A 552,604-nucleotide genomic window follows, 5' to 3' on the forward strand; every position below is an offset into this window, starting at 1 on the left:
CCAAGAGACTGTTTGATTACTTTGGGATTGAAGGAAGAAAGAGACAAAATTTTAAACCTGCACTATCAAAACACACTGCAAATTGAGGATTCTTTCGTGGAGATTTTTAAAGATATTCCTAAACTCATTCTAGATGCAAGAGAGGACTACAAAGATCTGGTTGTACTACTGAAAAAAAGCAGAATCTTCTTTAGGTGGGAATTCCCCCAAGGCCTATCTTTCAAATACAGAGGAAAGAAAGTCAGAATAAAGACACCGAGTGATAAAGACAAATTTCTGAGAGATCATGAAGAAGATTTAGTAAAGGAAGCAGAACTTGGAGAAGAGCCAACAATATCAGGAAAAGGAATACTGGATTTGGCAAATCTATCGTTCAGATTACAGCCACCAACTGATGAAGAGCAACAATTGGGAGCTGTAGGAGGAGTAAGTAAATAATCCCATCATGGCCCTGCGACTATTGAGTTGGAACTGTAACGGTCTGAACATTCCTCGGAAGAGGAAGAACGTATTTCATATTTTACAGAAAGAACAATTAGACTTGATTTGCCTGCAAGAGACACATGTGACAAGAGCACATAGAAAACTACTTATTAACAAAAAATTAGGACATGAATTTATCTCATCGGACAGAGTCAAAAAAAGAGGAGTGGTTATATATGTAAAGGATAGATTGATGCCGAAACAAATATTTAAAGATGAACAAGGAAGATATCTGGCAATTGAAATTCAAGTACAAGGCCAGAAATTCTTGATTTTAGGAATCTATGCACCAAATGAAGGCAAATCTGAATTCTTTAAAAAGCTACATGAGATCCTGCTGGACTACATGGACTTAAATATAATCTTGATGGGAGATATGAATGGAGTTGTTTCTACAAATATGGATAAAGCACAAAGACAAGTAATTTCTAAAGATGGAAGATTACCAAAAACATTTTTTGAAATGGACTTAGTTGACAATATGGACTTAGTTGACATTTGGAGATTAAAAAATCCTCTTGAAAGGGAAGGAACCTTTTTTTCTGAAGCCAAAATGACCTGGACTAGAATTGACCAAATATGGGTCACTAGAGGACTGGCATCGAAGATAAAAAAAGTGGAAATCTGCCCAAAAACTTGCTCCGACCATAATGCCGTGAAGATGGAGATGAATCAAACAACAGCTGGCACATTCAGATGGAGGATGAATGACTCATTATTTAGAGATAAAGAATTTTGTAAAAAGGCCCAAAAAACACTAAGAGACTATTTTGAAATTAACATGAGGACAAATGTGGATAAAAGAGTAATCTGGGATGCAAGCAAAGCGGTCATGAGAGGTTTCTTGATACAACAAAACGCAATAAAGAAGAAAAGCCAAAATGAGAAAAAAGATAAGATTTTAGAAAAAAATTAAAGAAGGAGAAAAGAAATTGAGATCCAAACCAAAGTCTCAAGAGATTCTGAGAGAAATTAAATTATATCAAATTCAATACATGGAACTGATGAACCAAGAAATAGAATGGAAAATTAAACAAATGAGACAGAAAACGTTTGAATCTGCTGATAAATGTGGGAAATTCTTGGCTTGGCAATTGAAGAAGAGACAAAAATTAAATACAGTGACGAATTTAGAAGAACATTAACAACCCAACTGAAATCAGAAGCTGCTTCCAGAGATACTTTAAACAATTATATGCACAAGGGCCGGAAAAAGAGATTGACATTGAACAATTTTTGAAGAAAAATGGGATGAAGGAAATTTCATGTCAAGATAAAGTGATTCTGAATCAGAAAATAACTGAACAAGAAATAGAAGAGGCCATTCAAAACACGAAACTTGGCAAATCTCTGGGACCTGATGGATTGACGTCTAAATACTACAAGGCCTTAAAAGAATGGCTAATACAACCACTGAAGGAAGTATGTAATGAAATTCTTGAGGGGAAAAAAGCACCCGATACGTGGAAAGAGACTTATATCACGCTTATACCGAAGACAGAGACTGAAAAGACTCAACTGAAGAACTACCACCCAATATCTTTATTAAATGTGGATTACAAAATTTTTGCTGACATTTTAGCTAAGAGACTGAAAAAAGTTCTGATGGGGGAGATTCATGGGGATCAAGCGGGCTTTCTCCCGAGAAGACATTTATCAGATAATGTAAGGAATATAATAGACATTTTGGAAATGCTAGAAGTTAATATAAATACAAAAGCTGTCTTGATATTTGTGGACGCGGAGAAAGCCTTTGACAATATTTCTTGGACCTTTATGAAGAAGAATCTCCATGGGATGGGGGTAGGCCAAGGTTTTGAAAACGGTATAGGCGCAATTTATTCTGAACAAAAAGCAAAGCTAATTGTAAATAATGTTATTACAGAAGAACTTAGGATAGAAAAAGGGACACGTCAGGGGTGCCCAATTTCCCCATTACTGTTTATTTCGGTCTTGGAGGTGTTGCTGAATATGATAAGAAAAGACGAGCTGGTTAAAGGGGTTCAGGTCGGAGCGAGACATTATAAATTGAGAGCATTTGCAGATGATTTGGTACATTGCAAGAGCCGGAATCCAGTACGAAAAGGGTTTTGGAATTAATCCAAGAGTTTGGTCAAGTGGCAGGATTTAAATTAAATAAATTAAAGACTAAGGTATTAGAGAAAAATCTAACAGTAAGAGAGAAGGAGAGGTTTCAGGATGAAACAGGTTTAACTGTGGTTAAGAGTGTAAAATATTTGGGGATTAATATGACAGCTAAAAATCTGAACTTATTTAAAGACAATTATGAGAAATGTTGGAACCAAGTGAAAAAAGATTTAGAAATTTGGTCAAACTTGAAGCTTTCTTTGTCTGGTCGAATAGCAGCTATTAAGATGAATGTACTGCCCAGAATGTTATTTTTATTTCAAACATTACAAATTGTTGACAAGATGGAGTGTTTTAAGGGATGGCAGCGAGATATTTCTAAATTTATCTGGCAGGGCAAAAAACCCAGAATAAAATATAAGATTTTAACTGATGCAAAGGAAAGGGGGGGATTTGCCCTGCCAGACTTGAAACTTTATTATGAATCAGCAGCTTTTTGCTGGTTGAAGGATTGGCTGCTCCTTAAGAACACAGACATTCTAGATTTAGAAGGCTTTAACAACTTTTTTGGGTGGCATGCATATCTGTGGTATGACAAAGTCAAGGTTCACAAAGGCTTTAAAAATCATATTGTCAGGAAAGCATTGTACAACGTTTGGATTAGATATAAGGACCTACTGGAGAATAAAACTCCAAGGTGGCTTTCACCAATGGAGGCAAAAGCTGTGAAAAAACTTAATATGGAACGTATATGGCCGAAATATTGGGAACTTTTAGAACAGGAGGGTAGTAATTTTAAATTGCAGAGCTTTGAGAAATTAAAGGATAAAGTGAGAGATTGGCTTCACTATTATCAAATAATGGAGGTCTATAAGATGGATAAGAAAATTGGCTTCCAGGTGGAGAAATCTAAATTGGAAACAGAATTGTTAGAACCCAATACTAAGAATCTATCAAAAATGTACAACTTGCTGCTGAAATGGAATACGCAGGATGAAACAGTTAAATCAGCTATGATCAAGTGGGCGCAAGATATTGGTCACAACATTTTGTTTGCTGACTGGGAAAGGTTGTGGACCACCGGAATGAAATTTACGGCGTGTAATGCCTTGAGAGAAAATATTATGAAAATGATCTATAGGTGGTACATGACCCCAGTCAAGCTTGCAAAAATTTACCACTTGTCAGATAACAAATGTTGGAAGTGTAAGGAAAATGAAGGTTCATTCTTTCACCTCTGGTGGACGTGCCCAAGGATAAAGGCTTTCTGGGAAATGATATATAATGAAATGAAAAAGATGTTTAAATACACTTTCCTGAAGAAACCAGAGGCCTTTCTCCTGGGTATGGTCAGCCATGTGGTGCTAAAGAAGGATAGAACTTTGTTTTTGTATGCAACAACAGCAGCAAGGATCCTTATTGCAAAGTATTGGAAGACATCAGATCTACCCACGCTGGAAGAATGGCAGATGAAGATGACAGACTACATGGGACTTGCAGAGATGACGGGCAGAATCCGAGACCAGGAGAAAGAGACAGTGGAAGAAGATTGGAAGAAATTCAAGGATTATCTTAACAAATATTATAAGATTAAAGAATGTTAGATTGACATGGATTTAAAAATATTGTGGTTTTCAGAGATATTAGAGTAAGAAAAGGAATGGAATTTATAAATTTTTTTTGGGGAAATAAGGGAATGGAGTTGCTGATGGGATAATGAAATTAGAATACAAGACGGGGAGGTATGAGGAAGTCGGGGAAATTAGGTTGTGAAAATAAGTTTTAAAAATTATACTTGTTGTTTTTTTTGTTTGTGTTTGTTTTTTATTGTAATTGTTTTGTATTTTTATGTTTTTATTGGAAAGTTTAATAAATATCATTAAAAAAAAGAAAAGAAACTATCTCATAAGGAGACAGTCCCTCTGTCCTCTCCTGGCTGGAAGAGAGCATCTTTGGCTAAGCAGATGTTGCTTCTTCGATGGATGTAGTCAAAAAGAGAAAGATGGCTGCCCTGCCCTGTGCTTTTGTCGTTACCTGCACAGGTGAGGCCACGCCCACCTCTAGTCCCATGCAGAGGAAGTCTGTCCCAGCCCAGAAGGAAACAGGAAGTTGACCTGCTGGCTGGACAAACATTCCTCCCCATGTGTGAACATGTTCACTCTAGGAAGGTTGTACTTGACTGCTCCTGTGTTTCACATCCCACAATCTTGTCCTTGTTGGTTTCTGCTCTCTTCACTGTGCAGCGAAAGGCTTGTCACAAGACAATGTTTACATTCCACAGAGTTACTGCTGGAGTTTTCCCACGGGAAAGGGAAACTGGATGTGACGTACACTGGTTTCCTGTTTTTTTCACTGTTCTCACACAGTGTGATTCTCTCTGTGCTTCAGAGGAGAGAGGATGCATTTTTCTGCTTCGGCAGAGACAAGATGGTTTTCTGTAATCTACCAGCTATGAAATGTAAATAAAGCAATACAGAGCATGTTGGCACGTATTCCTCATCATTCCGCTGTGCACTTGGATGCTACAAATCAACATGATGGTTATGGGCCCAGAAGACGCAGTCATTGGAATTCCGGAAAAAGGATCGGAATGCAGAGGGACGGATCGGACGGTATCTGCGCGTCAAGATGATTGATGAGGTATGTGCTACTGCTCCGGGCAGCCTGCCAGCTTCTATTTAATGGCTTTATGGCTGGACTTTGAACTTTTATGTCCGTTTGCCGGCTACAGGCAGCGGCTATGCCTATGCTGGGGAAATCGAAAGTAACTTTTGGGCTGAAGCAGCTGCTGATAACAGTGACGCAGCATGATTTAGGGCAGAGAGAAAGCTGTTTTGAACTTGCCTTTGGAATGAGGCTTGAAGCAGCAGAGATGCAGCTTGTATAAAGCAGCTTGTTTAAAGCAGCAGAGATGATGCAGAAGGCTAATGCCAGAGTCATGATGGCCCTTCAGGATGCTTGTGGGATTCCCAAGCTCAATAAGAAAAATTATACGGACTGGGTTATCTATGCAGAGGCTATTCTGCGGAAAGAGGGTCTGTTTGAAGTTATTACAGACACCCCCCCAGCTCCAGTTACAGATGCATGGAAAGCTAAGGATTCCAAAGCAAGGGGAACTCTTACATTGATAGTATCCCCAGAAGAGCTCTGTCTATTGCGTGATAAGACCTCAGCCAGAGAAATTTGGGACGCTTTGAGGGAGGCTCACTTGATGACAGAAGCTGGATCTACTATGTTTTATTTTAACAAGCTGCATAATATGATGGCTAGCTGCAGAAGGCTGGCTGATGCAAGTGGGGAATCTGATGCCGATCAGCCACATGCTCAGCTCAGAGTAGCTTGTGATACTGCCATGATTCAGAATGAAGCAGATTGCCAGGGTGATAGCTGCATGGGAAAGGGGGAGACTTCACAGTCGTCATCCCATAGTGCAGTGGAACCACCAGATGGCGCTAAAGCTTTGAAGGCAGTGAAATGCTACTCGTGTGGACGTCTAGGCCATATGAAGAGGGAATGCAAATATCCCAGGGCCAAGACAGAGCAGCGCAGCGAAAGCTCATCGCGTGGAAAAGGCCAGAGCAAAGGCAAAGGTCCGGTGTCCAGGACAACGCAGCACAAGGCAATGGTCTCACGCTTCACTCCAAAAGTTGCAGAGGTCCAGAAGACGTCTAGATCTTTCTTCGTTGTTGATTCAGCTGCAACCCACCACATGTGCAACGATAGGCGACTGTTCGTGTCTTTTACACCGCAGGAAGGTGCGATTCACCAGGCGGATGACCACACAATTCCCAGTAAAGGCTACGGAACTGTTGTTCTTCACAGTTTGGACTTATCGATACAGAATGTACTTTATGTGCCAGATGCCAAACATAATTTGCTCAGCGTTGGACAGCTGAATGAGCGGAACATTGACGTTTCCTTTAAGAACAAAAGGTGCATCATCACAAAGAAAAATGATTATGTATTGTATGCTGAATATGTTGATCGTTTATATGTTTTGTATTATGATGATGTTGTGCAGGATGACACTTGTTGCATTGCAGGTTCTAACAAATGTTTGCATGCAGAATGTATTCATGATTTTCATCGAAAATTTGGACATTTGGGTTTTGAGGCAGTATCTAAAATGCCTGCCTTGGTTGAAGGTATGACTATTAAACCCTGCAGGTACCACATGAAGTGCAAGGCATGCGCAGCAAACAAGGTGAAAATGGCTGCGAAAGGTAAGGTGTCTAGTAGGCAAGCTACAGAACCATACCAAATTGTTCATGCTGATTTGGTTGGACCACTAGCGCCCTCTTTGGGTGGAAATAGGTACTTCATGGTTCTCATTGATGCATTTTCCAGGTATATTTATGTGTACAATCTCAAGCAGAAATCAGAGGCTTTTCCTAGGTTCAAGGAATTCTGTGCTTGGTTGGAAAATGTGCATGGTAAGAAGGTAAAGACTCTTTTCAGTGATCGCGGGGGAGAATTCACTTCTCAGCAGTTTGAAGCTTTTCTGACTGAGAAAGGAATTCAACACGATTTGTCTAGTCCTCGCTCGCCATGGCAGAATGGACTTGCAGAACGGGCAAATCAAACGTTGCTTCAAGGGTTAAAAACCTTGCTACATGATGCAAATCTTCCAGAGAGTTATTGGGCCGAAGCTCTCTCATGTTTCACTTACAGTTATAATCGCAGGTTATCTTCAGCGATTGGTTGTACCCCCTATGAGAAGATGTTTGGCAAGAAGCCATACATCAAACACATGAAAATTTTTGGTTCTGACATGTGGGTTCACTCACCACAAAACTCCAAGTTAGACAAGCGTGGTTTGCATGGTATCTTTCTAGGTTATGAGAAAGGTTCTTACAGAATAAGGATGACTGACTCTAAGACTATTAAGCTCACAAGAAGTGTTGAGTACAATGCCAAGTGGGGGGAGAATGTGGGAATTTTCCAATGTTATCCTGATGACAGTGATGAGACTGAGGATAGTCAAAAGCAGCCACAGCAACCCACACCCACTGATGAAAGTTCTGATTCTGAGTCTGAAACTGAATCAGGTGATTCAGAGGATTTCAAGAGTGCGAAAGCCTCTATGCGACCCTCTGAAAGTTCTGATCAAGAATTGGAAGAACCATTGTTCACAATAGGTCGCTTTTCTCCTAAGAAGGAAGAGGAGAGTGTTGAAGACCTAAGGCTAATTCGCAGGTCACAAAGAGCCACAAAAGGCAGACCTCCAAAGAGATTTGCTGATGAGTTTGCCAAGATAGCAGTAACAGCTGTTAAAAGCTCCAAGAAGGTATTTGAACCTTCAAGTTTCCAAGAAATCCAGGATTTGGATTCAAAGGAAGCTGAACCATGGTTAAATGCCATGAAGGCTGAGCTTGATTCCTTGGAAAGGAACAAAACATGGGAACTTGTTCCAATAGTTCCAGGAATGAAACTGCTTGGAAGCAAATGGGTCTTCAAAGCGAAGACTGATCAAAATGGCAAGATAGTCAGACACAAAGCCAGATTGGTAGCCAGAGGTTTTGCACAGGTACCAGGTGAAGACTATCACGAGACCTACTCACCCACAGTGAGGTATGAGAGCATTAGGCTTATGCTCAAGCTAGCTGCAGAGGAGAATCTACACATTAGTCACCACGATGTGAATACAGCTTTTCTGTACGGATCTCTAGATGAATCACTTTATATGCTTCCACCTGATGGCGTACAGGTAAAACAGGGATATGTTTGTGCTCTGAAAAAATCCCTTTATGGTCTCAAACAAAGTGCAGGGTGTTGGCACACAAAACTCACTGAAGTATTGTTTTCTCTAGGTTTTAAGCAAGGGAAAGCTGATCCATGTGTATTTGTCAAAGAGGAGGGGCAAAAGAAACTGTATTGTTTGTTTTATGTTGATGATTTATTATTCTTTTGGAAAGATGTCACAATGTACAATAACGCCCTAGCTCAACTGAAGGAACACTTTGACATGAAAGATCTTGGTGAGGTAAACAACTACCTATCTCTGGAAATAGAGAGAGATCAAGATGGTAACATTCTAGTACACCAGTCACAGAAAATTGCTGATGTGTTAGGCAAACTAAACCTGATGGATGCTAACCCTGTAGACACACCGATGACAACAGGTTATCAGGTAGATGACACTGAAGAAGCATTTTCTGACACTACACTGTACAGAAGTGTGCTAGGCAAGCTAAACTTCATTGCCAGATGTTCAAGACCAGACATTGCTGTTAGCTGTAATTTGCTAAGCAGACAAGTCAACAATCCTACTGTTAAGGATTGGAAAGCTCTGAAACGCATAGCGCGGTATTTGAAAGGCACTATGCATTACAGACTGAGGTTTAACAATCAGAAGTCTGGTGGTCTTGAGATATTTGCAGATGCAAGTTTTGGAAGTGACACCACAGACAGGAAAAGTACGTCTGGAGTTTGCTACATGTACAATCAGGGTCTATTTGATTGGTCATGCAAGAAGCAAACAACAGTTAGCTTAAGTACTTGTGAAGCTGAACTGAATGCACTGTCTTATTCACTCAAAGATTGTGAATGGTTGTTACAATTGTGCAAAGACATGAAAATTCCTGTCAAATGTCCAATCCAGGTTTACCAGGACAACAAAGCATGTTTGGCTTTGCTGAATTCTGAAGGTTGTAAGCAAAGCACGAAGCACTTGCAATTGAAGGTGCAACATGCTAGGGAACGTATTCAGAAGGGACTCGTAACGGTGTCCTATATGCCAGGTAATGAAATTCCTGCTGATGTATTGTCCAAGATTGTATCAAGGGATCAACACTGTACCTATGTACAGAAGTTGGGTTTGTACTGATATTGTACGAACACGCTGCCCAGTGGTGTTCACAGAAAGGGGGAGGATGTTGGTTTCTGCTCTCTTCACTGTGCAGCGAAAGGCTTGTCACAAGACAATGTTTACATTCCACAGAGTTACTGCTGGAGTTTTCCCACGGGAAAGGGAAACTGGATGTGACGTACACTGGTTTCCTGTTTTTTTCACTGTTCTCACACAGTGTGATTCTCTCTGTGCTTCAGAGGAGAGAGGATGCATTTTTCTGCTTCGGCAGAGACAAGATGGTTTTCTGTAATCTACCAGCTATGAAATGTAAATAAAGCAATACAGAGCATGTTGGCACGTATTCCTCATCATTCCGCTGTGCACTTGGATGCTACAAATCAACAGTCCTGACTTTGGCCAAATGCACACAGGAACCCTGGAATGTGGATAGACTGCCTCTGGACCTGGAGGTTCCATAAGGACAGAAGAAGAGTCAGCTTCTTCTATGGCCCAACTAGTCATAGAAGCATAGAATGGCTGAGTTGAAAGGGACCCCCAAGGGCCATCCAGTTCAACCCCCCGCAATGCAGGAATCACAACTGAAGCGTTCCTGGCGGGTGGCCATCCAGCATCTGCTTCATAACCTCCACGGAAGGAGAGGCCAGCATCCTGTTCCCACAGTAGCTCAACTGCTGCCTGTGGGGATCCTTCAAGCAGGATTTGAACACAAGACCAGCTCCCCACAGCAACGGGTATTCAGAAGCATCGCTGTCTTTGACTGCAGAGCCAGAGTATAGCCATCGAGGCTGGTAGCCATCAATAGTCTCATTTTCCTCTACAAATGCGTCTCATTCTCTTTTAAAGCCATCTAGGTTGGTGCCCAGGGACGCGGGTAGCGCTGTGGGTTAAACCACTGAGCCTAGGGCTTGCTGATCAGAAGGTTGGCGGTTCAAAGCCTCATGATGGGGTGAGCTCCCGTTGCTCAGTCCCTGCTCCTGCCAACCTAGCAGTTCGAAAGCACGTCCAAGTGCAAGTAGATCAATAGGTACCACTCTGGTGGGAAGGTAAACGGCATTTCCGTGCGCTGCTCTGGTTCGCCAGAAGCGGCTTAGTCCTGCTGGCCACATGACCCGGAAGCTGTACGCCGGCTCCCTCGGCCAGTAAAGCGAGATGAGCGCCGCAACCCCAGAGTCAGCCACAACTGGACCTCATGGTCAGGGGTCCCTTTACCTTTGGGTTGGTGGTCTTTGCTGCCTGCTGTGGTGGGGAGTTCCACCGTTTAACTCTGCTGGATGAAGATGCAGTGGCGAAGGAACCCTCTCTGGCACCCGGGGCAGGACGCTGAGGGGCGGGGCAAGCCGCCTGGTGGCACATGAGCAACATGCGTATGGACTGCGCATGCGCAGCATCTCGTGCGGCATCCCCTACAGACGCCCATATGGGAGGCGTCACGCGAGAGCTGCAGCCTGTATGGTGGTCCAGGAGTCTTTCTGGGTGATCTTAGACTTAGATCTCAGCCTCACCTACTTGGTCCCTGCCTGCCTCCGAGGGGAGAGGGGGCAAGAGATTATGAGTGTTCCCGTTGCCCCACCCAGCATTGGAAATGACCTGATCAGGGGTGGGGTGGGGGGGTCAGAGGGGGCTTCAGTCCAAGCGGCTAAGCAAACCAAGTGGCCCCTGGGCGGAAGGGCTTCTTTGGCTCCCCTTTTAGGGAGGGTGGGGGCCCTCCCCCTGCGCAAGCCACAGCTGGTGGCCAGGTCTCCTCTCCTCTGCCTTGATCATCTGGAGAAAGTGAGGGCTGGGGGAGGGACCTCCTCTGACCTCCAGATTGTAAATGTCAGGGGCGTTTTATGCTGGAGATAAAGAGCCCTCTTTGCGAAATTGTAACAAGATTATGCCCCATAAAAGCCGTGAGTGATATTGACAGCGTTATTGCAGGAAGAAGGTTGAGGGAGTCCGAGGCACAGAGGGAGCAGAGGAACGGAAGAGCAAAAGGAGAGACCGGCTGCGGGATCAGGCCCAACGGGGCCCCGCCTGGTCCAGCACCCGGTTCTCACGCTGGCCAAATACCCAATAAATCCTTGTTGTTGTTGTTTAGTCGTGTCCGCCTCTTCGTGACCCCCTGGACCAGAGCACGCCAGGCCCTCCTGTCTTCCACTGCCTCCCGCAGTTTGGTCAAACTCATGCTGGTAGCTTCGAGAACACTGTCCAACCATCTCGTCCTCTGTCGTCCCCTTCTCCTTGCGCCCTCCATCTTTCCCAACATCTGGGTCTTCTCCAGGGAGTCTTCTCTTCTCATGAGGTGGCCAAAGTCTTGGAGCCTCAGCTTCAGGATCTGTCCTTCCAGTGAGCACTCAGGGCTGATTTCCTTCAGAATGGAGAGGTTGGATCTTCTTGCAGTCCATGGGACTCTCAAGAGTCTCCTCCAGCACCAGAATTCAAAAGCATCCATTCTTCGGCGATCAGCCTTCTTTATGGTCCAGCTCTCACTTCCATACATCACTACTGGGAAAACCAGGAATCCAGATAGACTGCCACTGGACCTGGAGGTTCCATAGGAAGATCGGAAGAGCCTGGCTGCTGGGTCAGGCCAAAGGGAGCCCGTCTTGTCCAGGGTCCTGTTCTTACAGTGTCCAGCCAGTTGCTCCCCCAGGAACCCACAAGCAGGCCCTGGGTGCAAGTATAGTCTCCAGTTGTAGTTCTCCATTATCTTGTATTCAGAGGTAGACTGTTCCTGGGCATGGAGGTTCTGCTGTCACAATCGGCCTCCATAAGAAGAGCCCGGCTGCTGAATCAAGACCTCTCCCTCCCTCTTCCTGCTGGGTGGGAAGGTGGTGAGGAGAAGGAGGCCCCATTCAGGGCTCCTGAGTCCCACCTTACTGTCCTGAGAATCAAAGAATGACAGAGCTGGAAGGGACCCAGAGGGTCATCTAGTCCAACCCCTGCAATGCAGGAATCTCAGCTAGATCATCCATGACTGATGGCCGCTCTGCTGAAAAGCCTCGAAGGAAGGAGAGTCCACAATCTCCCTGGGGAGACCTTTCCGCTGTGGAACAGCCCTTCCCCTTCAAATGTTCTTCCTGATGTTTAGCTGGAATCTCCTTTCTTGTAAGTTAAACAATAATAACTTTTTAATGTAAGTTCTGTGGCTCTTCCCTGCTCAGTTCAGTCCCTTTACATGGTTTTTTAATGCATTATGGGAGATAAGCTGTTTATTTTAAAGACATACCTTTTCATTGGGACTTTTCTGCACTGTTGCAGTGCTTATTGGCTGCATATATCTCCTCAGCTTGCAAACCAGCTGGCCTGCAGCAATATGGAAAGGCGACATGCAAATTAAGAGGGAAAGAGGGGAAAATGGAAAAATGGAAAGTACAGCCCAAGGGTTACTAGGCAGAAATGGGTGTGTGTGTGCGTGTGCATTGCTGCCACTTTTCGCCTGCGCAGCCAGTGATGAGGAGAGCAAGCTCACCTTGTCACCATGGCAACTGCATCCCAGGTCGCCCAAGTGCCATGGATGACTCTGCACCTCCAGATTTCAAAGAGTGGGTGGGGGGGGGAGAGGGGGAGAGAGAATCTCAAGCCCTTGCTGAGATCCAGCAGGATTCCCACTGGGCTGATGATCCCTGGCTTGGGCTAAACGATTTTGCAAGGCCTTTATGGGCGGAGAGGCGAACCCACAGCCAGGAGACGAGCAGTTTGCAAAGGCTGGGGGGAACAGGAGGGGGCCAAGAAGGAGGGATTCGCCAGGAATGCAGGGAGATTCCCCCGCAAAAAGCCCCCCCACAACATGGAGGGGAGGGGTCACGACTCCCTAGCCCCCCAACATGACCTGCAGCTGTTTGGGCCCCCCCTTGGTCTTAGAAGAAAAGAGCTATGCGGGTAGGGAGGCTGTGGCATTTTTAGCCTGGCTATCAGAAGCTGCAATGGCCGTGCTGTGATTCCGCAGTGCAAAGCAGCAAAGGCGGAATAATAATAATTTTATCATTTGTACCCTACTCATTTGACTGGGTTGCCCCAGCCGCTCTGAGCGGGTCCCGACAGATATAAAAACATAATAAAATGCCAAATATTAAATAATAATAATAATTATGGTTCTGAATGACAGTTCCTGGCAAGCCCCCTTTGGCCGGACCCAGCAGGCTTTGCTTGAGTTCTTCCATTCTTATGCCTGTCGGCCAGGGAAAGTGGCGGCTGTGAGGGACAGAGAGAAAGAACGGCCTTAGGCAGAGGCCCACCACTTGCCCATCTAGGTCAGGAGACCGGGCATGGGTCCCCCCTGGTTTCAGACCGGAAAGGGTCAGAAGGATGGAGAAAAGAAAGTTCTTCTTCATAGCTCATGCAGTTAAACTGTGGAACTCCCTGCCACAGGCTTTAGTTGAGTGGCTTTAGAAGAGGATGAGACAAATTCATGGAGAGCAACTAGCCAGGATGGCTTTGCTCTGACTCCACATCTGGAGGTGGCAAGTCCAGCTGTTGAGAGTCGCTCTTGTGCCCAAATCCTGCTTGTGGGTTTCCCACAATGGGCACCTGGTTGGCCACTGTGAGAAGAGGGCGCTAGATCAGAGGGAGCCATTGGCCTGATCCAGCAGGCTCCTCTGATGGAGCCTCCAGGTCCAGAGGCAGTCTACCTCAACCCCCGGCTTCTCAGGGGCATTTGGCCCCTGTCAGGACAGGAGGCTGGGCTGTCCCCGCAGGCGCTCCTCCTCTTCCCAGCTCCTGTCGTCATAATGGAGACAAACGAGGACATCCTTTGCCATGCTCCGGGCGTAAAGCTGCGCATGACGGCACCCGAATCTGCTGAAGCGGCTTCTCTGCGGCGCCTGAAGCAAAAGGCGCCTCTAAATGTTGCGCTAATTTCCCATGCAGGCAGAGACCTAATTTACATTTTTATCAGGCTTTCAAATTACTGCTGTCTGCGCCTGAAACTCTTTCCGCTGCTGCTACTGCTGCTGCCACCACAGCTGTGAGGGGCTCTGGGAATTACGAAGGAGCGGCTGGATCCAGAGGCCAGCCTCAGAGGTGCATATCTGGGGGGGAGTCAAGAAGCCTCCTGGATGCCCACAGAACCACAGAGTTGCAGAACTGGAAGGGACCCTGAGCGCCAATCCGCTGCAATGCAAACAGCTTGCTGGGGAAAGGCTGGGTTGGAGAGCCTGTCTCTCTGCCTGCCCCCCCCCCACCTGGACTCCTGGACCCTGGGGGGCAGCCTGGCTTGGGCTAAGTCTGTGCTCACCCAGAAACCCCCTCTGACATCACTTCCTGCTCAGGGCAGCGGGAGGCACTCACCTCGGGGTTACCTGTCCAGGTGGATGCTGACAGGTGCTGCAACCTTCAGAAGGCCAAGCTCATCATGCCAGATCGCAGGATTGGGCTACGGCTACTCTGTGGTGTGGCGCTGTGGGTTAAACCACAGAGCCTCTTGGGCTTGCCGATCAGAAGGTCAGTGGTTTGAATCCCCGCGACGGGGGGAGCTCCCATTGCTCGGTCCCAGCTCCTGCCCACCTAGCAGTCCGAAAGCACGTCCAAGTGCAAGTAGATCAATAGGTAGCGCTCCGGCGGGAAGGTAAACACGCGTTTCCGTGCGCTGCTCTGGTTCGCCAGAAGCAGCTTAGTCCTGCTGGCCACGTGACCCGGAAGCTGTACGCCGGCTCCCTTGGCCAATAAAGCGAGATGAGCGCCGCAACCCCAGAGTCGTCCGCGACTGGACCTAATGGTCAGGGGTCCCTTTACCTTTACCTTACTCTGTGGTGAGAGGGAGGCACTCGGAACGGGCTTAGGGAAAGTCTCCTCTTCCTTGCTGCCATCTCCACGCGAAAGCCGGATCCTGACTCTGGACAAAAATTATCATGAGCCAGAAGGTCAATTTTCACAAACAAGCCCTCAGATTTCTCCGTTAACAAACCAAAACTGTTCTTAAACCAAGGTGGACTTTCCCTATGAGGCCTCCTGCCTTCAGTGCCCTTCCAGTGTTCAGATTCCGTTCTTAGACTGAGGTAAAGTTCTCAGACCGAGACACTATTTCCGGTTTTCGGAGTTTGTAAACCAAATCATTCTTAAACTGGCCTGTTCTTTAACCAAGGCACCACTTTATTTCCCTCTTAAAATAAGAACAACACAACACTGTCTTTTTGAAAATAAGAACAAAGTTTTACTCACATTCAGTTCACGGTGGTAATCTGAAGGCGGGCTTCATCTTGTGGTTACAGTTTGATTGGTAGAGAAAAGGAAGTCTGAGCTAAATCTCAGACTGGCTTTTTGTGGGCTCCAAAGGATGAGCCATGCGCTGGCTGAGCGCCAGGAGCAGCAGAGATCCAGAAGAGAAACGGCGAAAGAGAGAGGGGAAGATGGCAGCAAGCCCAGCCCGTTTCCTTGGCCAGCCAGGGTCACTCCCATCTGCCTGGTCACACTCAGAGGTGTGGGAATGTTCTGGGGTGCAGGAGAGGATATATTGACTAATTATATCCTTATCCAACTTGTGCTAACAAGTTCCCAAAATATCAGCAGAGTTTATAGACATTCCCTTTTAAGTTCGCAACGGTAACGTGTGCACAGGTTCGCTAGACCCTCTATAATAATTACTCTGGTAATTTCCCCTTTTGTTCCCTCTTAAAATACAAGACACGACACAGTCTTTATAAAAGTATAAAAGAGTTTACTCACGTTCTGTTCACAATATGATCCCAGAAGGCAGACAGCTTTAAAAAAGGTAAAATACATTCAGAATCTATCTTATAGGAAGATAGTACTGTCCTCTCTTGGCTGAGAGCCAAGAGGGCATGTTGCTCCTTCAGAAGATGAAGATGAGAGAGAGATATGGCTGCCTGCCCTGTGCTTTTATCATTTACCTGCACAGGTGAGGCCACACCCACCTCTGGTCACATGCGGAGGAAGTCCGTCCCCAGGAAGTTTACCTGCTTGCCTCCCCATGTTCTAACATGGGGAGACATCCCTCCCCATGTTCTAACATGTACACTCTAGGAATGTTGTCACTGACTGCTCCTGAGTTTACATCCCACAAGAGGAAGGTGGCTCCCAACAGGTAGGGCAGGAAGTCCTCCCTGTCTGGAGCCACATCCCCCTTCGTGTCCATTCTAGGAAAACCGGGAATGTGGTACTTGACTGCTCTAGCAACACATTCCATAGGATCAGATTCCAGCTAAACATCAGGAAGAATTTTCTGGTGGGAGAGTTGTGGGACAGTGGGACAGGCTCCCTCAGAAGGTGGTCGATGTTTCTTCCTTGGGAGAGGTCGGGTGGCATCTGCCGGGTGGGATCCTGCAGCTGGAATTCCTGCTTTGCGGGGGTTGGACTAGATGACCGCTGAGGTCCCTTCCAAGGCTACAGTTCTGTGATTCTATGTTTCTAGCCCTTTCTGGCAAGCTGGGTTCACACGAGGCCTCCCGGCTCCCCCACTTTGCTTTCCCAGCTGGATATTCCGCTACTCGAAAGAAGTGGGAGAAAAAACAAAGAGGTGGGCAGATGCCAAGAAAAATCCGCTGCTTCGTTCCAGTCTTCTGGCCTCCCACTTGGCAGCCTTGGCACCCTCTGCATTTTCATTCCTTTGTTGGTTCTGAATTAATGCCATCATTTACGCTGAAGGAGGCTCTCGGCAGGATCAGGCCAGCCATTGCCCTCTTCAGCTGAATCCCCCCCCCCCCCGAAAACAACAAAAGTGGGACCCTGCCGGGAATGATTGGGGGGGGGCACAGTTGGCAAGGGGCAAACAGGAAGGAGCTCTCAGACTGAGCCCCATTCCCTCAAGGGGCATCACCTTGGTCTGGTTGCTGGCATGCCAGGTGTGTTTGCTGGGGGGGGCAATGCAGGCTCATCGTCCCCCCCCCCCCGGTCCTCACGGGACTGGCCACCCTCTGGCTGGGAGACGCTGCCCACTTGGGCTTGCCCCACAGAATGGTGCCGTGCCAGCCAGACCCCGCCAACAAGGGAGGGGAGGGCGCCTGTTCCCGCACACTTGGCATTCCAGGTACACTCGCTGTGTTTGGCATAAACACTAATTATTTCGTTTGCTTAAGAATGATTGCATAATTACAGAGCAGGAGGTTGGGGGGAGGGAAAAGGAGCAAAGATGGTGGGAGCCAGGAGGGAGCCTCTGAGATGGAGCCTCTGAGATGGAGCCTCTTCTCCTCCTGCTGCCTCTGGAGCCCCTCGCAGGTGGGAAGGGGAGAAGGAGGAGGGGGCTTCTCTGGGGCCCATTAGCTCAAAGGGAGCCGGTGGTCCTGAACCCCACGGGTGTGCTCGGATTCAGGCTGCTCGTCCTCGTGAGACGCCTCACCCATCACAGCACTGCAGATTTCACCATTGATTAAATGGTTTGTGCCCTTTGCACAAGCCAGTGTGCTTAATAATAATAATAATAATAATAATAATAATAATAATAATTTAGTATTTGTACCCCGCCCATCTGGCTGGGTTTCCCCAGCCACTCTGGGCGGCTTCCAAAAAAGATTTAAAATACATTAAAATGAAACACATTAAAAACTTCCCTGAACAGGGCTGCCTTCAGATGTCTTCAGGTAGTTGTTTATCTCCTTGACATCTGGTGGGAGGGTGTTCCACAGGGCGGGCGCCACCACCGAGAAGGCCCTCTGCCTGGTGCTCTGTAGCTTTGCTTCTCGCAGTGAGGGAACTGCCAGAAGGCCCTTGGAGCTGGACCTCAGTGTCCGGGCAGAACGATGGGGGTAGAGACGCTCCTTCAGGTCTACTGGGCCTTTGAGGCCGTTTAGGGCTTTAAAGGTCAACACCAGCACTTTGAATTGTGCTCGGAAACGTACTGGGAGCCAATGTACGTCTTTCAAGACCGGTGTTATGTGGTCTCGGCGGCTGCTCCCAATCACCAGTCTAGCTGCCGCATTCTGGATTAGTTGTAGTTTCCGAGTCACCTTCAAAGGTAGCCCCACGTAGAGCGCATTGCAGTAGTCCAAGCGGGAGATAACTAGAGCATGCACCACTGGTGAGATAGTCTGTGGGCAGGGAGGGTCTCATCCTGCATACCAGGTGGAGCTGGTAGACAGCTGCCCTGGATACTACAAAGCAAATAGATGAAATCTCACCAAAAATGGCACCATCCTTTAAAAACCAACTCTACAATCCTATAATTCTAGGAAAGGCAGACTCTCAATGTGCAGGGGACTTCCTGGCCTATTGCTAAGCACACCTGCCGGCCACAGGTGCATTGCCTCACCTGGCAGGGCAGCTCTTGCCCTGTGCTGTTTCCTGCTCCTCCTCTTCTCCCCTCCAGCCCTTCTCGGAACAAGGAGGCAGATTTCCCAGCTCCCTCCTGCCAGGAAGCTGAGCCAGCAGAGTCCCCAAGCGCCGGCAGCCAAGCGCTGGTCAGGCCAGCCGGGCAATGGCACCTCCCGGGAGCTGCTGAGGTGATGATGAGGGTGATGATGATGGCGGAGAGCTGGAGGAAAGTGGCAGGTGTCACCTGGAGGAGTGTCTGCAACAGCCTCTTTCTGCCAGCTGCCTTGCCAGGCCCCAGGCGGCTGGCTCTGGGAACGAGTCCGCCGGTTGCCCTTCCAAGTGATGGAAAGACAGTTCTGGGCTGCCAAACTGCAAACAGAGGGAACTGAAAATGGCACGTCCAGAAATTCAACTGGCAGGGGTGGCCGCCAACCTAGATGACTTTGAAAGAGGCCAATAGAAATTCATCATCTTGTCCAAGCCTCTTTCAAAGTCATCTAGGTTGGTGGCCAACCTTGCCAGTTGAATACCAGGATGAAGGTCTTCCAGGCTTGCGTGTTGAAGACGCTGCTTTATGGAAGCGAGTCATGGGGAACTTGTACCTGCCAGGAGCGAGGCCTCAAGGCCTTCCACATCCACTGCATCACGAAGGTGTTGGGCATCACGTGGCAGGACAGCGTCTCAAACAAAGATGTGCTCTCCCAAGGTCACATTCCCAGGGCCAGGCGGCAGAGGAACCAACGGATGAGATAAGGAAAAGTCTTTACCATCTGCTTTTATTCAATATTCACAGAGAGGTTTGGAATATGGCCTCTTGGAATAATGGTGTTGTCCCAAGTGAATCTCCACCCGGCTCCCTCTCTCCCTTCATGCCTCATCACTAGGGGTGCTGAGATGTGTCCTCTGCCTCTGAGCTCTCTGCTCTCCTACTTTCAAGGCCCGCCAGGTTCTGGGAGATGGAGGGCCTGGAATGCTTCCTAGAGACACTGTGTCCATCAGCTGTCTCCCTCCGGTGCTGCTTCTTCCTCCCCTCCCATAATTGCCTGACTTTCCCTCTCATCTGCCTCTGAGCTGTGACCTCCCTCAAACCCCAGTAGTAATTCGGAACTGTGAAAAGGATCTAGGAGTCTTGGTTGACCACAAACTTGACATGAGCCAACAGTGTGACGCGGCAGCTAAAAAAGCCAATGCAATTCTGGGCTGCATCAATAGGAGTATAGCATCTAGATCAAGGGAAGTAATAGTGCCACTGTATTCTGCTCTGGTCAGACCTCACCTGGAGTACTGTGTCCAGTTCTGGGCACCACAGTTCAAGAAGGACACTGACAAACTGGAACGTGTCCAGAGGAGGGCAACCAAAATGGTCAAAGGCCTGGAAACGATGCCTTATGAAGAACGGCTAAGGGAGCTGGGCATGTTTAGCCTGGAGAAGAGGAGGTTAAGGGGTGATATGATAGCCATGTTCAAATATATAAAAGGATGTCACATAGAGGAGGGAGAAAGGTTGTTTTCTGCTGCTCCAGAGAAGCGGACACGGAGCAATGGTTCCAAACTACAAGAAAGAAGATTCCACCTAAACATGAGGAAGAACTTCCTGACAGTAAGAGCTGTTTGACAGTGGAATTTGCTGCCAAGGAGTGTGGTGGAGTCTCCTTCTTTGGAGGTCTTTAAGCAGAGGCTTGACAACCATATGTCAGGAGTGCTCTGATGGTGTTTCCTGCTTGGCAGGGGGTTGGACTCGATGGCCCTTGTGGTCTCTGCCAACTCTATGATTCTATGATTCTATGATTCTATGACCACTGAGAGGAGCACAAAGAGAAGAAACGCCCTGGCGCGTCTGTAGCAACACAACTGGATTCCTTCATCTGCCCTGGCTGTAGCAAAACATGTCTCTCCCATATCGTTCTCTGCAGCCACAGCAGGTGCTGTAACTCTCCAGATGTTTGGCTTCACCCCCCAAGGCCCACCCCTCCATCGTCTCTTGAGATAGACAGATGCCAACCAACCAAGACCTACATCGGCTCCCAGGACATTTCTGAGCAGTGTTGGTGCTGACCTTGAAAGCCCTAAATGGCCTCGGTCCAGTCTACCGGAAGGAGCATCTCCACTCCCATCGTCCAACCCGGACACTGAGATCCAACTCCAAGGGCCTTCTGGCGGTTCCCTCACTGCGAGAAGCCAAGCTACAGGGAACCAGGCAGAGGGCCTTCTCGGTGGTGGCACCCGCCCTGTGGAACGCCCTCCCGTCAGATGTCAAGGAGATAAACAACTACCTGACATTTAGAAGACATCTGAAGGCAGCCCTGTTTAGGGAAGCTTTTAATGTTTGATGTATTTATCATGTTTTTAATATTCTGTTGGGAGCCGCCCAGAGGATCAGGCGATCAATGGCTCCTCGCCGGGATGCCTCTGCTCTCTCTCCCCCATCAGAGGGAGGAATGGTGCAGGATCCCAGTTGCTGGAGACCCCAGGTGGGGAGGGGGGCCCTACACTTGTATCCTGCTTGTAGGGTTCTCCTAATGGGCCTCTGGCTGGCCACTGGGAGAAGAGGCATTGGCCGGATCCAGCAGAGATCTTCTTCTGTTCAGCACCACCATCGTGTGTCAAGCCCTTTGTGAGGTGGTGGAGCTGGAGAAACCGGCGGTGGACTTTCTTCATCTTCTTTGTAAAAAAGAAAAGCCAAAATTTTATGTTACTTCTTTTTAAAATATGATTTAGAAGATGAGGTGAATTTTGGATGTAATGGAGAGGTAAAAGATCTGGATTATTATAAAAGATGCAGGAGGAAATGATTAACAATAGGGGAGGAGGGAAGTCTAGGAGATTCTGTGGAATCTTGTCTTTATGTTGCATGTTGGATATGTGATTGTAAAACTGTAATTTGAAAAAACAAATAAAAAAATTTAAAAAGGAAGAAGATGAAAAAAAGCTGTACCAGTTAATAAATCCACAGAGAATTAGGATTACACCCAAACAGTTTCACAATATTACATTAATCAGGAGTGCTTTGGAGTGAGGGGGGCTCACACAGTCCCCCCCCCCGGCAAGTTATTGTGTCTTCCCCCCACTCTCTCCATGCGCACAAATCAATAGCCGCATATTGATCCATATTGGAGGAGTATATCCATCTCCTGTCCCCTGGCTCTGCAGGGAAAGCTCATCAATGGCATCCAAGTGAAAAGGGAGAAAGAGAGACTTGGGCAGTTTGTGAGCTCCTGCGCTGCAGAGGAAGGGGGCTGGCAGGGAGGGGGGCTGGACCTGTCAACATCCAGGACCACCTTGCCAAGGTGACGTTGCCACAGCCCCCTAACTGTGGCCAGGATTGCCCAAGAGCAGCTCCAGGGATGCAACTCAAAGGGCCTCCAGGCCACCTCTGGGCAGGATGGGCCAAGAGGACCCCCTGGACACACACTTCTCATTGGCTGCTCTGTTGCTAGGCTGCGGAAGTCCTCCTCCATCCTCCTTGAGAGAGGAGGCAACTGCTGCTGGCCAGGAGCTGCATCTGGCAGTGCCTGAAGAGGCTTCCCTCCTGAACGAAGGATCTGAAGGCTGGTTTGGTTTGTTACGGAAAAATTCTGGATGCAGATTTACTCTGCCGCCCAGCTCATCAGGGTCCCTCCTGGGCAGCCAAGTTAAAGAAGCAAAACAGCGGTCAGTAGGCCTGATCTTTATTTGCTGCAACAAGGTTCAAACAAACAAAGAGTAGGAACCCCGAGCGTGGGGTTGCGTGAACTTTTAAGGCCTCCCCCCCCCCCTTCTCATAATACATTTCCAGATACGTCATCGATTTCTGAAGATGGGCTTTGTGAACACCTGGCTTTGGCAAGCTCCATCAAGGGATACCTGTCTGGTCCATTGTTACCTTTTCCCCACTCCCTGGGCAGGGGCGAGGTGCCCCCTATGCCTTGGGGATTGCAGAGTCAGTGGGAGCCCTGGATTCTCCTCTTCCAGAGGAGTCATTAGCTGTTGGAACCAAGGAAAGTTTGGGCATTATTTGGAGTTCCTACAGTTTTCTATACAGTGGTACCTCAGGTTAAGAACTTAATTCATTCTGGAGGTCCGTTCTTAACCTGAAACTGTTCTTAACCTGAAGCACCACTTTAGCTAATGGGGCCTCCTGCTGTCACTGCGCCACTGCCACACGATTTCTGTTCTCATCCTGAAGCAAAGTTCTTAACCCAAGGTACTATTCCTGGGTTAGCGGAGTCTGTAACCTGAAGCGTCTGTAACCCGAGGTACCACTGTATTGGATAGTCAGAGGAAACAGTACGATTCATGGTATCTGCTTATTGATACAATTTTAGGGACTGCTTTTCTGAGCCTCTTTGCTGTTGTGCATGTGGTGCATGTGTCAACGGTCATTGTCCTGCCCTTAGTTCAAGGCTGTGGTGGGGACTTGGGGTTTTTTGGGGGGGCGGTCGTTTAGCCAGTGTGGTGTAGTGGTTAGAGCGGTGGACTCGTAATCTGGGGAACCGGGTTCGTGTCTCCACTCCTCCACATGCAGCTGCTGGGTGACCTTGGGCCACTCACACTTCTCTGAAGTCTCTCAGCCCCACTCACCTCACAGAGTGTTTGTTGTGGGGGAGGAAGGGAAAGGAGAATGGTAGCCACTTTGAGACTCTTTCGGGTAGTGATAAAGTGGGATATCAAATCCAAAACTCTTCTTCTCTTAACTGCCCTCCCCATTCCTGGTTTTAACAGGTTGCTGCCACCTGATGCAAACCCCTTGGAAGTGGTGATGGTGGGGAGGGTAAGTAGAGCCTGCTGGATCTGGCCCGTATTCTCACTGAGCAGATGCCCAGAAGGGAAGCCCAGAAGGAGGACCAAAGAGCCACAACTATTGGCCACTGTGAAAAAAGGATGGGTCTTCTTTGCACTGATCCAGGATCCAGACCCTTCTTCTGTCCCGATGGAACCTCCAGGCTAAGAGGCAGTTTATCTCAACCCCCAGGTTCCTTGGGGTTTCTGGCCTCTTGGCTAGGTGAGCCATTGGCTGGATCCAGCAGGCTCTGCTTCTTCTGTCCTCCTGGCATGATGCTCCAGTTGTGACAGAGGTGCCAGGGAAGACCCTGAGATGCTGCGGAAGAAGCAATTAGCAGCTGTGAGGTTTTTTCCCGCCCTGACTGCATGTTTTGTCCCTGGCAGCTCTTTCCTAACAAATCGCCGTGAAGGTTTTGCAACGAGGCTGCTGAGTAAATCAATGCTACGTAAGAGCAATTTCTCTTCCTCTCCCCCCCCCCCCAATCTCTCAACCAAATCAGGTTACAATGACGGCAGGTTGCCGGAAAACTGAAATTTCCAAAATAGACTCCCACATAAATCTTGTTCAGGCAGCATGTGATGAAAACAAAAATCAAACTTCAGGCTCCAGTCGATAAACTTGGTTCCTGGCCAGATGAGGGAGGATTTTACAAAGTGACAGAGAACGAAATCAGTGGCTCTGCTCTGCTTCTAAAGACCAGCTGCTGGGGGGTCCCAAGGGGGGGGGGAGTGTGCTCAGGTCCCAGGGGCACCTGGCTGGCTCCTCTGATAAGAGGGTGCTGAACAAGGTGGGTCCCCGTTGGCCTCATCCAGCAGCCAGGCTCTTCTTATGGAGGCCCATTGTGAGAGTGGAACCTCCAGGCCCAGGGACAGTCAACCTCTGAATACCAGATAACGAGTCACTACAATGGGAAAATACACTTGCACCCGGGGTCTGCTTGTGGGCCACTGGGAGAACTGGACACTGGAACAGGTGGGCCATTGGCCTGATTCAGCCGCCAGGCTTTTCTTATGTCCTTACGGAGCCTCCAGGTCCAGAGGCAGTCTATCTGGATTCCTGGGTTCTTTGGGGCATTTGGCCACTGGGAGGGCAGGAGGCTGGACAAGAGCGCCCCCCCCCCCGGGCAGCTGACCCAGAAGATGCTCGCTTGATGTTACATCATGTTACTTCTGAGGAAGGGGCCACGGTGGTGTTTGCTGGGATGCCCCCCTTGTCTTCTGTCTGCTTGGAATCCTCCTTGGCAAGGCAGGCCATCTCGGGTGGTTTGAAATGGGACCCACCTGACAATTTAATTAATCCTTTAGGACCGGCTCCTGAAAATAACTTTGCCCTGATTTCCCCTTCTACAAAGGGAAAGGGAAGACGCGGAACAAGCCTAGGTGTCATCTTTCATTTCGAATTCAGCACAGGTGCCTTGGATGTGGAGGCAGCAGGCACCTGCATCTGAATGGAGCTGATCTCTTAATTTGGGCCTGTCTCTGGAAGAGGCTCCCTGACGAGAATGCCAAGCTCTCGGCCCAGCGAAAGACGCGGAGCAGGCAGACCCTGGAAAGAGGCTGTGTGGTTGGAAAAGGCTGCTGGATCCGGCCAGAGGGGACCCACCTAGTCCAGTATCCTGGACTCACAGTGGCTCATTAGATGCCCAGATGGGAAACCAGCAAACAGGAGTCAAGAACGGGAGAAACTCCCCCCCCCCCGGTAGTTTTCAGCAGTTGGGATTGAGAAGCACTGCTGTTTCAAATTGAAGAGGCAGAGCACAGCTATTCTGGCTAGCAGCCATCCATAGCCCTCTCCGCCTCCTCTGCCTCCTCCATGAATTTGTCTAATCCTCTTTTGAAGCCGTCCAGGCTAGCAGCCATCCCTGCCTCATGTGACAATGAGTTCCACACCTTGACTCTGCCCTGACCCTTCCAACATTCAGCTTCATCGGAGGTCCCCACTGAGCTCCAGGTTATGAGAGAGGGAGGAAATATTTTCTCTGTCCCCTTTCTCCAGGTCGGGTATAAATTTATAAACCCCCGCCGTGCTGCCTCTCACTCGCCTTTTGCTCCAGACTGAAAACACTGCAGCCGTTCTTCCTGTGGTCCTCTCTCTGCCCCCTTGGATCATGGGGGTGGGGTCCTTTTCTGAACCCTTTCCAACTCTACATTATCCTTTTTGAGGGGAGGCAGCCAGAACTGGACACAGTTATTCCAAATGTGGTTGTGTGGGATGTGAAACACAAGAGCAGTCAAGTACAACATTCCTAGAGTGAACATGTTTAGACATGGGGAGGGATGTTTGTCCAGCCAGCAGGTCAACTTCCTGTTTCCCTCTGGGCTGGGACAGACTTCCTCTGCATGGGACTAGAGGCGGGCGTGGCCTCACCTGTGCAGGTAAGGACAAAAGCACAGGGCAGGGCAGCCATCCCTCTTCCATCTCTCTTTCACCACATGCATCGAAGAAGCAACATCTACTGAGCGAAAGATGCCCCCTTGGCTCCCAGCCAAGAGAGGACAAAGGGACTCTCTTCTTAAGAGAGAGATTCCAAGTGTATGTAACTTCATTAAGCTTAAGTCTGCCTTCTGGGATCTGATTGTGAACAGAATGTGAGTAAACTCTTTTTATACTTTTATAGAAGACTGTGTCATCTCCTCTATTTTATGAGGGAATAAAGGGGAAATTACCAGAATAGTTATTATAGAGGCTTTAGCGAGGCTGAGCAAACACAGCCGCTGCAAACTTAAAATAAAGGGGAATGTTTTACTCTGCTGAAATTGGGGAACTTGTTAACACAAGTGGGATAAGGATATAATCAGACAATATATCCTCTCTTGCATCCCTGAACATTCCCACAGGTTGCACCATAGACTTGTGATTCCTGGCTGCTTTGTTTTCAAGTTCCTTCCTAAGGATGCCTAGCATCAAATTTGCCACTGTGGAGGTAACACTCCTCTGTGCTGAGGCACACCTGGCACCCGGCATGCCACAGTGTGCCAAGGAGCCTTGCGCCCACGCTCCCTGACCTTTTGCCTTCTTGGCTAGCAAACAGGGTTTCCCCCCTGACCATTTGTCCTCTCACAGATTTGGTTACTAGACACAACACTTGGCTGGAGCATGACGGGGGACGCAGATGTAATCAAGTATCGGGGAAAACATCTTAGGGAAACACCTGCTGACACATGTATTTGCTAATGCTGGAAATGTGCGTAGATGGAAATACGTTAAGTTCAGGGTGGTTTCACTACTGTTTCCAATTGTTGACTTCTGCTAATAAAAGGAGCCTTGGCAGAGCTAGCCGGCAGCTTGCTTGGCGCATGCCTGCCAGCTTGCTCCTGCGCAGCTCACCTGCATCCAACCTCCCGTCCTCCTCCATTATTCCTGCATGCCACGTGTTTAGTTGACACCTCGTTCCAGCTCTCCATTGCAAGCCGAAGGTCTCAGTCCTGCCGCCACCCAGAGGTGTACTTAGGTTCCTTTGCACCCCTGGCGAGGAGATGTTGGCTAACCAGAATCATAGATTTGTAGAGTTGGGGACCCCAGGGCCATCCAGTCCAACCCTTTGCAATGCACAAAATGGGTCTTTCCAGGATCCAATCAGAAGATAGGATGGCTTGTGTAATTCTGGGATGTCCCGCTCAAATCGGGACAACTGAGGGGGTATGGAAATGCCCCATCCCAGGGGGCTTAAGGTCTTTCTTGGCTCCAACCCCACCCCACCCCCGTCTGGGCCTGCTTCCCTCTGCAGCCTGCAACACTCCCTTCCCACAGCCCTGAGACTGGCCAGGAAGGGACAGACTGAGACAAGCCCTGGGGGCTGGGAAGGGGCATTGGGTTGCTAAGCGGGGGAGCATTTGATTCTGTTTGTACTTAAAGAGGAACTTACCAAAACTTGTGCTTCCCAAATCCCCCCAAATGAACCCAAATACAGCCCCCGCCCCCATGCGCCAGGCATTTATCTGAATTCTGCAATGCATCTCTCTCTGGGGCAGGACTGTGCGCAGAAATGCATCAACCAGGGTGAAACATGCATGTGGGGGGGATGCACAGATTACTGAAAAGAGCACACAATAGATGCACGACAGGAGGAGGAAGGGCTTTGCAAAAAGGTGTCTGTTAGGCAAAATGTATCGATCGGGAGACATTAGCACGACAAGGCTGGCAAATTACCTGAAAGTGTGGAGAAAAACGAGGAGCTAGAAAAATGAGGAGCCAGAGAGAAGGGGAATTGACAGGCGCTGGTTGCTTCACGCTTGCTCCTCGGAGACCCTGCTGCTCACCCTTTCAAGTCTCCCGAGACCCACATCCTGTCAGGACAAGGGGGCATTGCCCCCTGGCTTTATCTCTGTGGGAGCCCAGAGAACGGCAAGGTGAGGGCATCACCTCTGAGCATCAGGAGGACGCATGAAAAGGTTGCCCTCCAGGGACCCCAGGCAGCAGCAGCAGGAGGGAGCAGCTCTTATCTCTCTTCTGGGCTGGTCAGAAGCTTTGAGCAGAGGCTCCGAGGGCACAGCCAACATCTCCTGCTCTTGTGAAGAACATTTCAGCGGCTGCAGGAGGAAGTCAAAGGCTCCCTCTATATATACTGTGTATAAAACAGTGGGAGTGATTGTAACAACAGAAGAGAATTAAAAGATGGTCATAATTGAGAAGATTATGTGTAATTTGAGAGTTCGACAAGAACTAGAACCTCTAGACTCTTTTTTAAAATACAGTTTGACGCTCTTTTATGGCTGGCACAGCAGAAGCCTCGTTTTCCGAGACGGGCCTCATCGCAAACTGGGAAGGAGACTTGATCATCTGATTCTGTGAATGGGCCTTACCTGCACCTTGTTTCCTTAACCTATTCTGTGTGCCTGTTTTGTAGTTTTAGTTTTTCATCTTTCAGTTTTCATCTAAAACAGTATTCTCTGTTTTATGTGCATTAAAAAAATTAAAAAGAGGAGAATTAAAAAATGGAAAGGCAAACTATAAAACAGGGACACGGGATGAGTCCAGGTGCACAAAATAACCAAGTCCAGGTGAAAAGATTCAGCACTATCTGATTCATTAAGTCTGGTTCTAGATTTGCCAGGTTTGCGATGAGGGTTGTCTGGAGAACGTATATGTCATGAAGGAATGCCAAATTGTATAAAAAGCACTTGGGGTTTAGTCCCTGTCAAAATCTCAAATTATGTGCAATTTTCTCAATTGTAGCTCTGTTTCTATTTAGTTTCTGCGTCTTTATTTTTAGATCTACCTTCCCAGATTGACAAGCTGCATCTGCCCCTCAAACAGCTTGTGCAGGAACTGCCTTCTTCTTCTTCATCATCATCATCATCATCATCACCATCATATAGTACTGATATCACGTCCATCTGGCTGGGCCTCCCCAGCCACTCTGGGCAGCTTCCAACAGGATATTAAAAACACAATAAAACATTAAAAAACACAATAAAACATCAAAAAACACAATAAAACATCCAACTTCACCGCTGGACCCACAACTGATCTTGTCTGCTTCATCCACCTTAGCCTGTCTTCACAAGCAGGAGAAGCCCCTAATGCACGTGGGGGTTGAGACCCATTGGTTCCCTTCACCCGGTTTAGCTGGCCAGCTGAAGCTGCTCCCTGGAGCAGAAAGTGCAGCCGCAAATAAACACTGCCAGAACAGCCATATCTGAACTTTGTGAACTTTCTGATTCTGTCGAACAAGCTCTGCTGTGTGGGGATGTTCAGGGAGGCAGGAGAGGATATATTGTTTATTAATATTCTTCCTAACCTGCAATATAACTTAGCAGAGTTTTACATTCCCCCTTTAAACGCACAGCTGATAACTGGTTGCAGCCTCTCAATATTGGGTTTCTGGTAAGTTCTCTTATATCCCTCTTAAAAGAATAAACACGCCACAATCTTGTGTAAAGTATACAAAAGACGTTTACTCACATCATCAGTTCCCAGTGGGATCCCTGAAGGCAGACTTAGTTAGAAAGGATATACATGTGGATCTATCCCATTTGGGGATAATTCCAGTGTCCTCTGTTGGCAGGATCTCCCTGCTGAGTACCATGAGGCAGGGGCGTACCAAGGGGGGTGCGGGGGTGCGGGCCACCCCGGGTATCACCCTGATGGGGGGTGACAAAATGGCGGGTGGCACTCATCACCACAGGGCCTGCAGCGCACATGAGCCACGCGTCTCATTGCCCACAGGCTCCGTGCTGTCCACCCACTGCCCCCCCAGCTGTAGGGAGGCTGAGGCTCCACCGCGAGCCCCATCTTGTCCCATATGGGTGCCGCGCGCCCCTTGCTGTCCCTATGGGTGTTATTTGCCCCGTGCCTTCCCTATGGGCGTCGCGTACCCCCTGGCATGTGGTGCCCATAGGGACAGGACGGCACTGTCCGGAACTTGTCCTACACTGGAGTAGGAGCCTGGCAGAGACACATGCCTGTCTGGCATGTTCCCTCCCACCTGGTTGGTTGTTCAGGAGCTTCAAAAGCTTTCTTCAGCCTGAACATCACAGCGACCGATGGCAACAGACACCAGCACACTTAGGGATCCGCAGAGTCTTCGCTGCTTGCGTGACAGACTCTCAGCAACTCAGCATTTTGGCTAATCGACTTTATTTACATCTAAACACACACGGAGCACTGCAACATGGCTCCCTCTCTCTCTAGCATCAGACAGCAAAGAGAGAAAGAACAAAGGACAATAGTCCCACTTCACGGAACACAGTAACACAAACATCCTGTCTCTGTCATTTCCCACGCGGTGGAGTCAAAACATACACCGTCATGTGACAGACAAAAATCCCATGACTGCAATCATGGAGCAGGAATTCTAAGAGGCATGGCACAAGGTGTGTGGCATTCATAGGGACAGCACGGGATGCCATGTGCCCATTCCGCCCCTATGGGCGCCACACCTCCTGCCCCTATGGGTGGTTCGCCCCGCCCCTGGGCACGCTGCCCCAGGTGCCCGAGAGCCTTCCTCCACTGTCATGGGGGAAGCCTTTGCCTGTGTAGTTCTCAACAGATTACAGTCCCTCGCTGACAAGATCTATCCTGAGCCACAATACGGCTTTAGAGCTCAGATGTCAACAGTAGACATGATTTTCTCATTGCGCCAGCTGCAGGAGACATGCTGAGAGCAGAGAAACCAGCTGGGCATCACCTTCCTGGATGTGACAAAGGCCTTTGACTTTGTCGACTGAAAAGGACTCTTCACACTGCAGCACAAGATGGGATGCCCACCTAAGCGCCACATGATGGTGGTGTCCTCCCACAAGAAGATGCACAGCACCCTCCATATGACGGCTCAACCTCAGACGCCTTCCCTCCAAAGAGTGGTGTCAAACAGGGCTGTGGTCTTCTTGGCCCATCTCTCCTTGTTCCTCTCATGTGCCTTCAGCCTGGCTGAAGATGGTTTGCACCTCCATACAAGGAGCGACGGGGGGCTGTTCCACCTGGAACGTCTCCATGCCAAGACTAAAATGCAGTGGGTCCTTATCCAAGAGATATTGTTTGCCGATGATGCAGCCTTGGCATGGCAACGCAAGGAAGCCTACAGAGACTCATCAATTGTTTTGCCCAAGCTTGAAGGGAGTGTGGCCTTGCTATAGCCTGACGTCATGGGCCAGGACATGGCCAGCACTCCATGCTTCAGCATTGGTGATCACAGGCTTGAGGTGGGGGGCAATTTGGTCTGCCTGGGTTCCACCATAACCAGAAACCTCTCCATTAACATTCAGCTGGACGAGTGTATTGGCAAGGCAGCCATGGCAATGACGCACCTCTACAGAAGGTGATGCTAACAACCAATACCAAGGTGAAGATCTATCAGGTTTGCAAGTTGAAGAAGGAGCAGGCTTGCTTTCTCCTGTTCCAGAGGGTGGGACTCAAACCAAGGACTGTTCCATGATGGAACGGCGGACTCTCCTTCCTTGGCGGTTTCTTGGCAGAGGTTGGGTGGCCATCTGTCATGGATGCTTGAGCTGAGATTCCTGCATTTCAGGGGCGTGGACTAGATGACTCTGAGGGACCCCTTGCAATTCTACGATTCTATGACTATTTGAGCTGCTGAGATCATATTGCTATGAGTTTGTGGGCGCCTTGACTCCCCTGAATTCCCGGGTCTAGTGGTTTTTGGAGTTTAATCAGTGCTTGGAGTATGAAGATGGGCTGACAGGTGCTAAATTTAGCAGTGTCAAAACACAGGCCCAACCAGTTTTTCTGTGCTCAGAAACTCGCCTACAAGAAGAAGAAAAGGAAGGTAATGCATAAAAGGAAGGTAATGGGTGATTAGCAAAGCAGATACAACAGATGGGTGTGAGTCCCTCCTTCCACGAAACTCTTCCATGGAGAGAACAGAGAAAAAGTGTCCATTTGTAAAATGCAGCAAGCTGGCGCTGAAGGACAGAGAGCCGTGCCTGATTTCTGCAGGCGTCCCAGACTGTGGCCAGGGGAGAAGCAAGACTCTCGTAGAGGGCTAATGCTGTGAGCTCTTCCATCCTAGGCTCAAGCTGTATATCTGTGTAAATAAACCATGTATGCCAAAGACACCACAGTCTCCGCTGAGCCTTGTTCCCAAAAGGGAACACCAGCACTGAGTAAAGTGCCTGGAACCCTCGGGAGGTTGGAGTGGCAGGTGGTGAAAATGTGTAAGACTGGTTCTTTTGACAATGCATCTCTCTTGGTCTCATCAAAAATATCCGGTAACATTGTTTTGGACAAGCAGCAACAGGGCAGCCTGAAGAAGTGAGCCTTCTTCGGAAAGGGGTTTCCCTCAAGGCCAAAGCGCCAAAGCTGCTCACTTTGTGGGGCCCACGAGGGACACCCTGAGCCAGTGACAGGCTGACCATCTCCCCCAGGAGCCGGTGCTGAGCCTGCTTCTTCCTGTGGGGTGGTGGAGAAATGGGAGGGGGCACTGGCTGGGTGCAAGAGAGAGAAGAGGGGCTCAGGGATGGTGGGAAGCAGAGGGGCAAATGTGTGGGGTGATGGGAAGACCTGATGGCAACCAACAGGGGTCTGGCCAGGTGGGGCAGGAGGGCTCCTGTGGAAGAGAACCCTTGGCTGGAGTGGCTGCCTCAAAGAAGAATTGCAAGGAGTCAAGTCCATGATTCTCAGAGCCCCAAAGCAGCAGCTGGATCAGGCCAAAGGGCAGCCATCAGTTCCGGGATCCTGTTTCCCATTGCTGCAGGAACCGCCCCCCCCCCCAATCATTCAGTTTGTACAAACACAACACTCACACACTCACACATGACATACGAGATGCTTCTGTTATAAATTCATAAAAAACCAGCCGTACATCGGATCTGTACCGTTCCACTTTTATTTTACACCATGAAGGAAGGACTATCAAAGGGGGAAAGACTTGACACAAGGCAGCTATAATCCCCCAAGCCCAGAGCGAGCCCTACCCAGTTGGCATGCCAACCTTGATGGTCCTAGACAGAAGATCATTACACTCACAAAGGACCTGCATATGGAAGTGGATTCAGTACGGACTGAAACAAAGGACAGTGACCAGCCCTTCCCTCTGGGGGAAGGAAACAGTGAGCTCCCCTTTGTCCTCTGGAAATGACTCATGGGGAGGGGGAAAGGAGGAACTGGCCAGGTGACAAGACACTCAGGTTACCACCACAACTCATCCCTCAACCCCTCCTCTTTGTGATGTGTCAATGATGTAGCCATGATGTAGCCATGATGTAATATTAGGGGTGTAGCATGGGGGATGAGCAGCTAATAAAAGTTTGGGTTCTCTTTTATTCCGGGCTTCCACCTTGTTCCACCTGGTGGCAGGCGGGAGTCCTGTGGCGACAGTCTTCAATCAAGACCAAGCCGAATGGCTGCTGTTTTGCTCTGGTATTCCTGGCTGGGGTCCTTGTTTTTTTGTCCAAGGGAGCCCTCAGATTTCTCCCTTAACACCATTGTGGCCAGCCAGGAAGGCCCACAGGCAGGAGCAAGCTTGTTTTCTCCTGCTCCGGAGGGCAGGACTCGAATCCATGTCTTCAAGTTGCAAGAAAGGGGGTTCTGACTAAACACCAGGAAGAACCTTCTGATGGTAAGAGCTGTTTGACAGTAGAACAGACTCCCTTGGGAGGCGGTGGACTCTCCTTCCTTGGAGGTTCTTAGGTAGATAGCCACCTGTCAGGGATTCTTGAGCTGTGATTCCTGCATTGCAGGGGTTGGACTAGATGACTCTGGGGGTCTGTTCCAACTCTAAAGCTGTATACCTGAAGGAGCGTCTCCACCCCCATCGTTCTGCCCAGACACTGAGGTCCAGCTCCGAGGGCCTTCTGGCGGTTCCCTCACTGCGAGAAGCCAAGTTACAGGGAACCAGGCAGAGGGCCTTTTCGGTGGTGGTGTCTGCCCTGTGGAACGCCCTCCCATCAGATGTCAAAGAAAAGAACAACTACCAGACTTTTAGAAGACATCTGAAGGCAGCCCTGTTTAGGGAAGCTTTTAATGTTTAACAGACCACTGTATTTTAATACTTTGTTGGAAGCCACCCAGAATGGCTGGGGAAACCCAGCCAGATGGGCGGGATATAAATAAATCATCATCATCATCATCATCGCCACAGTGCCAGGCCTTCTGCTCTTCCCTGTTGGGCAGATTGCTCTGCCCAGCATCAGGCCTTTCTGTGCCCAGTTCTCCCACCTTCCGTTTTCCTAGCCGCCCTCCTACAGATGTTGCGGGGGAGGGGGAGGCACGGACTCAGCACAGTGTATTCCAAAAAACGTTAAACAGTAGCTTCAGAAAGCAAACCGTTATCCTCCCTCGGCAATGCTTCTTTGGGTTATTTATTTTATTTATGCATAAGTTTCTATGGCGCTCCTCAGCTCCCCCAGGGTTTCCCAGAGCTGCTCACAAATTATTAGAAAGAGAAAGGATGACGATGGAGCGCTAGAATGGCAGAACAAGGGGGACCCAGCGAGGGAGGGCGAGAGCCAAGCCAAAATGGAGCCGGCCAAACAATTAACCCAGAGCAAGCAATGGAAGCGCCATTGGGCCAAGAGATCCGATACCGATTTGGTCCAGTTACGCAGAGCAGAGATAGGAGATACTGCCCCTGTATTTGCAGAACAGCTGCCAGAGATATTCCTGATGCTGTTCAGCCCAGGAGGGGGAGGGAAGCAGACCGTGAAGAAAGGCTGCTCTTTCTTCCATGTGAAAGCCCTTCAGATATTGGGAGATGGCTATCATATCACATCTCAGGGCTTAGCCACAGTACTACTGCTCCTTTATTACTTATACCCCAGCCACTCTGGGCGGCTTCCAACAGAAGATTAAAAATACAATAGAACATCAGTCATTAAAAGCTTCCCTAAACAGGGCTGCCTTCAGGTGTCTTCTAAACGTCAGATAGTTGTTGATTTCCTTGACATCTGATGGAAGGGTGTTCCACAGGGTGGGCGCCACCACCGAGAAGGCCCTCTGCCTGGTCCCCTGTAACTTTGCATCTTACAGGGAGGGAACCACCAGAAGGCCTTCGGAGCTGGACATCAGTGTCCAGGCAGAACGATGGCGGTGGAGATGCTCCTTCAGGTCTACTGGACCTTTGAGGCCGTTTAGGGCTTTCAAGGTCAGCACTTTTGCCCCGCTCTTTCCAGGCACTGGTCTGAGCTCAAATGCACCATGTCCAAGCGTTGCTTCTTTGCCCCAGAAAACACTCTTTAATGCTCAATCAGAGCCAAAGCCAATGTAGATTTCCTGTGGATTGATTACCATTTGTTCTGACTGAGCTTTAACAAGCAGGTTTTCGTGGGGAAAGCTCGGGGGGGGGGGGGGGAGGCACTCAGACATGGTGTGGTCTGACCAAGGCAGAAGAGAGTGTTACTCTGACTTCCCTTAGATTGGGACACTAGACTTCTGTGGATGCAGCCTAGAGTAGCATTCGTGTTTTTTGCTGCTGCATCACACTGTTGTCTCCTGTTAAGCTTGTGTTCCACCAAGACCGAGCATAGCTGTCGACTTTTCCCTTTTCTTGCGAAGGAATCCTATTCGGAATGTTACCGGAAAATCCGAGGGCTCTCTTGGACAAATGAAGACACCAACCAGAGCAATTCAGAGCAAAACAGCAGCCAGTAGGCTCGGTCTTTATTTAAGGAAAAGACTGTCGCGACAGGACTCCCACCGCCCACGAAGTGAAGCAAGATGGAAGCCCCGAACAAAAGAAGACCCTAACTTTTATTAGTTGCTAATCCCCCAAGCTACACCCCCAGAATTACATCACATCTACATCATGATTACATTAAAATTAGGAGGAGTCGAGGAGGGGCTACACAGGTAATCGTGGGCGGTGGGAGTCCTGTCGCGACAGTCTTTTCCTTAAATAAAGACCGAGCCTACTGGCTGCTGTTTTGCTCTGAATTGCTCTGGTTGGTGTCTTCATTTGTCCAAGAGAGCCCTCGGATTTTCCGGTAACAGGAATAAGGGAATTTCCCTTTAAAAAAAGGGAAACGTTGACAGCTATGCCTAGATCTTTTCCACAAGTACTGCTGGCTGCCCCTCCCAGCTTGGTGAATGAGAAGTCTTGCCCCCCTCCTCAAATGAGCTGCGCTGGCAACTGGGGCTGAGTCCCTCTTCCTGCTCTCCAGTACCCACTGAGCTCATTACTCTTGGACTTGAATGCTTTATGCAAAGTGGTTTCCACTCCCCTGAGGAGCTGTGAGCAAAAACCATCTTTCCAAAGTTGAGCTGAAATAATCAAGGGTTTTCAAATTCATGAATCAAAGAGGCATGTTTGTTTCCTCTGGCAAATACTTGAATCCAAATTTATGGCCTTCAAGAGTCTCAGTCACCTTCCCTGCTTCTGATTAATTTGCTTGTTTTGCGTTTCACAATCTGCAATTCATAATCTGGGAATTTGCAATTTAATAATTCACACTTTGTGAATCTGCAACAAAAATTAGGTAATGAAAGAGCCACGAGGGCTCCCAGAGGTTTGTGCTAAAGCTGAACCTCTTCACAACCACCAAAACTTCCAGTCAGGTCGTGATAATCCTAAACTCAAAAATCTGACCCACAGAAAGCCCGCAAATGCAGCATCTGGAAAAGGAACGAGAATTGTTTAATCTCTAGATTTCCAAAGAGAAAAGACAGGCTAGGTCTTGATCATCTGGGTTGTTGCTGCAGACAAATAACACTGGCAAGAGCAGGAAGGCAGGTTCCCCTCCAAATGCCACTTCACTCACCTAGACTACATCCAGACCCCTGCTGTGGAGCTTCTGGGGGTCATCAGTGGTTGCCTCTGATGGGGGGAGGAGGAAATAAATGACAGGATCCTAGAACTGTAGAGCTGGGAGGGAACCCAATGGTCATCTAGCCCAACCCCCTGTAATGCAGGAATCACAGCTAAAACATCAGAAACCTGATCCTAATATTTAGTCAGAAACACCTTTCTTATCATTTGAATCCATGGATCTCCTATCTGGAGCAGCAGAAAACAAGCTTGCTCCTCACAGCAGCCCTTTTGGTATCTGAAGATGGCTTTCATGTCCAGGCTGAACATATCCAAGCTCCTTCAACCATTCCTCATCAGGCTTGGTTTCCAGACCCTGGATCATCTTGGTTGCCCGCCTCTGCCCACCTTCCAGCTTGTCAACATCCTTCTTAAACTGTGATGTGCAGAACTGGACACAGGACTCCAGATATGGTCTGGCCAAGGCAGAATAGAGTGGGACTATGACTTCCCTTGATCTGGAAACTTCACTTCTAGTATTTGGGCTTTTTTGCTGCTGCCTGACACTGTGGACTCATGTTCAGCTTGTGGTCCACCAAGACCCCACAATCCTTTCCACATGTACTGCTAGTAATCCAGGTGTCCCCCATACTATATTTGTGCAGCTGGTTTCTTCTGCCGAAGTGCAGAACTTTATAGTTCTCCCTACTGAAATTCATATTTTTAGTTTTGGCCATAGGAGCCATAGCTGCTTAGGTCCTTTCACTCCCCGTGGTAAAATATTTGAGGGGGCTGGTTCCCTCGAAGTTGATGGACATTGCCATTCAAATGGTTTGTGTGTGCCATGTCCTGTGATCGATTATGCAGTAGAGGGGGGCCTACCTGCCCCCACCCACACTTTTATTCAATTTGGCACCCCTGGTTTTGGCCCAGTTCTCCAATCTTTGGAGGTCTTTTTGAATCCTGTTTGGTCTTCTGCATTCGCTGCCTCTCCCAGTTTGGTGAGTGAGAAGTCCAGCTCCTCACCTGATAAGGAAAAATCCTGGGGTACTGATTTATTCTGCTGCCCGGTACATTGGGGTGCCACACCCTGCAGGTCCCATCGGTCAGCAAGAGGAGTCTCCAGCCAAGTTAAAGAAGCAACAGTGGTCAGTAGACCTGATCTTTATTTGCTGCAACAAGGTTCAAACACACAAGGAGTAGGAGCCCTGAGCGTGGGGTTGCGTGAACTTTTAAGACCTCTCCCCATTTCCCATAATTTCCGCCCTCCCTTCCCCACAGGTGGGCGGGATTTGCAGCATCCAGCAGGGCTCACCTGGGTGGGTGCCACCCACCTGCTTGGGCCGGTCTTTGACCCACCCTTGGCCAGGGAGGACAATGGATGGCCGGCCAGGGGTGGGCCTAAGGCCAAAGAAAAGAGGCCGACCCCCTTGTCCAAGCCTCTTCCGCTGTTCTCCCTTCCAGGATCAAGATCATCAGGAGCGTGTCCAGCCGGCCAGATTGAGGTAAGTAACCGGCCTCTTTCCGTTTTGCCTGGATGGGGCAAAAATATATTTTTCAACAGCATCATTGATACATCACAAATATGTCACAAAGTGGAGTGTTTGGCATGTAGAAACTGTTATGATATGGATGCAGTGCAGCTGCAAACTGGTAGCTTGAAAACAAAACATGATGGGAATGTTGGGACTGTCCATGGGAAACAGAGGGACAGTCAGTTCACAGGGCGATGCACCGGAATTAGCTCAGAGTGTAATATGAGCTCTTCCTCTTGCTCTTGTACAGGAAGTACAGAAAGTCTTTGTCACTTGATTGCTGGAGTCTGAAGTGAGCAGACATGTTTTCTGTAATGCTGCAAAGACAGAAATAAAGGCATGTAAATACATTTCTGTCTATCTCCTTTCCCTGCTGGGGGAGCAGGAGGGAGGGGGTGTGTTCTTCCCACGTTTGGGAAGAATCGCCTATCGAGACCTAGCCTGTGCTTGCTGGGGAATGCAGCCAGGGAGGTCAACAGGAGACCAAGCCGGGTGCCTGGGAGAGTTGCCAGTTTCTCCCGATAAAGGCTTGATTTCCGACAAACCCGCCTCTTTCCATTTTGCCTGGATGGGGCAAAAATACATTTTTCAACAGCATCATTGATATATCACAAATATGTCACAAAGTGGAGTGTTTGGCATGTAGAAACATGAGCCCATCACCCACCCCTGTCAATAGAAGAAGAAGAGTTTGGATTTGATATCCCGCTTTATCACTACCCTAAGGAGTCTCAAAGTGGCTCACATTCTCCTTTCCCTTCCTCCCCCACAACAAACACTCTGTGAGGTGAGTGGGGCTGAGAGACCTCAGAGAAGTGTGACTGGCCCAAGGTCACCCAGCAGCTGCAGGTGGAGGAGGAGGGAAGCGAACCCGGTTCCCCAGATTACGAGTCCACCACTCTTAACCACTACACCACACTGGCTCTCAATAACCCCAGGTCCCAACACCTTTTAACTATCCTCTTCCCCAATTAACAGTAGAAGTATTTACACATCCCCCTGGCTGCAGGCTTTCCTGCACTTCTCCTTTGAAAGTATTAGGATTCAATCCAACACCCCAGTGGGTTTCGGTCTGGAGTAAGTGCTGCCCTCAATCGCCTCCTGCCTCCTATTGTGTGGCTAAGTTCCCACCTTGTGGAGGGGGAAGGAGTACGTGACCTTATGCTTGAGGGATGATGGAGGGGGGGGAGCCCTTAGCCTTTGGAGGAGCCATTAGCCTTTGGAACCAATGAAATCGGTCAAACCGTTGAATTTTGGCACTTATGTGAAGCTTCTACAGTTTTCTATATTGGATAGTCAGAGGAAGCAGCATGATTCATGATATCCGGTTATTGCTACAATTTTATAGACTGCTTTTCTGAGCTGCTTTGCTGTTGTGCATGTGTGGTGCCTGTGCCAACGGCTATTGTCCTGACCTTAGTTCGAGGCAGTGATGGGGACTTGGGATTTTCGGGGAGTCGTTTAACTTCCCCCACCCCCATTACTGGTTTTAACAGTTAGAAGAGCCTCTTCTGGCCACTGGTCAGGCTGCATCGCTCTCTCTGCTCTCCAGAAGCCACTGTGCCCATCCTCACTCCTGCCAGGAATCCTTTCCCAGTTCTGTTCATGGCAGGGATTTCTGGAGACTGGGGAGCCTCAGACCCTCCCCACAAACTTTGGGACGGCACATTCTGACACGCAGCGCCTTGAAACAAAGCCATCTCTGCCCAGCCCCCCTCCCCGCAAACAGGTGGTCTGTTCTTAAGTCCCCCCTCAGCCCCCAGCAGGAGACCCCTCTGTGCAAAACTCCTACAGCTCCATAAACGCCGAGCTATAAAAACGCCATCTGCTTCTTTAGATTCCCCCCCTTCCATCTGGGCACTTTATGGAGAGGTTTTACCACCTCCTGCACTTTTACAAGCCCTTTGCAAAAAACGAGGCTGCTAAACACACCAGGCCAAATGCTGAGATGCAAATGGGGGGGGCGTAGGGGGGGCAGGGCTGAGACCTTGGGAGGCTGCAGTAGGTCAGGGGAGAAGAAGGAAAAGCCTGCGCTTCAGACGAGGCAGCGTCTTCTTCTCCTTCCGCCAACTGAAAGGCAGGCGTCTTGGCATCGGGTTGTGGACAGCGTCTTCCATGCGGCAAAAAACCCATCAGGGTTTCTAGGGGAGGACAGCTGGCCTCCTCTTCCCCCACTCCTCCCCGCCTTCTGAGCAGCAGAAACGGCAGAGGAGGTTCTGGAGAAAGGGTAAAAATAGCCGCTTATTCCCTGGGCCCCACTGGGGGTCGCAGAAGTGGGGTGTGCCAGGCCTGGCCCGGCAGATGGGGCCCTGCGCTCCACAGCGACCCCTCCCCCTGCTTGCTAGGCTGGGAGGGAAAGGTTGTGGGACCCCCAGCAAGGAAGCGCATTGCTCACGCGGACAGGTTTGCCTCCAGGGAGAGCCCCGTCGCCATGGCGCTGCTCTGCCGGTGGACACACACACAGGGCAGGATCCATAGCGTCATAGAATGGTGGATTGGGAAGGGACCCAGAGGGTCATTTGGTCCAACCCCATGGAAAGGGAGTCCACCACCTTGCTAACGGAGAAATCTGAGGGCTCCCTTGGACAAAAAACAAGGACCCCAGCCAGGAATACCAGAGCAAAACAGCTGCCAGTCGGCTTGGTCATGATTGAAGACTGTCGCCACAGGACTCCCACCTGCCACCAGGTGGAACAAGATGGAAGCCCTGAACAAAAGAAGACCCCAACCTTTATTAGCTACTAATCCCCCAAGCTACACCCCTAACACTACATCATGACTACATCATTGACACATCACAAAGAGGAGGGGTTGAGGGAGGGGTTGTGGTGGTAACCCGAGTGTCTTGCCACCTGGCCAGTTCCTCCTTTCCCCCTCCCCATGAGTCATTTCCAGAGGACAAAGGGGAGCTCACTGTTTCCTGCTGCCAGAGGGAAGGGCTGGTCACTGTCCTTTGTTTCAGTCCGTACTGAATCCACTTCCATATGCAGGTCCTTTGTGAGTGTAATGATCTTCTGTCTAGGACCATCAAGGTTGGCATGCCAACTGGGTAGGGCTCGCTGTGGGCTTGGGGGGTTATGGCTGCCTTGTGTCAAGTCTCCCCCTTTTGATAGTCCTTCCTTCATGGTGTAAAATAAAAGTGGAACGGTACAGATCCGATGTATGGCTGGTTTTCTATGAATTTATAACAGAAGCGTCGCGTATGTCATGTGTGAGTGTATGTGTGTGTCGTGTTTGTACCAACTGAATGATTGGGAGGGGTTTTCCTGCAACACCTTTCGAGGGGGTCTGCTCTGTCTCCACGGCTGGAGACAGCGACGTTTCCGGATCCCAGTTGCTGGAAACCTCAGGAGGGGAGAGTTGCTCTTGTTCCCGGATCCTGCTTGTGGGTTTCTCAGGTGGGGCACCTGGTCGACCCCTGTGTGAAGACGATGCTGGACCAGAGGGGATGCTGGCTTCATCCAGCAGGCTCTTCTGGTGCCCTTCGTGAGCTAAGCAGAGCAAGGCTCTGGTTCAGCATGATTCCTGCATTGCAGTCCTATGCGTCTATGCCAGGGGTCAGCAAACTTTTTCAGCAGGAGGCCAGTCCACTGTCCCTCAGACCTTGGGGGGGGGGCTGGACTACAGTCCATACCTCGAGTTGAAGTAGCTTCGGGTTGAGTGTTTTTGGGTTGCACTCCATGGCGACCCAGAAATAATGGAGCGTGTTAATTCCGGGTTTCGCCACCTGCGCATGCACAGATGCTCAAAATGATGTCACCCGCATGCGCAGAAGCGGCAAGTCGCGACTCGCAAACATGGGTTGCATTCACTTCAGGGTGCAAACGGGGCTCTGGAACGGATCCTGTTTGCATCCAAGGTACCACTGTATTAAAAAGAAGAAGAAGAATGAATTCCTATGCCCCACAAATAACCCAGAGATGCATTTTAAATAAAAGGACACATTCTACTCATGTAAAAACAGGCTGATTCCCAGACCGTTTGCCGGCCAGATTGAGAAGGCGATTGGGCCAGATCCGGCCCCTGGGCCTTAGTCTGCCTACCCCTGGTCTATGCAGAGCTCATGAAGCAAGTGTGTCTTTCTGTTCTATGGAGATGGGATAAAATGTGAAGAGGCGGAGGGAGGGAGCCCTCCTCCCCACTGCCATGTGATCCATCAGGGATGTTTCAGTGGCAGCATGATTGAGAGCAATCAGAGCAGGCAGGCCCCCTCTCTCCTCTCCCCTCCCCTCTCCTCCCCTCCCCTCCCCTCCTGGGAGGCTTTCCAGACAAACATAGGGAGTTGGCGGGTGTCAGGATGCTGTCAGCATCTCCTGGCTGGTTGCCCAGGAAATTATAAAGACGAGGAAAAGTTTCTTACAATCCTTTTTTTTATTTCAGTCTTTACAGAGAGAGGCTCTAGAACACAGCCTCTTGGATAATGGTCTTGTCCCGAGTGACTCTCCACCTGCCCATCTCTCCAACAGCTTCCTCATTCGTCGTTGTCGTCACCTCCTCTTTGAGCTCTTTGCTCTCCTACTTTTAAGGCCCGCCGGGTTCTGGGAGATGGAGGGTCTGGGATGCTTTCTATTGACAACGTGTCAGCCGGGTGTTGTTCTGGTTCTCCCATGATTCCCCAACTTTCCTCCTCATCTGCCTCTGAGCTGTGACCTCCCTCAACCTCCTGTTGTAAATCTATACTGTCTTCCTCCCTGGAAGAGTCAGGATGGGGAGGCAGATGCCACCATTCCTCCTCTGCCCACTCCCTGAAATCAGGGGCCAGGTGTTGGGATGCGTCTGGGGAGACGGGGGCATTTGGCAGGCCCCCAGCTGGTCCAGCCCCCAGGCGGCAGCCAGGCGAACTGCGGTTCTCGGAACAGCATCAATCAGTGACACAAGCCTCAGAGACCTTTAGGGACTTGGCACGCTCTAATCAGCAGAGTGAGTAACTTCTCACAACGGAAGTGGTGGACAGAGACATAAAAGGTAAAGGGACCCCTGACCATTAGATCCAGTCGTGACCGACTCTGGGGTTGCGGCGCTCATCTCTCTTTATTGGCCGAGGGAGCCAGTGTACAGCTTCTGGGTCATGTGGCCAGCATGACTAAGCCGCTTCTGGCGAACCAGAGCAGTGCACGGAAATGCTGTTTACCTTCCCGCCGGAGTGGGACCTATTTATCTAATTGCACTTTGACGTGTTTTCAAACTGCAAGGTTGGCAGGAGCAGGGACCAAGCAACGAGAGCTCACCCCGTCGTGGGGATTCGAACCGCTGACCTTCTAATCGGCAAGTCCTAGGCTCTGTGGTTTAACCCACAGCGCCACCCGCGTCCCGGACAGAGACATGTGTAAGCATTATTCACAGGCATTTATTCATCATAGTTCAGGAACAAAGGAAAAAAACATGTCTGCTTCCCTTCATGTCCAAGCAATACAGCAAAAGCGATATACAAAACAGAAGTTCCCAGCAGACTGTGCTGGAAGTAAACAGACATGTGACACACAACAGTCATGCCTGTTCCTTTTAAGGTGGAACGGAACTATATCCTAACACCGGGTCCCCCTCCAGCAGCACCTTGGAAGGGGCGGATTGAATCATCCCTTGCAAGCCACTTGATGAACAGCTGCCCAGATCTTCTTCCATTTCCACTGCACCAGGTTAGAAAGCCTCTCCACCAGCTTCCTCAGCACAGTCCCCCCCCCCCGCCACCTGTCCCTCACATGGCTCAATTAACCGCAACACAGAGGCCAGAAGTGACAGAAGGCAGCCTTGGCTAAGTGGCTCCTTGGAGCTCCTTTGCTGCTGCAGCACCAGGCAGAAGTGCCCCCCCCCCGCCTCCTTCACCCCCAAGATTCACACACAACCTCTGTGACACCTGTAACGCTGGACTAGATTGTCCTGGGGGGGCCTTCTAACTTGTTGGAGGGATTTAGATGAGTAGGAGAAGGTGTTTTATTTGGGAATGACCCTTCCTCTTTGCATTTGTGAGAATGCAAATACCTATTTCGGCAGATCAGTATCACTATCTGTACGCAGCTGAACTCCAGAAGCTTTTGGGACAAGGTTGCAAAACCTTCTAGAACAAGTATGATATCCATTGGTGCTTTAGGCAGACTTTGTTTGTTTTTTATTGTGAATAGTTTTATTTAAACCGGAATGCCGTAATGTTTCAAGATGTCTGTATATTCTGCAGTCTTGCCCTCCACATTTTTCTCTGCCTGCTTTTGGAGTTGTGTAATGAATCTTGGCCTTTGCCTTGCGCTTCTCCTCCAGGGTAGCTGTGATGGCTGGGGACTTCCACCCAACCTCATGGGCGAGGCGACCCAAATAGGCAAACTTGGGTGTGGGCTTGAGGCGGACCACTTTCAGAGCTGCAGGGACCACCGTCCTCTTGCGCTTATCTAAGGAGGAGGGATGTCATCAAAGACCTTCAGCCGTTCCAAGGCAGCCTGACCCCATTTGGTCTTGAGTGGGAGCATTCCTCGCACTGTCCTCCAGAAGATCCGGCTAGGGGCACGGAAGTGGTAAGGACCACGGGACAGGTTGGTGTTCATACCCTTACGCAGGAAAGCAAGGTACCTCAGTTTGTTACGGTAGAAGTTGCCAGATATGTTGATCCCTTCACATCGCTCGACTACCACTTTGTGCCCCAGCAAGACTTGCTCAGCCACAATGGCAGCCAAATGACACAGCAGGTGGCCACGTCCATCAATCACAAATACCTTTGGCTCCGGCATGGCTGCTCCTCGGCGGCCGGATGAAAAAGACTTAGGCAGACTTTGCTGAGTATTATTGTTTAATTAATTGCACATTGAAATGGAAAAATCATTCTGTATGGGTCTGTATGTGTACTGCTAAAAACAGTATGACATGGGAATTTCCACTGAGTTAAACAGAAGCTCTCAGAGAGCCTAACAGTTCAACGATTAGCTGAGAATGTATCTCTGCTAGCTCTCAGGAGGTGTTTAACTTAGATCACATGAGGTATTCAGTTGCAAGTCTCCATTTTGGGTGTGTGAGTTCGTTCTTTGCTCTGAAAGCAACCAAGGAGAGAAGTCTGCAAAACTCTCTCTCTAAGGAGATCAGCCTCAGGCTAATGGAGATTGTTTGGTGAGACAGAGCTTTAATTTCAGCTCTGGATGAAGTTATCTCATTATTCTAAGATGTTCTACCTGTGCTGGGACCAGCACATGATATTATGCAACAATCTGGATGTAACATTATTTGGTTTATGCTTGTTTTGAAGTAAGTTCTGTTAGTAAAGCTTTTGAACCATATTTTGGACTGGACAATTTTTATTTCAAGGAGTCAGTTTTTATTCATCGCATGGCTTCCAAATGCACCATATTACTAACCGCAATGGACCTGGGCTACCTTCTCCTCTTTATGTTTCCCTCTGAACGAAGAAATCACTCTCAGGCTTTTTAAGTAAAACAATAAAATATAAGGTTTACTCACATCAAAAGTCTTGCCAGGATTCATCAGAAGCAGTGTTGAAAATCAGGCAGCCAATAAACTATGCAAGTCCATAAAGGTAAACATAAAGGGACCCCTGACCGTCACCAACTCTAGGGTTGCAGCGCTCATCTCGCTTTATTGGCCAAGGGAGCCGGCGTACAGCTTCCAGGTCATGTGACCAGCATGACTAAGCCGCTTCTGGAGAACCAGAGCAGTGCACAGAAACATCATTTACCTTCCCGCTGGAGCAGTACCTATTGATCTACTTGCACTTTGACGTGCTTTCAAACTGCTAGGTTGGCAGGAGCAGGGACTGAGCAACGGGAGCTCACCCCGTCGCAGGGATTCGAACCGCCGACCTTCTGATCGGCAAGCCCTAGGCTCAGTGGTTTAACCCACAGCGCCACCCGTGTCCCTATGCAAGTCCATAGTCCAGTTCAAAATGGAGTGTGCTTTCTGGAGGAGAACTCACCAAGGCAGACACTCTGCCCCTGAGCTATGGTCCTTCTGCTCCTCAGCACAAGCAAGCGAGATCTCTTCTTCCTTCATCGCTGCTTTATCTCCAGGCCAGGAGCTCCTCAGTTTCCTCTTTGCCATTTCAAACCTGGCCAGAACCTGGGAAGAGACCCACCAACCTGGCAAGTTCTGGCCAACCCCTGTGAGGGCAGGATGCTGGTGTAAAGGGGCCATTGGCCCAGTCCAGCTGGCTCTTCTGGTGTCCTTACAGAACCTCCAGGTCCAGAGGCAGTCTATCAAGATTCCAGGGGTATTTTGCCACTGCAGGATCAGGATGCTGATGTCGATCGGCCACCGGCCTCATCCAGCAGGCCCTTCCGATGTTCCTACGTACAGGGTGGGGCCAGGTGCTTCGAAGGGTTGCAAGTGACTGATCTCCCCCCACCCCACAAGGTTCCCTTTCTCTGTAGGTCTGGAGCAGGGGTCTGCAACCTTTAAGACAAAAAGAGCCACTTGGACCCGTTTCTGAAGGGAAAAAAAACTGGGAGCCGCAAAACCGGGAAGGTGACGTCGGGGCGGTGTGTGACTAACGCACGCAGCGCCCCCATGCGACGTCACAGCCAGTACAGCGCCCGCCACAGTGGGGAGTGTCGGGGTGCACAATGCGCCTCCTCCCCTCGCTAGTATCCGCCCCGGAGCCGCGGCAAAGGTGTAAAAGAGCCACATGCGGCTCCGGAGCCGCGGGTTGCAGACCCCTGGTCTGGAGGGATCTCCATCATGAGGGTGAAAGCCCACCCACCCACCCACCCACCCAGCCCACTGTTGCTGTGGCTCGTCTCCCCGGCAGGCCCCACCCAGGAGATGGCTGCCTGTGTCCTTGGCGGGCGTCCGGGTGCTGATGAGCAGAATGCAAAGCCTCCCGTCCCTTCCCTGCCTGAATGCAAATGACAGTGTCGGAGCCCTGCAAGGAAGCAATCTCACTTTGGGAAGAACTAATTTCAGCCGCGTGCCCATTGCAACAGCCAGCTGGGAGAAGACATGCTTTTCGTCAAGTGAGCCCATCTCAGCTACTTAGTCTCAGGGGAGACAGAGGCGTCTTCATCATCATCATCATCATCATCATCATCTTCATCTTCATCTTCCTGGAAAAACAGCCCTGCAGTGAAGAGCAGCTGACCTTCAGGAGGAGGAGGAGGAAATTCTTGCCCTCTGCCCAAGAGGATTCCACAGCCCTTGCTCACAAGTGTTGCAGGAAACCCTCCCCCCCCCCAATCATTCAGTTTGTACAAACATGACACACACACACACTCACACACACGACATACGTGGCACTTCTGTTATAAATTCATAGAAAATCAGCCATACACCGGATCTGTGCCATTCCACTTTTATTTTACACCATGAAGGAAGGACTATCAAAGGGGGGAGACTTGACACAAGGCAGGGAGCACGTCTGCAGGGAGCCCTACCCAGTTCGCATGCCAACCTTGATGGTCCTGGACAGAAGATCATTACACTCACAAAGGACCTGTGTATCTGAAGAAGTGTGCATTCACACAAAAGCTCATACCAAGAACTAACTTAGTTGGTCTTTAAGGTGCTACTGGAAGGAATTTTTTAATTTTGTTTTGACTATGGCAGACCAACACGGCTACCTATCTGTAAAAGGACCTGCATATGGAAGTGGATTCAGTATGGACTGAAACAAAGGACAGTGACCAGCCCTTCCCTCTGGGGGCAGGAAACAGTGAACTCCTCTTTGTCCTCAGGAATGTAATCATGGGGAGGGGGAAAGGAGGAACCGGCCAGGTGACAAGACCCTCAGGTTACCACCACAACTCCTCCCTGAACCCCTCCTCTTTGTGATGTGTCAGTGATGTAATCATGATGTAGTTATGATGTAGTCTTGGGAGTGTAGCATGGGGGATGAGCAGCTAATAAAAGTTTGGGTTCTCTTTTGTTGGGAGCTTCCATCTTGTTCCACCTGGTGGCAGGTGGGAGTCCTGTAGCGACAGTCTTCAGTCAAGACCAAGCCGACTGGCTGCTGTTTTGCTCTGGTATTCCTGGCTGGGGTCCTTGTTTTGTGTCCAAGGGAGCCCTCAGATTTCTCTGTTAACACAAGCATGTGTTCCCCTTTGCTCCAGTCATGGAGGGGGCTGGGGGTTTCCCTTTTCTGGCCACCCCACCCCCACAAACACATTGTGGGGAATAGGAGGGCATTAACCACACCGGCTGCAGAGCTCCTTCCAGGCCTGCCCATGGCTCCACCGACATCCCACAACAAGCCTGTTTTGACACACACACACCCCACAACCAGCAGAACTTTGCTGGTGGAACCTGCCCACTGGGTGTATCTGGAGGGGGGCACTTTGGTGACAAAAGAGCCCCCCTTCTGCCAGTGAGCCTTTGCTTCCACCCGCCGTGGAGCGTGGCCATTCTGCCGCATCTCCTCCTTTTGGCCTTTGGCTTTGGGAATGCAGCCAAAGATGGCAAATGTTTATAGAGGCTGCGATTTGGTTTTATGACCATGGCTGAATTTGCTTTAATATCTGCCCTATTAATTCTTCCCTGTGTTTTGTTAGCTGATGTGCAGTTGCCTGATCTGTGTTTAATTGGATCTGAGATCTTTTGTTGTGGTCCCGTAATAAGGGACCCTGTCCCCTCTCTGCATTCCTGTCCTGCTCAGAGATCTTTCCTGCCTGAACTTTAACACCACCTTCCTCCATTTCCAGATGAGAATAAAGACAAAGGTGGAAATGAGGGGATCAATCCTGCGTCCAGGCTTCACAGCCATGACTTTCTGAGTTTTGCCCATTTCTTCTATGTCTCAAGGGAAATGTTATGTTATGTTATGTTATGAAAATGCAGCAGTCTGATTGGTCCACAGGAGCCACCCAATCCAACTCCAGGTGGAAGGGAATCTGCAACCTGATTGGCCTACAGGAGAATCCCAGAATTAGCCAATCACGTGGGGCCCATTGTGTAAATAATGTATATAAAGCAGACATTTCGGGGGAACTTCCATTCCTCCTCACTACTATGAGCTGAATAAAGAGCATGAAATCCACCCTCAACTCAGAGTATATTTCAGGAAATGAGCTCACAGCAGCACCCCAGGAGTAAAGCATCCCAGGGCCACCCCACTTGCGCCACAGCCTCCAGAATCCTCCAGCTCACCAGGTGACTGTGTGGGATGGGTTTGAACAGGCAGAGGAGGATGTATTAATTGCAATTTATCCCTTTAGGCTCCCACATGTGTGGGTCAAACAAAGTTTCAAAATTATTCTTGGCAGAAAAATCAAAAGCGTAGGAATTAGGTAGTAAAACCTTGTTCTGAGGAAGTCCAGCTGAGGAAGTCCAGGCAACTGTTACAACTCCGAATCCTGAGAGTACTTTCTGAAGTCCTTTTGCAGGCTACTGAGACCAGTCTCTTCACCACTGAACTTCTTCAGTGATGCACAACTTAGCAGAGTAGTGCAGCTTTTCCTAGGCAACAATAGAGATTGCTCAGTCAGGACAACGATCAGGAACAAAGCTGATGACTAGTAACTTGATTTTGTAATTTATTATATATGGCAGTAAACTCACAAGCTATATAGGTAAAGGTAAAGGGACCCCTGACCATTAGGTCCAGTCATGACTGACTCTGGGGTTGTGGCGCTCATCTCGCTTTACTGGCTGAGGGAGCCGGTGTACAGCTTCCAGGTCATGTGGCCAGCAGGACTAAGCCACTTCTGGCAAACCAGAGCAGCGCACGGAAACACCGTTTACCTTCCCACCTAGTGGTACCTATTTATCTACTTGCACTTGACGTGCTTTCGAACTGCTAGGTAGGCAGGAGCAGGGACCGAGCAATGGGACCTCACCCCATCGTGGGGATTCAAACCACCAACCTTCTGATTGGAGAGTCCTAGGCTCTGTGGTTTAACCCACAGCACCACCCGTGTCCCTCCACAAGCTATATACGTTACTATATACAGACACAAACTTCATCACTCTCCAAGCACTCCAGAATACTCCTAATTAGCCAGACAATGCCTGGGCCTTGCTGCCTATATGAGAGACCTCAGCCAATCACCGAGCTGTTACTAGGTCCTCTTATTTCCAGGCAAATTTCTCCCGTGCTCTGTCTCCCTAGCCTGTAGTCAAACACTAATTGCTCACTTGCCAAGCTGCACGTAGACTATGAACTCCAACAGCAACTACTTGTAAAGAAAGTTTTAAAATGTGATTTACTTACTTATAATCTTGCATTGACTTACAGTGATGGTATCAGTGAAAACTATGTACACACACAGACACAGAGAGAAAGAGAGAGAGAGAGAGAGTGTGTCTTTGGGATCCTGTGAGAAAAACCTAAGAAGAGTTTCCTGGATCAGGCCAAAGGGGGCCCATGTAGTCCAGCCTACTGCTCTCACAGTGACCAACCAGATGCCACCCAAGGGAAACCAAAAAGCAGCACCAGGGTGCAAGAACTGCACCCCCCCTCCCAAAGTTTCCAGCAACTGGTATTCAGAAGCTTTTCCTGCCTCCGAGAGTGGAGCCAACCTGGCCAGAGATCTCTGTCTGAAGCAGCAGCGGCAGGGAAGGGAGATGCTCAGTTTAGGGGAAAGAGCATTAAAGAGCCACAGCGATGTATACAGATGTCAGCAGCAGGAGGAGGAAAAACATGGGGGCGCCCTCTTGGAGAACAGGATGGGGAAGAAGCAGGATAAATTACAGGGGCACAGAGGAGGAGGAGGAGAAGCAGTTGGGGAAGATCCTGCGGGAATGTTCAGGGATGCAGGAGAGGATATATTGTCTGATTATAGCCTTTCCAACTTGTGTAAACAAGTTCACAATTTAGCAGAGTAACACCCCCCTTTTTAAACTCGCAGCGGATGCGTTTGCTCAAGCTTGCTAAAGCCTCTGTAGTAACTGTTCTGGTATTTCCCCCTTATTCCCTCATAAAAGATAAGACACGACACAGTCTTCTATAAAAGTATAAAGAGAGTTTACTCACACACCATTCTGTTCACAATCGGACCTCAGAAGGCAGACTTAGCTTAGAAAAGTAACATACACCTGGAAACTATCTCATAAGGAGACAGTCCCTTTGTGCTCTCCTGGCTGGAGGCCAAGAGAGCATCTTTGGCTAAGCAGATGTTGCTTCTTCAATGCATGTAGTCAAAGAGAGAGAGGGCTGCCCTGCCCTGTGCTTTTGTTGTTACCTGCACAGGTGAGGCCACGCCCACCTCTAGCAACACGCAGAGGAAGTCTGTCCCAGCCCAGAAGGAAACAGGAAGTTGACCTGTTGGCTGGGCAAACATTCCTCCCCATGTGTAAACATGTTCACTCTGGGAATGTTGTACTTGACTGCTCTTGTATTTCACATCCCACAGATCCTCGTGCCGCTCTCCCGTTGTGGGTGGAGCTCTGTCGCTTGGACCTCTTCAGAGCAAAGCTGGAGAAGGAAGATTTGGTTTTCTTTCTGAAGGCAAGTTTCTGGAAGCCGCAAGAGCCCTCCTGCCTGGATCCTGCTTGTGGCGTTCCCTTTGAGGCATCTGGCTGCATGCTGGACTAGAGAAGCCATTGGCCTGATCTGCCAACTCTTCTGATGTCCTTGTTGTTAACAGAGAAATCTGAGGTCTCCCTTGGACAAAAAACAAGGACCCCAGCCAGGAATACCAGAGCAAAACAGCAGCCAGTCGGCTTGGTCTTGATTGAAGACTGTCGCGACAGGACTCCCACCTGCCACCAGGTGGAACAAGATGGAAACCACGTACAAAAGAGAACCCAAACTTTTATTAGCTATACATTCTGAAGGAAATCAGCCCTGAGTGCTCACTGGAAGGACAGATCCTGAAGCTGAGGCTCCAAGACTTTGGCCACCTCATGAGAAGAGAAGACTCCCTGGAAAAGACCCTGATGTTGGGAAAGATGGAGGGCGCAAGGAGAAGGGGACGACAAAGGACGAGATGGTTGGACGGTGTTCTCGAAGCTACCAGCATGAGTTTGACCCAACTGCGGGAGGCAGTGGAAGACAGGAGTGCCTGGCATGCTCTGATCCAGGGGTCACGAAGAGTCAGACATGACTAAACGACTAAACAACAATCCCCATGTTACACTCCCCAAACTGCATCACTAATACATCATGGTGACATCATGAAAGGGGAGGTCTGGTGGCAGGAATCTGAGCATCCTGGACCCTGCCCCATGGTTCCCCTTGCCCTCCACCAAACACCCATAATAATAATAATAATAATAATAATAATAATAATAATAATAATAATAATAATTTATTATTTATACCCCGCCCATCTGGCTGAGTTTCCCCAGCCACTCTGGGCGGCTCCCAATCAGTGTTAAAAACAGTACAGCATTACATATTAAAAACTTCCCTGAACAGGGCTGCCTTAAGATGTCTTCTGAATGTCAGGTAATTCTTTATCTCTTTGACATCTGATGGGAGGGCGTTCCACAGGGCGGGCGCCACTACCGAGAAGGCCCTCTGTCTGGTTCCCTGTAGCCTCACTTCTCGCAATGAGGGAACCGCCAGAAGGCCCTCGGTGCTGGATCTCAGTGTCCGGGCTGAACGATGGGGGTGGAGATGCTCCTTCAGGTATACAGGACCGAGGCCATTTGGGGCTTTCAAGGTCAGCACCAACACTTTGAATTGTGCTCGTAAACGTACTGGGAGCCAGTGCAGATCTCTCAGAACCGGTGTTATGTGGTCCCGGCGGCCACTCCCAGTCACCAGTCTAGCTGCCGCATTCTGGATTAATTGCAGTTTCCGGGTCACCTTCAAAGGTAGCCCCACGTAGAGCGCGTTGCAGTAGTCCAAGCGTGAGATAACCAGAGCATGTACCACTCTGGCGAGACAGTCCGCGGGGAGGTAGGGTCTTAGCCTGCGTACCAGGTGGAGCTGGTAGACAGCTGCCCTGGACACAGAGTTAACCTGCGCCTCCATGGACAGCTGTGAGTCCAAAATGACTCCCAGGCTGCGCACCTGGTCCTTCAGGGGCACAGTTACCCCATTCAGGACCAGGGAGTCCTCCACACCTGCCCGCCTCCTGTCCCCCAAAAACAGTACTTCTGTCTTGTCAGGATTCAACCTCAATCTGTTAGCCGCCATCCAACCTCCAACCGCCTCCAGGCACTCACACAGGACCTTCACCGCCTTCACTGGTTCTGATTTAAAGGAGAGGTAGAGCTGGGTGTCATCTGCATACTGATGAACACCCAGTCCAAACCCCCTGATGATCTCTCCCAGTGGCTTCATATAGATATTAAAAAGCATGGGGGAGAGGACAGAACCCTGAGGCACCCCACAAGTGAGAGCCCAGGGGTCTGAACACTCATCCCCCACCACCACTTTCTGAACACGGCCCAGGAGGAAGGAGCGAAACCACTGTATAACAGTGCCCCCAGCTCCCAGCCCCTCTAGACGGTCCAGAAGGATGTTATGGTCGATGGTGTCAAAGGCCGCTGAGAGATCCAGCAAAACTAGGAAACAGCTCTCACCTTTGTCCCTAGCCCGCCGGAGATAATCAACCAGCGCGACCAAGGCAGTTTCAGTCCCATGGTGAGGCCTGAATCCCGATTGGAAGGGATCCAAATGGTCCGTTTCCTCCAGGCGTGCTTGGAGTTGTTCAGCAACCACCCGCTCAATCACCTTGCCCAAGAATGGTCCTCCCAACACTCACGCAAGCAGCAGCAGCAGCAGCAGCAGCCGTGTCCCGGAAACCTCAGGCCTCTTATGCTGTGGGTGCGAGTGCAGGCCCCGCCCCCTGGGCCGGATGGAGTTGGCAGGAGAGGGAGCGGTCCTCCCAACACTCACGCAAGCAGCAGCAGCAGCAGCCATCAAGTGTAACAAAAGAGATCTTTCCATTTCCCTGTTTCCAGCCAAGTTCATCACACCCTTTTGTCTTCATCTGGGTTTGTTATTTCTGGAATGGCTGCCTGTGGTACTCAGGTATCAGGATACCAGGGATTATCCCTCAGGCAGAGGGGCTGCTGAGTAGCTGAGCTCACATGTCTATAGGAATTTCTGAAGTTTTCCCAGTGAGCCAGTACATAGATGCATTTATCAGTGAATTCTTACAATTGGTATCGTTCAGCAAAGGCCCTTGGAATAGATAGGAAGAAACTGTGATGAAGTGTTTTGTGGAGACAAATCACAAAAGTCACAAAAGTGATTGTGCTGGTTTTGGTAGTGGGCTGCATGTGCATGACATCTGCTGGAGGGGCAACCCCCTCCCCCAACCTATACATAAATTCCTGCAACAGTTGAGCACTTTGTGGGAATGTTCTGGGGTGCAGGAGAGGATATATTGACTAATTATATCCTTATCCAACTTGTGCTAACAAGTTCCCAAAATATCAGCAGAGTTTATAGACATTCCCCTTTAAGTTCGCAACGGTAACGTGTGCACAGGTTCGCTAGAACCTCTATAATAATTACTCTGGTAATTTCCCCTTTTGTTCCCTCTTAAAATACAAGACACGACACAGTCTTTATAAAAGTATAAAAGAGTTTACTCACGTTCTGTTCACAATATGATCCCAGAAGGTAGGCAGGCTTAAAAAGGTTACATACATTTAGAAACTATCTTATAGGAAGATAGTAGTGTCCTCTCTTGGCTGAGAGCCAAGAGGGCATCCTTAGATGTTTCCTCATCGAAGGAAGATGGCAGAGAGAGAAGAGAGAGTGGCTGCCTGCCCTGTGCTTTTATCATTACCTGCACAGGTGAGGCCACACCCACCTCTGGTCACATGCGGAGGAAGTCCGTCCCCAGGAAGTTTACCTGCTTGCTGGACAGACATCCCTCCCCATGTTCTAACATGTACACTCTAGGAATGTTGTCATTGACTGCTCCTGTGTTTACATCCCACACACTTTAGGAAAGGGTCCTCTCGTCTCCCTGGGGACAGGAGCGCAGCTGGCCTTGGTGGAGCTCAGGTCCATCCAGACTCCATGTCTAGGCTCCTTCATGTAGGCACAGCTGGGACCTTCCCTTCTGCTGCAGAAGCTCACCTGGAGATGGTGCTTCTGCCCCACAGCTGAGGGCGAGTCTGAGAGAAGAGGGGGGCCTTTCAGAAGTGTCCCCCTCCCTCTCTCCCACAGGATGGAGCCAGCCCAGAGTGGCTACAAATGCGTGGCTTGTTGTTTATACCCTGTTGTTGTTCCTTGGTGGCTCTGCGCTGAGCTACGGCCCCCATTACCTGCCAGCCCCAGATTTGTAACGGCCTCCGGGGCATTCCGTCTTGTTAATGCTCCTGGTCTCAATCCAGCTATTTGTAAATCTTTCTCCCACAAGCAAGGCTTAAGCAAGGAGAGCTTTAATATGTAACACAATTTTTCTTTTTATAGCCTGTAAAGCAGCTCCTCCGGCGAGTAATGGATGGCACCTGGGACTGTTTTTATGGAGTAAACAGAGATTAAAACCATTCAAGACCCCATTTTTGCTCATTGTTCTGTGCCAGGCGCAGAACTACGTCCTCCTCCCGCAGAGCAGGGAGGGCTCAGCGCGTGAAACGTGTCCATGGAGAAGCAGCTGCAGGATGAGGAAGGTGGCAAGGGGCAGGGGAAAGAGCCATGTGGGCATCCATCCATCATCTGGGGCTGCAGAGGGGGCAGGTTGGTGGCAAAGAGAAGCCTGGTGAAGCACTGGCTCTGCCCAGCGGTAGCAGCAGCAAAACCAGACGTGGGAAGGTTCTCCTCCACAGCCAAGCCCTGCAATGCCCTTTCACTCGCTTCACTTTTCCATAGAATCATAGAGCTGGAAGGGACCCTTAGGGTCATCTAGTCCAACCCCCTGCAATGCAGAAATCTCAGCTAAAGCATCCATGGCAGAGGGCCATCCAACCTCAGCTTGAAAACCTCCAGGGAAGGTTTTCCAGCAAGAGCGTCTGTGTGGAATGTAACATAAGCAGGCAAGTACAACACTTCCTGTTTGCCCAGAGTGGACACACAGGGGGATGTTGCTCCAGCCAGGAGGACTTCCTGTCCCGCCTGGTCTGGAGCATCCTCCCCCTGCGTGTGAGACCAGGTAGGTAGGCATGACCCTGGCAGACCCCATGAAAGGGGCTGGTCACGCAGCCGCCACCCTCTTCTTCCTCTCGCTGCCATGCTCTCCTGATACTGATGTCTTTTGCTGTCTGCTGGCTCTCAGCCAGCAGCACATGGGCTTAATCCCCATATGAGATGAGTTTAAACTCTCTTCTGTAACTACAAGCTTAAGCCTTCAGGGATCCAACTGTGAACGGGATGTAAGTAAACTTCTTATTGCTTTTAAAGAAGATTGTTGTGTCTTTATTCTGTTTAGGAGGGATAAAACCAGGAATACACTCCAATCTGAACAAAGCCGGATTGGATTGTTTAAGCAAAGAGATTCAAATGAATCTACCAATTAGCTTCCTGCTATATACTGGGTAATGTCGTTCTGCTGCTGACTCACAAGCGTGAGTGAGGAAGGATACTATTAAATCCATATATCCTCTTCTAGTATCCACAACATTGCCACAGTCTCTTCCATGGTTGAAGAGCTCTTACCGCCAGAAAGTTCTTCCTGACTTTTAGTCAGAATCTGCTTTTTGGTAACTTGAAGCCTATCCTTCAGAGCAGAAGAAAAGAAGCTTGTAAAAGGCAGAGAGAATCCTGCCGGACACTTTCAGACAACGAAACCAAGCGAATGCTCCTGTTTCTCTGTTCTTGAGGAGCCTCCACCTTGGATGAAGCAGGAAATTCCCCCTCCGCCTTTGCTTAGCCTCTTATAAATATATCTTATTAACCCATATAATAAAAACAGCAGCAGCTGCATTATTGATGTGACACTGCCTCTTTAAAAAAGGCCCATTTTTAATCGGAATCGGGATTTACGAAGACTTTCTGGTCCTGCTGGATTTAAATGGCTTTGGAGAATACCTCTTGCAAACAAGGGGGGGCTTGGCCCCAGACTTGGGTGGTCACTGTGTGTCCTGTCTAGGCTGTGGGGACGAAGACACCTCCCTGGATCCTAGCAAGGGGTCCCACTGGAAACACCCCCCCCCCAACTTTTCACTGTGGACTGGTGCTATGACAGAGTGGGGCAAACTCCATTATTAGAAAAAATTATCTCATAAAGGTAAAGGTAACCAGGGGACGAAAGAAACATGGCGCTTTTCATGCTATTTGGCATGATTTTATTGTTCATACAAATAATGACGCACATGGAAGAGCAGCGCCTGCAGCATATATTATGGTTTGGCTCGTATAAATTCGTCTTATTATTTTTTGATCCATTGCTTCCTGTAATAAAGAAAGCAGAGAAACAATTAATAGCAAAATAGATGCAATAATGAGAAACCAGTTCAAATGTGAAGCGGGGGTCTTGCATATACGCAGAAATTCCTTGACGGCTTTTTCCATTATCCTGCATTTTACTGATCTTGAATTTGCTTTAAGTCATGTTCTTCTTTTAGGTTGTCTTTGTATATACGGTTGCACCAAGAATTCAGTGAAAATGGTTTTTTTTAAAAGAAGAAAGGACCAGCCCTCCCCCATATCACCAGGGGGCCACAGGAGCCTAAGAATCATAGAAGTGCAGATTTGGAAGAGACCCCCCCCCGCCAGTCATCTAGTCCGGAGCTGGAAACCGGGGCTCCTGGACCTGTTTCTCGTGACAGTGGCGGGTCCAGGAGAACCTTCAAGCGCTGGGCTTGTTGTCCGGAAGAGGCCGTTTCTGTTGTGCCTGCCTGACATCAATAGGCAGGGAGTTCCACAGGGGAGGCTCCGCCGCCCCACGAGAAACAATCGAGTTCCTAAAAATGCGGGACGGGGTTATGGCGGGGGGGGGGGGGTCCCTGTAACAGAGCCGGCTCCGCCAAGCGAACCTAAGCAGCTGGCAGCAGCGGGAGGGGAAGGGGAGTCCACCGGTCAGAGCCACCTTTTTCGTGCTCACGACACTCAATAGACGGGGGGGAGGGGGTGCGAGGAGGAGGGGGCTCTTCTCGATGGGAGGCAGGACCCCCCCTCCTTGGCGCCCCCCAATTCCCTTTTGCCACGCGGCGGAGCTGCCCCGTTGCTGTTGGGTTTCGAGGAGCCCCCCGTCGTCCTCCCCGAGCGCAGGATCGGACCCGAAGCCCAGCCCGGCCTCCGCAGAGTCGTCGGTGGTGGGAGTGGGGGGTGGGGGGGTTTCCTGCCAACGAGCCGCCTCCCTTCGCACTTATCCAAATTGAATCCCATCAGCCATTTTATTGCCCAATCACCCATTTTCGCGAGATGATTTGGCAGCTCTTTCATCACCGGCTCCCGACTCAAACACTCCGAATAATTTTGCATCGCCTGCAAATTTTTATCTCTTCCCGGCCCGCTCCTCCTTTGATCCCCATCTCGGCACAGCCTCCCCCCCCCCCCCCGACCAGCCTGCTCTCGTTTCATAGAGTCATAGAATGGTAGAGATGGCAGGGGACCCCCAAAGGCCATCTAGTCCAACCCCTTGCAATGCGGGAGCCTCACTCAGGCGGCCAGCCAACCTCTGCTTAAAAACGTCCCAGGAAGGAGAGCTCGCGTTTCGCTTCTTTTCATCAAGACTCGAACTGGTGGCCGTTCCCACCCGGCTGCCCTGAGAAACATGCTTCCTGCATCGCAGGGGGTTGGACTAGATGCCTCGGGGGGTCCCTTCCGACTCTACCATTCCGTGATCACTAAGGGAGCTGCTGGCAATGGGTCGCCGCTCAAGATGACCTGGCCTTCCCCACGCGTGGTCAGCCTTGCTCCGGACGAGGAAGCCCGGCCAGCACCCTGCTCGGCCCGAGAGGCCGTGGCAGGCAGGGAGGAGGAGAAGGGCCCTTTCTAAGCCCCTTGCGCGGGGCTTCCCTTGCGCCGGGTCCAGGGGCTGCAGTCAGGGCAGGATGTCCGCATTTAACACCGCCCTGCTCAGAGGTCTGCGCTGGTCTCCCATCTGCTACTGGGCTGAGTTCGAGACGTTTACCCGCGAGGTAGCCTCGCCCGCCCAACCACTTCGACCAGCATCACCAGCAGAGTTGCAGGCGCAGTTGTAAGAACTCGGTCGTTCAGTGTGGCAGCAGCACCTGACCCTTGGAACTCCCTGCCTCTTGACACCAGGCAGTCGCAGCTGCCGAAAACAGCCCACCAGAGAGCTCAAGGTGGCTTCTCCTTGTTCTCCTTGGGTTGTCATCACACAACCCGGCGAGGCTGACTGGCCCAAAGTCACTCTGTGGGCTGTGTGGGAATTTGCACCCTGCCCCCCCCCCGCCGCCCAGGCCCTCCTCTGTCACTCTAACTGCACCCACACTCTGAAAAGGGATTTTTTTGGGGGGGTGTCTTGGGAATGTTCCTGGCCAGCCAGGAGGGCTCTGCTGCCTGCGCAGTTGGGGGCAGCCAGGCTTCTGAATCCCAGTTTCTGGCACCCACAGGAGGCGAGGGGGCTCTGGTGCTCGGCTTCCCACGGGCAACTGCTCAGCCACTGTGAGAACGGGGTGCTGAACTCGATGGCCGACAGGCCTGATCCAGCAGACTCTTGTTATGTTCGTATGGAGCCTCTAGGTACGGAGGCAGTCTACCTGGATTCCTAGGTTCTTATGGGCATTTGGTCACTGTGAGAGGAGGCTGCCGGACCGGATGGCCACCAGCCTGATTCAACAGGCAAACATTGGCCGCTGCGCCCCCCCCATGCCGAACCCTCCCCTGGGGAACTGGTCGTCCTGCTGCAGCGATGGGGGGGGGGGGGCTGGTGGAGCCACACCCCTGCCGGGACCGAGCCCGCGGGCACCCCGTTGGCCAAGCCGGTGGAGAGTCTCCATCGGAGCCTGGGCTCGACCCTGTGGAGCCTCGACATATCCACCCCCGCCCCCGTCCTTCAGGCCCCTTCCCGGTGTGTCTCGTTAGTTTGCCCAAGCATGAAAGCATTTGAGCTCCTTTGAATCTCCTCAGCTCAGGTTCCGCTCCAAGTCTTTTCCGAGAGGGGGAGTCGCCTTCCTTTCATGCCAGCCCCCCAGGGACCCCCCTCCGTCTTGTCTGCCTGCTGCCTCTTTGGTCGAGGCGAAGAATGCTTTTTTATAGGAATATAGTTCAGCCGGTGAGGACGGAGGATGGAGGCGTCGGGCGGGCGGGGCGCTCACCAAAGACGCAGCCCCCCCCCCACCTTGGCTCGCAAAAAGGATCTCTTCCTGCAAATGCACGGCTTTGTTCCCTTTGGAATGGGCTCTCTGGGGCAGATGGGGGTTGGACAAAGAGAGCCCCCCAGCCAAGAATTTCCAAATGCTCCAGGAAGCAAAACTAAGGAACAAATCGAGGCAGACCTTTCCTTCCCAGTCAAGGTGGAGGCCGGTTCTTGTGCCGTCCAAGCGGGAGGCGAGGGCGAATTCCCTTCTTTTCCAGTTGGTCCCAATAGCTGCGTGCTGACTACACAGGCTGGCAGCCGCGGCTCCGCAGGGCTTCCGATGGGAGGCATTCCCAGCCTTGCCACTGGGGACAGACCCTGCGACCTTTTGCCACTTGGGGAAGAGACCCGGGACTCATCGGCTGGGGAGCCCAGAGACAACGCCCCCCCCCTCAAGCCGACTCCTGAGAAAGTCACCTCCATCTCGAGTCTGGGCACGCATTTCCCTTCAAATGTCAAATTCCAAGTCTGAGGCCGAGCTCCCTGCATTTCCCACAGAATATGGAGAGAGACATTATTTCTGACTTAATGCGCAGGCTGGGCAGGGACCCCCCCCCCTTTTTATAGCCTTTTTAACATCAAAGGGAATGACCTTGTAGCCTCCAATATAATCCGGCGATAAGCTTGTCATATCAATGAGACGCGGAGTTCTCAAGCACAGGCTGCTCAGCAACGGAGACAGCCCTGCCATTCTGCAAGCCCCCCCCCCCACTCCTCGCGGCAACACCCCCCTTCCCTCCCTCCCCTCCCCCACCGCCTGATGGGCCTGGATCCCTTCCTTGACAACCCACTGATGAGATAAGCTCCGGGAAGAAAGAGATTCAGCCTTCAAGCCCGCGCGTTGATGGTGGAGGAGTGTTGGCGTGTTGAGAGGCTGGACGCCCCCTCCCCAAACTGCCAGGAGGGAGGAGGAGAGAAGAGGCTCGAGGGCGGGGGGACATTTCCTCTGGGGGCACCACCTCCTTCAGCCACGACAGCTGCACATGGCCAGCCCCCCACCCGAATGACCCTCCTTTCCCTTTTCTTCCTGGTATTTATGTCCATTTGGGGGGTCTTGGGCCCAGTGAGAGGACAGGATTGCTGCACTGGTCAGACAAGCTTCTTGCTAGACAGGGACTTCAGCTGGCCTTCGAGTGACCTCATCAGCATCCCAAAAGAAGTTGCAAGAGGGGTGGGCCTTTCCTCCACCTTCTGGCCACCACCTGGCTGCAAAGTAGGAGAACAAGAGCCACTGGACAGAGCTGGAGGCACAGACATCTGCTCTGGGCTGGATCCAAAGCTAAGGAGTGACAGAGAAGCAGGATCTGTTGGGGGTGTTGATGCTGCGAGCCCCACTGTCCTCTGCTCAGGTTGTATCTAAGTGGTGTTGCAGGAATTTATGTAAAGGTTGGGGGGGGGGTTGCCCCTCCAGCAGATATCATGCACATGCAGCCCACTACCAAAATCAGCACAATCGCTTTTGTGACTTTTGTGCTTTGTCCCCACAAAACACTTCATCACAGTTTCTTCCTTTCTGTTCAAAGGGCCTTTGCTGCATGATACCAATTGTAAGAATTCACTGATAAATGCATCTATGTACTGGCTCACTGGGAAAACTTCAGAAATTCCTATAGACATGTGAGCTCAGCTACTCAGCAGCCCCTCTGCCTGAGTGATAATCCCTGGCATCCTGACACCTGAGTGCCAGACAGGTAGCCATTCCAGAAATAACAAACCCAGATGAAGACAAAAGGGTGGGATTAACTTGGCTGGGAAACAGGGAAATGTAAATATCTCTTTTGTTATCCTTGATGGGTGTTTGGTGGAGGGCAAGGAGAACCATGGGGCAGGGTCCAGAATGCTCAGATTACTGCCACCAGACCTCCCCTTTCATGATGCAACCGTGATGTAGTTGGGGGGGGTGTAACCTGGGGATTAGCAGCTAATAAAAGTTTGGGTTTTCTTTTGTTGGGGGCTTCCATCTCCTTCCACCTTGTGGCAGGTGGGAGTCCTGTCGCGACAGTCTTCATTCAAGACCAAGCCTACTGGCTGCTCTTTTGCTCTGCTATTCCTGGCTACGGTCCTTGTTTTTTGTCCAAGGGTAGCCCTCAGATTTCTCTGTTAGCAGTTGGAATAAACACATATAACCTCCAGGCACGACTCTTTATTCCAGGGAAAGTGGACTTCCTGGGCAATCGCTGGATTCCCTGCAGCCTGCTTGGAAAGGGGGTAGGATGGGGTGACAGTATCTAGCAGGCCCCCTCTCTGTGGGAAGCAGCTGGCCTGCAACTGGCTCCTGAGCCTTGGCGGCCGGCGACCCGCTCCTCTCATGACATCCACAATACTGGGGCGGATGTTTTATGAACTGGCTAATTGCTGCAATTTAACGGTGGCTGCGCTTACACAGTGGAGTTATTGTCCCAAAGTCAGCTGAGATGTGCTGCAGGCAGCCGGGCGGATGCTCCCCCGCCCCCTCCGAGGCAGAACCACCACCACCCGCCTCCCGAGAGCTGTTCGGCAGGGATCCCTTGCACCACAGCGACCCACGTTGTCCCAGAGTCCATCCTGCTCCTCGGCAGTAAACCCGGCAGACAGCCGCTGCCAGATTACAAGCGCAGCCCATGTAATCTCTTCAGCTCTGCCACTCACGGCAAATCGGATTCACCACCAGCCATTGCCCCCCCCCCCAAAGGGGCCTGGGAGAGTCTCTCTTTCAAGGAAAGCGGCTTCTCTCTCTCTCTCTCCTCCCTGCCCCCTGTTGCAGGAACCCCCCCACCCCAATCATTCTGTTTGTATAAACTTCACACACACACACACACACGCCACATTTCTGTTATAAATTCATAGAAAAATAGAAAATCAATCATACATCGGATTTGCACTGTTTCATTTTATTTTTACTCCATATGACAAGAACTAACAAAGGAGGGTGACTTAGTCCTGGTCAGCCATAATCCCTTCACTGTCTCAGCACATACACAGGAGCCCTGCCCATACCAACCCTGATGATCCCAGACAGAAGACAATCAAGATCACAAAGAACTTGCATATGGGAGTGGATTCAACATGGACTGAAACAAAGGACAATGATCAGATCTTCCCTCAGGGGGCAGGAAACTGTGGGGAGGGGGGAAAGGAGGAACCAGCCAGGTGACAAGACACTCAAGTTACCACCAACTCCTCCCTCAGCCCCTCCTTTCTGTAATGTATGCCTCCCTCAACCCCTCCTTTCTGTAATGTATGCATGATGTTTCTGGGGGTGGGCTAGACCTAGAGGAGGGGAATTTCAAAAGTTTTTATAAGACCTTGCACACTATTCTTCTGGGTCTTTCCTCTCTCCTGCACGTGAGGGGAATACCCTGTTGCAACAGTTCAATAAAGGCCAAGCCTACAGGCTGCTGTTTTGCTCCAAGTTATCCTGGTTGGTGTCTTTGTTTTGTCCAAGGGAGCCCTCGGATTTTTCCGGTAACAGTTTGGCGACCATGCTCAGGGACACTTGGTTCTCCTGCAAAGGTGAGAGGGGAGATAGAGGGGATCGGGCGCCACTGGGCAACCTTAGCCCAGGGATCCTTCTTTCTCTCCCTGCTTCCTCTTTGCGGGCGGTAATCAATCGTCACCAAAAGCCCAACCAGGGGGAGCAAAGGCGAGGTCAAGCCGGCTAAGGGGAAAGGATCCCGGGATCCGCGGGGGACATCTTCAAACGTGAGTATGGTTTGAAGTAAATACATTGGGAGGGGGGTGGAGAAGCAGCGTCCTCACGACAGCCAGACTTTCCTTCTTTCATTTCCGACGTTCCCTCTCGGGGTCGGCCAGGAACGTTCAGCTTTATCCTTTTCTCCCCCGACCCTCCCCTTTCGGAAAGTGGCCAGGGAGGTCGCGGAACTTTACTGTCTGACGTTCCCCCTCGGGGTCGTCCAGGAACGCCAAAACCTTTCCCTTTCTCTCCCCCCAATTTCTTACGCGGAACGTGTCCGGGGAAATTGTGGTACTTTTACTGTTTTCCGACGTTCCCCCTCGGGGTCGTCCAGGAACGTCTTAATCTCTCTATCCCTTTTCTCCCCCGTTTTCCGTCTTGGAATTGAGTCCGGGAAAGCGTGGCTCTTTACCGTTTTTCTCTGACGTCCCTCTCTCGGAGTCGTCCAGAGGCGTCCTTCAAAGCACTCTCTCTCTCCTCTCTCTCTCTCCTCTTTCCCTTTCTCTCCCCCCAATTTCTTACGCGGAACGTGTCCGGGGAAATTGTGGTACTTTTACTGTTTTCCGACGTTCCCCCTCGGGGTCGTCCAGGAACGTCTTAATCTCTCTATCCCTTTTCTCCCCCGTTTTCCGTCTTGGAATTGAGTCCGGGAAAGCGTGGCTCTTTACTGTTTTTCTCTGATGTCCCTCTCTCGGAGTCGTCCAGAGGCATCCTTCAAAGCTCTCTCTCTCTCTCTCTCTCTCTCTCTCTCTCTCTCTCTCTCCTCTAATTATGCAAACAAAGCTGCCCCTCCTGCCTGGCGACCTTTGTTAGGGATGATCCGGGTACGTGAGAACGCAAGGTTGTTTGTTTCCTTTCCAAACCTTCATTTTCTCGGGCCTTAATCTGGCATTGCACTGTGAAAGCGTCCAGTAGGGGTTCCGAACTTAGTCTCAAAGGCTAGGCAGGAGGCTGTCGTGGAGGGTAGAGGGGGAAATTGTCTTGTAAACAGCGCTGAGGTAAGGAATTCTGGGCAGAGAGACCCGTGGTTTAGTTTCCGGGCAGAGAGACCCGTGGTTTGAGTTTCCGGGCAGAGACCCGTGGTTTGAGTTCCCGGGCAGAGAGAGACCCGTGGTTTGAGTTTCAGGTTCAGGTTTGAGATTTCCAGAAATTAATTCGTGGTTTATAGATAAGTAGGAATTGTGTTAGTCAAGGGTACTTTGAGTACTGAAAGGATCTTTTATCTGTCCCCCCTTTCTTTCCCATTGCCCCTCTTCCCTTGTGTGTGTGCGTCCACTCTTTCTGTCTTTAGCGTACTTCGTTAACGAAAAAAAAGAAGAAAAAAGCCTAATAATAACATATGAGAGAATGGGAGCTCACTAAACACCCTAACTGGACTCCTCCTGGCAACAAAGCTTCCTTGAAGCCTTTTTGCCCCAGAGAGGATTCTAATATGCCCCTCCAGCTTGTCATCTCCAATTGAAAAAAAAAAAAAAATTAAAAAAAAAATAAAGGGGCAAAATGGTCTTTCCAAGTACAAAGTATGAGACCATTGTAACTTTTAGTGGGTGGCTTAGGCCCACCACCTGGAACCCAGGGCACAGTGGCCACCCCAGGGATCCTTTAACAAAATCAGGGTTTGAACCCTTAGGGAGAGCTGAACACATCAAATTTGGGTTGTTAAACTATAACCTAAAGCTAGAACATGAAACCGTAAACTTAATGGTGCTCAGAAGGCAGTAGATATAATAACAGCCCAGCCTGAGAGCCCATGCATTTGAGATCTTAGTTTCTCAAAAAAAAAAAAAAAAAAAAGATAAGAGATGTACTCAAAGATTTGGAAATATTTAAAGGGTTTGTGTTTACATTGGCTCCGGCATCCACAGACTGTTCTTAAATGCACATAGTTTTTAAATTGCAAGCATGCTTCGAAATTTTAAATCTAGGGAAGCCATGTTGGGCCTCATCAATCTTAAACAGGACCAAAAATAAATAAATAAATAAAAAATCATTAGAATGAAGTGCGCAAATGTTTGTTCTTTGAGAGAGGCTCCAAGGAGTCTTCCTCTGAGTAGCTTGAGTGAGGAGCATGATTTTAAGTTGATGGTAGATAATGTTTTGTTGCAACTTTTAAGCTTGTGAGTCTACATCTGTGTTCCAGTCTTTTTTCTAGTATTTTGAAATGTGCTGTGAAGAAACTAATGTTTCTGCTGCAAAAGCCTAGTAGAGCCAACTGCTCTCTCAAGCTAAAATGCAGTGTGTGTATTTCATAAGTATATGCCTATGAAAATGTGTCCTTTCTAAGAAAATTGGTATTAAATGTAGAGGCTTCCATGGCCAGCGAAATTGTCTGAGTCCAGTCCTGATATCAGTCTCTATAAGACTTCCTGGCCTCTTTTCTTAGAAAATGCCCCCCTTGTTTCATTCTGTCTCTTTCAGGGTTTTTTTTTCCTTCTTCTTACTTCTGTGCTAGGTAAATTTACTCCCAAGTAAGCTTCCTTTAAAGGAAACTGCAAGGGGGGGGGGAAGAGATAGAGAGAGGAAGGAGGGGGAACTGTAGGAGCTTGGGCTGAAGGGGGAAATTTATCCTTATGTAAAACTTGGAGCCACTGAGGGAAATCGCCCTTAATGTTGGAGCCACTGAGGGAAATCACCCTTAATGTGTCTTTTGCTCCAGGGGCTTCGAAAGACAAAAGGTGTTAAGTACTGGACCATCAAAGTCAAGAGGTTGCCAAGTTTCAAATCTTAACATGATTAACATGCCAAATTCTTTTCACAGGTAAATATCAAAGCACTCCCCCCCCCAAGGGATTTAAATCACAGACTTTGTGTGCATTTTAGGAACAGCATTTCCTCACAGGCTTCTCACATGAAATAATTTTTCCCTTTTAACAGGATATGTGAACCCCGATAACAAAGTGTTTGTCCCTTCTTTTCTCCCACAGCAACTTTCTTTCCTGTTCTGTGAAACAAGTCTGAATCCCTGCTGTATTAGTGACTTCCATCTCTTTGTGGCTTTGACGCTTTAAGTTACAAATAATCTCTTTTCATTTATTTAATCAGTTTTTCCATGATGTCTATGAAATTAATCGAAGCACAACCAAACATTGTTTGTGGAATGGTATTTGTTTACCTTTTTGCCTGAGTATTATTATTTTTGGTTCCTCATAGGTCATTGTGTGTGTGTTTTACTCTGGGGACATGTCCATCACATATTGAAAGTCATTTTAAGCCCTTTTCCATTGTTTTCTCATTCTTTCGGTCCAGTAGTAATCTGTGGTTTTGATAATATCTTTGTATTATTTAATAATAATTCTTTTCTAAATCTGATGTCTTTGTGTCAAGTCTGTTTTCATCTGACTGGTAATCTAATTTTTGGCTTTCTTTTTTATTTTTTTAACCTTTGTTGTATTTTTACAGTCCTCTTTCTATACATGTGGAGTAATTTTTAATTTAATAATATGAAAAAAACAACAACAACAACAAAACTAAGCGAAGGAAAGCAAACAAACTTAGCAGATAATAACAGTAATTATATGGAAATGTGATAATAATATTGAAATGAATAAAATGCTTAATCCGCAAAGATTTTTATTATTTGCAGCTTCCCATGGAAACTGAAGGACATCCTTTTTCCCTTTTGCCCCTTCCCCTTACTAACTCCTGTCTTTTTAAGTCTCCAAAACCCTGCCCCTTACAGGATGTCACTTCTACAGATGTGTTACTACAGACCTATGATGAAAAAGCTTCGCCACCACCTACAGCAACAGACACCAAAGTTTTCAAAGTGGCCACAGCTATCTCTTTCAAAGGATATAGACTGCCGGGGGAGTGGGGCTGACAAAGGGGGGAGGAGTTGAATTGCAAGGACATTCCTCACTTTTGAACCTCAAGATACATGCGTAAAAATATCACAATTGTCTCAAGATATGCAACTGATACTATTAGTTTGTTTTGTATTATGTTATTATGTAGGAATGTTGAAATGTGTCTGACAGTGTGTTATTTCCACAAATGAGGGGAATTGGGGCTATTTTTGTGGCTATTTTTGTGTGTAATTGTTTTTATGTTTAATGTCTTATTCCTTACACCCCAGTGGAGGATTCTCATACATTTTATGCTTTTTACAGATCAGGCTATTATGTAGTCCAATGTTTAGAATTAGATAAATTTATAACCACATTTAGTTATTTCACCTGGCACTCTGCCAACTTCCCTACCCGTTTTAAAAATGTGCTAAAACTCACTTTACCAAGGAGAAGCTTCAGGAAGGTGTGTATGCTTTGGTTTAGCCGGAATAATCCCTTATAGAGTTAAATTGACTTATTTGGACAAGTGCCCTTTTAAGAATGGGTTTCTTTTAACAGATTGGTTTGAAAAGTTGAGAACCATGGGGCAAGAAAAATTCAAATTGGACTCAGTGTGAATTGGGCAAGTGTATCCAGGCTGCAATTAGCTTTTTGGTCCTTAATGTGCAAGTGAGCAACTTCCCATGACTGCAAGACCAGAGCCTGTAATAATAAAATCCCATAGAATGGCCAGGCAAGGACATTTCTCTCCTGACGTGCCCAATAATAATAATAATAATAATTTATTATTTATACCCCGCCCATCTGGCTGAGTTTCCCCAGCCACTCTGGGCGGCTCCCAATCAGTGTTAAAAACAATACAGCATTACATATTAAAAACTTCCCTGAACAGGGCTGCCTTAAGATGTCTTCTGAATGACAGGTAATTCTTTATCTCTTTGACATCTGATGGGAGGGCGTTCCACAGGTCGGGCGCCACTACCGAGAAGGCCCTCTGCCTGGTTCCCTGTAGCCTCACTTCTCGCAATGAGGGAACCGCCAGAAGGCCCTCGGCGCTGGATCTCAGTGTCCGGGCTGAACGATGGGGGTGGAGATGCTCCTTCAGGTATACAGGACCGAGGCCGTTTAGGGCTTTAAAGGTCAGCACCAACACTTTGAATCGTGCTCGGAAACGTACTGGGAGCCAGTGCAGATCTCTCAGAACCGGTGTTATGTGGTCCCGGCGGCCACTCCCAGTCACCAGTCTAGCTGCCGCATTCTGGATTAATTGCAGTTTCCGGGTCACCTTCAAAGGTAGCCCCACGTAGAGCGCGTTGCAGTAGTCCAAGCGTGAGATAACCAGAGCATGCACCACTCTGGCGAGACAGTCCGCGGGAAGGTAGGGTCTTAGCCTGCGTACCAGGTGGAGCTGGTAGACAGCTGCCCTGGACACAGAGTTAACCTGCGCCTCCATGGACAGCTGTGAGTCCAAAATGACTCCCAGGCTGCGCACCTGGTCCTTCAGGGGCACAGTTACCCCATTTAGGACCAGGGAATCCTCCACACCTGCCCGCCTCCTGTCCCCCAAAAACAGTACTTCTGTCTTGTCAGGATTCAACCTCAATCTGTTAGCCGCCATCCAACCTCCAACCGCCTCCAGGCACTCACACAGGACCTTCACCGCCTTCACTGGTTCTGATTTAAAGGAGAGGTAGAGCTGGGTGTCATCTGCATACTGATGAACACCCAGTCCAAACCCCCTGATGATCTCTCCCAGCGGCTTCATATAGATGTTAAAAAGCATGGGGGAGAGGACGGAACCCTGAGGTACCCCACAAGTGAGGGCCCAAGGGTCTGAACACTCATCCCCCACCACCACTTTCTGAACACGGCCCAGGAGGAAGGAGCGGAACCACTGTATAACAGTGCCCCCAGCTCCCAGCCCCTCTAGGCGGTCCAGAAGGATGTTATGGTCGATGGTGTCAAAGGCCGCTGAGAGATCCAGCAGAACTAGGAAACAGCTCTCACCTTTGTCCCTAGCCCGCCGGAGATCATCAACCAGCGCGACCAAGGCAGTTTCAGTCCCATGGTGAGGCCTGAATCCCGATTGGAAGGGATCCAAATGGTCCGTTTCCTCCAGGCGTGCTTGGAGTTGTTCAGCAACCACCCGCTCAATCACCTTGCCCAAGAATGGAAGATTTGAGACTGGGCGATAGTTGGCCAAATTGGCCGGGTCTAAAGATGTTTTTTTAAGAAGCGGTTTAATGACCGCCTCTTTCAGCGGGTCTGGGAAGGCTCCCTCACAGAGGGAAGCATTCACCACCCCGCAAAGCCCATCGCCCAGCCCTTCCCGGCTCGCTTTTATCAGCCAGGATGGGCAAGGATCAAGAAGACAGGTGGTCGGTTTCACTCGTCCAAGCAGCCTGTCCACATCCTCGGAGGTAACAGATTGGAATTGATCCCATATAACAGGACCAGACAGAACTCTAGCACTCTCCCGCCCTGGCCCTGCTCCCACTGTGGAGTCTACTTCCTTCTGAATCTGAGCGATTTTATCTGCAAAAAACTTTGCAAAAGCATTGCAGGAGATCTTGGGGTCCCTACCAGGCCCCGGTGGTACAGGTGGTTCCGATAAACTGCGAACCACCTGAAAAAGTCTCCTGCTGCTGTTTTCTGCAGATGCAATGGAGGCGGCGAAGAAGGCCCTCTTCGCCGTCGCCATTGCCACTTGGTAGGCTCGACGTTGAGCTCTAACCCGTGTCCGGTCTGATTCAGAATGAGTTTTCCGCCACCGGCGCTCTAGCCGTCTCAACGATTGTTTCATCACCCTCAGCTCCGGGGAGAACCACGGGGCTGTCCGGGCTCCATGCAATCGGAGAGGGCGCTTCGGAGCCAGACAGTCAATAGCCCTGGTTAACTCCGCATTCCAGCGTGCCACCAGGGAATCAGCTGAAAGGCCATCAACTTGGGATAAAGCATCCCCTACCACTCTCTGGAAGCCAATTGGATCCATTAAGTGGCGGGGGCGGACCATCCGAATCGGTCCCACCTCCCTGCGGAGGGGAAGGGTTGCGGAGAAGTCCAGTTGCACCAGGAAGTGATCTGACCATGGCACTTCTTTTGTTTCGCTTTTAGTTAATGTCAGATCACCAACATCCGTAGAGGTAAACACCAAGTCTAAGGCATGTCCGTGGCTATGAGTTGGGCCAGACTTATTCAGGGACAGCCCCATGGAGGCCATGCTTTCCACGAAGTCCCGAGCTGCCCCTTGTAAGGTCGTGTCGGCATGGATGTTAAAATCCCCCAGGACAACCAAGCTAGGTGTCTCCAGGAGCATATCCGCCACGACCTGAAGCAGCTCGGGCAGGGAATCCTTGGTGCAGCGGGGAGGTCGGTACACCAGTAGGAATCCTGTACTGCCCCTATTGCCCAACTTCCAGAACATGCACTCAGAAAACTGGGTCTTCCCAATAGGACGCCTGGTGCAGACTAATGACTTCCTAAAAATCGCTGCAACCCCCCCTCCCCGCCCACATGACCTGGGTTGCTGTGCGTAAGAGAAACCTGGTGGGCAAGCAGCGGCAAGGACAGGCCCATCTGCCTCATCCAACCAGGTCTCTGTCACACATGCCAGGTCAAATCCTCCATCCACAATCAGGTCGTGGATGGCAGTGGTTTTATTCATCATTGACCTGGCATTGCACAGCAACACTTTCAGGTCATGTGGGTTTCCCTTGCTGATTACTGTATCCTTCCGGTCAGGACCAGACCTGGAGGCAGGGATAGTCCTCAAACAACGACTAAACCTGCCTCCTCGGTAATGACATGGTCTGGTCTTAGCATAACTCCTCCTCCTGCCCGTGATCACCGAGATCGGGTGTCCCAATACATCTCCCCCTGTGGAACCTGCCCCACCCAATCTATTGGCTGAGGCCCACTCCCAGGCAGCCATGACCCTCCCCCTTAAAAGGCAAAATACAAACTAAATAATAATTTAACAGAATAACAATAATAATAAAACAAAACAGAACAAAACAAAACAAAACAAAGCAAAACAAGGAACAATAGTGCTGACTCAGTGCTTATCCCACCCCAAGCAAAAATAAAATAATGAAATAATATAATATTATAAAAAACAACAACCACCATTTAAAGTGCTGCAAATTAAAAGCGATTAAAACATTTAAAACCATTTTGTCCATTGCTGCCGGTAGCTACTCAGGCCTCTTATGCTGTGGCAGTGAGTGCAGGCCCCGCCCCCTAGGCCGGATGGAGTTGGCAGGAGAGGGAGCGGTCCTCCCAACACTCACGCAAGCAGCAGCAGCAGCCGTGTCCCGGAAGCCTCTCTCAGGCCTCTTATGCTGTGGGTGCGAGTGCAGGCCCCGCCCCCTAAGCCGGATGGAGTTGGCAGGAGAGGGAGCGGTCCTCCCAACACTCACGCAAGCAGCAGCAGCAGCAGCAGCAGCAGTCGTGTCCCGGAGGCCTCTCTCAGGCCTCTTATGCTGTGGCAGTGAGTGCAGGCCCCGCCCCCTAGGCCGGATGGAGTTGGCAGGAGAGGGAGCGGTCCTCCCAACACTCACGCAAGCAGCAGCAGCAGCAGCAGCAGCAGTCGTCCAAACCTGTGCCAGCTGTGGTGAGTGCCAGGCAACATGGTTAATATGAAAGCCCTAAGTGGATTCACCAGGGATTGCTACTACTGTTACACCAGGCCGGTGTGAGACCACAGAAGAGCTACCTTGACACCTGAGAACACAAAAATGGCGGGGGACAAAGCAAACTGCATTTTTCAGTCATTAGTGGACCTTCCTGCTAAATGTAAAGCATACGCCACTATTGAGAAAATATTTATTCCAAGGTGCTAACATACCACAAGTAACTGAGCAACAAAATATTGATTTTACGTGATATCCTATGTCTAACTATGAGCACTGTTACACTGTTACATTTCTATGCAAATATCCTTGAGAAATGTGACATCCAAGTCCCTTTCAGGTTCACATGGACACACGCATCTGGGAGGGAGAATAGCAGGTTACTTTAAATTGTGCGGAGAAAAGGATTGCAAAGTAGCCACCTTTGCAATCTTATCTCCGAAGGGGGGAACTGTTGCAGGAACCCCCCCACCCCAATCATTCTGTTTGTATAAACTTCACACACACACACACACACGCCACATTTCTGTTATAAATTCATAGAAAAATAGAAAATCAATCATACATCGGATTTGCACTGTTTCATTTTATTTTTACTCCATATGACAAGAACTAACAAAGGAGGGTGACTTAGTCCTGGTCAGCCATAATCCCTTCACTGTCTCAGCACATACACAGGAGCCCTGCCCATACCAACCCTGATGATCCCAGACAGAAGACAATCAAGATCACAAAGAACTTGCATATGGGAGTGGATTCAACATGGACTGAAACAAAGGACAATGATCAGATCTTCCCTCAGGGGGCAGGAAACTGTGGGGAGGGGGGAAAGGAGGAACCAGCCAGGTGACAAGACACTCAAGTTACCACCAACTCCTCCCTCAGCCCCTCCTTTCTGTAATGTATGCCTCCCTCAACCCCTCCTTTCTGTAATGTATGCATGATGTTTCTGGGGGTGGGCTAGACCTAGAGGAGGGGAATTTCAAAAGTTTTTATAAGACCTTGCACACTATTCTTCTGGGTCTTTCCTCTCTCCTGCACGTGAGGGGAATACCCTGTTGCAACAGTTCAATAAAGGCCAAGCCTACAGGCTGCTGTTTTGCTCCAAGTTATCCTGGTTGGTGTCTTTGTTTTGTCCAAGGGAGCCCTCGGATTTTTCCGGTAACACCCCCCCACCCCGTTTTCACAAGCTTCCTCCTTCCCAGTCCCATTCCATTTCCCAGGGGGCAAGATCCCTTTATGAGCAGGCTTGATGCTGCTTGGATATGTGCCCAGAAAAACTTCTCTCTCTGCCTTTCCGTTACCGTCTTGCCTGGGCAGAGAGACCCGCCTGCAGGGATGCTGCAGATGGACACACACACACACACACACACACACACACAAGAAATAAATTAAAAACTTAAAAAATTGTCCAGTAGCACCTTAGAGACCGACTAAGTTTGTTCTGGGTATAAGCTTTCGTGTGCATGCACACTTCTTCAGATACACCGAAAGATAAGTCACTACCCTTATACTGTATATAGTGGGAGCTGGGGTGGGGTTTTTCTCAGAAGGGTAGTGGGAGATGGGGGATTGACTCAATGGGTATGGTAAACCTGTTGACGACTGTTGTGGTGTTTAGTCGTGTCCAACTCTTTGTGACCCCCTGGACCAGAGCACGCCAGGCACTCCTGTCTTCCACTGCCTCCCACAGTTTCATGCTGGTAGCTTCGAGAACACTGTCCCACCATCTCGTCCTCTGTCGTCCCCTTCTCCTTGTGCCCTCCATCTTTCCCAACATCAGGGTCTTTTCCAGGGAGTCTTCTCTTCTCACGAGGTGGCCAAAGTCTTGGAGTCTCAGCTTCAGGATCTGTCTTTCCAGTGAGCACTCAGGGCTGATTTCCTTCAGAATGGATCTTCTTGCAGCCCATGGGACTTTCAAGAGTCTCCTCCAGCACCAGAATTCAAAAGCATCCATTCTTCGGTGATCAGTCTTCTTTATGGTCCAGCTCTCCCTTCCATACATCACTACTGGGGAAACCATAGCTTTGACTATACGGGTGATGTCTCTGCTTTTTAAGATGCTGTCTAGGTTTGTCATTGCTTTAATGATTGCAATTAGTCCTAGAGGAAAAAGCAAGGAATAGTACTGTATGCAGATGACCAAAAAGCTTTAGCATATGTAATGAGACAAGAACCCAACATCTCTATTCACACACACCAAGAGTTCCTTTTAAGTCCCCAAAGGAGCATATGGATAACTTTATTCCTATGAGGAATGATCACATTCTTGCTTATTCCAGTTGTTGAATTCATACCCCGCCTTTTCCCAAAGGAGACCAGGGCAGAAAACAATGCGGAATTCAGCATCTTAAAATCAATTCCAATGCAGTCTCAATTAATAGCAGTGATTTCCTTAAGTATAAAAAGGGTGTTGGTACTCACCATGAAGTTGGTGCCACACAGTAAGTGCCACAGATGGGGCTACCTTTGAAGGTGACCCAGAAACTGCAACTGATCCAGAATGCGGGAGCCAGACTGGTGACTGGGAGCGGCCACTGAGACCACATAACACCGGTCTTGAAAGACCTACATTGGCTCCCATTACATTTCCAAGCACAATTCAAAGTGTTGGTGCTGACCTTGAAAGCCCTAAACGTCCTCAAAGGCCCAGTATACCTGAAGGAGTGTCTCCACCCCCATCGTTCTGCCCGGACACTGAGGTCTAGCTCTGAGGGCCTTCTGGCGGTTCACTCACTGCGATAAATGAAGTTACAGGGTACTAGGCAGAGGGCCTTCTTGGTAGTGGCACCCGCCCTGTGAAACGCCCTCCCATCAAATGTCACGGAAATAAACAGTCAGAAACCCAGGAAACCCAGTCAGATGGGTGGGCTATAAATAAATTACAACAGGACTTCCGGGTTAGCGCCATCGGCAATGGTGGAGCTCCTCTGACAGAGAGGAACTCGCTCCGTGAAAATCGGGTCTTGCCGCCGCGGCGAAGGCAGAGACCCTTTAAAAATCCTAGGCGGAGGAAGCCTGGGAACGTGGGATTCGGCTGACACCAGGAGCGCCTCCCCTACTCGCAGGGAACCCCTTTTTCGGGGATCCGAAGTGACGTGGGGTGAGCGGCACGGTGTTTTGAATCGACTGCTATTTTTACGGAGTGAAGCCGCACAGCCGTTGCCGGAGAGCGCTGACTTTTTCCTGTGGACAGTTGGATTTTAAACAACAACCCGTGAGTAGAACAGAAAATTGGACTTTTAAACAAGTTAATTTGGCACCGAACTGGGAAGGTTCAAACAGGAAGTCCACCTTCCCTTTCTGTAAATAGACTGAAGCAAAGTAGTTGCTAACTAAGGTCTTTGGAAAGTCTTATGTAAAGGACCAAAACTCCATTGATTGAAATTATTTAATCCCGCCTGGAAGCGGAGGGAGAATCTATAGGAGAAGGTGAAAATTTAAAATTGAAGCACCACGTCTCTGAACCTGGGAGCGGTTTACAAAAAGCCCATCGACGGTGAACAGGATAAATTTGACAGCTAGTCTAAAAGAAGGACATTGTTTCCATTGTCTGCTTCTGCGCTTAAAAAGAAGAAAAAGTAACTAAAAATTGTTACTAAATTTACTTTTGGAATTGTGCTGGAAAGGATTGATACAAATGAAGTCTGGCTTCCTCTAGAGGGAGCCTTGGAACATTGTTACAAGAGTGCGGCTCCTAAGATAAAGGCTGTGGGAAACCAGCTTTGACCTTGAACATCTCAAGAATGTTGGCTAAGGAAGAAGTAGTCTCTGTACTGAATAGGACATTCTATTTGTTGGGAAAGTTACATAAACAGATAGATGTCATGGCTACCAACATTGACATCTTGGGAACAAAAGTGGGCAACAGTACAGAAGTTGACAAAAATCCGGCACAGGAATCTATTTTAATTGAACAAATTGATGAATTGGAGAAAGAGAAAGTCGCTCTTGCTGAATATAATGCAATACAAGGGGAAGCCTTAACCTTACAGAGGCAAATGGAGGATTATAAGTTGAATCCCTATATGACTGTAACTAGGAAAAGCCAGATTGTAAAGATGGGAGCCTGGCCTGGTTTGGAAAAGGAAAGTGGGAGAGATCCCCTTATGCAGGGATCAATCGACTTTTGGGATATGGATTTGGGCCAGGAGGAGCTTGGAGCTTTGGGGGCCTTTGGACTTGGAGGAATTGTGAAACAAGATTTGGAATACTTTGTGGGCCCTAGCTTCAACTATGGAAATCTGGCGGACTTGTTAAGAAGGAATCTAAGCATCGTTGGGTTGGAGCTCCCCCGAGATCTGCTTTTTAGCATCAAAGACTATCAAGAAGATCGGCAGAAGGGACGTCAAGAAGAGTTAAGAGCCTCGGATATAAGATCTCCAGGTTGATGGACTGTTGGAGGTTGATGGAACTGGCGGCAGGGGCCGAGACCGGGGAGGGGAGACGGTGGAAGAAAATTGGGAATTTGAAGTGTATATATGGAGACTTTAAAGAAAAGAAGAAAAAAATTAATGACAGATGGAAAAATCGTGGAATGAAATTTTTATGGCCGTAGGGGAAATGTCTTAAGAGATCAAGTTCAAATATATTAGTTTTAATGAGAAATAAGATTACGGTAAATAAAGTAAAAATGGATGGTTAATTGGTGAAAGAAGAGAATGTAAAATTACAATATATTAAGATAAATTATTAGGATAAAAACAAGGATGAAGGATTTGCTGAAATATTTAATTGAACTAGAATACATAGAGGGGAGGTGTGAGGAGGTCAAGGAAATAAGCTAAAGAAAGAAAGTTATGTAAAGGTTTGATTTGTTCTTTTTTTGATTGTATGTATCTTTGTTTTTTTCTCCTTTTTTATCTGTTTTTATTTTTTATTTTTACTTTGATGTGACTTGTTTTTATGTATTGTTTTTCTTTGTAACCTTTAAAATTTGAATAAATATCATTTTAAAAAATACATAATAAAATAATAAATAAATAATAAATAAATCACAACAACAACATTTTTGGGGATGGTGCTGGTGCTGGTACTGAGTACCCCATTAAAAATACTGATTTTTGAAGAGGGTTTTCAGTGGGCCCTGAATGTTCCTGCCTCCAACCTTGCCCCAAAGGCGCAGAAGCCTCTCTTTCCAGGTCCTCTCCCAGAGTAACTCAGAATGGCCGCAGGGTCAAGTGTCCTCAGGCAACAAAAAGTGAAATGCAGCAATAGGAGAACCCAGGAAATCTGAAATTGATGCGGAATCCAATTTATAATGGGCAGCTTATCAGTAAAGTGCTCTTCAAATGAGTCAACCCAGGTGGTCTCCATGGGTGCCTGGGTTGGGCAGATCCCAAGATCCCAGAATTGGGGGAATCCAGTGAGCTTTCTTTGCCCCCATAATGGAAGTGAAGTGTCCAGATCAAAGGAAATCATAGTCCCACTCTATTTCTGCCTTGATCAGACCACACCTGGAGTCCTGTGTCCTTTTTGGGGCACCACAATTTAAGAAGGATGTTGACAAGCTGGAAGGTGTGCAGAGGAGGGCAAGCAAGATGACCAAGGGCCTGGAAACTAAGCCTGATGAGGAACAGTTGAAGGAACTGGGTATGTTTAGCCTGGAAAAGAGGAGACCTAGGGGCCGTGGGATCCCCACAAAGTTGATGGGCATTCCTTATCAAATGGTGTGTGTGTGTGTGCACTGCATCATGTGATCAGTTATGTGGGGTGGGGCTTACCTGAGCCATCACATTATTTTATTCAAGTTGGCACCCCTGGAGGAGACTGAAAGGAGATATGAGAGCCACCTTCAAATATCTCAAGGGCTTTCACATGGAAAACGGAACAAGCTTGTTTTCTCCTGGAGGGTAGGTAGGACTCGAGCCAATGGCTTCAAATTTCAACTGTGGTAAACATCAGGAAGAACTTTCTGACAGTCAGAGCTGTTCCAGAGTGGAGTTTTCTCCCATGAGAGGTGGTGGACTCTCCCTCCTTGGAGGTTTTTAAGCAGAGGTTGGATGGCCCTCTGTCAGGGATGCTTGAGTTGAGACCCCTGCATTGCAGGGGGTTGGACTAGATGACCCCAGGGGTCCCTTCCAACTCTGCAATTCTATTATTCTTTTAGCTGCTGAGCAGTCCCACAACTGTGCTTCCACTCATGGGATGCCTAGTGAGCTGTTTGAGTTCCAGTGGGGCTGCACAGGGGCAGTGGGGCAGAGCCTGTGTACGTGTGCATTTGCAGGGACGCAGGTCAGGTGCTCACCAGAGGGACCCCCAGAGTCCAAGGTGACCACAGGCTCTTACCCCAGGAGGACCCTCATGGATGGAGGAACCAGGCAGGGGTTGGAAACTGGCAGCCTAGCTAGCTGTCAGGTGCACCCCCACGTTGTCTCCACCTTGTGTGGGTCCTGGGCTCCCACCTCCTTTCCTGTTGTGATTTTCTAACACACACTGACTCACACGAGAGATCCATGGTCAATTCAGAACTGGGGAGTGCAAGAGACACACAAGAGTTCTCTTTCGTTTGCTCTGTTCTCCTCAAACACATAGACACCCCGCCGGCTTTATGGAGTTTTGTAACAAATGTCCTTGCACCAAAAAATTATTTACAAGTCAGTGTTGCTTGGTAACAAGGACTCCCCCAGCATCTGGCTCGATGAGAAGCAGGTCTGTGGAGACTTGCGCACAGAGAGGAGGGGTCTTGATGCCGCTGGTGCTGGGGCTCTTCACGTGGAGCTCTTCTGAGAAGCTTCAGACCAGCATCTGTCTCAAAGGCAGCTCGCAGGTGGAGGAGGCTCTTGGGGGGAGCTGGGCCTGGGGGACACCACGCCTCATATAGTCCAACCTTCAGTGTAGGAATCGCAGCAGAAGAAAGCAAAGAGAGGGAAGGGATGGACGTCAGGAGAGAAGGAGAGAAGAGAAAAGAAGAGAAGAGAGAGAAGGGAAGTCCCCACTAATCGGACTCCTGAAAGAATCTGCAATATTTTCCACCAGAGCACACCCTATATAGCATGGCTGTCCAACAGGTCATTCGTGATCTAGTGCTTGATCGCAGGCTGTCCCAGGTCGATCCTAGTCGATCTTGTGATTTTGTGATCTCCAGCTCAACAACTTTGGCTCACCCTTCCGGAAAAAGTTCATCAACAAATTTGGCTGACCCTTCCCCAAAAAAAGCTCAGCAACTCTGGTCAATCCAATGGCAGTTTATTTATAGTGAGAGTAGACCGCAGTCTCTTGGAAGTTGGACACCCCTGCTATATAGGGAAAATACGTCCCCTTGGCTGCTTATCTCCTGACCAACCCCTTTCTGCCACCCCTGCACCTCACCATCTCTCATCCAAGCACAGTTCTTGAAAGCTCTTACTCAACCCAACTGTGGGAATGTTGTGGATAGTAAAAGGTAAAGGGACCCCTGACCATGAGGTCCAGTCGTGGCCGACTCTGGGGTTGTGGCGCTCATCTCGCTTTACTGGCCAAGGGAGCCGGCGTGCAGCTTCCGGGTCATGTGGCCAGCATGACTAAGCCGCTTCTGGCAAACCAGAGCAGCGCATGGAAACGCCGTTTACCTTCCTGCCAGAGTGGTACCTATTTATCTACTTGCACTTTGACGTGGGGCTGCTTCCCAGAGGATCACAGAGCTGTGGAGTTGGAAGGGACCCTGAGGGTCATCTAGTCCAACCCTTTATAACGCATCACACACAGCCCAGCAGCAACCACAAGTAGCAATGGCTTTTATGTGTGATCAGACCTTCACATCATCACCCCGAAGAGAAATGTTTTGCAACTGGGGCAACTCACCTGGCAATGGGGAGAGTTCAGGTATTGTTGTGGTACATGTGTGAGGGTGCGGGGGGTGTGGGTGTGTGAGTCGGCCCTTCAGAGGCACACGCACGGAAGCATTGCAGGCAGAAAGGCCAGGCCTCAGGCTCAGACCTTGGTGGATCTGGTCCTGGCCAGCAGGCCTTGCCCTCATCTTTCTCTCTCTCTCTCTCTGCCAAGGGGTCCAGTCCAGGGTGGAAACAACTGGCGCTCAGCCCCCTCCCCTCACAGTGCCCTGAAGCAAACTCTTCCTGCTCTCAGTTTTTTAGAAATCTGATGGTTTTCTAAAATTAATTGGTTCATCAGGGAGCCAGCAAAGATTCTCGTGAAACAATCTGAATTTTCCTTTTCAATAAATGGCTTAATCAGTAGGAATCCTGGCTTTTTGATTGAGCAATTTGTTAGAGGAATTTAATTTTATCTCAGTGCAAGGGAACGCCTTCCGGCTGGGGCTGCTTCCTGGGGCGGGCGGGCGGGGGGATGTATTATTACTAGTGCAATCAGGTACAACATTTTCCTGCAGCCAAGAATGGACCCCCCAGGGGAATGTGGCCACAGACCTGCTCTGGAGCTTTCTCCCCTTGTGTGACCCGAGCTGGCCAGATAAAGGGCTGGCCACGCAGCCACCTCTCTCTTGGTCTCTTGGACTCCTGCCTCTTAGCCAGTACATGGCTCAGCCTTCACACAGGATGGAGCCCACAAGCAGAAAGTCTGAGATGTAGCTCACACTTCTTTTCACTGTAACCACAAGTTAAAGCCTGCCTTCAGAATTACTGCTGGGAACTGAATGTGAGAAAAACTTAATTCTTCTTTTGAAAGAAGACTGCGTTGTGTTATTATTATTTTAAGAGGGAAATAAAAGGGGAAATTTACCAGGAACAAGCCAGACTGGACAAGCCAGACTGGATTGCTTAATTAAAGGAATCTAACGAATCATCAACTTGCTTCCAATAAGTTGCAAAGCGAGTGTGCTCTGCTGTTTACTCCCTAGCATGAGTGAGGAGGGATAATATCAAAACAATATATCCCCTCCTACCTTCCTTAACAGTCCCACAGTCGGGAGGCTGCAGCGTGGTGGTGGTGGTGGGGGGGCATATTTGTGGGAGATTTGCAGGAAACCACGATTGCGCTCTTTGTTTTCATCCCTCTTGTTCCTCAGTCAATACTTGCAGGTAGCCCAAGCAACAGGAAAAGGGTGTGATGGGTTTCAAAACAGGAAGCATCTCTTCCAGTTGACCCCTGGCTCATGGACTCCTGACTTTGCCGGCTTGGGAGGGGGGGGTCCCCAGCCCACCCCCTGCATGGGATTTCCTCCAAAACAGGCCTGCTGCAGGACCCCACTTGGATAGAACTATGGATTCAAAGAACCACAGAGCTGGAAGCAAGACCAGTCCCGGCCCCCCTCCAAGAATGCAGGTATTGCAGCTAAAGAACCTCTGAGAGATGGTCACCCAGCCTCTGAAACCAGCAAGGAAGATGAGACCACTCAAAAAGCTCTTTGTGATGTTACAGAAATTACCGGGGGGGGGCATCTTTAAAGTTGTTACAATGTTACAAATATTATGCCTGAATGTATCCTTTCAACTTGACAGCTCAGGGAAGATACATAGCTTTATAAATTTGTAGAAAATCCATACTTTAACCCACTCTCCTCATTCCAATGCCATTTTGGTCCTTAAAGGAAGGTGAACCAGTGTGGTGTAGTGGTTAAGAGTGGTAGTCTCATAATCTGGGGAACCGGGTTCGCGTCTCCGCTCCTCCACCTGCAGCTGCTGGGTGACCTTGGACCAGTCACCCTTCTCTGAAGTCTCTCAGCCCCACTCACCTCACAGAGTGCTTGTTGTGGGGGAGGAAGGGAAAGGAGAAGGTTAGCCGCTTGGAGACTCCTGAAGGGGAGTGAAAGGCGGGATATCAAATCCAAACTCTTCTTCTTCTGAATTTGGGCTCCACCTCCATCCATGAACTAAGAAGCAGGAAGTCACTGTAGGCGGCAGGAACAGTGCATCCCACCATTAATCCCCAAGCGTGAGAGCACAGACAGGGCCCCCCACCCAAGGAGTGACCAAGGGGGCAACACTAGACATCTGCAGAGGTAGTTGAGCAAGTCAGGTGTTCTGAAAGCCCATCTCCAGACAAGTCCTGAGGGCAAGGAGATGTCAAGAGTTTCATTGTCCTTTCAGTGATGGGGACTTAAGAGGTGTTGGGAAAGGTGTGTGATCAAGTGACCTCATGTTCAACTGGTGCAACCCTTGTGTACCCCCCCCCCCATTTGTGACATGCCAGTGATGTAGTGATGATGTATCAGTGATCCCTCTCAAAGTGTATTCTGGGGGAAAGAGAGAAGTTTTAAAAGAGGAGGTCACTCCATGCTCAGGGTTCTTACTCCTGGGGGGCCCTGTTGCAAAACAATAAAAATCATGGTCTACTGACTGCTGTTTTACTCCAAATTACTTGGCTGCAGCTTCCAACCTTTACCGACCGCATGGACCCTCAGGGGACGAGCTAGGCTGCTGGGTAGACTCTCACCCCATAATTTTTCCTTAACAGTGATGTTCAGTCGGAATCTCCTTTCTTGCAATTTGAATCCACTGGGTTGGGTCCTCCCCTCCCCTTTGGAGCAGCAGAAACCAAGCCTGCTCCATCTCCCATGGCTCTCCTGGCACTCAAGACATTTGAAGGTGGCTATTGCACAGTCTTCTCCCCCCCCCCCCCCGGCTAAACAGACTCAGCTGCCTCAACCCTTCTTCTTCTAAGACTTGGTTTCTAGATCATCTTGGTTGCCCTCCTCTGCACATTCCTCTGGCTTGTCAATATCCTCTTTAAAGTGAGGTGCCCAGAATGCTCAGTGGCTGCCAAGGGACGGCAGAAAGACCAGCGCCCCCCTGCTTTACCGGCCAACTCCATGACTCAGATTTCTCCTGCATGATGGGATGAAAGAAGACCCCCCCCCCCGATTCACCCACCATGCCCTGGCTTGACAGAGCCCATCAGGAAGTCCTTCTGACATCACAAAGGCCATGAACTATGCAAGTGGAGCATGTTGTTCCCCTGCCTGGTTCCGCGTCTCTCGACACGCCCGCCCGCCTGTCGTTTGCTTTCATGTCAACCTCTTGAGCTCTTTTAATAATTGAAAAAACAAAACAAAAAACATACACCGTGCGGAAGAAAGGCAGCCATGTACCACCTCGGTTAAATTTTAATATTTGAAGTTGACAGGATGGCAGAGCGAGGGAGAAAACAGATTTCTCTTTAAAAGAGTTGCCCAGGCCTGACAAATAAATAAACAATAGCCCAAAATAAGCCTGGGGGGAGGGGGAGCCTGGAAGGCAATAGGATGGCAAACTCGGGCAGAGTGGGAGACGAAGGAAGCTTCGAGAAGACCCCACAATTCTTTCCGCAGATCTCTTCTCCAAAAGGAACATGACCCTTAACTAATCTTAACGATATAAAAAACCAGAGCAATGAAAAGCAGGTAATAATAATAATAATAAATTTTATTTATATCCCGCCCTCCCCAGCCGAAGCCGGGCTCAGGGCGGCTAACAACACTAAAACAGTACATTATAAAACATTATAAAAATAAATTAAAATCAAAATTGATGGCAACCATAAACTAAAGTTTTGTAAAGATTGCCAAAGGAGGGAGTCAGGCTGCGCCCTGACCAAAGGCCAGGTGGAACAGCTCTGTCTTGCAGGCCCTGCGGAAAAATGTCAAGTCCTGCAGGGCCCTTGTCTCTTGTGACAGAGCGTTCCACCAGATTGGAGCCGCAGCCGAAAAAGCCCTGGCTCTAGTTGAGGCCAGCCTAACCTCTCTGTGGCCTGGGACCTTCAAGGTGTTTTTATTTGAAGACCGTAAGTTCCTCTGTGGGGCATACCAGGAGAGGCGGTCCCATAGGTACGAGGGCCCTAGGCCGTATAGGGCTTTGAAGGTTAAAACCAGCACCTTAAACCTGATCCTGTACTCCGCCGGGAGCCAGTGCAGCTGGTATAGCACCGGATGAATGTGATCTCTAAGCGAAGACCCCGTAAGGAGTCTCGCTGCGGCATTCTGCACCTGCTGGAGTTCCTGGGTCAGTCTCAAGGGCAGCCCCACGTAGAGCGAGTTACAATAATCCAGTCTGGAGGTGACCGTCGCTTAGCTTGGCCAACTGCTTAGCTTGGCGGAGATGGAAAAATGCCGCCTTTGTTATAGCTGCAATCTGCGCCTCCATGGAGAGGGAGGTATCGAAGATTACACCCAAACTCTTAACGGACGGTGCTGGCACTAATTGCACCCCCACAAGAGATGGGAGTTGCCCCCTCAGTCCCATGTCGTCCCATCCCAGCCAGAGGACCTCTGTCTTTGAAGGATTTAACTTCAACCGGCTCCCACGTAACCATCCAGCCACAGCTTCCAAACATCTGGTCAGTGTGCCTGGGGCCGAGTCAGGATGGCCATCCATCAACAGATAGAGTTGGGTGTCATCGGCATACTGATGGCAGCCCAGCCCAAAACTCCGGACAAGCTGGGCGAGGGGGCGCATAAAGATGTTAAAAAGCATCAGGGAGAGCATTGCACCCTGGGGCACACCACACACCAAGGAGTGGCGGGATGACAATTCCCCCCCAAGCGCCACCCTCTGTCCCCGACCAGAGAGAAACGAGCGCAGCCATTGAAGGACTGTGCCCTGGATCCCCACGTCGGCAAGGCGGTGGTCCAGGAGTTCGTGATTGACCATGTCGAAGGCTGCTGACAGGTCTAGAAGAATCAGCAGCCCCGACCCGCCTTGATCCAGCTGCCTGCGGAGAACTTCTGTTAGGGCGACCAGAGCCGTCTCGGTCCCATGACCAGTGCGGAAGCCGGACTGGAATGGATCCAGAGCCGATGTTTCATCCAGAAACCTACCAAGCTGTTCAGCAACCGCTCTCTCAATCACCTTACGCAGGAATGGAAGATTCGAAACCGGGCGGTAATTGGATAGATCTAAGGGATCTAATGATGTTTTCTTTAAGAGCGGGCGCACCACTGCCTCCTTCAGTTCCCCTGGGAATGTCCCGGTGCCAAGGGACAGATTGATGATATCCCCCAGGGGGGCCTGCACCTCGTCTGGACACGCTCTAATCAGCCAGGACGGGCACGGGTCGAGAGGACAAGTGGTGGGCTTTCCAGCTCGGAGGAGTCTGTCCACATCGGCTGGGGATATCCAGTCAAAGTGGTCCAATACTGAACCCGAGGACAGTCGAGGGGCCTCCAGTTCCTTTATTGTATCCAAATTGGCAGGGAGGTCATGGCGGAGCAACAAGACCTTCTCCGCAAAAAAGCTCGCAAATGCCTCACAGCTGTGTGTCAAATTGTTATTTAAATTTGGCTGTCCTTCGAGGGACGTTAAAGACCGAATTATACTAAATAATTGCGCCGGGCGAGAGCTAGCGGATGCAATGGAGGCCGAGAAGTAGGACTTCTTAGCGGCCTTCACTGCCATCTCGTAGGTTTTCATAAAAACCCTATAAGATGTTCTTGAAGCTCCGTCACGGGCACCCCGCCATACTCGCTCTAGCCGTCTGAGGTCCCGCTTCATTTTCCGGAGCTCCTCGGTAAACCAGGGAGCCCGGTTTCTGCGGAGTCGCAGAGGGCGCTTAGGTGCGATCTCATTGATGGCTGCCAGGAGCTGGGTATTCCAGGCCTCAACAAGCTCAGTCAATGAGTCGCCAGGGGGAGCAAGGTCCCGCAAGGCTTGACGGAATCTATCAGGGTCCATCAGCCTCTGCGGGCGAGCCCAAATTGGCTCGCCACCCAAGCAGGGTGGGGGTGGAATGTCAATCCTGGCTTTCAGAGCATAGTGATCAGACCATGGCACCTTCATCGAAGGAAACATGATCACATCTATACCGACGCCAAAGATCAAATCCAGCGTGTGGCCTGCTTGATGTGTGGGGCCCGAAACAAACTGGGAGAGCCCTAGTGTCGCCATGGAAGACACCAGGTCCAGAGCCTGTGAGGAGGGAGTGGCATCAGCATGGATGTTGAAGTCCCCCAATACCAATAGGTTAGGGAACTCCAAGGCCCAGCCGGCCACCGCCTCCAGCAGGCCTGACAGGGTGGCTGCTGGTGCGCTAGGTGGCCGGTACACTAGCCAGACAGCCAAGCTCACCTCGGAGCCCCACACTAGGCCAGCACATTCAATGCCGGGGATCGATGGTGATGGTAGAGCCCTGAAAGAACAATCTTCCCAGATTAATAACGCCACCCCTCCCCCCCGGCCCACAGTCCGCGACTGGTGGAGGACGGAGAAACCCGGGGGTGCCATCTCTCGTAAGGTAACAGTATCCCCTTCGCGCACCCAGGTCTCAGTCACACATGCCAGGTCAACCCCCTGCGAGGTGAAGAAATCTCGCAGGGTGGCGGTTTTGTTGCCTATAGACCTGGCATTGCACAACACCAGTGACGGAGGTGAGTAATCCTTGCTCACCCTACCCTTGTCTCTCGGGATGGGGCGCAGATTGGAAGGGGTACGAGCATATCCGTATCTCGATCCCCTTCGCCTATGACATCTGCCCCCACCGCCATACCTCCCTCGCCCCTCCACAGTAGGAATCCCACGTCGGCAAGGCGGTGGTCCAGGAGTTCGTGATCGACCATGTCGAAGGCTGCTGACAGGTCTAGAAGAATCAGCAGCCCCGACCCGCCTCGATCCAGCTGCCTGCCAGTAGGACCTGATCTCTCTCCATGCAGCACTCTCATGTCCTGACAGTCAAGCTGGTCCCCCAATATTAAGATGTGGCTGGAAAAAAAGGGATTAACTTTTTCTGCAAATATTTGCAGGTGGTTGTTGTTGTTTAACTGCCTTAGAAAACCAGCAGTGCAAAACTTCCCACATTTTTTTCACTCTGTGGTTTGCCAGGTGGGTCACTGAGAGTCCCCTTAACGTAAAGTTAAAGGGACCCCTGACCATTAGGTCCAGTTGTGGCTGACTGGGGTTGCAGCGCTCATTTCACTTTATTGGCCAAGGGAGCCAGCGTACAGCTTCTGGGTTGTGTGGCCAGCATGACTAAGCCGCTTCTGGCGAACCAGAGCAGCGCACGGAAACGCCATTTACCTTCCCGCCGGAGCGGTACCTATTTATCTACTTGCACTTTGACGTGCTTTCAAACTGCTAGGTTGGCAGGAGCAGGGACCGAGCAACGGGAGCTCACCCCGTCAGGAGGTTTACCGCCGACCTTCTGATCGGCAAGTCCTATGTTCTTTGGTTTAACCCACAGCGCCACCTGTGCCAGCAAAGGGAAAGAAGAGGTCGGGTGTTATGTGCTGCTCACCCCATAATGGGATTCCAGGAGCCCCCGGTCCTCACCATGAGGCTATCGGTGGCTCCTAGCCAGGAGGCTATCAATTTCACTAAGGAGGATGTGTGGGCCACTGTGAGGCCTCAGAGGACTGGGCTCCCCCCTGCCTTTCACAGATGAAGGGCTGGTTCAGATCCACGTTAGCATGTACCATTTCCAAAGGCAGCCTTGAGAATGGGGCTGTTCTCTAGGCAAACCCACCTTCTCTCCTTACCTCCATCCCCTCTGGGCCATGGCTACGGGTGCATCTTCTGAGGCTTCCTAAGGGAGCCACAGAAGGCTGCTACTCCACCACCAGTCCTGGACTCCTCAATGGGATCAGGATGTGGTCTGGGTGGTCAAGTGAGGTTTGATGCGGCCCTCAGCTCCTGAAGGCAATGGGGCCCTTTCTCTGTCCAGCTGTCCTTTGGCAACAACAAATTGTCATTGTTTTTTTGTGTTGAATATATGCTATATGGTCATTGATAGACCTCAAAGGTATCTAAAGCCATTTGCACATAACAAAATATGTATTTTCTCAAAGTAATTGTTGAACTGAAATACAATTAAGAAGTATATAAATAGTGAAATACAATTAAGAAGTATATAAATAGTGAAATACAATTAAGAAGTATATTAATAGTGAAATAATTATTAAGCTCTAACTTGAAATGATTTTTTTATTCATAACAAACTTAATAATGCAAACCCATAGGTATTTGGCAATAACAGAAGTTCCTTTAGAAACACAATTTACAAAGACTCATAATCTGGTCTCTAGAAACTTGCTATAACATGAAATAATAAGAGCAAACCAGTAATATTTTAGGGAGCAGGCTAGCAGGCGGGACCCATAACTTACATCATTGAAGAAGAGGAAGAAGAAGAGGAGGAGGAGGAGGAGGAGTAGTAGTTTGGATTTGATATCCCACTTTATCACTACCCTGAGGATTCTCAAAGCAGCTAACATTCTCCTTTCCCTTCCTCCTGTAGCACCCTGCTTGTGGTTAACGCTTAGCTGGAATGAAATATTCAACGCAGCAATAGAGAAATTAAAATAATAATTTATTTGTCAGACAAATAAATATGAGGCACAGTGGTATATGGTTACCAAGCTCTGGCCTGGCCTCCTGCCAATCTGGCCAGCACTTATATTTCCTTAATCCAGCCCCCTTGCTCCTCCTGTGGCTGCCTCTGTCCAATCAGCCTGGTTGAAATTCCTATTGGCTGTTTGCTAGAACCAATCACAAAAGATACACCCATTTCCTTCTGTCCTTTTATGGGAAACAAAAAGCTATATATTCTTCTATCTATAAATGACAAATAAGTAGTAATATATCTTACATGTGTCTCAACAAGGAACCTTAATTACCAGCTCACCTCGCCCTATTGCCCTCCAAAACAGATGGTTAATCTTAAATTTTTATCTTAAACAGATGTCAAGGATCATCATTGAAAGATCTCCTTCTCTTGAAGGTCTTTAAAACAAAGGCCTGACAACCATATGTGCTCTAATGATGTTTCTGTTATTCTAAAGCAGCAATGCTGCAGCAAGCAAAGGCTCTAGCAGCTCAGTCAGCTGCTTGTGGCTGCAAAGCCAGACAGGATGTATGTGACTGTTGCCATGGAAACAAAGGGGCAGTCCATTCTCCTTATTGAGCACAGGATGTGAGCTCAGTGTGTGTCATATGACCTGTACAGGATGTACATGGGTGGAGTTTGGAGTTTCTCTCTGTTTTGTTGATGAGAGCAGACATCTTTACCTGTATGACTGCTGAAGACAGGAATAAAAGCATGTAAGATACATTTCTGTCTGAGTCTGATTCCCCTCCCTGGGGATATGCAGGGAGCAGGGAGGAGGAGAAGCAGTTGGTGTGTTTTCCTCACAGTCGCCGGAGGGAGGTCAGAAGAATTCAGCCGGTGCCTGGAGAGATAGGCACATACCTCTGACCGAGCCTGAATTTTTAACAAGTGGTAGCAGACCAGGATGGTTTCTACGATCCATGGAAGTCTGCAGAAATAGTAGCAGAGCTGCTGTTTTCACCCCTCTCCATGGAAGCCTGAGATGGAGGCTGATTCTCTGCAGCCAGGAGTTCACCAGAAGAAGCTGAAAGCCAAGCTACGGAGCCCAGGTATGAGATTTTCGGGCTTAAGAGTGTGAATGCAGATGGATTAATTCTCTGCTTCATGGGAGCAACGTTTGGGAAAAACAGCTCCGAGAGAGAAGAGTCTGCATTCCAAACATTCCTGTGGTTTTTCCTGTCCAAGGAAAGGAATGTGGTTGCTTAGCAACGCAGGCCAGTTTCAAGATAAGGGCTGGATGTCAGGCTATGCCCAGAGAGGCAAAAACAGCTTGTGTTTAGACTAGGCCCTTACAAAGGAACTGTTGAAAGTGGACTTTCCAAGCGGCCAGTGTTAGAGCTGCCAGGTGCACAGAGTGTAAACAAGCCAGCTATTGGATTTTAGAGGCTTGTGTTTGAGAGTCAATGCAAGGACTCAAAATGGATGCCAAGAAAGGGGGAGGCCTGCCTTCTCCACCCCTCTTGACCAGTGACAATTATGCATCTTGGTCTATTAAGATGAAGGCCTTGCTGCAGAATCAGAGACTGTTTGGGGTGATTGAGAACCCCATCCCTGCAGCACCAACGCGTGCTTGGGAGTCACAGGATGTGAAGGCCAGAACTGCTATAATTCTGTGTGTGTCAGACTCTCAGCTTATTCATATACAAGATTTACAGCACGCGAAAGATGTTTGGGACACACTGAGAAGGACACATCAGAGAGATGCAGGTTCTTCAGCGTTGCTGTATTTTGAAAAGCTGACTAACCTGAGGCTTGCGCCTGATGGAGATGTTCAAGCGCACCTGACGGAAATGAAATTTCTGCGTCAGCAGATGGTGGAACGCAATTTCCGTCTGCAGGAGGAAGTGTTTTGCTTCATGGTGATCAACAGCCTGAATCGGACTTACAAAACCGTTGCCAGTCAGCTGGGGTCTCTCCCAGCGCAAGATTTGACTTCGGAGAGGGTCTTTGCCGTGGTTCTGAACGAACATGACAGACTTGCCGCCCTGGAAGTGAAGGACAGGGGGAGACAAGAACGGAATTCTAACACCCCCACTGCTGTAGCTACTGGAGGAGACGCTGTAGCTTTGAACGTTGTCCGATGTTTCAATTGTGGGCAGACTGGGCATCTTCAGCGGTACTGCAAGAAGCCACGTCAGAACAAAGGAGCCAAGGGAAGCTCCACGAAGTCTGAGGCGTCAGGCAGAAGTCATGCCAAGTCACAGGCGAAGCCTGCAAAGGCTTTGATGTCGAAAGGAACCAAGCCAGATGTGGAGAACGCTTTTATCATAGACACTGGCTGCACATTTCACATGACCCATCGTAGGGATTTGTTTTCGTCGTTTAAGAAGCAAAGCTTCGTTGTACAACAAGCCAACGGTCAAGAGCTGGAAGCCACAGGAATTGGGACTGTGTATCTTAAAAGTCTGAACTTGACTATAAACAATGTTTATTTGGTTCCAGAGTTGAAGTACAATCTGCTCAGCGTTTCGCAGATTGCCAAGAAGGGACTAAAACTGTCCTATGATGATCAACACTGCGAGATCTACAAAGATGGAGAGTTGTATCTTTCTGCCAAAGAGAAAGATGGACTGTATTTGTTGACTTTTGATCAAAGTGATTACATGGAATGTAATTCTTGTGATTCTAACATGATTTCTTTTGCAGGTGTAGCCAAGAAGAATGCCAAGCAGGTCACCTCAAGGGTCGACAGGGCATTTCAGCGGGTGTATGCTGATGTGATTGGTCCTTTAGCACCATCTAGAGGCAATGCAAAGTATTACCTAATATGTGTTGATTCTTTTACAGGTTTTGTCTGGATTTATCTTTTGGAGAGACCGAAAGAAGCCTTAGAAAGGTTTAAAGAGTTTTGTGACAAGGTTAAAAATATGCATGATGCTGACATAGATTGTCTTTGCACAGATGAGAAGCCAGTTTTTCTCTTACAGGATTTCCAGAGGTTCCTGAAGAAGAAAGGGATAAGACACAAAATTGCTAGTTCCGAGGAAGCTTGGAACAGATGTGTTTGTGTTAGAGTGAACAAAGAATTGCAAAAGGGAATGGAAGGGCAATTGCTTAGTTCACATCTGCCACATGAGTACTGGGCTGAGTCGCTAATGTCGTATTCTTACACGTGGTTGAGAAAGGTTTCAAAAGACTTGGGATGTTCTCCTTTTGAGAAACTGTTCCACAGAAAACCTTCTGTTGCCCATTTCAAGGTTTTTGGGTCTCATGTGAGGACAGAAGCTCCGGGTGGAGTAAAGAATGCCAGAGGCATTTTTGTGGGTTATGAAAAGGGTCTCTACAGAGTAATTTTGTCTGAATCTGGTAAGGTGATTCTCACAAAATTTCTAGAGAGTGCTCCTGAACAGGAGCGAGTGATTGTTCACACATTTCCCACAGGTGATGATGATGATGATGATGATGATGTTGATTTTATTGAGTTCAGTAGTACTGATGATGACAGCGATAGCTCAGACAGCTCAGTTGTCACAGTCATTGAGAAGAAATCTCACACAATGACTAGACCCTCAGAAGAGGAGGATGAACCACTGATTAAGCTTAGTACTGGTTCTTCAGAGAGTTCAGAGGCTGAACCAGAAAGCAAGGGAGAGCAGCACCTCTTACGTAGGTCTGAGAGAGCAACGAAGGGTGTACCACCCAAGAGGTATTCAAAAGAGTTTGCCAACCAAGCTATTGCATGTGTTGCTGTTGTAAACGACCAAGGTCAAATTGAAGCTGTGTCTGAGTCAGAGACAAAGGCACAACAGAGAGTTGCTAACCAAGGTAATGCAGAAGCACTCATTCCTTGGAAGTCACACAACCAGAGAGGTACATTGGTGAAACCAGTGGCGTGTAGTTCCAAGGGTGGAACTGAAACAACAGGGGAGTGTTATAAGTATAACAACTGTTTGTTTTCTTCTCTGGATGACGCTTTGCTCGCAGCACGCATTGATGCTTTAGGGGGAGTATGTTATTCTAAAGCAGCAATGCTGCAGCAAGCAAAGGCTACAGCAGCTCAGTCAGCTGCTTGTGGCTGCAAAGCCAGGCAGGATGTATGTGACTGTTGCCATGGAAACAAAGGGGCAGTCCATTCTCCTTATTGAGCACAGGATGTGAGCTCAGTGTGTGTCATATGACCTGTACAGGATGTACATGGGTGGAGTTTGGAGTTTCTCTCTGTTTTGTTGATGAGAGCAGACATCTTTACCTGTATGACTGCTGAAGACAGGAATAAAAGCATGTAAGATACATTTCTGTCTGAGTCTGATTCCCCTCCCTGGGGATATGCAGGGAGCAGGGAGGAGGAGAAGCAGTTGGTGTGTTTTCCTCACAGCCTGAGGAAAATCGCCGGAACGGACCTCGTGTGTTTTTCCTGCCGGGAGTCGCCGGAGGGAGGTCAGAAGAATTCAGCCGGTGCCTGGAGAGATAGGCACATACCTCTGATCGAGCCTGAATTTTAACAGTTTCCTGCTTGGCAAGGGGGGCTGGGCTGGTGGCTGATGGCCCCTGTGATCTCTTCCAACTATATGAAATAAGAATCTAGCATAAGGATTTAACATTTCTTAGCTTCTAATTCCTTTGCATAATTACATTTAAGCCAATATATTTAATACATAACATAAATAACCTTTTTAAAGGAAAAGAAATCTTAAAAGGATCTCAGTTTAAGAAAGAAACAACTTTAGAAAAAGACTTCCCAAAATACTCTCTTCCTTTCTGCCAGCTAGATGCTTTTCCATTGCTCTTGACCTTTGAACCTTAGGAAAATATGGCTCAAGTTTAATGGGAGGCGCATGGTTTTATTTTACTATTTACCCACTCTTAATTATGTTTATCTCTTTTTTTATCTTCTGTAATATGTAGGGTCAGTGTAACCTTGGCTGTCAGCCTGTAATTCCCTTTGACTTTGAGAATTGTTTTCTGCTATAAATCAGGGGGCCCCCTTGTCTAGGAGGAAAAACATTTTGCCAAGGTTCTTAGGCAGCTGCTCTTCTGCCTGGCATGAACATTTGAAAATCTTTAAGCTCATTTTAAAATACAGGCCCTGATCAAGCCTCAATAAAAATGCAGGCTTATGATTAGATGCCTCACTCCCCCACAACAAACACTCTGTGGGGTGAGTGGGGCTGAGAGACTTCAGAGAAGTGTGACTGGCCCAAGGTCACCCAGCAGCTGCATGTGGAGGAGCGGAGACACGAACCCGGTTCACCAGATTACGAGTCCACTGCTCTTAACCACTACACCACACTGGCTCTCAACACAACACAGCCTACACAACACAAAACACTGTTGCCGTGTGTAGGTTTTATCTTATATTTTGGAAATGCACATCCAGTTTTTTCCCCTTAAAATTTTTTGGGGGCCCTCAAGAGAGTGGGGCCCTAAGCTATAGCTTGTTTAGCTTATACGTAAATCCAGCAGTGGGTCAAGGGGGGTGGGACACGCAAGGTGTCCATGAGACACAGCAATTTGCAGAGGGGGTTAGGACAGAGGTGGCTCCACAAGGGGGTGGACTGAGGTGGGCCCTGGAGTGGCAGTCTTGGGAGGGGGGGGCCGCGAAAGGTCTTAGGACTGTAGCGGATTCTTCTGGGTCACCAGTTGGGTTCTCTGCAGGGCCCCACAGCTCTCCCTCAGAGCAGGGATGCCAGTGGACCCTTGAGATAATACTACACAGGTCAGGACCAATATTTCAGAGGAGGGTGATTGACCTATGCTGGGGGGGGGAGTCAGTTAGGGGAGGAGAGGACATCTCCCCCTGGCGAGCCCTGACTTCTCCCTGGTAAAGCGGCAGCAGCAACAATGCCCACCGCCCTCCAGATCTCACCTTCCTCCTCCTCCTCCTCCTCCTTCCTCCTTCCTCTTTTGCCATCCAGCTTGCCGGGAGCGGGATCCGGCTTTCCCCTAGGCCCAGACACCCCAGACATGCTTGTCTTCATTTCAGCGGCTTACGTGGGGCTTAGCAGGAGCCTGATTCTAATCAGCCTGAAGCTCATCGGGAAGAAACTGCTCTTGCTGCCAGATAAGGCCGCTCACATCCCTAACTCAGCAGCTTAGCCAAATGGGTTTAAATGAAAGAGGAGCTGTTGAATGGAAGGGGCTTTCTCACCTGAATCTCCCCCCCCCCCCGCTCCCGTCAGAGCTCCCTCCCTCCCTCCCTGTTTTCAGCCTAGCTGAGGTTGAATCCTGACAAGACAGAAGTACTGTTTTGGGGGGACAGGAGGCGGGTGTGTGTGGGGGACTCCCTGGTCCTGAATGGGGCAACTGTGTCCCTGAAGGACCAGTTGCGCAGCCTGGGAGTCATTTTGGACTCACAACTGTCCATGGAGGCGCAGGTCAATTCTGTGTCCAGGGCAGCTGTCTGCCAGCTCCATCTGGTACGCAGGATGAGACCCTCCCTGCCCGCAGACTGTCTTGCCAGAGTGGTGCATGCTCAGAGGGAGGCCATAGCTGTACAGTGGTACCTCGGTTTAAGAAGAGCCCTGTTTATGAAGTATTCAGTTCACGAACTCCCCAAAACCAGAAGTAGTGTCCCAGTTTGAGAACTTTCCCTCGGTCTAAGAATGGAATCCGAACAGTGGAAGGGCACCAGTGGCGGGAGGCCTCATTAGGGAAAGCACACCTCGGTTTAAGAACGGTTTCGGTTTAAGAACGGACTTCTGGAACAGATTAAGTTTGAGAACCGAGGTACCACTGTATATCCTCCTACCTGCCTGGACTCACAATCACATTCTCTTCCTCTTCTCCACTATGCCAGCAACATCACAACATCTGCAGTCTGAGCTCCAAGCTCCAATTTTAAGCGAGGCTTAAGTATGTCTTCGAAACCGAATCTTCCATTTTAAGCCTTCCTGAAGAAAGCTGCTGTATCTATTAGTCTTCAACAAATATTCTGAGAGAGTAAATGCTATTTTTACCTTTTTACTCGACTTAAAATAATATAGGGGGTGAAAAAGGGGGAACACCAGGAGAATCCAGCCTGCCAAGAAAGCATCCTGGATTGTCTTAAACTAAAAGGCTGAAACTGGCCTATCTAAGCTTCCCTTTTATGATGCAAATGGTGACACACTGCTGAACTCACAAAGTGAGGGAGGGAGGGAGGAAGGGTAATCTCTAATAAGGATGCCCTCTCCCAGCCTCTATTCACATCCCAAGGCACAAGTGCTGAGGGCGTCATGCAGAGAGGTGGGGGGGCTTTTGCGGGGGCTGCAATCCTCAGAATGAGTTCTGTACTGGCAGGTGCAAATACATCACCTTGCCAACAAAGGTCCGTATAGTTCAAGCTCTGGTTTTCCCGGTAGTGATGTATGGAAGGGAGAGCTGGACCATAAAGAAGGCTGATCGCCGAAGAATTGATGTTTTTGAATTCTGGTGCTGGAGGAGACTCTGGAGAGTCCCATGGACTGCAAGAAGATCAAACCTATCCATTCTGAAGGAAATCAGCCCTGAGTGCTCACTGGAAGGACAGATCCTGAAGCTGAGGCTCCAAGACTTTGGCCACCTCATGAGAAGAGAAGACTCCCTGGAAAAGACCCTGATGTTGGGAAAGATGGAGGCACAAGGAGAAGGGGACGACGGAGGACGAGATGGTTGGACAGTGTTCTCGAAGCTACCAGCATGAAACTGCGGGAGGCAATGGAAGACAGGAGTGCCTGGCGTGCTCTGGTCCAGGGGGTCACGAAGAACCGGACACGACTAAACAACAACAACAATTTGGGGACACGGGGAGTGGAGTCGAGAGAAGAAGAGACAGGCAGGAGGGCTGAGCCAACCCTCAGGCAGTTCTGGAGACCCAGCACTTCGTGGCAACACCAGGAGTCCCCTCGCCCTCCCTGTGGGCCTGGCGGTGGGTCTGAGTGAGCTTGAGGGACCCTCCAGCACAAGGCAAAGGGGCCGGCAGTGGTCACTACTCCCTGCTCTTTGAGAACAGCTGCGTGAGGTCAAAGGCAGCACCAGATCAGAGTAAACTGATACTGTAAATGGGACTTGGAAGAAAATGATGATGGGGAGGCTGCTGCCATGGCAGCTGTGGTGTTTAGCAAAGCCTATTGGACAGTGAATTTTCTTCCCACACAATCACCCTGCAAAACCTCCTTGGATGAGACAATCCATTCAAAACACCCCCCAGCCCAGCCCTCCCTCAGAGATCTCCCTATTCTTCTTTGCAATCGATAATCCATTAAACTGCAAAGAGACTTCTTGGAGTTAAGGCCAGCTCCATCTCTCTCTCTCTCTCTCTCTCTCTCTCTCTCTCTCTCTCTCTCTCTCCAGCCACGCCCCCTTCCAGGATAATGATGCCCCAAAAAGGAGCTTCCAAGACTCTCCCTTCGGAGTTCCGTCCAGCAATGGGCACAGAAGGAAGGCGTTTCTTTCTGAGGCTCAGCAAGAAGCAGCAATGAGAAAGAGCAAAAGGGGGTTTTCTCCCCCGAGTAAATTACAGCTCAGAGAGAGCAAAATCAGGCACAGGCTCTTGAGCAACAGGCTTCTTGTTCGTTTCTTGCAGAGCAAAGTGAAGTAGCTTTCCAAAGTTTCACAAGTGCAGCAGGAGTAATATATGAATAGAGCCTTAAATGGGAGAGGTCCCCTGTTTCAGAATACTCTGACCTTGACGAAGGAATAGAAATTGGCTTTCAGATGAAGCCCGTTTCAAACCCTTCTCTAGAGGATGGCGGGGGGGGGGGGGAGGGAAGGAGGGAGCAAAGTCCTGGACACTGGTTGCTTCATGTGAAGGAGGCTGAGAGGGTGGTGGGCACATGGCAAACCCCTCCACCTGAGAAATATACTAGGAGTCGAGTGTGGATTTCATGCTCTTTACTCAGCTCATAGTAGTGAGGAATGGAAGTTCCCCCAGAATGTCTGCTTTATATACATTATTTACACAATGGACCCCACGTGATTGGCTAGTTCCGGGATTCTCCTGTAGGCCAATCAGGTTGCGGATTCACTTCCACCTGGAGCTGGATTGGGTGGCTCCTGTAGACCAATCAGACTGCTGCATTCTGAATACTGTTGTTCTAGGACCAATCAGACTGCTGCATTTTGGATCCTATTCAACTCAGTACATAACAGCCTGTGGAAATGAGACTATTTTAGCCTTTAGGGCAGGGTGGGTGTTCCATGAAACGGATGGAGCTTAAGCTTCAGGGCCCCGTATCCCACAGGGGACCAAGATGCAACTACAGTTCACGTTGCTGAAAATGTTTGGGTCTAATAGACCCCCTTGGGGGGCACAACTCAAATGGATTCATTTTTTGTTGGGTTTATTTCAAGAATCCCAAAGTTTTGAGAGTCGGTAGCACAGAAAAAGTGTAGCAGATCTGTCAGGGAAAAGCCCCACTGAAAATCACAGCCGTTACCCTGCAGTTACCCCGACCTCGTTGCTGGTTACGAAGGGACCCCCGTGGCTGTTCTCAAACCTCAGGGCCTCAAAAGTATGTGGGATGTAACATAAACGGTCAAGTACAACACTTCCTGTTTGTCCAGAGTGGACAAGCAGGGGTGTGTTACTCCAGCCAGGAGGACTTCCTGCCCCACCTGGTCTGGAACATCCTCCACCTGTGTGTGACCAGGTAGATGGTTGTGACCCTGGCAGACCCCACAACAGGGCTGGTCACGCAGCCATCTTCCCTTCTTCTTCCTTTTATTCTATCCTGCTATTATTTTGCTGTCTGCTGGCTCTCAGCCAGCAGCACATGGGCTCAAACTCTTTTCTGTAACTACAAGCTGAAGCCTGCCTTCAGGGATCCAACTGTGAACTGGATGTGAGTAAACTTCTTATTATTTATAAAGAAGATTGTTGTGTCTTTATTCTGTTTTGGAGGGATAAAGGGGGAAATTACAAGGAATAACCCAATCTGGACAAAGCCAGACTGGATTGCTTAAGCAAAGAGATTGAAATGAATCTACCAACTAGCTTCCTGCTATGAAATGTCGCCCTGTTGCTGACTCACAATATATCCTCTCCAAGTATCCACAACATTCCCAACAAAGTGTAGGTCCACCACTGTTTACAAGAAGCAAGATGAATCCACAGCCCCTGCAATTGCACCGGCACAGAACATCCTGCAATGGTGCAGCACCATTTGGGCAGCCTGCCTGCCTCCACCGGCTTCACAGCCTATAAAACCAGGAGTCCAAATGGCCGGGGTGGACTAGATCAGTGTTTCCCAACCTTGTGCCTCCAGCTGTTTTTGAACTACAACTCCCATCATCCCTGACTAGCAAGACCAGTGGCAAGGGATGATGGGAATTGTAGTCCAAAAACAGCTGGAGGCACAAGGTTGGGAAACACTGGACTAGATGACCCTTTGGGGCCCCTTCCAGCTCTATAGTTTTTGTGGTTCTAAGAAGGCGCCATCCACAAAGAGACCAAGAAGGAAGGACCTGTGGGATGTGAAACACAGGAGCAGTCAAGTACAACATTCCCAGAGTGAACATGTTTACACATGGGGAGGAATGTTTGTTCAGCCAGCAGGTAAACTTCCTGTTTCCCCCTGGGCTGGGACAGACTTCCTCTGCATGTGACTAGAGGTGGGTGTGGCCTCACCTGTGCAGGTAACAACAAAAGCACAGGGCAGGGCAGCCATCTTTCTCTTTTTGACTACATGCATTGAAGACACAACATCTGCTTAGCCAAAGATGCTCTCTTGACCTCCAGCCAAGAGAGGACAAAGGGACTGTCTCCTTATGAGATAGTTTCCAGGTGTATGTTACTTTTCTAAGCTAAGTCTGCCTTCTGGGATCCGACTGTGAACAGAATGTGAGTGAGTAGGCGGAGATGACGAGCAGAATCCGAGACCAGGGAAGTGAAACGGCGGAAGAGGATTGGAGAAAATTTAAAGACTATCTAAAGAAATATTCAAAAATTAATGAATGTTAGATTGAAGCTGGATGAGAAAATTAAGGGTTAATAGCGGTAATGGTTAAGTTAAAAGAAAAGGAGTGTTATTAAAATTAAGTTGAAATTAAGTTGAAAGTAAGGGAAGGATTTGCTGACTAATTAATTAGACATGAGAATACAGAAAGGGGAGGTATGAGGAAGTCAGGAAAGTAAGTTATAAGAAATCAAGAGTTGAAATTATATGTGTTGTATGTTTTTATTGTTACGTTTTATGTTTTGTTTTGTTTGTTTGGATAAAAATTTGTGGAAATTTCAATAAAAATTATTTTTTTAAAAAAACACCAGAATGTGAGTGAGTAAACTCTTTTTATACTTTTGTAGAAGACTGGGTTGTGTCTTATCTTTTGTGAGGGAATAAGGGGGAAATACCAGAACAGTTATTATAGAGGCTTTAGCGAGCCTGAGCAAACGCATCCGCTGCGAGTTTAAAAAGGGGAATGTTACTCTGCTAAATTGTGAACTTGTTTACCCAAGTTGGAAAGGCTATAATCAGACAATATATCCTCTCCTGCATCCCTGAACATTCCCACAGGACCAAGAAAGGGCTCCTTCCTTCCCCCTTGGGGTCCCCACTTGGCCACTAAGTGGCTGCCTTTTGATATGGGGCTTCACCCTGGCAGTGTTGCAATCTGCCTCTGGAGCCACCTGCAGGCTTTGTTAGCAGGTGCTGAGGGAGCGCATGTGTGGCGTGGAGGGTCAGCGAGGAGAGGGCTGGTGATGGAGTTCACACACACACACACACACACACACACCCGCTCTCATTTTCTCTCATATTCTCTCTCCTGCTCCCTGCAGAGAAATTAAGCTGCAATTGACCCTCTTCAACAAAGCTGCTGATTTCATCTGTGACGATAAGTGAACATGGCAGGAATATTATGCCGCCATCTCCCCACCCTGCCCCTTAAGCAGGGAGGGGGAAAAGCGCTTGGATTGAGTCAGGTTCGCCTCCGACAAGAGAGGTCACCGCGACGAGTCCACTTGCATATGGATAAGTTATTCTGCCCTGATGGCCTCTTGGCCTCCCTAATTGTGGGCCGGCCAGCTGCTCGTTAGAGCCCCGCTGTCAGGGTGATGATGTTGGAGGTCTCTGCAAACATGGAGTGTTCAGGAAGGGGGGTTGAGGGCCAGCCAGGGACCTCTCCTCAAATGAAGTGGTTTATCTTCTGGAAAGTGGTTAGAATAACAGCCCAACTCTCACACAAAGAGCCACAGCAGCAGCTGAGCAGTAAGGGATGAGCAGGAAATATGGGGGTGGTGGGAGGGAAGAGGGGCCAGGAATCTCTCCCCCTCCCCCTCCAACCTTCCTGGAATCCCCATCAAGCTTATGGCAGCAGTTTGGCAGCCCATGGAGACCACCTCCACTGGGGAAGCATGCAGAACTTGGGCAAAGATGCCCTAACAAGTCTTCCTACCCATCCCACCAAGCTTTAGCAACAACAACAACATTTTTATTTATTTATACCCCACCCATCTGTCCTGGTTTCCCCAGCCACTCTGGGCTGCTTCCAACAGAATATCAAAAACATGATAAAACCTCAAACATTAAAAGCTTCCCTAAACAGGGCTACCTTCAGATGTCTTCTAAAAGTCTGGTAGTTGTTCTTCTCTTTGACATCTGATGGGAGGGCGTTCCACAGGGCGGGTGCCACCACCGAGAAGGCCCTCTGCCTGGTTCCCTGTAACCTCCCTTCTCGGAGTGAGGGAACCACCAGAAGGCCCTCGGAGCTGGACCTCAGCGTCCGGGCAGAACTGTGAGGATGGAGACGCTCCCTCAGGTCTACTGGGCATTTTAGGCCATTTAGGGCTTTCAAGGTCAGCACTAACACTTTGAAGGAGGGTCCATCACTTTTGTTGTGTTTCAAGCATTGTGTTATTTTATGGATTTCATGGGTTTTTAAATTTTATTAGATTTTTTTTTCTAAACTGGTGTCTAAATGAATCAAACTGAAATATCTGGGCTGGAGCCACATCCGTTCTGTGGCAAGGCATCTTGAGAGCGGCTGAACTCTCTCCCTGACCCCAAAGTGGCTCTTAATTGGCAGGGGGAAATGTGCTTGCAACGCAACCGTGCTTGGATTATTTTATTTTTAACATGCCTAAAACTAATACTTGGTTTTACTGCAAAGTGTAAACACGGGCGTGGGAATGGAGCGCTCCCACCCGAAAAGTGGGCGTTGAGATCCGTAGAGGGCAGATTTGGTGATTTATGACAGATGTGAAACTCGAGAAATGGAAAAGTAATAAAGATCTGAAATGAAAAATAAGCAGCTGCAGCAGCAGTGACAAAGGCCAGCCTGGGGGAGGGGCCTGCCCAAAACTGACAACAGAGGAGTGGGGGGGGCAGCGAGGAAGTGGGGGGGCTGGGGGGGCACACATTTGCAGCCTTATTCATTTGCATTTCTATACCAGGGGGAGCTAAAACCACAAAATATAAAATCTTACACAGCTTCTTTTTGAAGCAGAAAATAATTTTATTTCAGATTTGAGGAACACAATCGTATTCATTAAGTTATCAGCCACAGCATTCAGACTGTGCTTGTAAACTGGATCAGTAGACAGTCTAGTGTAAAATTGGCTAGGCAAACAACTGCTCAGAGGCAATTCTCAATTCCATCTCACCACTGTCAGAGCAGAGAAGAGGGATGGAATGTTATTTATGATACTTGAAATTCAAGCACAACATTGTCATGCTTGAGCAGAGGGATAGATATCCATTAGGCACTTTCCAAGGTAAAAACAACAAGATTAGGCAAATATTTCTCGTACTAGAAAAAACCCCCATTAAGGCCTTGAGAAGAAGTGGTTGGATTCATAGTACACTAGAAGGGATCTTTGGATCAATGGAGCTTTACACAGAGAAGATCTCTTCATATCCGGGACCATATAACACCGGTCCTATGGCAAAAATCAAAGTGTTGGTGCTGACCTTTAAAGCCCTAAATGGCCTCAAAGGTCCAGGAGACCTGAAGGAGCGTCTCCACCCCCATTGTTCATCCCAGACACTGAGGTCCGGCTTCGAGGGCCTTCTGGTGGTTCCCTCCCTGCGAGAAGTGAGGTTACACGGGAACCAGGCAGAGGGCCTTCTCGGTGGTGATGCCCACCCTGTGGAATGCCCTCCCTTCAGATGTGAAGGAAATAAACAACTACCTGACTTTTAGAAGACATCTGAAGGCAGCCCTGTATCAGTTTTCAATGGCTGATGTTTTACTATATTTTTATATAAGCGGTAAGCCGTCCAGAGTGGCTGGGGAAATCCAGATGGGTAAGGTATACATGCATGCATGTATGTATGTATGTTGTTTTTGTCCATGGAGTTTTCTTAGCAGGGATACTGGAGTGGCTTGCCGGTTCCTGCTCCAGGAAGAAGGCTGATCGCTGAAGAATTGATGCTTTTGAATTCTGGTGCTGGAGGAGACTCTTGAGAGTCCCATGGACTGCAAGAATATCCAACCTCTCCATTCTGAAGGAAATCAGCCCTGAGTGCTCACTGGAAGGACAGATCCTGAAGCTGAGGCTCCAAGACTTTGGCCACCTCAGGAGAAGAGAAGACTCCCTGGAAAAGACCCTGATGTTGGGAAAGATGGAGGGCACAAGGAGAAGGGGATGACAGAGGACGAGATGGTGGGACAGTGTTCTCGAAGCTACCAGCATGAGTTTGACCAAACTGCGGGAGGCAGTGGAAGACAGGAGGGCCTGGCGTGCTCTGGTCCAGGGGGTCACGGAGAGGCGGACACGACTAAACGACTAAACAACAACAACAAAAACTATACGTTGGCTATAGAAGCAGTGGTATACTGTACTGCTGAGGCGGTGGGCAGGAGAAGAGAAGAGGACAGCAAGTCTTCAACCACCAGTTATGTCTATTTCTCATCCAGAAAGCACAACCAGAGACGTTTTGGCAAATTAAAAAAATCCACTGGGGCAGAAACTTTACCCCTGAAAAAGAGGATGTGTCCTGGAAAAAGAGGACACATGGCAACCCTAGAAACCCCCGATATTGCCAAAGACCCACGCTGACCCTGCAAAGCCTGTGGGGGAGGTGCTGGGAAGGGGATCACCCCACCGCTTGGAGTTCCCCCCTTTTATCAGGACAGCAGAGCGATGGCGTTGAAGGTGGCCAGTCATCTCAGGCCCGCTCATCCCAGTCCTGTGGATAAACGCAGGCGCCTCTGTGCGCTCACGCGGCTCCTCTTGTGCTGCTCCTGAATTGCATCACTGAAGGTCAGGTGAACAGAAGATGCTGGAGGGATGGAAGCCACTTGCACCCACGCAGCAGCCTTGAAGGGAGCCACGTGCCTCCCTGGCGTAAACACACCAGAGGCCCCAGGAATTTCCCCCTTTCACGGAATATCACTGTTTCCGAAATAATCTTCTGTTTCTCACACGGAGAAGCTGCAGGCTGGTTGTGAGAAGAGGAAGAAGAGGAGGAGGAAGGGAAAAAGAAGAAGGGAGGAGGAAGAGGAAGAGGAAGAGGAAGAGGAAGAGGAAGAGGAAGAGGAAGGGTGGAGGAAGCTTTTTCCAGCATGCGACGTTGAGCACTGCATCCCCACAGCAGAAGAGCTCCTGCTCTCAGGTCCTGCAAGGGAGCCTCTTTTCCCAGGGGACAAGGTCTCTGTGAGGCCAGGATTCTGGACTAGGCAGCCCCCTTGGGCCTGATCCAGCTGCTGCTGCTGCTGCTGCTGCAGTGCTCTGCTCACACTGAGAAAAGTGCAGTGATTTGAGTGGCTGGGATTAATTCTGCCTTTGGAGAACAGCAAGGGCTGCTGCTTATGAGAGTCCTGGGCAGGTCTGGTGTTTAGCCCAGGGAAGAGAAGACTGAGAGGTGATGCGAGAGCCGTCTTCAGATATCTCGAGGGCTGTTGCGTGGAAGAGAGAGGCCTCCCCAAACCAAAGGGACCAGAGCAGCTCAAGTCACAGTGGATATACTCAGTGCTTTTTCAGGGAAAAGGTGGGGGGGGGGTCTCACCACCAAGTTTGCTTGTTTACAGTCTTAATTACTTATTGTGGGCCCAGTCACAGTGCCTCCCCATCCCCACTCCCAGCATTGGCTAAATGTAAGATGTGATTAATAAACGAGGTTTGCCTCATTTCAAACAGTGAAAATCGGGACAGCTGTGGAGGTTTTTTTTTGCAACCCCCCCCCCCAAGACGTTGTTGAGCTATTTTTAAGGAGCATTGCCAAAAGCGACACTGCCGACACAGGCTGCCAGGATTTCCCCGGACATTTTTGCCATTTCCGCCTGGAACACTGCTTCCGAATGCATTATTCAGGATACGTTTGGGAAATTCCAGACAAAAGGCAACACTAAATAAACTCCAGCAGACAGTGATCCGGATCAACGTTATTAATTTCAGATACAGGTGGATTTGGGGCCCAGGCAATGGGTGTATATTAGTTCCAGCCACCCCACCCCCGCCACCCCCACAAAAAGTCCAATTTTAAATTGTGAAGGAACTCAGTTCCCCCAAGTTTGTGCTCAAAACCACCCCTGGTGGAGCACAGGGCCCCCCTCCCGATGCTCAGAGTGGACCATGATCTGGAGCTTCAGGGAGCAGCCCACGTGGTCGTCTCCCTAACAGGGATTCTCCTCCTCAGGCTTCCCTCCAGCCTCCCGTCTGCAATGGAGATATTGCAGCATCTCAGCTACTAGGCACAGTTATCTTTTTTTTTTTTTTCTGCATACTTTTTATTGTTTTTTAAATCATAACAAACATGAAAATAAAACAATTTACGCCTTGTTATCACAGATTTCTTTCTATAAGACTTCCTTCAGCTTCCCCTGAAATCATCCATACGCTAATTTAACAAATTCACACAAATCCTAGCTTATATTGACATTATTTTCTCTTTCCTTCTTTTTCTCTTTAGACAATATTCCAACCTTTTCACAGAGCTTTTTTAAACCCAACTAGCGTTATCTGACCTTCACTTATATTTTCCAGATATTCCACAAATTTCCCCCAATCCTCAATGAACCTTTGGTCTTTTAAATATCTAATTTTCCCCGTCAATCTGTCCATCTCCGCGTATTCTAGTAGTTTTGCTCTCCATTCCTCAAGCGTCGGTATGTTCTGTTGTTTCCAATTTTGGGCCAATAGGACCCTTGCGGCCGTTGTTGCATATTGGAAGAATTTACTATCATTGTTCTTTATATCACTTCCTGCTAGGCCTAGCAGAAAAGCCTCCGGCTACTAGGCACAGTTATCATGCAGATAACAGGCTGCTGGCTGTAAGGCAGGTGGCAGGAGCAGAGCCAGCGATAAGAGCGAGAGATGGGCTACCTGTTGCTTCGTTCAGGATGAAGGCCAGAGCCACAGCAACATTTCCCACAAAAGCTTGCTATTCTGTGAGCTCTTAATTGTACAAAAGTTGTAGCTTTGGAAACCAACCATCATTGAAAGCAGGCTTGGAGGCAGGTTCTCTGAAGACTTTGCCTGGTCTCCCGACATGTCTTTGGCATGGCATTGTGATAGAGGGGTGTGTTTGTCCAGTCAGAGGATGACTTTTGAGGAGGCGAGTGCGGCGACTGGTGAATCCACCACAGGTGTCAGAGGCTGGTCTGAAGCGGAAGGTTGGGCAATGCAATCGCAGGAAGATCAGATCCTAAAAGAAGAGGAGGCGGAATATTCAGACACACACCTTTTGCTTCCAGCATCTCCAGAAGCAGGGAGACAGGCAGATGCTGCACAGTTGAGAGAGGAGCTGCCCAGCTATGAGATAGTAGCTAAGCAACCAGAAGGGAGGGAGCAGCTGGGCGATACATCAATCGAGAGTGGAGGGGAACCCCCTCCCTCCTCCCGAACTCAGAGGATCGAGCGTGTCAGAGAACAAAGGAGACATGGGTGGAGGAACTTCTGTTTGGTTCGCTCCTTGCTCCGGAAATTGCAAGGGGGAGTCAGAGTAGGCAACTAAGATACTTAAGGAGAGTTGCCAGTTTGTGCTTGTAAGAGAATGCTGTAATAAAAAGACTGGGAGTGTGGGTGGTGGTCTGATGCTGGTGATAGCCTCCATGCTGCACTGAAGAGGGGTGAATGGACATCACAGGTGGGGGGGGCATAGCTGTCACCTCCTTGCTGCTAGCCCCCCTGGGAAGGACAGCCTTCTGAGGCTGAAGTGTGGAGGGGTGTGCAGCTGCCACCAAGGAGGGCACCTGCTGCTGGTGGTACATATAGTAATTGTGGTTGGAGGGCTGCATGTCACCCAGGAGGGAAGAGAAAGCATGCGGGGATGAGGAGGATTTCTCAAGCATGGATTTGTAGAGATTTCGGAAGGACCAGCTCAGGTCCTGGAAGTTGACCTCAGAATAGGAGAATTTCAAGTCGTTGCTGGTACTGTAAAGTGGAGGTGGCACATCCGTACCTTGGCGGCCCTGACCACCAGCCACTGTTGCTGCCACATCCACAGGCCCTGTGCTCTGCTGGCTGTAACTGCCAGTAGGCAGTGCGCTTTGCAAGGAGAGGTGCTGGGTGCATTCAGGGGAAGAGCGAGGATTCTGCCCCAAGAGAAACAGGCCCCCGGAGGATCTTGCTTGCTGCTTGCTCTGGGGGATCCTGCGATAGATCATCATCTGGTGGGTGACGCCTCTTCCGGGAAATATCAGGGCAGGTATCTATGGTCCACCTTTGGAGGCAGCCATGCCTCTGAATCTCAGTTGCTGCAAACCGCAGGAGTGGAGCATGTGGCTCTTGCGCTCAAATCCTGCTTTGGGCACCTGGTTGGCCACGGTGAGAAGAGGATGCTGGCTAGATCCGTTGGCCTGATCCAGCAGGCTCCTCTGATGTTTGGTTGTTGTTGTTGTATTTTTTAAAAAAGCGTTCAGTTTATTCTGCAGATTTTTTTTTACACTAATTAAACTTAAAGCTGCAATTAGAGGCTGCGGCAGAAAAATTGGCCTTTTATTTTTTATTCCCTAATTGCACCTGTAATGAGGCAAGTTTTAAAACAGTGAACTTTGGTGCTTACATTTTTTTCCCTGCTGCATGCATAATTTCTTTCCCCCCCCCCCTTTTCTTTTTTCTTTTTGGACGAAGTAATAATAATAAATAATAAATAAATTAAAATGTGCGCACACACACCACGAGACCCTTCCACTGTAACTATCCAACCTCCCAAAATTTCAACACCTCCTGCGATGGCTTGACCCCTTTCCATTTTAACAGTACAAATTCTACAAATACTTTCCATATATCCGCAAAATAATTTCTCCTGCATATTCCCCATTTTATCTTAATAGCACATGTTAACTTATCATTAATAGCTATATCCCACACCTCTTTGTACCATTCTTCCATTTTATATTCTGCTTGCCCCTTCCTAGCTAGAATAACTCGTGCAGCTGGCAATAAATTTGTGAGCAAGTCCTTCATAGCCGGCGAACCTTCCACCCCATCCGATGTCCTTATGTTCAAGCATAAACCACGCGTATGAACTGACCCAGTTTTTGAGATAAACATCAAAGGTCTGCCCTGCTGGTATCTCTCATGGCCTTCTGCAAATTTTATGGCACTTGCATCCACCACATGATACTGATTAAGAAGATGGGCCTCAGGGTTGTCCAGGAAGTGGCCCATGGTGGTCCTGGGCATTCTACACCCTCTCTGGGGTCACCAACATGGTGCCCATGGGCATAATGATCTCCCCTTCTCCATGGTTGTCCCCTTCTCCATGTAGCAGGAACCCCCCACTCCAATCATTCAATTTGTACAAACTTCACACACAGTCACACTCACACACTACATACGCTACGCTTCTGTTATAAATTCATAGAAAATCAACCATACATCGGTTTTGCACTGTTCCACTTTTACTTTACTCCATGAAGGAAGGACTACAAAATGGGGCAGGTTTGATACAGGGCAGCCATAATCCCTTCACCATCCCAGCACATCCACAGGAGCCCTGCCCAGTTGCTATGCCAACCCTGATGGTCCTAGACAGAAGACAATCAAGATCACAAAGAACTTGCATATGGGAATGGATTCAGCATGGACTGAAACAAAGGACAATGATCAGATCTTCCCTCAGGGGGCAGGAAACTGCAAACTCCCCTTTGTCTCCTGGAAGTGACTCGTGGGAAGGGGGAGAGAAGGGAACCAGCCAGGTGACAAGACACTCAGGTTACCACCAACTCCTCCCTCAACCCCTCCTTTCTGTAATGTATGCATGATGTTTCTGGGGGTGGGCTTGACCTAGAGGAGGGGAATTTCAAAAGTTTTTATAAGGTCTTGCACACCATTTTTCTGTGTATTTCCTCTCACCTGCAAGTGAGGGGAGCACCCTGTTGCAACAGTTCAATAAAGGCCAAGCCTACAGGCTGCTGATTTGCTCCAATTTACTCTGGTTGGTGTCTTTACTTTTTGTCCAAGGGAGCCCTTGAATTTTTCCGGTAACATCCATGGAGAGGTTGTTGTCTCCATGGGCACCACGCTGGGGACCCCCAGAGAGGAGGAGATCATTTTGCCCATGGGCACTGTGGGGCAGCCATCTTTTAGTGCCTCCAGGCACATCTGGAGTTCTGAGACCCTCATGGGTCTCCCCTCTACAGGTTTTATTCTGCAAATCGCAGAATGTCTTTTCAGGGATGAAAGGAACCTCTGGTTTGATGGTGGTTTTGAGATGCTCTCTTGTCAAAAGGAGGAGCCATTCCCCAGAAAGAGCCATTGCTGGGGGTGGAGTGTCTTGCTGGCAATGGCGTGCATTTAAATTTTTCATAGGGGAACAGTTAGGGCCAGAGGTGCCAGCTTGCGAGGGGATTGGGGGGGCATGTGATGTGCACACGAGCATTGCGCCTCCCTCCCTAAGCCAGTCAGAAGCTTCCTGGGCTTTGCGTAGGAGGTACTGTAGCACCCTGCTTGTGGTTAACGCTTAGCTGGAATGAAATATTCAACGCAGCAATAGAGAAATTAAAATAATAATTTATTTGTCAGACAAATAAATATGAGGCACAGTGGTATATGCTTACCAAGCTCTGGCCTGGCCTCCTGCCATTCTGGCCAGCACTTATATTTCCTTAATCCAGCCCCCTTGCTCCTCCTGTGGCTGCCTCTGTCCAATCAGCCTGGTTGAAATTCCTATTGGCTGTTTGCTAGAACCAATCACAAAAGATACACCCATTTCCTTCTGTCCTTTTATGGGAAACAAAAAGCTATATATTCTTCTATCTATAAATGACAAATAAGTAGTAATATATCTTACATGTGTCTCAACAAGGAACCTTAATTACCAGCTCACCTCGCCCTATTGCCCTCCAAAACAAATGGTTTAATCTCAAATTTTTATCTTAAACAGATGTCAAGGATCTTGAGTTCACATCATCATTGAAAGATCTCCTTCTCTTGAAGGTCTTTTAAACAAAGGCCTGACAACCATATGTGTGCTCTAATGATGTTTCCTGCTTGGCAGGGGGGGCTGGTGGCTGATGGCCCCTGTGATCTCTTCCAACTATATGAAATAAGAATCTAGCATAAGGATTTAACATTTCTTAGCTTCTAATTCCTTTGCATAATTACATTTAAGCCAATATATTTAATACATAACATAGATAGCTTTTTAGAAGAATAAACCTTTTCAAAGTAAAAAAGGAAGGAACAGTTTCCAGCCTCAAAATAAGATAGAAAGAAAACCTCTTCTCCAGCCAAGCCAGTTGCCTTTTTCACTGCTCTTGACCTTTCAACCTTAGGAAAATATGGCTCAAGTTTAATGGGAGGCACATGGTTTTATTTTACTATTTACCCACTCTTAATTATGTTTTTCTCTGCTTTTTTATCTTCTGTAATATGTAGGGTCAGTGTAACCTTGGCTGTCAGCCTGTAATTCCCTTTGACTTTGAGAATTGTTTTCTGCTATAAATCAGGGGGCCCCCTTGTCCAGGAGAATAAACATCTTGCCAAGGTTCTTAGGCAGCTGGTCTTCTGCCTGGCATGAACATTTGAAAATCTTTAAGCTCATTTTAAAATACAGGCCCTGATCAAGCCTCAATAAAAATGCAGGCTATGATTAGATGCCTCAGTACCAGGGCTCTGACAGGTGGGCTTTGGGAAGACGCCAGTGTTGCAGGAATTTATGTATAGGTTTTTTGGGGGGGGTTGCCCCTCCAGCAGATATCACGCACATGCAGGCCACTACCAAAACCAGCACAATCACTTTTGTGACTTTTGTGATTTGTCCCCACAAAACACTTCATCGCAGTTTCTTCCTATCTATTCAAAGGGCCTCGGCTGCACGATACCAAATGTAAGAATTCACTGATAAATGTATCTTATGTACTGGCTCACTGGGAAAACCTGTGAGCTCTGCTACTCAGCAGCCCCTCTGCCTGAGGGATAATCCCTGGCATCCTGATACCTGAGTGCCAGACAGGTAGCCATTCCAGAAAGAACAAACCCAGATGAAGACAAAAGGGTGTGATAAACTTGGCTGGAAACAGGGAAATGTAAAGATCTCTTTTGTTTCACTTGATGGGTGTTTGGTGGAGGGCAAGGGGAACCAAGGGGCAGGGTCCAGGATGCTCAGATTACTGCCACCAGACCTCCCCTTTCATGATGCAACCGTGATGTAGTTGGGGGGGGTAACATGGGGATTAGGGATGTGGGTTAAACCACAGAGCCTAGGACTTGTGGATCAGAAGGTCAGCAGTTTGAATCCCTGCGAAGGGGTGAGCTCCCGTTGCTCGGTCCCTGCTCCTGCCAACCTAGCAGTTTGAAAGCACGTCAAAGTGCAAGTAGATAAATAGGTACCGCTCCGGCAGGAAGGTAAACGGCGTTTCCGTGCGCTGCTCTGGTTCGCCAGAAGCGGCTTAGTCCTGCTGGCCACATGACCCAGAAGCTGTATGCCGGCTCCCTTGGCCAGTAAAGCGAGATGAGCGCCGCAAACCCAGAGTTGGCCACGACTGGACCTAATGGTCAGGGGTCCCTTTACCTTTACCTAACATGAGGATTAGCAGCTAATAAAAGTTTGGGTTCTCTTTTGTTCTGGGCTTCCATCTTGTTCCACCTTGTGGCAGGTGGGAGTCCTGTCGCAACTGTCTTCAATAAAGACCAAGCCTACTGGCTGCAGTTTTGCTCTGGTATTCCTGGCTCGTGTCCTTGTTTTTTTGTCCAAGTGAGCCCTCAGATTTCTCCGTTAACAGCAGGATGGATCCTGGACCCACCAGATCCTCGGACCTTCCTCCCTAAGCTGGGCAGAAGCTTCAAGGGCTTCAGGGGAGCTTCTAGAGGGGAAGTCCAGTCCTCTTAGTTCAATGACTGCACACCACTGCTAGCTGGTTTTTTTTGTCCTGGCTGAAGCCTCCAGAGGGGAACCTTTGAGACTCACAGCCTGTGTTTCTGTGTGTATGCAAATGTGCATGGGGTGTGTGTGCCAAACTGGGTCTTTGACTTGGGTGACATAAAGCCTAGTTTTGCCCCTGCCTCAGAACCAGGTCCTCCTTGCATGGTCGTACTAGAAAGCACTAGATCTGTGGGTCTGACGATTCAGTTAATGGAGATGTTGCATTCTGTTATGTGTCACCATGGCAGGTAATTCCAGGCATTGAGTGCATCCTTCTGAGAAGAAGCTGCTTCTCAAGGAAATGCTCTGCCAGCGCCTCTCTGCCCCCAAACACAAAGGCCCCCTCTTTACCCACAGGGACACCCCCTCCCCAACATCCTTGCAAGGTTTACGCCTCGCCTTTATCAGCAGCAAGCCAGCTGTGCAACCTGATTCTCTGGGAATGCTAAGATACCCGCAAGCAGGGAGGTGGGAAAATAATCTCTCAAGAGCTCGTGCAAGACCCAGGAGGATTGGGGTGGGGGTGGGGCAGCCTGTGCAGGTGGCACAGGAAGAGCTGTGGAAAGGGAAGAGAGCCCCCCCCCCCTTAATCAAGTGCATGAATAGTCAGCACACAGGAGGAGGAGGAAGAGAAAGAAGCTGGGAGGGAGAGGAGGGCTGGGTGGGCTTTTAGGGCCTGATCCAGCTTCAGGGCTCCTCTTAGCTTTTTCTGTTGGCAGATACCAGCAGGGGGGATTTAGCAGCAGGGCGGAAGGAGGCACAGGGAACCTCAGCCAGGGGGAACAACTCATGTCTCACATGCAGACAGAGGCGTACCTAGGCTCCTTTGTGCCCTTGGCAAGGAGAGAACGTGGACGGGTGGGCTGGCTCCTGGCATTCTGGCTCAGTGGAGTGGAGAGGAGCAATTTTTGTGCCCCTCTGGCGCACCTAGCAGGGCACAACCTGGCCAATCCCTAGCTATACAGGGTGCCGACCACCCCACTGTATCCTGACCCACTGGAAGCTTCCAAATGCTCCACTTACAGTGCATGGCAGAAACCTAACAGGATCCTTGCCAAACTCAGGCCATTACTTTAAAATGATATTTTAAAATTGACAGAGGAGGAGAAAACATGCTTGCTCCATCTTGCGCGTGGCAGCCCTTGAGATATTTGAAGGTGGGTCTCCTATCTCCTCTCAGTCTCCTCTCTTCCAGGCTAAACGTACCCAGCTCCTTCGACTGTTCCTCATCAGGCTTGGTTTCCAGACCCTTGATCACCTTGGCTGCCCTCCTCTGCACACCTTCCAGCTTGTCAGTAACCTTCCACAACTGGACAAAGGACTCCAGGGGTGGTTTGACCAAGGCATGGATGTTGCGGGGGGTGGGATTGGGAATCAGACAGCGCAGGGAGAGGGTTCTAGGTGGACCTCCTGCTCCCACCCCCTCCAGGCAAGTCATCTTCCCCTCTTGCCCTCCCCAGACACTGAGCCCCACAAGGAAGGCAGCAGCCCACAGGAAAAGGCGTAGCCTCCCCCAGCCCTCCCTTGCAACACAGCTGCCAATGGCAGAGCTGCCCTCACAATGAACCATCAGGATGCCATGGAGACGGCTGGCTTGCAGGTCCTGCTAGCAGCCAGGTGGATAGATCTGCTGAGGCAGATTCCCTCCAGCCCAGCCCTGCCCGACTCCTGACAGAAAATTAGTGTTTAACCAGAATTTAGGAGGCTAAGCACAAGCGCCTCAGCTCTGCCCAGGTCTGACAGCAGCTCCAGCTCAGGGGAAGCTGCTGGCCAAGAAGTGATTAGCGTTTACCATGCGCAGATTCCCAGAACATCAAAGGGCTGTTGGGGGTGCAGGCAGGAGCCACAAAGCCCCCACAAAGACAGAGAAGTGTGTGGACAAGCTTGGGAGCCCAGGAAGGCCAGAATCCCTCTGATGCTTGGCTCAGGTGGGTTGGAGTGCAAGTGTGGAGTCATAGGATTGTAGAACAGGGTTAACGGAGAAATCTGAGGGCTCCCTTGGACAAAAAACAAGGACCCCAGCCAGGAATCCCAGAGCAAAACAGCAGCCAGTCGGCTTGGTCTTGATTGAAGACTGTCGCGACAGGGCTCCCACCTGCCACCAGGTGGGACAAGATGGAAGCCCCCAACAAAAGAGAACCCAAACTTTTATTAGCTGCTAATCCCCCATGCTACACTCCCAAGACTATATCATAACTACATCATGATTACATCATTGACACATCTCAAAGAGGAGGGGTTGAGGGAGGAGTTGTGGTGGTAACCTGAGGGTCTTGTCACCTGTCCAGTTCCTCCTTTCCCCCTCCCCATGATTACATGCCTGAGGACAAAGAGGAGTTCACTGTTTCTTGCCCCCAGAGGGAAGGGCTGGTCACTGTTCTTTGTTTCAGTCCATACTGAATCCACTTCCATAGGCAGGTGCTTTGTGAGTGTAATGATCTTCTGTCTAGGACCATCAAGGTTGGCATGCCAACTGGGTAGGGCTCGCTGAGGACATGTTGGCTGCCATGTGTCAAGTCTTCCCCTTTTGATAGTCCTTCCTTCATGGTGTAAAATAAAAGTGGAATGGTACAGATCGATGTACGGGTCATTTTCTATGAATTTATAATAGAAGCGTCGCTGTGTGAGTGTGTGTGTGTGTCGTGTTTGTACAAACTGAATGATGGGGGGGGGGTTCCTGCAACAACAGGAAGGACCCTCAGGGGTCATCTGGCCCAACCCTTGTTGCAATGCAGGATGGCCATCCAACCTCCAAGGAATGAGAGCCCACCAGCTGCCAAGGAAGCCCATTCTACCATAGAGCAGAAAGTTATTTCATGCAGCCTAGAATAGCATTAGCTTGTTTTGCTGCAGCAAACGTTTTTCTGCTGCTGCTGTTGGCCCATGTGAAGCTTGAAGCCAGCAGTGTGATGCAGCAGCTAAAAAGCTAGGCTACTGTGGTGGTCACGTGTTGCTAAATGCATTCCTCCTTGATTCCTGTTTACTTACTCTGAAACATGCATGCTCAAAGTAGTCTTTGTAGTTAAAAGGATTTCTCTGATCTAACTTTGTACCCACCTAGTAGTTTTTTTTTAAATGCTCAGAGGAAATCTGATTGGTTCTTACAAGTGCTGTGTTAAAAGTTCTTTTGTTAATAAAAGGGACCTGGGCCAGGGTGTGACAGATTATTATTGGCACTTCCTCCCAGAGTCTTGCTGGCCAAACCTCGTGTGTATTTTATTAATCAGGGTCCAATCCTTCTTTGCCTTCGGAACGCAACAGGCTACACCGACAGAAGTCCAGTGTCCAGATCAAGGGAAGTCCATCCTCAGCAGTGGGACTGGGCCAGGGTCTGTGTGCTGAAGCCCACCCGGCCGGCTGCTTCTCTAATGGGTAGGTGGGTGGGTGGGGGTTGGGAGGCGTGTGGCTGCACCACCAGCCCCCCATTCAGCTCCCACCTCTTAGGCATTGCTTCTCTCACACCATAACACTCTCGGATGCATCAGACTCCCTCCTTCATTCTTCGCTTCTGTGAACACTTTTAAGTGAGCAGATGAACAGTGTGCACCCATTTCCCAGTATTGGTGACCCTATTTCCTCTAATAGAACATACACCTATAGAGGAATCTGCAAGTGTGTGGAGAAAAACAGGCAGGAAAAGACTGAAATGGTGTCACAGATTCGGCAGTGATGCTAAAGAGAAATTGGGTAGCAATCAAAGCTATCAACTACCGTATTGGCCCGAATATAAGCCGCACCCGCAAATAAGCCGTACCTTTAAAATTCAAGGGGGGGGGGGAAAGAGAATACCCGGATGTAAGCCGCTCCCTTAAAATTCCACAGGCACTCACACCAGCAAATGGCAAATGTGGAAGGAAATCCTACAGTGATAACATGAAAGCCAATTTTTGTAAGGTCGTGAATTTAAGCCGCTCTTTAATTTTTCACGGTTGGAATTTGGGGGGGGGGAGTGTGGCTTATATTCAGGCCAATACAGTATGTGGGACGCTGGGTGCCTGGGCACCCACAAATTTTAAATGAAGGGCCCTCCCCCCAGGTTCTATTCCATGGCACTCGCTCACCTCATGGCACCCACTGGTGAGCTCGCATCATCTTTTTAAGAGCAAATCTCCAAAATTTGTGGGTGTCTTCAGCAAATTGTCACAGAACTCGCTCAGGCCCTATTTGATTACTTCTACCATTCATAACTAGGGACACGGGTGGCGCTGTGGGTAAAACCTCAGTGCCTAGGACTTGCTGATCGTATGGTTGGCGGTTCGAATCCCCGCGGCGGGGTGAGCTCCCGTCGTTCGGTCCCAGCTCCTGCCCACCTAGCAGTTCGAAAGCACCCCTAAGTGCAAGTAGATAAATAGGTTTATAGCAGGAAGGTAAACGGCGTTTCCGTGTGCAGCACAGGTGCTGGCTCATCAGTGCAGCTTCGTCACGCTGGCCACGTGACCCGGAAGTGTCCTTGGACGGCGCCGGCTCCCGGCCTCTTGAGTGAGATGAGCGCACAACCCTAGAGTCGGACATGACTGGCCCAAAAGGGCAGGGGTACCTTTACCTTTTTACCATTCATAACTACACAGTCAACGTACCTGAATTGGTTGGATAGCCAACGCAAAGAAAACATTTCTCCAACATATTTGGTGGCCACTCTGGGCAATCGCATGGACCAGCAGTGTGTGAGGATTTCTCAAACCTACTGGAATGGCAACCAGCCTCTTGCAAGAACTTTTGTTGTTCAGTTGTGTCCGCCTCTTCGTGACCCCATGGACCAGAGCATGCCAGGCACTCCTGTCTTCCACTGCCTCCCGCAGTTTGGTCAAACTCATGTTTGTGGCTTTGAGAACACTGTCCCACCATCTCGTCCTCTGTCGTCCCCTTCTCCTTGTGCCCTCCATCTTTCCCAGCACCAGGGTCTTTTCCAGGGAGTCTTCTCTTCTCATGAGGTGGCCAAAGTCTTGGAGGCTCAGCTTCAGGATCTGTCCTTCCAGTGAACTACAGGTCCTTATTTCTTGGCCCTGGAGAAGATATGCTTTCCTCTGAGTTCCATAAGGAAGAGATGGGCTGGTGGAGGCCTATCCTGACTGGCGTATAAACAACACAGGCCCTATGCTGTAGGAATGGAAAACTAGTATCATCTTCCCAATTTATACAAAATGGGATAGGAAGGATCCACAAAACTATTGGCCAATTAGCTTGTTAGACATCTCCTCAAAGTTATATACACGGTATCTCCCTCAAAAATTATCCAACTGGTTGCAAAATGACATTAATCATAAAGAACAAGGGGGATTCAGATTGGGACGCAGTATCGTTGATCCATGTTTTACTATGAACCATATTATAAGGAAGTATGCTAGGAATATTAAGAATAATCTTTATGTAGCCTTTTATTGATCTTTCTGCTGCATTCGACTCTATTACTTGAAGCAGATGGTGAGAGAAATTTCAAATTGCTGACATCAACCGTCGGCTTCTGCTATTGATCCAAGAACTAGACGCAGCAATACACAGATGAGGGTCAGAGTAGGTCTGATGCTTTTAAGGGGCTGATGCCACGAGGGGTGAAGCCAAGTTGCGTTCTGGCTCCCACTGTTTTCAACATTATATTAATGGTTTGATGCCATATTTAGCCAATGCAAACTTCCCCCCTCCAGTCACTAGGAACAGAAAGAACCTCGCTCTCGATGTAGGAAGATACATCAAGCTTCAGCGCTCCTGTGTCTTTCCTGATTGGGCGTCAGAGATTTCTTAAGAGATGTCTAGCATGTACTGTAAACAGGAAAGCCTAACTGTAAATTACTCCACAACCAAGATGGTGATTTTTGGCACACACAGTCCTAGGTATCAATGATGCTTAGATTAGCAAGCTGTAGAACAGAGTTGCTCCTTTAGATACATGTAGCGAAACCCTCCCTAGGAAGCGTCACATGGAGGCGGTAGAGGTCAAAGCACAGAGGACCTCAGAGGCCTAAATGAGGTTCTGTCACAATAAGGGAGGGCAGCTGATTGAACCTGCCCTAAATATATTTGCTAGCAAAGTGCTTCCTCACATGTTCTACGGTGTCAAAATCTGGGGCTCTGATACAAACTCCATAAACGTTTTGGAAACTGCAGAATAATTTCTTTCAGAAGCTGTACTCTCTGCCATCAAGAATATCAGCAGCTCTTCTTCATACAGAATCGGAGTGGACAGCAATTAAGACAAGAGCAGACTGTGTTCGGTTAAAGTATATTTTTAAAAATTCTACTATGCCTATTAAGGGACGCGGGTGGCGTTGTGGGTTAAACCACAGAGCCTAGGACTTGCCGATCAGAAGGTCGGCTGTTCGAATCCCCGTGACAGGGTGATCTCCTGTTGCTCGGTCCCTGCTCCTGCCAACCTAGCAGTTCCAAAGCACCTCAAAGTGCAAGTAGATAAATAGGTACTGCTCCGGCGGGAAGGTAAATGGCGTTTCCGTGCACTGCTCTGGTTCACCAGAAGCGGCTTAGTCATGCGGGTCACATGACCCGGAAGCTGTACGCCGGCTCCCTCGGCCAATAAAGCGAGATGAGCACCCCAACCCCAGAGTTGGCCACGACTGGACCTAATGGTCAGAGGTCCCTTTACCTTTACTTATGCCTATGGAGCATTTGCCTGCAGTTTGGCTATATGGAATTGGGTGATAATCAACTCTGGGAAGCAGCTCGTCAAGAAGTATTAGACTATTATTATTTTCCAGAACTGAAATCTGCCTTGACCTTGAATAAGTGTCAACTAAGCTCTTCTGGATAGAATCGAAAAGGGACCTGCACCTAATTAAAAACACTTAATTTTCCCCTTGGTAACCATTCTTGAGGGAAGAGCATTTTAGAGCTAGTTATCTGACAAACTCTCACCAGTTTCCTTAAGAAATGCCTTTACTGAGCTGTGTTTCAAGTACTGACTTGGACGACCACTACAAGATCCCGCACGCAGACAGACTTAGTATTTGTGGTCAACCTCAGATGGAAGACATCGCTCACGATCTGTCAGCCTGCCCCTTATAGAGAGATCCAAGAGAGGAGAGTCTGAAATCTTTGTTCGCACAAGCAAGCAGGCACACCCCATCAGAAATGACCCCGTTTCTTTTGAGTCAGAATAATAGCTTCTTTACACAGAGTGGTCCTCTATGCTTTGGCTGCAGGGAAAAAAATCAGGAAAAAGGGAGTTAGATAAAATCACTATAAATTGTTGTGGTGATCAGTGGGTTTGATCTGAAGTCAAGCTGGACAGCATTTTGGCGTCTCTAGTAATTTCTCTCTCTTACATCATGGATGTTGGTAAACTGGATTTTAGAAAGGCAAAATAACATTGGAATTGCAGCTGTCAGAGATGCACAAGGGAAACTGTTTTAATGCTCAGGAATTTGGCAGTCTTTGGTACATTATGCATTTTTATATTATGGATGCCTGCTCCATATTATTTTATTGACACTATTGCTTAATACAAGGTTTGTCATGGCCTTTGGCTAGAACAATAAAATTATGAACTGAACTGCTCTCAGGAGAGCGTAGCACCCTGAGGGGAAGGGAGCGTCGCTTCCCCATCGCTCACTTTATTTAAAACCATTTACAACCGTTTCCTTTCGGCAACTCCTGCAGCCAAACCAAATGCGCAGCTTTCCTTTTATTTGGTCCACATCAGCGACGCCGGGGGGGGGGCGGGTCCTGTCGTCTGGACAGGCTTGGACCTCCAGAAACACGGCCCCGGATGGCGGTTGACAAGAATGCAGCGCCAAGAATGAAAACCAGTCAAAACTACCAAGTCCCACCAGGCACTCTCTCCCCAAAAGGGGGGTTCCCTTAGTGGACGGGCAGAGGACCCGTCTCGTCCACGGGGCAGGGGGCTTGGCGATGGGAGCGCAATGGAGGCGCGGTGTGTCCGCAGCCGGCTGGAGAGCGGGGCGCAAGAGGCAGCGACCATCTCCCGACAGTCAGGTTGGCCCTCCGCGCCCTCTGGGGGCAAAGAGCGCCCCAAGTGCCCCGGAAAGCCGAAGCAGCCCTCAGCGCCCCACCCCGGCCCTCGGCTGCCCGGCGGCACTACGGAGAGAAGCGCGCCCGGCGCCCCCGTCTTGCGCCAAAGGGTATTATCCCCGCTCCGCTCTCGGGAGCCAAAAAGCAGGCGAGGCAACGCCAGGGAAGGGGGCGCGCGGGGTTCGAGGGGCGCTCCAGGAGCTGGCCGGTTCCTGACGGCGGAGAGGCTCCCCCCAGCGGGCATGGCCGAGCCGGGGCTACGGCGCCTGCTCGGCTTTGGCGGTGGGGGGAGAGGAGAGGAGGAGCCACCGCCGCCTCCGCGACGCCGGCAGCCGAGCTGCGCTCCGACGCAGGCGAGCAGGACCAGGACGCCGGAGCCGGCAAGGCGCGGCCGGCCACGGGGCGAGGGGGCAGGGGACGCGCCCGGATGGAGGAGCCGCCCTCTGGCCCCGCCGACTGAGCGACGCCCGCCGCGGCCCCGGCAGGCGGACAGGAGGAGCAGCCGACGGGCGCATGGCCAACCGAGCCGGAGCCGCCGCCGCGGAGCCCCCAGGAGCAGCAGCCGGGGAGGGGCGGCAGCAGCAGCAGCAGCAGCAGCAGGGACGGCGCCGCTCCCGAGGGAGGCCGTGGGGCCAGGTAAGAGGGCGCGGCTACATGGGGGGGGGGCACTCGCGGCTACATGGGGGGGGGGCACTCGCGGCTGCTGGGCAGGGGCCCCTTCCTCCCCGGCTCGAAATCGCCTCGAAATTGGCCAGCGCTTGCAGCCTCCCGCTCTGCCCCGAGGCTGGGCAGGCGGCCATGAGAGGAGGGGGCCCCCCCACCCACGGAGAAGCGCCCACGCTTCCTCGCCCTGCCCGGCGGCGCTGGCTTGTGTGTCCCCCACGCCCCGGACGAGCGATCCTCCGCTGCAGCGCAGGCGTGGGGAGAACGCCGTTTCAGCACCCCGGAGGCAGCAGGCTGCGCCCCCAGGGAAGTTTGCCGCTGGCTGCGGGCCCCGCAAGAACCGCCCCCCTTTGGACGGCAACGCGCGCTCTCGTGGGTTTGTGTGTTGCGGGTGGGGGGCGCTCCGTGTTTTCCGTTCCGCCTCCCGTTCTCAAGGCTTGGCTTAAGCGGCCGGCCCCTCCCGGAGCCGAGACCCGGCGACCTGCTCGCTGCAGCCACAGCAACCTTGGACTTGCGGCCAGGCGGGGCGGCTCCTCTTCTACTAAGGCGGCGCCCCCTTCCTGGCCCGGCCCGGCTCGAGGGTCCTGCACTCCGTCCTGGCTCGGCACCCGCCCGGCGGCGCCAAGGACGGGCCCAATCTGCTGCTCCGCAGCCGCCTGGAAAGGCGAGGCGAGCTCCGAGGGGGCGCCCCGGCTTCGCTCGCCCCCCACAGTTGGGGAAGCCTCCGTTTGACTGGGGCGGGTGCGCCGGAGGAGGCGGCCTGGCCTCCTGGGGTCGTCGAAGGTGGCGTCCTGCTTCCGAGTCGGCCGTCTGATTTTGGTGGACAGAGAAAGCGGAGCTGCCGAAGCTGGAGTTTCCAGGCCGAGGCCTCCTCGGGAGGAGACGAGGGCGGCGCCCGCGGGAAGCTTGGGGACTCGCCCGCCCCGTCGGGGGTGGCTCTCCGCCGCCGCATCCCTGTCCCCGCCGGAGGGAGGGGGTTCCAGGCGGGCTTCTCGACCCTTTATTTGGGGAGCCGGTGGTAGGACGGAAGGAGGAGCTGCAGGCAGGCTGCGCCCCGGCCACTCCTCGGATGTTCCACCGGCGGAGCAGCTTCCCAGGTTCTCGAAGAGAACCCAGACCTTGCGGCGGGGGCTCCTCGGTGCCATTCAGGCTGCCGAAGACCGAGTCAGACCCGCAGTCCACCCAGCTAAGGACCAGCAGCAACGGCTCTGCTGACCGTCGGAGGTCCCTCCCGGCCTGCCTGCAGATGCCGCCTTCGGGGCTCGAACCTGCTGGGCGAAGGTGCTTGGCGGAGCTGGTGCACGGAGCCATTTCGAAGCGTCACGTGCTTCCTTCCAGGCCGGAGAGAGAAGGGTGCAAAAGATGCGCGGAAGCAAATGGTCCAGTTGTCTGAGGGGAGGAGGAGATGTGCTTGCCGCTGCCTTCCTTGCGGGCTGCCAGTAGGGGGAGCTAGAGAGCCTCATCGGCCTCCCCTGCTCTGGGGAAGCGAAGATCCCACCAGCCCCGTGCGCCCCTCCTGGGGTGTCCCGGACTCTGCTTTGCTCGAGTGCCTGTGTGTCTCTCTCGTCAAGGGGCATCCTGTGGAGGGATGGAGCCCTGCTTTAGGGGAGAGGGATCCAGTGGTCAGAGCTCCAGGGTTAGGCCCCTCTCTGCTGCAGTCCTTGGAAGTGCGGCTGAACCTCTCAAGAGTGATGCTGTGCAGGCAGAGTTCCTGTTTCCTGCTGACGTGGCTCTGGAAGAGCTGCAATGCTCCGGCTGTGCGGCTCATGATGACCCCACAGCCCTCTGACCAGTTGGAGTGGGAGAGTGGCTTGTGACTTAGGACCTCCCCATTCCTTGTGGATCTCCTTCTGGTGGGATTCCAAAGCTCCTTTCTCAGGCTGATGCCCACTGCCTCTGCCCTCCTTGGCTCCCTGCTGAGCTCTGGTCCAGGCAGCAGCACCCCAAGTGGAGAGGGTGGTATTGGGGTGAGCCTTTGGTGCCTGCAATGGCCTTGAGAGAGGCGGCCTCAGTGAGCAAGGTGTCCCCCCCGGGGGGCTGGGGGAGTCCCCATGCACTAACTACCCTGCACTCCTGCACTGTGGGGCTGGCCCTATGGGGCCTTTAACTCCTCCTAGCCTCTGGGAGCCTCTATCTTCCACAACCTCCTCGGGAGCATTTCAGGGAAGCAGGAAAAGGTCATTGCTGCAAATGCTTCTGTGCTAATATAATATGGCAGAATACTTCTCCGGGTTCCGTAAACGAAGCTTTGCTTCCCGGAGAGATGCTGTTTGGGGCTGCCTTTTCCTCTCTTGGTTTGAGCCTTTGGGAACTTGCGGAACGAGCAGCTGAGACCCGGAAGTCCCGCCTCTCCCTTCCTGCCATTTTGCCCACCTTGAAAGGTCAAGGCTCTTCCTGCCGGCCGTCTGCACTCCTCTGGGTGCCCTCCTGGTGCCCTGGATGTGTCATCCAGCCTCTGCCCCCTGGCCCCGTCCCCTCTCTCGGTCCTTCTCTCTGGCATTGCAGGGGGTTGGCCTAGATGACCTCTGGGTCTACTTCCAACCCGACAGTTCTGTGAGCCTGTGAATGTGGCTTTAGCCTCCCTCCCTCACCTGTGTGGGCTTTTTGTGGCTGTGCATTCCAAATATACTTAATTTGGGTTGATTCCCGCCTGCAATTAGCACATCTCTTCCTCCTGCCTCACCCTCCCCTTTGCTTTCATCTTGTGTGGTTAACTGGAAGGGAGAGGGGCTGATCCTCGGGCGGCCAAGGGTCTGTAGGCCACTCAGTAGGTGTAGCTCTGGTGACTCAGAGGCCATCTGTTCATGGATGAGGAGAGAGTCGCCTTCTGCTGACATGGCTTCCAGACTTCTATATTGTGGAGCTATGAAAGAGGCCCCCAGAAGTCCCTCTGGCTGGCCATTTACCCCAGTGTAGCCCACCGCATGGGCTGGGGGTTCCTCCTGCCTTCTGACCAAGGTGCAGGGTCAGTGCAGAGTGGAACGTGGCCCTCTCTGTGTGGACTTCCATGGCACAGAGCAGAGGTGCAGTTGGGTCTCTTGCTTGGAGACCTCTTGTGTGGAGGTCTCCTCATCTTGCAGAGTCAGCATTACCTTTGCCAAGGTGCCTGCTCAGCTGAGGGAAGGTGAAGGAGTCAGGCATCTGCTGCTTTCTTGCTGCAGGAAGGGGCAGAGGGAGAAAGCGCTGCCTCCTATGGAGCCAGGCAAGCTGAGTCTCCTCTCTGCACTGCCTGGTGGCAGAGGTGCTCCAGGGCTTTGGGCAGAAGCTGTTGACTCCCCAGGAGCTTCTGTCTGGAAGGAGATGCTCTGCCCCTGAACCGCGAGGGCCTTTCCTTGAGGTGGAGCAGAGTGACTTTCAAAGGAAGGCAAACCGTAAGCTGCTTTGAGCCTGATTTTGTGTGTGGAAAAGAGGCAAACAGATGGATTGATTGGTTGATTGATTGAGCAACCAGCTGTGCCAGTCGAGGGTCCTGCACATCTGTCTGTCTTGGAAGGCCAGTTCTCTTGGGAGAAGGGCCTTTGGTGGGCCAGACCCTGTGGGTGGACATGGGGCAGGTGTTCAGACCATGCCCTGCCCCATCTCCCAAGACGAAAGAGGGCCAGGGCAGTGTTTGTTTATTTGTTGCATTTATATCTCATATTTTTTTCTCCAAGGAGCTGCAAGTGGTGTACATTGTTCTCCTGCTCCCCATTTAATCTTCACAACGACCCTGTGAGGTAGGATAGGCTGAGAGGCAGGGACTGCCTCCCCCACCCCCACCCCAGGTCGCACCCCATGAGCTGAGTGGCTGAGTGGGGATTTCAATCCTGCTCTTTCCCAGGTTCCAATCTGGCCCTCTCCCCACTACAGCACACTGACTCAGAGACCCATTGATGCTGCATGGAGGGCAGGAGGCTTGGGAATCCTGGCGGGGGAGGGGGAGGGGTGAGCGCAAAGCCTTCTCCAGCCTCCTGGTCCACTGTGGCAGGTTGCCTTGCTCAGCCAAGGCTCTCCTTCTTCGGATGGCCAAGCGAGACCTGCGGGGAATGGGGAAGGGAGAGCAATATGGCTGCGTGCTCAGTGCAAAACTTCCTAAGAATCTGCAGGCAATTGGGGGGGGGGGAGGGCAGGCAAAGCAGGAGAGGGAGGAAGGAGGGCTGTTCTGGCACTGGTGATAAATGGCCGAGAGAGGCAGCCGGCTTGTTTGAGGGGTCTGTTCATTTATCAAAATAGATGGCTCTGTTTTGCTGCAGCATCTGCAAACGACCGTGGGCTCCAAAAGGGGTTGGGGGTTGAAGTTTGGGTCTTGAGGACAGCAAACGCCAGTTGCAAGGAGTCTTGGAAGATGATGATTATTTACTATTGTGGTAGTTGTCATCTGCTTCTACCCCACCTTCCTCAAAGGAGAGAAAGACTGTGGACGTTGTCCTCCCTGAATTTTATCTTCACAGCAACCCAGTGAAGCAGGTTGCACTGAGAGAGGCAGGGACTGGCCCAAGGTCACGCCCAGGGAGAGCTTTGCGGTTTACGGGGGAAGATTTCAACCCGGGTCTCCCAGATCCTGGTGTTACATGAATTTTAACATAGTGGACATACACTCAACAGAAAACCCTCACCCTTCTTGGTGGTAGATAATAATAATAATTTATTATTTATACCCTGCCCACCTGGCTGGGTTTCCCCAGCCACTCCGGGCGGCTTCCAGAAAAATATTAAAACACTAATTCATCAAATATTAAAAGCTTCCCTAAACAGGGCTGCCTTCAGATGTCTTCTAAACATCAGATAGTTTTTTATTTCCTTGACACCTGATGGGAGGGCGTTCCACAGGGCAGGCGCCACCACCAAGAAGGCCCTCTGCCTGGTTCCCTGTAACCTCACTTCCCAGTGAGGGAACAGCCAGAAGGACCTTGGAGCTGAACCTCAGTGGATGATGGGGGTGGAGATGCTCCTTCAGGTCTGCAGGTCTACACTCCTTCAGACATCTGCTCTGCATGCAAAGGCTCCCAGTTCATTCTTTGGCACCTCCAGGTAGGACTGGGAACATCCCTGGCCGAAACCCTGGAGAGCTGCTGCCAGTCAGTGCAGACAATACTGAGGTGTGAGGTGGACTCTTAACACCAGTCTGACACTCTAACCACTCTAGGAAGCATAGGAACCAAGCAAACTGCCTCACGTGGAATCAGGCCACAACTGTTTACGCTGCTTGTTCATGCTCGGGGAAGCCATTGTGACGTGGCCTCTGCTATTGTTGCACTAATTATAATAATACCTTGATTGTCCATGTACAACCTGTGTACAATGAAATGCACAATGACTGCAACACTCATCAGCCCCAAACAGCATAGGCAGGGATGACAGCAGTCCGTCAACATGTGGGGGCTACCCATGGTCTGCCAAGATGGCCAGTGGCTGTCTAGGTTTCAGCCAGATGCAAAGCTGTCGTGGCTGATCTTGGAGGAGGATGGAAGGGGGCTTGGAACCTGCCCGGTGTCTTGCTCACGGGCTCAATTTCCGTGGCATTTCTTCTCACTATAAGCCTGAAATAATAAAAAGAAGAGTTCCCACACCTGCTGAGCAGGTGCCCTGACTCTGAGAATTTGCACTCTGGCATTATAAGAAGTAGCATTGTTTCCCTGGAGGGTGAATCACCACTGCCTGACATTTGGAGCTCTCAGTTGACCCCCCCCCCAAAAAAAAGCTCTCCTCCATCTCCTCGCTCTCCCCAGCTTTTCAGGAAAGGGGGTGGGCCCTCCTTCCTGTGTCATTCGGCACCTCCTTGGCAAGCGTTCAGGGAAAAGCCATCCCCGCCCCCCTGACTGTTTCCAACACTTGCTTTGCTCACTACAATTAGGAGCCATTTCTGAGTTAGAAAATTGCAGGCTCTTCATCTGAGCTCAGAATAGATTCCCTCGGAGTCTGTGTGTCCTCAACACGCGGCTCATCTTTACCTTTGTGGAATTCCTCCCCTCCCTTTCAGAGAGAGGTTTATTTTGAGGCCTCCAGCATCAGGCAAGCGACTTCTCTCCCCATCATCCTCTGTGCCCGTCAGAAACGTGGCCGGCCTCCTTCTCCTCCCCCTCCAGCTGAGCCAGCAGCAAAGGCTTTCTCTGCTGGACCCAGAGGCCTTCGAGAGACTGGGAGGCAGCTGAGGAGGGAGGGGCCTCCTAACCTTTGCAGATTTCCTGGTGGCCCTTTCAGTCTGGAGAAAAGGCAAGGAAGAGACAACAGGACAGGAGCTTGTAGAATTAGGCATGGCATAGAGAAAGTGCGCAGCTTCTCTACTTCATAACACTAGGACTGCTGGGCATCCAGAGAAGCTGAATTTTGGGAGGTTCGGGACAGATCAAAGAAATAGTGTTAAGAGTCCACCTCACACCTCAGTATTGTCTGCACTGACTGGCAGCAGCTCTCCAGGGTTTGGACCCAGGGATGTTCCCAGTCCTACCTGGAGGTGCCAAAGAATGAACTGGGAGCCTTTGCATGCAGAGCAGACACCTGAAGGAGTGTAGACCTGTAGACCTGAAGGAGCGTCTCCACCCCCATTGTTCAGCCCGGACACTGAGGTCCAGCTCCAAGGACCTTCTGGCGGTTCCCTCATTGCAAGAAGTGAGGTTACAGGGAACCAGGCAGAGGGCCTTCTCGGTGGTGGCGCCCTCCCATCAGACGTCAAGGAAATAAACCTTGGAACTCCCTCCCACAAGAGGCAGTCATGGCCACCAGGTGGAGGGCTTTAAAAGAGGATTAGACTTATTTACAGAGTTGCTTTAGTGCTCTGATCCTGCTCGCTGGTTTCCTAAAGGCATCTGACCAGCCACTGAAAGGGCAGCATGCTGGACTCTAGGGGACATTGGCCTGATCCAGCTGCCTCTTGTAATGCTCTTCTGGCCCTTGTGAAGCCCTGTGGGGTTGGGACGTCTGCCCCAGCCTGCGTCTGGCCAAGCAGCAAGCTGCGCATCCTGGCCTGCCCTCCATGCGCGTTCTGTGGGCTGGGTCATCCCTGTTTGCTCAGACAGTTTCAGCTGTCAGAAACGGGCTTCCTCTCCCGCCGCGCCTGGATGTTCAGAGAGCCAGACCCTGTGAATCTTCCAAAAATAGATACCCCATTTATCAAACCTGCTTAAAGGCACCCGGTGCGTTGGCGGTGGCTCAGGCCTGCCTCGCGAAAGAGAGGCTGTGATTCAGGAGCTGGTGGCGCGTCTTGGCCTCATAAGAAGCACCACAGAGGATGGGCTGGCAAGGAGCAGGAGGAGGCCGCAATGCCTGGAGGATGCCTTTCCCCAACCCCGGCCTCTGGAGAGGTCCGTGTTTCTGGCAGGGGACCTTCTCTGTAGCTCCAGCGCAGTTCTGGATGCGTGCTTCCCTCGCAGAGTAATCTGAACCCCCATCAAACTGAGCTCACTGTTTATGTCCTCCAAGTGCTATTCTTAAAATCACGACTACAAAAGCACATTATGCAAATATTAATCTAGTGCTAACCACCCCGCTTTCTTCCTGTGCTGATCTAATGATTTTTTATGGCAGCCTCTTTTGAAGCGCTGCATTATAATTCTGTATAGCATTAAAAATCATCAAAGGCACCCCACTGCAACCATGCAATTACTCTTATTTGTTTTATATCTTCTGTAAATAAAACAGCATTTATATATGACCTGCCCTTCCAGTCACTCATTCTGCCAGTGATTCCTTCGTCATTTCACAACAGCCGGCCACTAAAGATGGAGCTGAAGACAGGCAGCCTCTGTGGCCACGGAGGGAGGGGGGGTTGTGGCTCAGGAACATGCGTGGGGGGGTGGGGGGTGGGGCAGCGCTGGGACATTGAGAGGACGGAGACCATTGGGTGCCAGAGAACTGATTTTGGAGTATTTCTTTTAAAACTTGTTGTCCTTCCTTTCTGCCCATCAAGAGGACTTATCCACCTCCTGGGGGGGGGGAATACTCCTAGAAAAACCCCACCTCATTAATTCATAGAAGCATCTACTCATTTTGAATGATTAAGTGCAATGAAAAAGTCAGCTGGTTCCTTGAGATTCTACTTCCTGGCTAGAATTCTCCAGAACTTTTGTGTCAAGATGGGCTGGAAGGGTGCGGAGTGTCTGTGTGTCTTTTGGCCTTCAGGCCTTGGGCGGTGGTTGGTGGGAGGGAGTGGGGAGACACCCACTGAGCTCCCCCAAACATGCCCCAGGGTCAGATGTGGATTTGGGGCTGTGCTGCTAAGCCACTCTCGGCTAAATGGGCCTGGCTCTCATTCAGCAGCTTGCTTTGCCTTGATCTCCATGAGTGAATGGAAGCCGGTTCCTCTTTAAGCAGGTGAGGCCTCAGCAGCCTTGAGAGCTGCAGCCTTTTCCCCTTGGCAGCCAACCAGGTCAGGGTTCATAGAATTGGAAGGGGGAACCCCAGGGTCATCTAGTCCAGCAGTGCTGAAGAATCTCTAACAGATGGCCATCCAACCTCTGCTTGAGAAACAACCAAGGAAGGAGGGTCCTCCTCTGCCTTCTGAGGAAGTCTGTTCCACCGCTGAAGAGCTCTTACCCTCTTCCATGTGTCAGCCTTTCAGATATTTGAAGGTGGCTTGCCTATCCCTTCTCAATCTCTTCTGCAGGCTAAACATCCCCAACTCCCTCAACTGTTCCTCATGTGGCTTGTTTCCCAGACCCTTCTCTGTCGCCTCCTCTGTGCATCTTCTAGCTGTTTCCATGTGAATGGCTTCTCCATATTCTCTGCTCCCTGAGCTGCACCAATACCAGTCTAGTGGTGTCGTGGTTAAGAGCGGTGGACTCGTAATCTGGTGAACCAGGTTCACGTCTCCGCTCCTCCACCTGCAGCTGCTGGGTGACCTTGGGCCAGTCACACTTCTCTGAAGTCTCTCAGCCCCTCTAACCTCACAGAGTGTTTGTTGTGGGGGAAGAAGGGAAAGGAGATTGTTAGCCGCTTTGAGACTCCTTCGGATAGTGATAAAGCAGGATATCAAATCCAAACTCTTCTTCTTCTAGATTCCTTTGCACACACACAGAGAAAGTGTTTATTATGACATTGAATTGAACGTTTCTGCTGCCTGCAGGCAGGTGGCATATTAAAGGTGGCCTTATCGCAGCACCCCACGTCAGATGGCAGCATGGGCTGCAAGTGAAAAACTACAGGTGGGGGCAAATGACAGCAGTGTAACCCCAACGGCAGTGGGGGTGGAAGAGGAAGTGGGGCGGCAGTGGGAACCTCCGGAAGAAAAGGACATGAGTGTATGAGAGAGATTTCTAGGGAGGGAGGGGGTGGGCTTCTTGGCCCTGCCCTTTCCCCTTTGGGCAAAGGGATGCTCTTATCAGAAGGAGCCATGTGACCTCGCCTAATGCACTTGTTGGCCAACCCAGCCCAAACTATTGATTTGCTTTCAGCACGAATGCAGCAGAGCCAGGCTGAGCTTGCCAGCAGCCCATCTGCGGTAGATGCCTCAAACCCTTTAACGTGAATTATTCACCGCTGCAAGCAGGCCCCTTGGCAGCCCCCACGGTGGAGTCACGAGCCCCCCGGAGCTTCTGCAGCACCAGAATCCATCACGGCCAAGTCCCCAGAGGAGAGAAATGTGGGCGCAATGAAGTTGGAAGGCTGGACTGTTGGGATGGGTGTGTGTGTGAGAGAGAACAGTTCTCTTTTGAGCAGCGGCCTTGCAGAGTGGAGGTTTACAGAACCCTGGACAGCTCCATACTGGACTCAAGGGCAAGAAGCTCTGCCATCGCCTTCACTTTAGTCCAGCCTTTCTCCTAGCAAGGCCAGAGCTCAGGGATGATGGGAGTTGTAGTCCAACAACATCTGGGGACCCCCAGGTTGAGAACCACTGCTTTAGTAGCTTTTCCCTCGAAGGGAAGGCTTCCGTTCATCTGTGAGCTGGAGTCCTCCAAATTGGACGAAGGCAATGTGGCTTCTCCTCAGGCTAGAGATGTCCTGCCTCTCCATGGACTTCTCCTGGGCAAGCACTTCGGGTGTAGCCTGTCCATCTGAGGCCGGCCCTGCAGATCCCTCCCTCTCACTCTCTGAATCCTGGTCTCACACAGACACACACACACACCTCAGGAAGTCACAGCACTGGGGCTCATTGCTGGGGTTGCGGAAGAGGGAGTCACAGTCTGCAGTCCTGGAGAATGAAGTATTAGAGGTTACTGCCCACACACTTCTGCTGCGCTTTCGGCTTGTGTGGTGGCACCTCAGTAAAAGCTCGTTTTACTGTTTGTAGCAGAGTTTTCCCCCAGAAGCAGAGGACAAGGACAGGAGTCATAGTCAAATTCCTCAGTCAAGAGCTTCTTCATTGCTTGACCGGTTGCACAAGCATTTCGGTTACAAATATATACAGTGGTACCTCTGGATGCGAACGGGATCCGTTCTGGAGCCCCGTTTGCATCCTGAGTAGAATGTAACACGTGACTGTGCATGCGTGGGTCGCGTTTTGCCATTTCCACGCATGCGTGTGATGTCATTTTGAGCATCTGCGCATGTGCGAGCGACAAAACCTGGAAGTAACGTGCTCTGTTACTTCCAGGTTGCTGCAGAGCGCAACCCGAAATGGCTTAACCTGAAGCGACTTCAACCCGAGGTATGACTGTACAAACTATTTAAAGGTAAAGGGACTCCTAACCATTCAGTCCAGTCGTCACCGACTCTGGGGTTGTGGCGCTCATCTCGCTTTATTGGCCAAGGGAGGCGGCGTACAGCTTCCAGGTCATGTGGCCAGCAGGACTAAGCCACTTCTGGCGAACCAGAGCAGCGCACGGAAACGCTGTTTACCTTCCCGCCGGAGCGGTACCTATTTATCTACTTGCACTGGCATACTTTCGAACTGCTAGGTTGGCAGGAGCAGGGACAGAGCGACGGGAGCTCACCCCTTCGCGGGGATTCGATCCGCCAAACTTCTGATTGGCAAGTCCTAGGCTCTGTGGTTTAACCCACAGCGCCACCCGCGTCCCGTACAAACTATTTACATTCCTCCAGCACGGTATAAACTCAGTGTGTGTGTGTGCGTGTGTGTGTGTGCTTTCCTTGTGTGGGAATTCCAGCCTGCAACTTCCTCCCTTTATTTGCACCCCCAGCTGACACCAGTGCCACTCCGAGACACTTAAGAAAATTCTGAAACCCTCTTTAAAGCTGAAAGGAACTTTTATCTGTTTCCTGAAGTTTGTTTTCCTAACATGAAACTCAGGGATGTGGCCAGAGAGGAGGGTGCTTTGGGGGGGGGGGCGTTCCAGTGAGGGAGGCCAGAACCTGGGCTGAGCTTTGCAGGGCACTGACCAGGTGAGGCTCCACTGGCTGCCCGTCTCATGTGCTGGACTTGCCACCCAGCTCAGGAGAGGCTCCTTGGGCTCTTCTGCCTCCTTGCATGCAGCTGGAGAAGGAGCTGGGCTCTTCTGGCCAGGGGGGCTCCCTTTGGAGAGGGGGGGGGGGTTCCTGCAGAACAGGGAAAACCAACTCTGCACCCGCTTTTTCACAGTTAGGGCTGCCAACCAACCAACCCACAGTAATTGTTTGATCATCTGCCAATTAATAGATTAATGTGCCTATTATCAAAGCATTACTCTAGGGGTGCCTTCAGGAGGTACCAAAGCGAGATGCCAGTCAGTTTCCCACCCCTCTTTTGAAGTATGGACATATTTTCTTTTCTGTTGTTAACATTAATGCACCGGAGCTACAAGCATCCTCCAAAACCAAACACGAGTGCCTTTAATTTGCAGCCTTGCCAATTAAACCCCCCTCTGATTAATCAACAAAATGTATTTCGAATGTTTGTGTCCTGCCTTTTGAGCCAAAGGGCCTGTAATTAAAAATGGTAAAAACGAGATACATAACAGTGATTGAAATATGATATTCCCCCAAACAGTCAATTAAGCAGCAGGGATGGCAGATGAGGCCGACTGCAGGAAAGCCCAGCAAAGCAGGCTGGAGTGGAGATCCCCTTGGCACGCGGAGCAGAAGGGCTTTGCTTGGTGCCAAAAGTGGGGGGGGGGGCAGCGAGATGACTCCCGCCCCCCTTCCAGGAGGGAAGAGGGAAGCGAGTTTGTCAAAGCTTCAGGACCCCACAAAAAGACACAGAGAGAAAGAGAATTCTTCACAGGGTCAGGGGGCACTGAGCCCCTGGGCCTCTGAGGAATTTCATTGGGGTGGAGAACTCATTTTCAGTAAGGGTTGCAATATGTTTAGAATTGCTTTTTGCTCTTCTGTAATAAATTAATAGGGACACAGGTGGCGCTGTGGGTTAAAGCCTCAGCGCCTAGGGCTTGCCGATCAAAAGGTCGGCGGTTCGAATCCCTGCGGCGGGGTGCGCTCCCGCTGCTCGGTCCCAGCGCCTGCCAACCTAGCAGTTCGAAAGCACCTCCGGGTGCAAGTAGATAAATAGGGACCGCTTACCAGCGGGAAGGTAAACGGCGTTTCCGTGTGCGGCTCTGGCTTGCCAGAGCAGCGATGTCACGCTGGCCACGTGACCCGGAAGTGTCTCCGGACAGCGCTGGCCCCTGGCCTCTTAAGTGAGATGGGCGCACAACCCCAGAGTCTGTCAAGACTGGCCCGTACGGGCAGGGGTACCTTTACCTTTTTAATAAATTAATAATAATAATAATAATAATAATAATAATAATAATAATAATTTTATTTATATCCCGCCCTCCCAAGCCGGAGCCGGGCTCAGAGCGGCTAACAACAATAAAAGTAACACAGCATTCTAAAATCAATTCATTCTAAAATCAGTTCAAATCAGATTCATGGCAACCATTGGGCTAGAGTTCTGTGAGGATTGCCAAAGGAGGGGGTCAGGCTGTGCCTTGGCCAAAGGTCTGGTGGAACAGCTCTGTCTTGCAGGCCCTGCAGAAAGATGTCAAGTTCCGCAGGGCCCTAGTCTCTTGGGACAGAGCGTTCCACCACATCGGGGCCACGGTCGAAAAAGCCCTGGCTCTGGTTGAGGCCAGCCTAACCTCCCTATGACCTCCAAGATGTTTTTGTCTGAAGAAGAAGAAGAAGAAGAAGAAGAAGAAGAAGAAGAAGAAGAAGAAGAAGAAGAAGAAGAAGAAGTTGTTGTTATACCCTGCCCATCTGGCTGGGTTTCCCCAGCCACTCTGGGCAGCTTCCAACAAGAGATTAAAAATACATTAAAACATCAGTCATGAAAAACTTCCCTAAACAGGGCTGCCTGTTTTTCTAAATGTCAGATAGCTGTTTATTTCTCTAACATCTGATGCGAGGGCATTCCACAGGGCAGGCACCACCACCGAGAAGGCCCTCTACCTGGTTCCCTGTAACTTCGCTCCTCGCAGGGAGGGAACCGCCAGAAGGCCCTCAGATCTGGACCTCAGTGTCCAGGCTGAACGATGGGGGTGGAGACGCTCCTTCAGGTCTGCTGGGGCTTTGAGGCCATTTAGGGCTTTCAAGGTCAGCACCAACACTTTGAATTGTGCTCAGAAATGTACTGGGAGCCAATGTAGGTCTTTCAAGACCGGTGTTATAGAATCATAGAATCATAGAATCATAGAGTTGGAAGAGACCACAAGGGCCATCGAGTCCAACCCCCTGCCAAGCAGGAAACACCATCAGAGCACTCCTGACATATGGTTGTCAAGCCTCTGCTTAAAGACCTCCAAAGAAGGAGACTCCACCACACTCCTTGGCAGCAAATTCCACTGTCGAACAGCTCTTACTGTCAGGAAGTTCTTCCTAATGTTTAGGTGGAATCTTTTTTCTTGTAGTTTGGAACCATTGCTCCGTGTCCGCTTCTCTGGAGCAGCAGAAAACAACCTTTCTCCCTCCTCTATGTGACATCCGTTTATATATTTGAACATGGCTATCATATCACCCCTTAACCTCCTCTTCTCCAGGCTAAACATGCCCAGCTCCCTTAGCCGTTTCTCATAAGGCATCGTTTGCAGGCCTTTGACCATTTTGGTTGCCCTCCTGGACACATTCCAGTTTGTCAGTGTCCTTCTTGAACTGTGGTGCCCAGAACTGGACACAGTACTCCAGGTGAGGTCTGACCAGAGCAGAATACAGTGGCACTATTACTTCCCTTGATCTAGGTGCTATACTCCTCTATTGATGCAGCCCAGAATTGCATTGGCTTTTTTAGCTGCCGCATCACACTGTTGGCTCATGTCAAGTTTGTGGTCAACCAAGACTCCTAGATCCTTTTCACATGTACTGCTCTCAAGCCAGGTCTCACCCATCTTGTATTTGTGCCTCTCATTTTTTTTGCCCAAGTGCAATACTTTACATTTCTCCCTGTTAAAATTCATCTTGTTTGTTTTGGCCCAGTTCTCTAATCTGTCAAGGTCGTTTTGAAGTGTGATCCTGTCCTCTGGGGTGTTAGCCACCCCTCCCAGTTTGGTGTCATCTGCAAATTTGATCAGGATGCCCTTGAGTCCATCATCCAAGTCATTGATAAAGATGTTGAATAAGACCGGGCCCAAGACAGAACCCTGTGGCACCCCACTAGTCACTCTTCTATGTGTTCTCCACAGCCACTCCCAGTCGCCAGTCTAGCTGCCGCGTTCTGGATTAGTTGCAGTTTCCGGGTCACCTTCAAAGGGAGCCCCACGTAGAGTGCATTGCAGTAGTCCAAGCGAGAGATAACCACAGCATGCAACACTCTGGAGAGACAGTCTGTGGGCAGGGAGGGTCTCATCCTGCATACCATATGGAGCTGATAAACAGCTGCCTTGAATTGTGATAACATTCAGAATCACGCCAAAGGGGGCCCATCTAGTCCAGAGTCCTGTTTTCATTGTGACCAACCAGGTACCTCCTCTTAGAAGCCGACAAGGAGGAAGCAGTGATGGCCACCAACCTGCATGGCTTTGAAAGGGGGTTAGACAGAGGAGGAGAGGGCCATGGATGGCTTTGCTCTGCCCCCAAAGTTGGGGGCAGCAGTGCTTCTGAATGCCAGTTGCTGGAAACCACAGGCGTGGAGAAGGCTCATGTGCTGGAATCCTGTTTTGAGAGTCTCCCATTGGGGCATCTGTTTGGCCACTGTGAGAGCAGGATGCTGGGCTAGACTGGCCATTGGCCTCATCCAGCAGGGTCTTCCTACATCTTTTGGACCTGAGCAGCATCAATGCTCTCCCCTCTTGCGATTCCCAGCCACTGGCTCTGTCCAAAGTAGCTGACAATGCACAGAATCTAAACCAACAGCAATCACAATCCATATCAAAATATTATATCAACCCATTCAATAAACCTTTCGCTATCAGTTTGTTCAGGGAACAGAATATCCACAGTTCAATTCAATAAAAAAAGCCCAGGCTATAAAGCAGTAGCGAAGAACAGAGATGTGAAATTACACCCAGTTCAGAATAGAGATTAAAATCAATCAGAGCCATGAGATCAAGGCAGCAAAGTGCACTTAATTGATATGAAAAGTGCAATCAACACCAAGCAATCCAGAACAGGAGTTTTCAAAACCCCTCTGGAAGTTTAAGGATCAATCGGCCAGTTGGTGTCCTGGTTCAATGAATGGATCTGAGCTGCGTTTTCTGCTGCGTCTGGGCCCTCCTGAACCACAAGAACAGCAGCTGCTTCCTGTCAGCATCTCCTGGGGTGGCTCCAGCCCTTTCCATAGAAGGATAAAGTTGTCTGGGACACCCAAGGGTCATCTAGTCCAACCCCCGCAGTGTGGGAGTCAGAGCTGAAGCATCCCTGACAGAGTCCACCACCTTCTGAGGGAGGCTGTTCCACTGTCAAGCAGCTTGATTACTGTTAGAAAGGTCCTGTGTAAGTGCCTGGAGGAGGTTGGTGGATGGAAGGTGGCTAATGGATTGAGGTTGAATCCTGACAAGACAGAAGGACTGTTTTTGGGGGGCCGGAGGCGGGCAGGTGTGGGGGACTCCCTGGTCCTGAATGGGGTAACTGTGTGCCTGAAGGACCAGGTGCAAAGGCTGGGAGTCATTTTGGACTCACAGCTGTCCATGGAGGCACAGGTCCTTTCAATTCAAAGTGTGGGTGCTGACCTTTAAAACCCTAAATGGCCTCAGCCCAGTATGTCTGAAGGAGAGTCTCCACCCCCATCATTCAGCCCAGACACTGAGGTCCAGCTCCGAGGGGCTTCTGGCGGTTCCCTCACTGTGAGAAGTGTGGTTACAGGGAACCAGGCAGAGGGCCTTCTCGGTGGTGGCGCCCGCCCTGTGGAATGCCCTCCCATCAGATGTCAAGGAGATAAATAACTTTGCAACCTTTAGAAGACAGCTGAAGGCAGCCCTGTTTAGGGAAGTTTTTAATGGCTGATGTTTTAATGTATTTTTAATCTTTGTTGGAAGCTGCCCAGAGTGGCTGTGGAAACCCAGCCAGATGGGCGGGCTACAAATAATGAATTATTATTATTATTATTATTATTATTATTATTATTATTATTGAAAGCTCTTCCTAAGTTTTAGTCCGAATCTCCTTTCTTGCCCTTGCAATCTGTTGGTTCAGGTTCTGCCCACTGGAGCAGCAGGAGACATTGCTCTGTGCGACAGCCTTTTGGGGATTTGATGAGGGCTATCATATCACCTCTCAGTCTTCTCCAGACCAAACGTCCCCAACTCCTTCAACCGTTCCTTAAAAGGCTGAGACTTCTCAAGGGTTGACTTTGAGGCTCAAAAAATCCTGCTGCTCAAGGTGACTTTGCAAGCAGCCTCCCACATCCTCAGACTTCAGGTGTTCCTGAGAACTAGAGGAAATGAAACTGAACATGCAGTTATTGGGTCACAACACCAGAGATGTTGGGCTTTGCTGGTGCTGTGAGGCCAGGACTTCCAGGGCTCTGAGAGGAGGGCCTCCCAGCACAACAGGCCTGATTTATGGCAGGCTGCATCCTGCCCCATCTCTCCTTGGTTCTTTGGCTCCCTTGACCTGTATGACCCCAGCCCTAACTTTGGGTGGATGAAGGTGAGCTCCCGTGGGGGATCCCAGCTGCCAATGAGTCTATTTGGCCTGGGATCCTGTTTGTATTATGTGGATGCTCAGTCACCTCTCTGGTCAGCCACCGGGAACAGGACACTGGACTGGGGTGAGCCATTGGCTGAATCCAGCAAGCCCTTCTAATGTTATCTTCTTTCCTTGATGATCCCTCGTAGCTGAGTAAGATTGTCTTCCACGAACACGGTTTTAACAGTGAGTCTGTAAGTGACTGTGGAGGCCAATTCTGGATCCGCACATCCTTCCACACTGGGGACATTGGTTTCCGGCCGGGAGTTGATCCTGGTGTGGATTTGCCAAGCGTGCCTTCCTCTTAGCTTGTTTCTCCCTTTCGTCCTGAGTTCAAGCGTCTTCAAAGCCCATGACACCTTTGGTAAAGGCTGTTCTCCAACTGGAGCGCTCACAGGCAAGTGTTTCCCAGTAGTTGGTGTTTAACCTACATTTTAAAAAAATTGCCTTGAGAGAGTCTTTGAACCACTTTTGAAGGAAGGCACCAGACTGGGGGGGGATCATCAGAGATGGGGCGCACAGGTGCTCTGAAGCAAGCTGCTGGCTAGCCCTGTGGAGCCTCCTTTTATTGAAGCAAATATGCAAGCCAGGCAAATACATTTTGGGCTGTGACCTTTACACATCTTCCGTCCCGAGATCGAGGGGTAGTACAAAGTTATTTTGGCACCTGTTTCCACTGCGTCATTTTCCCCTTGCACAGTGTATGACGAAGGAGACAAAAGGTCTCAGAGACAAAGGTTACAGACAGGACAGCGCAGACTGCTGAGACCGCAAAAGGTCAGACAGAGGGAACGATGTTCAGACAGCTGTGGCTTGTCTGGGGGGGGGAGTGTGCCTCACACCCCAGGGTCACACGTGCAGGCAGACTGTGGCTGCCTGCTGGTGGAGAGTGTGCTCCCTCCTGACCCCACTGCCCACTCCGCGATATCCCTACACTCTTTTGTTGACCACCAGCATTACGCTTTCCATTTTTAAGTATGGAATAGAGGAGTTACTTTGGAAGACATCTGAACATGTCCAGTCCAACCAAGTTGATGTTGAAGAATCATTGCTTCAACACCGGTGATCTTTGCTTCTTCTAGTACACTGGTATTAGTTCTCCTGTCTTCCCAAGTGATGTGTACATTTTTCCGGAGACACCATTGATGGAACCTTTCGAGGAGTTGGAGATGGCGTTTATAAGTGGTCCATGTTTCACAAGCATGCAGTAAGGTTGGTGGTACAATAACTTAGTAAACATATCATTATGGACACTCCAGGTCGAGGGGCCATCCAGATTCCTAGACTCTCTGGGGCATTTGGCAAATGGGAGAACAGAAGGCTGAGCTCGATGGGGGTCCTCTTTGGCCTGATCCAGCAGGCTTTTCTCATGTTCTTATGTGCTCTGTCACGGCACCTGTGAGACAGAAAGCAGCAAGATTGGAGGGCGCAACAGGAACGCCCATCAAAAGACCCCGTTAAAAGGTCAGAGAAAGCAGAGAGGTCTTTGCCAGGGCGTGTGGGTGCTTTGAAGGGCATAGTCTTCTCCATGTGCTCCCTGGGAGAGGGAGAAGAAGCAGAAACCCTCCTGGGCTCACTGGGCTCACTGGGCCCGAGTCCCGTCTGGGATTTTGGTACTTCTTGGTGGTGGTGTTGATGGGGTTCGGGTTGGGGTACGCACTTGCCTGCCTGCCTGCCTGCCTGGGCTGCTGCCGCTGGCTGCTTGCAGAGTGAGTCATCCCAGCCTGAGCTGGTGACTTTTGAGCAGGATGTTCTGATGGGGAGGGACACTTGTGCGGGCGGCTGGCTGGCAACGGCGCCCAGTTGGCTGCTAGCCCTGTCAGCACTCCCAGTTCCTCTGCCTGCCACAGATTCTCTGTGCAAGTGGAGTAATAATGATCAGCGGTGAACTTGGCACGGTGCTGGGTTCTGTCTGTCTTGCCGCTCGGAAGAAAGGGCTTTGCTCCTTTTTGCAACAGCCATGCTGAGTTGATTGCAGAGTTCCACATTCGGCTCGACAGGCTGCTTCTGTCACACACAAACACCAGCATCGCGCGGCATCCTGCAAATCCTGCACAACTAGGCAATTGTGTGAGAGGGTTTATCTCCCAAACTAGTGACATGGGGCAGCCGGGCAAGATCCCGCAGCTTCCTGAACAAGGAAATGGGGGGTTGTCTCCTGCTCCCCTTGGCACTCAGTCAAGAGTCTCCTCTTCCTCCAGGCTAAGGTTTAGCGCCCTGCCCATCTCACCCACAGCATGGTCTCTCCTGCCCCAAATTGAGAGCTGCTTTCCAAGGTCTCTGGCAGAGGCAGGTCTGTGCCAGCTGTGCCACCTCTGACTAAAGATTGAACCTGGAACCATCAACATGCAGAGCACACAAAGCGTGAACCATGGGTGTTTTTGCTAACACATCACTTCTTCCGCTTAAAAGCAGAGCATAATACATAGTCCCAGTTTTCTTATCAGATCAACGCAGTGGCTGCCATCATGAGTGTCAGGGAACTTAAGAACACCAGAAGAACCTGATGGATCCTGTTTCCATAGTGGCTAACCAGATGCCTGTTATGGGGAGCCAGCAAGCAGGATTCAAGCACAAGAGCCCTCTCTCCCCTGCTGGGGGTTTCCAGCAACTGCCCTCCCCATGACTCTCGATAGTTCTCTCCTCCATGAATTTGTCTCATCCTCTTAGAAGCATCTATATGTATATTTATTTCCCCAGTCCATGTGGGCAGTTCATGTAGCAACTGAGAAGGAAGAAAATGCTTCCTCTGGGGTAATGTTGTTCTGCCCAAAGGATCGATTTGTTCTGCATTCTAGGAATTGCATTGAGGTCCAGCATGGCGCTCTTGGACCCGTGTGCGCTTTTGGACTGGCTGAGGGCAGGGCAATGTTGGGAGATGCAGCCACCGAAAGGGATTCTCGTGCAGGGAGCAGGAGCCACTAGGCAAGCCAGCTGCTTGGCCTTGGCAGGACTGCTCCTGGAGGTCTTTGTGAGTCCACTGCAGGTGAGACAGGGCTTGCTGCTCTCTTGCCCAAGGCCCTCCTCTTCTGCCCTCCATAGCAATAACCTGCTGTGCTCTGTTAAGGCAATAAAGGCGAATGTTTCTTCCCTGTAGGGTGGGGGGAGGAGAGATGTGAGTGGGGGGCATCCAGCAGGGAAGAGCTTCCTGGACATTTCATGCCTTGGGGCACTGGCATTCTACTGGTGGGTCAGGAAAAACAACAATAACAATTTATTTATTTATACCCCGCCCATCTGGCTGGGTTTCCTCAGCCACTCTGGGCAGCTCCCAGCAGATTAAAAACAGAATAAAACATCAGACATTAAAAATTTCTCTAAACAGGGCTGCCTTCAGATGTCTTCTAAAAGTCAAATACAGTGGTACCTTGGTTTGCGAACTTAATCCGTTCCGGAAGTCCCAAAGCGTTCTGGAACCAAGGCTTGCTTTCCCATAGCAGTGAGGAACTCAATTTACAAATGGAACACACTCAACAGGAAGCAAAACATGTTCGTATTCCAAGGCAAAGTTCACAAACCAAAATACCTACTTCAGGGTTTGTAGTGTTCTTAATCCAAGTTGTTCATAAACTAAGCTGTTCTTAAACCAAGGTACCACTGTAGTTGCTTATTTCCTTGACATCTGACGGGAGGGCATTCCATGGAGCAGGCGCCACCACCGAGAAGGCCCTCTGCCTGGTTCCCTGTAACTTTGCATCATACGGGGAGGGAACCGCCAGAAGGCCCTCAGTGCTGGACCTCAGTGTCCAGGCAGAACAATGGGGGTGGAGACGCTCCTTCAGGTGTACTAGGACCACTGGTGGGTCGTGGCCTGATGCATGGGGGGTTGCAAGAGGAGCCCCCCCCCCACGATGCAAATATTAAGAAATGTATGTTTGGGGTACAAGGGGCCCTGGGTCTTAGAAGGTTGAGCTTGCCTGCTCTGGAGCCTGGTTGCTGTTCGAGGCCCCTGTGAGAAGGGATTGGCCAGCCTTTGAGCTGGGGGACCAGGCCCCCTTCCTCGTCCGTCCCGGCAAGGATGGGGCCCCCTCTTGACCCCTGGAGTGCCTGGAGGCGGTTGGAGGATGGATGGCGGCTAACAGATTGAGGTTGAATCCTGACAAGACAGAAGTACTGTTTTTGGGGGACAGGAGGCGGGCAGGTGTAGAGGATTCCCTGGTCCTGAATGGGGTAACGGTGCCCCTGAAGGACCAGGTGCGCAGCCTGGGAGTCATTTTGGACTCACAGCTGTCCATGGAGGCACAGGTCAAATCTGTATCCAGGGCAGCTGTTTACCAGCTCCATCTGGTACGTAGGCTGAGACCCTATCTGCCTGCAGACTGTCTCGCCAGAGTGGTACATGCTCTGGTTATCTCCCGCTTGGACTACTGCAATGCGCTCTACGTGGGGCTACCTTTGAAGGTGACCCGGAAACTACAACTAATCCAGAATGCGGCAGCTAGACTGGTGACTGGGTGCGGCCGCCGAGACCATATAACACCGGTCTTGAAAGACCTACATTGGCTCCCAGTACGTTTCCGAGCACAATTCAAAGTGTTGGTGCTGACCTTTAAAGCCCTAAATGGCCTCGGTCCAGTATATCTGAAGGAGCGTCTCCTCCCCCATCGGTCTGCCCGGACACTGAGGTCCAGCTCCGAGGGCCTTCTGGCGGTTCCCTCACTGCGAGAGGCCAAGTTGCAGGGAACCAGGCAGAGGGCCTTCTCGGTGGTGGCGCCCGCCCTGTGGAATGCCCTCCCATCGGATGTCAAGGCGATGGACAACTACCTGATATTCAGAAAACATCTGAAGGCAGCCCTGTTCAGGGAAGTTTTTAATATGTGATATTTTAGTGTATTTTTCATCTCTGTTGGAAGCCGCCCAGAGTGGCTGGGGAAACCCAGCCAGATGGGCGGGGTACAAATAATAAATTATTATTATTATTATTATTACTCCCTCATTTGCCATGGCCCCAGGCACCCGAGGAGGGGGTCCACTTTGCATCCAGAGAAGATCCTGACCTGGCTTCCCAGATCTGTGGGCATCTGGTCTCTGCTCAGGTTGGAGCATTTGACTCGGCAAAATGTTCTCTTCACACGGCATTTGGGTGTGTTGGGCTGGGCTGGGGATACAACAGACTTGGTTATTGTAACTCGCTCTACATGGGACTGCCCTTGAGACTGACCCAGAAACTCCAGCAGGTGCAGAATGCTGCAGTGAGACTCCTTATGGGGTCCTTGCAATGGGACCACATTCATCTGGTGCTTTACCAGCTGCACTGGAGTACAGGATCAGATTCAAGGTGCTGGTTTTAACCTTTAAAGCCCTATACGGCCTAGGACCCTCGTACCTGCAGGACCGCCTCTCCTGGTATGTCCCACGGAGGACCTTACGGTCTTCAAACAAAAACATCTTGGAGGTCCCGGGCCACAGGGAGGTTAGGCTGGCCTCAACCAGAGCCAGGTCCTTTTCAGTACTGGCCCCGACTTGGTGGAATGCTCTGTCACAAGAGACCAGGGCCCTGCAGGACCTGACATCTTTCTGCAGGGCCTGCAAGACAGAGCTGCTCCACCTGGCCTTTGGCCAAGGCCCAGTCTGACCCCCTCCTTTGGTGAGCCTCACAGAACTCTAGCCGAATGGTTGCCATTAATTTGATTTGAACTGATTTTATAATGAATGGATTTTAGAATGCTATATTATTTTACTGTTGTTAGCCTCTCTGAGTCCGGCTTCGGCTGGGGAGGGCGGGATATAAATAATTGGTGATGATGATGATGATGATGATGATGATGGAGCTCCTTAACCTAGGTGGCCAAAGAAGGACTTTCCCTCTGGCCTGTCCCATGATGTATCTCCTCTCCCATACGCCAAGGACTTTCCAGGGGTGGAGGGGGGGCTGGCATTTGACAGGGGAACAGACTTCTTCCATAGGTGGTGGGCTCTCCTCCCATGGAGGTTTCAAAGCATGGATGCTTTAGCTGAGATTCCTGCATTGCAAGAGGGGGCTGGACTAGATGACCCCATGGGTCCCTTCCCACTTTCTGTGATTCTCTTGCTTTCCTGGATTCCTGTTCAGCTGCTTCCACTCTATCATTGGGGCACGTTGGGGGGGGGGCTGAGACAGCGTGGGGCCCTTCCCCTCCCTTCCCTCCTGGATGTGCCTTTGCCACGGAGCTTCTGGGAACTTCATTCTGCATTTCTGGCTCTGCCTCCCTCCAGCTCCCCATCTGCTCCTTCCTGTCTTGCCAAGTCCTTGTTCTTCGGGAGTCGGATCTGTGCAGTTTACCAGGAAGTGATTACTGTCTGGCTCGCAGAGGTTCTCCTGCAAGTGCTCCTAGAGGGGGCAGGAGGTTGGGTCCAGGGGGTTCCCCTTTCCTTGCTGCTGCACAACATTTCTCAGCTAAGCTCTCTGTGGGGCTACCTTTGAAGGTGACCCGAAACTGCAATCAATCCAGAATGCGGCAACTGGACTGGTGACTGGGACCACATAACACCGGTCTTGAAAGATCTACACTGGCTCCCAGTATGTTTCCGAGCACAATTCAAAGTGTTGGTGCTGACCTTTAAAGCCCTAAATGGCCTCAGTCCAGTATACCTGAAGGAGCGTCTCCACCCCCATCGTTCTGCCCGGACACTGAGGTCCAGCGCCGCGGGCCTTCTGGGGATTCCCTCACTGCGAGAAGTGAGGTTACAGGGAAGCAGGCAGAGGGCCTCCTCAGTGGTGGTGCCCACCCTGTGGAATGCCCTTCCATCAGATGTCAAGGAAAGAAACATCTGACATTTAGAAGACATCTGAAGGCATGTTTAGGGAAGTTCTGTTTTTGATATGTTGGGCACTCCCCAGAGTGATTGGGGACATCCAGCTGGATGGGTGGGGTATAAATAATAAAATTATTATTATTATTATTATTATTATTATTATTATTATTATTATTATTATCAAAGTCCTCAGAAATGTGGCAGAGAGAGGGTACCAGGGTTTATGGGGAGATGGTGGCAAGGATGGAGACCAAGGGGCTGTCTTAGACCTTGAGCTGCATCAATAGGAGTATAGCATCTAGATCAAGGGAAGTAATAGTGCCACTGTATTCTGCTCTGGTCAGACCTCACCTGGAGTACTGTGTCCAGTTCTGGGCACCACAGTTCAAGAAGGACACGGACAAACTGGAACGTGTCCAGAGGAGGGCAACCAAAATGGTCAAAGGCCTGGAAACGATGCCTTCTGAGGAACGGCTAAGGGAGCTGGGCATGTTTAGCCTGGAGAAGAGGAGGTTAAGGGGTGATATGATAGCCATGTTCAAATATATAAACAGCAGTGGTTCCAAACTACAAGAAAGAAGATTCCACCTAAACATTAGGAAGAATTTCCTGACAGTAAGAGCTGTTTGACAGTGGAATTTGCTGCCCAGGAGTGTGGTGGAGTCTCCTTCTTTGGAGGTCTTTAAGCAGAGGCTTGACAACCATATGTCAGGAGTGCTCTGATGGTGTTTCCTGCTTGGCAGGGGGTTGGACTCGATGGCCCTTGTGGTCTCTTCCAACTCTATGATTCTATAATTCAATGATTAGACCTGCCTTAGCATGCTAGAGAGAAGAGTGAGGTGTCAACAAGGTCATCTCCAGGAGAAGCCGTTATCCTCCTAAAGCTTTCCTTCCTAATTTTTGTGATTGGAAGATGCTTTAGACTGTTTTTTTGCATTTCCTTTTGAACTCTGCCCTGGGACACCATCACCATTGAGTTCCCCCTGCCCTTGCCCTGCTGGCCCAGGAAGGCTGTGTGAAATGAGAAAGTGCATGGAGAACAGTTTTCCTCCCTCTGTCAGGAGACACCAGACCTCACAGACACCCAATGAAGCCAAATGTTCAGGGTGGATAAAAGGGGGTCCTTCTTCATGTCGCTCATGCGGTTAAGCTGTGGAACTCCCTCCCACAGCAATGGCCACCAACTCAGATGGCTTTAAAAGAGGATTAGACAGATTCATGGAGGCTATGGGCGGCTGCCAGCCAAGGTCTGCTCTGACTCCACAGAGCAGGCAGCAGTGCTTCTGAATCCCAGTTGTTGGAGACCATAGGAATGGAGAATCTTGTGTTCGAATCTTGATTGCGGGTTTCTCATAATGGGCATCTGGTTGACCACTGGGAGAACAGGATGCTGGACTAGATGGGCCATTGGCTTATCTTCTTAATTTCTTCTAGAAGCCACAGGAGAAGAGGAATCTGGACCAGATGGGCTCCCTTTGGCCTAATCCAGCTGGCTCTTCTTGGGTTCTGGGCTCCCAAAGTGTCTCCTGGTGGGGCAGGGGCAGCTACTTCCCGCTTGGGACAAAGCAGGCCAGCCTGACATTGCTGAGTGGTGCCCAGTGGCTCAAGCGAGGGGTCTCTGCAGCTGGACTCAGAAGAAACTTCATGGCCTCTTGCCAGCTGCCTCACAGCCTTTGCTGCAATAAAGCCAGGACTCTTACAGAGAAGCCCGGGAGCCCTACCCCACTGGTGGGGGGGGGGCAGGTTCAGCCCAGGAAAGGACACAAGAGCAGTGTGGCAGATGGGGGGGTTGAGGTGGAAGCCTCCTGAGGCTTTGCTTGGCAAGGGCAAGAGCTCAGCCATGGATTTACAGCTAGTTTGGTCTGATCTCGCTCCCGTTCCATTATTCAGGGTGCTGACCTGGCTCTCAGGAGCTAAGCCTTGCTGCGTTTTGTCAGGGAAATGCAGCATCCTGCTGAGCTGGGCATATTGATCTGCCCCCCCCCCCCAAGCAGCTGAGCGCTTGTTGCCAAAAATAATGCCAGCTGAGCTGCAGGTGAGAGAAGAGGGTTGAGAGCTGCTATCAGAAGAGAAGTCACTTTGGGGAGGAGAGGTTGTGGCTGTGAATGACAGGGAAGTGGGGTGGAGAAGTTTTCTCCATGAGGTGGGGCTGAGGTGATGATGGTTTCCCCAGCCACTCTGGGCACCTTCCAACAAAAGATTAAAAAGACATTAAAACATCAGTCATTAAATAGTTTCCCTAAACTGTCTTCAGATGTCTTCTAAAGTCAGATAGTTGTTTATTTCCTTGACATCCAATGGGAGGGTGTTCCACAGGGCAGGCGCCACCACCGAGAAGGCCCTTTGCCTGGTTCCCTGTAGCTTTGCTTTTCACAATTAGGGAACCGCCAGAAGGCCCTCGGAGCTGGACCTCAGTGTCCGGGCAGAACGATGGGGGTGGAGACGCTCCTTCAGGTATACTGGGCCGAGGCCGTTTAGGGCTTTAAAGGTCAGTACCAACACTTTGAATTGTGCTCGGAAACGTACTGGGAGCCAATGTAGGTCTTTCAAGACCAGTGTTATGTGGTCTCGGCGGCCGCTCCCAGTCACCAGTCTAGCTGCCGCATTCTGGATTAGTTGTAGTTTCCGGGTCACCTTCAAAGGTAGCCCCACGTAGAGCGCATTGCAGTAGTCCAAGCGGGAGATAACCAGAGCATGCACCACTCTGGAGAGACAGTCTGTGGGCAGGTGGCCCCAGATGTGGCTTGGCTCCTGCCACAGGGGCGCCTACTTGCAAAGAGATGGAAGGTTCTTGTCTGTGTGGCATTTCAGAGAGAATTTTGGGGGTGGGGTAGTCCTGGTAGAAAACATGGACCAGGTCAGCTCATTAAGAAGAGTGGCTTGTTGCCATCCTCATTAAGCCTTGTTAAGTGATGGAGACTCCTTCGCCATGGCCTTTTGGGGAGTCAAGGAGAGGGAGAGGCTGGGTGTGCACATCTCAAGTTGCATTAAAAAGAAAGACCCAGGACTAATCTATACTGCTGAGTTATAACGTTATAAATGCGTTATAAAAATATGACACCAGAGGGTGCAGTACAGCAGCCAATGGAAAATTGCCTTGAGAGCTACAGTGGTACCTTGGTTTACGAACTTAATCCGTTCCGGAAGTCTGTTCTGAAAATGAGGCTCACTTCCCCTTACGAGGCCTCCCACCGCCGGTGCCCTTCCACCATTCGGATTGTTTGTAGACCGAGGTAAAGTTCGCAAACCAGGACACTACTTCAAATCATTCATAAACAGGGCTGTTTTTAAACCGAGGTACCACTGAATATAACTTTATTTTCTTAGCACTTTTTTTTAGATCAGTGTAGATCCAGCCCCAGTCATATTAAGCATGTTTGAACCATAATCTGGAATGCTGTCTAAGTAAAATGCAGATTTGCATATTTGACCCCCCCATAATCTCTTAAAAGTTGAACCCTGACTTTTTATCCAGGGCTTTGAGGACATCCAGCCATGAGAAGCATCCATAAGTTCCATTGATTTCAATGCGGTACATTTGAGCACCTGCTTATCCTCTTCAGTGATGCTGGTGGCGCTTAAACATGCTTCACTCTGGCTGCATCTGGCCATTTAAACCTGCATTTCTACAGTGGCACCTTGGTTCTCAAACTTAATCCGTTCTGGAAGTCTGTTCCAAAACCAAAGCGTTCCAAAACCAAGTCGTGCTTTCCCATAGAAAGTAATGCAAAATGGATTAATCCATTCCAGACTTTTAAAAACAATCCCTAAAACAGCAATTGAACATGAATTTTCCTCTCTAACGAGACCACTGATCCATAAAATGAAAGCAAGAATCAATGTACTGCACTATAAAATAAATAAGACAGTATTGTAGATGATAAAAATTTAAATTAAAATTTTTTCTTACCTGCACTGATGATGGTCATTGTTTGGATGGGGGGCTTTTATCCGTTTCCGCAGTCACACAATCAATCAATCAATCAATCAATCAATCAATCAATCAGTAGCTGGACTGGGTTCCACACAGTCACAAAAACAAATGAACTGAAAAAGCCTCAAAAACAAAAATGCAAAATAAATAGCAAAAACAAAAGCGCCAAACTGAATCTGCTCTGGAAGTCCATTTGACTTCCGAAATGTTCAAAACCCAAGGCGCAGCTTCTGATTGGTGCAGGCGCCCCGGAAACAACAGCCAACAGCTGCATCGGACATTTGGCTTCCGAAAAACATTTGAAAACTGGAACACTTACTTCTGGGTTTTCGGAGTTTGGGAACCAAGGCATTTGAGAACCTGGGCACCACTGTATTTGAAGAGTGAGCCATGGGCAAAATAACATGCCACACCATAAATTGTGTAAGAGAAGCCTGCAGGTGTCTGTGTGAATGGAGGCCTTTGGCTGGGCATGCTCAGAAGCTTCCTGGATTTCCAATGGCCAGGGGTGGGGTGGGGTGGGGTGGGGGGCAGCCTTCCAAGCCCAGTCATCTGAACTCACGTCATGGTGGGGGTTTGCATGCTTACCCCCCCCTGCGCATTTCGATGAATGCATAAACGGGTCAGCGTCTTCCCTGCCTGCATTTTACTTATTAATAAAAAATACCTTATTAAAAATATCCAAGCGGTTTACAATAAAAAATACATAAAATCATGCTGTTCTTAAAAAGTTAAAAACAGGCACCGATTAACCACTCTGGAAAGATGTATTCTTAATTGCCTGCACAGGCCTGGGGGAATTGAAAGGTTTTCAGCGGGCGTTTAAAAGTTAACGCAAAAGGCATCAGGGGGCGTGAGTCATCCTGGCTGCAGCGGCCGAGCCCCTGTCTCCTTTGCCTTTCACATGAAAGGCTGCGGCAGTGACCAGAGATCAGAGAAGGGACCCCTGAGGGTCATCCAGCCCAACCCCCCGCAGTGCAGGAATCACAGCTAGAGAATGGCTGGTAGGTAGGGCGGCCACGTTTGTTCTGGCCAAATACAGGACAAGGCGGAGTGGCGGGGAAGCAGGTTTCCCCCCCTGGTGCTAAAGTGACTTCAGAGCAATCCATTACAATCTGTTGCAGCCAGACAGGATGGCCTTGCTAGAATTTCTCTCTCTCTCTCTCTCTCTCTCTCTCTCACACACACACACACACACACACACACAAGTTTGTAAATTTGTCTGTGTTTGGCTACCCAAAGATTAAATACATGACCTTCCACACACCCTTACAATACAGGACACGGCATTTTGTCCTGAAATACAGGACAAAACTGTATCAATATTGTGGGAATGTTCAGGGATGCAGGAGAGGATATATTGTTTGATTATAGCCTTTCCAACTTGTGTAAACAAGTTCACAATTTAGCAGAGTAACATTCCCCTTTTTAAACTCACAGCGGATGCGTTTGCTCAGGCTCACTAAAGCCTCTATGATAACTGTTCTGGTATTTCCCCCTTTATTCCCTCATAAAAGATAAGACACAACACAGTCTTCTATAAAAGTAGAAAAAGAGTTTACTTACGTTCTGTTCACAATCAGATCCCAGAAGGCAGACTTAGCTTAGAAAAGTAACATACACCTGGAAACTATCTCATAAGGAGACAGTCCCTCTGTCCTCTCTTGGCTGGAGGCCAAGAGGGCATCTTTGGCTAAGCAGATGTTGCTTCTTTGATGCATGTAGTCAAAGAGAGAGAGATGGCTGCCCTGCCCTGTGCTTTTGTCGTTACCTGCACAGGTGAGGCCACGCCCACCTCTAGTCACATGCAGAGGAAGTCTGTCCCAGCCCAGAAGGAAACAGGAAGTTTACCTGCTGGCTGGACAAACATCCCTCCCCATGTGTGAACATGTTCACTCTAGGAAGGTTGTACTTGACTGTTCTTGTGTTTCACATCCCACAAATACAGGATACAGCCTTTTGCATTGACACACAGGGAAATCCTGTATTATGCAGGGAAGGAGAGTCCATCACTTTTGCAGGGAGTCTGTTTCTCTATGGAATGGCTCTTGCTTCCCAACCTTCTCTCTCTCTCTCTCTCTCTCTCTCTCTCTCTCTCTCTCTCTCTCTCTCTCTCTCTCTCTCTGCCTTTCCCACCACCTTCCCACCTGCCTTCTTCTCAGGTGGTGGCACAAGGCAGGATTTGCTCAGTCGAGTCCCCTGGGGCTGCTTTGCCTCTGATCAGATTGCTCTCCTCTGCAGGGGCCCCGCGTTGTGGCTTTGTTTGCTGAGCAAAGGCCTGACTCTGAGGCTGATCCGGGCTGTTGCTTCGGAATACCCATTTCTTGTGCCCAAATCCTGCTTGTGGGTTTCCCATCATGGGCCTTTGGTTGGCCTCTCTGAGAACAGGACAGTGGACCCGGTGGGCCCTTAGCTTGAGGGCTCTCCATATGGTCTTATAGAACTTCCAGGTCCAGGGGCAGTCTATCCAGATTCCTGGGTTCTTAGGATGCTGGACTAGATGGGCTGTTGGCCTGATCCAGCACCCTCTTCTGGGGTCCTTATTTCATGCTGACTTCCATAGGAGACAACTCCTAGGGGGCCAAGGTCCCTTCACACACACCCAATAAAATATTTGAGGGGGCTCTCCCCCTAAAGTTGATGGGCATTGCCATGTGATCAATCATGCAGGGTTGGGCATACCTGGGTTCCCCCAATATTTTATCCAAGTTGGCACCCCAGAGACCTAGTGTGGTGTAGTGGTTAAGAGCGGTGGACTCATAATCTGGGGAACCAGGTTCGCGTCCCCGCTCCTCCACATGCAGCTGCTGGGTGACCTTGGGCCAGTCACACTTCTCTGAAGTCTCTCAGCCCCACTCACCCCACAGAGTGTTTGTTGTGGGGGAGGAAGGGAAAGGAGAATGTGAGCCGCTTTGAGACTCCTGAAGGGGAGTGATAAAGCGGGATATCAAATCCAAACTCCTCCTCCTCCTCCTCCACCCCTCCTGACTTTTATTTCAAGGCACCGGCAGAGAAGAATGTGGCTGTTGCTATTAGAGCTGTTGCCCTCACCTTGATTTACTAGCGCTGCCCAGCAACACAGCCCCTTTCCTGCATCCTCTCCAGGGTTGCATGGCTGCCCCTTCTTCTATTTTTACTCTGCCATGCTCTGGGTGACCTTTTGTTTCTTCCCGCATGGTAGATCAGCACCAATGTTTCCAGTGAGGGCTGAGTGAAAGGGAGATCCAGGGCCTTTGGCACAGAGAGGCAGAGGGGAAATCGAGAGAAGGATTTGGTGCTGCATAATGTATTTTTCCGTGTATAACACGCCCCCTATTTTTTGGACTCCAAATTAAGAAAATGGGAGGGGGGAATTGCCCAGAGTTGTTAAGCTTTTTGGAGGGAGGGAATTGCCCACGGTTGTTGAACTTTTTTGGGCGCGGAATGCCCAGAGTTGAGCTTGGGGGGGGGGCAATGCTGACAATCGCTCACCCACCTGACCGCAGCTGCCAATCGCACACTTTGCAGAAGACCCCAGTCGTCTGCCAGATCACCGCTGTATATCTCCTACTCATGGCTGCCAACAATTGCCCACCCCCCCCTTGCATTACCCGTGTATAAGACAACCCCAATTTTTTTACCTTAAAAAAAACAAAAACAAAACCCTCCTCATATACACAGAAAAATACGGTAATCTCCTTTGGGTGCTGAGAAAGCAGCACCTCCCCCGCACCCCTCCTTCCCTTTAAACCAGCAGTTCCCAAACTATTTTTGGGGTCCCCACCTCCTTCACTCAGAGTGCCCCTCCAACCTTTCAAAAAGCTTTATCTAGAACAGCGGTTTGCATGACCCCCCCCAAGGAAGACAATAACACCCAAAACATTTCCAGTTAATTGCACATTTATTCAGATCCAGTCAAAAGTACTTAGTTTAATTCAACAGAACTGAAGCACTTGATCCAAGGATAGCGGCTTTCTAAGGTCTGGTGCACCCCTCCGGCACCCCCTGCCACCCCCTTGCTTCTTAGTCCCCCACCCCCCGAGAATCCCTTCAACTCCAGGGGTGGAACCACCCCCGGCTTGGCAGCAGGTCTCCCTGCTGGGCTCAACCCTCCAGGATCTCAAAACTTAGTGGTTGCCCCAGAGAGCTGGGCTGGGAGGGCCTGAGGGCCTGGGACTTGGCCCCACTTCTGACCCCCGTTGCAGATCCATACCCCAATTCTCTTCCTTTTATTCTCATCTGCTGGTAGAGCCACTCTGGAGCCAGAGCCAGACTTCCTGGGACTCCTGATCTGACACAGAGATCAAGGCAGGAGACTTGCAAACTGTTGCCTCCCGCGGAGCAGGTGAACAAATATTTGCGAGAATATTTGCTAACTGTTTCTAGGATCTGTGGGGGGGGGGAGAGAGAGACGTTGACAGACTTAGACAGACTCAAAGAAGTCGTGGGGTTGCAGCCACAGGCTGGCAAAGATGCTGCTCCCTCCCTCCCTCCCTCCCTCCCAGCTCATCCCAACTCGTGAAGCAGACCTGATGGCCTCCATGCCCTTGACATGTGCCAGAGCAGCTGGAACAAGACTCTGCCAGGTTGGAGGTCCGCAAAGCCAGACAGTGCCAGTCAGCGAGGGCAAGGAGGTGCCAGCGGCGTCCGTCTGCTGAGCGCAGCAGGGGCTTGTCAGGGTCTCTTTGCCTCTGATGCAAAATACCTGCTCATTAAGAGCAACATGAAAGGTGGGAAGCTTGTTAATTAGACCTTCATTCTGCCAGGGTCTCCCTTGCAAGTCTCTGGGGCTTAGAGGGAAGGTTGTGGGCAGGATCTGGCTGGCTGGCTGTCTGGCAGCCAGTGTGGTGTAGTGGTTAAGAGCGGTAGTCATGTAATCTGTCGAACCGGGTTCGCGTCTCCGCTCCTCCACCTGCAGCTGCTGGGTGACCTTGGGCCAGTCACACTTCTCTGAAGTCTCTCAGCCCCACTCACCTCACAGAGTGTTTGTTGTGGGGGAGGAAGGGAAAGGAGAATGTGAGCCGCTTTGAGACTCCTGAAGGGGAGTGAAAGGCGGGATATCAAATCCAAACTCTTCTTCTTCTAACTTATCCTACGGTTGTACAAAGCCAGAACTGGCTGGACCGAATGCCTCCCATGGCCTTTCTAGGAGACAAAATGATTGACAATAGCGCAGGCTGGTATTAAGCTGCTGGCAGGGCCAGCGCCCCCCCCCCCCCCCGGCAAGGTAAGGGGGCTGCCTTCTGTGGCGGTAGCAGATCTGGCCTCAGAGAGAGACATCACCTGCTGCCACCGCCACACACAATTTGGACCAAGGCTGCAGGAGAGTCCTGCACACAGTCAGAAGCTGCGTTGGAAGTTGGGCTTACGGAAAAACATTCACAAATTGGAACACTGACTTCCGGGTTTGCAGCGTTCAGGAGCCAAGCCGTTTGACAACCAAGGTACCACTGTACCGGGGGCTTCCTTCTGGGGTCTCCTGGGCTCTGCACCCACCTGGTGTGATTCAGAGCAGCCCCCATGCTGTTGCCACAAAAATCTTTGATCCCCAGTTCAACCATTAAATGAGACTGTATCTTCCTGATACAGTGGAACTTCAGTTTTCAAACGTAATCCATTCCGGAAGACCAACTTCCGAAACGTTCAAAAACCAAAAATCAAAGGGCTGTTAGCAATTTCAGTGGAGGGGAGGAGAGAGAAACACTCCTTGGAATCTGTTTAAGTTCCAAAAAACGTTCGGTAACCGGAACACTTACTTCCAGGTTTGCGGTGTTTGGGAGCTGAAACGTTCAGCAATGGAGCCATTCGAGAACCAAGGTTTGACTGTATAGAGGTTCCTCTGCCAGCTCTTTGCTGCTGCTGCTGAACCTAATGTTAAGGGGGGGGGGGAATTCTGGGGGGGAGAACCTACTCAACAGCCCAGCTCGTTGGGGTGCAAGTCTCCTGTGGGTCGATGCAGTCAGTAAAAGAAGGAAGTTCCAGCCAAGCATTTTGGAGCAAAACAGCGGTCAGTAGACCATGTTTTCTATTGTTGTGCAACAGATTCCCACACGGAGTAAGAGCTCACCCCTGAGCAGGCGGTGACCTCCTCTTTTAAAACTTTCCTCTTTCCCCCAGAATACGCTTTGAGGGGCATCACTGATACAGTACATCATCACTACATCACTAGCATGTCACAAATGGGGAAGGGTACACAAGGGTTAGGGACGCGGGTGGCTCTGTGGTTTAAATGACTGAGCCTCTTGGGCTTGCTGATCAGAAGGTCGGCAGTTTGAATCTCCATGACAGAGTGAGTTCCCGTTGCTCGGTCCCTGCTCCTACCAACCTAGCAGTTTGAAACCACACCAGTGCAAGTAGATAAATAGGTACCGCTCCGGCGGGAAGGTAAACGGCGTTTCCGTGCGCTGCTCTGGTTCGCCAGAAGTGGCTTAGTCATGCTGGCCACATGACCTGGAAAAACTGTCTGCAGACAAATGACAGCTCCCTCAGCCTGTAAAGTGAGATGAGCGTCGCAACCCCCGAGTCATCTGCAACTGGACTTAACTGTCAGGGGTCCCTTTACCTTTAGCTTTATACAAGGGTTACCAGTTCACCATGAGGTCACTTTCTCAGACCCCTTTCCCAACACCTCTTAAGTCCCCATCACAGAAAGAACAATAAAACTCTTGACATCTCCTTGCCCTCAGGACTGGTCTGGAGATGGGCTTTCAGAGCACCTGACTTGCTCAACTGTCTAGTGTTGCCCCCTTGGTCACTCCCTGGGGGGGGCCCTGTCTGTGCTCTCACACTTGGGGAATGATGGTGAGATGCCCTGTTCCTGCTGCCTACAGTGACTTCCTGCTTCTTGGTTCATGGACCGAGGTGGAGCCCAAATTCACCTTCCTTTAAGGACCAAAATGGCATTGGAATGAGGAGAGTCGGTTAAAGTATGGATTTTCTACAAATTTATAAAGCTAGGTATCTTCCCTGAGCTGTCAAGTCGAAAGGATACAGTCAGGCAAAATATTTGTAACATTGTAACAACTTTAAGGATGTCCCCGCCCCCGCCCCCCGGTGTCATTTCTGTAACACTAAGAAGAGGCAGCTGGATCCGACCCGTGGCCCTTCTTGCCCAGCAGCCTGTTCTCACAGCAGCCCACCAGCTGCCTCTTTTGGGGAACCCCCAAGCAGAACCGAGGCTGCCAGAGCTCTTGCGCAAGAGCAGCCCCCCCCCCCCACCTCCTTGCCTGGCTTCTGCTGCTCTGGGTCTGGGCAGAGCCCCCGCTGCGCAAAGCCCCTTGTTTGAGCATGCAAATCGCTGCTGCTGCTGCATTATTTGTGGACGCTTCAAAGCCCTCTCGTCATTTCGGCAGCGTCCTGGCAGGAGTGCCATCAAGGCCTTTGTGTGCTGCTGTCGCAAGAGCCTCTGGCTTTCTGTTCCTATCCTGGGAGTCCCCCCCCCCCCCCCACACACACACACTTGTGCAGTTGTTGTTTAGTGTGGCTTTCAGAGCTCAGCATTGTCTAGGGATTAGGAGCGCCGTGTTGCACTTCAGCAACATAAAAGGCAGGGATGGGGAAAACAGCGAGCCGAGTTTGTCAGGCTCCGCGCAGCCCTTGAAAGCCAAATCCTGCTGCTTCTCTCTCCTCCTTGCTCCTGCTGAGCTCACTTGGTGCGGCTGCTTCCAGTTCAGACGCAGGCAAGGCAGAAGAGGGAAGAAGGGGCAGCTTTGCTTTGCCCATCCTGGGCTCCCTTCCTGAGCAGACGGGCAGCCAAGGGGAGGTCCTGGCCTCCAAGTATATGTGGCTGCAGTTGGAAAAACCAGCCGGCCAGCCCCCGAGTGGGTGGGCTGCAGGCGGGGGGGGGGGGGCTGTCCCTTTCTGCCACCTGTGGAAAAATGAAGCATGGGTTGGGGGAATTCCACTGCACATAAACCCAAAGGGGCTTACAAGATTGCCAAAATATCCGTATCTCATAATAAAGCTAAGAGCAGGTGAAAAACAATTCAGTTAAAAAGCAAGAGTGCTAAATGCAGGAAAGCACAATGAAAGCCTGGCAGGTTCCCTGATGCGCAAAAGGGTGGGAAGTGGGACTCTCTGCAACATTTAGCAAAAAAAGGGGGGCTTGCAGAACAGACACTGGAACATCAGAGCTGACCCAGCAAAAGATCCTTCTGCAAGCCGGTCTTGCAGAAAGACAGCTGGTCTGGACCATCTGCCTGGTGCAGCACAACCACAACGCTCTATTCTGCTTTGGTCAGAGCCCAGCTGGAGTCCTGTGTCCAGTTCTGGGTGCCATAATATAGAAAGGAAGTTGACAAGCTGGCATTTGTGCAGAGGAGGGTGACAAAGATGACCAAGGGTCTGGAAAGCAAGCCTGATGAGGAACGGTTGAGGGAACTGGTGGTGTTTAGCCTGGAAAAGAGAGGAGTTATACATCCATATTCCCCACCCCTTTATTTCCTTTCCTTAATTCAAACCCTGATCAAGATGGCTTACAACATAAAAAAAATACACAATCACGGTGCTTTTTTTCCAGGGACGACGACAACAAGCATTTTGTGAATCTTTGTACTTTGGTCCACTTACTATATTTATTTTCCCCGATTTGAACTATGAAATGGTGATTGTCTTGAGTCAAAATGAGAGTATCCCTAAACATTTTTTAAAGAAAAAAAGCACTGGTCCTAAGCAATAAATGAGACACATCAAAAAGTGCAATTGAATTGAAAAATTGCCATGTGAATCATGATCTCTAAAAATAAAGATGCAAAAAATGGACACCAGTAACAGCAGCAAAGCCCCCTAAACAACAACCCCCCCAGCCCAAGAGTCTGTTCAGCAGTCCCAGCTTTTGTAGCTGGAGTCTGTCAGGCCCCCCAGGCCAGGCCAGGTGGGGCAAGGCCTGGGCCAGCACAGACCCAGGGAAAGAGCCAGCCACTGGCCTTTCCAGGGAACAGCCTGGAGCCACCTCTTTGGAGCCTGGAAGTCACTGCCACATCCCCACATGGGACTGGAATGGCTCTTCCACAAAGCCAGGAGGGTGGACTGGGCCAAACCATTTTCTTGGGAGGGTGGGGGGTCCACAGAGGTAGAGAAAATCAGGTGCTCCTGTATCTTTAACATGCGACCTGCAGAAGTCCAGCAGGTTAAGCCTTTTGTACTGTGGAAATACAACTATTGGGGAAAGTTATCCTTGTTGGCCATTTGTCTGAAATCTGATTACTCCCCCCCCCCGCCCCCCACCCTGTCTGCCCCATTCAAGTGTCCCATCACAACCAAGGACACAGTGAAATAGGAGCCGAGCAGGGCTGGGGTTTGTGAAAATAAGTTGTCTCCAGAGTCCTCAATGTCTTGCGTGTTTCGACTGCAGAGCATCCTCACCAAGGGAAGTCATAGATAGGGTAGAAAACTCATCTCTGTAGGCGTTTGCTGATGAAAAGCTGTGCTCAAAATGCTCAGGCCATGCAGTGTGTGAAGGGCAGCAGTAGATTATTCCTGTAATTCCACCATTCCCTCCACGGTGCCCAGATAATTTTAGCTGCATGTTTGCATTGGTCCCCTGAGCCAACATAAAATCATGCCGAGCCCCTCTGAGCACCAGCTGGCTCCACCATCTCCCGCCCGCCTGCCTTTGCTCAGGAATCCAGGCAAAAAGGAGCATAAAGATGTCCACTGATGAGGACAAAACTTGGGGTGCGGTACCTAAGCCGTTTCCCAACTTCGCCAGGGCCCAGCCCTGCAGGTTCTGAATCGGGTCAGGTTCAAGGAAGAGACAGACCACAGCCAGGCAAAGTGAAGCACAAGAGCAGCTAGGAAGCCGGATCATTTATTGCTGCAACGAGGTTCCAATTCCCCAGCCAAAACAAGGAAGAAGCAGCCCAGAACAAAGGGCACATGGCTTCTTAGGAGTTCCCACGATTTCCCATGGTACATTTCACACAGCATCTTGAAAACATCATAGGGATTTCACAGAAAAGGTGTGGTGTCAGGCAGAAATGTGAGAACTGGACAGTTCAAGTACCCACTTCACACAAGTCAACAAACTATTTGCACATCCCTTTGTAAGGGCTGTGCTCTGGTCTAAACAACTAAGCCTAGGGCTTGCCGATCAGAAGGTCGGTGGTTCGAATCCCCACGACAGGGTGAGCTCCCTTTGCACGGTCCCTGCTCCTGCCAACCTAGCAGTTTGAAAGGATGTCAAAGTACAAGTAGATAAATACCGCTCAGGCGGGAAGGTAAACGGCATTTCCGTGCGCTGCTCTGGTTCGCCAGAAGCAGCTTAGTCCAGCTGGCCACACGACCCGGAAGCTGTATGCCAGCTCCCTCAGCCAGTAAAGCGAGATGAGCGCTGCAACCCCAGAGTTGTCCGCAACTGGACTTAACGGTCAGGGGTCCCTTTACCTTTGTAAGGAAGGAATCCCATACCTTTGCACCTTCATTTGCTCTTCCGGAGTCTCATTTCCCTCTGACAGTTAACACCTGGTTTGGCAGTGGGGGGGACCTGAGGATACACCTTGAGGATTATGGATTCCCGTTCCATTCAGGCCATGAGTCAAGCCCCCTCCCCTTACATTCTGGGACCACAATTTTATTACCTTTTGGAACGAAATAAAACCATCTACTTTTGGTGAATTTCTATGTTTCAGGAAATGGGGTTTCCTTGTCTTAGGGTGGTACTGGGAGCCCAGTATAGGCTGTCGAATGGAGCAAGATGTATAGAAATCAGTGGTGTCTCCGTGCATGTAATGCTGGGAGCCTTTGTCAAGTGGCTGTTGTCGAGTCCTTACAGTGCAGCATCCAAGCTCAAGAGGCCAGCGCTTCTGATGTGTTGGCTGGGTACCGCCCCCCCCCTGTCCATACCACACCCCACAACCTCTGCTGCATCCAGGCATGTGGGGAGGTGCCTTGGCCCAGCCAGCTGAGCCTACATGAGGCAGGAATAGCCACCAACCCGCAGGGATTTAAAAGAGGGTTTTTTTTAATGGGCAGAGCAAGTTTGACTGCGCTGCATGAAGAAGTATCCAGCCCAGTGCAGACTACGGTGGCCCTGCAGGGTTTCAGACTCCCAGACATATCTGGAGAGGCCAGCGGGATTTGAACCTGGAGCTTCTGCTTGCAAGGCAGCCACTGAGCTATGGCTCTCCAGGGCTCCAGGCGGTGGGCATTGCAGGCGCTCCTACCAGTGGTGGAGCTTCAGGCATGCGTCCCGGGGGTGTGGCGTGCCACTCACAGGGGCATGGCACACATCCTCCACCCCCCACCCCCCTTTGGAAGGTTCTATTTTGTTTTTTTGTTTTTTTAATATATAAATTTTATATTCCACACAACAACAACACGAAAGATATCGAAAAATAACAAGACACAAAACACAAAAACCAACATTCAAAAAACAAATCCATATCTTACAAGTTAATAATATAAGCACTAAAAAGAAAAACAAACATTGACTTCCACCAATCCCACAGCACCTCCTTTACCTCTCATTGTGTCTTCCTGTTTTCCTGTTATCATTTCTATCCTATCATCTAGATATAAATCCCTCTTTCTTATCCTTTCACTTCTCAAGGTTATTCCAGACTCAGCCAGATTTCTGTCCTCAAACCTTGGCTTTTAAGGTATTCATTCAGGCACTCCCATTCTTTCTTTCCTTCACTTTTTGGTCTTTGTCTTATTATGTCTGTCAGTTTGGCTGATTGACATCCTGGGGGCATGGTGCGCCGCCTGTGGGGGCGTGGTGCCCAGCGCGCAGGGGCAGCCACGATGCCACCCCACCAGGATCGTGCCGCCAGGGGCGGTGGGCTCCCCCCGCACACCAGTGCCTCCTACTGATCCAGGGCCGTTCTGCATGCGGCGCACCTGCTTTTGCCGGGAGCTGCTGCAGCCTGATGCCAACGCTGCCAAATTGTGACTCTGCAGCTGCGGTTGCCATGGCGGTTGGATGTTCCCCGTCTGCTTTGTCAGGTTGATGTTCTTATTTGGCCTCCAGCCGAGACCCTAGAAATTAGCCATGGAGAGGAAAGATCTGGTGGCAGGCGTGGCCTTGAATGGCGCACTCACCTGGGCAAGCAGCTGGGCTGCCACAGATGAGGAGCAGGTGGACCTGGAGGGAACTGGGGGCCCCAGGGTGGCTGAGCAGGAGCCCCTGTCCTTTCTGGGACCTGCTTTCAGATGAAGCTGCTGCCAGGATTGTGCCCTTTGAGGAGACCTCCTTGCAGACGGGGGCCACTGGGGGTGGGGTGGGCAGACACAGGGCTTGCTCCTCTCCCCCTGCTCCTTGGGGAAGGGGGTTTGCTGGGACTGGCAGAAGACGGGAACCTGAGGTCTCCTGGCAGGTGCTCCTTCTGGGAGAAGGGTCCTCTTGCAAAGTGGGCGCCTTTCAGCACCATTGGAGGAGGCTGAGCAATGAGAACTCGGCCCTCCCCACCCCAGGAGTTGTTTCTGTTGGGGAAAGTGTGCTGCAGTGGTTAGAGTGTCTATCCAGGACCTGGGAGAACAGGGTTCAAATTTCCCCCAACTTGGCCATCAACCTCACTGGGCGGCAAGTCACTGCCTCTCTCAGCCTAACCTACCTCACAGGGTGTAGGGATGATCGCTGGGTGCGGAGCACACTCCCCGCCCGCAGGCAGCCTCAGCTGCCTCCACGCGTGACCATGGGGTGCAGGGCACACTCCCCCTCACAGATAAAGCCACAGCTGTCTGAACATCTTGCCCTCTGTCTAACCTTTTGCGGTCTCAGTGGTCTGCTGTGTCCTGTCTGTAACCTTTGTCTCTGAGTCCTTTGTCTCCTTTGTCATACACTGTGCAAGGGGAAAATGACGCGGTGGAAACAGGTGCCAAAATAGCTTTGTACCATCCCACGATCTCGGGACTGGAAGATGTGTAAAGGTCACAGCCCAAAATGTATCTGCCTGGGTTTGCATATTGTGTCAATAAAAGGAGCCTCCACAGAGCTGGCCGGCAGCTTGCATGCAGCCCACCTGTGCGCAACTCACCTGCATTATCAACTCCTGCCTCATGTCCCTCACTTCAACAGGGTTGTTGTGGAGGTTAAATGGGGAGGAGGAGAATGATAAATGCCACCTGAAGCTCCTTGAATAAAAAAGTGGGCCATAGATGCAATAAGAAAATGAGTGAGCACCTTTGTCCTCTCGGGCAAAGTTCTTTCTGACTCAGCTTCCTCTTCCCTTCTTTTCTTTCAGGAGGGATGCCAGCCTGTGAGCCCCCCCAGGGGGGCTGGACTGACGGGCGAATGGCGGATCTGTCACTCCAAGGGCATCCTGTGCGCCTGAGCTCCTGATGACAGGCGGTCCGGGAGGCTGGAGCCGGCCGCGCAGTGAACTTGGAGATCGCTTGAAGGTAAGTGCTGCAACTCCCTGCCTCTGTGGTCAGGGGCCACGCTGGGCTCTTCTGGAGGCCTCCGGGGGCCACTGGAAATGTCAGGATATGGGGCTAAAGGACCCCCTCGCTCTCCCCACACATCCTGGGCATGTGGCAGATGTTGCCTCCGGCACTCGCTCCCTCAAGGTCTGTTGCCGAATTAGGAACAACTTCCCTGTTCCCCAAATTAAGGTGAAATTGCCGTGAAGGGAGATTTGAGCCTGCGCGTGCGTCAGCAAAGCTCCACCGCGAATGCAATAATAATAATAATAATAATAATAATAATAATAATAATTTATAATAATAATAATTTATAATAATAATAATTTATAATAATAATAATTTATACCCCGCCCATCTGGCTGAGTTTCCCCAGCCACTCTGGGCGGCTTCCATAAAAACCAAAAATACACTAAAATATCACAGATTAAAAACTTCCCTGAACAGGGCTGCCTTAAGATGTCTTCTGAATGTCAGGTAATTCTTTATCTCTTTGACATCTGATGGGAGGGCGTTCCACAGGTCGGGCGCCACTACCGAGAAGGCCCTCTGTCTGGTTCCCTGTAGCCTCACTTCTCGCAATGAGGGAACCGCCAGAAGGCCCTCGGCGCTGGATCTCAGTGTCCGGGCTGAACGATGGGGGTGGAGATGCTCCTTCAGGTATACAGGACCGAGGCCATTTAGGGCTTTAAAGGTCAGCACCAACACTTTGAATCGTGCTCGGAAACGTACTGGGAGCCAGTGCAGATCTCTCAGAACCGGTGTTATGTGGTCCCGGCGGCCACTCCCAGTCACCAGTCTAGCTGCCGCATTCTGGATTAATTGCAGTTTCTGGGTCACCTTCAAAGGTAGCCCCACGTAGAGCGCGTTGCAGTAGTCCAAGCGTGAGATAACCAGAGCATGCACCACTCTGGCGAGACAGTCCGCGGGGAGGTAGGGTCTTAGCCTGCGTACCAGGTGGAGCTGGTAGACAGCTGCCCTGGACACAGAGTTAACCTGCGCCTCCATGGACAGCTGTGAGTCCAAAATGACTCCCAGGCTGCGCACCTGGTCCTTCAGGGGCACAGTTACCCCATTCAGGACCAGGGAATCCTCCACACCTGCCCGCCTCCTGTCCCCCAAAAACAGTACTTCTGTCTTGTCAGGATTCAACCTCAATCTGTTAGCCGCCATCCAACCTCCAACCGCCTCCAGGCACTCACACAGGACCTTCACCGCCTTCACTGGTTCTGATTTAAAGGAGAGGTAGAGCTGGGTGTCATCTGCATACTGATGAACACCCAGTCCAAACCCCCTGATGATCTTTCCCAGCGGCTTCATATAGATGTTAAAAAGCATGGGGGAGAGGACGGAACCCTGAGGTACCCCACAAGTGAGGGCCCAAGGGTCTGAACACTCATCCCCCACCACCACTTTCTGAACACGGCCCAGGAGGAAGGAGCGAAACCACTGTATAACAGTGCCCCCAGCTCCCAGCCCCTCTAGACGGTCCAGAAGGATGTTATGGTCGATGGTGTCAAAGGCCGCTGAGAGATCCAGCAGAACTAGGAAACAGCTCTCACCTTTGTCCCTAGCCCGCCGGAGATCATCAACCAGCGCGACCAAGGCAGTTTCAGTCCCATGGTGAGGCCTGAATCCCGATTGGAAGGGATCCAAATGGTCCGTTTCCTCCAGGCGTGCTTGGAGTTGTTCAGCAACCACCCGCTCAATCACCTTGCCCAAGAATGGCAGATTTGAGACTGGGCGATAGTTGGCCAAATTGGCTGGGTCTAAAGATGTTTTTTTAAGAAGCGGTTTAATGACCGCCTCTTTCAGCGGGTCTGGGAAGGCTCCCTCACAGAGGGAAGCATTCACCACCCCGCAAAGCCCATCGCCCAGCCCTTCCCGGCTCGCTTTTATCAGCCAGGATGGGCAAGGATCAAGGAGACAGGTGGTCGGTTTCACTCGTCCAAGCAGCCTGTCCACATCCTCGGAGGTAACAGATTGGAATTGATCCCATATAACAGGACCAGACAGAACTCTAGCACTCTCCCGCCCTGGCCCTGCTCCCACTGTGGAGTCTACCTCCTTCTGAATCTGAGCGATTTTATCTGCAAAAAACTTTGCAAAAGCATTGCAGGAGATCTTGGGGTCCCTACCAGGCCCCGGTGGTACAGGTGGTTCCGATAAACTGCGAACCACCTGAAAAAGTCTCCTGCTGCTGTTTTCTGCAGATGCAATGGAGGCGGCGAAGAAGGCCCTCTTCGCCGTCGCCATTGCCACTTGGTAGGCTCGACGTTGAGCTCTAACCCGTGTCCGGTCTGATTCAGAATGAGTTTTCCGCCACCGGCGCTCTAGCCGTCTCAACGGATGTTTCATCACCCTCAGCTCCGGGGAAAACCACGGGGCTGTCCGGGCTCCATGCAATCGGAGAGGGCGCTTCGGAGCCAGACAGTCAATAGCCCTGGTTAACTCCGCATTCCAGCGTGCCACCAGGGAATCAGCTGAAAGGCCATCAACTTGGGATAAAGCATCCCCTACCACTCTCTGGAAGCCAATTGGATCCATTAAGTGGCGGGGGCGGACCATCCGAATCGGTCCCACCTCCCTGCAGAGGGGAAGGGTTGCGGAGAAGTCCAGTTGCACCAGGAAGTGATCTGACCATGGCACTTCTTTTGTTTCGCTTTTAGTTAATGTCAGATCACCAACATCCGTAGAGGTAAACACCAAGTCTAAGGCATGTCCGTGGCTATGAGTTGGGCCAGACTTATTCAGGGACAGCCCCATGGAGGCCATGCTTTCCACGAAGTCCCGAGCGGCCCCTTGTAAGGTCGTGTCGGCATGGATGTTAAAATCCCCCAGGACAACCAAGCTAGGTGTCTCCAGGAGCATATCCGCCACGACCTGAAGCAGCTCGGGCAGGGAATCCTTGGTGCAGCGGGGAGGTCGGTACACCAGTAGGAATCCTATACTGCCCCTATTGCCCAACTTCCAGAACATGCACTCAGAAAACTGGGTCTTCCCAATAGGACGCCTGGTGCAGACTAATGACTTCCTAAAAATCACTGCAACCCCCCCTCCCCGCCCACATGACCTGGGTTGCTGTGCGTAAGAGAAACCTGGTGGGCAGGCAGCGGCAAGGACAGGCTCATCTGCCTCATCCAACCAGGTCTCTGTCACACATGCCAGGTCAAATCCTCCATCCACAATCAGGTCGTGGATGGCAGTGGTTTTATTCATCATTGACCTGGCATTGCACAGCAACACTTTCAGGTCATGTGGGTTTCCCTTGCTGATTACTGTATCCTTCCGGTCAGGACCAGACCTGGAGGCAGGGATAGTCCTCAAACAACGACTAAACCTGCCTCCTCGGTAATGACATGGTCTGGTCTTAGCATAACTCCTCCTCCTGCCCGTGATCACTGAGATCGGGTGTCCCAATACATCTCCCCCTGTGGAACATGCCCCACCCAATCTATTGGCTGAGGCCCACTCCCAGGCAGCCATGACCCTTCCCCTTAAGAGGCAAAATACAAACTATATAATAATTTAACAGAATAATAATAATAATAAAACAAAACAGAACAAAACAAAACAAAACAAAACAAGGAACAATAGTGCTGACTCAGTGCTTATCCCACCCCAAGCAAAAATAAAATAATGAAATAATATAATATTATAAAAAACAACAACCACCATTTAAAGTGCTGCAAATTAAAAGCGATTAAAACATTTAAAACCATTTTGTCCATTGCTGCCGGTAGCTGCTCAGGCCTCTAAACTGTAGTGGTAGTGCAGGCCCCGCCCCCTAGGCCGGATGGAGTTGGCAGGAGAGGGAGCGGTCCTCCCAACACTCACGCAAGCAGCAGCAGCAGCAGAATGCAAAGCACTCCCCCCCCCAAAAAAAAGGTCACCGCACCCAAGATGAAACCCCCCACCCACCCAAGGCTGTGTTTTGTTTTGGAGTTAATTTGCATTTTGAGCTCCTGTGATTCAATCCACCGCAGCACACCTGCCTCGTTTGCCAGCGAGTAATTAGATTACTCTTCGGCATCTCGCAGTTCTCCGCTCTCTCGCAGCTCGATTCCGTTTTATGTTGCGGGTTTCAATTAAGCTATTAACACATTTTATGATTCAGAAAATCGAAAAGGAAAAAAAATTCATTCTCTTCCGGCAGGTGAACTGGAAGGCATTTTTGTACCCGTCCAGGAGGCAGGGAGAGAAGCGGGAATGTGCTTCAGGTGACCTGGACAATTCTGTGTGTCTGCTGGAGGAGTCGACATCGCCGTCTTCTCCAATTTGCAGGGCTTGTAATAGGAAACAGGTCTACTTGAGCAGAGCACACAGGTGCTCACCTGAGCTATGGGGAGGGCAGCATGAGGGCCGTCTTTGCCGGGGGGTGCAAGGGGTGCGGGACACCCCGGCACCAAATTCTGGGGGGCGCCAAATGTATACCTGCTGTATACCAGTCCCTCTCAATTGCCGGCAGTGAAAATCAATGGAACGAAAGATGTCCCCCTCTGTTGCTGTTACTCCATAGCATCAAATATTCCCGACGAGTCAGGAAACAAAAGCAGTTATTTCCGCTGTGTTGTTGTTACAGGTGAGCAGATTTTCCTACCCTCAAAAAGGTCAACAACTTTGGCTTCCCTCCCCAAAAACCTTTGAGTCTGCCCACCCCACCAAAACTAAATGTGGGGGCGCTGGGCAGATCTTTGCACCCCGGTGGGACATATGCTAAAGATGGCCCTGGGCGACACTGCGGGGAGGGGTGGCGCTTGTGGGGTGTTTCCTGTGGGGGCTTGTGGGGGGCCCAGAAGGCACTGGTTTCTTTTGCTTTTTCTAATAATATTTTCATTAAATTTTCAATAAAAATAACAACATTTAAAAAACAAACAACCACCACAAACTACACACACACACACACACACACACACACAAGCAGTATCACATCCATAAAATGGGATTCTCCGAACCCTGTGACTTCCCTCCCCCCCCCACAGTTCCTTAAATTTCCTTTTCAACTGCATATCATTTCCATTCCAAATTATTTTCTCTACCTCAAATCCCCAATACTATTTCTAAAGTTACAAGTGTTCTTCAAATCCTGCCAACGTATTAACCTGTTTGCAATACTTTTGCAAATACATGATAAATATTTCCCATTCTTTTTTAAATTTCTCGTCATCTTGATTTCTGAGCTTTCCGGTCAGTTTCGCCATTTCAGCGTAGTCCATTTACTTGGTTGGCCAGTCTTCTTTGGTGGGACTGCTTCCTCTTTCCATCTGATTCCCCCCCCCCCTGGCCTTTGAACTGGATGCCAATTCCTGCAAGTTGCTTTGCATTCTCACAGGTCTGGGTCTGGGAAGATCACCTTTTATGTCAGATGTTGTAAATGCAGCTGCTAGCGGTTTCTGCTGAGTAACCACCGGCTTGCTCAATGTTGACATTTCCATTTCACCTTAAGGAACAGGCATGGGATTGTTGCGTGTCACATGTCTGTTTACATTCCAGCACAGTATGCTGGGAACTTCCGTTTGTGTATAGCTTTTGCTTTACCCGTTCTCTCTGAAATGACACAAGAGAGAGACGACATGTTTCTTTGTAGAATCATAGAATCATAGAGTTGGAAGAGACCACAAGGGCCATCGAGTCCAACCCCCTGCCAAGCAGGAAACACCATCAGAGTACTCCTGACATATGGTTGTCAAGCCTCTGCTTAAAGACCTCCAAAGAAGGAGACTCCACCACACTCCTTGGCAGCAAATTCCACTGTCGAACAGCTCTTACTGTCAGGAAGTTCTTCCTAATGTTTAGGTGGAATCTTCTTTCTTGTAGTTTGGAACCATTGCTCCGTGTCCGCTTCTCTGGAGCAGCAGGAAACAACCTTTCTCCCTCATTTTATATATTTGAACATGGCTATCATATCACCCCTTAACCTCCTCTTCTCCAGGCTAAACATGCCCAGCTCCCTTAGCCGTTCTTCATAAGGCATCGTTTCCAGGCCTTCGACCATTTTGGTTGCCCTCCTCTGGACACGTTCCCGTTTGTCAGTGTCCTTCTTGAACTGTGGTGCCCAGAACTGGACACAGTAATCCAGGTGAGGTCTGACCAGAGCAGAATACAGTGGCACTATTACTACTTTGTCTTGATTTATGATGAATAAATCTGTAGTTATAGTGTGACTTCACAAGCCTCACGCCTATTCTCTGTGTTCAGTACATTCTGCTAATATTTACGTCGGAGCACGGGACAATGGATGGAGACAGCACAGCTGGGTCTTATCAGCTGGCCTTCCGGCCCTCTGCATGCCGACACTCATAGCATCATGCTGCTGGTGTTGGCTTCCATCTGTCTCAAGAGACAATGGAGTGTGCCTCCGAGGGTGAAATCAAATTGCTGGAGAATCGCAGCCCCTTCCTTGCTTTTTTGGTGCATTTGCAGCACCAAAGTGATCTCCACAGAGCGCGAACCTGAGCAGTGTGTATGGAGGCCCTGGGCTGCCCCCCCCCCCTGGTGGGGTCCAAAGGAAAGCAGAGCAAAATGCTTGGCACCAGCTGGGCTGCAGGAGTTGCCGTAAGGAAGCAGACAAAATGCCCCCTGTCAGGGATGATTGGTGGTTGCTTGAAGAGATAAGAGTCTGGGACTCCGGCCAGTTTTACAGGATTTATTAGTTCCATTTTCCTATTTACACACAGAGCTCTCAGAGCACGTCCGGCTCATTCGGTATCAGTTGCAGAGACTGGCTGTTCCTTTCGTTTTCTCCAGCATAACCACTTCCGGAGCCCTCCCCCTTTTCTTCCTCTTTTACGTGAAGAGCTAAGCCCCAGAAATTGCTCCCCCTCCCTGATCCATTGCTTCCTGACAACCCTTTGTCATCCTCCTCCTCTGATGAGGTGCAACTACTTACGACCAGAGATTTATCTCTGTATTTCCCCATCATTTCCCCCTTCTCAGCCCCCAGTTCCCTGACACCCCCCAGCCATCTTAGGGACTCCACTGTGGACTAGTGTAAGCTTTACTCCTCAGCCTTCTCTTCCCCCAAAGACATCTCGCAAGGGAGCAGGTGCATATCATAGAATCACAGAACTGTACAGTTGGAAAGGGACCCTTGGGGGTCATGTAGTCCAGCCCCCTGCTTAAAACCCTCCAAGGAAGGAGAGTCCACCGCGTTCCAAGGGAGTCCATACCACTGCTGAGAAGTTCTTCTTCTTGTTCTTTCCTATTTATTTATTTATTATTGAATTTATATATCTGGAGGTCTCAGGGCAGTTCACATAAAAGGATCACAGTATATAAAATAAAAATAAAAGCAATAACCCAATAATACACCCCCCCCAAAAGAGCCACATTTTAAAAGGGTACGTGATGTTGGTCAGGTCAACCAAAGGCCTGGTTATAAAGGGATGTTTCTGCCTGGCTCCTAAAGGTGCATAATGAAGGCGCCAGGCGAACTTCCCTGGGGAGAGCATTCCACAGATAGGGAGCCACTGGAGAGAAGGCCCCGTTCTCGTGTTTCCACCCTCCACACCTCTTGAGGAGGGGGCATACGAAGAAGGGCCTCGGAATATGATCTCGGGGTCCAGGGAGGTTCATATGGAAAGAGGCAGTCCTTGAGGTATGGCAGTCGTGAGTTGCTTAAGGCTTTAGAGGTCAAAACCAGCACTTTGAATTGGGCCAGGAAACTAATCGGTAGCCAACGCAGTTGGATCAGGATCTATATAATATGCTCAGACCGTCTTGCTCCGGTGAGCAGCCTAGACACTGAATTCTGCACCAGCTGAAGTTTCTGAACCATCTTCAGAGGCCGCCCTACGTAGAACACATTGCAGTAATCGAATCCTGAGGTTACCAGAGCATAGACAACAGTAGTTAGGCTATCCCTGTCCAGACAGGAGCGTAGCTGGGCCACCAGCCGGAGGTGATGGAAGGCCACTGAGTTCTTAACTACCTGAAAGCTCTTTTGAATGTTGAGTCAGAATCTCATTCGTTGGCATCTGAATCCACCGGTTTGGGCCTTACCCTCTGGTGCAGCAGAAAATAGGCTTCACCTTCTTCCACGTGAAAAGCTCATTGGATATTTGAAGGTGGTCTTCGTGTCACACCTCCATCCTCTCTACTAAGGGACTGGGGCTCCAGCTGCTCACTTAGCAATGAGATCCTGGGGCACGGTGACATGGCATGGGGCAACCCAAGCGCTGCCCAGAACGGTGCAGCTCGCCCACCGGCCAGGGGGCCTGTGTAGCCCCCTCCTCACCACTGCCTCGCCTGCCCCCAAAATGGGAGCAGCAGGGTGACTCTGCCCCTCTGCCCTCAATCTGGGTGGGTCCAGCGGTCAAGTGTGGGAATGTTCAGGGATGCAGGAGAGGATATATTGTCTGATAAAAGTTCCACAATTTAGCAGAGTAACACTCCCCTTTTAAAACTCACAGCGGATGCGTTTGCTCAGGCTCGCTATAATAACTGTTCTGGTATTTCCCTCTTATTCCCTCATAAAAGATAAGACACAACGCAGTCTTCTATAAAAGTATTAAAAGAGTTCACAATGGGATCACAGAAGGCAGACTTAGCTTAGAAAAGTAACATACACCTGGAAACTATCTCATAAGGAGACAGTCCCTTTGTCCTCTCTTGGCTGGAAGCATCTTTGGCTAAGCAGATGTTGCTTCTTCGATGCATGTGGTCAAAAAGAAAGAGATGGCTGCCCTGCCCTGTGCTTTTGTCGTTACCTGCACAGGTGAGGCCACGCCCACCTCTAGTCACATGCAGAGGAAGTCTGTCCCAGCCCAGAAGGAAACAGGAAGTTGACCTGCTGGCTGGACAAACATTCCTCCCCTTGTGTGAACATGTTCACTCTAGGAACGTTGTACTTGACTGCTCTTGTGTTTCACATCCCACATCAAGAAGGTGGTTTCATCACATGCAGGAGAGGGAAGTGAGGGGCTGGTGGGGCTTTTCCACCTGGGAAGGGAGCCCATCCAGGAGAAGGAAAACTCTGACTGTAAACTTCCGCTGCTTTGCAGGAGAGGAAAAGGCTACACAAATCTGGAGTCCCTAAGATGGCTGGATGGCGCCTTGCATGCCTCCTTCTGGCAACTCCTGCAGCCCAACTGGTACCAAACAGTTTGCTCTGCTTTCCTCTGGATCCCACCAGAGTCGCCTGGGCAGCCCAGGACTCCCAGACACTCTGCCCAGGCTTCCACCCCAGGGAGGTCACTTTGGTTCTGCTAATGCAGCTGCTTGACTTCACCCCCAGAGGGGCACTCCATTGTCACTTGAGGCAGACGGGTGCCGACTGTTGTGTGGGGAAGCTAAGAGGAGCCCCAGAGCAGCCCCTGGATCAGGCCCGAACGGACCCACGTCCCCAGCCCCGTGGCTACCTGGTTCTCCCCACGGGAAGCCCCACAAGCAGGACCAGAGGGCAACAGGCAGCCTCTTTCCTCACTGTTGCCCCCTGCCAGAGACTGGCCTTCAGAGGTCTGGGGCCGTGCAGGGAACACCAAACTGCTTAAGTTTTATTTCAATTAATTATTTGTATTTTATGCATTGTGACCAATTCTGTTGGCTTACAGCTTTTAGCAATAAAGATTTCATTCATTCATTCATTCATTCATTCATTCCACAAAGTCAAGCCGGGAGGCAGTGAGAGAGGAGTGGAGCAGAGAAGTTCTACTGGGCCCCATCTAGGCTGTTCCAGCCTGACAGCTTCCCCACAGATTCTCCACAGGGGAGCTCCTTTCACCTCCCAGCCCGGGATAGTTATTTATCCCAAACTAAGCAAATTGCAGGAGTCTAAACGGCCCCTTTCCTGATTCAGAATTCTGAATATTGCTGCCTTGCATAAATAGGTTCCTCAGAAGCGGACAGTTGCACCAACTCCCAACTCCATCAATGAGGGATTAAGTGTTTCCAGTGAGCTCCCTCCGGTCTCCTAATTGTGCTTTCTGCTGGTTGCTCAGTTCAGCAGGCGGCAAAGCTGCCCTGTGCCACAGAGGCCGGATCCTGTTCTGGGTTTTCAGGTGCCCCAATGGGAAACCTGCAAGCAAGACTAGAGCACAAAGAGTCCTCTCCCCTTCGCCAGTTTCCAGCAGCTGGGATTAAGAAACACAACTTCCAGCTTCAGTGGCAGAACACAGCCCTCAATAGCCCTGTTCCCCTCCAGGAGTCTGTCTAATCCTCTTTTTAGAGCCATCCAAGTTGATGGCCATTGCTGCTTCCTGTGGCAAGGAGTTTCACAGGAGTTTCACTGTGTGAAAAAGGACTCTCTCCCCCCCCCCAAGCCCATCTATGCACTGTACTGTTTTCCACTTGAGGCAAAACAGGAAATACCGCCTTCTCTGCTCCTGCCAACACTGCCTTTTCTGCTGCCACCGTGCGCCCTGCCGCACCCTCTGCTGGTGGAGAAGCGCCACCTTCACCAGCAAGACTGTGCTGATTTCGAGTGAGAACTTGCCCCAAATGGATGTGATTTGCCCAGAATCAGTGCCAATGTCAGCAGTGGTTTGGCAGACAGGGCACCCGCGGGTATGCTGCCTGGGGGGTGTAGGGATCAGATGGGATTACTATGAGGAATTATAAAATATCCATCAAGCCATTGTGTCCGCGATGAAAGCATGGCGTTGACGGGGATTGATTCATTGACAATAATTTCTGATCAAGTCCCACAAGCCTCTACATCTATTGCATTTTTCCTCTACTGCCCGTTTCTCTATGTCTGACAAGCACATATAAGCATTCTAGGACACAGACCGGTTGCCGGTTGCTGCACCAGGCATCCTAGGCCATAAAAACAGAAGGAACTTTCTTTTGGTGCACTCTTCCTTGGTTTTGTTAAACCTAGGACCTAGAAATAGTTTCACATGAAGGTGATAAAGATCCCCATCTCCTTGCCCTCCTTCCTCTAGTGTTTATTACTTGTTTAAGACCTCCGGGGTTGATGAATGCATTCTTCCTTTTTAGTTCTGTTTTAATTACCCCAGAAGTATGCATGCTTAAATTAGTTGTGTTTTTTTTTTTTGTAGTTTAACTTTGTCCCCATGTGGGGTTTTTGAAATGCTCAGAGAAAATCTGATTGGTTCTTACGAACACTGTGTCAAAAGTTCTTTTGTGAATAAAACGACCTGGGCGTCGAGGGGTGGAGAGAATTATCATCATTGGCACCTCCTCCCAGAGTCTTGCTTGTCAAGCCTCATGTGTATTCTATTAATCAGAGTCCAATCCTTCCTTTGCTTTGGGAACGCCACAGGGGGGGGCTTCTGTCATCTGATACAGTGGCTGCACCCTGCCTAATGGCTGGGCCAGCTCCGACTCAGCTGCCACCTGCCTTTCTCGGACACGGCTGTCCAGTTTGTGGGTGAATTTATGTCCTGCCGTGGATATTTCTGGAATATTAATATGACTGCTGAGTTGTGTTTGGGGGAATCCCCTTCATCTTGGTTTTCTTTCTTTTTCTCGGGTCTCATAAAACAATAATAGAGTCATCTAGTCCAACCCTCCATTGAAGGAATCATAGAATCCTTTTGGAGGGACCCCAGGGGTCATCTAGCCCAACCCCCTACAATGCAGGTATCTCAACCAACACTGCCCTGACCGGTGGCCATCCAACCTCTGCTTAGGAACCTCCAAGGAAGGGACGTCCACCATCTTCTGAGGGAGATAATTTCCACTGTCAAAATTCCACAGCTCTTACCCTCAGAAAGTTCTTCCTCACATTTAGTCAGAATCTGCTTTCTTGGAACTTGAAGCCATTGGCGCAAGTCAAGCCCTCCAGGGCAGGAGAAAGCAAGTTTTCTCCATCTTCCATGGGACAGTCCTTGAGATATTTGAAGGGGGCTCTCATATCTCCTCTTAGTCTCCTCTTTTCCAGGCTAAACGTACCCCTTCTAAGGGGATAAGGAAAAGTCTTTCTCCTTCTCTCCTAATGCTAGAACTCATGGACAGCCAGTGCCGCTGAGCGTTGGAAGATTTGGGACAGATAAAAGAAAGTCCTTCTTGACACACTGCAGAGTTCAACTATGGAACTCTCTCCCACAGGAGGCAGTGATGGCCACCAAATTAAAAAGGTAAAGAGACCCTGACCATTAGGTCCAGTCACTGACGACTCTGGGGTTGTGGCACTCATCTCGCTTTACTGGCCGAGGGAGCCGGCGTACAGCTTCCGGGTCATGCGGCCAGCATGACTAAGCCACTTCTGGCGAACCAGAGCAGCGCACGGAAACGCCCTTTACCTTCCTGCCGGAGTGGTACCTATTTATCTACTTGCACTTTGACGTGCTTTCGAACTGCTAGGTTGGCAGGAGCAGGGACTGAGCAACGGGAGCTCACCCCGTCACGGGGATTCGAACTGTTGACCTTCTGATTGGCAAGCCCTAGGCTCTGTGGTTTAACCCACAGCACCACCCGCGTCCCATGGCCGCCAACTTAGATGGCTTTAAAAGAGGATAAGACAAAGTTGTGGAGGAGAAGGCAATATGTGGCTCTTCTCCAAGGTGGCTGTGCTCTGTCTCTGCAGTCGGAAGCAGCAGTGCTGAATCCCAGTTGTTGGAAAACGCAGGAGGGCAGAGGGCTTGAATCCTGCTTTCTGGTTTCCTATAGGCATCTGTGCTGGATCGGGCCCCTCTGGTTTGATCCGGCTGCAGGCTTTTCTTAAGTTCTTCTGACATGCCCCTCATTGAGCCTGAGTTGGCAGAAAAGCCAAAAGTTGCACCTGGATGGAGGACTTCAACTTGTTCTCCCCCTCCAAAATAATTTCTGGTCGTTCTGTGACCCCTCTCCTGCTTCTTCTGCATATGACGCGGTCACTGTGGTTTCCCCCAGACCCAGAAACCGCTGCCTATGCAGGCAGAAACCTTTTTATCTCCTTCACCCCCCACGCAAAGGCAGCCTTGCAGTCTCCCCATGCATAAAATCTGCTCTTGTTCGCTGAATATTTCATGGCGAGGCAAGAAGATCTCCATCTCTGAATAAACCACTCTAGCCTGGGAGGGTTTTGCACATGTCGGAGCAGATGGCTGCTGCCTTCTCCAGGGGCAGCGGAGGGTTGGCCTGGCCTGGCCTGTTCTCCTTGCCTGCTCCGCACAGGGGAAGTTCGGCTCACCTGGGGCAAGCGGCTCCGTTTCTCCTCACAGGTGCCCCATTCCAGACAAAGCGGATTCAGATCCACTGCCCCCCCACCTCCCGGTGGTTGTCAAACCACTAATATATCCTTGCAGCTTCTGGGAGCAAAGGAGAACAGGTTGCCACCAAGCGCCAATTTGCCTGACAGCTGTCGCACTTATTTTGCAGTCTGAGGAGGTGGGAGATGAGAGGGGGGACTTTCCCCTCCCCACCTGCTTGCTCTGTATGCAGGGAGATAACAAGGAGGGGGGTGAAGTAAGCTGTGGAACTGCTCTGGTCTGCAAAGCCATTGCAAGGCTGCTGCCGCTGCCGCTGTAGCAGTGAATGCCAGGCAAAGGATTCCCTGCTCCTTTGCAGTGCAACAGCCCCAGGGTCTTGCAGCAAAGTCCCTCCATCAAGACTGGGGGCCTTCTGGAAGCAAAGTCCCAGAGGTCTCCCACCTTTCCTTTTTTCTCTGCATGTTACAAAATTGTATAAATCCTTAATTTGTCTAACTGGTTATTATCAATAAAAAGTTTGTGAGTGTTTATTCAAAGCCTGCCAAGAAGTCCAATTCACTTTGCTGCATCTTTAAATACTTTGTAAAAGGTTCCCATTCCTCTTTGAAGTCACAGTTATCCTTGTCCCGTAGTTTACGTGTCAATTTTGCCAGTTCTGTACAGTCCATCAATTTCTCTTGCCATAATTCTTTAGTAGGGATTTCCTTGTTCTTCCATCCTTGTGCTATTAAGACTCTCACCGCCGTTGTCGCATACATGAAGATCTTTTTCAACTTCTTTGGCAGGTCTTTTCCTACAATCCCTAAAAGAAATGCTTCAGGTTTTTTAACAAATGTTAGATGGAACATTTTCTTCAATTCATTGTATATCATTTCCCAAAACTTTTAAATTTCATTACAGTCTCACCACATATGGTAAAATATCCCCTCCTTTTCTTTACACTTCCAACACATATTTGAGCTAGTTTTATATATTTTTCCTAACTGCACTGGTGTCATATACCGTCTATACATCATCTTCATATAATTTCTTTCAACAAAGAACAATCTGTAAATTTTAAATCAATTTTCCATAACCTTTCCCAATCTTCCATCATAATGTTATGACCTATGAGGTCTCCCACCTTTCCTAAGCCAGGCGCAAGAGGGCCTGCACACGCCCCCCTTGGGCTTAGCATAAAGGTAAAGGGACCCCTGAACATTAGGTCCAGTTGTGGCCAACTCTGAGGTTCTCATCTCGCTTTCTTGGCCAAGGGAGCTGGCGTACAGCTTCCGGGTCATGTGGCCAGCATGACTTAGCCACTTCTGGCGAACCAGAGCAGCGCACGGAAACACCCTTTACCTTCCCGCCAGAGCGGTACCTATTTATCTACTTGCACTTTGAGGTGCTTTTGAACTGCTAGGTTGGCAGGAGCAGGGACCGAGCAATGGGAGCTCACCCCGTCATTGCGGGGATTCGAACCGCCAACCTTCTGATCGGCAAGTCCTAGGCTCTGTGGTTTAACCCACAGCGTCACCCGGAGGGGGGCAAAGCCATGCCAGAGCCCCCCTCCCCAATTGCCTCCCACCCACTCTGACTCCTCTTTTCTGCCTTATCTACCAGCTTTGAATTAACCTTTTAATGCCACACCAAAGTTCATCTCCTCTGATGCCGTCCTTGCGTCACACATTGCTTGCGGCCTTGCTGTAATTCCCAAACTTTTGCAAAGGACTGTGATTTTGTCTGGGAAATGAGCACTGTCTAGTAGTGCTGAAAAGTGCAGTTTCCCCTCTCTTAATTTGGATATGTGCGGATTCCCCCCCCCCCCCCTTCAATCACTAAAGCGAGAGAAACTCCCTTTCTAATGCAAATGAATGTTTTTAGCACCCACAACATGAGATGTGGCGATGGAATGAAAGGATTGTGTATTTTATGGGCTCCAATTAGCGCTGAAATATTAAAACATTAAATATTAAATGGGGATCATCCTAGAAGCTGCTGCAGAGAACTGAAATAACCCAGGAGAAGGGGGCTGGGGGGGCCAATTCAGCCTCCGTTGGGGCCAAAGGTGCAGGAAAGGCAAGCTGGGAGGCAGAGGAGCCTTCAGGTTGTGAGTGGCTGGTGTGTCTTGTGATGCTGCTGACTTCAAGGCTTCTGACTTCAGGGCTGACGACTCTCCTGACTCCTTCGCAGCTGCTTGTCTCAGATAATTGGCCCCCCTTCAGATGAAAGCAAGAGGCCACTTCAAGGCCTCGCCACCTCGCTTTCAAAGGACTTGGGGGGTGTTAACCAGAAACATGTGGTGTTGTGTCAACACAACGTGGTGATGGTGCCCAAAATAGCCTCAAGGGCTCTGCGCTGGCACACCTTTCGTGCCCTTCCTCTGCCTGGGTGAATTGGGGGCAGGCCGATGTCGGGAAGAGGGGGGGGGACTTTTCGGCAGTCGCAGAGTCTGAATGCAGACATGAAAACTCACTCATCGCCCAAGGGCCATGGACTCACAGAATGGCAGACATGGGAGGGACCCCAGGAGTCATCTTGTCCAAAACCCTGCGATTCAGGAATCAGGAATCCCAATTTTGTACTCTTAGTCCAGTTCACTTGAGAGGAAGGTTATTGATGGCTTCCAACAGGACAGCTAGAGGCAGCACATGATTCTCAATGCCAGTGGCTAGAAACCGCAGAAGGGGAGGGTTCCTCTTGTGCTCAGATGCCGCTTGCTGGCTTTGTTTGTTTGTTTGCTTGATTGCTTGTTTAACTATACACCACCCTATAGAGTGGTACCTCGGGTTAAGAGCTTAAATCGTTCTGGAGGTCCGTTCTTAACCTGAAATTGTTCTTAACCTGAAGCACCACTTTAGCTAATGGGGCCTCCCGCTGCCACCGCGCCACCAGAGCACAATTTCTGTTCTCATCCTGAAGCAAAGTTCTTAGCCCAAGGTAATATTTCTGGGTTAGTGGAGTCTGTAACCTGAAGCGTATGTAACCTGAGGTACGACTGTATCCGGAGGTCTCAGGGTGGTTCACAGAAAAGATCATATTATATAAAATCAAATAATCCAATAACACCCCCCCCCCAAAAAAGAGCCACCTTTTAAAAGGGTATGGGATGTCCACTGAGGCATCTGGGCATCTGGTTGGCCACTGGAGAAGGCGCTGCAGGTCTCGATGGGCCCCCTTTGGGCTGCTCCAACAGGCAGGCTCTTCTTATGTTCAGTTTGGCTGTCAGAAGTGGTATCTGCCTGAGTACATAGTGAAGACATTCAAGGATTTGCCTGCCTGGCGAGGGCCATGATGGGGCAGGGAGCAGGGAGAGAGCAGTGGCCAGGATTTCCTTTCCCCGCCTGCTGGGTCTTTATGATCCCTTTGAGCTTGATGGGTGCTGCACTGCAGCAAACACACTGTGGCCAGTGAGCCTGGGCTGTGGGTAGTGGTCAGCTACTGTTAGGATGGCCAAAGGCAGGGGGTGCCCAAAAGCAAGTGAGGGACATAGCAGAGGGGAATGGAAAAGCTCCTTTTCTGGCAGTAGAGTCCTTGATGTTTTGGAGCCATCCATGGACAGCAATGTTCTGCTCGCAAAGAGTTCAGCGGATCACTTTTCTCTTCCTCGGTTTGCCTGGCTGTTTCCTGAGAAGGGGGTGGGTCCTGCTCTTCCTCCTTCCCTACTTTCTTTCTCTCCACCCCCACCCCACCGTATCCTGAAAAATAGTAAAATGCTAAAATAACTGCTGTGAATATTCATGAAACACCCTGAGTTGTGCCAGAACCGGATGCCAGAAGGGGAAGCTCAAGGAAGGTGGTTTTCTATCCAAGAGTCGCCGGGCCTCTGAATTGCTGGACTTCAGCACCAAGGCCAGCTCCAGGCAAGAGGCAGAAAAGCACAGAGGAGAATTGGGGTCTTCCCTGTTTCCAGTGTTTGCCCAGTGTTTTCTAGGCGCAGGTCGGAAAGGGAAAACATGCTGTTTCCCACTGAATCAGAACAAATGTCAAGAAAACCTGGGAAATAGCAGGTTTCCCCAGGGAAATCAGTGGGGCAAAAGAAAAACCTCTTGAACCCGTGCTTGGAAACCACAGGGCGAATTGAAGCGCAAACGAGCCAATTGTCAGTTCCCAACGGTATTTTTCTAGACATAAAGAAAAGCTACATGCACAAACAGAAACACACAACCGGAGGCTGTTGTATAGTAAAGTCCTCGTAGGATGGAAGCGGGGCAGCTGTTCTCCTGCTTGCCGCTTTTAGAAAAGCATCTTTGGCGCTGAAGATGCGAGCTGAAATGAAATGCAACTATGGGCAGATCCTGCTGGATCAGGCGGAAGGTCTAGCGCATCCTCCTGTCCTTCCTTTGAGGAAGCCCACAAGCAGGAGCAGAAGGTCCTCCTGGTGGGACATGCAGCCAGCAGGGCTAATAACCTTTGGTTGCCTTCCCTCCAGCGTGTCTCCCCATGATTCATGGACTTGTCCTCACGCTTCAGCTTCCAGGCAGCTCTCTCCTTATTAAGAGGCTGCTGTTCTTGGCTGTGCGGCTCAAGACAAGCTACAAAACAAGAGTAATTGGTTCTCATGAATATTCCTTCTCCCCCCTAACTGAGCCTTCTCTCCTGCACTATCTTCTCAGCCTCCTGGCAGGCTGCATGCATTGCGCACTTTAATAATCCCACTTCCAAACAACGCCAAACACTGATTTCTGTGCGCTGATTGATAGTTCCACACATCAACGGAACTATTCCACGCAGGACTCAGGAGAGGATGAGGGTTGGGAAGGTTGGTGCATGTTGTGAGGAGGGAGGGGTGGGGGAGGGGATCCCACTCAGGGCAGATGGGCTCTCCTCTCACTTTGCCAGAAGCAGTCTGTCCCTTAGATCTTCTCAGAACCACAGACTAGTAAGGTTGGAGGGTGTGCTGGGCCTGAGGGTAACCTGAGCAACGCAATCCAGGTCTGGTCCAGAATCCGGAGGTTCCACTGGGAGTAAGTCCAACAGGGCCAAGGCAGGGCACCAGGCAAGGACAGGTACGAGATCTCAGGCAAGATCGGGCATACAGCAATGTTGTTTCCACAACCTGGGGCAGGGTCCAACAGCCTTTTATCTCTGTCAGGGTAGCGGCCGGTCCTGATCCCCCAGTGCCTCACCTCCCTGTCTCGCCCGAAGGCGAGCACTCCTCCTGCGAGTACTCAGGTCTCTCCTTCTCTCAGACCTCAGTCTCTGCAGCTTGGGAGATGTCAGTGGGTTGCTAGACCCAGAGGCTGCCTCAGCCTCTCCTGACCCAACCGGTAGTGGAGCAGCTGTAAGTGATGGCCCAGCTGGAGGCAAGGAGGGAATCCCCGCATCTGGAGCCAGGGCAGGCTCAGGCCCCTGACTCGGCCCAGCTGGTGTTTGCTGCAGGGCAACCTGTGCAGACTGGGACTCTTCAGGATCAGGCCCCGGTCTTGGTTCAGATGAGGCAAAGGATCCGGTGCAGACTGAGTCTCCTCTGGTTCTGAGTCCGAACCCAAGTCCCAGGCCATCACAGAGGGGACCCCAAGGGTCATCTAGTCCAACCCTCTGCAATGCTGGAATCTCAGCTCAAGCATCCAGGACAAATGGCCATCCGACCTCTGCTTAAAAACCTCCATGGGAGGAGAGTCCACCACCTCCCAAGGGAGATCATTTCCACTCTTGAACAGCTCTTACTGTCAGAAAGTTCTTCCCGATGTTTGGTTGGCATCTCCTCTCCTGTTGCCTGAAGCCATTGGTTTGGGTCCTACCCTCTGGAGCAGGAGAAAACAAGATTGCTTCATATTCCATGTGGCAGCCCCTCAGAGATTAGGAGATGGCTCTCACACCACTTCTCAGTGTCCTCTTCTCCAGGATGAACATCCCCAACTCCCTCAATTCCTCCTCATAAGTCTCGGTTTCCAGACCTGGGACTTGCCTGCCTGCTTCCCGACTGACCTGGGCGCTTTGTCCCTGCAGCCAAAGTTCTCCTGAAGTCAGCTGTCTTCCCCCTCATTTCCAGAAGGGATCCTGGGACTTGCGGCTGCTTGTCAAAGGCCGGACCAGCAGAGAAGGCTAGCCCTGGTGGTGCTTCCTCCACACTTGGCCGGCTTCAGTCAAACTGGTTCCTGACAGATGCAGATGGGACGTTGCTTTCTGTGCTTCTGCCTCCCATTCCAGGCTGGAGCACATGCGTCAGCATTCCCGCTGCATGCATGGCCTTGTGGGGAAACGCCAGTCAGCTCAAAGAGCAGCAATGAGCAAAGAACAGAGGAGCAGGGGGCATTTCCTGCTGACCCACGTGGAGGAGGGTGTGGGGGCCTTGGCTCTTTCGCTCCTGGAAGGGCAGGAGCAAGGGCAGCCCAGGGCCATGGTGTCTTTCCACAAACAGGCCTGGGATCTGCACACGACACGAGGAAATCCTTTGGGTGCCTTCGCGGCAGCCACCCCCATGGCACACAGCACCTGTTTCCTCCGCTTCTGCATTATTTTATAAACCTCTGTCATGTCGCCTTCCGTGGGGGGGGGGGGAGGGAGACTCCATTGGGCAGCTGTGAGTGATGAGTGGTGACCTGTCATCTTCCTCCTCTTGTCTGGCCTCACGGTCTGGCTTCTGTTCTTTTCCACTTCGCTGGCTGGACACTGTCCTCTGAGGAGCACCTGGTTCTGCTCTTGTCATTTAGCTGCTTGCTGCCATTTCATGACACCCCCAATAACACCTGCAACCCCCCCCCCCAGCACACGGTCTGAGCAGCGTCCACGGCTGCTTCACCGCCTTTGCCTCTTGTAATGTCTGCTTGGCAAGGCTCCAAGTACAGCTTTAGCCTCAGGTTAAAACCATCTCAATCATTGTCCCTCGCAGGAGTCTTAAGCGCTCCCTAGCGGAGAAGGGAGCAGACTTCCAATCTGGCCGCAACTGGAGCAGTGCAGCGCCTAGTGACCTGCTTGTTATGTTCAAAAAATGCTTTGTGCACATGGTTCCAGCTGCCCTGACAACCACCCTGCAAGGTGGGCCGGTATTATAATCCATAAGCAAGAATTATAATAATTCCAAGCAAGTGTGCAAACTGACTTGCTGATCAGAAGGTCGGCGGTTCAAATCCCCGCTATGGGATGAGCTCCCGTTGCTCAGTCCCTGCTCCTGCCAACCTAGCAGTTCGAAAGCACGTCGAAGTGTAAGTAGATAAATAGGTACCACTCCAGCGGGAAGGTAAACGGCGTTTCCGTGCGCTGCTCTGGTTCGCCAGAAGCGGCTTATGGTCATACTGGCCACATGACCTGGAAGCTGTACGCTGGCTCCCTCGGCCAGTAAAGCGAGATGAGCGCCGCAACCCCAGAGTCGGTCACGACTTGACCTAATGGCCAGGGGTCCCTTTACCTTTACCTTTAAGCAAGCGTGCAATGGGTTGGGTGTCTGCAGAGGTTTTCAGAAGTGGTTGAAGCTACATACTCTGAATAAATAAATAAGTGCACACAGGTAGCATCAGAGGGCAAGTCTGCCATTTCTGGAAGCTCTATCACCGCCACCGCCCTGCTTCTCAGTGGGTAGACCAGCTGTCCATCTATAGGCTAACCTGCATCCAGCCAATGCCTGTTCACCACTCTCGATTGGAGCCCCCAACACTTTCCCTGGCAATGCTGTCCCTCCAGGTGGACCATACGGGTCTGACCTTCCTAGCCATGTCGCCACAGCCACAGCTGTTGGAGCAGCAGCAGTGATCATTCCACTATCAGCGAAGGCCTAGCAAAGAGGGATGGAGGATCAGACAGGAAGGTCCTTCTCTTGGGCCTTCGGGCCATGGGGGGGGGCATTAGCTTTGCCCAGCTGGCCAGATCTTCCTTCCTAAATGCCAGCCATTGCTGTGACCTCAGTGTGGTGTAGTGGTTAAGACTAGTAATCTGGGGAATCGGTTTCGTGTCTCCGCGTCCTCCACATGCAGCTGCTGGGTGACCTTGGGCCAGTCACACTTCTCTGAAGTCTCTCAGCCCCACTCACCCCACAGAGTGTTTGTTGTGGGGGAGGAAGGGAAAGGAGAATGTTAGCCGCTTTAAGACTCCTTAAAGGGAGTGAAAGGCGGGATATCAAATCCAAACACCTCCTCCTCCTCCTCTTCTTCTTCTTCTTCTTCTTCTTCCTCTTCCTCTTCCTCTTCCTCTTCCTCTTCCTCTTCCTCTTCTTCACTACCTAAAAGGTGGGAGCAGGTTACTTCCTTGCAAAATGAACGAGGAGAATGGTGCCTGCCTTTCTTCCTGCTCTCTTGGGTTCTGAAAATGCCAGGAACTTAATCTTTTTAAAAAAAACAACAACAACAAACCCCACTCTGACAGCTGAGAACCGGGAGATTGTGCTGGTGGCCTTTTGCTGCTGCTGTTAATGCCACCTGGTGGCGAAGCTGCAAACCTGCAGGGATGCTTCAAATTCCAGCTCAGGTGTCACTGTTGCCACCCAGCGGGTCAGAAGGAAACTGCAAACAGTGCAGCTTTGGGCCTGGGGGGAAATAAGTGTTTCAGCATAATCTCAAAGGCTAATTTTCTAAGCATTAGGGGTTTTCATCGTCACAGTGTGTGCATATTTCCTCTTTTCCTGTCTTGGGCTGCAGCTCCCTCCTTACATCATTTATTCCGACATCACCAGGTTGGGCGTCGCTTTCCTTTTGGGTGAAGACAGAGGCAAAGTAGGTGTTGAGAATTCCGCCTTCTCTCTGTCACCCAAAAGCATTTCTCCATCCTCTCCACGCTGAGCACTGACCACTTGCCCGTTCTTCCTCTAGCCGAAGAAACCTGCAGTAGAATATGTGAAATTGGGATATATTGCCCACATCTGCACCCCTTTATAATTTTTTATAAATTTTTTAAAAAATTTTAAAAAATTGTCCAGTAGCACCCACAAAAGCCAACATTGACAGAGCAGCAAAGGAGAGCTGTGCAGAGACTCTCACCCAGTCCTTTGCCTACCCCACCCCCAGTCACGCCTGCTCCTGCTGCCTCCCCTCTGGGCGGGGGGGGGGGGCAGGGTACACAAATATATTCACTTGACATGAGTAGGACCCCCTCTCCTTCAGGCACTGTTCTGACCAGGCTGCATTTCCTTTGAAAAATAATAATAATTGGTTTTTTTCTCACATAGAATCATAGAAATCATAGAAAAAGCATAGAATCATAGAGTTGGAAGAGACCACAAGGGCCATCGAGTCCAACCCCCTGCCAAGCAGGAAACACCATCAGAGCACTCCGGACATATGGTTGTCAAGCCTCTGCTTAAAGACCTACAAAGGAGGAGACTCCACCACACTCCTGGGCAGCAAATTCCACTGTCAAACAGCTCTTACTGTCAGGAAGTTCTTCCTAATGTTTAGGTGGAATCTTCTTTCTTGTAGTTTGGAACCATTGCTCCGTGTCCGCTTCTCTGGAGCAGCAGAAAACAACCTTTCTCCCTCCTCTATGTGAAATCCTTTTATATATTTGAACATGGCTATCATATCACCCCTTAACCTCCTCTTCTCCAGGCTAAACATGCCCAGCTCCCTTAGCCGTTCCTCATAAGGCATCGTTTCCAGGCCTTTGACCATTTTGGTTGCCCTCCTCTAGACACGTTCCAGTTTGTCAGTGTCCTTCTTTATACATTTTAACTTAACCATTTCAAACATTAAAATACAAGGTTCTTTTGAACCTTCTTTCCCTCCTTCCCTCCCCTCATGGGTTCTATGTTTAAGATTAAGTTTGCTGCGTCTTTTACCCTTGTCCATCTGTTAAATACCCATTATTACCATAAATAATTCCACATTACACGTGTCATTACATCCCTGCCAATGATTTTAACTGTTTACAGTGGTTTTAAATAAACTAAGAATTTACTTCAGTCTTTTGAAAATACTTGATCTTCCTGGTTTTGGATCTTCCCTGTCAGTTTCGCCATCTCCGCATACTCCCATCTGTTTCACCTGCCATTCTTCTTTTGTTGGTATTTCTCCTTCCTTCCATCTCTGGGCTAGACGCATTCTCACTGCCGTTGTGGCATACATGAAAAGTCTTCTCTTGATATCTCTTCACCTGTTATACCTAACAAAAAGGCTTCTGGCTTTTTACAAATGTGTTTTTAAACATTTTCTTTAATTCATTATATATCATCTCCCAGAAAGCCTTTACCAATGTACACATCCACCATATATGGTAAAAAGTACCTTCCTCCCCTTTGCATTTCCAGCACAGAGTTGAACTTGTTTTGTACATTTTAGCAATTTTACTTAGTGTTAAATACCAACAATACATCAATTTCATATAATCATCTTCCAACAAACAGCATGCGGTAAACTTTATTTCCTCTTTCCATAACTTTCCCCAAGATGAGAGTTGAATATTATACCCAAAATCTTTAGCCCAGTGTATCACCACTGCCTTAACTTCTCCATCTTTTGTATACCATTCTAAAAATAATTTGTACATTTTTGATAACATTTTCCAAGAGATTTATTTCGAACCTCTATCTCACTGTATCAAAACCTTTTTAAAAAATCAACCTTAAAAAACGTCATTTAATTGGTGAATCTGCAAAAAGAATGTCACAGGGCCAGCTGAAGTGTGCTTTTTGCAGAAGGAGTCTCTGGGCAGATGCCGAGGCAAATGTTTTCCCCGCTTTGTTGGACATCAACTTTTGCTTTAATATACTAATAGCCTTGATACAAATTTCTTCCTTCCTTCCTTCCTTCCTTCCTTCCTTCCTTCCTTCCTTCCTTCCTTCCTCTTTCACTTTCCTTCTCCCTCCCTCCTTCCTTCCTTCCTTCCTTCTTTCCTTCCTTCCCTCCTTCCCTCCTTCCTTCCCTCCTTCCTTCCTTCCTTCCTTCCCTCCTTCCTTCCTTCCTTCCTTCCACCCTCCCTTCCTTCCTCCCTCCCTCCCTCCCTTTCTTCCTCTTTCGCTTTCCTTCTCCCTCCCTCCTTCCTTCCTTCCTTCCTTCTTTCCTTCCTTCCCTCCTTCCTTCCTTCCTTCCTTCCTTCCTTCCTTCCCTCCCTCCCTTCCCTCCTTCCTTCCTCCCTTCTCTCCTCCCTTCTCTCCTCCCTCCCTCCCTCCCTCCCCTTGGCCCTCTCCTCTTCTCCCAGGTGTGCTGCTTACCTTACCATGGAAAGGCTGGTCCTCTCCCTCCTGGTTATGAGCTCCGTGGCGAAGGCCACCACGTGTCCCACGCGCTGCATGTGCCAGAGCCTCTCTCCCTCCTTCACCATCCTCTGCACCAAGACGGGGCTGCTCTTTGTGCCTCCGAGCATCGACCGGCGGACGGCGGAGCTGCGGCTGATGGACAACTTCATCACCGCCCTGCGGAGGAGGGACTTTGCCAACATGACCAGCCTGATCCACCTGACGCTGTCGCGCAACACCATCAGTCAGATCATGCCTTATGCATTCTTTGACCTCAAGGGCCTTCACGCGTTGCACTTGGACAGCAACCGACTCACCCACATCCACGAGGATCACTTCAAAGGGTTGGTCAACCTCCGCCACTTGATCCTCAGCAACAACCAACTGAACTATATCTCCCCCGGGTCTTTGGATGATTTCATTGACATGATTGAGGACCTGGACCTGTCCTACAATAACCTGGTGAACGTCCCTTGGGAAACCATCGGGAGGCTGTCCAACGCCAACACCATCAGCCTAGACCACAACCTCATAGACTTCATCCCCGAGGGAGTCTTCTCCAACCTCCACAAGTTGGCTCGGCTGGACATGACCTCCAACAAGCTGAAGAAGATTCCCCCGGACCCCCTCTTCTCTCGCATCCCTGTCTACGCCAAGCCAAAGGGGCTCCCCTTGTCCTCCCTGGTGATGAGCTTTGGGGGGAACCCCTTGCACTGCAACTGCGAGCTCGTCTGGCTGCGGCGCTTGACGCGGGAGGACGACCTGGAGACGTGCGCCTCCCCGCCGGAGCTGATGGGCAAGTACTTCTGGTCCATCCGGGAAGAGGAGTTTGTCTGTGAGCCACCCATGATCACGCACCGGACCCCCAAGCAGGTGGTCATGGAAGGCCAGGGGGCTTCCCTGAAGTGCAAAGCGGTGGGCGACCCCGAGCCGTATGTGCGCTGGATTTCGCCAGGCGGGAAGCTGGTCTCCAACACTTCCCGGACCGTCTCTTTTGAGAACGGCACCCTGGACATCTTGGTGGCTTCTGTGGAGGAGAAAGGGACCTTCACTTGCATCGCCTCCAACGCTGCGGGGGAGTCCACGGCCCCCGTGGAGCTGGTGGTCAACCCCTACCCGCACCTTGCAAACAGCACCAACTGTGATAAGGAAGCAGAGCCAGGCCCCTCGGACATCCTCATCTCCGCCAAGTCCAGCTTCCCCAACGAAACCAAATCCCAGCCAGAGAGGAAAGTGGTGGTTGCTGAGCTGACCTCCTCCTCTGCCCTCATCCAGTGGCCTTCGCAGCACCACATCCCAGGGATCCGGATGTTCCAGATCCAGTATAACAGCTCGGCTGATGACATCCTGGTCTACAGGTGAGTAGGCTCCTTTTCCTCATGCAGGCTGAGACCCTCCCTGCCTGCGGACTGTCTCAGAGTGGTGCATGCTCTAGTTATCTCCTGCTTGGACTACTGCAATGCGCTCTCTGTGGGGCTCCCTTTGGGGGTAACGCAGTTACCTTCTTGAAAGACCTACATTGGCTCCCAGTACATTTCCTCAGCGTCCGGGCAGAACAATGGGGGTGGGGACGCTCCTTCAGGTATACTGGGCCGAGGCCATTTAGAGCTTTAAAGGTCAACACCAGCACTTTGAATTGTGCTCGGAAATGTACTGGGAGCCAATGTAGGTTTTTCAAGACTCGTGTTATGTGGTCTCGGTGGCCACTCCCAGTCACCAGTTTGGATTAATTGCATTTTCTGGGTCACCTTCAAAGATAGCCCCACGTAGAGCACATTGCAGTAATCCAAGCAGAAGATAACCAGAGCATGCCCCACTCTGGCCAGACAGTCCGCGGGCAGGAAGGGTCTCATCCTGCATACGAGATGAAGCTGGTAGACGGCTGCCGTGGACACAGAATTGACCTGTGCCTCCATGGACAGCTGTGAGTTCAAAATGACTCCCAGGCTGTGCACCTGGTCCTTCAGGGCACAGTTGCCCCATTCAGGACCAGGGAGTTCTCCACACCAGCCCGCCTCCTGTCCCCCAAAAATAGTCTTTCTGACTTGTCAGGATTCAACCTCAATCCATTGGCTGCCATCCATCCTCCAACCATGAAGAGAGTTTGTGGGGACACCATCTTGGCTTGGCTTGAATTGAGCTGCTTTGCTTCTTTTCAGTCAGATGGGGACTCCGTGGCAACCTGCCCTTCAGGGCTCGAGGTGGAGGGTGTGTCAGAAATGTCACGCACCTGAGCAGTTTACAAAATGCAAGCAAAATGCAACAGGATAAAGCTTGCTGTGACCAGCAGGTTAATATTATCATATGTTTATTTATACCTCACCAGGTGACTTACAGGGGGGAAATAGGGAGAGCTCAAAACATGGAGGAAAGCAATCCTTAAAAAACAATTAAACATTGCTAGGTAGGTGGGAAGGTAGATTGGTAGATCACCTACAGATAATCAGTATGTATTGGGAATTAGCAGCCAGAAAGGGCAGCCAGAAGATCAGGGGAAAGATCAGGGAGGTGGCTCTCTGGAGTTTGGGCACGGGGGGAGCAGGAGGGCTGAGCAGAAAACTAGCTACCCCATTGGGCCTTCCCTTCCTGCTCTTTGTCCCAGGGCAGAGCTCTGAAGGCCCCCCCCCCTCAGCCTGCCAAATGACCAGGAGTTGCTCCTTCTGCTGCCAGAGCAGCCGGTCAGCCCATCTCTTTGTTGTCAGTATTAAATATTTTCATCACTTCATTTCATTTATTGAATTTATATGCCGCCCTGTACCCAGAGGTCTCAGAGTGGTTCACAAAAAAGATCACAATATATAAAATTAAAATAAAAGCAATAACCCAATAATACCCCCCCTCAAAGAACCACATTTTAAAAGGGTATGGGATGTTGATCAGGTCAGCCAAAGGTGTGGTTAAAAAGGAACGTTTTTGCCTGGCTCCTAAAGGTGTATAATGAAGGCGCCAGGCAAACTTCCCTGGGGAGAGCATTCCACAGACGGGGAGCCACTACAGAGAAGGCCCTGCTCTCGTGTTGCCACCCTCTGAACCTCTCAAGGAGGAGGCACACAAAGGAAGGTCTCAGAAGATGATCTCAGGGTCTGGGTAGGTTCATACAGAAAGAGGCGGTCCTGGAGGTAATAAAACGTACGCACCACTTGATTGTTCAATAAAACTGAAAGGGATCTACAAGAAGATAAAACAGTCAAACCCAAAAAAACCTTCAAGTCAGCTTTAAAGCATACAAAAGTTAAAATCCTAAAACAGATTAAAATCGCCTCCACTTTCTCAGCATCTGTCCAAACCAGGCGCCAAAAGGCACCTACAGTGAAGGCACTTGCTTGAGGTCAAGAGGCAGGGAGTTCCAAAGGTATCACCACACTGAGCATTTGAGTTCTGACAAATGCAGAAAATGGGGACTAATGTGGCCCCTGCCGCAGGGCCAGTTCTGCCAGTCGCCTGAGTTTGTGCCTTCGGCCCTCTGCGCGCCCCTGGGGGCAAAGGCGCCCTGTTCATGCGGCTTGCGCTGTGGACTGAGCCCCCTCTGTGTCCGTTTCCCTTGCAGGATGATCCCCGCCGCCAGCAAGTCCTTCTTCCTGAGCGACCTGGTTGCGGGGCGGGACTACGACCTGTGCGTCCTGGCCGTCTACGACGACGGCGTGACGCTCCTGACGGCGACGGCCGTGGTGGGCTGCGTGCAGTTCTCCACGGAGGAGGAGTACCGGCAGTGCCACTCCCTCCACGCCCAGTTCCTGGGCGGCACCATGATCATCATCCTCGGAGGCGTCATTGTGGCTGCCATCCTCGTCTTCATCTTCATCCTCCTGGTGAAGTACAAAGTCTACGCCAACCCCCACAAGAGCCAGGGCGCCAGGGTCAGCAGCGTCTGCTCCCAGACCAACGGCAGCCAGGGCGGTTCTGCGGTGCAGCCGGGCTCCAAGCCGGCCGAGGGGCTGCCACAGGACTGCGTGGCGCTGCCCGCCAGGGGCAAGACGGTGGTCGACCTGGAGGGCGAGAGAGCGGCCCCTGCAGACGCGGCCCTTCGGAGGAGCGATGGTTTCTCCTGAGAGGTGCGCCGAGCCCTGGCGATGGGCGCAGAACAATAACCGGCGTAGTTGTCTTTTAAGCGTCACGACTATTGTCTATTTTTAAGATCAGATGGTTTAAAAACTATTTTTTTAATCTGTAAAAGTTCTTGCATTCTTAACTATTTTTGTTGCACTATATTAAATATAAAGTGTGTGATTTACAAGGGCTTGGGCTTCTTCGTGCTCCCATCTACATCAACGCGGGCGGTGGGGGCGGAACGGCCTTTGGGGAATGTTTATTCATTGATAAGTAGCAGCAGAGCAGCGATCGCTTCCCCTGAGCTTAAGCAAGGCTTTTCCCCAAGCAAGCATGCCAGAATGCCAGTGGCTGGAGACCACAGGAGGGAAGAATGGCTCTTGCGCCCAGGTCCTACTCGAAGGTTTCCCATGAGGGCATCTAGTTGGCCCCTGTGAATCTCCTGTCTCCCTGGGTCATCTGAGGCTGCCCCTCCCTGTAGGAATAACTGAGACGACAGGAGGTTGGATGCAGGTGAGCTGCGCAGGAACAAGCAGGCAAGCAAGCTCCAAAACAGCTGCCGGCTAGCTCTGCCAAGGCTCCTTTTATTAGCAGAAGTCAGCAATTGGAAACAGTAGTGAAACCACCCTGAACTTAATGTATTTCCATCTAAGCACATTTCCAGCATTAGCAGATACACGTGTCAGCAGGTGTTTCCCTCAGATGTTCCCCCCGATACTGCGTCCCCCGTCATGCTCCAGCCAAGCAATATGTCTAGCAAACAAATTGTGAAAGGACAAAACCCTGTTTTCTAGCCAAAAGGCAAAAGGTCAGGGAAAGCAGGTGTAACACTCCTTGACATACTGTTGCACGTCTGGTGCAAGGTTTGACATCACAAAGCGGAGCGTTACCTCCACACCTCCCCTTGGGCCATCCTTCCCTCTCCTCTGCAGCTCACCAGGGGAGAACAGGCTCTTGCTAGGACGAGGGTCTTTCTGGAGGCCAGGAGGGCCTCCTCCTCCGCCCCCCCGCCCACCAGCTTGCTTCAGCAGGGAGGCCTGGCTGGTGGAAGTCCATCATGAAATTCCCCCTGCATCCCCACGAGCCTTGATAAGTTCAGTTCACATCAAATAATCACATTACATTCCCATTTATTGCCTTTTCTGTGTGTATCTAATAACACCGAGTTAGAAAGGGAAGCCACATTGCTGCAGACAACATGGCCTTGATCTGAATCAACTTGCACTGAAGTAGGACTCGGGGGGGGGCAACACACCTGCTCTGTCTGCACTAACCTGTGCAATATCACCTGTTCATTTGGAAGCATCTGCACCCTTCTGCCGATTCCTAGTAGGGCCTTTTAAAACCCTGGTTCAGTGCAGAAGCTCTTTGTTCCCTTTGAAACAATCACCATGACTGAAGACCTTTGGGTCGTAGATGAAAAAATGTCTGGTACAAGATGGGAGCACAGAGTTCAGCATGGAGCCTGCAGAATAATCTGTGTACAATCGGTGTTTGAGAATGAAAGGCCAGAGATGGAGGCCTTGGCAGCACTCAGAGGCGTCTTCTTAGTGGTGGCACAGTTTTGCTGCTGTTGTCATTCCCAGGATGCCAAGCTCAAACCTGGAGGTAAGTACTCTGGTGAGAGAACTCCAGCAGAGATTTTAAATCACCAAATATGCAGCAAAGTATAGCATGGAAATGAAAGCTGCTAGACCTTTAGAACATGCCCTTGTGAGTTCCAAAACTCTCCAACACAGGAAAAGACCACACACTTAGTAAGTTAAAACTCTCCAAAGGTCAGTTTTATGTGCTTTTCCATACAGCATTCAGAACAGGTTATACGGGCAGTAAAACGTGGCTGAGTTCCTAGTGGTGAAAGTTCCAAATTATTGGTATAGGAACTCAAGAGTGGCTTGTTAGAGCCATGCAGTGAGCTGTATACAAACAACAACAACAACAACAACAACAACAACAGATATGCTACAATACATGTCCCCCTTCCACACACAGGCAAGCTGAATAGATTTTATCAAATATATATGAAATACGTCACGTTGTTTGAAGTGTAGGGGGTGGGACCCACTGCTCAGGCTCTTCAGGATGAAGGGCTGAAAGAAAACCAGGCTGGTACATGGAGAGCTTGGGAAAGAAAATGGGATGTCCTTGTTGAGCCACTCATTGGCCTCTTATGGGATGACATAGCCAAACTTGTTGGAGAGTCCTCAGACAGTGTCATGAATGAGCCAGACCCCAGGAGAAGTTTGCAGCTAGCTCCCAGTGAAGAGAGGAGCCGGGAGGAGAGAGGGTGAACTACAAGGCAAGAGGATTATACCACCTGTAGAAATGCCAACTGATAACAAAATGCAGGAGTTAGAAATGAAACCTGCTTAGAAAGAGGGAAAGAGCAGGAAGTAAACTCTCAGAGAATGAGGAAGAGGTGGGAGCTGACCCCCTCTCCCCTCGGTCGAGGTGTATGGGAGGGGGGGGGTCTTCATGACAGAATACATCACAAGAAGAAGTTTAGCTGTTTCTGGCCTTGCCGGAAACACCTGCCTTAGAACGGACATCTTGATCAATGGACGGACAGCTGTACTCGCCGCTCTGATGGACTTCGTTGTTTTTGCAACAAATCTTCCTTTAATTAACTCCACTCATTTTGTTATCAAGACTCCCTGACAGGCAGCCCCTCTGAGCCTCAAGGAAGTTGTCCCAGTTTGAGGTCCCTTGCTCTGGAATGTTGGTTCTAGCCTTCGCCCCGCAAGCTGTTCCTTCTGTTTCTGTTTCCAAGAGGGGGAACAGCTCAGAACCCAGCCAAGAAAAGAGGATCCTGTTACCAAAAAGTAAGGGGTTGCTTTAGGGCCAGACCCCTTACCTGCGGTTACCTTGCAGGGAGCAAGGTTCCTCGGTCAGAGTGGAAGAAGAAAAAAGAGAGAAGGCAAAATAATAATAATAATAATAATAATAATAATTTTTATTTATACCCCGCCCTCCCCAGCCAAGGCCAGGCTCAGGGCGGCTAACAAGTTGAAAGAATAAAACTTAAAAACAAGATTAAAATACAACATTAAAATATTGAAACATTAAAATATTAAAAAGCAAAGGGGTTAAGGCTCTGATTGTTTGATTTGTCGTGGCAAAGATTCAACCTATCTGGAAGCAAAGAAAGGAGATCCCCGAGACAATGGGTGTTCTGGCTTTTAATGGTTTCCATTTGCAAGAAATTTCATCCGACAAATGTCAGTGACAGGCAGGCAAATGCTAGAAAAACACCACAAAATGAGGAGGGGTTGCATCAGGTCAGACAAGTCAAAAGTACAATATGTCAATCAAACCATTTGTGAATTGCAAGACTTTCACCTTTCCAGACAGAGTTTACATGAGACACTGACATTCCAAGCAGTTATCACAAGTTTCATTCAACTTGACCACAACAGGACGGGTGGGCTCCGTACACCGGCCAGTCTGGACATACATTGCTCTGTGCACTTAGGGGCCTGTGGCAGACAAAGGTTTCCCATAATGCACATGTGAAGGAGTGATTTCAGAAATCAAAGAATAAAGCATTTACAAAACATTTTACACAGTACTGTACCTCATCCCAAGTGTAAGTCATCAATTAAAAGAAACACGGTACCGGTACAGTTAACTCTGTTTTTTAAGGACACCAAAGCAGCGCAGGCCTAGTGGTCGCAGTAGCTCTTCCCTGCAAATCTTGCGCCCATGAAAACTGTGTCTGCCCACAACCAATCTCTGCTCTGATCTTCTCATTTCCCTGCATCTTCTGGGAGAATTGGGGGGGGGGGGGAGCTGGTTGCAGCAGGAAGGGGAGACTCCCTGGGCTCTTCCCCAGCCTGGCTCCACTCAACCTCTTGCCTCCCCCCCCCCCCGGCCTCTGCACTGCTCTCTGCCACAGACTCCCCCTCTTCACTAAACCTCTTCTGCTTCCTGAACCTCCTCTACTCCCCCCATCTGCCCCCTCTTCTCTTTCTGACCACGCATCACTCCTCCTCTGGGCTCTGAGCCTTCTTTCCCTGGGAGAAGACATGCCATCTCCAGAGGAGGAAAAAACACTATGCAGGCTTCCCAAAAAATAGACCAGAAGCAATTGTACTTCATCCAGCAGAGCTTTGTTGAAGGCAAATAGGCATAATGGTCACAAATCCAATACAGTCATACCTCGGGTTAAAGACGCTTCAGGTTGCAGACCGCTGAAACGCAGAAGTAGTGGAATGGGTTACTTCCGGGTTTCAGTGGTCGCGCATGTGCAGAAGCGCTAAATCGCACTTTGCGCATGCTCAGAAGTGCTGAATCACAACCCGCACATGCGCAGACGCGGGTTGCGAGTGCTGCGGGTTGCGAATGTGAATCCTGCACGGATCACGTTCGCAACCCGAGTGTCCACTGTACGTTCAGAACTGGCACAGAACAAAGATACAGAAAGAGAAAGTGAGTGAGACCCGGGCTCCTCCTGGCCTCTTATTATAGTCAGCATGACCTTGACAGAAAGAGAGCAGAACCAGTTTGAACCTGCTGCTCTCAGCTTCCCAAACAAGAAATAACTCAAACAAGAACCTTCTGCCCCTTTCTTTCACACAGAAAGAAAACTTTCCGGAACCCTCTTGAATTAAGCAGAATAGTAAAAAAATCTCTACACATCAGATCAGTACTTTCAGTACTAAGGAATGCAGACTGACCACCCGTCTGCGTCCAGCGGGTCCAGGACATTCATTCGTTTGTACAAGATTTCCTAAGCAAAATACGATGAATTCATTGTTTCCGCTTCACATTGGAAGTGCATTGCTACATTGAGGCAGTGGGGGTTCCATTCATAAAAACAGGAGGAGTATTGCCTGCTAATTGCATCCAGTAGCCGCTGGGGGGTGCACTTGTGGGCGTGCATCAGTGACTACGCGCATGAACAAAAGGGAAGGCAGCACTTATGGACTTGCTCGGGCATCAGTTTCCTCCCCCGCCCGCCCCCCAAATAAAGCATATCTGGGGGGGGGGTGTCCTCCACTTCGCTCCCACTGTCCTGCTTTCGAGAGGGAGGGGGGCTGAGCTGGGTGTGCTCGGCTTGCCAGGGGTTAAAAGGAACTGAGCTGGAGTCCTCGAGAGGATAGGAAATGAAATCTGCTGGCAGGTCCTCCAGTGCACAAGCCCCGCCCTCCCAAGGTCTTCCCTGCCAGGAGAAGGAGGGGGGCTGTTGTCTCTCTGCTCTGCAAGTGCTGCCCCTTCTGGGATCTGGGGCGTCTCCGCTCTCTTCTGGGTGGGGTGCATTGGGGAGAAGACTATAGCGGAATATGAGGGGGGGCACCTCCAAGTCAGGGAGCAGAGGGTCCTGCCCCACTCCTCTGCAAAGCCAGAGAGGGGGCATGTTTGTAGGGCTGCAACTATTATTACTACTACTTCTACCAGTGCCCTCAGTCAAGAGCTTGGGTGTGACCTTTGATGCCTTCCTTTCCATGGAGGCGCAGGTTGTGACGACAGCAAAGGTGGCATTTTTCCATCTCCGCTGTATCAAGCAGTTGGTCCCTTACCTTTCCTGCCCCAACCTGGCCACAGTGATCCATGCGACGGTCACCTCCAGGCTTGACCACTGTAATTCGCTCTACGCGGGGCTGCCCTTGAAGCTGACCCAGAAACTCCAGTGGGTGCAGAATGCCACGGCGAGGCTCCTTACGGGGTCCTCGCCCCAGGATCACATTCATCCGGTGCTTTACCAGCTGCACTGGCTCCCGGTAGAGTACAGGGTCAGGTTGAAGGTGCTGGTTTTGACCTTTAAAGCCCTTCACGGCCTAGGACCCTCGTACCTACGGGACCGCCTCTCCTGGTATGTCCCACAGAGGACCTTATGGTCTTCAAACAAAAACATCTTGGAGATCCCCGGCCACAGGGAGGTTAGATTGGTCTCAACCAGGGCCAGGGCCTTTTCAGTACTGGCCCCAACATGGTGGAACGCTCTGTCACAAGAGACCAGGGCCCTGCGGGACTTGACATCTTTCCGCAGGGCATGCAAGACGGAGCTGTTCCACCTGGCCTTTGGGCTGGACTCAGTCTAAACCGCCCCCCTCTCCTTTCCTTTCCTTTTTTTTTTTTTAATGGAACCCCATATATGGGATTTGTATATAAATTTTCCCTTGGATCTTTTTGCTGGCCCGTGTAGGACCAGCATAGATAGTTGGCCCCAGTGAATATTTGACGTTTTCTCCCCTTATGGCTTTGATGTATGGGCTACCACTAAAACAAAGCTGCATTTTAAGCTGCATTTTAAGCTGCATTTTAAGCTGTATTCTAACTTACATTTTAATAAACTTTGTTTTGTTTTGTTTTGTTTTTAATATTTTTACTGTATTTATATTGGTTGTTAGCTGCCCTGAGCCTGATCTTGGCCGGGGAGGGTGGGGTATAAATAAAAATTATTTATTTATTTATTTATTTATTTATTTATTTATTATTATTATTATTATTATTATTATTATTATTATTATTTCCCCAGCCACTCTGCACGGCTCACAACAGAATACTAAAATACAACAAAACACCAAACATTTAAAACTTCCCTAAAGAGGGCGATGGCGATGCTTCCGGATCCCCGTTTCTGGAAGCCCCGGGAGAGGAGAGGAGCTCTGGCGCTCGGATCCGGCTGGCTGGTTCCCCATGGACGGCGCTGCACCTGACGAGCCCCGGCCTGATCCTGCAGGCTCTCCCGATGTCCTTCGGTCTTCACCCAGCGCATCCCCGAAGGCGCTCCAGTCCCCCCTGGGTGGTTCCCTAGATGATGGGATGCGCAGAAGGGGCGTCTCTTCCAGGATTTCGCGGGAGGGTCTGCCTCGCACGCCGTGCACGCGGCGGTGTCGGGAGCGCGCCGGGCCCGGCCACGCATGCGTCCCTGCAGCTGGGCGAGCCGGGCTCCTTCCGCGGACCTGGACAGGTCGGCAGGCGGGCGCGCGCCGGAGGCTGCTGCGGGGCTGGTGGGGCAGGTGAGGGTCGGGGGCGCGCGGGACTGGTCTGGCCGGGAGGCAGGCGCACTCTGCGTGTGCTCAGAGGCACGCGCGTGGCCCGAGGAGGTTCGGCTGGAGAGCCCCACGCCAGCCAAGGCTTGCAGCCTGACCGGTGCCTTTCCCGGCGGGGCTCGGAGCGAGGATGGAGCCCCCAAGACAGACACACACACCCGGCCGCCGCCTCCTGCTTGCCGGGGCTCCGCTCTGGGAGAGCTGGAGGCCAGCCTAGGGGGTCCCTCAAATGAGACCCCTTGGGGGTGTGCAATGCATGGGACTCCAGGGAGGGAGGGAGAAGGGAAGCGTGGGGAGCTCCGCCTTGCAAGGGTGAAAAGGATCAGCTCGGAAGGCCAGACAAGAGGGTCATAGAAATAGTGAATTATTATTATTATTATTATTATTATTATTATTATTATTATTATTATTATTATTATTATCATCATCATCAGGGGTCACCAGGGTCACCTAGTCCAACCTCCCGCAAGGTAGAACTATTTTGCCCAACCTGGGGCTCGAACCCACGACGCTGAGATCATCGAGCCTCGCGCTTGACCCGCCCCTGTTTGACTTTATCTCTGGGTGTCTGCAGTGCGCTTGGCTCCTCCTGCGATCCTGAGATAAAAAGAAGGTGAGCCTTGCAAGGGTTAAAAAGGACCGAGCTGCACATTGCTAGAGAAGACCGGGGAAATAAGGGGGGGGGAGGCCGAGGTCCTCCCGAAGGATAAGCCCTTCCCACCTTCCCAGCTTTCTCCCTGAAAGGGGGTGGCTTTCGTCTCCTCTGCAAGAGCTGCGCTGGTGGCACCTTTGGGATCTGGTACGTCTCCTCTCTCTTCCCCATAGGGCGCATTGGGGGTCCCAGGGCCGCAGGGAAGGGTGCATGGAGTGCCTGCTGAGGACCCCCAAGTCAGGGTTCTGCACCCCTTCCTCTCTGCAAAGCCAGGGAGGGGGCGAGATGGAAGGAGGTCCGCATCTCTCCTCTTCCCTTGGATGGAGAAGCTGCTTGGCCCCTTTGGGGAGGGGTCACTGAGCCAGGGAGAAAGGGGCCTGCAAAGGAACCTCCATGGGATTGAGGAATGGGTCACATTTATTAACCGAGGTCGCACCCAGATGGAAACCTTTGGACGCTGAAACTTGGTCTTTATGGTGAACAAATAAACAAAGCCCTTCCATCACCCAGCAGGCAATTAGACCCATGGAACTCCCTGCCACAGGAGGGATGGTCCCCAAGCAAGATGGCTTGAGAAGAGGATGAGGCCAATTCAGGGAGGAGCAGGGGGCTATTGACAACAACAATTTATTGTTTATACCCCACCCATCTGACTGGGAAGCCATTCTGGGCGGCTTCCGATAAAAGATTAAAAATACATTAAAACATCAGTCATTAAAAGCTTCCCTAAACAGGGCTGCCTTCAGATGTCTTCTAAAAGTCAGATTTATTTCCTTGACATCTGATGGGAGAGCATTCCACAGGGCAGGTACCACCACCGAGAAGGCCCTCTGCCTGGTTCCCTGTAACCTCACTTCTCGCAGGGAGGGAACCGCCAGGAGGCCCTCAGTGTTGGACCTCAGTGTCTGGGCTGAATGATGGGGGTGGAGACGCTCCTTCAGGTCTACTGGGCTGAGGCCATTTAGGGTTTCAAAGGTCAGCACCCACACTTTGAATTGTGCTCGGAAACATACTGGCCATGATGGTCATGCTCTGCTTCCACAGTCAGAGGCAGCTATGCTTCTAAAGGCCAGCTGCTGGGAAGCGCCCTGGGTCTTCAGTCCTGCTGGTGGGCTTCCCAGAAGAGGCCCCTGGTTGGCCCCAGTAAGAACAGGAAAGGAGAGCACAACCTGGTGGTAACAGAATAAATGATGCAAGGAGGGAGCTGCATGGACTGGGTGGACACAGAGGAACAGTGAGAGGAACCAGCTGGGGGACCCCCAAAGGGAAGGTGGCTGTGGGCCAGGGGAGGGAGCAGACTGGGAAAATTCGTCTGAAGCTGAAGAGATAACAGGGCTTAGTGAGCGGGGAGAGTCTGTGGCAGAGAGCGGTCCAGACAGAGGCAGAAGCTGCAGCAGGAAAATGGGAAGAGGGAGGCAATGTTAGAAACCCAGATATATAAGCTAGGGGCCAAATGGCTCCTTAAGCCAAGGTTGCCATTTTGGAGCAAGACAGCTCTCAAGTCTTATTTTTCAAATGATGGATTGACTGTGATTGATTCTCAGTTAAACATCCTGCTAGTTCAGATGACCTTGAGTTGGATTAAGAGTTTTGAGAACTTAAAGAAGAAAAGTCCCTTGATCCAGGGGCAGTCCACAGATATATTGGCCTCTTCCAAACTCTCTTTCTTAATGGTGACATGGACCATTCATAATGCAGGGATATTCTTCACAACCGTGAACAGGGCAGTGGGGTAGGCAAAGACAAGCGAAAACAATTCACTATAATGTTGTTTGCTGCTCCTGCTCAGAGTGCACAGAAAAAGCATTTTGGTTCCAGGAATTCATTCTGATTGCGCCAATACAATATAACTGATGGTATTCTACAGGGTGGGGTATTAGTGTGTGAAAAACAGTCCAGATCCAATGATACCCAGATGGTGGAAATGCCAGCTGCTATCCTGGTACCCAGGCAGCTTCACTTGATCGCTCAGAGTCTGAGTTGTGGTGCAGTCCAGCCCTGGTTCCAAGCAAGACTCACCCACGCTTGCCAGGGATCATTTCTTTTCTCCTTCAAGTAAAGGCAAAGGGACCCCTGACCATTAAGTCCAGTCGAAGACGACTCTGGGGTTGCGGCGCTCATCTCGCTTTATTGGCCGAGGGAGCCGGCATACAGCTTCCGGGTCACGTGGCCAGCCGGACTAAGCCGCTTCTGGCGAACCAGAGCAGCGCACGGAAACGCCGTTTACCTTCCTGCCGGAGCGGTACCTATTTATCTACTTGTACTTTGAGGTGCTTTCCAACTGCTAGGTTCGCAGGAGCAGGGACCGAGCAACGGGAGCTCACCCTGTCGCGGGGATTCAAACTGCCAACCTTCTGGGAAGTCAAGGAGGAGGAGGCTAAGTCAGCCATGATTAAATGGGCCCCAGATCTAGGTCACACCATACAGATGTCCCAATGGGAGAATTTGTGGAAGGTAAATTGGAGGTTTACCGCCTGTTGTTCCAGAAAGGGAAATATGGTACCTGATGCCGCGCAAACTCTCCAAGATGTATAAAAATACACCAGATGTATGTTGGAGATACGGGGAAGCAGGGGGCACCATGCTTCATATATGGTGGCCATGTCAAAAGATCAAAGAGTTCTGGAACGACATTCACTCAGAACTAAAAATAATGTTAAAGGTAAATTTCCCTAAAAAACCAGAAACATTTCTTCTGAGTATTACAGGCACAGATATCCCCAAGGGTCTAAGGAATTTTTTTTGTACGTAACCACGGCCGCAAGGGTGCTTATTGCATTATATTGGAAAAATGACAAAGTTCCTACCAGAGACGACTGGTTACTGAAACTTACAGAATATGTGGAATTAGCCTCTCTTTCTGAAGGAATTAGAGAAAAACCCAGACAGGAGTTCATTCTAGGATGGGATAATTTTAAGAACTACGTGAAAAATAGTTGTAATATAAACACGGTAGTTGCCTTTGAATGATTTCTGTAAATAGTATATATAAAGGAAAATGATATCAAAATAGAAAAGAGAATTTTTACAAATAATAACAATAAATTTAATATAATATAAAGGGAAATATGGAGAGAATGGGAGGTCAAATGTATGTGTAGAAAATACATAGTTCAAATTGTATCTGAATTTCTTTTTATTTTTCTATTTTTCTGACACTTTTTTCTTTCTATTTTTTTGGTGAACCTAGATATCTTTATCGGACTGACTGAAATGAAGATAATTCTGTGTTGTATATATATGGAAAATAATAAATAAAGCAATTAATAGAAAAAAATACAGCTGGCACCTCTCATTATGACTAGCAGAGCTTGGCAGAAGACCAAAGGATCCTTCCGATCTCCTGGAGGTGTCCTGAGAACAGAGATGGATGAGCAAGACTCAGCTGGCCCTGAAGCAGGAAGAGGCCTTGCAGCACAACATGGGAGCAGTGGGGGATTCTGGGAAAACACTGTGAGGAAGAACCCAGGTGAGGAGGACACCCCTTGCTTAGAGGTGCAGAGCCAGCAGCTCAGTCAGTTCTGCTACCAGGAGGCCAAAGGACCCCGAGAAGTTTGCAGCCAACTCTACCACCTTTGCTATCAATGGCTGAAGCCAGAAAGGCACACGAAAGCTCAGATGCTGGACCTGGTGATCTTGGAGCAGTTCCTGGCTGTCCTTCCTCCGGAGATGGAGAGCTGGGTGAGGGAATGCGGAGCGGAGACCAGTTCCCAGGCGGTGGCTCTGGCCGAAGGTTTCCTCCTGAGTCAGGCAGAGGAGAGGAAGCAGGCAGAGTGGCAGGTGAGAGAGACTTTCCTCTGGATACTCCCAAGGGGCTCCAAAGAGGAGGGCCAGTATTCCCAAATCATTTCCTAATGGCCCATCCTTTTTTGGAAAGCATCTAAGGAAGGGCCATTCCATTTCTAATCCTTCTCCTCATGCTCTGTTTTGAACGCTTTTCGCTCTTTCAGGGGAAAGAACTGTTTGCAGAAATGGGTCTGGATTTCTCTGAGGCAGAACCGACTCCATTGGATACCCGAGAGAGGCCACTGGGTAAGGAGGAATGAGTTTTTTCTCCATTTTGTCACATGTTGTAGATTTTGAAAGAAATCTGTGAGTACTTTTCATCTTTTGGAGAAGATACTTGGGGTGAAAAATTCAGAGAAAAGGAGATATGTTTCTGCACAACTAAAATGGGAAATGGGTACAAACATCCTAAAGGGGTACTTTTTTGAAGGCTCATCTATAGTTTCCCCTCTGAGAGAAGCTGGCACTCGTGACCTTTGTCTCTCGTAGGTGACAGGACGATGCCAGCAAGACCTGCTCAACTATCTCCTCACGATGGCGGAGGAGAAGCAGCAGCTGGGAAACCAGATCAGGTAGGAAAAAGGAGCCTTGTGGGGAGAGAGGATGTCATGGACTGGTGTACACAGAGGAATGGTGGGAGGAGGAACCACCCAGGAACAAAGGCTCAGGGCCAGGGGAGGCGTGGTGGGATGATGATAATGGGTCAGAGGGAGAAAAGGAAGGAGACTGGGAGGAGGAGGTGTCAGAAGCTGGAGAGGCAACAGGGCTTCGTGAGCAGAGAGAGTCTGTGGCAGACAGCAGTCCAGACTCAGAGGCAGAAGCGGAAGCAGGAGAGGGGAGGAGAGAGTCAGGGAGGGGTTTGGCTTGTGTAGAGGCAAGGGGTCTCCCCATCCTCCTGCAACAAGCTCTCCTCCCCGCTTGTCTCCCACAACCCGGAGAGCCATGAAGCAGGAGGAGCAGTCTCAGATTGCTTACGGAGTTTTATGGAAAGGAAGGGACTTAGCTGGGAGAAATCGGGGCCTTTTGTCTCTGCAGCTGTCTCCTAATGGCAAGACCTACGGAGAAAAGTAGGTCATTAGGCCTGGCAATCCTACAAAGATCCCAATTTTTTCTAATGAAGAGTTAAAATCACCCGTTCTGTGTAGGCAGAGAGGTGGGGCAACCAGGCTGCCTCTAGCATGAACTAATCTCTCTCCTCCTCCTGGCTTCCCTCAAAGAGGAGCTAAACAAAGGCTGAAATGCTATTCAGGGAGGTTTATGTGCTGAGAATAAGGAACAGTAGCGTCCCCTTAACGCACCTTCTGAATGTCGCTAGGATTGTTTTATGGGTTGTGAAACAGAAGAGCAGTCAAGTACAATATTCCTAGAGGGAACATGTTTACACATGGGGAGGAATGCTTGCCCAGCCAGCAGGTAAACTTCCTGTTTCCTTCTGGGCTGGGACAGACTTCCTCTTCATGTGACTAGAGGTGGGCGTGGCCTCACCTGTGCAGGTAACGACAAAAGCACAGGGCAGCCATCTCTATGACTACATGCATCGAAGACGCAATATCTGCTTAGCCAAAGATGCTCTCTTCCAGCCAGGAGAGGACAAAGGGACTGTCTTCTTATGAGATAGTTTCCAGGTATATGTTACTTTTCTAAGCTAAGTCTGCCTTTTGGGATCCAATTGTGAACAGAATGTGTCAGAACAAATGTGTAAACAAATCCTGCGTCCAGTCAAGCTTCCCTGCGTTGGCTCTGCAGAGGGAGCCGACCTGGAAGGAGAGCAGAGTAGCAGCGGTCCTGCCTCCGTGTGAGATAAGGGATAAATCAAAAGTCAGTTCCAAACTCCACACCCCCTCTTGTCCTGCATCTGGGGACAATAGCCAACAATGCTCTCCCCATACACAGACCCTCACAGAACTCCTTGTGCTTCTGGAAGGTTAATGGTTTTGTGAAACCAACAGCGAGGTTCTTGGTTGAGGGACAGTATTTCAGAGCAACTAGCCCCTCATGAACGCTCTGACATACATTCCGGAAACATATGTCCAAATGTTTGGTCCTCGCCTTGAATTGCCCCGTCTCAGCCAATTTGAGGCACGGTTGATTGTCTTCATGCACCACAACGGGCAGACAATTCTCTCCACAGATTTCCTCAACCAAACACACATAGAACTCCAGCTCTCTGCAAACCTCTGATAGCGCACTGAACTCAGCTTCAGTAGATGAAAGCGCTATGAGACTTTGCTTCCGGGACCTCCACCCAACTACTGAGTCCCCAAACTTCACCACTAGGCCTGACACTGACTTGCGATCCTCAAGATTAGTCCAATCCGAGTCCACAAAGCAAGTCAATTTGACTTCTCCTTGTGCTGGTAACCTAAGACAAAAGTCTTTGGTTTCCTGCAAATACCTCAGAACTCTCTTGATGCCATTCCAGGCTTGCACACTAGGACTTGAAGCCTCTCTAGTGAGCAGATTGACAGCAAACGCTATATCTGGTCTGCTCCACTGTGACAGATACAACAGACTACCCAGAGCTGACTGAAAGAGTTCAGTATTTTCGAACATCACACGTTCTACTTGCTGACACTCCTTCACGTATCCAGCCTCCATGGGTGATCTGGCACCTGCACAATCAGACATCCTGAACTTCTCAAGCAACTGTTCAATCTTACCTTTCTGGCGAAGCAAAAAGCTTCCATCACTTGCCCTTGTGATCTCTACGCCTAGATAGGACTTGACATCTCCAAGCTGCTTTAGCTTGAACCGCTTTCCAAGCTCTCTAGCAAATTTCTCCACCTGTTTACCTGTCTGTGCCATGATCAAAATGTCATCTACGAACACCTGTACCACTTGCTGTTTCAAGCCTGAATCTCTAATGTAAAGACAACTGTCTGCAAGAGATCTCTTAAAACCTAGCTCTTCTAAGGCTTCATGTAGGCACATATTCCAATTTCTGGCAGATTGGCGTAATCCATAGATGGATTTGTGCAACCGCCACACGACGCCTGGCTCATTGACTTCAAACCCTGGAGGAGGAAGCATGTACAACTCCTCCTTGAGATCTGAGTTCAGATAGGCGACATCTACATCAAAATGGTTCACCTTCCAACCTCTCTGTGCTGCTATCGCCAAAAGCGTTCTCAAAGTCTCCGCTCTCGAGGTTGGCGAATATACCTCTGTGAAGTGGACACCCTTTCTCTGTGTGAATCCTTGGGCCACTAACCTCGCTTTATACTGTGGTTCTCCTGCTTCTGTGGGTTTCAAGCGGTAAACCCATCTGCAGCTCACGGCTTTTTCACCCATCGGCAACTTTGTGAGGGAGAACACACCTAGGGACTCCATTGAGTTCATCTCCTTCTGCATCGCCTCACGCCATTTGCTAGCTTCTTCCTGAGGCAACTTCTGAACATCCTCAAAGGATTCAGGTTCACATCTAGCCACACCAACCCAGACACTTGTGGCTTCATACCTTTCAGGTGGCTTTCCTTTGGTTGATCTTGCTGACCTCCTCAGCATGAATTCTGGAACTGCGCTTGATTCACCTGGATCAGCTACACCATCCCCTGTGTCTGAAACATCCCCCTCTGACCTGCTGCGCCATTTCGGGCGTACAGCTGGTTCTGCTGGTGAGGATGGTTGACTCCTTAGCTCAGACTTGACAGAGACCTGTGGAGGCATCCTGGGACTCCCTTTTGGAGAGATACGGAGCCTCTCCCTTGGAGATCCTGGCTCTGGACTCTGTGGCTGTGGACTGTGCACTTCAGCAACAGGTTCAGCCTCGTCCTCCTCCTTTTCCTCATCTGAGTCTGACAGAACATCCAGGTTTCCGTGAAGACGCTTCCACCCACTCTGCTCGCAAAACTCAGCACTGCCGCTAATAAGCAGCTTAGACTGGTTGCCAGTAGGGTATGCAAAACGCCATGCCTTTGAACCCGGCTCATAGCCCACAAAGATCATCGTCCTAGATCTTGGCTCACCCTTTCTGCGCATGGCCTTTGGAATGAGGACCCAAGCCTCAGAGCCAAAAACGCGAAAGTAGTGGACTTTCGGCTTCTTCTGATGTAGTAAGAAAAACGGTGTGTTGCCTACACTGGAATTGTACACCCTGTTCTGCAGAAAACATGCTGTCTTATAACTCTCAGCCCAAAAGCGCTGTGGCAAACCGGAGTCTGCCAACATAGCATTCGCTGCTTCTTGTAGCATGTGAAATTTTCTCTCTGCAACCCCGTTCTGTTGCGGAGAGTAGGGGGCAGACAATCGATGATTGATACCCTTCTGCCTGAAAAACGATTGCAGCGCAGAACCTGTGAACTCCCCCCCCCCGCGATCAGATTGAAAGGAAATTACCCTGGTAGAGAACCACAGCTCTACCGCTGTGATCCAATCCCTGATCAGTGCAGCTGCTTCTGATTTACATTTAAGCGAGAAAACCCAAGAATGCCTCAAAAAATCGTCAATCAGAACCAGAACCCACTTAGACCCAGCTAAAGAAGGTGTTGGCATGGGACTTGATAAATCCGCATGCACAAGTTCAAAGGGTTTGCTGGTTCTCCTCTCTGACCTGGGGTACGTGCATGTTGTGACCTTTGATTGCTTACAGGCTTGACAATCTAGGTATCTGTCACAAGCCTTGAACCTACACCCAATTGTGTTCTCTGCGGCTTTCTTTACATATGACCACCCAACGTGCCCAAATCTCCTGTGCCACAGGTGCACACAATCATCGTGTGGTGGGACATTTGCACATTGCACTTGGGCATCTTCAATGGACTCTCCACTAGCCCCATTTTCCACCAGTCCCATTTTTCCACCAGCCCCATTTTCAATAGGCATCTGCACCAGAAAGAGCCTGTCTTTTTTCTCAAGCTTCTTCCCATCCCTGTAGAAGGAACACAAATTGTTAGAAAACAGAACATCGAACCCATCAACAGTAAGCGCTGACACGCTTAGAAGAGAATGTGCAAGCTTGCACAGCGTGATCTATAAAAGAACAATACAAAAACCCAGATTCAGTCAATGGTCTCTGAGACCCATCTGCTAATGTGACATAGCATCCAGTTTTAACTGTCTTGCAGTCTCTCAGGAGCTCTCGAGAATTTACGAGACAATGCGACGCTCCAAAATCGATAACGAGAGATAAAGAGTTTCTCTGGCTGTTTTCCAAGGTTGCCATGGCGTTGCTTGTACCCCCACCGGTTGCCATGGCCACAGCCTCCCCCCGACTAAGGCTTTTGCCTTTTCTCAGAGACACCATTGCAGCTGTGAGGTGATAAGACGCCTTGTCTTTGTTTTTCTCCTGGCCTGCTGCTTTCCCACATCGCTGCTGAGAACTGGCCTTGGGAAACTGCTTTGTTGACATTCCACGCTGGCCGCTCTCCTTTCCGGCATCCTGCGCCTCTAGCGGACAATGTCCTTCGCTGTTGGACTTCGCCTCAGAGCACAAACAACTCTTGGAGACTTTTGCTTTCTCAGAGCTCTTGGATCTGCCTGCACCCCCACTCCTGGGTTCCCAGCTGCCTGAGGAACAGACTACAATTGCCTTCCTCTTCCCAGCTCCCAGCCTCTTTCCAGCACACAGTCCATCACACAGATGTGTTGAAGCATAGAAACAGCTTCCAGGAACAGTCCCAGCTCCTTCTGGGTTTACTCCAGCCCCCTCTGGTCTGGCTCCCACTGCGGCCTGCCTTGCCGTCTTCAGTGCCTGCCATGCGACCCAGGGCTTCTTTCCTTGGAGCTTTGGCAACAGCCAAGCATCAACGCTGGCCCCATGCTCTCTCTCCAGAGCAGCAGCCACGTCTGCTTCACAGGCTTCCAAATCGGCCCCATTCAGTCTTTCGAAGGGGATATTGTAGCTCTCATGGCCCTGCTGTGCCTGGGCAGCAGCCATCTTCCACCCACCGGGGCTTTAAGCGTACTCACACGTTTGCCAGCAAGCTGGACGTCTGAAGCAGCTGTCTTCCTTGGCTTTTGGCTCCGCTCTCCAGCTCTTCCTGGCAGGAGCTCTCAGCAACACAACGCTGGCAGTCTTCCTCCCTTCCCACACTTGTCAGGAAACGCGGAACTTCCATAACCTTTTCATGTAAACAAATCCTGCGTCCAGTCAAGCTACCCTGCGTTGGCTCTGCAGGGGGAGCCGACCTGGCAGGAGAGCAGAGTAGCAGCGGTCCTGCCTCCGTGTGAGATAAGGGATAAATCAAGTCCAAAGACAGTTCGGTTCTTATCTCTAGAAGCATTTATTTACAAGCCATAAATCAGTCTCATTCCATCGGAAATCTCCGGCATTTCTCCGTGATCCAAAAGCACACACAGCAGCCTGCAGCCTGAGCTGCATCTCAGACAGAAGCGAAAGCAAGTCTACTCACAGACTGTGACGCACTTCTCTGCGTCAGACTCCTCCCAGATACAGGACACCATGGAGTTTTAACCCTGTCAGTTCCAAACTCCACATGTGAGTAAACTCTTTTTACGGTTTTATAGAACACTGTCATGTCTTATCTTTTATGAGGGCAAAAGGGGAAAATACCAGAACAGTTATTATAGAGGCTTTAGCGAGCCTGAGCAAACGCATCTGCTGTGAGTTTAAAAAGAGGAGTGTTACTCTGTTAAATTGTGGAACTTGTTAACACAAGTTGGAAAGGATATAATCAAACAATATATCCTCTCCTGCATCCCTGAACATTCCCACATGTTTATAAGTCATTACAGATTCATTTCTAGATTGAATGTTAAAATAGGCTTCTAAGCGTTTTCACACTGTACCAAACCATCGCCAGGATACACCTAACCATTGCCATCATTCACACAAAGGGGCTTCCCCCCCATCCTCCTCATTCCCCCATGCACCTCTTGAACTTGGTCTTAGGGCATCGGGAGGGCCTTCTGACCCCCAGAACCAGTGGTGTAGCATAGGGGGTGCCAGGGGTGCCGGCCGCACCAGGCGCAACATCTGGGGGGGGTGCGAGTCCAGAGGGAAGGGACAAGTTCCTTCCTCCGCCGGGCTCCCCGCCGCCACCGCCAGCCTTGCGCCCTAGCGCGCGCGCACCCCCCACCTCTGCGGCTGCGCTCCACTCACTGCTCGCAGGAGGAGCAGCCGCTGCAGCAGCGCCAACACCGCCACCAACGCCTGGCCGGGCACGGGCAGCCTCCGCACCCTGACGACGACGCCATCCCCTCGGCCCAGCCACAGGCGGCTGCTTCTGCCGACTGGGAGGGAGGAGAGCTCCGAGGGGCCTCGCCGTGCCCTGCGCTCCCCAAAACCCTCCGAGAGGAAGCCGGCGGGCGGGCGAGGGTCTCCCGGCGGAAGGGGGCACCGCTGGCTCCGGCTCTCAGCGCAAGTCTCAGCCGCGGGGGGGGGGGGGTCGGGCGAGGACGGAGCACGGCTGGAAGCCCCCGGACCAGGCCGGGGGGAGGAGAGGCGCTCGCCAAGCCCGGATCTGGAGCGCCTCGGAGCGCGGGCTCCACCTACAGCCCAAGGAGAGGAGGGGCGGGGAGGCGCCCGAGGGGAGGGGGCTTCGGCTGCCTCGGCCCGCGGGGGCTCTGCAAATAATAAATTTAATAAATTCCTGCTGAGCCTTAAGGGGGGGGTCCTTGGCTCCTTCGCTCGCCCCCAGCCCCAGTGGCATAGCGTGGGGGGTGCAGGGAGGCGGCCACAACATCTGGGGGGCGCGCTCGCACTCGAGTGCTAAAATCCAGGGGTTAGGGGGCGCAAATTACTTGCCTTGCCCCGGGTGCTGACAACCCACGCTACGCCACTGCCCAGAACAGCACACAGGGAAATGGGATCCTTGCATAGGATTGCGTGCACAAAGAGAATGATTTGAAGAACACCAGGTTCTTAATAGCTCACATTAAAATACACAATGAATTATTCCATTAACACATTGAAATATTTATCCATAATTAAAATGTGAAGCAAAACAAACCCATTAAAAAAGAACAGCAGTTAAGAGGCAGAAAATAACAGAGTAAAGTGTAACAGATCACCTTTATGTTGTCTAAGAGGACAACCTTTTTCTTTTAGGGCCCAGTGTGCTTTAAAGATGTAGCTGTCCATTTCACAGATGAGGAATGGGCGTTGCTGGATCCTGACCAGAGAGCTCTCCATAAGGAAGTCATGGAGGAGAATCGTGGGATCTTGGACTCTCTCGGTAAGGCTCCCTATTGGATGATCCTATCTGTTTCGTAATGCAAGACATCTCTCTATGGGAGGAACCTCTGATATTTCGATGGGGCTCAACAGTAAGCCTTGGATGAAAGTCTATTGACTGCTTTCCCTGTGAATATTCTTCCTCCAGTTCTGCCTTTTCAAACCATGATCAGGCTCCTCTGAACTGCCCAGGCCTTCTTCAATGTAGGCTTCAGAGTGATTTAGGCTGTAGAAGTAGCTTTTCCTAGGTTCCTTGTTATTGTTCTTGCTTTTTTGTGTTTTTGATTGACCAAAGATAGATTGACATTGGAGATGACACAGATTCCATGATTAGGCCAAACAGAATCCATCCCAGAAAAGAGCCAGACCTTTTGAATTGCAGACAGTAAACTATGTAGGAAGACTTCACATCTAACTCCCTATAGTTCTTCCTGGGTCACAAGCATTATTTAGCATTGCTCCATAATTTGCGGCTCTAATCCATTTCTCTCTCAGTTTCAGGTGGTGATGAATTGGAAATGAAGAACAAGGGAGACCACAACAAAATCCACACAGTGGAGGAGCCATATCAGGATTCAGACTGTGGAGAGGGCTTCAGTCAGAGCTCCCGTTCCACTTCCCATCAAAGAAATCCCATCAGGAAGAAACCCTATCAGTGCTTGGAGTGTGGAAAGAGCTTCCTTCACAGCTTCAGTCTCACTGTCCATCAAAGAAATCATACAGGGGAGAAACCCTATCAATGCTTGGAATGTGGAAAGAGCTTCAGTCGAAAGGACAGTTTCACTTCCCACCAAAGAATTCATACAGGGGAGAAACCTTATCATTGCTTGGAATGTGGAAAGAGCTTCATTCAAAAAGGCCAATTCATGGCCCATCAAAGAATTCATACGGGAGAGAAACCTTATCAGTGCTTGGAATGTGGAAAGAGCTTCATTTACAGACGCAAGCTTACTGTCCATCAAATAATTCACACAGGGCAGAAACCCCATCAGTGCTTGAAATGTGGAAAGAGCTTCATACACAAAGGCCAGCTCACTGTCCATCAAAGAATTCATACAGGGGAGAAACCATATAAGTGTTCAGAATGTGGAAAGAGCTTCATTCACAGAAGCCACCTCACTGACCATGAAAAAATTCATACAGGGGAGAAAAAATATAAGTGCTTGGAATGTGGAAAGAGCTTCATTCAAAGAGGCCAGCTCGTGGCCCATCAAACAATTCATACAGGAGAGAAACCTTATCAGTGCCAAGAGTGTGGGAGGAGCTTCAGAAAAAAGGACAGTTTCACTTCCCATCAGAGAATTCATACAGGGGAGAAACCCTATCAGTGCTTGGAATGTGGAAAGAGATTCATTCACAAACGCCAGCTCACTGTCCATGAGAGAATTCATACTGGGAAGAAACCCTATCAGTGTTCAGAATGTGGAAAGAGCTTCATTCACAAGTGCCAGCTCACTGTCCATCAAAGAATTCATACGGGGGAGAAACCATATCAGTGCTTGGAATGTGGAAAGAGTTTCAGTGACAACCACCAGCTCACTGTCCATCAAAGAATTCACACAGGAGAGAAACCATATCGGTGCTTGGAATGTGGAAATAGCTTTATTGTCAGAAGCCAACTCACTGTCCATCAAATAATTCATTCAGGGGAGAAACCTTATCAGTGCTCAGAATGCGGAAAGAGCTTCATTCACAGACGCCAGCTCACTGTCCATCAAAGAATTCATACAGGGGAGAAGCCATATCAGTGCTTAGAATGTGGAAAGAGCTTCAATCAGACGGCATCTCTCACTTCCCATCAAAGAATTCATTCAGGAGAAAAGCCCTATCAGTGTGTGGAATGTGGGAAGAGCTTCAGTCAGAGCAGCCATCTCACTTCCCACCAAAGAATTCATACAGGGGACAAGCCATATCAGTGCTTGGAATGTGGAAGGAGCTTCAGTCAGAGCAGCCATCTCTCTTCCCATCAAAGAATTCACAAAAGTGAGAGACCATTTCAGTGCCAAGTGTGTGGAAAGACTTTCAGCCACAGGGCCCGTCTTGCTTCCCATCAAAGAACTCACAGTGGGAGCGAACTACAGTAGTGGCTGTGTACAGATTTAATTGGAGGAGACTTTAGTTCGTATGAGGTAATGATTGCAGCTGGGTTCTTTGCCACATCTGGTGCCCCATAGTAATTCCTACTACGTACCCAGAGCTGTGACTTTCAAGTCCTTGGCCAAGGTGTTGAATTCCTTCTTCACATCATGTCTGGACAGAGCGATAACAGCGATTGGGCAACACTGATGAGTTTGCTGTCAATGTTGATCTTTCCTTGGAAGGACTTGGTGAAAAAATTGTGATAGCTGATTGAATTTTAGATATTATAGATTTTGATTTTGTTCAAAGTGTCCTAGTATTAATTGCATCCAGCCTTTTAGATAGAATGCGTTAGGCTTGATTTTTGTGGGTCTGCATTTTGTAACCGTAATGCCACTCTCCTGAACGATGTAAAGCTGTGATGTGTATGTTCCCTACAGCTTGCAGCCTTTTCTGACCCCAGAAGGGCAGGTGATGTTTTGGGAAAGAGAGAAAGAGAGAAGCTTTGAGCTAGCATTTCCTTAGCCTGGTTGCCTAGGAACAGTGTTGAAGTGAGACGTATGAGACCCAAATACAATAGAAATAGAAATACTTTATTGTCACTTGTACGACTTGTATACAGTGAGATTACACAAGCAGACAACCCCCCACTCAGCTCTCTTAGTCTTAATTCCCCTCGTTTACTGACGCACACCCACCAAACCCGAAAGTCAGTTGCCCTGTTGCTATCTTTTCATTCAGCAGCCTAACAGCCTAACAACTGGCCTGGGAACTGTGGGAGTCGATATCCACATTGAGCCACGCATCCCATGATCTGAGATCTTTCTTGATGCAAGTGGAAGAGTGTTGTGGCATTTTATGAGTCTTTGTGTGCTGTGTATATTAGATTTCTTCTAATATGCCTCCTGGCAGCCTTTTTGAACCAGCTGCTCTGCTGAACAACTGGTTAGCAAGGCTGTCCTATTGCAATAGTTTGAATAAACTGGGTCCCAACAGAATTGCTCTCATTCCCTTGGTCCCGTGTTTATATTTGTTTTTCCTCACCTGGGAAACAAACTGATGGTGTAGAAGCAAATTCTTACCACACAAGCAGGTAACGTACTTTATTATTTCTATAGCTGTTAAATTTGTGCAGTGCCCTTGATCTGAAGATGCTAGGGTGGTTCACATCATGAGTAGAGAGGTTCACAGTGCTTCCTCTTCCAGTGCCTCCAGGCTGCAAATTGGTGGGGCTCCTTCTTTTCTCCTGCTCATCTCCATCTGCGCTGCTTTTACTCTGCTAGACCGGGTGCTCACAAGAGAGCAGCTGTGAGTCCCAGAACACCAGGACTCCTTCCCAGGAGTGCTGCGTAGCTGTTCCACTGCTGGAGGAGGCCGTGGGGCCTGCAGGAGTGTTCCCTTACGTTCCCCCACCTGCCCCACAGGCAAGCTGGATACTTTTTATCAGATATATATATGAAACCCGTTCCATTGCTAGGGGGTAGGGGGGGATCCCCTCTCAGGCCCCTGGGGATGAGGGGTTGAAATAAAGGAGGAGAAGGACCGCCCGGAGGACGGCCTTGCAGAGACACTCCTGGCCCCTTGCAGGACAAGAAAGCAGCGTTGTGGGGGGGGGGGGACGGGACCTCAGGCGACCCCTCCGGGCCTTTCACCCCTCGAGCTGTTGGTAGAGCCGGGGACTAAGAGGCCATCCAAACACCCCCAAATCCCATTCACCCACGCAGGATGACAAGCCTGAGTGGCCCCCTCCACATATAAACTCCCCTCCAAGTGATCTGAAGCCAAGAGGCTTGTAAACCCTTCAATGTAGTCCCGAAAGCCCTCAGTGAAACATCGGGATTTCTCAAAGAACCGTCGCTGACCAATGGGCATCGTCCAAAGGTGACAGGCAGCCAATCCGAAGTCAGGAAGCAGCGCGATCCGCCAGGAGAGCTCGGCTCTTTTGCGCGACTACTTGAGCGCAAGAAGCGCGCTACAAAATGTAGCAACAGCGGATACAATGTTTCCTCCCGTTTCCTTGTTTCTTGCAAGACAGAAACAGAGGGCGATCCAGGGCTCCCCTCCCTCCCTCCCCCTCCCTCCAGCAGAAGGTCCTTTGCCCTTAGGGGGAATCCAGCTCCGCCCCAGGACCCCAGGCAGAAATCCGGATCCTTCCAGGGGAGAAGCGCAGGAAAGCCTCGCGACTGGGGGGGGGGGGGAGGTGTGAATCCCGTTCTTGCTCTTTGGGGAAGCAGCTCCTTCCAAGGCGGGGGGGGGGGGCTGGAATGACGGGGGGGGGCCACTTTCTCCTTTATGCATGACAACCACTCCTCTTTTGTGACCATGGCGTGACGCTTTGGTGATGGTGGGAGGGGTGCAAATACGACCCCCCTGGGGGCTGCGATGCCCGGGGCTCCTGCTTCGCAGAGGGAGGGGTAGGCGCCCCGCTGGCCCAGGGTTCAAAGGAGCTGGGCTGGATTCCGCGAGAGGACTGGGAATAAAGGGGGCCAGGTCCCCCAGAGCCAAAGACCCTTCCTCCCCATCCCTTCCTGCAAGGGGGGGGGGGCTCCGCAAGTGCTGCCTCGGGGGCGCCTTCGGGGATCCGGTGAGTCTCCTTTCTCTTCCCCCTTTGGGCGTCCTGCGTCTCCCGCCCCCTTTGGATTCCTTTCGGTCTCCGCAAATCAGGCGCCTCGACGCGTCTGCAAAGGACGAGGCTCCTCCCGGGCTCCTGAATAGAGAGGATGTGAGTTTGAAGTGCTCCGCCTTGCAAGGGTTAATCGGAACGGAGCTGCATTCCTAGAGAGGACAGGAAATAAGGGGGGAGGACGAGGTCCTCCCGAGCAAATCCCCTCCCCCCCTCCCGCCCCCCCCCCTTTCCTCTCTTCCCGGGGGAGGTTTTCGTCTCCTTGGCAGGAGCTGCGTCGGTGGCACCTTTGGGATCTTGTAAGTCTCCTCTCTCTTCCGCACAGGGCGCAGGGGGGAGAAGGGGGCAAGTCCCAGGGCGGCCAGGGAGGGGCCGGGGGGGGGAGATTAAATTCTTCTTCTTGGCGATCCCTGGTAGCCGAGTAAGATGGTCTTCCACGAACACGGTTTTAACAGTGAGTCCGTAAGTGACTGTGGAGGCCAATTCTGGATCCCCACGTCCTTCCACAGTGGGGACATTGGTTTCCGGGCAGGAGCTGATCCCGGCGAGGGTTTGCCAAGCGCGCCTTCCTCTTAGCATGTTTCTCCCTTGTGTCCTGAGTTCGAGTGTCTTCAAAGCCCAAGACACCTTGGGTCAAGGCTGTTCTCCAACTGGAGCACTCACAGGCCAGTGTTTCCCAGTTGTTAGTGTTTACACTACATTTTTAAAGATTTGCCTTGAGAGCGTCATTAAACCTCTTTTGTTGACCACCAGCATTATGCTTTCCATTTCAAAGTTCAGAATAAAAGGTAAAGGGACCCTGACCGTCAGGTCCTGTCGTGGCTGACTCTGGGATTACGGCGCTCATCTCGCTTTATTGGCCGAGGGAGCCGGCGCACAGCTTCCGGGTCATGTGGCCAGCATGACTAAGCCGCTTCTGGCGAACCAGAGCAGCGCATGGAAACACCATTTACCTTCCCGCCGGAGCGGTACCTATTTATCTACTTGCACTTTGACATGATTTCAAACTGCTAGGCTGGCAGGAGCAGGGACCGAGCAACGGGAGCTCACCCCGTCGTGGGGATTCGAACCACCGACCTTCTCATAGGCAAGTCCTAGGCTCTGTGGTTTAACCCACATTGCCACCCACGTCTCATTAAGTTCGGAATAAAGTAGTTGTTTTGAAAGAAAATCATCAGGCATCCGCACAACATGACCAGTCCAACGAAGCTGATGTTGAAGAATCATTGCTTCAACACTGGTGATCTTTGCTTCTTCCAGGACACTCATATTAGTTCGCCTGTCTTCCCAAGTGATGTGTAAAATTTTTTGGAGACACCGTTGATGGAATCTTTCAAGGAGTTGGAGATGGCGTTTATAAGTGGTCCATGTTTCACAAGCATACAGTAAGGTTTGTAGTATGATAGCTTTGTAAACAAGCATTTTGGCTTCCCTGCGAATGTCCCGGTCCTCAAACACTCTGCACTTCTGCTGCAACTGGACAGTGCCAATCCTGGATGTGTTGCATTTGTGACCATTATGCTCGTTTGCCTTGGCTAGCAGTAAAGCTCTGCTGGATGAAATGTATAATTGCCTTCTGGTTACGAACACAGCAAACCCGGACGTACCAGACCGGGTTACTTCTGGGTTTCTTCAGTTGCGCATGCACAGAAGTGGTCTTTTGCTGCTCGCACATGCGCAGAAACGATAGACTGCCCAGCACGCATGCACAGAACAGGCACTTCAGGTTGCAGCAGTTTCCAGTTGCAAACGGCCTCCGGAACGAATCCCATTCGCAACCAGAGTCACCACTGTACACAATGAATAATTCCCTTAGCCCAACAAAATATGCATCCCTAAAATGCGCAGAAAAAGATTCCCATTAAAACAGGACATCAATTAAGAGGCAGAAGTGTAACAGTTCACTTTTATTTGGTCTAAGAGGACAATCTTTTTCTTTTAGGGTCCAGTGTGCTTTGAAGATGTAGCTGTCCATTTCACAGACGGGGAGTGGGCATTGCTGGATCCTGACCAGAGAGCTCTGCATCAGGAGGTCATGGAGGAGAATCGTGGGATCTTGGACTCTCTCGGTAAGGGTCCCTATTGGATCATCCTATCTGTTTTGTAATTCAAGATATCTCTCTAGATGATGAACCTCTGATATTTCGATGGGGCTCAACAGCGCCACCCACAGTACCTGGGATGCTAACACTCCCACAGGAAAGCTTGGAGGGATGGGTATTGATTGTTTTCCCTTTGAATATTCTTCCTCTGGTCCTGCCTTTTCAAAGCATGAAACCAGCCAGATGGGCAGAGTATAAATAAAATAATAATAATAATAATAATAATAATAATAATAATAATAATAATAATAATGCCCCCCCCCAGATGGTCCCCTTTTGCTCTTGAAGGGCTGGCCTGTCTGCAGGCCCCCATCAGGGCCCCTTCACAGGGACAGAAGCAGAGGAAGGGCCTCAGGAAAGTGATTCAGGAAGTTGAAGTGGCTTCTGTCAGATGTTTTATTTCTGTTCTTCTTCTTTCTGTCCTTGGCTGACTAAAGAGACGAGTGACATTGGAGATGGCTCAGATCCCATGATTGGGCCAAACAAAATCCGTCCCAGAAAATAAGCAGGCTTTTTGAACCTCAGTCAGTGAACCCTGGAGGAACACCTCACATCTAACTCCCTTCGGTTCTTCCTTCGTCACAAGCATTCATCAGCAGTGTTCCCTAATTTGGGACCATCGGCTGTGGCAAGGACTGCAGGGCCTGCTCCCTTCCAAGGCCTTTTCCAACTGGCCTGGGGGACGGGGGCCAGGCCCACACATTCTCAGCTACAAAAGGACTCCTGCTGCAGTGCCCAGAGGGGGGAAGAAATTCTTGGGGGTGGGTGGAGTTCTTCTGCTATTGCTTCCCTGTTCTAAGTGTCTAATCTTATGTGTTTTAAAATGTCCTTAAGAAGTCAGTGGCCTGTTAATTTCCCTCTTCTCCCCCCCCCTTTTTGCTCTGTTGGGGGGTGGGATGGATAACAACAACAACAACAATTTTTATTATTTATACCCTGCCCATCTGGCTGGGTTTCCCCAGCTGTTCTGAGCAGCTTCCAACAAAATATTAAAATACAGTAGTCCATCAAACATTAAAAGCTTCCCTAAACAAGGCTGCCTTCAGATGTCTTCTAAAAGGATATCTGGTTGGAGATTCATTTAGGTATAACGTTGTTTTGTTTTGTTTTGTTTTGTTTTGTTTTGTTTTGTTTTGTTTTGTTTTGTTTTATTGGCTGTTGTATAGTTTGTGTTTCGTTTTTAAGGGGCGGGATCAGGGCTGCCTGGGAGTGGGCCCCAGCCAACAGAATGGCTGGGGCAAGTTCCACGGGGAGGGGGGGATGCACTGGGACATCCAATCTCAGTGATCATGGGCAGGAGGAGGAGTTACGCTAAGACCAGAACATGTCATTACCCAGGAGGCAGGCTTAGTTATTGTTTGAAGACTATTTCTGCCTCCAGGTCTGGTCTTGACTGGATGGATATTGGAATCAACAAGGGATACCCACATGACCTGAAGGTGCTGCTGTGCAATGCCAGGTCAACGATTCATAAGACCACTGCCATCCATGACCTGATTGTGGATGGAGGACTTGACCGGCATGTGTAACAGAGACTTGGTTGGATGAAGCAGATGGGCCTTTCCTTGCCGCTGCTTGTCCACCAGGTTTCTCTTTTGCACAGCAACCCAGGTCATGTGGGCGGGGAGGGGGGGTTGCAGTGATTTTTAGGAAGTCATTAGTTTGCACCAGGCGTCCTATTGGGAAGACCCAGTTTTCTGAGTGCATGTTCTGGATGTTGGGCAGTAGGGGCGGTACAGGATTCCTTTTGGTGTACCAACCTCCCCGCTGCACCAAGGATTCCCTGCCTGAGCTGCTTCAGGTTGTGGTGGATGTTCTCCTGGAGACACCTAGCTTGGTTGTCCTGGGGGATTTTAACATCCACGCTGACACAACCTTACAAGGGGCTGCTTGGGACTTCGTGGAAAGCATGGCCTCCATGGGGCTGTCCCTGAATGAGTTTGGTCCAACCCATAGCCACGGACATGCCTTAGACCTGGTGTTCCCCTCTAGTGACATGGGTGATCTGACACTAGCTAAAAGTGAAACAACTGAAGTGCCATGGTCAGATCACTTCCTGGTGCAACTGGACATCTCTGCGACCATTCACCTCTGCAGGGAGATGGGACCGATTCAGATGGTCCGCCCCCGCCACTTAATGGATCCAAATGGTTTCCAGAGAGTGGTAGGGGATGCTTTATCCCATGTTGATGGCCTCTCAGCTGATTCCCTGGTGGCCCGCTGGAATGTGGAGTTAATCAGGGCTATCGACTGTCTGGCTCCGAAGCACCCTCTCTGATTGCATGGAGCCCGGACAGCTCCGTGGTTTTCTCCAGAGCTGAGGGTGAGGAAATGATATCTGAGACAGCTAGAGCACCGGTGGTAGAAAATCCATTCTGAATTGGACCGGACACGGGTTAGAGCTCAATGTCAAGTCTATCAAGTGGTGATAGTCATGGCGAAGAAGACTTTCTTCGCCGCCTCTATTGCATCTGCAGAAAATAGCAGCAGGTGGTTTGCAATTTAACAGAACCACCTTTACCATCAGAGCCTTGTAAAGACCCCAAGATCTCCTGCAATGATTTTGCAAAGTTTTTTGCAGATAAAGTTGCTCAGATTCGGAAGGAGGTAGACACCATTGTGGCAGCAGGGCCCGGGCGGGAGAGTGCTAGAGTCCTGTCTAGTCAAATTGCATGGGATCAATTCCAATCGTTTACCTCCGAGGATGTGGACAGGCTGCTTGGACTAGTGAAACCAACCACCTGTCTCCTTGATCCTTGCCCATCCTGGCTGATAAAAGCGAGCCGGGAAGGGCTGGGCAATGGGCTCTGCGGGGTGGTGAATGCTTCCCTCTGTGAGGGAGCCTTCCCAGACCCGCTGAAAGAGGCGATCATTAAACCGATTCTTAAAAAATATATATTTAAAGGTAAAGGGACCCATGACCATTAGGTCCAGTCGTGGCCAACTCTGGGGTTGCGGCTCTCATCTTTGAAGGTGACCCAGAAACTGCAATTAATCCAGAATGCGGCAGCCAAACTGGTGACTGGGGGCGGCTGCTGAGACCACATAACACCGGTCCTGAAAAGCCTACATTGGCTCCCAGTACGTTTCCGAGCACAACTCAAAGTGCTGGTGCGGACCTTTAAAGCCCTAAATGACCTCGGCCCAGTATACCTGAAGGAGCGTCTCCACCCCCATCGTTCTGCCCAGATACTGAGATCCAGTGCCAAGGGTCTGCTGGTGGTTCCTTCACTGTGATAAGCCCACCCTGTGGAATGCCCTCCCATCAAATGTCAAGGAGATAAACAACTATGTGACATTTAGAAGACATCTGAAGGCAGCCCTGTTTAGGGAAGTTTTCTAATGTCTGAAATTTTAATGTATTTTTAAATCTTTGTTGGAAGACGCCCAGAGTGGCTGGGGTACAAATAAATTATTATTATTATTATTATTATTATTATTATTATTATTATTATTATTCCTGAGGCTCTAATCTGTTTGCCACGTAGTTGCAGGTGGTGATGAATTGGAGATAAAGAACGAGGGAGACCACAATGAAATCCACACAGTGGAGGAGCCATATCAGGATTCAGACTGTGGCAAGGGCTTCAGTCAGAGCTCCCATGCCACTTCCCATCAAAGAAATCTCCTTGAGAAGAAACCCCATCTGTGCTTGGAATGTGGAAAGAGCTTCAGACACCGAGGCCAGCTTACTGTTCATCAACTTATTCATACAGGAGAGAAACCCTATCAGTGCGTGGAATGTGGAAAGAGCTTCAGTCAGAGTTCCTATCTCACTTCCCATCAAAGGATTCACACAGGAGAGAAACCCTATCAGTGCTTGGAGTGTGGAAAGAGCTTCAGTCAGAGTTCCTATCTCACTTCCCATCAAAGGATTCACACAGGAGAGAAACCCTATCAGTGCTTGGAGTGTGGAAAGAGCTTCAGTCACAGCCACCAACTAAGAGTCCATCAAAATATTCATACAGGGGAGAAGCCATATCAGTGCTTGGAATGTGATAAGACATTCTCTCAGAGCTCCCAGCTCAGGACTCATCAAAGAATTCATACAGGGGAGAAACCCTATCAGTGCTTGGAATGTGGAAAGAGCTTCCGTCAGAGATACAAGGTCACTGTCCATCAGAGAATTCATACAAGGGAAAGACCTTATCAGTGCCAAGATTGTGGGCAGAGCTTCAGAAAAAAGGACAGATTAACTACCCACCAAAGAATTCATACAGGGGAGAAACCCTACCAGTGCCAAGAGTGTGGAAAGAGCTTCAGAACAAAGGAGAGTTTCACTTCCCATCATAGAATTCATACAGGGGAGAAACCTTATCAGTGCTTGGAATGTGGAAAGAGCTTCAGTCAAAAGAACAGTTTAACATCCCACCAAAGAATTCATACAGGGGAGAAACCTTATCAGTGCTCGGAGTGTGGAAAGAGCTTCATTCTAAAAGGCCAACTTATGTCCCATCAGAGAATTCATACTGGGGAGAAACCCTATCAGTGCCAAGAATGTGACAAGAGCTTCAGTCGAAGAGGGTGTTTCACTTCCCATCAGAGAATTCATACAGGGGAAAAACCCTATAAATGTTTGGAATGTGGAAAGAGATTCACCCAGAGCACCAGTCTCACAACCCATCAAAGAATTCATACAGGGGAAAAACACTTTCAGTGCTTGGAATGTGGAAAGAGATTTGTTCTCAGAAGTCAGCTTACTGACCATCAGAGAATTCATACAGGGGAGAAACCCTATAAATGCTTGGAATGTGGAAAGAGCTTCAATGGGAGGTCAAAGCTCACTTCCCACCAAAGAATTCATACAGGAGAGAAACCCTATCAGTGCTTGGAATGTGGAAAGAGCTTCAATGAGAGGTCAAAGCTCACTTCCCACCAAAGAATTCATACAGGGGAGAAACCTTATCATTGCTTGGAATGTGGAAAGAGCTTCATTCACAGACGCCAGTTCATGGCCCATCAAAGAATTCATACGGGAGAGAAACCTTATCAGTGCTTGGAATGTGGAAAGAGCTTCATTCACAGACGCCAGCTTACTGTCCATCAAATAATTCACACAGGGCAGAAACCCCATCAGTGCTTGGAATGTGGAAAGAGCTTCATAGACAAAGGCCAGCTCACTGTCCATCAAAGAATTCATACAGGGGAGAAACCATATCAGTGCTTGGAATGTGGAAAGAAATTCACCCGGAGCACCAGTCTCACAGCCCATCACAGAATTCATACAGGAGAGAAACCCTATCAGTGCTTGGAATGTGGAAAGAGATTCACCCACAGCACCAGTCTCACAACCCATCACAGAATTCATACAGGGGAGAAACCCTTTAAATGTTTGGAATGTGGAAGCAGCTTCAATACGAGCAGCAAACTCACTTCCCATCAAAGAATTCATACAAAGGAGTAACCTTATCAGTGCTTTTAGTGTGGAAAGAGCTTTACTCAAAAATGCCATCTTAGGGCCCATCAAAGAGTTAATCCATGAGAAAAACCCTATCAGTTACAAGAGTGTGGAAAGAGCTTCAGAAAAATGGATAGTGTCATGTCCCATCAGAGAATTCATACCGGGGAGAAACCCTAACAGTGGCAAGCATGTGGAAATAATAATAATAATAATAATAATTTATTATTTATACCCCGCCCATCTGGCTGAGTTTCCCCAGCCACTCTGGGTGGCTCCCAATTCGTGTTAAAAACAGTACAGCATTACATATTAAAAACTTCCCTGAACAGAGCTTCAGCCACAGGGCCCGTCTTGTTTGCCATCAAAGAACTCACAGTGGGGGCAAACCACAGTAGTGGCTGTATACAGATTTAATTGGAGGAGACTTTAGTTCATATGAGAGGGACGCGGGTGGCGCTGTGGGTAAAACCTCAGTGTCTAGGGCTTGCCGATCGCATGGTCGGCGGTTCAAATCCCCGCGGCGGGGTGCGTTCCTGTCTTTCAGTCCCACCTCCTGCCCACCTAGCAGTTCGAAAGCACTCTTAAGTGCAAGTAGATAAATAGGTATCGCTTTCTAGTGGGAAGGTAAACGATGTTTCCATGTGCTGCGCTGGTGCCAGCTCGCAAGAGCAGTTTCATCACGCTGGCCACGTGACCCGGAAGTGTCTCCGGACAGCGCTGGCCCCCAGTGCACAACCCTAGAGTCAGACACGACTGGCCCGTACGGGCAGGGGTACCTTTATCTTTTACCTTAGTTCATATGAGGTGAGGATTGCAGCTGGGTTCTTTGCCACATCTGGTGCCCCATAGTAATTCCTACCACGTACCCAGAGCTGTGACTTTCAAGTCCTTGGCCAAGGTGTTGAATTCCTTCTTCACATCATGCCTGGGGAGAGGGATAAGAGGGATTGGGCGACACTGATGAGGTTGCTGTCAATGTTGATCTTTCCTAGGAAGGAGTTGGTGTAAAAATTGTGATAGCTGATGGAATTTTAGATATTATAGATTTTGATTTTGGTCAAAGTGTCCTAGTATTAATTGCATCCAGCCTTTTAGATAGGATGCGTTAGGCTTGATTTTTGTATGCCTGCATTTTGTAACCCTCATTCCACTCTCCTGTAAAGTTGTCCTGTGTAACTTTCCTACCGCTTCCAGCCTTTTCAGACCCTAGAAGGGCAGATGATGTTTTGGGAGAGAGATCTGCGTTGAGCTAGCATCCGTGTGAGAACTGACATCTCTCCTCAAAGGTCTTTGACATGTTTTGGGAAAAGAGAACTAAGACAGGGACTAGGAACATCAACAGCCCCACCGTGGGTCTGGTTGCCAAGGGAATGGTGCAAAATATGAGACCCAAATGACCTGGGAACTCTGGGACACCCCAAGGTAATTTCAGAGGAGTCGATATCCACATTGAGCCACACATCCCATGACCTGTGACCTTTCTTGATGCAAGTGGAAGAGTGTTGTGGCATTTTATGAGTCTTTGTGTGCTGTGTATATAAGCTTTCTTCTAATATGCCTCCTGGCAGCCTTTTCAAACCAGCCCTTCTGCTGAACAACTGGATAGCAAGGCTGTCCGATTGCAATAGTTTGAATAAACTGGGTCCCTGCAAGACTCTGAGTTTGGTCTCATTCTCTTGGTTCCGTGTTTTTATTTCAGATGTTCCCTTACATGTGTAACAAACTGCTGGCGTAGAAGCAAATCCTTACCACACAAGCAGGTAACGTACTTTATTATTTCGATAGCTATTAAATTTGTGCAGTGCCCTTGATCTGAAGATGCCAGGGTGGTTCACATCATGCGTAGAGAGGTTCACAGTGCTTCCTCTTCCAGTGCTTCCAAGCTGCAAATTGGTGGGGCTCCTTCTTTTCTCCTGCTCTGGAGGGTGGGATCCGACCCAGTGGGTTAAAAGATAACAGGAATGGAGATTCCTATTAAACTTCAGAAAGAATTATCTTGCAGTAAGAACATATTTGTAAGCACAATACATGTGTTCTGTTAGCATTTCACTCCTCCCGTTGCAAGGACCATCTGATTCTTGTTTCCTTTCTGTTCTGTGAGGAAGGAATCCAGTCTGTGTGAATTCCGTCTCTGGTGCTTTTGCACTTTTTCTTTCTGCTCTTTCCTTCTGCGACGAGACAGGATGTCTGTATGAGAGCTGCTCCTCTCATACGTGTTCCGTTCTTTAATCTGTAATTGGTAGAAATAAAGTCGGTGTGGCCAGATACCTCCTCTCCTCCCTCTGCGCTGCTTTTACTCTGCTAGACTGGGTGCTCACAAGAGAGCAGCTGTGAGTCCCAGAACACCAGGACTCCTTCCCAGGAATGCTGCGTAGCTGTTCCACTGCTGGAGGAGGCCGTGGGGCCTGCAGGAGTGTTCCCTTACGTTCCCCCACCTGCCCCACAGGCAAGCTGCATACTTTTGTATCAGATATATATATGAAACCCGTTCCATTGCTAGGGGGTAGGGGGGGATCCCCTCTCAGGCCCCTTGGGATGAGGGGTTGAAATAAAGGAGGAGGACCACCTGGAGGACGGCCTTGCAGAGACACTCCTGGCCCCTTGCAGGACAAGAAAGCAGCCTTGATGTGGGGTGGGGGAGGGACCTCAGGCGACCCCTCTGGGCCTTTCACCCCGCAAGCTGTTGGTAGAGCCGGGGACTAAGAGGCCATCCAAACACCCCAAATTCCATTCACCCACGCAGGATGACGAGCCTGAGTGGCCCCCACCCATAGAAACCCCCCTCCCCCTTCTACAGCGAAGAGGCTTGTGAACCCTTCAATGGAGTCCCGAAACCCCGCAATGAAACATCGGGATTTCTCAAAGAACCATCGCTGACCAATGGGCATCGTCCAAAGGTGACAGGCAGCCAATCCGAAGTCAGGAAGCAGCGCGATCCGCCAGGAGAGCTCGGCTCTTTTGCGCGACTCCTTGAGCGCAAGGAACGGAGAGCAGAAAGCGGAGAAGAAGCGCGCTACAAAATGTAGCAACAGCGGATACAATGTTTCCTCCTGTTTCCTTGTTTCTTGCAAGACAGAAACAGAGGGCGATCCAGGGCTCCCCTCCCTCCCTCCCCCTCCCTCCCTCCCTCCCTCCAGCAGAAGGTCCTTTGCCCTTAGGTCCTTTGCTTGTGAACCCTTCAATGGAGTCCCGAAACCCCGCAATGAAACATCAGGATTTCTCAAAGAACCGTCGCTGACCAATGGGCATCGTCCAAAGGTGACAGGCAGCCAATCCGAAGTCAGGAAGCAGCGCGATCCGCCAGGAGAGCTCGGCTCTTTTGCGCGACTCCTTGAGCGCAAGAAGCGCGCTACAAAATGTAGCAACAGCGGATACAATGTTTCCTCCCGTTTCCTTGTTTCTTGCAAGACAGAAACAGAGGGCGATCCAGGGCTCCCCTCCCTCCCTCCCTCCCTCCCCCTCCCTCCCTCCCTCCAGCAGAAGGTCCTTTGCCCTTAGGGGGAATCCAGCTCCGCCCCAGGAGGCAGCCCACACCCCAGGCAGAAATCCGGATCCTTCCAGGGGAGAAGCGCAGGAAAGCCTCGCGACTGGGGGGGGGGGGGGACGTGTGAATCCCGTTCTTGCTCTTTGGGGAAGCAGCTCCTTCCAAGGCGGTGGGGGCTGGAATGACGGGGGGGGGGCACTTTCTCCTTTATGCATGACAACCACTCCTCTTTTGTGACCATGGCGTGACGCTTTGGTGATGGTGGGAGGGGTGCAAATACGACCCCCCTGGGGGCTGCGATGCCCGGGGCTCCTGCTTCGCAGAGGGAGGGGTAGGCGCCCCGCTGGCCCAGGGTTCAAAGGAGCTGGGCTGGATTCCGCGAGAGGACTGGGAATAAAGGGGGCCAGGTCCCCCAGAGCCAAAGACCCTTCCTCCCCATCCCTTCCTGCAAGGGGGGGGGGCTCCGCAAGTGCTGCCTCGGGGGCGCCTTCGGGGATCCGGTGAGTCTCCTTTCTCTTCCCCCTTTGGGCGTCCTGCGTCTCCCGCCCCCTTTGGATTCCTTTCGGTCTCCGCAAATCAGGCGCCTCGACGCGTCTGCAAAGGACGAGGCTCCTCCCGGGCTCCTGAATAGAGAGGATGTGAGTTTGAAGTGCTCCGCCTTGCAAGGGTTAATCGGAACGGAGCTGCATTCCTAGAGAGGACAGGAAATAAGGGGGGAGGACGAGGTCCTCCCGAGCAAATCCCCTCCCCCCCTCCCGCCCCCCCCCCTTTCCTCTCTTCCCGGGGGAGGTTTTCGTCTCCTTGGCAGGAGCTGCGTCGGTGGCACCTTTGGGATCTTGTAAGTCTCCTCTCTCTTCCCCACAGGGCGCAGGGGGGAGAAGGGGGCAAGTCCCAGGGCGGCCAGGGAGGGGCCGGGGGGGAGATTAAATTCTTCTTCTTGGGCGATCCCTGGCAGCCGAGTAAGATGGTCTTCCACGAACACGGTTTTAACAGTGAGTCCGTAAGTGACTGTGGAGGCCAATTCGGGATCCCCACGTCCTTCCACAGTGGCGACATTGGTTTCCGGGCAGGAGCTGATCATGGTGTGGATTTGCCAAGCGCGCCTTCCTCTTAGCATGTTTCTCCCTTGTGTCCTGAGTTCGAGTTCGAGCCTTTGGTCCAGGCTGTTCCTCCACTGGGGCGCTCGCAGGCCAGTGTTTCCCAGTTGTCAGTGTTTATACTACATTTTTAAAGATTGGCTTGAGTTAGTCTTTAAACCTCTTTTGTTGACCACCAGCATTACGCTTTCCATTTTTAAGTTCTGAATAGAGTAGTTGCTTTGGAAGACGATCATCAGGCATCCGCACAACACGACCAGTCCAACGAAGCTGATGTTGAAGAATCATTGCTTCAACACTGGTGATCTTTGCTTCTTCCAGTACACTGGCATTAGTTCGCCTGTCTTCCCAAGTGATGTATAAAATATTTTGGAGACACCGTTGATGGAAACTTTTGAGAAGGTGGAGATGGGGTTTAAAAGTGGTCCATGCTCGTTTCCCTTGGCTAGCAGTAAAGCTCTGCTGGATGAAATATATAATTGCCGCTGATCTATTTTTTGGGAATCCTGCAATGTGTTTGACTTTTTACTCTGCTAACTATATGCGAGAGTTCTGCTCTGGATCAATATCCAGTAGAATTTAAATGACATAAGTGGATATTCAATGAGGAGGGGCAGACCCATGGATTGGAGAAAAAGGTGGGATAAATACCGCACAAATCAAAGGAGGGAGCCCATCCATTAGGGGCCAGTTTCGGAGCCGTCTTCCAGGGCAGTTCCACACAGAGGACCTTGCAACCACCTCATGGGATCCAGAGCGGGAAGCCCCATGGCCCCCTCCTCTCTGTGCCAAAGGCTGGAGCTTCCAGTGGGCACTGCCAGTCCCCGAGGCCACCTGAGGGACCATGCTGGATGCCAAAGAACCTCCAAGCAAATGGGACTGGGGGGGGGGGGTTAAGCTATGTGACACCTGCATCAGCATCAGCATCCCATTTTCACCCTCAGTTCCCAAGGCAGATTACAACATTAAAACACAATACTGAAAAGAACTTTAAGCCACGTACAATCACAGAATGAAGGGCAGTCCTGCTTTTCTTGCTTTCGAGAGCTGTCCTTTGGTCAGGTCAGGATCTGGCCCTCAGAACAAAGGAAAAAGGGACCCCACCCCAGTAGTCTGTCTTGAGAACAGGGGAGATTCCGAATTCTGGGAAAGGAGACAGGCGCTGGAAAGAAATGTGCCCTGGCATTTGGGGGGGGGAGGGACCCCCCACTCTTGCCTTGAGTCCAAACTACACTTGGAACAAATGTCTCACTTGTCAATTCTGACTTCATTCTTTCTCTTTTAAAAAAGAAACTCTGAGTCTGTGCTGTGATTCCTGCAAATACTTCTCCATGCTTGCCCAGGGAACCCTTTTCTCCTCCTTACTGTGTATCAATTTTATATCAGAAAAATGTATTTGCTTTTTAGGATTTGCCAAAACCTCTCATTAGGACAGGCAGAACTTGGCAGAAGACCTAGGGACTCCTTCCGATCTCCTGGAGGCTTCCTGAGAACAGAGATGGATGAGCAAGACTCAGCTGGCCCTGAAGCAGGAAGAGGCCTTGCAGCACAACATGGGAGCAGTGGGGGATTCTGGGAAAACTCCATGCAGAGGATTCTGGGTGAGGAGGACACCCTTTGCTCAGAGGTGCAGAGCCAGCAGCTCAGGCAGTTCTGCTACCAGGAGGCCAAAGGACCCCGAGAGGTTTGCAGCCGACTCAAACCAGAGCAGGTAGGAGGAAGGGGCCATGTGGGGAGAGAGGATGTCATGGACTGGGGGACACAGAGGAATGGTGGGAGGAACTGCCAAGGAAGGAGGGTTGAAGGCTCAAATAGGCTTCTAAGCAGTTCACACACCATACCAAAGAGTGGCCAGGATTCACCCCATCAGTCCCACAATGGGGCTTTCCCCCTCTCATTCCCCTGCGCACCTTGGAGATGTCTATAGGGCTTCAGGAGGGTCCTACCCACCCAGCCAGAACAGCACACAGGGAAAGAAGGAAGGGGATCCTTCCATGTGGAAAACGGGAAGGTTTGTGCACTGGATTTGAAGAATGATTTGAAGAACACTGTTAATATTTTCATTCTCCCGTTGATGGATGTGTGAGTGTTAAATCACATGTCCTATGTTTACATTCCATGCTTGGAAGCGTGAGAACGGAAGACAGTTCCTATCACTTCTATTCCCTTTGTTCTGTCTCTTGTTGTGCATGCATATTCAAATGTATGTCTTGTTTGAAGTTTGGAGGAGTGGGTGCTGCTCTCAGCTCTGGACGGGTGAGATTGGACACCCGCACTCAGGGGGACACACACCAACAAACACCAGGTTCTTAATGTCCCTCGTTAAAATACAGTGGTGCCTTTGGCTACGTTGCCATCAGGTTATGTTACCTTCCAGTTACGAACGCGGCAAACCCAGAAGTACCAGACCGGGTTACTTCCGGGTTTCTCCAGTTGCGCATGCACAGAAGTGGTCTTTCGCTGCTCGCACATGCGCAGAGCAGGCACTTCGGGTTGCAGTAGTTTCCGGTTGCAAACGGCCTCCAGAACGGATCCCGTTCGCAACCAGAGGCACCACTGTACACAATGAATAATTCCCTTAGCCCAACAAAATATGCATCCATAAAATGCACAGAAAAAGATTCCCATTAAAACAGGACATCAATTAAGAGGCAGAAGACAACAAAGTGTAACAGTTCACTTTTATTTGGTCTAAGAGGACATTCTTTTTCTGTTAGGGTCCAGTGTGCTTTGAAGATGTAGCTGTCCATTTCACAGACGAGGAGTGGGCATTGCTGGATCCTGACCAGAGAGCTCTCCATAAGGAAGTCATGGAGGAGAATCGTCAGATCTTGGCCTCTCTCGGTAAGGCTTCCTCTGGGGTCATCCTATCTGCTTTGTAATTCAAGACATCTCTCTATGTGACGAACCTCTGATATTTCGATGGGGCTCAACAGCGCCACCCACAGCACCTGGGATGCTAACACTCCCACAGCCAGCCTTGGATGGAAGACTGTTGACTGCTTTCCCTATGAATATTCTTCCCCTGGTCCTGCCTTTTCAAAGCATGAAACCAGCCAGATGGGCAGAGTATAAATAAAATAATAATAATAATAATAATAATAATAATAATAATAATAATAATACCCCCCCCCCCCAGATGGTCCCCTTTTGCTCTTGAAGGGCTGGCCTGTCTGCAGGCCCCCATAAGGGCCCCTTCACAGGGACAGAAGCAGAGGAAGGGCCTCAGGAAAGTGATTCAGGAAGTTGAAGTGGCTTCCGTCAGATGTTTTATTTCTGTTCTTCTTCTATCTGTCCTTGGCTGACTAAAGAGACGAGTGACATTGGAGATGGCTCAGATCCCATGATTGGGCCAAACAAAATCTGTCCCAGAAAATAAGCAGGCTTTGGGGGTTGTTGTTTTTTTTTAAATAATATTTATTCGGAGTTTAAAAGTTACAAAAAGAAAAAAGAACAATACAAAATACCAAAAAAAAGAATACAACTGCAACAGAAAAAAAAATACATTCACTTAAAAAAGAAAAAGAACAGATTAAACCTTTACATAACTTTCTTCCTTTACTTATTTCCTTGACCTCCTCACACCTCCCAATTTTGTATTCTTGTTCAAATCGTTATTTCAGCAAATTCTTCCAACCTTATTTTCATTTAAGTAATTTAATTTAATATATTATAATTTAACGTCCTCTCTTTCATCAATTTCATCAACTCATTTTTACTTTATATCATTTCTACCAAAACCACTTAATTTTCTTTTTCCAACATCTTTCTAACAGTCCTTAATTTTATAATATATTTGAAGATATACTTTCAATTTTTTCCAATCTTCTTCCACTGACTCTTCTCCCTGGTCCCGGATTCTGCCAGTCATCTCAGCCAATTCCATATAGTCCATCACTTTCGTCTGCCATTCTTCTCGGGTGGGTAATTCTTGTGTCTTCCAATACTTTGCGATGAGTATTCTTGCTGCTGTTGTAGCGTACATAAAAAAAGTTCTATCCTCCCTTCGCACCAATTGGCCGACCATGCCCAGGAGAAAGGCCTCTGGTTTCTTCTGGAAGGTATATTTAAATACCTTTTTCATTTCATTATAAATCATCTCCCAGAAGGCCTTAATCCTAGGGCATGTCCACCAAAGGTGAAGGAATGTGCCCTCAATCTCTTTACATTTCCAACATTTATTATCGGGCAAATGGTAAATTTTTGCCAGCTTGACTGGGGTTAGGTACCACCTGTAAATCATTTTCATTATATTCTCTCTTAAGGCATTACAAGCCGTAAACTTAATACCTGTGGTCCATAACTTTTCCCAGTCAGCCATCATAATGTTATGTCCAAAATCTTGTGCCCATTTAATCATAACAGATTTAACCGTTTCATCTTGTGTATTCCATTTCAACAGCAAGTTATACATTCTTGATAAATTCTTAGTTTTAGGATCTAACAATTCTGTTTCCAATTTTGATTTTTCCACCTGAAAACCAATTTTCTTATCCAAGTTATAAACCTCCCTTATTTGGTAGTAGTGAAGCCAGTCTCGTACTTTAGTTTTTAAACTGTCAAAGCTCTGCAGCTTTAATCTCTCTCCATCCCGTTCCAAAATTTCCCAATATTTTGGCCAGTTTGTCTCCATATTAAGTTTTTTCAGAGCCTTAGCCTCCATTGGTGACAGCCACCTTGGTGTTTTACTTTCAAGCAAATCCTTATATCTCATCCAGACATTAAACAATGCTTTCCTGACAATATGGTTTTTAAAGGCTTTGTGTGCTTTGACCTTATCATACCACAGATATGCATGCCATCCAAAAACATTATTAAAACCTTCTAAATCCAAAATGTCCGTGTTTTCAAGAAGCAGCCAATATTTCAGCCAACAAAATGCAGCTGATTCATAATAAAGTTTAAAGTCTGGCAGGGCAAATCCACCTCTTTCTTTAGCGTCAGTTAAAATCTTAAATTTTACTTGAGGTTTCTTGCCCTGCCAGACAAATCTTGAGATATCTCTCTGTCATTTCTTGAAACAGTCCATCTTGTCCAAAATTTGCAGTGTTTGAAACAAAAACAACATCCTAGGCAATACATTCATCTTTATCACAGCAATTCGGCCCAGCAGTGATAACTTCAATTTTGACCATATTTCTAAATCCTTTTTCACTTCAATCCGACATTTTTCATAATTGTCTTTAAATAAATTCACATTTTTAGCAGTCATATTGACCCCCAGGTATTTCACTTTCTTAACCAATATTAATCCTGTCTCCTTCTGAAACCTCTCTTTCTCATTCTCTGTTAAATTTTTCTCTAACACCTTAGTTTTCAACTTATTCAACTTAAATCCCGCAACTTGACCAAATTCTTGAATTAATTGCAATACTCTTTTAGTACTGGATTCTGGCTCCTGTAATGTCAAAACTAAATCATCAGCAAAAGCTTTCAATTTATACTGTTTAGCTCCGAGTTGTATGTTGTTGTTTAGTCGTTTAGTCGTGTCCGACTCTTCATGACCCCATGGACCAGAGCACGCCAGGCCCTCCTGTCTTCCACTGCCTCCCGCAGTTTGGTCAGACTCATGTTTGTAGCTTCGAAGACACTATCCAACCATCTCGTCCTCTGCCGTCCCCTTCTCCTTGTGCCCTCCATCTTTCCCAACATCAGGGTCTTTTCCAGGGAGTCTTCTCTTCTCATGAGGTGGCCAAAGTATTGGAGCCTCAGCTTCACAATCTGTCCTTCCAGTGAGCACTCAGGGCTGATTTCCTTAAGAATGGATCGGTTTGTTCTTCTTGCAGTCCATGGGACTCTCAAGAGTCTCCTCCAGCACCATAATTCAAAGGAATCAATTCTTCGGCGATCTGCCTTCTTTATGGTCCAGCTCTCGCTTCCATACATCACTACTGGGAAAACCATAGCTTTTACTATACGGACCTTTGTTGGCAAGGTGATGTCTCTACTTTTTAAGATGCTGTCTAGGTTTGTCATTGCTTTCCTCCCAAGAAGCAGGCGTCTCTTAATTTCGTGGCTGCTGTCACCATCTGCAGTGATCATGGAGCCCAAGAAAGTAAAATCTCTCACTGCCTCCATTTCTTCTCCTTCTATTTGCCAGGAGGTGATGGGACCAGTGGCCATGAACTTCGTTTTTTTGATGTTGAGCTTCAGACCATATTTTGCGCTCTCCTCTTTCACCCTCAATAAAAGCTTCTTTAATTCCTCCTCACTTTCTGCCATCAAGGTTGTGTCATCTGCATATCTGAGGTTGTTGATATTTCTTCCGGCAATCTTAATTCCGGCTTCGGATTCATCCAGCCCAGCCTTTCGCATGATGAATTCTGCATATAAGTTAAATAAGCAGGGAGACAATATACAGCCTTGTCGTACTCCTTTCCCAATTTTGAACCAATCAGTTGTTCCATATCCAGTTCTAACTGTAGCTTCTTGTCCCACATAGAGATTTCTCAGGAGACAGATGAGGTGATCAGGCACTCCCATTTCTTTAAGAGCTTGCCATAGTTTGCTGTGGTCGACACAGTCAAAGGCTTTTGCATAGTCAATGAAGCAGAAGTAGATGTCTTTCTGGAACTCTCTAGCTTTCTCCATAATCCAGCGCATGTTTGCAATTTGGTCTCTGGTTCCTCTGCCTCTTCTAAATCCAGCTTGCACTTCTGGGAGTTCTCGGTCCACATACTGCTTGAGCCTTCCTTGTAGAATTTTAAGCATAACCTTGCTAGCGTGTGAAATGAGTGAAATTGTGCGGTAGTTGGAGCATTCTTTGGCACTGCCCTTCTTTGGGATTGGGATGTAGACTGATCTTCTCCAATCCTCTGGCCACTGCTGAGTTTTCCAAACTTGCTGGCATATTGAGTGTAGCACCTTAACAGCATCATCTTTTAAAATTTTAAATAGTTCAGCTGGAATACCATCACTTCCACTGGCCTTGTTATTTGCAGTGCTTTCTAAGGCCCATTTGACTTCACTCTCCAGGATGTCTGGCTCAAGGTCAGCAACCACACTACCTGGGGTATATGAGACATCCGTTTCTTTCTGGTATAATTCCTCTGTGTATTCTTGCCACCTCTTCTTGATGTCTTCTGCTTCTGTTAGGTCCTTTCCACTTTTGTCCTTTATTATGGTAATCTTTGAACGAAATGTTCCTTTCATATCTCCAATTTTCTTGAACAGATCTCTGGTTCTTCCCATTCTGTTGTTTTCCTCTATTTCTTTGCATTGCTCATTTAAGAAGGCCTTCTTATCTCTCCTTGCTATTTTTTGGAAATCTGCATTCAATTTCCTGTATCTTTCTCTATCTCCCTCCCATTTTGCTTGCTTTCTCTCCCCCGCTATTTGTAAGGCCTCGTTGGACAGCCACTTTGCTTTCTTGCATTTCCTTTTCATTGGGATGGTTTTCGTTGCTGCCTCCTGTATAATGTTGCGAGCCTCCATCCATAGTTCTTCAGGCACTCTGTCCAGCAGATCTAAATCCTTAAACCTGTTCCTCACTTCCACTGTGTATTCATAAGGGATTTGATTTAGATTGTATCTTACCGGCCCAGTGGTTTTTCCTGCTTTCTTCAGTTTAAGCTTGAATTTTGCTATAAGAAGCTGATGATCTGAGCCACAGTCAGCTCCAGGTCTTGTTTTTGCTGACTGTATCGAGCTTCTCCATCTTTGGCTGCAGAGAATATAATCAATCTGATTTCGATGCTGCCCATCTGGTGATGTCCACGTGTAGAGTCGTCTCTTGTGTTGTTGGAAAAGTGTGTTTGTGATGACCAGCTTGTTCTCTTGACAGAACTCTATTAGCCTTTGCCCTGCTTCATTTTGCTCTCCAAGGCCAAACTTGCCAGTTGTTCCTTTTATCTCTTGGTTCCCTACTTTAGCATTCCAATCTCCTATAATGAGAAGAACATCCTTCTTTGGTGTCACTTCTATAAGGTGTTGTAAGTCTTCATAGAATTGGTCAATTTCAGTTTCTTCCGCACCAGTAGTTGGTGCATAAACTTGGATTACTGTTATGTTAAAAGGTCTGCCTTGGATTCGTATCGAGATCATTCTATCATTTTTGAGATTGCAACCCAGTACTGCTTTCGCAACTCTTTTGTTGACTATGAGGGCCACTCCATTTCTTTTGCGGGTTTCTTGCCCACAGTAGTAGATATGATGGTCATCCGAACTAAATTCGCCCATTCCCGTCCATTTTAGCTCACTGATGCCCAGGATGTCAATATTTATTCTTGCCATCTCATTTTTGACCACATCCAACTTACCCAGGTTCATGGTTCTTACATTCCAGGTTCCTATGCAATATTTTTCTTTACAGCATTGGACTTTCCTTTCGCTTCCAGGCATATCCGCAACTGAGCGTCCTTTCGGCTTTGGCCCAGCCGCTTCATCAGCTCTGGATCTACTTGTACTTGCCCTCCGCTCTTCCCCAGTAGCATGTTGGACGCCTTCCGACCTGAGGGGCTCATCTTCCAGCGTCATAACTTTTATATGCCTGTTGTCTTTGTCCATGGAGTTTTCTTGGCAGGGATACTGGAGTGGCTTGCCGGTTCCTCCTCCAGGTGGATCACGTTTGGTCAAAACTCTCCACTATGACCTGTTCATCTTGGGTGCCCTGCTCGGCATAGTTCATAGCTTCTCTGAGTTCTTCAAGCCCCTTCGCCACGGCAAGGCAGTGATCCATGAAGGGGTTGTATACCTTTAACCAATTGGTCCTTTCTAATCATATTGAGCAAAACCTCCAGGACCGATATAAAAAGCAATGGGGAGATTGGGCAGCCCTGTCGTGTTCCTTTCTCAATCTTAAACTCTTCTGTAACTACGTTATTCACAATTAGCTTAGCTTTTTGTTCTGAGTAAATTGCACCTATACCGTTTTCAAAACCTTGGCCTACCCCCATTCCCTGTAAATTTTTCTTCATAAAACTCCAAGAAATATTATCAAAGGCTTTCTCTGCGTCCACAAATATCAAAACTGCTTTGGTATTAATGTTCACTTGTAATTTTTCTAAAATGTTAATTATGTTCCTTGTGTTATCTGACAAGTGTCTCCCCGGGAGAAAGCCCGCTTGATCTTTATGGATTTCTTCTACCAATACCTTTTTTAATCTTTTAGCCATAATTTCAGCAAAAATTTTGTAATCCACATTAAGAAAATATATGGGACGGTAGTTCTTAAGCTGTGTCTTTTCCGATTCTGTTTTCGGTATAAGTGTAATGTAAGCTTCTTTCCACGACTCGGGTGCATCCCCCCCCCCAGTATTTCATTGCAAGCTTCCTTCAAAGGCTGTACTAACCATTCTTTCAAAGATCTATAATATCTTGCAGTCAAGCCATCCAGCCCTGGAGATTTGCCCAATTTCATATTCTGGATGGCTCCTTCCACCTCTTGGTCAGTTATTTTGTAACTTAGCATTAATTTATTCTCTTGAGAGATTTTTTGTAATCCATTTATTCTCAAAAATCGGTCAATGTCTATTTCTTTCTGAGTCTCCTGTGTATATAACTGTTTAAAGTACTTCTGAAAACACTTCCTAATCTCCGCAGGATTCTGTATGTTCTTTCCATCCACCACCAAATTCGTGATACTGTTGAGTTTTTGTCTGTTTTTCATTTGCCATGCCAGCAGTTTCCCACACTTATTCGCTGATTCAGATGTCTTTTGTCTCATCTGTTTGATCTTCCATTCTGTTTCCTGATTCATCGATTTCATATATTGTACTTGATATAACTTTATCTCTTTCAGGATCTCCTGTGAGTTCGGTTTCGCCCTCAGTCTCTTTTCTCCATCCTTTATTTTCTCCAATTTTTTTCCCCTTTTTTCATTTTGAGCTCTTTTCTTGATTGCATTTTGTTGTATCAGAAACCCTCTCATAACTGCTTTGCTTGCATCCCAAATCACTCTTTTTTCAGTAGTGGTGTTCATATTTGTCTCAAAATAGTCTCTCAAGTTTTTCTGGGCCTTTTTAGTGGTTTCCTCATTCCTAAACAAGGAGTCATTCATCCTCCATCTAAAGGTGCCAATTGGTGTTAATGTCATTTCCATCTTCACTGCATTGTGGTCGGAGCAAGTTTTAGGGCAAATTTCCACTTTTTTTGTCTTCGGGGCCAGTCCCCTAGTTACCCAGATTTGGTCAATTCTTGTCCATGTCATTTTGGCTTCAGAGAAGAAAGTTCCTTCTCTTCCCAAGGGGTTCTTAGTTCTCCAAATATCAACAAGATCCATATTGTCAGTCATTTCAAAGAACGTCTTTGGTAATCTACCATCTTTCGTCACCGTTTGTCATTGAGCATTATCCATATTCGTAGACACCACTCCATTCATATCTCCCATCAAAATCATGTTATAATCTAAATAGTCCAGTAGAATTTCATGCAATTTCTTAAAGAATTCCGATTTTCCCTCATTCGGTGCATAAATACCTACTATCAAAAACTTCTCTCCTTGTAGGTGAATTTCAATTGCAACAAATCTTCCTTGGTCATCTTTAAATAAAAATTTCGGTGACAGGCTTTCCTTTGCATAAAGTACAACTCCTCTTTTTTTAACTTTATCTGATGAAATAAATTCTTCTCCTAATCTTTTATTAGTCAAAATTTTCCAATGAAGCCTTGTCACATGCGTTTCTTGCAGGCAAATCAAATCCAAATTTTCTTTTTTTAATATGTGAAATACTCTCCCCCTTCTTTCCCGGGAGTTCAGTCCATTAACATTCCAACTTAATACTTGCAGTGTCATGGTGTATTTACTCTCCTTCTCCTCCAACGGCGCCCAGTAGTTTGTCTATATCGGTCGATGGCATTGGTTTCCCTTTTTTTGGTGAACTCTTGTCCAGTACGGCTGGCTCTTTTCCAAGTCCTTTCTGCAGATCTTCTCCGTGTGTTCTCAAGAACTTATCTTTTTCCTCCACTGATCTTATTTTTATCTTTCTTCCTTTAAAACTGAAAGATAGGCCTTGGGGGAATTCCCACCTGAAAATGATGTTGTTTTTTCTCAATAGGGCAACCAAATCTCCACTCTTGATTGCAGAATTGTCAAAGGGTTCTGGAAATGCAAACCCAAAATTTTATCCCTTTCTTCTTTGGATCGGAGGGTAATCAGACAGTCCCTTATTTTAATCTTTTTTCCTCCTCAGAGGCGCAGGTCCATTCTTTGTCCAGGGCAGCTGTCTACCAGCTCCATCTGGTACACAGGATGAGACACTCCCTGACCGCAGACTGTCTTGCCAGAGTGGTGCATGCTCTGGTTATCTCCCGCTTGGACTACTGCAATGCGCTCTACGTGGGGCTACCTTTGAGGGTGACCCTGAAACTGCAATTAATCCAAAATGCAGCAGCCAAACTGGTGACTGGGGGCGGCTGCTGAGACCACATAACACCGGTCCTGAAAGACCTACATTGGCTCCCAGTACGTTTCCGAGCACAACTCAAAGTGCTGGTGCTGACCTTGAAAGCCCTAAATGACCTCGGCCCAGTATACCTGAAGGAGCGTCTCCATCCCCATCGTTCGGCCCGGATACTGAAGTCCAGTGCCAAGGGCCTGCTGGTGGTTCCTTCGCTGTGATAAGCCCACCCTGTGGAACGCCCACCCATCAAATGTGAAGGAGATAAACAACTATGTGACATTTAGAAGACATCTGAAGGCAGCCCTGTTTAGGGAAGTTTTCTAATGTCTCACATTTTAATGTATTTTTAATCTTTGTTGGAAGCCACCCAGAGTGGCTGGGGTATAAAAAATAAATTATTATTATTATTATTATTATTATTATTATTATTATTATTATTCCTGAGGCTCTAATCTGTTTGCAACTTAGTTGCAGGTGGTGATGAATTGGAGATGAAGAATGAGGGAGACCACAACGAAATCCACACAGTGGAGGAGCCATATCAGGATTCAGACTGTGGAGAGAGCTTCAGTCAGAGCTCCCATTCCACTTCCCATCAAAGAAATCTCCTTGAGAAGAAACCCCATCAGTGCTTGGAATGTGGAAAGAGCTTCAGACACCGAGGCCAGCTTACTGTTCATCAACTTATTCATACAGGGGAGAAACCCTATAAATGTTTGGAATGTGGAAAGAGCTTCAATAAGAGCAGCAATCTCACTTCCCATCAAAGGATTCACACAGGAGAAAAACCCTATCAATGCTTGGAGTGTGGAAAGAGCTTCAGTCACAGCCACCAACTAAGTGTCCATCAAAATATTCATAGAGGGGAGAAGCCATATCAGTGCTTGGAATGTGATAAGAGATTCACTCAGAGCTCCCAGCTCAGGACTCATCAAAGAATTCATACAAGGGAGAAACCCTATCAGTGCTTGGAATGTGGAAAGAGCTTCCGTCAGAGATACAAGGTCACTGTCCATCAGAGAATTCATACGAGGGAAAAACCTTATCAGTGCCAAGATTGTGGGCAGAGCTTCAGAAAAAAGGACAGTTTCATTTCCCACCAAAGAATTCATACAGGGGAGAAACCCTATCATTGCCAAGAATGTGACAAGAGCTTCAGAACAAAGGAGAGTTTCACAGTCCATCAGAGAAGTCATACAGGGGAGAAACCTTATCAGTGCTGGGAGTGTGGAAAGAGCTTCGTTCAAAAAGGCCATCTTATGTCCCATCAAATAATTCATACAACAGAGAAACCCTATCAGTGCCAAGAATGTGACAAGAGCTTCAGTCGAAGAGAGAGTTTCACTTCCCATCAGAGAATTCATACTGGGGAGAAACCCTATCAGTGCTTGGAATGTGGAAAGAGATTTATTCTCAGAAGGCAGCTTACTGACCATCAGAGAATTCATACAGGGGAGAAACCCTATAAATGTTTGGAATGTGGAAAGAGCTTCATTAAGAGCAGCAATCTCACTTCCCATAGAATAATTCATACAGGAGAGAAACCATATAAGTGCTTGGAATGTGGAAAGAGCTTCAGTCGAAAGGACAGTTTCACTTCCCATCAAAGAATTCATACAGGGGAGAAACCCTATCAGTGCTTGGAATGTGGAAAGAGCTTCAGTCACAGCTACCAGCTAAGTGTCCATCAAATAATTCATACAGGGGAGAAGCCATATCAATGCTTGGAATGTGGAAAGAGATTCACCCGGAGCACCAGTCTCACAACCCATCACAGAATTCATACAGGAGAGAAACCCTATCAGTGCTTGGAATGTGGAAAGAGATTCACCCAGAGCACCAGTCTCACAACCCATCACAGAATTCATACAGGGGAGAAACCCTTTAAATGTTTGGAATGTGGAAGCAGCTTCAATACGAGCAGCAAACTCACTTCCCATCAAAGAATTCATACAAGGGAGTAACCTTATCAGTGCTTTTAGTGTGGAAAGAGCTTTACTCAAAAATGCCATTTTAGGGCCCATCAAAGAGTTAATCCATGAGAAAAACCCTATCAGTTACAAGAGTGTGGAAAGAGCTTCAGAAAAATGGATAGTGTCATGTCCCATCAGAGAATTCATACCGGGGAGAAACCCTAACAGTGGCAAGCATGTGGAAAGAGCTTCTGCCACAGGGCCCGTCTTGTTTGCCATCAAAGAACTCACAGTGGGGGCAAACCACAGTAGTGGCTGTATACAGATTTAATTGGAGGAGACTTTAGTTCATATGAGAGGGACGCGGGTGGCGCTGTGGGTAAAACCTCAGTGTCTAGGGCTTGCCGATCGCATGGTCGGCGGTTCAAATCCCCGCGGCGGGGTGCGCTCCTGTCTTTCAGTCCCACCTCCTGCCCACCTAGCAGTTCGAAAGCACTCTTAAGTGCAAGTAGATAAATAGGTATCGCTTTCTAGTGGGAAGGTGTGCTGCGCTGGTGCCAGCTCGCCAGAGCAGTTTCATCACGCTGGCCACGTGACCCAGAAGTGCCTCCGGATAGCGCTGGCCCCCAGCCTCTTAAGTGAGATGGGCACACAACCCTAGAGTCAGACACGACTGGCCCGTACGGGCAGGGGTACCTTTATCTTTTACCTTAGTTCATATGAGGTGAGGATTGCAGCTGGGTTCTTTGCCCCATCTGGTGCCCCATAGTAATTCCTACCACGTACCCAGAGCTGTGACTTTCAAGTCCTTGGCCAAGGTGTTGAATTCCTTCTTCATGTCATGCCTGGGGAGAGGGATAAGAGGGATTGGGCGACACTGATGAGTTTGCTGTCCATGCTGAACTTTCCTAGGAAGGACTTGGTGTAAAAATTGTGATAGTTGATTGAATATTAGATATTATAGATTTTGATTTTGGTCAAAGTGTCCTAGTATTAATTGCATCCAGCCTTTTAGATAGGATGCGTTAGGCTTGATTTTTGTATGCCTGCATTTTGTAACCCTCATTCCACCCTCCTGTAAAGTTGTCCTGTGTAACTTTCCTACCGCTTCCAGCCTTTTCAGACCCTAGAAGGGCAGATGATGTCTTTGACATGTTTTGGGAACAGGAAAGTAAGACAGGGGGTAGGACCATCAACAGCCCCACTGTGGGCCTGGTTGCCAAGGGAACGGTGCAAAATATGAGACCAAAATGACCTGGGAACTCTGGGACACCCCAAGGTAATTTCAGAGAAGTCGATATCCGCATTGAGCCATGCGTCTCATGATCTGAGACCTTTCTTGATGCAAGTGGAAGAGTGTTGTGGCATTTTATGAGTCTTTGTGTGCTGTGTATACAGTGGTGCCTCGCAAAACGAAATTAATCCGTTCCGCGAGTCTCTTCGTCTTGCGGTTTTTTCGTCTTGCGAAGCACGGCTATTAGCGGCTATTAGCGGCTTAGCGGCTTTAAGAAAAAGGAAACAAACTCGCAAGAACTCGCAAGACGTTTCGTCTTGCGAAGCAAGCCCATAGGGAAATTCATCTTGCGGAACGACTCAAAAAACGGAAAAATCTTTCGTCTTGCGCGTTTTTCGTCTTGCGAGGCGTTCGTCTTGCGAGGTACCACTGTATAAGCTTCCTTCTAATGTGCCTCCTGGCAGCCTTTTCAAACCAGCCCTTCTGCTGAACAACTGGATATCAAGGCTGTCCGATTGCAATAGTTTGAATAAACTGGGTCCCTGCAGCACTCTGAGTTTGGTCTCATTCCCTTGGTTCCGTGTTTTTATTTCAGATGTTCCCTTACATGTGTAACAAACTGCTGGCGTAGAAGCAAATCCTTACCACACAAGCAGGTAACGTACTTTATTATTTCGATAGCTATTAAATTTGTGCAGTGCCCTTGATCTGAAGATGCTAGGGTGGTTCACATCATGCGTAGAGAGGTTCACAGTGCTTCCTCTTCCAGTGCTTCCAAGCTGCAAATTGGTGGGGCTCCTTCTTTTCGCCTGCTCTGGAGGGTGGGATCCGAACCAACGGCTTCAAGATAACAGGAATGGAGATTCTGATTAAAATTCAGAAAGATCTCTTTGACAGTAAGAACAGTTCAACAGTGGAAGAGACTCCATCAGAAGGTGGTGGCCTCTTCTTCCTAGGAGGTTTTTAAGCAGAAGTTGGATGGCCAGCTCTCATGGAGTTGAGATTCCTGCACTGCAGGGGGTTGGACTAGATGTCCTTTGAGGTGCCCATCTTATATTTGTGCATCTGCCTCTTCCTGCCCAAGTGCAGAACTTTACATATGTCCCTGTTGAAATTCCTTTTGTTAGCTTGTGCCCAGGTCTCCAACCTGTTAAGCTCATTCTGAATTCCGATTCTGTCTTCTGTGACATTAGCTACCCCTCCCAGTTTGGTGTCATTGCAATTCTGATGAGCATCCCCTCAACTCTTCTGTCCAAGTTGTCTAATAAAGGCATTGAACAACAGCAACAGGCCCAGGACAGAACCCAGCACAGTGAGAAATATGCATTGGCCATCTTTAGTGCAGTTGTTTTGCAGCCTGTATTGTGGTATTTACACTCCTGGTTCTGCGGAGGCCCATCCCCTCAACCTCCCAAATAGGAGACAGCCAGCATCTTCAAAACTGACAAATTAAGCTCTGTGCCTCCAAGCTGCAAATTGGTGGGGCTCCTTGTTTTCTCCTGCTCTGGAAGGTGGGATCCAAACCAGTGGGTTAAAAGATAACAGGAATGGAGATTCTGATTAAAGTTCAGGAAAAGCGTTCTGACTGCATGACGTGTTGAACTGTGGATCAGTCTCCCTCCAAAGGAGCTTTTTAAGCAGAGGCTGGATGCACCTCTGTCAGTGAGTTTAGATTCATGCATTGAGGGGGTTGGACTAGATGTCCTTTGAGGTGCCTTCCTCCTCTCCCCTTCTCTTCTCTTCTCTTTCTGACTGCCACAGCCATCCTCTGCATCTCCAAGAAGGTGGGGTGTTCCTCTGTGAGTCAGAAGAAGCAAGGTTACATAGTGACATCTACAGGATACCAGAGAAATAAAGTTTCTACACAGGGATACAAAGGGTTATACACAAATTTATCTAGAGGTTCTACAAGCCACAAGAAGAGTTACTTTTTTTGGAAAGTAGCAAACATAACAACAACAACAACAACAACAATTTATTATTTATACCCCGCCCATCTGGCTGAGTTTCCCCAGCCACTCTGGGCGGCTCCCAATCAAGTGTTAAAAACAGTACAGCATTACATATTAAAAACTTCCCTGAACAGGGCTGTCTTCAGATGTCTTCTAAATGTCAGGTAGTTTATCTCTTTGACATCTGATGGGAGGGCGTTCCACAGGGCGGGCGCCACTACCTGTCTGGTTCCCTGTAGCCTCACTTCGCGCAAGGAGATGCTCCTTCAGGTATACTGGACCGAGGCTGTTTAGGGCTTTCAAGGTCAGCACCAACACTTTTTTTTTTAAATGATATTTTATTAAATTTTAACAATAAAGAAGTTATAAGACAATAAATAGAAAAAACACAAGAAAAATACAAAAACACAAAAATACAAAGATACAAAAGTACATAAATACAGACATTTAACATAGAAAAAAAGAAAAAGAAAAATCCCTCTTTTTAAATTTCTCATCTTTGATTAACTTATTTTCCTGACTTCCTCACGCCTCCCTTTTTTGTATTCCATTTAAAGATTGGTTCAGCAAATTCATATCCTGTTAGTTTATGCTGAATTATTTTCATCTAATATCAATCCATTCTTACATATTCTTATTTTACCTTATTACTAGAACCCCTTCATTTCATTTCAATGTCATCAACATTCAAAAATTTTACATTGTTTCTGTAAGTAGATTTTAAATTTCCTCCAATCTTCTTCCACCAACTCTTCTCCCTGGTCTCGGATTCTGCTGGTCATTTCCGCCATTTCCATGTAGTCCATTACTTGCATCTGCCATCCTTCCAGGGTGGGTAGGTCTTGTGTCTTCCAATGCTTTGCGATGAGTATTCTTGCTGCTGCTGTAGCGTACATAAAGAAAGTTCTATCCTTCTTTGGCACCAGTTGGCCGACCATGCCCAGGAGGAAGGCCTCTGGTTTCTTCAGGAAAGTATATTTAAATACCTTTTTCACAGCACCAACACTTTGAATTGTGCTTGGAAACGTACTGGGAGCCAATGCAGATCTCTCAGAACCAGTGTTATGTGGTCCTGGCGGCCGCTCCCAGTCACCAGTCTAGCTGCCACATTCTGGATTAATTGCAGTTTCCGGGTCACCTTCAAAGGTAATCCCACGTAGAGCGCATTGTAGTAGTCCAAGTGTGAGATAACCAGAGCATGCACCACTCTGGCAAGACCGTCTGCGGGCAGGGAGGGTCTCATCCTGCGTACCAGATGGAGCTGGCAGACAGCTGCCCTGGACACAGAATTGACCTGCGCCTCCATGGACAGCTGTGAATCCAGAATGACTCCCAGGCTGCGCACCTGGTCCTTCAGGGGCACAGTTACCCCATTCAGGACCAGGGAGTCCCCCACACCCGCCCGCCCCCCGTCCCCCCAAAACAGTACTTCTGTCTTGTCAGGATTCAACCTCCATCTGTTAGCCGCCATCCATCCTCCAACCGCCTCCAGGCACTCAGACACTAAAAGCAAAAGGCTTCATTAGGAAGGAAACCTAAGAGAGAAAGGCTGAATGAAATGGGGGGGGGGGAGCCTCCCTCGACCTCCGAGTAAAGGTCGCATTGCCTGATTTCTCTCTTGAGGGTCCCAATCCTTTCAAGGTGCAGTTTACGCCAAAGTCAAGCCGGGCTGGTGTCTGGAGAGCTTCTTGCAGAGCCCCTCCTCCTCCTCCGGGCCTTTCGTGCTCCTCCCGTTTCTGTTTCCAGGGGAAGGAAGAGCTCAGAAGCCGGTCCAGGGGGTCCCCCAAAGAAGACCCCCATGGGTGCTGCTGCAATGCTTTGCAGAGGGAGAGAGACGGGGGAGCTGGGAGCGCCCGGCTGGCCCAGGGTTCAAAGGAGCTGGGCTGGATTCCGAGAGAGGACTGGGAATAAAGGGGGCCAGGTCCCCCAGAGCCAAAGACCCTTCCTCCCCATCCCTTCCTGCAAGGGGGGGGGCTCCGCAAATGCTGCCTCGGAGGCGCCTTTGGGGGTCCGGTGAGTCTCTTCTCTTCCCGCTTAGGGTGCATTGAGGAGAAGGGGGGGGGGGTTCAGCCGCGCAATAAAGTATTTGAGGGGGGCCAGCCACCCCACACTTGAGGGGCATTGCCATTCATGTGATTGATAATGCGGGATGGGGCTTGCCAGCCTCCCCCCGTATTTTTTTTTCCATTTGGCGCTTGTGCCAGGAGGGTCCCAGCCAGGGGTGTGTGCATGGGGGCGGGCTGTGCATTTCCTGCAGGGGGGACCCCCGAGTCAGGGAGCAGAGGGTCCTGGCCCCCTTCTTCTCTGCCAAACCAGGGAGGGGGCGCGTTTGCAGGAGCTCTGCCACTCTCCTCTTCCTTCGCCGGGGGGTCTTTGAGTCAGGGAGAAAAGGGCAAAGAAACCCCCTTCAGATGAAAGAGAGCCAGACATTTCGACACGAAATACAGTGGTACCTCGGGTTAAGAACTTAAGTCGTTCCGGAGGTCCGTTCTTAACCTGACACTGTTCTTAACCTGAAGCACCACTTTAGCTCATGGGGACTGCCGCCGGAGATGGATTTCTGTTCTCATCCTGAAGCAAAGTTCTTAAACTGAAGCACTATTTCTGGGTCAGCGGAGTCTGTAACCTGAAGCGTACGTAACCTGAGATACCACTGTATCGTTCTTTTCCAAACGTTTTCACAATAACCTTCAGATCAAATACAGTGGTGCCTCAGGTCGCATACGCTTCAGGTTACGGACACTTCAGCTTACAGAACCCACTAACCCGAGGGAGTATTTCTGGAACGAATGAAGTACTTAACCCGAGGTACCACTGGATATGCAAAGCAGGCCAAGCCGACCTGCAGAAAGAGCAGGAGCCAGGCTGCGGGAAGAGGGAGGCAGAGTTGGTCCTCTGGACGCCCCCGGGGGGCGAGGGGGGCGAGGGGGGCTCCGGGGCCCGGACCCTGCCTGCTGCTCCCCCCGGGCCCGATCCTGCAGGCTCTCGGCCCAGCGCCTCCCCCCGAAGCTCGGCCCCCGTCCGCCTCGCCCGGCTCGCCAAGGGTTAAGGGGCGCCGAGCTGGCTTCCTAGAGAGGACAGGGAAGGAAGGGAAGGCGGGCCGCTCCGCCCCCCTCTGACGTCCCTTCCGGCCTGCCGGGCTCTGGTGGGGCTCCTCTCGGGGGAAGCCTGCGGAACTCCCCGCCCCGGGAAGGGGCCAAGGCGGGCCGGGCGGAGGGCGGAGGCGGCTCCGGAAAGCAAAGTCCCATCCAATGGGAAACTGCGTCGCTTGTCCTTTTGTGCAGCCCCGACGCTGATGGAGCTCCGGACTTGGCGGGTCTCAGCTGATTCTGTTTCCTCTTCAGCTGAGAAAAGGCTCTTTCTCCGGCGCCAAAGGGGCATTCTCGGAATTGCTTCTCCCTTAGGGAGTCTGCCAGCTGTCTCTCCCCTGGTGCTGCTGCTGCTGCTTCTTCCTCCTGCTGCTCTCCCAATATTTCCCAGCTTCTCCCCTCTGCAGCCTCTGAACTATGACCTTCTGCAAACCACGGTTGTAAATCTATACTGTCCTCCTCTTCTCGGGAAGGTTCAGGAGGAGGGAAGGGGGTCTCCAGCATTCCTCTTGGGTCCAGTCCCGGACACCACCTGGAGCCTGTTGGAGAAAAGGTGGGATAGAAATGCCATTAGTAAAAGAGGGAACCCAGTTGAGAAGCCAACCGCTGCATTTGGGCCCAGTTTCCGAGGCGTCCTCCAGGACAGTTCCACCCAGAGGGCCTTGCCACCTTCCCCTCGGATCCAGAGCAGGAAGTCCCCAAGGGACGGTGGCTGGAGCTAGACATGGGCCCTGCTGCTCACCAAGCCACCCAAGCAGATATGGCTGGGTTGGGGTGAAGCTCTGGACTATGAAGTGGGGTTGGGAGGGACCCCCACTGTTGCCCTGGCTCCAGATTACACTCACTTGTCACTCACAGTTATGACTTATCCCTCCCCCTTTCCCCCCCATACAGCTTGGAGTCTGAGCTGTGGTGCAATCCAGTCCTGGTTCCTAGCAAGACTCAGCCACGCTTCCTCAGGAAACATTATTCTCCTCTTCATCTTACAATAGAATAGTGTGTTTGATTCATACGATTTTCTGCACCTCGCATTAGTACCCACAGAACTTGGCAGAGGACCAAGGGGCTCCTTCCGATCTCTTGGAGACTTCCGGAGAGCCCAGATGGATGAGCAAGACTCAGCTGGCCCTGAAGCAGGAAGAGGCCATGCCATGGAAACTGGGAGCAGTGAGGGATTCCGGGAGAACTCCGTGCAGAAGATCCTGGATGAGGAGGACACCCCTTGCTCAGAGGTGCAGAGCCAGCAGCTCAGTCAGTTCTGCTTCCAGGAGGCCAAAGGACCCCGAGAGGTTTGCAACCAACTCTACCACCTTGACCATCAGTGGCTGAAGCCAGAAAGGCACACGAAAGCTCAGATGCTGGACCTGGTGATCTTGGAGCAGTTCCTGGCTGTCCTTCCTCTGGAGATGGAGATCTGGGTGAGGGAATGCGGAGCGGAGACCAGTTCCCAGGCGGTGGCTCTGGCCGAAGGTTTCCTCCTGAGTCAGGCAGAGGAGAGGAAGCAGGCAGAGCAGCAGGTGAGAGAGACTTTCCTCTGGATACTCCCAAGGGGCTCCAAAGAGGAGGGAGAGTATTCCCAAATCATTTCCTAATGGCCCATCCTTTTTTGGAAAGCATCTAGGAACAGATCTTCTTCTTCTTCTTCTTCTTCTTCTTCTTCTTCTTCTTCTTCTTCTTCTTCTTCTTCATATTATTATTATTATTAATCCTACACCCATGTGCCTTCCAGCACATAGAAAAGCATAAGAAGACATCAGATGTCTTCTAAAAGTTATGCATTTTCTTATCTCCTTCTCGCCTGATGGGAGGGCATTCCCCAGGGTGGGGGCCACTGTGGAGAAGGTCTTCTGCCTGGTTCCCTGTCACTTCACTTATCAGAGAGGGAATCAGCAGAAGACCCTCGGAACTGGACCTCAGTTCATGGAGACGCTCCTTTGGGTATAGTGGGCCTTTGAGCCCGTTTAGGGCTTTAAGGTTCAGCACCAACACTTTGAATTGTGCTGGGAAACGTTCTGGGAGCCAGTGAAGATCCTTGAGGACCAATGTTTCATGGTCCTGGCAGCCAACCCCAGACACCAGCCTAGCAGAAGCAGGAAGCAGCTTTCACCTCTGTCCCCCGAAAGCGCTTGCCTCTGCCATTCCTTTTCTAACCCTTCTCCCCATTCTCTGTTTTGAATCCTTGTTGATCTTTCAGAGGAAGGATCTTTGGGCAGAAATGGGTCTTGATTCTTCTGAGGCAGAGAAGACTCCGTTGGACGCCAGAGTGAGGCCTCTGGGTAAGGAGGAAGGAGTGTTTTCTCCCCCGTTTTGTCACATTCTCTTGGTTTCGAAACTAATCTGTGAGTTCTTTGCATCTTTGGGGGGAAGACACCTGGAGCCCAGAGCTCGGGGGGGGGGGGAGATGTATTTTTGCACAACTATTACAGTGGTACCTCGGGTTACATATGCTTCAGGTTACAGATTCCGCTAACCCAGAAATAGTGCTTCAGGTTAAGAACTTTGCTTCAGGATGAGAACAGAATTTGTGCTCCGGCGGCACGGCAGCAGCAGGAGGCCCCATTAGCTAAACTGGTGCTTCAGGTTAAGAATAGTTTCAGGTTAAGAATGGACCTCCGGAACGATTTAAGTACTTAACCCGAGATACCACTGTATATGAAATGGGTACAAATGTCCAAATGTGCTCAGCAGGGGAGACATTTACGATAGTAATTTGATTAGTTTACAATTGCAGTCCAATAATTGCCTCCTTATAACAATGTGACATTACAATACAGTTACTAATACCAATCTTTAAAATATCAAATTACCGTATTTTTCGCCCCATAGGGCGCACGGGCCCATAGGGCGCACCTAGTTTTTTTTGGGGGGGGGAATAAAGGGGGGATTATTATTCCCCCCCCCCAGGTGTGGGGCTGGGGCGGGGGAAGCCTGAGCTTCCCCCATCCCCAGCCGCCAGAACAGGCTACTATTCGCAAGCCTAGGGACCCTGCGGGAAGTTGCGCCCGAAGGCTCCGGGATGCAGGCATCTCTCTTCGGGATGCAGGCAACTCCGCAAACCAGGTCGGGGAACAGCGGGATGGCAGCGCTCCGCCTCCCCGTTGTCCCCCAAGCTTGTGGGGCTGCCCGATATCTGCTGTGCGGTGCGCCCCAGGCTTCGGGATGCAGGCTGCTATCCGCAAGCCTTGGGAGCCCGAAGGGAACTCCCGCGGAGCTCCCAAGACTTCTGGATAGCTTCCTGAAGCTGGAGAGTGAGAGGGGTCCATGTGCACCGACGCCTCTCACTCTCCAGGTTCAGCGAAATCCTGCATTCACCCCATAGGACGCACACACATTTCCCCTTCATTTTTGCGTCCTATAGGGCGAAAAATACGGTATATAATATAGGTGGCCCCCTGCATGCTAAAACCAATGGTTTGATGATTTTCTTGATTTCTGTATTACAAAATCTTATAAATTTCAATTACACTCCTGTCAAGATAACAATCCTTTATACAACAACTGCAGTATTAATGACTTCCATTTGTATTGAAACATCAAATAATATATAAAACTACAAGTGAGGCACTCCAGCGATATCCTTACTCTTCCCGTGTGTGGTAATCTTTCTGTTCGTGATGTTTTTTCCTGTCCTTGTAAAATGTTTTATCTTTTCCTGGTTGTTGCTGTTCTCCATCATTCCTTGGGCGGAGCTAATATCCCATTGTGGTTTCAGAAATTCTCCATCGCTCTGTCCTGTGCTTCGTTGTTTGGCAACTTTAACAGCAGCTGCAAAAATCACACTATCCCAATAAATAATCAGTTTTTGCCATTTTTCTTCTCCGCCTGGGAAAGAGAGGGATCTGTCAGAATTCCAAATGACTCAGTAATGAACCTTATCAGCTCCTGCACAATTCTCAGATTCCTTACATCCCTCTGTCTGGCCTAAGATAAATGCGCATTTATCCAATTAAATTAAATTAAATTCCAAGTCCTTTTAGCATTATTCAGTTTAATCTGTAACTAATAAAGGATGGGGAAGAGTCAGCTCTAATTTTCCATCGTAAACATTTTGGAAAATAGAGCTTCCCTCCCTTTTTCCTTTTTCCCCCATGCACAGTTCCATTTGATGTTATATTCCATATCTGCAGTCCAGTTTCATCCCTGCTCACCTGTACATATATATTTTCTAATAGTATTCAATCGCAAGCTACCAATTCATTAGTGTAGAGAAGAAAACTTTATATAAAGAAGCCATAGGCTCCCCTCCCCCCACCCACTGTCTGTTGCAGCAAATGAAGTTTATTCTCAAATTCAAACCTTAAAGACCTTGCAGCTGGTTTAATTCCACAGTTTATGATCTCATCTCTTCCAGCAACGCCTGTACATTAGTCCAAATTGAGCTCTAATTGACAGGAGAACCTCTGCTTCTTAATGGCAGCAAAGGGAGGTTTTCGGAAGGCGAAGGGATTTTCCCCTCAGCGCCTCCCTCCATCCCGCAATCCATGCCGGAGCCGGAGCCAGATACTGAGACAAACTGGGAGTGAAGCCCGTTCCCCCCTGTCCCTGGGGGCAACTTGCAAGGAGAATTACCCTCAGTCATCCTTGTTTTTCCATTGCCAACGATCTCCCGCTGCCTCCATTAAAGCAGAGCGGAACCGGAAGCTAGCAGGGGAGACTTTGAGGAAGCCCCACCTGTACTTAGAGATGCACTGTTTCACCTCCGAGAGAAGCAGGCGCTCACGGTTTCCACTTACCTTGGTCTCTCCCAGGTGACGGAATGATGCCACCAAGACCTGCTCCTTCATCTTTTCATGGTGGTGGAGGGGAGGCAGCAGCTGTGGACCCAGATCAGGTAGGGGGAAGGAGCCTTGTGGGGAAGGACTGCTTGGATGCAGAGGAATGGTGGGAGGAGCCAGAGAAGAGGGAGCCGACTGGGAGGAGGAGGAGGAGGAGGAGGAGGAGGTGTCTGAAGCTGGAGAGGGAGCAGAGGGAGTCTGGGGCAGAGAGCAGCCCAGACTCCGAGGCAGAAGCTGCAGCAGGAGAGAGGGATGAGGAAGGCAGAGAGGGGTCTGGCCGCTGTAGAAAACAACAGAGCCAAGGGAATGTTCTCTAAGAGGACAGCCTTTTTCCTGTTCTGTTAGGGTCCAGTGTGCTTTGAAGATGTGGCTGTCCATTTCACAGACAAGGAGTGGGCGTTGCTGGATCCTGACCAGAGAGCTCTGCATCAGGAGGTCATGGAGGAGAATCGTGGGATGTGGGACTCTCTCGGTAAGGCTCCCTATTGGATCATCCTATCTGTTTTGTAATGCATATATCTATGTGACGAACCTCTGATATTTTGATGGGGCTCAACAGCGCCACCCACAGCACCTGGGATGTTAACACTCCCACAGCAAACCTTGGAGGGATGGCTATTGATGGTTTTCCCTGTGAATATTCTTCCTCCAGTTCTGTCGTTTAAGACCACGATCAGGCTGTCTGAACTGCCCAGGCCTTCTTAAATGTAGGATTCAGAGTGATTTGAGGTGTTGAAGTAGCTTCAGTCAAGTTTCCTGCTTTTGCTCTTGCTTCTGTCTCTCTCTGGTTGACCAAAGAGTCGCTTGACATTGGAGATGGCACAGATTCCACAACTGAACCAAACAAACTCCATCCTAAAACAGAGCCATAATTTGGGGCTGCACTTCTTCCCGAGACTCTAATCTGTTTGCCTCTTAGTTTCAGGTGGTGATGAATTGGAAATGAAGAATAAGGGAGACCACAACAAAATCCACACAGTGGAGGAGCCATATCAGGATTCAGACTGTGGAGAGGGCTTCAGTCAGAGCTCCCATTCCACTTCCCATCAAAGAAATCCGCTTGAGAAGAAACCCTATCAGTGCTTGGAATGTGGAAAGAGCTTCACCAGGAAACAGAGTTTCGCTGTCCATCAAAGAATTCATACAAAAGAGAAACCCTATCACTGCTTGGAGTGTGGAAAGAGCTTCAGTCACAGCCACAACCTCACTTCCCATCGTAGAATTCATGCAGGAGAGAAACCATATCACTGCGTGGAATGTGGAAAGAGCTTCAGTCACAGCTCCCATCTCACTGCACATCAAAGGATTCATACAGGGGAGAAACCCTATCACTGCTTAGAGTGTGGAAAGAGCTTCAATCAGAGCTCCCATCTCACTGCACATCAAAGGATTCATACAGGGGAGAAACCCTATCACTGCTTAGAGTGTGGAAAGAGCTTCAATCAGAGCGCTAAGCTCACTTCCCATCAAAGGATTCATACAGGGGAGAAACCCTATCAGTGCTTGGAATGTGGAAAGAGCTTCAGTCAGAGGACCCATCTCACTTCCCATCAAAGGATTCATACAGGGGAGAAACCTTATCAGTGCTTGGAGTGTGGAAAGAGCTTCACCAGGAAAGAAATTCTCACTTCCCATCAAAGAATTCATACAGGAGAAAACCCCTTTCAGTGCCTGGAATGTGGAAAGAGATTCATTAACAGCTCCACACTCACTTCCCATCAAAGAATTCATACAGGGGAGAAACCCTTCAAGTGCTTGGAATGTGGAAAGAGCTTCACCTGGAAAATAAGTTTCACTTCCCATCAAAGAATTCATACAGGAGAAAACCCCTTTCAGTGCCTGGAATGTGGAAAGAGCTTCACCAGGAAAGTAGGTCTCAGTGCCCATCAAAAATTACACACAGCAGAGAAGTCAGATCAGTGTTAGGAATGTGGAAAGAGCTTCAGACAAAAAGGAAATCTCATTTCATCAAAGAATACATACAGGGGAGGATTCAAATCAGTGCCAAGTGTGTGATTGGAAGGAGTTTTGAAAGTCTGGTCTCATTTTTAAAGCTCTTTTTAAAAAAATTGGAGCTTTTAGAAAGAGGTTTTCGATTGGGCTTTGGGATGATGTACTGCCCCCCTGTTGGCCTACAACTAGACCCTGCCATATGACCCATCGTGTTGAAGGCCCGCCAGGTCCCGTTCACCTTTAAAACCCCGCATTGATGAGGAATTAGACCGGCTCATGGAGCAAGGAGTGTTCTAGCCTAATGCCCCCGAGAAACCCCAATCATCACACCCGTCAAGCCCAATGGCTCAGTCCACATCTGCGCAGACTACAAATGTACCATAAACAAGGCCCTTACGGCTCATGCATCCCCGGTGCCAATGGTCAGCCATGTCCTTGCCACCCTGGTGGGGTCTAAGATTTTTGGCAAGCTGGCCGTGGCCCAGGCCTATCAGCAGTTGTCAGTGGACGAGGCCACTACAGAGGCACAGACAATTGTAACGCACAGGGGCCCGTTCCGTGTCAAGGGGCTGAAATTTAGCGTCAGCGTGGCCCCAGGCATATTCCAAAATCCAATGGACTCTCTCCTCAAGGAATACCTGGCGTCACACTCTTCTTCGATGATGTGTTGATCACCGGGGCCACATTGGGGGAGTTTGGGGACACACTCCACACTGTCCTGCACTGTTTCCAGATGGCCAGCCTCAAGGTGAAGCACGAAAAGTGTCTGCTAGGAGTACAACAGGTGGTTTTTCTAGGATTTACAGTAGATGCAGACAGAGTCCACCTGATCGGGGACAAGGTGTGAACTATTTGTGACGCCCCTACACTTAAGGGTAAGGCGGAACTCCAAGCCTTCTTGGGACTATTGAAATTTTACCATGCCTTCTTACCCCACAAGGCAGCAGTAGCGGAGCCCCTAGACAGACTGTTAGATAAGCAGGCCCCGTGGGTGTGGGGGCAGTGCCATGAGGCTGCGTTCCAAGCAGTCAAAGATCTGCTCGTCTTGAACCCAGTCCTGGCGCACTTTGATGAGAGGTTGCCAGTGGTGCTGGCATGCGACACCTCGCCCTATGGTGTCGGTGCCGTACTAGAGCACCAACATCCGGATGGAAGAGAGGTGCCGGTGGCTTACTTTTCCCAGACCCTCTCCACAGCCAAGAGGAACTATCCGCAAATAGACAAAGAGGGCCTGGCAATTGTGAAGGGAGTAAAGAAATTTCACGATTTCTTGTATGGGCGCCCCTTTACCGTCGTGACCGACCACAAGTCGCTGCTTGGCCTATTCACACCCGAGAGGCAGACCCCTCCAATACTGTCACCCTGCGTCCTCAGGTGGTTGATTTTCCTCACCGGCTACTAGTATACACGGTCCACCAGCCTGGGAAGGAAATGGGCCACGCGGACGCCCTCAGCAGACTGCCACTACCTGAGACTGGACCTGACCCCGCACCCGCACATGAGGTCATGAGCCTGGAACAGTTTCCTGACCGCCTCATTCAGGTGCTGGAAGTAGCACGCCACTCCATGAAGGACAGGGTCATCTCCCGGGTCCTGGACTGGGTGTGGCGGGGATGGCCCAGTAGCAACCCTGGGCCGGAATTTGCGGGCTATACAACCCGCAAACACAAGTGGTCAGCCCACAAGGGGTGCCTGTTACGGGGAAGCAGGGTGGTCGTTCCCCAGCCTCTGTGCCAAAAGGTCCTCACAGCCCTACATGAAACACACCCAGGGGTAATGAGGCCCTTAAGCTATGTGTGGTGGCCAGGAATTGATGGGGAGATCGAGGCCTGGGATAAATACTGCCAGACCTGAAAGGAGTCCTGCCCAGATCCCCCAAGGGCCCCCATCCAACCCTGAATCAGCCAATCATAGAATCATAGAATCATAGAGTTGGAAGAGACCACAAGGGCCACCGAGTCCAACCCCCTGCCAAGCAGGAAACACCATCAGAGCACTCCTGACATATGGTTGTCAAGCCTCTGCTTAAAGACCTCCAAAGAAGGAGACTCCACCACACTCCTTGGCAGCAAATTCCACTGTCAAACAGCTCTTACGGTCAGGAAGATCTTCCTAATGTTTAGGTGGAATCTTCTTTCTTGTAGTTTGGATCCATTGCTCCGTGTCCGCTTCTCTGGAGCAGCAGAAAACAACCTTTCTCCCTCCTCTATGTGACATCCTTTTATATATTGGAACATGGCTATCATATCACCCCTTAACCTCCTCTTTCCCAGGCTAAACATGCCCAGCTCCCTTAGCCGTTCCTCATAAGGCATCGTTTCCAGGCCTTTGACCATTTTGGTTGCCCTCCTCTGGACACGTTCCAGTTTGTCAGTGTCCTTCTTGAACTGTGGTGCCCAGAACTGGACACAGTACTCCAGGTGAGGTCTGACCAGAGCAGAATACAGTGGCACTATTACTTCCCTTGATCTAGATGCTATACTCCTAATCTAGATGCTATACTCCTAATCAGACGGGACTAATTGTGTAAATAATGTATTGTCAGGGGCTCAGGAGCAGAAGCACAGGGAAGAGGGGAGATGGAGAGCGAAGGGGAAGAATCTGAGGGCAGCGTAGGAGAAGATGACAGTGGCCCGAGAGATTCCATGAGCCTCTCCAGCGAATTGGAAGATTCACGGAAGGGGGCGCCAGTGGCCAGGGCAAGGGGATTCCCAAGGGGGACACTCCAGGAGCAAGGGGCCAGCAGGGACTCCCAGAGTAGCAGTTGGAAATCAGGACCAGCTTCCCCACCAGAGCATAGTGGGGGGGAAGAGTCCCAGGTATCGAGGGCAGAGGATTCCACACCAGGGAGAGGAGAGGAGTCAGGGCTGACCACGCCTCCATCGGAGAGCCAGACAACGGAGAGGACGTCAGATCCGGGCAGTATCCCGGAAGAGGGAAGCAGTGACAGAAGCAGTGTGACGGTCAGGAGGAAGGTCACTGGGTTGGCGCGAGAGGCAAGTTCAAATGTACAGGAGCGCGGGACAGCAGAGAATGAGGATTGGGAACCGGGTCCTAAAGCCCGCCGGAGGGAGGGGGAGGAGTCAGGCGACTCAGCGTCGGAAGAGTCCACAAAGGGGAAAGCCCCGGCGGGCAGGAGGACCCAGAGGAGGAGAGAGCAGCGTAAAAGGTGGAGCAGGGCTAGGATCTTAAACTGGTGTCAGAGGGGAGGAGATTCAGACGGGACTTCGCCGGTCTAGGGTTTAAGACGTAGGGCTGCGCGCTGCGGCTTTGGAATGGAAGTTGAACTTCAATAAAGACTTTTGTACATAACGACGATCGGGCGTTGGTCCTCTGTGAGCTGGGACCTGGAGGCAGCTCTGACATGTATATAACAGCCTGAGGTTTGGGGTGCAATTAAATCACTGTTTTACAAGCTGCAATAAAGAGCATGAAGTCACTACAGGACTCCTGAGTAGATTTCAGAGAATCTAATGCACCTTTGGTTGGGATTGTCCAGCAAGGAGATTGGAGATGGTTGCCAGTCAAAGGGTAGTTTAAGACACGGGGGGGGGGGGGGGAGAGAGAGAGAGAGAGAGCTCCTTGTGAAAGGGGGGGCAGTTTTGGGAGGCATTCCAGCTGTGGCATTGGCAGCCAGATGAGGAATCCTGGAAGAGAACACTCCAGGCTCATCTAGTCCACCCCTGCAATCCAGGAACCCCGGTTCTTAGTCCCGCCAGCTCCCTTGAACTGGGCACCTCAGATGCCTGGAGCAGCGCCCCGTTGGAGAGCAGCCTTGGGTCGCCTCTGGAGCTGGCCGGACCTTTTGGACGGCTGTTTCCATCCCCCCTGCCTTCTGCTGGCAGGCCCGGTTGGGAGTTGTGGTCCAAAGCCCATTGAGGGGAGGTTGTTTTCAAGTTGGAACTATGTTTTGACCCCTTGCCCAAAGGAGATGCCACAAAGTGTGTGTGTGTCGGGTGTCTTTTCAGTGCTCTCTTGACCCGGGAGCCCAATCCCTCTGCCCCACGCCTAGAAAAGGGGGTCCTTCCTGCTAAATGTAAAGCATACGCCACTATTGAGAAAATATTTATTCCAAGGTGCTAAAATACCACAAGTAACTGAGCAACAAAATATTAATTTTACGTGATATCCTATGTCTAACTATGTGCACTGTTACACTGTTATATTTCTATGCAAACATCCTTGAGAAACGTGACATCCAAGTCCCTTTCAGGTTCACATGGACACACGCATCTGGGAGGGAGAATAGCAGGTTAATATTTACCACTTTAAATTGTGCGGAGAAAAGGATTGCAAAGTAGCCACCTTTGCAATCTTATCTCCGAAGGGGGGAACTGTAGCAGGAACCCCCCCACCCCAATCATTCTGTTTGTACAAACTTCACACACACTCACACTCACACACTACATACGCTATGCTTCTGTTATAAATTCATAGAAAATCAACCATACATTGGATTTGCACTGTTCCACTTTTACTTTTGGGACGCAGGTGTCGCTGTGGGTTAAAGCCTCAGCGCCTAGGGCTTGCCGATCGAAAGGTCGGCGGTTCGAATCCCTGCGGCGGGGTGCGCTCCCGCTGCTCGGTCCCAGCGCCTGCCAACCTAGCAGTTCGAAAGCACCTCCGGGTGCAAGTAGATAAATAGGGACCGCTTACCAGCGGGAAGGTAAACGGTGTTTCCGTGTGCGGCTCTGGCTCTGGCCAGAGCAGCGATGTCACGCTGGCCATGTGACCCGGAAGTGTCTCCGGACAGCGCTGGCCCCTGGCCTCTTAAGTGAGATGGGCGCACAACCCCAGAGTCTGTCAAGACTGGCCCGTACGGGCAGGGGTACCTTTACCTTTACCTTTTACTTTACTCCATGAAGGAAGGACTACAAAATGGGGAAGGTTTGATACAGGGCAGCCATAATCCCTTCAGCATCCCAGCACATACACAGGTGCCCTGCCCAGTTGCTATGCCAACCCTGATGGTCCCATACAGAAGACAATCAAGATCACAAAGAACCTGCATATGGGAGTGGATTCAGCATGGACTGAAACAAAGGACACTGATCAGATCTTCCCTCAGGGGGCAGGAAACTGCAAACTCCCCTTTGTCTCCTGGAAGTTCCTGGAAGTGACTCATGGGGAGGGGGAAAGGAGGAACCAGCCAGGTGACAAGACAGTCAGGTTACCACCAACTCCTCCCTCAACCCCTCCTTTCTGTAATGTATGCATGATGTTTCTGGGGGTGGGCTAGACCTAGAGGAGGGGAATTTCAAAAGTTTTTATAAGGTCTTGCACACCATTATTCTGGGTCTTTCCTCTCACCTGCAAGTGAGGGGAGCACCCTGTCGCGACAGTCTTTCTTCAATAAAGACCAAGCCTACAGGCTGCTGATTTGCTCCAATTTACTCTGGTTGGTGTCTTTACTTTTTGTCCAAGGGAGCCCTCAGATTTTTCCGGTAACAGAAGGAATACATTCTTCTTGCTCTTGAGATGTCCAGAAATCTCTTCTCCTGATGCTGAACAACTCAGGCCTGCTGTGATGGGTTTCCTTGTCCCCTTGCCACTCAAAAATTCCATTCAACTGCCCCTTTCCTGATTGTTGGGTTTAATTACTTCTTTTAAGGGAAAGATGTTACGCTGCATCTCTGAGACACTGCACTTACTGCTGCTTTTTTCTGTTCTGGGTCTGAATAAAACTTAATCTTGCTTTTTGTGTGGTCTTTTGCTGCTGCTTGGTATACAACGGACGCTTATTTCTTTAGTTGTCCGTGGCATTTCCATCCAGGTGCCAGAGGCCTGGTTCTCCCCCGCAGCCCCCCCAGCCAGAGAGAGGGGCTCCTCCTCCTCCGGGACACGGGTTCCCCCTTCCCACGCACACGCGCCCAGTCCCGGCTTCTGGGTCCGGCTTCTTCCCAGAGACCTGCTTCTCCCCCGCAGCCCCCCCAGCCAGAGAGAGGGGCTCCTCCTCCTCCGGGACACGGGTTCCCCCTTCCCACGCACACGCGCCCAGTCCCGGCTTCTGGGTCCGGCTTCTTCCCAGAGACCTGCTTCTCCCCCGCAGCCCCCCCAGCCAGAGAGAGGGGCTCCTCCTCCTCCGGGACACGGGTTCCCCCTTCCCACGCACACGCGCCCAGTCCCGGCTTCTGGCTCCGGCTTCTTCCCAGAGACCTGCTTCTCCCCCGCAGCCCCCCCAGGCAGAGAGAGGGGCTCCTCCTCCTCCGGGACACGGGTTCCCCCTTCCCACGCACACGCGCCCCCCCCCCGCCGGCCCCTTCCCCTCCGAGGGAGCAGCTCTGCGCCTGCGCGAGGCCCCTGACGGCTCCGCGGGAGAGAGAAGGGTTAAGGGGCGCCGAGCTGGCTTCCTAGAGAGGACAGGGAAGGCAGGCGGGCCGCTCCTCCCCCTCCTCCTCTCCTCCCCTCTGACGTCCCTTCCGGCCTGCGGACTCTGGTGGGTCTCCTCTCGGGGGAAGCCTGCGGAACTCCCTGCCCCGGGACGCGGAGGTGAAATCCTGGCGCTTCTCCGCTCCTTGGCTTTCCTCTTCCTCCTCGGCCTGGGAGGGGGCGGAAGAGGGAGGGAGGGAGGAGCCCCTGGCAGGCCGGGGGGCACCGAAATGAATTGCTTTTAGGCTCTTGGGGGGCAGCTGGGCGGTGTCTCCGAGGGTCTCTCGGCATCCTTCCCAAACTCTCTGGAGTCTGGCTGGGCAGAGGGGGGGGGCTCTCTGTCTTTTATTGCCCCTTATTTCCCTTTCTTCCCCTAGATGTTGCTCATGTTTGAAAGGAGATAGACGAAAGGGGGCATCCAATACTCCATATCCTTTTATCAAAGGTAAAATCAAGTAATCTAAATAAGCGCACAAACAGAAAGGAGATTTGCTTCCTACTTCTCTTTCCTTGGCATCTTGCAATAACCTTCATTTTAACTTGGCATTTTCCCTGCCATAAAAAAATGAGGTCAATATCTTTGCATCTCCCATCTTGACACATATGCTTTAATTTCAGCACATAATTATTTGGAAACAACATAAATTGGTATTTGTCACGGTAACTCACAAATATTTTGTTTTCAGTTTGAAACCTTGTTTCCTCCACCAAAACCTTCTGGTCTTCTCCTATCGTATTCTTTCATAACCTTTTCCTTTTCTGGTGATTAACTTTAAAGCCTGCTAATATGTGTGTGTGTGTGTGTGTGTGTGTGTGTGTTGTTTCCTCTTGTTTGTTGAATAACTTTTTATTGGGTTTTATAAAGAAGGGCCTTGCCACCTTCCCCTCGGATCCAGAGCAGGAAGTCCCCAAGGGACGGTGCCTGGAGCTAGACATGGGCCCTGCTGCTCACCAAGCCACCCAAGCAGATATGGCTGGGTTGGGGTGAAGCTCTAGACTATGAAGTGGGGTTGGGAGGGACCCCCACTGTTGCCCTGGCTCCAGATTACACTTCATACAAATGACTCACTTGTCATTCACAGTTATGACTTCTTCCTCCTCCTTCTCTCCCTAAACTTGCTGAGGGAACATTCTTCTTCTCTTGGCTGTGCTTTGATATTATAATAGAATAGTGTGTTTGATTCATAGGATTTGCTGCACCTCGCATTAGGACACACAGAACTTGGCAGAGGACCAAGGGGCTCCTTCCGATCTCTTGGAGACTTCCGGATGGATGAGCAAGACTCAGCTGGCCCTGAAGCAGGAAGAGGTCATGCCATGGAAACGGGGAGCAGTGGGGGACTCTGGGAAAACTCCATGCAGAAGATCCTGGGTGAGGAGGACACCCCTTGCTCAGAGGTGCAGAGCCAGCAGCTCAGGCAGTTCTGCTTCCAGGAGGCCAAAGGACCCCGAGAGGTTTGCAGCCAATTCTGCCACCTTGACCATCAGTGGCTGAAGCCAGAAAGGCACACGAAAGCTCAGATGTTGGACCTGGTGATCTTGGAGCAGTTCCTGGCTGTCCTTCCTCTGGAGATGGAGAGATGGGTGAGGGAATGCGGAGCGGAGACCAGTTCCCAGGCGGTGGCCCTGGCCGAAGGTTTCCTCCTGAGTCAGGCAGAGGAGAGGAAGCAGGCAGAGCAGCAGGTGAGAGGGACTTTCCTCTGGATACTCCCAAGGGGCTCCAAAGAGGAGGGAGAGTATTCCCAAATCATTTCCTAATGGCCCATCCTTTTTTGGAAAGCTTCTTCTTCTTCTTCTTCTTCTTCTTCTTATTATTATTATTATTATTATTATATTATTAATTTATTTATTTATCACACTCATGTGGCTGGGTGCCTTCCAGCACATATAAAAGCATAAGAAGACATCAGATGTCTTCTAAAAGTTATGCATTTTCTTATCTCCCTATCGCCTGATGGGAGGGCATTCCCCAGGGTGGGTGCCACTGTGGAGAAGGTCTTCTGCCTGGTTCCCTGTAAATTCGCTTATCACAGTGAGGGAATCAGCAGAAGAACCTCGGAACTGGACCTCAGTTCATGGAGACGCTCCTTTGGGTATAGTGGGCCTTTGAGGCCGTTTAGGGCTTTGAATTGTGCTGGGAAACGTTCTGGGAGCCAGTGAAGATCCTTGAGGACCAATGTTTCATGGTCCTGGCAGCCAACCCCAGACACCAGTCTAGCAGAAGCAGGAAACGGCTTTCACCTCTGTCCCCCGAAAGCGCTTGCCTCTGCCATTCCTTTTCTAACCCTTCTCCCCATTCTCTGTTTTGAATCCTTGTTGCTCTTTCAGAGGAAGGATCTTTGGGCAGAAATGGGTCTTGATTCTTCTGAGGCAGAGAAGACTCCGTTGGACGCCAGAGTGAGGCCTCTGGGTAAGGAGGAAGGAGTGTTTTCTCCCCCGTTTTGTCACATTCTCTTGGTTTTGAAACTAATCTGTGAGTCCTTTGTATCTTTTGGGGTAAGACACCTGGAGCTCGGGGGGGGGGGAGAGATGTATTTTTGCACAACTATTATATGAAATGGGTACAAATGTACAAATGTACTCAGCAGGGGAGACGTTTATGATAGTAATTTGATTAGTTTACAATTACAGTTCATTAATGGCCTCATTGTAACAATGTGAAATTACAATACAATTAGTAATACCAATCTTTTTAAGATATCAAATTATATAATATAGGTGCCCCCCCCATGCTAAAACTGATGGTTTGATGATTTTCTTGATTTCTGCATTCCGAAATCTTATTATTTTCAATTACCCTCTGTAATGGTTCTAGGGGTTGCTCGTGCGTAAGTTGTCGCCACATCTGGCTTGTGTGACCCCTTTCTGTCCGGACAGCCACCCATCCGTGGCTGTCTCAATCGCTGGCAGAACCCGTCAGTGGGCGTTTCTTGAACTTCTTCCAGCAAAGAAGTTCTTTGACGCCTAGTCTCCTCCTACTCTCCCTGCGCAGAAGTCTTCTGCGCAGGGAGGATGTGGGCAGCAGAGGACCCGTGCTCTCCCCGCTGGCCCCCTCGCCGATTCCCCCTTCTGCCCCCCTTCTCCACTGGTGCTATGCTGATTTCCTTCCCCAGAAGATGGGCTGCTTCTCTCACTCCCGGGACGCTCTCTGGAATCCCTCTGGAGCCCTCCCTCTGGCTCCGATGGCAGTTCCCTGACACCCTCCTGTCAAGATAAGAATCCTTTATACAAATAATATATAAAACTACAAGTGAGGCACTCCAGCGATATCCTTACTATTCCCATGTGTGGCAATCTTTCTGTTCGTGATGTTTTCCCCCGTCCTTGTAAAATATTTTATCTTTTCCTGGTTGTTGCTGTTCTCCATCATTCCTTGGGCGGAGCTAATATCCCATTGTGGTTTCAGAAATTCTCCATCGCTCTCTCCTGTGCTTCGTTGTTTGGCAACTTCAACAGCAGCTGCAAAAATCACACTGTCCCAATAAATAATCAGTTTTCGCCATTTTTATTCTCTGCCTGGGAGAGGGATCGGTCAAACTGCAAATGACTCAGTAATGAACCTTATCAGCACCTACACAACTTTCAGATTCCTTACATCCCTCTGTCTGGCCTAAGATAAATGTGCATTTATCCAATTAGATTAAATTCCAAGTCCTTTTAGCATTAATCAGTTCAGTCTGTATATAATAAAGGATGGGGAAGAGTCAGCTGTAATTTTCCATCGTAAACATTTTGCAAAATAGAGATTCCCTCCCTTTTTCCTTTTTGTTTTTACACACACAGTTCCATTTGATGTTGTATTCCATATCTGTAATCCAGTTTCATCCCTGGTCACCTGTACATATATATTTTGAACTAGCAGGCTGCCAATTCATTAGTGTAGAGAATAAAGCTTTATATAAAGAATCCGTAGGCTCCCCTCCCCCACACCGTCTTTTGCACCAAATGAGGTCTTCTCTCAAATTCAAACCTTAAAGACCTTGCAGCTGGTTCAGTTCCGCAGTTTATGATCTCATCTCTTCCAGCAACGCCTGTACATTAGTCCAAATTGAGCTCTGATTGACAGGAGAACCTCTGCTTCTTAATGGCGGTGAAGGAGGGTTTTCGGCAGGCGAAGGGCTTTTGCACTCAGCGCCTTCCTGCCTCTCGCAATCCATGCCGGAGCTGGAACCTGGTACCGAGACGAACTGGGAGTGAAGCCCGTTCCCCCCTGTCCCTGGGGAAAACTTGCAAGGAGAATTACCCTCGGTCACCCTTGTTTTTCCTTCTCCAACGATCTCCCGCTGCCTCCATTAAGGCAGAGCGGAACCGGAAGCTAGCAGGGGAGACTTGGACGAAGCCCCACCTGTACTTAGAGATGCACTGTTTCACCTCTGAGAGAAGCAGGCGCTCACGGATTCCACTTACCTTGGTCTCTCCCAGGTGACGGAATGATGCCACCAAGACCTGCTCCTTCATCTTTTCATGGTGGTGGAGGGGAGGCAGCAGCTGTGGACCCAGATCAGGTAGGGGGAAGGAGCCTTGTGGGGAAGGACTGCTTGGATGCAGAGGAATGGTGGGAGGAGCCAGAGAAGAGGGAGCCGACTGGGAGGAGGAGGAGGAGGAGGAGGTGTCTGAAGCTGGAGAGGGAAGAGGGCTGAGGGAGCAGAGGGAGTCTGGGGCAGAGAGCAGCCCAGACTCCGAGGCAGAAGCTGCAGCAGGAGAGAGGGATGAGGAAGGCAGAGAGGGGTCTGGCCGCTGTAGAAAACAACAGAGCCAAGGGAATGTTCTCTAAGAGGACAGCCTTTTCCCTTTTCTGTTAGGGTCCAGTGTGCTTTGAAGATGTGGCTGTCCATTTCACAGACGGGGAGTGGGCGTTGCTGGATCCTGACCAGAGAGCTCTGCATCAGGAGGTCATGGAGGAGAATCGTGGGATCTTGGACTCTCTCGGTAAGGCTCCCTATTGGATCATCCTATCTGTTTCATAATGCAAGACATCTCTCTATGTGACGAACCTCTGATATTCTGATGGGGCTCAACAGCGCCACCCGCAGCACCTGGGATGTTAACACTCCCACAGCAAACCTTGGAGGGATGGCTATTGATTGTTTTCCCTGTGAATATTCTTCCTCCAGTTCTGTCGTTTAAAACCACGATCAGGCTGTCTGAACTGCCCAGGCCTTCTTAAATGTAGGATTCAGAGTGATTTGAGGTGTTGAAGTAGCTTCAGTCAAGTTTCCTGCTTTTGTTCTTGCTTCTGTCTCTCTCTGTTTGACCAAAGAGTTGCTTGACATTGGAGATGGCACAGATTCCACAACTGAACCAAACAAACTCCATCCCAAAACAGAGCCAGGCTTTTTGAATCTCAGGCAGTGAACCCTGTAGTAACAATAATGATAATTTTATTATTTTTACCCTGCCCATCTGACTGGGTGGCCCCAGCCACTCTGGGCAACTTCCAACAAATAGACCAAAAAAAATTAAAACATCAAACATTAAAAACTTCCCAATACAGAGGTGCCTTCAGAAGTCCTCTAAAAGTTGCATCGTTATTTCCCTGACATGTGTTGGGAGGGCGTTCCACAGGGTGGGTTCCCCTATCGAAAAGACCCCTGCCTCGTCCCCTGTAACCTTTCACCAAAACGTAACATTTAAGTACGGAAACTTTAATAATAATAATAATAATAATGCTGATATGACAAGTTTCTGCTGCATTCTGTGATGTCAAGAATTTATGAAAATTGTTTTAAGGTGATGCACATCATCATTAAATTTTTAGCCACTAAAGAAATTGGCCACGTTTTAGATAATAATGAAAGCACATTTTATTTATGAAGATAGTACAGATGCATATTTAAATCTGAACAAAATGACGTTACCAGGTTAAGATGTACTTTTAGAAACTTGAGAGAGAAAACATCTAGTATTCATCTTGATTTTATATGAAACTATACATAACAAAAGGAATATTATAACATCTACATCCCTTCAGTTCTTTCTCTGTCACAAGCATTAATTAGCATTGTTTCATAATTTGGGGCTGCACTTCTTCCCGAGACTCTAATCTGTTTGCCTCTTAGTTTCAGGTGGTGATGAATTGGAAATGAAGAATAAGGGAGACTACAAAGAAATCCATACAGGGGAGGAGCCATATCAGGATTCAGACTGTGGAGAGGGCTTCAGTCAGAGCTTCCATTCCACTTCCCATCAAAGAAATCCCCTTGAGAAGAAACCCTATCAGTGCTTGGAATGTGGAAAAAGCTTCACTTGGAAACAGAGTTTCGCTACCCATCAAAGAATTCATACAAAAGAGAAACCCTATCACTGCTTGGAGTGTGGGAAGAGCTTCAGTCAAAGCCACAATCTAACTTCCCATCGTAGAATTCATACAGGGGAGAAACCATATCACTGCTTGGAATGTGGAAAGAGCTTCAGTCAGAGGGCCAAGCTCACTTCCCATCGTAGAATTCATACAGGGGAGAAACCATATCACTGCGTGGAATGTGGAAAGAGCTTCACCTGGAAAAAGTGTTTCACTTCCCATCAAAGGATTCATACAGGGGAAAACCCCTATCAGTGCCTGGAATGTGGAAAGAGCTTCACCAGGAAAGAAAGTCTCACTGTCCATCAAAGAATTCATACAGGGGAGAAACCCTATCAGTGCTTGGAATGTGGAAAGAGCTTCACCTGGAAAATAAGTTTCACTTCCCATCAAAGAATTCATACAGGAGAAAACCCCTTTCAGTGCCTGGAATGTGGAAAGAGATTCATTAACAGCTCCACTCTCACTTCCCATCAAAGAATTCATACAGGGGAGAAACCCTTTAAGTGCTTGGAATGTGGAAAGAGCTTCACCTGGAAAATAAGTTTGACTTCCCATCAAAGAATTCATACAGGGGAAAACCCCTATCGGTGCCTGGAATGTGGAAAGAGCTTTATTAACAGCGCCACACTCACTTACCATCAAAGAATTCATACAGGGGAAAACCCCTATTGGTGCTTGGAATGTGGAAAGAGCTTCAATCAGAGTGCCCATCTCGCTTCTCATCGTAGACTTCATACAGGGGAGAAACCATATCAGTGTGCGGAATGTGGAAAGAGCTTCATTAGAAAGCACAGTTTCACTTCCCATCAAAGAATTCATACAGGGGAGAAACCATATCAGTGCATGGAATGTGGAAAGAGCTTCAGTCAGAGGGCCAAGCTCACTTCCCATCAAAGGATTCATACAGGGGAGAAACCATATCAGTGTGCGGAATGTGGAAAGAGCTTCAAACAGAGTGCCCATCTCACTTCTCATTGTAGACTTCATACAGGGGAGAAACCCTATCAGTGTGCGGAATGTGGAAAGAACATCATTCCAAAGCACAGTTTCACTTCTCATCGTAGACTTCATACAGGGAAGAAAGCCTATCAGTGCATGGAGTGTGGAAAGAGCTTCATTAGAAAGAACAGTTTCATTTCCCATCAAAGAATTCATACAGGGGAGAAACCCTATCAGTGCTTGGAATGTGGAAAGAGCTTCAATCAGAGGGCCCATCTCACTTCTCATTGTAGACTTCATACAGGGGAGAAACCATATCAGTGTGTGGAATGTGGAAAGAGCTTCACCAGAAAAGAAAGTCTCATTGCCCATCAAAGAATACATACAGGGGAGAAACCATATCAGTGCTTGGAATGTCGAAAGAGCTTCACCAGGAAAGAAAGTCTCATTGCCCATCAAAGAAATTTTACAGGGGAGAAGCCATTTCAGTGCCAAGTGTGTGATCGGAGGGATTTATGAAAGTCTGGTCTCATTTTTAAAGTTCTCTTAAAAAATACAGTTGGAGCTCTTAAAAGGACTTAGAGCTGGCTGAAAAAGCTAAAATCAAGACAGGCTTGGACAAGTTCGTTTCTCTTTGAAGGAACAGGAGAATGTTAGCCGCTTTGAGACTCCTTACAGGGAGTGAGAGGCGGGATATCAAATCCAAACTACTCCTCCTCCTCCTCCTCCTCCTCCTCCTCCTCCTCTTCTTCTTCTTCTTCTTCTTCTTCTTCTTCTTCTTCTTCCCCTTCCCCTTCCTCTTCCTCTTTGCTCAGAGAGTCAGAAACAACTCTCAAGGGACCCTGGAGCCAAACACTTGCAGAGTTTTCCTCTAGCTTCTGAAGCAAAGGGTGGGAAGGATTACATTCTTGTTGCTCTTGAGATGTACAGAAATCTGTTCCCCACGGAGGGAGAAGCTCGTCAGGCCCCCAAGGTCCCCGGATGGAGGAGCTCTGCGCCTGCACCACGCCCGGGGTGTTGGAAAAACGCCTGGGAAGACCGCCACCTTCCCAAGACACTGAGACATCTCTCCGGTGATCACCCTCTGGCTGTAAATCTTCCTCAGTCCAGAGAGACTGGTAATAAGCAACCCCTCCCTCCTGAGAGGAGCACACTCGTCTTCTGGCATCTCATTGCAGAAGAAGGAGACAATCAGTAGCTATAAACTACTTTATTCATTGTCTATACACAGAGAATCCACCAGCATGTCTGCTCTCTCTGAGCAGCAGAACAGAAGAGCGCACTTCACACAGAAGCGAAAGTAACTTTTCACAGTACTGAGACTGTGCTGAGACTTCCTGTCTCACGCTCTCAGACACTCACATGATGTAAACAACCATTGAGCTGCTCTCTGAGCAGCTGGTGAGATAAAAATCCGCAGGGAGAGAGGGACCAGCAAAAGGGTTAAGGGGCGCCGAGCTGGCTTCCTAGAGAGGAATAAAGGGAGGAGGCTCCCCAGAGCACAAGCTCCGCCCCCATCCAGGCTTTTGTCTCTCTGCTCTGCAAGTGATGCCTGGGGGCGCCTTCTGGGATCCGGTGAGTCGCCTTGGGGAGATGGGGGGTCCCAGGGCTGCAGGGGAGGGTCCCCCCAAGAAGACCCCTCTGGGGCCCTGGCTCCTGAGAGAGAGAGAGAGAGAGAGAGAGAGAGGAGCAGGGCGAGCGCCGCTTTGCAAGGGCTCAGAAGAACAGCCATGAGGGCCAGGGAGTCATGATGAGGGACCCCCAAAGTCTTCTGCCCAGCCTGGGGCTTGAACCCAGGGGCCTGAGATCAAAGAGACTCATGCTCTACCCACTGAGCTCTCCTGCCTTGTTCGGGTTCATTTCTGGATGTCCACGATGCACGTGGCTCCTCCTGGAACAGCCTCAGAGAGAGAATGTGAGCTTGGTTTGCTCCACCTTGCAAGGGTTAAAAAGAACTGGGCTGCAGGGGGGCAGAAACAGGTCCTCCCGGCAAGAGGGGAGGGGCCTTTGGTCTCCTGCAGGAGCTGCCTCAGTTTCCCTTCTGGCATCTGGTGAGTTTCCTCTCTTTTCTGCCCTAGGGTGCATTGGGGAGAAGTGGGGCGGGGGTGTCCCAGGGCTGCAGGGGACGGATCTGTGGGGACTCTGCTCAGCTCCTGCAAGGGGATCCCCAAGCCAGGGCTAAGAGGTTCTGCCCCCCTTCTCTCTGCAAAGCCAGGGAGGCTGCAAGTAACATGAGGTCTGCAAGTCTTCCTTCGCATTCAAGAGACCGCTTGCTGCAGTCACAGAAAATTGCTGATGTGTAAACCAAACTAAACCTGATGGATGCTAACCCTGTAGACACACCGATGACAACAGGTTATCAGGTAGATGATACTGAAGAAGCATTTTCTGACACTACACTGTACAGAAGTGTGCTAGGCAAACTAAACCTCATTGCTAGATGTTCAAGAGCTGACACTGCAGTAAACACGAATTTGCTAAGCAGACACATCAACAATCCTACTATTAAGGACTGGAAAGCTCTGAAACGCATAGCACGCTCTTTGAATGGCACTATGCACTACAGACTGAGATTTAACAATCAAAAGTCAGGCGGTCTTGAGATATTTGCTGAAGCAAAACAGCAATCTGGCTGGCAATCGCTTCCCAACTTGAACCCAAAGAATGTAGAATCGTGAAGGCATACACAGCCTCTGGAAAGGTGATTCCATGCTGTTGCAACTCATGCCTTAGATTCTGCATTTCCATGAGGTGAGCACGTACATCTGCTCCATCAGCAAGTGCCATATCATGCAACTTGGCATAAAAGAACAAAAAAGCGCCCGCCTCTGTTCTTAAATGTGACTGTTGGAGACTGTCCCACATCTCTCTGGCTGAGGCCTTGTCACACAAAAGACGCAACTCTTCAGGGGACACAAGAAGCATCAGAATTCCCCTTGCTTTGGAATCCTTAGCCTCCCATTCTCTGGTTATTGGAGCTGGGGGGGGGGGCGTCTGATATCACATGAAACAGACCCTCTTTTCTTAGCAAAGCTGCTGCATACTGCACCCAGTCCTGATAATTCCCTTTTGAGAGCTTTGGAATTCCCATCGCAAATTGAAGAGCCTCTGTCACTCTTGCACTGGCCATCTGTATTCCAAAAGCACGAGGCTTTTGCTTTCTGATCTTCTGCTGCAGCCGATCAGAGCTTTTGGCTAAAAGTTCAAAGTCCACCCTTATTGCCATTAATTAGGGACTGGCAGGCTTCCTGGGGCTTGAGTACATACCTCTTATCAATCTTCTTGACACGCAGAGAAGATAACCCGCATTCTGTTCTTCTGCCGTTCTTCTAGGCCCAAAGCCAAAAACTTCGGAACCTGTGCTCGGCCAAGCTGATAAAGCTCATCCTCCTCCGGCCGAGTTCTCCAGAATTGCCTCCGACGTGATTGATGACCTGAGCCTCTGATAAGGCTCCAGGCACGTCCCCCATTCAGCAGAGAACCAAAGCAGCACGCAGAAGTGATGAGATTTATCATAGCTACATCGCTATGCTTCAGTTTTTACTACGCAGTCAGAAAAAAAAATCCTCTCTCTGTGAAAGCAGAGAGCAACTGAACAACAAAGGAACAAGAAACCAGTACGTCACTGTCAGGGACTCAGCGGGAGCGCAGGGAGGAGAAGAGATGGAGAGCGAGGGGGAGCAATCCGAGGGCAGCGTAGGAGAATATGACAGCAGCCCGAGAGATTCCATGAGCCTCTCCAGCGAATCGGAAGATTCACAGAAGGGGGCGCCGATGGGCAGGGCAAGGGGCGACCCAAGGGGGACACCCCAGAAGCAAGGGGCCAGCGGGGACTCCCAGAGCAGCAGTTGGAAATCAGGACCAGCTTCCCCACCAGAGCGCAGTGGGGGGGAGGAGTCCCAGGTGTCAGAGCCCACATATGCACCACCAGTGAGAGAAGATGAGTCAGGGTTGACCACGCCTCCATCGGAGAGCGAGTTAACGGTCAAGAGGAAAGTTGCAGGCTGGGCGTGCGCGCCAAGTTCAAAGGTACAGGCGAGCGGCACAGAAGGTAGCCCGGATAGGGAACCAGGTCCTAAAGCCCGCCGGAAGGAGGGGCAAGAATCGTCAGGGTCAGCGTCAGAGGAGCCCAGGAAGGATGAGACCCTAGCGGGCAGGAGGGCCCAGAGGAGAAAGGAACTTAGAAAGAGGTGGAGCAAAGCGAGAGTCTTAAACTGGTGTGGAAGGGGCGGAGACTCAGACGGGACTTCGCCGGTCTAAGGTCGGGACGTAGAGCTGCACGCTGCGGCTTTAAAATGGAAACTGAATCTCAATAAAGACTTTTGTACATAACTACAGCCTAGCGTTGGTCCTCTGTGAGCTGGGACCTGGAGGCAGCTCTGACAGTAAGTCCCGTCTCCAATTTCAAAGAACCTCGCAACGTGAGAGGACGCAGCGAGGGGCGAAGATTGGTGCTTCGCGAGCTCACAAAAGCAGCACAAGATGACTACAGAAGAACGACTGGCAGCTTTGCAAGATGCCGTGGTACAACTTAACGCAGAAATACGAGCGGCAAGGAGGAGAGAAGAGGAATCAGATGCTGTCTGCAAGGATCTGCAAAACAGGTTGGAAATGTTGACTAAACAGGGGCCACCGGCAGCCAAATCAGAAGGGATCGGGCTCGGGAAGAGAGGGGGGAGCCTGGTGTCGCATTTCGATGGGAGTCTGCAGCAATATCCTAACTTCAGAGCAGACGTAGTTTTTGCGCTAAAGTTGCTGGAGAAGGACTTTAGAGATGAGCAGGAGAAAGTAGGCTTCATACTAACGCATCTCCATGGAGAAGCTAAAGCGTGGTTGCGCAATCTGTGGAGAGATAATGATCCAGCCCTCCAAAACGCAAAAGCCTTCATTAAGGCGATGGACGATTGTTTTTTATCGGAGATAGATGTGGATGTCGCTAGAAAAGAGATTCACGGTTTGAAACAAGGCAGAGCCACTGTAAGGCAATATCATTCCCGCTTTTTTGCATTGGTCAACGCGCTGGGATGGGAAAAAGACTCAGCGTCCGTCAGGGACCTGTTCTGGGAGGGGCTCAACGGGGCTGTGAAAGACGAAATCGCAAGGGGGGAGAGGCCACGGAGCACTCAAGAAGTGATCCAGAAGGCGCTGATGATTGGTGTGCGGCTAGAAGAACGTCCCTGGAGCAAAGATGAAGGGCGTTGGGGACGCACGCCAGCAAGGGCACCTCCTTTCTTCCCCAGAGACTCAGCGCGCGCTCAATCCACGCCTCCACTGGGAGGGGGAGAGGAGCCGATGGAGATAGGTGGTGCCAGGGCTCAGTCAGCAACCAGAGCCCTCACACCAGGAGCAGCCAAGGTGAAGCCTCCTAGAGGGAACAGGAAGTGTTACATCTGCGAAAGTGCTCAGCATATGGCAAAAGAGTGCCCCCAGAGGCTCCGCAAGCACAATGCAGCCTCAGCAAAAGTAACAGAAGCAGCTCAGCAGAGGGAACCGCAGCAGGGAAACGACAAAGTCTGGCTGGAAGCAGAGCTGCTGGGGCCCAGCCAGACGAATCAGTGAAGCAGTCCCCAGGAATCTTACAGCCCACAGACCCCCTCCCGCCCAAACCAGTGGTGCAGCTCACCGCAACACTCCAGCTTCCCAATGGGCTCACCATGGAAGTCCCTATTACCATTGACTCTGGTAGCAATGCAGACTTTATAGGAGTGGATTTCATCAAGCAACATAGCATAGCGCTCCTGCCTGCCGCGATGCCCCTGAAAGTAGTGACAGTCGATGGAAGAGAATTGCTGGGGGGACAGGTGGTACAGCAAACGCCGCCAATGGTGATGCGCATTGGAAATCACCGCGAAGTCATCAGCTTCACCGTCACCCAACTGTCAGACACGCCCATAGTGTTGGGCATGAGCTGGTTGGACAGGCACAGCCCGGCATTGGCATGGTACCAGCGTAAATTGACCTTCTGCTCCTCCTACTGCGCAGAACATTGCATCATGACTAACCAGGAGGACGAGGGGCAAGAGGATGACCCACAGTTACAACTGGGCATGCTGCAAGCGGTACCCGACAAGTACAAGGCGTTTTTGGAGGTCTTCTGCGAGAAGGAAGCAGACAAGCTGCCTCCCCACAGACCCTACGACTGCAAGATTGACCTCCTGCCGGGGGCAACGCTGCCGACCGGAAAACTGTACTCCATGTCTGAAGACGAACTGCAAGAGCTCAGGGAGTTCATAGATCACAATTTGAAGCGGGGATTCATCCGAGAATCCAAAGCAGTGGGGGGCAGTCCTGTGTTCTTTGTGAAGAAAAAAGACACGCCCCAAAAGAGGCTGGTAGTTGATTTCAGAATTTTAAACTCGAAAACCAAGCCCACGGCTTTCCCGATGCCCAAGATCAACGACTTGCTCACGACGGTGAGGAAGGGACGCATCTTCACCAAGTTGGATCTACGAGGGGCGTACAATCTTATACGCATGCGGGAGGGCGACGAGTGGAAGACGGCCATGTTCACGCCCTTGGGCACCTATGAGTATAGGGTTATGCCCTTTGGTTTACAAAATGGCTCCCACTGCTTTCAAGCCTTCATGCATCACGTGTTAGCAGGGCTCCTCTACAAGAAGTGCGTCTGCTTCCTGGACGACATTCTGATCTTCTCGGAATCGCAGGAGGCTCACGAGAGAGATGTCAAGGAAGTCCTGCAAAGACTACGGGAGCACAGGCTTTACGCCAAACTGGAGAAATGCCAGTTCGACATGACGGAGGTGGATTTCCTGGGCTACAAGCTGTCCGACAAGGGAATCGCCATGGACAGCTCCAAGGTACGATCAGTACTGGACTGGAAGAGCCCGCGCAATCGGAAGGAGGTCCAGAGGTTTGTCGGCTTTGCTAACTTTTATCGCAAGTTCATCAAGGGTTTCGCTATGCAGACGGCGGCCATCACGGACACCCTCAGCTCCAAGAAGAAGAAGTTCATCTGGACGGAGCAGGCAGAGCAGTCTTTTCAGAAACTCAAGCGTGCCTCCGACAGAGCCGTGGGGGCAGTCCTGTTGCAGCGAGACCCGCAAGGGGATTGGAGGCCGTGTGCTTTCTACTCCAGGAAACTCAGCAAGTCGGAGCAGAACTACACCATCTGGGACAGAGAGTTGCTGGCCATTCATGCAGCATTCAAGGCGTGGCGGCACTTCCTCATCGGAGCCAAACACACGGTGCAAGTGCGCACGGACCATAAGAACCTGGAGTACTGGCGCACGGCGCGGTTCCTGAACCAGAGACACATCCGCTGGGCGGAGTTCTTTGCGGATTTCGACTTCAGGATAGAATATATCCCCGGAGACAACAACATCATGGCTGATGCGCTATCCAGGAAGCCGCAGTATCTGGAGGAAGCAGCACCGGTAGCGGCCAAACACATTTTCGCACCCAAGGCGTGGGCATGCGCTTCAGCCACAGTAGACCTGGAAGCGATACGACGCGAGCTGCGAACAGATTCCTTCGCGCGATCCAAGATGGAGGAGGTGCGCAGCGGCACGGCGAAGGACGACGAGTTCCAGATACACGACGGACTGCTCCTCCGCAAGGGGGCCATCTACGTACCGGGAGATGAACTCCGCGCGACAGTACTGCAACAGCTACACGACGCACCCAGCACCGGACATTTCGGCAAGGAAAAGACGGTGGAATTAGTAGCCAGAGACTTTTGGTGGCCCAAGATGCGGGGAGAAGTCGCGGATTACGTCACGAGGTGCGACACATGCCAAAGGGCCAAACCAGTACACAGACCGCCGGCGGGACTGTTAGAACCGCTACAGACCCCGTCCCAACCGTGGGAGAGGGTGGCCTTGGACTTTGTCACTGACCTGCCCAGCTCGAGGGGCAAAACAGCAGTACTTGTGGTAGTTGACATGTTCACCAAGATGGCGCACTTCATTCCTTGCGCGAAGGTGGCCACAGCGGAACAGACAGCCAAGCTGTTCATAGACCACGTGTTCAAGGTGCACGGCCTGCCACGGTCTATCCTGTCCGACCGGGGGCGCCAGTTCATCTCGAGTTTCTGGCGGAAGCTGATGGGGATCCTGAACGTCAAGGTCAACCTAGCGTCGGCAAGACACCCGCAGACCAACGGACAAGCGGAGAGGGTCAACGCCATCATGCAGCAGTACCGGAGATGCTACGCTAACCAGCAGCCCTCGACTTGGGTGGACTACCTGCCCCTGGCCGAGTTTGCCTACAACAACACACAACACGTGTCCACGGGGGTGACACTGTTTTTCGCCAACAACGGGCGACATCCCAGGACCTTCCCGGGCTTAGAGAAAGAGGGGGAGGGGGAGCCGCAGGGAGCAGAGGCATTGGCAGAGGAGTTACAGGAGGTCCATGAACAGCTCCGTAGACAGTTAGACCTAGCAAAACACGCATACAAGGTGCAAGCAGACAAACACAGAAGAGTGGGGGAGGACATACAGGTAGGGGACTGGGTCTGGTTAGCGGCCCAGGCAGTGCCGGCCAGATCCTTAGCTAAGAAGAAGCTAGGACACAAGCAGCTGGGCCCTTACCTAGTCGAGGCACAGATCAACCCAGTGGCTTTCCGTTTGACACTACCGGAGGGTTCCAGAATGCACCCGGTCTTTCATAGATCGGTGCTAACGCCCTACAAGGCACCTCACAGGTTTCAGGAGCCAGGGACGGCTCCCAGTCCGCTTAGTGACGCACCCAGGACAGGGGGGTCGCCGAGGGCGGGGCCACTCAACGAGGTGACGGAGATTTTGGACTCGAGATGGGGGGAAGAGGGGGTCGAATATCTCATCGCAAGGGAAGGTGCCCCGGCCAGCGCCAACAGCTGGGTGCCGTACTATGCGGTGGAGGAGCACTACCTCAAAGATGAGTTCCACGCACTCTTCCCACACAGGCCCATGCCGGAGGATTATTTTGACGAATATCTTTTCACCCCCACACTCTCAGCCAGTACGTTTCAGGGGTTCTCCTCAGCTGAGGAGACGGTTCCAGAGACTACCTCGCCGGAGGGGTCGGTCTCAGACTTGGGTGCGGAACGCTCTTATTGGTGGGACACTCAACCCGAGGAGGAGTGGCGCAGGGGACTGCTCAGAGGGCCCTGGCACGTAGACTACCCAGAGGAAATGGGGGAACAAAGGGGCATGGACGGGTTGGGGGAGGATCCTGGGTTTGAGCACGCCGGCAACGAGATGGAAGCGGAGGAGAGCGACGTCGATGTACCCGTCACGGACTGGCAGCATGCCAGGGGGAAAGACCGGTATCCGGCATGCACCCCCACAGCATTGGAGCACCCGGAACCCACGCCAGAAGAGAGGGAGGGGGAAGGGGGGACTTCGAGGGGGGGATGGATGTCAGGGACTCAGCGGGAGCGCAGGGAGGAGAAGAGATGGAGAGCGAGGGGGAGCAATCCGAGGGCAGCGTAGGAGAATATGACAGCAGCCCGAGAGATTCCATGAGCCTCTCCAGCGAATCGGAAGATTCACAGAAGGGGGCGCCGATGGGCAGGGCAAGGGGCGAGCCAAGGGGGACACCCCAGAAGCAAGGGGCCAGCGGGGACTCCCAGAGCAGCAGTTGGAAATCAGGACCAGCTTCCCCACCAGAGCGCAGTGGGGGGGAGGATTTCCAGGTGTCAGAGCCCACATATGCACCACCAGTGAGAGAAGATGAGTCAGGGTTGACCACGCCTCCATTGGAGAGCGAGTTAACAGTCAAGAGGAAAGTTGCAGGCTGGGCGTGCACGCCAAGTTCAAAGGTACAGGCGAGCGGCACAGAAGGTAGCCCGGATAGGGAACCAGGTCCTAAAGCCCGCCGGAAGGAGGGGGAAGAATCATCAGGGTCAGCGTCAGAGGAGTCCAGAAAGGATGAAACCCTAGCGGGCAGGAGGGCCCAGAGGAGAAAGGAACTTAGGAAGAGGTGGAGCAAAGCGAGAGTCTTAAACTGGTGTGGAAGGGGCGGAGACTCAGACAGGTCTTCACCGGTCTAAGGTCGGGACGTAGAGCTGCACGCTGCGGCTTTAAAATGGAAACTGAATCTCAATAAAGACTTTTGTACATAACTACAGCCTTGCGTTGGTCCTCTGTGAGCTGGGACCTGGAGGCAGCTCTGACAGTCACACTTTGGGGAGGGGTCACTGAGTCAGGAAGAAAAGGGCCTGCAAAGGAACCCTGATGGGACTGAGGAATCAGCCACGTTCCTTAGCCCAGGTGGCAGCCAGATGGAAACATCTGGAGGCAGAAATAAAAACTTGGCCTCTGTGCTAAACAAAGTCCTTCCATCTCGCAGTGCGCAGTTTGTGTTATGTACTGAAGTTCTCACCCTGGGCCAGCAGGGGGATACTGTAGATAGTTTTCACTCAGGTCCACATATGCAAATAAGGGATTGAAAGTGATGTTCAGTGATTAGATAGTTACAGAAAGTGGTTACCGTTGCGTTGTAGTGGAGCTCTATATAAGCAAGCTGGCTGAACCCTTCAGCTCAGTTCTGTTCTGGCCTGTGAATAAACAAGAGCTGTTTGACGAATTACTGTGTTGTCTGATATGTTCACCCACAACTTAACAATTAGACCCATGGAACTCCCTCCCACAGGAGGAAGAGATGGCTTGAGAAGAGAATGAGGCCCATTCAGGGAGGAGCAGAGGGCTAGTGATGGCTCCAGGCCCCCCAATTGGAGGCAGCCATGCTTCTGAAGGGGGAGAGAGTTGCCCTCACAACAAAGACAGAAGTCTGTCTTGAGAACATGGGAATATAGTGCTTGAACTCTGAGTCTGGGCTGTGATTCAGACTCATCCATGCTGGCCCAGGAAACATTTCTCCTGACTGTGTATCAATCTTGTAGTAGAAGAATGCATTTGCTTTACAGGATTCTCTGGCACCTCTCAGTAGGACAGACAAAACTTGGCAGAAGACCTAGGGACTCCTTCCGATCTCCTGGGAACAGAGATGGATGAGCAAGACTCAGCTGGCCCTGAAGCAGGAAGAGGCCTTGCAACCTACCATGGGAGCAGTGGGGGATTCTGGGAAAACAGTGAGAAAGAACCCGGGTCAGGAGGACACCCCTTGCTCAGAGGTGCAGAGCCAGCAGCTCAGGCAGTTCTGCTACCAGGAGGCCAAAGGACCCCGAGAGGTTTTCAGCCAACTCTACCACCTTTGCCATCAATGGCTGAAGCCAGAAAGGCACACGAAAGCTCAGATGCTGGACCTGGTGATCTTGGAGCAGTTCCTGGCTGTCCTTCCTCTGGAGATGGAGAGCTGGGTGAGGGAATGCGGAGCGGAGACCAGTTCCCAGGCGGTGGCCCTGGCCGAAGGTTTCCTCCTGAGTCAGGCAGAGGAGAGGAAGCAGGCAGAGCAGCAGGTGAGAGAGACTTTCCTCTGGATACTCCCAAGGGGCTCCAAAGAGGAGGGAGAGTATTCCCAAATCATTTCCTAATGGCCCATCCTTTTTTTGGAAAGCATCCAATGAATGATATCGGACAGCCCTAAAGCGTTTGTGTCCTAAGCCATTCCATTTCTAATCTACTTTTTTGAATCCTTGTTGCTCTTTCAGGGGAAGGATCCCTTAGCAGAAATGGGTCTGGATTCCTCTGAGGCAGAGAAGACTCCCTTGGACGCCAGAGAGAGGCCTCTGGGTAAGGAGGAAGAAGTTTTTTCTCTGTTTCGTCACATTTTGTGGATTTTGAAACTAATCTGTGAATTCTTTTCATCTTGTTGGAGAATTCACAGGGGACCAAGAGCCCAGAGAAAGGGAGTTGTATTTTTGCACAACTAGTATGTCAAATGGGTACAAACGTCCACATTTAGGTGGCAACTCCTACTTGGTTGAAACCTGTAGTTTTCCTTCGGAGTGAAGCATGTGCTCTTGGCTTCCCACTTACCTTCTTCTCTCGCAGGAGACGGAACGATGCCAACAAGACCTGTTTGTCCACTTTTTCTTGGTGGGGGAGGGGAAGCTGCCCCTGTGGACCCAGAGCAGGTAGGAGGAAGGGGCCATGTGGGGAGAGAGGATGTCATGGACTGGGGGACACAGAGGAATGGTGGAAGGAACCGCCAGGGAAGGAGGGTTGAAGGCTCAAATAGGCTTCTAAGCAGTTCACACCCCATACCAAAGAGTGGCCAGGATTCACCCCATCAGTCCCACAATGGGGCTTTCCCCCTCTCATTCCCCTGCGCACCTTGGAGATGTCTATAGGGCTTCAGGAGAGTCCTCCCTGTTGCGAAATCTTTGCCGCGCTTTAGCAGAAATGCTAAAGTTCCAGGTTCTTCAGTGCAGTATATTTATTGTGAGCTCTCTGTATACAAATATCTCCAGGCTATAATACACGAGCAGTTCATACAATCAAAGAGAGTACCTGGCTGCACCTTAAGGCACAGAGGAAGACTCTCTCTCTCTGACCACACCCCTCTGCACCACCACCTTTCCCTTTTAAACCAAGGACAGCCAATCAACTGACAGCATTCTGACCCTGCACTTGCATAGAAAGTATTGCAGGCCGATTGCATCAGCCAGTTGCATCAGCTAGCAGACTCAAGCCTGCAGACTTACTATCTCCCACAGCATTCTGGGATCCCAGCACTCCCCACCCGGCCAGAACAGCACAGAGGGACAGAAGAAGGGATCCTTCCATGTGGCAAACCGGAATGCTTGTGCACAGGATTAGAAGAATGATTTGAAGAACACCAGTTTCTTAATGCCCTTCATTAAAATACACAATGAATACCGGTAATTCCATTAACACATCAAAATATGCATCCATAAAATGTGCAGGGGAAAAAATCCAATTAATACTGAACACCAATTAAGAGGCAGAAAACAAGAAAGTGTCACAGTTCACCTTTATGTTATCTAAGAGGACAACCCTTTTCTTTTAGGGTCCAGTGTGCTTTGAAGATGTAGCCTTCCATTTCACAGATGTGGAATGGGCATTGCTGGATCCTGACCAGAGAGCCCTCCATAAGGAAGTCGTGGAGGAGAATTGGGGGATTTCGGACTCTCTCAGTAAGGCTTAATATTATGCCTACCCCCCTCCAAGATGGCCCCCTTTTGCTCTTGAAGGGCTGGCCTGTCTGCAGCCCCCACAGCCTCCCATCAGGGCCCCTTCACGGGGGCAGAAGCAGAGGAGGGGCCTCAGGAAAGCAGCCATGGCTCTGGCCAGATGCACAGGAGGAGCTGACTGCTCGCCTCCCCCCTCAGGCTCCATCCATCAGCAGCCCCTCATCCCCTCATAGGGGCAGGGCCGCCAGAGGTGCAAGGTGCTGAGCAGGGGGGAAGATCCTCCAGGGCAGATAAGACCCCCCCCCCCAATATTTTTTTCAGGCTCCTCTAAACTGCCCAGGCCTTCTTAAATGTAGGCTTCAAAGTGATTCAGGAAGTTGAAGCGGCTTCTGTCTTCATCAGGGGAGAAACCCTATCAGTGCTTGAAATGTGGAAAGAGGTTCATTGAGAAGGCCAAGCTCATGATCCATGAAAGAGTTCCCAGTGGGGGGCAATGATTTCAGTGCCAAGAGTGTGGAAAGAGCTTCAGTCACAGGGCCTGTCTTGCTTCCCATAAACAAGCAGGACACACACGCCTGTTTGTTGGCATCAGGCTGCAAGAAGCTCAGGGCAGCACCCGGACAACGTCCTTGCCATGCGTCTTGATCTATCAGAAAAGAACATGGAGAAGTGGCAGGTTGGGGCCCCTAGGAGAATATCCTACACCCAAAGACACCCCATGTGGTTATCGGACAGACTAAGAGCCCTGGAGCTGGAGGAGGGAGACGTGGGCCCATTTGACCCCATGGCGAGGAGCTTTGGAGGGAGGTGGGGAAGATGGGGAGTGAGAGGAGCTGGTTCTGGGTGGAAACATCCACTCTGAGGAAAAGACCACCAGCTAGAGAAAGGAGTCTCTGAGCTTGGTGGGAAGGACAGTGTGTGGTGTCCTGGGAGAGTAAATCAGGCCAGGAAGGAACTGGGAGGCTGAGCCAGGAGAAGGAGGAGGAGCTGGAAAGAGACCGGCTGCTGAGCTCTCATCCCAGTCAGGAGGGGAGAGATCCTTCTAGAAAGAGAAGACTCCCAAACCAGAGATCCCTTGGGTCTTTGGCTTGGAGTCCCTCGGGAGTAGGGTAACTGGCAGAAAGTGCCACCTTGTTAAGAGCCAAAGTCTTAAGTGTGAAACAACTGAGAAAAACTTGAAGGGAAATAACATTGTAAACTGAGGTATCCCAAGTTTTATCCACTCGTGTCATAAACTTCCTTGTTAAATAAAATCGTTAATGTTTATTTGAAGAAATCCTGCCTGCGACTCCCAATTAGTAAGTTTTACCTCACGCCAGTCCCCCACAAGATAATCTGAGGTAGTTGGAGGGCATTTGTGGAAATTGTGTTCTGTGAGGTGGGTGCACTATATTTAAGAGAGAGAACGGGCCCAAGGGTGCCGGGGGGGGGGAAGAGCCCCTGCGTCTTCGCATATTAATTGGGGGCAGAGGTGGGATATGAAGTTAAATCCCACACAGATCCTATTTAGTTTTGAGTGGACTGGCAGACTTAAACATTCATGAGGAAAACTGGGTGCTGCACTTACGCCCACAGATATGTGGAATTTTGAGTGAAATATACTCAGATCTCAGAGAGGATGAAACCTCTGATTCCCTCACATTTAAAGAGAGAGTGAAAGTGCGCTTTGGACTGACTGCAGAACAAAGCCAAAAAGCCTTTGGTGAAATTAAAAGGAAACCAGGAGAGACTTCGGCCCAACTGGGAAGCCGAATTGACAAAGCTCTGGACAGATGGGAGGAAAGTTAGGTGAGCTCAAACAGCTCATCAGTTTAGAGCAATGTTTTCAAGCGGTTCCTGCTCATTTAGGCTGAAAACAGTAACTGAAGTCTCTACCTGGGAGATGAAATCAAAGGAGACTTAGGGGGAGCAGTAATGCTCAGTCCCTTCCAGAAAAAGGAACCCAGGGAGGAAGTGGGGTCTCAAAACGACAAGCCTGAAGGGTGGGCCCAAGGGTGCCGGGGGGAAAGAGCCGTGATACGAAGTTAAATCCCACACAGAAACACAGAACAACCAGTTTAATAAAGGAGTGAAGTTCTTTGATTAAAAAGAGAGAAAATTCCTGTCAGAAAATGACCAGCAAGCGCCAAGCCAAAGAGACTCAGGATGACCCAGCTGCTGCGTCTGAGGAGAATCCTAATATATTGAATTAGAGATGATGAGGCTAAGATTGGAATTGTCTAAGGTTGAAGCAGAGAAAGAGAGAGAAGAGGCCAGAATGGCAGCTGCCCTTCATCTAGCAGAGATACAGGCTGAGAGAGAGAGAGAGAGAGAGAGAGATGAGCCCAAGAAGAAAGAGACAGGGAGGCCAAGATGGCCCATGAAAAAGAGAGGTTTCCTTTAAAAATGGAGGAGATTAAGGCGAGGGCAGAACTGCCGCAAGCAAGGTTGGGGGTGGAGATTTTGCCTCAGCAAATGTAAAGTATGTACAGTGGTACCTCGGGTTACAGACGCTTCAGGTTACAGACTCCGCTAACCCAGAAATAGTACCTCGGGTTAAGAACTTTGCTTCAGGATGAGAACAGAAATCATGTTCCGGCGGCACATGAACAGTTTCAGGAGGCCCCTGAACAGTTTCGGCTTACAAATGGACCTCCAGAGCGAATTAAGTACTTAACCCGAGGTACCACTGTAAAAGCTGATGGTGTGCAGGCCTAATGGTCAAAGCTTCAAAACGAGGCAAGTCAAATATTTTGGTCCCGTCCCAAGGGGTGGAAATATACAACCTGATTGGAGCAAGGCAAAGGTCCTTCAAGAGGGGCCTGGACCCTCCACAAAAAGAGAAAGAAGAGCTTTTCTGGGGGGACAGGGATATTGTCCTCCATTTCTTCCTCCTTTTAGCCCCCATGCTGCTCCTTGACATGACTGGGTGAAGAAAGAGCAGCCAGACAAGAGCATTTGGAGGGACCTGTGCCAGGCAGCGTTGGGACATTGAAAAACAGCCCTAGATCCGGGGTCAGCAAGCTTTTCCAGCCGGGGGCCGGTCCACCGTCCCTCAGACCTTGTGGGGGGCCGGACTATATTTTTTTGGGGGGGGGGAATGAACAAATTCCTATGCCCCACAAAGAACCCAGAGATGCATTTTAAGTAACAGGACACATTCTACTCATGTAAAAAGACGCTGATTCCTGCACCGTCCGGGGGCCGGATTGAGAAGGCGATTGGGCCACATCCGGCCCCCAGGCCTTAGGTTGCCTCCCCTGGCCTAGATGGACCTTGGGGTCCCTTCCAACTTTAGGATTCTGTTCTTCATTTTGGAAGGCGGACAAGGAGCAAGAGCAACCTGCCGTCACAGAAGGAAGAGGACGGAGTCTTCATCTCCTTGGTTGCCCTTCTCTGGGAGGGTGGGCAGATTGTGAGGAGCAAAAACGAGGAGGCGATGATGACTCTCACTTTCAATACTCCTACTATAGGTAGGCTAGAGAAGCTGTGAGATGTTTTGTTTCCAGGTTGAAACAATCCAATTCAGCAAATGAACAACTCTCTCTCTCTGTGTGTTGTTGCATCCATCCCAATCTCTCCAAGGATTTAAGGTGGTCACTCAGGGTTCGTGTTTCCTTTTGGAATGAGGCACAGAGAAGTCGCTGGTGTCTTCATGATATCTGGTTTATTGACATGAGCATGGAGATGGTGGGCTTTACAGCACTGACACTCCTAGAGGTTCTTGTTTCTCCCAGAGCCGCAGCTGTGGATTCCAGCAGACCTCAACCATCCTGCTCTGCCTGCTGCTCCGCTTCTCCATCCCATAACTCCTAAGCTCTGCAGCTCACCTTCCTTCACCTGTGGAAGAAGAGGGCCCTCTCACCTTTGCCTCTCCTACCGAGTCCCTTTGTTCTCTGAACAGCCCATGACCCCAGCCTCTCACTTCAGGGCAAACTTGTCTGGTTGAAGGAGCTTTGAAGACATGCTGATTCCAGAGGATTGGGAGTGTCTAGCACACAGGTCTGGCAACCCAAGTCTAAGCCAAATTCTAACACTTACTGAATCCAGGAATTTTGGGGGTGTAAGAATGCCAGCGTGTTCAGAACAGACAATGTCACCGGAGGGGGAATAAAAGGCTTCCTAGGAAAACCCCCTTGGCTGCTCCTGTGTTGCTTCCAATGTGACTTCACCAAGAACATACATTTATGGCTGAAATACAGACACAAAGCAGCAGATGGGACAACACAGAATGGCCCCCCCAGCCATGTCTGGCAATGTCTCCCCCCTCCAGCCCCCCAAGGGCCCCCCTCTTGCTGGGACAGGGCTCTCTGCCCCGCAGACCCCCAAGGGGACCCCAAGAGAGACTCGCCCCCCCCGGATCCCCAATCTGGCCCCCCCAAGACCCCCCCTCTTGCCCGCCCAGACTCCCCCTCGCAGCCCCAGGCAGAGAGAGGGGCTCCTCCTCCCGGACACGGGTTCCCCCTTCACACGCACACGCGCCCAGTCCGGCTTCTTCGCCGCCAGGCGCCCCCCTCCCCTCGGCCCAGGCCGCCCCCCCCCCATTGCCGGCCCCAGTGCGGCCTCTTCCCCTCAGAGGGAGCAGCTCTGCGCCTGCGCGACGCCCCTGACGGCTCCGCGGGAGAGAGAAGGGTTAAGGGGCGCCGAGCTGGCTTCCTAGAGAGGACAGGAAAGGAAGGCGGGCCGATGCTCCTCCCCCGCCTCCTCCCCTCTGACGTCCCTTCCGTCCCTTCCGGCCTCGCCTTCGCCTGCCGGGCTCTGGTGGGTCTCCTCTCGGGGGAAGCCTGGGGAACTCCCTGCCCCGGGAGGCGGGAAGGGGAGGGAAGAGAGGCTGGGGGTCCGGGAGGGAGCCAGAGGGACCTCAGGCCCCTGGCCAGGGAGGTGGGGCGGGACTGGAAGACAGGAGGGAGGGAGAAGGACATTAGGAGGGACATAATTGTGAGGGAGAAGTACAATAAGAGGGACATAATTGTGAGGGAGAAGTATATTAAGAGGGACCTAATTGTGAGGGAGAAGTATATGAAGAGGGACCTAATTGTGAGGGAGAAGGATATTAAGAGGGACATAATTATGAGGGAGAAGTATATTAAGAGGGACATTATTCTGAGGGAGAAGTATATTAAGAGGGACATAATTATGAGGGAGAAGGATATTAAGAGGGACATTATTATGAGAGAGAAGTATATTAAGAGGGACATAATTGTGAGGGAGAAGTATATTAAGAGGGACATAATTGTGAGGGAGAAGTATATTAAGAGGGACATAATTGTGAGGGAGAAGTATATTAAGAGGGACATAATTGTGAGGGAGAAGTATATTAAGAAGGACATAATTATGAGGGAGAAGTATATTAAGAGGGACATAATTGTGAGGGAGAAGTATATTAAGAGGGACATAATTGTGAGGGAGAAGTATATTAAGAAGGACATAATTATGAGGGAGAAGTATATTAAGAGGGACATAATTGTGAGGGAGAAGTATATTAAGAGGGGCATAATTGTGAGGGAGAAGTATATTAAGAGGGACATTATTATGAGGGAGAAGTATATTAAGAGGGGCATAATTGTGAGGGAGAAGTATATTAAGAGGGACATTATTATGAGGGAGAAGTATATTAAGAGGGACATAATTGTGAGGGAGAAGTATATTAAGAGGGACATAATTGTGAGGGAGAAGTATATTAGGAGGGACATAATTGTGAGGGAGAAGTATATTAAGAGGGACATAATTGTGAGGGAGAAGTATATTAAGAGGGACATAATTGTGAGGGAGAAGTACAATAAGAGGGACATAATTGTGAGGGAGAAGTATATTAAGAGGGACATAATTGTGAGGGAGAAGTATATTAAGAGGGACATTATTCTGAGAGAGAAGTATATTAGGAGGGACATAATTGTGAGGGAGAAGTATATTAAGAGGGACATAATTGTGAGGGAGAAGTATATTAGGAGGGACATAATTGTGAGGGAGAAGTATATTAAGAGGGACATAATTGTGAGGGAGAAGTATATTAAGAGGGACATAATTGTGAGGGAGAAGTATATTAAGAGGGACATAATTGTGAGGGAGAAGTATATTAAGAGGGACATAATTGTGAGGGAGAAGTATATTAGGAGGGACATTATTCTGAGAGAGAAGTATATTAAGAGGGACATAATTGTGAGGGAGAAGTATATTAGGAGGGACATGAGTGAGAAGTATATTAGGAGGGACATAATTGTGAGGGAGAAGTATATTAGGAGGGACATTATTATGAGGGAGAAGTATATTAGGAGGGACATGAGGGAGAAGTATATTAAGAGGGACATGAGGGAGAAGGATCTTAAGAGGGACATAATTATGAGGGAGAAATATATTAAGAGGGATGTAATTGTGAGGGAGAAGTATATTAAGAGGGACATTATTATGAGAGAGAAGTATATTAAGAGGGACATTATTATGAAGGAGAAGTATATTAGGAGGGACATAATTATGAGGGAGAAGGATATTAAGAGGGAAATACCATGAATCTTCCCTTCTCTCTCTATTCATAAATCTCTGTATGTCGGCCATTTTCCCTCCCTAATTCTTTATTTGATGGAAAGTCCAGTTTCCGAGGCGTCTTCCAGGGCAGTTCCACCCAGAGGGCCTTGCCACCTTCCCCTCGGATCCAGAGCAGGAAGTCCCCAAGGGACGGTGGCTGGAGCTAGACATGGGCCCTGCTGCTCACGAAGCCACCCAAGCAGATATGGCTGGGTTGGGGGGAAGCTCTGGACTATGAAGTGGGGTTGGGAGGGACCCCCACTGTTGTCCTGGCTCCAGATTACACTTCATACAAATGACTCACTTGTCACTCACAGTTATGACTTCTCCCTCCCCCTTTCCCCCCCATACAGCTTGGAGTCTGAGCTGTGGTGCAATCCAGCCCTGGTTCCAGATTACACTTGATACTAATTACACTTGATACTAATTACACTTGATACAAATGACTCACTTGTAACTCACAGTTATGACTTCTCCCTCCCCCTTCCCCCCCAGACAGCTTGGAGTCTGAGCTGTGGTGCAATCCAGCCCTGGTTCCTAGCAAGACTCATCCACGCTTCCTCAGGAAACATTATTCTCCTCTTCATCTTACAATAGAATAGTGTGTTTGATTCATACGATTTTCTGCACCTCGCATTGGTACCCACAGAACTTGGCAGAGGACCAAGGGGCTCCTTCCGATCTCTTGGAGACTTCCTGGGAGCCCAGATGGATGAGCAAGACTCAGCTGGCCCTGAAGCAGGAAGAGGCCACGCCCTGGAAACTGGGAGTAGTGGGGGATTCTGGGAAAACTCCATGCAGAGGATTCTGGGTGAGGAGGACACCCCTTGCTCAGAGGTGCAGAGCCAGCAGCTCAGTCAGTTCTGCTTCCAGGAGGCCAAAGGACCCCGAGAGGTTTGCAGCCAATTCTGCCACCTTGACCATCAGTGGCTGAAGCCAGAAAGGCACACGAAAGCTCAGATGTTGGACCTGGTGATCTTGGAGCAGTTCCTGGCTGTCCTTCCTCTGGAGATGGAGAACTGGGTGAGGGAATGCGGAGCGGAGACCAGTTCCCAGGCGGTGGCCCTGGCCGAAGGTTTCCTCCTGAGTCAGGCAGAGGAGAGGAAGCAGGCAGAGTGGCAGGTGAGAGAGACTTTCCTCTGGATACTCCCAAGGGGCTCCAAAGAGGAGGGAGAGTATTCCCAAATCATTTCCTAATGGCCCATCTAGGAACAGATCTTCTTCTTCTTCATATTATTATTATTAATCCTACACCCATGTGCCTTCCAGCACATATAAAAGCATAAGAAGACATCAGATGTCTTCTAAAAGTTATGCATTTTCTTATCTCCTTATCGCCTGATGGGAGGGCATTCCCCAGGGTGGGGGCCACTGTGGAGAAGGTCTTCTGCCTGGTTCCCTGTAACTTCACTTATCACAGGGAGGGAATCAGCAGAAGAACCTCGGAACTGGACCTCAGTTCATGGAGACGCTCCTTTGGGTATAGTGGGCCTTTCAGGCCGTTGAGGGCTTTGAATTGTGCTGGGAAACGTTCTGGGAGCCAGTGAAGATCCTTGAGGACCAATGTTTCATGGTCCTGGCAGCCAACCCCAGACACCAGTCCAGCAGAAGCAGGAAGCAGCTTTCACCTCTGTCCCCCGAAAGCGCTTGCCTCTGCCATTCCTTTTCTAACCCTTCTCCCCATTCTCTGTTTTGAATCCTTGTTGCTCTTTCAGAGGAAGGATCTTTGGGCAGAAATGGGTCTTGATTCTTCTGAGGCAGAGAAGACTCCGTTGGACGCCAGAGTGAGGCCTCTGGGTAAGGAGGAAGGAGTGTTTTCTCCCCCGTTTTGTCACATTCTCTTGGTTTTGAAACTAATCTGTGAGTTCTTTGCATCTTTTGGGGGAAGACACCTGGAGCCCAGAGCTCGGGGGGGGGGGAGATGTATTTTTGCACAACTATGATATGAAATGGGTCCAAATCTCCAAATGTACTCAGCAGGGGAGACGTTTACGATAGTAATTTGATTAGTTTAAAATTACAGTCCAATAATAGCCTCCTTATAACAATGCGAAATTAAAATACAATTACTAACACCAATCTTTAAGATACAAAATTATATAATATAGGTGGCCCCCCGCATGCTAAAACCGATTGTTTGATGATTTTCTTAGAATCATAGAGTTGGAAGAGACCACAAGGGCCATCGAGTCCAACCCCCCGCCAAGCAGGAAACACCATCAGAGCACTCCTGACATATGGTTGTCAAGCCTCTGCTTAAAGACCTCCAAAGAAGGAGATTCCACCACACACCTTGGCAGCAAATTCCACTGTCAAACAGCTCTTACTGTCAGGAAGTTCTTCCTAATGTTTAGGTGGAATCTTTTTTCTTGTAGTTTGGAACCATTGCTCCGTGTCCGCTTCTCTGGAGCAGCAGAAAACAACCTTTCTCCCTCCTCTATGTGACATCCTTTTATATATTTGAACATGGCTATCATATCACCCCTTAACCTCCTCTTCTCCAGGCTAAACATGCCCAGCTCCCTTAGCCGTTCTTCATAAGGAACTTAGATGGCTTTAAAAGAGGATAAGACAAAGTTGTGGAGGAGAAGGCAATATGTGGCTCTTCTCCAAGGTGGCTGTGCTCTGTCTCTGCAGTCGGAAGCAGCAGTGCTGAATCCCAGTTGCTGGAAAACGCAGGAGGGCAGAGGGCTTGAATCCTGCTTTCTGGTTTCCTATAGGCATCTGTGCTGGATCGGGCCCCTCTGGTTTGATCCAGCTGCAGGCTTTTCTTAAGTTCCTCTGACATGCCCCCCATTGAGCCTGAGTTGGCAGAAAGGCCAAAAGTAGTTCCTGCTCCTCAGTTGCACCTGGATGGAGGACTTCAACTTGTTCTCCCCCTCCAAAATAATTTCTGGGCCCAAGAGAGAACCCTGTGGCACCCCACTAGTCACTCTTCTCCAGGATGAAGAGGAACCATTGATGAGCACCCTTTGAGTTCGGTCTGTCAGCCATTTACAAATCCACTGAGTGGTAGCATAGTCAAGTCCGCATTTTACCAGCTTCTTTACAAGAATATCATGGGGCACCTTGTCAAATGCCTTGCTGAAATCAAGGTAGGCTACATCCACTGCGTTCCCTTCATCTACCAGGCTTGTAATTCTGTCAAAAAACAAGATCAGGTTAGTCTGACATGACTTATTTTTCAGAAATCCATGCTGACTATTGGTGATCACAGTATTCCTTTCTAGGTGCTCACAGACTGTTTGCTTAATGATCTGCTCCAGAATCTTCCCTGGTATTGATGTCAGACTGACTGGGCGGTAATTATTTGGGTCCTCTCTTTTCCCCTTTTTGAAAATAGGGACAACATTTGCCCTCCTCCAGTCTGCCGGGACTTCGCCTGTTCTCCAGGAATTCTCAAAGATGACTGCCAGTGGTTCTGAGATCACATCTGCCAGTTCTTTTAATACTCTTGGATGCAGTTCATCTGGCCCTGGAGACTTGAATACATCTAAACTAGCCAAGTATTCTTGTACTATCTCCTTAGTTATTCTGGGCTGTGTTTCCTCTGCTGAATCATTTGCTCCAAATTCTTCAGGTTGGGCATTGTTTTCTTTATCGGAGAAGACTGAGGCAAAGAAGGCATTGAGGAGTTCAGCCCTTTCTGTGTCCCCTGTTTGCATTTCACCATCTTCTCCTCTGAGTGACCCCACTGTTTCTTTGTTCTTCCTTTTGCTACGAACATACCCATAAAAGCCTTTTTTGTTGCTTTTAACCTCTCTAGCAAGCCTGAGTTCATTTTCATTATATTCTCTCTTAAGGCATTACAAGCCGTAAACTTAATACCTGTGGTCCATAACTTTTCCCAGTCAGCCATCATAATGTTATGTCCAAAATCTTGTGCCCATTTAATCATAACAGATTTAACCGTTTCATCTTGTGTATTCCATTTCAACAGCAAGTTATACATTCTTGATAAATTCTTAATTTTAGGATCTAACAATTCTGTTTCCAATTTTGATTTTTCCACCTGAAAACCAATTTTCTTATCCAAGTTATAAACCTCCCTTATTTGGTAGTAGTGAAGCCTGTCTCGTACTTTAGTTTTTAAACTGTCAAAGCTCTGCAGCTTTAATCTATCTCCATCCTGTTCCAAAATTTCCCAATATTTTGGCCAGTTTGTCTCCATATTAAGTTTTTTCAGAGCCTTAGCCTCCATTGGTGACAGCCACCTTGGTGTTTTTTCCCCCTTTTCCATTTTTTGTACACATCCTTTTTTTAATCTTAACTCGGTTAAAAGTTCTTTAGATAGCCACCCTGGCTTCTTTAGGCACCTTCCATGTTTCCGTCTCATTGGTATTGCCTGAAGTTGTGCTTTTACTATCTCCCTCTTAACAAACTCCCAGCCATCATGAACTCCCTTTCCTTTTAGTATTACTGTCCATGGGATCTCACCCAGCACTTCCCTAAGTTTTATGAAGTCGGCTTTCTTAAAGTCAAGAAATGGAGTCCTAGTATGCTTGGCTGCTCCTTTCCGCTGTATAGTAAACTTCAGAAGAGCATGATCACTCGCGCCTAATGATCCTTCCACTTCTACCCCACTAACCAGGTCATCAACATGGGTTAGGACCAGATCTAAAATGGCTGTTCCTCTTGTTGCTTCTCCCACTTTCTGGACAATGAAGTTGTCTGCAAGGCCAGTGAGGAAACTGTTTGACCTTATTGCTCTTGGCTGAGTTTGACATCCAGCAAATATCTGGGTAATTGAAGTCCCCCATTACTACTATCTCCCTTCCTTTTGCATGCTTGGCCATCTGTTCCAGGAAGGCATCATCTATGTCCTCTGTTTGGCTTGGGGATCTATAGTAAACTCCCACAATGAGGTCCCTGTTATTCTTCTCTCCCTTAATTTTGACCCAGATGCTCTCACTTTGGCTTTGAGGTTCTAAATCTTGGATCTCTTCACAGGTATACACATCCCTGACATATAACACCACTCCTCCTCCTTTCTTGTCTGGTCTGTTTCTCTGAAATAGATTGTATCCCTCCATTATTACATTCCAGTCGTGGGACTTTCCCACCAGGTTTCAGTGATGCCTATTATGTCATATTTAGTTTGCTGTACCAAGAGCTCAAGCTCATCTTGTTTATTTCCCATGCTTTGCGCATTAGTGTACAGACATTGAAGTCCATTAATCATTCCCCCGTGTCTCTTATTTAAGGATTTTTTCCTCCCACCACTAGGTCTGCATGCTGTTTGCTCCATTTGGTCTATGACATTTGGATGATCATCTTCATCAATTGATAGACTCCTACCTTCAGGAGCACTGTCTCCCTCCCCCACATTAGTCAGTTTAAAGCCCTCCTGATGAGGTTTCTGAGATTTTTGGCAAAAACATTCCTCCCAACCGTTGTGAGGTGCAGCCCATCGCTTGCCAGAAGTCCATCTTCAAGGAACTGCAGTCCGTGATCTAAGAATCCTGTTTACACCATTTGCGAAGCCAGCTGTTCACTTCCACTATTTTTCCTTCTCTCCCTGGGCCACGGTCGTTCAACTGGGAGCACAGATGAGATGACAATTTGTGCATTTAATTGCTTCAATTTCCTGCCCAGAGCCTCATAGTCTCTTTTGATCTTCTGGAGGCTATTGCTTGCAGTGTCATTGGTTCCCACATGAACCAAGAGGAAGGGGTATTTGTCAGTGGGTTTTATGATTCCTTGCAGTCGTTCAGTTACATCTTGGATCTTAGCCCCGGGGAGACAGCACACTTCCCGAGACATCTTGTCAGGCCCACAGATCACTGCTTCTGTTCCCCTCAGTAGGGAATCCCCTATCATCACTACACGCCTCCTCTTAGGTTTGGTCGGGGTTCTTCCGTGAGCTGTCCGTTCCAAGGTCGCCTGCACATTCCCTGAGGACTGACTTTGCTGCTCGTCTTCATATACCTGATCAACTGTAATGAGGGAGAGATCCTCAAATGGAGTCTGCTCTTCGTCTTCCATGCTAGGGGAGAGGACCTCAAAGCGACTGTGTATTTCTAAACAATCAGAGCAAACCCTGGGCCTCCTACTTCTTTGAGTCACGTTTCTCCATATATCTGGCTCCTGTGTTGGTGAACTAGCCTCCTTCTTAGGGGAGTCCCCTGTCTCCTCCTTGGTGGAGACGGTGTGCTCTGTTGCTTCCAAGAAGAGCTCCAGCTCTCTAATTCTTTGGAGCGTAGCCACACATTCCTCCAGTTGCTGGACTTTGCCTTCTAAGAGGGCAATCAACATGCAATTGCTGCAGGTAAAGCTGCTTGCAACCTTTGGCAATATGGCAAACATTGCGCAGGAACCGCAGGCGACTGCAGCTGTTCCCTCACTCTCCATCTTGAGGGGTTGGGGGTGGCTACAGCAGTCCTCCATCATAAGAAGCGTGAAGACAGGACAAATAACTCCCCCCCAAAAAAACCTAGGTGTCCCCCAACAAACGTTCTTGATTTCTCCATTCCAAAATCTTATTAATTTCAATTACACTCCTGTCAAGATAACAATCCTTTATACAACAACTGCAATATTAATGACTTCCATTCGTATTGAAACATCAAATAATATATAAAACTACAAGTGAGGCACTCCAGCAATAACCTTACTCTTCCTGTGTGTGACAATCTTTCTGTTTCTAATGTTTCTTCCTGTCCTTGTAAAATGTTCTGTCTATCTTTTCCTGGTTGTTGCTGTTCTCCATTATTCCTTGGACGGAGCTAATATCCCATTGTGGTTTCAGAAATTCTCCATCGCTCTGTCCTGTGCTTCGTTGTTTGGCAACTTTAACAGCAGCTTCAAAAATCAAAATGTCCAAATAAATAACCTCTTTTCGCCATTTTTCTTCTCCGCCTGGGAAAGAGAGGGATCGGTCAAACTGCAAATGACTCAGTAATGAACCTTATCAGCTCCTACACAACTTTCAGATTCCTTACATCCCTCTGTCTGGCCGAAGATAAATGTGCATTTATCCAATTAGATTAAATTCCAAGTCCTTTTAGCATTAATCAGTTCAGTCTGTATACAATGAAGGATGGGGAAGAGTCAGCTCTAATTTTCCATCGTAAACCTTTTGTAAAATAGAGCTTCCCTCCCTTTTTCCTTTTTTTCCCCACGCACAGTTCCATTTGATGTTATATTCCATGTCTGTAATCCAGTTTCATCCCTGCAAACCTGTACATATATAATTTGAACTAGCATTCAATGGTGGGTTGCCAAGTCATTAATGTAGAGATGAAAACTTTGTATAAAGAAGCCATAGGCTCCGCTCCCCTCCCCCCACCATCTTTTGCACCAAATGAAGTCTTCACTCATATACAAACTTTAAAGACCTTGCAGCTGGTTCAGTTCCGCAGTTTATGATCTCATCTCTTCCAGCAACGCCTGTACATTAGTCCAAATTGAGCTCTAATTGACAGGAGAACCTCTGCTTCTTAATGGCAGCGAAGGGGGGTTTTCGGCAGGCGAAGGGCTTTTGCACTCAGTGCCTTCCTGCCTCCCACAACCCATGCCGGAGTAAGAGCCAGGTACTGAGACAAACTGGGAGTGAAGCCCGTTCGCCCTGTCCCTGGGGGAACCTGCGAGGAGAATTACCCTCAATCATCCTTGTTTTTCCTTCTCCAACGATCTCCCGCTGCCTCCATTAAGGCAGAGCGGAACCGGAAGCTAGCAGGGGAGACTTGGACGAAGCCCCACCTGTACTTAGAGATGCACTGTTTCACCTCTGAGAGAAGCAGGCGCTCACGGTTTCCACTTATCTTGGTCTCTCCCAGGTGACGGAATGATGCCACCAAGACCTGCTCCTTCATCTTTTCATGGTGGTGGAGGGGAGGCAGCAGCTGTGGACCCAGATCAGGTAGGGGGAAGGAGCCTTGTGGGGAAGGACTGCTTGGATGCAGACTGGCTGGACACAGTTGGATGCAGAGGAATGGTGGGAGGAGCCAGAGAAGAGGGAGCCGACTGGGAGGAGGAGGAGGAGGTGTCTGAAGCTGGAGAGGGAGCAGAGGGAGTCTGGGGCAGAGAGCAGCCCAGACTCCGAGGCAGAAGCTGCAGCAGGAGAGAGGGATGAGGAAGGCAGAGAGGGGTCTGGCCGCTGTAGAAAACAACAGAGCCAAGGGAATGTTCTCTAAGAGGACAGCCTTTTCCCTTTTCTGTTAGGGTCCAGTGTGCTTTGAAGATGTAGCTGTCCATTTCACAGACAAGGAGTGGGCGTTGCTGGATCCTGACCAGAGAGCTCTGCATCAGGAGGTCATGGAGGAGAATCGTGGGATCTTGGACTCACTTGGTAAGGCTCCCTATTGGATCATCCTATCTGTTTTGTAATGCAAGACATCTCTCTATGTGACGAACCTCTGATATTTCGATGAGGCTCAATAGCGCCACCCACAGCACCTGGGATGTTAACACTCCCACAGCAAACCTTGGAGGGATGGCTATTGATTGTTTTCCCTGTGAATATTCTTCTTTCAGTTCTGCCGTTTAAAACCACGATCAGGCTGTCTGAACTGCCCAGGCCTTCTTAAATGTAGGATTCAGAGTGATTTGAGGTGTTGAAGTAGCTTCAGCCAAGTTTCCTGCTTATGTTCTTGCTTCTGTCTCTCTCTGGTTGACCAAAGAGTCGCTTGACATTGGAGATGGCACAGATTCCACAACTGAACCAAACAAACTCCATCCCAAAACAGAGCCAGGCTTTTTGAATCTCAGGCAGTGAACCCTGTAGTAACAATAATGATAATTTTATTATTTTTACCCTGCCCATCTGACTGGGTGGCCCCAGCCAACAAATAGAAAAACATAATAAAACATCAAACATTAAAAACGTCCCGATATAGAGGTGCCTTCAGAAGTCCTCTAAATGTTCCATAGTTATTTCCTTGACATCTGATGGGAAGGCGTTCCACAGGGTGGGTACCCCTATCGAGAAGGCCCCCTGCCTCGTCCCCTGTAACTTCTCACAATAATGTAACATTTAAGTACAGTGGTCTGGAGGTCGTTCTGGAGGTCTGTTCTTAACCTGAAACTGTTCTTCACCTGAAGCACCACTTTAGCTAATGGGGCCTCCTGCTGCTGCTGTGCTGCCAGAGCACGATTTCTGTTCTCATCCTGAAACAAAGTTCTTAACCCGAGGTAGTATTTCTCGGTTAGCGGAGTCTGTAACCTGAAGCTTATGTAAACCGATGTGCCACTGTAAGGAAACTTGAATAATGATAATAATGCCGATATGATAAGTTTCTGCTGCATTCTGTGATGTCGAGAATTTAAGAAAACATCCAAATTGGTTTAAGGTGATGCACATCATCATAAATTTTTAGCCACTAAAGAAATTTAAATTTGGCAGCTGCTACACACATTTGTTCAATATACGAAAAGTTTTTTTCAGCAGATAGAAGTAACGCGCAGCGTAAATTAATAATGCAGAGTTTTAAAGAATAAGAGCTTTACTGAGTTAAAATGAACTTCTTCATGTTCCAAACAGGTTGACTGAGATTCCATACTGACTCTGCTCACAACTGAGGCAGACTGACTCTGACTGAAATCTTTCAGAGAACACACAGAGAAAATGGCTGCCAAGTCACATGTCAGAGTGACTCAACAGTTAGCAGTTAGACCTGAATAACTTTAGTAGGCCCAAATGATTGTGCAGTCCCAGCACTTCCCAGCCTGCTTTGCTGCTTCTGCTCTCATGTGTCTTTGTCACATGACAAGACATTCACGTTTGCCATTTTTATTCCCCTACTCGTACATCGCCCACCACAAGGCAGCTGGCTATGACCAAGTCAGTCCAGAGTCAATGTTCCCAAATATTTCTCCAGCTCTTAAAATTTGTTTAGATTTATTACTGCATACTGAACAACTTAGCATATTGAATATATCTTAATTTTAACAGCGAACTTTCCTGCATTGGCCACCTTTTTCAATAAAAGCACATTTTATTTATGAAGATAGTACAGATCCGTATTTAAATTTGAATAGAATGACAGTACCAGGTTAAGCTGTACTTTAAAACCCCTGAGAGAGAAAACATCTAATATTCAACTTGATTTGTATACAAAACTAGACGTTTTTACAGAACAAAAGGAACGTTATAACATCTTTTTTTTTTAAATAAAATTTTTATTAATTTCCAAATTTTTAACATAAACAAAAACAACATAGAAACAAACACAAAAAATCATATTTTCTTAACCTTATTTCCATAACCCTCTTTTCCCGGACTTCCCCATACCTTCCCCTTTTTGCATCCTTAATTTTAAACCATTATTCAGCAACCCTTCTTAGCCAATTAAATGTAAATTCATTCTCCTTTTCAATTCCACCCTAAAGTTAAACACAATTTGCCGCTGCAATTCTACGTCTTCTTTTCCCTCAGCATTTTAGCACTCCTCAATTTTATAATAGTTCTTAAGATAAATCTTAAACTTCTTCCAGTCTTCTTCCACAGTTTCTTTCTCTTGGTCGCGGATTCTGCCGGTCATTTCTGCTAGTCCCATAAAGTCAATCACTTTCGCCTGCCATTCCTCCAGCGTGGGTAACTCTTGTGTCTTCCAATACTTTGCTAGAAGAATCCTTGCTGCCGTAGTAGCGTACAAAAAGAAATTCTTATCCTTCTTCGGCACCAGCTGGCCGACCATACCCAAGAGAAATGCCTCTGGTTTCTTATTAAAGGTGCACTTAAGCACTTTCTTAATTTCATTATAAATCATTTCCCAGAAGGCCTTAATCTTTGGGCAGGTCCACCAAAGGTGGAAAAAGGTACCTTCAGTCTCTTTACATTTCCAACATTTGTTATTGGGCAGATGATAAATCTTCGCAAGCTTGACTGGGGTCATGTACCACCTGTAAATCATTTTCATAATGTTTTCTCGTAAGGCATTACATGCCGTGAATTTAATACCTGTGGTCCATAACTGCTCCCAGTCAGCAAACATAATGTCATGACCTATGTCCTGTGCCCATTTAACCATAGCTGACTTCACTGTCTCATCTATTGTATTCCACTTCAACAGCAAGTTATACATTCTTGATAAATTCTTAGTATTGGGTTCTAACAGTTCTGTTTCTAGTTTCGATTTCTCCACCTGGAAACCAATTTTCCTGTCTTGTTTGTAGGCCTCCATTATTTGAAAATAATGGAGCCAATCTCGTACCTTGGACTTTATTTTCTCATAACTTTGTAATTTAAATTCACCACCTTCTTGTTCTAAAATTTCAGAATATTTCGGCCAATTAGTTCTCATATTAAGTTTCTTTACCTCCTTGGCCTCCATAGGTGAGAGCCACCTGGGAGTTTTATTTTCCAATAAATCTTTGTACCGTATCCAAACATTATATAGTGCTTTCCTGACAATGTGATTTTTAAAACCCTTATACACTTTAACCTTGTCATACCAGATATATGCATGCCAACCAAAGTTGTTATCAAATCCTTCCAAATCTAGAATGTCTGCGTTTTCAAGAAGTAGCCAATCTTTTAACCAGCAGAAAGCTGCCGATTCATAGTAGAGTCTTAAGTCCGGCAGGGCAAACCCCCCTCTTTCTTTAGAATCGGTAAGTATCTTAAACTTAATTCTGGGCTTTTTGCCCTGCCAGACAAATTTAGATATATCTTTCTGCCACTTCTTGAAACAGTCCAGTTTATCAACAATTTGTAATGTCTGAAACAAAAATAACATTCTAGGCAATACATTCATTTTAATTACTGCGATTCGACCTAACAAGGAAAGCTTCAGGTTTGACCATATTTCTAAATCTTTCTTTATCTCAGTCCAGCACTTATCATAGTTATCCTTAAATAAGTTTACATTCTTAGATGTCATGTTAATCCCCAGGTATTTTACACTCTTTGCCACCACTAACCCAGTTTCCTCTTGGAATCTCTCTCTTTCAACATTTGTTAAGTTTTTTCCCAGTACCTTGGTTTTTTGTTTGTTCAACTTAAATCCTGCGACCTGGCCGAATACTTGAATTAATTCTAGAGCTCTTTTGGTACTAGTGTCTGGCTCTTGCAAGGTCAATACTAAGTCATCTGCAAAGGCCTTCAATTTGTAGTGTCTGGCTCCGACCTGAATCCCTTTTACCAGCTGGTCCCCCCTAATCATATTTAGCAGAACCTCCAGGACCGATATAAAAAGTAATGGGGATATTGGGCACCCCTGACGTGTCCCTTTTTCTATAGGTAGTTCATCCATGACCACATTATTTACAATTAACTTTGCCTTTTGCTCAGAATAAATTGCACTTATACCATTTTCAAACCTTTGCCCTACCCCCATCCCATGGAGATTCTTTTTCATAAATTTCCAAGATATATTGTCAAAGGCTTTCTCCGCGTCCACAAAAATTAAAACTGCCTTTGTATTAATGTTCACTGTCAACATTTCTATAATGTCAATTATATTCCTTACATTGGTAGATATATGCCTACCCGGGAGAAAGCCTGCCTGATCTTTATGGATCTCCTCCACCAGCACCTTCTTTAATCTTTTTGCCAAAATGTCTGCAAAAATTTTATAATCCACATTAAGTAGTGATATAGGGCGGTAGTTCTTGATCTGTTTTTTATCAACCTCAGTCTTTGGTATAAGTGTAATGAAGGCTTCTTTCCACGTCTCAGGTGCCCTTTTCCCCTCTAATATCTCGTTACAAACCTCCTTAAGCGGCTGTATTATCCAGTCTTTCAAAACTTTGTAGTATCTGGAGGTTAATCCATCTGGCCCTGGAGATTTCCCCAGTTGCATATTTTGAATGGCACCCTCAATTTCTTGTTCAGTTATTTTCTCATTTAAAAGCAACATACTTTGTTGCGAAATTTTTTGTAATCCATGTTTCTTGAGAAATTCTTCCATTTCTCTTTCGTTTTCCGGCCCTGGAACATTATAACATCTAACTCCCTTCAGTTCCTCCCCTGTCCCAAGCATTAATTAGCATTGTTTCATAATTTGGGGCTGCACTTCTTCCCGAGACTCTAATCCGTTTGCCTCTTAGTTTCAGGTGGTGATGAATTGGAAATGAAGAACAAGGGAGACGACAACAAAATCCACACAGGGGAGGAGCCATATCAGGATTCAGACTGTGGAGAGGGCTTCAGTCAGAGCTCCCATTCCACTTCCCATCAAAGATATCCTCTTGAGAAGAAACCCTATCAGTGCTTGGAGTGTGGAAAAAGCTTCACCTGGAAACAGAGTTTCGCTGCCCACCAAAGAATTCATACAAAAGAGAAACCCTATCATTGCTTGGAGTGTGGAAAGAGCTTCAGTCACAGCCACAATCTAACTTCCCATCATAGAATTCATACAGGGGAGAAACCATATCACTGCATGGAATGTGGAAAGAGCTTCAGTCAGGGCTCCCATCTCACTGCACATCAAAGAATTCATACAGGGGAAAAACCCTATCACTGCTTAGAGTGTGGAAAGAGCTTCAATCAGAGGGCTAAGCTCACTTCCCATCAAAGGATTCATACAGGGGAGAAACCCTATCAGTGCTTGGAATGTGGAAAGAGCTTCAATCAGAGGGCTAAGCTCACTTCCCATCAAAGGATTCATACAGGGGAGAAACCCTATCAGTGCTTGGAATGTGGAAAGAGCTTCACTCGGAGTGCCCATTTCACTTCCCATCAAAGGATTCATACAGGGGAGAAACCCTATCAGTGCTTGGAATGTGGAAAGAGCTTCAGTCAGATGGCCCATCTAACTTCCCATCATAGAATTCATACAGGGGAGAAACCATATCAGTGCGTGGAATGTGGAAAGAGCTTCAGTCAAAAAAGCATTTTCACTTCCCATCAACGGATTCATACAGGGGAGAAACCCTATCAGTGTGTGGAATGTGGAAAGAGCTTCACCAGGAAAGAAAGTCTAACTGTCCATCAGAGAAATCATAAAGGGGAGAAATCGTATCAGTGCTTGAAATGTGGAAAGAGCTTCACCTGGAAAGAAAGTCTAACTGTCCATCAGAGAAATCATACAGGGGAGAAACCGTATCACTGCTTTGCGTGTGGAAAGAGCTTCAGTCACAGTTATACTCTCACTTCCCATTTCAGAATTCATACAAGGGAGAAACCCTATCAGTGTGTGGAATGTGGAAAGAGCTTTACCAGGAAGGAAAGTCTCACTGTCCATCAAAGAATTCATACAGGGGAGAAACCCTATCAGTGCTTGGAATGTGGAAAGAGCTTCAGTCAAAAGAGCAGTTTCACTTCCCATCAAAGGATTCATACAGGGGAGAAACCCTTTCAGTGCGTGGAATGTGGAAAGAGCTTCAATCTGAGGGCCCATCTCACTTCCCATCAAAGGATTCATACAGGGGGGAAACCCTATCAGTGCGTGGAATGTGGAAAGAGCTTCAGTCAAAAAAGCAGTTTCACTTCCCATCAAAGGATTCATACAGGGGAGAAACCCTATCAGTGTGTGGAATGTGGAAAGAGCTTCAGTAAGAGGGCCAAGCTCACTTCCCATGAAAGGATTCATACAGGGGAGAAACCCTTTCATTGCTTGGAATGTGGAAAGAGCTTCACCCGGAAAGAAAGTCTCACTGTCCATCAAAGAATTCATAAAGGGGAGAAACCATATCACTGCTTTGCGTGTGGTAAGAGCTTCAGTCACAGCTATAGTCTGACTTCCCATCGTAGAATTCATACAGGGGAGAAACCCTATCAGTGCGTAGAATGTGGAAAGAGCTTCAGTCAGAGGGCCAAGCTCATTTCCCATCAAAGGATTCATACAGGGGAGAAACCCTATCAGTGCATGGAATGTGGAAAGAGTTTCAATCACAGCTATGATCTCACTTCCCATCAAAGAATTCATACAGGGGAGAAACCCTATCAGTGTGTAGAATGTGGAAAGAGCTTCAGTCAGAGGGCCAAGCTCACTTCCCATCAAAGGATTCATACAGGGGATAACCCCTATCAGTGCATGGAATGTGGAAAGAGTTTCAATCACAGCTATGATCTCACTTCCCATCAAAGAATTCATACAGGGGAGAAACCCTATCAGTGCTTGGAATGTGGAAAGAGCTTCACTTGGAAACAAAGTTTTGCTTTCCATAAAAAAATCCATACAGGGGAGAAACCGTATCAGTGCTTGGAATGTGGAAAGAGATTCATTAACAGCTCCACACTCACTTCCCATCAAAGAATTCATACAGGGGAGAAACCCTTCAAGTGCTTGGAATGTGGAAAGAGCTTCACCTGGAAAATAAGTTTGACTTCCCATCAAAGAATTCATACAGGAGAAAACCCCTTTCAGTGCCTGGAATGTGGAAAGAGCTTCACCAGGAAAGTAGGTCTCAGTGCCCATCAAAAATTACACACAGCAGAGGAGTCATATCAGTGTTAGGAATGTGGAAAGAGCTTCAGTCAAAAAGGAAATCTCATTTCATCAAAGAATACATACAGGGGAGGAATTATATCAGTGCCAAGTGTGTGATTGGAAGGAGTTTTGAAAGTCTGGTCTCATTTTTAAAGCTCTTTTAAACAATGGACCTTTTAGAAAGACTGAGAGCTGGCTGAAAAAGCCAAAATCAGGAAACGTTTGGACAAGTTTGTTTCTTTTTGAAGGAAAATATTTCTTCTACTCTGAGCCCCTTAAAGAGAATTGGATTCCTGCCAGTCAACCACTCTTACCTGGACATCTAATTACTATGTCATCTTGGACACTTTCTTTTTTTTCTTCTTTTTTTATGGTTCATCTCTTAAAGTAATTATTTGGTTTATTTGTTTAATTCGAATCTGAATTTGAGAAATTGGATTTTATGTAAGACAGCTTATGTGTGTTGGGTATCAGGCTAGAAGGAAGAGGGAGAACAGGAAAAATGCAGGAAACAGAATCTGACTAAAGAGATGAAGGAAAATTTGGAGAAGCTTTTAGCCCAAATTTATAGAAATAGTGAAATGGTGACAAATTTGACCACTAAAGCAGAGACACTGACAAAGAAAACAGAAGCACTAGATGTCTCCATGAAAGGAAGGGAAGAGAAGTTTGAAAAGCTGGAAAAGAAGACAAAAAGTGGAAATCAGAACAGGAGACGCTTAGGATTGATGTGGACGGTTTGGGTGGGAGATAAGAGGTAGTTGCCGGCGCTTTGGCGGATCTTGAGATGAGACAGAAAGCCCAGCCTCTGAGACGGAGAGGAGGGAGGAGAGCAGGATTTTAGCAAAGGTTTGAGCGGAGTGGCTGGGAGTGGAAGAGGAATTCATGGAGGAGGCGCCACCCTCCTCACAGCCGGGGGGGCGGCTTTTGGGGTAGAAAACCAATGTGAATAAATCCCCCCAGTGCCACCCCCTGGCCGGTCTTCCTGTCTCCCTCTCCCTGTGCCCCCACCCTGCCCCAATCAAAGTCCCAGCCAGCAGCTGCCCCCCAGGCCTTCCTCCGCCCATCTTGGGGCCTCAAGGCATGCGGGCAGAAATTGGTGGGGGGCCAGGCTGGGCTCAGAGCTCTGCTTTCCTCTCCTTACACTGGGAAGCTTGTCCACTAACTAATGGATAAAGGGTTGTTTGGAAGACTAAGCCATCTCTACCCCCCACCCTGTTTTGAAATAAAGCCTATTTAGGAATTGGGGACATGGAGGAAGGAGAAGGTTATGTGCTAAGCTTGAATCCTAGAACAATAGGCAAGTAGGATCCTAGAATGCAACAACTGATTGGCTTGCAGGAAAAGACCAATCAGGCTCCAGGAGGGAAGCAGAATCAGCCAATCAGACTGGACTCGTCATGTAAATAATGTATATAAAAACCTGAGGTTTGGGGGGCAATTAAATCACTGTTTTACAAGCTGCAATAAAAAGCATGAAATCACTACAGGACTCTGAATATATTTCACTAGCGATGAAGGTGGGATCCTGCTGAGCTGTCTGCCGCGCAATGCACACAGCTGCCACACGCAACACAGAATTGCACTGGTCATCCAGGCTACAGCTCCAGAACCCAAGGACCCAGAATGGCGACAGACAACCGCTTCATGCCGTTCAGCCCAGCCTCAGGAGACTGGGAAGAATACGCCACCCAGCTTCCAGTTCCTCCTGGAGGCAAAGGACGTCATGAGACACAGCCAAGAAGAGGGCAACCTTCTTCAGCATCTGTGGAGAAGAAACGTTCAAGATCGCCCGAGCCCTCCTCGCTCCCACAAATATTGTGACCGTTCCCTATGACACGATAATAGAACGGCTGAAGGGGCACTTCTCGCAACAACCCTCGGGGGTAGCGTGTCGAAATGCCTTCTAGGCAAAGCGGCTGGTCTCCGGAGAAACCATAACCAGGAATGTGACCTCCCTCTGCCAGGCTGCCCGGCTCTGCAACATCACAGAGCTGGAGAACATGCTTGGCGACAGTGTGGTGGGTGGCCTGGGGGATGAGAAGCAGCAGTGGCGCCTCTACGCCAAGAAGGACCTGACGCTCCAGGCTGCCCTAGAGGAGGCTTTAGCAACTGAAGCTGCCGAGAGGTCAGCACAAGGATTCCAGTCAAACATGTTGTCCCAACCGAGGATCCACCACAAGGACCTCACTGACGACTCAGAATCCGACCGGGAGGATGTGCACTGAGTGCAGCAGCGCACATAAGCTGCACGCCCACCACGACAGCCTCGTCCGGAAGACGGGAACTGGGCAAGTTGCGGGGAGAGCCACGAGCAGAGGACTTCCCATTTCCGCAACACAGAATGCCGACAATGCAGAAAAGTGGGACACAACGCCCGGGTGTGCCGTGCCTGCCCTGCCCGACGCCTCGAACCAGATGGCCGACCCAAGAGTCCCAAGGTAACTCGACGAAGATCACAGACTGTCAGGTATACCAGTTGCCTCATTCTAATGCGGAAAAAATTTACATCGAGGCACAGATAGAGGCAGCCCCGTGCCGCCTGGAGCTTGATACAGGCTCAACCCTGTCCATAATTTTGGCATGGACATTAAGGAATTGTGTCTCAGTGGCAGCTCCAAGTTTGGACAGCCCCATTCACCCTTCAATGTACAATATTGAGGGCGGAAGTGGCGGTTGGACTTGATCGTGGTCAAGGGGTGCTACGTTAGCTTACTGGGGTTGGCGTGGTTTGGGCCACTGGGGTTAGCCATCACCGGGGTGAACCGCACCAGCTCCCGCGTGGATGTGGACACCATGTGCAAAGTGTTTTCAGAGGTTTTCGATGGGGCATTGGGGTGATATACTGCCCCTCGTTGGCCTACAACTAGACCCTGCCATACGACCCATCAGGTTCAAGTCCCACCAGGTCCTGTTCACCCTCAAAACCCCACATTGACAAGGAATTAGACTGGCTTGTGGAGCAAGGAGTGTTCGAGCTGGTGCCTAATGCCCCCGAGAAACCCCAATCATCACACCCATCAAGCCCAATGGCTCAGTCCACATCTGCGCAGACTACAAATGTACCATAAACAAGGCCCTTACGGCTCATGCATCCCTGGTGCCAATGGTCAGCCATGTCCTTGCCACCCTGGCGGGGTCTAAGATTTTTGGCAAGCTGGCCCTGGCCCAGGCCTATCAGCAGTTGCCAGTGGACGAGGCCACTGCGGAGGCACAGACGATTGTAATGCACAGGGGCCCGTTCCGTGTCAAGGGGCTGCAGTTTGGTGTCCGCGTGGCCCCAGGCATGTTCCAAAATCCAATGGACTCTCTCCTCAAGGAATACGTGGCGTCACACTCTTCTTCGATGATGTGTTGATCACCGGGGGCCACGCGGGGGAGTTTGGGGACACACTCCGCACTGTCCTGCACTGTTTCCAGATGGCCAGCCTCAAGGTGAAGCACGAAAAGTGTCTGCTAGGAGTACAACAGGTGGTTTTTCTAGGATTTACAGTAGATGCAGACAGAGTCCACCTGACCGGGGACAAGGTGCGAACTATTTGCGACGCCCCTACACTTAAGGGTAAGGCGGAACTCCAAGCCTTCTTGGGACTATTGAAATTTTACCATGCCTTCTTACCCCACAAGGCAGCAGTAGCGGAGCCCCTAGACAGACTGTTAGATAAGCGGGCCCCGTGGGTGTGGGGGCAGTGCCATGAGGCTGCGTTCCAAGCAGTCAAAGATCTGCTCGTCTTGAACCCAGTCCTGGCGCACTTTGATGAGAGGTTGCCGGTGGTGCTGGCATGCGACACTTCGCCCTATGGTGTCGGTGCCGTACTAGGGCACCAACGTCCGGATGGAAGAGAGGTGCCGGTGGCTTACTTTTCCCAGACCCTCTCCACAGCCAAGAGGAACTATCCGCAAATAGACAAAGAGGGCCTGGCAATTGTGAAGGGAGTAAAGATTTATTCAAAAAACCACCACAAGTCGCTGCTTGGCCTATTCACACCCGAGAGGCAGACCCCTCCAATACTATAACCCTGCGTCCTCAGGTGGTTGATTTTCCTCACCGGCTACTAGTATACACGGTCCACCAGCCTGGGAAGGCAATGGGCCACACGGACGCCCTCTGCAGACTGCCACTACCTAAGACTGGACCTGACCCCGCACCCGCACATGAGGTCATGAGCCTGGAACAGTTTCCTGACCGCCTCATTCAGGTGCTGGAAGTAGCACGCCACTCCATGGAGGACAGGGTCATCTCCCGGGTCCTGGACTGGGTGTGGCGGGGATGGCCCAGTAGCAACCCTGGGCCGGAATTTGCAGGCTATACAACCCGCAAACACAAGTGGTCAGCCCACATGGGGTGCTTGTTACGGGGAAGCAGGGTGGTCGTTCCCCAGCCTCTGTGCCAAAAGGTCCTCACAGCCCTACATGAAACACACCCAGGGGTAGTGAGGCCCTTAAGCTATGTGTGGTGGCCAGGAATTGATGGGGAGATAGAGGCCTGGGATAAATACTGCCAGACCTGAAAGGAGTCCTGCCCAGATCCCCCAAGGGGGGGAAGGTAGGAACCCCCGGACCTTCCAGCCCCGCGACCCAGTGTACGCAAAGAACTTTGGGGAGGGCCTGGCATGGGTACCCTCCACAGTCACCAGGGCGACTGGCTCCATGTCATACGAGGTGCTAATGAAGGGGGAAAACTTGGCGCCACCGCTGCGATCAACTGCTGTGATGGTTCCTGGGGGGGAACTGCAAGGAGGGCTGGAGAGAGGAATCCCAAGGGGATAGCAGAAGGGTGAGGCCCATAGAGCAGGAGGAGCCGGTAAGGGAGGCAGAACTAGGAAGTCCAGAAGTGACCGAGGCCGAGCAGCGACAGGAACCAGAACCACAACCGAGTGGACCAGCGGCATCCAACGCAACGACCCCGTCACAGCCGGCAGCCCTGGAACAAGAGCCGGAACCAGGAACCCCTACTGAGAGACACCCATGACCACAACGCATACATAGGTGACCGGCATATCTCAACGACTACGAATGCTACCCTTCTGGGCGCAACGGGAACTTAGAGGGGAGGGGGGTTATGTACTAGGCTTGGATCCTAGAACAAAAGGCAAGTAGGATCCTAGAATGCAACAACTGATTGGCTTGCAGGAAAAGAGCAATCAGGCTCCAGGAGGGAAGCAGAATCTGCCAATCAGATGGGACTACTTGTGTAAATGTATATAACAGCCTGAGGTTTGGGGTGCAATTAAATCACTGTTTCGCAAGCTGCAATAAAGAGCATGAAATCACTACTGGACTCCTGAGTAGATTTCAGAGAATCTAATGCATCTTTGGTTGGGGTTGTCCAGCAAGGAGATTGGAGATGGTTGCCAGTCAAAGTGTAGTTTAAGACGCGGGGGGGGGGGGGGGAGAGCTCCTTGTGAAAAGGGGGGCCAGTTTTGGGAGACATTGCAGCTGTGGCATTGGCAGCCAGATGAGGAATCCTGGAAGAGGACACTCCAAGCTCATCCAACCCCTGCAATCCAGGAACCCCGGTTCTTAGTCCCGCCAGCTCCCTTGAACTGGGCACCTCAGATGCCTGGAGCAGCGCCCCGTTGGAGAGCAGCCTTCGGTCGCCTCCGGAGCTGGCCGGACCTTTAGGGCGGCGGTTTCCATCCCCCCTGCCTTCTGCTGGCAGGCCCGGTTGGGAGTTGTGGTCCAAAGCCCATTGAGGGGGGCTGGTCCTGGAGGTGGTTTTCAAGTTGGAACAATGTTTTGACCCCTTGCCGAAAGGAGATGCCACAAAGTGTGTGTCGGGAGGGTGTCTTTTCAGTGCCAGGATACAAGGTGCTCTCTTGACCCGGGAGCCCAATCCCTCTCCCCCACCCCTAGAAAAGGGGGTCTTCCCCTCATCCTCTCCTTGCAGGACCCCCTTTTCCTTCCCCTTTGCAACTCTCTCTCAAGGGACCCTGGAGCCAAACACCTGCAGAGTTTTCCTTCTCAAGCCAAGGGTGGAAAGGAAGACATTCTTCTTGCTCTTGAGATGTCCAGAAATCTCTTCTCCTGATGCTGAACAACTCAGGCCTGCTGTGATGGGTTTCCTTGTCCCCTTGCCACTCAAAAATTCCATTCAACTGCCCCTTTCCTGATTGTTGGGTTTAATTACTTCTTTTAAGGGAAAGATGTTACGCTGCATCTCTGAGACACTGCACTTACTGCTGCTTTTTTCTGTTCTGGGTCTGAATAAAACTTAATATTGCTTTTTGTGTGGTCTTTTCCTGTTGCTCTTTATTTCCTTGTCGGTGGCATTTCCATCCCCCTTTCTTCTCCAGGGGCTCCAGGTGCCAGAGACCTGCTTCTCCCCCATGAGGGGCTCCTCCTCCTCCGGGACACGGGTTCCCCCTTCCCACGCACACGCACCCAGTCCCGGGTTCTGGGTCCGGCTTCTTCCCAGAGACCTGCTTCTCCCCCGCAGCCCCCCCAGGCAGAGAGAGGGGCTCCTCCTCCTCCGGGACACGGGTTCCCCCTTCCCACGCACACGCCCCCCCCCCCGCCGGCCCCTTCCCCTCCGAGGGAGCAGCTCTGCGCCTGCGCGACGCCCCTGACGGCTCCGCGGGAGAGAGAAGGGTTAAGGGGCGCCGAGCTGGCTTCCTAGAGAGGACAGGGAAGGCAGGCGGGCCGCTCCTCCCCCTCCTCCTCTGCTCCCCTCTGACGTCCCTTCCGGCCTGCGGACTCTGGTGGGTCTCCTCTCGGGGGAAGCCTGCGGAACTCCCCGCCCCGGGACGCGGAGGTAAACTCCTGGCTCCTTTGGCTTCCTCCTCCTCCTCCTCCCCAGGACCAGGCTCGGCCCGGGAGGGGGAGGGAGGGTGGGGGTGGGGGTGGGGGGTCCTCCAGGAATTGTCTCTTTCAGGCTCCTGGGGGGGCAGCGGGGCGGGGTCTCCTCGGGACTCTCGGCCTCCCGCACAAACGTCGGTTCCCCCGACTCTCTGGAGTCTGGCTGGGCAGAGGGGGGGGGGCTCTCTCTCTTTTATTGCCTCTTATTTCCTTTTCTTCCCCTAGATGTCGTTCATGTTTGAAAGGAGACAGACGAAAGGGGGCATCCAATACTCCATATCCTTTTATCAAAGGTAAAATCAAGTAATCTAAATAAGCGCACAAACAGAAAGGAGATTGACTTCCTACTTCTCTTTCCTTGGCATCTTGCAATAACCTTCATTTTAACCTGGCATTTTCCCTGCCATAAAAAAGGAGGTCAATATCTTTGCATCTCCCATCTTGACACGTATGCTTTAAGTTCAGCACATAATTATTTTGAAACAAGATAAATTGGTATTTGTCACAGTAACACACAAATATTTTGTTTTCAGTTTGAAACCTTGTTTCCTCCACCAAAACCTTCTGGTCTTCTCCTGTCGTATTCTTTGATAACCTTTTCCTTTTCTGGTGATTAACTTTAAAGCCTGCAAACATATCAGATGCAACACAGATGGAGCCTGTTTGTGTGTGTGTGTGTTTGTGTGTGTGTGTGTGTGTTGTTTCCTCTTGTTCTTTGAATAACTTTTTATTGGGTTTTATAAAGAAGGATCATAGGAATAATAAAGAATACAGATAAATAAAGCAAGTCTTCTCATGCCATTTGTATATCACAAAAGCAGCATAACAAATTTGCCACATCAGGTTCATTGTCAGTGGTCAGCGTATGACTTTTGGGTTAATGAATTGGTTTGAAGGCGACCAAAAATAAAGGGGAAACAGAACAGAGTGAGCAGAGAGCATCTCACATGGCAAAGCCCTTGCGGTTGTGCTTTGATGAAGGGTGAGTCATGGGCCTTTCTCCTCTCCCGTTGCCAACTCAACAATATAAAGTTGATGAACTTAGGCCCAGAAATGAACTGGCAACCAATGCAGGTCTTTCAAACAGGAATCACATGTATGCCAAAGGATTTCCGTGGGTCTTCAGTGAGGAGGGGTAGATGCCACCTGTCAGGCTTCAGGGAATCTCATTCCTCTCCCAGTGGCCAGCCAAGAAGTAGACAACAAGAAGAGTTCCTGCCCAGTCCTTTATTCAGTATTTACAGAGAGAGACTTTGAACAGCGCCTCTCCATTGCAGTAATGGCGTTGTTCTGAGTAAAGTCCCACCCCTCTGTCTCTCCTCTTCTACGTCATCCCTGCGTCGGCTGATCTGTGCTTTCCGCCACTGAGCTTCCTGTTCTCCTACTCTCAATGCACGCTGGGTCCTGGGAGAAGGAGGGTCAGGAATGCTTTCTGAAGACACAGAGTCTGCCAGCTGTCTCTCCCCTGGTGCTGCTGCTGCTTCTTCCTCCTGCTGCTCTCCCAATATTTCCCAGCTCTATGACCTTCTGCAAACCACGGTTGTAAATCTGTACTGTCCTCCTCTTCTCGGGAAGGTTCAGGAGGAGGGAAGGGGGTCTCCAGCATTCCTCTTGGGTCCAGTCCCGGACACCACCTGGAGCCTGTTGGAGAAAAGGTGGGATAGAAATGCCATTAGTAAAAGAGGGAACCCAGTTGAGAAGCCAACCGCTGCATTTGGGCCCAGTTTCCGAGGCGTCTTCCAGGGCAGTTCCACCCAGAGGGCCTTGCCACCTTCCCCTCGGATCCAGAGCAGGAAGTCCCATGGCCACATCCTGTCTGTGCCAAAGGGACGGTGGCTGGAGCTAGACATGGGCCCTGCTGCTCACCTAGCCACCCAAGCAGATATGGCTGGGTTGGGGTGAAGCTCTGGACTATGAAGTGGGGTTGGGAGGGACCCTCACTGTTGCCCTGGCTCCAGATTACACTTCATACAAATGACTCACTTGTCATTCACAGTTATGACTTCTTCCTCCTCCTTCTCTCCCTAAACTTGCTGAGGGAACATTCTTCTTCTCTTGGCTGTGCTTTGATCTTATAATAGAAGAATGTGCTTGATTCATAGGATTTGCTGCAGCTTGCATTAGTACCCACAGAACTTGGCAGAGGACCTAGTGGCTCCTTCCGATCTCTTGGAGACTTCCGGAGAGCCCAGATGGATGAGCAAGACTCAGCTGGCCTTGAAGCAGGAAGAGGCCATGCCATGGAAACGGGGAGCAGTGAGGTATTCCGGGAAAACCCCATGCAGAGGATTCTGGGTGAGGAGGACACCCCTTGCTCAGCTGTGCAGAGCCAGCAGCTCAGTCAGTTCTGCTTCCAGGAGGCCAAAGGACCCCGAGAGGTTTGCAGCCGACTCCACCACCTTGACCATCAGTGGCTGAAGCCAGAAAGGCACACGAAAGCTCAGATGTTGGACCTGGTGATCTTGGAGCAGTTCCTGGCTGTCCTTCCTCTGGAGATGGAGAACTGGGTGAGGGAATGCGGAGCGGAGACCAGTTCCCAGGCGGTGGCCCTGGTCGAAGGTTTCCTCCTGAGTCAGGCAGAGGAGAGGAAGCAGGCAGAGCAGCAGGTGAGAGAGACTTTCCTCTGGATACTCCCAAGGGGCTCCAAAGAGGAGGGAGAGTATTCCCAAATCATTTCCTAATGGCCCATCTAGGAACAGATCTTCTTCTTCATATTATTATTATTAATCCTACACCCATGTGCCTAGCAGCACATATAAAAGCATAAGAAGACATCAGATGTCTTCTAAAAGTTATGCATTTTCTTATCTCCCTATCGCCTGATGGGAGGGCATTCCCCAGGGTAGGTGCCACTGTGGAGAAGGTCTTCTGCCTGGTTCCCTGTAACTTCACTTATCAGAGAGGGAATCAGCAGAAGACCCTCGGAACTGGACCTCAGTTCATGGAGACGCTCCTTTGGGTATACTGGGCCTTTGAGCCCGTTTAGGGCTTTAAGGTTCAGCACCAACACTTTGAATTGTGCTGGAAAACGTTCTGGGAACCAGTGAAGATCCTTGAGGACCAATGTTTCATGGTCCTGGCAGCCAACCCCAGACACCAGTCTAGCAGAAGCAGGAAATGGCTTTCACCTCTGTCCCCCGAAAGCGCTTGCCTCTGCCATTCCTTTTCTAACCCTTCTCCCCATTCTCTGTTTTGAATCCTTGTTGATCTTTCAGAGGAAGGATCTTTTGGCAGAAATGGGTCTTGATTCTTCGGAGGCAGAGAAGACTCCGTTGGAAGCCAGAGTGAGGCCTCTGGGTAAGGAGGAAGGAGTGTTTTCTCCCCCACTTTGTCACATTCTCTTGGTTTTGAAACTAATCTGTGAGTTCTTTACATCTTTTGGGGGAAGACATCTGGAGCCCAGAGCTCGGGGGGGGGGGGGGTTGGAGATGTATTTTTGCACAACTAATATATGAAATGGGTACAAATGTCCAAATGTACTCAGCAGGGAACACTTTTACTGCAGCTGGTTCAAATCCACAGTTTATTATCTCTTCCAGCAATGCCTGTACATTAGTTCAAATTGAGCTCTAATGGTCAGGAAAACCTCTGCTTCTTAATGGCAGCAAAGGAGGGTTTTCGGCAGGCGAAGGGCTTTTGCACTCAGTGCCTCCCTGCCTCCCGCAATCCATGCCGGAGCCGGAACCTGGTACCGAGACAAACTGGGAGTGAAGCCCGTTCCCCCCTGTCCCTGGGGGAAACTTGCAAGGAGAATTACCCTCAGTCATCCTTGTTTTTCCTTCTCCAATGATCTCCCGCTGCCTCCATTAAAGCAGAGCGAAACCGGAAGCTAGCAGGGGAGACTTTGAGGAAGCCCCACCTGTACTTAGAGATGCACTGTTTCACCTCTGAGAGAAGCAGGCGCTCACGGTTTCCACTTACCTTGGTCTCTCCCAGGTGACGGAATGATGCCACCAAGACCTGCTCCTTCATCTTTTCATGGTGGTGGAGGGGAGGCAGCAGCTGTGGACCCAGATCAGGTAGGGGGAAGGAGCCTTGTGGGGAAGGACTGCTTGGATGCAGAGGAATGGTGGGAGGAGCCAGAGAAGAGGGAGCCGACTGGGAGGAGGAGGAGGAGGAGGAGGAGGAGGAGGAGGAGGTGTCTGAAGCTGGAGAGGGAAGAGGGCTCAGGGAGCAGAGGGAGTCTGTGGCAGAGAGCAGCCCAGACTCCGAGGCAGAAGCTGCAGCAGGAGAGAGGGATGAGGAAGGCAGAGAGGGGTCTGGCCGCTGTAGAAAACAACAGAGCCAAGGGAATGTTCTCTTAAGAGGACAGCCTTTTCCCTTTTCTGTTAGGGTCCAGTGTGCTTTGAAGATGTGGCTGTCCATTTCACAGACGAGGAGTGGGCGTTGCTGGATCCTGACCAGAGAGCTCTGCATCAGGAGGTCATGGAGGAGAATTGTGGGGTCTTGGACTCTCTCGGTAAGGCTCCCTATTGGATCATCCTATCTGTTTTGTAATGCAAGACATCTCTCTATGTGACGAACCTCTGATATTTCGATGAGGCTCAACAGCGCCACCCGCAGCACCTGGGATGTTAACACTCCCACAGCAAACCTTGGAGGGATGGCTATTGATTGTTTTCCCTGTGAATATTCTTCCTCCAGTTCTGTTGTTTAAAACCATGATCAGGCTGTCTGAACTGCCCAGGCCTTCTTAAATGTAGGATTCAGAGTGATTTGAGGTGTTGAAGGAGCTTCAATCCACTTTCCTGCTTTTGTTCTTGCTTCTGTCTCTCTCTGGTTGACCAAAGAGTCGCTTGGCATTGGAGATGGCACAGATTCCACAACTGAACCAAACAAACTCCATCCCAAAACAGAGCCAGGCTTTTTGAATCTCAGGCAGTGAACCCTGTAGTAACAATAATGATAATTTTATTATTTTTACCCTGCCCATCTGACTGGGTGGCCCCAGCCACTCTGGGCAACTTCCAACAAATAGGAAAAACAACAACAACATCAAACATTAAAAACTTCCCAATACAGAGGTGCCTTCAGAAGTCCTCTAAAAGTTGCATAGTTATTTCCTTGACATCTGATGGGAGGGCGTTCCACAGGGTGGGTTCCCCTATCGAGAAGGCCCCCTGCCTCGTCCCCTGTAACTTCTCACAAAAATCTAACATTTAAGTACAGTGGTACTTCGGGTTAAGAACTTAATTCGTTTCGTAGGTCCGTTCTTAACCTGAAACTGTTCTTAACCTGAAGCCCCACTTTAGCTCATGGGGCCTCCTGCTGCCGCTGTGCTGCCAGAGCACGATTTCTGTTCTCATCCTGAAGCAGAGTTCTTAACCTGAGGTGCTATTTCTAGGTTAGTGGAGTCCGTAACCTGAAGCCTATGTAACCTGCTGTACGACTGTAAGGAAACTTGAATAATAATAATAATACTGATATGACAAGTTTCTGCTGCGTTCTGTGATGTCGAGAATTTAAAAAAACATCCAAATTGGTTTAAGGTGATGCACTTCATCATTAATTTTTTAGCCACTAAAGAAATTTAAATTTGGCAGCTGCTACACACATTTGTTCAATATATGAAAAGTGTTTTTCAGCAGATAGAAGTGATGCGCGGTGTAAAATAATAATGCAGAGTTTTAAAGAATAAGAGCTTTACTGAGTTAAAATAAACTTCTTGATAAACAACATGGTTCCAAACAGTTTGACTGAGATTCCATACTGACTCTGCTCACAACTGAGGCAGACTGACTCTGACTGACATCTTTCAGAGAACACACAGAGAAAATGGCTGCTAAGTCACATGTCAGAGTGACTCAACAGTTAGCAGTTAGACCTGAATAACTTTAGTAGGCCCAAATGATTGTGCAGTCCCAGCACTTCCCAGCCTGCTTTGCTGCTTCTACTCTCATGTGTCTTCGTCACATGCCAAGAAGTTCACATTGTTGGGCTTCGCAGGATACTGGATAAGTCTGCAGGCTTCAACAGCATGATGCAATACTCTGCTGGGTCAGAGTGACTCAGCAGGAGTGTGATTAGTGTGATTGGCTATCACCTGTTTTAAAAGGAAAGCCTGTTTAACAGTGGTTGCTGTGGTGGTTGTGCTGTAGTGTGGTGGTGCTGTGGTGGAGAGTATTCGTTTGCAAGTACTCTGTATGGACTGTTTTTGTAAATACCTGTATATAGCTCACATTAAAAAGACTGCACTGGGAAAAACCTGGGACTCTGAGCGTTTCTGCTGAAAGCACGGCGAGGAATTTCGCGACAGGGTTATGGGCCCAGCACGCTCCCACTGCGCAAGAGTACAGGTGGCAGTTATCTAGCCGTGGGTGCTGGAGGTGAGCTGCAGGGATGGAGCAGTCCAGAACTGGCGTGTTGCTGGAGAAGCTGACAGCCACGAACTACAGCATCTGGTCGGTCCACATGCAACACTTCCTCAAGCGTGAAGGCCTGTGGAAGGTGGTGGAAACTACACCGCAGCCCCCTGAGTGGGATGAGGACGATGAAAAGCTGGCACTAGCAGAGGCCCAGCTTGAAAAGGATGAGAAAGCTTTGGCTATGATCATCCTTGGAGTGGACAACAGCCAGCTAGTCTACGTAGCTGATAAGGTGACGGCAAGTGAGGCGTGGAATGCGCTCAAGGCTGTCCATGTGCGAGAGACAGCTGGCTCACTGATAACACTGACCAGGAGACTGTACCGGTGTCGGAAGAAGCCGGGGGACTCCCTGGTAAACCACCTAAAATTCCTAACAGGCTGTTTCCAGGAGCTAGCCTTAAGAGGGAGGCCTGTGGGGGAAGAAGACAAAGTCTTTATAGTCCTTAGTTCCCTTGATGACAGCTATGATATGCTGGTCAATTCCCTCGAGTCTGTAGAGACTGATAAGCTGACTCTGGAATACGTAACTGGACGGTTGTATGCAGAGGAGGACAGGCGTGCAGAGCGAAAGATGACCTCAGCCCAGCTGTTGGAGCATCCCAGAGGGAACAACAGCCGGGAAGAGCAGAGGTGTCGGGAGCCGGAGAAACAGCCAGGAGGAGCTGCTGCAGACCAGCCGGTGGTCAACAAAGTAAAAAGGTGTTTTTGCTGCAAGTTCAGTGGACATCTGCTGCGGGACTGCCCAAGAAAACAACAAAAACAGCAGAAGCACAAGAGGCAGCAGAGGGAGTCTACCGCTTGGGTGTCTGCAGATGGTCAAGAAAATGAAGAGCTGTGGGTTCTGGACAGTGGAGCTTCTCAAACCTTTTGTAAAATAAAAGGACTGCTAACTGATGCTAGGGCTTCAAACAAAAAACATGTAAGTCTTGCTACGGGCCAGAAAGCTAATGTGGTTTGTGAGGGGGAGGTTGTGTTCCCACAGCTGGGACACACATTCAGGAATGTGTTGTGTGTGCCTAGTTTGCAAAACAATCTCCTGAGCATTCCTGACTTGGCAAAAGCAGGCTTTGAAGTAAACTTTGTGGGAGATCAGTGCCAGATAAAGCAAAATGGGGCAGTGTTGGCAAATGCTAACCTTAGAACTAATATTTATGTACTGCAGTGTGAGTCTAAGGTTGCTAATGTGCAAAATGTCCCAGCCCATGATATGTGTATTCATCTCCTGCACAGGCGACTGGCTCATGCAAGCTATAAGGTGCTGAACAAAACATTGGAGTTGTGTGGGGGAATGAAAAACATTAAAAGTTGTGATAATTACTTAGACTGTAATATCTGCAAGGAGGTTAAAAGCAGGGCTTGCCCAGTAGCAAGAGCAAGCCAGAGAGAAACCAAAAACCACTGGAGTTGATTCATGCTGATGTAACTGGTCCTTTTCCACCAAGTGTCTCCCATAACAAGTACTGTTTGATCCTAGTGGATGACTATTCTAGATTTGGCTGGGTCTATCCATTGAAGCAAAAGTCTGACGTTGCCCAAACTTTGAAGTTCTGGGTAAGAAGGGTAGAAAGGCAACTTGCCGAAAAGGTGTGCTCTATTGAGACAGACAGGGGAGGAGAGTTTATGGCAAGCTCCCTAAGAAACTGGTTGCGTTCCCATGGGATTAAACATAGGCTTACCAATGTGGCGACGCCTCAGGAGAACGGGGTAGCAGAGCGTAGGGGAGGTGTCTTGCAGACACAAATGAAAGCATTGTTAGCAGATGCAAATCTTCCAATTAAGTACTGGGCTGAGAGTATTAAGACTGCAAATTATATTGGGAATCGCTTGTGGTCAAGGGTACTAGATGACATACCCTATAAAATTCTCTATAACAAAAGTCCCAGTTTGCAACATTTGAGAATCTTTGGGACAAAGGCGTGGGTTGACATACCTGTAAAGAACCGAAGAAAAGGTGGGAAAAGGGCACAGCAGTTGCTATTTCTTGGGTATGAAAGTGGTACGAAAGCCTACAGGTTTGAAGATGATAAAAATCTTTTGAGTTATAGTCGATCAGCCAGCTTTAATGAGCAAAGAAATTGGCCCAAGATACATGCTAACCTGCTGCCAGAAAAAGTTTTACTGCTGAGCATACCTGATAAGGCAGTTGAAACAAAGCTAAGAATTGGCAGCTCTCCCAGAGAAACTGAAAGGGAGGAGGTAAAGGTTGAGCATTTTTCTCCAGCTGCTAGCATGGAGCAAGGGGGAAGAGAGAGTACAACAGGGACAGGAGGAGGTAAATCTCCAGAATCAATCCACCCCAAAAGCAGTCCTGAAGGTAGCCCAGGGGGTGAGGTTAATCAACCAAGGAGGTCTGCAAGAAGTAATAAAGGTCAACCTCCAGACCGTTATGGGTTCCCAGCCACCATAAACCAGGTTTGTGTAACTGAGCCAGAAAACTTTGAAGAAGTGCAAGAGTTACCTACTCTAGAGAAAGAGGCGTGGTTAAAGGCAATGCAGGCAGAGTATAACTCTCTGCTAAACAACAATGTCTTTGTACCTACAGAATTGCCTGAAGGTAAAAAGCCCATAAGCTGTAAGTGGGTTTTTAAAGTGAAAAAGCTGGCTGATGGTAGTTGTCAGAGGAAAGCCAGGTTGGTTGCAAGGGGCTTTACACAAAGGAAAATGATACATTATGATGAAGTGTTTGCCCCAACAGCAAAGGCTGAAACAGTAAAATCAGTTTTAGCAATGGCAAGTCTGAGAGGGTTAAAAGTTAATCATTTTGATGTTGCCTCAGCATATTTAAATGCTCCTATTGACGCTGAGGTGTATTTACAGCAAATACCAGGTTATGAGCTGGAAAAAGACAGCATGGTGTTAAAACTGCAAAGGGCACTATACGGTTTACACCAAAGTGCACGTCTATGGCATGAATGCATAGACACAACTTTGAAAAAGATGGGATTCAAACAAAGCCTGGCTGATTCCTGTTTATATTCAGCAATGGTGCAAGGAAGTGTTTGTTATTTACTTTTGTATGTTGACGATATCTGTCTAATAACAACTGCACAAAAGCAAGTGTCTTGGTTTATAAACAGCCTAGGTAACAAATACAAACTGAAGTATTTGGGAGAGATTCAGAATTACTTAGGAGTAGAGGTTCAGAGAAATGAAGAGGGCGTCTACTCTCTGAGTCAGAAGGAAAAAATTGAAAAGTTACTGAAGACATATGGAATGGAGAGGGCAAATGAGGTTGACACTCCCATAACTACCCAGTACAAAAATGAACCAGAAGGGCAAAAATGTGAGAATGCAACAGCGTTTCATTCTCTGTTGGGTTCTCTGTTATATTTAAGTTGTTGGACAGGACCCGACATAACATTGGCAGTGCACATGTTAAGCCAAAGAAGTGCAGACCCGGCTCAGAGAGATTGGGTAGCACTTAAAAGAATCCTAAGGTATCTGAAAGGCACAAAAGATTACAAACTGGTGCTGGATACAGGATATGATCAGCAAGTGTATGCATACGCTGATGCCAGTTGGGGGGACAGAGAAAATGGAAAGTCTACCACTGGATATGCCATATATATTGGAAATGCCCTGGTTCAGTGGAAATCCCAGAAACAAACATTTGTTACCACAAATACTTGTGAAGCTGAGTACTCAGCCATAAGCGAATGTGTGTCACAAATAGAGTGGTTTGCTTGTCTAACAAAAGAACTTGGAATACCTTCTGAAATGCCAATCACTGTGCTAAGTGACAACATGGCTGCACAACAGCTTGCCAACCAACAGAACTTTAAGAGCAAAAGTAAACATATAGCTATAAGATATGGAAATGTGAAAAATGCTTTGGAAAGAAATGTGTTAAAGGTACAGCACTGTAACACAAAATGTAATGTGGCAGATTTGTATACAAAATGTTTGGATGCTCCTAAATTTCGAGACTTAAGAGAATTATTAGGTCTCAAGCCTTTGACTTAAGGAGGAGTGTTGGGATTCGCAGGATACTGGATAAGTCTGCAGGCTTCAACAGGATGATGCAATACTCTGCTGGGTCAGAGTGACTCAGCAGGAGTGTGATTAGTGTGATTGGCTATCACCTGTTTTAAAAGGAAAGCCTGTTTAACAGTGGTTGCTGTGGTGGTTGTGCTGTAGTGTGGTGGTGCTGTGGTGGAGAGTATTCTTTTGCAAGTACTCTGTATGGACTGTTTTTGTAAATACCTGTATATAGCTCACATTAAAAAGACTGCACTGGGAAAAACCTGGGACTCTGAGCGTTTCTGCTGAAAGCGCGGCGAGGAATTTCGCGACACACATTTGCCATTTTTATTCCCCTACTCTTACACCACAAGGCAGCTGACTATGACCAAGTCAGTCCAGAGTCAATGTTCCCAAATATTTCTCCAGCTCTTAAAATTTGTTTAGATTTAATACTGCATACTGAACAGCGTAGCATATTGAATATATCTTAATTTTAACAGGGAACTTTTCTGCATTTGCCACCTTTTTCAATAAAAGCACATTTGATTTATGAAGATAGTACAGATGCATATTTAAATTTGAACAAAATGACGTTACCAGGTTAAGCTGTACTTTTAAACACCTGAGAGAGAAAACATCTAATACAGTGGTGCCTCGCAAGACGAAATTAATCCGTTCCGTGAGGCTCTTGGTATAGCGGTTTTTTGGTCTTGCGAAGCAAGCCCACTGACAGTTTAGCGGATTAGCGCTATTAGCGGTTTAGCAGCTTTTAGTGATCAGCTGTTAAGCGGCTTATCAGCGGCTTAGGAAAAGGGGGGGGGAGGGGAAAAAACCCGCAGGAACTCGCAAAACATTTTAGTCTTGCGAAGCAAGCCCATAGGGAAATTCGTTTTGTGAAGCGCCTCCAAAACGGAAAACCCTTTCGTCTAGTGGGTTTTCCGTCTTGCAAGGAGTTCGTCTTGCGGGGCACCACTGTATTCAACTTGATTTTTATACAAAACTAGACATTTTTAAAGAACAAAAGGAACGTTATAACATCTAACTCCCTTCAGTTCTTCCCCTGTCCCAAGAATTAATTAGCATTCTTCCATAATTTGGGACTGCACTTCTTCCCGAGACTCTAATCCGTTTGCTTCTTAGTTTCAGGTGGTGATGAATTGGAAATGAAGAACAGGGGAGACTACAGCGAAATCCACACAGTGGAGGAGCCATATCAGGATTCAGACTGTGGAGAGGGCTTCAGTCAGAGCTCCCATTCCACTTCCCATCTAAGAAATCCGCTTGAGAAGAAACCCTATCAGTGCTTGGAATGTGGAAAGAGCTTCACCTGGAAACAGAGTTTCGCTGTCCATCAAAGAATTCATACAAAAGAGAAACCCTATCACTGCTTGGAGTGTGGAAAGAGCTTCAGTCACAGCCACAACCTCACTTCCCATCGTAGAATTCATACAGGGGAGAAACCATATCACTGCATGGAATGTGGAAAGAGCTTCAGTCAGGGCTCCCATCTCACTGCACATCAAAGGATTCATACAGGGGAGAAACCCTATCACTGCTTAGAGTGTGGACAGAGCTTCAATCAGAGGGCTAAGCTCACTTCCCATCAGTGGATTCATACAGGGGAGAAACCCTATCAGTGCTTGGAATGCGGAAAGAGTTTCAATCAGAGGGCCCATCTCACTTCCCATCAAAGAATTCATACAGGGGAGAAACCCTATCAATGCTTGGAATGTGGAAAGAGTTTCACCTGGAAAGAAAGTTTCACTGTCCATCAGAGAAATCATAAAGGCGAGAAACCCTATCAGTGCTTGGAATGTGGAAAGAGGTTCAGCCGGAAAATAAGTTTCACTTCCCATCAAAGAATTCATACAGGGGAGAAACCCTATCACTGCTTTGTGTGTGGAAAGAGCTTCAGTCACAGCTATACTCTCACTTCCCATCGTAGAATTCATACAAGGGAAAAACCGTTTCACTGCGTAGAATGTGGAAAGAGCTTCAGTAAAAAAAGCAGTTTCACTTCCCATCAAAGAATTCATACAGGGGAAAACCCCTATCAGTGCATGAAATGTGGAAAGAACTTCAATCAGAGGGCCCATCTCACTTCCCATCAAAGGATTCATACAGGGGAGAAACCCTATCAGTGCTTGGAATGTGGAAAGAGATTCAGAAATTGTTCAGATCTCACTTCCCATCAAAGGATTCATACAGGGGAGAAACCGTATCACTGCTTTGTGTGTGGAAAGAGCTTCAGTCACAGCTATACTCTCACTTCCCATCTTAGAATTCATACTGGGGAGAAACCCTATCAGTGCGTGGAATGTGGAAAGAGCTTCAGTCAGGGTTCCCATCTCACTTCCCATCAAAGGATTCATACAGGGGAGAAGCCCTTTCAGTGCGTTGAATGTGGAAAGAGCTTCAGCCAAAAAAGCAGTTTCACTTCCCATCAAAGAATTCATAAAGTGGGAAAACCCTATCGGTGCATGGAATGTGGAAAGAGCTTCAGCAAAAAAAGCAGTTTCTTTTCCCATCAAAGAACTCACACAGGAGAAAAACCCTATCAGTGCTTGGAGTGTGGAAAGAGCTTCACCTGGAAAGAAAATCTCACTTCCCATCAAAGGATTCATACAGGGGAGAAACCCTTGCAGTGCATGGAATGTGGAAAGAGCTTCGGTAAAAAAAGCAATCTCACTGTCCATCAAAGAATTCACACAGGAGAAAAACCCTATCAGTGCGTAGAATGTGGAAAGAGCTTCACCAGGAAAAAAAATCTCACTGTCCATCAAAGAATTCACACAGGAGAAAAACCCTATCGGTGCATAAAATGTAGAAAGAGCTTCACTGATAGGTCCTCTCTCACCTCCCATCAAAGAATCCATACAGGGGAGAAACCATATCACTGCTTGGAGTGTGAAAAGTGCTTCACCAGGAAGGAAAGTCTCACTGTCCATCAAAGAATTCACACAGGAGAAAAACCCTATCAGTGTGTGGAATGTGGAAAGAGCTTCACTGATAGGTCCTCTCTCACCTCCCATCACAGAATCCATACAGGGGAGAAACCATATCACTGCTTGGAGTGTGAAAAGTGCTTCACCAGGAAAGAAAGTCTCACTGTCCATCAAAGAATTCATACAGGAGAAAACCCCTATCAGTGTGTGGAATGTGGAAAGAGTTTCAGCCACGGCTACAATCTCACTTCCCATCAAAGAATTCATACAGGGGAGAAACCCTATCAGTGTGTTGAATGTGGAAAGAGCTTCACTGATAGCTCCTCTCTCACCTCCCATCAAAGAATTCATACAGGGGAGAAACCGTATCACTGCTTGGAGTGTGGAAAGAGCTTCAGTCACAGCCACGATCTCACTTGCCATCGTAGAATTCATACAGGGGAGAAACCATATCAGTGCATGGAATGTGGAAAGAGCTTCAGTCAGGGCTCCCATCTCACTGCACATCAAAGAATTCATACAGGGGAAAAACCTTATCAGTGCTTGGAGTGTGGAAAGAGCTTCACCAGGAAAGAAATTCTCACTTCCCATCAAAGAATTCATACAGGAGAAAACCCCTTTCAGTGCCTGGAATGTGGAAAGAGATTCATTAACAGCTCCACACTCACTTCCCATCAAAGAATTCATACAGGGGAGAAACCCTTCAAGTGCTTGGAATGTGGAAAGAGCTTCACCTGGAAAATAAGTTTCACTTCCCATCAAAGAATTCATACAGGAGAAAACCCCTTTCAGTGCCTGGAATGTGGAAAGAGCTTCACCAGGAAAGTAGGTCTCAGTGCCCATCAAAAATTACACACAGCAGAGAAGTCAGATCAGTGTTAGGAATGTGGAAAGATCTTCAGTCAAAAAGGAAATCTCATTTCATCAAAGAATACATACAGGGGAGGAATCATCAGTGCCAAGTGTGTGATTGGAAGGAGTTATGAAAGTCTGGTCTCATTTTTAAAGCTCTTTTTTAAAAAATTGGAGCTTTTAGAAAGAGGTTTTCGATTGGGCTTTGGGATGATGTACTGCCCCCCTGTTGGCCTACAACTAGACCCTGCCATATGACCCATCGTGTTGAAGGCCCGCCAGGTCCCGTTCACCTTTAAAACCCCGCATTGATGAGGAATTAGACCGGCTCATGGAGCAAGGAGTGCTCTAGCTTAATGCCCCCCGAGAAACCCCTATCATCACACCCGTCAATCCCAATGGCTCAGTCCACATCTGCGCAGACTACAAATGTACCATAAAGAAGGCCCTTACGGCTCATGCATCCCCGGTGCCAATGGTCAGCCATGTCCTTGCCACCCTGGTGGGGTCTAAGATTTTTGGCAAGCTGGCCCTGGCCCAGGCCTATCAGCAGTTGTCAGTGGACGAGGCCACTACGGAGGCACAGACAATTGTAACGCACAGGGGCCCGTTCCGTGTCAAGGGGCTGAAATTTAGCGTCAGCGTGGCCCCAGGCATATTCCAAAATCCAATGGACTCTCTCCTCAAGGAATACCTGGCGTCACACTCTTCTTCGATGATGTGTTGATCACCGGGGCCACATTGGGGGAGTTTGGGGACACACTCCACACCGTCCTGCACTGTTTCCAGATGGCCAGCCTCAAGGTGAAGTGGGGAAAGTGTCTGCTAGGAGTACAACAGGTGGTTTTTCTAGGATTTACAGTAGATGCAGACAGAGTCCACCTGACCGGGGACAAGGTGCGAACTATTTGCGACGCCCCTACACTTAAGGGTAAGGCGGAAGTCCAAGCCTTCTTGGGACTGTTGAACTTTTACCATGCCTTCTTACCCCACAAGGCAGCAGTAGCGGAGCCCCTAGACAGACTGTTAGATAAGCGGGCCCCGTGGGTGTGGGGGCAGTGCCATGAGGCTGCGTTCCAAGCAGTCAAAGATCTGCTCGTCTTGAACCCAGTCCTGGCGCACTATGACGAGAGGTTGCCGGTGGTGCTGGCATGTGACACCTTGCCCTATGGTGTCGGTGCCGTACTAGGGCACCAACTTCCGGATGGAAGAGAGGTGCCGGTGGCTTACTTTTCCCAGACCCTCTCCACAGCTGAGAGGAACTATCCGCAAATAGACAAAGAGGGCCTGGCAATTGTGAAGGGAGTAAAGAAATTTCACGATTTCTTGTATGGGCGCCCCCTTACCGTCGTGACCGACCACAAGTCGCTGCTTGGCCTATTCACACCCGAGAGGCAGACCCCTCCAATACTATAACCCTGCGTCCTCAGGTGGTTGATTTTCCTCACCGGCTACTAGTATACACGGTCCACCAGCCTGGGAAGGCAATGGGCCACACGGACGCCCTCTGCAGACTGCCACTACCTGACACTGGACCTGACCCTGCACCCGCACATGAGGTCATGAGCCTGGAATAGCTTCCTGACCGCCTCATTCAGGTGCTGGAAGTAGCACGCCACTCCATGAAGGACAGGGTCATCTCCCGGGTCCTGGACTGGGTGTGGCGGGGATGGCCCAGTAGCAACCCTGGGCCGGAATTTGCAGGCTATACAACTGTCAGGGGCTCAGGAGCAGAAGCACAGGGAAGAGGGGAGATGGAGAGCGAAGGGGAAGAATCTGAGGGCAGCGTAGGGGAAGATGACAGTGACCCGAGAGATTCCATGAGCCTCTCCAGCGAATCGGAAGATTCACAGAAGGGGGCTCTGATGGCCAGGGCAAGGGGGGTCCCGGGAGGGACGCACCAGAGGCTAGGGGCCAGCAGCGACTCCCAAAGCAGCAGCTGGAGATCGGGACCAGCTTCCCCACCAGGGCGTAGCGGGGGGGAAGAGTCCCACGTGTCAGGGCAGGCTTCCCCTCCAGTGGGGAGAGAAGATGAGTCAGGGCTGACCACGCCCCTATCGCTGAGTGAGGGAACGGAGGGGAAGTCAGATCTAGCTAGCCCCCCCAAAGGGGGAAGCAGTGACAGGAGCAGTGTAACGGTCAGGAGGAAGGTGGCCGGGTGGGCGCGCGCGCCAAGTTCAAATGTACAGGCGCGCGGGACAGCAGGGAGCTCGGATTGGGAGCCAGGTCCTAAAGCACGCCGGAGGGAGGGGGAAGACTCAGGGGACTCTTCAGCATCAGAAGAGTCCAGAAAGGGCAACACCCCAGCGGGCAGGCGGACCCAGAGGAGGAAAGAGCAGAGGAGGAGGTGGAGCAAGGCGAGAGTCTTAAACTGGTGTCTGGGGGGTGGAGATTCAGACGGAGCTTCGGCGGTCTAGGGTTTAAGACGTAGAGCTGCGCGCTACGGCTTTGGAATGGAAACTGAACTTCAATAAAGACTTTTGTATATAACCACGACCTGGCGTTGGTCCTCTGTGAGCTGGGACCTTGGGCAGCTCTGACAACAACCCACAAACATAAGTGGTCAGCCCACAAGGGGTGACTGTTACGGGGAAGCAGGGTGGTCATTCCCCAGCCTCTGTGCCAAAAGGTCCTCACAGCCCTACATGAAACACACCCAGGGGTAGTGAGGCCCTTAAGCTATGTGTGGTGGCCAGGAACTGATGGGGAGATAGAGGCCTGGGATAAATACTGCCAGACCTGAAAGGAGTCCTGCCCAGATCCCCCAAGGGCCCCCATCCAACCCTGGGAGTCCACCCGAGCACTGTGGTCCCACCTGCATGTGGACTTCGCTGGCCCCTTCCAGGGAAGGACATTCTGCGTAGTGGTGGACTCATACTCCAAATGGCTGGAGGTCGCCCAGGTACTGTCCACTTCCACGGCTGCGGTCATCCGTGTACTATGTAGGCTGTTCACAACCCACAGACTCCCTGACACCCTCGTCTCCGACAACGGAACAGCATTCACGTCACAGGAGTTCCAGACCTTCGCAACAGAAAATGCCATCCGCCATGCACAATCAGTGCTGTTCCACCCCGCCACCAATGGCCAAGCAGAGCGCATGGTGTGGACCACCAAGGACACCCTCCGCCGCATGACAGAAGCGGACTGGGAGTATCTCCTAGCTGCATTTGTCCTAGCCCAGCATAGCACCCCCAGCCCAATGATGGCCGGAGCCCAGCAGAACTACTCTTGGGCTGGCGCCTCACAACAAGACCGGACTGCCTTCACCCCAACAGGGCCCATAACGAGGCAGCAGTGGGGGAAGGTAGGAACCCCCGGACCTTCCAGCCCCGTGACCCAGTGTACGCAAAGAACTTTGGGGAGGGCCTGGCATGGGTACCCTCCACAGTCACCAGGGCGACTGGCTCCATGTCATACGAGGTGCTAACGAAGGGGGGAAAACTTGGCGCCACCACTGCGATCAACTGCTGTGATGGTTCCTAGGGGGGAACTGCAAGGAGGGCTGGACAGAGGAATCCCAAGGGGACAGCAGAAGGGTGAGGCCCATAGAGCAGGAGGAGCGGGTAAGGGAGGCAGAACTAGGAAGTCCAGAAGTGACCGAGGCCGAGCAGCCACAGGAACCAGAACCACAACCGAGTGGACCAGCGGCGTCCAAGCCAATGACCCCGTCACAGCCAGCAGTCCTGGAACAAGAGCCGGAACCAGGAACCCCTACTGAGAGACACCCATGACCACAACGCATACATAGGTGACCGGCATACCTCAACGACTACGAATGCTAACCTCCTGGGCGCAACGGGAACTTGGAGGGGAGGGGGGTTATGTACTAGGCTTGGATCCTAGAGCAATAGGCAAGTAGGATCCTAGAATGCAACAACTGATTGGCTTGCAGGAAAAGAGCAATCAGGCTCTAGGAGGGAAGCAGAATCAGCCAGTCAGACGGGACTCATTGTGTAAATAATGTATATAACAGCCTGAGGTTTGGGGTGCAATTAAATCACTGTTTCGCAAGCTGCAATAAAGAGCATGAAATCACTACTGGACTCCTGAGTAGATTTCAGAGCATCTAATGCATCTTTGGTTGGGATTGTCCAGCAAGGAGATTGGAGATGGTTGCCAGTCAAAGGGTAGTTTAAGACAGGGGGGGGGGCAGTTTTGGGAGACATTGCAGCTGTGGCATTGGCAGCCAGATGAGGAATCCTGGAAGAGGACACTCCAGGCTCATCTAGTCCAACCCCTGCAATCCAGGAACCCCGGTTCTTAGTCCCGCCAGCTCCCTTGAACTGGGCAACTCAGATGCCTGGAGCAGCGCCCCGTTGGAGAGCAGCCTTGGGTCGCCTCTGGAGCTGGCCGGACCTTTTGGACGGCTGTTTCCATCCCCCCTGCCTTCTGCTGGCAGGCCCGGTTGGGAGTTGTAGTCCAAAGCCCATTGAGGGGAGGTGGTTTTCAAGTTGGAACTATGTTTTGACCCCTTGCCGAAAGGAGATGCCACCAAGTGTGTGTCGGGAGGGGGGGTGTCTTTTCAGTGCCAGGATAGAAGGTGCTCTCTTGACCCGGGAGCCCAATCCCTCTGCCCCACCCCTAGAAAAGGGGGTCTTCTCCTCATCCTCTCCTTGCTGGACCCCCTTTTCCTTCCCCTTTGCAACTCTCTCTCAAGGGACCCTGGAGCCAAACACTTGCAGAGTTTTCCTTCTCAAGCCAAGGGTGGGAAGGAAGACATTCTTCTTGCTCTTGAGATGTCCAGAAATCTCTTCTCCTGATGCTGAACAACTCAGGCCTGCTGCGATGGGTTTCCTTGTCCCCTTGCCACTCAAAAACTCCATTAAACTGCCTCTTGCCGATTGTTGGGTTTAATGACTTCTTTTAAGGGAAAGATGTTACGCTGCATCTCTGAGACACTGCATTTACTGCTGCTTTTTTCTGTTCTGGGTCTGAATAAAACTTAATATTGCTTTTTGTGTGGTCTTTTCCTGTTGCTCTTTATTTCGTTTTCCATGGCATTTCCACCCCCCTTTCTTCTCCAGGGGCTCCAGGTGCCAGAGACCTGCTTCTCCCCCGCAGCCCCCCCAGCCAGAGAGAGGGGCTCCTCCTCCTCCGGGACACGGGTTCCCCCTTCCCACGCACACGCGCCCAGTCCCGGCTTCTGGGTCCGGCTTCTTCCCAGAGACCTGGTTCTCCCCGGCTCCTCCTCCTCCGGGACACGGGTTCCCCCTTCCCACGCACACGCGCCCAGTCCCGGCTTCTGGCTCCGGCTTCTTCCCAGAGACCTGGTTCTCCCCGGCTCCTCCTCCTCTGGGACACGGGTTCCCCCTTCCCACGCACACGCGCCCAGTCCCGGCTTCTGGCTCCGGCTTCTTCCCAGAGACCTGGTTCTCCCCCGCAGCCCCCCAAGGCAGAGAGAGGGGCTCCTCCTCCTCCGGGACACGGGTTCCCCCTTCCCACGCACACGCGCCCAGTCCCGGCTTCTGGCTCCGGCTTCTTCCCAGAGACCTGGTTCTCCCCCGCAGCCCCCCAAGGCAGAGAGAGGGGCTCCTCCGCCTCCGGGACACGGGTTCCCCCTTCCCACGCACACGCGCCCCCCCCGCCGGCCCCTTCCCCTCCGAGGGAGCAGCTCTGCGCCTGCGCGACGCCCCTGACGGCTCCGCGGGAGAGAGAAGGGTTAAGGGGCGCCGAGCTGGCTTCCTAGAGAGGACAGGGAAGGAAGGGCAGGCGGGCCGCTCCTCCCCCCTCTGACGTCCCTTCCGGCCTGGCCTTCGCCTGCCGGGCTCTGACGGGGCTCCTCTCGGGGGAAGCCTGCGGAACTCCCTGCCCCGCGACGCGGAGGTGAAATCCTGGCGCTTCTCCGCTCCTTGTCTTTCCTCTTCCTCCTCGGCCGGGCTTCTCCTCCCGGGAGGGGGAGGGGGCGGAAGAGGGAGGGAGGGAGGGAGGGAGGAGCCCCTGGCAGGGCGGGGGGCACCGAAATGAATTGCTTTTAGGCTCTTGGGGGGCAGCAGGGCGGTGTCTCCGAGGGTCTCTCGGCATCCTTCCCAATCTCTCTGGAGTCTGGCTGGGCAGAGGGGGGGGGGCTCTCTCTCTTTTATTGCCCCTTATTTCCCTTTCTTCCCCTAGATGTCGTTCATGTTTGAAAGGAGACAGACGAAAGGGGGCATCCAATACTCCATATCCTTTTATCAAAGGTAAAATCAAGTAATCTAAATAAGCGCACAAACAGAAAGGAGATTGACTTCCTACTTCTCTTTCCTTGGCATCTTGCACTAACCTTCATTTTAACTTGGCATTTTCCCTGCCATAAAAAATGAGGTCAATATCTTTGCATCTCCCATCTTGACACATATGCTTTAATTTCAGCACATAATTATTTGGAAACAACATAAATTGGTATTTGTCACGGTAACACACAAATATTTTGTTTTCAGTTTGAAACCTTGTTTCCTCCACCAAAACCTTCTGGTCTTCTCCTGTCGTATTCTTTGATAACCTTTTCCTTTTCTGGTGATTAACTTTAAAGCCTGCAAACATATCAGATGCAACACAGATGGAGCCTGTGTGTGTGTGTGTGTGTGTGTCTGTGTGTGTGTTGTTTCCTCTTGTTCTTTGAATAACTTTTTATTGGGTTTTATAAAGAAGGATCATAGGAATAATAAAGAATACAGATAAATAAAGCAACTCTTCTCATGCCATTTGTATATCACAAAAGCAGCATAACAAATTTGCCACATCAGGTTCATTGTCAGCGGTCAGCGTATGACTTTTGGGTTAATGAATTGGTTTGAAGGCGACCAAAAATAAAGGGGAAACAGAGCAGAGTGAGCAGAGAGCAGAGAGCATCTCACATGGCAAAGCCCTTGCGGTTGAGCTTTGATGAAGGGTGAGTCATGGGCCTTTCTCCTCTCCCGTTGCCAACTCAACAATATAAAGTTGATGAACTTAGGCCCAGAAATGAACTGGCAACCAATGCAGGTCTTTCAAACAGGAATCACATGTATGCCAAAGGATTTCCGTGGGTCTTCAGTGAGGAGGGGTAGATGCCACCTGTCAGGCTTCAGGGAATCTCATTCCTCTCCCAGTGGCCAGCCAAGAAGTAGACAACAAGAAGAGTTCCTGCCCAGTCCTTTATTCAGTATTTACAGAGAGAGACTTTGAACAGCGCCTCTCCATTGCAGTAATGGCGTTGTTCTGAGTAAAGTCCCACCCCTCTGTCTCTCCTCTTCTACGTCATCCCTGCGTCGGCTGATCTGTGCTTTCCGCCACTGAGCTTCCTGTTCTCCTACTCTCAATGCACGCTGGGTCCTGGGAGAAGGAGGGTCAGGAATGCTTTCTGAAGACACAGAGTCTGCCAGCTGTCTCTCCCCTGGTGCTGCTGCTGCTTCTTCCTCCTGCTGCTCTCCCAATATTTCCCAGCTCTATGACCTTCTGCAAACCACGGTTGTAAATCTGTACTGTCCTCCTCTTCTCGGGAAGGTTCAGGAGGAGGGAAGGGGGTCTCCAGCATTCCTCTTGGGTCCAGTCCCGGACACCACCTGGAGCCTGTTGGAGAAAAGGTGGGATAGAAATGCCATTAGTAAAAGAGGGAACCCAGTTGAGAAGCCAACCGCTGCATTTGGGCCCAGTTTCCGAGGCGTCTTCCAGGGCAGTTCCACCCAGAGGGCCTTGCCACCTTCCCCTCGGATCCAGAGCAGGAAGTCCCATGGCCACATCCTGTCTGTGCCAAAGGGACAGTGGCTGGAGCTAGACATGGGCCCTGCTGCTCACCAAGCCACCCAAGCAGATATGGCTGGGTTGGGGCGAAGCTCTGGACTATGAAGTGGGGTTGGGAGGGACCCCCACTGTTGCCTTGGCTCCAGATTACACTCACTTGTCACTCACAGTTATGACTTCTCCCTCCCCCTTTCCCCCCCAGACAGCTTGGAGTCTGAGCTGTGGTGCAATCCAGCCCTGGTTCCTAGCAAGACTCATCCACGCTTCCTCAGGAAACATTCTCCTCCTCTTCATCTTACAATAGAATAGTGTGTTTGATTCATACGATTTTCTGCACCTCGCATTGGTACCCACAGAACTTGGCAGAGGACCAAGGGGCTCCTTCCAATCTCTTGGAGACTTCCGGAGAGCCCAGATGGATGAGCAAGACTCAGCTGGCCCTGAAGCAGGAAGAGGCCATGCCATGGAAACAGGGAGCAGTGAGGGATTCCGGGAAAACTCCATGCAGAAGAACCCAGGTGAGGAGGACACCCCTTGCTCAGAGGTGCAGAGCCAGCAGCTCAGTCAGTTCTGCTTCCAGGAGGCCAAAGGACCCCGAGAGGTTTGCAACCAACTCTACCACCTTGACCATCAGTGGCTGAAGCCAGAAAGCCACACGAAAGCTCAGATGCTGGACCTGGTGATCTTGGAGCAGTTCCTGGCTGTCCTTCCTCTGGAGATGGAGAGCTGGGTGAGGGAATGCGGAGCGGAGACCAGTTCCCAGGCGGTGGCTCTGGCTGAAGGTTTCCTCCTGAGTCAGGCAGAGGAGAGGAAGCAGGCAGAGCAGCAGGTGAGAGAGACTTTCCTCTGGATACTCCCAAGGGGCTCCAAAGCGGAGGGAGAGTATTCCCAAATCATTTCCTAATGGCCCATCCTTTTTTGGAAAGCTTATTATTATTATTATTATTATTATTATTATTATTATTATTATTATTAATATTATTATTATTAATTTATTTATTTATCACACTCCGATGTCTTCTAAAAGTTATGCATTTTCTTATCTCCTTATCGCCTGATGGGAGGGAATTCCCCAGGGTGGGGGCCACTGCGGAGAAGGTCTTCTGCCTGGTTCCCTGTAACTTCACTTATCACAGGGAGGGAATCAGCAGAAGACCCTCGGAACTGGACCTCAGTTCATGGAGACGCTCCTTTGGGTATACTGGGCCTTTCAGGCCGTTGAGGGCTTTAAGGTTCAGCACCAACACTTTGAATTGTGCTGGGAAACGTTCTGGGAGCCAGTGAAGATCCTTGAGGACCAATGTTTCATGGTCCTGGCAGCCAACCCCAGACACCAGTCTAGCAGAAGCAGGAAGCAGCTTTCACCTCTGTCCCCCGAAAGCGCTTGCCTCTGCCATTCCTTTTCTAACCCTTCTCCCCATTCTCTGTTTTGAATCCTTGTTGCTCTTTCAGAGGAAGGATCTTTGGGCAGAAATGGGTCTTGATTCTTCGGAGGCAGAGAAGACTCCGTTGGACGCCAGAGTGAGGCCTCTGGGTAAGGAGGAAGGAGTGTTTTCTCCCCCGTTTTGTCACATTCTCTTGGTTTTGAAACTAATCTGTGAGTTCTTTGCATCTTTTGGGTGAAGACACTTGGAGCCCAGAGCTCGGGAGGGGGGGGGGGCGGGAGATGTATTTTTGCACAACTAATATATGAAATGGGTCCAAATCTCCAAATGTACTCAGCAGGGGAGACGTTTACGATAGTAATTTGATTAGTTTACAATTACAGTTCTATAATAGCCTCATTATAACAATGCGAAATTAGAATACAATTACTAATATCAATCTTTAAGATATCAAATTATATAATATAGGTGGCCCCCCGCATGCTAAAACCGATGGTTTGGTGATTTTCTTGATTTCTGCATTCCAAAATCTTAATATTTTCAATTACCCTCCTGTCAAGATAAGAATCCTTTATACAAATAATATATAAAACTACAAGTGAGGCACTCCAGCGATATCCTTACTCTTCCTATGTGTGGCAATCTTTCTGTTTCTAATGTTTCATCCTGTCCTTGTAAAATGTTCTGTCTATCTTTTCCTGGTTGTTGCTGTTCTCCATTATTCCTTGGACGGAGCTAATATCCCATAGTGGTTTCAGAAATTCTCCATCGCTCTGTCCTGTGCTTCGTTGTTTGGCAACTTTAACAGCAGCTTCAAAAATCAAAATGTCCAAATAAATAACCTCTTTTCGCCATTTCGCCATCTGTCTGGCCGAAGATAAATGCGCATTTATCCAATTAAATTAAATTCCAAGTCCTTTTAGCATTAATCAGTTCAGTCTGTATATAATAAAGGATGGGGAAGAGTCAGCTCTAATTTTCCATCGTAAACCTTTTGTAAAATAGAGCTTCCCTCCCTTTTTCCTTTTTGTTTTTACACACACAGTTCCATTTGATGTTATATTCCATATCTGTAATCCAGTTTCATCCCTGCACACCTGTACATATATAACTTGAACTAGTATCCAATGGCAGGCTGCCAATTCATTAGTGTAGAGAAGAAAACTTTGTATAAAGAAGCCATAGGCTCCCCTCCCCCCACCATCTTTTGCACCAAATGAAGTCTACTCTCAAATTCAAACCTTAAAGACCTTGCAGCTGGTTCAGTTCCGCAGTTTATGATCTCATCTCTTCCAGCAACGCCTGTACATTAGTCCAAATTGAGCTCTAATTGACAGGAGAACCTCTGCTTCTTAATGACAGCGAAGGAGGGTTTTCGGAAGGCGAAGGGCTTTTGCACTCAGCGCCTCCCTGCCTCCCGCAATCCATGCCGGAGCCGGAGCCAGATACTGAGACAAACTGGGAGTGAAGCCCGTTCCCCCCTGTCCCTGGGGGAAACTTGCAAGGAGAATTACCCTCAGTCATCCTTGTTTTTCCTTTGCCAACGATCTCCCGCTGCCTCCATTAAAGCAGAGCGGAACCGGAAGCTAGCAGGGGAGACTTGGACGAAGCCCCACCTGTACTTAGAGATGCACTGTTTCACCTCTGAGAGAATCAGGCGCTCACGGTTTCCACTTACCTTGGTCTCTCCCAGGTGACGGAATGATGCCACCAAGACCTGCTCCTTCATCTTTTCATGGTGGTGGAGGGGAGGCAGCAGCTGTGGACCCAGATCAGGTAGGGGGAAGGAGCCTTGTGGGGAAGGACTGCTTGGATGCAGAGGAATGGTGGGAGGAGCCAGAGAAGAGGGAGCCGACTGGGAGGAGGAGGAGGAGGAGGAGGTGTCTGAAGCTGGAGAGGGAAGAGGGCTGAGGGAGCAGAGGGAGTCTGGGGCAGAGAGCAGCCCAGACTCCGAGGCAGAAGCTGCAGCAGGAGAGAGGGATGAGGAAGGCAGAGAGGGGTCTGGCCGCTGTAGAAAACAACAGAGCCAAGGGAATGTTCTCTAAGAGGACAGCCTTTTTCCTGTTCTGTTAGGGTCCAGTGTGCTTTGAAGATGTGGCTGTCCATTTCACAGACGAGGAGTGGGCGTTGCTGGATCCTGACCAGAGAGCTCTGCATCAGGAGGTCATGGAGGAGAATCGTGGGATCTTGGACTCACTCGGTAAGGCTCCCTATTGGATCATCCTATCTGTTTTGTAAATCAAGACATCTCTCTATGTGACGAACCTCTGATATTTCGATGAGGCTCAACAGCGCCACCCGCAGCACCTGGGATGTTAACACTCCCACAGGAAACCTTGGAGGGATGGCTATTGATTGTTTTCCCTGTGAATATTCTTCCTCCAGTTCTGTCGTTTAAGACCATGATCAGGCTGTCTGAACTGCCCAGGCCTTCTTAAATGTAGGATTCAGAGTGATTTGAGGTGTTGAAGTAGCTTCAGTCAAGTTTCCTGCTTTTGTTCTTGCTTCTGTCTCTCTCTGGTTGACCAAAGAGTCGCTTGACATTGGAGATGGCACAGATTCCACAACTGAACCAAACAAACTCCATCCCAAAACAGAGCCAGGCTTTTTGAATCTCAGGCAGTGAACCCTGTAGTAACAATAATGATAATTTTATTATTTTTACCCAACATCAAACATTAAAAATGTCCCAATACAGAGGTGCCTTCAGAAGTCCTCTAAATGTTGCATAGATATTTCCTTGACATATGTTGAGAGGGCGTTCCACAGGGTGGGTTCCCCTATCGAGAAGGCCCCCTGCCTCTTCCCCTGTAACTTCTCACAATAATGTAACATTTAAGTACAGTTAAGTACTTCGGGTTAAGAACTTAATTCGTTCTGGAGGTCTGTTCTTAACCTGAAACTGTTCTTAACCTGAAGCCCCACTTTCGCTCATGGGGCCTCCTGCTGCCGCTGCGCTGCCAGAGCACGATTTCTGTTCTCATCCTGAAGCAAAGTTCTTAACCCAAGGTACCATTTCTAGGTTAGCGGAGTCTGTAACCTGAAGTGTATGTAACCTGAGGTACGACTGTAAGGAAACTTGAATAATAATAATAATAATACAGATATGACAAGTTTCTGCTGCATTCTGTGATGTCGAGAATTTAAGAAAACATCCAAATTGGTTTAAGGTGATGCACATCATCATTAAATTTTTAGCCACTAAAGAAATTTAAATTTGGCAGCTGCTACACACATGTGTTCAATATACGAAAAGTTTTTTTCAGCAGATAGAAGTAACGCGCAGCGTAAATTAATAATGCAGAGTTTTAAAGAATAAGAGCTTTACTGAGTTAAAATAAACTTCTTCATGTTCCAAACAGGTTGACTGAGATTCCATACTGACTCTGCTCACAACTGAGGCAGAGTGACTCTGACTGACATCTTTCAGAGAACACACAGAGAAAATGGCTGCTAAGTCACATGTCAGAGTGACTCAACAGTTAGCAGTTAGGCCTGAATAACTTTAGTAGGCCCAAATGATTGTGCAGCCCCAGCACTTCCCAGCCTGCTTTGCTGCTTCTGCTCTCATGCGTCTTTGTCACATGACACTCCCTCAAAGACCTAGAGAGCAGAAGTATAAACATGAAAAATTAACTTCTCACCTGGTGGCAATTTGGCTAGTGTGTAAACCTTATTTTCTTTGAATGATCCCAACTCTTCTTTCATGGCGTCAAACCACTGGGTTTGTTCCTTAGAAGGTAGTTTCAGAACTTGAGCAAAGTCCTGTGGCTGTGTACAATTAACATGACACTCTTTTGTTGTGCCAAAAATCAATTTATCGGGGGAATACCCTTGGTAGTCCATGTGGACCTTCTAGGAATAACCACTGGGCTTTCCTTCTCTTCTTGCTCCTCCAGCTCATCATTTTGTTGTTCCTCTGATTCACTGCTTGTGGCACTTTGCAAAGTGTCAGTGTCTGAGGGCAAATTTCCCCCACTTCCTATCCTTTCCTCAGCAGCTGGCTGCCTGAGAGGCTCCTGTGGCTGTCCTGAGAGAGGAATTAAAACACTAGGATTGGCATGAACCTGTTCCCACCTATCCTGTTCAAATTCAGCATTTTGTGAAATGACTACTTGGCCACATTCCAAAGCAAAACGATAAGACCTGCTAGAATAGCCCTGATAGCCAGTGAAACGTAGCATTCTGGTTTCAGGCTCACCTTTGCGTCTCAGAGACTTGGGGATATGAACAGAAGCCCAAGTCCCCCACACATGTAAACCTGTGTAATCCGGTTCCTTAAATATTCACCTCCTCGGTCGGTTTGGAGTTGAATAACTGGCCTTTGAAAACGTCTTTCTGCCCATACCTTCCAGGACTTCAAAGCATCTGCACATTCTGATATGTTTCTCAATAGATATAGCCATGAATACCTTGTTTTATCATCCACAATAATTGAGAGCCAGTGTGGTGTAGTGGTTAAGAGCAATAGACTCGTAATCTGGGGAACCAGGTTCGCTTCCCTGCTCCTCCACCTGCAGCTGCTGGGTGACCTTGGGCCAGTCACACTTCTCTGAAGTCTCTCAGCCCCACTCACCTCACAGAGTGTTTGTTGTGGGGGAGGAAGAGAAAGGAGAATGTTAGCCGCTTTGAGACTCCTTAGGGTAGTGATAAAGCGGGATATCAAATCCAAACTCTTCTTCTTCTAGGCCATATCTAGATCCTCCCTCACTCTTTGGAAAAGGACCAATTAAGTCAGAATGAACAAGTTGCAAAGCAAGTGTCGAAATTCTATCACTTCTACCTGGTATTGGTTGAAACTTTGATTTTGCTTGCTTGCAAATAGCACAATCAAGGAATGTGCTACACTGGTTAACATTTAAATCTTGACATATTTTTTGCATGTTCTCCAGATATTTGAAACTTGCATGCCCCATTTTTCTATGCAAAGCATGGATGCAGTTTTTATGCGGGCAATTAGAGTTTTGCTGACATAGTTCAGTTATTAACACATCATTTTTTTCCAGCTTTAGGTCTCTCTGTGACCCCATCACTTGGCGGAGAGTGCTGTAAAGGGTACAAGCCATCCACCATTTTTGTAGAAGCAATTTCCTTGCCCTGCTTCTTAATAAAACACTCATCACCCACAAATATAGATTCAAAACCAACATTTGTAAGGCATGAAATTGACAATAAAGAAAATTCTAGTTCTTCAACAAACAATACATCCCTCAGTTCTGCATCTAGGCATGGCATATAACACGTACCTATACCTGAGATTGGGCAGTGCCGCCCATCAGCAAGACAAATGCTTTCCTTGCCTTTTGGCAATTTGCTGAGTGTTGTAAAGCAGTCAGGGCTGTTCATTATGATTCTGGCAGAGCTAGAGTCCAAAATGTAGCTGTCTGGAGAATTTTTCTTTTCTTGCGGCAGATGAGACAAAATGCACCCGCTTTTCTGTCTCACATGGATCGCTCGCTTTTCCTGGGTTTTTCACGTGGCAATCTTTCTTCATGTGCCTGAGCTTGCCACACCGATAGCATTTCTTTGCCAACATGGCATGATCCATGGAGCATTCTTCGGTCCCATCTCCTCCTGAGAATCTGGGTTTCTGGTTAGCAGGGCGACTCAAACTCCTCTGGTCTGCCTTCTCACTCAGCTTTTCCACGCGCTTTTCAGATTCCTCCTGTAGGCGGGCTGTTACATACGCCATCGATAAATCTTCTTGCCTCATGCTTTCAAGAGAGGCTATCACAATATTAAAGCTTGGTGGGAGACTGGATAGCAGGATACAGACATGATCCAGGTCTGGAAATCTTTTACCTCTCCTTTGCAACTGGACGAATAACATGCGCAAAGTCTGGAGGTGTGTAGTTAAACATCCGCCTTCAGGCAGCACTGTTTTATACAGTCTCCTAGTTAGTCCAGTTATTGAACCAGCACTGTCAGACAGGTGTATCTGACGTAGACGATCCCAATATTGTTTGGCAGAGTCCAAATCTGCAATGTGCAGGACCTGTGGTTCCTCTAGAGCCAACAAAATGTGCGCTCGGGCTCTATCATCTTCTTCACTTTCCTGCTCAGAGGGTTGTGGATTCAAACCAGTTTCCACACAGTACCAAAGTCTATCACGTTTTAGAACCAGTTCAAGCTTGAGAGCGCAGGTCAGGTAGTTCTTACCATTCAGATGTTCCATCTGGGCCGTGTTGCCAAGATTAATAAACCTCAGGTTGCTGAGCTGACGTGGCTTCTGCTCCTTGCTGCACCGGGTCTGCTTCTTTGGTACACGGCCTCACCGCTGAACCTTCAGTCCCTTCGAGGTCCTCACCAACATCACCCTGATTCTCCAGCTTTAGCAATTTGCCATCCATAAAACACTGGGCCCCATGACCTGACACGAAACATAAATTAACAACACAGAGTTTTATAGAATAAGAGCTTTACTGAGTTAAAATAAACTTCTTCATAAACAACATGGTTCCAAACAGGTTGACTGAGATTCCATACTGACTCTCCTCACAACTGAGGCAGACTGACTCTGACTGAAATCTTTCAGAGAACACACAGAGAAAATGGCTGCCAAGTCACATGTCAGAGTGACTCAACAGTTAGCAGTTGGGCCTGAATAACTTTAGTAGGCCCAAATGATTTTGCAGTCCCAGCACTTCCCAGCCTGCTTTGCTGCTTCTGCTCTCATGTGTCTTTGTCACATGACAAGACATTCACGTTTGCCATTTTTATTCCCCTACTCTTACATCGCCCACCACAAGGCAGCTGACTATGACCAAGTCAGTCCAGAGTCAATGTTCCCAAATATTTCTCCAGCTCTTAAAATTTGTTTAGATTTATCACTGCATACTGAACAACTTAGCATATTGAATATATCTTAATTTTAACAGCGAACTTTCCCACATTGGCCAACTTTTCCAATAAAAGCACATTTTAGTTATGAAGATAGTACAGATGCATATTTAAATTTGAACAAAATGACAGGACCAGGTTAAGCTGTACTTTTAAACACCTGAGAGAGAAAACATCTAATATTCAACATGATTTGTATACGAAACTAGACGTTTTTACAGAACAAAAGGAACGTTATAACATCTAACTTCCTTCAGTTCCTCCCCTGTCTCAAGCATTAATTAGCATTGTTCCGTAATTTGGGACTGCACTTCTTCCCGAGACTCTAATCCGTTTGCCTCTTAGTTTCAGGTGGTGATGAATTGGAAATGAAGAACAAGGGAGACTACAACGAAATCCACAGAGTGGAGGAGCCATATAAGGATTCAGACTGTGGAGAGGGCTTCAGTCAGAGCTCCCATTCCACTTCACATCAAAGAAATCCGCTAGAGAAGAAACCCTATCAGTGCTTGGAATGTGGAAAGAGCTTCACCTGGAAACAGAGTTTTGCTGCCCATGAAAGAATTCATACAAAAGAGAAACCCTATCATTGCTTGGAGTGTGGAAAGAGCTTCAGTCAAAGCCACAACCTCACTTCCCATTGTAGAATTCATACAGGGGAGAAACCATATCACTGCGTGGAATGTGGAAAGAGCTTCAGTCAGGGCTCCCATCTCACTGCACATCAAAGAATTCATACAGGGGAAAAACCCTATCACTGCTTAGAGTGTGGAAAGAGCTTCAATCAGAGGGCCATGCTCACTTCCCATCGTAGAATTCATACAGGGGAGAAACCCTATCAGTGCTTGGAGTGTGGAAAGAGATTCACCTGGAAAGAAAATCTCACTTCCCATCAAAGAATTCACACAGGAGAAAAACCCTATCAGTGCTTGGAGTGTGGAAAGAGCTTCAGCTGGAAAGAAAATCTCACTTCCCATCAAAGGGTTCATACAGGCGAGAAACCCTATCAGTGCATGGAATGTGGAAAGAGCTTCAGTAAAAAAAGCAGTTTCACTTCCCATCGTAGAATTCATACAAGGGAGAAACCCTATCAGTGCTTGGAATGTGGAAAGAGCTTCAGTCAGGGCTCCCATCTCACTTCCCATCAAAAGATTCATACAGGGCAAAAACCCTATCATTGCTTGGAATGTGGAAGGAGATTCAGAAATTGCTCAGATCTCACTTCCCATCAAAGGATTCATACAGGGGAGAAACCCTTTCAGTGCGTGGAATGCGGAAAGAGCTTCAGTCACAACTGTACTCTCACTTCCCATCGTAGAATTCATACAAGGGAGAAACCCTTTCAGTGCTTGGAATGTGGAAAGAGCTTCAATCAGAGGGCCAAGCTCACTTCCCATCAAAGGATTCATACAGGGGAGAAACCCTATCAGTGCTTAGAATGTGGAAAGAGCTTCAGTCAGAGGGCCCATCTCACTTCCCATCATAGAATTCATACAGGGGAGAAACCATATCAGTGCGTGGAATGTCGAAAGAGCTTCAGCAAAAAAAGCAGTTTCACTTCCCATCAAAGAATTCACACAGGAGAAAAACCCTATCAATGCTTGGAGTGTGGAAAGAGCTTCACCTGGAAAGAAAATCTCACTGTCCATCAAAGGACTCATACAGGGGAGAAACACTTTAAGTGCTTGGAATGTGGAAAGAGCTTCACCTGGAAAATAAGCTTCACATCCCATCAAAGAATTCATACAGGGGAGAAACCGTATCAGTGCTTGGAATGCGGAAAGAGCTTCACCAGGAAAGAAAGTCTCACTGTCCATCAAAGAATTCATACGGGGGAGAAACCGTATCAGTGCTTGGAATGCGGAAAGAGCTTCAATCAGAGGGCCCATTTCACTTCCCATCAAAGGATTCATACAGGGGAGAAACCCTTTCAGTGAGTGGAATGCGGAAAGAGCTTCAGTTATAGTGCCCATCTCACTTCCCATCAAAGGATTCATACAGGAGAGAAACCATATCAGTGCTTGGAATGTGGAAAGAGATTAAGAAATTGCTGAGATCTCACTTCCCATCAAAGGATTCATACAGGAGATAACCCCTATCAGTGTGTGGAATGTGGAAAGAGTTTCAGCCACGGCTACAATCTCACTTCCCATCAAAGAATTCATACAGGGGAGAAACCCAATCAGTGTGTTGAATGTGGAAAGAGCTTCACTGATAGCTCCTCTCTCACCTCCCATCAAAGAATTCATACAGGGGAGAAACCATATCACTGCTTGGAGTGTGGAAAGAGCTTCAGTCACAGCCACAATCTCACTTGCCATCGTAGAATTCATACAGGGGAGAAACCATATCAGTGCATGGAATGTGGAAAGAGCTTCACCAGGAAAGAAATTCTCACTTCCCATCAAAGAATTCATACAGGAGAAAACCCCTTTCAGTGCCTGGAATGTGGAAAGAGATTCACCAGGAGAGTAGGTCTCAGTGCCCATCAAAAATTACACACAGCAGAGAAGTCAGATCAGTGTTAGGAATGTGGAAAGAGCTTCAGACAAAAAGGAAATATCATTTCATCAAAGAATACATACAGGGGAGGAATCATATCAGTGCCAAGTGTGTGATTGGAAGGAGTTATGAAAGTCTGGTCCCATTTTTAAAGCTCTTTTTAAAAAAATTGGAGCTTTTAGAAAGAGGTTTTCAATTGGGCATTGGGATGATGTACTGCCCCCCTGTTGGCCTACAACTAGACCCTGCCATACGACCCATCATGTTCAAGGCCCACCAGGTCCCGTTCACCTTTAAAACCCCGCATTGATGAGAAATTAGACTGGCTTGTGGAGCAAGGAGTGTTCGAGCTGGTGCCTAATGCCCCCTGGGAAACCCCAATCATCACACCTGTCAAGCCCAATGGCTCAGTCCACATCTGCGCAGACTACAAATGTACCATAAACAAGACCCTTACGGCTCATGCATCCCCGGTGCCAATGGTCAGCCATGTCCTTGCCACCCTGGCGGGGTCTAAGATTTTTGGCAAGCTGGCCCTGGCCCAGGCCTATCAGCAGTTGTCAGTGGACGAGGCCACTACGGAGGCACAGACGATTGTAACGCACAGGGGCCTGTTCCATGTCAAGGGGCTGCAATTTGGCGTCCGCGTGGCCCCAGGCATATTCCAAAATCCAATGGACTCTCTCCTCAAAGGAATACCTGGTGTCACTCTTCTTCGATGATGTGTTGATCACCGGGGCCACATTGGGGGAGTTTGGGGACACACTCCGCACCGTCCTGCACTGTTTCCAGATGGCCAGCCTCAAGGTGAAGCACGAAAAGTGTCTGCTAGGAGTACAACAGGTGGTTTTTCTAGGATTTACAGTAGATGCAGACAGAGTCCACCTGATCGGGGACAAGGTGTGAACTATTTGTGACGCCCCTACACTTAAGGGTAAGGAAGAACTCCAAGCCTTCTTGGGACTGTTGAACTTTTACCATGCCTTCTTACCCCACAAGGCAGCAGTAGCGGAGCCCCTAGACAGACTGTTAGATAAGCGGGCCCCGTGGGTGTGGGGGCAGTGCCATGAGGCTGCGCTCCAAGCAGTCAAAGATCTCGTCTTGAACCCAGTCCTGGCGCACTTTGATGAGAGGTTGCCGGTGGTGCTGGCATGCGACACCTCGCCCTATGGTGTCGGTGCCGTACTAGGGCACCAACTTCCGGATGGAAGAGAGGTGCCGGTGGCTTACTTTTCCCAGACCCTCTCCACAGCCAAGAGGAACTATCCGCAAATAGACAAAGAGGGCCTGGCAATTGTGAAGGGAGTAAAGAAATTTCACGATTTCTTGTATGGGCGCCCCCTTACCGTCGTGACCGACCACAAGTCGCTGCTTGGCCTATTCACACCCGAGAGGCAGACCCCTCCAATACTGTCACCCTGCGTCCTCAGGTGGTTGATTTTCCTCACCGGCTACTAGTATACACGGTCCACCAGCCTGGGAAGGCAATGGGCCACACGGACGCCCTCTGCAGACTGCCACTACCTGACACTGGACCTGACCCTGCACCCGCACATGAGGTCATGAGCCTGGAACAGTTTCCTGACCGCCCCATTCAGGTGCTGGAAGTAGCACGCCACTCCATGAAGGACAGGGTCATCTCCCGGGTCCTGGACTGGGTGTGGCGGGGATGGCCCAGTAGCAACCCTGGGCTGGAATTTGCAGGCTATACAACTGTCAGGGGCTCAGGAGCAGAAGCACAGGGAAGAGGGGAGATGGAGAGCGAAGGGGAAGAATCTGAGGGCAGCGTAGGGGAAGATGACAGTGGCCCGAGAGATTCCATGAGCCTCTCCAGCGAATCGGAAGATTCACAGAAGGGGGCTCCGATGGCCAGGGCAAGGGGGGTCCCGGGAGGGACGCACCAGAGGCTAGGGGCCAGCAGCGACTCCCAAAGCAGCAGCTGGAGATCGGGACCAGCTTCCCCACCAGGGCGTAGCGGGGGGGAAGAGTCCCACGTGTCAGGGCAGGCTTCCCCTCCAGTGGGGAGAGAAGATGAGTCAGGGCTGACCACGCCCCTATCGCTGAGTGAGGGAACGGAGGGGAAGTCAGATCCAGCTAGCCCCCCCGAAGGGGGAAGCAGTGACAGGAGCAGTGTAACGGTCAGGAGGAAGGTGGCCGGGTGGGCGCGCGCGCCAAGTTCAAATGTACAGGCGCGCAGGACAGCAGGGAGCTCGGATTGGGAGCCAGGTCCTAAAGCCTGCCGGAGGGAGGGGGAAGACTCAGGGGACTCAGCGTCAGAAGAGTCTAGAAAGGGCAACACCCCGGCGGGCAGACGGACCCAGAGGAGGAAAGAACAACGGAAGAGGTGGAGTAAGGCTAGAGTCTTAAACTGGTGTCTAGGGGGAGGAGACTCAGACGGAGCTTCGGCGGTCTAGGGTTTAAGACGTAGAGCTGCGCGCTACGGCTTTGGAATGGAAACTGAACTTCAATAAAGACTTTTGTATATAACCACGACCTGGCGTTGGTCCTCTGTGAGCTGGGACCTTGGGCAGCTCTGACAACAACCCACAAACATAAGTGGTCAGCCCACAAGGGGTGACTGTTATGGGGAAGCATTCCCCAGCCTCTGTGCCAAAAGGTCCTCACAGCCCTACATGAAACACACCCAGGGGTAGTGAGGCCCTTAAGCTATGTGTGGTGGCCAGGAATTGATGGGGAGATCGAGGCCTGGGTTAAATACTGCCAGACCTGAAAGGAGTCCTGCCCAGATCCCCCAAGGGCCCCCATCCAACCCTGGGAGTCCACCCGAGCACTGTGGTCCCACCTGCATGTGGACTTCACTGGCCCCTTCCAGGGAAGGACATTCTTCGTAGTGGTGGACTCATACTCCAAATGGCTGGAGGTCGCCCAGGTACTGTCCACTTCCACGGCTGCGGTCATCCGTGTACTATGTAAGATGTTCACAACCCACAGACTCCCTGACACCCTCGTCTCCGACAACGGAACAGCATTCACGTCACAGGAGTTCCAGACCTTCGCAACAGAAAATGCCATCCGCCATGCACAATCAGTGCTGTTCCACCCCGCCACCAATGGCCAAGCAGAGCGCATGGTGTGGACCACCAAGGACACCCTCCGCCACATGACACAAGGGGACTGGCCCAGCATAGCACCCCCAGCACAATGATGGCTGGAGCCCAGCGGAACTACTCATGGGCTGGCGCCTCACAACAAGACCGGACTGCCTTCACCCCAACAGGGCCCATAACGAGGCAGCAGTGGGGGAAGGTAGGAACCCCCGGACCTTCCAGCCCCGTGACCCAGTGTACGCAAAGAACTTTGGGGAGGGCCTGGCATGGGTACCCGCCACAGTCACCAGGGAGACTGGCCCCATGTCATACGAGGTGCTAACGAAGGGGGAAAGCTTGGCGCCACCACTGTGATCAACTGCTGTGATGGTTCCTGGGGGGGAACTGCAAGGAGGGCTGGAGAGAGGAATCCCAAGGGGATAGCAGAAGGGTGAGGCCCATAGAGCAGGAGGAGCGGGTAAGGGAGGCAGAACTAGGAAGTCCAGAAGTGACCGAGGCCGAGCAGCCACAGGAACCAGAACCACAACCGAGTGGACCAGCGGCGTCCAACCCAACGACCCCGTCATAGCCGGCAGCCCTGGAACAAGAGCCGGAACCAGGAACCCCTACTGAGAGACACCCATGACCACAACGCATACATAGGTGACCGGCATATCTCAACGACTACGAATGCTACCCTTCTGGGCGCAACGGGAACTTGGAGGGGAGGGGGGTTATGTACTAGGCTTGGATCCTAGAACAAAAGGCAAGTAGGATCCTAGAATGCAACAACTGATTGGCTTGCAGGAAAAGAGCAATCAGGCTCCAGGAGGGAAGCAGAATCAGCCAGTCAGACGGGACTCATTGTGTAAATAATGTATATAACAGCCTGAGGTTTGGGGGCCATTAAATCACTGTTTCGCAAGCTGCAATAAAGAGCATGAAATCGCTACAGGACTCCTGAGTAGATTTCAGAGAATCTAATGCATCTTTGGTTGGGATTGTCCAGCAAGGAGATTGGAGATGGTTGCCAGTCAAAGGGTAGTTTAAGACACGGGGGGGGGGGGGAGCTCCTTGTGAAGGGGGGGGCAGTTTTGGGAGGCATTCCAGCTGTGGCATTGGCAGCCAGATGAGGAATCCTGGAAGAGGACACTCCAGGCTCATCTAGTCCAACCCCTGCAATCCAGGAACCCCGGTTCTTAGTCCTGCCAGCTCCCTTGAACTGGGCAACTCAGATGCCTGGAGCAGCGCCCCGTTGGAGAGCAGCCTTGGGTTGCCTCTGGAGCTGGCCAGACCTTTTGGACGGCTGTTTCCATCCCCCCTGCCTTCTGCTGGCAGGCCCGGTTGGGAGTTGTGGTCCAAAGCCCATTGAGGGGGGCTGGTCCTGGAGGTGGTTTTCAAGTTGGAACAATGTTTTGACCCCTTGCCGAAAGGAGATGCCACCAAGTGTGTGTCGGGAGGGGGGGTGTCTTTTCAGTGCCAGGATAGAAGGTGCTCTCTTGACCCGGGAGCCCAATCCCTCTGCCCCACCCCTAGAAAAGGGGGTCTTCTCCTCATCCTCTCCTTGCTGGACCCCCTTTTCCTTCCCCTTTGCAACTCTCTCTCAAGGGACCCTGGAGCCAAACACTTGCAGAGTTTTCCTTCTCAAGCCAAGGGTGGGAAGGAAGACATTCTTCTTGCTCTTGAGATGTCCAGAAATCTCTTGTCCAGATTTTTAACAACACAGGCCTGCTGCGATGGGTTTCCTTGTCCCCTTGCCACTCAAAAATTCCATTAAACTGCCTCTTGCCGATTGTTGGGTTGAATGACTTCTTTTAAGGGAAAGAGGCTACGCTGCATCTCTGAGACACTGCACTTACTGCTGCTTTTTTCTCTTCTGGGTCTGAATAAAACTTAATATTGCTTTTTGTGTGGTCTTTTCCTGTTGCTCTTTATTTCCTTGTCGGTGGCATTTCCATCCCCCTTTCTTCTCCAGGGGCTCCAGGTGCCAGAGACCTGCTTCTCCCCCATGAGGGGCTCCTCCTCCTCCGGGACACGGGTTCCCCCTTCCCACGCACACGCGCCCCCCCCCCATTGCCGGCCCCAGTGCGGCCCCTTCCCCTCCGAGGGAGCAGCTCTGCGCCTGCGCGACGCCCCTGACGGCTCCGCGGGAGAGAGAAGGGTTAAGGGGCGCCGAGCTGGCTTCCTAGAGAGGACAGGGAAGGCAGGCGGGCCGCTCCTCCCCCTCCTCCTCTCCTCCCCTCTGACGTCCCTTCCGGCCTGGCGGACTCTGGTGGGTCTCCTCTCGGGGGAAGCCTGCGGAACTCCCCGCCCCGGGACGCGGAGGTAAGCTCCTGGCTCCTTTGGCTTCCTCCTCCTCCTCCTCCTGCCCAGGACCAGGCTCGGCCCGGGAGGGGGAGGGGGGGTGGGGGTGGGGGGGACCTCCAGGAATGGTCTCTTTCAGGCTCCTGGGGGGCAGCTGGGCGGGGTCTCCTCGGGACTCTCGGCCTCCCGCACAAACTTCGGTTCCCCCGACTCTCTGGAGTCTGGCTTGGCAGGGGGGGGGGGCTCTCTGTCTTTTATGCCCCTTATTTCCCTTTCTTCCCTTAGATGTTGCTCATGTTTGAAAGGGGGCATCCGAGTAATCTAAATAAGCGCACAAACAGAAAGGAGATCTGCTTCCTACTTCTCTTTCCTTGGCATCTTGCAATAACCTTCATTTTAACCTGGCATTTTCCCTGCCATAAAAAATGAGGTCAATATCTTTGCATCTGCCATCTTGACACATATGCTTTAATTTCAGCACATAATTATTTTGAAACAACATAAATTGGTATTTGTCACAGTAACACACAAATATTTTGTTTTCAGTTTGAAACCTTGTTTCCTCCACCAAAACCTTCTGGTCTTCTCCTGTCGTATTCTTTGATAACCTTTTCCTTTTCTGGTGATTAACTTTAAAGCCTGCTAACGTGTGTGTGTGTGTGTGTGTGTGTGTGTTGTTTCCTCTTGTTTGTTGAATAACTTTTTAATGGGTTTTATAAAGAAGGATCATAGGAATAATAAAGAATACAGATAAATAAAGCAACTCTTCTCATGCCATTTGTATATCACAAAAGCAGCATAACAAATTTGCCACATCAGGTTCATTGTCAGCGGTCAGCGTATGACTTTTGGGTTAATGAATTGGTTTGAAGGCGACCAAAAATAAAGGGGAAACAGAACAGAGTGAGCAGAGAGCAGAGAGCATCTCACATGGCAAAGCCCTTGCGGTTGTGAATTGATGAAGGGTGAGTCATGGGCCTTTCTCCTCTCCCGTTGCCAACTCAACAATATAAAGTTGATGAACTTAGGCCCAGAAATGAACTGGCAACCAATGCAGGGAATCCCATTCCTCTCCCAGGGGCCAGCCAAGAAGTAGACAACAAGAAGAGTTCCTGCTGAGTCCTTTATTCAGTATTTACAGAGAGAGACTTTGAACAGTGCCTCTCCATTGCAGTAATGGCGTTGTTCTGAGTAGTGTGTTTGATTCATACGATTTTCTGCACCTCGCATTAGTACCCACAGAACTTGGCAGAGGACCAAGCGGCTCCTTCCAATCTCTTGGAGACTTCCTGGGAGCCCAGATGGATGAGCAAGACTCAGCTGGCCCTGAAGCAGGAAGAGGCCATGCCATGGAAACAGGGAGCAGTGAGGGATTCCGGGAAAACTCCATGCAGAAGATCCTGGATGAGGAGGACACCCCTTGCTCAGAGGTGCAGAGCCAGCAGCTCAGTCAGTTCTGCTTCCAGGAGGCCAAAGGACCCCGAGAGGTTTGCAACCAACTCTACCACCTTTGCCATCAATGGCTGAAGCCAGAAAGCCACACGAAAGCTCAGATGCTGGACCTGGTGATCTTGGAGCAGTTCCTGGCTGTCCTTCCTCTGGAGGCGGAGAACTGGGTGAGGGAATGCGGAGCGGAGACCAGTTCCCAGGCGGTGGCTCTGGCCGAAGGTTTCCTTCTGAGTCAGGCAGAGGAGAGGAAGCAGGCAGAGCAGCAGGTGAGAGAGACTTTCCTCTGGATACTCCCAAGGGGCTCCAAAGAGGAGGGAGAGTATTCCCAAATCATTTCCTAATGGCCCATCCTTTTTTGGAAAGCATCTAGGAACAGATCTTCTTCTTCTTCTTCTTCTTCTTCTTCTTCTTCTTCTTCTTCTTCTTCTTCTTCATACTACACCCATGTGGCTCCAGCACATATAAAATCATAAGAAGACATCAGATGTCTTCTAAAAGTTATGCATTTTCTTATCTCCTTATGGCCTGATGGGAGGGCATTCCCCAGGGTGGGGGCCACTGTGGAGAAGGTCTTCTGCCTGGTTCCCTGTAAATTCGCTTATCACAGTGAGGGAATCAGCAGAAGACCCTCGGAACTGGACCTCAGTTCATGGAGACGCTCCTTTGGGTATAGTGGGCCTTTCAGGCCGTTGATTGCTTTGAATTGTGCTGGGAAACGTTCTGGGAGCCAGTGAAGATCCTTGAGGACCAATGTTTCATGGTCCTGGCAGCCAACCCCAGACACCAGTCTAGCAGAAGCAGGAAGCAGCTTTCACCTCTGTCCCCCGAAAGCGCTTGCCTCTGCCATTCCTTTTCTAACCCTTCTCCCCATTCTCTGTTTTGAATCCTTGTTGCTCTTTCAGAGGAAGGATCTTTTGGCAGAAATGGGTCTTGATTCTTCTGAGGCAGAGAAGACTCGGTTGGACGCCAGAGTGAGGCCTCTGGGTAAGGAGGAAGGAGTGTTTTCTCCCCCATTTTGTCACATGGTTTTGAAACTAATCTGTGAGTTCTTTACATCTTTTGGGGGAAGACATCTGGAGCCCAGAGCTCGGGGGGGGGGGTTGGGAGATGTATTTTTGCACAACTAATATATGAAATGGGTACAAATGTCCAAATGTACTCAGCAGGGAAGACTTTTACTGCAGCTGGTTCAAATCCACAGTTTATTATCTCTTCCAGCAATGCCTGTACATTAGTCCAAATTGAGCTCTAATGGACAGGAAAACCTCTGCTTCTTAATGGCAGCAAAGGAGGGTTTTCGGCAGGCGAAGGGCTTTTGCACTCAGTGCCTCCCTGCCTCCCGCAATCCATGCCGGAGCCAGAACCTGGTACCGAGACAAACTGGGAGTGAAGCCCGTTCCCCCCTGTCCCTGGGGAAAACTTGCAAGGAGAATTACCCTCAATCATCCTTGTTTTTCCTTCTCCAACGATCTCCCGCTGCCTCCATTAAGGCAGAGCGGAACCGGAAGCTAGCAGGGGAGACTTGGACGAAGCCCCACCTGTACTTAGAGATGCACTGTTTCACCTCTGAGAGAATCAGGCGCTCACGGATTCCACTTACCTTGGTCTCTCCCAGGTGACGGAATGATGCCACCAAGACCTGCTCCTTCATCTTTTCATGGTGGTGGAGGGGAGGCAGCAGCTGTGGACCCAGATCAGGTAGGGGGAAGGAGCCTTGTGGGGAAGGACTGCTTGGATGCAGACTGGCTGGACACAGTTGGATGCAGAGGAATGGTGGGAGGAGCCAGAGAAGAGGGAGCCGACTGGGAGGAGGAGGAGGAGGAGGTGTCTGAAGCTGGAGAGGGAGCAGAGGGAGTCTGGGGCAGAGAGCAGCCCAGACTCCGAGGCAGAAGCTGCAGCAGGAGAGAGGGATGAGGAAGGCAGAGAGGGGTCTGGCCGCTGTAGAAAACAACAGAGCCAAGGGAATGCTCTCTAAGAGGACAGCCTTTTTCCTTTTCTGTTAGGGTCCAGTGTGCTTTGAAGATGTGGCTGTCCATTTCACAGACGGGGAGTGGGCGTTGTTGGATCCTGACCAGAGAGCTCTGCATCAGGAGGTCATGGAGGAGAATCGTGGGATCTTGGACTCTCTCGGTAAGGCTCCCTATTGGATCATCCTATCTGTTTTGTAATTCAAGACATCTCTCTATGTGACGAACCTCTGATATTTCGATGGGGCTCAACAGCGCCACCCACAGCACCTGGGATGTTAACACTCCCACAGCAAACCTTGGAGGGATGGCTATTGATGGTTTTCCCTGTGAATATTCTTCCTCCAGTTCTGTCGTTTAAGACCACGATCAGGCTGTCTGAACTGCCCAGGCCTTCTTAAATGTAGGATTCAGAGTGATTTGAGGTGTTGAAGTAGCTTCAGTCCACTTTCCTGCTTTTGTTCTTGCTTCTGTGTCTCTCTGGTTGTCCAAAGAGTCGCTTGGCATTGGAGATGGCACAGATTCCACGACTGAACTAAACAAACTCCATCCCAAAACAGAGCCAGGCTTTTTGAATCTCAGGCAGTGAACCCTGCAGTAACAATAATGATAATTTTATTATTTTTACCCAACATCAAACATTAAAAACTTCCCAATACAGAGGTGCCTTCAGAAGTCCTCTAAAAGTTGCATAGTTATTTCCTTGACATCTGATGGGAGGGCTTTCCACAGGGTGGGTGCCCCTACCAAGAAGGCCCCCTGCATTGTCCCCTGTAATTTCTCCATGTCATGTAACATTTAAGTAAGGAAACTTGAATAATAATACTAATGCTGATATGACAAGTTTCTGCTGCAATCTGTGATGTCGAGAATTTAAGAAAACAACCAAATTGGGGACAGGAGGTGGGCAGGTGTGGAGGACTCCCTGGTCCTGAATAGGGTAACTGTGCCCCTGAAGGACCAGGTGCGCAGCCTGGGAGTCATTTTGGATTTGCAGCTGTCCATGGAGATACAGGTCAATTTGGTGTCCAGGGCAGCTGTCTACCAGCTCCATCTGGTACGCAGGATGAGACCCTCCCTGCCCGGAGACTGTCTCACCAGAGTGGTGCATGTTCTAGTTATCTCCCGCTTGGAGTATTGCAATGTGCTCTATGTGGGGCTTCCTTTGAAGGTGACCTGGAAACTACCAACTAATCCAGAATGCGGCAGCTAGACTGGTGACTGGGAGTGGCCACTGACACCACATAACGCTGGTCCTGAAAGACCTACATTGGCTCCCAGTACGTTTCCGAGCACAATTCAAAGTTTTGGTGCTGACTTTTAAAGCCCTAAACGGCCTTGGCCCAGTATCCCTGAAGGAGCATCTCCACCTCCATCGTTCTACCCAGACACTGAGGTCCAGCTCCGAGGGTCTTCTGGCAGTTCCCTCCCTGCAAGAAGTGAGGTTACAGGGAACCAGGCAGAGGGCCTTCTCGGTGGTGGCACCTGTCCTGTGGAACACCCTCCCAGCAGATGTCAAAGAGAACAACTACCAGACTTTTAGACGACATCTGAAGGCAGCCCTGTTTAGGGAAGCTTTTAATATGTGAAGGCCTATTATATTTTAATATTTTGTTGGAACCCACCCAGAGTGACTGGGAAAACCCAACCAGATGGGTGGGGTATAAATAATATTTTTTTATTATTTATTTGCATATAGAATATATTTTAATTTTGAACAGGGAATTTTCCTTCATTGGCTACCATTTAAATAATAATAAAAGCACACTTTATTTATGAATATAGTACAGGTCCATATTTAGGTTTGAACAAAATGATGTTACCAAGTCAAGCTGTACAGTTATCTTTTAAAAACTTAAGAGAGAAAACATCCAATATTCAACTTGATTTGTATATTAAACTACACATTTTTACAGAACAAAGGAACATTATAACATCTAACTCCCTTCAGTTTTTCCCTGTCAAAACATTAATGAGCATTGCTGCATAATTTGGGACTGCACTTCTTCCCAAGGCTCTAATATAATTCTTGTTTGTTTCAGGTGGTGATGAATTGGAAATGAAGAACAAGGGAGACCACAACGAAATCCACAGAGTGGAGGAGCCATATCAGGATTCAGACTGTGGAGATGGCTTCAATCAGAGCTCCCATTCCACTTCCCATCAAAGAAATCCCCTTGAGAAGAAACCCTATCAGTGCTTGGAATGTGGAAAGAGCTTCACCAGGAAAGAAAGTTTCACTTCCCATCAAAGGATTCATACAGGGGAGAAACCTTATCAGTGCTTGGAATGTGGAAAGAGCTTTAGTCAGTGCTCCCATCTCATTGCCCATCAAAGAATTCATACAGGGGAGAAACCCTATCAGTGCTTGGAATGTGGAAAGAGCTTCAGTCGAAAGGACAGTTTCACTTGCCACCAAAGAATTCATACAGGGGAGAAACCCTATCAGTGCTTGGAATGTGGAAAGAGCTTCACCTGGAAAATAAGTTTCATTTCCCATAAAAGAATTCATACAGGAGAAAAACCCTATCAGTGCTTGGAATGTGAGAAGAGCTTCAGTCGAAAGGACAATTTCACTTCCCATCAAAAAATCCATACAGGGGAGAAACCCTATCAGTGCTTGGAATGTGGAAAGAGCTTCACCAGGAAAGAAAGTTTCACTGTCCATCAAAGAATTCATACAGGTGAGAAACCTTATCAGTGCCTGGAATGTGGAAAGAGCTTCAATCACAGCTACCATCTCACTTCTCATCGTAGACTTCATACAGGGGAGAAACCTTATCAGTGTGCAGAATGTGGAAAGAGCTTCGTTCGAAAGGACAGTTTCACTTCCCATCAAAGAATTCATACAGGGGAGAAACCATTTCAGTGCTTGGAATGTGGAAAGAGCTTCAGTGAAAGCTCCAGTCTCACTGCCCATCAAAAAATTCATACAGGGGAAAAACCCTATCAGTGCTTGGAATGTGGAAAGAGATTCACTTGGAAAAAGTGTTTCACTTCCCATCAAAGAATTCATACAGGGGAGAAACCCTATCAGTGCTTGGAGTGTGGAAAGAGCTTCAGGAATTGTTCAGATTGCAATTCTCATCAAAGAATTCATACAAGGGGGAAACCTTATCAGTGCTTGGAGTGTGGAAAGAGCTTCAGCTGGAAACAGAGTTTCGCTTCGCATAAAAAAATCCATACAGGGGAGAAACCATATCAGTGTGTGGAATGTGGAAAGGGATTCATTAATAATGCGAAACTCACTTCCCATCAAAGAATTCATACAGGGGAGAAACCCTTTAAGTGCTTGGAATGTGGAAAGAGCTTCACCTGGAAAATAAGCTTCACTTCCCATCAAAGAATTCATACAGGGGAAAACCCCTATCATTGTCTGGAATGTGGAAAGAGCTTCACCAGGAAAGAAAGTCTCACAGCCCATCATAGAATTCATACAGGGGAGAAGCCCTATCAGTGCCTGGAATGTGGAAAGAGCTTCAGTCAAAGCAACAATCTCATTTCCCATCAGAGAATTCACACAGGGTAGAAACCATTTTAGTGCCAAGAGTGTGATCGGAGGGATTTATGAAAGTCTGGTCTCATTTTTAAAGAAGAAGAGAAGAGTTTGGATTTGATATCCCGCTTTATCACTCCCCTAAGGAGTCTCAAAGCGGCTCACAATCTCCTTTCCCTTCCTCCCCCACAACAAGCACTCTGTGAGGTGAGTGGGGCTGAGAGACGTCAGAGAAGTGTGACCAGCCCAAGGTCACCCAGCAGCTGCAGGTGGAGGAGGAGAGACGCGGACCCGGTTCACCAGATTATGAGTCTACCGCTCTTAACCACTACACCACACTGGCTTTTAAAGTTCTTTAAAAAACAATTAGAGCTCTTAAAAGGACTTAGAGCTCACTGAAAACGCCAAAATAGGAGAGGTTTGGACAAGTTTGTTTCTCTTTGAAGGAAAATATTTCTTCTACTCTGAGCCACTTAAAGAGAATTGGATTCCTGCAAGACAACCACTCTTATCTGGACACCTAAATTGCTATGTCCTCTTGGACACATTCTTTCTTTTTTCCATTTTATGGTTCCTCTCAAAGTAATTATTTGGCTTATTTGTTTAATTCGAATCTTAATTTGAGAAATTGGATTTTATGTTAAACATCTTATGTGTGTTGGGTATCAGGCTGGAAGGGCTGGAAAAATGCAGGAAACAGGATCTCTTAGGAAAGAGTTATTCCGTGACCTTGACAAACTGATAAGGTGCCGCTGGAAAATAGGCTGCTTTGAGAACAAGGGAGAGGGAGATTTTGAATATGGCAGTTGAAAAACAGTTTACACCAGGCCTGTGTTAAATTTGGAGTAGCTATTAGCCCGTATTGATAGAAATAATGAAATGGAGACAAATTTGAACACTAAAGTAGAGACACTGACAAAGAAAACAGAAGCACTAGATATCTCCATGAAAGGAAGGGAGGAGAAGTCTGAAAAGCTGGAAGACAAAAAATGGAAATCAGAACAGGAGACGCTTAGGATTGATGTGGACGGTTTGGGTGGGAGATAAGAGGTAGTTGCCGGCGCTTTGGCGGATCTTGAGATGAGACAGAAAGCCCAGCCTCTGAGACGGAGAGGAGGGAGGAGAGCAGGATTTTAGCAAAGGTTTGAGCGGAGTGGCTGGGAGTGGAAGAGGAATTCCTGGAGGAGGCACCACCCTCCTCACAGCCGGGGGGGTGGCTTTTGGGGTAGAAAACCAATGTGAATAAATCCCCCCAGTGCCACCCCCTGGCCGGTCTTCCTGTCTCCCTCTCCCTGTGCCCCCACCCTGCCCCAATCAAAGTCCCAGCCAGCAGCTGCCCCCCAGGCCTTCCTCCGCCCATCTTGGGGCCTCAAGGCATGCGGGCAGAATTTGGTGGGGGGCCAGGCTGGGCTCAGAGCTCTGCTTTCCTCTCCTTACACTGGGAAGCTTGTCCACTAACTAATGAAGGAGCGTCTCCACCTCCATCATTCTACCTGGGCGCTGAGGTCCAGCACCAAGGTTCCCTCAGGAGGTTCCCAAACTGCAAGAAGCCAAGTTACAGGGAACCAGGCAGAGGGCCTTCTCAGTAGTGGCGCCCTCCCTGTGGAACGCCCTCCCACCAGATGTCAAAGAGAACAACTACTACCAGACTTTTAGAAGACATCTGAAGGCAGCCCTGTTTAGGGAAACACTTAATGTTAGATGCATTACTCAAAACAAAATAAAAAATTTAAAAAAGGATATATTTTTATTTTGACTATGGCAGACCAACACGGCTACCTATCTGTAACTAGATGCATTACTGTTATTTTAATATTTTGTTGGAAGCCGCCCAGAGTGTCTGGGGAAGCCCAGCCAGATGGGCAGGGTATAAATAATTTATTATTGTTATTATTATAATGGATAAAGGGTTGTGTAATGGCATAAAGGGTTGTGTAATGTGCGTGAGCGCTAAGACTCTCACAGTTTTGTTGTTAGTTTTAAAACTCTCCCTCTCCGCGCAGCCATCAGTGCGTGGCTGCCTTAATCGCTGGCAGAATCCGTCAGTGGGCGTTTCCTGAATTTCTTCCAGCATAAAAGTTCTTTGACAGAAAGTCTCCTCCTTGATTCCCTACGTGACAGCTTTCTGCGCAGAGTAGGCGTTCCAAGGGGAGGCCCTGAGCTCTCCCCACTGGTCTCACTGGAAGCGTCTCTGAGCCTCACTTCCGACTCTGTCTCCTTCGCCTCCCGTTCTGCTTCCGCGGAAGCTCTCCCTCTCCCCCTGCTGGTTCCCTCCTCAGCATCAGAGGGTCTCCCAGCATCCGATAGCCTCTCCACCACCTTAAGCTCCGATGGCAGTTCCCTGACATCCACCTCCCCTCCAGGACCCCCCTCACCCCCTGTTCTCCCCCTTCCTTTGGGCGGTGAGGCTGGGAACCCCCGGAAAGAATCTTCCCCATCTTCTGATGACTCGAAAACTGCTCTCCACCTACTACTATCCCGTCTTCCTGAAAAATCTTCCCAATCTGATTCCCCCTCTTCAGATTCTTCTTCCTCTTCCTGCCCAGAGTCCGGAAATCCCTCAAACTCCTCTTCATCGTCGGTGGTGCCAAATTGCTCCTCCCAGAACCTAGCTAAGGGTTTGGGCCTCCTTGGGAACCTACGGTGAAACTCTCCCAAGAGAAACCCATCCTTGACGGTTTCTGCTGGTACCCAAGCATTTTCTGACTCCGGTTCCCCTTCCCACGCCACTAGGTACTCCACCGGTTTACCCTTCCACCTTGAGTCAAGTATTTCTGCTACATGACTGCTGCGCTCCCTCTCTGCTACTTGTGGTGCCGCGGGAACCTCTCCTTCTCGTCCCTGAAATTCCCGCCCTTCCCTGTATGGTGATAGTAATGACCTATGAAATACTGGATGTAGTTTCATGTTGTCCGGCAGGTTGAGCCTAAAGGCCACCGGATTGACTTGTTGTGTAACCTCGAAGGGTCCCAGTCATCTCGGTCTCAATTTCTTGCAACCTCCTTTGAACGGTAACCCTTGTGTTGACAACCACACCCGGTCCCCAACCCTTATAGTCTCTCCTTCCCTTCTGCTCCTATCTGCCTGCCTTTTGTACGCTTCCTTGGCCCTGTCTAAATTCAACTTAAGCTGTTGATGTATTGCTTCCATTTCTTCCACGAAATGTTCCGCCGCCAGTACACTCCATCTTTCCTCCCCTCCCCCTGGAAAGGCCCTAGGGTGACACCCATAATTGGCCATAAATGGACTCATGCCCGTGGACACATTTTCGGCGTTATTGTAGGCAAATTCGGCCAGGGCTAATTTCTCTACCCAGTCACTCTCTCTCTCATTTACATAGCATCTCAAGTAGGGTTACTTCTCCCAGAAGTTCCCTCCCATCAATCGTGGTGACTTGCAAAGGACTACTTAAGGGCAGAGTCTGTATCTGATGCTCTGACGCGAATTCCTTACTCATGAAATTGCAAGAGCTGCCTGAGTCTAACAGAGCTTTTATCGTGAGTGGATGTCCGTTGGGTAGCTCTAGCACCACCCCTACGGCGATGGCTGCTCGGGGGGGTTCAGGCTTGGGCACGTTCACTGATCCTTGGCCTGGCTGCTGTGCCCTGTCGCCGGCAGTCAGGCGTTGGCTTTTACTGAGGAGATTTCACCCCTCCCATATCCAAAAATCTCCTGAGGTCTCTGCTGACTCTCCAGAGAGGAGGAGGCGTGTCCTGCTATCTACTTATTCTGCCCAGCACCAAATGTCTGTGAGTGTGAGAGTGAGTCAGTCAGTCAGTCAGTGTGTCAGAGAGAGAGTGCTAGAGATCGTGTTTAGAGATAAGATCGCTGCTAAGAGCAGCTGCAGGCACTCAGAGTAGCATTGATGTATGCTTAGATCTTTTAGCTCTGTATATAGTTTTGTATTATAGCTGTAGTTATAGAATAAAAGGAGGATACTCTACAGAGCTGCTCTCCGAGTGGTTTATACTCTGCAAGACTCTGCAAAACGCTGCTGCGCAACGACTGTATAATTGTGGAAGTGATTTCCGGTGCTCTCAGCTCTAAGCTGTGTGTCCACAGCACTGTGACCTGTTCCTGAGAGAAAGGTGGTCTCTGGCAGTGCTACCCAGCTCGCCTAGCCCAGTCGGGGCTGTAGTGCATGAGTCCAGTTGGTACACTGGCTCAAGGGACTTGCTCCTTAACCCCCTCCTCCTCACTCCCAACAGCCCCCACCATTCCTTGCCATGCCTTTCTTTGAGGGCAGACCCTGGCAAAATGTCCTGGCTGTTGGCAGAGGAAACACTTTTTGGCGCCTTTCCCCTCCTTCTTCCGCCCTTCGTTGGAATTTGAAGTCCCCCGCGTGTGCGTGCGCACGCCTCCAATTCCCATTGGCTCCACTGGCTGGGAAGGTTGTTCTGGCATCTCAGGAATGCGGAAATCATTCCAACGCTCTCCTCTGCCTCCCCGCTTCTCCAGAGCCCTCGCCTCCTGGCGCGCGCCAATTGCAAGTGCAGCCTTGGTTAGCTGATCCATGGACTCCGGGCGGGGCACTTGGGAAAGTTCATCTTTCACCGCTGGGGCTAGTCCTTCTTCAAACAACATTTGTATCGGGTCCGAAGCCAGATCCCAACCCAGTTTGTGTATGAGCATGGCAAATTGCGCCCAATACTCTCGGACTGATTGATTCCCCTGTTTGCACGCCATCAACTGCCTGCGTACCATGCCCTGTTCAATCTGGCTGGAAAACATCTAGTCCATAGCTATAAAAAATTTCCTCAAGTCTTTCAAGGCGTCATTATTCGATGCCATCAGGGGTCTAACCCATTCTCTAGCCCCTCCCTCTAGGTGTCCGATCACAAAGGCTACTCTCGCCTCCTCGTCGGCAAAGTCATCGTACTGCAGGTTCAGGGCATACTGCATCTCTGTCTTAAAGGCTTGGTAGTCCCTTGGGTTTTAACATAACAGTAATCCAAGTTTATGCACCAACTACTGGTGCGGAAGAAACTGAAATTGACCAATTCTATGAAGACTTACAACACCTTATAGAAGTGACACCAAAGAAGGATGTTCTTCTCATTATAGGAGATTGGAATGCTAAAGTAGGGAACCAAGAGATAAAAGGAACAACTGGCAAGTTTGGCCTTGGAGAGCAAAATGAAGCAGGGCAAAGGCTAATAGAGTTCTGTCAAGAGAACAAGCTGGTCATCACAAACACACTTTTCCAACAACACAAGAGACGACTCTACACGTGGACATCACCAGATGGGCAGCATCGAAATCAGATTGATTATATTCTCTGCAGCCAAAGATGGAGAAGCTCGATACAGTCAGCAAAAACAAGACCTGGAGCTGACTGTGGCTCAGATCATCAGCTTCTTATAGCAAAATTCAAGCTTAAACTGAAGAAAGTAGGAAAAACCACTGGGCCGGTAAGATACAATCTAAGTCAAATCCCTTATGAATACACAGTGGAAGTGAGGGACAGGTTTAAGGATTTAGATTTGGTGGACAGAGTGCCTGAAGAACTATGGATGGAGGCTTGTAACATTATACAGGAGGCAGCAACGAAAACCATCCCAATGAAAAGGAAATGCAAGAAAGCAAAGTGGCTATCCAACGAGGCCTTACAAAAAGCGGGGGAGAGAAGGCAAGCAAAATGCAAGGGAGATAGAGAAAGATACAGGAAATTGAATGCAGATTTCCAAAAAATAGCAAGGAGAGATAAGAAGGCCTTCTTAAATGAGCAATGCAAAGAAATAGAGGAAAACAACAGAATGGGAAGAACCAGAGATCTGTTCAAGAAAATTGGAGATATGAAAGGAACATTTCGTTCAAAGATTACCATAATAAAGGACAAAAGTGGTAAGGACCTAACAGAAGCAGAAGACATCAAGAAGAGGGGGCAAGAATACACAGAGGAATTATACCAGAAAGATATGGATGTCTCGTACACCCCAGGTAGTGGGGTTGCTGACCTTGAGCCAGACATCCTGGAGAGTGAAGTCAAATGGGCCTTAGAAAGCACTGCAAATAACAAGGCCAGTGGAAGTGATGGTATTCCAGCTGAACTATTTAAAATTTTAAAAGATGATGCTGTTAAGGTGCTACACTCAATATGCCAGCAAGTTTGGAAAACTCAGCAGTGGCCAGAGGATTGGAGAAGATCAGTCTACATCCCAATCCCAAAGAATGCTCCAACTACCGTACAATTTCACTCATTTCACATGCTAGCAAGGTTATGCTTAAAATTCTACAAGGAAGGCTCAAGCAGTATGTGGACCGAGAACTCCCAGAAGTGCAAGCTGGATTTAGAAGAGGCAGAGGAACCAGAGACCAAATTGCAAACATGCGCTGGATTATGGAGAAAGCTAGAGAGTTCCAGAAAGACATCTACTTCTGCTTCATTGACTATGCAAAAGCCTTTGACTGTGTCGACCACAGCAAACTATGGCAAGCTCTTAAAGAAATGGGAGTGCCTGATCACCTCATCTGTCTCCTGAGAAATCTCTATGTGGGACAAGAAGCTACAGTTAGAACTGGATATGGAACAACTGATTGGTTCATAATTGGGAAAGGAGTACGACAAGGCTGTATATTGTCTCCCTGCTTATTTAACTTATATGCAGAATTCATCATGCGAAAGGCTGGGCTGGATGAATCCGAAGCCGGAATTAAGATTGCCGGAAGAAATATCAACAACCTCAGATATGCAGACGACACAACATTGATGGCAGAAAGTGAGGAGGAATTAAAGAACCTTTTATTGAGGGTGAAAGAGGAGAGCGCAAAATATGGTCTGAAGCTCAACATCAAAAAAACGAAGATCATGGCTACTGGTCCCATCACCTCCTGGCAAATAGAAGGGGAAGAAATGGAGGCAGTGAGAGATTTTACTTTCTTGGGCTCCATGATCACTGCAGATGGTGACAGCAGCCACGAAATTAAGAGACGCCTGCTTCTTGGGAGAAGGGCAATGACAGGCCTAGACAGCATCTTGAGAAGTAGAGACATCACCTTGCCAGCAAAGGTCCGTATAGTAAAAGCTATGGTTTTCCCAGTAGTGATGTATGGAAGTGAGAGCTGGACCATAAAGTAGGCAGATCGCCGAAGAATTGATTCTTTTGAATTATGGTGCTGGAGGAGACTCTTGAGAGTCCCATGGACTGCAAGAAGAACAAACCGATCCATTCTTAAGGAAATCAGCCCTGAGTGCTCACTGGAAGGACAGATCGTGAAGCTGAGGCTCCAATACTTTGGCCACCTCATGAGAAGAGAAGACTCCCTGGAAAAGACCCTGATGTTGGGAAAGATGGAGGGCACAAGGAGAAGGGGACGACAGAGGACGAGATGGTTGGATAGTGTCTTCGAAGCTACAAACATGAGTCTGACCAAACTCCGGGAGGCAGTGGAAGACAGAAGTGCCTGGCGTGCTCTGGTCCATGGGGTCACGAAGAGTCGGACACGACTAAACGACTAAACAACAAGTCCCTTGGGTCACCCCCGAATTTATGCACCAGTCCCGGTACCTTCCTTGCAATGGGGGTGGGTTTCCCCTGTGCATCCTGAGCTCTCCTTTCATCGAGCCGCGCCGTTAGCAGAGCCAGCTGGTGTTCCAAATCTCTGTTTCTCTCCTCCAGAGTTGGTCCTCCTCCAGCTCCCCCCGCTCCTCCGACTCCGGTTGGGTTGCTCATGATGCCCTTCCTTCGCACAGGCAGCGTCAAGGACTGACGGATTGCTGTAATGGGATAAGGGGCTGCTTGTGCATGAGCGCTAAGACTCTCACAGTTTTGTAGTTAGTTTTAAAACTCTCCCTCTCCGCGCAGCCATCAGTGCATGGCTGCCTTAATCGCTGGCAGAATCCGTCAGTGGGCGTTTCCTGAATTTCTTCCAGCATAAAAGTTCTTTGACAGAAAGTCTCCTCCTTGATTCCCTACGTGACAGCTTTCTGCGCAGAGTAGGCGTTCCAAGGGGAGGTCCTGAGCTCTCCCCACTGGTCTCGCTGGAAGCGTCTCTGAGCCTCACCTCCGACTCTGTCTCCTTCGCCTCCCCTCCTGCTTCCACGGAAGCTCTCCCTCTCCCCCTGCTGGTTCCCTCCTCAGCATCAGAGGGTCTCCCAGCATCCGAGAGCCTCTCCACCACCTTAAGCTCCGATGGCAGTTCCCTGACAGGTTGTTTGGAAGACTAAGCCATCTCTACCTCCCCCCCCCCGCCAATTTTAAAATAAAGCCTATTTAAGAGTTGGGCACATGGAGGAAGCAGAATCTAATGCATTTTCAGTTGGGAGTGTTGAGCAAGGAGATTGGAGATGGTTGCCAGTCCAAGTGTCACAGTCCAGTTCATGGGCGATCAAAGTCCCGGCTGGGGACGTTGGGACCAGGGGCAAGATGGCAGGGTGGGAGCAGGAACGGGACTCCAGGAATCAGGAAGCCAAGGGTCCGAGGATCAAGAGTCAAGGAGTGAAACGCAGCAAGGCAGGGAACGTGTTGCTGTGGCAAAGAGCCGAAGGGAAAATGCTGACCTTCTATCCCTTCCTGGCTCTTGCCACCAGGTGCTGTGAGTTACCAAGTGGTCTCACCTGTGAGGCCGCACCTTGCCTCTCCAGAACAAACTGAGGAAGGCCCCAATCCTGCAGAGTCCTATTGGTCACATGGCCTGGCTCCTGCAGGCACACCTGACAAAGGGTAGTTTAAGGCACGGGGGGGGGGGGGAAGAGCTCCTTGTGAAAGGGGGGGGGGCAGCTTCACGGGAAATTTCCAGCCATGGCATTGGGAGCCAGAAGAGGAATCCTGGAAGAGGACACTCCAGGCTCATCTAGTCCAACCCCTGCAATCCAGGAACCCCGGTTCTTAGTCCCGCCAGCTCCCTTGAACTGGGCAACTCAGATGCCTGGAGCAGCGCCCCGTTGGAGAGCAGCCTTGGGTTGCCTCTGGAGCTGGCCAGACCTTTTGGCCGGCTGTTTCCATCCCCCCTGCCTTCTGCTGGCAGGCCCGGTTGGGAGTTGTAGTCCAAAGCCCATTGAGGGGGCTGGTTCTGGAGGGCCGGCTGAAGCCATTGTGCTGTGCTCCCCGGCCTGGCAAGGCCTCCTGGGCCAGCCCCCCTCCCCCGATAGCAGGCCTGTGTGTTTCTGTAGCTCTTCTGAGTCTGAGATCCTCGAGTTGAAGGGACCCCAAGGGTCATCTAGGCCCGCCCCCTGCAGTGCAGGAAGTGCAGCTAAAATGTTCCCTTGTGAGGTCTGGACTAGGGGGCGTTTCAGGTGGTTTTCAAGTTGGAACTAACTTTTGGCACAAAGTGGGGGGGGGGCTCTTTTCAGTGCCAGGATACAAGGTGCTCTCTTGACCCGGGAGCCCAATCCCTCTGCCCCACCCCTAGAAAAGGGGGTCTTCCCCTCATCCTCTCCTCGCAGGACCCCCTTTTCCTTCCCCTTTGCAACTCTCTCTCAAGGGACCCTGGAGCCAAACACTTGCAGAGTTTTCCTTCTCAAGCAAAGGGTGGGAAGGAAGACATTCTTCTTGCTCTTGAGATGTCCAGAAATCTCTTCTCCAGATTTTTAACAACACAGGCCTGCTGCGATGGGCTCCCCCCCCCCTTGCCCCTAAAAAATTCCATTTAACTGCCTCTTTGCCGATTGTTATGTTTAATTACTTTTTTTTAAGGTAAAGATGTTACGCTACATCTTTGAGACACTGCACTTACTGCTGCTTTTTTCTGTTCTGGGTCTGAATAAAACTTAATCTGTGGACTAACTTTATTGCTTTTTGAGTGGTCTTTTCCTGCTGCTTGATATACAACGGTCTCTTATTTATTTAGTTGTTCATGGCTTATATGCTCATGGAACATTTGATATTTATTGCTGAAATATAGACACTGTTATGTAGTTGTTATGTAGTGAAGTTTCACCCTGGGCCAGCAGGGGGATACTGTATATAGTTTTCACTCAGGTCTGTAGATAGTTTTCACTCAGGTCCACGTCAGTTATTTTAGGCGGGAACTCTGGGCTGTTGTTGCTACAATGTTGACAGCCGGCTGCCTATAAAAGCAGGCCGGCTGAGCTGTTTGCGGTCAGTTCTATTCCAGCTTACAAAATAAAGAGCTACTTGGAGAAATCGCTGTGTCGTCTGCTATGTCAACCCACAACTTAACAGACACAAAACAACATATGCTAAAACATAAGAAGTGCTGCGGTCAGATCACTTCCTGGTGCAACTAGACTAGAGGGCATTGCGTAGAAGCCCCCAAAGATGCGCCTGAATTTTGGGGTGTTTGGCACCTGCAAACTTCTAACAATGTCACCAGAGGGGGAATAAAAGGCTTCCTAGGAAAACCCCCTTGGCTGCTCCTGTGTTGCTTCAAAGGCGACTTCACTAACACAGAAGAACATAGGATATTTATGGCTGAAATACAGACACAAAGCAGCAGATGGGACAACACAGAATGGCCCCCCCAGCCATGTCTGGCAATGTCTCCCCCCTCCAGCCCCCCCGGGACCCCCTCTTGCTGGGACAGGGCTCTCTGCCCCGCAGACCCCCAAGGGGCCCCCAAGAGAGACTCGCCCCCCCCGGATCCCCCATCTGGCCCCCCCAAGACCCCCCTGCTCCCCCACCCAGACGCCCCTTCGCAGCCCCAGGCAGCCTCCCGGACACAGACAGCCTCCCGGACACGGGTTCCCCCTTCACACGCACACGCGCACAGTCCCGGGTTCTGGGTCCTGCTTCCTCCCTGCCCCCCCCCCGAAGGGGCAGCTCTGCGCCTGCGCGACGCCCCGATCTCCTCCGCAGGGAGAGAGAAGGGTTAAGGGGCGCCGAGCTGGCTTCCTAGAGAGGACAGGAAAGGAAGGCGGGCCGATGCTCCTCCCCCGCCTCCTCCCCTCTGACGTCCCTTCCGTCCCTTCCGGCCTCGCCTTCGCCTGCCGGGCTCTGGTGGGTCTCCTCTCGGGGGAAGCCTGGGGAACTCCCTGCCCCGGGAGGCGGGAAGGGGAGGGAAGAGAGGCTGGGGGTCCGGGAGGGAGCCAGAGGGACCTCAGGCCCCTGGCCAGGGAGGTGGGGCGGGACTGGAAGACAGGAGGGAGGGAGAAGGACATTAGGAGGGACATAATTGTGAGGGAGAAGTACAATAAGAGGGACATAATTGTGAGGGAGAAGTATATTAAGAGGGACCTAATTGTGAGGGAGAAGTATATGAAGAGGGACCTAATTGTGAGGGAGAAGGATATTAAGAGGGACATAATTATGAGGGAGAAGTATATTAAGAGGGACATTATTCTGAGGGAGAAGTATATTAAGAGGGACATAATTATGAGGGAGAAGGATATTAAGAGGGACATTATTCTGAGGGAGAAGTATATTAAGAGGGACCTAATTGTGAGGGAGAAGTATATTAGGAGGGACATTATTATGAGGGAGAAGTATATTAAGAGGGACATAATTGTGAGGGAGAAGTATATTAAGAGGGACATTATTCTGAGGGAGAAGTATATTAAGAGGGACCTAATTGTGAGGGAGAAGTATATTAGGAGGGACATTATTATGAGGGAGAAGTATATTAAGAGGGACATTATTATGAGGGAGAAGTATATTAAGAGGGACATAATTGTGAGGGAGAAGTATATTAAGAGGGGCATAATTGTGAGGGAGAAGTATATTAAGAGGGACATAATTATGAGGAAGAAGTATATTAAGAGGGACATTATTATGAGGGAGAAGTATATTAAGAGGGACATTATTATGAGGGAGAAGTATATTAAGAGGGGCATAATTGTGAGGGAGAAGTATATTAAGAGGGGCATAATTGTGAGGGAGAAGTATATTAAGAGGGGCATAATTGTGAGGGAGAAGTATATTAGGAGGGACATGAGGGAGAAGGATCTTAAGAGGGACATAATTATGAGGGAGAAATATATTAGGAGGGACGTAATTGTGAGGGAGAAGTATATTAAGAGGGACATTATTATGAGGGAGAAGTACATTAAGAGGGACATTATTATGAGGGAGAAGTATATTAAGAGGGACATTATTATGAGGGAGAAGTATATTAAGAGGGACATAATTATGAGGGAGAAGTATATTTGGAGGGACATAATTGTGAGGGAGAAGTATATTAGGAGGGACATTATTATGAGGGAGAAGTATATTAAGAGGGACATTATTATGAGGGAGAAGTATATTAAGAGGGACATAATTGTGAGGGAGAAGTATATTAAGAGGGACATAATTATGAGGAAGAAGTATATTAAGAGGGACATTATTATGAGGGAGAAGTATATTAAGAGGGACATTATTATGAGGGAGAAGTATATTAAGAGGGGCATAATTGTGAGGGAGAAGTATATTAAGAGGGGCATAATTGTGAGGGAGAAGTATATTAAGAGGGACATAATTGTGAGGGAGAAGTATATTAAGAGGGGCATAATTGTGAGGGAGAAGTATATTAGGAGGGACATTATTATGAGGGAGAAGTATATTAGGAGGGACATGAGGGAGAAGGATCTTAAGAGGGACATAATTATGAGGGAGAAATATATTAGGAGGGACGTAATTGTGAGGGAGAAGTATATTAAGAGGGACATTATTATGAGGGAGAAGTACATTAAGAGGGACATTATTATGAGGGAGAAGTATATTAAGAGGGACATTATTATGAGGGAGAAGTATATTAAGAGGGACATAATTATGAGGGAGAAGTATATTTGGAGGGACATAATTGTGAGGGAGAAGTATATTAAGAGGGACATTATTATGAGGGAGAAGTACATTAAGAGGGACATTATTATGAGGGAGAAGTATATTAAGAGGGACATTATTATGAGGGAGAAGTATATTAAGAGGGACATTATTATGAGGGAGAAGTATATTAAGAGGGACATTATTATGAAGGAGAAGTATATTAAGAGGGACATTATTATGAGGGAGAAGTATATTAAGAGGGAAAGACCATGAAGAAGAAGTACAGTAATACCTCTGCTTACAAACCGTCCTCCTTGCAAACGCTTTAGCTTCTCTCTCTATTCATAAATCTCTGTATGTAGGGCATTTCCCCTCCCCAATTCTTTATTTGTTTGACTAAACTGCGGGAGGCAGTGAATGACAGGAGTTCCTGGCGTACTCTGGTCTAGGGGGTCACGAAGAGGCGGACACAACTAAACGACTAAACAACAACAACAATTGTGAGGGAGAAGTATATTAAGAGTGACATAATTATGAGGGAGAAGTATATTAAGAGGGAGGGAGAAGGATATTAAGAGGGAAATACCATGAAGCTTCCCTTCTCTCTCTATTCATAAATCTCTGTATGTCGGCCATTTCCCCTCCCTAATTCTTTATTTGATGGAAAGTCCAGTTTCCGAGGCGTCTTCCAGGGCAGTTCTACCCAGAGGGCCTTGCCACCTTCTCCTCGGATCCATAGCAGGAAGTCCCCAAGGGACGGTGGCTGGAGCTAGACATGGGCCCTGCTGCTCACCAAGCCACCCAAGCAGATATGGCTGGGTTGGGGCGAAGCTCTGGACTATGAAGTGGGGTTGGGAGGGACCCCCACTATTGGCTTGGCTCCAGATTACACTTCATACAAATGACTCACTTGTCACTCACAGTTATGACTTCTCCCTCCCCCTTTCCCCCCCATACAGCTTGGAGTCTGAGCTGTGGTGCAATCCAGCCCTGGTTCCAGATTACACTTGATACTAATTACACTTGATACTAATTACACTTCATACAAATGACTCACTTGTCACTCACAGTTATGACTTCTCCCTCCCCCTTTCCCCCCCATACAGCTTGGAGTCTGAGCTGTGGTGCAATCCAGTCCTGGTTCCTAGCAAGACTCAGCCACGCTTCCTCAGGAAACATTCTCCTCCTCTTCATCTTACAATAGAATAGTGTGTTTGATTCATACGATTTGCTGCACCTCGCATTGGTACCCACAGAACTTGACAGAGGACCAAGGGGCTCCTTCCGATCCCTTGCAGACTTCCTGGGAGCCCAGATGGATGAGCAAGACTCAGCTGGCCCTGAAGCAGGAAGAGGCCATGCCATGGAAACAGGGAGCAGTGGGGGATTCTGGGAAAACTCCATGCAGAGGATTCTGGGTGAGGAGGACACCCCTTGCTCAGAGGTGCAGAGCCAGCAGCTCAGTCAGTTCTGCTTCCAGGAGGCCAAAGGACCCCGAGAGGTTTGCAGCCGACTCCACCACCTTGACCATCAGTGGTTGAAGCCAGAAAGGCACACGAAAGCTCAGATGTTGGACCTGGTGATCTTGGAGCAGTTCCTGGCTGTCCTTCCTCCGGAGGCGGAGAACTGGGTGAGGGAATGCGGAGCGGAGACCAGTTCCCAGGCGGTGGCCCTGGCCGAAGGTTTCCTCCTGAGTCAGGCAGAGGAGTGGAAGCAGGCAGAGCAGCAGGTGCGAGAGACTTTCTTCTGGATACTCCCAAGGGGCTCCAAAGAGGAGGGAGAGTATTCCCAAATCATTTCCTAAAGGCCCATCCTTTTTTGGAAAGCATCTAGGAACAGATCTTCTTCTTCTTCTGCTTCTTCATATTATTATTATTATTAATACTACGCCCATGGGCCTTCCAGCACATATAAAAGCATAAGAAGACATCAGATGTCTTCTAAAAGTTCTGCATTTTCTTATCTCCTTCTCACCTGATGGGAGGGCATTCCCCAGGGTGGGGGCCACTGTGGAGAAGGTCTTCTGCCTGGTTCCCTGTAACTTCACTTATCACAGGGAGGGAATCAGCAGAAGACCCTCGGAACTGGACCTCAGTTCATGGAGACGCTCCTTTGGGTATAGTGGGCCTTTCAGGCCGTTGAGGGCTTTAAGGTTCAGCACCAACACTTTGAATTGTGCTGGGAAACGTACTGGGAGCCAGTGAAGTGTTAGTTTCTGCTTTCTTCACTGTGCAGCGAAGTGCTTGTCACGAGGCAATGTTTACATTCCACAGTCAGAGTTGCTGTTGGGTTTTCCCACGGGAAAGGGAGACTGGATGTGACGTACACTGGTTTCCTGTTTTTCTCAGTTCTCTCGGAGTTTCCGAGGAGAGAGGATGTTGCCTCTCTGCTCTCACAGAGGCAAGATGCTTGTTTGTAAGCTCTCAGCATTGAAGTGTAAATAAAGTAAAGTAAAGTATGTGGCACGTACTGCTAATCATTCCACTGCGTAAAAGACTCTGCAAAAACAACATGAAGATCCTTGAGGACCAATGTTTCATGGTCCTGGCAGCCAACCCCAGACACCAGCCTAGCAGAAGCAGGAAACGGCTTTCACCTCTGTCCCCCGAAAGCGCTTGCCTCTGCCATTCCTTTTCTAACCCTTCTCCCCATTCTCTGTTTTGAATCCTTGTTGCTCTTTCAGAGGAAGGATCTTTGGGCAGAAATGGGTCTTGATTCTTCGGAGGCAGAGAAGACTCCGTTGGACGCCAGAGTGAGGCCTCTGGGTAAGGAGGAAGGAGTGTTTTCTCCCTTGTTTTGTCACATTCTCTTGGTTTCGAAACTAATCTGTGATTTCTTTGCATCTTTTGGGGGAAGACACCTGGAGCCCAGAGGGGGGGGGAGATGTATTTTTGCACAACTATTATATGAAATGGGTGCAAATGTCCAAATGTACTCAGCTGGGAAGACTTTTACTGCAGCTGGTTCAATTCCACAGTTCATTATCTCTTCCAGCAACGCCTGTACATTAGTCCAAATTGAGCTCTAATTGATAGGAGAACCTCTGCTTCTTAATGGCAGCGAAGGAGGGTTTTCGGCAGACAAAGGGCTTTTCCCCTCAGCGCCTCCCTCCCTCCCGCAATCCATGCCGGAGCCGGAACCTGGTACCGAGACAAACTGGGAGTGAAGCCCGTTCCCCCCTGTCCCTGGGGGAAACTTGCAAGGAGAATTACCCTCGGTCATCCTTGTTTTTCCTTTGCCAACGATCTCCCGCTGCCTCCATTAAAGCAAAGCGGAACCGGAAGCTAGCAGGGGAGACTTTGAGGAAGCCCCACCTGTACTTAGAGATGCACTGTTTCACCTCTGAGAGAAGCAGGCGCTCACGGATTCCACTTACCTTGGTCTCTCCCAGGTGACGGAATGATGCCACCAAGACCTGCTCCTTCATCTTTTCATGGTGGTGGAGGGGAGGCAGCAGCTGTGGACCCAGATCAGGTAGGGGGAAGGAGCCTTGTGGGGAAGGACTGCTTGGATGCAGACTGGCTGGACACAGTTGGATGCAGAGGAATGGTGGGAGGAGCCAGAGAAGAGGGAGCCGACTGGGAGGAGGAGGAGGAGGTGTCTGAAGCTGGAGAGGGAGCAGAGGGAGTCTGGGGCAGAGAGCAGCCCAGACTCCGAGGCAGAAGCTGCAGCAGGAGAGAGGGATGAGGAAGGCAGAGAGGGGTCTGGCCGCTGTAGAAAACAACAGAGCCAAGGGAATGTTCTCTAAGAGGACAGCCTTTTTCCTGTTCTGTTAGGGTCCAGTGTGCTTTGAAGATGTGGCTGTCCATTTCACAGACAAGGAGTGGGCGTTGCTGGATCCTGACCAGAGGGCTCTGCATCAGGAGGTCATGGAGGAGAATCGTGGGATCTTGGACTCTCTCGGTAAGGCTCCTTATTGGATCATCCTATCTGTTTTGTAAATCAAGACATCTCTCTATGTGACGAACCTCTGATATTCTGAAGGGGCTCAACAGCGCCACCCGCAGCACCTGGGATGTTAACACTCCCACAGCAAACCTTGGAGGGATGGCTATTGATTGTTTTCCCTGTGAATATTCTTCCTCCAGTTCTGCCGTTTAAAACCACGATCAGGCTGTCTGAACTGCCCAGGCCTTCTTAAATGTAGGATTCAGAGTGATTTGAGGTGTTGAAGTAGCTTCAGTCAAGTTTCCTGCTTTTGTTCTTGCTTCTGTCTCTCTCTGGTTGACCAAAGAGTAGCTTGGCATTGGAGATGGCACAGATTCCACGACTGAACCAAACAAACTCCATCCCAAAACAGAGCCAGGCTTTTTGAATCTCAGGCAGTGAACCCTGCAGTAACAATAATGATATATATATATATATTGCATTCTCTTTATTAATTTTCATTACACACCAATACACACAAGACAAATTCATCACAAACAAAAAAATAAACCAAACAACACGGCTAAATAGAAAAAAAAGCTAAGAACAAAAAACAACATATAAATAATTGACTTCCCTCCACCTCTGTTTTGGGTTATATAATAAAGGATTTTTTCCACAGTTTATCTTTAAGACTTCTGCATGTCGGAAGGATATATTTAGCCTACTGTGATCTTTAGATTTTTTAAATCTGCTTCAATATATGTTATTCCATTCCATAATAAACTTTGTTTCTTTCTGATCTCTGATTTTTTGTGTTATTTTTGCCAATTCTAAGTATTCGAATAGTTTACTTTGCCAATCTCTTACCGTCGGGATACTAATTGACTTCCAATTTTGTGCTATTAATATTCTAGCAGCTGTTGTTGCATACTGGAATAAAGTCTGGTCCTCTTTCTTAATTTCATTACCAATCATCCCCAGAAGGAAGTTTTCCGGTTTTTTAACAAAGGTGTATTTGAACACTTTTTTTAATTCATTATAAACAAGCTCCCAAAACTTTTTAATTTTTTCGCAGGTCTTCCTTCCTTATTTTTGCACTTCCAGCACATTTTGTCTCCAGTCTTATAATTTTTTTCTAATTTTACGGGGGTGATGTACCATCTGTACATCATTTTTTCCATGTTTTCTCTTAGTGCGACACATGCTGTAAACTTCATATCTTTATTCCAGAGCTTTATCCAACTATCATATTCCAAATTATATCCCAGGTCTATCGCCCATTTCACCATGACTTCTTTTATCTCCTCGTCCTTAGTATCCCATTCTAACAATTGGTTAAACATTTTTGATAAAAGTTTTGAATTTCCTTCCAATATTTCTATCTGAAATCTGGATTTTTTCCCGTTCATCCCAATCTTTTTATCTTCTGTCCACAGTGCGTTAATTTGATGGAATTGTAACCAACTCGTTAATTTATCTCCTAATTCTTCATAAGTTTTGATTTTCCAACCTTTCTCTGTTCTAACCAACAAGTCTTCATATCTCCATCTTTCACCTTCTATATTTACTTTCTTGGTTGTTAAAATATCTATTGGTGACAGCCACCAGGGAGTGTTTCTTTCAAGTAAATTTTTGTTTCTTTCCCATACCTCTATCAATGGTCCTCTGATAATATGATTGGAGAATCCTTTGTGTACTTTTACTTTGTTGTGCCACAAATATGCGTGCCATCCGAATCTGGTATTGAAGCCTTCTAGATCTAACAGGTCAGTATTTTTTATGACAATCCATTCTTTAATCCAACAGAGGCATGAAGCCTCGTAGTACAGTTTCAAATTTGGTACCGCAAATCCTCCTCTTTCCCTTCTATCTGTAAGTAATTTGAATTTAATTCTAGGCCTTTTCCCCTGCCAAATGAATTTGGATAGAATTTTTTTGCCAATCTTTAAAAACTGTGGTTCCCCTTATCACTGGAATATTTTGGAACAAAAATAGCAGCTTTGGAAGTATGTTCATCTTAATTGCGGCCATTCTTCCTGACCATGATTCATCCTGTTCCAGATATCTAGGTCCTTTTTGATTTCTTTCCAAGTAACTAAATAATTATCTGCCATTATGTCTCCAGATATCAATCAGATCTAAATTTTCCACCAGATTATTAAATGTTCACAATAATGATAATTTTATTTTTGCCCTGCCCATCTGACTGGGTGGCCCCAGCCACTCTGGGCAACTTCCAGCAAATAGAAAAACGTAATAAAACATCAAACATTAAAAACGTCCCAATACAGAGGTGCCTTCAGAAGTCCTCTAAAAGTTGCAGTTATTTCCTTGATATCTGATGGGGGGGCGTTCCACAGGGTGGGTGCCCCTACCGAGAAGGCCCCCTGCCTCGTCCCCTGTAACTTCTCACAATAATGTAACATTTAAGTACAGTGGTACTTCGGGTTAAGAACTTAATTCGTTCTGGATGTCCGCTCTTAAAATTTGTTTAGATTTATTACCGCATATTGTACAACTTAGCATATTGAATACAGTGGTTCCTCAGGTTAAGTACTTAATTCATTCCTGAGGTCCATTCTTAACCTGAAACTGTCTCCTGCTGCCGCTGCGCCACCGGGGCATGATTTCTGCTCTTATCCTGAAGCAAAGTTCTTAAACTGAAGCATTCTTTCTGAGTTAGCAGAGTCTGTAACCTGAAGCGTATGTAACCTGAAGCGTATGTAACCCGAGGTACCACTGTATATCTTCATTTTGGACAGGGAACTTTTCCGCTTTGGCCACCTTTAAATAATAATAAAAGCACATTTTATTTATGGAGATAGTACTGATCCATATTTAAATTTAAACAAAATGATGTTACTAGTACAGTAAGCTGTACTTTTAAAAACTAGAGAGAGAAAACATCTAATATTCAACTTGATTTGTATACGAAACTAGACAATTTTACAGAACAAAAGGAACATTATAACATCTAACTCCCTTCCATTCTTCCTCTGTCCCAAGCATTAATTTGCATTGTTCCATAATTTGGGACTGCACTTCTTCCCGAGACTCTAATCTGTTTGCCTCTTAGTTTCAGGTGGTGATGAATTGGAAATGAAGAACAAGGGAGACCACAACGAAATCCACACAGTGGAGGAGCCATATCAGGATTCAGACTGTGGAGAGGGCTTCAGTCAGAGCTCCCATTCCATTTCCCATCAAAGAAATCCGCTTGAGAAAAAACACTATCAGTGCGTGGAATGTGGAAAGAGCTTCACTCAGAGTGCCCATCTCACTTCCCATCAAAGAATTCACACAGGGGAGAAACCCTTTCAGTGCGTGGAATGTGGAAAGAGCTTCAAACGGAGTGCCCATCTCACTTCCCATCAAAGGATTCATACAGGGGAGAAACCATATCACTGCTTGGAGTGTGGAAAAAGCTTCAGTCACAGCCACGATCTTACTTCCCATCGTAGAATTCATACAGGAGTGAAACCCTATCAGTGCGTGGAATGTGGAAAAAGCTTCAGTCAGAGGGCCCATCTCACGTCCCATCAAAGGATTCATACAGGGGAGAAACCCTTTCAGTGTGTGGAATGTGGAAAGAGCTTCAGTCAGGGCTCCAATCTCACTGCCCACCGTAGAATTCATACAGGGGAGAAACCATATCACTGCTGGGAGTGTGGAAAGAGCTTCAGTCAAAGCCACAATCTCACTTGCCATCGTAAAATTCATACAGGGGAGAAACCATATCACTGCTGGGAGTGTGGAAAGAGCTTCAGTCACAGCCACAATCTCACTTCCCATCGTAGAATTCATACAGGGGAAAAACGCTATCAGTGCTTGGAGTGTGGAAAGAGATTCAGAAATTGCTCAGATCTCACTTCCCATCGTAGAATTCATACAGGGGAGAAACCCTATCAGTGCTTGGAGTGTGGAAAGAGCTTCAGCTGGAAACAGAGTTTTGCTTTCCATAAAAAAATACATACAGGGGAGAAACCCTATCAGTGTCTGGAATGTGGAAAGAGCTTCACCAGGAAAGAAAGTCTCACAGCCCATCACAAAATCCATACAGGGGAGAAACCCTATCAGTGCCTGGAATGTGGAAAGAGCTTCAGTCAGGGCTCCCATCTCACTTCCCATCAAAGGATTCACACAGGGTAGAAACTATTTCAGTGCCAAGAGTGTTATTGGAGGGATTTATGAAAGTCTTGTCTCATTTTTTAAGTTCTTAACACAATTGGAGCTCTTAAAAGGACTTAGAGCTCCCTGAAAAAGCTAAAATTAAGACAGGTTTGGACAAGTTCGTTTCTCTTTGAAGGAAAATATTTCTTCTACTCTGAGCCACTTAAAGAGAATTGGATTCCTGCAAGACAACCACTCTTATCTGGACGTCTAAATTGCTATGTCCTCTTGGACACATTCTTTCTTTCTTCTGTTTTATGGTTCCTCTCTTATTTGGTTTATTTGTTTAATTTGAATCTCAATTTAAGAAATTGGATTTTATGTTAAACATCTTATGTGTGTTGGGTATCAGGCTGGAAGGAAGAGGGAGGACTGGAAAAATGCAGGAAACAGGATCTCTTAAGAAAGAGTTATTTTGTGACCTTGACAAACTGATAAGGTGCTGCTGGAAAATAGGCTGCTTTGAGAACAAGGGAGAGGGAGATTTTGAATATGGCAGTTCAAAAACAGTTTACACCAGGCCTGTGTTAAATTTGGAGAAGCTATTAGCCCGAATTGCTAAAAATAATGAAATGGTGACAAATTTGACCACTAAAGTAGAGACACTGACAAAGAAAACAGAAGCACTAGATGTCTACATGAAAGGAAGGGAAGAGATGTCTGAAAAGCTGGAAAAGGAGACCAAAAAATCAGAACAGGAGACGCTTAGGATTGATGTGGACGGTTTGGGTGGGAGATAAGAGGTAGTTGCCGGCGCTTTGACGGTTCTTGAGATGAGACAGAAAGCCCAGCCTCTGAGACGGAGAGGAGGGAGGAGAGCAGGATTTTAGCAAAGGTTTGAGCGGAGTGGCTGGGAGTGGAAGAGGAATTCCTGGAGGAGGCGCCACCCTCCTCACAGCCGGGGGGGGTGGCTTTTGGGTAGAAAACCAATGTGAATAAATCCCCCCAGTGCCACCCCCTGGCCGGTCTTCCTGTCTCCCTGTGCTCCCACCCTGCCCCAATCAAAGTCCCAGCCAGCAGCTGCCCCCCAGGCCTTCCTCCGCCCATCTTGGGGCCTCAAGGCATGCGGGCAAGTAGGATCCTAGAATGCAACAACTGATTGGCTTGCAGGAAAAGACCAATCAGGCTCCAGGAGGGAAGCAGAATCTGTTAGGATATTTCTGTTCCTCCTTAAAAAAGGGAACAGGCAACTGTTGTGTGTCACATGCCTGTTTACTTCCTGCTCACTGGGAGTTTCCGTTTTGTATATAGCTTTTGTTCTGGCTGTTTTCCTTGACATGGATGCAAGCAGTCATGTTTTTCCTTTGTTCTGACCAACGTTGAATAAAGCTGTAAATATGCTCGCCTGGGTGAATCTTCCGTTGTGGAAACGCTGCGAGAAGGGCGTGCATGAGTCTTGGAATGCGTCTGAGGCTCGTGTCGCTAATTGACTGATGCTGTTCCAATGGGAGACCGGAGATCGTCTGGAGACGACATGGAGGCCTGATGCCTCTGTCTCCCTGGCAGGATCCCAACAGAAACAGCCAATCAGATGGGACTCATTGTGTAAATAATGTATATAAAAGCCTGAGGTTTGGGGGGCAATTAAATCACTGTTTTACAAACTGCAATAAAGAGCATGAAATCACTACAGGACTCCGAATATATTTCACTGGCGATGAAGGTGGGATCCTGCTGAGCTGTCTGCCGTGCACCGCATACAGCCGCCACAAGCAGCACAGCATCGCACCGCGCATCCAGGCTACAGCTCCTGGACCGAAGGACCCAGAAGGGTGACAGACAACCGCTTCATGCCGTTCAGCCCAGCCTCAGGAGACTGGGAAGAATACGCCACCCGCTTCTAGTTACTCCTGGAGGCAAAGGACATCATGAGACACAGTGTGCTGGTCCGGGGGGGGGTTACCGTGAGGCGTGGTCAAAGTCCGGTCCTGGGCCAAGGGTCTGGAGACTGCCCACCAAGGGGGAAGCGGGGTCCAAAGCATGAAGCCGGGCGTGGTCGGACTTCCGGGTTGGCGCCTCCGGTAATGGCGGAATTCCTCTGATCGGGAGGAATTTGCCCTGTGGGAATTTGGGTCTGGCCGCCACGGAGAAGGCGGAGACCCGCAAAAAATCACAGGCGGGAGAAGCCTGTGAGCGTGGGATTCAGCGGGCACCTTTTGCGCCTCCCTTACTTGCGGGGAAACCCAGTTTCGGGGGTCCGGAGCGACGGGTGAGCAGTGTGGTGCTTCGAATCGTCTGTTTTTTCCATGGAGCGAAGCCGCATAGCTGTTGCCGGAGAGCCCTGACTTTTTCCTGTGGACAATTTGATTCTAAAGTAACTACCCGTGAGTAGAGCTGAAGCGGGAGAATTGAATTTTTAAACGTTTAATTTGGTATCGTAACAGGGAGGTTCAATACAGGAAGTCCGCCTTCCCCTTTTGTAAATGGACTGAAGCAATGAGGCTGTAAGCTGAAGTCTTGGAAAGCCTATTGTAAAAGACTAAATTTCCATCGGTAAAGAACATTAAACCCCCCCTTGGAGGCAGGAGAAGGGGGGGAGTTGTGGACTGAATATGCCTGCAGGAGAGAGCGAAGAGAGTTAAAATACCGCCGCTCTGACCCTGGAAACGGGCTGCTAGCAGGACTGACGTCTTTTGGAATGTTCATTGACAGCACTTAGAACGTTCATTGACAGCTAGCTAATAAGAGAAATACATTGTTTCTACTGTCTCCAGCTGTTTTTAAAAAAGGAGTAAAAGTAACTGAAAACTGAAACTAACTTTGGATTCTTTGAACTGTGTTTAAAAGAGGACATTATTGATTAATATAAATAGAAACTGTTTCCCCCTAGTGGAAGCCTTTGAAACTGGTTGCTTTACAAGAGGTGAGCTAGGGGAATTTTCCAGCTGCAAGATAAAAAACTGTGAGACTCTGGGACTGACCTTGAATCTTTTAAGTGCTATGGCAAATGGAAAGGAAAAAACAGACCAGTCAACTGCAGAAAAAAACATTAAGGTCTGGGAGGACTTTGCAGCAACCCAGGAGAGGCTCAACATCAGGCCTCCCTGCTTCTTCTGCGGCTGCTTCTGCACCAGTACACTCAAAACCAAGAGGAATGTCGACAGAAGAGGCCTTGGCGGTTGCATTAAATAAGATAAATGATTCACTGGAACAGCTTAACAAGAAAACAGATGCGACAAATGCGAAAGTGGATGCTGCAACTATTAGAATAAATAATCTGGGACAAAGGGTGAATACCAATACAGAAACCATCCAGAAATTGATTCAGGAATCTACTTTGATACGGCAGACTGCGGAGGAAGCTAGGGAGAAAGCCGTTGCTGCGGAATGTAAAGTAACACAATTGGAGAGAGAGAGAGTCCCAGCCTTACAGAGGCAACTTGATGATCATAAGTTGACGCTTGCTATGATTGAACTTAAAGAAAAGCAGATGAATCTGAGGATCAGAGCCCTACCTGAATTGGAGAAGGAAAGCTTGATAGACTTCCTCACACAGGAATTTGCTGACTTTTGGGACGTTGACTTGGGTCAAGAAGAGATTAAAGTTGTGAGGGCCTTCAGACTTGGAAGAGGAGGGAAAAAAGAGAAGAACAGAATAAGAGACTGTTTGATCACCCTTCGAACTAAAGAAGAGAGAGATAGAATATTGGGTTGGCACTATCAGAAGAACCTAGAGCCTAACTACGGAGGTATCTGAAGAAGTGTGCATGCACACGAAAGCTCATACCAAGAACTAACTTAGTTGGTCTTTAAGGTGCTACTGGAATGAATTTTTTTATTTTGTTTTGACTAGGGAGATATTGTTGCCCTGCTGAGAAGGAATAAAATCATCTTTAGGTGGGAGTTTCCCCAAGGTCTATACTTCAGTTTCAAAGGAAGGAAAATAAAAATAAGATCAGTAGAAGATAAAGTAAAGTTTTTGTATAAATACGAAGATCTGCAGAAGGGACTTGGAAAAGAGCCAAGAGCATCGGATAGAAGATCACCAGGATGAAGTTGATGGACTATATGGAACTGGCGGAAATGACTGGCAGAATCCAAGACCAGGGAGAAGAGTCGGTGGAAGAAGACTAGAAAAAGTTTAAAGATAATTTACGGAAATACTGTAAAATTAATGAATGTTAGAAAAACGTTGGAATGAAGTTATATGGCTTTAGTACGAATGTTATAAGTAATTAAGTATAAATAGATTAATAGAGTATTAAAGGAAAAATTAAGGTTAGAATGTGTTAAGATAATTATAGGATAGAAAACAGAGGAAGATGGAAAGGAATTGCTGAAACAATTAACAGAAGTGGAATACAAAAAGGGAGGTGTGAGGAGGTCGCTGAAATAAGTGAATGAAAGATAAGATACTGAAATCGTTTGATGTGTTTTAAATTGTTTTTGTTTGTTTTGTTAGTTTAATGTGTTAGTGTTATGTAGTGTTTTTGTATTGTATTGTATTGTATTGTTCTTTTTTGTAGTGTTTAAATTGTTGGAAAAGTAATAGATATTATTTTTTTAAAAAAAAGAATAAGAAGCCGGGCGTGGTTTGGAACTCTGGAGAAACAGGTCTGGGTGCTGGCCGAAACAGGTTTCCAACGTCGTTGCTTCCGCAACCTGGGACTGGCCTGACTGGCCTTTATCTTTTCTGAGGCTGAAGGGGCACTTCTCGCAACAACCCTCGGTGCTAGCGTGTCGAAATGCCTTCAAGGCAAAGCGGCAGGTCTCCAGAGAAACCATAATCGGGTATGTGACCTCCCTCCGCCAGGCTGCCCGGCTCTGCAATGTCACAGAGCTGGAGAACATGCTCCGCGACTGTCTCGTGGGCGTCCTGAGGGACGAGAAGCTGCAGTGGTGCCTCTACGCCAAGAAGGACCTGACGCTCCAGGCTGCCCTAGAGGAGGCTTTAGCAACTGAAGCTGCCGAGAGGTCAGCGCAAGGATTCCAGTCAAACATGTCGTCCCAACCGAGGATCCACCACAAGGACCTCACCGATGACTCAGAATCCGACCGGGAGGATGTGCACTGAGTGCAGCAGCGCACATAAGCTGCACGCCCACCACGACAGCCTCGTCCGGAAGACGGGAACTCTGCAAGTTGCGGGGAGAGCCAGGAGCAGAATGCCGACAATGCAGAAAAGTGGGACACATCGCCCGGGTGTGCCCAAAGCCTCGAACCAGATGGCCGACCCAAGAGTCCCAAGGTAACTCGACGAAGATCACAGACTGTCAGGTATACCAGTTGCCTCATTCTAATGCGGAAACAATTCACATCGAGGCACAGATAGGGGCAGCCCCATGCCGCCTGGAGCTTGATACAGGCTTAACCCTGTCCATAATTTTGGCATGGACATTAAGGAAATTGTGTCCCAGTGGCGGCTCCAAGTTTGGCCAGCCCCATTCACCCTCCAGGACACTTCCACAAACGCAAGGTCCCCACGATGGGGGTGGGCACCTTCAATGTACAATTGAAGCGGTGGTTGGACTTGATCGTGGTCAAGGGGTGCTACGTTAGCTTACTGGGGTTGGCGTGGTTTGGGCCACTGGGGTTAGCCATCACCGGGGTGAACCGCACCAGCTCCCACGTGGAAGTGGACGCCATGTGCAAAGAGTTTCCAGAGGTTTTCGATGGGGCATTGGGATGATATACTGCCCCCCGCGTTGGCCTACTAGATCCCGCCATACGACCCATCAGGTTCAAGGCCCACCAGGTCCCGTTCGCCCTCAAAACCCCGCATTGACAAGGAATTAGACTGGCTTGTGGAACAAGGAGTGTTCGAGCTGGTGCCTAATGCCCCCGAGAAACCCCAATCATCACACCCATCAAGCCCAATGGCTCAGTCCACATCTTCGCAGACTTCAAATGTACCATAAACAAGGCCCTTATGGCTCATGCATCCCCGGTGCCAATGCTCAGCCATGTCCTCGCCACCCTGGCGGAGTCTTAAAGGCCACCTGATCGGGGACAAGGTGAGGGCTATTTGCGACACCCCTGCACCTAAGGGTAAGGCAGAACTCCAAGTCTTCTTGGGACTATTGAACGTCCGGATGATTCCTGGGGGGAAACTGCAAGGAGGGCTGGAGAGAGGAATCCCAAGGGGATAGCAGAAGGGTGAGGCCCATAGAGCAGGAGCAGGAGGAGTGAGTGAGGCAGGCAGAACTAGGAAGTCCAGAAGTGACCGAGGCCGAGCAGCCACAAGAACCAGAACCACAACTGAGTGGACCAGCGGCGTCCAATCCAAGAACCCCGTCACAGCCGGCAGCCCTGGAACAAGAGCCGGAACCAGGAACCCCTACTGAGAGACACCCAAGACCACAAGGCATACATAGGTGACCGGTATATCTCAACGACTACGAATGCTACCCTTCTGGGCGCAACAGGAACAGCCTGAGGTTTGGGGAGCAATTAAATCACTGTTTTACAGGCCGCTATAAAGAGCATGAAGTCACTACAGGACTCCTGAGTAGATTTCAGAGAATCTAATGCATCTTTGGTTGGGATTGTCCAGCAAGGAGATTGGAGATGGTTGCCAGTCAAAGGGTAGTTTAAGACACAGGGGGGGGGAGAGAGCTCCTTGTGAAAGGGGGGGAGCAGTTTTGGGAGACATTCCAGCTGTGGCATTGGCAGCCAGATGAGGAATCCTGGAAGAGGACACTCCAGGCTCATCTAGTCCAACCCCTGCAATCCAGGAACCCCGGTTCTTAGTCCCGCCAGCTCCCTTGAACTGGGCACCTCAGATGCCTGGAGCAGCGCCCCGTTGGAGAGCAGCCTTGGGTCGCCTCTGGAGCTGGCCGGACCTTTTGGACGGCTGTTTCCATCCCCCCTGCCTTCTGCTGGCAGGCCCGGTTGGGAGTTGTGGTCCAAAGCCCATTGAGGGGGGCTGGTCCTGGAGGTGGTTTTCAAGTTGGAACTATGTTTTGACCCTTTGCTGAAAGGAGATGCCACCAAGTGTGTGTGTGTTTCGGGAGGGTGTCTTTTCAGTGCCAGGATAGAAGGTGCTCTCTTGACCCAGGAGCCCAATCCCTCTGCCCCACCCCTAGAAAAGGGGGTCTTCCCCTCATCCTCTCCTTGCAGGACCCCCTTTTCCTTCCTCTTTGCAACTCTCTCTCAAGGGACCCTGGAGCCAAACACTTGCAGAGTTTTCCTTCTCAAGCCAAGGGTGGGAAGGAAGACATTCTTCTTGCTCTTGAGATGTACAGAAATCTGTTCCCCCGCGGAGGGAGAAGCTCGCCAGGCCCCCAAAGTCCCCGTAGGGAGAGAGGAACCAGCAAGAGGGTTAAGAGGTGCCAAGCTGGCTTCCTAGAGAGGAATAAAGGGAGGAGGCTCCCCAGAGCAAAACCTCCGCTCCCATCCAGGCTTTTGTCTCTCTGCTCCACAAGTGTTGTCTGGGGGCGCCTTCTGGGATCCGGTGAGTTGCCTTGGGGAGATGGGGGGTCCCAGGGCTGCAGGGGAGGGTCCCTCCAAAGAAGACCCCTCTGGGGCCCTGGCTCCAGAGAGAGAGAAGGGAGCAGGGCGAGCTCCGCTTTGCAAGGGCTCAGAGGAACAGCCATGAGGGCCAGGGAGTCATGATGGAGATCCGTGGGGATTCTGCTCAGCTCCTGCAAGGGGATCCCCAAGCCAGGGCTAAGAGGTTCTGCCCCCCTTCTCTCTGCAAAGCCAGGGAGGCTGCAAGTAACAGGAGGTCTGCAACTCTTGTCTTGCTCCTTTGGGGAGGGGTCACTGAGTCAGGAAGAAAAGGGCCTGCAAAGGAACCCTGATGGGACTGAGGAATCAGCCACGTTCCTTAGACCAGGTGGCAGCCAGATGGAAACATCTGGAGGCAGAAATAAAAACTTGGCCTCTGTGCTAAACAAAGTCCTTCCATCTCGCAGTGCGCAGTTAGACCCATGGAACTCCCTCCCACAGGAGGAAGAGATGGCTTGAGAAGAGGATGAGGCCCATTCAGGGAGGAGCAGAGGGCTAGCGATGGCTCCAGGCCCCCCAGTTGGAGGCAGCCATGCTTCTGAAGGGGGAGAGAGTTGCCCTCAGAACAAAGACAGAAGTCTGCCTTAAGAATATGGGAACATAGTGCTTGAACTCTGAGTCTGGGCTGTGATTCAGACTCATCCATGCTGGCCCAGGGAACATTTCTCTTGGACTCCCTTGGACTCCAGAGAGAGTCCTCTGGGTAAGGAGGAAGGAGTTCTTTCTCTATTGGGTCACATTTTGTGGATTCTGAAACTAATCTGTGAATTCATTTAATCTTTGGGGCGGGGGGGGGGGGGGAGTCACAGAGGACCCAGAGCCCAGAGAAAGGGAGATGTATTTTTGCACAACTAGTATGTCAAATGGGTACAAATGTCCACATTTAGGTGGCAACTCCTACTTGGTTGAAGGCGCACCTGTAGTTTTCCTTTGGAGTGAAGCATGCGCTCTTGGCTTCTGTAATATACTCAGAGTCGCAAAGTGATTTCATGCTCTTTATTCAGCTCATAGTGGTGAGGAGGAATGAATGAAAGTCCCCTCAAAGTATCTGCTTTATATACATTATTTACAGAATGGGCTGCACATGATTGGCTAATTCTGGAATTCTACTGTAAGCCAATCAGGTTGTGGATTCACTTATATCTGGAGCATGATTGGGTGGTTCCTGCCAACCAATCATACTGCTGCATTGTTCTAGGACCAATCAGACTGCTGCAATTTGGATCCTATTGTTCTAGGACCAATCAGACTGCTGCAGTTTGGATCCTATTCAACTCAGTACATAACACCCCTCCCCTCTAAGTTCCAGTCCTGCCCGGGAGGTCGCATTCATAGTCCTTGTGGTACGCCGGCGGCCTACGTGTGCGTTGTGGCCTGTGGTGTTCCCTGGTCCGGGGTTCAGGTTCTGGCTCGTGTTCCAAGGATGCTGGCTGTGATGGGCCTGTTTGGTCTGGCGCAACCGGCTCGCTCAGTTGTGGTTCTGGTTCCGGTGTCCTTTCGGCCTCACGGGTCCTCTCTGTATTTACTGATTCTGCCTCATCTGCTGGCCCCTCCTGCTCTATGGGCCTCTCTGCCCCTCTGTTCCCTTGGGACTCCTCTGACCTTTCCTCCTCCTGGTTTTCTCCCGGGAATCGTCGCCATATCTGGTCACAGTGGCGGCGCCAGCATTGCCCCCCATCCGTTAGCACCTCGTACGACACGGGGCCAGTGACCCTGGTGACTGTGGCAGGTACCCATGCTGGGCCTGCCCCAAAATTCTTTGCGTACACTAGGTTCTGGGCCTCGAAGGTCCAGGGGTTCCTGCCTTCCCCCACCACTACCTCATCCTGAGCTCTATCGGGGTGAAGGCGGTCCAATCTGATTGCAAGGCGCCGACCCATTAGTAGTTCAGCGGGGCTCTGGCCAGTCGTTGAGCTGGGGGTGCTGTGCTGTGCTAGGAGGAATGTGGCAAGGCGGTACTCCCAATCCCCTTGCGTCATGCTGCGAAGGGTGTCCTTGGTGGTCCGCACCATGCGTTCTGCTTGGCCATTGGTGGCAGGGTGGAATGGCGCCGAACGGATGTGGCGGATGGTGTTCTGCGCTGTGAAGGTTTGGAATTCTCCTGACGTAAATGCAGTCCCTTCACGATTGCCAGCCCCTCCTTGTCTATTTGCGAGAAGTTCCGCTAGGTTGCGTTGAGTGTCTGGGAAAAGTATGCCACCGGTACCTCTCTCCCATCTGGGAGTTGGTGTCCCAGGACAGCGCCAATGCCATAGGGCGAGGCATCGCATGCTAGCACCACCGGCAGCCTCTCGTCGAAGTGTGCCAAGACCGAGTTTGAGACAAGCAAGTCCTTGACTGCTTGGAATGCAGCCTCCTGGCGCTGGCCCCACACCCAAGGGGCCCGCTTGTCCAGGCGTCTGTGTAGGGGCTCCGCTACCGCCGCCTTGTGGGGAAGGAAGGAATGGTAAAAGTTCAATAGTCCCAAGAAGGCCTGAAGTTCAGTCTTGCTCTTGGGCGCTGGGGCATCACAAATGGCCCGTACTTTGTCCCCAGTTGGGTGGACCCCTTCTGCGTCCAGCATAAATCCCAGAAAGTCCACCTGAGGCACTCCTAGTAGACATTTTTCCCGCTTCACCTTGAGACCCGCCGTCTGGAAACGGTGCAGAACAGTGCGGAGGCGGTCCTCAAACTCCTCTGGTGTGGGCCCTGCAATCAACACATCATCGAAGAAGGGGGTGGCGCCAGGAATCCCTTTAAGGAGAGAGTCCATTAGATTCTGGAATATGCCTGGTACCACGCTGACACCAAATTGCAGCCACTTTACCCTGAACGCTCCTCTGTGCGTCACAATCGTCTGTGCCTCTGCTGTGGCCGCAGCTGTTGATATGCTTGGGCCAAGTCCAGCTTGCCAAAAAATTTCGACCCAGCCAGGGTGGCAAGGACATGGCTGACCACTGGCACTGGGTATGCGTGGGCCGTGAGGGCCTTGTTTATGGTACATTTGTAGTCAGCGCAGATGTGGACCGAACCATTAGGCTTGAGGGTGCGATGATTGGGGTTTCCCAGGGGGCATTAGGCACCAGCTCCAGCACTCCTTGCTCCACGAGCCGGTCCAATTCCTCGTCTATATGGGGTTTCAGGGCGAACGGGACCCAGCGGGCCTTGAGCCTGACCGGTCGTACTGCGGGGTCAAGCTGTAGAGCAATGGGGGGGCCCGTATTTGGAAAAGGCCAGAATGGCTGCTGCCCTTCATCTAGCAGAGATACAGGCTGAGAGAGAGAGAGAGAGAGCGATGAGCCCAAGAAGAAAGAGACAGGGAGGCCAAGATGGCCCATGAAAAAGAGAGGTTTCCTTTAAAAATGGAGGAGATTAAGGCGAGGGCAGAACTGCCGCAAGCAAGGTTGGGGGTGGAGATTTTGCCTCAGCAAATGTAAAGTATGTACAGTGGTACCTCGGGTTACAGACGCTTCAGGTTACAGACTCCGCTAACCCAGAAATAGTACCTCGGGTTAAGAACTTTGCTTCAGGATGAGAACAGAAATCATGTTCCGGCGGCACATGAACAGTTTCAGGAGGCTCCAGAACAGTTTCAGGTTACAAATGGACCTCCAGAGCGAATTAAGTACTTAACCTGAGGTACCACTGTAAAAGCTGATGGTGTGCAGGCCTAATGGTCAAAGCTTCAAAACGAGGCAAGTCAAATATTTTGGTCCCGTCCCAAGGGGTGGAAATATACAACCTGATTGGAGCAAGGCAAAGGCCCTTCAAGAGGGGCCTGGACCCTCCACAAAAAGAGAAAGAAGAGCTTTTCTGGGGGGACAGGGATATTGTCCTCCATTTCTTCCTCCTTTTAGCCCCCATGCTGCTCCTTGACATGACTGGGTGAAGAAAGACCAACCAGAGAAGAGCATTTGGAGGGACCAGTGCCAGGCAGCGTTGGGACATTTAGAAACAGCCCTAGATCTGGGGTCAGCAAGCTTTTCCAGCCGGGGGCCGGTCCACCGTCCCTCAGACCTTGTGGGGGGCCGGACTATATTTTTTTGGGGGGGGGAATGAACGAATTCCTATGCCCCACAAAGAACCCAGAGATGCATTTTAAGTAACAGGACACATTCTACTCATGTAAAAAGACACTGATTCCCGGACCGTCCGGGGGCCGGATTGAGAAGGCGATTGGGCCACATCCGGCCCCCGGGCCTTAGGTTGCCTCCCCTGGCCTAGATGGACCTTGGGGTCCCTTCCAACTTTAGGATTCTGTTCTTCATTTTGGAAGGCGGACAAGGAGCAAGAGCAACCTGCCGTCACAGAAGGAAGAGGACGGAGTCTTCATCTCCTTGGTTGCCCTTCTCTGGGAGGGTGGGCAGATTGTGAGGAGCAAAAACGAGGAGGCGATGATGACTCTCACTTTCAATACTCCTACTATAGGTAGGCTAGAGAAGCTGTGAGATGTTTTGCTGAGGGGGGGGCAGGAGAAGAGAAGAGGAACGCAAGTCTTCCACCCCCAGTTATGTCTCCTCCAGAACGTCTGGCCAGAGACATTTTGACAAAGAAATCCACCTGGACAGAAATTTTACCCCTGAAAAAGAGGATGTGTCTTGGGAAAAGAGGACACATGGCAACCCTTCTTCTCTGGCGTCCCTCAAGGCTGAGTAATACTGTCTTCCCTAAACCCGGTTTCAACCATGAGGCCCTCAGTGACTGTGGGGGCCAATTCTGGATCCAGGCGTCCTTCCTTGCCTGGTTGAAGACACGCTGATTCCAGAGGATGAGGAGCGTAAAACACACCGTTTAATCCACACAGGTCTGGCACCCGGTGTTGGCAACCCAAGTCCAATTCCAACATTTATGAAATTGAGGTATTTTACGGGGCTTGGGCACCCACAAACTTCTAACAATGTCACAGGAGGGGGAATAAAAGGCTTCCTAGGAAAATCCCCTTGGCTGCTCCTGTGCTGTTTCAAATGTGGCTTCACTAACAGAGAAGAACATAGGATATTTATGGCTGAAATACAGACACAAAGCAAATGATGCTACTATACAGATGCCCCCCCAGAAGTGGAATACATACATTTGTATCCAATGTCTATGAAGCATGTCTCCCCATTCCACCTGCTCTTTCTACCCCCCCACCCCCCTGGGACCCCCTCTTCAAAATGTTACAACGATATAGCAACACATGAAAGCATCAAATCCGAAATGCAGAGGAGGAAAAGGGTGTTTCTATTCCATTTTGTAATTTCTCTATGACACGAGGTTCTCTTGGGGGCCGTCCTTAAAAGTAGCATCTTTCCGCTCTTGGCTGCTGTTACAGATCTGACTGAGGCTTCTCTAGCTGTGACTGAATTCCACCCGAGAATACCTTTTGCATGTGGCAAATTTTCCTCACAAGGAAGCCTGCTTCAGCCCTGACCAATCTGCTTGTCCTTTCGGTTAGCCAACTTTATGGTATAAATCCAAAGGTATTTGCATTGTATAAACTACAAGGTATAAACTTCTTATGTTAAGGTATAAACTTCTTATGGACAGCCAAAGGGCAACTGTTAGTAGCCGTGTGCACTGTTACTGGAATTTTTATAATGGTTTTTTGGGGGAAGTTGTTTCCAGTGAAACAGGACGCTGCACCCCCAGACCACCCCACAAACCACCATTCAGTTTTGAATTGGAAATTTAAGAAAAAGCAGAGCACCTTTTACCACATGTGGTGGAATTATAAAAAGATAAAGACTTATGGGAAATGATATATAATGATTTTTTTTTTAAATGTTTAAAATAACTTTTGTCAAAAGACCACAAGCCTTTCTCTTGGGAATTTTAGGTGCAGACATACCAAAGGAATTGAGAAGACAACTCATGTACGCAACTACAGCTGCAAGGATGCTGTTTGCCCAGCGATGGAAAGAGGAGGAGATGCCGACAAAGGCAGACTGGCAGATGAAACTAGTAGAATATGGAGAGATGGCAAGGCTGGCAGGGAAAATCAGAAACCAGGAGGATGAAAACTTCAGTGGGGAATGGGACAAATACAGACTGTACTTAAAAGAACACAGTAATCACTCGAGCTCTTTGGCAGGTCTCAGTAACTCCTGCAATGTTACAAAGACTTTGGAGGACTATAGCGTGGATTAACTATAATATGCAGTTCCTTAGATACACAAAGGACCATGGAGGGGAGGAGGGAAGATTGGGAAGAATCTTGTTTGAGTTCAAAATTTAAATGTGTTAAATGTGAGATTTATTGTGTAAAACCAATAAAAATTATTTAAACAATTTTTTTTGTTTTGTAAATATCCTCATAAAAACCCACCAACCTAGCTGTTTGAAAGCGAGTAGATAAATAGGTACCGCTGCGACGGGAAGGTCAACAGTGTTTCCATGCGCTCTGGCTTCCGTCATGGTGTCCCGTTGCACCAGAAGCGGTTTAGTCCTGCTGGCCACATGACCTGGAAAGCTGCGTTATGAGAATTATAAGGTCTAAGATATAAAATAAATGTTCATAAATGTACCAGGCAAACACATACATACACCTATAAACCACCACATACGTGAATCAGTACGGAGGAAAGTCCTGAAACCATTTTGTCTCTCCCCAACTGACTTCAAATGTTTCTCTGAAAGAACAAAGGAAATGAGAAAACCTCCCCCTTGTCTCTGGGCTCACAAATCCTGTCTTGAGGGGTATCTGTGTCTGAATAGGGTGAGCCTGTGACCTGGATTCAGGAACTGAGTATTTACCATCACAAAAGACTCACCAGACGGCCCAAGTGATGCAATCCGTGGTCATTTTTGAGGTATGCTAGCAGACAGGATTTTTGCTGTAGTCGGCCTCTTCTGTGATGTATGAATGATGTATTGGGGGGGGTGGTTGTGGGCTCCAGGCTGGGCAATTTCAAATGCCTATATAAGGGCTTGCGCACCATTGTTCGGGGTCCCTCCTGTGTGTGGAAGGGAGCACCCTGTTGCCACAGTTAATAAAGATCAGGCTTACTAGCTGCTTTGCTTCTCAATATTCTCTGGCTGGCCTCTGTTATTTTCTCTTACTGATAGGGAACCTACAAAAGGACTTTATAAGGCTCTTGGGTGCCCCATAAGGGAAAAGGAGCAGTTTTTTCTTGCAACAGCTGTCTGTGGACAAATGCCAGCTCCCTTGGCCTGAGAGAGGGATGAGCGCTGCAACCCCATAGTCGCCTTGGACTGGACTTAAACGTCCAGGGGTCCTTTACCTTTTTACCTTACATAGTACTCACCTTCCCTTATGCAGCAAAACCTTCATATAAAATCAGCCCTATGTCAGATCGACACCATTCCAACTTCATTTTACTCAGGGAACAAATGGCTCCCAAAGGGGGAATTTGGGAAACAAGAGAGCCATAATCCTGGAAACCTGAGATCTTGTACTCAGCAGCCTCTTGAACAAGAGATAATCACCTGCCAGACAGGTAGTCATCCCATGGACAATAGCAGACCATCCAGGAATGGAGTAGGTCCTGGTCAGGGCAAAGAAGTGTGATTACCTGATGGGGAAACCCAGGAACTTGTAGATATTTCCTTTGCATCACTTGTTGGGTGCGAGGTGGAGGGCAAGGGAGGGATGAACTGGTTCCTGCCAAGAAAACAGCTCCCTGTTTGTGACATATGCATGATGTATCTAAGATGTCTGCATGATGCTTCACCCGAGGTATTTATAGGAAAAGGGAAAAGGGATTAAAGAACAAGCATCCCTTTCTTTGGGGCTCTTCTTCCTGCTTCTTTCATGCGGTGGGTGGAAGTCCTGTTGCAACGTATTTTAAATAAAGATCAGGCCTACAGGCTGCTGTTTTGCTCCTGTATTCCTGGCTGGTGTCTTTGCTTGACAATCCGTGAGGGGACGCTCATCAGAGTTGCAATGACACCAAACTGGGAGGGGTAGCTAATGTCACAGAAGACAGAATCGGAATTCAGAATGAGCTTAACAGGTTGGAGACCTGGGCACAAGCTAACAAAAGGAATTTCAACAGGGACATATGTAAAGTTCTGCACTTGGGCAGGAAGAGGCAGATGCACAAATATAAGATGGGCACCTCAAAGGACATCTAGTCCAACCCCCTGCAGTGCAGGAATCTCAACTCCATGAGAGCTGGCCATCCAACTTCTGCTTAAAAACCTCCTAGGAAGAAGAGGCCACCACCTTCTGATGGAGTCTCTTCCACTGTTGAACTGTTCTTACTGTCAAAGAGATCTTTCTGAATTTTAATCAGAATCTCCATTCCTGTTATCTTGAAGCCGTTGGTTCGGATCCCACCCTCCAGAGCAGGCGAAAAGAAGGAGCCCCACCAATTTGCAGCTTGGAAGCACTGGAAGAGGAAGCACTGTGAACCTCTCTACGCATGATGTGAACCACCCTACCATCTTCAGATCAAGGGCACTGCACAAATTTAATAGCTATCGAAATAATAAAGTACGTTACCTGCTTGTGTGGTAAGGATTTGCTTCTACGCCAGCAGTTTGTTACACATGTAAGGGAACATCTGAAATAAAAACACGGAACCAAGGGAATGAGACCAAACTCAGAGTGCTGCAGGGACCCAGTTTATTCAAACTATTGCAATCGGACAGCCTTGCTATCCAGTTGTTCAGCAGAACAGATAGTTCAAAAAGGCTGCCAAGAGGCACATTAGAAGAAAGCTTATATACACAGCACACAAAGACTCATAAAATGCCACAACACTCTTCCACTTGAATCAAGAAAGGTTACAGGTCATAGGACGTGTAGCTTAATGTGAATATTGACTCCTCTGAAATTACCTTGGGGTGTCCCAGAGTTCCCAGGTCATTTGGGTCTCATATGTTGACCCTTCATGAATCACTGCCTTGCCGTGGCGAAGGGGCTTGAATAACTCAGAGAAGCTAAGGTCTATGCCATGCAAGTCACAGTGGAGAGTTTTGGCCAAACGTGATCCACCTGGAGCAGGAACCAGCAAGCCACTCCAGTATCCCTGCCAAGAAAACTCCATGGACAAAGACAACAGGCATATAAAAGTTATGACGCTGGAAGATGAGCCCCTCAGGTCGGAAGGCGTCCAACATGCTACTGAGGAAGAGCGGAGGACAAGTACAAGTAGATTCAGAGCTGATGAAGCAGCTGGGCCAAAGCCGAAAGGTCACTCAGTTGCGGATATGCCTGGAAGCGAAAGGAAAGTCCAATGCTGTAAAGAAAAATATTGCATAGGAACCTGGAATGTAAGAACCATGAACCTTGGTAAGCTGGATGTGGTCAAAAATGAGATGGCAAGAATAAATATTGACATCCTGGGCATCAGGGAACTAAAATGGACGGGAATGGGTGAATTCAGTTCATATCTACTACCGTGGGCAAGAATCCCGTAAAAGAAATGGAGTGGCCCTCACAGTCAACAAAAGAGTGGCGAAAGCTGTACTGGGATGCAATCTCAAAAATGATAGAATGATCTCGATACGAATCCAAGGCAGACCTTTTAACATCACAGTAATCCAAGTTTATGCACCAACCACTGGTGCTGAAGAAACTGAAATTGACCAATTCTATGAAGACTTACAATACCTTCTAGAAATGACACCAAAGAAGGATGTTCTTCTCATTATAGGGGATTGGAATGCTAAAGGGAATCAAGAGATAAAAGGAACAACTGGCAAGTTTGGCCTTGGAGTTCAAAATGAAGCAGGGCAAAGGCTAATAGAGTTCTGCCAAGAGAACAAGCTGGTCATCACAAACACTCTTTTCCAACAACACAAGAGACGACTCTACACATGGACATCACCAGATGGGCAGCATTGAAATCAGATTGATTATATTCTCTGCAGCCAAAGATGGAGAAGCTCTATACAGTCAGCAAAAACAAGACCTGGAGCTGACTGTGGCTCAGATCATCAGCTTCTTATAGCAAAATTCAAGCTTAAACTGAAGAAAGTAGGAAAAACCACTGGGCCGGTAAGATGCAATCTAAATCAAATCCCTTATGAATACACAGTGGAAGTGAGGAACAGGTTTAAGGATTTAGATTTACTGGACAGAGTGCCTGAAGAACTATGGATGGAGGCTCGCAACATTATACAGGAGGCAGCAACTAAAACCATCCCAATGAAAAGGAAATGCAAGAAAGCAAAGTGGCTGTCCAACGAGGCCTTACAAATAGCGGGGGAGAGAAAGCAAGCAAAATGCGAGGGAGATAGTGAAAGATACAGGAAATTGAATGCAGATTTCCAAAAAATAGCAAGGAGAGACAATAAGGCCTTCTTAAACGAGCAATGCAAAGAAATAGAGGAAAACAATGGAATGGGGAAAACTAGAGATCTGTTCAAGAAAATTGGAGATATGAAAAGAACATTTCGTACCAAGATTACCATAATAAAGGACAAAAATGGAAAGGACCTAACAGAAGCAGAAGACATCAAGAAGAGGTGGCAAGAATACACAGAGGAATTATACCAGAAAAATAGGGATGTCACAGGCACCCCAGACAGTGTGGTTGCTGACCTTGAGCCAGACATCCTGGAGAGTGAAGTCAAATGGGCCTTAGAAAGCACCGCAAATAACAAGGCCAGTGGAAGTGATGGTATTCCAGCTGAACTATTTAAAATCTTAAAGATGTTGTTGTTAAGGTGCTACACTCAATATGCCAGCAAGTTTGGAAAACTCAGCAGTGGCCAGAGGATTGGAGATCAGTCTACATCGCAATCCCAAAGAAGGGCAGTGCCAAAGAATGCTCCAACTACCGCACAATTGCACTCATTTCACACGCTAGCAAGGTTATGCTCGAAATTCTACAAGGCAGGCTTAAGCAGTATGTGGACCGAGAACTCCCAGAAGTGCAAGCTGGATTTCGAAGGGGCAGAGGAACCAGAGACCAAATTGCAAACATGTGCTGGATTATGGAGAAAGCTAGAGAGTTCCAGAAAGACATCTACTTCTGCTTCATTGACTATGCAAAAGCCTTTGACTGCGTCGACCACAGCAAACTATGGCAAGTTCTTAAAGAAGTGGGAGTGCCTGATCACCTCATCTGTCTCCTGAGAAATCTCTATGTGGGACAAGAAGCTACAGTTAGAACTGGATATGGAACAACTGATTGGTTCAAAATTGGGAAAGGAGTGTGGCAAGGCTGTATATTGTCTCCCTGCTTATTTAACTTATATGCAGAATTCATTATGCGAAAGGCTGGGCTGGATGAATCCCAAGCCGGAAGTAAGATTGCCGGAAGAAATATCAACAACCTCAGATATGCAGATGACACAACCTTGATGGCAGAAAGTGAGGAGGAATTGGAGAACCTCTTAATGAGGGTGAAAGAGGAGAGCGCAAAATATGGTCTGAAGCTCAACATCAAAAAAATGAAGATCATGGTCACTGGGCCCATCACCTCCTGGCAAATAGAAGGGGAAGAAATGGAGGCAGTGAGAGATTTTACTTTCTTGGGCTCCATGATCACTGCAGATGGTGACAGCAGTCACGAAATTAAAAGACGCCTGCGTCGCTGGCTTTTGCCTCAATAAAACTAAAGAAGAAGAAAAGACGCCTGTTCCTTGGGAGAAAGGCGATGGCAAACCTAGACAGCATCTTAAAAAGCAGAGACATCACCTTGCCAACAAAGGCCTGTATAGTAAAAGCTATGGTTTTCCCAGCAGTGGTGTATGGAAGTGAGAGCTGGACCATAAAGAAGGCTGATCGCCGAAGAATTGATGCTTTTGAATTATAGTGCTGGAGGAGACTCTTGAGAGTCCCATGGACTGCAAGAAGATCAAACATATCCATTCTTAAGGAAATCCGTCCTGAGTGCTCACTGGAAGGACAGATCGTGAAGCTGAGGCTCCAAGACTTTGGCCTCCTCATGAGAAGAGAAGACTCCCTGATGTTGGGGAAGATGGAGGGCACAAGGAGAAGGGGACGACAGAGGACGAGATGGTGGGACAGTGTTCTCGAAGCTACCAGCATGAGTTTGACCAAACTGCGGGAGGCAGTGGAAGACAAGAGTGCCTGATGTGATCTGGTCCAGGGGGTCACGAAGAGGCGGACATGACTAAACAACAACAACAACAATAAAATGTTGCGCCGTTCTCTTTACAACCAGGACCTCAGTGGGGCTCTTGATGTTCTGATCCCCTATTTTAGTTCTCTTTTCCCAAAGCATGTGAAAGACCTCAGAGGAGAGACGCGAAGTCTCATATTGACTCTAGCTCAACTCAGTCTTTCACAAAACATCATCTGCCCTTCTGGGGTCAGATAAGGATGGAAGCTGTTGGCAATATACACATCACAGCTTTACAGAGTGCAGGAGGGTGGACTGAGGGTTACAAAATGCAGGCATACAAAAATCACGCCTAATACATTCTATCTAAAATGTTAAATGCAATTAATACTTGGACACTTCGAACAAAATCAAAATCTATAATATTTAATCTTCAATCAGCTATCACAATTTTTACACAAAGTCCTTCCTATGAAAGTTCAGCATGGACAGCAACCGCATCAGTGTCGCCAAATCACTCTTATCCCTCTCCCCAGGCATGATGTGAAGAAGCTATTGAAGGAATGAATAAATCTTAATTTGCGTCAGCCACCGGCCATAGCAATAAAACAATATGATATACAAAAAATAAAAATAAAAAGCCAGTTATCTAAAATACTTCTAAGGGTTCTGAGTCAATAGTCAAACGGTGGATCTTATTCCAATTGCCCCAGCTAAAAACCTTGCAACCTTTGCTGTCACCTGCTCATCTTGATCTGTCAAGAGAACAGACACTGTGAAGAAGGTATTAAACAACTTGGCCAAGGACTTGCAAGTCACAGCTCTGGGTACGCAGTAGGAATTACTATGGGGCACCAGATGTGGCAAAGAACCCAGCTGCAAACTTCACCCTCATATTATTTAAAGTCTCCTAAAATTAAATCTGTATACAGCCACTACTACAGTTTGCCTCCAATGTGAATTATTTGATGGGAAGCAAGACAGGCCCTGTGACTGAAGCTCTTTCCACATTCCAAGCACTGAAATCATTTTCCCCAGCTGTGAATTTTTGATGGATCTTGAGTTTGGCCTTCTCAGTGAATCTCTTTCCATATTCCAAGCACTGATACGGTTTCTCCCCTGTATGAATTATCCAATGGGAAGTGAGATGGGCCCTCTGAGTGAAGTTCTTTCCACATTCGAAGCACTGATAGGGCTTTTCTCCTGAATGAATTCTTTGATGGAAAGTGGGAGATGTACTCTGATTGAAGCTCTTTCCACTGATATGGTTTCTCCCCTTGTATTAATTGTTTGATGGACGGTGAGCTGGATTTTGGTTCTGAAGTTCTTTCCACATTCCAAGCACTGATATGGTTTCTCCCCTGTATGAATTATATGATGGAAAGTGAGACATCCACTCGGATTGAAGCTCTGTCCACTGATAAGGTATCTCCCCTCTATGAATTTGCAGATGGGAAGTGAAACTGTCCTTTCTTCTGAAGTTCTTGCCACACTCTTGGCACTCAAAGGATTCCTCCCCTCTGTGAATTCTTTGATGGACAGTGACCTGGCTTTTGGTTCTGAAGCTCTTTCCACATTCTGAGCACTGATAGGGTTTCTCCCCACTATGAATTCTGTGATGGGGATTGAGCTGGCTGCTGCGACTGAAGCTCTTTCCACATTCCAAACACTGATATGGTTTCTCCCCTGTATGAATTTGCAGATGGAAAGTGAAACTGTCCTTTCGACTGAAGCTCTTGTCACACTCTTGGCATTGATAGGGTTTCTCTCCTGTATGAATTCTTTGATGGCCTACGAGGTGATGTCGTTGAGCAAAGCTCTTTCCACATTCTAAGCATTGATATGGTTTTTCCCCTGTATGAATTCGCTGATGGACAGTAAACTTGCTTTTGCTAACGAAGCTCTTTCCACATTCCAAGCACAGATGGGGTTTCTCCCCTGTATGAATTCTCTGATGGTCAGTGAGCTGGGGTCTTTCAATGAAGCTCTTTCCACATTCCAAGCATTGATATGGTTTCTCCCCCGAATGAATTCTCTGATGGTCATTCAGCTGGCGTCTTTCAATGAAGCTCTTTCCACATTCCAAGCACTGATAGGGTTTCTCCCCTGTATGAATTCTCTGATGAATTGTGAGATGGGTGCTCTGAGTAAATTTCTTTCCACATTCCAAGCACTGGTAGGGTTTCTCCCCTGTATGAATTCTCTGATGGACAGTGAGCTGGCCTTTTTGACTGAAGCTCTTTCCACATTCCAAGCAATGATATGGTGTCTCCCCTGTATGAATTCTCTGATGTCTAGTGAAAAGGTCCTTTCGACTGAAGCTCTTTCCACATTCCAAGCACTGATATGGTTTTTCCCCTGTATGATTTCTTTGATGGAAAGTGAAACTGTCCTTTCGACTGAAGCTCTTTCCACATTCCAAGCACTGATAGGTATTATTCCAGATGGGATTAATTTGATGGAAAGTGGAATGGGAGCTCTGACTGAAGCCCTCTCCACAGTCTGAATCCTGATATGGCTCCTCCACTGTATGAATTTCGTTGTGGTCTCCCTCGCTCTTCATTTCCAATTCATCACCACCTGCAACTGAGAGACAAACAGATTAGAGCCTCAGGAATAAATGCAGCACCAACTATTGGAGTAATGCCAATTAATGCTTGTGACAAAGAGAGAACTGAAGGGAATTATATAATAATAGTAATAGTAATAGTAACGTTATTATTTACACCCCACCCATCTGGCTGGCTTTCCCCAGTCACTCTGGACAGCTTAGAGCATATATAAAAGCATAGTAAAACATCAAAAATCAAAAACTTCCTGATACAGGGCTGCCTTCAGTCTTCTAATATTTGTGTCCTTGACATCTGAATGGGGGGGGGGGGGTTTCCACAGCCTCCATCATGGTGTTCTGTTGCACCAGAAGCGGTTTAGTCCTGCTGGCCACATGACCCGGAAAGCTGTCTGTGGACAAACGCCAGTTCCCTCGGCCTGAGAGTGAGATGAGCGCCGCACCCCATAGTCGCCTTTGACTGGACTTAACAGTCCAGGAGTCATTTTCCTTTACTTTTAGCTGCCATGACTGAGAAGATGGAACGCCCTCCCATCAGATGTCAAAGCGATAAACAACTATCTGACATTCAGAAGACATCTTAAGGCAGCCCTGTTCAGGGAAGTTTTTAATGTGTGATATTTTAGTGTATTTTTGGTTTCTATGGAAGCCCCCCAGAGTGGCTGGGGAAACCCAGCCAGATGAGTGGGGTACAAATAATAAATTATTATTATTATTATTATTATTATTAGATGGGAAGTCTTCCTACAGGTTCACTGCCTGAGATTCAAAAAGCCTGGCTCTTTTCTGGGCTGGATTTTATTAGGCCCAATCACGGAAACTTTGCCAGCTCCAATGCCAATCCTATCTTTGGTCAACCAAAGACAGAAAGAAGCAAGAACGGAAACAAAAACCCTGACAGAACCCATTTCTACTTCCCAAATCACTCTGAATCCTACATTTAAGAAGACCTGGGCAGTTCAGAGGAGCCTGTCCATGTTTCGCAAAGGCAGAACTGGAGGAAGAATATACACATGGAAAACAATCAATAGCCCTCCCTCCGAGGTTTGCTGTGGGAGTGTTAACATCCCAGGTGCTGCGGGTGGCGCTGTTGAGCCCCATCAAAATATCAGAGGTTCGTCACATAGAGAGATGTCTTGCATTACAAAACAGATAGGATGATCCAATAGGGAGCCTTACCGAGAGAGTCCCACATCCCACGATTCTCCTCCATGACCTCCTGATGCAGAGCTCTCTGGTCAGGATCCAGCAACGCCCACTCCTCATCTGTGATATAGACAGCTACATCTTCAAAGCACACTGGACCCTAACAGAACAGGAAAAAGGCCGTCCTCTTAGACCTAATAAAGGTGATCTGTTACATTCTGTTGTTTTCTCCCTCTTAATTGCTGTTCTGTTTAATGGGTTTGTTTTGCTGCACATTTTGATTATGGGTGCATATGTTAATGTCTTAATGGAATCCTCTTATTGTTTAATTTAATGATGAACATAAAGAACCTGGTCTTCTCCAGATCATGGTTTTCCTGTTTGCCACTTGGAAGGATCCCTTCTCTCCTCTCCCTGTTTTTGGTTCTGGGGGGTGGGGAGAGAGAGAGACCTCCAGGTGCCCCCAAGCCAACTTCAAGGTCACAGGGGGGCATGTGAGGAGAGGGGGGAAAGCCCCATTGTGTGCATGAGGATGTGAAACCTGGCCAGAAGTCTGTGTCAGGGAACTGCCATCGGAACAGGGGCAGGAAACAGAGGGGCAGTTGTGTTACAGGGAGCCTCCGAAAATATTGCGAAGCAGTTCCTCTTCCGGTGATGAGGAAAGCCCCACCTCCACTGAGGAAGAGGTGAAAGGACCAGAGGTTGCTGGTGGGAGCCTCAGCACTGCTCCTGGCCAAGCATGCCCCTTCCGTCACCTGCACAGAAGTCTAAAGCGCAAAGAGGGAAGGAAAAGGCTGGGCGTAACGAGGCTTTTATGCTGGAGAAGGTCCAGGAAACAGGCACTCCCAGCAGTGGCGTAGCGTGGGTTGTCAGCACCTGGGGCAAGGCAAGTAATTTGCGCCCCCTAACCTGTGGATTTTAGTAAGGGCAGAGAGCTGCGAGTGCGAGCACCCCCCCAGATGCTGCGCCCGGTGCGGCCGGCCCCCCCTGCACCCCCCACACTACGCCACTGACTCCCAGATTCTGCCAGCGATTGAGGCAGACATGAGCATTGGGGCTCTGCACTGTAAATAGTTTTGCACCTAAATAAAACCTGTAAAAGACAGGTCATAGTCCTGCCTGGTTACTCGTGAGCAACCACCCGTGCCTTCTGACAGTCTATTTTAGCCTTCAATCTAGAAATAAAACCTCAATAGTTAATAAATAAAATTAGTGACCTTCAGAAGGTGAGGTGGCACTTCCATGTTCTCAGCACATAAACCTCCCTGAATGGTGTTTCATCGTTTGCACCCCGAGCAACTCTGGCTGCCCCAACCTGCTGCCTTTCCCACTGTAGGTGAAGTTAACTCTTTATTAGAAGAAGCCTAATGAGCACAGGAACACTTCTTGTAGGTCTTGCCTCCATGAAGGTGTTTCAGGGGCTGAAGGTCCCTGCCTTCCCCCACCTGCCAAACTCCCCTCCTCTCCAGGGCTCTTCCCTTGCAATCTGAGACTGCTCCTCCCGCTTCTTGGCTCTCCGAGTTGTGAGAGACAAGCAGGGAAGAGAGCTTGTCACAGCAGGGTAGGGAGTCTCCCATGCCTCTACAACAACCAGAGCCCTCTCTGCCTCTCTCCTCCCACCCCCTGCTTCTGCTTCTGCCTCTGTGTCTGGGCTGCTCTCTGCCACAGACTCCCCCGGGTCACTAGGCCCTGTTGCCTCTTCAGCTTCAGACACCTTCTCCTCCCAGTCTCCCTCCTTTTCTCATCATTATCCCCAAACCCCTCCCCTGGCCCTGAGCCTTCGTTCCTTGGCGGTTCCTCCCACCATTCCTCTGTGTCCCCCAGTCCATGACATCCTCTCTCCCCACATGGCCCCTTCCTCCTACCTGCTCTGGGTCCACAGGGGCAGCTTCCCCTCCCCCACCAAGAAAAGGTGGACAAGCAGGTCTTGCTGGCATCGTTCCGTCTCCTGCAAGAGAAGAAGGTAAGTGGGAAGCCAAGAGCGCATGCTTCACTCCAAAGGAAAAGTACAGGTGCGCCTTCAACCAAGTAGGAGTTGCCACCTAAATGTGGACGTTTGTACCCATTTGACATACTAGTTGTGCAAAAACACACAAACCCTGGGCTCTTGGTCCCCTGTGACCTCCCCCCAAAGATGAGAAGAATTCACAGATTAGTTTCAAAACCAAGAGAATGTGACAAAATAGGGGAGAAAACACTCCTTCCTCCTTACCCAGAGGCCTCTCTCTGGAGTCCAAGGGAGTCTTCTCTGCCTCAGAGGAATCCGGACCCATTTCTGCTAACGGATCCTTCCCCTGAAAGAGCAACAAGGATTCAAGAGAGAGTGGGGAGAAGGATTAGAAAAGGAGCAGCAGACGCAAACAATTTAGGGCTATCCAATATCATTCCTTGGATGCTTTCCAAAAATGGATGGGCAAATTAGTAAAGCATTGGGGAATACTCTCCCTCATTTTTTGAGCCCCTTGGGCAGGAATCAGCAGACTTTTTCAGCAGGGGGCTGGTCCACTGTCCCTCCAAACTTGTGGGGGACTAGACTATAATTTTTGGGGGGAAATGAACGAATTCCTATGCCCCACAATTAACCTAGAGATGCATTTTAAATAAAAGGACACATTCTACTCATATAAAAACACTCTGATTCCTGGACCATACATGGGCCGGATTGGAAAGGCGATTGGGCCAGATCTACCCCCCCGGGTCTTAGTTTGCTAACACATCCCTTGGGAGTATCCAGAGGAAAGTCTCTCTCACCTGCTGCTCTGCCTGCTTCCTCTCCTCTGCCTGACTCAGGAGGAAACCTTCGGCCAGGGCCACCGCCTGGGAACTGGTCTCCGCTCCGCATTCCCTCACCCAGCTCTCCACCTCCAGAGGAAGGACAGCCAGGAACTGCTCCAAGATCACCAGGTCCAGCATCTGAGCTTTCGTGTACCTTTCTGGCTTCAACCACTGATGGCAAAGGTGGTAGAATTGGCTGCAAACCTCTCGGGGTCCTTTGGCCTCCTGGAAGCAGAACTGCCTGAGCTGCTGGGTCTGCACAGCTGAGCAGAGGGTGTCCTCCCCACCCGGGTTCTTCCTCACAGTGTTTTCCCAGAATCCCCCGCTGCTCCCATGTTGGATGGCATGGCCTCTTCCTGCTTCAGGGCCAGCTGAGTCTTGCTCATCCATCTCTGTTCTCTGGACACCTCCAGGAGATCGGAAGGAGTCCCTAGGTCTTCTGCCAAGTTTTGTCTGTCCTACTGGGAGGTGCCAGAGAATCCTGTAAAACAAATGCATTCTTCTACTACAAGATTGATACACAGTCAGGAGAAATGTTCCCTGGGCCAGCATGGATGAGTCTGAATCACAGCCCAGACTCAGAGTTCAAGCACTATATTCCCATATTCTTAAGGCAGACTTCTGTCTTTGTTCTGAGGGCAACTCTCTCCCCCTTCAGAAGCATGGCTGCCTCCAACTGGGGGGCCTGGAGCCATCGCTAGCCCTCTGCTCCTCCCTGAATGGGCCTCATCCTCTTCTCAAGCCATCTCTTCCTCCTGTGGGAGGGAGTTCCATGGGTCTAACTGCGCACTGCGAGATGGAAGGACTTTGTATAGCACAGAGGCCAAGTTTTTATTTCTGCCTCCAGATGTTTCCATCTGGCTGCCACCTGGGCTAAGGAACGTGGCTGATTCCTCAATCCCATCAGGGTTCCTTTGCAGGCCCTTTTCTTCCTGACTCAGTGACCCCTCCCCAAAGGAGCAAGCGGCCTCTTGAATGTGGAGGAAGTAGGAGAAGGAGAAGAAGAGGAGGAGGAGGAGTTTGGATTTGATATCCCGCCTTTCACTCCCCTTCAGGAGTCTCAAAGCGGCTAACATTCTCCTTTCCCTTCCTTCCCCACAACAAACACTTTGTGAGGTGAGTGGGGCTGAGAGACTTCAGAGAAGTGTGACTGGCCCAAGGTCACCCAGCAGCTGCAGGTGGAGGAGCGGAGACGCGAACCCAGTTCCCCAGATTACAAGACTACCGCTCTTAACCACTACACCACACTGGCTCTTGCAGACCTCGTGTTACTTGCAGCCTCCCTGGCTATGCAGAGAGAAGGGGGGCAGAACCTCTTAGCCCTGGCTTGGGGATCCCCTTGCAGGAGCTGAGCAGAATCCCCACGGATCCCCCCCCGCAGCCCTGGGACACCCCCGCCCCACTTCTCCCCAATGCACTGTAGGGCAGAAAAGAGAGGAAACTCACCAGATGCCAGAAGGGGCTACCTAGACAGCTCTTGCAGAGGAAATAAAAGTCACCCCCTTGCAAGGAGGAACCTTGGGAGGTGGGAGGGGCTTTTGCTCGCCCCCCCTTATTTCCTGTCCTCTCTAGGAATGCAGCTCAGTTCCTTTTAACTCTTGCAAGGTGGAGCAAACCAAGCTCGCATTCTCTCTCTCTGGAATCACATGCCTTGCATACATCCAGGGGGGTCTTTTTGGGGGCACCCTCCCGGCTGGCCTCTCGAAAAGCGGAGCCCCAGCGGGCAGGAGGAGGAGGCAGCAGCCAGGGGGGTGTTGGGGCTCCGTCCTGGCCAGCAAGGGCACCTGGCTGGCAGCGGCTCCCCAGCCGCCTCCGCCACCCCCAAGGCAGGGCTGGGGGCTCCCTCCGCCCTGCGCCCCCCGCGCGCCTCGGAGCAGGAGGGAGCCCGGCAGGGGATGCCCGCCGGCCCCGCGAGCCTCGCAGCAGCAGCAGCAGCAGCAGCAGACCCAGCTCGACGGAGGGCGCTGGGCTCGCCAAGCAGGAGGCGCGCCTGCCCGGCAAGACGCTCCGCAGAGCCGGGATCGGGGCCGAGCTTCGCGCCTTCCGCCGCGGCACCCCACCCTCGAGGAAAATGGCCCTAGAGGGTCTTCTCTGGGGGACCCCCTGGACTGGCTTCTGAGCTCTTCCTTCCCCTGGAAACAGAAACAGGAGAAGCACGAAAGGCCCGGAGGAGGAGGGGCTCTGCAAGAAGCTCTCCAGACACCAGCCTGGCTTGACTTTGGCGTCAACTGCACCTTGAAAGGATTGGGACCCTCAAGCGAGAAATAAGGCAATGCGACCTTTACTCGGAGGTCGAGGGAGGCTCCCCCCCCCATTTCATTCAGCCTTTCTCTCTTAGGTTTCCTTCCTAATGAAGCCTTTTGCTTTTAGTATTTGCTACTTTCCAAGACAAAGTAACTCTTCTTGTGGCTTGTAGAACCTCTAGATGAATTTGTCTATAACTCTTTGTATCCCTGTGTAGAAACTTTATTTCTCTGGTATCCTGTAGATGTCACTATGTAACCTTGCTTCTCCCAATTTACAATCAGCGACGGAAATGAGAATGGGAACTTTGTACCTGGGATGCAACATTTTACTGAAGAAATGCACCAGGATGCTATTCCCTTTCTAAACCCCTTCCTGCCCTTGGCTCTTCCTTTCCCTCCTTCCTTCCGTCTTTCAAGGCGCTAGAAGGGACAGATCCGCTTCCTCCCACGAAGAAATAAGTTCCCATCCCATCTCCAGCCCTATTGTTATTCTAAGAAATGGATGGTCATGTCACTAAAGATAATTTTCCACGGGATCTCTGTGGGTTGGGGAAACGAATTGACTTGCAACACTTCCATCCTTCTTGCACCCCACGCCATTGCAGCTCCCCTAATCTTGCAAAATGAGGGATCCATGGCATTTAGGACCCCCCACAATCCTAGGGGTGTAAGAAATCCAGACTTGCCTTGCATAGGGCTTCCTCTTCCTGCTCGTCTCGCTGCTTGTATAGGGAACCTGGTTGCAACAGAATAAAGGACCATTGTATAAGTGCATTTGCTTCGCTTCTGACTATTGAGGAGCCTGGTAAGGTCTCCGGAACCACCAACACATTTTTACAACAATTTCAACCCTTCACATCAATTGTTGCTTTGAATATGCTTCTCTCTGTGTGTCTGTATGTACACACTTGTGCAAGGAGTAGAGTGTTTGCTTAACTGCTCAACTTCATAAATGAAGAAGAGGAGTACCCTGAAGCAAACAAACTTCTCCTGCTCTTGCTCTCAACACCCTTTGGCGCACGATGGACCAAGAACTCTGTCATCTGATTGGATTTTATTCTGATCCTGATCTGATTTGAGGATGTATTTGAATTGATTGTCTGATTTTATGTTAATGTGTTATACATTTGATGTTAGCTGCTCTGAGCCCGGCTTCGGCTGGGGAGAGCGGGATATAAATAATTTTATTTTATTTTATTATTATTATTATTATTAGTAGTAGTAGTAGTAGTATTCCTCGTGGAGACAATTCTTTCCTCTTGGCATACACCCATTGTGAATGATCAAAGGAGGACAGCAGAAAGGGAATCCTTGACTTAGGCTTCTCACAGAGGAAAGAAAAATAAAAAGTATGAATTGCTCGTGTGATCAGAATTTTTTTCCATATCACCTGTTCATTACCAAGGCAAGGGAACACCTGAAACAAGCTCAGAACCAAGAGAATGAGAGCATTCTCAACGTCTTGCAGGGACCCAGTTTATTCAAATAGAACAGCCTTCCTAACCAGTTGTTCAGCAGATCAGATAGTTCGAAAAGGCTGCCAGGAGGCACATTAGAAGAAAGCTTATATACACAGCACACAAAGACTCATAAAATGCCACAACACTCTTCCACTTGCATCAAGAAAGGTCTCAGATCATGGGATGTGTGGCTCAATGCGGATATCGACTCCTCTGAAATTACCTTGGGGTGTCCCAGAGTGTCCAGGTCATTTGGGTCTCATATGTCTCACTTTGACACCATGCCCATGGCAACCAGGACTTCCATGGGACAGTTGACATTTCTATCCCCTATCTTACTTCCCTGATACCAAAACATGTCAAAGACCTTTGAGGAGACATGTGAGTTCTCACGCAGATGCTAGCTCAACACAGACCTCTTTCCCAAAATATCACCTGCCCTTCTAGGGTCTGATAAGGATGGAAGCGGTAGGAAAGGTACACACCACAGCTTTACAAAATGCAGGCATACGAAAATCAAGCCTAATGCATTCTATCAAAAAGGCTAAATGCAATTCATGCTAGGACACTTCGAACAGAATCAAAATCTCTAATCTTCAATCAACTATCACAATTTTTACACAAAGTCCTTCCTATGAAAGTTCAGCATGGACAGCAACCGCATCAGTGTCGCCAAATCACTCTTATCCCTCTCCCAAGTCATGACGTGAAGAAGCTATTGAAGGAATGAATAAATCTTAATTTGCGTCAGCCACCGGCCATAGGAATAAAACAATATGATATACAAAAAATAAAAATAAAAAACCAGTTATCTAAAATACTTCTAAGGGTTCTGAGTCAATAGTCAAACGGTGGATCTTAGATCTTATTCTAATTGCCCCAGCTAAAAACCTTGCAACCTTTGCTGTCATCTGCTCATCTTGATCTGTCAAGAGAACAGACACTGTGAAGAAAATATTAAAAACCTTGGCCAAGGACTTGCAAGTCACAGCTCTGGGTACGTAGTAGGAATTCCTATTGGGCACCAGATGTGGCAAAGAACCCAGCTGCAAACTTCACCCTCATATTATCTAAAGTCTCCTAAAATTAAATCTGTATACAGCCACTACTATAGATTGCCCCCAATGTGAGTTCATCGATGGGAAGCGAGACGGGCCCTGTGACTGAAGCTCCTTCCACATTCCAAGCACTGAAATCGTGTCCCCCCACTGTGAATTCTCTGATGGATTGTGAGTTTGGTCTTTGCAATGAATCTCTTTCCACATTCCAAGCAATGATAGGGTTTGTCTCCTGCATGAATTCTTTGATGGACAGTGAGCTGGCTTCTGTCAATGAAGCTCTTTCCACATTCTGAGCACTGATCCCCTGATGAATTCTGTGATGGGTTGTGAGTTGGGTGCGCCGGGTGAATTTCTTTCCACATTCCAAGCATTGATATGGCTTCTCCCCTGAATGAATTCTCTGATGGTCAGTGAGCGTGCGTCTATCAGTGAAGCTCTTTCCACATTCCAAGCACTGATAGGGTTTTTCCCCTGTATGAATTCTGTGATGGACCGTGAGCTGGCGTCTGTCAATGAAGCCCTTTCCACATTCTGAGCACTGATAACGTCTCTCCCCTGTATGAATTCTCTGATGGGTTGTGAGATTAGCTCTCTGACTGAATTTCTTTCCACATTCCAAGCACTGATAGGGTTTCTCCCCTGTATGAATTCTGTAATGGACCGTGAGCTGGCGTCTGTCAATGAATCTCTTTCCACATTCCAAGCACTGATAGGGTTTCTCCCCTGTATGAATTCTGTGATGGACAGTGAGCTGGCGTCTGTCAATTAATCTCTTTCCACATTCCAAGCACTGATAGCGTTTCTCCCCTGTATGAATTCTCTGATGGGTTGTGAGATGGGCACTCTGAGTGAATCTTTTTCCACATTCTGAGCACTGATATGGCTTCTCCCCTGTATGAATTCTCTGATGGACAGTGAGAAGGCCTCTGTGAATGAAGCTCTTTCCACATTCCAAACACTGATGGTGTTTATTCTCAAGAGGATTTCTTTGATTTGAAGTGGAATGGGGGCTCTGGCTGAAGATCTCTCCGTACTCTGAATATGGATATGACTTCCCCACTGTTTGGCTTTTGTTGTGGTCTCCCTCATTCTCCTTCTCCAATTCATCATCACCTGCAACTAAGTGACAAACAGATTAGAGCCTCAGGAAGCAATGGAGCCCCAAATTATGGAGCAGTGCTAATTAATGCTTGTGACAGGGAAAGAACTGAAGGGAGTTACCGTATTTTTCGCTCTATAACACGCACCTGACCATAACACGCACATCGTTTTTAGAGGAGGAAAACAAGGGGAAAAACATTCTGAATGAAACAGTGGATGTATCATTTTTGGGCTTCATGCTGTGGCCACAGACATGTGATCTGATGGTGAATTTGGGGTGACCCAATGCAAAAATCCTGAGAATTCCTGTGGATCCATGCTTTGTAACCACGTTTTTGCACCATTGCAGCCCCAGGCAACAGTGGGTGCGTGATTTTTTTGGTGCAGGCTGTAGCCATGGACATGCTATGTGATCTGATGGTGAATTTGGGGTGACCCAATGCAAAGATCCTGAGAATCCCTGTGGATCCATGCTTTGTAACCACGTTTTTGCACCATTGCAGCCCCAGGCAACAGTGGGTGTGTGATTTTTTTGGTGCAGGCTGTAGCCATGGACATGCTATGTGATCTGATGGTGAATTTGGGGTGACCCAATGCAAAGATCCTGAGGATCCATGTGGATCTATGCTTTGTAACCACATTTTAAGTGGGGAGCGAAGGAAAAACAAAGAAGGGACATGAGAGGGGTGTGCAGAGAAGCAGCTGGCTAAGAATGCAGGAGAGGGATTTAACGGAGGGAGGAAAGAAAGGCAAAAGTTTCCCCCCACCCAAGCCAGCCATATCTCTCTCTCTCTCTCTCCCTCCCCCCCTCTCTCTCCCTCCCCCCCTCTCTCCCCCCCTCTCTCTCCCTCTCCCCCAGCAGCACCGGAGCAGAGGAATTCCCCTCTGCTTGCCTGGAGGGGAGGGGCTTTCCCTGCTCTTTGTTCCGTTTGAGCAAACACAGCAACGAAACAGAGGAGGGTGGGCAGTAAGACCCTGAGGCAGAATGCAGGAAAGCAGCCGCTTCCTCTTTTCAAGTTTCCCTTCTAGGAGACGCGCGATCTGATTTTTGCCTGCTTTTTCGGCTCCAGGGACCACACATTCGCTCTATAACACGCACAGACATTTCCCCTTCCTTTTTAGGAGAAAAAATCTGCGTGTTATAGAGGGAAAAATACGGTAGATGTGAGGTCTTCCTCCAGGGTTCACTGCCTGAGATTCAAAAAGCCTGGTTATTTTCTGGGACGGAATTTGTTTGGCCCAATCATGGCATCTGTGCCATCTCCGATGTCACTCGTCTCTTTAGTCATCCAAGGACAGAAAGAAGAACAGAAATAAAACATCTGACAGAAGCCACTTCAACTTCCTGAATCACTTTCAAGATTCAGGCCTGGGCAGTTTAGAGGAGCCTGAAAAAAATATTGGGGGGGGGGGCAAGATGATGATGATGATGGTTTTATTATTTATATGCCAGCCATCTGGCTGAGTTTCATGCTTTGAAAAGGCAGAACTGGAGGAAGAATATTCACAGGGAAAACAATCAATAGCCACCCCTCCAAGGTTTGCTGTGGGAGTGTTAACATCCCAGGTGCTGCGGGTGGCGCTGTTGAGCCCCATCAAAATATCAGAGGTTCGTCACATAGAGAGATGTCTTGAATTACAAAGCAGATAGGATGATCCAATAGGGAGCCTTACCGAGAGAGTCCAAGATCCCACGATTCTCCTCCATGACCTCCTGATGCAGAGCTCTCTGGTCAGGATCCAGCAACGCCCACTCCTCGTCTGTGAAATGGACAGCCACATCTTCAAAGCACACTGGACCCTAAAAGAAAAAGGTTGTCCTCTTAGACAATATCAAGGTCAAGTGTTACACTTTCATCTGTTGTCTTCTGCCTCTTAATTTATATTATGTTTTAATGGGATTCTTTCTCTGCACATTTCATTATGGATACATTCCCATTTGCCACATGGAAGGATCCCCTTCCTTCTTTCCCTGTGTGCTGTTCTTGCCGGGTGGGGAGGACCCTCCTGATGCCCTATAGATAACTTCAAAGTGCGTGGGGGGGGGGCAACGACAGGGGGATGAGAGGGGGAAAGCCCCATTGTGCGACTGATGGGGTTCCCCCCTCTCCACGGCTCTCCCCAGGCATTCTGAGGCTGCTCCTCCAGCTTCAATGCTGTCCAGGGTTGTAAAGACTGCGGAGAGAATAATTGGGTGCACTCTTCCCACCTTGGATCAAATCTACGCTTCCAGGTGTCACAAGAAAGATGCAGAGATAGGGCAGGATAGTGCGCACCCCGGAAATGATCTCTTTCAGCTTCTGCCTTCTAGAAGAAGTTACAGGGTTATAAAGACTAGGACCAGCTGCCTGAGAAACAGTTTCTATCCAAATGCAATTTTGGTTTTAAACGCAGTGTAAGGTAGTCTCTGTGGGAGTATATTGTATTTAATTATGGGGTATCAGAGTTTTTAGGGGGTTAATCAGGCTGGGATAGCAGGCTTGTTGGTTTCTGAATGACTGATGTAGATTTTTTCAATTTCGTTGTTCTGTATGGGACAATGACAATAAAGATGATGGTATTCATTGCTCTCTGGGTTGTGGAGTACCAGCAGGGAGGAAAGGACTAGGAGACCCTTAATCTTCTTCGCCAGCTGGATTCCTCTCTGCCTCTCGGTCTCCCGCATCTCACTCCCCTGCCTCCGCTTCTGCCTCTGTGTCTGGACTGCTCTCTGCCACAGACTCCATCTGCTCACTAAGAATCATAGAATCATAGAGTTGGAAGAGAGCACAAGGGCCATCGAGTCCAACCCCCTGCCAAGCAGGAAACACCATCAGAGCACTCCTGACATATGGTTGTCAAGCCTCTGCTTAAAGACCTCCAAAGAAGGAGACTCCACCACACTCCTTGGCAGCAAATTCCACTGTCAAACAGCTCTTACTGTCAGGAAGTTCTTCCTAATGTTTAGGTGGAATCTTTTTTCTTGTAGTTTGGAGCCATTGCTCCGTGTCCACTTCTCTGGAGCAGCAGAAAACAACCTTTCTCCCTCCTCTATGTGACATCCTTTTATATATTTGAACATGGCTATTATATCACCCCTTAACCTCCTCTTCTCCAGGCTAAACATGCCCAGCTCCCTTAGCCGTTCCTCATAAGGCATCGTTTCCAGGCATTTGACCATTTTGGTTGCCCTCCTCTGGACACGTTCCAGTTTGTCAGTGTCCTTCTTGAACTGTGGTGCCCAGAACTGGACACAGTACTCCAGGTGAGGTCTGACCAGAGCAGAATACAGTGGCACTATTATATCCCTTGATCTAGACGCTATACTCCTATTGATGCAGCCCAGAATTGCATTGGCTTTTTTAGCTGCCGCGTCACACTGTTGGCTCATGTCAAGTTTGTGGTCAACCAAGACTCCTAGATCCTTTTCACATGTACTGCTCTCAAGCCAGGTGTCACCCATCTTGTATTTGTGCCTCTCATTTTTTTTTTGCCCAAGTGCAATACTTTACATTTCTCCCTGTTAAAATTCATTGTTGCTTCTTCAGTTTCAGACACCTCCTCCTCCCAATCTCCTTTTCTTCCTCTAACCTCTCATCATCGTCCCCCCCCACCCCTCCCCTGGCCCTGAGACTTCGTTCCTTGGCGGTTCCTCCCACCGTTCCTCTGTGTCCCCCAGTCCATGACATCCTCTCTCCCCACATGGCCCCTTCCTCCTACCTGCTCTGGGTCCACAGGGGCAGCTTCCCCTCCCCCACCAAGAAAAGGTGGACAAACAGGTCTTGCTGGCATCGTTCCGTCTCCTGCGAGAGAAGAAGGTAAGTGGGAAGCCAAGAGCGCATGCTTCACTCAGAAGGAAAAGTACAGGACTTCCGGTCGGCGCCAGCGCTTAATGGCGGTCCGAGCCTCGAGCTCCGAGGCAGGACTGCTTCGTTAGTTCGGGTCTTACCCGCTACGGCAAGCGGGGGACCCCTAAAATCACAGGCGCGGAGCCTGTGAACAAAGGAGATTCGGTGGGCACCTTTTGCGCCCCCCGGTACTGTGAGGGAGCCTTTTTAAAGGCTTCGGAGCGGCATCGGGGTAAGCGCGGTGCTGAGAGTCGTCACCCAGCTAGCGGAGTGAAGCCGCGTCGCCATGAGCGGAGAGCGCCGATTCCTTCCTGCAATTGGAATTTGACCACAACACCCGTGAGTAAGATTGGAAAAGTAACGGGACTTTTAAAAAAAAAAATAAAATTGGCTGAAAACGGGAAAGGCAAAAATTAAGGAAGTCTGCCTCCCCGGAACTGCAGAAGGAATAAAGCAACGAAAATCAAGCTGCACTTAAAGGGAACCTTTCTAATTTTTTTAAGCTGTCAAACTGACATCGGACTTAAAACCTCCCCCCAGACTGGCAGGAGAAGGGGGGAAGGGATTGGAACGTTGTTATCTGCTGGAAAATTAATGGAAAATTAAGAACTTCCATTGCCAAATCCCCTGGGGTCGGGCTGCCCAAACAAGACACCTGGGACGTGCTCTGTCAAACTCTGAGAAGTGGGGACTTGTTTGCAAAAAAGTTATCGGACCTTAGATGTACTTTGCTGCATTCTGGCCATATAGAAAAATAGAGACTTTACAATTTGGATATTGGAAACTTTTGGCTACTGTTGTATTCCCTTGCTTCTTTGTTGTTTTTCCATCTTTGCCATTTGGATACAATTGAATGCTCCCTCTAGAGGGCTCTATTTGAAACTGTTGCACTTGAAAAAGTAACAGTGGGATTTTCCACTTGGGAATCAACTCTGTGAGAACGACCTTGAGGATATGAGTGCCCCTACAGATGAGATAGTAACAAGGCAGAAATCAAAACAAGCTCACAAGAAAAGGGCCTCTATATCAGGAACTGCAGCTGTGCAGGAAAAAACACCAGCTTCTATGGATCCTATGACTCAGGCTCTACTTAAAATAAATCAATCCCTGGAAGCATTGACAAAACTTTCGACAGAGAACTCTAAAAAATTAACAGAGTTGACAACAAGGTTGGATGTGAATACGGCTAGTGTCGCATCGAACACAGATTCTATAAATAGATTAATCCAGGAAAATTCAGAAACACGAAAGATTGCAGAAAGTGCAAAAATAACAGCTGAAGAGACAAAGGAAAAATTTGGGCCTATTGTTAAAAAAGTGAATGAGCATGATGCAGCCCTCTCCTTACTGGAACTTCAACGTAAAGAGAAGAATTTAAAATTTAGATTGGTGCCTGAAGTGGAAGGGGACAACCTTGTGAAATTTCTCACAGAGAACATTATAACTTTTTGGCGGGAAGAATGGGAGGAAGATGAGGAACTTGAGATAATTTCAGCCTTTCGACTGGGCAGAAGGCAGGACAAAAAACCAAGGGATTGCTTAATTACATTGAGATCAAAAGAAGAAAGAGATAGAATACTGAATTTGCATTACCAAAAGGCATTGGTGATCCAAAATTGTCAGATACAGATTTTTAAGGACATTCCTAAATACATTTTAGAGGTGAGAACATATTACAAGAGTTTAGTAGACCTGCTGAAGAAAAACACCATACCATTCAGATGGGAATTTCCACAAGGATTGTCCTTTAACTTCAATGGAAGGAAGATTAAAATAAAAACAATTCAGGACAAAGAACTATTTCTAGAGAAGTATCTGGAGGATTTGCAGAAAGGAACCGTGGAGGAGAGGGAACCACCCGATATAGCAAATCTGTCATTTGGACTTTCACTACCACCATCGGAGGAAGAGCAGAAGCTTGGAGCAGTTGGAGGAACAGCTACCTAAATACAAAATGTCTCTGCAACTCCTTAGTTGGAACTGTAATGGTTTGAACCTTCCTCGGAAAAGAAGACAGGTCTTTCACATTTTGAAGAAAGAACAATTAGACATAATATGTTTGCAAGAAACCCATATTGCCAGGATACACAGGAAATTATTAATAAATAAGAGACTCGGTCAAGAATTCATCTCATCAGACAAAGTAAAGAAAAGAGGTGTGGTGATTTATGCAAAGGAAAAGTTGGCCCCAAAATTAATATTTAAAGATGAACAAGGAAGATACCTGGCAATTGAAATACAAATTCAAGGAGAAAAGATATTAATTGTGGGAGTTTATGCCCCAAATGAAGGGAAGGCCGAATTCTTTAGGAAGTTGCATGAGACATTAGTTGACTTTTTAGACTATAAAATCCTAATGATGGGAGACATGAACGGAGTTGTTTCAACAAACATGGATAAAGCACAGAGACAAGTGATTTCAAAAGAAGGGAGACTACCAAAGATCTTTTTCGAAATGACTGAAACTATGGACTTGATTGATATTTGGAGAATAAAGAATCCTCTAGAGAGAGAGGGAACCTTCTTCTCTGAAGCAAAAATGACATGGACAAGAATAGACCAAATTTGGATTTCTAGTAGTCTGGCGTCAAGAACAAAAAAAGTAGAAATCTGCCCAAAAACGTGCTCCGACCATAATGCGGTCAAGATGGAGATGAAACTAACAACAACTGGTTCCTTTAGATGGAGAATGAATGACACCCTATTCAAGGATGAAGAGATCCATAAGAAGGCCCTTAAAACATTAAAAGATTATTTTGAGATCAACAGGAAAACAGATGTGGAAAAAAGAATAATCTGGGACGCAAGCAAAGCCGTGATGCGAGGTTTCCTAATTCAACAAAATTCTATTAAGAGGAAGCAACAAAATGAAAAGAAGGAAAAAATTTTAGAAAAAATAAAAGAAGGAGAGAAGAAGTTGAGGTCTAAACCAAAGTCTCATGAGATTTTGAGAGAAATAAAGTTTCATCAGATGCAATACATGGAACTTATGAACCAACAAATAGAATGGAAGATAAAGCAAATGAGACAAAAAACTTTTGAGTCAGCGGATAAATGTGGGAAACTTCTGTCATGGCAATTGAAAAAAAGGCAGAAAATGAACACGGTAACAAGTTTAGAAATGGATGGAAAGATTATCCACAAACCCAACGAGATTAACAATTGTTTTCAAAGCTTCTTTAAGAAATTGTACGCACAAGGGCCAACCAACGAGCAAGAAATAGAAGAATTCATCAGAAAATACGGCTTACCAAAAATCTCAGAACAAAGTAAAAGGATCTTAAATGAGGAAATAACAGAACAAGAAATAGAGGGTGCCATTCAAAATATGAAATTGGGAAAATCACCAGGACCAGATGGCCTGACGGCCAAATACTACAAATTGCTGAAAGAATGGCTGATACAACCATTGAAGGAAGTTTGCAATGAAATTTTAAAGGGGAAAAAGGCACCTGAATCGTGGAAAGAGGCTTTCATCTCACTTATACCGAAAACAGAGACTGAGAAGAACCAAGTTAAAAACTACCGCCCTATATCTTTACTTAATGTGGATTACAAAATTTTTGCAGACATTTTGGCAAAAAGATTGAAAAGAGTGTTGGCAGATGAGATTCATAAGGACCAAACAGGCTTTCTCCCAGGTAGACATATGTCAGACAATGTGAGGAACATTATAGACATTTTGGAGCTGCTGGACGTTGACATTAACAGGAAAGCAGTTTTGATTTTTGTGGACGCGGAGAAAGCCTTTGACAACATTTGTTGGACTTTTATGAAAAAGAATCTCCAAGGGATGGGGGTAGGACAAGGTTTTGAAAACGGTATAGGTGCAATATACTCTCAACAAAAGGCCAAATTAATTGTAAATAACGTGGTAACAGAAGAAATACCTATAGAAAAAGGCACACGACAGGGTTGCCCAATATCCCCTTTGCTTTTTATATCGGTCCTGGAGGTTTTGTTAAACATGATTAGAAAGGACCAGTTGGTTAAAGGAGTTCAGGTCGGAGTTAGACATTATAAATTAAGAGCATTTGCAGATGACCTAGTATTGACTTTGCAACAGCCAGACACTAGTACTAAAAGAGTATTAGAATTAATTGAAACATTTGGTCGAGTAGCAGGTTTTAAATTGAACAGACAAAAAACGAAAGTGTTGGAAAAAAATTTAACAATGGAAGAAAGAGAGAGTTTTCAGAATGAAACAGGTTTGGAAATTACAAAAAGGGTAAAATACCTGGGGGTAAACTTAACATCCAAGAATGTGAATTTATTTAAGGATAATTATGAAAAATGTTGGTCAGAAGTTAAAAAGGATTTGGAAATATGGTCAAGGCTGAAACTTTCCTTGTTAGGCCGAATTGCTACTATTAAGATGAATGTATTGCCTAGAATGCTGTTTTTATTCCAGACGCTGCAGATTGTGGACAAGATGGATTGTTTCAAGAAGTGGCAGAAAGATATATCAAAATTTGTCTGGCAGGGCAAAAAGCCCAGAATTAAATTTAAGATTTTAACTGATGCAAAGGATAGAGGGGGGTTTGCCCTGCCGGACTTAAGACTCTACTATGAATCAGCAGCTTTCTGCTGGTTGAAACACTGGCTACTTCTTGAGAATACTGACATTTTGGATCTGGAAGGGTATGACAATAGTTTTGGTTGGCATGCATATTTATGGTACGACAAGGTAAAGGTGTATAAAAGTTTTAAAAACCATATTGTAAGGAAAGCATTGTATAACGTTTGGATTAGATACAAAGATTTGTTGGAAAGTAAAACCCCTAGGTGGGTGTCACCAATGGAAGCTAGGGAAGTAAAAAAGCTTAATATGGATTCTAAATGGCCAAAATATCATGAGATTATAGAATACGATGGTGAAAGGGTGAAACTTCAGAGTTATGAGAAACTAAAACCTAAGGTTCGAGATTGGTTGCATTACCATCAGATAAATGAGACGTTTAAACAGGACAGGAAAATAGGATTTCAGAAAGAGAAGTCAAAATTAGAAACAGAATTGTTGGAACCCAATACTAAGAATTTATCAAGAATGTATAACTTGCTGTTAAAATGGAATACACAGGATGAAACGGTGAAATCAGCTATGATTAAATGGGCACAAGACATAGGTCATGATATTATGTTTGCTGACTGGGAACAGTTATGGACCACCGGTATTAAATTTACTGCATGTAATGCTTTAAAAGAAAATATTATGAAAATGATCTACCGGTGGTACATGACCCCAGTCAAGCTTGCAAAAATTTATCATTTGCCTAATAATAAGTGTTGGAAATGTAATGAGACTGAAGGCACTTTTTACCACCTTTGGTGGACCTGCCCAAAGGTTAAAGCTTTCTGGGAAATGATCTATAATGAAATTAAGAAGGTTCTTAAGTGGACTTTTCCTAAGAAACCAGAGGCTTTCCTCTTGGGCATGGTGGGCCAAGTGGTGTTAAGGAAGGATAGGACATTCTTTATGTATGCCACTACAGCAGCAAGAATTCTACTGGCAAAGTGTTGGAAGACGCAAGAACTACCTACTCTGGAAGAATGGCAAACAAAGGTGATTGACTTTATGGGACTGGCTGAGATGACGGGCAGAATCCGGGACCAGGGGAAAGAGACAGTGGAAGAGGACTGGAAGAACTTCAAGATATATCTTAAAAATAATTGTAAAATTGAGGAATGTTAAGATGTCAGGGGGTAAGAAGTAAAGAATTGCAGCAGTAAACAAAAAAACTTAAGAAATATTTATGAAAAAGAACTAAGACAATGGACTTAAGGGTTGCTAAAGAATTTTAAACAAGGATGCAGGGATAGGGAGGTATGGGGAAGTCAAAGAAAAAAGATTATGAATTGATGATTATGAAGTAATACTGTGTTACATTGTTCTTCATTTTATGTGTGGAAAATTAATAAAAATCATTTTAAAAAAAAAAAACAGAAGGAAAAGTACAGGTGCGCCTTCAACCAAGTAGGAGTTGCCACCTAAATGTGGACGTTTGTACCCATTTGACATACTAGTTGTGCAAAAACACATCTCCCTTTCTCTGGGCTCTTGGTCCTCTGTGACTCCCCCCCCCTCCCAAGATTGAATTCTCTGGGCTCTGGGTCCCCCTTGACTTCTCCAATAAGATGAAAAGAATTCACAGATTAGTTTCAGAAACCACAAAATGTGACCCAACAGAGAAAAAACTCTTTCCTCCTTACCCAGAGGCCTCTCTCTGGAGTCCAACAGAGTCTTCTCTGCCTCAGAGGAATCCGGACCCATTTCTGCTAACAGATCCTTCCCCTGAAAGAGCAACACGGATTCAAAAAAAGTAGATTAGAAATGGAATGGCTTAAAGGTAAAGGTAAAGGTACCCCTGCCCGTCAGGGCCAGTCGTGACCGACTCTAGGGTTGCGCGCTCATCTCGCTCAAGAGGCCAGGAGCCGGCGCTGTCCGAAGACACTTCCGGGTCACGTGGCCAGTGTGACGAAGCTGCTCTGGTGAGCAAGCACCAGCACAGCACACGGAAATGCCGTTTACCTTCCCGCTAGAAAGCGGTCCCTATTTATCTACTTGCACTTAGGGGTGCTTTCGAACTGCTAGGTGGGCAGGAGCTGGGACCGAACAACGGGAGCTCACCCCGCCGCAGGGATTCGAACCGCCGACCTTTCGATCAGCAAGTCCTAGGCTCTGTGGTTTAACCCACAGTGCCACCCGTGTGGCTTAGGACACAAAAAATTTAGGGCTGTCCGATATCATTCATTGGATGCTTTCCAAAAAAGGATGGGCCATTAGGAAATGATTTGGGAATATTCTCCCTCCTCTTTGGAGCCCCTTGGGAATATCCAGAGGAAAGTCTCTCTCACCTGCTGCTCTGCCTGCTTCCTCTCCTCTGCCTGACTCAGGAGGAAACCTTCGGCCAGGGCCACCGCCTGGGAACTGGTCTCCGCTCCGCATTCCCTCACCCAGTTCTCCATCTCCGGAGGAAGGACAGCCAGGAACTGCTCCAAGATCACCAGGTCCAGCATCTCAGCTTTCGTGTTCCTTTCTGGCTTCAGCCATTGATGGCAAAGGTGGTAGAGTTGGCTGCAAACTTCTCGGGGTCCTTTGGCCTCCTGGTAGCAGAACTGACTGAGCTGCTGGCTCTGCACCTCTGAGCAAAGGGTGTCCTCCTCACCCAGAATCCTCTGCATGGAGTTTTCCCAGAATCCCCCACTGCTCCTCATTTCCATGGCATGGCCTCTTCCTGCTTCAGGGCCAGCTGAGTCTTGCTCATCCATCTCTGTTCTCAGGAAGCCTCCAAGAGATCGGAAGGAGTCCCTAGGTCTTCTGCCAAGTTCTGCCTGTCCTAATGAGAGGTTTTGGCAAATCCTAAAAAGCAAATACATTTTTCTGATATAAAATTGATACACAGTAAGGAGGAGAAAAGGGTTCCCTGGGCAAGCATGGAGAAATATTTGCAGGAATCACAGCACAGACTCAGAGTTTCTTTTTTAAAAGAGAAAGAATGAAGTCAGAATTGACAAGTGAGACATTTGTACCAAGTGTAGTTTGGACTCAAGGCAAGAGTGGGGGTCCCTCCCCCCCCCCAATGCCAGGGCACATTTCTTTCCAGCGCCTGTCTCCTTTCCCAGAATTCGGAATCTCCCCTGTTCTCAAGACAGACTACTGGGGTGGGGTCCCTTTTTCCTTTGTTCTGAGGGCCAGATCCTGACCTGACCAAAGGACAGCTCTCGAAAGTAGGACTGCCCTTCATTCTGTGATTGTACGTGGCTTAAAGTTCTTTTCAGTATTGTGTTTTAATGTTGTAATCTGCCTTGGGAACTGAGGGTGAAAATGGGATGATGATGCTGATGCTGGTGTCACATAGCTTAACCCCCCCTCACCCCACTTGCTGGGAGGTTCTTTGGCATCCAGCATGGTCCCTCAGGTGGCCTCGGGGACTGGCAGTGCCCACTGGAAGCTCCAGCCGTTGGCACAGAGAGGAGGGGGCCATGGGGCTTCCCGCTCTGGATCCCATGAGGTGGTTGCAAGGTCCTCTGTGTGGAACTGCCCTGGAAGACGGCTCCGAAACTGGCCCCTAATGGATGGGCTCCCTCCTTTGATTTGTGCGGTATTTATCCCACCTTTTTCTCCAATCCATGGGTCTGCCCCTCCTCATTGAATCCCCACAAATATCCTTGGGAACACATTTATGTCATTTAAATATTGATCCAGAGCAGAACTCTCACATATAGTTAGCAGAGTAAAAACTCAAACACATGGCAGGATTAAAAAAATAATAATAGATCAGCGGCAATTATATATTTCATCCAGCAGAGCTTTACTGCTTGCCAAGGGAAACGAGCATAATGGTCACAAATGCAACACATCCAGGATTGGCACTGTCCAGTTGCAGCAGTTTAAGCAAGGTTATGCTTAAAATTCTACAAGGAAGGCTCAAGCAGTATGTGGACCGAGAACTCCCAGAAGAGCAAGCTGCATTTAGAAGAGGCAGAGGAACCAGAGACCAAATTGCAGACATGTGCTGGATTATGGAGAAAGCTAGAGAGTTCCAGAAAGACATCTACTTCTGCTTCATTGACTATGCAAAAGCCTTTGACTGCGTCGACCACAGCAAACTATGGCAAGTTCTTAAAGAAATGGGAGTGCCTGATCACCTCATCTGTCTCCTGAGGAATCTCTATGTGGGACAAGAAGCTACAGTTAGAACTGGACATGGAACAACTGATTGGTTCAAAATTGGGAAAGGAGTGCGGCAAGGCTGTATATTGTCTCCCTGCTTATTTAACTTATATGCAGAATTCATTATGCGAAAGGCTGGGCTGGATGAATCCCAAGCCGGAATTAAGATCGCCGGAAGAAATATCAACAACCTCAGATATGCAGATGACACAACCTTGATGGCAGAAAGTGAGGAGGAATTAAAGAACCTTTTATTGAGGGTGAAAGAGGAGAGCACAAAATATGGTCTGAAGCTCAACATCAAAAAAACGAAGATCATGGCCACTGGGCCCATCACCTCCTGGCAAATAGAAGGGGAAGAAATGGAGGCAGTGAGAGATTTTACTTTCTTGGGCTCCATGATCACTGCAGATGGTTACAGCAGTCACGAAATTAAAAGATGCCTGCTTCTTGGGAGAAAAGCAATGACAAACCTAGACAGCATGTTAAAAAGTAGAGACATCACCTTGCCAACAAAGGTCTGTATAGTAAAAGCTCTGGCTTTCCCAGTAGTGATGTATAGAAGTGAGAGCTGGACCATAAAGAAGGCTGATCTCCAAAGAATGGATGCTTTTGAATTCTGGTGCTGGAGGAGACTCTTGAGAGTCCCATGGACTGCAAGAAGATCCAACCTCTCCATTCTGAAGGAAATCAGCCCTGAGTGCTCACTGGAAGGACAGATCCTGAAGCTGAGGCTCCAATACTTTTGGCTACCTCCTGAGAAGAGAAGACTCTCTGGAAAAGACCCTGATGTTGGGAAAGATGGAGGGCACAAGGAGAAGGGGACGACAGAGGACGAGATGGTTGGACAGTGTTCTCGAAGCTACTAGCATGAGTCTGACCAAACTGCGGGAGGCAGTGGAAGACAGGAGTGGCTGGCGTGCTCTGGTCCAGGGGGTCGCGAAGAGTCGGACACGGCTAAACGACTAAACAACAACAAAGTTGCAGCAGAGTTAATTTAATCTCCCCCCCCTCCCTGGCCGCCCTGGGACTTGCCCCCTTCTCCCCCCTGCGCCCTGTGGGGAAGAGAGAGGAGACTTACAAGATCCCAAAGGTGCCACCGACGCAGCTCCTGCCAAGGAGACGAAAACCTCCCCCTGGAAGAGAGGAAAGGGGGGGGCGGCGGGCGGGAGGGGGCCTCGTTCTCCCCCCTTATTTCCTGTCCTCTCTAGGAATGCAGCTCAGTTCCGATTAACCCTTGGCGAGCCGGGCTCCCCCCCTCCCTCTGCAAAGCAGGAGCCCCGGGCATCGCAGCCTCCAGGAGGGACTTATTTTGACAGCCCTCTGGTCTGGCTTCTCAGCTGTTCCCTGAAGCAGGAGCAACAGGGTTAAATAAAATAATCGGGTTTACGGGCCTTACATCGTTCCCCCCCCCCCCCCCAGTGACCTCCGGTCAGCAAAAAAAGGAGACTCCAGCCAAGCTGAAGAAGGAAAATAGCGGCCAGTAGACCTGATCTTTGTTTTTTGCAAGGAAGGTTCAAAGGTGGCAAAGAGAAAGAACCCCCAGCAAGGGGTGAAAGGGATTTTCCCACAATGCACCCCTCCCACCATCACCAAAGCGTCACGCCATGGTCACAAAAGAGGAGTGGTTGTCATGCATAAAGGAGAAAGTGCCCCCCCCGTCATTCCAGCCCCCCCCCCGCCTTGGAAGGAGCTGCTTCCCCAAAGAGCAAGAACGGGACTCACACGTCCCCCCCCCCCCAGTCGCGAGGCTTTCCTGCGCTTCTCCCCTGGAAGGATCCGGATTTCTGCCTGGGGTGTGGGGTGAATCCTGGGGCGAAGCTGGATTCCCCCTAAGGGCAAAGGACCTTCTGCTGGAGGGAGGGAGGAAGGGGGAGGGAGGGAGGGGAGCCTGGATCGCCCTCTGTTTCTGTCTTGCAAGAAACAAGGAAACAGGAGGAAACATTGTATCCGCTGTTGCTACATTTTGTAGCGCGCTTCTTCTCCGCTTTCTGCTCTCCGTTCCTTGCGCTCAAGGAGTCGCGCAAAAGAGCCGAGCTCTCCTGGCGGATCGCGCTGCTTCCTGACTTCGGATTGGCTGCCTGTCACCTTTGGACGATGCCCATTGGTCAGCGATGGTTCTTTGAGAAATCCTGCTGTTTCATTGCGGGGTTTCGGGACTCCATTGAAGGGTTCACAAGCCTCTTCGCTGTAGAAGGGGGAGGGGGGTTTCTATGGGTGGGGGCCACTCAGGCTCATCATCTTGTGTGGGTGAATGGGATTTGGGGTGTTTGGATGGCCTCTTAGTCCCCGGCTCTACCAACAGCTTGCGGGGTGAAAGGCCCAGAGGGGTCGCCTGAGGTTCCTCCCCCACCCCACAACAAGGCTGCTTTCTTGTCCTGCAAGGGGCCAGGAGTGTCTCTGCAAGGCCGTCCTCCGGGTGGTCCTCCTCCTTTATTTCAACCCCTCACCTGTGAGGCCCCTCCCAATCCCCCACCCTCAGGACTAGAAAATGGAAGAGTGTTAAACAAAATTGAGTGAAGCCAAGGATGATGATGGGGATTGAAAATTCTGCAATTCACAATTTCTCCTCTAAAGGAGATAAGACGTTATTGTTCAATTCCATGGTGATTTTAAAAAATACATAATATTAACACTGAAAAACTTTTGCAATAACTGAACTTTGTAAACCTTTTGTGGAATAAGCATTAATTTTTAGGAAAATGAAGTTGTAATGTTATTCTTTTAAAAAAACACCTTGAGTTTACAAATTATATTGCCTGGGAAGTGTAAATAATATGACCATGATTACCTGACAGTGTGGTACTTTTAGAATCTACTTTATGTTGTCATTAAAAATTCAGTTTTAAAATGCATATTACGAAGTAAACTACAACCATCATATACAGTAAGGCTAAAATGTTTTCCCCCTAGCCTTCCTCATAACAAAATCATCCAAAACTTCATCAAAATTTGTTTGTCTAAGTTTGTCACTTTCAATGTACAGAATGCTCAGTGTGGACAACCTCTCTTGAGACATCGCGGCCCTTATTTCATTTTTAATTCTTTTGAGTCTTGAAAAACTCATCTCCCCTGAGCAGTTAGTGACCATAAGGCAAATAAATGGCCACAAGATTGCTTCCACATTAGGAAAGGCCATCTGAAATTTTTCCTTGTATAGGGGGTGCAGGGGGGGCCGGCCGCACCGGGCGCAACATCTGGGGGGTGCGCTCGCCGCCTCCGGAGTCACCGAAGAGCCTCGGGTGCAGGCTGTAGCAGAGCCCCATGTCTCGCAGAACCGACGAGCTGTGCGCGCGTCCGGGCTGAAGGCGTCCGGCAGGCAGTGGCTCTCAGCGCTCGCCGCGGTCCCCGCGCGTCAGGGCCGCAGAGGGCACGCCAGGCAGCCCCTCCTCACAGCCCCACCGCCGCCGCTGCTGCTGCAGCTGCTGGGCCATGTTGCATTTTCCTCGCCTCTCTGCCCTCCTCCTCCTCCGGGCAAGCGGCGTCGTTTGGGCGGCAGCGCCAGCGGCAACTTGCCTCAGATCACCTGACATGGACCCGCCGCCGCCACCGTGGCTACCTTACCGTAAATACCCCAGCCCAGGCAGCAGCAAGAAGAAGCTGGCAGCGGCGGCAGGTTAGGGGTTAGGGGCGCAAATTACTTGCCTTGCCCCGGGTTAGGGGGCACAAATTACTTGCCTTGCCCCGGGTGCTGACAACCCACGCTACGCCGCTGCTTGTATATAATTTGATAAAGGTCTGTATGAGACAGAGAGTGCTCTGCTGTAAGCCTATGGCTTTGTGTCACTTACAGGTGAAAGTGCAAAAGTTCATCAATAAGTTTCAGATCAATATCTTCTAGGTATGCTTCCATCAACAGTTCGACACCTTGCTTAATTTCTTGCTTTGATGCTTCAAATTAGCAAGAATGGCAAACAATTGTACAATATCACTGTACGCAGTACTTCTTCTTTTTAAATTGGCTTCAAGTGCATCTAATATAGGAATAAAGGATTTTATTCTAAACCTACCATATCTCTTGGAAGATAGTGCATCTAAGGCACCAGGTACACTTCTGTCATTTCTTTGCCATTCCCTCGCTCTTTGTCTCCTTGTTTTGTAGTGGACATTTGGCAAGGTGGCTTGTTTCTCAAGCTCATCAAAATCTTCTCTAATTTTCCTTTAAAAATCCAGAAGTGAAGTGTACAAACTTGCACAAGAGCTCAATAACCGGTCTGATTTTTTAAGGGCTTTGCTGACCTTGTGAAAATGACCTAGCACACGGGTCCAAAAACGCAGCATAAACAGAGATTCCAGTTCTTCCATTTTCTGCAAAAGTTTGTTAGCTTGGAGCCTGGTCTCCCCCTTCCCTTTTACGTCAGAGTCAGGATGAGGTCCAGTTACCAACCTGCAGCCTGGCCTCCTGCCTTCGGCAGGTAGTTCTGGATCCCTCCGAGGATCCCTTCCCTGATCCCCAAGGCCTCTCTCTGCCTGTGGGGAATCTGCAGTGCATGCTGCAGGCACTGAAAGGGCTCTCTGAAGTGTGAAAGATAGACTTCTCTGCCTGGGAGGGGCGAGGCCAGTGTCAGTCACATGTGCTTGCCTTGCTCTGTTCAAGCCAAGGACAAGGGAAGGAATGGAAGAGCCTTGGGAGAGCTTGCTTGCGTAGCCTTATCTGCTCCATGCAGCCTTCCACTGATTAAAGTGTAGCACGTACCACTACTGACTGACCCTTGGGTTGATGAAGGCTGTGCAGCTGGTTGTTGACTCTCTGGGCCTTCTGGCTCTGGATTCTGAGATGGAAAATTCTGGGGTGTGAGGACAGTGGTGTAGCGTGGGTTGTCAGCACCCGGGGCAAGGCAAGTAATTTGCACCCCCTAACCCGTGGATTTTAGCACTCGAGTCTCTTTCACTAGATTAGTTAAAGAAACCCTTACCCCCTAAGCACATGTATTGTTTGTTATGAAAATACTGATGTAATTAAAGTAAAATGCATCTAAATGCAAGTTTATTTTCAAACACTTTATTGAGTGCGAACATGCATTACACATTCTCCACATTTTCAGCAGGTCTATGAATACAAATCTACAAATGTAGTAACCAAGCATGGGCCATGCTATTATATGTCGTCTCACAACCATCGTAAACGACAAAAAATATCAAGAACAAAAACTAAACATCAAAATGGAGCCATACCCTGGAGATGATCCAAGACTGGGCTAGATGGAGCCAACTTCCTCAATCCTGTACCTCTAATTGTAATTCTTTAATAGAAGTGCAAGATATCAATCTGTATATACAGATTAATTTAAATTCGTCTGCTTTTAATTAGCACAAATTTTTCAACAACGGAATTGAAATCTACATTAAAGTCTCTCTCAATGGACAGTATTGCTAGATTACTCAGTCTTTCTTGGCTCATTGTAGATCTCTGATATGTTTTAATTAGTTTAAGTTTTGAGAAACTTCTTTCACAACTCGCTGTAGAAACTGTGATAGTAAGAAAGATTCTTAATGTGACAACAAAATTAGTTAAACTTTCTTGCAGCTTCCACTTATACACCCAGAGAAGCAAATCTAAAGCTGACCAGTTTGCAACCTGCTCATCAGGATTGACCTCCTTATACAAGATAATGTGGTGCCAAAGTCGAGTTATTTCGGTGAGCTAAAATTCTTAAAAAAGAAAAAAAATCACTTTCTTGCCTTGCTGCACTTTTAGCACCCCTTCATTGTATAACCATTTCTTTACTCTTAACATAATGTTTATTCACCTTCATGCCTATTGCCTTACTCTTTCAGCAAAAACTAAAATAAAATAAAATAAAAAATTAAAGGTTGCTAGACCCACTGGCTTACATGTTGAGCTGGAGCAGCTACATATGGATCGAAATCTGTCTTGTCACTGTTGAACCAACCAAACTTCAATCCATCTGGTCAGCTCAACATGCAGAATGACCAGCATGCCCCCTTTCATTGCAGAATGACCAGCGTGCCCCCTTTCAATGCAGAGAGACCAGCGTGCCCCCTTTCAGTGCAGAGAGACCAGCGTGCCCCCTTTCAATGCAGAGAGACCAGCGTGCCCCCTTTCAGTGCAGAGAGACCAGTGTGCCCCCTTTCAATGCAGAGAGACCAACGTGCCCCCTTTCAGTGCAGAGAGACCAGCGTGCCCCCCTTTCAGTGCAGAGAGACCAGCGTGCCCCCTTTCAATGCAGAGAGACCAGCGTGCCCCCTTTCAATGCAGAGAGACCAGCGTGCCCCCTTTCAGTGCAGAGAGACCAGCGTGCCCCCTTTCAGTGCAGAGAGACCAGCGTGCCCCCTTTCAGTGCAGAGAGACCAGTGTGCCCCCTTTCAGTGCAGAGAGACCAGCGTGCCCCCTTTCAGTGGAGAGAGACCAGCGTGCCCCCTTTCAGTGGAGAGAGACCAGCGTGCCCCCTTTCAATGCAGAGAGACCAGCGTCCCCCCTTTCAATGCAGAGAGACCAGCGTCCCCCCTTTCAATGCAGAGAGACCAGCGTCCCCCCTTTCAATGCAGAGAGACCAGCGTGCCCCCTTTCAATGCAGAGAGACCAGCGTGCCCCCTTTCAATGCAGAGAGACCAGCGTGCCCCCTTTCAGGGCAGAGAGACCAGTGTGCCCCCTTTCAATGCAGAGAGACCAGCGTGCCCCCTTTCAGTGCAGAGAGACCAGTGTGCCCCCTTTCAATGCAGAGAGACCAGCGTGCCCCCTTTCAATGCAGAGAGACCAGCGTGCCCCCTTTCAGGGCAGAGAGACCAGTGTGCCCCCTTTCAATGCAGAGAGACCAACGTGCCCCCTTTCAATGCAGAGAGACCAGTGTGCCCCCTTTCAGTGCAGAGAGACCAGTGTGCCCCCTTTCAATGCAGAGAGACCAGCGTGCCCCCTTTCAGGGCAGAGAGACCAGTGTGCCCCCTTTCAATGCAGAGAGACCAGCGTGCCCCCTTTCAGTGCAGAGAGACCAGCGTGCCCCCTTTCAGGGCAGAGAGACCAGCGTGCCCCCTTTCAATGCAGAGAGACCAGCGTGCCCCCTTTCAATGCAGAGAGACCAGCGTGCCCCCTTTCAATGCAGAGAGACCAGCGTGCCCCCTTTCAATGCAGAGAGACCAGCGTGCCCCCTTTCAGTGCAGAGAGACCAGTGTGCCCCCTTTCAATGCAGAGAGACCAGCGTGCCCCCTTTCAGGGCAGAGAGACCAGTGTGCCCCCTTTCAATGCAGAGAGACCAGTGTGCCCCTTTCAATGCAGAGAGACCAGCGTGCCCCCTTTCAGTGCAGAGAGACCAGTGTGCCCCCTTTCAGTGCAGAGAGACCAGCGTGCCCCCTTTCAGTGGAGAGAGACCAGCGTGCCCCCTTTCAGTGGAGAGAGACCAGCGTGCCCCCTTTCAATGCAGAGAGACCAGCGTCCCCCCTTTCAATGCAGAGAGACCAGCGTCCCCCCTTTCAATGCAGAGAGACCAGCGTGCCCCCTTTCAATGCAGAGAGACCAGCGTGCCCCCTTTCAATGCAGAGAGACCAGCGTGCCCCCTTTCAGGGCAGAGAGACCAGTGTGCCCCCTTTCAATGCAGAGAGACCAGCGTGCCCCCTTTCAGTGCAGAGAGACCAGTGTGCCCCCTTTCAATGCAGAGAGACCAGCGTGCCCCCTTTCAATGCAGAGAGACCAGCGTGCCCCCTTTCAGGGCAGAGAGACCAGTGTGCCCCCTTTCAATGCAGAGAGACCAACGTGCCCCCTTTCAATGCAGAGAGACCAGTGTGCCCCCTTTCAGTGCAGAGAGACCAGTGTGCCCCCTTTCAATGCAGAGAGACCAGCGTGCCCCCTTTCAGGGCAGAGAGACCAGTGTGCCCCCTTTCAATGCAGAGAGACCAGCGTGCCCCCTTTCAGTGCAGAGAGACCAGCGTGCCCCCTTTCAGGGCAGAGAGACCAGCGTGCCCCCTTTCAATGCAGAGAGACCAGCGTGCCCCCTTTCAATGCAGAGAGACCAGCGTGCCCCCTTTCAATGCAGAGAGACCAGCGTGCCCCCTTTCAATGCAGAGAGACCAGCGTGCCCCCTTTCAATGCAGAGAGACCAGCGTGCCCCCTTTCAATGCAGAGAGACCAGCGTGCCCCCTTTCAATGCAGAGAGACCAGCGTGCCCCCTTTCAGTGCAGAGAGACCAGTGTGCCCCTTTCAATGCAGAGAGACCAGCGTGCCCCCTTTCAATGCAGAGAGACCAGCGTGCCCCCTTTCAATGCAGAGAGACCAGTGTGCCCCCTTTCAATGCAGAGAGACTTACCTGCAGCAGCGGCTTCTACTCAGTTCCCTGCGTCTCCACGAGTCCTCCCACCTCCTGCTCAGCAGCTCAGCCAATTGCATGCATTCGCCTTTCGGCCAATGAGGAAGTGGATCCCACTTCCTGATTGGCTAGGAGGAGGATCCGTGTGACAATAGCGAATTTTTTGCGAAATCTGTGACAGTGCTGAGAGAGAGAGAGAGAGAGCCAGGTAGGGGCAGAGAGCTGCGAGTGCGAGCGCCCCCCCCCCAGATGTTGCGCCCAGTGCGGCCGCCCCCCCGCACCCCCCACGCTACGCCACTGTGTGAGGATACTCAACAGCCCAGCTTGTCAGGGCAAAAGTCCTTGCAGGTCTCTGCGGTTAGCAGAAGGAAGTTCCAGCCAAATACAGGAGCAAAACAGCAGTCTATAGACCACAATCTTTATTCTGTGTCCAAGGCACCTGTTTACCAGCTCCACCTGGTACACAGGCTGAGACCCTCCCTTCCCACAGACTGTCTCGCCAGAGTGGTGCATGCTCTGGTTATCTCCTGCTTGGGCTACTGCAATGCGCTCTATGTGGGGCTACTTTGAAGGTGACCTGGAAACTGCAACAAATCCAGAACGCGGCAGCTAGACTGGGGACTGGGAGCAGCCACTTGAAAGACCTACATTGGCTCTCAGTACATTTCCAAACACAATTCAAAGTGTTGGTGTTGACCTTTAAAGCCCTAAACGGCCTCAGTCCAGTATGTCTGAAGGAGCGTCTCCACCCTCATCATTCTGCCCGGACGCTGAGGTCCAGCGCTGAGGGCCTTCTGGTGGTTCCCTCCCTGTGAGAAGTGAGGTTACAGGCAGAGGGCCTTCTCAGTAGTGGTGTCTGCCCTGTGGAACGCCCTCCCATCAGATGTCAAAGAGAACAACAACTACCAGACTTTTAGAAGACATCTGAAGGCAGCCCTGTTTAGGGAAGCTTTTAATGTTTGATGCATTGCTGTGTTTTAATATTTTGTTGGAAGCTGCCCAGAGTGGCTGGGGAAGCCCAGCCAGATGGGTGGGGTATAAATAATAAATTGTTGTTGTTGCGCAACAGGCCTCCACACAGAGTAAGAGTCCCAAACATGGGTTAAAAGCTCTGTGAAGACCTTCCCTCCCTACCCAGAATACATTTCCAGAACCATAATTTATACATCGCTGATACATCATCATCATGTCACAAAGAGGGAGGGGAGTTGTGAGGTTACCCAAGTTCATCAACTTGCCCCAGTTAGCAGATCAAGTTCCTAACACCTTAAGTACCCGCCAATTAAAGAACAATAACAATACGGTACCTTGAGGTGTCCCAGAATGCCCAGGTCATTTGGGTCTCCTGGGTCTCACTTTGACACCATGCCCATGGGAACCAGGACTTCCATGGGACTTTTGACATTTCTATCTCCTATCTTACTTCCCTGGTACCCAAACATGTCAAAGACCTCTGAAGTAAGATGTGAGTTCTCACACGGATGCTAGCTCAACACAGACCTCTCTCCCAAAACATCATCTGCCCTTCTAGGGTCTGAAGAGGCTGGAAGCGGTAGGAAACTTACACACGACAACTTTACAGGAGGGTGGAATGAGGGTTACAAAATGCAGGCATACAAAAATCAAGCCTAACGCATCCTATCTAAAAGGCTGGATGCAATTAATACTAGGACACTTTGACCAAAATCAAAATCTATAATATCTAATATTCAATGAACTATCACATTTTTTACACCAAGTCCTTCCTAGGAAAGTTCAGCATGGACAGCAACCTCATCAGTGTCGCCCAATCACTGTTATCCCTCTGTCCAGACATGATGTGAAGAAGGAATTCAACACCTTGGCCAAGGACTTGAAAGTCACAGCTCTGGGTACGTGGTAGGAATTACTATGGGGCACCAGATGTGGCAAAGAACCCAGCTGCAACCATTACCTCATATGAACTAAAGTCTCCTCCAATTAAATCTGTACACAGCCACTACTGTAGTTCGCTCCCACTGTGAGTTCTTTGATGGCAAACAAGACGGGCCCTGTGACCAGAGGTGTAGGAAGGTCAGGTGGTACCTGGTGCAGAATTTTTTTTTGTCACCCCCCCCCCCCATCCATTGCTCAAGGTAGGCTTGGGAGTCAGCGCTGACACCCAGGGCAGTCCACCTCCACGCCTGCCCCCTTCCCAGCCCTCCCTATGCCCCTGACTGTAAGACCCACTGGATGCAGTATGACTTACTTCTGAGTAAACATATAGGATGCAAGCTGACCCAAGGGATGCGTTCCTGTAGATCACCCACATCAAGTAAAATTGATGTCTAAGGAACTTACTCCCGAGTAAGGAGTCAATCTTGAAAGCAGCCCAGATGCCATCCCCAAATCGCACACACACCCCCCCGCATTTCCCACAAAATTCAGAAATTGAGGGCTTTCGTTGAATTGGGTTGGGCCAATTCTGGACCTGGGAGGGTGCAGCGCTAAGCGTGCTTACTCAGAAGTAAGCCCTATTCAGCTCGGCTAGCAAGCATCCTCGCAGTGGGATCCTTGGCATGTTTCCTCCCTCCCTGAGCATGGTGGGGGGTTACTCCCTACCAAGGCTGCTTGCAGCCACATCCCATGCACGTTGATCCACCAGTGAAGCCCCATTCAGTGCTATGGGATTTCTTCCCCAGTCGTGATGCTTACTTAGGACTGCAGCTTTGGGGTCCTCCCAGCGCCCTTTCCTGCCTGCCCCCTTCATTCCTAGTACACATCCATCCCTCGCATATTCTGTGCCAGCCCCCTTGGACTATTTTCTTTTGATCAGCTGTCAAAGGAAGAGCGGGGGAGGGGGTCCTCCTAAGACATTCCCTTCCAACCACTTCCAGCTCTTAGAGAAAACATGGCTCAGGAAACAATGGTGGGTTGGCAGGGGAGGGGGAGAAAGAGAAGCCATACTTTTTGAACTTGAGAAAAACTTGCAAAATAAATTTTTGGACCTGTGAGGGCTTTGGAGGGGGAACAGAGTGTGTGTGTGTGGGGGGGGAGAAAGCAGACCCCTCCCCTAAATCTTAAGTACGATTGAAACCCTCATGCTAAAACAAGAAATCAGGACTTCGAACCAGACATTATTACTCAAAAGTTATTGTTATAAAAAGCAACTGAACTCAATGAGATTTCCTTCCTTGGAGAGAGGCTTGGGATTGTGGTCATTTGAATGGGGCTTGCCTCTAAGTAAGGTTTGAGTATGGGAGAGGACGGGTTAGTAAAGGTAGTCGTGACTGACCCTGGGGTTGCGGCGCTCATCTTGCTTTACTGGCCGAGGGAGCCGGTGTACAGCTTCTGGGTCATGTGGCCAGCAGGACTAAGCCGCTTCTGGTGAACCAGAGCAGCACATGGAAACGCCATTTACCTTCCCGCCAGAGTGGTACCTATTTATCTACTTGCACTTTGACATGCTTTCGAACTGCTAGGTGGGCAGGAGCAGGGACCGAGCAATGGGAGATCACCCTGTCGCGGGGATTCGAACCACCAACCTTCCAATCCGCAAGCCCTAGGCTCAGTGGTTTAACCCACAGCGCCACCTGCATTAATAATTGCAGAAGGCAAACACACATACATTAAGTATATAAACCACATGTCTAGAGCAGCGCACGGAAACGCCGTTTACCTTCCCGCCGGAGTGGTACCTATTTATCTACTTGCACTTTGACATGCTTTTGAACTGCTAGGTTGGCAGGAGCTGGGACCGAGCAACGGGAGCTCACCCCGTCATTGCGGGGATTCAAACTGCCGACTTCCTGATCGGCAAGTCCTAGGCTCTGTGGTTTAACCCACAGTGCCACCCGCGTCCCACTAGTGTGTAAAGCCCTTAATATGAATACTTATGGCCTGAGCCCAAGCGTGTTTATTCTGAAGTAAAACCTGTGTGGATTGGGATTGCCTCCCATGTAAACTGGCTGGAAATGGAAGCCATGGGCTGCAATCCGCTCAGGTCAGTGGTGGGAGGAGAACCGAGGCTCATTCGGCACCAGCGAGTTGGGGACAGGAGCCTGTTGTGAAGCTGTTGTAGATATTATCATTATTTATAAAAAGTAGTGTTTATTTGCTGCTCTTTTCACGCTGCAGCCGCCGCTGGTTGGTTCCAGGAATGTGCGCCCCTTCCTCAAGGTGGGGCTTCCTGTAACCCCACCAGCTGAAAGAAATTACTGGCCGGTTGTCACTGGCCAGATATACCTTCCCGTCCCAAGGATTATCCAGGACTACGGACAGACAGATACTCAGTTTCTTAAAGTGAGCGCTTTGTTTTTTTTAATGAAACAAACCAGGAGACCCCAGCAGAACGTCTTGTGCAAAGTGCTTCTAGGTTTGGTGGCTGCTGTTTGTAAGTGCATGTTGCAGGGTGAAAGGGAAATGATGGCCAGCACGTTGAGCCTGTGCCTTTCTCTCTGTTTCTCATCCGAAAGGGGAAGGAGCTGGAGCGGGGAGAGCAGTCTCTCTCTAACCGGCCAGGATGATGGCAAAAAGAAATTCTGCCGCTGCCACCACCCCATTCATAGCTCCCGTCCCCAGGGCCCCGCGACAGACGAACGCGCAAGAGGGGAGCATATGAATGGGGGCGGCAGTGGCGGCGGCATTTCTTTTAGACATCATCCTGGCTGCTTAGAGAGAGACTGCTCTCCCTGTTTCCTGCATTCCGGGGGGGGGGGCTGCTGCTGCGATGGCACCCTGCCAGAATAGAGGTGCCGGGGGCGGCCCGCTCCCTCCGCAAGCCCCTTCCTCCACCAGTGCCTGTGACTGAAGCTCTTTCCGCACTAAAATCGTTCCCCCCCACTGTGAATTCTTTGATGGATAACAAGTTTAGGCTTCCCAGTGAATCTCTTTCCACATTCCAAGCACTGATATGGCTTCTCCCCTGTATGAACTATTTGATGGGACACTTAGCTGGTGGCTGTGACTGTGACTGTGACTCTTTCCACATTCCAAGCACTGATAGGGTTTTTCTCCTGAATGAATTTGCTGAGAAGTGAAACTGCCCTTTTGACTGAAACTCTTTCCACACTCTTGGCACTGATAGGGTTTATTTCCTGTATAAATTCTTTGATGGGCCATGAGATTGCCACTCTTACTGAAGCTCTTTCCACATTCCAAACACTGATATGGCAGCTCTGAAAAAACTCAATATGGAGGCAAATTGGCCGAAATATTGGGAAATTTTGGAGCAAGGAGACAGATTAAAACTGCAGAGTTTTGACAAACTAAAAAACAAAGTACGAGATTGGCTTCATTATTATCAAATAATGGAGGTTTATAATTTGGACAAGAAAATTGGCTTTCAGGTGGAAAAATCAAAATTGGAAACAGAATTGTTAGATCCTAAAACTAAGAATTTGTCAAGAATGTATAACTTGCTGCTTAAATGGAATACTCAGGATGAAACGGTGAAGTCTGCTATGATTAAATGGGCACAAGATCTTGGACATAACATAATGATGGCTGACTGGGAACAGTTATGGACCACTGGTATGAAGTTCACGGCATGTAATGCCTTAAGAGAGAATATAATGAAAACGATGTACAGGTGGTACATGACACCAGTCAAGCTTGCAAAAATTCATCATTTGCCCGATAATAAATGTTGGAAATGTAAAGAGATTGAAGGTACAGTGGTGCCCCGCAAGACGAACGCCTCGGAAGATGAAAAACTCGCTAGACGAAGGAGTTTTTCGTTTTCTTAGCCGCTTCGCAAGACGCATCTCCCTATGGGCTTGCTTCGCAAAACGAAGCTTGCCCCACAAGCTCCGGGGATAGCGGGGAAGCGCAGCGCGTCTTCCCCGCTGTCCCTGGACCTCTTTTGAAGCAAGGGGCGGCAGGGAGAAGATCGCTTCTCCCCGTTGCCAGCCCCACAATCTCCGGGGACAGAGGGGAAGGCGCGCGCCTTCCCCTCTGTCCCCGGACGGTCTCCATAGGAACGCATTGATTGATTTTCAATGCATTCCTATGGGAAACTGTGCTTCCCAAGAAGAAAAACTCGCAAGAAGAAAAAACTTGCGGAATGAATTAATTTCGTCTTGCGAGGCACCACTGTATATTCTTTCACCTTTGGTGGACGTGCCCAAAGATTAAGACCTGGCAGATGATCTATAACGAAATGAAAAAGGTATTTAAATATACCCTACAGAAGAAACCAGAGGCCTTTCTCTTGGGCCTGGTTGGCCAATTGGTGCGAAAGGAGGACAGAACTTTTTTTATGTATGCCACAACAGCAGCAAGAATACTCATCACAAAGTATTGGAAGACACAAGATCTACCCACCCGGGAAGAATGGCAGACGAAGGTGATGGAATATATGGAATTGGCTGAGATGACTGGCAGAATCCGGGACCAAGGAGAAGAGTCGGTGGAAGAAGATTGGAAGAAGTTCAAAGATTACTTGCAGAAATATCTTCAGTTTATCTTCAAAAATATTGCAAAATTAAGGATTGTTAGAAAGATGTTGGGAAAAGGAAATTATGTGGTTTTAGTAGAAATGACATAAAGGATTAATTAAAATTAGTTGGTGAAAGCAAGAATGTAAAATTATAGTATATTCAAGACAAATTATTAAGACAAAAATAAGGTTGGAAGGATTTGCTGAAATAACATATTGAATTAGAATACAAAAATGGGAGGTGTGAGGAGGTCAAGGAAATAAATGAATGTAAGCAAGTGATGTACAGGTTTGATTTGTTTTTTTGTTTTTTTTTCTTCTGTTTTCTGGCTTTTGAGGATGTTTATATATATATATATGTATTGTTTCTTCTTTTTTATCATTGATTGTTATTATTCTCTTTTTTCCCTGTAATGTTTAAAACCTTAATAAAAATTTATTAACAAACAAACAAACAAACAAACAAACACTGATATGGCTTCTCCCCCTGTATGAATTCTTTGATGGACACTTACCGTATTTTTCACTGCATAAGATGTAACTAGTTTTTAGAGGAGGAAAGCAAGAAAAAAAAATATTCTGAATCAAATGTTGTACTAAACTATTTAATAAACTACCAGTATATCAGAATAATATTTCAGCCATGTAAAGTGAACAGCGGTCAACAGTGGCATTAAGAACTATCATCACTGTCATTAAAAAATGAAGAGAGACTTTAAGGTTCGAGAACTCTTCTAGTCTTCTGTAAACCCCAAGAACAGAACCATCATCACTGTCATTAAAAAATGAAGAGACTTTAAGGTTCAAGAACTCTTCTAGACTTCTGTGAACCCCAAGAACTCATCATTGCTAGAGTCAGAATTTAGGAAGCTCAGTTGCTCATAACCACCGACATCACTTTCTTCGCTATCTTCATATAAAATACCATCTTCTCTTCCATCTAAAGCATTGCTAATGCCACATTTTTTGAATGACTGGACAATGATTTCCTCCTTCACGGAGTGCCATGATGTTTTCACCCATTCACAAACTTGAGTGATAGTGGGTCTCTTCATTCGTCCAGTAGGTTTCAGATCATGATTACCAGCAGCCATCCATTTGTTCCACTCTTCTCGCATAAAGACCTTAAATGACTTGTTGATGGAACCGCCAAGAGGTTGCAACTGGCTGGTAAGACCTCCTGGAATTACAGCTAGATGGGTCTTCACTTCTTCAAAGCACTTTTTTGTTTTGCTAATATGGGCTCTAAACTGGTCAAGTACTAATAAGGCAGGTTTTTTCAAAAGCCCTCCAGGACGTTTGGACCACACTTTTTCAACCCATACTCTCATTCCATTTTCATCCATCAATCCTTTCTCATGAACATGTACAACAACTCCTCTTCGAATCACTTATTTTGGAAATAAAAAAAATTCCTTCCAGTAGCACCTTAAAGACCAACTAAGTTAGTTCTTGGTATGAGCTTTCGTGTGCATGCACACTTCTTCAGATACACGAAAGCTCATACCAAGAACTAACTTAGTTGGTCTTTAAGGTGCTACTGGAAGGAATTTTTTTTGTTTTGACTATGGCAGACCAACACGGCTACCTATCTGTAACTTATTTTGGAAATGTTTTCCTTTTGAAAATTAGCATGGGTGGCAATTTGGTGCTGTCTGCACAGCAAGACAACACAACCGTGTAATGGGTTTTCTCCTGTCCGGAGGTTTTCACGGCGATAGTTTTGGCACCTTTCAGATTAACAGCCCTATTAGATGGCACATCAAAGGTTAACGGGACTTCATCCATATTCCCAATCTGGCCATTTTCAAACCCATTTTTCTTCCCAGCATCAATTACAAATTTATGAAAAGACAGAATCTTAGATTGATATTCTTCTGGCATTTTTTGCGCAATTCTAGTTTTGGTGCGCATAGCAAGGCCACATCACTTCATAAATCTGTAGCACCATGATGGTGAGCCAGTAAAATCGTGAATGCCTTTCTCTACAGCAATGCGTTTGGCTTCACATATTATCATTTTTGTAGAGACTGGGAAGCCGTTATTCTGGTGATATGTGATCCATTCTTTAATGGCAATGTCCATCTGTGGCCACTTTGCAGCATTTCCACGAAAAGTGTGCTTACTTTTATCTGCTTTTTGCAGCTGATCATCCTGTTTCCTCCAATCTCTTATCATTTTTTCAGTTGGAGGTGGCCCAAAATGTCTCTCCGCGGCTCTGTTTCCATGCTCTTTAGCATATTTCACTACCTGTAGTTTAAAAGGAATCCTATATGCTAGTCTTTTCTGCTTTATCATGCTTGTATGTAGAAAGGGGGAGGTTTTCTGCAAGAAAATACAGAGATGAAGGAACTGTCAGTAATGTACCGTCTGGGAAAAAAAAGTTATCACCCTAAAAGTTTATTGATATTATAGCATAAACCCATATGATTAATTATATATTATTTACTAAATTATTCCTTTATATATTTTTCTTTGATAAAATACTATATCATTTTCACTATTTATGAGCGTTTTATTTTTAAATTGTAAAATAAGAAAGTCATCACTTGTAAGAGACTTCAGAAATATAAAGCTTAAATGTGTTAGTAAAAATGGCAGACATTCAAAACTTTTTACTGAAATATATGAGCTTATTTGTAATTTGTATCGCCAAAAGAATAAATTTTCATGTAGAAAATTGCCAATTCAAATTAAATCTGAAATGGAGATTGATATATTACATTCATATTGTGAAATATAATTAAATAGAATGAATATTTTCTCATTTTCTTATATTAAGAAATCTCTTCTCAGTAAAACCCATATTAAAATAGGTTTGAGGTTAAACAGCTGGCATTTAGTTGGTCTGAACATGTTGGCTGAGAGACTTTTCATGTCAGGCATGGCAAAGGGTGTCCACTGAACTCAGGAGGGATTCAGTGCGTGGGCCAGGGGACAGCAGGAAAGCATGCTCAGCCCACCCCACTAATCGGCAGGCTCAGCTGTGTACATCACGATATAGCCTTTTTTTATCTTGAAGGAGTATCGGTAAGGTAAAGGAAGGCACTGCTGTCCTGGCGAGACCAGTTGCTAGGCGACGAGTGGGAAAGCAACACACTGCCGGACAGACCCGATAGGCCGTCCCATTGGGATGACGCTCGTGCGAGAGCTCGTGCGAGAGCCTGTGCTTGCAGGCTCGTTCCCACCGCCTGCAGCTCAGTCAGCCTGCCTCCAACTCATCAGCTTTCCCAGCCGCTGCACCAACAGCTGCCGCCGCTCTTTTCAATGAGCCTCATTCTGCAGCCGCAACATCTATCTCCCTGGGCAATGCTTGCTCAATCGTTACCCGACTCTGGCGGTAGTACCTCTCTCTCTCTCTCTCTCTCTCTCTCTCTCTCTCTCTCTCTCTGGCCTGGCATTAAGCCGCAGCAAACTCCTGCTGCAACTACGGTACATCCGCCCCCTGGAAGAGTGGACGCCGGGGGAGCAGGGTGGAGAGAGCGAGTGAGAGAGCGCTTGTCTAGATCAGGTGTTGTGGTTGTTAATTTGTATACTGCCCTCCATCCGAAGATCACAACATAAAAATGCAAAACAGAAACAGGACAAAAGTGAAGGTTGCTGCCTCGCCTTGCAAGCAAAACCCAAAAGTGTTGCCGGCCAGCCATGCTTGCTCATCCAAGGGATAGAGAGATCTGTTTCCTCTACTTCTGGGCAACGCCTCCCTCAGAGCCTTCAGACACACATGGGCATCTGGCAGCTAAGCCTCGGGGGGAGAGGCAAATATATTGCTTGGCAGGAGCTCCCCGTCCCAATTTGACAGACCGCACGAGGGAGAAAGATCGCCCTCGGCGCTGGCTCCTGGCTGCTCCCATGCAAGTCACAGAGCCTCTCAGACGGAGTGTTCTCAAGCCCTCTTCCTCCGCTCGTCTCTCCCCACCCCCTTGCATGATGGGCACCGCCATTAGGACGCTCACACAGGCAGCGCGCCACACCCACACCCCTCCGGGAACCAAAGGCCCCAGCTCCACCTCTGCCAGGGACCACACAATCGCTCCACAAGACACATAGACATTTCCCCTTAATTCTTAAGATGAAAAAAGTGCATCTTATGGAGCGGAAAATACAGTAGCTGGTGGCTGTGACTGAAGCTCCTTCCACATTCCAGGCACTGACAGGATTTCCCCCCCAAATGAATTCTCTGATGAGAAGTGACACTGACCCTTTTTTTGAAGCACTCTTGGCACTGATATGGTTTCTCCCCGGTGTGAATTCTAAGATGCACAAAGAGATGGGTGTTCCGACTGAAGTTCTTTCCACATTCCAAGCACTGACTGAAGCTCTCTCCGCACTCTGAATGTGGATATGGCTCCTCCAATTCATCATCACCTGCAACTGAGCGACAAACAGATTAGAGCCTCAGGAATAAATGCAGCCCCAACTAACAGAGTAATGCCAATTAATGCTTGTGACAGAGAAAGAACTGAAGGGAATTATATAATAATAGTAGTAATAGTAATGTTATTATTTACACCACACCCATCTGGCTGGCTTTCCCCAGTCACTCTGGGCGGCTTAGAGCATACATAAAAGCATAGTAAAACATCAAGAATCAAAAACTTCCTGATACAGGGGTGCCCTCAGTCTTCTAATATTTGTGTAGTCCTAGATGTCCTTGACATCACAGGGTTAAGCAGCTCAGAGTGTGCGTTCTGCCTACTGTGGGGCAGAGAGAGAGACGATGCATCACTTCCGAGAGTCTCGAGTTCTTTGTTCTGTTCTAGCTTCGTTTTCGTCCGGGACAGACACCTTTGTACAATGTTCCGTGATAATGGCTAGAATGCTGTAAATAAACCGCTTTTAGTTTTAGTAACTATATGAGAGCCTGATTTATGCACACCGATGGACAGAAGACAGAAGGCTCTATTCCTGACCGCTGTGTGACTCTGCTTTTGCTGAGAGCTTTGGAATGTGTGCGCAGCAGAAGCCTGCCGGACCCAATGTCTCTGAACAATAAATTATTCCAGATTCTGTTGCACCAGAAGCGGTTTAGTCCTGCTGGCCACATGACCCGGAAAGCTGTCTGTGGACAAACGCCAGTTCCCTCGGCCTGAAAGTGAGATGAGCGCCGCACCCCATAGTCGCCTTTGACTGGACTTAACAGTCCAGGAGTCATTTTCCTTTACTTTTAGCTGCCATGACTGAGAAGATGGAACGCCCTCCCATCAGATGTCAAAGCGATAAACAACTACCTGACATTCAGAAGACATCTTAAGGCAGCCCTGTTCAGGGAAGTATTTATGTGTGATATTTTAGTGTTTTTTGGTTTCTATGGAAGCCACCCAGAGTGGCTGGGGAAACCCAGCCAGATGGGCGGGGTACAAATAATAAATTATTATTATTATTATTATTATTATTATTATTATTATTATTATTAGATGGGAGGTCTTCCTACAGGTTCACTGCCTGAGATTCAAAAAGCCTGGCTCTTTTCTGGGCTGGATTTTATTAGGCCCAATCGCGGAAACTTTGCCAGCTCCAATGCCAATCCTATCTTTGGTCAACCAAAGACAGAAAGAAGCAAGAACGGAAACAAAAACCCTGACAGAACCCATTTCTACTTCCCAAATCACTCTGAATCCTACATTTAAGAAGGCCTGGGCAGTTCAGACAGCCTGATCATGGTTTTAAACGGCAGAACTGGAGGAAGAATAGTCACAGGGAAAACAATCAATAGCCATCCCTCCAAGGTTTCCTGTGGGAGTGTTAACATCCCAGGTGCTGTGGGTGGCGCTGTTGAGCCTCATCGAAATATCAGAGGTTCGTCACATAGAGAGATGTCTTGCATTACAAAACAGATAGGATGATCCAATAGGGAGCCTTACCGAGAGAGTCCAAGATCCCACGATTCTCCTCCATGACCTCCTGATGCAGAGCTCTCTGGTCAGGATCCAGCAACGCCCACTCCCCGTCCGTGAAATGGACAGCCACATCTTCAAAGCACACTGGACCCTAACAGAACAGGAAAAAGGCTGTCCTCTTAGACCTAGTAAAGGTGATCTGTTACCCTCTTAATTGCTGTTTTAATGGGTTTGTTTTGCTGCACATTTTGATTATGGGTGCATATGTTAATGTCTTAATGGAATCCTCTTATTGTTTAATTTAATGATGAGCATAAAGAACCTGGTCTTCTCCAGATCATGGTTTTCCTGTTTGCCACATGGAACGATCCCTTCTCTCCTCTCCCAGTGTGGTGTAGTGGTTAAGAGCGGTAGTCTCGTAATCTGGTGAACCGGGTTCGCTTCCCCGCTCCTCCACATGCAGCTGCTGGGTGACCTTGGGCCAGTCACACTTCTCTGAAGTCTCTCAGCCCCACTCACCCCACAGAGTGTTTGTTGTGGGGGAGGAAGGGAAAGGAGAATGTTAGCCACTTTGAGACTCCTTAAAGGGAGTGAAAGGCAGGATATCAAATCCAAACTCTTCTTCTTCTTCTTCTTCTTCTTTGGGGTGGGGAGAGAGAGAGACCTCCAGATGCCCCCAAGCCAACTTGAAGGTCACATGGGGACATGTGAGGAGAGTGGGGAAAGCCCCGTTGTGTGAATGACGATGTGAAGCCTGGCCACTGTTTGGCATAGTGCGCAAACTGCTTAGAAGTCTTTTTTAGCATTCAATCTAGAAATAAAACTGCAACGGTTGATAAATAAAATTAGTGACATTCAGAAGGTGAGGCGGCACTTCCTTATTCTCAGCACATAAACATCACTGAATGGCGTTTCATCGTTTGCGCCCAGAGCAGCTGTGGAGGCAGGGACTCTGGGTGATGTCCAAGGCACAAATTTGGCAACTCTCCAAAGTCAGTCTTGTCAGCTAGGAGTCCGTTTCCCTAAAATTAAAAGATTTGGCAAAAAAACAGGCCTGTTCTGGAAGGAAAGAGTTAAAAGAAAAATCTGATAAACTACACAATCGTTGGAGTTACAGACTTCAAAAAGACTCCTTTCATGCCGTTTTGATGAATGAGGTGAGTGGCTGCCGTACTTTTGCATTTCTTATATTTGCTATTTCATGATTTGGTGAACCCCACCAAGAAAGAATTAATTACCCGAAGGAAACGCAGGCGGAGTAAAATAATAGGACTTATTGACTCATCGCAGTCCTTGGCGGAGAGTCCTGATCAAAACTGGCAGAGGAAGATCAATTATGATCATAACAGCTCGGGCTAAGGAGGAAGATGGCAAGGGTAAAAGCTCTGATGCATTAAGAAAAAGGATATGATCAGAAAAAGCCTCCTTCAACGGGGGCAGATTGGAGATATTTTTTTATTGGAATTGCAAAAGGGGTGTACTTTGCAGAGGATGCATTTGTTTGCAAAGGAAAAGTACAGGTGCGCCTTCAACCAAGTAGGAGTTGCCACCTAAATGTGGACGTTTGTACCCATTTGACATACTTGTTGTTGTTTAGTCGTTTAGTCGTGTCCGACTCTTCGTGACCCCATGGACCAGAGAACGCCAGGCACTCCTGCCCTCCACTGCCCCCCGCAGCTTGGTCAGACTCATGCTGGTAACCTCAAAAACACTATCCAACCATCTCGTCCTCTGTCGCCCCCTTCTCCTTGTGCCCTCCATCTTTCCCAACATCAGGGTCTTCTCCAGGGAGTCTTCTCTTCTCATGAGGTGGCCAAAGTACTGGAGCCTCAGCTTCACAATCTGTCCTTCCAGTGAGCACTCAGGGCTGATTTCCTTCAGAATGGAGAGGTTTGATCTTCTTGCAGTCCATGGGACTCTCAAGAGTCTCCTCCAGCACCATAATTCAAAAGCATCAATTCTTCGGCGATCAGCCTTCTTTATGGTCCAGCTCTCACTTCCATACATCACTACTGGGAAAACCATAGCTTTAACTATACGGACCTTTGTTGGCAAGGTGATGTCTCTACTTCTCAAGATGCTGTCTAGGCCTGTCATTGCCCTTCTCCCAAGAAGCAGGCGTCTTTTAATTTCGTGGCTGCTGTCACCATCTGCAGTGATCATGGAGCCCAAGAAAGTAAAATCTCTCACTGCCTCCACTGCCTCTCACTGCCTGACATACTAGTTGTGCAAAAATACACAAACCCTGGGCTCTTGGTCCCCTGTGACCTCCCCCCAAAGATGAGAAGAATTCACAGATTAGCTTCAAAATCAACAGCTTGTGAGCAGACGGAGAAAGAACTCCTTCCTCCTTACCCAGAGGCCTCTCTCTGGAGTCCAAGGGAGTCTTTTCTATCTCAGAGGAATCCGGACCTATTTCTGCTAACGGATCCTTCCCCTGAAAGAGCAACAAGGATTCAAAAAAGTAGATTAGAAATGGAATGGCTTAGGACACAAACACTTTAGGGCTGTCCGATATCATTCATTGGATGCTTTCCAAAAAAAGGATGGGCCAATAGGAAATGATTTGGGAATACTTTCCCTCCTCTTTGGAGCCCCTTGGGAGTTTCCAGAGGAAGTCTCTCTCACCTGCTGCACTGTCTGCTTTCTCTCCTCTGCCTGACTCAGGAGGAAACCTTCAGCCAGGGCCACCGCCTGGGAACTGGTCTCCGCTCCACATTCCCTCACCCAGTTCTCCATCTCCAGAGGAAGGACAGCCAGGAACTGCTCCAAGATCACCAGGTCCAGCATCTGAGCTTTCGAGTGCCTTTCTGGCTTCAAAACAAAAAATTCCTTCCAGTAGCACCTTAAAGACCAACTAAGTTAGTTCTAGGTATGAGCTTTCGTGTGCATGCACACTTGTATCTGAAGAAGTGTGCATGCACACGAAAGCTCATACCTAGAACTAACTTAGTTGGTCTTTAAGGTGCTACTGGAAGGAATTTTTTGTTTTGACTATGGCAGACCAACACGGCTACCTATCTGTTTCTGGCTTCAGCCATTGATAGCAAAGGTGGTAGAGTTGATTGCAAACCTCTCGGGGTCCTTTGGCCTCCTGGTAGCAGAACTGACTGAGCTGCTGGCTCTGCACCTCTGAGCAAGGGGTGTCCTCCTCACCCAGTTCCTTCTTCACAGAGTTTTCCCAGAATCCCCCACTGTTCCCAGTTTCCAGGGCATGGCCTCTTCCTGCTTCAGGGCCAGCTGAGTCTTCCTCATCAATTTCTGTTCTCAGGAGATTGAAAGGAGTCCCTAGGTCTTCTGCCAAGTTCTGTCCGTCCTAAAGAGAGGTGCCAGAGAATCCTTTAAAGTGTTAACAGAGAAATCTGAGGGCTCCCTTGGACAAAAAACAAGGACCCCAGCCAGGAATACCAGAGCAAAACAGCAGCCAGTAGGCTTGGTCTTGATTGAAGACTGTCGCTACAGGACTCCCACCTGCCACAAGGTGGAACAAGATGGAAGCCCCCAACAAAAGAGCCCCCAAACTTTTATTAGCTGTTAATCCCCATGTTACGCCCCCTCCCCAAACTACATCACTAATACATCATGGTTACATCATGAAAGGGGAGGTCTTGTGGCAGGAATCTGAACATCCTGGACCCTGCCCCATTCCTCCCCTTGCCCTCCACCAAACACCCATCAAGTGGAACAAAAGGGACATTTACATTCCCCTGTTTCCCAGCCAAGTTAATCCCACCCTTTTGTCTTCATCTGGGTTTGTTGTTTCTGGAATGGCTACCTGTCTGGCAATCAGGTGTCAGGATGCCAGGGATCATCACTCAGGCAGAGGAACTGCTGAGTAGCTGAGCTCACAGGTCTATAGGAATTTCTGAAGTTTTCCCAGTGAGCCAGTACATGTATTTATCAGGGAAATCTTACATTTGGTATCGTACAGCAAAGGCCCTTTGAATAGATACGAAGAAACTGATGAAGTGTTTTGTGAGGACAAATCACAAAAGTGATTGTGCTGATTTTGGTAATGAGTTGCATATGCATTATATCTGCTGGAGGGGCAACCCCCCCCCAACCTATACATATATTCCTGCAACAAAAGCAAAAGCAAATGCATTCTTCTACTACAAGATTGATACACAGCCAGGAGAAGAGAAATGTTCCCTGGGCCAGCATGGATGAGTCTGAATCACAGCCCAGACTCAGAGTTCAAGCACTATGTTCCCATATTCTCAAGACAGACTTCTGTCTTTGTTCTGAGGGCAACTCTCTCCCCCTTCAGAAGCATGGCTGCTTCCAACTGGGGGGCCTGGAGCCATTGCTAGCCCTCTGCTCCTCCCTGAATTGGCCTCATCCTCTTCTCAAGCCATCTCTTCCTCCTGTGGGAGGGAGTTCCATGGGTCTAACTGCACACTGCGAGATGGAAGGACTTTGTTTAGCACAGAGGCCAAGTTTTTATTTCTGCCTCCAGATGTTTCCATCTGGCTGCCACCTGGGCTAAGGAACGTGGCTGATTCCTCAGTCCCATCAGGGTTCCTTTGCAGGCCCTTTTCTTCCTGACTCAGTGACCCCTCCCCAAAGGAGCAAGACAAGAGTTGCAGACCTCCTGTTACTTGCAGCCTCCCTGGCTTTGCAGAGAGAAGGGGGGCAGAACCTCTTAGCCCTGGCTTGGGGATCCCCTTGCAGGAGCTGAGCAGAATCCCCACGGATCCCCCCCCCTGCAGCCCTCCAGGGTCCCTTGAGAGAGAGTTGCAAAGGGGAAGGAAAAGGGGGTCCTGCAAGGAGAGGATGAGGGGAAGACCCCCTTTTCTAGGGGTGGGGGAGAGGGATTGGGCTCCCGGGTCAAGAGAGCATCTTGTATCCCGGCACTGAAAAGACACCCTCCCGACACACACACACACTGAGAGCCAGTGTGGTGTAGTGGTTAAGAGCGGTAGTCTCGTAATCTGGGGAACCGGGTTCGAGTCTCCGCTCCTCCACCTGCAGCTGCTGGGTGACCTTGGGCCAGTCACACTTCTCTGAAGTCTCTCAGCCCCACTTGTTGTGGGGGAGGAAGGGAAAGGAGAATGTTAGCCGCTTTGAGACTCCTTAAAGGGAGTGAAAGGCGGGATATCAAATCCAAACTCTTCTTCTTCTTCTTGGTGGCATCTCCTTTCGGCAAGGGGTCAAAACATAGTTCCAACTTGAAAACCACCTCCAGGACCAGCCCCCCTCAATGGGCTTTGGACTACAACTCCCAACCGGGCCTGCCAGCAGAAGGCAGGGGGGATGGAAACTGCCGCCCAAAAGGTCCGGCCAGCTCCGGAGGCGACCCAAGGCTGCTCTCCAACGGGGCGCTGCTCCAGGCATCTGAGGTGCCCAGTTCAAGGGAGCTGGCGGGACTAAGAACCGGGGTTCCTGGATTGCAGGGGTTGGACTAGATGAGCTTGGAGTGTCCTCTTCCAGGATTCCTCATCTGGCTGCCAATGCCACAGCTGCAATGTCTCCCAAAACTGCCCCCCCTTTCACAAGGAGCTCCCCCCCCCCCCCGTGTCTTAAACTACCCTTTGACTGGCAACCATCTCCAATCTCCTTGCTGGACAATCCCAACCAAAGATGCATTAGATTCTCTGAAATCTACTCAGGAGTCCTGTAGTGATTTCATGCTCTTTATTGCAGCTTGTAAAACAGTGATTTAATGGCCCCCAAACCTCAGGCTGTTATATACATTATTTACACAATGAGTCCCGTCTGACTGGCTGATTCTGCTTCCCTCCTGGAGCCTGATTGCTCTTTTCCTGAAAGCCAATCAGTTGTTGCATTCTAGGATCCTACTTGCCTTTTGTTCTAGGATCCAAGCCTAGTACATAACCCCCCTCCCCTCTAAGTTCCCATTGCACCCAGAAGTGTAGCATTCGTAGTCGTTGAGATATGCCGGTCACCTATGTATGCGTTGTGGTCATGGGTGTCTCTCAGTAGGGGTTCCTGGTTCCGGCTCTTGTTCCAGGGCTGCCGGCTGTGACGGGGTCATTGGCTTGGACGCCGCTGGTCCACTCGGTTGTGGTTCTGGTTCCTGTGGCTGCTCGGCCTCGGTCACTTCTGGACTTCCTAGTTCTGCCTCCCTTACCCACTCCTCCTGCTCTATGGGCCTCACCCTTCTGCTATCCCCTTGGGATTCCTCTCTCCAGCCCTCCTTGCAGTTTCCCCCCCGTTTCCCCCCAGGAATCATCCGGAAGTTCAATAGTCCCAAGAAGTCTTGGAGTTCTGCCTTACCCTTAGGTGCAGGGGCATCGCAAATAGTCCTCACCTTGTCCCCGATCAGGTGGCCTTTAAGACTCCGCCAGGGTGGCGAGGACATGGCTGAGCATTGGCACCGGGGATGCATGAGCCATAAGGGCCTTGTTTATGGTACATTTGTAGTCTGCGCAGATGTGGACTGAGCCATTGGGCTTGATGGGTGTGATGATTGGGGTTTCTCGGGGGCATTAGGCACCAGCTCGAACACTCCTTGCTCCACAAGCCAGTCTAATTCCTTGTCAATGTGGGGTTTTGAGGGTGAACAGGACCTGGTGGGCCTTGAACCTGATGGGTCGTATGGCAGGGTCTAGTTGTAGGCCAACGGGGGGCAGTATATCACCCCAATGCCCCATCGAAAACCTCTGAAAACACTTTGCACATGGTGTCCACATCCACGCGGGAGCTGGTGCGGTTCACCCCGGTGATGGCTAACCCCAGTGGCCCAAACCACGCCAACCCCAGTAAGCTAACGTAGCACTCCCTGACCACGATCAAGTCCAACCGCCGCTTCCGCCCTCGATATATTGTACATTGAAGGTTCCCACCCCCATCGTGGGGACCTTGCATTTATGGAAGTCTCAAGGAGGGTGAATGGGGCTGGCCAATCTTGGAGCCGCCACTGGGACACAATTTCCTTAATGTCCATGCCAAAATTATGGACAGGGTTGAGCCTGTATCACGCTCCAGGCGGCATGGGGCTGCCTCTATCTGTGCCTCGATGTACATTTTTTCCGCATTATAATGAGGCAACTGGTATACCTGACAGTCTGTGATCTCCGTCGAGTTGCCTTGGTGTGTCAGACCACGGGGCCCGGGACTCTTTTTTTTATAAATAATATTTATTAAGAGTTTTAAAATTACAGAATAAAAAAAAAAAGAATTAAACAAATCAATATAATACAATACAAAAACAAAAACACTACATAAAACATTGAATTAACAAAACAAAACAAAAACCATTAACACTTCCGATATTTTCAATCTTAACTTTCATTCACTTGTTTCATTGACTTCCTCACGCCTCCCTTTTTGTATTCCACTTCAATTTACTATTTCAGCAATTCCTTTCCATCTTCCTCTATTTTCTGTCCTGTAATTAATCTTAACATGTTCTAACCTTGTTTTTTCCCTTTAATACATTAACAATCTATCTGTACCTAATTCCATATAACATTTCTGCCACAGCCATATAACTTCATTCCACCATTTTTCTAAAGCTCATTAATTTTACAATATTTCTGTAAATAATCTTCTGTAAATAATTTTTTTTCCAATCTTCTTCCACCGACTCTTCTCCCTGGTCTCGGATTCTGCCAGTCATTTCCGCCAGTTCCATATAGTCCATCACCTTCATCTGCCATTCTTCCCGGGTGGGTAAATCTTGTGTCTTCCAATACTTCGCGATGAGTATTCTTGCTGCTGTTGTCGCATACATAAAGAAACTTCTGTCCTTCTTTGGCACCAATTGGCTGACCATGCCCAGGAGAAAGGCCTCTGGTTTCTTCAGGAAGGCATATTTAAATACCTTTTTCATTTCATTATAAATCATCTCTCAGAATGTCTTAATCCTTGGGCATGTCCACCAGAGGTGAAAGAATGTACTTTCAGTCTCATTACATTTCCAACATTTATTTTTGGGCAAATGATAAATTTTTGCAAGCTTGACTGGTGTCATGTACCACCTGTAAATCATTTTCATTAAATTCTCTCTTAGGGCATTACATGCCGTGAATTTCATATCCGTGGTCCATAACTGTTCCCAGTCAGCCATCATAATATTATGTCCAACATCTTGTGCCCATTTTATCATAGCAGATTTCACCGTTTCATCCTGAGTGTTCCATTTCAACAGCAAGTTATACATTCTTGACAAATTCTTAATTTTGGGATCTAGCAATTCTGTTTCCAATTTTGATTTCTCCACCTGGAAGCCAACTTTTTTGTCCAAATTATATGCCTCCATTATTTGGTAATAATGGAGCCAATCTCGCACTTTGTTTTTTAATTTTTCAAAGCTCTGCAATTTTACTGTCTCCATCTTGTTCCAAAATTTCTCAATATTTCGGCCATTTGGCCTCCATATTGAGTTTTTTCTGTGCCTTCGCTTCCATTGGTGGCAACCATCTTGGGGTTTTATTTTCTAACAAATCCTTATATCTTATCCAAACATTAAACAATGCTTTTCTGACAATATGGTTTTTAAACACTTCATGTACTTTTACCTTATCATACCACAGATATGCATGCCAACCAAATACGTTGTTAAAGCCTTCTAAATCCAATATATCAGTGTTTTCAAGAAGCAGCCATTCTTTCAGCCAGCAAAATGCAGCAGATTCATAGTAAAGTTTAAGGTCTGGCAGGGCAGATCCACCTTTTTCTTTAGCATCAGTTAATATCTTAAATTTTATTCGAGGCTTCTTGCCCTGCCAGACAAATCTGGAAATATCTCTCTGCCACTTCTTGAAACAGTCCATCTTATCTATAATTTGCAATGTTTGAAACAAGAACAACATCCTTGGCAATACATTCATTTTTATCACAGCAATTCGGCCTAGCAGTGATAGCTTCAAATTTGACCATATTTCTAAATCTTTTTTCACTTCAGTCAACATTTTTCATAATTATCTTTAAACAAGTTAGCATTCCTAGCAGTCATATTAACCCCTAAATATTTCACTTTCTTAACCAACATTAGTCCTGTCTCTTCCTGGAACTTCTCTCTCTCATTCACAGTTAAATTTTTCTCTAGAACCTTAGTTTTCGTCTTGTTCAACTTAAAACCTGCTACCTGACCAAATTCTTGAATCAATTCCAGTACCCTTTTGGTACTAGATTCTGGCTCTTGCAAAGTCAATACTAAATCGTCAGCAAATGCTTTCAATTTGTACTGTTTAGCTCCCACTTGTATGCCTTTAACCAATTGGTCCTTTCTAATCATATTTAACAAAACTTCCAGGACCGATATAAAAAGCAATGGAGAGATTGGGCAACCTTGTCGTGTTCTGTCAGGGAACTGACATCGGAGCGAGAGGTGGAGGCAAGGCTCTCAAGCGATGCAGGAGAGGGGCCCAGCAGAGGGGAAGGAAATCAGCGCAACACCAGTAGAGAAGGGAGGGAGATGGAGGATCCGGAGAGGGGTCTCCAAGACTCTTCGCCCGAAACTAGTGGGGAAAGCACGGGCACACCTCTGCCCACTCCTTCCCTGCGCAGAAGATTTCCGCGCAGGGAGAGTAGGCGGAGACTTGGCGTCAAACAACTTCTTTGCTGGAAGAGGTTCAAGAAACGCCCACTGACGGATTCTGCAAGCGACTGAACGGCCACGGAGTGAAGGGCTGTCAGCCGAGGCAAGGTTAACCAGGCAATCTAGCCAGCAGTGACGGCAACTTACGCACAAGTAACCCCTTACAACCATTACAGCAATCCGTCAGTCTCTGACGTTGCTTGTGCACTGGCAGGAGACCATGAGTCAGACTGGAGGAGCCGGCGCCACGGAGCAAGCAGCTGGAGTGCAAAATCTGGTGGAGAGGAACCGAGATTTGGAACAGCATGTGGCTCTACTGACGGCGCGGCTGGAAGAAAGGCGAGCTCAGGATGCACAGGTCAGACCCACCCCCGTGGCAAGGAAGGTGCCAGGACTGGTACACAAGTTTGGGGGGAAGCCCCAGGACTATAACGCGTTCCGAACGGAAATAGAGTACGCTTTGGAACTGCAGCATGATGACTTTGCTGATGACAGGGAGAGGGTGGCATACATCGTGGGGCATCTGCAGGATGGGGCGCGTGAATGGGTCAGGCTCCTAATGGCTACGCAGAATGCTGCCTTGAAGGACCTTCGGAAATTCTTTCAGGCTTTGGACGCGATGTATTCCAGCCAAGTGGAACAAAGTGTGACCAGACGGGAACTGATGGGGTGCAAGCGGGGAAGCCTATCAGCTAGAGACTACTGGTCGCGTTTTGCGATGTTGATACACCGGCTGGGGTGGGATCTTGATTCTGGACCCATTCAAATGCTGTTTGAGGAGGGGTTGTCCCTGACCATGAAGGACAAGCTTTCCCGCGCGCCCCGCCTGCAATCAATGGATGAACTGACTAAAGCCGTGCTTGCGATTGGACTGAGACAGGAAGTGCGCGCTTTGGAGAAGCGGGAGGGGAGAGGAGAACGTTGCCATGACTACCGCATTCCTGAAATGCCAAGGCAGCCTTCCCAGCCAGTTGAGCTAATGGAAATCGATGGAACGCGCGCGCACGCGCGAGGTTTCAAACTCCAGTGAAGGGAGGGAAAGGATTGGAAAAGCACCAAGAAGTGTTTCCTCTGCCAACGGCCAGGACATTTTGCCAGGGCCTGTCCACAAAGAAAGGCTTGGCAAGGGATGGTGGGAGCCGCTGGTGGTGAGGAGGAGGGGGAAGAGGAGAAGGTGCAGGGAAACGCCAACGCTTGGCTGCCCATTGGGGGGCACAGCAGCCAGGCCAGCAACTAATAGAAGTGCCCCGACCAGACCCCCCCAAGGCAGCAATAGCCATAGAGGTGGTGCTAGAACTCCTAAATGGACACCCAGTCAAGGTGAAGAGACTGCTGGATTCAGGCAGCTCCTGCAATTTCTTCAGCAAGGACTTCCCTCTAGAGCACCAACTCCACCTACTGCCCCTGGATTTCCCCCTCCAAGTCACAACGATAGATGGCAGGGAACTGCTGGGAGGGGAGGTGACGCATCAGACCCACCAATGAGAATGAGGGTTTCCAGGCACACGGAGACCATTGCCTTTCATGTGGCCACACTAGCGGGACCCCCAATAATAGGCATGAGCTGGCTGGCACTACATGATCCAGTAGTGGCTTGGCACCAGCGGACGGTCACCTTTGGGTCAAGCTCACTGTTTGGAACACTGTCTAGGGGGGAAACGCCAAGGATGGCGGTGGCCAGGGTGGCGGGAAAGGCAGTGAAGCCAAGAGGGGGGTGCCAGCACAGTATGCTGACCTGCAGGAGGTCTTCAGTGAGAAGGAGGCGGACAGGCTACCACCCCATAGGCCCTTTGACTGCCAAATCAACTTACTCCCAGGGGCTCAGCTGCCGGTGGGTAAGCTGTATGCCATGTCGGACCGGGAGATGCAGGAGTTGTGGGACTTTATTGACAAGAACCTGAAAAGAGGTTTCATAAGAGAATCAAAGGCGGTGGGGGGCAGTCCAGTGTTCTTTGTGGACAAAAAAAACCACTAATCAGCCCAGATTAGTCGTAGATTACCAGGGGTTAAACCTTGTATCAGAACCCGTGACCTTTCCAATGCCCAGAATTAATGACATTTTAACACGGGTGAGGAAGGGGAAAGTCTTTACCAAGCTGGACCTCAGAGGAGTGTACAATTTGATTAGGATGAGGGAGGGGGATGAATGGAAAACCACCATGTTCACCCCCCTGGGGGCCTTTGAGTACCTAATTATGCTATTTGGATTACAGTCAGGCTCCGCCTGTTTTCAAGCTTCCATGCACCACGTGTTGGGTTCCCTGCTGTACAAGAACTGCGTAGCCTTTCTGGACGACGTCCTAATCTATTCGGGCAATGAGAAACAGCATGTCAAGGACGTCAGGGAAGTGCTAAAGAGACTACAGAAGCACCAGTTGTGGGTCAAGCTGGAGAAGTGCCAATTTCATGCCAGAGAAGTTGAATTTCTGGGGTACAAGTTGTCGGACAAAGGCCTAGCTATGGACCCCAGCAAGGTGCAGGCGGTGCTGGAATGGAAGACCCCCAAAACACGGAAGGATGTGCAGAGGTTCCTTGGGTTCAGCAACTTCTACTGGAAGTTCATCAAGAACTTCGCCCACTTGACCGCACCCATCACGGATTGTCTCAGTAGCAAAAAGAAGTTCGTCTGGACAGAAAGTGCCCAACAGTCCTTCGAAAGACTGAAGAAGGCGTTCGCTTCGGAGGAGCAACTCCTGCACGTGGACCTGCAGAAGCCAATGAGGCTGGAGACTGACGCATCAGACCGGGCCATCGGAGCGGTGTTGTTGCAGCCAGGGGCCCAGCAGAGCTGGAGACCGTGCGCCTTTTTCTCGAGGAAGCTGAGCAAGTTGGAACAAAACTACACGGTGTATGATCGCAATTTATGCAGCCTTTCGGCAATGGAGACATCTGCTAATAGGGGCATAGCACAAGATCCAGGTGTGCACGGATCACAAGAACTTGGAGTACTGGAGAACTGCTCGAGTTCTCAACCAGAGACAGATCCAATGGGCACAGGAGTTCTCCAAGTTCTTCTTCGAGATCCGGTACGTGCCGGGAGAGGAAAACGTAAGAGCAGACGCTCTATCCCGGAAGCCGGAGTACACGGAAGGAGGGACCGCCGGAAGTCAGACACGTATTCCCAGAGAACCGATGGGTGTGTGGGGGAGCGTTGGTTGGGAAACAAGAACTAGCCGAGCTGATTCGCAACGACGAATTCGCTCAAACAAGAATCAGGGAACTCCGGGAAGCGAGGGAAAACCAGGCAGGTTTTGAGGAAAGAGAAGCGCTACTGTACTACAAGGGGGCGATGTACGTACCAGGGGAGACCTTGAGGGGAAGGGTGCTCAAACAGCTCCACGACAACCCAACAGCGGGGCACTTTGGTCAACACAAAACCATGTTGCTGGTCACCAGGCAGTTCTGGTGGCCAAAGGTAAGGGAAGATGTACGAGAGTATGTACGGGGGTGCAACCGCTGCCAAAGGGCTAAAGGGGAGAGGGCTGCCCCCGCAGGGTTGCTGGAACCCTTACCCACGCCGGGAAGACCCTGGGAGGTGGTATCCATAGATTTTATGACAGATTTGCCCAAGTCTAGAGGGAAGACAGCAGTCATGGTGGTAGTGGATCTGCTAACCAAAATGTGCCATTTCATAGCTTGCTCGCATGCAGTAACGGCAGAGGAAACAGCCAGGTTGTTTGTTGATCACATCTTCAGGCTGCATGGGGCTCCCTCAAGGGTCATCTCAGATCGTGGGAAACAATTTACCTCGCGGTTCTGGCAGAAGCTCATGAACTTGCTGCAGGTGGAGGTGGGATTCTCGACGGCGAGACACCCGGAAACCAACGGGCAAGCAGAGAGAGCGAACAGTATTTTACAGCAATACCTACGCTGCTACGTCAACGAGAGACAGAACGATTGGGTAGAGAGACTAGCGCTGGCTGAATTTGCGTACAATAACGCTGAGCATGTGTCTATGGGAATGAGCCCGTTCATGGCCAATTATGGGTGTCACCCCAGGGCCTTCCCGGGGAGGGGGGAGGAAGAGTGGAGCGTGCCTGCGGCAGAGCAGTTTGTGGAAGAAATGGAGGCCCTGCACCAGCAACTTAAGATGAACTTGGAAAGGGCCAAGGAAGTTTACAAGAGGCAAGCAGACAAGTGCCGCCGGGAAGGGGAGACCATAAGGGTGGGAGACCGGGTGTGGTTGTCTACCCAAGGGCTACCCTTTAAGGGAGGGTGCAAGAAGCTACGGCCAAAGAGGCTGGGACCCTTTGAGGTAACGCAGCAAGTGAACCCCGTGGCATTCAAGCTCAAGTTGCCAGACAGCATGAAAATACACCCGGTGTTTCATAGGTCCCTACTCTCACCGTACAGGGGGGAACGGAGTCCTCGGGGGATGGCGACAGCTCCTTCCGGGGATTCCCTGCATCGTCGGCTGAAGAAGGAGACGAAGTTATGTCACAGGGTCGGGTCGGGGGTGGAGGGGGTCCTCGGGGGGAGGTGGATGTCAAGGAACTGACATCGGAGCGAGAGGTGGAGGCAAGGCTCTCGAGCGATGCAGGAGAGGGGCCCAGCAGAGAGGAAGGAAATCAGCGCAACACCAGTAGAGAAGGGAGGGAGATGGAGGATTCGGAGAGGGGTCTCCAAGACTCTTCGCCCGAAACTAGTGGGGAAAGCACGGGCACACCTCTGCCCACTCCTTCACTGCGCAGAAGATTTCCGCGCAGGGAGAGTAGGCGGAGACTTGGCATCAAACAACTTCTTTGCTGGAAGAGGTTCAAGAAACGTCCACTGACAGATTCTGCAAGCGACTGAACGGCCACGGAGTGAAGGGCTGTCAGCCGAGGCAAGGTTAACCAGGCAATCTAGCCAGCAGTGATGGCAACTTACGCACAAGTAACCCCTTACAACCATTACATGTTCCTTTCTCAATCTTAAACTCTTCTGTCACTACATTGTTCACAATTAATTTTGCCTTTTGTTCTGAATAAATTGCACCTATACCATTTTCAAAACCTTGACCTACCCCCATCCCCTGTAGATTCTTCTTCATAAAACTCCAAGAGATGTTGTCAAAGGCCTTCTCTGTGTCCACAAAAATCAAAACTGCCTTAGTATTAATATTCACTTGTAATTTTTCTAAAATATTATATTTCTCGTGTTATCAGACAAATGTCTGCCCGGGAGAAAGCCTGCTTGGTCTTTATGAATTTCTTCTATTAACACCTTTTTTAATCTTTTAGCCAAAATATCTGCAAAAAATTTGTAGTCCACGTTAAGCAGCGATATGGGGCGGTAGTTCTTAAGCTGTGTCTTTTCAGTCTCTGTTTTCGGTATAAGTGTAATGTAAGCTTCCTTCCACGACTCTGGTGCCCTTTTCCCCTCCAATATTTGGTTACAGACTTCCTTCAATGGTTGTATTAACCATTCTCTCAAAGTTCTGTAATATCTTGAAGTCAAACCATCCGGTCCTGGAGATTTACCTAATTGCATGTTCTGGATGGCCCCTTCCACTTCCTGATCTGTTATTTTATAGTTCAACATTAGCTGGTTTTCCTGAGAGATTTTGTGTAGTCCATTTATTTTCAAAAATCAACCAATGTCCATTTCTTTCTCCTCCTGTGTATAAAGTTGTTTAAAATACCTCTGGAAACACTTCCTAATCTCCACTGGGTGCTGGATATTATTTCCTTCCACTTCCAAATTCGTAAGAGTATTAACTTTTTGTCTTTTTTTTCATTTGCCAAGCCAGCAATTTCCCACATTTATTTGCAGATTCAAATGTTTTTTGTCTCATCTGTTTGATCTTCCATTCTATTTCCTGATTCGTCAATTTCATATATTGTACTTGATATAACTTTATCTCTTTCAGGATCTCCTGTGATTTTGGTTTTGTTCTCAACTTCTTCTCACCTTCCTTTATTTTTTCCAAAATTTTATCCTTTTTTTCATTTTGGGTTCTCTTCTTAATTACATTCTGTTGTATCAGAAATCCTCTCATGACCGCCTTGCTTGCATCCCAGATTACTCTTTTTTCCACTGTTGTGTTCATATTTGTCTGAAAGTAGTCTCTCAAGGTTTTTTGGGCCTTCTTGATCACTTCTTCGCTCCTAAACAAAGTGTCATTCATCCTCCAACTGAAGGAACCAATTGGCATCAATTTCATTTCCATCTTCACTGCATTATGATCAGAGCAAGTCTTGGGGCAAATCTCCACTTTACTGGTCTTCGGAACCAATCCTCTAGTTACCCAAATCTGGTCAATTCTTGTCCATGTCATTTTGGCCTCGGAGAAGAAAGTTCCCTCTCTTCCCAGAGGGTTCTTCATTCTCCAAATATCAACTAAGTCCATATTTTCAGTTATGTCAAAAAAAGTTTTTGGTAGTCTACCATCTTTGGTGACTACCTGTCTCTGGGCCTTATCCATATTTGTAGACACCACTCCATTCATGTCTCCCATCAAAATCATATTATAGTCCATATAGTCCAACAGAGTTTCATGTAGTTTCTTTAAAAATTCCGATTTTCCTTCATTTGGTGCATAGATGCCTACTATCAAGAATTTCTCTCCTTGTGATTGAATTTCAATTGCAACAAATCTTCCTTGGTCATCTTTAAATATAAATTTTGGTGATAGGCTCTCTTTTGCATAGAGGACTACTCCTCTTTTTTTGACTTTATCTGATGAGATAAATTCATGACCCAATCTTTTATTACTCAATATCTTCCTGTGTAGCCTTGTCACATGTGTTTCTTGTAGGCAAATCAAGTCCAATTGGTTTTTTTTAATAAATGAAAGACTCTCCGCCTCTTTTCCGGGGAGTTAAGTCCATTAACATTCCAGCTCAACACTTGCAGCGCCATAGTGTAATTACTCTGATTTTCCTCCAACTGCCCCCAATGCTTGCTCTTCTTCTGTTGGTAATATTGACGGCAGGTTCACTGGGGGGGTCCAGTCCAAAAGATAATGCTGCTATCTCCACTATTCCTTTATTTAGTGATCTTCTGTCCAATGCTCTTTGCTCAAGTCCTCTATCTGGCGATTTCCTATTAGATGCTCTTGGCTCTTTTCCAGCTTCCTTCTGCAGGTCTTCTTTGTATTTATCCAAAAACTTTACCTTGTTTTCTACTGATCTTATTTTGATTTTCCTTCCTTTGAAACTGAAGGATAAACCTTGGGGAAACTCCCACCTAAATTTGATTTCGTTTTTTCTCAGCAGGACAACCAAATCTCCGTAATTAGGCCTAAGATCCAGAAGATATTTCGGGACGTCTTTAAAAATTTCCACCCTTGACTGTTGAACTTCTAAATTCTTCCGATAGTGCCAACCCAAAATTTTATCTCTCTTCTTTAGTTTGAAGGGTAATCAAGCAATCTCTTATTCTATTTTTCTCTTTTTTCCCTCCTCTTCCAAGTCTAAAGGCCCTCACAATTTTAAAGACCTCTTGATCCAAATCCACGTCCCAAAAATCAGCAAATTCCTGCATAAGAAAGTCTATCAAACTTTCCTTCTCCAATTCAGGTAAAGCCCTGTTCCTCAAGTTCGTCTGTTTTTCTTTAAGTTCAATCATAGAAGGGGGCCTGGGACTCTTGGGTCGGCCATCTGGTTCGAGGCGTTGGGCAGGGCAGGCACGGCACACCCAGGCAATGTGTCCCACTTTTCTGCACTGTCGGCATTCTGCATTGCGGAAATGGCAAGTCCTCTGCTCATGGCTCTCCCTGCAACTTGCGCACTTCCCGTCTTCCGGATGAGGCTGTCGTGGTGGGTGTGCAGCTTATGTGCGCTGCTGCACTCAGTGCACATCCTCCCGGTCAGATTCTGAGTTGTCTGAGGGTTCTGAGGGTTTCTCCCCTGTATGTATTTTGTGATGGGCAGTGAGACTTTCTTTCCTGGTGAAGCTCTTTCCACATTCTACGCACTGATAGGGTTTTCCCCCTGTATAAATTCTACGATGGGAAGTGAGATCATGGCTGTGACTGAGGCTCTTTCCACACTCCAAGCAGTGATATGGTTTTTCCCCTGTATGAATCCTTTGATGGGAAGTGAGATGGGAACTGACTGAAGCTCTTTTCACATTCCAGACACTGATAGGGGTTTTCCCATGTATGAATACTTTGATGGGATGTGAAGCTTATTTTCCAGGTGAAGCTCTTTCCACATTCCACGCACTGATAGGGTTCTCCCCTTTATGAATCCTTTGATGGGAAGTGAGATGGGAGCCCTGACTGAAGCTCTTTCCACATTCCATGCACTGATAGGGTTTCTCCCCTGTATGAATCCTTTGATGGGAAGTGAGATGGGCCCTCTGAATGAAGCTCTTTCCACATTCCATGCACTGATAGGGTTTCTCCCCTGTATGAATCCTTTGATGGGAAGTGAGATGGTCTCTCCGATTGAAGCTCTTTGTACATTCTACGCACTGATAGGGTTTTCCCCCTATATGAATCCTTTGATGGGAAGTGAGATCGTGGCTGTGACTGAAGTTCTTTCCACACTCCAAGCAGTGATATGGTTTCTCACCTATATGAATTCTACGATGGGAAGTGAGATCGGAGCTCTTCCTGAAGCTCTTTCCACATTCCATGCACTGATAGGGTTTCTCCCCTGTATGAATCCTTTGATGGGAAGTGAGTTCGGACCTCGTCCTGAAGCTCTTTCCACATTCCAGGCACTGATAGGGTTTCTCCCCTGTATGAATCTTTTGATGGGAAGTGAGATGGGCCCTTTGATTGAAGCTTTTTCCACATTCCAGACACTGATAGGGTTTCTCCCCTGTATGAATCCTTTGATGGGAAGTGAGATGGGCACTCCGATTGAAGCTCTTCCCACATTCTACGCACTGATAAGCTTTTCCTCCTGCATGAATCCTTTGATGGGAAGTGAGATCGTGGCTGTTACTGAAGCAGTGATATGGTTTCTCCCCTGTATGAATTCTACGATGGCAAGTGAGATTGTGGCTTTGACTGAAGCTCTTTCCACACTCCAAGCAGTGATATGGTTTCTCCCCTGTATGAACCCTTTGATGGGAAGTGAGATGGGAGCTCTGACTGAAGCTCTTTCCACATTCCATGCACTGATAGGGTTTCTCCCCTGTATGAATCCTTTGATGGAAAGTGAGGTGGGCTCTCCGATTGAAGCTCTTTCCACATTCCACGCACTGATATGGTTTTTCCCCTGTATGAATTCTACGATGGGAAGTGAGATCATGGCTGTGACTGAAGCTCCTTCCACACTCCAAGCAGTGATATGGTTTCTCCCCAGTATGAATCCTTTGATGGGAAGTGAGATGGGAGCTCTGACTGAAGCTCTTTCCACATTCCACACACTGATAGGGTTTCTCCCCTGTATGAATCCTTTGATGGGAAGTGAGATCGGCACTCCGAATGAAGCTCTTTCCACATTCCACGCACTGAAAGGGTTTCTCCCCTGTATGAATTCTGCGGTGGTAAGTGAGATGGGCACTCCGAGTGAAGCTCTTTCCACATTCCACACACTGATACGGTTGTTCCTCTGTATGAATTCTACGATGGCAAGTGAGATCGTAGCTTTGACTGAAGCTCTTTCCACACTCCAAGCAGTGATATGGTTTCTCCCCTGTATGAATCCTTTGATGGGAAGTGAGATTGTGGCTTTGACTGAAGCTCTTTCCACACTCCAAGCAGTGATATGGTTTCTCCCCTGTATGAATCCTTTGATGGGCAGTGAGATGGGAGCCCTGACTGAAGCTCTTTCCACATTCCACGCACTGATAGGGTTTCTCCCCTGTATGAATTCTACGATGGGAAGTGAGATCGTTGCTGCTACTGAAGCTCTTTCCACATTCCAAGCACTGATAGGGTTTCTTCTCAAGCGGATTTCTTTGATGGGAAGTGGAATGGGAGCTCTGACTGAAGCCCTCTCCACAGTCTGAATCCTGATATGGCTCCTCCACTGTGTGGATTTCGTTGTAGTCTCCCTTGTTCTTCATTTCCAATTCATCACCACCTGAAACTAAGAGGCAAACAGATTAGAGTCTCAGGAAGAAGTGCAGTCCCAAATTATGGAACAATGCTACTTAATGCTTGGGACAGAGGAAGAACTGAAGGGAGTTAGATGTTATAATGTTCCTTTTGTTAGGTAAAAATGTCTAGTTTCGTATACAAATCAAGTTGAATATTATATGTTTTCTCTCTCTAGTTTTTAAAAGTATAGCTTAACCTGATAACGTCATTTTGTTCAAATTTAAATATGGATCTGTACTATATTCATAAATAAAATGTGCTTTTATTATTATTTAAAGGTGGCCAAAGCGGGAAAGTTCCCTGTCCAAAATTAAGATATACAGTGGTACCTCGGGTTACATATGCTTCAGGTTACAGATTCTGCTAACTCAGAAATAATGCTTCAGTTTAAAAACTTTGCTTCAGTATAAGAACAGAAATCATGTCCTGGTGGCACAGCGGCAGCAGCAGGAGACCCCATTAGCTAAAGTGGTGCTTCAGGTTAAAAACAGTTTCAGGTTAAGAACGGACAATATGCAGTAATAAATCTAAACAAATTGTAAGAGCTTGAGAAATATTTGGGAACATTGACTCTGGACTGACTTGGTCATAGCTACCTTGTGGTAGGGGAATGAACTTCTGTGTGCTGAAAAACACATTTTGTATATTGAACAAATGTGTGTAGCAGCTGCCAAATTTAAATTTCTTTAGTGGCTAAAAATCTAATGATGATGTGCATCACCTTAAACCAATTTGGATGTTTTCTTAAATTCTCGACATCACAGAATGCAGCAGAAACTTGTCATATCAGTATTATTATTATTATTATTATTATTATTATTAAAGTTTCCTTACACTGGTATCTCAGGTTACATACGCTTCAGGTTACAGACTCCGCTAACCTAGAAATAGCACCACAGGTTAAGAACTTTGCTTCAGGATGAGAACAGACATCGTGCTCTGGCAGCGCAGCAGCAGCAAGAGGCCCTATTAGCTAAAGTGGGGCTTCAGGTTAAGAACAGTTTCAGGTTAAGAATGGACCTACGGAATGAATTAAGTTCTTAACCCGAAGTACGACTGCACTTAAATGTTACATTATTGTGAGAAGTTACAGGGGAAGAGGCAGGGGGCCTTCTCGATAGGGGAACCCACCCTGTGGAACGCCCTCTCAACATATGTCAAGGAAATATCTATGCAACATTTAGAGGACTTCTGAAGGCACCTCTGTATTGGGAAGTTTTTAATGTTTGATGTTTTATTATGTTTTTCTATTTGTTGGCTAGGGCCACTCAGTCAGATGGGCAGGGTAAAAATAATAAAATTATCATTATTGTTACTACAGGGTTCACTGCCTGAGATTCAAAAAGCCTGGCTCTGTTTTGGGATGGAGTTTGTTTGGTTCAGTTGTGGAATCTGTGCCATCTCCAATATCAAGCGACTCTTTGGTCAACCAGAGAGAGACAGAAGCAAGAGCAAAAGCAGGAAACTTGACTGAAGCTACTTCAACACCTCAAATCACTCTGAATCCTACATTTAAGAAGGCCTGGGCAGTTCAGACAGCCTGATCGTGGTTTTAAACGGCAGAACTGGAGGAAGAATATTCACAGGGAAAACAATCAATAGCCATCCCTCCAAGGTTTGCTGTGGGAGTGTTAACATCCCAGGTGCTGCGGGTGGTGCTGTTGAGCCCCATCGAAATATCAGAGGTTCGTCACATAGAGAGATGTCTTGATTTACAAAACAGATAGGATGATCCAATAAGGAGCCTTACCGAGAGAGTCCAAGATCCCACGATTCTCCTCCATGACCTCCTGATGCAGAGCTCTCTGGTCAGGATCCAGCAACGCCCACTCCTCGTCTGTGAAATGGACAGCCACATCTTCAAAGCAGACTGGACCCTAACAGAACAGGAAAAAGGCTGTCCTCTTAGAGAACATTCCCTTGGCTCTGTTGTTTTCTACAGCGGCCAGACCCCTCTCTGCCTTCCTCATCCCTCTCTCCTGCTGCAGCTTCTGCCTCGGAGTCTGGGCTGCTCTCTGCCCCAGACTCCCTCTGCTCCCTCTCCAGCTTCAGACACCTCCTCCTCCTCCTCCCAGTCGGCTCCCTCTTCTCTGGCTCCTCCCACCATTCCTCTGCATCCAACTGTGTCCAGCCAGTCTGCATCCAAGCAGTCCTTCCCCACAAGGCTCCTTCCCCCTACCTGATCTGGGTCCACAGCTGCTGCCTCCCCTCCACCACCATGAAAAGATGAAGGAGCAGGTCTTGGTGGCATCATTCCGTCACCTGGGAGAGACCAAGGTAAGTAGAAACCGTGAGCGCCTGATTCTCTCAGAGGTGAAACAGTGCATCTCTAAGTACAGGTGGGGCTTCCTCAAAGTCTCCCCTGCTAGCTTCCGGTTTCGCTCTGCTTTAATGGAGGCAGCGGGAGATCGTTGGCAAAGGAAAAACAAGGATGATTGAGGGTAATTCTCCTTGCAAGTTTCCCCCAGGGACAGGGGGGAATGGGCTTCACTCCCAGTTCGTCTTGGTACCTGCCTCCAGCTTCGGCATGGATTGCGGGAGGCAGGGAGGCGCTGAGTGCAAAAGCCCTTCGCCTTCCGAAAACCCTCCTTCGCTGCCATTAAGAAGCAGAGGTTCTCCTGTCAATTAGAGCTCAATTTGGACTAATGTACAGGCGTTGCTGGAAGAGATGAGATCATAAACTGCGGAACTGAACCAGCTGCAAGGTCTTTAAGGTTTGAATTTGAGAGTAGACTTCATTTGGTGCAAAAGACGTGGGGTGTGTGTGTGGAGCCTATGGCTTCTTTATACGAAGTTTTCTTCTCTACATTAATGACTTAGCAACCCACCATTGAATGCTAGTTCAAATTATATACGTACAGGTGTGCAGGGATGAAACTGGATTACAGATATGGAATATAACATCAAATGGAACTGCGCGTGGGGAAAAAAAGGAAAAAGGGAGGGAAGCTCTATTTTACAAAAGGTTTACGATGGAAAATTAGAGCTGACTCTTCCCCATCCTTCATTGTATACAGACTGAACTGATTAATGCTAAAAGGACTTGGAATTTAATCTAATTGGATAAATGCAAATTTATCTTAGGCCAGACAGAGGGATGTAAGGAATCTGAAAGTTGTGAGGGAGCTGATAAGGTTCATTACTGAGTCATTTGGAATTCTGACCGATCCCTCTCTTGCCCAGGCGGAGAAGAAAAATGGTGAAAACTGATTATTTATTGGGACTGTGTGATTTTTGCAGCTGCTGTTAAAGTTGCCAAACAACGAAGCACAGGACAGAGCGATGTAGAATGTCTGAAACCACAATGGGATATTAGCTCCACCCAAGGAATGATGGAGAACAGCAACAACCAGGAAAAGATAGACAGAACATTTTACAAGGACAGGAAGAGATATCACAAACAGAAAGATTGCCACACACAGGAAGAGTAAGGATATCACTGGAGTGCCTCACTTGTAGTTTTATATATTATTTGATGTTTCCATACGAATGAAAGTCATTAATACTGCAGTTCTTGTATAAAGGATTGTTATCTTGACAGGAGGGTAATTGAAAATAATAAGATTTTGGAATGGAGAAATCAAGAAAATCATCAAACAATCGGTTTTAGCATGCGGGGGGCCACCTATATTATATAATTTTGTATCTTAAAGATTGGTATTACTAATTGTATTGTAATTTCGCATTGTTATAATGAGGCTATTATTGGACTGTAATTGTAAACTAATCAAATTACTATCATAAACGTCTCCCCTGCTGAGTACATTTGGACATTTGTATCCATTTCATATATTAGTTGTGCAAAAATACATCTCCCCCCCCCCCGAGCTCTGGGCTCCAGGTGTCTTCCCCCAAAAGATGCAAAGAAATCACAGATTAGTTTCAAAACCAAGAGAATGTGACAAAACGGGGGAGAAAACACTCCTTCCTCCTTACCCAGAGGCCTCACTCTGGCGTCCAACGGAGTCTTCTCTGCCTCCGAAGAATCAAGACCCATTTCTGCCCAAAGATCCTTCCTCTGAAAGAGCAACAAGGATTCAAAACAGAGAATGGGGAGAAGGGTTAGAAAAGGAATGGCAGAGGCAAGCGCTTTCGGGGGACAGAGGTGAAAGCCATTTCCTGCTTCTGCTAGGCTGGTGTCTGGGGTTGGCTGCCAGGACCATGAAACATTGGTCCTCAAGGATCTTCACTGGCTCCCAGAACGTTTCCCAGCACAATTCAAAGTGTTGGTGCTGAACCTTAAAGCCCTCAACGGCCTCAAAGGCCCACTATACCCAAAGGAGCGTCTCCATGAACTGAGGTCCAGTTCCGAGGGTCTTCTGCTGATTCCCTCCCTGTGATAAGTGAAGTTACAGGGAACCAGGCAGAAGACCTTCTCCACAGTGGCCCCCACCCTGGGGAATGCCCTCCCATCAGGCGAGAAGGAGATAAGAAAATGCATAACTTTTAGAAGACATCTGATGTCGTCTTATGCTTTTATATGTGCTGGAAAACACATGGGTGTAGGATTAATAATAATAATATGAAGAAGAAGAAGAAGAAGAAGAAGAAGAAGAAGAAGAAGAAGAAGAAGATCTGTTCCTAGATGCTTTCCAAAAAAGGATGGGCCATTAGGAAATGATTTGGGAATACTCTCCCTCCTCTTTGGAGCCCTTTGGGAGTATCCAGAGGAAAGTCTCTCTCACCTGCCACTCTGCCTGCTTCCTCTCCTCTGCCTGACTCAGGAGGAAACCTTCGGCCAGAGCCACCGCCTGGGAACTGGTCTCCGCTCCACATTCCCTCACCCAGCTCTCCATCTCCGGAGGAAGGACAGCCAGGAACTGCTCCAAGATCACCAGGTCCAACATCTGAGCTTTCGTGTGCCTTTCTGGCTTCAGCCACTGATGGTCAAGGTGGCAGAATTGGCTGCAAACCTCTCGGGGTCCTTTGGCCTCCTGGTAGCAGAACTGCCTGAGCTGCTGGCTCTGCACCTCTGAGCAAGGGGTGTCCTCCTGACCCGGGTTCTTCCGCACAGAGTTTTCCCAGAATCCCCCACTGCTCCCCGTTTCCATGGCATGGCCTCCTCCTGCTTCAGGGCCAGCTGAGTCTTGCTCATCCATCTGGGCTCTCTGGAAGAGGAGGAGAATGTTTCCTGAGGAAGCGTGGATGAGTCTTGCTAGGAACCAGGGCTGGCTTGCACCACAGCTCAGACTCCAAGCTGTCTGGGGGGGAAAGGGGGAGGGAGAAGTCATAACTGTGAGTGACAAGTGAGTGTAATCTAGAGCCAAGGCAACAGTGGGGGTCCCTCCCAACCCCACTTCATAGTCCAGAGCTTCGCCCCAACCCAGCCATATCTGCTTGGGTGGCTTGGTGAGCAGCAGGGCCCATGTCTAGCTCCAGCCACCGTCCCTTTGGCACAGACAGGATGTGGCCATGGGACTTCCTGCTCTGGATCCGAGGGGAAGGTGGCAAGGCCCTCTGGGTGGAACTGCCCTGGAAGACACCTCGGAAACTGGACTTTCCATCAAATAAAGAATTAGGGAGGGGAAATGGCCGACACACAGAGATTTATGAATAGAGAGAGAAGGGAAGCTTCATGGTATTTCCCTCTTAATATACTTCTCCCTCACAATTATGTCCCTCTTAATATACTTCTCCCTCATAATAATGTCCCTCTTAATATACTTCTCTCTCATAATAATGTCCCTCTTAATATACTTCTCCCTCACAATTAGGTCCCTCTTAATATACTTCTTCCTCATAATAATGTCCCTCTTAATATACTTCTTCCTCATAATAATGTCCCTCTTATTGTACTTCTCCCTCACAATTATGTCCCTCCTAATGTCCTTCTCCCTCACAATTATGTCCCTCCTAATATACTTCTCGCTCATAATAATGTCCCTCTTAATATACTTCTCTCTCATAATAATGTCCCTCTTAATATACTTTTCTCTCATAATAATGTCCCTCTTAATATACTTTTCTCTCATAATAATGTCCCTCTTAATATACTTTTCTCTCATAATAATGTCCCTCTTAATATACTTCTCTCTCATAATAATGTCCCTCTTAATATACTTCTCTCTCATAATAATGTCCCTCTTAATATACTTCTCTCTCATAATAATGTCCCTCTTAATATACTTCTCCCTCACAATTAGGTCCCTCTTAATATACTTCTTCCTCATAATAATGTCCCTCTTAATATACTTCTTCCTCATAATAATGTCCCTCTTATTGTACTTCTCCCTCACAATTATGTCCCTCCTAATGTCCTTCTCCCTCACAATTATGTCCCTCCTAATATACTTCTCGCTCATAATAATGTCCCTCTTAATATACTTCTCTCTCATAATAATGTCCCTCTTAATATACTTTTCTCTCATAATAATGTCCCTCTTAATATACTTCTCTCTCATAATAATGTCCCTCTTAATATACTTCTCTCTCATAATAATGTCCCTCTTAATATACTTCTCTCTCATAATAATGTCCCTCTTAATATACTTCTCCCTCACAATTATGTCCCTCTTAATATACTTCTCCCTCACAATTATGTCCCTCTTAATATACTTCTCTCTCAGAATAATGTCCCTCTTAATACACTTCTCCCTCACAATTAGGTCCCTCCAAATTTCTTTCTCCCTCACTCCTGTCTTCCAGTCCCGCCCCACCTCCCTGGCCAGGGGCCTGAGCTCCCTCTGGCTCCCTCCCGGACCCCCAGCCTCTCTTCCCTCCCCTTCCCGCCTCCCGGGGCAGGGAGTTCCCCAGGCTTCCCCCGAGAGGAGACCCACCAGAGCCCGGCAGGCGAAGGCGAGGCCGCTCTGGCCGGAAGGGACGTCAGAGGGGAGGAGGAGGGGGAGGAGCGGCCCGCCTTCCTTCCCTGTCCTCTCTAGGAAGCCAGCTCGTGCCCCTTAACCCTTCTCTCTCCCTGCGGAGGAGATCGGGGCGTCGCGCAGGCGCAGAGCTTCCCCTTCCGGGGGGGGGGGGCAGGGAGGAAGCAGGACCCAGAACCCGGGACTGTGCGCGTGTGCGTGTGAAGGGGGAACCCGTGTCCGGGAGGAGGAGCCCGTCTCCCTGCCTGGGGCTGCGAAGGGGCGTCTGGGCGGGGGAGAGGGGGGGTCTCTGGGGGGCCAGAGGGGGGATCCGGGGGGGCGAGTCTCTCTTGGGGGCCCCTTGGGGGTCTGCGGGGCAGAGAGCCCTGTCCCAGCAAGAGGGGGTCCCGGGGGGGCTGGAGGGGGGAGACATTGCCAGACATAGCTGGGGGGGGGCCATTCTGTGTTGTCCCATCTGCTGCTTTGTGTCTGTATTTCAGCCATAAATGTATGTTCTTGGTGGAGTCACATTGGAAGCAACACAGGAGCAGCCAAGGGGGTTTTCCTAGGAAGCCTTTTATTCCCCCTCCGGTGACATTGTTAGAAGTTTGTGGGTGCCCAAGCCCCGTAAAATACCTCAAGTTCATAAATGTTGGAATTGGGTTGCCAACACCGGGTGCCAGACCCGTGTGGATTAAACGGTGTGCTTGTTGTTTAGTCGTTTAGTCGTGTCTGACTCTTCGTGACCCCCTGGACCAGAGCAGGCCAGGCCCTCCTGTCTTCCACTGCCTCCCGCAGTTTGGTCAGACTCATGTTTGTAGCTTCGAAGACACTATCCAACCATCTCGTCCTCTGTCGTCCCCTTCTCCTTGTGCCCTCCATCTTTCCCAACATCAGGGTCTTTTCCAGGGAGTCTTCTCTTCTCATGAGGTGGCCAAAGTATTGGAGCCTCAGCTTCACGATCTGTCCTTCCAAAAACGGTGTGCTAGACACTTCCAATCCTCTGGAATCAGCATGTCTTCAAAGCTCCTTCAACCAGACAAGTTTGCCCTGAAGTGAGAGGCTGGGGTCATGGGCTGTTCAGAGAACAAAGGGACTCGGTAGGAGAGGCTAGACGAAAGGGTTTTCCATTTTTCGAGGCGCTTCGCAAGACGAATTTCCCTATGGACCCGTGTGGATTAAACGGTGTGTTTGACGCTCCTCACAGCTCCTTCAACCAGGCAAGGAAGGGCGCCTGGATCCAGAATTGGCCCCCACAGTCACTGAGGGCCTCATGGTTGAAACCGGGTTTAGGGAAGACAGTCTTACTCGGCTACGAGGGACGCCAGAGAAGAAGGGTTGCCATGTGTCCTCTTTTCCCAGGACACGTCCTCTTTTTCAGGGGTAAAATTTCTGTCCAGGTGGATTTCTTTGTCAAAATGTCTCTGGCCAGACGTTCTGGAGGAGACATAACTGGGGGTGGAAGACTTGCGTTCCTCTTCTCTTCTCCTGCCCCCCCTCAGCAAAACATCTCACAGCTTCTCTAGCCTACCTATAGTAGGAGTATTGAAAGTGAGAGTCATCATCGCCTCCTCGTTTTTGCTCCTCACAATCTGCCCACCCTCCCAGAGAAGGGCAACCAAGGAGATGAAGACTCCGTCCTCTTCCTTCTGTGACGGCAGGTTGCTCTTGCTCCTTGTCCGCCTTCCAAAATGAAGAACAGAATCCTAAAGTTGGAAGGGACCCCAAGGTCCATCTAGGCCAGGGGAGGCAACCTAAGGCCTGGGGGCCGGATGTGGCCCAATCGCCTTCTCAATCCGGCCCCCGGATGGTCCGGGAATCAGCGTCTTTTTACATGAGTAGAATGTGTCCTGTTACTTAAAATGCATCACTGGGTTCTTTGTGGGGCATAGGAATTTGTTCATTCCCCCCCAAAAATATAGTCCAGCCCCCCACAAGGTCTGAGGGACGGTGGACCGGCCCCCGGCTGGAAAAGCTTGCTGACCCCGGATCTAGGGCTGTTTCTAAATGTCCCAACGCTGCCTGGCACTGGTCCCTCCAAATGCTCTTCTCTGGCTGCTCTTTCTTCACCCAGTCATGTCAAGGAGCAGCATGGGGGCTAAAAGGAGGAAGAAATGGAGGACAATATCCCTGTCCCCCCAGAAAAGCTCTTCTTTCTCTTTTTGTGGAGGGTCCAGGCCCCTCTTGAAGGACCTTTGCCTTGCTCCAAACAGGTTGTATATTTCCACCCCTTGGGACAGGACCAAAATATTTGACTTGCCTCGTTTTGAAGCTTTGACCATTAGGCCTGCACACCATCAGCTTTTGCAGTGGTACCTCGGGTTAAGTACTTAATTCGCTCTGGAGGTCCATTTGTAACCTGAAACTGTTCTGGGGCCTCCTGAAACTGTTCATGTGCCGCCGGAACATGATTTCTGTTCTCATCCTGAAGCAAAGTTCTTAACCCGAGGTACTATTTCTGGGTTAGCGGAGTCTGTAACCTGAAGCGTCTGTAACCCGAGGTACCACTGTACATACTTTACATTTGCTGAGGCAAAATCTCCACCCCCAACCTTGCTTGCGGCAGTTCTGCCCTCGCCTTAATCTCCTCCATTTTTAAAGGAAACCTCTCTTTTTCATGGGCCATCTTGGCCTCCCTGTCTCTTTCTTCTTGGGCTCATCTCTCTCTCTCTCTCTCTCTCTCTCTCTCAGCCTGTATCTCTGCTAGATGAAGGGCAGCTGCCATTCTGGCCTCTTCTCTCTCTTTCTCTGCTTCAACCTTAGACAATTCCAATCTTAGCCTCATCATCTCTAATTCAATATATTAGGATTCTCCTCAGACGCAGCAGCTGGGTCATCCTGAGTCTCTTTGGCTTGGTGCTTGCTGGTCATTTTCTGACAGGAATTTTCTCTCTTTTTAATCAAAGAACTTCACTCCTTTATTAAAGTGGTTGTTCTGTGTTTCTGTGTGGGATTTAACTTCGTATCCCGGCTCTTTCCCCCCGGCACCCTTGGGCCCGCCCTTCAGGCTTGTCGTTTTGAGACCCCACTTCCTCCCTGGGTTCCTTTTTCTGGAAGGGACTGAGCATTACTGCTCCCCCTAAGTCTCCTTTGATTTCATCTCCCAGGTAGAGACTTCAGTTACTGTTTTCAGCCTAAATGAGCAGGAACCGCTTGAAACCATTGCTCTAAACTGATGAGCTGTTTGAGCTCACCTAACTTTCCTCCCATCTGTCCAGAGCTTTGTCAATTCGGCTTCCCAGTTGGGCCGAAGTCTCTCCTGGTTTCCTTTTAATTTCACCAAAGGCTTTTTGGCTTTGTTCTGCAGTCAGTCCAAAGCGCACTTTCACTCTCTCTTTAAATGTGAGGGAATCAGAGGTTTCATCCTCTCTGAGATCGGAGTATATTTCACTCAAAATTCCACTTATCTGTGGGTGTAAGTGCAGCACCCAGTTTTCCTCATGAATGTTTAAGTCTGCCAATCCGCTCAAAACTAAATAGGATCTGTGTGGGTTTTAACTTCATATCCCACCTCTGCCAACAATTAATATGCGAAGACGCAGGGGCTCTTCCCCCCCCCGGCACCCTTGGGCCCGTTCTCTCTCTTAAATATAGTGCACCCACCTCACAGAACACAATTTCCACAAATGCCCTCCAACTACCTCAGATTATCTTGTGGGGGACTTGCGTGAGGTTGTCGTCATTTAGTCATTTAGTCGTGTCCGACTCTTTGTGACCCCCTGGACCAGAGCACGCCAGGCCCTTCTGTCTTCCACTGCCTCCCGCACTTTGGTCAAACTCATGTGGGCCACTTTGAGAACACTGTCCCACCATCTCGTCCTCTGTCGTCCCCTTCTCCTTGTGCCCTCCATCTTTCCCAACATCAGGGTTTTCCAGGGAGTCTTCTAAAGTAGTGGAGGCTAAAGTAGTGGAGCCTCAGCTTCACAATCTGTCCTTCGCGTGAGGTAAAACTTACTAATTGGGAGTCGCAGGCAAGAATTGTTCAAATAAACATTAACAATTTTATTTAACAAGGAAGTTTATGACACGAGTGGATAAAACTTAGGATACCTCAGTTTACAATGTTATTTCCCTTCAAGTTTTTCTCAGTTGTTTCACACTTAAGACTTTGGCTCTTAACAAGGTGGCACTTTCTGCCAGTTACCCTACTCCCGAGGGACTCCAAGCCAAAGACCCAAGGGATCTCTGGTTTGGGAGTCTTCTCTTTCTAGAAGGATCTCTCCCCTCCTGACTGGGATGAGAGCTCAGCAGCCGGTCTCTTTCCAGCTCCTCCTTCTCCTGGCTCAGCCTCCCAGTTCCTTCCTGGCCTGATTTACTCTCCCAGGACACCACACACTGTCCTTCCCACTAAGCTCAGAGACTCCTTTCTCTAGCTGGTGGTCTTTTCCTCAGAGTGGATGTTTCCACCCAGAACCAGCTCCTCTCACTCCCCATCTTCCCCACCTCCCTCCAAAGCTCCTCGCCATGGGGTCAAATGGGCCCACGTCTCCCTCCTCCAGCTCCAGGGCTCTTAGTCTGTCCGATAACCACATGGGGTGTCTTTGGGTGTAATAATAATAATAATAATAATTTATTATTTATACCCCCGCCCATCTGACTGGGCCTCCCCAGCCACTCTGGGTGGCTTTCAAAAACATATTAAAATACTGTAATACATCAAATATTCCCTAAACAGGGCTGCCTTCAGATGTCTTCTAAAAGTCTGGTAGTTGTTCTCTTTGACATCTGCTGGGAGGGTGTTCTACCACTGAGAAGGCCCTCTGCCTAGTTCCCTGTAACTTGGCTTCTCACAGGGAGGGAACCGCCAGAAGGCCCTCGGCGCTGGACCTCAGCGTCCGGGTAGAATGATGGGGGTGGAGACGGTCCTTCAGATATACTGGACCAAGGCCATTAAGAGCTTTCAAGGTCAGCACCAACACTCTGAATTGTGCTCGGAAACGTACTGGGAGCCAATGTAGGTCTTTCAAGACTGGTGTTATATGGTCTCGGTGGCCGCTCCCAGTCACCAGTCTGGCTGCCACATTCTGGATTAGTTGTAGTTTCCGGGTCACCTTCAAAGGTAGCCCCACATAGAGCACATTGCAGTAGTCCAAGCGGGAGATAACCAGAGCATGCACCACTCTGGCGAGGCAATCTGCAGGCAGATAGGGTCTCATCCTGCGTACCAGATGGAGCTGGTAAACAGCTGCCCTGGACACAGATTTGACCTGTACCTCCATGGACAGCTGTGAGTCCAAAATGACTCCCAGGATGTACACCTGGTCCTTCAGGGGCACAGTTACCCCATTCAGGACCAGGGAGTCCTCCACACTGGCCCGCCTCCTGTCCCCCCAAATCTGTACTTCTGTCTTGTCAGGATTCAATCTCAATCTGTTAGCCGCCATCCATCCTCCAACCGCTTCCAGACACTCACACAGGACCTTCACCGCCTTCACTGGTTCTGATTTGAAAGAGAGGTAGAGCTGGGTATCATCCGCATACTGATGAACACCCAGCCCAAACCTACTGATGATCTCTCCCAGCGGCTGCATGTAAATGTTGAAAAGCATGGGAGAGAGGACAGAACCCTGAGGCATCCCACAAGTGAGAGCCCAGGGGTCTGAACACTCATCCCCCACCACCACTTTCTGAACATGGCCCAGGAGGAAGGAGCGGAACCACTGTATGACAGTGCCCTCAGCTCCGAGCCCCTCAAGATGGTCCAGATGGATGTTATGGTCGATGGTGTCAAAAGCCGCTGAGAGATCCAGCAGAACTAGGACACAGCTCTCACCTTTGTCCCTAGCCTGCCGGAGATCATCAACCAGTGCGACCAAGGCAGTTTCAGTCCCATGATGAGGCCTGAATCCCGACTGGAAGGGATCCAAATGGTCCGCTTCTTCCAGGCGTGCCTGGAGTTGTTCAGCAACCACTCGCTCAATCACCTTGCCCAAGAATGGAAGATTTGAGACTGGGCGATAGTTGGCCATACTGGCCGCATCTAAAGATGGTTTTTTAAGAAGCGGTTTAATAACCGCCTCTTTTAGCGGGTCTGGGAAGGCTCCCTCACGGAGGGAAGCATTCACCACCCCACGAAGCCCATCGCCCAGCCCTTCCCGGCTCGCTTTTATTAGCCAGGATGGGCAAGGATACAGGAGACAGGTGGTTGGCTTCATTTGTCCAAGCAGCCTGTCTACATCCTCGGAGATAACCGATTGGAATTGATCCCACGCAATTTGACTAGACAGGACTCTAGCACTCTCCTGCCCCGGCCCTGCTCCCACGGTGGAGTCTACCTCTTCTCGAATCTGAGCGACTTTATCTGCAAAAATCTTTGCAAAATCCTTGCAGGAGATCATGTGGCCCGTACTGGGCCCCGATGTCGCAGGTGGTTCCGCTAAACTGTAAACCACCTGAAAAAGTCTCCTGCTGCTGTTTGAGAGGCAGTGTCGTGTAGTGGTTAAGAGCGGTAGTCTCGTAATCCGGGGAACCGGGTTCGTGTCTCTGCCCTCCACATGCAGCTGCTGGGTTGTTATGATATGAGTACTACGCAGCTGCGAACAAGCAGTTCGATGTTTACATCACATGATGGGTCTAAGCGTGGGACAGGATGTTCCAGGCGATTCTCAGGGTTATGTACTCTGTGTAATATGAGACCTTCCTGTTGTTTGTGTCCAGGACTTTTTCAGTTGCTCGGAGGATTCTGAGTGAGCAGACATGTTTTTGTACAGTGTACAGTCAGGAATAAAATAGAGATGAAATAGACCACTTTCTGACTGTTTTCTTTCTCCTGCTGCTATGCAAGGGGGAAGGGGGTGTGCACCTTTCACCAGGGAGGTGGCGCCTATTCAGATCTCCCTGGTCTGCCAGGATGCCAGCCAGGGTAGGTTACTGGCAACAGGCCCCGACAAGCCTGGGAAGAGGAGCCAGCCTTTCCCGAGGGGGCCAGCTTTCAACATGGTGACCTTGGGCTAGACACACTTCTCTGAAGTCTCTCAGCCCCACTCACATCATAGAATCATAGAATCATAGAGTTGGAAGAGACCACAAGGGCCATCGAGTCCAACCCCCTGCCAAGCAGGAAACACCATCAGAGCACTCCTGACATATGCTTGTCAAGCCTCTGGTTAAAGACCTCCAAAGAAGTGTTTGTTGTGGGGGAGGAAGGGAAAGGAGAATGTTAGCCGCATTAAAGGAAGTGAAAGGCGGGATATCAAATCCAAACTCTTCTTCTTTCTGCAGATGCAATAGAGGCGGTAAAGAAAGTCTTCTTCGCCGTCGCTATCGCCCCTTGGTAGGCTCAACGTTGAACTCTAACCTGTCCGGTCAGATTCGGAATGTTTCATTGCCCTCAGATCCGTAAAAAACCACAGGGCTGTCTGGGCTCCATGCAATCGGAGAGGGCGCTTTGGAGCCAAACAGTCGATAGCCCTGGTTAACTCCACATTCCAGTGGGCCACCAGGGAATCAGCTGAAAGGCCATCAACATGGGATAAAGCATCCCCTACCACTCTCTGGAAACTATTTGGATCCATTAAGTGGCGGGGGCGGACCATCCAAATCAGTCCCACCTCCCTGCAGAGGGGAAGGGTCACAGAGAAGTCAAATTGCACCAGGAAGTGATCTGACCATGGCACTTCTTTCGTTTCGCTTTTACTTAGTATTAGATCACCAACATCCATAGAAGTAAACACCAGGTCCAAGGCATGTCCGCGGCTATGGGTTGGGCCAGACTTATTCAGGGACAGCCCCATGGAGGCCATGCTTTCCACGAAGTCCCGAGCGGCCCCTTGTAAGGTCGTGTCGGCATGGATGCTAAAATCCCCTAGGACAGCCAAGCTAGGTGTCTCCAGGAGAACATCCGCCACAACCTGAAGCAGCTAAGGCAGGGAATCCTTGATGCAGTGTAGGATATTCTCCTAGGTGCCCCAACCATCCAATTCCCCTCAGCTTATTGCAGCCAGATGGCAACAAACAGGTGTGTGTGTCCTGTTTGTTGGCAAGTAAAGCAACACCCTCCCTGGTCGGATGGAGGGACTCGCCTCTTGAATGGTGGAAAGGACCATCCAGCCATGTAGCTGGTCAGGGGCCCAGGCCCCTCCTGAATCTTCTTCTGAGGGTCTCAGGATGGGTGATGAATTTCGGGGAATTGGATTGGCAGGCAGTGCCCCTCTGCATTTGTCCCTGCCCTACCCCAGCGCATCATGGCACTTGGAAGCCACCCCTGAGAGGACCTGCTCTCCTCCCCAGCCTCCCTTTGATTCCATGCGCCTTTCAGAGTGGGACCTCCCTTTTCCCCACTGTCTCTCTATGACACCTGGCTCACAACAAGGCCAGCTTGTCTTCCCAATGTTCCTGTAAGTGAGGAGAAAATGCTTGCCATTTCTGTTTGCCACTGAGCAGTGCTTTGGAGTCACAAGACTCTGTTTACATTCCACACATTCCATACTGTTGGAAGTCTCACAGGAGACGGATTCCTGTTCCTTTGTTCCTTTGTTATTCAGTTGCTCTCTGCTCTCACAGAGAGAGGATGTATTTTTCTGTCTGCGTAGCTGGATAATAAAACTCCTAGCAATGTAGCCCATACCTCTCGTCTCTTTCCTGTGCTGGAAACTCTGCTGAATGGGGAATGTGCCTGGAGCCTTATTGGCAATCACGTTGAGGCGATTCCGGAAGATGAGCTTTATCAGCTCGGTCGAACGGAGATCCCCAGAGGAACTACCAGGGAAGAAGTTCCATTGAACTCAGTGCAATGAGATCTGGGCAGACCTGCAGAATTCTCCAGTTCTAGGATTCCACGACACCCCAGATCACTCTCTGTATCTGGGAAGGGACTGCAGCAGAGCTGTACAGTCACTGAGGGGGGAAGAGGAGACAAGAAGAGCAAGCTTTCTCTTGGCTAAAAACCAAACACCCCAGAAGGAGCAGGAAAGGCCCAGAGGGGGAGAGGCTCTGCAACGACATCCCCCTGGCGGGCCTTTACCTCGCCAGGCTCTCTGGGCACCAAATAGGCTTTCATTTTGATGCCAAGGACGCCCTGAAAGGACTTAGACCAGTCATGACGTGAAGGAGGCACTGAAGGAATAAATCATAATTTGGGTCAGCGCTCCTCCTCCTCCTGTGCATCTGGCCAGAGCCATGGCTGCTTTCCTGAGGCCCCTCCTCTGCTTCTGCCCCCGTGAAGGGGCCCTGATGGGAGGCTGTGGGGGCTGCAGACAGGCCAGCCCTTCAAGAGCAAAAGGGGGCCATCTTGGAGGGGGGTAGGCATAATATTAAGCCTTACTGAGAGAGTCCGAAATCCCCCAATTCTCCTCCACGACTTCCTTATGGAGGGCTCTCTGGTCAGGATCCAGCAATGCCCATTCCACATCTGTGAAATGGAAGGCTACATCTTCAAAGCACACTGGACCCTAAAAGAAAAGGGTTGTCCTCTTAGATAACATAAAGGTGAACTGTTACACTTTCTTGTTTTCTGCCTCTTAATTGGTGTTCAGTATTAATTGGATTTTTTCCCCTGCACATTTTATGGATGAATATTTTGATGTGTTAATGGAATTACCGGTATTCATTGTGTATTTTAATGAAGGGCATTAAGAAACTGGTGTTCTTCAAATCATTCTTCTAATCCTGTGCACAAGCATTCCGGTTTGCCACATGGAAGGATCCCTTCTTCTGTCCCTCTGTGCTGTTCTGGCCGGGTGGGGAGTGCTGGGATCCCAGAATGCTGTGGGAGATAGTAAGTCTGCAGGCTTGAGTCTGCTAGCTGATGCAACTGGCTGATGCAATCGGCCTGCAATACTTTCTATGCAAGTGCAGGGTCAGAATGCTGTCAGTTGATTGGCTGTCCTTGGTTTAAAAGGGAAAGGTGGTGGTGCAGAGGGGTGTGGTCAGAGAGAGAGAGTCTTCCTCTGTGCCTTAAGGTGCAGCCAGGTACTCTCTTTGATTGTATGAACTGCTCGTGTATTATAGCCTGGAGATATTTGTATACAGAGAGCTCACAATAAATATACTGCACTGAAGAACCTGGAACTTTAGCATTTCTGCTAAAGCGCGGCAAAGATTTCGCAACAGGGAGGACTCTCCTGAAGCCCTATAGACATCTCCAAGGTGCGCAGGGGAATGAGAGGGGGAAAGCCCCATTGTGGGACTGATGGGGTGAATCCTGGCCACTCTTTGGTATGGGGTGTGAACTGCTTAGAAGCCTATTTGAGCCTTCAACCCTCCTTCCCTGGCGGTTCCTTCCACCATTCCTCTGTGTCCCCCAGTCCATGACATCCTCTCTCCCCACATGGCCCCTTCCTCCTACCTGCTCTGGGTCCACAGGGGCAGCTTCCCCTCCCCCACCAAGAAAAGATGGACAAACAGGTCTTGCTGGCACCGTTCCGTCTCCTGCGAGAGAATAAGGAACAGCTGTAAAGCTGGGTCTCGTTATTTTGCTCTGGCCCTTGCTCTGGCCCCTTAAATCATACACACCGGGTGGAACAATGATGAACCTTTACATTTAAAGAAACCATTCAACATTTCCCCTGAGTTGAATTCTGAGTCGTCGGGAAGGTCCTCATGGTGGATCCTCGGTTGGGATGACATGTTTGACTGGAATCCTTGCGCTGACCTCTCGGCAGCTTCAGTTGCTAAAGCCTCCTCTAGGGCAGCCTGGAGCGTCAGGTCCTTCTTGGCGTAGAGGCACCACTGCTGCTTCTCGTCCCTCAGGCCACCCACGACGCTGTCGCCAAGCATGTTCTCCAGCTCTGTGATGTTGCAGAGCCGGGCAGCCTGGCAGAGGGAGGTCACATTCCTGGTTATGGTTTCTCCGGAGACCAGCCGCTTTGCCTAGAAGGCATTTCGACACGCTACCCCCGAGGGTTGTTGCGAGAAGTGCCCCTTCAGCCATTCTATTATCGTGTCATAGGGAACGGTCACAATATTTGTGGGAGCGAGGAGGGCAAGGGCGATCTTGAACGTTTCTTCTCCACAGTTCTGAAGAAGGTTGCCCTCTTCTTGGCTGTGTCTCATGACGTCCTTTGCCTCCGGGAGGAACTGGAAGCGGGTGGCGTATCCTTCCCAGTCTCCTGAGACTGGGCTGAACGGCATGAAGCAGTTGTCTGTCACCATTCTGGGTCCTTGGGCCCTGGAGCTGTAGCCTGGATGCGCGGTGCAATTGCGTGTTGCGTGTGGCGGCTGTATCCGGTGCACGACAGACAGCTCAGCAGGATCCCACCTTCATCGCCAGTGAAATATATTCGGAGTCCTGTAGTGATTTCATGCTCTTTATTGCAGTTTGTAAAACAGTGATTTAATTGCCCCCCAAACCTCAGGCTTTTATATACATTATTTACACAATGAGTCCCATCTGATTGGCTGTTTCTGTTGGGATCCTGCCAGGGAGACAGAGGCATCAGGCCTCCATGTCGTCTCCAGACGATCTCCGGTCTCCCGTTGGAACAGCATCAGTCAATTAGCGACACGAGCCTCAGACGCATTCCAAGACTCATGCACGCCCTTCTCGCAGCGTTTCCACAACGGAAGATTCACCCAGGCGAGCATATTTACAGCTTTATTCAACGTTGGTCAGAACAAAGGAAAAACATGACTGCTTGCATCCATGTCAAGGAAAACAGCCAGAACAAAAGCTATATACAAAACGGAAACTCCCAGTGAGCAGGAAGTAAACAGGCATGTGACACACAACAGTTGCCTGTTCCCTTTTTTAAGGAGGAACAGAAATATCCTAACAGATTCTGCTTCCCTCCTGGAGCCTGATTGGTCTTTTCCTGCAAGCCAATCAGTTGTTGCATTCTAGGATCCTACTTGCCCGCATGCCTTGAGGCCCCAAGATGGGCGAAGGAAGGCCTGGGGGGCAGCTGCTGGCTGGGACTTTGATTGGGGCAGGGTGGGGGCACAGGGAGACAGGAAGACCGGCCAGGGGGTGGCACTGGGGGGATTTATTCACATTGGTTTTCTACCCAAAAACCACCACCCCCGGCTGTGAGGAGGGTGGCGCCTCCTCCATGAATTCCTCTTCCACTCCCAGCCACTCCGCTCAAACCTTTTCTAAAATCCTGCTCTCCTCCCTCCTCTCCGTCTCAGAGGCTGGGCTTTCTGTCTCATCTCAAGATCCGCCAAAGCGCCGGCAACTACCTCTTATCTCCCACCCAAACCGTCCACATCAATCCTAAGCGTCTCCTGTTCTGATTTCCATTTTTTGTCTTCCAGCTTTTCAGACTTCTCCTCCCTTCCTTTCATGGAGACATCTAGTGCTTCTGTTTTCTTTGTCAGTGTCTCTACTTTAGTGGTCAAATTTGTCTCCATTTCATTATTTTTATCAATTCGGGCTAATAGCTACTCCAAATTTAACACAGGCCTGGTGTAAACTGTTTTTGAACTGCCATATTCAAAATCTCCCTCTCCCTTGTTCTCAAAGCAGCCTATTTTCCAGCGGCACCTTATCAGTTTGTCAAGGTCACGGAATAACTCTTTCCTAAGAGATCCTGTTTCCTGCATTTTTCCAGTCCTCCCTCTTCCTTCCAGCCTGATCCCCAACACACACAAGCTGTTTAACATAATATCCAATTTCTCAAATTAAGATTCAAATTAAACAAATAAACCAAATATTTACTTTAAGAGAGGAACCATAAAACAGAAAAAAGAAATAACGTGTCCAAGAGGACATAGCAATGTAGGTGTCTAGATAAGAGTGGTTGTCTTGCAGGAATCCAATTCTCTTTAAGTAGCTCAGAGTAGAAGAAATATTTTCCTTCAAAGAGAAACGAACTTGTCCAAACCTGTCTTGATTTTAGCTGTTTCAGGGAGCTCTAAGTCCTTTGAAGAGCTCCAATTGTGTTAAGAACTTAAAAAATGAGACCAGACTTTCATAAATCCCTCCAATAACACTCTTGGCACTGAAATAGTTTCTACCCTGTGTGAATTCTTTGATGTGCAGTGAGATGGGAGCCCTGAGTGAAGCTCTTTCCACATTCCATGCAGTGATATGGTTTCTCCCCTGTATGAATTCTACGATGGGAAGTGAGGCTGTGGCTGTGACTGAAGCTCTTTCCACACTCCAAGCAGTGATATGGTTTCTCCCCTGTATGAATCCTTTGATGGGAAGTGAGATGGGAGCTCTGACTGAAGCTCTTTCCACATTCCATGCACTGATAGGGTTTCTTCCCCGTATGAATCCTTTGATGGGAAGTGAGTTGGGAACTCCAATTGAAGCTCTTTCCACATTCCACGCACTGATAGGGTTTTTCCCCTGTATGAATTCTACGATGGGAAGTGAGATCGTGGCTGTTACTGAAGCTCTTTCCACACTCCAAGCAGTGATAGGGTTTCTCCCCTGTATGAATTCTACGGTGGGAAGTGAGACTTTCTTTCCAGGTGAAGCTTTTTCCACATTCCATGCATTGATAGGGTTTCTCCCCTGTATGAATTCTTTGATGGGAGGTGAGAGAGGAGCTTTCAGTGAAGCTCTTTCCACATTCCACGCACTGATAGGGTTTCTCCCCTGTATGAATCCTTTGATGGGAAGTGAGCTTGTCCCTCTGCTTGAAGCTCTTTCCACATTCCACGCACTGAAAGGGTTTCTCCCCTGTATGAATCCTTTGATGGAATGTGAGATGGGCCCTCCGATTGAAGCTCTTTCCACATTCCACGCACTGATAGGGTTTTTCCCCTGTATGAATCCTTTGATGGGAAGTGAAACTGCTTTTTTGACTGAAGCTCTTTCCACATTCCACGCACTGATAGGGCTTCTCCCCTGTATGAATTCTTTGATGGGAAGTAAAACTTATTTTCCAGGTGAAGCTCTTTCCACATTCCACGCACTGATAGGGTTTCTCACCTGTATGAATCCTTTGATGGGAAGTAAAACTTATTTTCCAGGTGAAGCTCTTTCCACATTCCACGCATTGATAGGGTTTCTCCCCTGTATGAATCCTTTGATGGGAAGTGAGTTGGAAGCTCTGACTGAAGCTCTTTCCACACTCCAAGCAGTGATAGGGTTTCTCCCCTGTATGAATCCTTTGATGGGAGGTGAAACTTATTTTCCAGGTGAAGCTCTTTCCACATTCCACGCACTGATAGGGTTTCTCCCCTGTATGAATCCTTTGATGGGAAGTGAGTTGGGAGCTCTGACTGAAGCTCTTTCCACATTCCACGCACTGATAGGGTTTCTCCCCTGTATGAATTCTACGATGGGAAGTGAGTTGGGAGCTCTGACTGAAGCTCTTTCCACATTCCACGCACTGATAGGGTTTCTCCCCTGTATGAATTCTACGATGGGAAGTGAGATCGTTGCTTTTACTGAAGCTCTTTCCACATTCCAGGCACTGATAGGGTTTCTCCCCAGTATGAATCCTTTGATGGGAAGTGAAACTTATTTTCCAGGTGAAGCTCTTTCCACATTCCACGCACTGATAGGGTTTCTCACCTGTATGAATCCTTTGATGGGAAGTGAGATCTGAGCAATTTCTGAATCTCTTTCCACACTCCAAGCAGTGATAGGGTTTCTCCCCTGTATGAATTCTTTGATGGGAGGTGAGAGAGGAGCCGTCAGTGAAGTTCTTTCCACACTCTAAGCAGTGATAGGGTTTTTCCCCTGTATGAATTCTTTGATGTGCAGTGAGATGGGAGCCCTGACTGAAGCTCTTTCCACATTCCATGCAGTGATATGGTTTCTCCCCTGTATGAATCCTTTGATGGGAAGTGAGATTGGGGCTGTGACTGAAGCTCTTTCCACACTCCAAGCAGTGATAGTTTTTTCCCCCTGTATGAATTCTTTGATGGGCAGCGAAACTCTGTTTCCAGGTGAAGCTCTTTCCACATTCCAAGCACTGATAGGGTTTCTTCTCAAGGGGATTGCTTTGATGGGAAGTGGAATGGGAGCTCTGACTGAAGCCCTCTCCACAGTCTGAATCCTGATATGGCTCCTCCCCTGTGTGGATTTCGTTGTAGTCTCCCTTGTTCTTCATTTCCAATTCATCACCACCTGAAACTAAGAGGCAAATGGATTAGAGTCTCAGGAAGAAGTGCAGTCCCAAATTATGGAACAATGCTCATTAATGCTTGGGACAGGGGAAGAACTGAAGGGAGTTAGATGTTATAATGTTCCTTTTGTTCTGTAAAAATGTCTAGTTTTGTATACAAATCAAGTTGAATATTATATGTTATATCTGTACTACCTTCATAAATAAAATGTGCTTTTATTATTATTTAAAGGTGGCCAAAGCGGGAAACAGGGACGCAGGTGGCGCTGTGGGTTAAAGCCTCAGCGCCTAGGACTTGCCGATCGAAAGGTCGACGGTTCGAATCCCTGCGGCGGGGTGCGCTCCCGCTGCTCGGTCCCAGCGCCTGCCAACCTAGCAGTTCGAAAGCACCTCCGGGTGCAAGTAGATAAATAGGGACCGCTTACCAGCGGGAAGGTAAACAGCGTTTCCGTGTGCGGCTCTGGCTCGCCAGATGCAGCTTTGTCACGCTGGCCACGTGACCCGGAAGTGTCTCCGGACAGCGCTGGCCCCTGGCCTCTTAAGTGAGATGGGTGCACAACCCCAGAGTCTGTCAAGACTGGCCCGTATGGGCAGGGGTACCTTTACCTTTACCTTTAAAGCGGGAAAGTTCCCTGTCCAAAATGAAGATATACAGTGGTACCTCAGGTTACATACGCTTCAGGTTACGTACGCTTCAGGTTACAGACTCTGCTAACCCAGAAATAATGCTTCAGTTTAAGAACTTTGCTTCAGGATAAGAACAGAAATCATGCCCCGGCGGCGCAGCGGCAACAGCAGGTGACCCCATTAGCTAAAGTGGTGCTTCAGGTTAAAAACAGTTTCAGGTTAAGAAAGGACCTCCGGAACGAATTAAGTACTTAACCCGAGATACTACTGTATTCAATATGCTACGTTGTTCAATATGCAGTAATAAATCTAAACAAATTTTAAGAGCTTGAGAAATATTTGGGAACATTGACTCTGGACTGACTTGGTCATAGTCAGCTACCTTGTGGTCAGCGATGTAAGAGTAGGGGAATAAAGATGGCAAACATGAACTTCTGTGTGCTGAAAAACACATTTTGTATATTGAACAAATGTGTGTAGCAGCTGCCAAATTTAAATTTCTTTAGTGGCTAAAAATTTAATGATGATGTGCATCACCTTAAACCAATTTGGATGTTTTCTTAAATTCTCGACATCACAGAATGCAGCAGAAACTTGTCATATCAGTATTATTATTATTATTATTATTAAAGTTTCCTTACACTGGTATCTCAGGTTACATACGCTTCAGGTTACAGACTCCGCTAACCTAGAAATAGTACCTCAGATTAAGAACTTTGCTTCAGGATGAGAACAGAAATCGTGCTCTGGCAGCGCAGCGGCAGCAGGAGGCCCCATTAGCTAAAGTGGTGCTTCAGGTGAAGAACAGTTTCAGGTTAAGAACAGACCTCCAGAACGAATTAAGTTCTTAACCCGAAGTACCACTGTACTTAAATGTTACATTTTTGTGAGAAGTTACAGGGGACGAGGCAAGGGGCCTTCTCGATAGGGGAACCCACCCTGTGGAACGCCCTCTCAACATATGTCAAGGAAATAACTATGCAACTTTTAGAGGACTTCTGAAGGCACCTCTGTATTGGGAAGTTTTTAATGTTTGATGTTTTATTTTTTTTTGGTCTATTTGTTGGAAGTTGCCCAGAGTGGCTGGGGCCACCCAGTCAGATGGGCAGGGTAAAAATAATAAAATTATCATTATTGTTACTACAGGGTTCACTGCCTGAGATTCAAAAAGCCTGGCTCTGTTTTGGGATGGAGTTTGTTTGGTTCAGTCGTGGAATCTGTGCCATCTCCAATGTCAAGCGACTCTTTGGTCAACCAGAGAGAGACAGAAGCAAGAACAAAAGCAGGAAACTTGACTGAAGCTACTTCAACACCTCAAATCACTCTGAATCCTACATTTAAGAAGGCCTGGGCAGTTCAGACAGCCTGATCGTGGTTTTAAACGGCAGAACTGGAGGAAGAATATTCACAGGGAAAACAATCAATAGCCATCCCTCCAAGGTTTGCTGTGGGAGTGTTAACATCCCAGGTGCTGCGGGTGGCGCTGTTGAGCCTCATCGAAATATCAGAGGTTCGTCACATAGAGAGATGTCTTGCATTACAAAACAGATAGGATGATCCAATAGGGAGCCTTACCGAGTGAGTCCAAGATCCCACGATTCTCCTCCATGACCTCCTGATGCAGAGCTCTCTGGTCAGGATCCAGCAACGCCCACTCCCCGTCTGTGAAATGGACAGCCACATCTTCAAAGCACACTGGACCCTAACAGAACAGGAAAAAGGCTGTCCTCTTAGAGAACATTCCCTTGGCTCTGTTGTTTTCTACAGCGGCCAGACCCCTCTCTGCCTTCCTCATCCCTCTCTCCTGCTGCAGCTTCTGCCTCGGAGTCTGGGCTGCTCTCTGCCACAGACTCCCTCTGCTCCCTCAGCCCTCTTCCCTCTCCAGCTTCAGACACCTCCTCCTCCTCCTCCTCCTCCTCCTCCTCCTCCTCCCAGTCGGCTCCCTCTTCTCTGGCTCCTCCCACCATTCCTCTGCATCCAAGCAGTCCTTCCCCACAAGGCTCCTTCCCCCTACCTGATCTGGGTCCACAGCTGCTGCCTCCCCTCCACCACCATGAAAAGATGAAGGAGCAGGTCTTGGTGGCATCATTCCGTCACCTGGGAGAGACCAAGGTAAGTAGAAACCGTGAGCGCCTGATTCTCTCAGAGGTGAAACAGTGCATCTCTAAGTACAGGTGGGGCTTCCTCAAAGTCTCCCCTGCTAGCTTCCGGTTTCGCTCTGCTTTAATGGAGGCAGCGGGAGATCGTTGGCAAAGGAAAAACAAGGATGACTGAGGGTAATTCTCCTTGCAAGTTGCCCCCAGGGACAGGGGGGAACGGGCTTCACTCCCAGTTTGTCTCAGTATCTGGCTCCGGCTCCGGCATGGATTGCGGGAGGCAGGGAGGCACTGAGTGCAAAAGCCCTTCGCCTTCCGAAAACCCTCCTTCGCTGCCATTAAGAAGCAGAGGTTCTCCTGTCAATTAGAGCTCAATTTGGACTAATGTACAGGCGTTGCTAGGGACGCAGGTGGCGCTGTGGATTAAAGCCTCAGCGCCTAGGACTTGCCGATCGAAAGGTCGGCGGTTCGAATCCCTGCGGCGGGCTGTACAGGCGTTGCTGGAAGAGATGAGATCATAAACTGCGGAACTGAACCAGCTGCAAGGTCTTTAAGGTTTGAATTTGAGAGTAGACTTCATTTGGTGCAAAAGACGTGGGGTGTGTGTGTGGAGCCTATGGCTTCTTTATACGAAGTTTTCTTCTCTACATTAATGACTTGGCAGCCCACCATTGAATGCTAGTTCAAATTATGTATGTACAGGTGTGCAGGGATGAAACTGGATTACAGATATGGAATATGACATCAAATGGAACTGTGTGTGTAAAAACAAAAAGGAAAAAGGGAGGGAAGCTCTATTTTACAAAAGGTTTATGATGGAAAATTAGAGCTGACTCTTCCACATCCTTCATTGTATACAGACTGAACTGATTAATGCTAAAAGGACTTGGAATTTAATCTAATTGGATAAATGCAAATTTATCTTAGGCCAGACAGAGGGATGTAAGGAATCTGAAAGTTGTGAGGGAGCTGATAAGGTTCATTACTGAGTCATTTGGAATTCTGACCGATCCCTCTCTTGCCCAGGCGGAGAAGAAAAATGGCGAAAACTGATTATTTATTGGGACTGTGTGATTTTTGCAGCTGCTGTTAAAGTTGCCAAACAACGAAGCACAGGACAGAGCGATGGAGAATGTCTGAAACCACAATGGGATATTAGCTCCACCCAAGGAATGATGGAGAACAGCAACAACCAGGAAAAGATAGACAGAACATTTTACAAGGACAGGAAGAAATATCACAAACAGAAAGATTGCCACACACAGGAAGAGTAAGGATATCACTGGAGTGCCTCACTTGTAGTTTTATATATTATTTGATGTTTCCATACGAATGAAAGTCATTAATACTGCAGTTCTTGTATAAAGGATTGTTATCTTGACAGGAGGGTAATTGAAAATAATAAGATTTTGGAATGGAGAAATCAAGAAAATCATCAAACAATCGGTTTTAGCATGCGGGGGGCCACCTATATTATATAATTTTGTATCTTAAAGTTTGGTATTACTAATTGTATTGTAATTTCGCATTGTTATAATGAGGCTATTATTGGACTGTAATTGTAAACTAATCAAATTACTATCATAAACGTCTTCCCAGCTGAGTACATTTGGACATTTGTATCCATTTCATATATTAGTTGTGCAAAAATACATCTCCCCCCCCCCCCCCCCGAGCTCTGGGCTCCAGGTGTCTTCCCCCAAAAGATGTAAAGAAATCACAGATTAGTTTCAAAACCAAGAGAATGTGACAAAACGGGGGAGAAAACACTCCTTCCTCCTTACCCAGAGGCCTCACTCTGGCGTCCAACGGAGTCTTCTCTGCCTCCGAAGAATCAAGACCCATTTTTGCCCAAAGATCCTTCCTCTGAAAGAGCAACAAGGATTCAAAACAGAGAATGGGGAGAAGGGTTAGAAAAGGAATGGCAGAGGCAAGCGCATTCGGGGGACAGAGGTGAAAGCTGCTTCCTGCTTCTGCTAGACTGGTGTCTGGGGTTGGCTGCCAGGACCATGAAACATTGGTCCTCAAGGATCTTCACTGGCTCCCAGAACCTTTCCCAGCACAATTCAAAGCCCTCAACGGCCTGAAAGGCCCACTATACCCAAAGGAGCGTCTCCATGAACTGAGGTCCAGTTCCGAGGTTCTTCTGCTGATTCCCTCCCTGTGATAAGTGAAGTTACAGGGAACCAGGCAGAAGACCTTCTCCACAGTGGCCCCCACCCTGGGGAATGCCCTCCCATCAGGCGAGAAGGAGATAAGAAAATGCATAACTGTCAGGGACTCAGCGGGAGCGCAGGGAGGGGAGGAGATGGAGAGCGAGGGGGAGCAATCCGAGGGCAGCGTAGGAGAATATGACAGCAGCCTGAGAGATTCCGTGAGCCTCTCGAGCGAATCGGAAGATTCACAGAAGGGGGCGCCGATGGGCAGGGCAAGGGGGGACCCAAGGGGGACACCCCAGAAACAAGGGGCCAGCGGGGACTCCCAGAGCAGCAGTTGGAAATCAGGACCAGCTTCCCCACCAGAGCGTAGTGGGGGGGAGGAGTTCCAGGTGTCAGAGCCCACATATGCACCACCAGCGAGAGAAGATGAGTCAGGGTTGGCCACGCCTCCATCGGAGAGCGAGGGAACGGTCAAGAGGAAAGTTGCAGGCTGGGCGCGCGCGCCAAGTTCAAATGTACAGGCGAGCGGCACAGAAGGTAGCCCGGATAGGGAACCAGGTCCTAAAGCCCGCCGGAAGGAGGGGGAAGAATCATCAGGGTCAGCGTCAGAGGAGTCCAGAAAGGATGGAACCCTAGCGGGCAGGAGGGCCCAGAGGAGAAAGGAACTTAGGAAGAGGTGGAGCAAAGCGAGAGTGTTAAACTGGTGTGGAAGGGGCGGAGACTCAGACGGGACTTCGCCGGTCTAGGCTTTAAGACGTAGAGCTGCGCGCTGCGGCTTTGAAATGGAAACTAAACCTCAATAAAGACTTTTGTACATAACGACAGCCTAGCGTTGGTCCTCTGTGAGCTGGGACCTGGAGGCAGCTCTGACAATAACTTTTAGAAGACATCTGATGTCTTCTTATGCTTTTATATGTGCTGGAAGGCACATGGGTGTAGGATTAATAATAATAATAATAAGATCTGTTCCTAGATGGGCCATTAGGAAATGATTTGGGAATACTCTCCCTCCTCTTTGGAGCCCCTTGGGCGTATCCAGAGGAAAGTCTCTCTCACCTGCTGCTCTGCCTGCTTCCTCTCCTCTGCCTGACTCAGGAGGAAACCTTCGGCCAGGGCCACCGCCTGGGAACTGGTCTCCGCTCCGCATTCCCTCACCCAGCTCTCCATCTCCAGGGGAAGGACAGCCAGGAACTGCTCCAAGATCACCAGGTCCAACATCTGAGCTTTCGTGTGCCTTTCTGGCTTCAGCCACTGATGGTCAAGGTGGTAGAATTGGCTGCAAACCTCTCGGGGTCCTTTGGCCTCCTGGGAGCAGAACTGACTGAGCTTCTGGCTCTGCACTTCTGAGCAAGGGGTGTCCTCCTTACCCAGAATCCTCTGCATGGAGTTTTCCCGGAATCCCTCACTGCTCCCTGTTTCCATGGCATGGCCTCTTCCTGCTTCAGGGCCAGCAGAGTCTTGCTCATCCATCTGGGCTCTCCGGAAGTCTCCAAGAGATTGGAAGGAGCCCCTTGGTCCTCTGCCAAGTTCTGTGGGTACTAATGCGAGGTGCAGAAAATCGTATGAATCAAACACACTATTCTATTGTAAGATGAAGAGGAGGAGAATGTTTCCTGAGGAAGCGTGGATGAGTCTTGCTAGGAACCAGGGCTGGATTGCACCACAGCTCAGACTCCAAGCTGTATGGGGGGGAAAGGGGGAGGAAGAAGTCATAACTGTGAGTGACAAGTGAGTGTAATCTGGAGCCAGGGCAACAGTGGGGGTCCCTCCCAACCCCACTTCATAGTCCAGAGCCTCGCCCCAACCCAGCCATATCTGCTTGGGTGGCTTGGTGAGCAGCAGGGCCCATGTCTAGCTCCAGCCACTGTCCCTTTGGCACAGACAGGATGTGGCCATGGGACTTCCTGCTCTGGATCCGAGGGGAAGGTGGCAAGGCCCTCTGGGTGGAACTGCCCTGGAAGACACCTCGGAAACTGGACTTTCCATCAAATAAAGAATTAGGGAGGGAAAATGGCCAACACACAGATTTATGAATAGAGAGAGAAGGGAAGCTTCATGGTATTTCCCTCTTAATATACTTCTCCCTCACAATTATGTCCCTCCTAATATACTTCTCCCTCACAATTATGCCCCTCCTAATATACTTCTCCCTCACAATTATGCCCCTCTTAATATACTTCTCCCTCATAATAATGTCCCTCTTAATATACTTCTCCCTCACAATTATGTCCCTCTTAATATACTTCTCCCTCACAATAATGTCCCTCTTAATATACTTCTCCCTCACAATAATGTCCCTCTTAATATACTTCTCTCTCATAATAATGTCCCTCTTAATATACTTCTCCCTCACAATAATGTCCCTCTTAATATACTTCTCCCTCACAATTATGTCCCTCTTAATATACTTCTCCCTCACAATAATGTCCCTCTTAATATACTTCTCCCTCACAATAATGTCCCTCTTAATATACTTCTCCCTCACAATTATGTCCCTCCTAATATACTTCTCCCTCACAATTATGCCCCTCCTAATATACTTCTCCCTCACAATTATGTCCCTCCTAATGTCCTTCTCCCTCACAATTATGTCCCTCCTAATGTCCTTCTCCCTCACAATTATGTCCCTCCTAATGTCCTTCTCCCTCACAATTATGTCCCTCTTAATATACTTCTCCCTCACAATTATGTCCCTCTTAATATACTTCTCTCTCAGAATAATGTCCCTCTTAATACACTTCTCCCTCACAATTAGGTCCCTCCAAATTTCTTTCTCCCTCACTCCTGTCTTCCAGTCCCGCCCCACCTCCCTGGCCAGGGGCCTGAGGTCCCTCTGGCTCCCTCCCGGACCCCCAGCCTCTCTTCCCTCCCCTTCCCGCCTCCCGGGGCAGGGAGTTCCCCAGGCTTCCCCCGAGAGGAGACCCACCAGAGCCCGGCAGGCGAAGGCGAGGCCGGAAGGGACGGAAGGGACGTCAGAGGGGAGGAGGAGGGGGAGGAGCATCGGCCCGCCTTCCTTTCCTCTCCTCTCTAGGAAGCCAGCTCGGCGCCCCTTAACCCTTCTCTCTCCCTGCGGAGTAGATCGGGGCGTCGCGCAGGCGCAGAGCTTCCCCTTCCGGGGGGGGGGGGGCAGGGAGGAAGCAGGACCCAGAACCCGGGACTGTGCGCGTGTTCGTGTGAAGGGGGAACCCGTGTCCGGGAGGTGGAGCCCCTCTCTCTGCCTGGGGCTGCGAAGGGGAGTCTGGGCGAGCAAGAGGGGGGGTCTTTGGGGGGCCAGATGGGGGACCCGGGGATGTCTCTTCTCCGGGGGGCCGAGTCTCTCTTGGGGTCCCCTTGGGGGTCTGCGGGGCAGAGAGCCCTGTACCAGCAAGAGGGGGTCCCGGGGGGCTGAAGGAGCAGGGGGGTCTCTGGGGGGCCAGATGGGGGATCCGGGGGGGGCGAGTCTCTCTTGGGGGCCCCTTGGGGGTCTGCGGGGCAGAGAGCCCTGTCCCAGCAAGAGGGGGTCCCGGGGGGGCTGGAGGGGGGAGACATTGCCAGACATAGCTGGGGGGGGGCCATTCTGTGTTGTCCCATCTGCTGCTTTGTGTCTGTATTTCAGCCATAAATGTATGTTCTTGGTGAAGTCACATTGGAAGCAACACAGGAGCAGCCAAGGGGGTTTTCCTAGGAAGCCTTTTATTCCCCCTCCGGTGACATTGTTAGAAGTTTGTGGGTGGGTTGAAGCCTCAGCGCCTAGGACTTGCCGATCGAAAGGTCGGCGGTTCGAATCCCTGCGGCGGGGTGCGCTCCCGCTGCTCGGTCCCAGCGCCTGCCAACCTAGCAGTTTGAAAGCACCTCCGGGTGCAAGTAGATAAATAGGGACCGCTTACCAGCGGGAAGGTAAACGGCGTTTCCGTGTGCGGCTCTGGCTCGCCAGAGCAGCGATGTCACGCTGGCCACGTGACCCGGAAGTGTCTCCGGACAGCGCTGGCCCCTGGCCTCTTAAGTGAGATGGGCGCACAACCCCAGAGTCTGTCAAGACTGGCCCGTACGGGCAGGGGTACCTTTACCTTTACCTTTAAGCTCCGTAAAATACCTCAAGTTCATAAATGTTGGAATTGGGTTGCCAACACCGGGTGCCAGACCCGTGTGGATTAAACGGTGTGCTTGTTGTTTAGTCGTTTAGTCGTGTCTGACTCTTCGTGACCCCCTGGACCAGAGCACGCCAGGCCCTCCTGTCTTCCACTGCCTCCCGCAGTTTGGTCAGACTCATGTTTGTAGCTTCGAAGACACTATCCAACCATCTCGTCCTCTTTCGTCCCCTTCTCCTTGTGCCCTCCATCTTTCCCAACATCAGGGGCTTTTCCAGGGAGTCTTCTCTTCTCATGAGGTGGCCAAAGTATTGGAGCCTCAGCTTCAAGATCTGTCCTTCCAAAAACGGTGTGCTAGACACTTCCAATCCTCTGGAATCAGCATGTCTTCAAAGCTCCTTCAACCAGACAAGTTTGCCCTGAAGTGAGAGGCTGGGGTCATGGGCTGTTCAGAGAACAAATGGACTCGGTAGGAGAGGCTAGACGAAAGGGTTTTCCATTTTTCGAGGCGCTTCGCAAGACGAATTTCCCTATGGACCCGTGTGGATTAAACGGTGTGTTTGACGCTCCTCACAGCTCCTTCAACCAGGCAAGGAAGGGCGCCTGGATCCAGAATTGGCCCCCACAGTCACTGAGGGCCTCATGGTTGAAACCGGGTTTAGGGAAGACAGTCTTACTCGGCTACGAGGGACGCCAGAGAAGAAGGGTTGCCATGTGTCCTCTTTTCCCAGGACACGTCCTCTTTTTCAGGGGTAAAATTTCTGTCCAGGTGGATTTCTTTGTCAAAATGTCTCTGGCCAGACGTTCTGGAGGAGACATAACTGGGGGTGGAAGACTTGCGTTCCTCTTCTCTTCTCCTGCCCCCCCTCAGCAAAACATCTCACAGCTTCTCTAGCCTACCTATAGTAGGAGTATTGAAAGTGAGAGTCATCATCGCCTCCTCGTTTTTGCTCCTCACAATCTGCCCACCCTCCCAGAGAAGGGCAACCAAGGAGATGAAGACTCCGTCCTCTTCCTTCTGTGACGGCAGGTTGCTCTTGCTCCTTGTCCGCCTTCCAAAATGAAGAACAGAATCCTAAAGTTGGAAGGGACCCCAAGGTCCATCTAGGCCAGGGGAGGCAACCTAAGGCCTGGGGGCCGGATGTGGCCCAATCGCCTTCTCAATCCGGCCCCCGGACGGTCCGGGAATCAGCGTCTTTTTACATGAGTAGAATGTGTCCTGTTACTTAAAATGCATCTCTGGGTTCTTTGTGGGGCATAGGAATTTGTTCATTCCCCCCCCCCAAAAAAAATATAGTCCGGCCCCCCACAAGGTCTGAGGGACGGTGGACCGGCCCCCGGCTGGAAAAGCTTGCTGACCCCAGATCTAGGGCTGTTTCTAAATGTCCCAACGCTGCCTGGCACTGGTCCCTCCAAATGCTCTTGTCTGGCTGCTCTTTCTTCACCCAGTCATGTCAAGGAGCAGCATGGGGGCTAAAAGGAGGAAGAAATGGAGGACAATATCCCTGTCCCCCCAGAAAAGCTCTTCTTTCTCTTTTTGTGGAGGGTCCAGGCCCCTCTTGAAGGGCCTTTGCCTTGCTCCAATCAGGTTGTATATTTCCACCCCTTGGGACGGGACCAAAATATTTGACTTGCCTCGTTTTGAAGCTTTGACCATTAGGCCTGCACACCATCAGCTTTTACAGTGGTACCTCGGGTTAAGTACTTAATTTGCTCTGGAGGTCCATTTGTAACCTGAAACTGTTCTGGGGCCTCCTGAAACTGTTCATGTGCCGCCGGAACATGATTTCTGTTCTCAACCTGAAGCAAAGTTCTTAACCCGAGGTACTATTTCTGGGTTAGCGGAGTCTGTAACCTGAAGCGTCTGTAACCCGAGGTACCACTGTACATACTTTACATTTGCTGAGGCAAAATCTCCACCCCCAACCTTGCTTGCGGCAGTTCTGCCCTCGCCTTAATCTCCTCCATTTTTAAAGGAAACCTCTCTTTTTCATGGGCCATCTTGGCCTCCCTGTCTCTTTCTTCTTGGGCTCATCTCTCTCTCTCTCTCTCTCTCTCTCAGCCTGTATCTCTGCTAGATGAAGGGCAGCTGCCATTCTGGCCTCTTCTCTCTCTCTCTCTGCTTCAACCTTAGACAATTCCAATCTTAGCCTCATCATCTCTAATTCAATATATTAGGATTCTCCTCAGACGCAGCAGCTGGGTCATCCTGAGTCTCTTTGGCTTGGCGCTTGCTGGTCATTTTCTGACAGGAATTTTCTCTCTTTTTAATCAAAGAACTTCACTCCTTTATTAAACTGGTTGTTCTGTGTTTCTGTGTGGGATTTAACTTCGTATCACGGCTCTTTCCCCCCGGCACCCTTGGGCCCGCCCTTCAGGCTTGTCGTTTTGAGACCCCACTTCCTCCCTGGGTTCCTTTTTCTGGAAGGGACTGAGTATTACTGCTCCCCCTAAGTCTCCTTTGATTTCATCTCCCAGGTAGAGACTTCAGTTACAGTTTTCAGCCTAAATGAGCAGGAACCGCTTGAAAACATTGCTCTAAACTGATGAGCTGTTTGAGCTCACCTAACTTTCCTCCCATCTGTCAATTCGGCTTCCCAGTTGGGCCGAAGTCTCTCCTGGTTTCCTTTTAATTTCACCAAAGGCTTTTTGGCTTTGTTCTGCAGTCAGTCCAAAGCGCACTTTCACTCTCTCTTTAAATGTGAGGGAATCAGAGGTTTCATCCTCTCTGAGATCTGAGTATATTTCACTCAAAATTCCACATATCTGTGGGCGTAAGGGCAGCACCCAGTTTTCCTCAGGAATGTTTAAGTCTGCCAGTCCGCTCAAAATTAAATAGGATCTGTGTGGGATTTAACTTCATATCCCACCTCTGCCCCCAATTAATATGCGAAGACGCAGGGGCTCTTCCCCCCCCCCGGCACCCTTGGGCCCGTTCTCTCTCTTAAATATAGTGCACCCACCTCACAGAACACAATTTCCACAAATGCCCTCCAACTACCTCAGATTATCTTGTGGGGGACTTGCGTGAGGTAAAACTTACTAATTGGGAGTCTCAGGCAAGAATTGTTCGAATAAACATTAACGATTTTATTTAACAAGGAAGTTTATGACACGTGTGGATAAAACTTGGGACACCTCAGTTTACAATGTTATTTCCCTTCAAGGTTTTCTCAGTTGTTTCACACTTAAGACTTTGGCTCTTAACAAGGTGGCACTTTCTGCCAGTTACCCTACTCCCGAGGGACTCCAAGCCAAAGACCCAAGGGATCTCTGGTTTGGGAGTCTTCTCTTTCTAGAAGGATCTCTCCCCTCCTGACTGGGATGAGAGCTCAGCAGCCGGTCTCTTTCCAGCTCCTCCTTCTCCTGGCTCAGCCTCCCAGTTCCTTCCTGGCCTGATTTACTCTCCCAGGACACCACACACTGTCCTTCCCACTAAGCTCAGAGACTCCTTTCTCTAGCTGGTGGTCTTTTCCTCAGAGTGGATGTTTCCACCCAGAACCAGCTCCTCTCACTCCCCATCTTCCCCACCTCCCTCCAAAGCTCCTCGCCATGGGGTCAAATGGGCCCATGTCTCCCTCCTCCAGCTCCAGGGCTCTTAGTCTGTCCGATAACCACATGGGGCGTCTTTGGGTGTAGGATATTCTCCTAGGGGCCCAAACCTGCCACTTCCCCTGAGCTTCTTGCAGCCTGATGGCAACAAACAGGCGTGCGTGTCCTGTTTGTTGGCAAGTAAAGCAACACCCCTCCCTGGTTGGGATGGAGGGTCTCACTTCTGGAATGGTGGAAATGACCATCCAGCCATGTGGTTGGTCAGGGGCCCAGGCCCCTCCTGAATCTTCTTCTGAGGGTCTCAGGATGCGTGATGAATTTCGGGGAATTGGATTGGCAGTCAGTGCCCCAGCGTATCATGGACCTCGGAAACCACTCCTGAGTGGACCTGTTCTCCTCCCCAGCCTCCCTTTGATTCCATGGGCCTTTCAGAGTGGGACCTCCCTTTTCCCCACTGTCTCTGTAGGACACCTGGCTCACAACAAGGCCAACTAGTCTTCCCACTGTTTCTGTAAGTGAGGAGAAAATGCTGAGAAGGGTGTGAAGTGAAGAGAGATTCATATCTGAAGTGATCTGAAAGGGACTTCACTGCCCTCAAACATCCCCCCCTATTGGATGGAAGGAGGTTGGGGTGGGCTTGACAAAACCGTGTATAGTTGAAGGGAAAGGGGACAAGAATGGTCCCTCCTCCAAAACGGAAACCACCACTGCTTGTGGACGCTTGCGATGGATGAAGCTGTCCATTTCCATTTCTTGGTTTTGCAATGCGATTTATCATTTAATGCTCTTTGCATTTAAAAAGTAGGACCATAGATTTACAATGTTTGCTTCTGACCAGCTCGGCCTTTCTCTCTTGCCCCCTCAGGGCTTGAAGGGATGTTTAAACATGAGCAGGAGGAGGGCAGCGCCATCCATGTTGTGCATCGGGCTTTTGTACATCAGCCCAAGGGGAGGTTCCAGCGCTTGGTCCGGAGGCTGCACGATTGCATCCGGAAGGAAGATGATCCATGCAACTTCCTGCGCTGCAGGCCACGTAAGCTAGGCATATCGGGGCGGGGGAGGGGACTGTGTACCCCAGTCCATGCCATCCTCTCTCCCCACATGGCCCCTTCCTCCTACCTGCTCTGGGTCCACAGGGGCAGCTTCCCCTCCCCCACCAAGAAAAGATGGACAAACAGGTCTTGCTGGCATCGTTCCGTCTCCTGCGAGAGAAGAAAGTAAGTGGGAAGCCAAGAGCGCGTGCTTCACTCAGAAGGAAAAGTACAGGTGCGCCTTCAACCAAGTAGGAGTTGCCACCTAAATGTGGACGTTTGTACCCATTTGACATACTAGTTGTGCAAAAATACATCTCCCTTTCTCTGGGCTCTTGGTCCCCTGTGACCTCCCCCCAAAGATGAAAAGAATTCACAGATTAGTTTCAAAATCCACAGCTTGTGAGCAGACGGAGAAAGAACTCCTTCCTCCTTACCCAGAGGCCTCTCTCTGGAGTCCAAGGGAGTCTTTTCTATCTCAGAGGAATCCGGACCTATTTCTGCTAACGGATCCTTCCCCTGAAAGAGCAACAAGGATTCAAAAAAGTAGATTAGAAATGGAATGGCTTAGGACACAAACACTTTAGGGCTGTCCGATATCATTAATTGGATGCTTTCCAAAAAAGGATGGGCCTTTAGAAAATGATTTGGGAATACTCTCCCTCCTCTTTGGAGCCCCTTGGGAGTATCCAGAGGAAGTCTCTCACCTGCTGCTCTGCCTGCTTCCTCTCCTCTGCCTGACTCAGGAGGAAACCTTCGGCCAGAGCCACCGCCTGGGAACTGGTCTCCGCTCCACATTCCCTCACCCAGCTCTCCATCTCTGGAGGAAGGACAGCCAGGAACTGCTCCAAGATCACCAGGTCCAGCATCTCAGCTTTTGTGTGCCTTTCTGGCTTCAGCCACTGATGGTCAAGGTGGTAGAATTGGCTGCAAACTTCTCAGGGTCCTTTGGCCTCCTGGTAGCAGAACTGCCTGAACTGCTGGCTCTGCACCTCTGAGCAAAGGGTGTCCTCCTCACCTGGGTTCTTCCGCACAGAGTTTTCCCAGAATCCCCCACTTCTCCCAGTTTCCATGGCATGGCCTCTTCCTGCTGTAGCAGGAACCCCCCTCCCATCATTCAGTTTGTACAAACTTCACACACACTCACACTCACACACTACATACGCTACGCTTCTGTTATAAATTCATAGAAAATCAACCATGCATCGGTTTTGCACTGCTCCACTTTTATTTTACTCCATGAAGGAAGGACTACAAAATGGGGAAGGTTTGATACAGGGCAGCCATAATCCCTTCACCATCCCAGCACATCCACAGGAGCCCTGCCCAGTTGCTATGCCAACCCTGATGGTAGTAGACAGAAGACAAGATCACAAAGAACTTGCATATGGGAGTGGATTCAGCATGGACTGGAACAAAGGACAATGATCAGATCTTCCCTCAGGGGGCAGGAAACTGCCAGCTCCCCTTTGCCTCCTGGAAGTGACTCATGGGGAGGGGGAGAGAAGGGAACCAACCAGGTGACAGGACACTCAGGTGACCACCACAACTCCTCCCTCAATCCCTCCTTTCTGTAATGTATGCATGATGTTTCTGGGGGTGGGCTTGACCTAGAGGAGGGGAATTTCAAAAGTTTTTATAAGGTCTTGCACACCATTTTTCTGGGTCTTTCCTCTCTCCTGCAAAGTGAGGGGAACACCCTGTTGCAACAGTTCAGTAAAGGCTAAGCCTACAGGCTGCTGTTTTGCTCCAAGTTATCCTGGTTGGTGTCTTTGTTTTTGTCCAAGGGAGCCCTCGGATTTTTCCGGTAACACTGCTTCAGGGCCAGCTGAGTCTTGCTCATCCATCTCTGTTCTCTGGACACCTCCAGGAGATCGGAAGGAGTCCCTAGGTCTTCTGCCAAGTTTTGTCTGTCCTACTGAGAGGTGCCAGAGAATCCTGTAAAACAAATGCATTCTTCTACTACAAGATTGATACACAGTCAGTAGAAATGTTCCCTGGGCCAGCATGGATGAGTCTGAATCACAGCCCAGACTCAGAGTTCAAGCACTATGTTCCCATATTCTTAAGGCAGACTTCTGTCTTTGTTCTGAGGGCAACTCTCTCCCCCTTCAGAAGCATGGCTGCCTCCAACTGGGGGGCCTGGAGCCATCGCTAGCCCTCTGCTCCTCCCTGAATGGGCCTCATCCTCTTCTCAAGCCATCTCTTCCTCCTGTGGGAGGGAGTTCCATGGGTCTAACTGGGCACTGCGAGATGGAAGGACTTTGTTTAGCACAGAGGCCAAGTTTTTATTTCTGCCTCCAGATGTTTCCATCTGGCTGCCACCTGGGCTAAGGAACGTGGCTGATTCCTCAGTCCCATCAGGGTTCCTTTGCAGGCCCTTTTCTTCCTGACTCAGTGACCCCTCCCCAAAGGAGCAAGACAAGAGTTGCAGACCTCCTGTTACTTGCAGCCTCCCTGGCTTTGCAGAGAGAAGGGGGGCAGAACCTCTTAGCCCTGGCTTGGGGATCCCCTTGCAGGAGCTGAGCAGAATCCCCACGGATCCCCCCCCCTGCAGCCCTGGGACACCCCCACCCCACTTCTCCCCAATGCACCGTAGGGCAGAAAAGAGAGGAAACTCACCAGATTTCAGAAGGAAAACTGAGGCAGCTCCTGCACAGGAAATGAAAGCCCCCTCCCCCTCTTGCAGGGAGGGTCCTGGGTAGGAGGGAGGGGCATTTGCTTGGGAAGACCTGTCCCCCCCCTTTATTCCCTGTCCTGTCTAGGAATGCAGCTCTGTTCCTTTTAACCCTTGCAAGGAGGAGCAAACCAAGCTCACATTCTCTCAGAGTCTTCCAGAAATGAACCCGAACAAGGCAGGAGAGCTCAGTGGGTAGAGCACGAGTCTCTTTGATCTCAGGCCCCTGGGTTCAAGCCCCAGACTGGGCAGATTTCTGCCGGGCCGGGGGTGGGCTAGATGACTTTGGGGGTCCCTCATCATGACTCCCTGGCCCTCATGGCTGTTCTGAGCCCTTGCAAAGCGGAGCTCGCCCTGCTCCCTTCTCTCTCTCTCTCTCTCTCAGGAGCCAGGGCCCTAGAGGGGTCTTCTTTGGGGGACCCCCCATCTCCCCAAGGCAACTCACCGGATCCCAGAAAGCGCCCCCAGGCAGCACTTGTGGAGACAAAAGCCTGGATGGGAGCGGAGGTTTTGCTCTGGGGAGCCTCCTCCCTTTATTCCTCTCTAGGAAGAGCACCTAGAAAGGAATACTGTGATCACCAATAGTCAGCATGGATTTCTGAAAAATAAGTCATGTCAGACTAACCTGATCTCGTTCTTTGACAGAATTACAAGCCTGGTAGATGAAGGGAGCGCAGTGGATATAGCCTACCTTGATTTCAGCAAGGCATTTGACAAGGTGCCCCATGATATTCTTGTAAAGAAGCTGGTAAAATGCGGACTTGACTATGCTACCACTCAGTGGATTTGTAACTGGCTGACTGACCGAACCCAAAGGGTGCTCATCAATGGTTCCTCTTCATCCTGGAGAAGAGTGACTAGTGGGGTGCCACAGGGTTCTGTCTTGGGCCCGGTCTTATTCAACATCTTTATCAACGACTTGGATGATGGACTCAAGGGCATCCTGATCAAATTTGCAGATGACACCAAACTGGGAGGGGTGGCTAACACCCCAGAGGACAGGATCACACTTCAAAACGACCTTGACAGATTAGAGAACTGGGCCAAAACAAACAAGATGAATTTTAACAGGGAGAAATGTAAAGTATTGCACTTGGGCAAAAAAAATGAGAGGCACAAATACAAGATGGGTGACACCTGGCTTGAGAGCAGTACATGTGAAAAGGATCTAGGAGTTGTTGCAGGAACCCCCCCACCCCAATCATTCTGTTTGTATAAACTTCACACACACACACACACGCCACATTTCTGTTATAAATTCATAGAAAAATAGAAAATCAATCATACATCGGATTTGCACTGTTTCATTTTATTTTTACTCCATATGACAAGAACTAACAAAGGGGGGTGACTTAGTCCTGGTCAGCCATAATCCCTTCACTGTCTCAGCACATACACAGGAGCCCTGCCCATGCCAACCCTGATGATCCCAGACAGAAGACAATCAAGATCACAAAGAACTTGCATATGGGAGTGGATTCAACATGGACTGAAACAAAGGACACTGATCAGATCTTCCCTCAGGGGGCAGGAAACTGCAAACTCCCCTTTGTCTCCTGGAAGTTCCTGGAAGTGACCCAGGGGGAGGGGGGAAAGGAGGAACCAGCCAGGTGACAAGACACTCAAGTTACCACCAACTCCTCCCTCAACTCCTCCTTTCTGTAATGTATGCATGATGTTTCTGGGGGTGGGCTAGACCTAGAGGAGGGGAATTTCAAAAGTTTTTATAAGACCTTGCACACTATTCTTCTGGGTCTTTCCTCTCTCCTGCACGTGAGGGGAATACCCTGTTGCAACAGTTCAATAAAGGCCAAGCCTACAGGCTGCTGTTTTGCTCCAAGTTATCCTGGTTGGTGTCTTTGTTTTGTCCAAGGGAGCCCTCGGATTTTTCCGGTAACAGTTTGGCGACCATGCTCAGGGACACTTGGTTCTCCTGCAAAGGTGAGAGGGGAGATAGAGGGGATCGGGCGCCACTGGGCAACCTTAGCCCAGGGATCCTTCTTCCTCTCCCTGCTTCCTCTTTGCGGGCGGTAATCAATCGTCACCAAAAGCCCAACCGGGGGGAGCAAAGGCGAGGTCAAGCCGGCTAAGGGGAAAGGATCCCGGGATCCGCGGGGGACATCTTCAAACGTGAGTATGGTTTGAAGTAAATACATTGGGAGGGGGGTGGAGAAGCAGCGTCCCCACGACAGCCAGACTTTCCTTTCTTTCATTTCTGACGTTCCCTCCCGGGGTCGTCCAGGAACGTCTCTTAAACTCTCCCTTTTTCTCCCCCGATCCTCCCCTTTCGGAAAGTGGCCAGGGAGGTCGCGGAACTTTACTGTCTGACGTTCCCTCTCGGGGTCGTCCAGGAACGCCAAAACCTTTCCCTTTCTCTCCCCCCAATTTCTTACGCGGAACGTGTCCGGGGAAATTGTGGTACTTTTACTGTTTTCCGATGTTCCCTCTCGGGGTCGTCCAGGAACGTCTTAATCTCTCTATCCCTTTTCTCCCCCGTTTTCCGTCTTGGAATTGAGTCCGGGAAAGCGTGGCTCTTTACTGTTTTTCTCTGATGTCCCTCTCTCGGAGTCGTCCAGAGGCATCCTTCAAAGCACTCTCTCTCTCCTCTCTCTCTCTCTCTCTCTCTCTCTCTCCTCTAATTATGCAAACAAAGCTGCCCCTCCTGCCTGGCGACCTTTGTTAGGGATGACCCGGGTACGTGAGAACGCAAGGTTGTTTGTTTCCTTTCCAAACCTTCATTTTCTCGGGCCTTAATCTGGCATTGCACTGTGCAAGCGTCCAGTAGGGGTTCCGAACTTAGTCTCAAAGGCTAGGCAGGAGGCTGTCGTGGAGGGTAGAGGGGGAAATTGTCTTGTAAACAGCGCTGAGGTAAGGAATTCCGGGCAGAGAGACCCGTGGTTTAGTTTCCGGGCAGAGACCCGTGGTTTGAGTTTCCGGGCAGAGAGAGACCCGTGGTTTGAGTTTCAGGTTCAGGTTTGAGATTTCCAGAAATTAATTCGTGGTTTATAGATAAGTAGGAATTGTGTTAGTCAAGGGTACTTTGAGTACTGAAAGGATCTTTTATCTGTCCCCCCTTTCTTTCCCATTGCCCCTCTTCCCTTGTGTGTGTGCGTCCACTCTTTCTGTCTTTAGCGTACTTCGTTAACGAAAAAAAAAGAAGAAAAAAGCCTAATAATAACATATGAGAGAATGGGAGCTCACTAAACACCCTAACTGGACTCCTCCTGGCAACAAAGCTTCCTTGAAGCCTTTTTGCCCCAGAGAGGATTCTAATATGCCCCTCCAGCTTGTCATCTCCAATTGGGAAAAATAAAATAAAAAAATAAAGGGGCAAAATGGTCTCTCCAAGTACAAAGTACGAGACCATTGTAACTTTTAGTGGGTGGCTTAGGCCCACCACCTGGAACCCAGGGCACAGTGGCCACCCCAGGGATCCTTTAACAAAATCAGGGTTTGAACCCTTAGGGAGAGCTGAACACATCAAATTTGGGTTGTTAAACTAGAACCTAAAGCTAGAACATGAAACCGTAAATTTAATGGTGCTCAGAAGGCAGTAGATATAATAGCCCAGCCTGGGAGCCCATGCATTTGAGATCTTAGTTTCTCAAAAAAAAAAAAAAAAAAAAAAAAGATAAGAGATGTACTCAAAGATTTGGAAATATTTAAAGGGTTTGTGTTTACATTGACTCCGGCATCCACAGACTGTTCTTAAATGCACATAGTTTTTAAATTGCAAGCATGCTTCGAAATTTTAAATCTAAGGAAGCCATGTTGGGCCTCATCAGTCTTAAACAGGACCAATAAATAAATAAATAAATCATTAGAATGAAGTGTGCAAATGTTTGTTCTTTGAGAGAGGCTCCAAGGAGTCTTCCTCCGAGTAGCTTGAGTGAGGAGTATGATTTTAAGTTGATGGTAAATAATGTTATGTTGCAACGTTTGAGTTTATGAGTTTATATCCGTGTTCCAGTATTTCTTTCCAGTATTTTGAAATGTGCTGTGAAAAAACTAATGTTTCTGCTGCAAAAGCCTAGTAGAGCCAACTGCTCTCTCAAGCTAAAATGCAGTGTATGTATTTCATTAAGCATCTGCCTATGAAAATGTGTTCTTTCTAAGAAAAAATTGGTATTAAAAATTGGTTTTAAATGTAGAGGCTTCCATAGCCAGCAAAATTGTCTATCTGAGTCCAGTCCTGATATCAGTCTCTATAAGACTTCCTGGCCTCTTTTCTTAGAAAATGCCCACCTTGTTTCATTCTGTCTCTTTCATGTTTTCCCCCCCACTTCTCCTTCTTACTTCTGTGCTAGGTAAATTTACTCCCAAGTAAGCTTCCTTTAAAGGAAACTGCAAGGGGGGGGGGCATAGATTAGGCTTACTATTCCTATGCAAGTTCAGGAAAAACTCACTTTTGTATTCCTTTTAAATCAAATCTATGGCTGTTTTAACTATGTTTTATAAGAGATCCTCTCCCTCTTAGGAAAAAATGTTCACTTCAATCTTCCTTTAAAGATAATTTCTCTAGGAACTTGAAGGAAGCAAACTCACTCAAACTATCTCAAGATCTGCTAAAACGGCTCTGTGTAAAGTTGGCTACTTTGCTTTTTCTCTTCCTTAGTACATGATACGAGCATAGATGTTTCCTTTCCCAGTTAAAAATCTGGACTTAAATGTATATGTCCTTTTGGTACTGCAAATCTTGCTTTGAAATCTTGCTATGAACACTGTATTTAGGGTTGGACTAGATGACCCAAGGGTCCCTTTCAGCTCTCCCAATTTGTGGCTGTGTGGAGGGCCATGTGTCTGCAAGCATGTGATGAGTTGAAATTCAGCCCAACTTTGCTCTTTGTTTTTTCTTTAAAAAAGGTGAGAGGTAAAAAATCCGTGATGTTTTGAAGCAGAACTGGTAATTTCAAGCATTTGAGTGATTACAGTGTTTATCATTTTCTCTACTATTAAAAAATAAATAAATCAAACTTCTAAGTCAATTCAAAGTTTAAGCACATAAAATACATATGAGTCTTGACCATTTATCCTGTAAATAAAGGGCAGCAAAATTTGTCTGCAAATGGTAAGGCTGAAATGACTGAGAATGTTAAAAAAAAAAAAAAATCCTATAAATTCTGACTCTCTGGCCATTTTTTCCCATATATAAGGGCGTGGCATTGTTCCGCGAATTGCCAGAGGGATATTAGCCCTTTCCTGTACACAAAGGAAGCAATCCCTTTTGCTTGGGCTGCAATTGCTAGCTCTTGTGAATACTTAAATTGCTGAGTTTCTCTTTTTTGTTTTAAAATCTAACCCTATTTTTAAAATCTACTCCTTACCCTTCATTCCCTTTATTCAAATGGTAATTTAGCCAAAGGTTTCAACATTTTCAATAGTATAAAAGAGACATGAACTCTGCACATGCACAGAGGCTAGATCAGCAAAGAAGGGGGAACTGTAGGGAGTGAGAGGAGCTTGGGCTGAAGGGGGAAATTTATCCAAATTTCCTTATGTAAAACTTGGAGCCACTGAGGGAAATCACCCTTAATGTGTCCTTTCCTCCAGGGGCTTCGTAAGACAAAAGGATTAAAAAAAAAAAAAAAAAAAAAACCTAGCCCATCAAAAGTCAAGAGTCTTCCAGGTTCCAAATCTTAACATGACAAATTCTTTTCACAGGTAAATATCAAAGCGCTCCCACTGTGAGTTCCACTCTTGAATAGTCCTCCCCCCAATGAGATTTAACTTTTATAACAGGCTTTGTGTGCATTTTAGGAACAGCATTTCCTGACAGGCCTCTCGCATGAAATAATTTTTCCCTTTTAACAGGATATGTGAACCCCGATAACAAAGTGTTTGTCCCTTTTTCCTCCCACAACAACTTTCTTTCTGTTCTGTGAAATCCCTGCTGTAGTAGTGACTTCCATCTCTTTGTAGCTTTGACACTTTTAAAGTTACAAATAATCTCCTTTCATTTATTTAATCAGTTTTTTCATGAAATTAATCGAAGCACAACCAAGCATTGTTTGTGGAATGGTATTTGTTTACCTTTTGCCTGAGCATTTCTTATTAATTCTGTCATTTTGGCTAGTTCAAGGTACTTGCACAACTTTAAATTGCCATTCATTTTTTCCTTGGTATTAAGTCATTTCCCAGTATTTTGCTATTAACATTCTAGCCAATGTTGTCACATCAAGAAACACTCTTTTATTTTCATTGTTACTTCAGATTTCTTGAAATTGTGTGTCTTAGCATTTATTTATTTTTTGTTCCTCATAGGTCATTGTATGTGCGTGTGTGTGTTTTATTATTATTTTAACCTTGTATTTTTTTACAGTTCTCTTTCTCTCCAAAGTGAAGGAAAGCAAACCAACTTAGCAGATAATAACAGTAATTATATGGAAATGTGATAATAATATTGGAATGAATGAAATGCTTAATCCGCTAAGATTTTTATTATTTGCAGCTTCCCACGTAAATTGAAGGACATCCTTTTTCCCTTTTGCCCCTTCCCCTTACTAACTCCTATCTTTTTAAGTCTCCAAAACCCTGCCCCTTACAGGATGTCACTTCTACAGATGTGTTACTACAGACCTATGATGAAAAAGCTTCGCCACCACCTGCAGCAACAGACACCAAAGTTTTCAAAGTGGCCACAGCTATCTCTTTCAAAGGATATAGACCGCCGGGGGAGTGGGGCTGACAAAGGGGGGAGGAGTTGAATTGCAAGGACATTTTCTCACTTTTGAACCTCAAGATACATGCGTAAAAATATCACAATTGTCTCAAGATATGCAACTGATACTATTAGTTTGTTTTGTATTATGTGTTATTATGTAGGAATGTTGAAATGTGTCTGACAGTGTGTTATTTCCACAAATGGGGGGAATTGGGGCTATTTTTGTGGCTATTTTTGTGTGTAATTGTTTTTATGTTTAATGTCTTATTCCTTACACCCCAGTGGAGGATTCTCATACATTTTATGCTTTTTACAGATCAGGCTATTATGTAGTCCAATGTTTAGAATTAGATAAATTTATAACCACATTTAGTTGTTTCACCTGGCACTCTGCCAACTTCCCTACCCATTTTAAAAATGTGCTAAAACTCACTTTACCAAGGAGAAGCTTCAGGAAGGTGTGTATGCTTTGGTTTAGCCGGAATAATCCCTTATAGAGTTAAATTGACTTATTTGGACAAGTGCCCTTTTTAGAATGGGTTTCTTTTAACAGATTGGTTTGAAAAGTTGAACCATGGGGCAAGATAAATTCAAATTGGACTCAGTTTGAATTGGGCAAGTGTATCCAGGCTGCAATTAGCTTTTTGGTCCTTAATGTGCAAGTGAGCAACTTCCCATGACTGCAAGACCAGAGCCTATAATAATAAAACCCCATAGAAAGGCCACGGTAAAGACATTTCTCTCAGGACGTGTCCAAACCTGTGCCAGCTGTGGTGAGTGCCAGGCAACATGGTTAATATGAAAGCCCTAAGTGGATTCACCAGGGATTGCTACTACTGTGACACGATGCCGATGTGAGACCACAGAAGAGCTACTTTGACACCTGAGAACACAAAATGGTGGGGGGGCAAAGCAAACTGCATTTTTCAGTCATTAGTGGACCTTCCTGCTAAATGTAAAGCATACGCCACTATTGAGAAAATATTTATTCCAAGGTGCTAAAATACCACAAGTAACTGAGCAACAAAATATTAATTTTACGTGATATCCTATGTCTAACTATGAGCACTGTTACAATGTTACATTTCTATGCAAATATCCTTGAGAAATGTGACATCCAAGTCCCTTTCAGGTTCACATGGACACACGCATCTGGGAGGGAGAATAGCAGGTTAATATTTACCACTTTAAATTGTGCGGAGAAAAGGATTGCAAAGTAGCCACCTTTGCAATCTTATCTCCGAAGGGGGGAACTGTTGCAGGAACCCCCCCACCCCAATCATTCTGTTTGTATAAACTTCACACACACACACACACGCCACATTTCTGTTATAAATTCATAGAAAAATAGAAAATCAATCATACATCGGATTTGCACTGTTTCATTTTATTTTTACTCCATATGACAAGAACTAACAAAGGGGGGTGACTTAGTCCTGGTCAGCCATAATCCCTTCACTGTCTCAGCACATACACAGGAGCCCTGCCCATGCCAACCCTGATGATCCCAGACAGAAGACAATCAAGATCACAAAGAACTTGCATATGGGAGTGGATTCAACATGGACTGAAACAAAGGACACTGATCAGATCTTCCCTCAGGGGGCAGGAAACTGCAAACTCCCCTTTGTCTCCTGGAAGTTCCTGGAAGTGACCCAGGGGGAGGGGGGAAAGGAGGAACCAGCCAGGTGACAAGACACTCAAGTTACCACCAACTCCTCCCTCAACTCCTCCTTTCTGTAATGTATGCATGATGTTTCTGGGGGTGGGCTAGACCTAGAGGAGGGGAATTTCAAAAGTTTTTATAAGACCTTGCACACTATTCTTCTGGGTCTTTCCTCTCTCCTGCACGTGAGGGGAATACCCTGTTGCAACAGTTCAATAAAGGCCAAGCCTACAGGCTGCTGTTTTGCTCCAAGTTATCCTGGTTGGTGTCTTTGTTTTGTCCAAGGGAGCCCTCGGATTTTTCCGGTAACAGTTTCTTGGTTGACCACAAACTTGACATGAGACAACAGTGTGACGCGGCAGCTAAAAAAGCCAATGCAATTCTGGGCTGCATCAATAGGAGTATAGCATCTAGATCAAGGGAAGTAATAGTGCCACTGTATTCTGCTCTGGTCAGACCTCACCTGGAGTACTGTGTCCAGTTCTGGGCACCACAGTTCAAGAAGGACACGGACAAACTGGAACGTGTCCAGAGGAGGGCAACCAAAATGGTCAAAGGCCTGGAAACGATGCCTTATGAGGAACGGCTAAGGGAGCTGGGCATGTTTAGCCTGGAGAAGAGGAGGTTAAGGGGGGATATGATAGCCATGTTCAAATATATAAAAGGATGTCACATAGAGGAGGGAGAAAGGTTGTTTTCTGCTGCTCCAGAGAAGCGGACACAGAGCAATGGTTCCAAACTACAAGAAAGAAGATTCCACCTAAACATCAGGAAGAACTTCCTGACAGTAAGAGCTGTTCGACAGTGGAATTTGCTGCCAAGGAGTGTGGTGGAGTCTCCTTCTTTGGAGGTCTTTAAGCAGAGGCCCTTGTGGTCTCTTCCAACTCTATGATTCTATGATTCTAAGCCAAGTGGGTGCCACTTAACCCTTTTGCTGGTTCCTCTCTCCCTGTGGGGACTTTGGGGGCCTGGCAAGCTTCTCCCTCCGCGGGGAACAGATTTCTGTACATCTCAAGAGCAATAAAATGTATTCCTTCCCACCCTTTGCTTGAGAAGCCAGAGGAAAACTCTGCAGGTGTTTGGCTCCAGGGTCCCTTGAGAGAGAGTTGCAAAGGGGAAGGAAAAGGGGGTCCTGCAAGGAGAGGATGAGGGGAAGACCCCCTTTTCTAGGGGTGGGGCAGAGGGATTGGGCTCCCGGGTCAAGAGAGCACCTTGTATCCTGGCACTGAAAAGACACCCCCCCCTCCCGACACACACTTTGTGGCATCTCCTTTCGGCAAGGGGTCAAAACATAGTTCCAACTTGAAAACCACCTCCCCTCAATGGGCTTTGGACTACAACTCCCAACCGGGCCTGCCAGCAGAAGGCAGGGGGGATGGAAACAGCCGTCCAAAAGGTCCGGCCAGCTCCAGAGGCGACCCAAGGCTGCTCTCCAACGGGGCGCTGCTCCAGGCATCTGAGGTGCCCAGTTCAAGGGAGCTGGCGGGACTAAGAACCGGGGTTCCTGGATTGCAGGGGTTGGACTAGATGAGCCTGGAGTGCCCTCTTCCAGGATTCCTCATCTGGCTGCCAATGCCACAGCTGCAATGTCTCCCAAAACTGCCCCCTCCTTCACAAGGAGCTCTCCCCCCCCCCCCCCCCCGTGTCTTAAAGTACCCTTTGACTGGCAACCATCTCCAATCTCCTTGCTGGACAATCCCAACCAAAGGTGTATTAGATTCTCTGAAATCTACTCAGGAGTCCAGTAGTGAGTTCATGCTCTTTATTGCGGCCTGTAAAGCAGTGATTTAATGGCCTCCAAACCTCAGGCTGTTATATACATTATTTACACAACGAGTCCCGTCTGATTGGCTGATTCTGCTTCCCTCCTGGAGCCTGATTGGTCTTTTCCTGCAAGCCAATCAGTTGTTGCATTCTAGGATCCTACTTGCCTATCGCTCTAGGATCCAAGCTTAGTACATAACTTTCTCCTTCCACCTTGTCCCCAATTCTTAAATTGGCTTTATTTCAAAACAGGGTGGGGGGTAGAGATGGCTTAGTCTTCCAAACAACCCTTTATCCATTAGTTAGTAGACAAGCTTCCCAGTGTAAGGAGAGGAAAGCAGATCTCTGAGCCCAACCTGGCCCCCATCAAATTCGGCCCACATGCCTTGAGGCCCCAAGATGGGCTGGGACTTTGATTGGGGCAGGGTGGGGGCACAGGAAGAGGGAGACAGGAAGACCAGCTAGGGGGTGGCACTGGGGGGATTTATTCAAATTGGTTTTCTCCCCAAACCAGGCCTGGGTCTGGGCCAGCTTGCCAAAAATCTTAGACCCCGCCAGGGTGGCAAGGACATGGCTGACCATTGGCACCGGGGATGCATGAGCCGTAAGGGCCTTGTTTATGGTACATTTGTAGTCTGCGCAGATGTGGACTGAGCCATTGGGCTTGACGGGTGTGATGATTGGGGTTTCTCGGGGGGCATTCGGCACCAGCTCGAGCACTCCTTGCTCCACAAGCCAGTCTAATTCCACTCCAAACCAATCCGCTCAAACCTTTGCTAAAATCCTGCTCTCCTCCCTCCTCTCCGTCTCAGAGGCTGGGCTTTCTGTCTCATCTCAAGAACCGCCAAAGCGCCCGCAATTGCCTCGTATCTCCCACCCAAACCGTCCACATCAATCCTAAGCGTCTCCTGTTCTGATTTCCATTTTTTGTCTTCTTTTCCAGCTTTTCAGACTTCTCCTCCCTTCCTTTCATGGAGATATCTAGTGCTTCTGTTTTCTTTGTCAGTGTCTCTACTTTAGTGGTCAAATTTGTCTCCATTTCATTATTTTTATCAATCCGGGCTAATAGCTACTCCAAATTTAACACAGGCCTGGTGTAAACTGTTTTTCAACTGCCATATTCAAAATCTCCCTCTCCCTTGTTCTCAAAGCAGCCTATTTTCCAGCGGCACCTTATCAGTTTGTCAAGGTCACGGAATAACTCTTTCCTAAGAGATCCTGTTTCCTGCATTTTTCCAGCCCTCCCTCTTCCTTCTAGCCTGATACCCAACACACATAAGCTGTTCAACATAAAATCCAATTTCTCAAATTAAGATTCGAATTAAACTAATAAACCAAATAATTACTTTAAGAGAGGAATCATAAAAAAGAAAAAAAGAATGTGTCCAAGAGGACATAGCCATTTAGATGTCCAGATAAGAGTGGTTGTCTTGCAGGAATCCAATTCTCTTTAAGTGGCTCAGAGTAGAAGAAATATTTTCCTTCAAAGAGAAATGAACTTGTCCAAACCTATCTTGATTTTAGCTTTTCTAGCCAGCTCTAAGTACTTTTAAGAGCTCCAATTCTATTTTTTAAAAGAACTTTAAAAATGAGACCAGACTTTCATAAATCCCTCCGATCACACCCTTGGCATTGAAATGGTTTCTCCCCTGTAAGAATTCTCTGATGGGAAGTGAGATTGTTGCTTTGACTGAAGCTCTTTCCACATTCCAGGCACTGATAGGTTTCCTGTGAGGAGAATCAGAACTTACAGGGTTAAACAGTTCTGTGTGACATCTCACATTCTGAGGCGTGGTTAGGTTCACATATGGGAATCTTTCTTTGTGTGTGAGTTACTTTCGTTTTTGGCTGAGAGACAAGAGGATGTCCGCTCTCTCGCCCAGACTGATTTATGATGTTTTTCTTCTCATTAAAGACTGTTAGAGATTAGCAAGAAGCCTGCATACAGTCTGATTTATTATACACACACAAGGCACCTTTTCTGCTGCTGCGGGACTCTGCTAAGAGCTGCAAAGAGAGCTCAAGTTTTACCTATCAGCACAGGTGTTCATCGGCACAGGGAGAAGCGTGCCGGGCGCCATTATATCTCAGCAGGTTATGGGCCCAGCCAAGCTATGGAAGCTGTTGCCACATCGTGCCTGTGGGGGGGGGGGGAGAAGCCGGCTGGAGCTCCTGCCTAACATTTGAGGTAGCGAAGCTCACTGGGCAAGATGTCATCTTCAGGACCGGGTGCCAAGAGGAGCTGCTGGTTACGTGAGTAGGCTCAGCCCCGGGGGAGAAGATGGCAGATGGCCAGGAATCTTTCACTGTCCCTTTCGAGAAGTTAAATGGGAGCAACTGGGAAGAGTGGTCCAGGAAGTTGAAGGCCTAGTTGGTAGCCAAGGGTCTGTGGGAGGCAACCCAAGGGCCCCCACAGCACGCTCCAGCTCCCGGAGCTGCTGCAGCGGTCGTTGCAGCTGCCTATGCCTCACAGAGGAAGGACCAGAAAGCCCTAGGAGCTATCGTGCTCAGTTTGGAGGGCTCACAGCTACCTTTGGTGGAGGGTCTTGAGACTGCCCAGGAGGCCTACCAGGCACTAGAGAGAGTGCACCAAGTGCCCAGGCTGTTTGGCAGGAGCTGGAGAGGGTTTGCCAAGAAACCACAGCGGAAGCCAAAAGCCACGTCCCCAAGAGGCAGTACAGCCTCACAGAGAGCTGCTGGCAAGGTTGGGGGGGGGGGCGCAGAGAAGACCAAAGGCAAGTTTGAAAAGTTTTCCACTGGTTGTTTGTGTGATGAGGAAGAACGCCATCTCAGAGAGAGCTGAGCTGGCTCAGGGTGCCCTGCTGGTAGCGGGGGGGGGGGGGGGGCCAAGCCAGAAGGCACGGTTCAGGCTTTTTCCACTCGTTGTTGCTTTGTCTGCGGGTCTGTTGAACACCTGCGTCGGTCCTGTCCGAGGAGAGCCAGAGAGGCCGGGCAGGATGTCTCCAAGGTCGCTTCCCATGGCAATCAGCCAAGTCCTCGTGGCAGCCAGCCAGGTTTCCATGGCAGCCAGTCTAGGAGAGGAGGCCAGCGTGGGAATGCGAAGAGAGGATGTGACAGAGGAAGTGAGAAGGACGGTTCTTCTTATCACCTTGCTGCCTCCATGGCAACGTTGAAGGACAACTCCAGTGACAGCAGCATGCTGCGTTGGGTCATCGGCTCAGGAGCCAGCCACATCTGATGCCATCTAGTGGCGAAATGTGGAACTGCAGGGCTGTTTCAACTGGGAGAACAGTCACTCTTGCTGATGGCACACAGAGACAATTAACCACCATTGGGAATGCGTTTGTTTCTTTTTTACAGGCAGAGCTGGAAGCCTACGTTGTGCCAGGAATGAAGTGTTGTCTTTTATCTGTATCTGCTCTTGTAAAGGAGGGTTATAAGGTTTGCTTTGAAAATAATGTCTGTTCTATTTCCAGGGGTGGGAAACAACTGGTCAGTGTTGCATGTCAGAACAGGCTCTATGTTCTGGAGACACCTCTGGAGGGTAAGGGGGACGCTGAGACAGCACAGGCGCAGTGTGCTAACGTTCCCACACATGATCCGTGTACTCATTGTGGCACAGGAGAATGTCTCACAGCTGTTGGAAATATATCCAGAAGCTGCCACTGAGGGTTGCAAGATGAAGGCATGTGATACGTTCTTGGATTGTAGGGCTTGCAAAAGAGCAAAGGTAAAAAGGTGCAGTTATCCAAGATCGGAAAGGGTAACCACAAGGTCTTTTGAGCTTGTGCGTACAGACCTTTGTGGACCCATGCCAGTGCCGAGTCTGGGCAGAGCCAGGTATGCGGTCACGCTGACAGATGATTTTTTGAGAAATGGCTGGATCTTCTCGCTGAAACACAAAAGCGAGGCAGCGCGCTGATCAAAGACTGGGTTGAAGCAGTGGAACTACAGTTTTCCACCAAGGTACAGAGCTTTCAGAGCGACCGAGGTGGATAGTTCACCGGGTCTGCTCTGCAGTTTCTACTGCCAGAAGGGGATACGTCACAGGTTGACGGTTGCTTTTTCTCCTCAGGGGAATGGCGGAGCAGAGCGCAGGAACAGAACGCTAGCAGAGGCAGCTGATGCTCTGCTGTTTGACACTGGTTTGCCTCAGTGCTTTTGGGCAGAAGCTTGCAAAGAGAGCTCAAGTTTTACATATCAGCACAGGTGTCCATCGGCACAGGGAGAAGCGTGCCGGGCACCATTATATCTCAGCAGTTCTCCCCTGTATGAATTCTTAGATGGGAAGTGAGTGTGGCACCATTAATGAATCTCTTTCCACATTCCAAGCACTGATACGGTTTCTCCCCTGTGTGAATTCTTTGATGGGAAGTGAAACTGCGGTTTTGACTGAAGCTCTCCACATTCCACACACTGATTGGGTTCCCCCCTGTATGAATCCTTTGATGGGAAGTGAGATGGGCCCTCTGATTGAAGCTCTTTCCACATTCCAAGCACTGATAGGGTTTCTCCCCTGTATGAATCCTTTGATGGGAAGTGAGATGAGCACTCCGATTGAAGCTCTTTCCACATTCCAAGCACTGATAGGGTTTTTCCCCTGTATGAATTCTTTGATGTGAAGTGAAACTGTGCTTTCTAATGAAGCTCTTTCCACATTCCACACACTGATAGGGTTTTTCCCCTGTATGAATTCTTTGATGGGCAGTGAGATGGGAGCCCTGACTGAAGCTCTTTCCACATTCCATGCACTGATATGGTTGCTCCCCTGTATGAATTCTACGGTGGGCAGTGAGATTGTACCTGTGACTGAAGCTCTTTCCACATTCCACGCACTGAAAGGGTTTCTCCCCTGAATGAATTCTACGATGGGAAGTGAAACTACGGTTTTGACTGAAGCTCTTTCCACATTCCATGCACTGATAGGGTTTTTCCCCTGTATGAATTCTACGATGGGAAGTGAGATCGTGGCTGTGACTGAAGCTCTTTCCACATTCCATGCATTGATAGGGTTTTTCCCCTGTATGAATTCTACGATGGGAAGTGAGATTGTGGCTGTGACTGAATCTCTTTCCACACTCCAAACAGTGATATGGTTTCTCCCCGGTATGAATTCTACGATGGGAAGTGAGATTGTGGCTGTGACTGAAGCTCTTTCCACATTCCACGCACTGAAAGGGTTTCTCCCCTGTATGAATTCTTTGATGGAATGTGAAACTGCGGTTTTGACTGAAGCTCTTTCCACATTCCACGCACTGATAGGGTTTCTCCCCTGTATGAATCCTTTGATGGGAAGTGAGATGGGCACTCTGATTGAAGCTCTTTCCACATTCCAAGCACTGATAGGGTTTCTCCCCTGTATGAATCCTTTGATGGGAAGTGAGCTTGGCCCTGTGATTGAAACTCTTTCCACATTCCACACACGGATAGGGTTTCTCCCCTGTATGAAACCTTTGATGGGAAGACAGCTTGGCCCTCTGATTGAAGCTCTTTCCACATTCCAAGCACTGATAGGGTTTCTCCCCTGTATGAATCCTTTGATGGGAAGTGAGATGGGCATTCCGATTGAAGCTCTTTCCACATTCCAAGCACCGATAGGGTTTTTCCCCTGTATGAATTCTTTGATGGGCAGTGAGATGGGAGCCCTGACTGAAGCTCTTTCCACATTCCATGCACTGGTATGGTTGCTCCCCTGTATGAATTCTACGGTGGGCAGTGAGACTGTACCTTTGACGGAAGCTCTTTCCACATTCCAAGCACTGAAAGGGTTTCTCCCCTGTATGAATTCTTTGATGGGAGGTGAGAGAGGAGCTATCAGTGAAGCTCTTTCCACATTCCACACACTGATAGGGTTTCTCTCCTTTATGAATTCTACGATGGGAAGTGAGATCATGGCTGTGACTGAAGCTCTTTCCACACTCCAAGCAGTGATATGGTTTCTCCCCTGTATGAATTCTACGATGGGAAGTGAGATTGTGCTTGTGACTGAAGCTCTTTCCACACTCCAAGCAGTGATATGGTTTCTCCCCTGTATGAATTCTACAATGGGATGTGAGATGGGCACTCCGAGTGAAGTTCTTTCCACATTCCAAGCACTGATAGTGTTTCTTCTCAAGGGGATTTCTTTGATGGGAAGTGGAATGGGAGCTCTGACTGAAGCCCTCTCCACAGTCTGAATCCTGATATGGCTCCTCCACTGTGTGGTCTCCCTCGTTCATCATTTCCAATTCATCACCACCTGAAACTAAGAGGCAAACGGATTAGAGTCTAGGGAAGAAGTGCAGTCCCAAATTATGGAACAATGCTCATTAATGCTTGGGACAGGGGAAGAACTGAAGGGAATTAGATGTTATAATGTTCCTTTTGTTCTGTAAAAATGTCTAGTTTCGTATACAAATCAAGTAGAATATTATGTTTTCTCTCTCTAGTTTTTAAAAGTACAGCTTAACCTGGTAACGTCATTTTGTTCAAATTTAAATATGGATCTGTACTATCTTCATAAATAAAATGTGCTTTTATTATTATTTAAAGGTGGCCAAAGCGGGAAAGTTCCCTGTCCAAAATGAAGATATACAGTGGTACCTCGGGTTACATACACTTCAGGTTACGTACACTTCAGGTTACAGACTCTGCTAACCCAGAAATAATGCTTCAGTTTAAGAACTTTGCTTCAGGAAAAGAACAGAAATCATGCCCCGGCAGCGCGGTGGCAGCAGGAGACCCCATTAGCTAAAGTGGTGCTTCAGGTTAAAAACAGTTTTAGGTTAAGAACGGACAACCGGAACAAATTAAGTACTTAACCCGAGGTACAACTGTATTCAATATGCCAAGTTGTTCAATATGCAGTAATAAATCTAAACAAATTAAAAGAGCTTGAGAAATATTTGGGAACATTAACTCTGGACTGACTTGGTCATAGTCAGCTACCTTGTGGTAGGGGAATGAACTTCTGTGTGCTGAAAAACACATTTTGTATATTGAACAAATGTGTGTAGCAGCTGCCAAATTTAAATTTCTTTAGTGGCTAAAAATTTAATGATGATGTGCATCACCTTAAACCAATTTGGATGTTTTCTTAAATTCTCGACATCACAGAATGCAGCAGAAACTTGTCATATCAGTATTATTATTATTATTCAAGTTTCCTTACAGTGGTACCTCAGGTTACATACACTTCAGGTTACAGACTCCGCTAACCTAGAAATAGCACCTCAGCTTAAGAACTTTGCTTCAGAATGAGAACAGAAATCGTGCTTATATTTTTTCCTATTTGTTGGAAGTTGCCCAGAGTGGCTGGGACCACCCAGTCAGATGGGCAGGGTAAAAATAATAAAAATATCATTATTGTTACTACAGGGTTCACTGCCTGAGATTCAAAAAGCCTGGCTCTTAACCTCAGGTTAAGAACTTTGCTTCAGGATGAGAACAGAAATCGTGCTCTGGCAGCGCTGCGGCAGCAGGAGGCCCCATGAGCTAAAGTGGTGCTTCAAGTTAAGAACAGTTTCAGGTTAAGAACGGACCTCTGGAACGAATTAAGTTCTTAACCCAAGGTACAACTGTATTTAATATGCTACGTTGTTCAATATGCAGTAATAAATCTAAACAAATTAAAAGAGCTTGAGAAATATTTGGGAACATTGACTCTGGACTGACTTGGTCATAGTCAGCTACCTTGTGGTAGAGGAATGAACTTCTGTGTGCTGAGAAACACATTTTGTATATTGAATAATAATAATAATAATAATAATAATAATAATAATAATAATAATTTATTATTTGTTTCCCCAGCCACTCTGGGTGGCTTCCATAAAAACCAAAAATACACTAAAATATCACAGATTAAAAACTTCCCTGAACAGGGCTGCCTTAAGATGTCTTCTGAATGTCAGGTAGTTATTTATCGCTTTGACATCTGATGGGAGGGCATTCCACAGGGCAGGTGCAACTACCGAGAAGGCCCTCTGCCTGGTTCCCTGTAGCTTTGCTTCTCGCAATGAGGGAACCGCCAGAAGGCCCTCGGCGCTGGACCTCAGCGTCCGGGCAGAACGATGGGGGTGGAGACGCTCCTTCAGGTATACTGGGCCGAGGCCGTTTAGGGCTTTCAAGGTCAATACCAGCACTTTGAATTGTGCTCGGAAACGTACTGGGAGCCAATGTAGGTCTTTCAAGACTGGTGTTATGTGGTCTCGGTGGCCGCCTCCAGTCACCAGTCTAGCTGCCGCATTCTGGATTAGTTGTAGTTTCCGAGTCACCCTCAAAGGTAGCCCCACGTAGAGCGCATTGCAGTAGTCCAGGCGGGAGATAACCAGAGCATGCACCACTCTGGCGAGACAGTCTGCGGGCAGGTAGCGTCTCATCCTGCGTACCAGATGGAGCTGGTAGACAGCTGCCCTGGATACAGAATTGACCTGCGCCTCCATGGACAGCTGTGAGTCCAAAATGACTCCCAGGCTGCGCACCTGGTCCTTCAGGGGCACAGTTACCCTATTCAGGACCAGGGAATCCTCCACACCAGCCCGCCCCCTGTCCCCCAAAAACAGTACTTCTGTCTTGTCAGGATTCAACCTCAATCCATTAGCCGCCATCCATCCTCCAACCGCCTCCAGGCACTCACACAGGACCTTCACCGCCTTCACTGGTTCTGATTTGAAAGAGAGGTAGAGCTGGGTATCGTCTGCATATTGATGGACACCCAGTCCAAACCCCCTGATGATCTCTCCCAGCAGCTTCATATAGATGTTAAAAAGCATGGGGGAGAAGACGGAACCCTGAGGGACCCCACAAGTGAGAGCCCAGGGGTCTGAACACTCATCCCCCACCACCACTTTCTGAACACGGCCCAGGAGGAAGGAGCGAAACCACTGTATAACAGTGCCCCCGGCTCCCAGCCCCTCTAGACGGTCCAGAAGGATGTTATGGTCGATTGTATCAAAGGCCGCTGAGAGATCCAGCAGAACTAGGAAACAACTCTCACCTTTGTCCCTAGCCCGCCGGAGATCATCAACCAGCGCGACCAAGGCAGTTTCAGTCCCATGATGAGGCCTGAATCCCGATTGGAAGGGATCCAAATGGTCCGCATCCTCCAGGCGTGCCTGGAGTTGTTCAGCAACCACGCGCTCAATCACCTTGCCCAAGAATGGAAGATTTGAGACTGGGCGATAGTTGGCCATACTGGCCGGGTCTAAAGATGGTTTTTTAAGAAGCGGTTTAATGACCGCCTCTTTCAGCGGATCTGGGAATGTTCCCTCACAGAGGGAAGCATTCACCACCCCGCAGAGCCCATCGCCCAGCCCTTCCCGGCTTGCTTTTATTAGCCAGGATGGGCAAGGATCCAGGAGACAGGTGGTTGGTTTCACGCGTCCAAGCAGCCTGTCCACATCCTCGGGGGTAACGGATTGAAATTGATTCCATGCAACTTGACCAGACAGAGCTCTAGCACTCTCCCGCCCCAGCCCTGCTCCCACGGTGGTGTCTAGCTCCTTCCGAATATGAGTGATTTTATCTGCAAAAAACAAATGTGTGTAGCAGCTGCCAGATTTTAATTTCTTTAGTGGCTAAAAATTTAATGATGAACGGACCTACGGAACGAATTAAGTTCTTAACCGGAAGTACGACTGTACTTAAATGTTACATTATTGTGAGAAGTTACAGGGGACGAGGCAGGGGGCCTTCTCGATAGGGGAACCCACCCTGTGGAACGCCCTCTCAACATATGTCAAGGAAATAACTATGCAACATTTAGAGGACTTCTGAAGGCACCTCTGTATTGGGAAGTTTTTAATGTTTGATGTTTTATTATGTTTTTCTATTTGTTGGCTGGGGCCACCCAGTCAGATGGGCAGGGTAAAAATAATAAAATTATCATTATTGTTACTACAGGGTTCACTGCCTGAGATTCAAAAAGCCTGGCTCTGTTTTGGGATGGAGTTTGTTTGGTTCAGTTGTGGAATCTGTGCCATCTCCAATGTCAAGCGACTCTTTGGTCAACCAGAGAGAGACAGAAGCAAGAATAAAAGCAGGAAAGTGGACTGAAGCTACTTCAACACCTCAAATCACTCTGAATCCTACATTTAAGAAGGCCTGGGCAGTTCAGACAGCCTGATCATGGTTTTAAAGGGCAGAACTGGAGGAAGAATAGTCACAGGGAAAACCATCAATAGCCATCCCTCCAAGGTTTGCTGTGGGAGTGTTAACATCCCAGGTGCTGCGGGTGGCGCTGTTGAGCCTCATCGAAATATCAGAGGTTCGTCACATAGAGAGATGTCTTGCATTACAAAGCAGATAGGATGATCCAATAGGGAGCCTTACCGAGAGAGTCCAAGATCCCACGATTCTCCTCCATGACCTCCTGATGCAGAGCTCTCTGGTCAGGATCCAGCAACGCCCACTCCTCATCTGTGAAATGGACAGCCACATCTTCAAAGCACACTGGACCCTAACAGAAAAGGGAAAAGGCTGTCCTCTTAGAGAGCATTCCCTTGGCTCTGTTGTTTTCTACAGCGGCCAGACCCCTCTCTGCCTTCCTCATCCCTCTCTCCTGCTGCAGCTTCTGCCTCGGAGTCTGGGCTGCTCTCTGCCCCAGACTCCCTCTGCTCCCTCTCCAGCTTCAGACACCTCCTCCTCCTCCTCCCAGTCGGCTCCCTCTTCTCTGGCTCCTCCCACCATTCCTCTGCATCCAACTGTGTCCAGCCAGTCTGCATCCAAGCAGTCCTTCCCCACAAGGCTCCTTCCCCCTACCTGATCTGGGTCCACAGCTGCTGCCTCCCCTCCACCACCATGAAAAGATGAAGGAGCAGGTCTTGGTGGCATCATTCCGTCACCTGGGAGAGACCAAGGTAAGTGGAAACCGTGAGGGCCTGCTTCTCTCAGAGGTGAAACAGTGCATCTCTAAGTACAGGTGGGGCTTCGTCCAAGTCTCCCCTGCTAGCTTCCGGTTCCGCTCTGCTTTAATGGAGGCAGCGGGAGATCATTGGAGAAGGAAAAACAAGGATGACTGAGGGTAATTCTCCTTGCAAGTTTCCCCCAGGGACAGGGGGGAATGGGCTTCACTCCCAGTTTGTCTCAGTACCAGGCTCCGGCTCCGGCATGGATTGCGGGAGGGAGGGAGGCGCTGAGGGGAAGAGCCCTTTGTCTGCCGAAAACCCTCCTTTGCTGCCATTAAGAAGCAGAGGTTCTCCTATCAATTAGAGCTCAATTTGGACTAATGTACAGGTGTTGCTGGAAGAGATAATAAACTGTGGAATTGAACCAGCTGCAGTAAAAGTCTTCCCAGCTGAGTACATTTGGACATTTGGACCCATTTCATATAATAGTTGTGCAAAAATACATCCCCCCCCCCGAGCTCTGGGCTCCAGGTGTCTTCCCCCAAAAGATGCAAAGAAATCACAGATTAGTTTCAAAACCAAGAGAATGTGACAAAACGGGGGAGAAAACACTCCTTCCTCCTTACCCAGAGGCCTCACTCTGGCGTCCAACGGAGTCTTCTCTGCCTCCGAAGAATCAAGACCCATTTTTGCCCAAAGATCCTTCCTCTGAAAGAGCAACAAGGATTCAAAACAGAGAATGGGGAGAAGGGTTAGAAAAGGAATGGCAGAGGCAAGCGCTTTCGGGGGACAGAGGTGAAAGCTGCTTCCTGCTTCTGCTAGACTGGTGTCTGGGGTTGGCTGCCAGGACCATGAAACATTGGTCCTCAAGGATCTTCACTGGCTCCCAGAACCTTTCCCAGCACAATTCAAAGCCCTCAACGGCCTGAAAGGCCCACTATACCCAAAGGAGCGTCTCCATGAACTGAGGTCCAGTTCCGAGGGTCTTCTGCTGATTCCCTCCCTGTGATAAGTGAAGTTACAGGGAACCAGGCAGAAGACCTTCTCAGCAGTGGCCCCCACCCTGGGGAATGCCCTCCCATCAGGCGAGAAGGAGATAAGAAAATGCATAACTTTTAGAAGACATCTGAGTGTGATAAATAAATTAATTAATAATAATAATAATAATAAAAATAATAATAATAAGCTTTCCAAAAAAGGATGGGCCATTAGGAAATGATTTGGGAATACTCTCCCTCCTCTTTGGAGCCCCTTGGGAGTATCCAGAGGAAAGTCTCTCTCACCTGCTGCTCTGCCTGCTTCCTCTCCTCTGCCTGACTCAGGAGGAAACCTTCGGCCAGGGCCACCGCCTGGGAACTGGTCTCCGCTCCGCATTCCCTCACCCAGCTCTCCATCTCCAGAGGAAGGACAGCCAGGAACTGCTCCAAGATCACCAGGTCCAACATCTGAGCTTTCGTGTGCCTTTCTGGCTTCAACCACTGATGGTCAAGGTGGTGGAGTCGGCTGCAAACCTCTCGGGGTCCTTTGGCCTCCTGGTAGCAGAACTGACTGAGCTTCTGGCTCTGCACTTCTGAGCAAGGGGTGTCCTCCTTACCCAGAATCCTCTGCATGGAGTTTTCCCGGAATCCCTCACTGCTCCCTGTTTCCATGGCATGGCCTCTTCCTGCTTCAGGGCCAGCTGAGTCTTGCTCATCCATCTGGGCTCTCCGGAAGTCTCCAAGAGATCGGAAGGAGCCCCTTGGTCCTCTGCCAAGTTCTGTGGGTACTAATGTGAGGTGCAGAAAATCGTATGAATCAAACACACTATTCTATTGTAAGATGAAGAGGAGGAGAATGTTTCCTGAGGAAGCGTGGATGAGTCTTGCTAGGAACCAGGACTGGATTGCACCACAGCTCAGACTCCAAGCTGTCTGGGGGGGAAGGGGGAGGGAGAAGTCATAACTGTGAGTGACAAGTGAGTGTAATCTGGAGCCAAGGCAACAGTGGGGGTCCCTCCCAACCCCACTTCATAGTCCAGAGCTTCACCCCAACCCAGCCATATCTGCTTGGGTGGCTTGGTGAGCAGCAGGGCCCATGTCTAGCTCCAGCCACCGTCCCTTGGGGACTTCCTGCTCTGGATCCGAGGGGAAGGTGGCAAGGCCCTCTGGGTGGAACTGCCCTGGAAGACGCCTCGGAAACTGGACTTTCCATCAAATAAAGAATTAGGGAGGAAAAATGGCCGACACACAGAGATTTATGAATAGAGAGAGAAGGGAAGCTTCATGGTATTTCCCTCTTAATATACTTCTCCCTCATAATTATGTCCCTCTTAATATACTTCTTCCTCATAATAATGTCGCTCATAATATACTTCTCCCTCACAATTATGTCCCTCTTAATATACTTCTCCCTCACAATTATGTCCCTCCTAATATACTTCTCCCTCATAATAATGTCCCTCTTAATATACTTCTCCCTCACAATTATGTCCCTCTTAATATACTTCTCCCTCACAATTATGTCCCTCTTAATATACTTCTCCCTCACAATTATGTTCCTCTTAATATACTTCTCCCTCATAATAATGTCCTTCTTAATATACTTCTCTCTCATAATAATGTCCCTCTTAATATACTTCTCCCTCACAATTATGTCCCTCTTAATATACTTCTCCCTCACAATTATGTCCCTCCTAATGTCCTCCTCCCTCACAATTATGTCCCTCCTCACCTGGGTTCTTCTGCACGGAGTTTTCCCGGAATCCCTCACTGCTCCCTGTTTCCATGGCATGGCCTCTTCCTGCTTCAGGGCCAGCTGAGTCTTGCTCATCCATCTGGGCTCTCCGGAAGTCTCCAAGAGATCGGAAGGAGCCCCTTGGTCCTCTGCCAAGTTCTGTGGGTACCAATGCGAGGTGCAGAAAATCGTATGAATCAAACACACTATTCTATTGTAAGATGAAGAGGAGAAGAATGTTTCCTGAGGAAGCGTGGATGAGTCTTGCTAGGAACCAGGGCTGGATTGCACCACAGCTCAGACTCCAAGCTGTCTGGGGGGGGGAAGGGGGAGGGAGAAGTCATAACTGTGAGTGACAAGTGAGTCATTTGTATCAAGTCATTTGTATCAAGTCATTTGTATCAAGTGTAATTAGTATCAAGTGTAATTAGTATCAAGTGTAATCTGGAACCTGGGCTGGATTGCACCACAGCTCAGACTCCAAGCTGTCTGGGGGGGGTGGGGGGAAGGGGGAGGGAGAAGTCATAACTGTGAGTGACAAGTGAGTGTAATCTGGAGCCAAGGCAACAGTGGGGGTCCCTCCCAACCCCACTTCATAGTCCAGAGCTTCGCCCCAACCCAGCCATATCTGCTTGGGTGGCTTGGTGAGCAGCAGGGCCCATGTCTAGTTCCAGCCACCGTCCCTTGGGGACTTCCTGCTCTGGATCCGAGGGGAAGGTGGCAAGGCCCTCTGGGTGGAACTGCCCTGGAAGACGCCTCGGAAACTGGACTTTCCATCAAAAAAAGAATTAGGGAGGGAAAATGGCCGACACACAGAGATTTATAAATAGAGAGAGAAGGGAAGCTTCATGGTATTTCCCTCTTAATATACTTCTCCCTCATAATTATGTCCCTCTTAATATACTTCTTCCTCCTAATAATGTCCCTCATAATATACTTCTCCCTCATGTCCCTCTTAATATACTTCTCCCTCATAATTATGTCCCTCTTAATATACTTCTCCCTCATAATAATGTCCCTCCTAATGTACTTCTCCCTCATAATAATGTCACTCTTAATATACTTCTCCCTCATAATTATGTCCCTCCTAATATACTTCTCACTCATGTCCCTCCTAATATCCTTCTCCCTCATAATAAAAAGGTAAAGGTACCCCTGCCCATACGGGCCAGTCTTGACAGACTCTGGGGTTGTGCGCCCATCTCACTTAAGAGGCCAGGGGCCAGCGCTGTCTGGAGACACTTCCGGGTCACGTGGCCAGCGTGACATCGCTGCTCTGGCCAGAGCCAGAGCCGCACACGGAAATGCCGTTTACCTTCCCGCTGGTAAGCGGTCCCTATTTATCTACTTGCACCCGGAGGTGCTTTCGAACTGCTAGGTTGGCAGGCGCTGGGACCGAGCAGCGGGAGCGCACCCCGCCGCAGGGATTCGAACCGCCGACCTTTCGATCGGCAAGTCCTAGGCGCTGAGGCTTTAACCCACAGCGCCACCTGCGTCCCTCCTCTCCCTCATAATAATGTCCCTCTTAATATACTTCTCCCTCATGTCCCTCTTAATATACTTCTCCCTCATAATTATGTCCCTCTTAATATACTTCTCTCTCATAATAATGTCCCTCTTAATATACTTCTCCCTCACAATTATGTCCCTCCTAATATACTTCTCCCTCATAATAATGTCCCTCTTAATATACTTCTCCCTCATAATTATGTCCCTCTTAATATACTTCTCCCTCACAATTATGCCCCTCTTAATATACTTCTCCCTCATAGTTATGTCCCTCCTAATATACTTCTCCCTCACAATTATGCCCCTCTTAATATACTTCTCCCTCATAATAATGTCCCTCTTAATATACTTCTCCCTCACAATTATGCCCCTCTTAATATACTTCTCCCTCACAATAATGTCCCTCTTAATATACTTCTCCCTCACAATAATGTCCCTCTTAATATACTTCTCCCTCACAATAATGTCCCTCTTAATATACTTCTCCCTCATGTCCCTCTTAATATACTTCTCCCTCACAATTATGTTCCTCTTAATATACTTCTCTCTCATAATAATGTCCCTCTTAATATACTTCTCCCTCACAATTATGTCCCTCCTAATATACTTCTCCCTCATAATAATGTCCCTCTTAATATACTTCTCCCTCATAATAATGTCCCTCTTAATATACTTCTCCCTCACAATTATGCCCCTCTTAATATACTTCTCCCTCATAATAATGTCCCTCTTAATATACTTCTCCCTCACAATTATGCCCCTCTTAATATACTTCTCCCTCACAATTATGCCCCTCTTAATATACTTCTCCCTCATAATAATGTCCCTCTTAATATACTTCTCCCTCACAATTATGTCCCTCTTAATATACTTCCCTCTCATAATAATGTCCCTCCTAATATACTTCTCCCTCACAATTATGTCCCTCTTAATATACTTCTTCCTCATAATAATGTCCCTCTTAATATACTTCTCCCTCACAATTAGGTCCCTCTTAATATCCTTCTCCCTCACAATTATGTCCCTCTTAATATACTTCTCCCTCACAATAATGTCCCTCTTAATATACTTCTCCCTCATAATAATGTCCCTCTTAATATACTTCTCCCTCACAATTATGCCCCTCTTAATATACTTCTCCCTCATAATAATGTCCCTCTTAATATACTTCTCCCTCACAATTATGCCCCTCTTAATATACTTCTCCCTCATAATAATGTCCCTCTTAATATACTTCTCCCTCACAATTATGCCCCTCTTAATATACTTCTCCCTCACAATTATGCCCCTCTTAATATACTTCTCCCTCATAATAATGTCCCTCTTAATATACTTCTCCCTCACAATTATGTCCCTCTTAATATACTTCCCTCTCATAATAATGTCCCTCCTAATATACTTCTCCCTCACAATTATGTCCCTCTTAATATACTTCTTCCTCATAATAATGTCCCTCTTAATATACTTCTCCCTCACAATTAGGTCCCTCTTAATATCCTTCTCCCTCACAATTATGTCCCTCTTAATATACTTCTCCCTCACAATAATGTCCCTCTTAATATACTTCTCCCTCATAATAATGTCCCTCTTAATATACTTCTCCCTCACAATTATGCCCCTCTTAATATACTTCTCCCTCATAATAATGTCCCTCTTAATATACTTCTCCCTCACAATTATGCCCCTCTTAATATACTTCTCCCTCACAATTATGCCCCTCTTAATATACTTCTCCCTCATAATAATGTCCCTCTTAATATACTTCTCCCTCACAATTATGTCCCTCTTAATATACTTCCCTCTCATAATAATGTCCCTCCTAATATACTTCTCCCTCACAATTATGTCCCTCTTAATATACTTCTTCCTCATAATAATGTCCCTCTTAATATACTTCTCCCTCACAATTAGGTCCCTCTTAATATCCTTCTCCCTCACAATTATGCCCCTCCTAATATACTTCTCCCTCACAATTATGTCCCTCTTATTGTACTTCTCCCTCACAATTATGTCCCTCTTAATGTCCTTCTCCCTCCCTCCTGTCTTCCAGTCCCGCCCCACCTCCCTGGCCAGGGGCCTGAGCTCCCTCTGGCTCCCTCCCGGACCCCCAGCCTCTCTTCCCTCCCCTTCCCGCCTCCCGGGGCAGGGAGTTCCCCAGGCTTCCCCCGAGAGGAGACCCACCAGAGCCCGGCAGGCGAAGGCGAGGCCGGAAGGGACGTCAGAGGGGAGGAGGCGGGGGAGGAGCATCGGCCCGCCTTCCTTTCCTCTCCTCTCTAGGAAGCCAGCTCGGCGCCCCTTAACCCTTCTCTCTCCCTGCGGAGTAGATCGGGGCGTCGCGCAGGCGCAGAGCTGCCCCTTGGGGGGGGGGGCTGGGAGGAAGCCGGACCCAGAACCCGGGATTGGGCGCGTGTGCGTGGGAAGGGGGAACCCGTGTCCGGGAGGAGGAGCCCGGACGGTGCAGGAATCAGCGTCTTTTTACATGAGTAGAATGTGTCCTGTTACTTAAAATGCATCTCTGGGTTCTTTGTGGGGCATAGGAATTTGTTCATTCCCCCCCCCAAAAAAAATATAGTCCGGCCCCCCACAAGGTCTGAGGGACGGTGGACCGGCCCCCGGCTGGAAAAGCTTGCTGACCCCAGATCTAGGGCTGTTTCTAAATGTCCCAACGCTGCCTGGCACTGGTCCCTCCAAATGCTCTTCTCTGGCTGCTCTTTCTTCACCCAGTCATGTCAAGGAGCAGCATGGGGGCTAAAAGGAGGAAGAAATGGAGGACAATATCCCTGTCCCCCCAGAAAAGCTCTTCTTTCTCTTTTTGTGGAGGGTCCAGGCCCCTCTTGAAGGACCTTTGCCTTGCTCCAATCAGGTTGTATATTTCCACCCCTTGGGACGGGACCAAAATATTTGACTTGCCTCGTTTTGAAGCTTTGACCATTAGGCCTGCACACCATCAGCTTTTGCAGTGGTACCTCGGGTTAAGTACTTAATTCGCTCTGGAGGTCCATTTGTAACCTGAAACTGTTCTGGGGCCTCCTGAAACTGTTCATGTGCCGCCGGAACATGATTTCTGTTCTCATCCTGAAGCAAAGTTCTTAACCCGAGGTACTATTTCTGGGTTAGCGGAGTCTGTAACCTGAAGCGTCTGTAACCCGAGGTGCCACTCCCCAGCCACTCTGGGCGGCTTCCATCAGAACACTAAAATACAATAACCTATGAAACATTAAAAGCCTCCCTAAACAGGGCTGCCTTCAGATGTCTTCTAAAAGTTTGGTAGTTATTTTTCTCTTTGACATCTGCTGGGAGGGCATTCCACAGGGTGGGCGCCACCACCGAGAAGGCCCTCTGCCTGGTTCCCTGTAGCTTTGCTTCTCGCAATGAGGGAACCGCCAGAAGGCCCTCAGAGCTGGACCTCAGTGTCCAGGCAGAACGATGGGGGTGGAGACGCTCCTTCAGGTATACTGGACCGAGGCCGTTTAGGGCTTTCAAGGTCAGCACCAACACTTTGAATTGTGCTAGGAAACGTACTGGGAGCCAGTGTAGGTCTTTCAGGACCGGTGTTATATGGTCTCGGCGGCCACTCCCAGTCACCAGTCTAGCTGCCGCATTCTGGATTAATTGTGGTTTCCAGGTCACCTTCAAAGGTAGCCCCACGTAGAGTGCATTGCAGTAGTCCAAGCGGGAGATAACCAGAGCATGCACCACTCTGGCGAGACATTCTGCGGGCAGGGAGGGTCTCATCCTGCGTACCAGATGGAGCTGGTAAACAGTTGCCCTGGACACAGATTTGACCTGTGCCTCCATGGACAGCTGTGAGTCCAAAATGACTCCCAGGCTGCGCACCTGGTCCTTCAGGGGCACAGTTACCCCATTCAGGACCAGGGAATCCTCCACACCGGCCCGCCTCCTGTCCCCCAAAAACAGTACTTCTGTCTTGTCAGGATTCAACCTCAATCTGTTAGCCGCCATCCAACCTCCAACCGCCTCCAGGCACTCACACAGGACCTTCACCGCCTTCACTGGTTCTGATTTAAAGGAGAGGTAGAGCTGGGTGTCATCTGCATACTGATGAACATCCAGCCCAAACCCCCTGATGATCTCTCCCAGCGGCTGCATGTAGATGTTGAAAAGCATGGGGGAGAGGACAGAACCCTGAGGCACCCCACAAGTGAGAGCCCAGGGGTCTGAACACTCATCCCCCCCCACCACTTTCTGAACACGGCCCAGGAGGAAGGAGCGGAACCACTGTATGACAGTGCCCCTGGCTCCCAGCCCCTCTAGACGGTCCAGAAGGATGTTATGGTCGATGGTATCAAACGCCACTGAGAGATCCAGCAGAACTAGGAAACAGCTCTCACCTTTGTCCCTAGCCCGCCGGAGATCATCAACCAGTGCGACCAAGGCAGTTTCAGTCCCATGATGAGGCCTGAATCCCGACTGGAAGGGATCCAAATGGTCCGCTTCTTCCAGGCGTGCCTGGAGTTGTTCAGCAACCGCTCGCTCAATCACCTTGCCCAAGAAAGGAAGATTTGAGACTGGGCGATAGCTGGCCATCGTGGCCGCATCTAAAGATGGTTTTTTAAGAAGTGGTTTGATAACCGCCTCTTTTAGCGGGTCTGGGAAGGCTCCCTCATGGAGGGAAGCATTCACCACCCCACGAAGCCCATCGCCCAGCCCTTCCCAGTTAGCTTTTATTAGCCAGGATGGGCAAGGATCCAGGAGACAGGTGGCTGGCTTCACTCGTCCAAGCAGCCTGTCCACATCCTCGGAGGTAACAGATTGGCTTCACATAGCAGGTAAACCTTCCTTGGCAGCTTCTGGACATATGCGTAGGCTTTTCCCAGGAATCTTACATCTGAAAAGGCAGCACTTGCCAAATAAATCTACTCTCTTCCAAGGAAAAGACCTGCTTTCTCAGTAAAGTGTGAATGCTGTCAGTGGGCCAAACATCCCTATTCAGGAAGCTTTGGGACCTCTAGAGAGGTGTAGTAAGTTAGCAGGACACTATTATTTCTTTTCCAGACGGGCCACATAAAACCAGGTTTTAGGTAGGTGAAGGCTACACATGCTTCCATTTCCTTCTGACTTTAGGGGTGCTCAAGAAACTGTTGAGGTTTAATCATCGAATGAAATGCAGCTGGCTCGCAGTTGGATGCTACCAGGATACTGATGGCACTGCACCTAAACTTCCCACTACATTACCGAGAAGTTTGTTTGTTTCGTAGATAAGATCCTTTCTCGTAAATCTGATTGATCCTTAGTGAATTCAGCAGATCTACGGCTCATGCACCTTACCCCAAACATCTTTCTTTGGCAATCCCTTGTAGCCGCAAAAGATTGTCTTCCATAAACACAGCCTTAACAGTGAGTCCGTAAGTGACTGTGGAGACCAATTCTGGATCCACACGTCCTTCCACAGTGGGGACATTGGTTTCCGGGTGGGGGTTGATCACGGTGTGGATTTGCCAAGCGTGCCTTCCTCTTAGCACACTTCTCCCTTCCGTCCTGAGTTTGAGTGTCTTCAAAGCCCATGACAACTTTGGTAAAGACTGTTCTCCAACTGGAGCGCTCGCAGGCCAGTGTTTCCCAGTTGTCAGTGTTTATACTACTTTTTAAAGATTTGCCTTGATACAATCTTTAAACCTCTTTTGTTGACCACCAGCATTATGCTTTCCATTTTAAAGTTGGAAATAGAGCAGTTGCTTTGGAAGACAATCGTCAGGCATCTGCACAACATGACCAGTCCAACAAAGTTGATGTTGAAGAATCATTGCTTCGACACTGGTGATCCTTGCTTCTTCCAGTACGCTGGTACTGTATTAGTTTGCCTGTCTTCCCAAGTGATGTGTAGAATTTTTCGGAGACCCTGTTGATGGAATCTTTCAAGTAGTTGGAGATGGCGTTTGTAAGTGGTCCATGTTTCACAAGCTTACAGTAAGGTTGGTAGTACAATAGCTTTGTAAACAAGCATTTTGGTTTCCCTGTGAGTGTCCCAGTCCTCAAACACTCTGCCCTTCAGTCAACCCCCAACACACACACACATGCCTGCATGCTCTTAGCTGACCCACCACTCATTCCTCCGTTGACCCTGATATAAGCTGGAGAAAAGGGACATTCTAGGAAGCATCAATGGTCATCTCTGCTGCTCCAACTGCCACTCCCTGTTTGGTTCCTGTACTTCAGAAGTTACGTGGACAGCCACCTAGGTAAGAATTCAAGAGGTTGTCCGTTGCCTCGCACTGAGTCCAGGCCTGTTGGTCCATCTGGCTCAACATCGCCTTCAAAGACCTCGCCTTCTCTCGGGTTTCGGACAGACACCTTTTGCCAGCCCTATCTGGAGATGCGCAGGATTGAACCTGGCAGGCAACACGTGTGCTCTGCTGCCCCGACTTGTGGCCAAGAGGGAGGGTCTCCTAGGAGGGGATGAAGGGGGTGCGAGGCAGCAGCTGGAACATCTGGTGGGTGGTGCGGTGGGAAAAAGGTTGACTGTGTCTTTCCTGAGGCTGAAACTCAAGAGGCGAGGTGCAGAAAAGCAAAGCAAACAGGAATTACCAATTTATTCCATGCTCAAGCCTAGAGGTCCAGCTACTAACAATCTGGAAAGCTAGCAAAAAAAAAAAAAAAAAAAAAAGACAGGACCCAAAACAAAGGGATCCAAGGATTTTTATACCCATTTTAAAACAGACAGATTTTCACTTGCAGGAGGACCTGTCTTCCTTGTACTAATGACAATTCTGGCTAGATCTCATTTCTTTTCCAGCTGTCTCTAGTTCAGGCATAGGCAAACTCGGCCCTCCAGATGTGTTGAGACTACAACTCCCATCATCCCTAGCTAACAGGACCAGTGGTCAGGGATGATGGGATTTGTAGTCTCAAAAACATCTGCAGGGCTGAGTTTGGCTATGCCCTGCTCTAGCTCCTACTACTCTGCCAGCATGGCATCGTTTGTTCTGCCTAAACGTGTGTGGCCTTGAGCTCCTTAGGGCGACTGCTACTTTTTCTTTCGGTTCATTGTTCTGTGCACATCAGCACTGACAGATGCAGCATCACACACACATGCCCACACGGACCTGAGCACTTTGCCACCTCCAGCTTTTACATGCCATTCAGCTCAGCCATTTTTATTCATTTATCTTATCCGTTTTATAGGATGTCTGATATCTTTTTTAAAACAACAACCGCCACCTCTAAGCATTGTGAAAAGCAAAAGCCATAAAAATCAAAGGACTAGAAGGCAAATAAAGCAAAAATGCATACAGGCAACTAACCCCCCGCTTACACGCACTCAAGCCACGTGTGACTGACTCACCACGAACCTGGAAGAGGCATGAATATTGGCAAAAACAGCTCTAAAAGAGCACAAAAAAATGGCACGAAAACATCCTCTAGCCTTTGCACCCACCTTTGAGGTTGGAGTTTGAGCGAGGAGGTTTGGAGAGAGCAATTGTGGTGGAATTGGGTGGGATTTTCAATTTTTGTAAGGATTTTTTCAAGGGAGTCCAGTGGCTTAGAGGGCTTTTGCAGGTTTTCTCAATGGTGTTTCCGATATACGCGATTTCACTTAAACGTGCGGTGCCTCGGAATGCAACCCCCACATAAACGGGGAGTTGCCTGTGGTGTCAAATAAAAAATCCAGAATCAAGTGACTTCCGGGTTGGCGCCTCCGGTAATGGCGGAATTCCTCTGATCGGGAGGAATTTGCCTCGTGGAAATCTGGGTCTGGCCGCCACAGCGAAGGCGAAGACCCACTAAAAATCACAGGCGGGTGAAGCCTGTGAACGTGGGATTCGGCTGGCACCTTTTGCGCCTCCCCTACTCGCGGGGAAACCCGGTTTCGGGGATCCGGAGCGACGTGGGGTGAGCGGCGCGGTGCTTCGAATCGTCGTGCTTTTGCCACGGAGCGAAGCCGCATAGCTGTTGCCGGAGAGCACTGACTTTTTCCTGTGGACAATTTGATCTTAAAGCAACTACCTGCGAGTAGAGTGGAGAATTGGATTTTTAAATGTCTTAATTTGGTGTCGAAACAGGGAGGTCTAAAACAGGAAGTCCACCTTCCCCTTTTGTAAATAGATTGAAGCAATGAGCCATGTTCAAATATATAAAAGGATGTCACATAGAGGAGGGAGAAAGGTTGTTTTCTGCTGCTCCAGAGAAGCGGACACGGAGCAATGGTTCCAAACTACAAGAAAGAAGATTCCACCTAAACATTAGGAAGAACTTCCTGACAGTAAGAGCTGTCCGACAGTGGAATTTGCTGCCAAGCAGTGTGGTGGAGTCTCCTTCTTTGGAGGTCTTTAAGCAGAGGCTTGACAACCATATGTCAGGAGTGCTCTGATGGTGTTTCCTGCTTGGCAGGGGGTTGGACTTGATGGCCCTTGTGGTCTCTTCCAACTCTAGGATTCTATGATTCTATGATTCTATGGATGCAAGCTGAAGCCTCGGAAAGCCTATTGTAAAGGACTAAATTTCCATCGGTAAAAAATACTAAACCCCCCTTGGTGGCAGGAGAAGAGGGGGGAAAGTTTTGCACTGAGTATACCTGCAGGAGAGAGCGAACAGAGTTAAAATACCATTGCTCCGATCCTGGAAATGGGCTGCCAACAGGACTGACGTGTTCTGGAATGCTCATTGACCGTGATTAGAACATTCACTGACAGTTAGTTAAATAAGAGGAATACATTGTTTCCACTGTCTCCGTCTGTGTTTAAAAAGGAGTAAAAGTAACAGAAAATTGAAACTAACTTTATTGTTTGAATTGAGTTTAAAAGGACTAATACAAATAGAAACTGTTTCCCTCTAGAGGAAGCCTTTGAAACTGTTACAAGAGTTGAGCTGGGGGAATTTCCAGCTGCAAGATAAAAAGCTGTGAGATTCTGGGGACCTTGAATCGGTTAAGAATGTCGACAGAAGAGGCCCTACTGGTTGTATTATGTAAGATAAGTGACTCACTGGAACAGCTTCACAAAAAGGTGGATGTGGTAACTACCAAAATTGACAATTTGGGACAAAAAGTGAAACCAATTGGAAACTATTCAGAAACTGACACAGGAATCTACTTTGACATGGCAAACTGCGGAGAAGGCTAGGGAGAAGGTTATTGCTGTTGAACCTAAAGTAACACAACTGGAGAGAGAGAGAGAGTCCCAGCCTTACAGATGCAATTTGATGACCATAAGCTGATGCCTGCTATGATTGAATCTAAAGAAAATCAGATTTTGAGGATCAGAGCCCTACCTGAACTGGAGAAGGAAAGTTTGATAGATTTCCTCACACAGGAATTTGATGATTTTTGGGACCGGGACTTGGGTCAAGAAGAGATTAAAACTGTGAGGGCCTTCGGACTTGGAAGAGGAGGGAAAAAAGAGAAGAACAAAATAAGAGACTGTTGGAACTACCAGAAGAACTTAGAAGAACAACAGTTAAGAGTGGAAATTTTGAAAGACGTCCTGAAATACCTTTTGGATCTTAGATTTAACTACGGATATTTGGTTGCCCTGTCAAGAAGGAATAAAATCATCTTTAGGTGGGAGTTTCCCCGAGATCTACTCTTTAGCCTCAAAGGAAGGAAAATAAAAATAAGATCAGTGGAAGACAAAGTAAAGTTCATGTATAAATATGAAGAAGACTCGCAGAAGGGACTTGGAAAAGAGTTAAGAGCATCGGACAGAAGATCACCAGGTTGATGGACTATATGGAATTGGCGGATATGACTGGCAGAATCCGAGACCAGGGAGAAGAGTCGGTGGAAGAAGATTGGGAAAAGTTTAAAGACTATTTATAAAAATATTGTAAAATTAATGAGTGTTAGAAAAATGTTGGAAAGGAGTTATATGGCTTTAGTAGAAATGTTACAAGGAATTAAGTACAAATAGATTATTAGAGTATTAAAGGGAAAATAAGGTTAAAATATGTTAAGACAATTATATATTAAAGGAAAAAAATAAGGTTAGAAAATGTTAAGATAAATTACAGGACAGAAAACAGAGGAAGATGGAAAGGAATTGCTGAAACAGTTAATTAAAGTGGAATACAAAAAGGGAGGTGTGAGGAGGTCGTTGAAACAAGTGAATGAAAGATAAGATACTGAAATTATTGGATGTGTTTTAAATTGTGTTTGTTTTGTTTTGTTAATTTAATATTTTGGTGTTGGTGTTGTGTGGTGTTTTTGTTTTTGTATTGTATTGTATCGTTTAATTCTTTTTCTTTCTTTTGTAGTCTTTAAAATGTTAATAAATATTATTTTTTTTAAAAAAAAATCCAGAATCAAAACACCGAGCTGTACAATCTGAAAATTTATGGGAACTATTTGTTAATAGGCACCTAAAACTTGCCACGGTTGCCAGCCCAAAAGCAAATATGGCTAGGAAGCAGCGATGGTAGCCATGGCACAGGGAGTTGAGCTTGTGCCTCCTTCATCTCAGTGTTGCCCTCCTAGCATTCAGCAGGGAGGAAGATGGGGGCAAACCAGAATTAGCTGGCTGTTCCTGCGCCATCTTCAGTTCTGGTGCCGCTTCTGTTGACCTCTCTGCCAGCCACTCTACCAGTGCCAAGGGGTGGGGACAGGACTCTACTCATTATCCTACCCTTCTTTGGCAGAGTTAAGCAGCCTGTGGATTGGGGACTTTTTAAACGCCACGATGATGAGTAAGCCCATCTACATTTCACTCCAGCAGAAGGGAGAGGCACCTCTGGATAAAGAAAATCGGGGTGTGTAAGGTAGTTTCCAAATCAGCGTCTTAGATTTCAGTTCTCTTCTCCGGTTCTACTTGCTGCTGGTCCTCATAAAGGTAAAGGTAAAGGTAAAGGTAAAGGTAAAGGTACCCCTGCCCGTACGGGCCAGTCGTGTCCGACTCTGGGGTTGTGTGCTCATCTCGCTCTAGAGGCCGTGAGCAGGCGCTGTCCGCAGACACTTCCGGGTCACGTGGCCAGCGTGACGAAGCTGCTCTGGCGAACCGGCACCAGCGCAGCATATGGAAACGCCGTTTACCTTCCCGCTATAAAGCGGTCCCTATTGATCTACTTGCACTTTGACATGCTTTCGAACTGCTAGGTGGGCAGGAGCTGGGACCGAACGATGGGAGCTCACCCCGTCGCAGGGATTCGAACCGCCGACCATATGATCGGCAAGTTCTAGGCACTGAGGTTTTACCCACAGTGCCACCCGCGTCCCTGGTTGGTCCTCATTGGTGAAATTTTTTTAAAAAAATAAATCATTTTGATTTCCTTCTATTTTTTTTACAGAGGAACCAGGAACAAATGAAACCATTTACTGCCAAGCCTTAGCTGAGACTCTGCACCATATTTCCCTGCCTGTGACGGTGGGACTCTACGCACCCTGGGGGAGAGGCAAGAAAAGGCTCTTGTGTGAAATTGAAGGTAAGGACCACCATCCCTCAAACATGAGTCATCACAGATGAAAGAGAGAGTTCAGAGCGTATTTAATTATACAACAGCGAGAGGGTCGTTCACTGTCTACCAGCTCCACCTGTCTCACCAGAGTGGTGCATGCTCTAGTTATCTCCGGCTTGGACTACTGCATGTGCTCTGTGTGGGGCTACCTTTGAAGGTAACCCAGAAACTACAATTAATCCAGAATGTGGCAGCTAGACTGGTGATTGGGAGCAGCTGCCGAGACCACATAACACCGGTCCTGAAAGACCTACATTGGTTCCCGGTACGTTTCCAAGCACAATTCAGAGTGTTGGTGCTGACCTTGAAAGCCCTAAATGGCCTTGGTCCAGTAGACCTGAAGGAGTGTCTTCACCTCCATCTTTCTGCCTGGACACTGAGCTCCAGCGCCGAGGGCCTTCTGGCAGTTCCCTTGCTGCGAGAAGCCAAGTTACAGGGAACCAGGCAGAGGGCCTTGTTGGTAGTGACACCCATTATTATTATCATCATCATCATCATCACCATCATCATCATTTGGGCAGTCCCAGTGCCCAAGACAGCTTTCCGCAACCTAGTGCCCTCCATATGTTTTTGGACTTAAACTCCCATCAGCCCCAGGCAGTTCAAAACACACAGAGGGCTGTAGATTTCCAAGCAAGACCTGCTGACTGCCAGAGGCCCCGCTGCCCTCTGAGATGCAGGGACTCTGTGATGCCAGTGGAGCATCCATTTCCCCATACAGCCCTGGCAGGAAGGGGGTGCAGCACTAAAGTGGGTCCTCCTTGCCACGCAACCTGGCCAACCATTCTGAGAGATTACGGCAGCAGTGTGTTGTGCATGGGGTGTTAGGGGAGGGGTAGCACCTCTGATGGGGGATACATCGTGCTCCTTCTGGAGTAGTTTGTCCACCTTGGTCCCCACCCTGCACTCAGCTCTCACCTGGGGCTCCGAGAAGCTGTCAGCAGGTGACAATGGCCACACCCAGGCGAGAGCAGCTGATGGGTCTCAAACCCTCAATGAGTGGGTCCAGTGGTCAAGAAGGGGGTTTCTGCAGGTGCTGTAGAGGGAAGTGAGACGCGGGTTGGCAGGTAGCCCATCTAGGAGAAGGAAAACTCTGATCCTAAACCAGAGTTCGGCAGCCTAAGGCCCATGGGCTGGTTCTGGCCCAGGAGCTTCCTGGAAATGGCCCACGGTCGTTCTGTGGATCGGCATGGGGATTCCATGCTTTCCCCCCACGGCACCATTTTTCCTCTCGCCGCGGCACCGACTTCCGGGGTCTTGTCGTCTGGGCAGCCCAGGACCTTCAGACACACGGCCCGGGTTTGTGCCCTGGGAGGTCATTTCAGTGCTGCTTCACCCCCGGAGGTGCACTCCAATGTCTCTTGAGACAGGAGGGTGCCCACTGGGATATCCAAGACATCTTTCCTGAATTGTCTAGTCCTCTGTACTTGCAGGGATGCAAGGAAAGGCATGCAGACTGTGTCAGGAGGGCTGCAGCTCAGGGTCAGAGCAGGAGGCCCCCAATCCCCAGAAGCTCTAGGTAGGGCTGGGAGAGAAAAGGCTCGTTGAGGAGGATCTGTTCAGGCGGATCTCGTATCCCGGGAGCGTGGTCTGCAGCAGCATGCTGATGAATTGGGAACTGGTGTGAGCACAAGGCATAAGAACCTAGTTACTGGTAGGTAGCCGTGTTGGTCTGCCGTAGTCGAAAGAAAATTTGAAAATTTAATTTTTTTAAAAAAAATCCTTCCAGTAGCACCTTAGAGACCAGCGAAGTTTGTTATTGGTATGAGCTTTCGTGTGCATGCACACTTCTTCAGATACCATAGCATGCACATGAAAGCTCATACCAATAACAAACTTAGTTGGTCTCTAAGGTGCTACTGAAAGGATTTTTTTTAAAAAAATAAATAAATAAATTATTTCATAAGAACCTAAGCAGAGTCTGCTGGATCAGAGCAACGCCCATCTAGTCCAGCGAGTTCCATAGTTTAACTATGTGCCGCGTGAAGGAGGACTTTCGTTTATTCTGTCTGGAATCTTCCCATGCGATGCTCCTCTCCGTTGCAGATCACATGCGCTGGCGAAGCAAACAAAATGGAAGCAAAGCTGCAAGGACCACGTACTCCCTGCTTTCGTTCCTCTGGCACATCATCTTCGCGCACCCCCTTCTGCGCTCAGCAAAGCCTGAAGGCATCCACTATATTTTCATCAACTTCAACGCCTGGGAATACGCAGGATGCGATCATACCTGGGCCGGCATCGTCACAACACTGCTGGATGAAATCGAAGGCAATTACAGGATCCCGTTCAGCACTTTTCGGTCCTTTGGTGTGAAATTCAAGGAAGAGCCAGTTATGCGGAAAAAGAAATGGGCTTTGAAAGGATGGAGCAAGCTGTTCTGGTTTGGCCTCTTCTGCCTGCTCCTTGGATTGTTCCTGAGCATGGTGCTGACGAGGCTGAAATCGGGCGGCGGTTTATGGGAAAGCACGGCATACACAACAACAGCAGTGCTGGGCGCATCCACTCTGCCTTTTATGCGCTGCACGAGAAACATTTTCTTCACCCTGAAAAAGAAACTCCAGGCGAAAATGAACGCCAAGGACCAGCTGGGCTTCATGCACTTTGTGAAGGAAGAGGTGAAAACAATCACTCATTTCCTACAATTAATGGCGTTTGAGGAGGACCGAGAGATCCGGGTGGTTCTGAAGATCATCAATTTAGACCTCTGCACTCCGGACAAAGTGGTGGCCGTCCTAGACGCCATCAAAATCCTCCTTTCAGACGAAGACGCTCCTTATATCACCATCTTGGTCGCTGACCCAGGAATCCTGGTGGAGAGCATTCAGTCGTCGAAGACCACCTGCAGCAATGGCTACTTGTACTTAAATCGAATCATCTCTCTCCCCTTCTCCCTGCCCCGGATGAGCTGCAAGGGCAAGAGGCGGATGCTCGCAGGGATTCTGAACGGTAAAAGGAAACGGGGGCAGGATTGTGCTACTAATCCGGATACATGGGCTCACAAGCAAAACAGCAAAGGGGTCAAAGAAGCCATGGGCTCGTTGGCCACAGAGGAAGTCCGGCACATCTTCCAAGACCTGAGCCATGAGAATTTTGAAGACTACGTCCCAGGAAATTTTGTCCAAATGAACCGGGTTGTCAACACAGTGCTGACCATTAGGTCCATGCTTGACCTAGGATATAAGCCCCAATCCAGACTGAATGTCAGTAGGGAAGATGGCAGGTTGGTGACCAAAGAGGTGGTCGATTGGGTTATCCTTGCCCATTTTTGGCCCTGCCGCCTGAGCTGGATTTTGCAGTGTGCAGAAGACGAGCAGCAGGAGGAAAAGCTCATTGAAAGGCGGGCCAGGGGCTCGCAGCTGAAGCAAGGCCACGGCAGAGGTGGAGATCTGCAGGACAAAGCATCCGAAAGAGACAGCAAGGCCTTGTTGCCGTTTTATGAGGACAATGCTTTGGAGGTGGACAAGATTAAGAACGATGTCAGAAAACTTTTGGAGCTCGATGGGGACCCTGACCTTTTCCGAACCTTCTTGCAGAAGAGCCATTTTACGGTGGGTCGGGCCAGGTATTTTTCCAGCTTCCTCATCAATTTAGACTTCTCTCTGAAGAGGCAGTTTGAGTTGCAGCGGGGCCTGAATCACATAGTCCAGAGGAAAAACAGGGAGGGCGAGACACCGTCTGCGGAGAAAAGTGCTGGGTTGAAAGGTGAAGGATAACTCCAGAGCTGCTCATTGCGGCAGAAAGATAATAATAATTTTTAAAAGGATCCTAGACACCCTTCACGAGCCTAGTGCCCCTCAGATGTTTCGGACTACAACGCTGAGATGAATTCAACCATATTTCACTGCAGATATTGGGTGTGTGTGTGTGTGTGTGTGGTTTTTTAAAAAAGCCTGCATGGGACAGGAAGAGAGGAATGAAGTGTGCTGTATATGATATGCATTTGTGACAGATACCAATCTCACCCCCAAATTAAATTATGTTTTATGAAAACATCAGATTATTTTGTCTGGCATTTACTCTGGTCATTTCATGGGTTTGGACCATTTTTGCCACTTCCACCACCTCATTCTACAGCTCCCAGAATCTCAGCTCTTGAGCTTCTTTTTCAGTGTTACACAAAAACCACAGTCTGACTTTGGCGTCTCTCCCATACACCCAGGTTCACAGATGTGTCACCTTGTCCTTTTTTCAAAAGCCGTCCAAGTTTGTGGCCATCACTCCCGCTTGTGGGATCAAATGCCATAGTTTATTTATGTATTTTATGTAGTGCTTTTTTCTGGGGGGACATAGGGGTACGCATTCCCCTAAGCATTTTGTGGATCTAAGTTTGGCCTAATTGAGGGAAAGTATTTCAATATGAGTAGGAAAACAAGAGTACCCCTAAACATTTTTTAAGGGAAAAAAGCACTGATTTAATGTATATACTGCCTAGTTTTAACCCCCCCCCCAAAAAAAAAAACCCCACCCTCAAAGCAATTCACTTTGTGAATTACATTCTTTTGCTTATCCTGAATCTTCCAACTGATTAAATAGATTGTATCTTATGCAGATTGTGGGTAAATAAATCACACCAGTGACCTGATGATTTCAGGCAGAGTTGCTGAACTTTTATTTCTGGAGTTAGGGACCACAGCACTTCCTTTCTATAAGAAATAAATAAATGTTGAAGTGGCTGTATCAAGTCCATCTCTTGCTCCAGATTCCAGTAGCAATTTCCAGCATGTCTCAGGTGCACAGAACCTGGTTGAGCTGGTTATTTTCCCTGGAAAAGTTCAGGGACCAGGTGCTTCCTCTCGGCGTGTTCTCTTGCACGCCTAAGTAGGTCTTCTTTCCGAACATCACCATGGGAGACGATGTCAAAGGGGCCTGAGAGGGCCCTGACCCAAGGAAATACGCACTGAAGGTCACCCACTCCCCAAGACCCATGCCAAGGACATCTCTGATTTCGTTCCTGTCGCTGTAGGCCAGGGCGCGTCCGTTCAGATGGTGCTGCCTCAACCTCTCCTTGTACCGCTGGGAATTTTCCTCTTTCAAGCCAAGTTGGTCCATCTGGAAAAGAACAAAAAGCAGAGGTGGAAACTCACAATCACGTCCCTCAACACTGTCCCACATATAGGGAAGGCAAGGAGAAGTTTTTCTGTTTAGGGGTCATATTCCCTGTTGGGCAACCTTCCAAAGGTCACATGACCATGGTGGGTGGGGCCAGAGGCAATAAGTGGGTAGGGCAACCAATGTAAATTTTATGCAAATAAGCTAGTGTCTCCATCCAGGCAGGTATAATCAAAGTTGAAGGCCAAATCCCAGCCAGGGAAAAACAGCTGAGGTACAAAACAAGGGATACTTCTCTAGAGTGTATGCCTAGTCAGGTTGGGATAGATCTGCGGGACATTACTGCAGTCAAAGCAGCAACCTATGTTTTGCCAGACAGGCACATGAAAGGAATGAGGCTCACCGAGCTTTCCTGTGAAATTAGCTAGAGAGAACTCTGTGGCATCGCTTCCTTTGTTTGCCTTGGCAGGAAGCCCTAACACTATATACTTCCTTCCTGCTTGGGCATCCTCCTCTTTACTCAACATGCTTCCAAGTTGACCCTGGACAAGGCAGTGAATTCCTACCTCCTTGCAGACCTCGTCCACCGACAGCCCCAGCAGAACGCATCTGGAGAGGCCGTGGCCCTTCTTGGTGCTTCGCTTCAGGCTGCGGCTGCCCCGGAGCAGCTCCATGTGCCTCTTCAAGGAGGAGTCCAGGTTGACCGTGTAAGGCAGGAAGAAGTTGGCGTCCTTCACCTGGAACCTGTGGCACAGGAAGCTGTGGAAGAGCTCGGGGTCCCCGTCCAGTTCCAAGAGCTTCTCCAGCTGGCCCTTGAGCATGTTGAGCTCGTCCATGTACTTCTCGTACACCTCCCACAGGAAGTGGTGGGGAGCCAGCTGGCAGCCTTGGCCCAGGCCCAGCCGGCCCACCTGCTCATCGTCCTCAATGCACTGCAAGATCCAGCTCAGCCGGCAAGGCCACTGGCTGGCCAGGAGCACCCAGGAGGCCACTTTGCGCGGGCACAGCTTCTCCCGAGGGACTTCCGTCGCCATGAGACGCACAGTGATGGAGATGGTGTTGATGATCCGTCTCATCTGCACCATGTTGTCCGTCATGTACTCCTTCATGCTGTCGTCCAGCAGGAACTCAAAGGCCTCCTGGATCAGGTCCTTGGCTTTGAAGCCTTTCTTGCACCTTTTTTGGGGAGGCGCTTCCAGTCTGGGACTCACGACAACCAGAGGCACACAGCTGCCATCGGCGTGTCGCTCGGGGGCCTTCCGGCTGGTGGAATCGTAACACAAGGGTGACCTAGAATTCAGCCTCCTCTGGTTTTCCTGCGGAAAGTCCCCTTCTCCCTCCTCGTCCTCCAGGCTTTTCTCCTGCTCCTCCCTGAAGTCGACGGCAGACTTCACCAGCTGCATCTTGGTGTGGGTGTCCATCTTGGGGACCGAGAACGGGAGGGTGATGATGCGGTTCAAGAACTCGTAGCCGTTGTTGGCCATGCCTTTCATGTACAAGGAGTTCTCCACGCAGTCCACGATCACGCTGGGGTCGGCCACCAGGATGGAGACGAAGGGCGCCTCGTAGTCCGAGAGGAGGATGTTCATGGCGTCGAGGACGCCCACCACTTTGTCGGGGCTGCAGTTGTCCAAGCTGGTGATCTCCAGCACCACCCTGAGCTTCCTCCGCTGGAAGATCTCCATGAACTTCAGGAACTTGGCAATGATCTTCACCTCCCTCTTGACGTTGCTCATGAAGCCCAGCTGGGCGCTGAGGTCCGTTCGGTTCATCTGCCTCTCCAGCTGGGCCTTCTGGGTGACGATGACGTTCCGTAGCACCATGATAGCCATCCGGACGGATGCCGCGGCCGTGATCCCAACCGCCGTGGCCCCAAGGCCCTCGACAACAGCAATGGCGTCCCCGGAAGCATTGCCAGTGGGGATGCCGAAAAGAAAGATGAGGGCCCCGACCCCGACAGCCACGGCCACCACCAAGAGGATGGCAGCCCACAGCGGCAGGCAGAGGTACCTCTTGCTGATCCACTCCTGGCTCAGAGGGGCCTCGACAAGGCCGCACTTCCTGCCCACAGCTCTGTAGACGCTCACGGGGACAAGGCCAAAGTGACTCTCGATGCCGTCGCACAGGGCAGTGATCAGACCTGCCCAGAGCTGGTCACTCCCGGCGTATTCCCAGGCGCTGAAATGAATGAAGATGTGCTGGACATTTTTCCTTTGCCGGTGCTGCAGTGTCAGGACGGGGTGGTAGAAGATCATGAGGAAGATGACGGAGACCAGATCCCACCCAGAAGTCCCTCGCTGTTTCAGTCTGGTCCGCTGGAATTCCTGCTGGTCTTTTTTCCATGACTGAAGACGCATATATTCTAGAGGGAAAGGAAGAGAAGCAGACCAGAGACTGAGTCTACTGTATCCCAGCCGACCAGGGTCTGTCCTGGTTTCTGTTGATCATACAATACTTTGATTAACTACCCAAAGTTTAAGATCCCCTCCCGGTCCTCACTCCATGTGTGACCTCCAAGTGAATTGAGGTACATGGCAACAAAGGAGAGGGCCTTCTTGGTGGTGGCACCTCGGATTTGGAATAGCCTTCTCAGAGACTCGTCTGACGCCTGCTCTATGGTAAAACCCAATTTTCATTTAAAAGGTTTTAAACTGGGATTAGACAATTTTTTGGAGGGTAAGGCAGAGAATTGCAGGCGGGGAAAGTGCTGGAGCACTCATGCCCATGGGCTTTCTCTTGAGGCATCTGGTTGGCCACTGTGAGAACAAGATGCTGGACTTGAGTCTGACGCAGCTGCAGGGCGGCTTGTATATTCCCATTCTGCAAGGCCTCTTACGCGTCATGCTTGAATAAACCGTACACTCTCACCTTTTGGTGTGATTTCAAGCTCATCTGTAAATTGTTTCGTTGCTTTATTTTCTGAGAGTTGCATGCTATTTATTTAAAGCATTATGCTCTAAATGATTTCCATCTCTCTAAGCAGTGCGTTTTGCCTCTAGTAGGGGAAAGCAAGAACAGTGAAAAAGCTACTTGGTGCATCAGATAAATGAAATCCAAGCATTGCACCAGTGAAACTCAAATTCTACGTCAAGAAAAACAAATGCTGAAAATCAGCATGTGCCACTTACTTTGCAGGGGCATCTCTGGAAATGGAGATAAACACGTTTTGCTCTCCTGACACATAGCCCTTGATAGCCCTGCCCTCCACAGTATTTAACTCATCCCCCACCTCCATGAAGCCACTCCTGCTCTTCTTAGCCATTGCCTCATCCAGTATGAATGAGTTCCACAGGCTACACTTGCATTCTGTGAACAAGGCGGATTTAGGGCAGTGTGAACAAAGCAGTGGCACCAAGCATTGAGCCATGGAGGCTGCCTTCTCAAAGGCTGGCAAGCAGTTCCCTAGCTTTGGGGGGAGGCGTGAGGGCTCTGACCGGGTCATAGAACCCTCTTCCTCCTTCCCAAAGCCAGGCAAGCACTGTGGGATGTGACACATAAGCAGCAGTCAAGTACAACATTCCTTGTTTTCCTAGAGTGGACATGCGGGGGAAACATTTGGTCCAGCCAGTCGAAAACTTCCTGTTTCCTCCTGGTTGGGACATATTCCTTTGCGTGTGACTAGAGGTGGGCGTGACCTTACCTGTCCAGGTAACAAAAGGGACAAGGCACCCAGCACTCTCTCTCTCTTTGACTTCCTTCATCCTTGGAGCAGCTTTTTAGCAAGAAATGCTCTGTTGCCTTTCAGCCACCAGAGGACACTGGGATTATCCCCATATGGGATAGATCCACATGTATATACTTTGTAACTAAGTCTGCCTTCAGGGATCCCACTGGGAACTGATGATACTGTGAGTAAACTTCTTTTATTGACTTTAAATAAGATTGTCATGTGTTTATTCTTTTAAGAGGGATATAATGGAACTTAAAGGTAAAGCTAAAGGACCCCTGACAGTTAAGTCCAGTCACAGACAACTCTGGGATTGAAGCGCTCATCTCGTTTTACTGGCTGAGGGAGCCGACGTTTGTCCACAGACAGTTTTTCCAGGTCATGTGGCCAGCATGACTAAGCCACTTCTGGTGAACCAGAGCAGCGCATGGAAACACCGTTTACCTTCCCACCGGAGCGGTACCTATTTACCTACTTGCACTTTGATGTGCTTTCGAACTGCTAGGTTGGCAGGAGCCATAGCTGTCAACTTTTCCCCTTTTTAAAGGAACATTCCCTTATTCTGAATAGGATTCCTCGCAAGAAAATGGAAAAGTTGACAGCTATGGCAGGAGCTGGTAAGGGAACTTACCAGGAACCTAATAGTAAGAGGCTTAGACAAGCCTGCAACCAGCTATCCACTATCCACTGTGCGTTTAAAAGGGGAATGTGAAACTCTGCTAAGTAAAGGAACTTGCTGGTGCAAGTTAGGAAGGATATGAATATACTATATACCCTCTCCTGCCTCCCTGAACATTCCCACAAGCACTTAATGGGCTTCGGGAAGGAGATAGGAAGGCTTTGGACCCTGCCAGAGCCTCACACCCCCTTCCTAAAACCGGCACCAGGAGAGGTTGGACTATTACCAAGGTCCGCCCTTTGTGAGCCCTTCCTTTCATGGGTCTTCACCTTACGAGCGCTCACCTCGGATCCTGTCCAGGAGGAAGGCTTTGCAGTGCCCCCACGGTGCATAAAACCCAACCGTCACGGGGGAGGACACGCAGTAGAGGGCCTTGGCTAAGGAGAAGCAGTAGGCGTCGTCTTTGTTCTGGAACTCTGCAAAAGGAAGAGCAGGGGAGCAGCCAAAAGGCAGATCCCACATCAGATGCCCCCGGACGCTGCTAGAATCAGTGGCGGCTGGTCCTTTAGGGTGAACGGGGACCTTGCCCACCCACCTCAGGGTGTCTTCAGCCAGCCCCAGCTGCCTGCTTTCAATTTGCAACTAACGTACAGTGGTGCCTCGCAAGCCGAAAATAATCCGTTCCGCGAGTCTCTTCATCTAGCGGTTTTTCCGTCTTGCGAAGCATCCCTATTAGCGGCTTAGCGGATTAGCGCTATTAGCGGTTTAGCGGCTTAGAAAAAGGGGGGGGGGACTCACAAGACTCGCAAGACGTTTTCGTCTTGCAAAGCAAGCCCATAGGGAAATTCGTCTTGCGAAGCGCCTCGAAAAACGGAAAACCCTTTCGTCTAGCGGGTTTTCCGTCTTGCGAGGCGTTCGTCTTGCGGGGCACCACTGTAGTCGGTGGCCCTGGCTTTCAACCTCCTTCCTCCTCCTTAGACCAGGTGGAACTCAACAGAGGAGGATGCGGACAAAACTAGTATTCCTTGGCTCCACCTGTCCTTGGCTCTGGCTCCACCTGCTCTTTGGGCTCCCTGCTTTCCGACTTTCCAGTCCCGATGGGCTCGTGGGGGGGGGGGGGGTTGAAGTGTATAAACAACAGGGGACCTGCAGGTCCCCTTTTCCTTGCTGCACTCCCTTGGGGAAAACTCAAGAGACAACAGAGTGCGCTTCCGGGGGTGAAGTCAAACGGCTGTGTTAACATCCTCCCTGGGGTGGAAGCTTGGGCATGGTGTAGGGAGGTGGTGGGCTGCCCAGACGACAAGGCCCGCCCCCCTCAGCCAAAGGAAAGCAGAGCAAGACATTTGGCACCAGCTTGGCTGCAGGAGTTGCTGGGAGGAGGTGTAAAGGTAAAGGGACCCCTGACCATTAGGTCCAGTCATGGCCGATTCTGGGGTTGCGGCGCTCGTCTCGCTTTACTGGCCGAGGGAGCCGGCATACAGCTTCTGGGTCATGTGGCCAGCAGGACTAAGCCGCTTCTGGCGAACCAGAGCAGCACACGGAAACGCCGTTTACCTTGCCGCCGGAGTGGTACCTATTTATCTACTTGCACTTTGATGTGCTCTCGAACTGCTAGGTGGGCAGGAGCTGAGACTGAGCAACAGGAGCTCACCCTGTCGCAGGGATTCGAACCGCCAACCTTCTGATCAGCAAGTCCAAGAGGCTGTGGTTTAGACCACAGCGCCACCTGCGTCTTGGAAGGAGGTGTACAAGGCACCATCCAACCGCCTTAGGGACTCCGGGTTTGTGTAGGGTTCGCTCCTGAGCCTTTTCTTCTCCTGAAGCTGTTCCGCAAGGCAGCAGAGGTATCCTTCCCTTAGATGGGCTCCCTTCCCAGTTGGCCGAACCCGCTCTGCCCCCCACATCCCTCTGCAGCAAGTGCAGAAACCCAGGGGGAAACTCATGTACCCTTTAAGGAAGTGGGGAGATGTGGCTGACACAAAAAGGGGCACACCAGCCAGTATGACTAGTACTGAATTCCACCTAGCCAAGAGGCAAGGCCTGTGAGGACCGAGTGATCCTCCCTCCCTCCCTCTCCTTTCTTTGCAACTGGTGTTATGTGGGGAAGTGATGTTCAATATTCCTGAAGACATCTGCACAGCAGCAGACATCCTTCTTCACGGAATGGTTTACTAACTTGGGCTATGATCCTGAGATAATAACCTCTGAATCCTTCGAGTAAGTACACCCATCCTAAAACCAAATTATTCCTCTTACCTCTGGTCAGGGAGAGCATCGCTTTTGTCTGCCACGGGGTATTAAAAGGGTTGAAGATCCACAGCGACTGGTTGCTAAGAAGAGGGAGGAAATGTGGAGGCTTTTCAAACTATCCCTGGGCCTGGGAATAAATATCTGCAAAAGTTTGCCTCTGGAAGGTTGGCAGCCCATCACGTGCAAAGAGATGGAAGAAAGGTGTCGAGGACTGTTTCCCATCAGAAAATGAGGATTAAGACTTCATCCTATGTACAATGGAGATCCTCAGTGCATAGCATTGGAGAGCTGTTTTTTCTTCTTCTTCTACGGGACCACCTCTCCTGGTCTGCCCCACAGAGGACCTTAAGGTCCATGAATAACCAGAGTTTAGAGGTCCCGGGCCCTAAGGAAGTCAGACTATCTTCCACCAGGGCCAGGGCCTTCTCAGTTATGGCTCCGACCTGGTGGAATGCTCTGTCCCATGAGACTAGGACCCTGCAGGATTTAACCTCCTTCCGTCGGACCTGTAAGACAGAGCTATTCCGCCTGGCCTTTAACTTGAATTCAGCCTGATCTTTTATTTCCCTTTTCTTCCCTCCCCTTCCCCTTTTATGAAGATCACCCGCTCTGAGACCCCACAGCTAATTCTCCCCTGGCCTCCTCGCTGGCCCAAATAGGACCAATTCAGCCAGCTAGCCCTGGGGATTATCTAATGCTTATTTCCCCTAAACTGATTTTTGATTTTTGAATTTTATTGTTATTCATGTTTTTATATTGTATTTTATTCTGCTTTTCTAATTGTTTTAAATTTGCTGTTAGCCGCTCTGAGCCTGGTTTTTGAACTGGAAAGGGTGGGAATAAATAAATTGTTGTTGTTGTTCAGTTGATCTTCCTTTGGCCCCTATTCCTGCACAACTGCATCTCATAAGAAGTGGACACTCCAACCCGATCTTTGCCTTCCAAGTGCTTTGGACTCCGGCTCCCATCAGCAAGTGCAGTCATGTGATGCTGGTGTTGATGGGAGCACAGCCAGGGTGACTGGGGCAGATGTGCGTTGCAGCTCCAGAACATCTGCAAGGCGCCAGGTTAGGAAAGGCCGGCCTACAACCCTCTCCAGCTTCCTCTGCTCTGGAATTCTCAGCTGACGACGGACAAGTCAAATCTGTAACCTGATGCAGCCTGGAAGTGATAGCACTGCTTTCTGGATGGCACTGCTTCAAGCTACAGAAGCTGCTTGGCACCCAGTCTGGTAATAAAACTATTCCAGATATGTAGAAAAACCTACACTGGCTCCCAGTACGTTTCCGAGCACAATTAAAAGTGTTGGTGCTGACCTTTAAAGCCCTAAATGGCCTCAAAGGCCCAGTAGACCTGAAGGAGCATCTCCACCCCCATCGTTCTGCCCAGACACTGAGGTCCAGCTCCGAGGGCCTTCTGCTGGTTCCCTCGCTGCGAGAAGCCAAGTTACAGGGAACCAGGCAGAGGGCCTTCTCGGTGGTGGCGCCCTCCCTTTGGAACGCCCTCCCAGCAGATGTCAAAGAAAAGAACAATAGGCTTTAGAAGACATCTGAAGGCAGCCCTGTTTAGGGAAGCTTTTAATGTTTAACAGACCACTGTATTTTAATACTTTCTTGGAAGCTGCCCATATGGGTGGGGTATAAACAATATATGATGATGATGATGATGTAACCAGTGTTCCAGAGAAGGGGAAGGAAGCCTTTCCCTTAGCAAGCTGCTTGAGGTCGTATTTTTCTCCCCTGAGCCAGCACGCAAACACGCAGAGCTTCACGAGCACAGCTTACAGGTGGCTGTTTCTGACACAAAGGACACAACATGAGCCTTCAAACTTTTCCGCCTGGCTGCAGCAGAAAGGGGGTGGCAAGATGACGAGGTCTCCTCCATTGGCTGCCTTATTTGCCTTCTCCCCTCCCGGAACCTCCTCCCACCTGTGTCTGCTCCACCTGGCCATTTTAACAATTACGTAATATTATGTCAGAATCAAGGATTCCACTCGCTTTCCTCCCCCCACCCGGCCTTCCTTTTCCCCATACGTATCTAGTAGCTTCAGGGGCGCCAGCTTGTGTGTGCTGGGCCCCCCTATATTTTGGGGGCAGGGGCTACCCCCCCCAAAAAAGTTCCAAAAGTGTGGGGGGAAGCCCTTATTTTAAACTGTAGGGAGTTGGCAGAAGAGGGGCACATCCAAAGGTCGCAGGTAGGGTAGTTGGCAAGCAAACAACACCTCTCTCTCTCTTTTCCCGTAATCGCACAGCCTACACCGTGCAGGTGGCCCATTAGCAAAGCCTGTTCCCCAACATTAACAGCATAAATGGCTCGAAGGTGACCGTGGGCAGAAAATATTCTAAAATAAGAATCACTTCCGAGATTGCGTGAGCCATGCTGGTGAGCAGTAAACCCTAAGCGAATGCAAGGTTTATAGGCACAGCCAGCTGCCACTCAGCCCAAAGGGGTGTATTTGCAGAAGGATGATTCACAGGGCCAAGGTTCAAGAACAGGATCCTTCTCCCTCGCCAGCAAAGCAGCAGCACCCAGAGAAGGCAAGGGCAGGTGGTCTACTTACGTGTAGGAAGCGCACAGAAACTTCAGCACCCCGTTCCGGTTGCGGCAGGCCTCCTCTGCCAGCGCGAACTTTGCCTTCCTCCTTTTCAGAAAGGCTTATCAATTCCCATTACGCCTTTATAGACTTAAGGTGGTGAATTTCTCAGGCGAGGTGAGCTGAGCTCGCGCCGTCTGTAACTTTGGATGGGTGAGGGGTGGGTTATACCTGAAGGAGCGTCTCCATCCTGGGATCCAGCTCCGAGAATTTTCTGGGGGTTCCCTCACTGTGAGAAGCGAGGTTGCAGGGGACCAGGCAGAGGGCCTTCTCGGTGGTGGCACCTGCCCTGTGGAACGCCCTCCCAGCAGATGTCAAGGAAATAAACAACTATCCGACTTTTAGATGACATCTGAAGGCAGCCTTGTTTAGGGAAGCTTTTAATATTTGATGTTTTATAGCTTTATTATTATTAATAATATTCTTTTGGGAGTCTCTCAGAGTGGGTGGGGAAACCCAGCCAGGTGGGTGGGGTAGAAATAATAAATTATTACTATACAAAGACTTGGGGGAAGTGGAAAGCTGGTGAGTGAGGCTGCAGAAGTCGGCGATCATGAATATTACAGTGTCCAAACTAGGACTTGGGAAACCAAGGTTCCGATCCCCACTTGGCCTTAAAGCTCATTGGGGGATCTTGGGCCCATCACTGCCACTTAGCCTACCTAAGAAATAGTGAGACCCATGTCTGCCAGCCTGGCCCCTTGACAGAGGGATATAAAACAAATACATTGCTTTAGCAGTGCAGCAATGAAGTCATCTCCCCTGGGCGCAGGCCTGTGCAGTGTGCATGGAGGTCCTGGGATGCCAAGAAACGAGGCTGCGCCCTTCTGCAGCCAAGGAAGGCGTTCTGCCACTAAGCATCTTCCCCAATGAATTGCCTTAAATTATCTTAGGACCCAAACCCATTTTCTGTGGTTTCCCCACCCCTCCTGACCCCAGGACCCCCACGTTGTTCAGGAGAGCCCAGCAGCCTCCGGAGAGGCCCCCTCAGAATGTGATGCATGGCTGCACGGCAGTTGCGAGGGGAGAGAAGGAACCGCAAATGTCACTTCCACGAACTGCACTTTCATCTATTTATCTTAGGACCCAAGCCTAAGTCTTCAAGGTGCTGTGGGCCTCCTTGTGAAATCGACCACCCATGTTCCCAAAATTAAATACAAATACGGACACAAAGGTAAAGCAGTTTTATTTCAGCTGCTGTGCGATAAACAGTAGTGTTTAGAAACACACATTTTAGAAGTGTGTAGTGTAGTGTTTAGAAACACACATCTCCCTTTCTTTCCTTTTGAGGGGCCGGGAGGGAGGGAGGGAGGGAGGGAAGAGCTTTTCCCAACTTGCCACTATCTGATGGTAGCACTTGAGGAACGATGAAGCGTTAAATGGTATCCCAAGAACAATAATCCATTTTCAGTATCTAAACATCGGACCGTGCAAGCATCCAGGAGTGATGTGCAGTCAGAAATAAGGAATAAGATGATGCCCTTTGTCTCATTTTGTCTATTCAGTTAACACCATAAATATTAAGTGGAGAAGCAGTAGCTTAAAATGCAGATTATTTGCCTAAGCGGGACCTCCGGTCTCTGTTACAGACAAGAGGCCCTCTGCAGTCACCTTCTACAAAAACCCCTAAAGCTATACAATCAAACCTCTTCTTATGTCCGCCTCCGCTTGCGTCCATTTCGCCCAATGTCCGCGGCAAACCCGGAAGTAACCAGCAGGTTTGCTGTCGTTCGCACCTGTGCAGAAGCAGGCAATTGCCGCCCGCACCTGCGCACAATGGCACCTCTGCCAGTGACCCATTTTGACCTCCAGATGAACCTCCAGAACGGATTGTGGTCGCAGGTAGAGGTTCCACTGTATTTAAACATTTGCACAGGAATATGGCAGCATCAGTCCCTTCTCCTGCCTTCAGTGCTTGATGTGGATCCTTGTAGCCATGACCCGGTGGAAACGATCTGGGCGACTGACAGAAAGGCTGTTAAAACAGGGCTCATCCTAAACAGTAATAAAAAAGCAGCCCACAAAGAGCTGTTTGGCAATTTAGTTTATTCAAATTCCCACCAAGACAGAACAACCAAGGTTACAAGGAAAAACTGAGCCTACACAGGGCACCTAAACCGGTTCAACCGCCATGTGAGCGTGTTGACGATCTCCAATACTGAATTCCCAACTTCACAGATCACACCAACCCCCAGAGTCTCTTGGGGTGAGCTGCATCAATCAGAACCTGCTTAGGGCATTCTTACATCTGTAGGGAGCGAGTGTTTTTAGTTCAACTATAAAAAGGAGGAGAAAAATCTGATGGGAACAGAATGATTATGTATTTCTCAACTGCGCCCTCGAGTGGCAACTGTGGGCAGCTCTGTTCAGTCATTCCTGAGAGGGCACCCAGATCTGTATTCCAGGTTTGCTAAGCTCCCGTCCACCGTGTAGCAACTCCCATCACCCTTGACCGCTGGCCATGATCACGGAGCAACATCTGCAAGGCCACAGACTCCCCACCTGCAATGCCAGATGTGCTAAAAACCATCAGCTAGGAGAAAGGACCATTCCATTAAAAACGGGCAGGAAACCCTTTCCAACAAGTAAAATTCCCGGCTCATCATTCCTCCTGTTCCGTCCTGACGAAGGCACCCATCTGCTTGGTGTGGGCGCCTCTGAGTTGCTCTAGCTGCCTCTGCCCACGCCGGACGAGGTACTCTATAATCATGACATCCGTCCGGGGGATCTGGGCATTTTTCCTGAACTCGGCCCGTATCTGAGGAAGGAAGCCCGGCTTGTCCTTGCCGGCCCGCAGGAAGCTGCGGTAGAGGCCGAGAACTTGCTTCTGAAGCTTGCTGTGGCGGGCCATGGGGCGTTCGGACATCCCTTCCGGTCAGCCAGGGAGGATCACCCAAGGAGCAGAGCAGGAGCTGGGGGACCAAAAGGAGCAGCGTCAGAACAGAAGCTGGTGGGGAAGTTTAAGCGGGGTGCCCAGGCAAGGCTGGAGGAAGGCCCTGGAAGAAGCGGGAGCCTTTCTGAGAGAAAATCAGCCCTGGGTCCGAGTTCCAAGACCTGTGTCAGGGGTGCCAAGTTGAACAAAATATGGGGGGGGGGTGCCAAAAATTGTGTCTGCACAGATACCAGAAATGTGCAGACGCAATCCAGCCCACAGAGCAATCTCCGCAGGAGTGAACTGGCCCAGGGGAGGTAAACCTTGCTGACCCCTGCTCTACAGAATGTGCAGAAACCGCCTTCTTGACCCTTGGTCTCGTCTGCCCAATCAACTAGAGCTTGTATTTGCATGCAGGGCAAGTCCCCAACTCACCGAGGGTTTGAGCCCCATCGTCTACCCTCGCCTGGTTTAGCCAGCCAGTTGAAGCCGTTTCCTGGGATTGTGGCCGCTGTCGCCTGCTGACAGCTTCTTGGAGTGGCAGGTGAGAGCTGAGTGCCAGGTGGGGACGAAAGGTGGACAAACCACCCCAGATGAAGCGCTGCAGCCTCAGCAAAATGGGAAGAACAGCGCACTATCTCACATCCCCACAGTGAGGAGAATGAAAAGTACAAAATCAGAGGCAGCGCGTCTAATTATTAATGGTCAGCGATGTTTTGAACAGGGGGGGGGGGAGTTATCTTCTGGAGGGGAGTCTGGCAGGAGCACATGGGCCACCAGAAGCTGCCCACCCCCCAACCCAGTGCCAGAATTATGCATAAGCTAAACAAGCTCTAGCTTAGGGCCCCACTCTCTTGGGGGCCCCAAAAAAAATTTAAAGGAAAAAAAACCTGGATGTACATTTAGAAAATATAAGATAAACAACAAATAAAATAAAACCTACATACAGCAACAGTGTTTTGTGTTAAAAAAAAAAAAAAGAAGTAAAAAATTGTCCAGTAGCACCTGAGAGACCAACTAAGTAGTTCTGGGTACAGTGGTACCTTGGGTTACATACACTTCAGGTTACATACGCTTCAGGTTACAGACTTTGCTAACCCAGAAATAGTACCTTAGGTTAAGAACTTTGCTTCAGGATGAGAACAGAAATCGTGCTACAGCGGCGTGGCAGCAGAAGGCCCCATTGGCTAAAGTGGTGCTTCAGGTTAACAACAGTTTCAGCTTAAGAACAGACCTCCAGAACGAATCAAGTACGTAACCAGAGGTACCACTGTATAAGCTTTCGTGTGCATGCACACTTCTTCAGATACTTTTGTGTTGTAAGTCATGGGCCCACAACCATTCTAAGTTAGAGCTTAATAATTATTGTACTATTAATATACTTCTTCTTAATTGCATTTCACTATTAATATACTTATGGAAGTGAGAGCTGGACCATAAAGAATGGATGCTTTTGGATTCTGGTGCTGGAGGAGACTCTTGAGAGTCCCATGGACTGCAAGAAGACCAAACCTCTCCATTCAGAAGGAAATCAGCCCTGAGTGCTCACTGGAAGGACAGATCCTGAAGCTGAGGCTCCAAGACTTTGGCGTGCTCCTGAGAAGAGAAGACTCCCTGGAAAAGACCCTGATGTTGGGAAAGATGGAGGGCACAAGGAGAAGGGGACGACAGAGGACGAGATGGTGGGACAGTGTTCTCGAAGCGACCAGCATGAGTTTGGCCAAACTGCAGGAGGCAGTGGAAGACAGGAGTGCCTGGCGTGCTCTGGTCCAGGGGGTCACCAAGAGGCGGACACCACTAAACGACTAAACAGCAACAAATTAATATACTTTAAAATTGTATTTCAGTTTGACCATGACTTTGATAAAATACGTATTTTGTGATGTGGGACGCAGGTGGCACTGTGGGTTAAAGCCTCAGTGCCTAGGACTTGCCGATCGAAAGGTCAGCGGTTCGAATCCCTGCGGCGGGGTGCGCTCCCGCTGCTCGGTCCCAGCGCCTGCCAAACTAGCAGTTCAAAAGCACGTCAAAGTGCAAGTAGATAAATAGGGACCGCTTACCAGCGGGAAGGTAAATGGCGTTCCGTGTGCTGCGCTGGCTTGCCAGATGCAGCTTGTCACGCTGGCCACGTGACCCGGAAGTGTCTCCGGACAGCGCTGGCCCCTGGCCTCTTAAGTGAGATGGGCGCACAACCCTAGAGTCTGTCAAGACTGGCCCCTACGGGCAGGGGTACCTTTACCTTTACCTTAAATTGTATTTCAGTTCGACCATGACTTTGATAAAATACGTATTTTGTGATGTACAAATGGATACCTATGAAGTCCCTCAATTACCATCTAGCAGACGTTCAACCCACAAAACGGTGCCCATTCGTTGTTGGCCAAGGGCAGCTGGACACAGAAACCTCAACCCGGCCCGCCCCCCCCCCCCGACCACAGAAACAGGTCCCGATTCCGGTGGCCTTGAAGCGCAGCTCGAGAGGACCGACCCACCGGTTCCCCGGCGCCCGATCCGCGATCCCGCAAGGCTCCTGCCGGAGCTCCGCTCTCCCGGCCGAAGGAGGGAATCCCCTCTCCGGGCGTCACAAGCCGTCGAACGTTGAGACTCGGCCGGCGCCTTCCTCTCGCTGCTTCCCATTGGCTCTCCGCTGGCCAGGGGGCGTTCCCAGGAAGCCACGTGGGCGGGAGGGGGCGCGTCATTGCCCTGAAGGAGACCCCCAGGCCGGGCGAGCAGGGAGGGGGCGCCGCCCCGAGAAGGGGGATCCCCGCGGGAGACTGGGTTCGGACAAGCTTCCCGTTTGAGCCGAGCCAGAAGGAACGTCTGGCCTTGCAAGAAACTCATTTTCTTTTGAAGAATAAATCAGCAGTGCGCAGATTGCGTTTCCCGTGTTCGCTGCCTCGCAGCCTCGGCTTGATTAAGGCAGGGGAGTTAAAGGCCTCGTCCCTGGCATGCCCCTGCACCCGCTAAATAATTGTCCCTGTAGTAGTAGTAGTAGTAGTAGTAATAATTATTATTATTTATTATTTATTATTTATTTTTTATACCCCGCCCATCTGGCTGGGTTTCCCCAGCCGCTCTGGGCGGCTTCCAACAGAGATTAAAAATACATTAAAATGTCACACATTAAAAACTTCCCTGAACAGGGCTGCCTTCAGATGTCTTCTAAATGTCAGGTAGTTGTTTTTCCCTTTGATATCTGGTAGGAGGGCGTTCCACAAGGTGGGCGCCACCACTGAGAAGGCCCTCTGCCTGGTTCCCTGTAGCTTTCCTTCTCGTAGTGAGGGAACCGCCAGAAGACCCTCGGAGCTGGACCTCGGCGTCCAGGCTGAACGATGGGGGTGGAGGATCATACCAAAGGCAGCCAAAGGTTTTGGGCTGCCCATGTTGCTTCAGACAAGATAGGGAACCTGTGGCCTTACATATACCCAGGGCCGGCGCTATCACAGAATTGTACAGCTGGGACCACGAGGGTCATCTAGCCCAACCCCCGGCAATGCAGTGCTTTTTTGCCCATGGTGGGGCTTGAACCCGTAACTCTGAGAATAAGAGTCTCACGTTCTACCTAGCGTGCAGTACTGACCTTTGAAGGGCCGAGTTTTTATACAGATTCATTTTTGTTTATCCTACGAATTTCTGATCATGTTTTACTTCTACATTTTGAAGGATTTTTATCATTTCTACAAGATGGGTTTTTTAAATTTGAAGTTAGCAATTTCCCTAAGGCACAAAATAGCCTGGCACCAGCACTGCACACCCCTCCTCTCAGCCCTGACCGCAAACTACGCTGGCTGGCACTGATAGGAGGTGGGAGTCAGGTGGGGGGGCAAAGGTGTTCCCAAATTATGGTTTAAGGGAAAGTAATTCTGAGACGGAAGTTGCAGGACTTGGGAGAGGGAAGGGCTGGCATCTACAGCTCAGGCACTGTTCACTGGGGGCTCCCCACCACCTGCCCCCAGAAGCCCCGGATGTAGCTTCGTTAAGAAGGCTTATGACACGGACTCCAAACTCGTTTCCAAAACAAATGTTTAGCTTTGCTGTCATATGCAGCTTGATGGCTTTAAGCAGCTGATTGGGGGTTGTTTTTTTTAAAATCCAGTCATTTTTGAGGAAGAACTAGAACTATAGCTGTCAACTGTTCCCTTTTTTAAAGGGAAATTCCCTTATTTCGAATAGGATTCCTCGCAAGAAAAGGGAAAAGTTGACAGCTATGACTAGAACAGGGAATATGACTATCATAGTAATCTATGAAAGGCAGTATAG

General features: G+C 49.0%; 16 protein-coding genes, 8 long non-coding RNA genes and 1 pseudogene across 51 annotated transcripts; 16 read left to right on the forward strand and 9 right to left on the reverse strand.

The window, feature by feature from the left end:
- Positions 1-44,097: 44,097 nt before the first annotated feature.
- LOC307223273 (large ribosomal subunit protein uL13 pseudogene) lies at positions 44,098-44,764 on the reverse strand (annotated as a pseudogene). Its single transcript has one exon. The product of its transcript is annotated as a large ribosomal subunit protein uL13 pseudogene (transcript).
- Positions 44,765-119,846: 75,082 nt separating this feature from the next.
- Positions 119,847-189,956, forward strand: LOC307221169 (leucine-rich repeat and fibronectin type III domain-containing protein 1-like protein). The gene is made up of 4 exons (XM_079985505.1): positions 119,847-120,080; positions 160,842-160,998; positions 185,160-186,554; positions 188,744-189,956. Exons 3-4 carry the CDS (start codon positions 185,179-185,181, stop codon positions 189,243-189,245), a joined length of 1,878 nt encoding a protein of 625 aa, XP_079841631.1. The 5' UTR covers positions 119,847-120,080; positions 160,842-160,998; positions 185,160-185,178; the 3' UTR covers positions 189,246-189,956.
- A 6,942-nt stretch (positions 189,957-196,898) lies between these two features.
- LOC307221118 (uncharacterized protein) lies at positions 196,899-211,896 on the forward strand. Of its 2 annotated transcripts, none has more exons than XM_079985391.1 (6): positions 196,899-197,037; positions 200,081-200,670; positions 200,841-200,922; positions 201,166-201,248; positions 208,685-208,811; positions 209,312-211,896. In XM_079985391.1, the coding sequence occupies exons 2-6, from the start codon at positions 200,188-200,190 to the stop codon at positions 210,892-210,894; spliced, it is 2,358 nt and encodes a 785-aa protein (XP_079841517.1). In that variant the 5' UTR covers positions 196,899-197,037; positions 200,081-200,187; the 3' UTR covers positions 210,895-211,896. The 2 variants fall into 2 exon arrangements, with proteins under 2 accessions (XP_079841517.1, XP_079841516.1); XM_079985390.1 differs by having other exon boundaries at positions 196,907-197,037; positions 209,306-211,896.
- Positions 211,897-211,978: 82 nt separating this feature from the next.
- Positions 211,979-213,153, reverse strand: LOC307221405. The gene is made up of 2 exons (XR_013841374.1): positions 213,020-213,153; positions 211,979-212,163 (listed from the first exon to the last, which is right to left on the reverse strand). It is a non-coding gene; the product is annotated as an uncharacterized lncRNA (long non-coding RNA).
- A 62-nt stretch (positions 213,154-213,215) lies between these two features.
- On the forward strand, positions 213,216-221,018 carry LOC307221128 (uncharacterized protein; the record flags this gene model as incomplete). Its single annotated transcript, XM_079985415.1, has 3 exons — positions 213,216-213,473; positions 215,455-215,581; positions 219,103-221,018. The coding sequence occupies exons 1-3, from the start codon at positions 213,231-213,233 to the stop codon at positions 221,016-221,018; spliced, it is 2,286 nt and encodes a 761-aa protein (XP_079841541.1). The 5' UTR covers positions 213,216-213,230.
- Positions 220,913-224,695, reverse strand: LOC307221394. 2 transcript variants are annotated; one of them, XR_013841362.1, is made up of 4 exons: positions 224,550-224,695; positions 222,785-223,245; positions 221,333-222,003; positions 220,913-221,029 (listed from the first exon to the last, which is right to left on the reverse strand). It is a non-coding gene; the product is annotated as an uncharacterized lncRNA (long non-coding RNA). The 2 variants fall into 2 exon arrangements; XR_013841363.1 differs by having other exon boundaries at positions 221,333-223,245.
- Positions 224,696-224,719: 24 nt separating this feature from the next.
- Positions 224,720-240,649, forward strand: LOC307221140 (uncharacterized protein). The gene is made up of 4 exons (XM_079985439.1): positions 224,720-224,999; positions 227,004-227,307; positions 228,314-228,440; positions 237,404-240,649. The coding sequence occupies exons 1-4, from the start codon at positions 224,758-224,760 to the stop codon at positions 238,897-238,899; spliced, it is 2,169 nt and encodes a 722-aa protein (XP_079841565.1). The 5' UTR covers positions 224,720-224,757; the 3' UTR covers positions 238,900-240,649.
- Positions 240,650-245,405: 4,756 nt separating this feature from the next.
- On the forward strand, positions 245,406-255,098 carry LOC307221183 (uncharacterized protein). Of its 2 annotated transcripts, none has more exons than XM_079985540.1 (5): positions 245,406-246,640; positions 247,318-247,399; positions 249,872-249,954; positions 250,244-250,370; positions 250,824-255,098. In XM_079985540.1, exons 1-5 carry the CDS (start codon positions 246,227-246,229, stop codon positions 251,822-251,824), a joined length of 1,707 nt encoding a protein of 568 aa, XP_079841666.1. In that variant the 5' UTR covers positions 245,406-246,226; the 3' UTR covers positions 251,825-255,098. The 2 variants fall into 2 exon arrangements, with proteins under 2 accessions (XP_079841666.1, XP_079841665.1); XM_079985539.1 differs by having other exon boundaries at positions 250,818-255,097.
- Positions 255,099-258,290: 3,192 nt separating this feature from the next.
- On the forward strand, positions 258,291-266,180 carry LOC307221116 (uncharacterized protein). The gene is made up of 6 exons (XM_079985385.1): positions 258,291-258,340; positions 259,431-259,903; positions 260,549-260,630; positions 262,643-262,725; positions 263,023-263,149; positions 264,286-266,180. The coding sequence occupies exons 2-6, from the start codon at positions 259,490-259,492 to the stop codon at positions 265,980-265,982; spliced, it is 2,403 nt and encodes an 800-aa protein (XP_079841511.1). The 5' UTR covers positions 258,291-258,340; positions 259,431-259,489; the 3' UTR covers positions 265,983-266,180.
- Positions 266,181-266,236: 56 nt separating this feature from the next.
- Positions 266,237-279,739, forward strand: LOC307221320 (zinc finger protein 213-like). Of its 2 annotated transcripts, none has more exons than XM_079985763.1 (6): positions 266,237-266,353; positions 266,386-267,038; positions 276,334-276,825; positions 277,018-277,099; positions 277,361-277,443; positions 277,780-278,235. In XM_079985763.1, the coding sequence occupies exons 3-6, from the start codon at positions 276,418-276,420 to the stop codon at positions 277,918-277,920; spliced, it is 714 nt and encodes a 237-aa protein (XP_079841889.1). In that variant the 5' UTR covers positions 266,237-266,353; positions 266,386-267,038; positions 276,334-276,417; the 3' UTR covers positions 277,921-278,235. The 2 variants fall into 2 exon arrangements, with proteins under 2 accessions (XP_079841889.1, XP_079841890.1); XM_079985764.1 differs by lacking the exon at positions 277,780-278,235 and adding an exon at positions 278,340-279,739 and having other exon boundaries at positions 266,238-266,353.
- Positions 279,740-283,026: 3,287 nt separating this feature from the next.
- On the forward strand, positions 283,027-325,239 carry LOC307221084 (uncharacterized protein). The gene is made up of 7 exons (XM_079985299.1): positions 283,027-283,203; positions 309,179-309,682; positions 310,292-310,373; positions 311,013-311,095; positions 311,409-311,535; positions 318,551-322,916; positions 323,797-325,239. The coding sequence occupies exons 1-6, from the start codon at positions 283,129-283,131 to the stop codon at positions 321,229-321,231; spliced, it is 3,552 nt and encodes a 1,183-aa protein (XP_079841425.1). The 5' UTR covers positions 283,027-283,128; the 3' UTR covers positions 321,232-322,916; positions 323,797-325,239.
- On the reverse strand, positions 301,128-306,474 carry LOC307221398. The gene is made up of 2 exons (XR_013841367.1): positions 303,922-306,474; positions 301,128-302,381 (listed from the first exon to the last, which is right to left on the reverse strand). It is a non-coding gene; the product is annotated as an uncharacterized lncRNA (long non-coding RNA).
- A 1,660-nt stretch (positions 325,240-326,899) lies between the features above and the next one.
- On the forward strand, positions 326,900-340,597 carry LOC307221124 (uncharacterized protein). Its single transcript, XM_079985406.1, has 7 exons — positions 326,900-327,027; positions 327,313-327,380; positions 329,259-329,731; positions 330,355-330,436; positions 331,981-332,063; positions 332,361-332,487; positions 337,473-340,597. Exons 3-7 carry the CDS (start codon positions 329,318-329,320, stop codon positions 339,062-339,064), a joined length of 2,298 nt encoding a protein of 765 aa, XP_079841532.1. The 5' UTR covers positions 326,900-327,027; positions 327,313-327,380; positions 329,259-329,317; the 3' UTR covers positions 339,065-340,597.
- Positions 340,598-342,770: 2,173 nt separating this feature from the next.
- Positions 342,771-374,201, forward strand: LOC307221421. The gene is made up of 2 exons (XR_013841393.1): positions 342,771-343,570; positions 374,145-374,201. It is a non-coding gene; the product is annotated as an uncharacterized lncRNA (long non-coding RNA).
- Positions 346,185-352,537, forward strand: LOC307221137 (uncharacterized protein). Of its 2 annotated transcripts, none has more exons than XM_079985428.1 (5): positions 346,185-346,695; positions 347,332-347,413; positions 348,045-348,127; positions 348,433-348,559; positions 350,439-352,537. In XM_079985428.1, exons 1-5 carry the CDS (start codon positions 346,282-346,284, stop codon positions 351,923-351,925), a joined length of 2,193 nt encoding a protein of 730 aa, XP_079841554.1. In that variant the 5' UTR covers positions 346,185-346,281; the 3' UTR covers positions 351,926-352,537. The 2 variants fall into 2 exon arrangements, with proteins under 2 accessions (XP_079841554.1, XP_079841553.1); XM_079985427.1 differs by having other exon boundaries at positions 348,433-348,558; positions 350,432-352,537.
- LOC307221393 lies at positions 353,683-361,622 on the forward strand. The gene is made up of 2 exons (XR_013841361.1): positions 353,683-353,801; positions 360,043-361,622. It is a non-coding gene; the product is annotated as an uncharacterized lncRNA (long non-coding RNA).
- Positions 362,775-373,914, forward strand: LOC307221179 (uncharacterized protein). Its single transcript, XM_079985528.1, has 6 exons — positions 362,775-362,790; positions 365,790-366,262; positions 367,217-367,298; positions 367,925-368,007; positions 368,310-368,436; positions 371,480-373,914. Exons 2-6 carry the CDS (start codon positions 365,849-365,851, stop codon positions 372,550-372,552), a joined length of 1,779 nt encoding a protein of 592 aa, XP_079841654.1. The 5' UTR covers positions 362,775-362,790; positions 365,790-365,848; the 3' UTR covers positions 372,553-373,914.
- An 18,180-nt stretch (positions 374,202-392,381) lies between the features above and the next one.
- Positions 392,382-463,664, reverse strand: LOC307221138 (uncharacterized protein). 10 transcript variants are annotated; one of them, XM_079985437.1, is made up of 6 exons: positions 463,603-463,664; positions 415,023-415,504; positions 414,378-414,459; positions 408,040-408,122; positions 406,015-406,141; positions 392,382-394,568 (listed from the first exon to the last, which is right to left on the reverse strand). In XM_079985437.1, exons 2-6 carry the CDS (start codon positions 415,434-415,436, stop codon positions 393,265-393,267), a joined length of 2,010 nt encoding a protein of 669 aa, XP_079841563.1. In that variant the 5' UTR covers positions 415,437-415,504; positions 463,603-463,664; the 3' UTR covers positions 392,382-393,264. The 10 variants fall into 10 exon arrangements, with proteins under 10 accessions (XP_079841563.1, XP_079841561.1, XP_079841562.1 ...); XM_079985435.1 differs by lacking the exons at positions 406,015-406,141; positions 408,040-408,122; positions 414,378-414,459; positions 415,023-415,504; positions 463,603-463,664 and adding exons at positions 395,731-395,857; positions 397,563-397,645; positions 397,910-397,991; positions 398,449-398,953; positions 417,923-418,396; XM_079985436.1 differs by lacking the exons at positions 406,015-406,141; positions 463,603-463,664 and adding exons at positions 395,731-395,857; positions 417,923-418,392 and having other exon boundaries at positions 415,023-415,527.
- Positions 400,519-402,556, forward strand: LOC307221397. The gene is made up of 2 exons (XR_013841366.1): positions 400,519-401,756; positions 401,950-402,556. It is a non-coding gene; the product is annotated as an uncharacterized lncRNA (long non-coding RNA).
- Positions 432,770-438,793, reverse strand: LOC307221337 (uncharacterized protein). The gene is made up of 5 exons (XM_079985790.1): positions 438,190-438,793; positions 437,361-437,487; positions 435,698-435,870; positions 433,085-433,821; positions 432,770-432,876 (listed from the first exon to the last, which is right to left on the reverse strand). Exons 2-4 carry the CDS (start codon positions 437,392-437,394, stop codon positions 433,423-433,425), a joined length of 606 nt encoding a protein of 201 aa, XP_079841916.1. The 5' UTR covers positions 437,395-437,487; positions 438,190-438,793; the 3' UTR covers positions 432,770-432,876; positions 433,085-433,422.
- LOC307221400 lies at positions 442,468-478,012 on the forward strand. Its single transcript, XR_013841370.1, has 3 exons — positions 442,468-444,392; positions 454,387-454,762; positions 477,950-478,012. It is a non-coding gene; the product is annotated as an uncharacterized lncRNA (long non-coding RNA).
- On the reverse strand, positions 454,640-522,136 carry LOC307221078 (uncharacterized protein; the record flags this gene model as incomplete). Of its 6 annotated transcripts, XM_079985281.1 has the most annotated exons (9): positions 454,640-454,714; positions 454,881-456,628; positions 476,662-478,594; positions 515,156-515,282; positions 515,585-515,667; positions 516,297-516,378; positions 516,954-517,580; positions 518,380-518,695; positions 522,073-522,136. In XM_079985281.1, the coding sequence occupies 6 exons, from the start codon at positions 517,365-517,367 to the stop codon at positions 454,957-454,959; spliced, it is 4,311 nt and encodes a 1,436-aa protein (XP_079841407.1). In that variant the 3' UTR covers positions 454,640-454,714; positions 454,881-454,956. The 6 variants fall into 6 exon arrangements, with proteins under 6 accessions (XP_079841407.1, XP_079841409.1, XP_079841408.1 ...); XM_079985283.1 differs by lacking the exons at positions 515,156-515,282; positions 515,585-515,667; positions 516,297-516,378; ... (1 more) ...; positions 518,380-518,695; positions 522,073-522,136 and adding exons at positions 480,789-480,915; positions 481,228-481,310; positions 483,094-483,175; positions 484,525-484,938 and having other exon boundaries at positions 476,662-478,588; XM_079985282.1 differs by lacking the exons at positions 515,156-515,282; positions 515,585-515,667; positions 516,297-516,378; ... (1 more) ...; positions 518,380-518,695; positions 522,073-522,136 and adding exons at positions 480,789-480,915; positions 481,228-481,310; positions 483,094-483,175; positions 484,525-484,938.
- On the reverse strand, positions 511,901-514,731 carry LOC307221432. The gene is made up of 2 exons (XR_013841406.1): positions 514,463-514,731; positions 511,901-511,992 (listed from the first exon to the last, which is right to left on the reverse strand). It is a non-coding gene; the product is annotated as an uncharacterized lncRNA (long non-coding RNA).
- A 3,595-nt stretch (positions 522,137-525,731) lies between the features above and the next one.
- On the forward strand, positions 525,732-535,778 carry LOC307221171 (NTPase KAP family P-loop domain-containing protein 1-like). Of its 7 annotated transcripts, none has more exons than XM_079985510.1 (4): positions 525,732-526,343; positions 530,482-530,592; positions 531,127-531,261; positions 533,341-535,778. In XM_079985510.1, the coding sequence occupies exons 2-4, from the start codon at positions 530,523-530,525 to the stop codon at positions 535,005-535,007; spliced, it is 1,872 nt and encodes a 623-aa protein (XP_079841636.1). In that variant the 5' UTR covers positions 525,732-526,343; positions 530,482-530,522; the 3' UTR covers positions 535,008-535,778. The 7 variants fall into 7 exon arrangements, with proteins under 7 accessions (XP_079841636.1, XP_079841635.1, XP_079841639.1 ...); XM_079985509.1 differs by having other exon boundaries at positions 525,732-526,091; XM_079985513.1 differs by lacking the exon at positions 525,732-526,343 and having other exon boundaries at positions 530,139-530,684.
- Positions 535,779-535,879: 101 nt separating this feature from the next.
- On the reverse strand, positions 535,880-545,517 carry LOC307221125 (NTPase KAP family P-loop domain-containing protein 1-like). 2 transcript variants are annotated; one of them, XM_079985408.1, is made up of 5 exons: positions 545,440-545,517; positions 542,886-542,959; positions 540,974-541,105; positions 536,910-538,705; positions 535,880-536,343 (listed from the first exon to the last, which is right to left on the reverse strand). In XM_079985408.1, exons 2-5 carry the CDS (start codon positions 542,902-542,904, stop codon positions 536,020-536,022), a joined length of 2,271 nt encoding a protein of 756 aa, XP_079841534.1. In that variant the 5' UTR covers positions 542,905-542,959; positions 545,440-545,517; the 3' UTR covers positions 535,880-536,019. The 2 variants fall into 2 exon arrangements, with proteins under 2 accessions (XP_079841534.1, XP_079841533.1); XM_079985407.1 differs by lacking the exons at positions 542,886-542,959; positions 545,440-545,517 and having other exon boundaries at positions 540,974-541,252.
- Positions 545,518-552,604: the final 7,087 nt, after the last annotated feature.

This window comes from Podarcis cretensis (genome assembly GCF_951804945.1).
Source record: "Podarcis cretensis genome assembly, chromosome: 8".
In the NCBI taxonomy this organism is placed as follows: Eukaryota; Metazoa; Chordata; class Lepidosauria; order Squamata; family Lacertidae; genus Podarcis; species Podarcis cretensis.

Bases quoted from the DNA above. Each gene is read 5' to 3' on its own strand.
- LOC307221169 (XM_079985505.1), top strand. From the start codon at position 185,179: ATGGAAAGGCTGGTCCTCTCCCTCCTGGTTATGAGCTCCGTGGCGAAG. The intron at 186,555-188,743 runs GTGAGTAGGCTC...TTTCCCTTGCAG, and splicing joins GATGACATCCTGGTCTACAG to GATGATCCCCGCCGCCAGCA.
- LOC307221179 (XM_079985528.1), top strand. From the start codon at position 365,849: ATGGATGAGCAAGACTCAGCTGGCCCTGAAGCAGGAAGAGGCCATGCC. The intron at 367,299-367,924 runs GTAAGGAGGAAG...GGTCTCTCCCAG, and splicing joins CGCCAGAGTGAGGCCTCTGG to GTGACGGAATGATGCCACCA. The intron at 368,437-371,479 runs GTAAGGCTCCTT...TTTGCCTCTTAG, and splicing joins TGGGATCTTGGACTCTCTCG to TTTCAGGTGGTGATGAATTG.
- LOC307221116 (XM_079985385.1), top strand. From the start codon at position 259,490: ATGGATGAGCAAGACTCAGCTGGCCCTGAAGCAGGAAGAGGTCATGCC. The intron at 259,904-260,548 runs GTGAGAGGGACT...TTGCTCTTTCAG, and splicing joins GGAAGCAGGCAGAGCAGCAG to AGGAAGGATCTTTGGGCAGA. The intron at 260,631-262,642 runs GTAAGGAGGAAG...GGTCTCTCCCAG, and splicing joins CGCCAGAGTGAGGCCTCTGG to GTGACGGAATGATGCCACCA.
- LOC307221124 (XM_079985406.1), top strand. From the start codon at position 329,318: ATGGATGAGCAAGACTCAGCTGGCCCTGAAGCAGGAAGAGGCCATGCC. The intron at 330,437-331,980 runs GTAAGGAGGAAG...GGTCTCTCCCAG, and splicing joins CGCCAGAGTGAGGCCTCTGG to GTGACGGAATGATGCCACCA. The intron at 332,064-332,360 runs GTAGGGGGAAGG...CTGTTCTGTTAG, and splicing joins CAGCTGTGGACCCAGATCAG to GGTCCAGTGTGCTTTGAAGA.
- LOC307221084 (XM_079985299.1), top strand. From the start codon at position 283,129: ATGCTCCTCCCCCGCCTCCTCCCCTCTGACGTCCCTTCCGTCCCTTCC. The intron at 310,374-311,012 runs GTAAGGAGGAAG...GGTCTCTCCCAG, and splicing joins AGCCAGAGTGAGGCCTCTGG to GTGACGGAATGATGCCACCA. The intron at 311,096-311,408 runs GTAGGGGGAAGG...CTTTTCTGTTAG, and splicing joins CAGCTGTGGACCCAGATCAG to GGTCCAGTGTGCTTTGAAGA.
- LOC307221118 (XM_079985390.1), top strand. From the start codon at position 200,188: ATGACTAGCAGAGCTTGGCAGAAGACCAAAGGATCCTTCCGATCTCCT. The intron at 200,923-201,165 runs GTAAGGAGGAAT...TGTCTCTCGTAG, and splicing joins TACCCGAGAGAGGCCACTGG to GTGACAGGACGATGCCAGCA. The intron at 208,812-209,305 runs GTAAGGCTCCCT...TTTCTCTCTCAG, and splicing joins TGGGATCTTGGACTCTCTCG to TTTCAGGTGGTGATGAATTG.
- LOC307221183 (XM_079985539.1), top strand. From the start codon at position 246,227: ATGGATGAGCAAGACTCAGCTGGCCCTGAAGCAGGAAGAGGCCATGCC. The intron at 246,641-247,317 runs GTGAGAGAGACT...TTGATCTTTCAG, and splicing joins GGAAGCAGGCAGAGCAGCAG to AGGAAGGATCTTTGGGCAGA. The intron at 250,371-250,817 runs GTAAGGCTCCCT...TTTGCCTCTTAG, and splicing joins TGGGATGTGGGACTCTCTCG to TTTCAGGTGGTGATGAATTG.
- LOC307221138 (XM_079985429.1), bottom strand. From the start codon at position 399,024: ATGCTGGCCCAGGGAACATTTCTCCTGACTGTGTATCAATCTTGTAGT. The intron at 397,646-397,909 runs GTAAGGAGGAAG...CTTCTCTTGCAG, and splicing joins CTCCAGAGAGAGGCCTCTGG to GAGACGGAACGATGCCAGCA. The intron at 394,569-395,730 runs GTAAGGCTCCCT...TTTGTCTCTCAG, and splicing joins TGGGATGTGGGACTCTCTCG to TTGCAGGTGGTGATGAATTG.
- LOC307221320 (XM_079985763.1), top strand. From the start codon at position 276,418: ATGAGCAAGACTCAGCTGGCCCTGAAGCAGGAAGAGGCCTTGCAACCT. The intron at 276,826-277,017 runs GTGAGAGAGACT...TTGCTCTTTCAG, and splicing joins GGAAGCAGGCAGAGCAGCAG to GGGAAGGATCCCTTAGCAGA. The intron at 277,100-277,360 runs GTAAGGAGGAAG...CTTCTCTCGCAG, and splicing joins CGCCAGAGAGAGGCCTCTGG to GAGACGGAACGATGCCAACA.
- LOC307221337 (XM_079985790.1), bottom strand. From the start codon at position 437,394: ATGGAGGAGAATCGTGGGATCTTGGACTCTCTCG. The intron at 435,871-437,360 runs GTAAGGCTCCCT...TTTGTCGCTCAG, and splicing joins TGGGATCTTGGACTCTCTCG to TTGCAGGTGATGATGAATTG. The intron at 433,822-435,697 runs GTCAGTGTCACT...ATTTTCTTGCAG, and splicing joins AAGAGTGCTTCAAAAAAAGG to AAAACCTCCCCCTTTCTACA.
- LOC307221171 (XM_079985510.1), top strand. From the start codon at position 530,523: ATGATGAGTAAGCCCATCTACATTTCACTCCAGCAGAAGGGAGAGGCA. The intron at 530,593-531,126 runs GTGTGTAAGGTA...TTTTTTTTACAG, and splicing joins TCTGGATAAAGAAAATCGGG to AGGAACCAGGAACAAATGAA. The intron at 531,262-533,340 runs GTAAGGACCACC...TCTCCGTTGCAG, and splicing joins GCTCTTGTGTGAAATTGAAG to ATCACATGCGCTGGCGAAGC.
- LOC307221137 (XM_079985427.1), top strand. From the start codon at position 346,282: ATGGATGAGCAAGACTCAGCTGGCCCTGAAGCAGGAAGAGGCCATGCC. The intron at 348,128-348,432 runs GTAGGGGGAAGG...CTTTTCTGTTAG, and splicing joins CAGCTGTGGACCCAGATCAG to GGTCCAGTGTGCTTTGAAGA. The intron at 348,559-350,431 runs GGTAAGGCTCCC...TAATTCTTGTTT, and splicing joins GTGGGATCTTGGACTCTCTC to GTTTCAGGTGGTGATGAATT.
- LOC307221125 (XM_079985407.1), bottom strand. From the start codon at position 541,151: ATGTGGGATCTGCCTTTTGGCTGCTCCCCTGCTCTTCCTTTTGCAGAG. The intron at 538,706-540,973 runs GTGAGCGCTCGT...CTTTCCCTCTAG, and splicing joins CCTCCTGGACAGGATCCGAG to AATATATGCGTCTTCAGTCA. The intron at 536,344-536,909 runs GTAGGAATTCAC...GTTCTTTTCCAG, and splicing joins TGGACGAGGTCTGCAAGGAG to ATGGACCAACTTGGCTTGAA.
- LOC307221140 (XM_079985439.1), top strand. From the start codon at position 224,758: ATGGTGGGAGGGGTGCAAATACGACCCCCCTGGGGGCTGCGATGCCCG. The intron at 225,000-227,003 runs GTGAGTCTCCTT...TTTGCTTTTTAG, and splicing joins GGGGCGCCTTCGGGGATCCG to GATTTGCCAAAACCTCTCAT. The intron at 228,441-237,403 runs GTAAGGCTTCCT...TTTGCAACTTAG, and splicing joins TCAGATCTTGGCCTCTCTCG to TTGCAGGTGGTGATGAATTG.